This window comes from Festucalex cinctus, chromosome 19, assembly GCF_051991245.1.
Source record: "Festucalex cinctus isolate MCC-2025b chromosome 19, RoL_Fcin_1.0, whole genome shotgun sequence".
In the NCBI taxonomy this organism is placed as follows: domain Eukaryota; kingdom Metazoa; phylum Chordata; class Actinopteri; order Syngnathiformes; family Syngnathidae; genus Festucalex; species Festucalex cinctus.
The window spans coordinates 8,535,001-9,104,543 of record NC_135429.1 but is presented as its reverse complement, the minus strand read 5'-3'; the positions used below and the strand labels follow the sequence as shown (position 1 = coordinate 9,104,543).

General features: G+C 39.9%; 19 protein-coding genes and 3 long non-coding RNA genes across 52 annotated transcripts in view; 12 read left to right on the top strand and 10 right to left on the bottom strand.

Moving 5' to 3' along the window:
* Nucleotides 1-4,633: 4,633 nt before the first annotated feature.
* LOC144007434 (uncharacterized) lies at nt 4,634-8,890 on the bottom strand. 4 transcript variants are annotated; one of them, XM_077507099.1, is made up of 14 exons: nt 8,815-8,890; nt 8,436-8,609; nt 8,218-8,274; nt 7,930-8,109; nt 7,798-7,844; nt 7,017-7,032; nt 6,701-6,942; nt 6,584-6,624; nt 6,452-6,486; nt 6,298-6,367; nt 5,728-6,214; nt 5,587-5,672; nt 5,418-5,503; nt 4,634-5,333 (listed from the first exon to the last, which is right to left on the bottom strand). In XM_077507099.1, the coding sequence occupies exons 2-11, from the start codon at nt 8,485-8,487 to the stop codon at nt 6,097-6,099; spliced, it is 858 nt and encodes a 285-aa protein (XP_077363225.1). In that variant the 5' UTR covers nt 8,488-8,609; nt 8,815-8,890; the 3' UTR covers nt 4,634-5,333; nt 5,418-5,503; nt 5,587-5,672; nt 5,728-6,096. The 4 variants fall into 4 exon arrangements, with proteins under 4 accessions (XP_077363225.1, XP_077363226.1, XP_077363224.1 ...); XM_077507100.1 differs by having other exon boundaries at nt 6,120-6,214; XM_077507098.1 differs by having other exon boundaries at nt 5,587-6,214.
* A 56,512-nt stretch (nt 8,891-65,402) lies between these two features.
* On the bottom strand, nt 65,403-156,368 carry khdrbs3 (KH domain containing, RNA binding, signal transduction associated 3). Of its 4 annotated transcripts, XR_013280359.1 has the most exons (12): nt 155,943-156,368; nt 112,913-113,031; nt 107,781-107,897; nt 99,398-99,544; nt 98,687-98,826; nt 96,342-96,522; nt 85,025-85,107; nt 74,616-74,668; nt 73,461-73,613; nt 73,131-73,269; nt 70,284-70,324; nt 65,403-68,930 (listed from the first exon to the last, which is right to left on the bottom strand). XR_013280359.1 is itself a non-coding variant. In XM_077507697.1 (10 exons), the coding sequence occupies exons 1-10, from the start codon at nt 156,031-156,033 to the stop codon at nt 73,178-73,180; spliced, it is 1,176 nt and encodes a 391-aa protein (XP_077363823.1). In that variant the 5' UTR covers nt 156,034-156,368; the 3' UTR covers nt 70,365-73,177. The 4 variants fall into 4 exon arrangements, 2 of the variants coding, with proteins under 2 accessions (XP_077363823.1, XP_077363824.1); XR_013280360.1 differs by lacking the exon at nt 73,461-73,613 and having other exon boundaries at nt 65,463-68,930; nt 155,943-156,365; XM_077507697.1 differs by lacking the exons at nt 65,403-68,930; nt 70,284-70,324 and having other exon boundaries at nt 70,365-73,269.
* Nucleotides 156,369-167,958: 11,590 nt separating this feature from the next.
* On the bottom strand, nt 167,959-169,723 carry LOC144007566 (uncharacterized). The gene is made up of 2 exons (XM_077507320.1): nt 168,207-169,723; nt 167,959-168,127 (listed from the first exon to the last, which is right to left on the bottom strand). The coding sequence occupies exons 1-2, from the start codon at nt 169,524-169,526 to the stop codon at nt 168,068-168,070; spliced, it is 1,380 nt and encodes a 459-aa protein (XP_077363446.1). The 5' UTR covers nt 169,527-169,723; the 3' UTR covers nt 167,959-168,067.
* Nucleotides 169,724-173,674: 3,951 nt separating this feature from the next.
* LOC144007823 (CMP-N-acetylneuraminate-beta-galactosamide-alpha-2,3-sialyltransferase 1-like) lies at nt 173,675-181,954 on the bottom strand. 3 transcript variants are annotated; one of them, XM_077507729.1, is made up of 10 exons: nt 179,696-179,714; nt 179,415-179,491; nt 179,258-179,325; nt 178,654-178,690; nt 177,261-177,485; nt 176,977-177,164; nt 175,917-176,096; nt 174,907-174,952; nt 174,717-174,836; nt 173,675-174,561 (listed from the first exon to the last, which is right to left on the bottom strand). In XM_077507729.1, exons 3-10 carry the CDS (start codon nt 179,272-179,274, stop codon nt 174,382-174,384), a joined length of 993 nt encoding a protein of 330 aa, XP_077363855.1. In that variant the 5' UTR covers nt 179,275-179,325; nt 179,415-179,491; nt 179,696-179,714; the 3' UTR covers nt 173,675-174,381. The 3 variants fall into 3 exon arrangements, with proteins under 3 accessions (XP_077363855.1, XP_077363857.1, XP_077363856.1); XM_077507731.1 differs by lacking the exons at nt 179,415-179,491; nt 179,696-179,714 and adding an exon at nt 181,758-181,954; XM_077507730.1 differs by lacking the exon at nt 179,415-179,491 and having other exon boundaries at nt 179,696-179,754.
* A 24,930-nt stretch (nt 181,955-206,884) lies between these two features.
* On the top strand, nt 206,885-243,983 carry LOC144007719 (CMP-N-acetylneuraminate-beta-galactosamide-alpha-2,3-sialyltransferase 1-like). Its single transcript, XM_077507583.1, has 7 exons — nt 206,885-207,113; nt 229,907-230,448; nt 232,508-232,701; nt 237,625-237,804; nt 242,314-242,359; nt 243,525-243,644; nt 243,720-243,983. The coding sequence occupies exons 2-7, from the start codon at nt 230,170-230,172 to the stop codon at nt 243,891-243,893; spliced, it is 993 nt and encodes a 330-aa protein (XP_077363709.1). The 5' UTR covers nt 206,885-207,113; nt 229,907-230,169; the 3' UTR covers nt 243,894-243,983.
* A 3,245-nt stretch (nt 243,984-247,228) lies between these two features.
* cpsf1 (cleavage and polyadenylation specific factor 1) lies at nt 247,229-257,158 on the top strand. 2 transcript variants are annotated; one of them, XM_077507591.1, is made up of 38 exons: nt 247,229-247,390; nt 248,457-248,622; nt 248,705-248,732; nt 248,808-248,941; nt 249,016-249,096; nt 249,457-249,608; nt 249,695-249,841; nt 249,927-250,066; nt 250,143-250,253; nt 250,347-250,440; nt 250,557-250,644; nt 250,799-250,939; nt 251,032-251,083; nt 251,161-251,234; nt 251,485-251,559; nt 251,640-251,720; nt 251,996-252,085; nt 252,164-252,343; nt 252,432-252,573; nt 252,651-252,829; nt 253,032-253,168; nt 253,271-253,448; nt 253,520-253,726; nt 253,801-253,890; nt 253,962-254,105; nt 254,185-254,337; nt 254,452-254,568; nt 254,658-254,748; nt 254,875-254,959; nt 255,147-255,288; nt 255,377-255,529; nt 255,600-255,776; nt 256,001-256,067; nt 256,184-256,231; nt 256,298-256,453; nt 256,533-256,662; nt 256,747-256,885; nt 256,968-257,158. In XM_077507591.1, the coding sequence occupies exons 2-38, from the start codon at nt 248,479-248,481 to the stop codon at nt 257,013-257,015; spliced, it is 4,395 nt and encodes a 1,464-aa protein (XP_077363717.1). In that variant the 5' UTR covers nt 247,229-247,390; nt 248,457-248,478; the 3' UTR covers nt 257,016-257,158. The 2 variants fall into 2 exon arrangements, with proteins under 2 accessions (XP_077363717.1, XP_077363716.1); XM_077507590.1 differs by lacking the exon at nt 247,229-247,390 and adding an exon at nt 247,722-247,887.
* A 50-nt stretch (nt 257,159-257,208) lies between these two features.
* On the bottom strand, nt 257,209-263,343 carry adck5 (aarF domain containing kinase 5). 4 transcript variants are annotated; one of them, XM_077506577.1, is made up of 15 exons: nt 262,282-263,343; nt 261,016-261,101; nt 260,787-260,927; nt 260,637-260,712; nt 260,301-260,501; nt 260,078-260,218; nt 259,892-260,005; nt 259,643-259,774; nt 259,487-259,570; nt 259,330-259,411; nt 259,144-259,222; nt 258,965-259,056; nt 258,644-258,896; nt 257,959-258,075; nt 257,209-257,871 (listed from the first exon to the last, which is right to left on the bottom strand). In XM_077506577.1, the coding sequence occupies exons 1-15, from the start codon at nt 262,303-262,305 to the stop codon at nt 257,769-257,771; spliced, it is 1,725 nt and encodes a 574-aa protein (XP_077362703.1). In that variant the 5' UTR covers nt 262,306-263,343; the 3' UTR covers nt 257,209-257,768. The 4 variants fall into 4 exon arrangements, with proteins under 4 accessions (XP_077362703.1, XP_077362701.1, XP_077362704.1 ...); XM_077506575.1 differs by having other exon boundaries at nt 260,787-260,936; nt 262,282-263,341; XM_077506578.1 differs by lacking the exon at nt 262,282-263,343 and adding an exon at nt 261,360-262,269 and having other exon boundaries at nt 260,787-260,936.
* On the top strand, nt 262,831-300,235 carry ctdp1 (CTD (carboxy-terminal domain, RNA polymerase II, polypeptide A) phosphatase, subunit 1). Of its 3 annotated transcripts, XR_013280111.1 has the most exons (20): nt 262,831-263,329; nt 264,114-264,197; nt 264,570-264,663; nt 264,963-265,091; nt 265,307-265,457; nt 266,086-266,176; nt 266,543-266,709; nt 268,157-269,134; nt 271,924-272,065; nt 272,742-272,948; nt 273,602-273,755; nt 279,416-279,648; nt 298,146-298,234; nt 298,456-298,493; nt 298,563-298,784; nt 298,869-298,920; nt 299,083-299,121; nt 299,216-299,508; nt 299,571-299,644; nt 299,714-300,235. XR_013280111.1 is itself a non-coding variant. In XM_077506574.1 (13 exons), exons 1-13 carry the CDS (start codon nt 263,040-263,042, stop codon nt 292,064-292,066), a joined length of 2,886 nt encoding a protein of 961 aa, XP_077362700.1. In that variant the 5' UTR covers nt 262,832-263,039; the 3' UTR covers nt 292,067-293,984. The 3 variants fall into 3 exon arrangements, 1 of the variants encoding a protein (XP_077362700.1); XR_013280110.1 differs by having other exon boundaries at nt 299,571-300,235; XM_077506574.1 differs by lacking the exons at nt 298,146-298,234; nt 298,456-298,493; nt 298,563-298,784; ... (3 more) ...; nt 299,571-299,644; nt 299,714-300,235 and adding an exon at nt 291,901-293,984 and having other exon boundaries at nt 262,832-263,329.
* A 787-nt stretch (nt 300,236-301,022) lies between these two features.
* LOC144007183 (uncharacterized) lies at nt 301,023-305,505 on the top strand. Of its 4 annotated transcripts, XM_077506583.1 has the most exons (12): nt 301,108-301,198; nt 301,405-301,578; nt 301,740-301,796; nt 301,897-302,076; nt 302,171-302,999; nt 303,074-303,314; nt 303,391-303,431; nt 303,545-303,563; nt 303,647-303,716; nt 303,800-304,431; nt 304,515-304,600; nt 304,673-305,505. In XM_077506583.1, exons 5-9 carry the CDS (start codon nt 302,894-302,896, stop codon nt 303,711-303,713), a joined length of 474 nt encoding a protein of 157 aa, XP_077362709.1. In that variant the 5' UTR covers nt 301,108-301,198; nt 301,405-301,578; nt 301,740-301,796; nt 301,897-302,076; nt 302,171-302,893; the 3' UTR covers nt 303,714-303,716; nt 303,800-304,431; nt 304,515-304,600; nt 304,673-305,505. The 4 variants fall into 4 exon arrangements, with proteins under 4 accessions (XP_077362707.1, XP_077362709.1, XP_077362708.1 ...); XM_077506581.1 differs by adding an exon at nt 301,023-301,092 and having other exon boundaries at nt 301,164-301,198; nt 301,405-302,076; XM_077506582.1 differs by having other exon boundaries at nt 301,740-302,076.
* A 6,031-nt stretch (nt 305,506-311,536) lies between these two features.
* Nucleotides 311,537-319,710, bottom strand: LOC144007512 (uncharacterized). Of its 2 annotated transcripts, XM_077507237.1 has the most exons (12): nt 319,225-319,710; nt 315,452-315,486; nt 314,850-315,242; nt 314,570-314,749; nt 313,646-314,475; nt 313,331-313,571; nt 313,214-313,254; nt 313,082-313,116; nt 312,934-313,003; nt 312,218-312,850; nt 312,049-312,134; nt 311,537-311,973 (listed from the first exon to the last, which is right to left on the bottom strand). In XM_077507237.1, exons 5-9 carry the CDS (start codon nt 313,749-313,751, stop codon nt 312,974-312,976), a joined length of 453 nt encoding a protein of 150 aa, XP_077363363.1. In that variant the 5' UTR covers nt 313,752-314,475; nt 314,570-314,749; nt 314,850-315,242; nt 315,452-315,486; nt 319,225-319,710; the 3' UTR covers nt 311,537-311,973; nt 312,049-312,134; nt 312,218-312,850; nt 312,934-312,973. The 2 variants fall into 2 exon arrangements, with proteins under 2 accessions (XP_077363363.1, XP_077363362.1); XM_077507236.1 differs by lacking the exon at nt 319,225-319,710 and having other exon boundaries at nt 315,452-315,542.
* On the bottom strand, nt 316,651-319,240 carry LOC144007513 (uncharacterized). Of its 2 annotated transcripts, none has more exons than XR_013280195.1 (9): nt 318,439-319,240; nt 318,188-318,225; nt 317,899-318,118; nt 317,763-317,814; nt 317,563-317,601; nt 317,398-317,465; nt 317,177-317,216; nt 317,041-317,114; nt 316,651-316,971 (listed from the first exon to the last, which is right to left on the bottom strand). It is a non-coding gene; the product is annotated as an uncharacterized LOC144007513 (long non-coding RNA). The 2 variants fall into 2 exon arrangements; XR_013280196.1 differs by having other exon boundaries at nt 317,177-317,465; nt 318,439-318,921; nt 319,119-319,240.
* Nucleotides 319,711-321,662: 1,952 nt separating the features above from the next.
* Nucleotides 321,663-345,139, top strand: kcng2 (potassium voltage-gated channel, subfamily G, member 2). 2 transcript variants are annotated; one of them, XM_077507231.1, is made up of 3 exons: nt 321,663-321,975; nt 328,984-329,816; nt 340,588-345,139. In XM_077507231.1, the coding sequence occupies exons 2-3, from the start codon at nt 329,061-329,063 to the stop codon at nt 341,398-341,400; spliced, it is 1,569 nt and encodes a 522-aa protein (XP_077363357.1). In that variant the 5' UTR covers nt 321,663-321,975; nt 328,984-329,060; the 3' UTR covers nt 341,401-345,139. The 2 variants fall into 2 exon arrangements, with proteins under 2 accessions (XP_077363357.1, XP_077363358.1); XM_077507232.1 differs by lacking the exon at nt 321,663-321,975 and having other exon boundaries at nt 328,776-329,816.
* A 4,192-nt stretch (nt 345,140-349,331) lies between these two features.
* slc66a2 (solute carrier family 66 member 2) lies at nt 349,332-389,792 on the bottom strand. 2 transcript variants are annotated; one of them, XM_077507234.1, is made up of 6 exons: nt 389,751-389,792; nt 362,111-362,344; nt 361,615-361,748; nt 360,810-360,860; nt 355,546-355,762; nt 349,332-349,695 (listed from the first exon to the last, which is right to left on the bottom strand). In XM_077507234.1, the coding sequence occupies exons 2-6, from the start codon at nt 362,311-362,313 to the stop codon at nt 349,485-349,487; spliced, it is 816 nt and encodes a 271-aa protein (XP_077363360.1). In that variant the 5' UTR covers nt 362,314-362,344; nt 389,751-389,792; the 3' UTR covers nt 349,332-349,484. The 2 variants fall into 2 exon arrangements, with proteins under 2 accessions (XP_077363360.1, XP_077363359.1); XM_077507233.1 differs by lacking the exon at nt 389,751-389,792 and adding an exon at nt 362,568-362,789.
* Nucleotides 362,496-365,183, top strand: hsbp1l1 (heat shock factor binding protein 1 like 1). Its single transcript, XM_077507238.1, has 3 exons — nt 362,496-363,844; nt 363,909-363,975; nt 364,397-365,183. The coding sequence occupies exons 1-3, from the start codon at nt 363,800-363,802 to the stop codon at nt 364,510-364,512; spliced, it is 228 nt and encodes a 75-aa protein (XP_077363364.1). The 5' UTR covers nt 362,496-363,799; the 3' UTR covers nt 364,513-365,183.
* On the top strand, nt 373,411-392,110 carry LOC144007511 (hippocalcin-like protein 4). The gene is made up of 4 exons (XM_077507235.1): nt 373,411-373,577; nt 385,301-385,476; nt 386,865-387,080; nt 388,052-392,110. The coding sequence occupies exons 2-4, from the start codon at nt 385,315-385,317 to the stop codon at nt 388,247-388,249; spliced, it is 576 nt and encodes a 191-aa protein (XP_077363361.1). The 5' UTR covers nt 373,411-373,577; nt 385,301-385,314; the 3' UTR covers nt 388,250-392,110.
* A 2,200-nt stretch (nt 392,111-394,310) lies between these two features.
* Nucleotides 394,311-407,085, top strand: nt5c1aa (5'-nucleotidase, cytosolic IAa). 4 transcript variants are annotated; one of them, XM_077507900.1, is made up of 7 exons: nt 394,311-394,769; nt 398,040-398,084; nt 400,384-400,551; nt 400,760-400,889; nt 404,505-404,627; nt 405,117-405,301; nt 405,378-407,085. In XM_077507900.1, exons 1-7 carry the CDS (start codon nt 394,629-394,631, stop codon nt 405,732-405,734), a joined length of 1,149 nt encoding a protein of 382 aa, XP_077364026.1. In that variant the 5' UTR covers nt 394,311-394,628; the 3' UTR covers nt 405,735-407,085. The 4 variants fall into 4 exon arrangements, with proteins under 4 accessions (XP_077364026.1, XP_077364027.1, XP_077364028.1 ...); XM_077507901.1 differs by lacking the exon at nt 398,040-398,084; XM_077507902.1 differs by lacking the exon at nt 400,384-400,551.
* Nucleotides 407,086-410,551: 3,466 nt separating this feature from the next.
* Nucleotides 410,552-441,365, bottom strand: LOC144007515 (uncharacterized). Of its 2 annotated transcripts, XR_013280198.1 has the most exons (5): nt 441,242-441,365; nt 439,240-439,428; nt 436,155-436,215; nt 435,605-436,054; nt 410,552-410,565 (listed from the first exon to the last, which is right to left on the bottom strand). It is a non-coding gene; the product is annotated as an uncharacterized LOC144007515 (long non-coding RNA). The 2 variants fall into 2 exon arrangements; XR_013280197.1 differs by lacking the exon at nt 410,552-410,565 and having other exon boundaries at nt 435,601-436,054.
* An 11,147-nt stretch (nt 441,366-452,512) lies between these two features.
* LOC144007508 (hippocalcin-like protein 1) lies at nt 452,513-461,348 on the top strand. Its single transcript, XM_077507230.1, has 4 exons — nt 452,513-452,644; nt 454,727-455,008; nt 456,852-456,957; nt 457,839-461,348. The coding sequence occupies exons 1-4, from the start codon at nt 452,549-452,551 to the stop codon at nt 457,934-457,936; spliced, it is 582 nt and encodes a 193-aa protein (XP_077363356.1). The 5' UTR covers nt 452,513-452,548; the 3' UTR covers nt 457,937-461,348.
* An 877-nt stretch (nt 461,349-462,225) lies between these two features.
* On the bottom strand, nt 462,226-466,619 carry LOC144007272 (transmembrane protein 54-like). Its single transcript, XM_077506729.1, has 5 exons — nt 466,358-466,619; nt 465,434-465,630; nt 464,972-465,031; nt 464,207-464,398; nt 462,226-463,180 (listed from the first exon to the last, which is right to left on the bottom strand). Exons 1-5 carry the CDS (start codon nt 466,368-466,370, stop codon nt 462,680-462,682), a joined length of 963 nt encoding a protein of 320 aa, XP_077362855.1. The 5' UTR covers nt 466,371-466,619; the 3' UTR covers nt 462,226-462,679.
* A 136-nt stretch (nt 466,620-466,755) lies between these two features.
* Nucleotides 466,756-477,602, top strand: LOC144007271 (homeobox-containing protein 1). Of its 5 annotated transcripts, none has more exons than XM_077506726.1 (12): nt 466,756-466,772; nt 468,156-468,210; nt 468,757-468,877; nt 469,544-469,979; nt 470,269-470,354; nt 470,814-470,924; nt 471,398-471,607; nt 472,944-473,097; nt 473,798-473,880; nt 473,994-474,089; nt 474,153-474,271; nt 474,363-477,602. In XM_077506726.1, exons 3-12 carry the CDS (start codon nt 468,796-468,798, stop codon nt 474,501-474,503), a joined length of 1,518 nt encoding a protein of 505 aa, XP_077362852.1. In that variant the 5' UTR covers nt 466,756-466,772; nt 468,156-468,210; nt 468,757-468,795; the 3' UTR covers nt 474,504-477,602. The 5 variants fall into 5 exon arrangements, with proteins under 5 accessions (XP_077362852.1, XP_077362850.1, XP_077362854.1 ...); XM_077506724.1 differs by lacking the exon at nt 466,756-466,772 and adding an exon at nt 467,418-467,463; XM_077506728.1 differs by lacking the exon at nt 466,756-466,772 and adding an exon at nt 467,449-467,463 and having other exon boundaries at nt 468,760-468,877.
* A 10,611-nt stretch (nt 477,603-488,213) lies between these two features.
* khdrbs1b (KH domain containing, RNA binding, signal transduction associated 1b) lies at nt 488,214-501,572 on the top strand. Of its 2 annotated transcripts, XR_013280147.1 has the most exons (11): nt 488,214-488,604; nt 490,440-490,558; nt 491,441-491,557; nt 492,268-492,414; nt 494,997-495,127; nt 495,218-495,425; nt 495,542-495,609; nt 495,855-495,913; nt 496,147-496,342; nt 498,283-498,351; nt 500,517-501,572. XR_013280147.1 is itself a non-coding variant. In XM_077506843.1 (9 exons), exons 1-9 carry the CDS (start codon nt 488,508-488,510, stop codon nt 496,254-496,256), a joined length of 1,056 nt encoding a protein of 351 aa, XP_077362969.1. In that variant the 5' UTR covers nt 488,214-488,507; the 3' UTR covers nt 496,257-497,423. The 2 variants fall into 2 exon arrangements, 1 of the variants encoding a protein (XP_077362969.1); XM_077506843.1 differs by lacking the exons at nt 498,283-498,351; nt 500,517-501,572 and having other exon boundaries at nt 496,147-497,423.
* Nucleotides 501,573-504,840: 3,268 nt separating this feature from the next.
* Nucleotides 504,841-569,543, top strand: part of LOC144007049 (uncharacterized) — a 67,796-nt gene continuing 3,093 nt past the window's right edge. Inside the window, exons 1-5 of the long non-coding RNA XR_013280044.1 lie at nt 504,841-504,956; nt 506,512-506,599; nt 509,429-509,540; nt 511,005-511,143; nt 513,813-513,903. This is a non-coding gene — a long non-coding RNA (uncharacterized LOC144007049). The remainder of the gene's footprint in view (nt 504,957-506,511; nt 506,600-509,428; nt 509,541-511,004; nt 511,144-513,812; nt 513,904-569,543) is intronic.

Sequence of the window (569,543 nt, the reverse complement as noted above, 5' to 3'; positions counted from 1 at the left end):
ATAAAAAATGCTGTATGGCAGCAGCAATACCCCACCTCTCTCTGCTTCTCCCTGAACTACCCCACCCCCTCTACCTCTACCTGTCCTACCTCTCGCTCTCCCCCCCCCCCTCTACCTGTCCTACCTCTCGCTCCCACCCCCCCTCTACCTGTCCTACCTCGCTCCCCCCTCTACCCGTCCTACCCTCTCGCTCCCCCCTCTACCTGTCCTACCCTCGCTCCGCCCTCTACCTGTCCTACCTCGTTCCCCCCTCTACCTGTCCTAACCTCGCGCTCCACCCCCCTCTACCCTGTCCTACCTCGCGCTCCACCCCCCTCTACCTGTCCTACCTCGCGCTCCACCCCCCCTCTACCCGTCCTACCTCGCTCCCCCCTCTACCCGTCCTACCTCTCTCTCCTCCCCCTTCTACCTGTCCTACCTCTCGCTCACCCCCCTCTACCTGTCCTACCTCTCGCTCCCCCCTTCTACCTGTCCTACCTCGCTCCCCCCTCTACCCTGTCCTACCTCGCTCCCCCCCTCTACCCGTCCTACCTCGCTCCCCCCCTCTACCCGTCCTACCCACCCCCTACCTGTCGCTACCTCCTCTTTCCTCCCCCTCTACCTGTCCTACCTCTCGCTCCCACCCCCCCTCTACCTGTCCTACCTCTCTCGCTCCACCCCCCTCTACCCGTCCTACCTCTCTCCCCCCTCTACCCGTCCTACCTCTCGCTCCCCCCCTTCTACCTGTCCTACCTCTCGCTCCTCCCCCTCTACCTGTCCTACCTCGCTCCGCCCCTCTACCTGTCCTACCTCGCCCCCACCCTCTACCTATCCTAACCCACTCCCCCCTTCACCTATCCTACCCCACTCCCCCCTCTACCTATCCTACCCCCCCACCACCACCACCTATCCTATCCCCCCAACCACCTATCCTCTCCTACCTAACCCCCCATCCCTATACCTATCCCCCCCCCCCGCTACCTAACCTCACCCCACTGCCTAATCCCATCCTACCACCCCCACACTCCCACTAACTCTCCCTATCCTGTCACTCTGAGCCTGTGCTCACTTTGCTCTTGGATGTGTCTGGATTTGAACCCAGGGTACTTTAGGACTCCAAGCCAATGACTTGACCACGAGGCCATGGTAGGAGCGAAAGTGTCCGGGCCACGTGCGTTTTTGTCTTTTTTTTTCCGTTTGTTTTTGTCAAATTCTTCAAGACACAAGCAGGAGGGGGCGCTATTTTATTTGAGATGTGCCTGGATTTGATCCACTGTACTGAAGTACTCCAGTCCAATGCCTTTACCACCAGGCCACAGCAGGAGTGGTGATACCAGGACCACGTGCGCTTTTGTCTTTTCTTTTGCCTGGCCTGAAGTAATTCTTCAAGACTTACGCAGGAGGGGGAGCTGTTCTTTAAGGGACATGCCTGGATTTGAACCCACAAACAGAAGTACTCCAGTCCAATGCCTTTACCGCCAGGCCACGGTAGGAGTGATGATACCAGGACCACGTGCGCTTTTGTCTTTTATTTTACCTGGCCTGAAAGGAAGTTCTTCAAGACATAAGCAGGAGGGGGAGCTGTTCTTTAAGGGACATGCCTGGATTTGAACCCACACACAGAAATACTCCAGTCCAATGCCTTTACCACCAGGCCACGGTAGGAGTGAAGATACCAGGACCACGTGCGCTTTTGTCTTTTCTTTTACCTGGCCTGAAAGGAAGTTCTTCAAGACATAAGCAGGAGGGTGAGCTGTTCTTTAAGGGACATGCCTGGATTTGAACCCACACACAGAAGTACCCCCCAACCACCTATCCCATCCTACCAACCCCCCCACCTCTCCCTATCCTATCCTATCACTCTGAGCCTGTGCTCACTTTGCTCTTGGATGTGTCTGGATTTGAACCCAGGTACTTTAGGACTCCAGGCCAATGACTTGACCACCAGGCCATGGTAAGAGCGAAAGTACCTGGGCCACGTGTGTTTTTGTGTTTTTTTTTCGTTTGTTTTTGTCAATTTCTTCAAGACATAAGCACGAGGGGGCGCTGTTTTATTAGGGATGTGGCTGGATTTGATCCACGGTACTGAAGTACTCCAGTCCAATGCCTTTACCGCCAGGCCACGGTAGAAGTGATGATACCAGGACCACGTGCGCTTTTGTCTTTTATTTTACCTGGCCTGAAAGGAAGTTCTTCAAGACATAAGCAGGAGGGGGAGCTGTTCTTTAAGGGACATGCCTGGATTTGAACCCACACACAGAAATACTCCAGTCCAATGCCTTTACCACCAGGCCACGTTAGGAGTAAAGATACCAGGACCACGTGCACTTTTGTCTTTTCTTTTACCTGGCCTGAAAGGAAGTTCTTCAAGACATAAGCAGGAGGGTGCGCTGCTCTGAAAGGGACACGCCTGGATTTGAACCCACACACAGAAGTACTCCAGTCCAATGCCTTTACCACCAGGCCACGGCAGGAGTGATGATACCAGGACCACGTGCGCTTTTGTCTTTTCTTTTACCTGGCCTGAAAGGAAGATCTTCAAGACATAGGCACGAGGGGGCGCTGTTTTATTACGGATGTGCCTGGATTTGATCCACGGTACTGAAGTACTCCAGTCCAATGCCTTTACCGCCAGGCCACGGAAGGAGTGAAGATACCAGGACCACGTGCGTTTGTCTTTTCTTTTGCCTGGCCTGAAAGGAAGTTCTTCAAGAAATAAGCAGGTGGGGGCGCTGTTCTGTCAGGGACATGTGTGGATTTGAACCCACACATAGAAAGACTCCATTCCAATTGCTTGACCACCAGTCCACGGTAGGAGCAGCAGTAGCAGGACCACGTGCGCTTTTGTCTTTTCTTTAACCTGACCTGAAGTCAAGTTCTTCAAGACATAAGCATGATGGACTGGTGTTCTGTAAGGGATGTGCCTGAATTTGAACTCATGTATTGAAGTACTTCAGGCCAATGCCTGGACCACCAGGCCACAGTATGAGTGATGGTAAAAGGACCACGTGCGCTTTTGTCTTTTGTTTTACCTGGCCTGAAAGGTTCCAGTTCTTCAAGACATAAGAGGGTGCTGTTTTGTTAGGGATGTGCCTGGATTTGAACCCATGCATTGAAGTACTCCAAGCTTTGGCCTTGACCACCAGGTCACAGTAAGACTGGTAATACCAGGACCACTTGCGCTTTTGTCTTAATTTTACCTGGATTGAAAAGTTCAAGACATAAGCAGGAGAGGGCGCTGTTTTCGAAGGGACGTGGCTGGATTTGAACATATGTGTTGAAGTACTCCAGTCCAATCCCTTGACCACCAAGCCGCGGGAGGAGTGATAACAGGACCACGTCCACAATAGCTCAAACAGCACTCTCAATTAGGCTGTTTCAGCAGGTCAGTTTTTACATGTCACTAACCCCACCTATTTCGGTTTTACACGTCACTCGCTCAGCGTGAACTCCACCCTCACAATTTTCAACCCCTCCCCCTCCCGGCCGGAGCAAACAAACAGCAGCAGCAGCAGGAGGACAACATGGCAGCAAAACAACCCCATAGCAAATGCTCTGAACCAGATTGTACAGAGGACAACAAAAACATTTTTCTTCTGCCACAGAAAGGCTTGTGGTTGGACTGTATTTATGCATTAAACATGCCCAATTAACTCCCAAAACGTGTTAGTTTCCGCAAGTGGGGTGGCTGATTTCGTCGCCCTGTATCTCCGCCCTGGAGGGTCGGCACTGACGCCGTTGGAAAGCCGAGGTCGAGGCGTTTGATCAGTTGATTGCAGCTTGCTAAAGTTGATCTTGACATTTTGGGCTACTATCCTGGTTTGTAACAACATTTGGGAGTTGATAAAAAAAAAAAAAAAAAAACTCTTGCCGCGCCGTTTCACCCAGCTTTTGGGAATTGGGAATCACACGTTCTTCTGCTCGCCTCTAGCTGCTAGTGCTATGGTGCTTGTTGGACCCTCCCAACCAATATGGCGACCGGTAGTGCATTCTAAGAGGATGAAACGACCACTCACGTCTCGGCACTGTGGACGCGTGCACATTGCTGGCTTCCATTCCGCTTTTCACCAGAGGGGGCGCAGAGCTGCAGAAAAAAAATAAAAATGGTAACTTGCATTCAGCTCCTTTTTAGAGTAGCACCTTCATACACCTGCAAGTCACAGGACATTAGGACAATAAATGCACAAAAAAACTAATGCTTTTCAGGCCTCACTAATTTTGGCTGATTTTTAGAAAGCTTTAGGATGATGCACAAAGGACTGTTCGAGCCTGTTACAGCAACAGTACAGACGCACGGATGGTCGCCGCATGTGGCTGGAGTCAGACGTGATATTTCACATGAAACTATGTAGGGCCTACCATAGTAAGTCCAATATTTAATTGCAAACTAATTTTGCAACTCATTTGATAAAGAGGAATCAAGTTGAGTGTCAGTTTGCCTTGAACGGAGTCACTCAACTATACTGATCCATGAACCATGACTGCGTGATAAAGGACTCAGACAACACACAAAAAAAAAAAAATCACTTTATTCACGACACATCTACAATAGATTGTGATGCTTACAATTAATTGCACTTACAGCGATTAAAACAAGACACCACACAAAGACTCAAGTGAAAATCTTCAACAGTTTGTCTTGATTCTTGTAGTTTTTAATTTATAAAAAAAAAATAAATAAAAAAAAATAAAAATCACTTTTACCTGACTTTAAATGCACAACACATTTTTACTCACATTTTCAGCCTAGGTGTTTGTCTTCGTACAGAATGTTTAGGAAAATGCTACTTTCTACTTTAGCTTTTTCACTCTGAGAAAACATACGTGTACAATACCTTGCAAAAGTATTCATACTCCTTGCGTTTTTCAATGTTTCTGCACAGAACACTAATATAATTCAAGTGAAACAGTCAAACATCAGTTCACAATTTTAATAAAAGTACAAAGGCACATTTGGCAGATACAAAACCCAACAAAGCTTTACAAGTCAGTCCAGACAGAATAAAATAAAATAAAACAAAACAAAATAAAATAAAAATAGAATATTTCAGAATTGTTCAAACATTGCCTTGACACAGGTATGAACAAAATCCCCATCATGCAGTCAGTGTTTGTCAGTGCACACCCAGTGAGTTAGTGACAGAGTGAAAAAACGAGCCGTTGCTATCCTGTCAAAAATACGTGAGCATTTGTCTTTCAGGCAACCCCACAAAAAAAAAAAAAAAAAAAAAAAAAAAAAGACATGTTTTTCACAGGATGGTGACCAAGTCAACAAATAATTTCCCTGTGCAGTTTGCGCTTTCCTCGCAAAGGGCCGTGGCATCTGCACCTTCGTTTCGGAATGCCACTACCAACTAAAAAAACAAACAAAAACAAAAAAACAAAAAAAAAAGTATTAACATGGGAACCATTTAACAACGTACTTATTTTACACTTGCCTCAATTGCCAAGAAGCTGTTCATCTTGAAGTCTTCATTTGACGGCTGGAATCGTTCCTCTTCCTCCTCTCACCAATCTCTGAGTCCTGCGCCAATCAAAATTTGAGTTTGCTTGATTGTTACAAATGAGTTTCATGCCGCTTGACTTATTTGTCACGGGTTTTGTTACCTTTGTCGAGTCTTTCCTTCGATAGGCTCCTCTTTCAACCTGATTTTTACCCATCTTTGACCTGGCTCATTTCCCGACGTTCACAACTGCAAAAAGAAAAAACTATTAGTTGTGTGCAGGTCACTTGATTTGTCTACGTACTCCTTCGCGTTGTCTCGTTCCTCTTGGCAACGCTCGTTCGAACCGGTGCCTCCCCAACTTTGAAACACCCAGACAAATGTTTCATTTGTGTCGAACAACACGATGGAGCTCTCCTTCAAACCATGCCTACGCTGTACACACCTGCTTCCAAATTGCCAACCTCAAACAACAAAAAGACAGTCTGGATCCAGACAAGCCAAAGCAAAGATTTCCAACATTCCTTCCCAAAGAGTACTCAAGTATACAGACACGAGTCCATCAGCTTAAAAAAATTAAATAAAAAAGCCATGCCTGCCCTCATTCCAACCTTTCAAACCCAAACCACAAAATCAACCAACAACACTCAAGCAAGGCAAACCACAAGGCGCTCTACTCTGCCCCCTCCAGTTCACCATTTCCAGCCACGTCTCGGACAGATACTTGTGTGCTGCTTGATTCTTCATTTGTGGAACTGCTTTTCTTCATTCCAGCCACATCCACCTCACACCTGCACAAAAATAAAAAATAGATATGTATTTTGTGCCCCTTGCATATTAAATTATGCATTTTGTTACTTGTGCCCAGCCTTACCATTCATTTGTGCATTTCTGAACGTGAACTTGCTCTGGCTCTACTTGGCGTTTCCCATCCCAAGTGGTTTCTTCACATTGCAAAAAAAAACAAACAAAATCCACAGATTGCTGCATTTTTCATTTCGGTGTCTGTCGGATTTTGTCACCCTCACCTGGTGGATCTTTGTGCCTCTCTCCCGTCCCACCCCAACGCCACCATGCAACAGAACCCACAAGAACAGATCAGGACAAGTACAATTAGTTTCCAAAACAAGAAAATGGTCCATTTTGTGCATTTATTACACTGCTGTGGTTGGACACGATGGATTCCGGCTCCTTCTCCAGCCTGCAAGAAACAAGCGCATTTGTATAGGCCGTCGTTTCCAAAAGTGCCAAAAGGTTGGCGGGCGACATCCCCTCACCTCAAGCACCCAACCGGTCCGGGCAAGGAAAAACCCTCCCCAAGTCCATTTGGCGAAGAAAGCCGAGATGGCGGGACCAATCCAATCCCCTTCCAGGATGCAACAGATGCTGAGTGGGGAACATTCAACATATTGTGGTGTTACACAATGTTCACTGCAACACGAGACTCCATTCAATGAGTTGAAGCCCTGCAGGTCGACTCCTGGGAGAAGCACGTTTCCTTCCAGACCTGGTCCTGGTCCTGTCGATCAATGCAGATTGAGAGTTCATGTACAATTGTCTGCTGCTCACTTGATTGTGTGTGTGGATCATTACCTTCGTCCGGTGGCTCCTGCAGGCACGTCTCCGAACGAACATGCAGGAAGACAACACAGGGAAGAGGTTGCGCAATAACATGACAAGTCACAGCCTTTTTATGCATGCATGACAGAAATTAGATTATCAAGAAATAGTCAATTTATTTCAATAATGTTTCAAAAAAAGTCAAAGTTTTGCATTCTAAGTTTCTAAGTGAAGTATTTCAAGCCTGTTAGAATTTTGATGATTATGGCAGAAAGACAAAAAATACAATTCTCGTCTTTGCCAAAATTAGAATGACAAAGTCCAAGTTCAGAGGCCTTTAAACGGTCTCAGTATTGGTTTGTAGGCTTCAGAATCATACGCAAGACTGATGACTTGACAGCTGTGCAGAAAACCATCAACAAGAGGAAAAAAAAGCAAAGGCAGCTGATGCTCAAAAAGTGCCGCATCAAAATGAGATGAAGAGGAAGGAGAAAACGTGGTTGGAAAAGGTGCACAAGTGACGGAGATGAAGAGGATGTCAAGCAACGAAGATTCAAAAATCTGAAGGAGCTTCGTAAGCGGTGAACTATCAAGTCAACAGTCACCAGGAAATTTTGTTGGTCACATGAAATTCTCATTTTGTCAAACAGATTTTATATTTCTGCCAAAATGAACCAAACAAAGGCTTGAAATGTTTTACTTTATGTATTCTGAATAATAAAAAATATTTAGTTTTTTTTTTTAAACCATTTATTGAAATAAATGCCAATCCCTTGTAATATAATTCCCTGGTACATGTTTGTGTTGACCTGACCTCGTGTCTCATCCACCGCACAAAACAAAATCCATCTTCAGTTTGTGCTGCAACACAGACATCACAAAAACATTTTTACACAAGTGCAAAACAAAAAAAGGCCCCGTACAATATTCAAGTCAAATACTCCACCTGAAGAGTTCAAAAGCTCCTGTCCATCATTTACACGATACACAGGCAGATTGTGCTGCTTGATTCTTGATTCTGATGTGTGGAATTGCTCCTTTTCCTCCATCCAACTCTGAGCGCTACGACGAGACCACAAAAATTGGAGTTGAGCTGCAACAACCTGCAAGTAATCGGCACAGGGAGCTGAGGAAAACAAACAAACAAAAAAACAAACAAACAATATTGTCAGATGTCGGGATCATAGTTCATCTTACACTTGTTTATTGTATTAGTGTGTGCGTACTTTCTTACCTGGCTTTGGATGAGAGAGAGAGAGAAAAAAAAAACTCATTAAACTGGTCCAGAAGTCTGAAAAACGGAAGGGGAGAGAAAACTGCACAAGCCCGCCTTTCAATTGCCAACCTCACACAAGAAAAAGCCACTCTGGATCCAGACAAGCCACAACTAGAGACCACCTCAAGCAAGAACAATTCGACTCCAACCATCAACTCTCCAAACAATTTCCACACCTGTCCTCGTTTCAATCCAACCTTTGGAGCATCGCACCCAATTGGCACCCATAACCAAAGTCAAGCAAGCAACCTTCCTGTTAACATGCTCCCCACACAAACGTTTGTGTGCCGCTTGATTCTAGACTTGATGAATTGTTCTCTTTGCTCATCCCAGACGGCTCCTCGTCCAACCTGCAAAACAGTCACGCACCATTAATCGTATGCTGGTTCAAGTCATTTGTGTTTGTTCAATCGCCGAGTTCAAAGTCATCAGGTGTGTTCTTTAAAAACAAATAAAATGAAATAAAACAGCTGGCCAGCATTAAAAAAACAAAACAAAAACATTTAAAATGGTGTCAAAAGAAACAATTTATATTTATGTACAATGTGCTCAAACCTCAAACACTGTTGCGTTCCCCAAGTGTGAAAACTCTGAAACAAACAAAACGTCCTTGTGAAAACTGGGAACAAACTGACAAACATTTGCTCGTGTGCTCACTTACCTGACAAAAGGCCACACGGTAGCAATCTCACCACACCTGTGCACTGCACCTGATTGCACACACCTGTCTCCAATTAACTTACCGCCCGGACGTCGTCAATTCAAAAAAAATCAACCCTCTTGCTCGTCTGCTTGTTGAACGTCACTTCTGCACACGAGCGCCACCCGGTGGCCTATCATAATGAGTGCTTTGGCTTACCGCAGAAATTGCTTTTCATGCCACAACAATAAAAGTGAATCACATGAATAAAAGGTCTTGCATTGCACTTCTCTGGAATGAGCCCCTCTATTTTTATGCTTCATAATTAACCACTGGTATTTTTCTTTTTTTTTTTGTACTGTACATCAGCGCTTCTCAATTATTTTCTGTTATGCCCCACAAGAAGAAGAAATTATTTTGCGCCACCCCCAACTCTTGAATGTAACTATAAAGAGTAACATTCGGCTATAAATTCAACTTAATTTTTATTATTTAATATTTATTATTATTTTTATATTTCTTGCTATATCGTCTTCAGGCGCCACACTGCTGCCACCTCATGGTCAGTATGAGAAAGGATGTTATTATTGTTGTATTTTCTTTTTGTCTGTTTTGTTTTATGTTTAAATGTTAAATAAGCAAATTAAAAAATGTGGGTGTATATGACTGTTGTAAATTTTTACATAAGTCTGGATGTTCTGCTTTTGGTATACACTTCAATAAAAAAATATTTAACCAAAAAAAAAAAAAAAAAAAAAAAAAAGTGTGATAGACAATTACCAAAAGAACAATGTGGATCCTGCACCGCGGATCAATGAAAAGCAAAAAAAAAAAAACTATTAAAAAAGGAAATACAGGAATTCGAGGCCTTTGTAAAAAATGCCACATATTTCATTTTTTTTTTAACAATAGTAAACTGGTTATCTAATTTTATTTTGAAAATTAAAATTGAAAATATGAAAATACATTTGTTTTATGTTTTGTTTCAGAGCTAACAACAGAAAGAACTAAATGTACACAGGCCGACAGCAAATGTGCCTGTTTTTTGTTTGTTTTTTAACATTTTGGTGAAAATTTAGGAATATTACTCTATAAAATGTGAAATTCTTGGTATGTGTGAACTTTTGGAATGTTAAAAATTGAATGAGCCGATTTTTATTTTTTTTTTCTAATGGGAACAATGTAATTTTAAATGTGCATTTGGTAATTAACTCGTTTGCTCTCAAAAACGTATAAATACATTCTATTTGATTAAATATATTAAGTGTCCCAAAGACATATTTTTGTTTTTGTTTTTTAATGCTCGAGCATGCAAAAGACGGCTTTGAGGCAACTTCTCAACTGCACTGAATGGGTGACGAAAAAAAAAAAATGGTAGTAATTACAAAACCGGCCAGCAGGTGGCAGCAGAGTATAGTAGATCAACCAGGCCCCTGATGAAAACGAGCTGTTTCCCAACAATTCAAAGCAGATTTGTGAATTTGTGAGCAATGATGAAACTTATCGATATTCTAATGCTAATTCCTGCAAAACAGTAACAGATTTTTCCTGATGAAAAAAAAAGAGACTAATCTTTCTTTTTGTTTTTTTAGCAATTGAACACATTCTATGCCCTTGCAAAATCAGTCAAAATCCAGTAAAACAGCCAAGAGAGAAGGGGCTTGTTTCAGTGAAAATGAATGGGAGTGAATGAGTTAAGACTGAATTTTGCGTGGAAAAATGTGAAAATGTGAAAGTAGATGCATGATAAAATAGCGGACAACCTTTATCAAATGAATTCCCTTGAAAAGTCGATGGGAAGCTGCACATTGTGGGGGGAAAATGACCTGATTCAAAACATGTTTGATTCGATTCCATATGGCTGAACAGGTAAGCACGCTAAGATACAGACTAAAAATCCTATTCGGCTTATCTTTTGATAGATGACGGTCTGCCTGCTAATAAAGAGCTACATCCCTTTTCACCGTGTCCCCTAATTACAGGTTTGGAATTTAAAGAGGTAAATAATGATAATATGATTCATCAACTTTGCCTTTTGAGGTGGAGAGCGCCCCCGAGTCATCATCTCTCATTAGGTAATGAATAGTGATTGGTATGAAATGACTTCACCCCACTCGGCTGCCTGTCCATTAGCGTGTTAATCAACAGCATATGACTGCCAGGCAGCGGCGGATTCCCCTTGAAACAAAATCACCGCGGCCCTCCCGTCCACGCACCGGAAAAGACAATTCCTCATTTGCATAACGAGGGCCAAAGGAGGGCAATGTTTGCTCATCGTCAAAATGCATTTATGCGCAGGACCGCTTCGCGTTGCATGTCGCTTAATTCACACCTGCTCGTCACTGGAATTAAAGCCAAAGTGCAAAGGGGAAGGGAGGATCTTGTGGGGGTTTTTTTCTTGTCGGGTCCAAAGTCTGGCAAATGACAAAACGTTTGGGAGCAATTCAGACGAGGTGTGATACATCCATCCATTTGCTACCTACCCTCAGTAGGGTCACGGGTGATTTGGACTCCATCCCAGATGACTTTGGGCAGCTAGTAGGGTACACCATGGATTGGTTGTCAGCCAATCAGAGGGCAAAAACATGCAAACAAACATTCATGATTACACCCAGCGCGGCACGGGGGATGAGTGGTTAGCACATCCGCCTCCCAGTGTTGAGGACGCAAGATCGAGTCCAGGCTCCGCCCTTCCAGGGTGAAGTTTGCATGTTCTCCCCGTGCCCGCGTGGGTCTTCTCCGGGTGCTCCGGTCTCCACATTCCAAAGACATGCATGACAGGTTAATTGGACGTGCCCAATTGTCCCTCGGTGTGCTTGTGGATGGTTGTTCGTCTCTGTGTGCCCTGCGATTGGCTAGCAACCAGTCCAGGGTGTCCCCTGCCTACTGCCCAGAGCCAGCTGAGATAGGCGCCAGCACCCCCCGCGACCCTTGTGAGGAATAAGCGGTCAAGAAAATGGATGGATGGGTGGATGTATAGTATGAAATACAATTGTTAAAAATGTTACTTGAATTATACATAACGTGTTAGTAATAGTTTGTAGTGGTTTATTAATGTGCTATTAACTAGTCATTAATGTCCGATGTCATAAATTGCTATAATGTATGCAAACTTAAAGATGAGCAGTAAACGTATCATATGAAACACAATTGTTGAAAATGTTACTTTAATTATATATAACGTGTTAGTAATCGTTTGTCGTGGTTTATTAATGTGCTATTAACTAGTCATTAATGTCCGATGTCATAAATTGCTATAATGTATGCAAACTTAAAGATGAGCAGTAAACGTATCATATGAAACACAATTGTTGAAAATGTTACTTTAATTATATATAACGTGTTAGTAATCGTTTGTCGTGGTTTATTAATGTGCTATTAACTAGTCATTAATGTTCGATGTCATAAATTGCTCTAATGTATGCAAACTTAAAGATGAGCAGTAAATGTAAACACAAGTAAATCACATGAAGTCAACATCTGTCTTGCAATAAGGATTGTTTATAGCCACTCATGTTCAGCACGAGTTCGCCTTGGTTGTAAAACATGCAAATGTTTTGACCTAACAAGGACTGCGTGTTAAACACTATTATTGTGGAAAGATGAGAATGAATGAAGTGCTCTTATCCATCTGTCACAAAATACAAGCCGCCGAACGGGGGTCGGCGGGGGGGATAAGGTCAAACTCAGAATGTCAGACGTGTTTACCCACCGGAGACGCACGGATTGGCTGTTATTTATCATGAAAGCAACAGGTTCCCATAACAGAATATTCCGTTTTACCGTTTTTAGCTGGCTCCTGCAGTTAAACAGTATGAAAATAAAATGAAAAGATAGAAAGAGTCAAACTGGTATTAGACAGTAAAGGTCAGTTTTAATGAATGATGATATATTGCAAACCTGTGAAGCAGACGAGTGTTTAACTGTGATTAGTGTGGACGAAAATACACAATGTTAAATTGTGAATCATGAATTATAAACGGGCACTATAAGCAATCACTTTTCACTCTTAAACAGTACATCTACAGTATTATGACTTCTTTGTCGTTGGCCTTGGGAAGACTAATTTTTTGTTTTGTCTCATGGACAGTGTGTTGACTAGATGATCTGATCACTAAGCCCCGCCCCTCCCCCATTCCGCCTACTCCTGTTTGAAATGTTGAAATGTTTTTTTTCCAGATCTCACACTGTGCCCCCCACTATAAGAGCATGTATTGGAAGTTTTTTTGTTTGTTTTGTTTGTTTTTCCCCACTCTGTCCATACTTGTACTCCCCGTTCACATCTAAGAAATTGGGGCACTGCCTGGTGATCCGCCAGGCCTCCTACTCCTGTCTTTTTAAGTTTCTTGGCTAGGTTCAAACTGTAAAATTAATTTTGTTCTGTACATGACAATAAATTCAAATTCCATTTCAACACTAATGCTACAAAATAGTTATAATATACATCGCTATAACATTTTTGTAAATGTTACCAAGTCTTTCTGAACACAAAATAAGAGAAATATCTTTGAGAGCAACAGGTGTCTGCGTGCAAATCAGTTTGAGACAAATGGAATCATTCAGACATGAGACATTCTGTATGGCACCGTCAAATTAATGAAGCAATCAGGCTTGTGTGCACACTTCAGCTCCAATCATATCTGAATGCTGAATATGAACGCAGCTTGAGCGCAGCCGGCCTATTAACAAAGAAATCAGTTCAGTGGACACATATTTAATTGAAGCTATATTTGAGTACGGGTTCAAACCGACGAAGGCTCTTCTGCTTCTGCGTCTCGTCCCGTCTCACTAATGGCCACTTTCGGGCCATCCGAGTGACTCTTCAACATGTGGGTGACACCCAAGTGGAAATAATGGCTTGGCGAAAGCAAGCTGGCACAATTTAAGTCATCTAGCTTTGGAAAACATTCGCATTGTCACATTTGTAAGATGGAGACCTTTGACATACACGAGCAATTCAAAATATAATTTGAAGATTTCTCTTCAAGCTCGAATGGACCGAGCGTCTTCTTTTCCCCTGCAGCATAAAATTTGACAACCATCCAGGGAAGCGGAACTGTTCCACACTGAATTCATCATGATTTGATGAGTCCACTACATCTGTTCTCAAATACATTCCTTGCTCATCAACAACTTAACTTCAAATGTTAAGTGCGCGATTAAATAACAAAAGCGAACAAAGCAAAATATGACGAATACCTCAGGAGAGCTGATGAGATCAGTTTGTTACGACGGTTCATTGAATGAAAACTATGACTTTATCAAAGTGAGCAAATTTAATGACTAGTACGACATCCCAAGCAGTCAATTCTGCTCCGTTGCATTAAAATGTTAACTATAAACGAAAAAGCAAGTTTGCTGACCTGTGAGCAGAAGCCCAGCATAATGGTGGCCACGAAACGGCATCATGTATAAAAATGCTGACAAAAAAAAACAAAACAAAAGGATTTGACTTTTTTAACACTTGTTACAAACACGAAATGAAAAATTCAGCTGTGAAAATGTGTGACCTCCATTTCTAAAAGAGCCAGGGTTTTAGTAAGGTTGCAAAAGACTGTTTCGCTTTCATGACGGTCACAATTTTAACACTTGTTACACAATTGTGTTGAAAATTTCAGCTGTGAAAATGTGTGACCTCTATTTTTAAGCGAGCCAGGGTTTCAAAGTTAGGTTTCAAAAGACTGTTTCGCTTCCATGATGGTCACAATTTTAACATTTGTTACACAATTGTGTTGAAAATTTCAGCTGTGAAAATGTGTGGCCACTGGTTCTACAAGAGTTTAAAGGAGTTCGAAGTAACGTTTCAAAAGACGGTTTCGCTTTCATGACGGTCACAATTTTCAACACTTGTTACACAATTGTGTTGAAAATTTCAGCTGTGAAAATGTGTGACCTCTGGTTCAAAGCAAGCCAGGGTTTCAAAGGAAGTTTTCAAAAGACTTCCAAGGGGTTCACGAGTTTTAACACTTGTTTCAAAACTGAAAAAATCAGCTGTCAGAATGTGTGACCTGGGTTTTTTTAAGCGAGATAAGAAAATTATTGTACAAACAGTACTTTACTTTTATTTTTGAAGTACTTCTGGTTTTACTTCTTACTGCAAATTTATACATTATTGAGTAGATCACAAGATATTTTTGAAACTCATAATATTGGAAAATAATCCACTGAAAAACATTAAATTAGCTTGTTCGACTTTAGTCTTGAGGTGAGTCAAATTCAAAGGTGCTTGTGTCCTATTAAGTACTGGTAACCTTAACTGGAGGTTCAGTGTCCTTTCAGATCCACTTATCGCCGTGGAGGGCTGCTGAAGTAAAATGAAGGAGCGAGAAGCGATATTGGACAAGGTGCTTGAATTATGCCGCTGCCTCGTGGCACGGTGATAACCTTTCGGCTTATTATCCCAATTAGAGTACACAGCTGGAGGAGAAAATTAATCCTCCGCTGGGCCATTTTGTTTGCTTATTTACAGACGTGCGTGAATTGGAATGAGGGTAAACAGAGCCCTGATGATGGAGGCTCATCTCTGCTAAATTGCCGCCATTGTTTTAAGTAGACGAGCAATGCCATCATTTTGGCACCATGATTAAAGGTCTAATAAGTAATATGTGCATTAAGACAACTGGGAGTGCATTTGTATGTGTTATACGCAGACACAAATAACAAAAACGCAGACACAAGATTTTAACTCTATATTCTCATAACATTGAGAGGCATGGAACAAACTTGACTAGATGAGAAACAACGAGAATGTATCACGAGGCGCTAAGCTAACGTGGGCTGTGGAGGTGCACAGGGAAACCGAAGAATAACCCGGCGAAAACACACACTTCTCTGTCGGGCTTATAGAGACAGCGAATCGATCAGTTTGGCTGTGGCTAGACATGTGGGTAACAGGACTGACGTGGATTTTTCTGATTGGCTTCTGACCAGATAGAGATTAAAGATTCCTGACATCACATAGCTTCTTAACAGTTGAAACTGGTTACATGCTGATTGCATCAGTTCAAAACATACACTTGACCCCAAAGTCATGACCCAAACATAACCCTTGCCCCAAACAAACAGGCTTTCACCACAAGATGGCGTTAGAGCAATCCTAATGGGAAAGTAGTAGACCGTTAGCAGAAGTTTATAGTGATAGACGCGAATTGACAGCTAATGTTATATGCCGCCATCAAAATACTTAGTAAATATTTGGGTCACACTGCAAGCAACTTTTGAGATGTTTATATTTCAAGGTAAACTCCAATGAATTTATGTGTCAAGTAACAGATGGAAAAAAAACAACTTTCTTTTGTGATCGCAAGGCTGGCACTTTGGAAGCGGAAGTGTACGCGTCAGCCAGCCAACAGCCTAAGCGGTGCTTTCCCTCAGCCATAATGTGGTTTTCCTCTCCACTATTGTAATTTCCATCCCTGGGGGAGAAGGTTGTTCCACACGAGCTGCTTCTCTAATAACCGAGCCAAGCCTCCTAGTGAAAAAGCCATTAAGGTCAAGTCATGCATACTTGATTGAACATCTTGTCTGCTGGTCTGCTAAGGAGAGACCAAGAATATCACATTAATCAGGCTTAGAAAAAAAAAAAAAAAAAAAGAAAAAAGTATGATGACGGAAATGCAGATTATTTATTTATTTATTATTTTTTTATTGGGGGGGGGGTCAATTTGGAAGTTTTTACACACTTGTTACACTCAATTACTGTTACTATTAGAATGTTACTACTGTTTTATTTCTGCAATATTTTTTTGGGGGGGGACCATTTAAAAGCTTTTCACACTTATTTACTGCTATTACAATGTTACTACAGTGTTATTACATATATAGGTAATAGTCTAAAACAACACTTTCTACTGGTAATTTTGAAGTGTATCAGACTTTAATTTGATTTGCTGCTATTAGAATATTATTACTTTGTTATTACATGGTATCAAAGTAAAAGGCTAAAACAACACTTTCTATAGCTACTGTTTATGAGCATCATGTGATATAGTATGCAAAGAAATAAAAAATACAATCAACGTGACTATCAATGGAAGTAACCTACAGTGGTCCAGATACGAAGCCAGCCTCCATGTTGTTCTCTTTGCTCCATTAGTCCAGACATCACATCCATCCCACCGAGCCTCACATAAGGAGAGCGAACCAAGGACGTCACACTCTGATATTGCGGCTGTTTTCGACTGTGTGTGCGTGGTAGTGGCTCACCTAGCAAATGACGCAGCCAAGCGTGAAATCATCTCCGCTGAGCTCTGAAGGGCCCTACATGGATTTTTAATCATGAGGCCAGATCGTTTTTTTTTGTTTTTTTTAATGCCAAATATAGTCAATGACTCCATTCTTTTATTACGTTTTTAACAATAAGGAGTGAGATGTGCAGACGAGTTTCCTTTGAATTTCTATTTTTTTGTAATGAACAAAATTGGTCAGTTTTAATCACAGATTTCAGACAAGCATACGCAATTTGTTTTGATATGTTGCTATCGGTATACTTAAAGGTAATTACACACACTCTAGCTTATAAACAGTAAAACAACATCAAAAACATACGCAAAAACATAATAGTTGCCTCTCATGCTGCGGTGCATTTTCAACACAGCACAACTGAGTCCGATTTATTGCATTGACGACAGCTTGCGCTATCAGAAAGAAATGCTGCGTTTGATACTTTGTGTTACCAATGTGTTGAGCTTTATTTGGAATGATTTTGTTGTTTAAGCTACTGCTACATATGTATTGTAGCACTCTGGAACATGTTATCAGTAACAACTAGTTAATAACTGCTTATTAACCCTTTATAAACACTGCTTTTTTTTTTTTACAATGAATAACTGAGCATAGTCTGTTGTAAAATCATATCAGTGAAAATTCATTGACAGTAAATATAAATTCTTAAGGGTAAATTTATTTAAAGTGCTTTTTAACTAATTGTTTATTATACGCTTTTTCTTAACAAAAGATCACTTACCGTAGTGTATTGCATTTTGGATAGGTTTCACAAATTATTTTGGTTTCATTGTTTATCTAGCTTAGTCTGTTGGTGAGTAAACTACATGTATTAATTAAATTAATTTTATTAGTTTATAATCTTCAGAATATCGATTAGGGTTGATAGAGTATCACAGTAATGTAATCCCAATTTTAAATGTTATTTAATCTTGCACATCTGAATTATATACAATTTTACAATAAGGGTCTTTTCTTTTTTTTTTTTTTTAAACAAATGCTTGATTAAAAAAACATGTTCTATATAATTAAAGTAACATTTTCAACAGTTGTATTTCATACTATTTGTTTACTGCTCATCTTTAAGTTTGCATACATTATAGCAATTTATGACATCAGACATGAATGACTAGTTAATAGCACATTCATAAACCACAACAAACTATTACTAACACGTTATGTATAATTAAAGTAACATTTTCAACAATTGTATTTCATACTATTCGTTTATTGCTCATCTTTAAGTTTGCATACATTATAGCAATTTATGAAATCGAACATTAACGACTAGTTAATAGCACATTAATAAACCACTACAAACTATTACTAACACGTTATGTATAATTCAAGTAACATTTTCAACAATTGTATTTCATACTATACGTTTGCTGCTCATCTTTAAGTTTGCATACATTACAGCAATTTATGACATCGAACATTAATGACTAGTTAATAGCACATTCATAAACCACAACAAACTATTACTAACACGTTATGTATAATTAAAGTAACATTTTCAACAATTGTATTTCATACTATACGTTTACTGCTCATCTTTAAGTTTGCATACATTATAGCAATTTATGACATCGAACATTAATGACTAGTTAATAGCACATTAATAAACCATTACAAACTATTACTTCAATGGGGTACCATAATGACAATAGGAATATACCAGCATTACTTTCAGACAAATACTGCATTCTGGCAGACTGTTATGCTTTCAGGTGATTGCTCTATTGCAACTTCCAATATGACAACCCAAGTTATCTGATCCAAACAAACCGCATATTTGAGGCAATTATTATTTTCTTTCATGCCGTGAACCGGGTGCAAAAGTGCAGTTCTTTCCTGGAAGCTCGCATAAATTGGAACCGATGAAATAGACTGTCGTCGGTTTGAAATAAAAGAAAATGACTTGATATCATCTGTACTATTATATTTGTGAATAACAATGCCAGCGGGATTGGTGGCGAGAAAGAAGAGAAAGCGCTAATTTAAAAGTGTGCACAGAGGTGAGACCGTACATGCAAATAAATGTCGTCAGGAGTCGCGTCGCGCTCCCATCTGCTCGGCTCGCTGGGAAAACTCTGCTCAAGTTGTAGAATGGAGCGCCAAAAGGGGGTGGGGTGGTGGGGGGGCAATCAAATTAATCACTCTCTTCTCAATCCTGTCGGGAACCGCTTGTGAATAGAGGAAGCGGTTTTTAGAACAAGCCATCGTACTATGGGTACTTATCTTCAGGGGGGTAATCAAAGATCCAGGCCATTGTACAAGGGAAAATCATTTTTTTTATGGTCTGCAATTCAGATGTCACGATGCAGAGGAGTACCTATATAAAGAAAATGAGCAACAGGAAGACATTTTGCAGTGACATTTCTGCAACGACGACCTTCCCGTTGCACATTTAACCCCAGAAAGAAAACGCGAGCTTCACGTGTCGCGAACAACTCGAGAGAGATAGACCGCATGCAAATGTGACCTTCATATCGTCGTCGTTTAGGACTGTTTTGCTAGATTTGTGAACAGAAAATTTCGCACTGCTTCTCATTGTCCTCAAAGGGTGGAAATATGCGCAAAAACTAGAACAAATTGGCTCCATGAGCTTCTACTGTAGTCCAGAAAACAACATCAATAGAAACATTTCGAGGTTTATGTGCCCGGTTTTACGCCGAGCGCAGTTTACTTTCTGTCACCAAATTGCCAGATGCGCCCGAGGAGCAGCAGCGGCAGCAGCTAGTTGAGCTAGCTAGTTGCTAATTAAAAAAAAATGCAGTTTTGCAAAGAGCCGTGGACCTGACAAAATGGATGACCCCGTAAATGTGCTCATTATGCTGGAACTTGCCAAAAATGGGCAATTTCAGTGTTCATTGGCAAACTGACAAAAAAAAGTGTAATTTCTTTCCCCCCCACTATTTTTTTATTTGGGCTAGAGCACCGGGATGTGCGAGGAAAAATTCATGACACAAGACAACCTAACAGTGTTTCGTTAGTAACTGGAAAAATTGGCAATTATGTGATAGCTGAAGACCTGGAAAAAATAAATAAAATTATATATGTTCCCGTACTATAACACGGTTCACTTTTCACGGCTTTGCTGTATCATGGATTTTTAAGTGCAATTTAGCATGCATTTTTTTTTTTTTTTTTTTTTATACAGGAATTTTATACAAATTTATGAAGGTTTGAACATTAAAAATGTTTAAATGAGAGAAATGTGAGCAAATGTAAATGCCCCAATGCGAGAAGAGTATAAATTGTGTAGTGAGGGGTTTTACAGCCTTAAAACATTTATAATAAATGTAAAACCTAAAGCTAACTACTTTGCGGATTTTACTTATCGCGGGTATTTTTTAGAAGCTAACCCCAGCGGAAAACATTATAGCAATTTATGACATCAGACATTAATGACTAGTTAATAGCACATTAATAAACCACTACAAACTATTACGAACGTGTTATGTATAATTAAAGTAACATTTTCAACAATTGTATTTCATACGATACGTTTACTGCTCATCTTTAAGTTTGCATACATTACAGCAATTTATGACATTGAACATTAATGACTAGTTAATAGCACATTAATAAACCACTACACACTGTTACTAACACGTTATGTATAATTAAAGTAACATTTTCAACAATTGTATTTCATACGATACGTTTACTGCTCATCTTTAAGTTTGCATACATTATAGCAATTTATGACATCGAACATTAATGACTAGTAAATAGCACATTAATAAACCACTACAAACTGTTACTAACACGTTATGTATAATTAAAGTAACATTTTCAACAATTGTATTTCATACTATACGTTTACTGCTCATCTTTAAGTTTGCATACATTACAGCAATTTATGACATCGAACATTAATGACTAGTTAATAGCACATTAATAAACCACTACAAACTGTTACTAACACGTTATGTATAATTCAAGTAACATTTTCAACAATTGTATTTCATACTATACGTTTACTGCTGGGCGGCACGGTAGTCGAGTGGTTAGCACGTCCGCTTCCCAGTTCTGAGGTCTCCGGTTCGAGTCCAGGCTCGGACCTTCCTGGGTGGAGTTTGCATGTTCTCCCCGTGCCCGCGTGGGTCTTCTCCGGGTACTCCGGTCTCCTCCCACATTCCAAAGACATGCATGGCAGGTTAATTGGGCGCTCCGAATTGTCCCAAGGTGTGCGTGTGAGTGTGGATGGTTGTTCGTCTCTGTGTGCCCTGCGATTGGTTGGCAACCAGTCCAGGGTGTCCCCCGCCTACTGCCCAGAGCCAGCTGAGATAGGCGCCAGCAGCCCCCGCGACCCTTGTGAGGAATAAGCGGTCAAGAAAATGGATGGATGGATGGACGTTTACTGCTCATCTTTAAGTTTGCATACATTACAGCAATTTATGACATTGAACATTAATGACTAGTTAATAGCACATTAATAAACCACTACACACTGTTACTAACACGTTATGTATAATTCAAGTAACATTTTCAACAATTGTATTTCATACTATACGTTTACTGCTCATCCTTAAGTTTGCATACATTACAGCAATTTATGACATCGAACATTAATGACTAGTTAATAGCACATTAATAAACCACTACAAACTATTACTAACACGTTATGTATAATTCAAGTAACATTTTCAACAATTGTATTTCATACTATACGTTTAGTAGGTAAATATCACGGGTATTTTTTAGAAGCTAACCCCAGCAGAAAATATTATAGCAAGGGAACACTGCATATAAAAATATTCAGTGTCTGTATTTTTGTTCATAAAATTCCATACAATGACTCACCACACGTGCGGCGTTTATTCCTCGAACTGCCGACTGCTCGATATTGGAGAAGCTGCGAGTTTGCGAGCCGGCAGACAGGTTTTTCGGGCGGCATGCGATTCATCACGAAGGCCGTGGCAGGTCTTCGGTGGTTTGAGACACAAAGCCTGATGTTTGTATCACTGACTGGAGCGTCAAAGCTATTTGTCCCGGCTCTTTGTCGTAGCCGTCTCCTCCCGCATCGCCACAATAAACGACGGCGGTGAAAGCCTCCGGCACTTCGTCACATGATTTGTTCCCTCGGCTCAAGTTTGGTTTCTTTCTCTTTCTCACACACGGATATCACATTTTCTGTGTGCAATCTTGCAAAGGGAAAAAGAGATCTGTATTAGAACTGTCTAATTTAAATATGTTAATGAGCAGCATTAGCATTCAGTGTCAAGGTATTCTTTTCCGACATCTCCGTCATCTTTATCAGTCTACCGTAGATTCTCATTCCTGAAAATGAATTCTTTGTTGAAATCCACATGGGAAATCAATGGGAAAGTTCTTTTTTTTTTGTTTTTTGATTGATCACATTGCTTTGCCCAAGTGCAGTTTTTGCAGCAGTGTTCAACACATATGCAACATGGCTAAAAGTTGAATTTTTTGGGGGGGTAAAATTTTATTTAACAGATTTTCAATTATCTGTTCCATATGTCAGTTTTACACAATGCATTGTAATTGTTTAAAAACAAGTTTTGTGTGATTTCAGACAGCGGGCAACTCTCCGACCGTCCAGTGGCAGTCGAAATCTGCGGCTCAAATTTAACAGCTCGACTGCGTACATCACGGAGCGTTTAGCACTTAATGAACCACATATTTTTTGCCCTCAGGGGACCAAACAGCGTATGGTCATAAATGGAGTGAGTACAGGACGCTCGTGTTGTTCATGTAACTGCAAACATGAATCCTAATGTAAGTTCATGTTCACCTGGCTCAAACTGAATGTAAATTGACAACAGCCATTCAGAACCAAAACAGGAACAATCCATTGTAGGCTGACCATTTCACTTTCATGTGATATTTCACAATTTGGACTGTTGACACAGAGCAGGAAGTGGAGCTTGTAAAAAATGAATTATCCTTATTCACCACAGTATTATGAACAGTAATGTTACTTTTTTTTAATTGTAAATGCTTTAATACTCACATCTTTGCATATTTAGATGAACTATTGTCAAGTTTCAGTTTGGTATGTTTTTCCCCTGTCTCATTAGGTCTGAGTAGATCCACCTGTGTGTTGGTAATTGGTTCTGCCTGCTGTATGTCCCAGCTGTCGATTGTTGGTGTTAGTTAGTGTTTGTATTTTGGGAGTGTTTTTTGTTGCACACGTTGTGGGAGCATTGTTATGTCGTTGTTGGAGTATTGTCTAGTTTAGTCGCTGCTTGTCCCGTGTTCTAAGCTGTAGTCAAGTTTTAATTAAGTTTTCATAGTTTGGTCAAGTTTCCTCACGCCTGTTTGGTCAAGTTTCGTCCACTCTGTTCTCCACGTCCACTCTGTTCTCCACGTCTACTCAAGTTCACCAGTATCAGCTCAAGTTCTTCACGTCACGCCAAGTCATCATGCCACTTCTGTCCAAGTTCGTTATGCCAAGCCTGTCTCCGTTCATCATGCCCAGTCTGTCCACGCCTGTCTACGTTCTGCCCAGTCTGTCCACGTCACAACCAGTCTTCTCTCATCCAGTCTGTTTCATAAAGTTATTCTCGTTTCTTCGAGTCCTCCTGTCTGGTTTCTCCGCTATTCGGTCCCACCACATCCGTACCATAACAACTATAGTATGTAAAACTAATTTATTAGCAGCAGATGTCATTGAATGCCAGCCATTTGCAGCGCTGCCAACCCCTCAGTGCCCGCCATTTTACAAGACTTTTACCCATTTTTGACGGCCTACAGAATATTGTGTTCTGTGGGTATATAAACATGACACCCACCAAGAAAAAGCTTAAACATTCATCTTTCGTCAGAAAAAACAAACGTTTCTCTCTAGCATTTGTCATTATTGAGTAATCGGCAGTAGAAGAGAGGCGAGCTTCACGGAAAATCCTGTTTTGACAAGAATAGTGGAGATCGAGGGTTTTGATGCTTTTTCAAGTAAAAAAGCGCAAAACCCAAGTTAATTCGGGGATGGGGGCGAGCCGCATATATTAAATACCCGAGATAACTCGTGGTTGGGGAAAGAATGAGTTCAAAATGAATGGTGAGCCGCAAATGGCCCATGCACCACAGTTTGGATCATTTAGCGCATATGTTTTCCAAACTATTGGGACCAAGGACTCTTTCATAATGGAATTAAAAGTCACCATCTTAAGAAAAATACGTAATTTTCTTTTTATTATCATTATTGAATGCACAGTATTTTGTCAGTATAAAACATCGTAATCATGAGAACGAATTTGTATTTTATTCAAGGACGTAATATAAACGATAATCAGAAAACGGTGTAAATGTGAATAAAAAGTGAATAAGTGTCCTAAATTGTGCCAAAAAGTGTAAATAAAGTGTTTTAAAAAAAAACAGTGTGCACTCACTTTTATGAGATATTGTATATTTCTAATATCCTTACATTACCCTATTACAGCAAACAGTTTTAGCCACTGTAAGCTACCGCAATAACAGAAAAGTCAAAAATAGTACTAGTCCTGTTCTATCTCACAGGTGGATTTTGAGTGCTTGCTATTATTGTAAAACAAATGTCGATTAATGGAGACACTGGAGTACCTCTTATTAAAATGTCAAAGCCACCAAGTCAAAACCTCACTGTGACCTCACTGCATTTGAATTAATGAGCTATTTTGGCTGAGCTCCCCCTCCCAACACTCCTTCCCCAACTTGCCCACAGCAGCGGTGTGATTATCCTAAGCTGCGGAGTACATTTATGTCTATTAATTCTCATGTGACACTAAGTAGACGGTCTCACATTCTGTCAGCGGTCACATGCAGTGTTGAACCTTGCTGGGGTTCAGCACTCACTCTGAACTGATGGACGCGTTGACATTTTGTCGCAAAGAGTGCATGGGTGAGCTTTTCTTTTGTGCTGGATGCTGTCGGCAAATCCAAATTTTTGCTACTTCTACCTGCATATCATTCGATTAACTACGGAAGCGTGAACTGCAAATGAAACCAGTTTTGACTGGGCTATGTCATTTTAACGTATTGCAAAGTTGTTCAAATGTTTTGGGAAAGTTGTTCGAACGTACGGCAAAGTGTTTTGAACTCATTTATAAAGGCGTTTAAAGATATTGGTAAAGTTGTTCTAACATACTGCAAAGTGGTTCGATTGTATTGTAAAATCTAGGCTAAATGCTAAACGTAGGCTAAATGCTAAAAACATTACTTCTTTTCCCATAATGCCATTAATGTGCACAATTGTGCACTGCATCCACTGCACAGGTGAACACGATGAAGCTTTCCAAGTGATAATTAAGTAAATATTGTTTATAGAAAATACGGTTTATGGTTCAAGAAATTTCAAACCAAATGTTTTTGTTTTTAATTCAGCCTGTTTTACCAATATGTTCAAATGACTTTGTTCAAAAATATTTCAAAGTGCAGTTAAACAACTTTAAAAGTGCGTTCAAAGGACATTTGCATCACTTTGCCGCACGTTCCAACGGCTACCAAATCATTCGACTTCACCAATATGTTCGAACGTCTTTGGAGTACATTCAAATAACTTTATCAATACGTTTGAATGACTACTCGCTTAAGCCACTTTGAAGTACATCTAAATGATTTTTATCATTACGGTCGCACGACATAGCCCAGTCAAAACTGTTTACTCCACATTGAAAGGTCCAAGCTTTCTTGCTCAACTTTGATTTTGTAACATTTATAGATCGCAATTTATCTTAAAGATGACCAATGAAAAGTGTTATATATGTATATGTGCATATATATGTATTATTTATACGTCTATTAATATGTACATACCTATTTTTACGTCTGTACGTATACAAATACATATATACGCATGTGTTATTTATACGTCCGTATGTATTAAAAAATACGTAGATATGTATACATATATACATGCATTCTACACCCACAACCACATTGCTGATAAGCTTCCAAAGGTGATGGTGGTCTCTTACAACACATGAAAACAACGGTTTTACGGTTGATCAGTGTTGTTCCTTGGATAGCAAGAGTTTAACAATATCAGGTTCATTGCTTTACTCGACTGCAAGAAATTACAGAAAAGTTCATCCAAACAACTTGCCCTGAATCTCATCTTAACTGGAGTGACGCCAGAAGCAGTTTCGCTGCGGTGAAGGTGAACAAGTCACGTACAGACGCGTAATCTCTGTATTGTCTGCCAGCCTCATCAATATTCAGACGTACTGTTTGCAAGCTCGTGTCGGCTTTCAACAGCAGGTCACAACTTCACAACTTGCGGCGATATTTTACTTTTACGGCAGCTCGCGCTCGTGTTATACGAGGCGCGGGGAGGCCCGTTACAAAGCAGATGTTCTTGCTGCTGAGAAAGCTAATGACGTTGTCTGAGCTGATTGATTAGAAATGTAGATTATTTGGAAATTTGTCGTGATTAATTCAAGGGGCGATCTGAAACTTGAAATCGACACCGTTTCCCTCTAGTGTAAATTAAGCAAATCATGAGATAAAGTGGCAGCAGAAAAATGATCTGTAAAGACAGGCTACAGTATATGAAGAACACTGATCAACAATCGAAATAGCATATGCACTTAGATGAACACAAAATCGTTTTGATTGTAATTTACTTTCTGCGCTCTCAACTCGAAAGTGGCAACCCGGTGATACAGAAAGCCTACAAATTTAGCTCCCCAGCACGAGCCACATTTCCATATCGATCCCACCTGCTGCTGACTTTAGCTAAATTGCACATGGACCATTATTACGACTTGGGCTAAAAAGCCATGTCCAGCATGAAGCCAGGTTTGACTTTCCATTATTGCACTTGACAACTCCTGTATTGAACATGCGTGACGGAATTAATAATAAAAATATAAGCCTGGCGTTGGCAGCTGAGTGATTTGGGGTGACGCTCTAATTAGACCTTTTGTAACCTGAGCACATAATTATGGAGACGTACGCTCAAGCAGAAGTTTACATTTCAGCCATCATGCAATTTGTGTGGGAACTCTTTGAGAAGATAAAGATTGAATAGAAAATTGACTACTTTCAATGCAGATGGGAGTTTATTGCTTTGACTTGTGAGCAAAGATACGATATGAGTCCTGCATGGTGTCAGTGCACTGAAGTAAACGCGTTGAACAAGCAGCAATTTTTCCAAAAAGTCATTCTTTTGATGATGGAGCAAACATGGATTATTTTTTTTTTATCCTCTGCAAAGAACAACTCTGGAACGTATCAATGGAATTTCCATTCATTTCAATAGGGAAAGATGATTTGAAATAAAAATGTTTTACGTTACAAATGTGGTCCACGGATCATATTAACGGAAGATATTAAAGTGAAAAATAGGATGTATGATTTGCACATATGAGAATAAGTAAGGCATATTTTATTCATAAAGTAAAAAAAAAATGTCCAATTTAAATAACCCCAACATGTCTGTTTTAAAAATAAAACAGTGTATATCTTTTTGAGCCAAATCCTACTGTTCTCCATTGGGAAATATTGGATTTATTTCATGCAACACTTCTTTTGAAAGAAAACTTTTCTTTTTCTTTCTCTTTTCTTAGTATTCAACAAGTGACCGCATTGTTATAAAGTGCAGTTCAGGATGAAGAAAGTGTTTTCAAATGGAATATAATGAACTGTGAAAATTCCCATTGCGGGTAAGTGATGGTCATGAAAAGTGATGTTCCTTGCTAACGTAAATGTTCAATGTACAATTGATTCAAATGGATGTCCCACAGTGAAAAATTCATTACCTGGTAAATGGAACATGGCTTCCTGCATGGTAAACTCACAAACATATATGGTGTATAGAAAATACCGTATTTCCTCAAACTGTAGTGCCTCTAACACCAGTTCCAATCAGAATAAAAAAAAAAAAGGTTGGAGCTTCGTTTCACAGAAACTGCCTTTTCTAGCGAAAACTGGATGATTTGGATATGATTTTCTCTCATGGCACACTGGTAGGAAAATAAAATAACTTTTAAATGAGATGAATGTTGCGTACTCGTCGATGATTAATATTACGCACTTCTTGTATTTCCAGTAGAAAATTTTGATTCCTTAAACAAGCCCACGGCCCCGTTGTTGACAATCTGCGAGAATTACAAAGTCTTATCATGCGCTTTATTTCACACTTGGCTTGCTATATTCTTCACTGCGCGGGGCCTCCTACTCATCAGAGCTCGGCGCCGGCCTCAAGAATGCTATGCAAATGTTCCCGTGGAGCGTGAGAGGAGGACAGGCATGCAGTACACTCGGGCAGAAGCTTCACTCACTTCTTCAAGTAGTTCTCGTTTCAAAATTTCAAAAGGGCAAGAGAGTGCCCCAATGGGTGAAAAGTAGAATGTTAATCTTCCTGGAGAACACTATCACCATGGCAACAAGATACAGGGGGTAGATTCACTAAAGTTTGGCATATATCCGCGGCGCTAACCGGTAAAAATGGAGCAATTCGGGAGCACCTAATTCACTAAACACGTGCAGATGGGGAACATCCGTCACTAAGTGCGCTGCCAACCAGATTGCGCCACGGTGCGCCGGTGTTACTTGTGCGTATGTAAATTAGGTAATTTGCATACACTGGACGCAAAATATGCCCACCCAAATGCAAATAACTCATTGATATACAGAGTCTAATTCACTAATGTCAGCGTAAATAGCCACACGGAGTTTGTGTGACGCAAATAACGTTTATGGAAAGCACGTATAAACCTGCCGCAACCTCGATCCTGGGATCATGACAGCAGTGCATGGCATGGTGCACGTACCTCTCTGGCTGATCACGCAGAGAGGAGAGAGAGGGGGGGGACACCTATTTCTATGTTGCATTTTTTTTTTACGGTCATTTTTATGTGCCAGATGCATACATCAACCTCTGAAAATATATTTTTAATGAATGATTGCACCAATAAATTGTACTTTAAGAATGAATGACGTCGTCGTCCTTTGCTCTGTACAGCTTAATGAGGAAAACGTTTCAGCACCCCTCGGTCCATGTCATCTTACTCCTAACTGTTACTATACTACCATGTTCTTGCCGCAAATCCATTGCCATGTGTGGTAAATAAGGCGCAAATTTGCTCCAAGCTGTCAGTTTTGTGGGCGTGTTTGCGCCTGTATATGATGAGCGCAATATCTTTAGTGAATAGGTGGGTAACTGCGGGTGCAGCGCATTCTTAGTGAATCTACCCCACAGTTGATTAGGAGTTGGTTAGATGGATGATTATGGCTAGGTGGAGAGTTTCCATTTTTGTTTGGGGTTAAGGGTATGGTTAAGCTTTTGGTGGAGATTGGTTAAAGGTTAGACTTAGGTTAAAAGGTTGGAATAAGTGTTCGGGTTTCGGTGTGTGCTGGGGATTTTGTTCAGGGTCAGATCAGCCTGGGTTAAAATTTGGTTTAAATTCAGAGTCAGTGTTTGTAGTAGAAGTAGGGGTTGGTTTTGGTTAGGCTTGAGGTTTGGGGTCGGTATATAGGGAATGGGTGCACACCATATTCGCGGACAAATGTCCAAACCTAACCAGTGAAGGCTGAAGACTGGCCCTGGTAGGTGAAAGTCCGTGTTTCAGATACAGAGTTCCAGGTTCCAAGTCATGGAGCTTTTGGTGAGATGTGCTCATTCCAAGATGGTTACCCAGCCACAAAGCACCTTTCCTTGGTGTGGATCTTGAGTAGTTGCTCGGGGTGGATGCTCCAGGGTCTGTGTCATGTTGACCCGCCCCACTTTTTGGGTTGAGGGGGTGGATTTGAAAAGTTGCAAGTCCCTCCTATACTTAAATTTGGCAACATGGTTTTGATTGGGGGTAAAGTATGGTTAGTTTTAGGGTTGGTGGTTTGGTTTGGTTTGCTTTAACTTTTGTTTGTTTGGGTTAGCGCTTACACAATGAATTCTGATAATGCGGTTTTCGTTTTGGGCGGGGCTTCAAAGTGTAGATGATTTTGGTTAGTGTTTCTCATCTTAAGGTTTGGTTTAAAAATAGGATTAGTTTTGTGTTTGGTGCTAGGCTTAGAATTTCACTGGTCCAAAAAAAAAAAAGAAGCTATTTTTGCAGTAGTCAACACATGTTTTGTCAGTTTTGAATTAGGTTAGGGTTTGGTCTGTTTCTCTTTATCTCGTAAGTCTTGCCGCTCCATGTCCTTGGTATTCCGACGCCCGGAAATGAGAGCAAATTGAATCAATGTAGTGGATGATCAAAGCATTATGACTACATTTGTGCCAAAAACAAGAACCACAATAGCACAAAGTGCTTTATCCCTGAAGATGAATCGTTACACAGGTTTTAATCAGCAGATTAACGGATAATTGAATTAGACCTCTCATACATACAGTTTTTCTAAGTCACATTGACATGCGGCTGCCTTACAGCTACAGTCAGCAAAACTGCTTCAAATCTCACCTTGTAATTGAGCGATCCACATTCTAATGCTGCTGACTGCATAATAAGGAATGGAAACAAGATATCATCTGCACCTCACTGGCAAACTTGAAAGGAAATGTTCAGTGAACTTTGGTGAACTTTTGCTGATTGCTGACAGACTGGCGGAACTCGTGAGTGGGGTTTCGCTTCAATTTGAACGCGGCTCGCGTTCATGTCGGAAATGCTGGGTTCGTGAAGTTTCAGCCATTTTTGAAGCACTTTTGAGAATATAGCTAACTGTTATACTTAAATTCATTTAGTGCTGTCACTATCGAATATTCTTAGAATCGATTAATCTATTGATTAATTCATTACAAAAACATTTTTTCACCCTGATTATTAGCCATACTTAATTTTTGTATAGTGATTTATGAAAAAGGGGATTGATGTACTTATGTTACCGGTTCGGTCATTGTTTTCCATAGTAAAAACAGATATTTGCAAATGTCTTATTTTGATTAAGCACAGACGATAATCAGTCTTCTTTCATGAAGGACTATAGAAATTCGTGAAAAATTACTGTTGATATGCCGAAATCAGAGGATTTGGACAATAAAAAAAAAGGAGGTCCAAAACGATTACTCAATTCTTAATAGCTGTTGATTAATCAATTAACTAATTCAAACCCTAACACGTGTAAACACGTTTGCCCTTCACTCCCATAAATATTTCCACGTTTGTTTTTCTTTATTCAAGAACATACAATAGGCTGTGATGCAGCTTCTGACATGAAGAGGTGGCTTAAAGCAATGGTAGTTATTTAATAAAACGACCAGCAGTTAGCAGAGTATAAGAGATTAGACAGAGCCATGTTGCAACAAGCTCTTTTTGTCACCAGGAGTGTGAATAACGATTAAACTTAGCCACATTCTCATTCTAAGTGCTGCAGGTAGGCTCTATGTTTTTATAGGAATAGAACACAATATTCTGTGGGCCTTCCAAAATCAGTCAACATCCAGTAAAACATCCAGGAGTGAAAAGGGTTGCTTCAGTGAAAATGACTGGGAGTGAATGTTAATTTTGACAGCTCTATATTCATTGCTATATTTTGTTTAGTCAGATACAAAAAGGACTATATCAGAGAAATGTCAAAAACTTGGCAGATGTTAAATAGTCACCGCAAAAAGATTTTGAGGATATCATATGAAGGTTAGCTATTAATTCACCTCTCCCCAAGGGGACGCGACTGCCAAGGTCGTTCGGCACCACGACGTTGAGGACTTCTCACCTCTGAAAGCAAACGAGCGCCGTGTCATCTTACATCGGAGCGCTGTAGCTTTTATGTTCTCACGAGCCGGATCCTGCTGTCGGACGCCGCGCTCGCGTGACGGACTGCCGACGTGGCGAAATGCCAAAAGACACAACAGCTAAAAGATGTCTTGTGATGCGCTCGGGGGCGAAATTAAGCTCGCTTCGGTTTTAATTTGATGGCCTGACACGTATGACCCGTTCACATTGTAGTCTGAAGCGGTTGGAATACGCTTCAGTTTGTCTGTGAACACGGTAAGCGGCTTCGAAAATACTAAGTGTGCACTCAAATTGAAAGAGTCTGCATTAAAGCAATCACCTTTTCGGGCAAACAATTGGTCCAGTTGGATTTGCAAGAACTGCTTTTGAATTTTAAACAAAATTATTAAATATTAAATTAAATATTGTAAGAATAATTGCTAGTAAACAGCCTACAGCTGCAGTGAACAAAACAGAAAAACACATAAGAGGAAGCACATAAGGAAAATGAAGTAGGGGTGTGAATTGCCTAGTACCTGACGATTCGATCCGTATCACGATTCATAGGTCACGATTCGATTCGATACCGATTAACCCCGATATGAATTTACAAGTCGATTGTTGCGATTTTTTTACTCAAATTTAGAAAATACCATTCAGTAAACTTGTACAATGTACACTGTATGATTTGTATGAAAATGTATTATTTATTGATCTGAAACTTCAGTTTTATTACTGTGTATTTAACAAACAGGTTGTAACCTTTTTCATGTTAGAACAGCACTGAAATAAAATATTAAGGCTTAATGTTCCATTAATATAACATTCTTCCATGCTTAAGGGTTGAAAGTAAGACGTTTTGTTGAATATTTTTCCATAAAAAAAGGATGTTAAAAAATCGATTCGGCTGCCCATTGAATCGATTCGAGAATTGTGTGCTGTAGTATTGCGATATATTGCCGAATCGATTTTTTTAACACCCCTAAAAATGAGGATCAACAAATGCATTTTATTTGTTTGCACTATGACTAGCCCAACCAATGACACAGTAGCCAATACGAAAAATCACTGATTTTAATTAGAGTAAGGATTTTGTGTTTAATTAATAGAATTAGCCGACCCCTGTTGTTGACAGACGACTTAATTGATTGAACACCGTCATTACAGGAAACATCAACATGCGTGCTGTGACATTATCCCGTTGCTGGTCATTAAAGTGATTTGTCAACACGTCTCTAATGTGTTGAGTCCGAAAGTTTGTCAGGCCGTTTGGCGGTCGAGCCCACGGGCGACGTCAAATCGCACGTCTCTTCAATTGGACTGACGAGTGCTTGACAATTTTCACTTACAAAAAGATATGGGAAGGAATGCACTGTATTTGACATGAAATTAAAGCTATTGAAGGTATGGCGGTATGTTGGAATTTATATCTGATGGTTTACTGAAAAGCTAATCACTGCTCAAGACGAAGTTAAGGCAGCTTTAAAAGTGCGTACTTGTAAATAAGTCCGCCGAAATAACACTAAAATCACTCGGCCAGCTCCTCCCCATTTGGAAGTGCTTGCCATGCCGCTCTTCACTCCATTAGAACATTTCTCAACTCCTTGCCCGCAGCAAATACTAAAAATAATTTTTCAATGCTGTTAAAAAGAGGGTGGATTAAACATTTCTAGCTACGCAAAGACACAAATTTGCAGCTAATAATTCAGTTCCAGAAATAAAAATAGTTTCATCCACTTCTTTCTTAGTGTCAACGTCCAATTTGTGAAAACATCAAATTAATCAATGGTTAATTATTAATCAAAAAAATGTGTAAACATCACATTAATGTTTTTTAAGTGTGGTCAGTTGACGACCGATTGTTCTTGTGGTTCAGAATGTCAAGTTGGGATCAGCTGCTGCTCAGTGGAGAGGCATATTGTAGTGGCACACTATTTGCCTTGTGACTGTTAGCAGTTTTCAATAAGTAACTGTACATTATATCAACAATTTATAATTGCTTCATTGATCTTAACCATGTTTAACTCATTCACTACCATTGACGGAAAAATACGTCAAATCATGCATGTTTTGCTGTCTGGCAATGAATGTGTTAATAAATAACTTTAAAAAAAATCAAAGTGGCCCTTGCAGCTTTTAAGTGTGGTCAGTTGACGATCGATTGTTCTTGTGGTTCAGAATGTCAAGTTGGGATCAGCTGCTGCTCAGTGGAGAGGCATATCTATTATAGTGGCACACTATTTGCCTTGTGACTGTTAGCAGTTTTCAATAAGTAACTGTACATTATATCAACAATTTATAATTGCTTCATTGATCTTTACCATGTTTAACTCATTCACTACCATTGACGGAAAAAGACGTCAAATCATGCATTTTTTAAGTTGCATTTAAAATAATGACTACCAGAGCCATTCCGTGTACAAGTTATATTACTCATCTGAGGACTGTTTGTAAAATTAAAAATTTATATATTTGATTGTGGCTGGCTGATTAATTGGTCCTGCATGACAATTTTTTATTTTTATTTTTTTAAACCTGATTTACACCAATTTCCTTCTACGTCGAAAACGGTTAAACGTTATACTTAAAATTGCTTGCCACCGTTTTCCTTCACTTCTGATTTGAAGTGTGTTGCTAAAAATGCAGATAATAATATGAGGAGGTGATTATACATTTTAATGGTTTTCATAGTCATAATGAGGGGAAACCGTATGTGGCGCTGAAAATTATTTTACAAAGTGAGGCCACTCGCAAAGCGACTCCATTTACTGGAATTTATCACACATGAGTTGCATAATTGATCAGATTGTCTTTGGGTTGCACTAATAAAAAGTGCCAGTCGTTAAAATGAGAGATTTCATGCCGTAGCGTCATCCCCCTCGTGAGGGTCTCAGCTTCCGAGGGTCTCGAGGAGCCAATGTGCAAAAAGCGCCACCTGTGCACCCTGACCCACAAGACGATTTCCCGTTCCGTCGTTTGTCTTCGTCATCGCCTTCTAAGCGGGCCAGCGGGATTAAACGCACCTTATTTGTCATCAGTGACAAAATGGAAGGGACGCAGTCCAGCGGTCACGTGGGGAAGTCTTTGATAAAGTCAAAGCAAACAAGGAACACACTCCGGCTTCGCGCTTATTAACTCATTCACTGCCTTTGACGGAAAAAGACGTCAAATGATGCAATGCATTTTTGCTGGGCTGGCAGTGAATGTGTTAATATGCAGATTAATAAGCCATGACAGCGAGCCGTGTTTCATGTCAGCGACAACAACAACAACAACTAAAAAAGGCCCAATAATGATGTCGCCATCGCAGCTTCATGAGAAGAAATCCGTCAGAGTAAGTTAAATACAACTGAACTGTATCCATGCTGTGATTCTGTCGGGAACTACACTTTGAGAAGACAAATTTACCAAATATAATTTCATACAATTAACGCTACAGCTCCACAATTTAGTGCTACACAGTTTCCAATCTAGCATGTATCATGTATTTGGAAAAAGATCTATAATTCACTATAATTTCACTTTATAGGGACCATAAAATACATGGGAACATTAATGAACTAATTTGTCACTAAGGAGTCTTTTTAGAATCGATTATCCTAGTGATAATTTAGATAATGATCAACCCACCCTGCCAAATAAAAAAATAAATAAAAAAGTTTGCAACAATTGGCAGTGAAGAAACACGGAAATGGTCAAAAATTGGTTGCAAGTAGTTTTAAAATTATTTATAGTTTTGAGGCAGAAATTTTTGTGTTGACCAATTTTTGTGGGCGACTTATCTGAGTTAGCTGACATTTTTGGCTTTTAAAATGTGAAAAATTCCAAAATATTGCCACATTTTCTCAACGAATACTCCCCCCCCCCCCCACAAGCTAGCATGTGTTTTTATTTAGCATCATCATCACTTGGACAAAAATATCATGGAAACACTTTATAATAACTATCCGTTATAAGTAGTTCATAGATCATTAGTTGATTGTTAATTAATGAGTTGTTAATGACTTACTAAATGTTTACGGATTTATACTTATGACTATAAACAGTTAATATGTCATTATTAAACTGTTAGTTATTGAGTTATAAATGACTTGTTAACTGTATATTAATCATTTGTAACTATATATTATAAATGAGTAAGACTAAGTTAACAAACTATTAGTAAATGACTTACTAATGACTTGTTAAGTATCAGTTAATAGTTTATATCTGTTATTAGGACGTTATTCTAAAGTGGTAGCTATTCCTCATTTATTAACTGTTAGTAAATGAGGAACAGTTGCAACTTTACAATAACATCCCAATAGTATAAATTAGCTACTTACTAATACTTAACTTGTATATTAGCTCATTCTTTACATAGTAGATGTTAACCATCTACTAATAGCTATGAAACTTTGTCAAACAACAAACAGGTGGAACAAGTTGAAAGTACAGAATTTGAAGGTGAAATTTAAAATATCAAATGACTATGCCTGAATATCAATTTTCCGTCCCATTGAACTTTTTCCACTCATTTGCTCTTCTAGTTTCACTGGTATAGTATTAGTAGATGGTTAACAAATTATTAACAACTGCTGTAAAGAAGTGAGTTAATCTACTACTTCAATATTAGTTATTACTCTATTTATGTTATTGGGACGTTAATCTAAAGTTGCAACTACTCCACATTTACTAACACGTAATAAATGAGGAATAGTGGCAACTTTATAATAACGTCCCAATAACTTATACAAACTATGAAGTAATACTTAACAAGTCATTAGTAAGTAATTTGCTAATAGCTTGTTAACGATGTATTACTAATTTATAAAATATAGTTATGAATAATTAATATACAGTTAACAAGTCATTTAGAGCTCAATAACTAACAGTTTAATAATGACATTTTTACTATTTATAGACATCATTTTAAAACCTTAAACATTTAATAAGTCATTAACAACTCATTAATTAACAGTTTACTAATGGTCTATTAACTAGTTATAACGGGTAGTTATTTTTTTTGCTGTGATTTTCCTTGAAAACCCGCAACAATTACACCTCAATCTTTCCACTTTTAGTAGCATTGATGGAAAGAACGTCACCAAATTCTCAGTTGCAAATGTTCTTTATAACATGCGTGCGACACCCAAAGTTGAATCAACCCTCGCCTTCAGCCCCAGGGCGCAAAACGAGATCATTCGCACCTTTACCAGCTCAAAATGTCACCAGCCCTGACAACTTTAAGCAGCTTTCAGCATCTTTTTTTTTTTTTTGCGTTTAATTCTCAACCGAGCTGACACCTGTCGTCTTGATTAAAGAAATGAATCAGCTTCTCATATTCTAAAAATATGTCCGATGAATCTTAGCGCCTGCTACCCGAGGATCTATAATTAATGTGGTCACATCCAGCACGGGAAGGAGAAATTTGATGCCCCCCCCACTCCCCCACCCTTGTTCCTTCTCCTCCAGAGTCCTCCTCTGCAACCCAATAATCCCCAAGAGAACAAAAGCGAGCTGCGAAAGCATAAATAGAAGCATAGTATCAAAACTCTCTGCTCGTCGCCATTGCTGTTCTGACAGCTGCCTGCGCTAATTAGCCATCAAAGGTCTCCTTCTTATACCAGCAGCTAACACCACTTCTGTGTCATTACTGCTGTTAGCATGTTGTCACTCTTTGTGCTGCGCAATGCGAACAATCTTTCACTTTCTCCCCAAAATGGATCATAGTGCAACATCCATGCGGGAAATGTTTGAGGTGGAGGAAAACACCCAAGCCTAAATTGGACAACAGATATGAAGCTATTTTTTTCCTCCTTTCACTTGGGCGAACTGTTTTCTGACTATTTTTGGGGGCAGATTCGTATTTTTATTTTTTATTTTTTTGTATTTTATAAAATTTCTGTTTTTCTAAAAATGTTCCCCCTGTTTTACTGCATATTTTTGGTCATAAAAGAATCTAGAAAAATGGGGAAAAATATTCAGAAAAACAGGAGGAAAAAGTACTCAGAAAAACAGAAAAAGAAATTTCAAAAAAATGGAGAAAAATATTAAGAAAAACAGGAGGAAAAAGTTATCAGAAAAAAAATGGGGAAAAATATTCAGAAAAACAGGAGGAAAAAGTACTCAGAAAAACAGAAAAAAAAAAATTTTTAAAAGGAGAAAAATATTCAGAAAAGCAGGAGGAAAAAGTACTCAGAAAAACAGGAAAAAAATGGAGAAAAATATTCAGAAAAACAGGAGGAAAAAGTACTCAGAAAAACAGAAAAACATTTTTTTTTTTTAAATGGAGAAAAATATTCAGAAAAACAGGAGGAAAAATTACTCAGAAAAACAGGAAAAAAACAATGGAGAAAAATATTCAGAAAAACAGGAGGAAAAAGTACTCAGAAAAACAGGAAAAAAAAATAAAAATAAAAAATTGAGAAAAATATTCTGAAAAACAGGAGGAAAAAGTACTCAGGGGAGAAAAAACAAAAAAACAAAACAAAAAACAAAAAAAAAAACAGCACCAGCTTATGTTTTCGGAGTAATTTATTTATTTTATTTATTTATTTTTATTTATTTATTTTACCTCTGAACTCAAAGTTACATGCAATATGCTTCCGCAAAAACTTAACCGTTACTTACTAAAATCATGCTGATGGTTTGACATGTTCGCAAACTGAGCCAGTAAGTGATATAGTTGAAAGTACGTTGGAGGTGAAAGTGTCCGCCATTTGCGAGTTTGCAACAAGTCACTTGAATTTCAGAGGTAAAAAATGAAAAATAAAAAATAAAATTGATAATAATAATCATAATAATGATAATAATATACTCAGAAAAACAGCACCAACTTTTTTTTTTTTTTTTAATAAATTAAAATTCAAAATCTCAGTTTGTACATTCCAGAAGGAGAATCTGCAAATAGACAAGTTTAGCACGTGCAATGTGATTTATCAAACCTTGGATAATTTGAAATGGTTGATTTTTTGTGTGTCCATAAATTAGTGCATTTGAGAGGCATGTGCAAAGACAAACATTGAGGAGAAGTTTTTCCCAATCATAAAAATGTTTTTGAAATGCTACAGACATCCAGTTTTGGAGCTTCTGGATGATGAGCACTGACTTGCAACCAACCCCAAGAAGGAGTCATGCCAGATCGCCAGAACTGCAATTTTCTGTTTTATGGTTGAATTCTTTTACACCTGTATGATAGTTCAGATGACTAAAAGTAAAATCACTAACATAAGTGTCACTGGGTTCACTGTAATCTATGTATTGTCATTTTTACGTTTCCCTATTAATAGGTGTCAACTTCTTTTTTTCACATATAGACAAAAAATTGTTCATTTGAACATAGAAATTGTCACACTTGCTGTGCATTTATAGGATCTCCATTAGAGCTGTATAAGTAACCCCCGCGACTCTGAAGTCTTTTGTGGGGCGTTGCTGAGGGACTCTCGTGTTCTCTGGTGGCGCCTCCCAAACAACCAGGCCAACTCGGGAGAGAGAACACGATACACCATCATGCTAATTTGCTTAGACCAGAGATTCAATTAACTCATCTAAGAGCTTCTTTGGGAAGAAGAAGATTCATTTCCTCCACTATGTCACCTTGGGTAGGATTTCTCCAAAGGTGGCGCTGAAAAAGTCGATCGATGGCGCGATCGGTGCAAAAATGGCAGGTGACATCCTTTGAAGGGGAGATGTGACAACCGATCCCACAGCACCAGCGACACCCAGCAGCATCTCGGTAATGTCATCCTCCCCCTCCCACTGCGGAAATCTTATCAGCTGACAGTGTTCAGTCTGACTTTGATTGATATCAGGCTCACACAGTTCACAGGAAAAAGAACTCACAAGGTTTTATTTGTCGTGTTATATTTGATGCCGCCAGACTTTGATACCGAGAGGGCACCTCATTACTCGGTATCCCGGATGTCAAGTCACTCAAATTTGACAGATTATTATTATTAGAGAGACGTTTCTTCTTCGGTTTCATCTATTTTAGCAATCTCGTGCGTAAGGTAAAAATCAATATTTAAAAAAAGAACATTGCGTCAGGTAAAGTGAAACAGACAGATATGCTCCCAAAATGCCTGCAGGAGAGAAACAAACAAAATGACGTATCAGATAAAAGAACTGGAATGTTCGAAACCGCAACTTAATTAGTGCTAACATCTTATGCGGGGCTAATTGCGCCGCATCACCTTGCAAATATGAACAGCGTTGCCATTATAGCGAGTTAGCGCTAATTAACACTCATGAATATTGAAGCATATCAGTAGGCATGCTTGACTGTCCATCACTTTTCTATGGCACGTCCTCATTAGGGAAGCAGGTGAGCTCGAGTTCATCATGACAAAAAAAACAAAAAAAAAAAACGATTTATTGGGTTGACAGCATTACAGCTCTAAAATTATATATTTTTTAAAAATATATTCGGGTGAATAAAAACAGAATTTCCCCCCATTTTACACAATGTTTTTTATTATTATTATTATTATTTTGTATGGTACAGTAGAAACCTGAACAATGTTAAGTTTAAAAATACATAATTTTTTTTTTTTCTCCCATCACTGAAGAGCTATTTTTAGAGCAGAACCTGGGCTACTCATGTTGTCCTTGAGGCCAACTAGTACCCACTGGCACCATTTTTTTTTTTTTTTCACATTAATCAAGGTCTCTTTTGTCTTGCTCCCGCCCTCGTCATCCTCTGTGCATAACTGCTCTCTCTTGCTGAGAAGGAGGGGGAAAAAATAATAATAATTGGAGCGAATTAACTTCAAAGAGGTGGCTCGTTTACTCAACTTAGCATGGAGCCAAGCATATTGTGCAATTCTTCGACTAATCTCTGTCCAATGACTACCTAGTAAGTCAACTTTATGATGCATGTAAGCACATTTTCACATGTATTTTGTTAGTTCTTCGGTTTTAGGGAGAAAGAGGAAAAACTTCCCCAACTTGTAGAGGTGCACTTTTTTTTATTTTTTTTATTGACAACGACAATATTCGCCATAAAACTTTCATATCAGCTGATGTATTCTTGTCGTGTCACCTGACTGTGCACCGCGCACACATTGCATCAGTCACACTGCAAGCAAGAGCCAGTGATAAGATTCAGCTATGCGCCGGCGGGCCATAAATTGAGCATGCTGACCACAACAATGCATTATCACCACCTTTGTTTGGGCTGTTTTCATACACGTGCAGAAATAAAAAAATAAAAAAATACACAGACACAATGACAAAGAAAGTCATGTATGAGGGTTGCAATGTAATAAATGAGTCGCTTAATATATGCTGTGATTCCTATCAATGGCAAAGAAGGCAATTTGAGTTAAGGCTGATTTTTTTTTTTTTTTTTTTTTTTGTCATCTCTATCTAGTGCATTTCCATATCGCAACGCCTCACACTCCCCTTGCTGTTCCGGCAGCCCCTCCAGAGAGCGGCCAGCAGGAAATAGGCATTCAGTGCTTTCTCAATGACTTCCTGAAAGAAATGAATCTCCGAGGATGGAAAATGAGAACAATGAATAATGAAACGCCCAACAAGATGTGCCTGACCCGTTGCAATTCATACAACCTGTGTCGACGCACGGAAGCATGTATTAAAAGAAAAAAAAAAAAAAATTGAAGGTTGTGATCACCGGACTGGAAAGAGCCCATATGTAGGGGACCATTAGAGAGTGGGGAAACAAATAGGTTTTCCCCAATGCACATATAATCATTTGATTGTGGCAGGTTTGTGAAAAAGCAGAGCGGCTCAGTCGAGATAAATGTAGCATTTTGCAGCGGTAAGATCGATGATACATTTCCCTTCATTCGGAACGCCCGACATTTCTTCAGGCGGCGCGGCAATTTTCTTGCTTTGCACCGAGTCGGAGTCGGGGAAGTCTTGTTAAACGTGCCTCGAGTTTTGGAAAACACCAAATGTTTGATAGGTGGAAAAATGGCACAACAAGACAATGTAGAAATAGATCTTCTCTAAGGCTGAGAAATTAAATGCGGCCATAGCCGTGTCTAGCACATTTTTAAGGGCACTCTAGCACCCCCCCCCCCTTTTTTTTTTTTTTTTTTTTTTTTTTTTTAAACTGTGGTCTCTAACAACAACAACAACAACAACAACAACAAAAACAGTGCTTGGTGATATTTTAACAAAAAAAACAGTACACCTTGATCCACTTCTACTTTTGAAAAGTGAGCAAAGCATGATCCTCGCAGAGCTGTCTGCATTTTTGCCAACTCCCCAGTTAGGAAAGTAGCTATTAGCTGCTCTAAAAGTCACGAGAATTTGCTAAATGATGTCATCACCTAATCTGTGTAATTAGCAATATGCATGTAATAGTAATGGATCCTGTAAGAGAGAGAAATAACGTCATGGGAGAGGCAAAAAGTGAGTTAAAAAAAAAAAACACGCTAAAGAACATCAGGAAAACATCGGTAGGTAGGTTTGTCGTTAGACGCTTTTACACCTCTGATCCTAGAAGATATAAACATAGTTAGCTTGTTAGCATCTCTGGCTAAACTTGCAGATTCGCAACATCACAACAGCACGTTTTAGTAAAGGAGTTAAGAACGGCATAACTAAATAAATAGATAATAAATAAAGTGTTAGCTAGTTAATACTCAACACTCAAATCTGTTAACGTGTCAGTGCGTTATATGCCAGGGTTTTCTTTTTCACTATTCACGGGGGATACCGACTGAGCGCTGCTGTGAGGAACAGACAACCAAATAAAACACATTCACACCAAAGGACAAAAATGAAGTCATAAGGGCAGCTGGCGTTAAGAAAGGAGGATGGGGAAGATCCCTAATGGGACAAGCTGAAAGGAAAAGGAGAATCATGAGACTTCAATTAAGCTCGCATGCATGTTGTGGAGGAATACTGGAGTCTTAGCAAGGTCTCAACCTCGGAGCAAAAGGCACTAGCACTACACTTTAAAAGCACATTCTGTTGACTTCTGTTAGAAAAGCAAAGTTGCTCCTGTCATTTACAAAAAAATAGTCCAAGCGCAGCCCTGCAGCTCCCACCGCAATCCTGACATGGAGTCATCTTGAGCACTTAAATCTTTCTAATGCCACCCCCTTCCCTCCTCGATATAAAGCCCAATTCACCAGCAAAGACCCCTGCGGCCGCAACGTCTTCCAAACGAGTGTGCGAGAGGACAGTGGGGCCGAATCGGTCGGAGGACTTTTCAGAGTCACAGCAAGGAGAGAAGCAAAGCGCAGCGGCCCGCTTGCCGTGAAATGTCACTCCGTTTCTGGCGAGAGTGCATTTAGGCCGGTGGGGAGCCGGGTCCTGGTAGCACCCAAACAGTGTGATCAAGCACTTATTGAGCCTGTGTGTGCTCCACAGTGTGTAAGTGTATTGTGACGCTTGACAGGGGGCGCCTGAGTGACACCTCGCTTCTATATTTCGGAGTCCTATGAAGCCTTTTGTGAATAATCAATGTCCTCGTTGTGGTTTCTAGAAATGTGTATTCGAGATAGTCTTCCTCCATGTAAATTCAAGGCTGTAATCCAGGGATGTCCAAACTACGGCCCGGGGGCCATTTGCGGCCCGCTGTCCATTGTTTTAGTGGCCCGCGACATATGCTAAAAATGACTTGACTCAGTTCAAATAAAATAAAAACAAAAATGTTTGGAGATGGTCAAAGTAAGAAGGGAGGGTATCGAAAGGCTGGTGCCATAAAAGGTTATTTTAGTTAATTAAAACTAACAAAAAAAACTAAAATAAAAAAGAAACATTTTTGTTCACGAAATAAAACAAAAACGATGATGCTTTTTTTAAAAAGAAAACTAACTGAAACTACATTTTAGGTTTACGAAACAAACTAAAATAAAACTATAATGATAGCAAAAATGTCCTTCGTTTTAGTCTTTGGTAATTAATTTAATGCATGAGCCTTTGGGGATGATTTTAAATGTGACTTTGAGTGGATTTATTTTGATATAAACCGGAATAATGACGTCACGCCTATGGTGTTTTTTAAATGTTGCACACGAGTAATACACATAAAAAAAACAACTAAAACTAATACTGAAACTAACTAAACTAAAACTAAGCATTTATTAAAGAACTAAAACTAATCAAAACTAACAGAACCACCGTGAAAACCAATTAAAACGAACTAAATTTAAAAAAACAAAACTCAAAACAAATAAAAACTAAAATGAAAAATTCCCAAACTATAATAACCCGACTGCCATATTGCAAATAAATTAGTTTATATACTGTAGCATTTTTCGAAATATGCATCAGCACAAATAAATGATTTGTACAATTTTTAGGACTAAACACAATTTCTTTTCATAACATTATGTGGCCCTCAAATGAAACAGTTTGGACACCCCTGCCAGTGTAGCTGGTCTTTGTAAACATTTTGGCCTTTCAGCAGACATGTCAGGTCCCCATATAGACTCAGAATGTCAGTTGCCATGCAGGCTGTAGGGGTCCATGGAGACCAGCTCATTCTCCGCAAGTCACAGATATTCTCCACTAATTCCCAGTGTTATTTTCACTCAGCGAATGTTGGAACGGTTAATTAAATGATTGATTGAAGAGGAGGGGAGCTGACAGAACGGTGAGGCAGACCAGCTGGCAAACTGTCACCGGGCGTCGACTGAAACGGATACAAATGGAAAATAAACAAATATCGTGTACTTTTAAGTTTGTTATTCGTTGTAGGAAGTGTCTTTCTTGCTATCGTTGCATTTTGTGATTGATTTTGAAAACTGCATATTACCAGATGTTTTTGGTATTTATGTTTGTTCTCGATCTTCTCTTAGCTGTGCTGGAATTCTTTCTCCTTGTGACCTTGAACAGGAGAATAGAAAACGGAGTGATGGACAACAGATGGATGAACACAGTTTTGTTTTTTTCATTACAGTTTGCTTTTATTTAATTTTTCATTATTTAAATTCAGTTGGTTTTACAGTCATTACTGTAGTTTTTAGAGCAGGTTTGTTAGTTTTTTGGAAAATGCTTTACGTATTTTAATTTGCTTTAAAAAAAAAATAAAAATAACTAAAAATAAAATAAAAATAAAATAATAATAATAATAATAATAATAATAATAAATAGTTTTCGTTTAAAAATATGGAGTGTTGAGTGCATGGTTAAGAAAAAAAGGTAAAAGGTAAACAACTAGAATTCTTCCTTTGACCTTCCTTTTTCTCTACAAAAATAAATCTGAAATCTCACGTATGTTAAAGACAGACAAAAACAAATATTTTTGCATAATTATACTTAAGTTGATAAATATGCAGTTTCATTTAGTTTACTTATTTTAAAGCCATTTAATTTTTATTTATTTCGTAATGAAAATGTCAATTAGAATGTCAATTTTAATTTTAGTTATTACATTGGTTTTTGCTAACTATAATAACCTTGTCCCAATCAAAAAATGAATCCTAATACAATTGTGCCTTGGAAGCAAAATGAATTATTGAATAAAATAATAACACACACACACAAAAATCATGTATTTAGTCCAAGACTGGATGTATTTGTTGATTAAAAACAGTGCAAACCATCAGCAATTGAGGATAAATGGAAAAAAAAAAAGTGACTCAAACCCTTCCTTTGTTTTCATGACTGCTGCTCCAGTGCAAGCGAATCATATTGAAATGCAAGAATATCCTCCCACACATGCAACATTTTGCTCCTTTCGATCACAAATGCATTCATTACGGAAGAGACAATCGACGCTACACGATACTACTTTTCACCAAAAAATGCTGTATTCTCATTTTATAACATTAAAGAAAATTAAAGCAGGAAAAGTGACTTTTTAAATTGCTTGTATACAATTATCAGCTACTCAGCTGTTTATATCCAAGACCCGCCACCCGTCATCTAAAGATTTTGAGTCGTGCCTGTCAGTGTGCTGTGCTGCATTCTGTCAAATTGCAATATTGGGTCATTTACATACCAAGTATGATGGGTGACATTTGCAAGTGCCATTTGAATTACTCTGTATGAAACTGCAATGCTGTAAAGTCAAAAGGTAAGCAGTGCTGACATTTTTACGATAGTTAGCGCTAGTTGAGTTAACTTTTTTTTTTGGTGCTTTCTGTACCTAACATTTTGTACATTGTATTTGCCATTGCTGATTCCGTCAAAGAAAACACATTATCAGAGACGATACAGCTCAGGAGCATTAGCATTAGCCTAGCATCTGTTACACCAAAATGCATTATTAGTATGTGATATTAATTGATTAAAGTTGCCGTTCATCGATCACTAAGTTAGCGACAAGCAAGTCAGAGTTGAATGATTCATGACACCTTGCGCCAGATGCAGCTGAGCAGGCCTGGAAGAAAACCCAAATTCTTGTCTGCTTCCCAGTAGGGAAAGTTTGATTTTATTTCCAAGCTTCTTTTTTGTTGTCTGTAAACATTTCCAAAATTTCAGAGACCATTGTGAGTTTTCCTTTCGCTAAGAGAAGGGTAGCAACAATTTTCCCCATGTTGCTGCAAACACCACGATAAACGCCACAGACCTTCACAGCTGATGATTTAGTCGCAGTGGTGCTTCGCTTGAATCCACAACTATGTGAAATATAAGAATCCGATAATAATGCTCAATCTATCAGATGGCGCTTTATCTAGTTGCTCAAATATCCTGATTGATGCGGAGGCAAAGTGCTATTGATTGATAAGACTCTCTATCATGTTTATTGATTGTGTTGCCGTGCACCGTGGATTACAGAAAGCTCCGTCCGCTCTCCGTTTCTCGGAGGAGAAAAAAGAACGCCGCCTCAGGTAATGAAATATGAGGAGCTATTGAATTGGAAAAATAAATGCGCTCGAAAATATTGCTCCACAAAGCAGAATTGATGGTCCCGTGAAATAATCATTATTTCTAAGGTGGGCGCTGCCGGAGAAGATGACAGGGCTCATCCCGTTCAGCATTTTTCATGCAACGAGATACAGTAGCGCGCCACATAGACGTCTATGGGAACGAGCGCACGCGGCGCTACATTTAAGGAGAAGCGGGATCGATAACCAATCTACGGAGCAGAGGGGGTCAAGCTTGAACATGGGGAGGTTGTTAAACATACGCCGGAGCTCAACAATGATAATTGACGACTTCGCGGTGCTTTACGATGAGGCGAGACTATAGTACTATATTACTGGCGAAGGACAAACAACACAGACGTGGACGATCGTTCAGAGCAGGAGATAATATATATATATATATATATATATATATATATATATATATATCGTAATTAATTGGAAAGTTCTTAAATAGAACATTTTGTTAGTAGAGACGCATTTTCCATGTAAATGCCCTAATCCGTTCCAAGCCTCCCAAAATTCAGACATGAATGTTTTATAAAGCATAAAAATGCATCAAAACATGTAACAAATACATGTTACAATAAGACTATAGCACAATAAATGAGAGTTGTGGATAATATAAAAAACAAAGAATGGAGTAAATAATAAAAATGATGGTCATTTGCTTTTTTTAACTGCTGTCCTCTTCGTTTTTTACCTTCTTTTGGTTCATGTTCTCTCTGTGTTTTTGCCTGGTGTTTTGTAAAGAACTGATCCAATGATGTTCGTTTTTTTAACACTTTTTTTTTTCCATTTTATTTATTTATTTTTATTTATCGCTGACTTTGAATTTTTGCACAAATTCGTCGGCCGTTCGTTAATACATTTACGTAAAACTATCTAAGCACCTCATGGCCGGAGGGGCAAATGACAAGGACGCTACATAGACACATTCTATTCTGTATTTATGGTCACGTCCCTTTTAGCCAATGGGATGCCAGGAAGATGCCAGTAATAACCAATGGCAGAGCAGCTGCAAGTATGTTGCATTCAACTCTGGGAGCTGCGAGTTGCAGCCCATACTGTAGTTTTGCCTGTCGTATCCTGAAACATCTTTTGTAACAAGAGGCAATATTTTCCTGTTGAGGTGTTTCGTAACTTGAAAATTTTGTATGAAGGGACGTTTGTAAGTCGAGGTACCACTGTACATAAGCCGCACCTGACTATGAGCCGCATGTGTCCACATTGAAAAAGAGATATTTAGTAACACAGCACTAACACGGCTGCTTCCTCGACACATATATTCCACCTGTCTCACTCTTACCTTTTCTGCTTGAGCGCCCCTGGTGGCCGTTAGAAGGAAAATGCATAAACTAGCCGCATCATCGTATAAGCCACAGGGTTGAAAGCGTGTGACAAGTCACGCCTTATAGTCTGGAAATTACGGTATAAATTATATATATATATATATATACTAAAACAAAAAAAAAGATAGTAGTTTGTAAAAGCTATATTGTGCTAACAAGAATTTCTTGCATGATTTTGTGGGAGGAAGCTTGAAGTACTTATAGATTTTCCCTTTGGTATTAAATCTGCTGCAATCCAATAAATCCTGTGGATCATATTTACATGGTTTTAACCCAGCTAACACACACACACACACACACCCACACACACACAAAGAGGTCCACAGAAGTGTATTGGATATCACGCATTTTATACTGAGGTCTGATCAATAAGGAAGCTCAGCCACACACTCGGTCCTTTTACTGAAGTCATTTCACCAAGCTTTTTCTTTTTTTTTTTTTTAATCGGAATATTCAACAAGGGAGAAAGATGAACAAAGGAAAAAGACCAGTTCTAAAGTCTGGTTTATGAAGAATTTGAGCCAAGCCTAGAGGCAAGTGCCCTGTGTCATGGAGAGAGAAAAGTTTACAAAAGAAAGTTTGACTCACAGTTGTTATGAACTGTCAGGCAATGTTGGAGATCAAACTTTATGTCTAAAAATCTCACTTCAAATGCACGTGTAGAAAATAGCTTCTAACTAAACTGGGAACTATATTTAGAAAGTACAATAGGGTACCAAAATTGACCCTGTTTGCTTCCCAGAAAAGTGAATTAATATAAATGTGAAGGTGGTATAAAATACATAAGGATAATTAAAAAAAATAATACGTTTAAATAATTAATATTAAAAAACCAGAACAAATGACAGAATATAGCACAGAAGAATCGTGAGGGAGCACGGAAACATCTTAATGTGATATGTCCTTAATTTAAAATGTAAATCAAAAAGATCATTAACTCATTCACTCCCAACCATTTACACTTAAGTGTTTTCCTGGATTTTGACTGATTTTTCAAGGCCCGCGAAATATTGTTCTATTGCTATAAAAATATGGAACATACCAAAAGAGAGATTAGTCTCTTCTTTTATCCGGGAAGAAAATGTATATTCCTATCTATCTGTTTCTGCTGTGCACCAATTAGCAATAGAACATAGCTAAGTTTCGTCGTTTTTCACAATTCTGCTTAGAACTGTGGGGAAATCAGCCTGTTTAACATGGCCTGGTTGATCTCTTATACTCTGCTGCCACTCAACCATTTTCTGCAGTAGAGAGACTGCATCAAAGCCTTCTCTATGCTCTGATATAAAAAAACAAAAAATGTATAAATACGTCTTTGGGACACTTAAAACATTTAAAATATGACATATTTATACGTTTTGGGGAGCTAATGAGTTAAAAAAACAACACGGTGCCAGCGGGTACGATTTAGCCCCAAGGACAAAACACAAAAAAATAAAATTGGAGTGTCCAGTGAGGGGAAAATGCCATTTTTATTTACCCAGGTATTTTAAAAAAGGTCATTTTACAGCTGTAATTTTAATACCGTCATGCTGAAAAATGTTTGCTCACGGTTATCATACCGTCAGAATTTAACATCGGCCCATGTCTACACATGATCTAATTTTTGAAGTGTGTGGTTTAAATCTTAAAAAAAAAAAAAAAAAAAAAAGGTCTGTTACATGATAACCTATCGAGGATGACAGCAGGTATTTTCATGTAGTAGTCAAAATGAACGAGTCAGAATCAACTGTATGTCATAATGTTGCATCATAAGATTGCAAACCTCAGAAGCAAAATAGCCATTTTTTTTTTTTTTTTTTTTTTTTTTAAACGAAGTAATTTCCAATAACATTTATTATGTATCCAGTTAGAGTCATTGGCATAAACTGCTCTCCACTAGATTATGTAAATAGGAATTTCTGGTCTTGGCCAATCAGGCTTCAATTTGCAAATTTAAATGACATGTAAAAATGATAAATGCACGATGAAGCCGCGCTGCTCCGAAACGGTTTCCCGGCGGCCCCCAGCGCGAGGATACGAAAGAAATGGCTCTCATGGCATCATAACCTTGACCGCAGCCTCTACGCCGCTTTGCTCATTGACGCACTAGAGGGCCACTTTGTGCCAGCGTTAGCCCCTCCGCATCGGCTTGCCGTGGCAGCGCGGCCGGCCCACTGGCCACGAGTAATAAAATGGAATGTCAAATCAAAGAGAGCGCAGAGAATGGCCGTCACCACGGGGCTTAGGGTTTTGGAGTGAAATGGGAAAGTGGATTTAGTGCTGCTGTTCTCCGGATTTGCTCGATATGCTGCAAATGGAGTCAATGGAATATGGGATGAGCTGACAATATGCTCGCGAGGAGGAAGTGAGAATGCTTCTCATCACCGACGCATTGAAAAAGAAGAGAAACACACTTTATAGTTGTCATCCCTCATGTCTAGCCTGTATGATGACCACAATGAGTGTGACACTTTTTATTATTACTGTAAAATTGATGCCAACTTTCGTTAGCGCTAGTACATTGAAGGTGATTTGCACAACATGCTAGCATTAGCATGGGCGTTTATTTTACAATTTAGTGTTTAAAAATAAAATACTTAATTCACTTTTGCTATATGTGTCAGTTTTACACATATTTTCGTGCAAATGTGTATAATGTGGATAAATCATCTCTTTTGGCAGCTTGAAACCAGTTAAGTAAGCTCATACTTCAAGATCAGGACGTAGCATGCTAACTTAAAACAACTGACAAAAAAAAAAAATGTAGTTGCAGCAGTTTAATTTTTGTCGATTGAATATTGATGGTATTGTTTCCAATACTTGAGAATAAGCAATTATACAATCAAGTGGTCTTGTGCATTCTTCATGACTCAGTAGCATGTTAGCTAACATGTAGCGTTTCAACCAGGAAGTAGCCTACTTGCTAATTAATGAGTGGGAGTTTTTTTTTTTTTTTTTTTTTACCTTGATAAGAGAAATCTCCTTTTGCTGTTTGGGTTATAATGGAACATTTTCCCACGTCCCAGAATCACAAAAACCACATAGTTAAACAATGTGCACGAAGCTTCCGGGTTCTACATCCGTCACAGTAGACACAATATTAGACAGTTGTTTGTTTCTATATTTGGCGTTTAGAGTACCAATGACAATATTTTCTCTGTCTTACAATAATAAATTGTCCTATTGTCTCGTGACATTCAACTAGGAAATAGCATGCTAACATGACAGACAGTAAAGGTGCTTCATCATATTGTACACTTTTTTTTTTAGATAAATTTCTGTTTTTGTTCCCTGGATTACATATAAATCAAAAACTGGTACCATCCAGGAAATCCTGCTTGCACACGAACACAATAATACACAATTTACTTTTGATTCATCCTTAGTGCCGTGCTCTACTGATTGAGCCTAATTAATCATCATATCATCATACAATGTTTACGTGCATCAGAACAGCGTCCTTGCACTTTTTAACTGCAAATCAAGCAGCCATGTGAGAGAAGACTCCAGAGGACAAAAACTCTATTAGAAAAATTATTAGACGGAGGAGCGCTAAATGAAAATCACTCCCTTTTCGTTTCTTAATTAGCGCTCGTGTGCAGGGATGACTAATGCTCAGCACTCCCCCGCTGATCTTCATGACCACTTTTTTAACATACAGATATATAAAATGCCTATGAGTGCTATGGACTAGTTGTATAGATGTCTATACATAAGTAAGGTTTGTTTTAATAATGGTATAATTTCAAGACTACACTCAAATGTCTTCTTAATCAAATGCATAACCGACAAGTTGATATATTTGACCAGCTATCGGAAGAGGTGGATAGTAATGAGTTACATTTACAAAGAGTAGTTTTACCACACAATACTTTTTACTTAAAAATAAATCAGACTTCATGTTCAAACAGCTACTCAGTACTTGAGTATTCTTTTGTGCGAATACATTTTTACTTGTAGGTCTACTTGAGTAATTTTTTTGATGACTACTTTTTACTTTTACTCATATTATTTTGAAGTAACGCTATTCTTGTGTACAATTTTTGGCTACTTGACCCACCTCTGGCTATCGGGGAGCCAGACTGTCGAGTTAACCAAACTAGCTTAGCCTACCTGCATCTGACTGATGAAAATCAATTTTGTGTCACTTCAAGGTTGAAACTTTGCATGTTTCACCACAATGATAATCCATGAATCCAAATGTTTTCATTATATTAGAGAAATAAATAGAGATAGTGGACATTCTGGTATTTCTGATATTTATGCACCTTATATTTATTTTTTCTTCTTATTATTATTATTATTATTAATTCAATCTCTAGTGTAGTAACCTTATTGATTGAATTTTTATTTTTCATTATTATTATTATTAATTCAATCTCTAGTGTAGTAACCTTATTGATTGAATTTTTATTTTTCATTATTATTATTATTAATTCAATCTCTAGTGTAGTAACCTTATTTATTGAATTTTTATTTTTCATTATTATTATTATTATTTCAATCTCTGGTGTAATAACCTTATTTATTGATTGAATTTTTATTTTTCATTTCATTATCATTATTATAATTATTAATTCAATCTCTGGTGTAGTAACCTTATTTATTGATTAAATTTTTATTTTTCATTATTATTATTATTAATTCAATCTCTGGTGTAGTAACCTTATTTATTGATTGAATTTGTATTTTTCATTATTATTAATTCAATCTCTGGTGTAGTAACTTTATTGATTTAATTTTTATTTTTCATTATTATTATAATAATAATAATAATAATTATTATTATTATTATTATTATTATAATCTCTGACGAGCATACAGACCAGGCAGATTGAAATAGTTGGCAAATGACATTTCATCACATTTTGAAATCAAAAATAACCCTCAATGCTTGACTGGTGACGTAATTGTGACATAAGCTCGGAATTGAGAGTCGAGAGATAGCTCGATATGCCACTTCCTGATTACTGTTGCAAAGAAAGAAATGTGTTCTGCTTGTTTGTTCATAATAACGCATGGATGTCGGGATGATTAATTGTCATTAGTGATTCATTGATTCGTGTCTGGCGATAATTAACCAAACACTTTTTGTTCCTCCATCTCCCCAGTCTACGGTAACCTAACAACAAATGTAGGAATGATTGGTGCTTACTGTTGTTTTTGTTGCTTAATTTCGCCCCGTCGAGATGGAGGACGACGACTTTATTATGAACCAGGGAGCCGTTTGACAACAAGCCCACCAGTTACACATCACGGCTCGTCGTCGCGCGAGCTGAGGCCTTTTTAGGACTAAGTCGGCAAACGGAACATGACGCCCGAATCCTCACGCTTCCTGCTATGAAATCATCAAATCCCAACGCCGCGTTTTCCTTGAATATGCAAAGGCGTACGCTGTGGTACATCTGTGATGGCGCGGCGGTAAAACGAGATTTATGACACACAACAAGCTATTAGGGAGCTGTATGTGGTGGGGGGTAATCAGAGTGGGGAAATGGGCTGGAAATTCTCGTCTTCATGCCACATTGATTCATCCTTCAGAGAGCAAAAACCTCCCCATTATGCACACCTCATCTAAAAGAGCCCTAGGATGATGATTGTGGGGCCTGCGCAGGGCTGATCCCAGGTCAGACCGCGGGGGTACCAACCTGAAACATGCCCCTCGGGCTGTTACCTCAAACAACGTGGGAGGTATAGCATATAGACTCAATAGTACAGTGATTTTATATATACAGTAAAATAAAAACGACGAACAGCAATAGATAGTACAACAACAACAAAAGAATAATTAGCATCCCACTGTCATCTGTGGACACGGATCAAAAAATGTCCTTGAATTATTTCATTTTTTCCCCCATTTCAATCATTCTATAAGAAAAAACAATATAAAACAAATGTTTTTAATTCGATGTAGAATAAATCGGATCATTTGATTGAAATTTACCTTAAAAGTTACCTAAAAATTCTACCTTGTTTAAGCCCCACCCACCCAAAAAAAAAAAAAAAAAAAAAAAAAAAAAAAAACATTCAAAACTAACAACTACGGCTACTTGGCTTTAAAAAAAAAAAAAAAAAAAAAAAACTAAGGCTACTTGGCTTAAAAAAACAAAAACAAAAAAAACATTCAAAACTAACAACTACTTGGCTAAAAAAACAAAAACAAAAAAAAACTAACAACTATGGCTACTTGGCTTAAAAAAAACAAAACAAAAAAAACATTCAAAACTAACAACTACGGCTACTTGGCTAAAAAAAAACACAAACAAAAAAAAAACAACATTCAAAACTAACAGCTATGGCTACTTGGCTTAAAAAAAAACAAAAAAAAAAAAACATTCAAAACTAACAACTATGGCTACTTGGCTAAAAAAAAAAAGAAAAAAAAAGTTCTTCTTTGATGTTGCAAAGTTAGTGTGACTTGGGCAGTTATTATATGCTAACTAATTTAACATAAACATAGCAATTTTATTTTATTTTTTTCAGACCTTCAGAGAGTTCTTTCAGCATCGAGTATGAGAGCGCTGTAATACCACACCTGTTACCAAATTCATACCAGAGACCTGGTAACATTACAGTCACAATTTGATACACAATTGTGACAAATGTGGTCAGTTTTGACATTTTCACTTAGGGGTCTGCTCACATTTGTTGCTAGGAGTTAAGATGTTAAATTAATGGCTTTATTGTACCACAACCAGGAAGATTTTTTTTTTTAACCTTCCTTTGTGATACATTAACTCATTAGCTCCCAAAAATGTATAAATATGTTCTATTGTAAATGTTTTAAGTGTCCCAAAGACATATTTATACTACTTTTTTTTTTTTTTTTTAATGCAAGTGCATAGAGAAGGCTTTGATGCCGCCTCTACTGCAGAGAACGGATGAAGCAATGGTAGTAATTACAAAACCGGCCAGCAGGTGGCAACAGAGTATAAGCGATCAACCAGGGCCATGTTAAAACGAGCTGATTTCCCCACAGTTCTAAGCTGATTTGTGAATAATGATGAAACTTGGCTATATTCTAATGCTAATTGCTGCAAAACAAAACAGAAATATACTTTTCTTCCTGATGAAAAAATAAACTAATCTTTTTTTTGGTAGGTTCCATGTTTTTAAATTAACTCCAGTTGTGTTATATATATATATATATAAAGTAAGAAACACAGCACTGTTAAAGGATTTGGAGCGACGTGTATCGTTTTGTCCTCATGTATAACATAACCTGCATCAGTGTCACGTTGAAATATGCGTTATGGACACACTGTATGGGCCTGGTGTATACAATAGATTATAATTAAGAGTGTGAAAGGATGAAGCATTCCTTCCGTTTTAAATGCTGATGTATTCCCTGCTGGTGAAAAGGAAGCAGCTGTCGTCGGGGTGATGCCGAGTTCACTCCTACCTTTGCTATGGAAATGAAGTCTCAATAACACTCGGTAATTGTTTCCCCACTGCCATTTAAAAAAGAAAAAAGAAAAAAAGCAGAAGGTATCTGAACAGTAACTTGTTTATCACAGCAGCAATTCAATTATGTTTGTCACACGGCCGCACGGGTGCTCTTTCCATGAGAATAATCATCTTTTCAAGCTCAACTCAACCCGAACACGGGTTGAAATGTTTATTTCTTATTGATTGTTGACTCGACTGGATACGCAAAGATGAACGTTTACCAGCGGCTGCCTGGGAGGTGAGGAAGACGAGAGAGAGATTTTGCTTTTTTTGTGGGCGGAATGATGTGGATGCACCAACACTGACCTGCAAAATGTTGAAATTTCCATCTGTCTGGTATTTTTCCAAAATTGGTAACACTTTATAATAACTATCCGTTCTAACTAGTTAATAGACCATTGGTAAACTGTTAATTAATGAGTTGTTAATGACTTATAACTGTTAAGGTTTTATAATGATGTCTGTAAATAGTAAAAATGTCATTAATAAACTGTTATTGAACTCTAAATGACTTACTTGTATATTAATCATTCACAAATATATTTTATAAATTAGTAATACATCATTAACAAGCTATTAGAAAATTACTTACTAATGACTTAAGTATTAGTTAATAGTTTGTATAGGCTTTTAGACCTTATTCTAAAAAGTTGCCACTATTCCTCATTTATTACGCGTTAGTAAATGTGGAGTAGTTGCAAATTTAGAAAAACTTTTTTGAAAGAAAAACTTTTTTGTAAGAAACACTTTTGTAAGAAAACTTTTTCGTAAGAAAAACTTTGTAAAAAAACAAACAAAAAAAACAATTGTAAACCCCCCCCAAAAAAACATGTTTTTTACTATTTATAGACATCAATATAAAACCTTAACAAACCGTTAAACATTTAATAAGTCATTAACTCATTAACAGTTTACTAATGGTCTATTAACTAGTTATAACGGATAGTTATTATAAAGTGTTACCAAAAGTTCAAAATAAGCCTGATGTCATTTTGTAATATTTCTCTTGGCTTCACAACATTCAGCAAGGAGAGTATATGGTGTTTTTTTCTTTTAAACCAATCAAATTTCAGTCTCAATGTGCTGCATGGTCAAAATAAATAAGTAATAACTAGGGATGTTTGATCCCACTTATTTTCAAACCGACACACGAGTACTCAACTTGAGTAGTCACAGATACCAATAACGAGCATCGATACCATTCTACATTTGATATACAAAATTACCCCCCAAAGGACCTACAAAGCCCAATGGAGAATTTTTCATTACTTTTTTTTTTTCTCTATTCAGTTTGTATTCTTATTTGGTGCTCAGAATTATTCTATCGTCTGATTGGCTAGTCAGAGAAAGCAAAATCTGACCTTCCCACCGCACATCCATAAAAGTCGGATCAAGTTAATCGGTGACAACGTCGGGCATCGTAAACAGGTTGAATAATAACGAACGGAAAACTTCCAGTTTGCTGGAGTGACAATTGTTGACTGTCTCCAGGATGTTCGATCTTTAGCCATGAACTCCCATGAGCTTATGTTGATGCCTGAGGCCTGTTAGCTAAAAGGTCGTTGAGGGTCCTGCTTAGCAAAACAGCACCCAGCAGGGACCGAAAGGGTCCAAAATCAAGTGGTACCTTTTTTTTTTTAATTTTTTTTTTTTTAAATGATTATGACAGTGAAACTCAAAATAGATTTCAGAGTTTTAAAAAGCATTGTATTCATTTCTGGTAGTACGCGCATGTTGACAATGCAAAGAGTCAAGTCTGATTACAATGAGCACATCTGAGTGGGCGACGTGCGCTGTCATGCACACTTCAGCTCACTTTAACTTTGTCTTTTGTGCTCAGAGAAAGAGACAGTCCGCCTGGCTGAAGGCTTCACTAAGACTCGCCGTCCCGAGAAGCCTGCCGAGCGGCCACATGGCAACCTCCGACCTCGGAGGCTTGTCGTCACCGGGTTCGGTTTTTCCGCTGCCAGCCGGCGGCGGCGCAGCTGTAGCGGTGGCGGGTCGTGGTGTCCTCCGGCTCCAATTAAGTCCCAGCCGGTCCGTCCCGGCTGCCCTCCTTCGGGGAGAGCGCTCGCCTGACGCTGATGTGGCGTTACAGCAGCTGAAGGGGAGGGCAGCGGGAGGTGCTACCTTTGAGGCAATGCCAATAAGTGGCTGCACCCATGTCAACCTTGCCTTCATTTCACGCTGCCATGGCAACGGATTCGGGTCTTGAGGCTTGGCTGGTGGGGCTGGGGAGAGACATGGGTCACGTTTGCTCTCATGCCTCACTTTACAGATGCCATTTTTTTTTATGTTGTGCAACATTCGTAGTCATTAAGTTTATGTCTATTTAAATTTGCCAGGGGTGCAGATGGGGGAAGAGGTTTATTTGTACAAATATTATATATAGATTTGTGACACCGGTATATGTACTCTACCAATATAAACAATGCTTCCACAAAATAAAAACACATTTTTTTTTCCAATAAAATGTATTTATAGTGAATGTGTATTTGTATTGTATTTATAGCCCAGGAATCTGGACCATGCCACAAAATGGTGGCGAAGCTCAATGAACTTCAAAACAAGAGGGTGCCAGAGCAATATTTTGGGACTAGACATGGCTATGTCCTGAACACAAAATCAGCAAATGTTTGTGCAATGAATAACATTTGTAAATGCCAAAAAGCAACCATAACCCAAATTTCTATTCATCCAAATACATTTTTTTTTCAGATAAAAAAAAAAAAAAAAAAAAAAAAAAAAGTTTTTAAATTTACATTGAAATTTGACTTTAAATAAAAATATTGGGTAATATGGAGAAATTCAAGAACGTATCACCTTTAATCTGGCACAAAAAAACTCACTGAGGGTTTGTTTGCTTTGGTGCTGCTGTTTTGGGCAGCAAGCAGTTCATTCAAGCTCAGAAGTGAATTCTTGTCTGTGTTTGGAGGATTGCAATAGCTTCTGACAAATGATACATTATTCACTCAGTTTTACACCTTTCCTGTTTAGTCATTTAATAACAACACACGAAAATATTGTATTGACTAAGCAGACATCAAGAAGACCAAAATGAGTTGTTAAAAGTTTGTGTAATCGTCAATAGGTCAAAACAACTCGTTTTAATGGCTGCGTGCATTGTGGTGACTCGATGCGATCGATGAGGAAGAAGTCAGGCCACAAGCCGTCGTCGTCCTGCAGGCGACGGAATAAGTGACAGCTGTGAATCTCGCTTCCTCCCTCGCACCGGCGAGCTGCTGGCCTCCGTTCAACACGCTCATTAGCATAAGTCCGACAAGTCGCTCTTGGCTAAGCGTGCGTCTTATGAACACGACGTTCCTCCAGCAGATAATGTTTTTTTTCTGTTTTATTTGACATTGTTCAGACCTTAAGAAGGGGCATTGCAAAATACAAGATACTGTTTATATTTGATATGACAAAGTTTGAATTTAAATAGACCTTGTGTTAATTGTTAAGATGGACTGGTAACAATTAGCAGTTATGATCTTTGATGGGTCAGCTGTCGTTATTTTTAAGCTAAAAATATTGACGGTCTTTTTGTTGCTCACGAAGACTTCCAAAGTTCTCAGCAGGACCGCGACTGCCCGTTCATGTTTCAACTATCAAATAGGAGCAGACCGGCTCAAGCCATTCAGTTTGGGAGCAAACCTCCCCGAGGGGGATCCCAATCTTTAACGATGTTTTCTGGCTCTTTGTTCTTTTGCAATGTTTGCGTTTTTGTCCGTTTAATTACATTTGGTGAGAAGCTAATTACTTGTTTGGCATTGAAGTGATTGCATTTTCAGCGAGCGCAGAAGAAGGGGAATTAAAGCTGCGCACGGCGATGAATGGGCTCTTGTACCCGCAGGCCTCGAAGAGTTTGGTGTTTTATCAAACTCGGGTGCCATTCTCCAAACACACATTAAAAAGTAACATCTTTCTAAAACTAGACTAAGTGCAATTTCTGGAGAAATTGCGTGGGAATGCTGAAGGCTGAATGCATTCCCACAATTAGTGTCTCGTGTTGGTGGTTCAAATATGGTAGCAATCTGACAAAAATGTCCAGGTCAGGGAATGTTATAAGGGTGTGCACACTTATGCAACCACATTGCCTCATATATGCTTATAAGAGCCAAATCCACACTCCCATTTATCTATAAAACACCAATGGGCAAGATCACATCAGATTTTCACTCCTTGCTCACCACCACCCGCACTCTTTGTTCTCCTTTGGCTGATCGGTTGTAGTGCTGTCAAAGTTACAGCTTTAACTCTTGAGTTAATCTTTAACTCTGACAGCACTGGAAATAATGTATCTCGAACTAATTATAAAAAAAAAAAAAAAAAAAAAAAAAAAAAAAAAAAAAAAAAAAAGGAATTTGTTCAGGGGTGTGTATACTTTCTAAACTCACTGCACTCTGACAAATGATAAGCATCTCTCATAATGGAAATCAATGAGAGGCTCCATGATTGTCAATGAGCTGTGGCGTGGGAGTGCAGTAGTAGAAGCGCCCCGAGGACGTCCGTGCTCATGAAGCTCTTCGCTTCGGATGCGGAAAACCGAGGCGGGATGCGCAGCGGGTTTCTACGCGGCGGGCGGGGGCGGGAACCGAGCCAGTTCACATGAAGACTCGGATTAGTCATCGGGAACATCTGGAAGAACAGCTGGTGCTGGCGAGGAGATGTGAGACACAGAGTAGACCCCTCAGATGTGTTTGTGGAATGAAGCGAGGGTTGGAAGGATTGGGATGGGGGCAGTGTACATTTGAAAGTGGGGAGAACGGCAGGGGGTCATGACCCCGTGACATCAGCTGTAAATTTAAATACAGTAATCCCTCCGTCATTGCAGAAAGTACTTTGTTGCATTGATTTCTGTAGGCGTAAAACGCAGGATTACAGATATTCAATAACTGTCAACAAAAACTAAGCTGTGATAAAAAACTTCCTGTTTCATTCTTCTTTTAAATTCGTTACTTGTGTGGAATTATGCCCAATATGAAGCAGAATTAGAACAAAGGAGTTATTAATTTGACAAAAAAAATCTGTGAAATAGCTAGACGGAAAATTAGAAGTGGCCCCTTGTATGTGTATTTTTTTTTCCTTAAAGAAATTCAATAAAAAAACAAAATGAAACATATCAGGACCATACATCTGCATTTATGTCACCGCTGAATAATGTTGATATATGGAACGGGTAAAATTAGGACATACTGTAATTGCCCTGTGACAAAAGCAAAAAGGACCCTTGAGTGTCGTTTGGGAAAGTCAAGCGAACAAATCTTATTCTTGCCTCATCGAGTTGAAAAAAAAAAAAAAAAAAAAGTGACCCTTGTAAAGTTCTCCTGTTTGATCTCCCAGGGACATGCTCCTCCCCCTCAAGTCATTTATAAAATTGTCCATCAGAACAAAAGTGGAGTGCGGACGATACGAGGAGGGCACCATGAGCTCCCCTCACGCAAATGTGCGACAAATTAACATGGGCACTTGGAGCCTCTTGAATGCGGAGAAAGTTCCTCAGAGTTGATTTACGACGGCCCCCCGCGCATTATCGTCGCCATTCCAGCAGCTCCCCCGCACATTAAACGCCGCTATTTAATTACGCTCAAAATTAATTACCTCATTGTGCGTGCCCCAATGATGACCCAGCATAACATGAAATGATCTCTCAGGACTGGGAGCCATTGGATATTCTGTCATGGGCAGTCTTTTTTTTTTTTTTGATGACTAAGCCACTAGATTTTTCCGTTTTTATTTTTTAGTCTTGAGAACACAAAAGTTGGAGTTACGCCCCAAAATTCATTCGACACTTTCCGAGATGCATTGTTTGGATTTATGCTTTTTTTTTTTTTTCCAGATGTTTATTTACTTTTGAACGTGTGCTATAGGCAAGCTGCGTATCCTGTCTTCAGTTGCCACGGCAACCGACTGACTGCCAGCTATAAGCCTTAATGTTTAATGGATGTACATGAAAGCTGTATTGATCTCCTCATCAAATTGCTGGCGAGAGAGCAAATAGTGACTTGGCCAAAACTCATTAAAATAGGCAAAATGTACAAGATGGGCGTCGATTTACTACTTTTAGACTCATTTACTATTGCGCCATCTTATACAAGAGCTTTAATCAGAAATATTGCTCAGTTTTGATAGACACCATCAGGAAGGCATCAATTTCACTATTTATTAGAATCCATACTTGGCTAGAAGGAGAAACATGAATACGTTTTTGACAGTGTCAATCAAAATTGAGCATCCTATTTTCACTATATTTTGTAAAAGCAGAATAAATTATATGTTTATGGTTCGTTTCACAACAATTAACATTGGAATACATAAGCCTAATCACTAAGTAAATCACTTTCAATGCTAGTAAGGTTGGGCGAGTACCGATACCAGCCTTATTTCAAGGTATCAGATACTAATAAATACTGTCGACATCAGCCACCGATACTTAAATAAAATTGCTACACTGCAGTTGGTTTGCACATCATGAATTATCGTGTGTCATAAAAAAAAAAAAGATCTTTGTTAACAATTCCCTAGCATGTAACAAAAGGACTAGCGGTATCGGTGCTCAGTATCCGTGACTACTCAAGAGTTCATACTCTGGTATCCTTCTGAAAAAAGCGGCATTGAACATCACTAGCCACATTGAAGAGAAAAACTTCAAGAAGTATTCCTAGACTTAGGAAAAGAAAAAAAAAAAAATATGAATATATAAATGCCTCATTTTCATGAAAATTGAGTTTTTACTGTGAGAAAAATAATTTTATGAGAAATCATATTAATTTGGAAAATTAAGGGAAAAAATGTATACAATTTAATTTGGCAGATTTTTACGAAAAATCTTTTATAAAATAAGCAGAATTTTTTTTTTCCAAGAATATTGGATTGCAAATTTACCAGCACATAACTTTTTACCCAACACAAATGTATTCTAACATTTACTAATTTATACATTTCATATATCATATATCATACATTTATTTAATAATTATGACTTTGAACTAGGTATGGGTGTTTACTAATACCTTCATTTAAGGTATTAGGAGCCGCCATAAAAAAATGTGGTATGAACATTTCTAATTGGCAACTTTTCTCATAAAATGAAGACTATTTCATAATATTGCACATTCTCTGAACTTCACGACTTGTTCCCCCTCATGTTAATATTCCTTCTATCCTTCTCAGCATTGAAAACACTTCTCACTAACTAACCAAACAAACCGCAACCACTCGCCCTACACTGCACCACTAATAAAATATTAAGCACGTCAACACGACTGCTGCATCCTACCTGATACCAAGTTACCAGTTTTCATTTTAACGACACACAGGCTTGCCTTTGGGTTCACTGAAGTGAACAAACAGAAGGATGTACAAATGAGGAGTGAAAGCAGTAAAAAAATAAAAAATAAAAAAAAAAAGTGCACAAAATCCTCCAGAACAATTCTTGTAAGGGAGAGCGCTTCAGAGGTCACAAGGTGCGGGTCTTATCCCGAGGACACTGTGGTTTTTATCTCCTCATCCAACACTGATGTAAGGCTAAAGCCGCTACGTGCTCGGCCCGGTCCCCGAGGGATCACCTCACAAGCCCAGACAAAAAAAAAAAAAAAAAAAAAAAATCAGCGCCGGTGACAGACTGCAGACGCAGACATTTCTTTTAAGAAAGCAGCACGCCCGCTCATCCCGATGTGGAGATACATTTTATCCCTTCATGCTGAACCCTGGAGCCAAGGTGGGCACCCGTTATTTAGAAGGAAAAAAAAAAAATGTTTTAATTGTTTTTTTTTTGTTGTTTTTTTTGGTGGGGCAGATTCTCTAGAGTTTTGTCAGGGCCTTTTACAAAAACATTTATCTTGGCAAAAATGGTAGAGGAAAAATTTTATTTGACTGATTATCTTAGTGTTACTAATTAATAATTATTTATTTTTTAAAATTATCATTTTTTTCCCCCTTATTTTACATTTTACAAACCAAAATGAATCATAATTTATGTCTGTCCATTTTTTATGTTTTTTGCATTGTCCATATCAAATGTGTTTTTGAATAAATTGATGGAAATTAAAACATGTCTGATTTAACATTTTAATTGACAGAATAATCGTTTATTAGCATAATCGTTAGTTGTAGCCCTCAAGACAAGAGGAAAGAAAAGGAAACAAAAAGGAAAATCCCAAATGTTCTACTGTATTCTCTGCGTTAAAGAAGCAGTTGTTTGAAAGTGTACAATTCGTGTACAACAATTACGTGAATTTTTATTAGCTTGTCTACGGATTTTTGCATTATAAGTTAGCATTCGGCCAGCAAACTTTTTCGTCAGACAAAAAACAAATTGGTTGAACATTTTGGTGTTTAAATATTTTATTCGCTTTTGCTCAATGTGTCAGTTGGTCAACTTTAACTGGGGTGACAAAACGCTTGAAGTGAACAGACTGTGTGAGAGTCTTCATTCCCTTAAAACTCGCCATTTTCACAGAAGCAATCCCGTTCGCTCCCGGCTGTTTTACTGGATTTTGACTGATTTTGCAAGGCCCACAGAATATTGTGTTCAATTGCTATAAAAGCATGGAACCTACCAAAAGAAAGATTAAAGTCTCTTCTTTCATCAGGGAAGAAAAAAAAAAAAAAAAAAAAAAAAAAAAAAAGTATGTTTCTATCCGTTTCAGTTTTGCAGCAATTAGCATTAGAAGAGAGCTAAGTTTCATCAATTTTCACAAATGTATTTAAAATTGTAATTTAGCTTTTTTTCTAGATGGCCCTGGTTGATCTCCTTTGCTCTGCTGCCACCTGCTGGCCATTTGTGTAATAACTACCATTTCTGCAACCGTTCTTTGCAGTTGAGAGGCTGCATCAAAGCCTTCTGTATGCTCTACCATTAAAAAACAAAACAAAAAAAACGTATAAATACGTCTTTGGGACACTTGCATTAAAAAACGTATTTACACGTTATTGGGAGCAAATAAGTTAAAATAATTTCTTGATAGCAAGAGTGAGGAAAGGAGCTGAAGAATACTTAAGCTGTCCCCCAAAATGGACCCAGGTGTCCCTTTGTTATTGTTGAGAACAGGCAAAGTGGAGAATTTGGCTGAGTGACCAGAATGTACCAATTGTATTCTTACAGTCAAACTGCAAGAAATATCAAATTTGCCCAAAAATAAAATGTTTGTCATTAATTCCTGATAACTTGTTTGTTGAAAATAAGACATTCCTTACTGTTTATTTGTGTGTCTTTTGTATGCAAACATTATTTGCTATAGCATAAAATGTATGTATGTGTGGCTTGTAGAAAAAAAAAAAATGTGATTTAATACATTTAAATGAGGTATTGTCTCCATATTTCACCTATTGCAGTATGGCAAACTGTATTCATTGCTCAACTGTGCCTTTGGAGTTGCAAAACATTGGCAGTTCTCAATTATAGGTACATTACCCGCAAATTACCCTGAGAGCCATTTACTGTTGCTCAATGGCTCTTCAACATAATGAGCAGGGAATTGAACCACCTGCTGATATAACACCCAAAGCCGCCGGCAACGAGCTTCTGAGCGGCGGCGGGAGCGAAACTTCATAAACAGCAATTAAAGCCTCGGGAAGAGTAATCCGACTTTCCCCGGGACAAGACAAGCGCATTGATCCTTGTCCTCCCGTTATTTATTTAGCGCGCCATGCGGCGGTTATAAAAAAAAGGTGCGGCGGCTGCGCGAGGGGCGCTTGAAATGCCAAACATGCTCGGCTTAACGGGAGGCAAATGTCATTTAGAAGGTCAGCGTTCCGTGAGACTGGGGGCGGGAAAGGTGTTAAGGTAAACACTTTCAACGCGCGTAGTGAAGGTGTCTTTGCAAGACCCACTCAAGCTTACCGCTCTATTCATGGAGTGTTTGCATTAAGCGTTACATTACAGCTCGTTCCAAACATTGTGTCATGGTACGGCTTCTACCTCCCTGAGGGAAAAGCATGAGTGCATCCGATGGGAACACAAAGCCAAGCTAATACAAAATACTCCAAATCCAGGATTAAAACGCAAATGTATTTAATATACAGTGGAACCTCGAAGGCTGAATGCCGAACTCAAATTTCCCATCGGAAATCCGTCTGCTCCAGGGACTTTTTTTTTTTTTTTTTGTAACTGCCAACAAGTCCTAAATTACACTTCAGAAGAAAACTTGAAATAAAAAGAAAATCTAAATAAATAAATAAATAAATGAGGAAATAGACTTCCAGGCTTTTGGAGTTTCAACAAGAATTCTGTAGGTTTTGGAAAAAATAAAACGATTTTAAATGTCCCCAGTTATAAGAGGGTGTGCACACTTACGCAACCACTATGTTGTTAATTTCAACATTCCTCTGGGAAAGATTTCATCTGGGATGTGTTAGCATTTGGGTAAACCACACCAAGTAACGCAAACAGTCTCTTGCTCCGCCTCAGCTCGTGCCATCTTGATTCTGGCCTGTTTTACTGCCGCTTCCCCTCGCTCTAAGACAATTACAAATTTCACACAATCTGCTGACTAAACTTCTGCGAAAACAACCGCTGTAACAATTGATGTGAAAAGGTGATTTTTTTTAACATGATAAAAAACATTGCATCATCAGGAGAGAATATTTTATAATTACAAACAAGATTATATACAGTACGTTTCCAAGATTATATATGTACAAATTAATGATAATACAGCACACGGAAAAGAGAGACGGTTTGACAATGTATGTCTCACATGATTGGATACAGTACATACATTTTTTTGAAAGCATCATTCCCGTTTGTCTTCATATAAACATGTTATACAACATATGTACTTCCTGCTTTCAAAGCACCCCAAATAAACACCTGTTTCATTATTTCCTTATTTTTCTATTTAGTTTACACAGTTGATCCAAGCTGCTACTTTAAAGCTTCTGGCAAAGAACAGACGCAACCACCCAGTGATTCTCATTTGATTTGACAAAAGTGAGCATTATGCCACTCGTCGGCTCCCCTTGAGTCAAAGCGTCGTCTTGATCGATCCCTGGCAATCCCACTTTCCACTTAGTGACCCCGGGTCACATGAACACTCACTTCCAAGGCACTTGGACATTGATTCCCCAGCAGCACATTAAGAGCCCCACAGTTAATTACAGAACAAAAAGACAGGTGGGGTGGCAACTTTACACCCCGAACACGATTAGGAGGAATTGCACGCGTCACAATAAAAGCCGTTCGTTGGAGAGGGAGCGGAGACTTGGTTTTATAACGGGTATAAATGATTGGCAAAATTGTTAGGTACCATTTTATTTTGTTTGTTGACAGGGGACACATCAAATGATACACTCGCCATATTCAACATAAGCCGGGCCCATATATTTGGGATAGATTATCGTCCGGTTGATTATTGGCACCGGTATTTAGCATTTTGACAAATATCTGCATCATTTTTTTTTATTTTTTTTTTTATAAATCATATGGCTGATGAAGGATCAATTTAAAACTGTGTCAACTTTAGCTAACTATTCATTTAATAATAAAATAATTTAAATTCATTTTATAAGAGATTTTTCTAATCCTGGGAACTGTCTGCACCTTCTGTTTTTATTGGAAATTAATATTAAGATGAGTACAAATGTCACATTTCAAATATTTCGAAATTTTTGAAAACTTTTTTTTTTTTAACTGTAAAAAAAACACAACAGCGGGGAGCTATTTAAGTTTTCACTTAACTTTGTAAGACATGTAGATGACCTTTTACTTTGTTACAATTTTAAAACAAAGATATATTGACATTTTGAAAATCTGAAAAGTTGTTCAATGAACATATGCTTAAAACTAGCGGTGTGAATTGCCTAGTACCTCACGATTCGATCCGTATCACGATATGATACCGATTAATCCCGATATGAATTTACAAGTCGATTGTTGAGATTTTATTTTTTTTTACTGAAATTTAGAAAATACCATTCAGTAAACTTATACATGTACACTGTAACATTTGTATGAAAATGTATTGTTTATTGATCTGAAACTTCAGTCATAACTGTATTTAACAAAACAGGTTGTAACATTTTTCATGTTTGAACAGCATTGAAATAAAATATTAAGGTAAAATTTTCCATTAATATGACGTTCTTCCATGCTTAATGTGTGAAAGTTAGACGTTTTGTTGAATATTTTTCCATCAAAAATAGATGTTAAAAAAATCGATTCGGTTGCCTATTGAATCAATTCGAGAATTGTGTGCTGTAGTATCGCGATATATTGCCGATTTTTTTTTTAACACCCCTACTTAAAACCAATTTCAGCAACACCAATATTTTCCTCTTTCAGTGACAATGAAGATGGGTTCCAAATATTGGTTATCGGTCTCCTTGAATATTAATAATCAGTATCGGACGTAAAAAAAACAAAAAACAAATCAGCCTATCTCCACCATACACTGTGAAATGCTATGAAACGGTTACCATGAATCCTGGTATGCTACGAGAACTGTCACAAAACAGGATAAAACCGCACCAAACGGAACCTGATAAAATCATCCCGTCCCACTACAGGACGCCTCCAAGTTTTGACCCGCCCACTTATATACTGTCAAGTACCTTTGCCCATCACGCCCCCTCCACGTTGCATCACAACCATCCTGTCTTGTCCACGGTGACCTGAATCTGTATCGGGATCGCCGCGGCCTCCGGGAACGCCTCCTTTCATTGTATGCATCCTTAATCAAACGAGCCGTGTTTACTTTATGAACTGGCAGCAGCCTGCTCCAGATAACATTGTCATTTGAAGTCACTTCAGAGAGCCAGGCAGTCCCCGAAGGTGGCAAGGAAGGGATCTAAGCGTCAGGTCGATTGTTATTGTCGGAGGCTCGGGCCGAGGTCTCCTTCGGGCTTCGTCTCCTCTAATGGAAAACCATTGTCTGGCGCCCAGGACATAACGCGGCGCAACGGAATACGGATGGGCTTTTGTGGACTTGCGCACCGGGCGGAATGTTCTACCTCCCCCACAATTCCCACTGAAAGCTATTTTGGATTTGTAACAGCCATTGAAGTCGATTCTCATTAAGAGGTACAAGCGGAATAGACTGCACATGGGTGGGGTTTTCTGACATCATGATAATACATACAGAACTCCAAAAAAAAAAAATAGCTGCCTATTTTAACACTCAATGAGCCTAAAGCTCTTAAAGCGTCACAACAACGCAACCCTAAGGCACTTATTTATTGATGTAAGTGGATGGCGTGAAGGTTAATTAGCACGCCACAAGTGTGTGATGTCACTTACCTTTTGCATATAAAGCATCTTTTATTTAATTTACTCAGCTAATAAGTGGCAGGTAATGTCTAATGTAGGAGGAACAAGACGCCCCGCCTCCATCTTAAATGAAAAGAGCAGGTTCACAGTCAGTTCAGAGTGCTCCAGTGTCTACGGAACATATATACAGTCAGCGGCCTTGGGAATGTGAAGGAAATGTTCTCAGACAGAACATCTCTAGAGAATGAGGAATTCCATTTGGCTCACGGGTTTACTTGCTCAGTGATGACGTGCTATACACTTTTTTTTTTTTTCCTTTCTTTTTTAGCACCTCCCGCTCCTTTTATTGCATCTCAACTTCACCTGTGAACATGTTAGTCCAACGGGGAGATATATCTTTGTGATTCTTTGTGAGCCTTTTGGGGGATTTTTCTGTGGTGTTCGTCACATCTGCGGGGGGGAAAAAAAAAGAAGAATATGAGCCATCGTACGTTAAAACATGAGCAGCAGTTTTCAGTCTATTGACGGCATAACACCATTAAACTTTAATATCATGCTACTAATGTCACCGCAAGAAATCCCATACGCCAATATTGAATTCCTTGATTTATCATACTAAAGTTGATAATAAAAGATTGCTACATTTTAGACCACAAAAAAAAAAAAATGGAAAGCTAACAAAAAATGGTTATATGCCCTTAATACCAGATGGCCAGTCCAGTCCTGCCTCTCCTATGAAAATACATATTTTTGGAAAATGGGAGGAAGTTGGATTACGCCAACAAATCCACACAATTCACAACGAAAAACAACAACAACAAAAAATTGTATGCAATTTCGGGGTTTATTTTTTTCCACTCCATGCATTTCAATTGGCGTCAGATATATATATCACCTTTCCCATGTGAACGTTGACTGCAAAGTATAAAAGTTGAAATCTAATAAGTGACCAGTTATTTCAGTTATCGACCTAAAATTTCTGATCATGTAAAGCCTAAAACAACAAGCAAAAACCTAGAAAATTCAACCAATAAAATATTGAGATCTTTTTTGTGATGTTCCACGGACAGTATTTACTTCCCATGAATATTTTATATAATATATTTGTCGGAATTTTCTACCATATGAAAGAGTCACATGAATATTTTATATAATATATTTGTCGGAATTTTCTACCATATGAAAGAGTCAAGAGAGTTGTTGTACATTTGTTGTTGTTGTTGTTGTATTTGTTTAATTTATTTTACGTTAAATTATTGTGAACTTATGTTAAAATACTGCACAGATTAAAAAAAAAAAAAAGTCGCTAAAGCTTCTAATTTTTTAGGTTGCATTGAAAAAAAACAAACAGCTTTTGGCGCAAATAATCACATTTAATGTTACTGTATTATTTTGTAACATGCAAAAGCAATGTGGAAATATATAGCATGGTAATTGACAATAAGGGTTTGATTTTTATTGTTCTATTATAAATATTATGAATGAAATGTACATTTTTTTAAATTTATTTTGCAAAAATATGGCTTCATTTTACCTAAATAAAACAGTTTTGTGGCAAAAGGGATTTTAGTGCTTCATGCCGGCTATATTTTTGGGGAATGTGTACTAATAATTATATATTAAAATAACTAATAATTTACTATAGCTATTAAATATTTGAACAAAATAACATTTAAATTTTGCAAAAAATGTAACAACATATATTTACATGATTTGAGATCGTTTTGGATAGCAGCACATAAGGTTTCTCTTTATTAAAAAAAAAAAAAAAAAAAAAAAGACGACTCGAGTACTTTTACATACCTTTTGTGCCAATGAGGTAATGGACGGCATAGTAGGTCAACCTAAAGTGGAATATAAGCAACACAATTAGCCCACCAGTGAACGCCAATGACAGCAAAACACTGACACGAGACATATTGCAGTTTATGGATCCATTATGTGTTGCCTTAAAAAGTTCATATTGAAATGTTACAGCGATTTATCACATAGTTTACATTTGTTGTTAAAGATGGCTAATTATCCTCAGCGTTGCGACCTACACACAGACAAGATCAACATGTTACCTTTAAGTTTAGAGAGCGTTTATGTGAAACTATGTTAGGCGAGAGGTTAATCTGGGTCTGGTATGTATTACCTTGTGGGGGCGCTGGTCTTTTTAAACAGCTACTGCCATCCTCCCTCTGCTGAGGTCAGCTGGGGGTCATTTACAGACTCTTTAACGGACGGGGCAAAGGCGGGCTCTTTAAATGGCTGGGCCAGGGCCACAAGAGCACAGGGAGTAGAGCAGAAAGAGTAATAAAAGGAAAAAAAAAAAAGAAAAGAAAAGAAGAGAGGGCAATCCCCCCCCCCCCCCAGCCGGGGAAATGAACTGGCCTGAGTGGGTGTCGAGGAGGCCTTCATGCAGTCTGTCAGGGTAAACACTCACACAGTTAATGCGGGTTTACGGATGCCGCTCGACATTATGCGGACAAACAGAGAGGAGAGGCGACGTCGCTAAATTCTCAAAATCTCTGCTCAATCTCAAATAACAAAAATCCCACAACTCGTTTTTGTCGTTTTGTCTCCTCTTTGTCTGCCTTTTAGTTTAAATTAAAGTTGGATTTTATCGAGTCAATAACACCAGTTTTGTGTTTGTTTTTTTCCAAACGTTTATTCAGCATCGACAAGAGGGAAATATTAAAGGGCTTATATAAGCTCAAAAAAAAAATCCATATAAGCTCAACAAGTCTAACTTGAGGGAGGGGAAGGGAACATATTCACAAGCATATGAGTTAGTCAATTTCATAATTAGGCCTTAGAATTTCTAATCTATCATCATGTCAAAATGACCCATTTAAGCGCATTAAAAACAAAACAAAAAAAAACTAATAATCACAAACGACAAAAGCCTGTGGACTATTTTGCAGATTTGTGCGTTTGATGTTAAATTCCTATTTATTAGACGTATTAAAGATGTTTATGAACACAATTATATCATGACTAAAACAGCTGACAACATCCACATTGCACGCCATGCTTTCATAAGCCCTTTAACACCGACGTACTACTTTCTTACAAAAATGAAGAAACAGCAATACAACATGAATACAGTATGACTTATGTTCTTTTCTTTTTTTTGGAAAATGCATATATTACAAGGGTCACATTTCCAACTACTCCTCAAGAAAAAAAGATATCTACAATACCACACGTCCTAGTACTAACTTTAGCCATGAACCAAGATTTCATTGAAGTATCTGCAACTTCAAGTTGCAGCGCGTGGATCACACCGCGACTACTTACAAAAGTGAAATTAGCTTCAAACGTCCCCCGTTACATAGCTGAAACTCAAATCACAAATTCATGTCTTTTGATTTCTGACAGGACAGAAGGATAGGATACATCCTGAATTGAACTAGCCAGCAGGAGTTTTGGTAGAGCCTCAGGACAGCGTGAGGCCCACACCGAAAAGAAGAAAATATTTTGGAGCAAAGAAATGTCAACTAGTCAGAATTTACAGAGAAATGCTTTAGAGTGAGGGAAAAAAAAAAAAAAAAAAAAGTGTATCGGGTTGTGTCACAAAATCTGTTAGCCAGAGGCTGAGCTGAACTGTATTTGGTTGTCATCTTGAAATCAAGAATCAATTGCTAATCGCAGATGCCAAAAAAAAAAAATATATATCCTGACATTGTATTGCGGGTGTTTAGTGGTGGACTCAGAGCGCTAGCATTAGCAGCTAGCTCTTAGCTACCAATGGGAAGATGTTTGTCTCAAATCTCAATTATTGTAGAGAGGAAACTTTTATGCTGCCAAGCTAAAAATATGCTAATTTTTGACATTTGCATTGTCTTTATGCTACAACTTTGAGGTCATATCTATTTTTTCATGCATGCCAATGTATTATACTTTCATTTTTGACAGAATATCATTATCACCGAGAGCATTCTATATGAAAATCATGTTTCATAAGAAAAATCATGAAAAAAAAATAAATAGAAAATTAGGCAACATTACCAGTAAACAACAAGCTTGTTTTACTATTGTTAAATGACAAGCATTTTTTGATATCCCCAAATGAGTTATCAATCGTCAACATTATAAATATCTCTAAAATGAATGCCAGTTAAAAAAAAAAAAAAAGTTCAATTTCAGAATCGGCAGCCCAGAATTATTCAAATCATGAAGACATATTTGGCACTCAGGAAATAATAATAATAATAATAATAATAATAAATTGATGGCCGGTGGAATATAGAATAACAGCAAATCTGCGTACCGTATTCTACAGTAGACAGGTGCATATTATACAAGGGTTTTTATTGTAAATTGATGAGCTTCATTAGTAGTGACACCATCTTGTGACATCAACAGGCAATTGAAACGGTTTTAGGGCAGGACTTGGTTTTCATCACCTACAAATACGTGTAACTTTTTACACTATATGACCTCACTGTCAAGATATTACGATTTTATTCCCTTAACATATTTTTTTTTACTTCTCAGTGGAGTATTTATACACCTCTGTGAGGCAGTTGGGCTTCCCTTTTCAAAACCAGATCTCACTCATTCAGAGTCCTTCTAGAATTTTTTTTTTTTTTTTTTTTTTTTTTTTTTTTAAATTTCATTTCTAAAAATGTGGGGGCATCCATAAAAAAAAAAATCCATTACTTGGGTTGGAAGTGCCACGAGGACTCGGGCGTGGGCCGTGACACAGTTCAGTATCTGGAGTACGGCTGCTCTCTGTACGCTCCCTTGGTCGTCCTCGCCGACTGCGCCTTGCCGCGACCGTTTGCCCACTCTTCTTGCCCTGATTAAACAGGATTGCAAAGTTGCTGAAACATCCACGAATCAAAAACTTTCACATTTCCCAAACGACGGTCTACTGACTCGACTCGTACCTGGGATGACTCATCTCAGATAATTCAAGGTGGTGATCAAGCGTCTACTTGAAAAGGGGCCCGTTTAGGGGCTCCCAGCAAAAAAAAAGGTCACAATTACCATGTTGCCAAATCGGTTGCCATCGGTGAGAAAATGGCGCCATCGATGGCACCTTTTGTCTGATCTGCAGCCAGTGCTGAGACTTCCCCTGGAGCTCAGGCTCACAAAGGCTTGTGTATTCTTCCCCTCCCCGTCCTCTCCTCTGTGTACAAGCTGCTGGCAGCACACAGACGATACCCCTTAATTAAACCTGTCACCCTTTTGCTGAGTGTCACTTTGAAGAAATACACCGTTTTAACCTTGTGTTTTGAAACCAAGGATAGGCCCCCGCACAGACGCCGTTATCAGCTTCCTTTGAGCTGTCGCCCTTTGGGTGACCCATGCCGAGGTAATACAGTAAAAAACACTTGGCAGGTTTATTTTATGTGGCGCCATGCAAAATACTAATGAGCTAAACGCGCGTGCTTCTTTTGCTTGCGGCCCAGAAAAGTTGGAAAGTTGTTTGCTAATCGCTGTGACTTAAAATAGACTTGAAATAAAATATACTAAACATAATGACACGAGCATTTTACCAAATAGGAGTCAAAATTGGAACTGGACTTAAATCAACAATGTGACAACAAAGGACATGCCTTTTTTTTTTTTTTATTGCACTATGGATGTTTAATTATTCAGCACCTTGAGTTGTATTTTAATGTACCGTATGTAAGGTGCTATACAAATAAAATTCAATTGATTGATTGTTGAAAAATTCTCAATATTGTGATGTATGGTATCATTATGGGTTATGCTTAAAAAAACAACAGGATGATGTTGGAAATTTATGAGAAAAAGAAATTACTAAAATAGTTGTTTTAATAGAGTTTATAAGAATATGGCATACTATCATTTGAATCAAGTCATAATTTAAGGACAAAAGTCAGGAAGCACAATGATGTAGTCAATGTCATAAAGCAGTATATTCTGTCTTAGTACTATGCTGTATAATAAGTCAACTGCCAGTGACAATTGTGACGTTAAGGTCTTTCCTCAGTAAAACAAATTAGGCACGGAAGCAAAATGCAACAGAAAGGACGAGTAAATGAGCTGTCAAGCCTGAATGGAGCTGGGGGACATAAGCGTGACACTGGTGGGAGACGCAAGGGCAGACAAGATGCTGATAAGCAGACTTTTTTTTTTTTTTTTCCCCAAAAAGAAGAAAAAAAAAAAACTCACCGTACGACTCGTATGATTCACCGCCTTGTCCATATTCGTAGTAGTCATCTGAGCTGTAAGCAGACAAAAACAGTGTCCTTTGAGTTATGTTTAGGTGATTATTGTCAACATTAACACAATCTACGCACCACTTTACGAAAAAAAAAAAAAAAAAAAAAACATTTTTCCTTTGGATAGTAAAGCTTGAGTGGTTTATTGTTGTCTGTGAGTGTGCACACATTAAGTGGAGAAAGATGCATGTGTAGTATAACGACAAACAAAAATAAAAATGGAACCCCCCAAAAAAAAAAAAAACAGCACTAGTGTTATTTGTGGTTCTGCGAGGATGCATCTCTACGCAACTGAGCATCGAGATCGACGAGAGGTGGCATCCTTAATGAAAAACAAAAAGACGGGGCAAGTCACTTCCGCGGCAAATTCGTTCACGTGCGCTCGAGGCGCCGACAGAACAATCGCTTCAGTCGCGGTGGAGGCAATTCATCATAAGGCTGCCACGGAGTCGACACCAGCCGTCACAGCTGGGCCCTCGCCGCCTGACTGTCTGTCTGTCTGTCACGTCGGCCGGCGTGTGACAGCGGTGCCTCACTGCCGCACGGATTAGAGGGCTGAAAACACCTGAAATCTTGACGCCCCGCGACCGCTCTGGGCACGGAGGTGACAGATTGGAAGTAACGAATAACGGTTTATTTTAAACCCGGCGTGACGGTAGAGGGGGGGGCGTGCTTCAGCGACGATTGCTAAAAGGCAAGACGATTGCTCCTATCTTGTGCATTTTTAACATGGACTGTTTGATGCAGAACATGTCAACATATTATGGTGGGCAAGTATTTAGAAACATCACTCGTGTTTGTAAATGTAAAAAAACAGCGCAAGGGAAAGATTGTCGAGCATTCGTCGCTGGAGCATTTCACCAACCAATGGGCAGATTGTTTCTAAAAGATTATGCAATAATCCTGCGATGAGGGGTGTGCTAAGAGTGACTTTTCATCACCGATTTGCGCTGAAAATTGTATGGACGACAAACCTGTTGCGACACTATATGTTTTTGTTATTAGTGTTTCACCAATATCTTCGTAGATTCATCATTTGTCATTGTCATTTCTAAATAATTTTCAGTCAAGTGTATACAAGGTCGAAATAGTCTCACTTCTTAATATGTTTTTGACATGTTGGTGTGTGGCATACACAAAATGCACGGCATGTCGCGCAAATGCACCGAGCCGTGCTGCAAATCCTTCCCCACACTTAACAGCCAGTGACATCAATGTTTTATTGTCTTTTTTTTCCTCTCATCTTTTCTGCGAGACAAACAGGTCAATGGAGGACAGTGGGCGGAATCGTCTTAAGAGCATTTTGGTGGCTCAGTGACACCAGACGGCTCTTTATACGGAGACTTGCGACTTAAACAAGGCGCAGCATAAATTTGACACCGCTAATGCAACAACAAACAACGGCGTATAGGCAATGCGCTAATGCAGCCTCCTGCCAAAAAGTGAGGCCAGCTGCAGTGTGTATCTTCCAATCAGCCTGTGGCATGTGTGCCAATGTGCATCTTGCATTGATGTCAAGTCACTGGAATATCCTTGGCGCTACTCATCGGCTGAGCGAGTCGTGAGAAGGGACAAGGGACACAAAAACAACACTGCACTGAATTTGGACAGCCACCATGAGATTGAGCTTTTTTTTTTCCTTGAAATAAACATCATGCAATTCTAATTTCAGAGAATCCTTTCGTCACAATTCAAACGGAGCTTGAGGACACATTTTGTATAATGATGGGCTTTCCTGTGCACAACCGACTGTAACAAAAACAACAAATGAATTCTTGACAGTACTAACCCCATTCCGGGGTGTAGGCTGTCAGCTTTTTGATCGTGATTTATTTTAAGCATCTTTCCTAGTCAGTTGAGCTCGAAAACTGCCGCTGCCGCACCTCCCGCATCGACTAAGTTACACAAGTGTAGCTGACAGCAGGAAGACAAAAACGGCGCTTCGACATCACCATTCACCTGCACTTCACAAGACGAGAACTGATATAATGCTTGATTTTGATTGGCAATGCCACGGAGGCATTAATTAATGATAAGGCAGTGGTTCTAAACCTGGGTTCAATCAAACCCTCGGGGTTCGGTGAGCCAGTCAGAGAGTAGGATAGTCACCGTGGTAATTATTTCTATCAATTTGTACCGGTGTCGACCGTAAACTCGCCAAATCATAACAGCTGCGGTTTTTTTTGTTTTGTTTTTTGGTTTTCCCCCCTCTCGTCACACGCACATATTCACATGGACAGCCATGGTCTCCGGGGCAGGAAGTGGATATCTAGGCGGGGGGGCAGGGGTAGAGAGGAAAAAAAAAAAGCGGAGTACGCCATCGAACGGACCAATCACGAGTGAGCTACGTCCCACATTCTACGCCGTTCAAGGATTGGCAACGTGTGCGCCGCGCACGGCCACGAACTACACGGCACTCCAAATTCATGGCGCGCGTAGATCATGTGATCTATGAGCAAACGCAGAAGTATAAACCAGGCTTTAGGAGTTTGGCGAAGGTCAAGACACACCCAACTCAAATGATGAGTGATAATACGGGCAAATATGTGAAATATGAATTCAAATGTATGGGGTTCCACAGGGTTCAATGTTGAGGCCTCTGCAGTTTTTATTCTATATGCTGCCCTTGGGTTCCATCTGAAGAAAACGGTGGTTGTTTTAAAGTGCTCTATAAATTTGGATTTGAGTTGAGTGATGGGCGTCAACTTCCCTAACTGCATGATTTGCATTGATGATTTCACTGTCAAAGTGAGCAATTATTTTCCAGCACAACTAGCTATCTTGCAAAACAAAGAGAGATGGTGAATACGAGAACATTTCGGAATTTAAGTTTGCGAGAGCCAGATGCCGTGAAAAGGCTACTCTTCATTTTGTTTGTTGACTCTGACCGTCTGTGATTCACTCTGTCATGCAGCAAGAGGATCTAACGTGCGATACGGCGCTGTCACGTGTATAAACGAGCTTTGCCGTTCTAAATAGGTCACCTTTTGATTCGACATTCATTAGGAGAAGGCCACCGCTGCTTTGTGTCACCTCGCTGGTAAAGCACATCTGTCTGGAAATTCTGGTCCGGGCCAGGAGACACAAAGACAACAGAGCAAGTGTCTTTCATTGGGAACGCGATTCCAGGCCTACTTTCCCTCAGGTGTGGAAAAAAAAAAAAAAAAATGCCTCTGTGGTGCATCTGTCATCTCAGTAAATGCCTCATCCTGAGCCCTGATGTTGCTGTTAGGGCGAAACAGATGGGAGTGTTAAAATTGAATGATGTAGTACACGTCCCAAGTGGACTGTGTTGTCTTACGCCGCCATTACTCTTGCCGTCCTCGGTGATGAATCTGAAGAGACCTCACAGGACATTAAAGGAGGCGGCGGCAGCGGTACAAGGTGGAGGTGCAAGTCTCATGTTGACGCCGTTTTTCATTTTTCCAAAAATAATGAAAATAAATCCGAACAGACATCATACCAATTGTAGAAACAATACATTCCACCAGACATTGATGTACATGTACCATAAGGGGGGGGCGATATGGCGATATTAGATCATTAAGAACTTTAATGTGTTGACGATCTCATAAAGCTTACAGATCTGCAGGCTCAAACTGGGTTTATGCTTGATGCATCCGTGTGGTCGTTTTTTTTTTCCTCCCTCCACTTACTTACTCACACACACACAAACACGAGGCCGAGGGCGCGCACGGCCACGGATGAGTCGGATGCTCGCGGGAGCTCCGATCGAGGCGGCCCGGAGCCGCAGGGAGGCGGCCGGGCCGGCCAGCTCGGTTTGCGCTCCCCCCCCGGCCTGGGGCCGCGGCCGTCGCGGGGACGTCCCCCCGCCACCTCAGAACTCATCCCAAACGGTTTTTGTCGATAGTTTATTGAGGGAAAAAAAACAAAAACAAAACATGTTCAACTTCTATTGTGGTGTTAACTAGTGCTGTTCATACACCATTGGAACTCTTTACTGCCTCCTGTAGTCTGGGAGAATATCGACCACAGCTGCGATAATTGCACTATTTCAATTGTTCAGAAAGCTTAGTTGGCTAAGATGTCTGTTTTTTCTTTTCTTTTATCGTTTATATACACATTGTAAATATATTTAAAAATTTACAAAAATGTTCAGAAATGTGACGATTAGTCTAAAAATATGCAAAAAAATAAATAAATCGTGATAAAATCAAGATCGTGAATTTATTTTCAAAGAATCGTGATATGACATTTTTATCATCCTACTATTACTAACCCTCACGCAGCACCAAATGTAAGGAAGGTGTTTATTTGTACAAAATATGGTGTATAGTTAAATCATACAAAACAGCTGTGCTGGATGTAGCAAAGCAGCTCCATAACATAACCAAGACATCTCTTCTCCACACTCAGATATTTGGCATTTTACATTGAAAAAAAAAAAAAAAAGCAAAAACAAACAAAAATAATCCATTGTGGTTGTAAAGCCATGTCCACACTGGACTATACTGTAGCTCCAGATGGGAGACAATTAAAAGTTTGTCACCACTTGTGTAACTTTACAATGCAAATGTTTCTCCTCCAGTCAGGTGATCCACTCTTGGGGGTTGGTGCAGTGTACCTTTGCACATTTGTCCACTTCAACACTGGCAAATTGGCCCCAAAAGCAGCCGGAAAGCAATGTTGTGCAAAAAGCCAGTGGAGCGGCGAGGGCGTCGGACAATAAAGCACAATATGGGCAGTGTTTTGTTACCAGCACAAAAATGTGAGTGCAGCATTTTAGTTGTGAAAGGTTTCCTAACTTTGCATCAGCCCCTCTTTTTTCACTGGCCACTTTAAAACGAGGAAAAAAAAAAAAAACGACAGCCATTTTTCTCCTCCGAAAGCCCAGTTTTATGAAAGGACCATATTTCCTGGGGTGACACACTTCCATGATGCTCTTTTTTTGCAATCACGTCTTTCATTCTCATCTGGCAGCGGCTTGCAAAGGAAAGCGCTGAGTGCAAATGCCCCACGCAGACCCTTCTGATTACAGCAGCCCGGTGGCCATTTTTTTTTGCAGACAACAATACAAAAGAAAAGAAAACATCTGAGGCAAAAGCAGCACCATTTCCTGTTCCCAGTTTAGTGTGAAATGAATCTCACACAGTCAAATGCCAAATCTTCCTTATGGATACGCTGATTGCCCAATGCGGCTGATTACAACGCTAACACTCAAACTGACCTTACCGCCCATGCAATCCTTTTAAGGGTGCGTGCATGAAACACAGCCAATCATGTTCCGTTAAAAAAACAAAACAAATCATAGCAGCATTAAACGTCCAATATGCGCCTTTCGCTAGACTTGTATTTCTCAAACCCTTCCCCCCTCCTCCACCTTAGATGCGGTCAAAACTCCCTCCGCAGCACCTGTCAGTCTTCTTGATGAGCTGTCAACTTTGAAACGGCATCAAGGCGCACAGCAGCACTGCAGGTGTCTCCGAGTCTGACAGCTAGCACAGCCAATCGGCTAAAATTATAGCGGGAGGAAATAAAAAAATATATATCAGGCGTACCCTCGTACTAAATGGCTCTGTCAAAGGGGGCTGACAAATACAGCAAAGAGCGCTGAAGAAAAATAAAGTATGGAGGGAGCTGTATTTGGAGGAAGGTGCCCTTTCTGTTGTCCTCCTCCACTACAGAGTTCTTGTTTGGGAATCTTGCAAAAAAGCATCTGTTTATTTATTTGCTGAATGTTTAATAGGACCTAGTCAAGTTCCCGGTGACAAATAAGATCCGGGGCATGTCGTTTATCGTCCGCACCATCCTCCATTGACGAATACAAAAACCCTGACTACTCTACTATTTCTGCCCAGCTTTTACGGTACTGACTATTTAATTGAAATGTTTATAAAATGACAAAAAAAAAAAAAATCAATGTGTCATACCCTGTCGAACGGGGCTGTACCATATCGAGTCGTGAATCAAATCTAAACATTCCTCTTTCAAATTGAACCATCCTCAAATTATTTCACAGCAATTATTTTTTAAGTCTACTTGAATCGAACTCCGGTACAGACCAAATCCACCGTATGAACTTTAGTGTGATTAAGTTATACATTGAGAACGGACTCAACCTCAATCTAATTGGCTAGTAGGGCACTCTGAAATTTATGAACTTGTTTAAATGTCGTAATATTAGGTACATTAAAAAGAGTAGTGACATAGTAGAGGTCTGCATGGATGAAGATTATGGCCATTTCCCACATGTTAAATGACACTGCTCTTCTTTTAACAGCCAACTGGTTGAGACGGAAACGATTCTATTAAGACACATTTAAGCAACAATGAGTTCCACAAAATAAACCTGCATCACAGTCGATTAATCGTTTGTGAACCTACATTCGAGTGAGCAATATTTGAGTTCAATTGATTCATGAAAGGTAGTTTGTGCGCCTACACGTTCCCCTTGTCTACATCTTGTGTTAAGATTTACACTTGATCCCAAGGGATGCAGCTGCCATTGAAAACACCGTCACACAGATATCTGCACACCGGCAAGCCCCGAGGATCCAGAACGTACCAAAGCAAAAGGTAAAGAGGAGGGCGTATGGTGTCAAAAAACGGTGTCTTCAAGTGTGAAGCACGAAATAACACTTTAATTGCAATCAGGCTTTGAGGGAGATCGCTGGTCCGTAACCTAAAGTGTATGGAGGACCAAAACTACCAAAATTAAAAATAAATACATGACTAAATAAATAAATGAAAATAAAAACTGATATGGGACTTGAGTTGCTCGACCACAAGTCGACCCAAGATACCATTAGGACCGCCGCCTCATTTCAATAACATTACAACCTGACTAAGCATCTGCAGCATGAAATAAAATCAATGTGAGAACAGTGTTTTTATTTATTTATTGATATTTAAATATTTTGTATTTATTTGTATGTTTTCATCTTTTGAATCTCATTTTTATTTATTTTATTTTTGTATTTATTTTCACTTTTATTTATGATATATATTTGTTGTTTTATTTCCATTTATATTTATTTTTTGTATTTAATTTTTGAATTATATTTTATTTATACCTGTTTTTATTTTCACTTTTATTCATTTATACTTATTTTTAATTTGGGCAGTTTTGGTCCTAGATAAACTGTCCAGCCAGTAGCCATTCAGTTTTTGATATTAAGCCCCACCCTTATATTTGCTGATAAATTTCAAGAGTCGGCTCAAGCGGCCATCTTGACCTTAGCGTTGGAGTGCTACTTAAGCAGTTTGTGATCTCCCCTGAGACAAGCACTCTGAAGCCAGGAGAGCTTGTGTGTTTTACAAACTTGTTAGGAGGAAGCTGAGATGTAAGGACGACTCTCACTGCTGTCAGGTCGTTCACTGCAAGGCTCCCCCAGGCCCTTGCTTGATTCTGTAAATATCACTGAAATGTCTTCAGGGGGTCTAAAAACATCTTTTTATCTCAAATCACATGTGTTATGTTGTGAAAGTTGCATTGTGTTTAACTACAGGTGAGCATGATGAATGACGAGAACCGTGACCGGGAGGGTGCTAAACAATGATTGAAATGCGTTTTCATCCGTCAATGTAATTGCAGAAAAATGGAGACTTGGGAATCAAATATTTATCAGTCATCACAATTGAGGCTCACAAATTCCCGTTTTCCGTCACTCATACTGTATGGAATCGACCCAACTGGATTAAAATCCAAGATGACCAGGTACTAAAAATGTTGCCTATAGCAAAGTCAAGTCAAGTGTGCTTTGTGTAATTAAAAAGCGATATGAAATCTTCAGTATGTGACACTCCTCCATATGTCAAGTAAGAATCACATCCTGCTGCTAAATTAAACACACATAATGTGGGAGAAACCTAACACTCATTAAGGCACTTCATAACCAGATTTCCATATACGGCATAACAATCTCGTTAAAAAAAATAATAAAAATCTCATCTGTCTTTTGCTTGAAGCTCACAAGGTGAACGTGGGCTTGGAGCGGAAGCCACCGGGCTCATTCTGTGGCGGAGAGACTGGAAATGGTGCTGCTTGTTATCCTTTGGCAAGTGAAAGCCTGCCAAGCAGTCACAGGTCGGATTGGTGACTGTTAGGTGAGAGGATTTTCTTTAAGGAGACTTCTTGGCTACACATACCAACACACACCTTAAGGCCTTCCTGCAGCTGGGATCCAAAATGACTCGTTCAGTCTCTGCCTTTTGTCCATTGTGTATTGAAAGAGGACAATCTTCTCATGAGAATTTAGTAATAGAGTTTAGCACACAATTATATTCAAATCTAGACTATTTTCACTCTTGAGCTTTACTAGCCACTGTATAAAAAAAATCACGACAGCGTTTTTCCCCCTCACCTTTATAATGGCTCACTGTACTGTTTGTATGATATCAGTGCACAGAAAACCACCAGTGAGTGAAAGAAGTATTATACCCAAAACTCATTGCCTTAAAAGTAGGGATATTTGATACCACTTATTTTCAAATGAATCGATACCAGTACTTAACTCGAGTAGCCATTGATACCAACGATACCACTTTTACTTTTGATACACAAACTTTCCCCCCAAAAAACTGATGAAATAACTATATCTCAATGTAACATTTTGCATAAAATTAATGACAATGTTCTTTTTCTAATACTGATATCAGCCATCAAATTATCTTTATAGGGTAAGCTGCAATGGCTGTGTGAACATAACCTGGCAATAGCCAGATGGATATTACATATCCTCTCCACAGTAATTTGGTCTGGAAAAGGCGGGACATTCTGTACAATAATTCGAGCTGATTGGACAATGCGTCATTCTACACGTTTATTTTCACGAATCACGGCCACGGGTGAAAATTTCGTGTTCGTTCTTGTCGAAGGGGGGAAAAGCACGAACATCTTACCAGCTAGAAAGCGCCTCTTGCTGTTCAACATTCGAGAACAGAATTAATTTTAGCGTTCATTCGTCCATGTTGAGTTTGTTTGTTAGCTCCGGTGTTGGCTTCCTGGTTTCATCACAGTTGCATATCCCGCCCCCCAAACACAATGTTGCTCTGTGATTGGTCCGAACCGAACGGTGGTTATCTGCCGGAGTGGTACAAGATGTTTGTCACCTCACAAATACCGTGAGAATTCATCTTGCGAGAACAAGGTTAGTGTGAACTCGCACTTATAGTCTCTTTTTGAACGGGATACGCAAATAAACCCCCTAAATAAAGATCTACTATTAAGCCGCTGATGTGCCAAGTTAGAGTTCATTTTGGTGGAAAATTCAAATAAATTGTATTGCCGTTGAGATCGCATCCATAATTGCGCTTTAAAAGTCACCAACTGCGTAAGAAGGTGCAGAAATTGTCCCGTGTGACAAAGATAATATCGACTAAATGTAGACTGAAAATCAGCTGTCGACTTCGACATTTAAAACGGGAATCAGGAGATGGGAATGAAAACAAAAAACAAAAAAGTTCAATGACTCAGCTGTCTCGAAATCATCCAAGTCTGGCTCATCATGAATATCTGGAGTTGATCCACCTCCATCCATTTCTTAAAATATGATATGAATCAATCTCTCCTCCCACCATTTTCATCAAAACACTTACACAATTTTTTTTCGTTTACTGGTAGGACTGTGGTCCTCCTCTACCTCTGCCCTGGTAACCTCACTATGTTGCAAAAAAGCTCACCGTGAGCCCAACAAAGAGAACCCCCAGGTGACATACAGTTCATCCCGACAGATCCATAAAGGAAAGCATCGACCACCCTGCTCACTAAAGAGAAATATGTCTATTTCTTCACCCTGCGAGCTGCTGCCAATACAATCCAATTGTGGCCATTCTAAGTGGGCCAACAGTCATTATTTCTGTAAAAATGGCGCCGACAGACATGCATTGTTGCGCATTGTTAAAATACTGCAGGACACCAAGCAAAAGCCTTTTGACCTTGTGTAGCTTGGGAAGAGCGATCGCTCCCTAGATACAAAGAAATCAATATTCTGCATTTAGCTGCCGAGGGCCTTTTGTTAAATGGACAAGCATTCCCATATGAATGTTGACAATAAATACAGTTGCCACCAATTATATAAACAAGTATGTACTGAACAACCTATATTATGAAAATGAATTTAGCAATCACCTTTAGAAAACTACGCCAAAGTCAAACTGGAGACAAAAACATCATTAACACAGAGATCATCGGAGCATGAACGCCTCCAATTAGCTTACGCTAAGCTATTGGATTGTAAATAAAGTTCAGAACTGACTGATATTTGCAAAATGTAAACAGAACCTGCTCATTTTATTCCCCCTCGCTTTATTTGATGCCCCTTTGGAAACATTCAGACTCTCTGATTCACTTCATGATATCATTGCTCAATGAGTTCAGGGGAAATTGGAAGAACTTACTTCTGTCCATGATTGGTGTAGTTGTTGTCATAGGACTCATATCCTTGGTCATCATACGCAGTTCCGTAGCCGTCGTCGTAGTCCTGAAACAAAAGATTCCGACAATGACCCAAAAGGAAACGAAGAGTTTAAGGGATGACCTCGAGAAAGCTCTGAACACTTAGTAATTAAACCACTTTAACACTACCATCTCATTTTACCTACGAAACATTAGGAGACACTGGGGGTTCGGTATCTTCCTCAAGGACACTTTAAACCCAGGATCGAACCAACAACCCTTGAGTTGCGAAACTACTCTACCACCTGAATCATGCCGCCCCACCTTGAAATTTGAACTCAAATCTAGAACCCGCATCTATAGTTGCAAATTCCACAGAATCCACAAAAGTTGAGTGGTCGCAACTGAAATGTTCTTGGTACCATTCGAAACCACCAAGTAGCCTCAATCCAAATTTTGCAGACATGACTGAGACATGAAATCAACAGTCTGTATGTGGAGGTTTCCTTAACCCTACTCTTCGATGGAAGCTTCCATCCATGTGTTCTGCATCCAGCTCTACTCGCTGTAAGTTACTTTGTACTTTTGAGGTCTGCTTCCAGGCTGCTCAAGCTTATTAGTCAAAATTTCTCCATCAAGTGTTTTCTTCGAGGGCATCTGAAGTTTGTCAACACCCGTGTCTTGTCTGCATTTGGGTCCCAAGTCCCACACCTCCAGTGACAACAGGAGATATTCTACAACAGTCAGGATCAATAATTTAATCCTAAAGCCTCTAAAAAATAATGTAGCTTTTTACATCAATACAGGCCAAACTGCTTACTATGCTTGGACCACTAGAGCAGCGACCGCATATTCTTTGTGTCAAATGAGTGACAGCGGGATGGAAGAACGCATGCGGCGGTCACGTCTCATCAGCACCTCAAAGCGTGAGCCTTGAACATCTGTTTGGACTCTGGCAATGTACCCCCGCCCACCCCTCTGCGTGGCACGCGCACACGTCCTCCGCCAAGAGAAACATCAAAGCCAACCGCTGCCGCACCCGTCCTAATTCCGGATAAACGGGACTTATGTTCCACAAAAGGTTTCGACCCCTGGCGACATGTCTCTTATCCCCCCCCACCCTCGTGCACTTCTAGGCTAATTCCATCTGCGCCCGATTTGCATGCATGAAATTAATGTCTGTAAGATTTAGCCCCACAAGAAATGCTCATCACATCCGCTTTATTATGAAGGTACTAATGCCTGATTACAAGTGCACTTTTTTTTGCAAAATGACAAGAGTTCAAATTGAGTCTTTTATCATGAAGTCTCCTGGAAGAAAAAAAAAAAAAAAAAAACTGAGGAATTCTATGACCTAGATGTAGAAAGTTCTTCAATATGTGTACAAGCTTAGTGGTCAATGAAAGAGATTTACTTGTGTATGGGGTAGCACAGATGCAAGGGGTTTGAAGTTGAAAAAGTGGTATCCTCCCGACTACCAGCAATTCAAATTTGTCCTCTGTAGTGGACCTTTTTAAACCTGAATATCTCCCACCCAGTGCATACAATTGATTTAACTCATTTTGTGCTCTATAGACATTCAGAGCTTTCCAATGATACCAAATGTGCAGGGGTGGGGCTTTGCTACCTTTGATTGCATGATAAAAGAAAATGGCTTCCCTCAGTGCAAGCGCTTTTCAGTGAAGAGGACAAGTGTATAACACTTTTTATTGATCAAATTTAGGCTTTAAATGTTGTTCGAACATTTTTCTGTAAGACTCTTAAGAACACATTAAAGCATTGTTTGAATTATTTTAACTGTATTTCAGCCTAGCATTTAAGTTTTATAAAATGTCCTCTGTAGTGGACACATCATAGCCTAAAAATAAAAACATTTTTTTTTTCAAAAATTTCTTTTGCAGTATTCCAGCTACTTCACAAAGATTGGGGAATATCAAATGAATATGATTGTACAATATTTTTTTCCTGGTAGTCAGGAGGATATAGGTCATTTTTTTCCTAATTTTTTATTTTTTTTTAACTGTAATTGGCTGGGAACCAGTCCAGTGTGTACCCCACCTGTCACACAAAGTTTGCTGGGATATGAACCAGCTCACCTGTGACCTTAAACAGGGCAAAGCATGATTTAAATAAAAAAATAAATAAAACAATGGATGTATAAATCTGCTTTTGCAATGAGTTTGGCAAAATCTGTTTAGTCAGCAAAAGTACCGGAACATTTTACGCTGCTTAAAATGCAATTTGCATTGTCCTCGGAATCCAAATGGACTAAATACATAATGTATTGCTTTAATACTGAGATATCCTCTACCTTAACTATATAACGGACATGAACTAATTGCAACAAAAATGGATCAAAAAGCTATTTTCCAAGTGTACCCGTTAGGTGATCAATAAAACAGCTTGCAGCATTATACTCTGACAATCGGTGGTAAAAATAAATACAATTTGACCAGCCAACCTTTTCAAATCGTTGCTCATATCTATGATGAATTTACATTGCAATAGAGCAGCAGTCTGGCGGAATCCATCACAAATATACGTCCACATGTCATCGTTAGGGTCACGGGGGAGCTGGAGTTTATTCAGGCTGACTTGGGGTGAGAGGTGGGGGACACGCTGGAGTGGTCACCGGCCAATTGCAGCTCATATATAGACAACTAACCAATCAAACTCACATTCACACCTATGGGACTACCGAGCGCATATTGAAAAACGGAAGGGCACTAAAATCAGTCGAGCAAAAAATTATTTATATTTTATATTTTCTAGTTATTTAGAAGAACTATTATATAACAGCTTTCTTTGAAAGATAAGGTAAATAGATGAGGATTTTCAAGATTTTTAACTCATTCACTCCCAGCCATTTTCACAGAAGCAGTTCCGTCGGCTCCCGGCTGTTTTACTGGATTTTGCAAGGCCCACAGAATATTGTATTCAATTGCTATAAAAGCATAGAACCTACCAAAAGAAAGATTAAAGTCTCTTCTTTCATCAGGAAAAAAAAAGTATGTTTCTATCTTTTTCCGTTTTGCAGCAGTTAGCATTAGAAGAGAGCTCAGTTTCATCAGTTTTCACAAATCTATTTAAAATTGTAATTTAGCTTTTTTTCTAGATGGCCCTGGTTGATCTCCTTTGTACTGGTGCCCGTTTGTGTAATAACTACCATTTCTGCAACCGTTCTTTGCAGCTGAGAGGCTGCATCAAAGCCTTCTGTATGCTCTAGCATTTAAAAAAGAAAAAAAAGAAAAACGTATTTACACGTTATTGGGAGCAAATGAGTTAAGTGGCCCCTGCCCTGTAGCCTACGAGACTAAATCCATCACTGCACTGAACTTCGAACAAATGCCATCTCCACATTCAAAACAAATGTCCCACCAGGCCATAGTTCGGAAGCCCCCCCCCCCAACATAGATTCTTCGATTAAACTAGAAGCTCAGGATTGCAAGGCAGACATGCAAACAATTTGTCCACCCAAAAATTGCATTAAAAATAATCCTTGGAATGTAATACAGTTGTTGGGAATTTGCTATAAAGGGTTAAATGTTTATTATGCGACTTGTCATATGTAACATGTTATTTGAATTAAACTATGGATGTGATACATAAACCAGTGACGTTAATAACAAAATTATATTAGCATTATTGCCCAACAAATTGTCTGCCACTCCATTCCCTCCACAAGTGAACAAAACACAACCTAGATATTAAATCACAATTGCATCCGGTAAACGAGTGGCTTATCTCAGCGTTCGAGTCACTTTAACCGACAGACTGCTGAAATAAACAATGTAAAAATGCCAGAAATGTCAGCTTGATATGAAATCTTTTTGGTCAAAAATAATCTGTTTTCCTGTTTCCAAACTCCAAACTGTGCCTCTTGTTATTGTTTTAAAGTTATAAGCTCCGAGTGCAGGCTGGTGAAAAGAAAAAAAAAATGTTATGAATATTGAATAAGCAGCGACACAAAAAGTAAAATCATGTAGCACAGCGGTGAAAACACAGTCTTAGCTGTCAACTAAAAACACTCTGGTACATTTATACAGTCAAAGGGTGCACTGGATAACAAAGTCAGCTGTCGCGTATGAAAAAGCATACACAAATTCCCCAGAATAAGGACAAAATAATAGCTGTCCATTTGAATGCATTTGAATATAGAGCACACATGCAGTTCCTTTCACTTGTCAAAATGGTCACAAAAACAATACGCAGCTGCCTCAACTTCAGAGAAATATTTACATTCTCAAACTTTTCTCAAGAGGAAATATGGAGCTTTGATACAAAATTAATGTATGAACCAGATACTATGTAGTTTGACCTACTGTACAGTCTGGCCATTTGATCATAAATGAATGATGATGGTTTTTCCATTTTAGCTTGACCCTGGTTAGAATGTAGATGCAAGAATAATACTTTCAAAACTTTAAAGTTAATTATATATCTCAAAGCAAGTCACTCAATATGCTCGCATGAGAATTGCGTTGAAAAACTCTGCATAATGTATTCAAACTGGACTATTTTCCAACAACATGAGTCACACTGTTTTTGCATGAGCTTTGTGCATATTTCAAGTCCCACCAATCAAATACATCGGTTTTATACTAATTGCCTTGTGAAATGGGACAAAACACCCGAGAGAACGAGTCTGACTCTGAATTGGTCTACCGTGGCTTGCTTTTACGTTCTGTACTGCCAAAAAAAGTGGCGAAACAATGGACTTGTCGAGTGTTTATTATGTCTTTAATTGCATCCCCGTTGAGTTAGAAAGTACTTTGAGGTGATTTAAGGTGAAAACTTGCTGCGGACTTGACTCACTGGCTGGTTCTGGAGGTTTTAATCAATGAATATTTCAAGTGGGTCAATGTGTGCAAAACTGCGCTTATAAGAGGAGTGGCCTGTGGCGACCTATTTCTCTGGAGGTTTCCATAAAATCTTGGTCCTCCCTCTCTAGATTGCGGAAATAACATGCAGAGATGCCCACTTCTGACACCAACTATGGTGGTAATATTGTTTATACTACAATAATAAACACATTATTAAAAGGTTCTTTTGTAATTGTGTATATTAAAATGAATCAAACATCAGCATGCAAGCATATGCTTGAAAATTCACCAATGTTTGCAAGTGCGGCCATCTTGGTGGAAATGTATGCAACGCAACCTCCAAAAAAAAGTCATGAAAAATGCATCATAACGTGACAAAAAATTATCAAGTATTGTGCATGTAATTGTATCTTTAGTCTGCCATTTTGTATAAAAATAGATAATCTATTTACATAGATTGCTTTGCTTTATTTGTACGTACAAATATGTTGAACTTTTCCAAGTAAAATCAAAATGTAGTACACTAAAAGTATTTATCCTCAGAATAAGAGGAAATTAGCTGATGTTAGCCATGCTAGTTAGCCGTCTCAGTTATATCAGTTTGAGACGCGCTCAATCTTGCAGTTCCAAACGTTGAAGTGTGATAGGTGGCGCTTTCATATATCATATTGGAAAAGGTTGCCTTCTCTATAGCAGCCGTCTTTATATGCTTTCTCGGCTGAACAAAAGCGGTTCACGGTTTTGAAACCATAACTCTTTCAAAGTTCAATTATTTGGTCCTGAAAACTGTCAGATTACTCATGATCATACCATAAAATTGCTTACAGGTCCAGAGAACGTTGTGTACATGAATGGCCTCAACATCTGAAAATGAGCAGTTAATACTCTCTTTCCTCTGAGCAAGACACTGCCAGTGTCAACCGTTCCCTGGATGATGCACTGCAGTTGTATAACCTTGTACTAAGGTCCGTATTAACCTTTAAAGGAGTTATTGTCATTTATTAGAGCTCAGCTCCCTTTACAAGAGCGAGCTAAGGTCGACTGATAAATCACATTGTCGGAGGATTCTTTTCTTCAGTGCGGAACACGTGCAAAATTGTTTGAAATAAGACGGAGGGAATACAGCGGGTGAAGCTATTGAGATATCTGATATCCCCTTTACTCGAAATATCTTGGCGAGCACAATAGCGCAACACGCCTGCAACACTGCTGTGCCCCCGAACACTAGACAGGATTAGTGTGACAGTGAATGGTTGGGGGGGGGGGCGGAGGGGAGTGCTGCTGCTGCTGGTGGTGGTGGTGGTGGGGGTTATTGGATGGGGCAGAGGCGGCAAAAGGGAGGCAGATAGCGCTCCCTAAGTGACTCTTTCATTTGTATGCCAGAGGAGGGCTGAGAAGCGTGTTGTTAAAAGATAAGGGGCGGCCTCTGAGGCCACTAAAGACGAACAGAGGGCTCGCTTCTGTGTGTTACTACGGCGATATCGCAACTGCTCCACTGTGCTCCACAACAACACCGCAGCAGATAGGACGACATCGATATGCTCCCTGCGCAAGGCTTGGCTTAATTTTGAAAATCAATCTATTTCTACAAATGGTGGCCAGGGGCCGTTTATTTACTCAACTGTGCGAGAGTGCTCGGTTTTTATTTTGGGGTAAGGTGATGAAAAACTAGAATTTTCTTGAAATATTTTACATTGGACTGCCTATATGTGATCGTCAACTCCCACCGTAAACTTCAGCTTCACAGATGCCACATCTGAATGTTGTGGTATGATGTCTCCGCAGTGTAACGCAATCGGCAGCACGGTGATATTGTGGTTTGCATGTCTGCCTCACAGTCAGGAAATTGGGATGCAACTGTTACGACCATGTGTTTTATTCTTGATAATCAAACGGGGCCGGGCGAATTTGTCGGCTGCGTGACGTCACTACCGCGGATTTTGACAGCACGCACGGATTATTATTTTTTTTTTCCACTCACTCACTCACTCACAGAAGCTTAAATGTGTGAATGAGTGATTGAAAAAAAAAAATCCGTGCATGCTTTCAAATTGCCACGGGAGTGACGTCACGCAGCCGACAAATTTGCCCGGCCCCGTTCGCGACACGGCACCCCCCGCTCTGCGATTGGCTGGAGGGGTGTAAACACCGTCTTTCCACTGAAACGTCCCGCTGTTTACAAAACAAACACAAAATACAGGCTGGGGGGGGTGCGGGTTTAGAACAAAATCACCACCAGACATGAAGACAAGCCCTGATCTGTAAATTAAGAAGTAGTTTGTTTGTTTAAATCCTGTATTTAAAAAGTGCATTTTCCTGAGTGAAACCTGCAGACTGGGCCTTTAACTAAGCATTTAGTACAGCAACTGTATTACATTGCGGAGTTCCACATGATGCATTTGTTATTATTATACTGTACAATGATTACTGGCAATTTCAGATAATGCAGTTTGAAAACTGCCCTCACGTCTCAAATGCAGGGAAAACTGATTTTGTGACAAATGTCTTGCATCACTCTGAGGTCACCCCCTTTTTTTTCCCCCAAGTCTTAGTTAAGTCATATCTGAATCAAAAGCTTATTCACATCTGCCCGCCGCTTGGTAGGAAGCTCAGGCCATTAATGAAACAGCCCTGCAGAAATCCCCACGCACTGAAAAGATGAAATGGAATAGCGCTGCCTCAGCCTCACCTCCGGGCCGCGGTACATCCGGGACGGGCCACCAGCCCATCAATTACACCCATACAGCCCGCCGTTCGATTGCACACCTACACTGGGAGGCATTTTAGATCAAAATGTAACATTTTGCTCACGCTGACCAGTGGATGACCTTCGTGGTGCAGCAGTGGAATGGAATGAGCAAATGCAGAGGAGTTCAACTCATCATCCACCCACCTATGTGGCCATCAGTTGCTCCAATAATCCATCTGTATGTGCATATATTTGCCCATTCATTTATATGTACATGCAACCCACTCACTCATCCATCTGTCCAACAGTCCATCCATTCATCTGTCCGGTCATTTATATCACCACCCATCCAAGATATAGTAAATGAGCGCGGGGAAAGGAAAGAAATAAGGTGAAAAGGCAAAGCGTAAGCGATAAAATGACAAAAGGGGCTGAGACGAACAGGATGCAATTAGCACTGCTTGACTCCCAACAGGGCTCAACATGTACAGCTTGGCCTGAGGGACGTGAGGAAAACCTTTTTTTTTTTTTTCCATGTGCGTGAGTGTAAAGTGGCATCGGAATTTAATAAGCAACACTAATACACATGAACAGCAGATTTCCTGGTCTTGCCATCCAAAGAGCTTCATGTCCACAGTCGATGTTCTGCATTTCGTGTCCATGCCACTGCTTAAGTATTACATGGAACGTGAATGCAAGTGTATCAGATTGGTGCGTCTGCAAATAGCGGGTGATGGCATCGCGGCGTTCCATGCGGCAGCAATTGAATTTTAAGTAATTTCGTAATGGGGCTCCCAGGCAGAAACAGAATCTTCGACATATGTGGATTATGCAAAACACAAGCCTTTGAGGAAGCGGGAGAATCATCCATCCATTTTTACATTTTCACAACTAGTCACCAGGAGGAAGCCTGGTGGGGGGTGAGGGACATAATAGAAAAATATGTAAAAAAAAAAAAAAACTAAAAAAACTTTTAATTGCTTCACGTATACAAGTATTTGTATTTAGTGATATGCCCGTGGCACCACTTACACACAGTGTAATGTATGAAGTTAAAATGACTTTACTGTCTTTTATTTTTATTTTTTTTAGTCACTTCAATGCATTAGCTAGTGGAATAACTAGGGTGCCACAGGAGAATGACTGTGACCTCTCACTACTTTTGTTTTTACTTATTTTCTACTACCGTAACCGTATGCAATTTCTGCACGCTAGTAGGACAATTTTGGAATACTAGTAGGGCAAATACATGCTACTAGTTAGGCAAAACTGTGTACTCATTTAAATCTGTCCTACTAATACTACTACGACTGATGATAACTAGTCACTTCAGAGCACTAGTGGATTGATCAGGGCATACAGTCTTACTAGTAAAACAATTTTCCACTAACGCCTACCACTACTGTATGATATTTCTCCAAACTAATAGGACTATTTTGGTATACTAGTTGAGCAACTACACGTTAACAGTGAGGCAAAATAACTAGTGGGCATTCTGGTTATTAGTGCGTGAAATATGCCTACAGGTTGTGTGCTAGTCCAGCACATTCGTTAAGTAGTAATTTAGTCATAATTCAATCGCTTGCTAGGTGGAGCAAAAGTGGCACGAGTCGCGTGGAAACAAACAGTTTACACAAGCACAATATTGAGCTTTTGTACATAACAGCAATGCATATAAACCACCTACAATCTCTAATAATATTGAGGCGCTTACTTGTTAATGCACACACACCGAGTTCTTCCACATATTGACCCGCTTCACAAGCATATTACGTTCCCCTTCATCTGACAATTATTGTAGATCTTGAACAGAGAAGGACAAAACATCCCTAATGAAAATTAAATTACACTAAAAAATTAGCCACCAAAAGGTGCTAGAACTGCACAAATTGAAATCAACCTGACTGACTTTTTTTTTAACAGATGTGTTCCCTTTAAATATTGTGAACACGACGACTACGATATTGTGGCAGTTTTAATATCACAATATCACAATATTGCTCTTATCGTTACATCCCTAACTAGTTTATGTATGAAATTTATTCAAGGATATGAATGAAATGCTTAAACTTAGACAGGCGAATACCAATGCCTGGTATTGGTATTGGGCAGATAGCAGACCTTATTTCAAGGTATTGAAGATATTGGCCACCCTCTTGTGGCTGTTTTACAATCAGCCTACTAAGTAGAAATTACAACAATTGAACAATGACAATAATTTCATGTATTTTTTAAGGAAAAATGTGATATTCGGATATAGTCTTTTTAAATTAGCAAGACAAGAAATACAGTGTGTAAAGTGCCACATGGAAATTGTGGGAAAAAAATGCATCGAATGTCTTCTTTAATAAAAAACAAAAAAACAAAACAAAAAAAAAACATGTTTTACAAGTCCATGAATGAATGCATGTTAAACCGTGAGCAAAGCAGCAACGTCACTTTGTCATGTCACTGATGACTACAAAAGGGGTTTGTCAGCACCTGAAGGGGACCGCTTGTCTCGCGACGCTGATTTATTCGGATAACACGGCGCAACTCATTCTGCCTCTAATTTGCCGTGATGTGCTTAGATTTATCATCTGGCAGATGTCGGGCTCTTTTTTTTTTTTTTTTTTCCTGTCCCCCACCAAATACACAGGTGCCGGTGTCGGGGGATGTCGTTTACAACGGTGACAATGATGGGAAACAGCTGGTCCAGGAGTCATTCTCGCGACCTCCACGCATTTGAATCGCGACCCGCTGAATAAACCTGTCACATGTGCTTAGGCGAAGGCCGCTGCGGTAATATCCCATGTCGGCCACCTCTTTTCTTGCATCTCTTAAACATATCATGTTGACCCCATGCAGCTTGATGGAGCGGCACAGGACTTTTTTTTATATTTTTTTTCGGCAAATGCAGAAAGGCATCACTTCATCTTTTGGAGATTTAGATATCACACTTTTGTTTTTTTTGACTGCAGGCAAGAAATATACCCCAATACATTCTCCTTCCCATACTTCATGCTGCAATGCAATGCAGTGCAATTCCAAACTATAATCCAGCCATCCATCTATTTCTTATACTCCTTGTCCAGCTGACTTTGGGGAAAAGGGGTATATAATGGTTGATCTGGTACTTTGAAATAATTTAGAATAAGGCACAATTAAGTCTGTATAAGTCACAAAGTCAAAGCTGACTTTGCATTTTGTTATTGACAAAATAATACATCGTAGGGGGTTGAGCCAATTAGTCGACTTTATGACTGTCAACTACCATATAATGCCATGAATAACACTTGATTTTTTTGGACAAAAAAAAAAAAATCCAAAATCAATGGGGAGTATATACTTTGACAGAACTTAATGATAGGTATGGGGGGGGGAGTTTTTAACCTGAATTTAAAAGCATTTACACTTTATTGGTATGTTTTTTTAAGCCTTATTCATTCATATCATTTACTAATTTAAAGGGATACTTCACTTATTTAGCCCATTCTAGCAATAAAAAGTTAATATTTTGTCTAATTAATTTGAAAATTTCATTATTTTTCACGTACAATTAGTACCTTTCAAAACACATTTTGCAACTTGCTGTCGACTGGAAATGACCTCACAAGGACTCAGGTAACCAATCACAGCTCACCTGTTTTCTAGGTTTGGTCATGTGACATTCACAAGCTGAGCTGTGATTGGTGATTATTTTTTTTGGTCCCTATCTTGTAAATTGCACACGTTGAATTCATTGAACAAATTACTAGTAACACTTTTCATAGCTGACATCATAATGTTCTTCTTCAGACCACAAACTAGTGCGCAACAGACACTTACATATTCGTCATAAGTGTCCTGGACAATGGGTGGCGCTGGTCTGTATCCGGTTGCTGGGGGGGCTCCCCTGGCTCGTTGCACCCCTCTGCCCCTGGCAGACTGTGTGCGGCTGGGTGGGGCTCCCCTGGGTGCCGCTCCTCTGGGCATGGCCGCATGCAAAGGGGGTACTCCTCCTCGACTCCTGACAAACACAAATGTTAGCTGAATGTGCATGAAACCACAAGTCAAGTTTTTTGCATTACCAAGCACAATGTAGTAAGAAAAATGGACGCATGTGTGCTTAGTCAACATCCCGGCAAAGCATTTAAGGATGCTGTTACACTCATAGCATTGTATACCATCAATGTTTCTGTAATGTGCTGGGGTTGGATCCCAAAAACGCAGACACAAATAAGACAACTATTTATTCATATCAAGAGGCGTGAAAAAATTTGACTAGACGAGAAACAACGACAGTTACACAGGTAATAATCCGCCAAAAACACACTTCTCAGAAAGCTTATATCGATCTGATTGGTTGTGGCTAGACATGTGGGTAACAGGACTGACATGGAATTATCTGATTGGCTGTTGACTAGATAAAGAGATTAAAGATTCCTGACATCACATAGCTTAAGACCAGTTGAAACTAGATGCTGGTTACATCAGTTTAAAACAGACACTTGACCTCACGGTCATGACCCAAACATAACCCTTGCATGACAGTAAACATAACCCTTACATGACCCTAGTCACGACAGTATGCATAACCCTTGCATGACCCTAGTCATGACAGTAAGCATAACCCTTGCATGACCCTAGTCATGACAGTAAACATAACCCTTGAATGACACTAGTCATGAGTGTAAACATAACCCTTGCATGAGCCTAGTCAGGACAATTTTGAAGCTGACGCTGTGTCTCCTGATGACATCCCCAAGGGGAAGCAAATGAAGATTAAAAAGTATTGGGCCTAAAATTGAACCTTGGGGAACACCACATTTATTTCATGGGTTCTGGAGATACATGCATACATTACTACCACACAGTCTTCTTTTTGATGGTGGTAGCTTGCCAGTCAGATAATGCCTTCACTCAGTGAGATCGAGTGAGAAAAAAAAAAAAAAACGCATCTACTGTATGTTTGCAGTCAAAGGCTGGCTGACCTTGCGGTTTGTTAAAAACGGTGCAGCTTTTATCGTGTCGGCTAAATCTTCTTAAGGGCAGTAAAATGATGTGAAGCAACAGAAAAACCCACCAAAAGGTGGCTCGGAAGGTCATTTGCTTTCTATGCTTTCTGTTGCGCCAGTCGGTTTCTTAAGACCATCCGGGACAGCGGTGGATGTTTACTTGATAGAAATGAGAACAGGCTGATGCTGAGGAGGTTGAGGGGCAATCTTTTCTCGAACACTTTTTTTTTTTTTTTTTTAATCCGCACTCTGTGAATTGAAAGCAAAAATGAAACTCCCATTGCAAACAAACAGCAAACTGTACTCGACCTTCATCGTATATACTGATTTTTTTTTTATAACCAGATTACGCATGCTATGCACTAATTACAGCTTGAATTAAAACCTAGCCAATTATATCCAAACTATAGCAATGTAAACAACCTGTGTGTCCTTGTTTAACTTAGATGTGTTGCTGTATTTTTATTGCAAATATAAACAAATGTGCACTTTGTGGGTTTTTCTTCAAACTTCAAAGCGCAAACAATCTTAGAATGGCCACCAGTATTTTTTATTTTGTGCGACATCTAAAAAGGAACCGAGACTGGAAGCTCAGAGGGATGACAGAGAAGAAAGCGTTGCCCTGAAGATCACTTGCAGATAAAGGCGTTTATGCTAATATTTTCATTGTAAAAGTGCAAGCGCTTGTAAGACTAAATATAGGATAGGAATACTTTGGCATAAACAAAACATTTCAGTACTTTTCAGAGGACACCTTGTTGGTCCATTCTGAATTGGAACCTGTACGTAATGCACTGGACGTCCTTGATTAGTAGACTAGATATGGGATGTTAATTGAAAAAGTGATTTTTAACACACAGGTGGACGTGGTTATGCATGACGAGACAACGTATCAAAAACACTAACCAGACAAAAGACAACATGAACACCCAAAATACAAAGAAAAACCCAACCCCACCAGTACAAAACACTCCAATTTTGGGGCTTGTCTTGTACAAAATGACCCAAATAATTTGAGGTTATGTTGTACAAAATGACAATTTTTGGGTCGTCTTGAACGAAGCAACCCACGTTTGTTCTTTTTTTTGTTTGTTTGTTTTGTTTGTCACACACACACACGCTCACACACACATATGCATCCAAAAACACACGCACACAGGATGTGAAGCAGGTTACCTGGGGGGTCCTGGCACAGGTGTCCCTCTTGCACGGGTGGCTGACTTGCCCCTCACCGCTGGCACCTTGGCATCCTCCGAGCCTCCGTTCAGGTACGTGAGCTCCTGCAGCTGGGCCTGTCTGATCTCATCGTTGTAATCCTGCACACAAATTTAAAAAGAACACTCTCGCATGTGCGCGCACACACACAGCAATAGGCTCACTTTCAATTAAACTGTATTCAATTACAGATGTTATCTCCAGGGCTACAGCGCCAGGAACATCTAATTAGCGTCCTTTACAGTGCTGCTGTTCATGAGATAGTAAAAAAATAAATACAATAGAGGCAGACCATTTGCCTTTTGCATGCAACGACATTGGAATAGAATCACAAAAACATTTAAATGTGTTTTGACATGACTCTTATGTGTCAATGTACTCCATGGGGACAGAAGAAAAAAAGTCTTGGTTCGGTTGCGAGTGCGGATAATTAATGAGATGTAAATCAGTATAGCTGAGAGCATTGCAGAGATCATCTATAATAAATGGCGGGAGAGTAAATAAGCTCGGTGCGGCATACTGCTACCTCGGAGGATACGGTGGTGGGAGCGTCCCTCCTTAATGTGTGTGGATATGTGTGTGATTTAAAAAAAAAAAAAAAAAAAAAAAAAAAAGGTCATTGTTCCGTTGAGGACATTTGTCATTGTTAGGACGTGTGTGCGCGCAACATACTGGTATAAGAAACTTCTTGATCTCCTCTAAGGCGTGGCCCATCCTGGCGTAGGCCTCAGCCGGCGGGGCGAAGACCTCGATGAGGACGTGCAGGTCTTCGTTGAGGTGCTGGTATTTGGTCTCGCCGCTCTGGCGCAGCTCCTCTTCCTGACGAGGCAAAAAAAAATAAAAAATTGAGCTAAATGGGATGCCAGTTAGCTGTCAGCTCGCGCGATTGGCCCACATTTCCCATTACGGCGAGCGAATGATGCTTTACTGGAGGAGATGTTTCTCGGGGGCTCTTGTAAACAGGCATCCTTAGAATTATTTGGACTGCAGATGTCAGTCATGACTGGTTGCTTTTGTCCTGTCACTTCCTCAAATGAGAATTTGGCTGCATTTGAAATTCAAGCCGGTTAGTCAATTGACAGTAAATACAAGCAATGTTAACATTCATGTTGATAAAAAAAAAAAAAACACAAAAAAAACAGTTACAATATTGTTTACAGAGCTATTAAATATTTTTTAGAATTATTCTACCGATTAAGCAAGGAATCGTTGATTTTTTATTATTATTATTTTTATTATTTTTTAAGTGCAGTACAAAATGATTTTTTCCCACCCGTTGATACTTTATGAATCCAGTCTGCTTTCATGTACTACAAAAACTAGATAATTATTATTGTTGAAATGCTATATTAAGAATAGTTGCCGATTAATTTGATAATTGTTTAGTTGTTTCGTAAATTAATTTTGACACCTCAGTATTTAGTGATTTTGACGGTAAACTGGTTTGTAACGATAGAATCTCTGCCATCACCAAAGCTTTTCATGGTGCATTAGCATTAGCCTACATGCTAATGCTACCATTTCAAATTGTGTGTAGTGCAAGTACAAATGTTCATGCTCAAATCCAGTCATGATTGTTTGAGTACATTATGCAATATATATATATATATATATATATATATATATATATATATATATATATATATTTTTTTTTTTTTTTTTTCAAGTGCTAGAATGCACATATGATAGCTAGTTTTGGCCCCATTCCATTTAACTTGAATAATAAGACAAGGTGTAACTACAATGTGAATTGTTAATGGAAAAATGTTCTACTAAATATGAAGTGAAGCTGCAATGCCGAGTCTAAAACAATAGTTATTGGATAGAAAGAGTTAAAGTATCAATAGTATTTTCATTTGTGGAGGCAGCACTTCACAACCAAGTCGCCAAAACGGACAGTGAAACATGCCAAAGACAAGCACTGACGTTGGGCCAGTGTTTACTGTGGTCCTGTATTTGTCACTTACAGTGATGTCAATTGCTATGGTTCTATATTTGTCACTCTTATTTTGTCATATAAGCCTTTATTGTGTCATACGAATGGAACATGATCCGAGCTGGAGTTACTGAGCGATACATTCGTTGATGTTTTTTAGCCGAGGATTCTTGGTCAATTTTTCTTCATCAAGTTCTTTCTTCGAGGCCATCTGCATCCAGCCTTGCTCTCTGTTCTTACTTTGTATTTTTTTGTATAAAAAGTCTCTGTTTTTTGTGTCCTGTGTACTTTTGGATCCAATTTCTCACGTGACATATTACACCTCTTCTTCAAGAAAGTGGCGAGAATGTGTTTGCCAGAGGCTCCTAAACCAAATTTGTACATCTACACATTAATCAGCTTGTCAGTTCAGACAGCATAGCAGACATTAAGTCTGTTAGGAGCATATGCTGCTTTCGAGTTTGTTTCACATGTCACTTTTATTTCCATCCTACTTTCACCAGCTTGAGACTAAAAATGCTTTCAGGGGAAGAATTACGCGAGCTTTAATCCCTCCACAACTTCAATTTTTTGATCATTCGTCGCCACTTGAGTTGTAAAGCTAAATGTTGAAGGTCTTTTTTTAAGTGGAGTTAAGCCCACTTAAAAAAAGACCCTACAAGCCTCACACCTCGCTCAGGACCACGATGGCAAATGATAGCATGTTAACAGCGGCGGGCTGTGGACCACTTAGGCCCAGACAGAAACAGGCCAGGATAATGTTGATGGCGGGAAATAGGACGGCAAAAAGCCCCAAATGTCTCTGATAGCATCACACAAAGAAACAACAGGTTCAGTGTCCCACTTTCTCCCTTTTCCACTGAAAGAGTCTTCTCCGGGGCTTTCCGATTGTCGCTACTTCCTCTTTCCCTTCTCCCGCCTCAGCACCATGCGAGCCAGTGTCTCTGATGTCATCTAATTATAAATAACCTTCTTTTAAGAGCGCCTGTGGTATGTTAATGATATGGTAATTTCCTCCATAAATCTGGGCTTTTACCGAGCCGCCGGTGTTGAGTGTGTAAGCAAGAGTGTGAGGACAGACGCGGATCTGGCCCTGCCTTTCCCTTTCATGTGTTGGGATATTTGCATTGGGAAAACAATCATTATTGTCTTAAAATGATGACTCAGTTTCATGGTACCGTTGAGTCATTTGGGCGCATCTGCTTTAAAATTCAAAGCATTGGTGGGGAAGCTATACAGTCTGTGACAGCCATGACATTGTAAGAACAGATCAAACCTCTGAGGTACTGTTTATATAATAAAAAAAAAAAAAAAAAACAAGCTCATAAATTAGAGAATGCAATTTCTGGTGAAATGGTGTGTGAAGGCTGAGACGATGAATCAAGTATTGTGGAATGAAACAGGAATGATATAAAATGACTTGGAATAAGATGAACAATTTAAAATCGGAAAATTTTGAACTGGTCAATAAATATAGAATTTAGAGGAGACAAACTAAAATATTTAAATCTTTGGTTATTATTTAGAAATTTTGCAGTAGGGATAACCAGAGCGGTTTAAAGTTGGAATGGTTTGAATCAGTCAAATATAAATAAATAAAAATTATTAATAATATATATATATATATATATATATATATATATATATATATATATATATATATATATATAGTTTGGCTTTTATTTTTTTTATTTTTATTTTACAGTAGGCATAGATTCAACACTTTAAAGTTGAAACAGTTTGAAGCTGTCCAAAGAAACATGGAAAGAGAAATTAAAAATATATATATAAATCTTATTTTGCTTTTTTATTTATTTATTTTTTTAATGCAGCTGGGATACAGTTTAAAATTGGAACATTTGTACCTGTCAAAAAAATGTAGAAACTAGAGAAGAATAGCACAACAATCTTTTCTTGTGTTTTTTTATTTTATTTATTTTTTATTTTTTTTTTTAAATGTGGGTATTTTCCATTCATCCATTTTCTTGACCGCTTATTCCTCACAGGGGTTGCTGTAGCCTATCTCAGCTGGCTTTGGGCAGTAGGCGGGGCACACCGTGGACTGGTTGCCAGCCAATCGCTGGGCACACAGAGGACGAACAATCATCTGTGGGTATTTTAATGGGGAAAATGTTGAACTTGTGGCAAATGTGACTGCATGGTGAAAATTGTTCCCAAGGTGAATTCAATGTGCTGATTGATTTAAATTTCAAATATGAACCATCGGAATCTGTTAAGTTTAATGTGCCATTGGGAATTAGTAGTGAATTTTTGGTGGTAAAATTTACAATTTTATGGAGAAAATGAAATTGTGGAAAATGAAAAATAGTAACCCTGAATAGCAAGAATTTTTGGGCTGTGTTGAACTTGGAATGGAGTGTCAGTGAATGAATTTGAAAAATAAGTGCTTAATGTAGAATATGTGAATTTATTGGTGACAATGTAGTAATATTACTGCTTTGGATTTCAAATCCGAACAATGTAAATGTGCAATGTTTAGCGTGCCATTGGGAATGAATGGAGAAATTTTGGTCGAAAATGTTTAATTTTGGGAAAACCGTGAATTTTGTTTTGACTTTTTGCAATGTGTTGAAGGTGTAGGATAATGCCGGATGTGTGAATGTCTCCGCCATGATCCGACAAAAATATAATCTCCAATCACCTTGCATTTATTACATTACTCGTATATGTAGTGGAAATGGCACCTGGTGGTATATCTCAGTCTACATGCCTGAACACCACCTGCATACAGAAGTTTTCAGAGTCACGGGGGCCGTGTTATCAGTGCCGATAAGATGCATCCATGATCCCGCCAACAGCAGTTAAGCAGCCCACAGCGACAGATTACAGCTGTCTGTTTCTCACATCTATTGGCGCTATCATCCTCCTCCGCCCCTCCACCCCCAATAAATCTTCTTCGACGTAGCGGTTCACCCTGGAAACGCACAGGGTGGACGCTGGTGCTTTTGAAGACAGGGTTTTGAGGGAAGGGAACAACTGAGTTAAATCCACTTTCAAATTAAATATTAAAGGAAGGTGTCTGGGGAAAAATGGGGAGGGATTATATGATGCTGCCAGCTCAGCATCAGGTGAAGAATCATGGCCAATCTACAGCGTCAGACATTTACTGGGAAGCAAAATGGAAGGAAGGCTATTAGGGGTGTGCATCTCTCCACAAAAGATGATTCAATCTAGTTTGAGGGGTGCGAAATGATTCAAGGACGGTTCGATTTCAATGTAGAAGGATTCGGTTCGACTCAGTCGGATTACCGATTCGATATTGTAGCCTACAGATCCGTTTGAGAGGGTTAGATGTAATTACTTTTGTTGTCATTTTACATACATTTGAATGCATACAGTCAAAATTCCGGTTTCTGAAAGTTTCGGGATAGCACGTTTAGATGCGTGAGCAGTATTACTCCCACATATTCAAATCCCTGTGACGCACGGACAACGTCAATATGCAATAAGACATAATTTCTGCTTTTAACTTTCTACGGTGTTTACATTCATGTAACTCATCACGCTAAGAAAGTAGTTGACTGTCTCCAAAAGTATGATTCTTTCCATGTTTGTTTGCCTCTGCTTGCGTATTTCAGGTAGGCTGCCAAACACACCGTTTTATATACGGTACAGTACACGCATATATGTGTCTATAAACTAAGTGTGGCATTTTCGTTGTACAGACAGATAACGTGAAAACACAGCGAAAAAAAATCTATTCAAGTTCGTCTCGCTTAGAGGGTGGCAACTGAAAATGGCCGCTGTGCATACTGTCCAAGTACTTCCTGTTTTCAAAAAGTCCAAGATTCCTTGCAGCTAGAGAATGCACAGAACACAAAATCAATGCCTTGTTCGATCGAGGTATTCCGGATATGTTTAAATGACCAACTATTGGGATAAGTAAAGGGGGGTTTTATTCAGGCTTGCGTGTATACAAGTTCTTTTAAGACTTAAATATTGGGTGAATATATTGGGTCATTGACTGTATGTAAACAGTCAATCTAAATGGAAGGCACACAGTTGAACTTCTTAGACATTTTCACGAAAATAGCCGCTTGTTTGTATGCCCAAGTTCATAACTTGATTGTTGGTTCAATTTTTATTCCCGAGTGAAAGCAAAAAATAAAAAATAAAAAATGGCCCAACAATTCGCAACTCAGGTAAGTTGAGGTACCACAATGTTTAGATCGCCATGTAGTGGGATTTCACAAAAAATATGGTACGATACCTTACGACAAATTATAGTTTAGAATTCATTGATTCACTAAGGTGTTAACATATTCAAGAATATAAAATGGCATCACCCATCCTTTTTGCAACATGTTCCATCCACTAACCAGGCAAGTAGGTGTCTTGATCACTCCAAACCCATTTCTTAGAAAGTTTGCTAATTTAACTGAATGTTACAGTGCATTCGCCTCAGCTTCGCTAATCAGTCAAGAAAGCAATCAATACATTTTCTGTTGTGATGACAACATGCGTTCTTTCATCTTTTCTGCTATTTGGTTAGTCATCGTGGCATAAATAGAAGCAGCAATCCCTCGGTTTACCTCCTGTGATGTGTTCCATCACGAAGGACTTCTTTCTGCCGGCAACATGAGCTAAAAAGCCTGCATTTCAACTCTCCATTTTGCTACGTATAAGTCGAATGCATTTGTTTAAAAAGAAAAACCCAAAAGTAGAATAAAAGGGATGCACCCTGACAATTAAAACAAGAATTCAATCACGCTGTAAGCGAAGCATAGTAAATTAATTTTTACGGTCTACGTTGGGATTGTGAGAGAAAGTCTCAGGGAGGAAAATGGATGAGTTAATTAAGGCGCTAACAAGAGGGGGGGGTCGTGCGACACAGATGCCTCTACATCATAGTGCCCTGACAGCGGCAGGACAGCCGAGGTGCCATAACGAGGCGGGCAGGCAGACTCGGTTGCCGACAGCTCGGTGCCTGCCGACACCTCCGCGCTGACGTGATTGTCAACACGAGAGCAGCAAATATTAGGGCAATTATCCGGCCGCTTTAAGGTGTCTCAGGGAAACACGGCGAGCAATGTACACTTTTATCTTCCCAACACACTGCTTGATTCGTGACTTGTGAAAGGACATTTTCGTCCACCGTAGGATGGAAACTTCACCACCTAAAGTGCAACTCGGAGGCAACGTGTGTTTTACCAACAGAAATTAAAATAGAAGTATCAGAACGTCTGTGGGAAGGAGGCGGCTGTATTTTTACTCCCTTTTAAAACGGCCTTCGGGTGTTTTGCCTGCACAAGCAGCCTGACTTCCTGGTTCACAGTCCCAGGAATTCCAAGCCTTGAAAACTGCTCAACTCCACACCAGAAACGTCAGCAAACAGAAGATAGGAGCATCTCTCTCTCCATTAATAAAGGAGGGAAGCCGCCACAAGCCGAGTTCAGCTGCCTGGTCTTAAATCGCACATGTGCAGACAGGTGCGGGTGCTTGGGTCAGCACATCTCCACGACGGATCTCTCCTGGACCGTCTGAGACTATTGATCACCATGATCAAAAAGAATACGCTGTATGATAACAGGAATTATTGTGGACGACAAATCACAGAGACGACGAGCCCGGCCAAGTCGATTTATTCCCCACTAACAAAGTGTGCAATCAATCCTGCTTCTTCTGAGCTGCCATTGGAGTCATTTATATCCTCTCTTTAGACACCCACATAACCATTGATGAATAGGCCATGTTAAGCGGAATTTTGCTCTCCTTTTCAGAAAATACATGGCTTTTAGTCCAAGAAATACCCAATTAGTCTTCAATCATAGCATTCAGCTTTACAATGTGTTGTCTGCTTTAGGCTTGCCTGCATGCATTAGTGTTCCTTTGTGGTACAATGAACAAAACCTTGAATTTTGCAGTGTTTGAATATTTTGGTTTGCATGTTCTCCCCGTGCCTGCATGGGTCTCTCCGGGTTCTCCAGGCTCCTCCCACATTCCAAAGACATGCGCGGCAGGTTAATTGGGTGCTCCGAATTGTCCCTTGTGTGTCCTGCAATTGGCTGGCAACCAGTTCAGCATCCAGCATCCCCCGCGACCCTTGTGAGGAGCAAGTGGTTAAGAAAATGGATGGATGGATGGATGAATGAATGAATGAATGAATATTTTGGTGTTTGGATAACTAAAAATTCTATCACCTAATCGAGAATTCAGATAAAAATGAAAAAATACATTTTTTGCTTGCTTAAACAGCAATTATAAAAACAGATTTTTTTTTTACCAAATAACCAACTGGTTTTCTTTTTTTTAAATGACTGAAATTTAAATTCTGTTGAGCAGCACACTAGTTTCCTTTTTAGAAATGTTAGTGAAATTTTAGACAAATTCCACCCCATAGATTCTGGTCTATGAGACGACGTGACAGTTCAGTAAGAATGTCAACTGTGTCAGGCGGTCAGCGTCAAAGTGTGCACTTATTTTCGTCTATTAAACTGCCTTCAACTTGAGCATTGCTAGATGCTGCTAACTAACAGTGGTCGTACAATACATTGTCAGTGCAATTAAGCCCTTAATTAGCAATTGAACGTGATTCCTGAACAAGTTGTGTTGTTGACGTTGGTAGAAACCATTTGTGACAGCAATATAAATGTCCCAAAAAACACTCAGTAAGACAGGTCAAGTCAGCCTGTGAGGTGCTGCCAGGAGCAACATCAAAATAAAAGCGCTCAAAGGCATTGATCTCCATTAATTATTTGATAAGGAACAATTTATTTTGAAGTTGGCCTGACGTTGTGTACTATTATGCTTACTAACTTCTCATTAGTTCCACTTTTGACAAAACATCTTTTAAATTGTAAGAAAGCAAGACAACCTTATATTGGATTTATTAATATTCATTATTAGTCACTAGTTTCCCATCTTCCAAATGTCAGTACGAGTTTTGCGAAAAAATGAATACATTTCACTTGAACTGTTGATCACAAGTGTGATGGTTCCTTATTTTGTTGACATTTTAAAAACTTAATGGGGGAACATTATGGGTGAGGCCGTGTTTACGACCATAAAACCCAAAACTGTAATTATATTTTTAAAATGGAGTTGGTCACTTACTGGCATGCATTTATTCTGAAGAGTTTAAAAGTGAAAGAGTTTTACCTTCTCTTTGTCCCGCATGGAGCCTTTGCCCAGAATGGACATCTTTGTGAGGGTGTCCTCCTGTAGCCTCTTTAACGAGTTCCCACGTGGCCCGAGAAGTTTGCCCACAAAGTTAAACTGCAAGAAAAAAAAAAAAAAAAAAAACACAGAGTGGAGGGGATCAATCAAGTAGCTGTTTGCTCGAGATAAAGCTCCAAGACGCTCCCGTCAATTTGACGTAGTTTTAACCTGGAGAAGCTCTTTCACGAAAGCTAATAAAACCTTTTCTTTCCTTGCTTGGTCGGATCAATACAGGCAGTAAATCAACCGTATTTTGTCACCGTGAGGGCTTTTGTTACATGAAGAAATAATCAAAGTCACCATCGATCATATGTTAGTGTTGAAATATTGGTGGATTACTGAATTACAGCCTCTCTTTTCCGAATTGTCAGTAACTCACAAGGTCGCTGCGTTTTGTCATTGAAACCCAAATGCCGTGCCATCACTATGCCAAGTAGTGCTGCGTTCAGAGACCCATCAAAGCGAAAGGAACCTTAACAGTGGCCAAACCCAATTCCACTCACAGCCGGAGATGGCCAAAGTGAGACAAAAGGCGGCCAAACCTTTTTGCCGTACTGCACGTTTCTTTCGTCAGTGACTTATTCCGCCGTCTCCTTTAACTGTTGGAGTCATCAATTAACTGGCAGGGGGTAACACCTCCCATCACCCTTTCCTCTTTTCTTCACCGAGCTTATTCGGGGGCGGCCGCCAATTCCTGGCTGATGGCTTTGAGAGGAGAGCGGTAGTGATTTACTCTAGTACAGTAGCATGTTTGTTTTGTTTTTTTCAGTCCCAGCAAGGTTGGTGTTTTTGATCCATTGCATATATCACAAATTGTTTGGAATGTCAGTAATTGAATGCGAGCATATGCGGAGGGCTAGGTTGAAGTGAATACCCACTGCGCTAATTTAAACCTAACACAAGCAAAATGGGGTAAGTGGCCTCCTGCGATATGGAGTCATTCTGTTGAACTGTTGAGTGATGGATATTGCCGCTGTCCCATAATAACCTTGCATCGCCACTTTGGAGCCAATAGGACTTTTCAACGTAATGAGACTCCCTGCGAGAGCGAGATTGCCCCATGTACTGTTGGAAGTAGGCAATCTAAGCAACTAATGTTTTTCATAAGTATTGCCATTGTCCACCCAAATTGTACTCTAAAACGCACCGCCTCGTCAGACCACACCTTCCTCATTCACCTTGTCTTTAGGAACAGACTACATCAAGTCTTTCGCTGCTACTTTGTACTTGTAAACCAAGATTGGATACTGGAACAGAATATTTTGAGTAGATGGCTGACAAGGTACATTTTCATCAACTTTGATCATATGGTAAGGTTTGTGAAAATGTCACTTTACTTTTAAAAAAAAAAAAAAAAAAAAAAAAAACACATCTTATTTTTTTTTGCCCTAGTAAATCCACCAGAAAGAGGTTGTCAGGAATTTTTTTGAATGTGCTGAGTATAACCAATTGCCTGCACATTCATCATCCTCCACATGGATCCAGCCTTGATCACTGAGCTGTATTGTGGGATGGAACAATGATTTGCAGGGCCGGACACAGCCAAAGTCGTATTCAGCACGCCTTTTCGTTCTTGTCAAACATCCGACATGGGGCCAAGACAAGGGTGATCATGATAGGCAGAAAAGGATTATCAAGGAGGATCGAAATTTTTATGATAATATTTAAAGTGTTTTGGAGTTCGCAAGACCTCATTTGCAGAATCCTAATAAGGATTTTCCTTAAAACCTTTCATGTGTGGAGCCATTAAAAAGAACACAAAGCAGAATCTTTTCTTTTTTTTATGGTTGGATGCATACTAAATGAACATGATCTACTTTTATACAGGACTGCTTTTACTTGTGACATTAACATGAATTCTTATTTTGATCGATACCACTACACATAAATGAATAATAAATATGTCTTATTAAAATGTACTTGCCAAATCCTATTCATCTAGAGTGAAAGCCAGTCGTGCTTATAAAGCACTGCGGGAAAACCCTATACTCAATATTCCCTAATACTATTAATGATAAAATACACGACCTTAAATTGTGAATGTGGAGTTCCAGTGGGTTCATGCAATTTCCGAGGTGCATTAAGACATACTCAAGTTAAAAGCACGACATCAGCCAATATGTTTTTGAGCAGTAACACCATTCCTCATATGTGAAAAAAAAATGATCCAAATATATGAGTTTTCTAAACATATATAAATCCCCGACTGTTTATCATCCACAAAAATCTGTCCTGTGACTAATGCTCCAGGATTTGCTAATGCTTTCGGTATCATGGGGGATTATGTGACCCGTCTGGATTCATATGATGTCATTGCGCCACGGGATTGTGATGCTATGTTGGGAAACGGTCGCAATAAAAAGAGGATGTATGAGAAATTACAAGAACCTCCACTTTTCTTAAGATAAAAGTCGGGAGCCAAGGTATTATTTATAACCATCATCTTGAAAGAGGCTAAAGAATGGCAAAGAATACGTGGTGTGGTGGTCAGTTACTTTAGGGTAAGCAGCTGAGATCTTTTCATCATTCGCGTCGGCCAGGTGCTCAAAGGGAGCCCGAGCAGAGTCGTCGTGCTGAAGACAGCAGGACAAGAAGGAGAGTCGAGGGATCGATCACTTGTTTCTCCAGGCAGGGAGGAACACCACAATGTTGGAAATAAACCACCGGCAGCCCTTACGCCTTGCTAATGGGTCTGTAGTGCCTTCTGACAAGAGATCCAGCGTACTAACCACTCGTCGACCCTGCTGCTGCTTCTATCATAAAAAGGATTCATACAAATTTGTATAAAATAGTCCTGTTCTTCTGGAGATGGCACATACAGACCAGCTTTTGACTGACTGAGATCTTGGGGTTTGATAAATAGATATCAGCCAACGTGGGAGAACACAAACCAGCAACAGATTCACAGAAGCAAGACTCCCCATCCATTATCTTTTTTATAAAGACAACTGAAGGTTTTGCGGCAAATACGTTCTGACTAAAAATCAGCAGCTTCTGGTGTTTAAAAATTATATCTTATAGTATAGTACCGTATTTTCCGCACTAAAAGGCACAACACATTATAAGGCGCACCTACAATAAATGACATTTTAAAACTTTTTTCCATATATAAGGCGCTACAGTAGAGGCTGGGGTTACGCTATACATCCATTAGATGGTGCTGCGCTAAAGGGAATGTCAACAAAACAGATAGGAACAGTCAGATAGGTCAGTCAAACTTTATTACTCGATTACAACCCAGTTTTGTGACAACCCAATTCACTACCAAAATTAATAAACAGCCGTTTTTATCATTTCTCTGGGGTAAAGTATTAGTATTAGCTAGCGATCCAAGATGGTGGGATCTTCTGTACATGCGCGTCACCGATCGTGCAGGGTCACCGACTTGACTCGGATTCCCTGGCATTTGACTCGGTCTTGTCTCGAACTCAGGCATTGGACCCTTGAAATAGATTTTTTCAACTCATCCAAGTCTTATTTCTGAAAATGAACGTCCTACTTCAGAAGAAACTTCAAATAAAATTTTTCTGATTATCAAAATAGACCAGCATTGACATTGGCCCCCTAGTGAGCATAATGAAATTTGTCTAACTTTGTGAGAATGAAAATAGTATTTTTCTGTCTTAAGGTTTACTCTTGATCTCAGACCTTGTGGACTCTGACTTAACTCAAACCTTGGTGACTTGAACTTGACTTTGCCTTTTGTGACTTGAACTTGAATCAACAAAGGTGGATTGACTTAAGTCATAAATAAAAGTCGAAAATGTTCTTAAACAACAACATACAAACGATGTTCTTCTCACTATATGAGCACAAGTTAATAAAATATGGAAATTTTGTGTTTGAAATTGTTCCTTTTTTTTTTTTTTTCCACCAGTATGTACGAGTAGTTTTGCCACCTAGCGTTTACTATAATGGCACTATCTTAAACTGGACAGCAAAGAGCTCTTTTTGCACAGGCAGAATGTCTCACACGCACGCACACACTTGGAAATGGTCATTTGGAAAGGGTTGCGCCATCCGAGTGCCAGAGCCAAAAGGTGATGCTCAGCAGCACAAATGAGGAAAAAAAAAAATCAATTCAGATGAATGGCTTGTGCCATTGCTACCTGCCAAACAGAACAAATTGAATTTGTCTTCCCCCCCCCGGTGGCTTGTTGGAGCTCTAAACAGCGTATCAGTGGCTCACCTTATCAAATATGTCAAAGCAAATGCTGTGAAGCCAGACTAAGCACAAAAAGCACAAGCCTCAAAGCTTTGTCCAATAAATCCAAACTCTTCTTGGATGTACATCTTATTTACTGTGCAAGTAATGATCTGAATCTTGATGATAGTTGCTATTTAGGATGTAAACAGATTATGAGCACGGTTATTGGGATGTTGCCTGAGCGGTCCAGTTGAGTCCAGGGTATATTATCTCACTAACTCTTAACCTTGAGATTTTAGTACGATTATAATGCAGTAAATCCCCAAAACACACTTACACCGATGGATGTTAGAATCTTCAATTAACGGAAAGTTTTTGGAATGCTCACCACGACATGACTCGAAGCAGAAAGTGCTAACAATTCATTACCTAACAGAAAGCGTAGCATGACCTCAGACTCCAGTTGGCCATTTTTCTATTCTTAAGCCCTTGTGTGCTCCTTTTGGTTTGTGGCAGTGCACTGAAATGACTCAAAAAAATGGCTTTAGGAACAGCGAAAATGGCTGTTATTTACCACGTCTAAGGAGAAATCCATCGCAAGAGGCAAGAAAATGAAATCTGCTGTGAAATAATTCTCCTCAATCATATATTCATAAATATTCATAGACGTATGAACGTGGTGAGACATCAAAGTGGCATTGCTCAAGGTCAATGTAATAGAGATGTAGTTTGTGACAAAGAGACAACATCTGAATACCTTTCTACTTGATAAGATGTCATCATGCTATGTTACATCGAACAACATTCAACAATATAACAAAAACATCAAGAAGCTGTTTGTGAGGAATTGAAACCCAAACTAGAGCAGGTTGCATTATCTATAAATAAACACCGCGCACGGCACGCATTCAATATCTCGACTTACTTTAGGAAACTGCTTGACTGGTATCAAAACTTTCTGGCCCAGTTTCATGTTCTTGTTGATGACGACGTCGATGAACTTCTCTTCCTCCTTGCCTTCGTCCTTCTGAATCTTGTCAATTTCTGAAAAAACAGCAAATGAAGTCTTCTTTATTTTGATTGTTGGCAAAAACTTTTTTTCTTTTTCCAAATAGGAATATTACGATCACGTTATTATGCTGCCGATTCCAATCCAGATCATCCATGAATGAGATCAGCTGATACCGATTCTGATACAGATCACATGGATTATGTGCATATTTTTCAATTTAGCGATTAATCTGTCAATTATTTTTATGATTAATTGATGAATCAAAAAAAAAAAAAATCCATTCAATCCAAATATCCTTTATATTATTATACAAAATCAGGACATTATTTCAAATTGACAGTACAGAAAATGCACAAACAGAATGATTCAGTTACAGGTTTGATCTGTAACGTGCAGTATACATATTGCATAGAGTAGACCTATTATTGGCTGGCGATCATCTACGCACAGGTATTTTGACAAATATTGACAGTCTTTTTGTGGAAAAAATTGACAGCCGATAAGAGATCAATTGAGAACTGTGTTAACTTAAAAGAAGTATTTCTTCAAATTATTAAAAGAAAAAAAATGATAGGTTTGGTGATGGGCAATGACAGGCATTGATCAACATGTCCTTTTCCACGAAAAACGGCCGATCGATCAGAACACCACTTTCAAATAATAAACCGCCTCTTATTCCTCAACTAAAAAAAAAATGTAAACAAAAAACTCTTGCGTGCACTTTACAGCTGGGTACAGTTACGACTGAGTATATTAAAGTTCAACAGACAGACATTTTTAATACTAAATTGTTCAATATGTGCTGCTGTTTTGGTTGGCAATGTAGTCCAGTTTTTTTTCACAATGGCCTTCTGAGAGAGAATTTACACAACTTTTTTGCTGCCGATTTGTTGCCCATCATGCCCCTTTTTGTTGAAAGCAGTTGTCGCTGTTCCATTGAATTATCCTGAATGAAAGAATCCAATTATCTCAATGGAGCAACCCGCATCACCCACGTGAATGCGCACTTCAGACACGACATGTCCAGCTTTGCCAAGTTCTGACAGGAAGGCAGAACATTTAATATGGACTAATTTCTGTGCCATCTTTAATTATTTAATGTACATATTGCCATTTGCACTTTATGATGTACCAATTGGTAGAATGAAATTATTCTCTACCTTTACTTATTACTTATATGCAATATGATATGGATAAAATTTTCAGACATAACTCCACTCCATAAAATATAATTAAAATGCAAAACAAATGTTAAATAGCAAGATTATTCTTCAATGCTATTCTTAGTCATTGACATTTAAATTCAGCATTTCACACAACGTGAAGATGAAGCAAAATAAGCACCTGTGAAACAATCTTCGCTTCATCTTGTAGTTCTTGAAAGGTCATAGAAAACATTTAAAAAAAAAAAAAAAAACTTTCTCTCTAATAACTTTTCGTCCATTTAAAACAAAGTGCTGCTCGATCAGTAAGAATCACTTTGTAAGGGAGCTCAGGCTGAAAATAAAAAGATCATCAACATTCAATTTGGGTCCCTTCAGTGCCACTCATGCATGTGTTGGTACTCTAAACTTCATTTCCTTTTCATTTGAGCTGATATCAATTTACTTGGGCAGACTTTTACAGTCTAGTCCCTTTCATGTGCTCAGTGGAGGTGGACACTTGAACATGTACGTACTTACAAGCTACAGGAAAAAAAAAAAAAAAAAAAAAAAAAAAAAAAAAAAAAAAAAAAAAAAAAAAAAAGGTTGCCCCTGACACTTTTTCCTGTAGCCGCGGTAGACTTTGATGTATTTCGAGGCGTAACCTTGAGCACTTAATCAGATGGATAACAGCGGCCTTTCAGTGCTGGTAAAATGATTTTGCAGAAAGGGCAACTTGTGAATGCACAGAGGCAACAAGAAAAATAAATAAATAAATAAAACTCCTGGCAAGAGAAAGGGTGAGACGGAGGGCAAACTCCATCTCGGATTTGTTTCGTGTAACATAAAAATGATTTAGAAAAAAGATGAGGGCAGCCCAAGCCTTTAGTGTTTTTTTTTTATCATTATTATTACTTTTGGTGACTGCTTCATATGCGGCGAATGAGTTTTAGAAACACATTGAAAAGAAAAAAAAGACAAAAGTTTGTCACAAGATGAAATGTTAGAGGAATAAAGTCGGAAGAAATATTTCCTTGCCAGAGATTCCGACATGCTATGACTATTTGCATAAATAAATGTAGACAATAATACTTGCAATGTTTGCGCTGTGTCATAATGTTACACAAATGGTAGTAGAACGTTTTTCTTGCTAATTACATTATAGCCTATTGTAATTAGGGATGCATGATAATATCGGTGGCCGATAATTATCGGCAATTAGACCAATTTGACGTCAAACAGATAAAGAAATCTTCCGATAATTATCGGCAATTTGATTTCATACAGATAAATCAGCCAATAAATAAATCCAGCAATAATTATAGACATGCCACGTTGGTCCATCTGTTGTGGTTGTGGCTCATATCAAAAAAAACAAAATAAAATTGCCATTTCATGCAGTTTCTGTGAAAACGTTGATATTGGGTTTTATAGGTCAAAAATGATCTGTGATTGTTTTTTTTTTGTTTTTTTTTGGGGGGGGGGGGATACATTGTATGCATCAAAAATACTTGTGCATTGAACTTTCTAACAGGAATATGTGCTTAAAGGGAAGATTATAAAAATAAATAGGTGCAAAGTGTAAGATAGGACTCTAATCATTAAAAGTCCAGATTAATTGGTCAAAATCTGTGCAACATAATCTTTTTCTCTTGACTTGTCAGAGAATGATGAAATCAAACGTTTTACTCGTAGACAGATGAACTACACACACACACACACACACACACACACACACACACACTTTTCAATTATGCTAAGGCAAAGATGTGCAAATTAGAATTAATAAAGGGGGCGTGTGATTTATCGATAAAGCTCCCACTGCATTAATATTGCAGGAAGTAATTAAAATTCTTTGATATGCTTTTCTTTTTCCTACCAAGGAAAAAGGATAATTGAGCTATCAGGGATATAGAGATCTCTTTGAGCCCTCGTTTATCCTGAGGGTGGAGCGAACGCACGCATTCTGAAGGAGGAAAAAAAAAAAAAAAAACGAAAAAAAAACACAACAACATTAATATTAATGCATCACCTAGCAAAATTCCGAGAGAGAGATTCCTTCCTCAGCGAGGTGTTGCTCTCAAAACACTCGTTCTGTGATGTGCCGCTGCTGAGATTGTTAGCGAGATTGTTTCAGCTTCAATTTGGCCCACTTTTTGCTCTCTTCGAAGAAGAAGATTTGACTTATTAAGGAGGACGTCGCATTTCGCATCAGAATTGACCTCCGACTCAGCCGGCCAGCAGGTGCGATATACAAACAAAACGCAGCTCGGGATTAGATGTCAGCCGGTGGGCGCCAACAAACCGCTCGCTCTTCGACTGGGTGCTGGGTCGTTTAAAAAGTGAGCTGCGTACCACCTCGCCGTCACTCATTCACTGCCAGTCATTATAGAAAATTTTTACATTTCCAATACTCACGTGATATTCCATTCAATAAATTATATATAAACCGAATCTACCAAATAACAGAATAGACTCCCTACTTTTTGTCCCGTCCCGTTCTTTTATAATTGACAGCAGAAAAATGTAGGTTTGCCAAAATACAGCCATTTCTCCCATGGACTCTGAAACTGTGTTTATTTCCTATAAAATGGGGCTATGATGTCATCTACCGGTGGTTGGGCATCAGTAAAGTTGTTTCCAAGTTTGATATTTACAGTGGAGCATGCTCAGATTCGCCCCCATTTAGCACCGCTCTAAAAAATACAATTGACAAGTATACTTGTCAAAGGCAGTGAATGAGTTAACAGCTGTTGAGAAGGAGGGAGATCCAAACGCCGACGCCAACATAATGCGCCGGTTGTGCTGTATTTTTTTTAGGAGACTCTCCCACGACTGCAAATGTGCTTGGAAAAGCACAACAAAAACCCTCAATGAATCAACCTCTTGAAATGCTGAGTGGTGATAATACGCTTAATAAAAGGCTATGAAATTTTCTCCACATGGACGGATGAATAGATTGAAATGCAACGGAATCTCTGAAGTCAAAAGGGTCTCAAACTCGAGTTACAACCACAGTCAGTGGAAAAAGAGAAATGACATTATGAGAAGAAAGTACATTTTAAAACAAACTAAAAAAATGTGCTCTAAATTGTAGGGATGTAACGATAACAGCAATATCGTGATATGGCAATATTAAAACTGCCACAATATATCGTCGGCATCATGTCACGATATTAAAAGCAGCACATCTTCTAAAAAAAATAAAATAAAAAAAGGTTGACTTCCATTTGTGCAGTTCTAGCACCCTCTGGTGGCTAGTTTAGTGCAGTTTAATTTTCACAAGGCATGTTTTGGCCCTTCGATGTTTAAAATCCACGCTAATGGTAAGATGAATAATATGCTTGTGAAGCAAGTCAATATGTGGAGGAACTCGCGTATTATCAAGTAAGTGCCTCAATATTAAGTGTTATTAGAAATTGTAGGTTGTTTATATGCATCACTGTCATGTACAAAAGCACAATATTGTTTTTTGTTTTTTTAGTATGAGCTAACTTTTTTACAATATTTTGACCTTTTTTTTGTATTGCCAACATCCCCACAATATCGTGATAATTATCGTATCGCGGCCTACATATCATAATATATCGTGATGTTTGGATCTCGTTACATCCCTATTGAATTGATAAATGAATTTCTCCCCAGAATCCACTTATTAATTTGCCTGCTATTTTGCTTTTCAAAGTGAAATGTTCTCCGCTTTAATGTGGCTGCAGCCAGTCAGTGTAAAGGGGAACCCCTAATTGTAATGCGACATAAACATGCTAGCTGTGTCAACCTTTGATTAGCTGAGCAATTAGCATGGTTTCTCCATCTATTCTCATTATTCCTTCATGAGTATGCAGGCGTAATGTAGGCAATGATTACTGACTCCGCAACATGTTTAGGCGCAGTAGTAGCCACTTGTTGCTAGGTAGGTACAACATGCTAATTTTACGTCGCAATTTGCGAAGCGAAACCGCTTATTTTGAGAAAAAAAAAAAAAAAAAAAAAACGTCAATAAAGGGCGAAAAGTGAAAATATATACATAATTTGCTCATTATACATGGAAAAGAAAAACAGTTTTGTTTTGTGTGCGTGTTTTAATTATTGAATAAACATTTTAAAATGTTTTTTTAAAAATAGGATATAGACATAAAATCTGCAACTCGGTCAATTTGTGGGTACACTGAATTTTTTCCAATAAGAACTTGAGATGTCTTTATTTTATTTTAAAGACCAGTAAAGTGAATTTAGAAATGCGTTTCATTAGATTAAAATTATAGGTGTGGTTGTGTGGGTGGGTGGTTGTTCGTCTCTGTCTGTGCCCTGCAATTGCCTGGCAACCCGTTCAGGTTGTACGCCGCCTACTGCCCGAAGCCAGCTTGGATAGGCTCCAGCACCCCCGCGACCCTTGTGAGCAAAAGTGGTTATGAAGAAAGACATATTAAAATTATGATTAAAAAAATATTTTTTTTTTTTAAAAAACAAGGACTGAGAACGATGCAGTACTCATTAACATCAGTGCAGAAGTATACATTCAAATAAACTACAAGTCATATTTGTGAGGAAAATGTTCACAGCCAACCAATATGAGTCGATATGCAAACTACAAAAAAAAAATATATATATTCTTCAAGGCAACTGTGACATTAGTTTGGGTATTGAATGAAATGAATGAATCAAATTGAAACTGAATGACAAAAATAGAAGTGTGAATGAACGCGTAACAAGCGTCGGGAGACATGTAGTGCCCATACAACCTGCATTGTTGTTCAATGTAGCGGAACTGACTGGCGCTTTACAATTAGTTGCACATTAAAGTGTTTGGTAGCATATGTTTAGTGCATTACCGGCTCAAGCTACAGCATGGTGTTTATCCAACAGTGGTATTTATCTACGTGCCATATCTTCTGGCGATGTCTGCCTCGCGCAAAACCTTTCAGCGGCAATAAAGACATGCTGACAGGAGCTGGAGCAGCATTAATGATCTCTTTGGTCTAGCATAATCAGAAAAAATGTTTGACATTTCAATTAAGCAACACAGCGTGTTGGTTTTTTCTTGCACAGCCTTTGACGCTCAACCGCCGTTACATATGTTACCTCCCGGCCATGTTGCGTTCACTTCGAATTACGCGGCGTGACAAAAGTGACATGTTATTCTGTTGTTGCCGGTCTGCTTTATCAATTGCAACGCGCATCTGCGGAGAAATAATTGAGTCGAACGTAGGAATTCGGCGAGTTGCACCCTCTGCGCCGGCAAACGTCTCGGGCAGTAAAAAGTCTCAAATGAAACGCGGCGCGGAGTTTATGTTACTCTTTAGTGCATCTGATGCCGACAGACTCATTACTTTGTTTTGCAATGGAGCAGAAATGTCACATTTATTATTCATTTGCAGAAAGATATACCTTAGCACTTAGCTCGAGGGGAAAAACACACATGCACACATGCTCTCTGGGCTAGCATAGCATATGTTTTGAATATTATGATCTAGTGGGCATAGTACATTGGGTTTTGTGTAGACCATTTTAGATTTGAGACAAGTGATGGACATAACACTGGGGAACAAAATTGTTGAGTTTTTAACTACTTTTTAGGTACAGAATCCAAAACTGATCAGTTTTTCTCTATCACATCAAGGTTTGAGCTATAGGATCTTTTTTTCCCCCCCTCAAACTATGAAATAAATGTTTATGTATGTTGATAAAACACTAGGATGGAATAGTAACAAGCTTTGAAAACTTAAAAAAAGAAAAAGTCTCAATCACTTCTTACTACAGTCTTTCTACAGTTAATCAGTGCAATTTACTTATCTGAAGGGAGAAAAACAACTTTATGTGCTAGAAAAAAAAAAAAAAACTAATTGCAATTTCGGAATCGGCATGTCAATTTTATTTTTAATAAGCATAAACTCAACATAATTTTTTATATATATATTTTTTCAAAATTGTTCCCCACTGCAATAACTTGACATGACACTGCAGGACTTGGCTTCAACCAGCAGAGGCACTGTTTGGCACTTGAACTTATTACAATACAAAAAAAATAAAAATCTGTCGCACCTACATTTTGACTCTCTCTCACAGTCAAGACAAAGTTTGCTTGCTTATTTGTCAGCAAGTCAAGTATTCCATAAAACTAGAGAATCAAATCGTGTTTATTTGAAGAGAAAAAAAAAAAAAAAAAAAAAAAAAAGATAAAACCATTTAATTCTGTTTAACTTACGCTAACATCTGCTGGAAATTACCATAAAATCTTATTTTAATACATTGAAGTTGCACAACTCTAAATTCAAACTTTACTGTATGCTGTAAATAAATATATAAATAAATAAATAAAAGTGATCGTTTAAAAATATGCAAATGCTGAACCACCATAACGCAGCAGAACACTGTATGGCATATTTCAATTTTCAAAGAAGGGAAACTAATGTATGCACAGTTTGCGAGTAAAGCAAATGTTTTAAAAGCAGTGAGGTCATACATAAGTTCATTATGGAGAGATTACAGGAAAGGCAAGCTGTAATAACCTCATTAATGCTACACTCAACTGTATTTGCATAAGACGATGCTTCCCCGTGTCTCCATAAATTAGGACAAACGAGCGTTCATGTTTCTGCCGTTTGTTGGGATAGCGTGCGCCAAGACTCGCGGGCAGTATGGTCAGTGCCAGACACGGTTTGCCTCGCGCACATCTCAAGAGTGCCACCAGTGCGACCACACACATTTAGTGCAAATCACAGATTCGAGGCCGTGACCCTCGAAAGCGAAAATGCTACCAAAAATGAAACTCCTTAGCTCACTCCTGTACCGAAATCTTAATTTCACTCCAACTCCTCCAATGCCTCGACAAGGTCAGGCTGGCAGCAGGAATTCGTCTCGCCCCCCTAATCTGGAGATTACATTCTGAGCGGTGGGGGAGGCCCCTCCCTCTCTGCCTTCGCTTGTGTCGCCTCAGTCTCTCTCTGCGAGCCCTGCCAGACTGGCTCTCGACTGCGAGGTAACGAGCCAAGACCCGCTTACAGTGTCGAGATAATGTCCGCGGATTAAGACGGAGAGCCCCTTGAGTGGCGCCTCCTTCATTTCAGAATGCGGCCTGTGAAGTGTCAGGGATACTTCCAGCTAGTAACAGACACCATTCTCAGTCTTCTAAATAGCGTATGGGAATATAAAACCTATGGTCCTGAAGGCCTCTAAACACCAATCTGACATTAGCCAATACGACCTAATCTAACTTAGTCTAACAGTTGTAAAAATGAGGAAAATACACACAGCGACAAATCACGGTGCTAACTACTATATATGGAACCGGAAAGTAGAGGTGGGCACTTCCATCGATCGACAATTCCCGTCAATGAAAATGTGCACCTGTTAGCGAGTGCTTTATGTTGCAAAACCTTGGAAACGTACACTATCCTTCCTTCCTTTAGTCCTTCCTCTGGTTTCTTCACGTCTCTCTAATCCTGTTGGAATTCAGATGTATCTGGGGTTGGTGAATGATTCTATATTTGTAACTGTGGTTGGAGGGTGATGCCCGGTTGGTGTTGGATTTCACTTTGCTTCATCTTTCCTTCCTTTGATCCTTCCTCCAGTCTCATCGGTTCTGTCGAGTGTTGTTCCGATACCAATATCTGGAGAGGCCCCGATACTGCATTAGTGGTATCTAACCTGGCAATAGCCAGATTGATATTCACTCAAGGGAGTTCTCCGCAATAGCCAACTGGTACCGCTACACGGTAATTTGTTTGTGAAAAGGTGGGACATTCTGTACAATGATTCGAGCTGATTGGACAATGTGTCATTCTGCACATTTGTTTTCATCAATCACGGCCACGGGTGAAAATTCCGTCTTCGTTCTTGCCGAAGGGGGGGACAAGCACGAACATCTTACCAGCTAGAGATGCGCGAAGCACCTCTCACTGTTCAACATTCAACAAAGAAACGGTGAATAATTCTGCTAGAACAGAATTAATTGCAGCATCCATTCGCCCATGTTAGGTTTGTTTGTTAGCTCTGGAGTCGGCGCTGGCTTCCTGGTTTCGTCACTGTTGCATATCCCACCCCCAAATACAATATCGCTCTGTGATTGGTGGAATCAACGGTCTCGGTACAAGATGATTCTCCGGAGTTTGTGTACCACAAATACCGCAGGAATTCATTTTGCCAGAGCAAGGTTAATCGGCATCGGCAAGTACAAGCAAGTAACATGCCGATACCATTAGTTGTGACATTAATGGTGTCTTTGGATGCAGCGTCTTGTGTCTTGCTTGTGCACGACATTCACTGATGTGTGACGTGTTCACTACATGCGGAGCCAAGACATCCTATTGGCCCTTGAATGCTCTGAACCAGTGCCAGGGCAGCTTTTTCATGTTAGAAAACAGACAAGATGTCGGTACGGTATGGGAATTGTTATCAGGAGCCAAAAAATGGTATCGGAACAACACTAGTTCTGACGTCATGACGATGCGTTTTACACCCAACAGAGGCTGCATCCCGACGCCCAGCCACTTTCCGACAACATCAGATCGGTGTATAGAGGGCTTTAGCCACAGTGGTAAAGACAAGTTTTAGAGCTCACTGAGATGCTCTTGTGCACACGTTTCCATGTTAGCAACATTTCTACTTCTCTTTCAAGAATGCCAGAATGGCTCGAGGCTTCCCGCTCCTATGTGACATCACGTTATTTGATCATCATTTCGATAGTTGCAGGGTGAATTCATTTGGCACCCGTTCACTTAAAGACACACTCTGGCGAACGGGATTATCCAAAGTGTTCTCGACCTGCCAAAATTCTCACGCCTCATCCACCAAATCACGAGAAGCAGCGGAGGATCATGGGATGAAGGTTTGCAGCAAGTGTGCCTCCCCTCGAGGTGTAAAAGTAAAAAGTTACATTGCCAGGAATCTTAGACGTTTCGGTAAATTATCAAGATCACCGTGTCGAACACACCTAACCGTCTTATCCCGAATGCTACTTGCTGTTTAGTACATGCAAGTCTACTTGGAATCAAGGAAAAAAAAGAAACACTGAAAACTACAGTTTGAAATTCTGAATGTCAAAGTAAATTGTTCCTCAGGCCTCATAAATAGGTTAATATTATTCCATCAGTCCTGAACCGTACACAGAATCATTAAATATTCAGTTTAAAGACATAAGAAATGAGCAAACAGTCCCCTGAAAATCTACAAATGAGACATTTTAGATTTCAGAAACAGCAGTCAGCTTCTTCTCCATGCTTGTTGCCAGTGTTTTCCGCTTGTATTTTTGTGACAACTTGTAACTTGAAAAACTCGGGTGTTGGGCAACTCGTGAGTAGGGATGTAACAATAACGGTAACATCGTGATATTAAAAATGGCTCGATATTGTCACGTGACGATATTCAAATCAGCACATTTCATAAAAAGTCCAAGTTCAAGCCCCCTTTCGTGGCACAGTTAAATTTTAATGGGGCATGTTTTGGCCACCTACCACTTTTTAACACATTTGAGTTCTTCCACAAATTAACTTGATTCACAGTGTGTGCATGCAATAGCAAGTTAAGTGCCTCAGTATTAAATGTTATTAGTGATTGTAGGTCGTTTATGTACATTGAGGTTTAACATTACCTGTACAAACAGCAATCTGGTTTAATAATCAGTAAAAAAAACAAAAAACGATGCTCATTAGACTAAAATTCCTCGAGTTGGGGAGGAAAATATGATCAAAGTATCTTTTAAACGGTACCCAAAAGAACCCTGCAATTTTAGGTCAGAAGTAAGTCGAAATGAAAATGTGTCTTACTTAAATGTAGGTCAGCAATCACAGATTGTTTGAAGAAGCAAAATCTGTGCAAAGTTTGCATTTCATACCTTATTTGGAACTATGTATGTAGGTCTCCAAGTCACTTGAGTGCACTTACCTGAAAAAATACTGTTCTCACTGTAGAACCAACAAAGAAGTGCCTGCAGTCTATTATGAAACAATTATGCTTATTATTTAAAAAAAAAAAGAAACCTACACGGTGACCTGCAGTACACCTAATGAGCAAAGGCAGAGCTATACTGCACAAGCGGCCTGTGGTGACCAATCACTGTCTCAGTTAAGCACAGCACCGGCAAGCCTCGGCTGCTTTGTCTTCATTAGGCTATCAGCGCACCACTGTGTACAACAAAACAGCAAGGCCAGAAGATGCTAAAAGTTCTGGCTGGGCGAAAAAGCAGGCTTTAGAAAGACGAAAGCCCCAAAGATAAATCAACATTTTAATAATAAATCATCCAAACTGGCTTCTTCTTCTTCTTTTGGAAAGAACCGCAGTAAGGCCACCACATCCCACAATTAAGAGGCGCTGATGTTTATGCTTTCAGTATCCTTTCCCCTTAATGAAGTTACCCATAAAAACGTCGTTAGGCTGTGAGAAGGGGGCGGGTCAGAGAGGGGGGGTGGGTGGGGATCCGAGGATAAAACTGTGAGGCTTAATGAACATCATTATCTCGACCTCATCGTAGGCAGTTTTATCAAGATACACGCTGAAATCATCATAATGAGCAGTAACTCCTTCACTTTCAAAGTCAAGCTCACAGTTCGACGACCCACTGAGGATTAAATGCTTAAACCAGTCGAAAATGTCAGATGGTTAATATCCATCAATCTATGTCCTATTCTGCTTTTCATGACTTTAGACACAGCACATCCTGGATTGGTTGTCAGCCAATCAAAAGGGAACATATCGAGACAGAGAACCTTTCACGCGCACTCACACCATCACCGAGTGGGAATTGAACCAATGCTGCCTGCAGGGATGCAAGTCGGACGAAGCAGTACACAATCAGTGACCTGATGATCTTCCGACTTGTCCCAACACCAATCAAACAAAGAAATAAGAAGCGAATGAATGAAGAAGACACTGACAGCGAGGATGATGACATGACTTAGACCGAGAACAAGAAGAAGACAGAAGAAGAATTTACGCTGGACGCTATGAAACGTGGCGGAAGGCAACAGAACTCGCAAAGAGGACTATGGCAAGAGAAGCATGGACATATTTTGAATTTTAGAAGAATGTAGATGGAAAATAATTGAAGAAAACTAGTATGCTGAGAAAGCAGCTAATTTTTGGTTGTTACAATTTGCAATGTGCAAGAAGTTGATAGGGTTGATATTTTTTTTTTATTCAAAATAAAACTTGCTTTAACTGTAATTCTTTTAGCAATATTGTGACCCTACCAATTATGAACATCGGCCAAAAATAAATCAGCAAAATGGCTGATGTTTGCCAATTGTTTTTACTTGTATGTACGCAAACAATTTACAGCAGTTGCACGCAAGTACCAATTGATTCATTATTTATTACACATCTATATAACAAGCGTATATTCTAAAAAATATATACACAATGAAATTTGTTGATAAGGTCATTCAATGGACCCATCGGTCAAAACAAAGCAAAGTAAATCTTAATTTTCACAAGCAATGCTTGGGTGAACAATGTAAATTGTGCATGGAATTGACTCGGATGTCATTATTTTACACACAATCGAAAGTCAATTTGTTTAAAAAAAAAAGAAAAAGAAAAAAGAAAAAGATAATGAAATAAAAACCTAGTGCAAGATAAATCAAACAAAAATGTGTTAAATATGACATATGACAATGTTGCTATAATTTCATAAATGCATTGCACCACACAATGCATTCTGGGAAATAAAAATCAGTTATTTTTTTTAAATATATTTAGTTTCCCTAGGTGTGATTGTTAATGGTTGTTTGTGTGGGCCCTGGATTGGCTGGCAAGGGTGTACTCCGCCTATACTGCCCAATGCTAGCTGGGATAGGCTCCAGCACCCCTGCGATCCTTGTGAGGATTCAGAGGTTAAGAAAACAGATGGATATTAACAGTTGACACCTGGCAGTCCGCAAATAGCAAAAATTCCATCTATAATTGACACCCGTTGTGGGAGTGAGAAAGGAATATGTGTTGTTTTAATTAATCGGTAATTGATATTTTTGACTGCCAAAAATCAGTATCGGCTCCAAAAATATCCATATAGCTCCGGGCCCTTGTGATAACATTGATAAGCATGAAAATGTTGGTGACGATAATGTCGAAATGAAATGCTCAAACCATTTCATCTCCATGACCGGCAGCGTTTTGTCTCATTCCCAGCGTTTTCCTTCACAGCTTCTCCTCTCCTGAGACTAAAAGCAGCTCAGACAAGTCCTGTTCCTAACTGTGCCAAATCAATTACGTCGTCGCTCTTGCGTGCTAGAGAGCTGCAAATCCGAGAATGGGGGGGAAAAAAAAAAAAAAAAAAAAGATCAATATTGCAAATGAATTAGGGTACTTTGATGTTCTCCACTGGTGGGATCTTAAGTCAGGCAAGCTCTAGGAGGGCTCGACACAAACTCTGGATTGGCTTTACAAAACAGGACCATTTGTTTACTATGTTTTATTGACAGCTGGGTCATGTCAAGCATCCAGCTGCCCATCCTTTTTATTGTTTTTTTTATACACTGACCACAAAAAACAAAAAACAAAACAAAAACGCACAAGACACCGCTCACAGGTTGTGTATTGATTACGTTTTTTTTCTGGATCACTGGCTTGGAAGTCATCAATGTGTCAATGAACACATTCGTGCAGATTCATCAAATTAGTGTGAAAATACACCCTCGTTTCTTCTTGCTGTATCTGGAGTTAGAGAATTAGACAGGACTTGCATGCATGGATGGGAAAAACTTTCTTAATGGGGAAGACTGAGAAAACAAGTTGGTTTTAAAAAGTGTGTTCTTTGCAAAGCTACACAAGTATTGAGGCAGAAATTAGGATAATAGGTCCCAAAGTTGATTCCAACTGCTGCTGCACAGCAGTGGCTCATTGGGAAAAAATACAGTAAAAACAAACTCTGGCAAATGCGGTAATAACTCATTTTGAGCGAGTACTTAGTGGGAGTGGAGATGGTTCACATATGTGTCAAATTTCAGATAAGGCAAACCAATTACAGGTTAATATTTGTTTTATGCTGTGTACAAGTTTTTCGAGGTGCAAGTTGTCATGTGGCTAATTAGCGAAATGATGTTAGCCGTGAACTCAGCACAACTTTGGAAGAATTCTCGCTCTTAAAAAAAAAAAAAAAAGGCTGAAAAATTATAAATATAAAAATTTCAGTGGAGTATTGCAGTTAAACCATTGCTCCATGGGTTTTTGCATAGCCCGGCATCTTTCCGTACGAGTTCCGACTCGATTCTCTTGAGGGCATTCTTTTCCATCTAAGTCCAAATCTGTTACTCACGCTGGCCAGTTTCTGGGCCGTAAGCATTCCAACGCTTACGTGCCATGGGACATACAGACGCCAGGTCATGATGGCCTTTCTGAGGAGTACTGGTGTGTCCTCGGGTGAACTTAGCAGCCACAAGACAGATGATCGTTTGCATGATTAGGAAATAAACGTGTTGGATGGCACGTCACACAGATCTGCGAAAATAATGGACATGCAATTTGACTGCTTGGTGATGAAGTGCTGCTTCGTTGGGTGAAAATACAATTGTTGCTTTTACTTTAATCGCAATCCTTAGGTTATTTTGATGAAAGTAAGTCAAACACATAAGGTGTTTCTTAAAGTTAATTTTGTTATGTTATTACTGTCAAGACCATATAAAATAAGATCTTGATTAAGATGCTTTTAAAATTGTAGCCACATGCTTAAAGTGGTCTTCTGTTCATAGAGCTGTGACAGGTTTTACACTTATAAGCAAGGACTTAATGGGTCTCACTGGCCACTAAGAAGGCAGCGGGGACTTGGCGCTATCTTCGGACAGCCGCACAGATGATGTGCTTCCAATTGAGGGGGTAAGTGAAGATCTAAAACTTAGCCCTTAGTCAATTGTATAATGGAACGTTTGAGAATATTATGATGATTTCTTGTAAGCCATTCCACAAATCCAGAGTTTGTCTAAAAGTCATCATAGTGGGTAAATCTCTTGAGGGCCTTTTAGGATGATCAAATTAATTTACACCATTTGGAACAACACAGTTCAGTGAGCCTAGTATTCCTTGGTGAGGTATAGAAATTACCTGAAAGTGATATCCTTGTAAAGAGCACAAAATAATACACTTAAGCTCTTGTTTCAAGACTCACATATTGAAAACGTTGACCGTTTTCATTCGCTTTTCACTTCACCTTGTTATAAAGAGATGCACGTGCTAATTAGAATATGTGAGAAACGCTACCTGTGAAGTGCCGATGCGAGCTGCGGGTTTCATCCGCAATGCATTATGGGGCTTCTGGGCACCCAATGAATCATTTGATCAAAAATGGAGAAACAAATCAGATGATGCTGTTACAAGTTTACAATATTTTGTCCGCAAATATGGAACATTGATGATTGTGTTTAAACAAGCACATTTGACTTGCATAAAAACACTTGGAAATGGTTTTATAGATGAAAAAAAAAAAAAAGGTGGAGATGACAGAAACTAAAAATATCCCAATGGATCAGCTCAAGGTTGCTTCACTGGCATTCCTATTATACATATCTTACATTCATTTGAAGATTTTAGAGACGAGCCTGACTGGTTGATATTGTGTGTTAAATTGCATTGTTTGATTTTCTTCTTTTTTTTTCTGTGAGCATTATATTGCCCGCGTAGTAAAAATCAAACAAAGTGGCAGAAAATGCACATTCCACTGGGGACAAATCTGGTAGAAAAGGGATATTTCCCTAGCGGGATCTTTTCAAAACACTTTACTTGAAAATGTCAACAGTTAGCACTGAGATACGGCTTTTGTTCAACCACACACTCGCGCATGATTGCAATCCTACAGTACTTGACTTTGCACCAGCATACAACATGTTTGAAAGGAGAATAATGAATCAATTACAACCCATTCAAAATTAATGATGGGTGTAACTGTGTTTGAGAAAACAGTTTGTACATTTCAGGCATGAACAACCGTGAACCCACGACACAGTTGCTTTTTATCTATTTACAGCCTATCGTGTCATTTTTGGTTGTGGATACAGACCACACAAATCCATTATTTATACAACTAAATAAAGACTTTAAAATTTTATGAATTGATGGAGTTTAACTGCCTTAAAATGTATAAAGCCCACCACGAAATTCTACCAGTTAATATACAAACTAGCTTTATAAAAAGGGAAAGCGAGTATAAATTAAGAGGAACATACATTTTTCTAAACCTAAATACAGAACAAAACAAAAAGAATTATGTATTTCAACTCAAAGTGTCAGTCTATGGAACAATTTGGATTGTAAAACAAAACCTTTTCAATCTATTTGTATTTTTAAAAAATGTATAAAAGCATATTTAATGCATAAATATATATAGCAAAAGGACATGCAGTTGAATTATTTGGTAGTATTGTAACACAAAGCGTCTTGACCGCTTGCGGTCATTCATTTTGTGTTGATTCTTTTTTTGTGTGTGTTGATTAGGGGCAGACAAAACAAGTTTTACTTTCTGTTTTTGGAATGGAGAAACTCCACACAGGAAGGACGGAGCCATGAATCGAACCCGGAACCTCAAAACTGTGCAGGAGATATTAGTTATGTTTTGCAAATTAATAAATAATCAGGACGGATTCTATGTGAAGCTTTGAGAGGCGAGTTGAAGAAAAAAAAAAAAAAAAAAAAGATGTTGGAAGGGAGCGAGCAATAAGGTGGAGGGGCGGGGTTAGCAGGAGGCAGCTGGGGGGCGGACTTTGCTGAACGGGCAGCGGCCAGGCTGATGGATGACACCGTCTCCCTCCCGGGTAAATGGACACCGCCACCCCTCCCCTTTTTAACAATGCCTCAGCCTGCATCGTCATTGAAATGTCTCCGAGGATGGAGGCGAACACGCATCCGAGCCGCTTCATCTGAGACGCGCGCACTTTCCGACGCGAGCGGGTGAATTAAAGCGGCAAAAGAGCTTTTCTACCCAAATCTGATATCCTTCTTGTCTGCTAATCTAATATCATGTGTATGACAAGAGCGAGGCAGACGCTCATTGATTGAGTCAAGACTAATTGCTGAGAGAGGCCATATTGTTTTCATAAATGCTCAATACGAACAGAAGTATTTGGACATTTGATCATACTGTACAGGGACTGAAAATGGAAGAAAATATGGAGCTGCTCTGCCCCTCTGCAGGGATAAAATCGTCCATCTACTGGAAAGACTTTCTAAAAGATTTGGAAGTGTTTTCTGGTAAGCTTTGCAGATATGTACCGATACTGACACTGATGCATCAGATACTGTACATATGTCGTCATGGCCTGGGCCGCGTGCGCCAGAGTTCATGACCAGTTCATGACCTGTTGTGCGTCTGTTTAGGTAACAAGTGTCTGTTTACAAAACGTGCTGTTCGTGATGTCAACCTTTAATCCTTTAGGGGACCTATGTGTTGGTGTTCTTTAGTCCTTTACGGTCCACTGTCTGTAAGTGAAATCTGAGAATTGTGTGTGGTTTGCCGGATTATTGTCCAACTGTCCCGTGTATAGCGTCTGAGAGTTTCTGCCTCTCCATGTGAATAAATGGAGAAAATCTCATTTGTGTCTGCATTTGGGATCCAAACCTTTCAGTACACAACATATGCACTAGTACTTGTTCTTGAAAAATGCTGCAATACTAAAACACACAATTTACTCCCTTCTGAAAAGGTTTATAATTAGGAGTGTCCTGATACAACTTTTTCACTTCTGTTACAGTATCGATATTGAAGCCCAGAGAACAGTCTACCACATATATCAGCAGGAATGATATATGCTTTATTTTTTCGTATGAAATGTTGGAAGAGACTAAAATCAAGTGATAGTATTCAGACAAAGAAAAATAGTCAAATTTCAATGGGAAAAAAAAACATGACAGATTTATGTGCTAAATTCCATTTTCCGTTCTTCTATTTACATCATCACAAGTAATCCACATGCATTATCACTGTGCAACAGCAACAACAGAAGTAAACTATAATGAATAAGTCATAAAAATGGCAAATGTTGCATCGCGCTGGATCGACTTTACCCCCACTGGTTCAGGTGCAGGTAACTGTGGCATTATAACCGACTGCCCTGGGCGATTGCTTTCCTTATTTAATGGTCCCTGCACTCTTAATGTACCATATTTACACTTTCTACGCTCGGATGTGTCCACTACATTATTTGTGCATGTCAACAATTACCATATTTGGATGACGGACGGATCCAATCTGTCCGTTTCCGAAGCAGTCAGACTGGCTGATACTCAACATCTATTTGATTTTTATCCCCATTTGGAAGAGGCCCGATTCTGATCTGAGGTTATGAGACTTCATGGTTAACCCCCCCCGCCCCCCAAAAGCTGCCATGATCCCAATTGCGCATCCCCAGCTTGTCTTGCGCTTTTACAGCTTATGTCACAAGGGATCATCACTGCCTCACACAGCACGGTTGAAGCGCTTTGAAGGGTCGACTGGTAGCTGCGGCTGCTTGAGCCAAGCCCGCGATTAAAGGTCATGCTGCTAAAGAGTGCACTCTGACTAAATAAATAATGAGAAGAGGGAATGCGCACAGCAAATGAACCTGACGCTCGTTCGCCTCTACTCATTGCATCCATGTCAACAAGATGTCGCAGCTTACAAAAAGTCTCACATTTAGCCCCTCGCCAAAAGTACGTCATCAAGAGGAGTCTCAAAGGACCCACACATATTACAGCTTGTTCAATTACAGGTATTGAAACCCTTATTATTGCTAAATAACAGTATGATCAATCAGGCAAACAACCGGTCAGTCAGCATATCTTCCGCAATGCTTTCGAGAATTAATGGATGTCGTGACGCTGTTCCATTTGTAATGTCCTTCAATTAACGCACCTAATTGTCACTTAAAGTTAACTAATACCCGTAATTTTGCAGGAGAGCTTTTTTGGAAATTAGATTTAAGAGGCTAAATTGTCTGTTTCGGTGTTGGGGCACCCCGACTGATGGCACTAATGGTGGATTAATTGGCTGTAATTTTGGAAAATAACCATCCCTATCCATATCTGGTTAGCATTTTGGAGCGGGTTGCTAAATCTGAACAAAGGTTCTCTATTTTTCTCTGCCAGTGTGCATGATTAAATCAATTGTCAGATAGTGTCAGCCTATTAATTCCATGGCTCGCTGTAGCACTTACTGGTTTCCACATGCCCTAATTGGCATGTAGAAAATTGGATTTTATGAAACTGGAAGGCAGGGTAGTAACAAGATCAACTAAAACAAAAAACAGGCAAAAATGATTCAAAATGTATGCACTTTTGTGAGGCTCAATGTGCTTGGTCAAAAGTCTGAGAAGACTTCCTACGGTCAACTGTTCCAAGTTGTAATTAACCATCCTACATAAAAGCTGAACAAGGCCATTTGTTCACCATCTTTATTAAAGTAATCAAATTACAGCGCATTCTTCATTCGCGCAGTGGATTTCTCTCCCCTTTAATCCAGTCCCATAGGAGACGATATGAGTGATCAAGTGCTGGAAAATAATGGCTCGTTGTGACCGGGCCAGCCTGCGGGCAGAGATTAAGGAAATGAAAAAGGAGTTTGCCGAGTTGCTCGCGTCGCTCACGCGCTTTCATTATCGACCGCGCGCCGGAGGGGATGACACTTGGGCTTGCAGCACCTGCGCCTTACGAACTTACTCGGGAGTCAAAACTATTTCAGGACCGGAAGTTTTGTTTTTTTTGTTTTTTAATTTGATGCTCTACCGTAAGTTCTCATATATACTCTGATGATCTAATAGTATTGATCAGGAGGCTGACATCATTTACGTGATGATGCACCGGGTGGGAAATGGAAGTCGGTGATAGATGTTGCGCATCAAGTAGGGGTGTGCCAAAAAAATAGATTCATAAAAGAATCGAGATTCTCATTTATTAATTAAATCGAATCAATATTTAATATCCAAAAACTGATTATTTAAATTAGAAATGAAGAAGGGGAAAAGGCAGTTGTAGCCCACATGCTGTTTTGTGGAAAAAAGCACTTACAATACAAAATTAATAAATGTTTAAAAAAAAAAAAAAAAAAAAAAAACACTAATGTCTCTATTTGTCATTTTGTCTTGCAAAGCAGACAGACTCAGCACCACCCGTTTTTGTTTGAATTTATAACTAAGATAAGTAAAATTTGAATACATCACAATATTTTGAAATGTTGGAAAACTTTATTTACTGTAGAAAACAATTACTTAAGTTTTTATTTCAATTTTGAAGACATGCTTCTGGCCTTGGAAAATCCCTGAACTTTTTGTTCGAATTTTAAAACAACACAAGATGTCTATTTACTTACATTTTTTTTTTTTTTTAACTCCAATACGGTATTTAAAAAAAATCCTAAAAGTTACTCAATTGACATATTGGGGGAAAAAAAAAAAAAAAAAGAGCTGCAGTTTGTATTTTATTTTTTTTTTACAAAAACATTTTCCCTTTTTGTGAAAATGAATAGTAGCTCCAAATATAAATTATCACCATCCTTGACTACTAATAATTGATATCGGCCCTCATAACCATATTTTTATTGAGACATCATCAAGTGTGCCTTGGCTCAATACAGGTTGAGCAACAATACAAAAGAAAAATTTTGTGGAACGCAATCAAACAAATATGTCAAAAAAAAAAAAAAAGTATACACTGTAGACTAAAATAATGTTCTTGGCACAAGTGAATCACAAATTTGCGCACTCAGTGTGAAATTGGATCTGCTTAATTGGTGGTACCGGGTACACAGAGTCATTGTAATTGAAAATAGATGACAGCAAATCTATTAACTGTCTGACGAGTTGAAAACAGAGTTGTTCAACTCCACCTCTTCCCTCACTCCACGGGAGCCGTGCAATATTATTTTGCCTCAAAATTGAAAGTCTGTTTGTTTTTTTAGACAATATTTAGTGAAAATAGTTTGTCTGGATACATTTGAGCATTGAGTTTTGTTGTCTTATTGCTTCACATATGGCTTTAAAAAAAGTTTTCAGAAAGTTTGGGAAAGTCATTTGCTTTTTAAAAGTGCAAAAGACTGACTGGTCGAGTGGTCGGTGTGAGGACAAAAGCAAATCAATGACAGCATAAAACATTTTATATATTTCATAATTGTTATGCTATGTATCACTAGCATAGACTAGATTTGGAAAAATGGTGGGGGGGAAAAAAAAATAAAAAATCACTGTTTTTTGCTAACAGCTGCTAACTTCTGAAAGATGAGCAAAATTAGCGGAGTTGTGCATGATCGATACCATAATCTGCATATCTGCGGTCTGGCCAACAGAACTCCAGCAGAATGCGCAGGCTGACACCGACTTCCATCTCCCACAGCTGCAGCCGGAGCCAGGCTGTCATGAAGATGAAAATATGCCTGGCTTCATTTAGTGCTGTGGGAATCCTGTGGCGAGAGGTGGCAGGTAAAGCTAATAGACTACTCTGGGCCACAGTAGGGCTGTTGACTCAGCAGTGCCGCCGGCCGTCTCTCCAGGACGCCTCAGTTTGATGACAATATCGCCCAGGCCGTAGAGGGGCAAATAGAGGCCCCGGGGGGGGGTGGGGGTGGGGGCATCACCTTCATGCTGGGATTAATTCAGGCTTCAGAGTAAACAAGATCAATTTGAAGATTCTTTCACAAGCAGAAACGAACATCTGCAACGCTACATTTTTAACTAATATTGTGGTCTCAAGTGAAATAGTCGTCACCTAAAGCTAGACCAGATTTTTGCCAGCCCCTTTGTTTTGTCTCACTTTTTTTTTTTATGCAGGTTCTGTCTCGTGTCCCATGTTTTTTGTTGTTGTTTTTTTTGTTTGTTTTTTTAAAGTCCCCATCAGAAAGTCAATTATGCGTCATTGTGATTCATACAAAAAATACAAATGAAATTCCTGTTTAGTTTCACATTCAGATTTGCATCATACCGGACCTAGAAATACTTCTTACTTCCTTGTCTAAGAATCATGGGTAGTCAGACCGAACGTGAGCTGAGCCTTTCTGGACTTCCAGGGAGTATATGGAAATATTTTATAATTTGATGAGAATTTTTTTCATTGACAACTACATTGCCACAAAAAACTGGAATGAGCAAACAAGCTTGGTAAACGGTATTTATTTTCATTTTTATTTTTATTTTTTTAAATCTTAGACAATCGTCTTATATGATTTAAAATTAACAAATTCAGGGAGCTCCCAAGGTCATAAGTATATATTAAAAACTAAATGAAAACCTAAAAACGGTAAATGTATCATTTTCTACAAGAAATACATTTTTCCAAAATAGCCAACATGTTAAACTTTTAGGTATGTTTGTTTGACTTTCAAACAAAAACAATAGATATGCCGCTGACCCTCGCAGTCTCTTATAAAGCCAACTGAAAATTTCCTGTAAAGGTCAACAGTTTTATATTTTTATTATTGGCCATAAAAAAAATAAAATAAAATAAAAATAAAAAAAATAAAAAAAGGCTGATACGATATTTGTCAAAATGCCAAAAATCAGCGCCAATAATGGGTTCTAAATGCATTAACTTATTTAGCGCATTGAACCAAGATAGCATTTAGCATTAGCGTAAGTAATAGACAGTGATTAAATTAAATAGTCATTCTTGGTGAAAATGTATTGGATATATATTGCATTGATTCATAGCTAAATTGTATTGCCCCATATTTTGTTATTGTGCAAATCTGGCCACTTTACATAAAACATGAGTAACCCACTCACTTAAACTCATCTAAATAACTTGTTGATCCAGTTTTTTTTTCCCCTCTTCCAGAGTTGCTTGCAAGCAAGTATTTGCATGCAAGTAATCATACGTCTTTGCTGCTAACCGACGCCTCAAATCCATCTGGAGCTGTCAGTCGAGCCCGGCAATAAGAACGATCCAGCAGCTGCAGCTGACTGACGGCGAGGAAATTGAAGTGTCACGTCAACATTTTAACCATATTCCGCTGCCTGTTGTCACCCACTGGCGTGTTGCTTCCGTCAAGCTATCCCGAAAAGTGAGAATAACAAGAGGAAAAAGGGTGGGGAACATCAGAATAAACAAGGATTGTTTTCCCATTTCGCCGCATCTAAAGCACTCATTGCTCCCTTCAATGTCCTTCAGAGATGTCGGCCAACAGTCTTGCCGGGAAGACGTTGCGTGACAGTAATCTTTGACAACGTTGTCAATGTCAGAGCAGCGACCTGAGACGTGCATATGAGCAAATATGGCTGTGAAAATGAGACGGGGGGGGGGTGCATCATCTTCGGGCTGACACTTCACACCGAAGATGTGGCTCCGTGGCATCAGAAAGTGAGAATCCTCTCTCACACCACAGCGGAGGCACGTGCAACGCCTCCGAGCATCACCGCCCACTGCACATCATTAGTATTGCGGCTCCAAACTGGCAAACGCGTGAGGCTACCCATGTCAAGTTCTACGAGGCTCGCGGCATGTGTCCTGTACTACGTGACGGCCCAGAATGCAATTTTGTAGAGTTAAGGGGCTTATTTAAAATCTGCACCAAAACATCTGGGTCGTTGAATGAGGGTAGGAATAGAATGAAGGGAAAAAAAAAAAACACATAGCAATGAATTAGCGCTGTCTTGCAGCAGTGCGAAATGAGCTTTTAAAGTGTACACATGCCAACCGTGGGCAGGTGATAATGGAATCTCACCAGCGAAAGGTCAGACTCACTTTATGAGTTGTCAACTGCGCTGTTGGTACAGCTGTCAACTTTTAACCAATTGGAGTTGTCTTATTGGGACACTTGCTCTGCAAATATTTTCCACGAACAAATCAATACCAACAACATAAGGCGATTACGCTATTTATTATATCTATTGTTTATTTTGGACAGGGAATGCAGGTTTTTTTTAAATGACCTTCTTTAAGGTCACTTGGGCGATTCAGTAACTGTGTTAAAGAGTGGAACATTTGGGCTTATTGAATAATACAAGAAATAGTTTTTTTTTGTTTTTTTTTTAAGTAACAGTAGTTATGAATGCAAATAAACTTACCTCATCTACATTTTATAGTACAAAATGACTAAAAGATATGTTTTGTCAACTGGTGCAACAAAACTAAGCAAAATGCATCTTTTTATGCGCAAAACATCAAGTAGAGGACATTTTGCAGTCCTGCCCATGCAAATGAGCCACTGCTTAGTCTATCTTCTCCTCCGGCGCCAATGCCATGAAGACACGAATTTCATTACCATGAAGACAAGGGCCAGAACAAGGAGAGAAAAGAACCACTACTCCTAGCATTGAGTGCAACTTAATTTTTATTTATTTATTTATTTATTTATTTATTTATTTATTTTTTGTTCCCTGGATCAAGTGACTTGATTTTGAGTGTTAAGATTTTTTATGTTTTATTTTTTTTTGTCATATGAACAAATAGTTCCTATACAACTGGACTTCACAAGTTGCAGCTTGTATAAACGACAAGCATTTCTTGTTTTTTCCTTTTACCTTCAGTCCCATCACCTTAACAGCTCAAGCATTAGATGTACTGTAGCTAATAGCATACATAATATGCACAATTATTGAAGTAAAAAAAAATTATCCGAAGACATTTCTGTACCTTTCTGTTTCACATCACAGTCCAAGTGCCACAAACACTCAAGCACTGTGACTATCGTAATGTAGTTTATAATGGTGCAATTTGTGTATGTTTGTTAAAGTCAACTAATTCTGTTGCTTTGGCAACGATTTTCTCTAAATACTGCATTGCCAGACAGGCGTGAATAAATAGAAGACTTAATTATGTTAAAAAATTGGACACAGGCCTGCCTGCATGCATTTTAATTTGTTATTGCTCTCATTGTTAAATACAAAAACTTCTGCACTTTGGGAAAAGAATCTCCATGGATTGAAAAATGATTATATCATATGAAGCTTATTTCACAACGCATACTTGTGCCTTTGTAGGCCGTTATTTGCCAAGCTGAAGATGCCCAAGGTAATTCGAAACTGGCCTGCATTATGGACAACGGAGACTGTCAACATATTTTGAGCTGCCAAATTGGTTGCATTTGTACAGTAAGATTTACTCATGTTATATACACACCCAATTTAGGGGATTTGAAAGGTATGTATATATTTATTTAAGCATTCAATATTACATGTAACTCACTGTGATAACCAAGTTTAAGGTTGGAGTGCCGTCTAAGCTAAAAGAATGATTCTTCGCAACTTCTCATGCCAATGTGTTGGAAATTCTCGAGTCTGTGTCCATACGAGAGAGTAACAGCTGGTTTATGACCTCCGTGGAAGCTGCTGTTAGACAAAGACCACGACGCACCTCACTCCATAACACAGCTGTTGAATTGAAAGCGATGTCGACAGGAGCTGGCCCCTGATGATCACATTTCAATTTTAGGAGTCACGCTATTAAAGTGCAACTTTGTATGCATATGATGGTTTTGAAAATCTATTCTCCATTTCTTTTTTATACCACTTCACCATTTCATTTGTCCAACTTTCCAATTATGGTAATGTTTAAACAGATTTACAAATACAAAATAATATCTGGTGTGCCTCAAGGATCCATACTTGGTCCTAAGCTTTTTCTTACTTTCATTAATGAGTTTGATTTGCATTGCAATTTCTTTGCGTGAAGCTTTATGGTGATTTTAGTCATGTGATGACATCAGAAGTGAATTTATTCTCATTTGGACACAGTTTATCAGTGGTCCTGTGACAAGCATCTGAAAAATGCTTTATCGTGGCTCAATTATTTGATTAATTTTGGGGTTGGAGTTAAGACATCAGACCAGTAGCTTCCTTTTCCTCTAAAGGACATTTATGTCTTGGCTTGTTATCGCGGTTTCCGCAGCAACCTCGGCAGCTACAATTCTTTCTGCGAGCAGACGCAGAACAGGATTTCGCTCAGAGGGGGGAGTGAGTAGCAGACATGCACAACTCATTAATTATGTCTCTGTTGAAGTATCGGTGCATAGCTCCCAGCCGTTTGACTCAGGCAGGGGTAATGAAACCTTGCGTGTCGGAGCTAAACGGGAACGCTGCAGGACAGAGGCTGGCTGGAGCTCAAGCGTCCTTGTCATTTAGAGCAACCTTTCTTAAAAAAAAAAAAAAACATCCTGACAGAGTTGGCGCGCCATCTCAGAGCTTTTTAAAGCTAATCAAAGCATCATGTTTCATTTATTTTTTGTATTGATTGTCCTCATTTGGGCTTTTGGTATACAATGGTATATTAGGGCCAAGTATATATATATATATATTTTTTTTAGTGGGGGTAATATTCCGAGGGGGAAAAAAAAATTAAAAAACTAACAAATTTACGATCAAAAACTCGAATATTTGTGGCATTATGAAGTGACAAATTTGTGAGGAAAAAAAAATCAAATTTACAAGAAACTCGCATATATATATATATATATATTTTTTTTTTTTCCACAAAAAACTTCCTAACCGTACGGATTTTGCACACTTGGGAATTGTGTCTCGCAAGTGTTTTTCTAACAAAACTGCAAGTTGATTTCTCGTAATGTGTGAGTTTTTTTCCCCCTCGCAAATTTGCCACCTTGAGCAAATCAAGTTTTTTTTTTTCTCATAAATTAGTGAGGTTTTTTTTCCCACAAATTCACCACTTTCTAATGTCAAAAATCTACAAGTTGATTTATTTTCTCACAAATTTGCCACTTTTCTTCACTTGTCACAAATATTCAAGTTTTTTTTTCAGAAATTTGCGAGTTTTTTTTTTTTTCTGAAGTGACAAATTTAAAAAAAAATATATAATTTACATGTATTGGTAAGCTGGGATAGGCTTGATAATTTTATCGAGGAAATGCTCAAAAAAATATCATACTCGTCGCACTGGACCACCATGTAATGTTTATTCACTACAGTTCGTAAATCCCCGATTTAGATTTCAGGAGGTAGTTACACTGGACAAGGGTTTCCAAAGGGATCATGTGTCACCTTTGATATCTAAAACCTTTCAGACGACTGTATCAAATCAACCTGTAATGTATTTAAAGCACAACACTTATCGATAAATTTCTTCAATAGAAATCCTTGAGAAGGTCACGGTCATTTAGACGGATAGTGTTACAACGATGCTTTTGGGGGGAAAAACTGGAGATGATCTAACTCTCGGGATCGAGCGACGGATCAAGTTGGGACTTTCCGCCTCGTCCAAAAGTCAATGACGGTCAACTGTGTTTTTGCATCTGTTCAAATAGAGCAGAAATAACCATACATTTTCCAAGCGGCAGATCAATACAGTCAAGCCTTGGCCTACTCTGAAGAAACCTTTCAATAACTCCAAGCTGAGCCTGACGGCTGGATTGCTATTCATTTTCCATTACCAGCCACAGGCCAACAGCCACTACAAGTCGTTTAGTGACATATTCGACTATTAAGTCTGCCACTGACGTGTACAGCTGGATGCTGGATGGATTTTTTGCTGCAATTGTCAGACTCGGTCCGTTTAACTGTTCATGCTACAATGGGCAGGACCCAGTCCATTTTTTTTTTATATTCACAGTCTACACCGAGTTCCAAAATATAAACATGTTTTGGTCATGTTCCTTCCTGTAAAAGTCAATGCAGCCAAGGAAGTACAGTAACTTCTTTTGGTTTGTCGTTATCATTATACATTATCTTGCCTGACAAATATTTTTACTGAAGTTGCAAAAACCCCGACAATGTAAATCCTTAAATCCTGCATGCATAATAATTCCAAGCAGAGTATATACCTAATATTGCAACCACCGTGTTAACATATTTCAAATCAATAGGCATTGGAGTTCCACTCTCCCGCCACAAACAGTTGGAGGCGTTTCCCTTCATTGCATTGGCAAGGACGGAGCCGAGATTCCATTTAATAGTAATGCTCCTATTGAGCACAGCAGTTTCCCCTGAGAGACTGCCCTTAAATACGGGACCGCTCGATCATGACAAGCGGATCCCATGTTGGAATGAAATGGGTCATGTGATACTTTAAATAAATATGATAATGAGGCAGACAGTGGTGACTTGCCCAAGGGGGTTATTTGTGATATGAAGAGTAGGTAGGCCTGCTCGTGAATAATACGCTTTGCTCTGTTTATGTGTAAATGAGATTTTTGTGTCAGCAGCAACATTTTTGAACAGAGTTCACGGGAAGACAGCACAGTGAAAGATGTACACACATCGAAATGATTTGCAGGATTTTAACATAATCACAATTACATGTGTCACACTTTTTTTAATCTGTTTGTTATATGCCTTAAAGGGGTGTTTCTCGAAGGGGTTTAATACTTATATTACCAGCGAGACTTGAAGGCATTGTTTGGATTTAGGTGCATCTATTGTCAAAATAGGAAATATGATGCTGAAACTTATATGAACACAATCATCTTTGATTGTGATGATTAGACTATTTTAGTAATATAACAACAGGGAGTAGTGTTGTGTACTATTTATATCACAGTTGTGAGATGAAGATAATCACATATGATCACAACCTCAAACGTGATATTGCTTTCATACAACAACTCTACAAGCGCCATTTATTAGTTATTGGCTAATTAGTTAGCAAGTGCTGTACAGTATAACAGCACTTATGCAACAACTCCTCCAATCAGTTTGCAGGTCGGAATTAACTGTTTTCAAAAAAATAGTATCGTACAAATGAAAATGATTCCCACACTGATTCACACGGAATCAGCTCCGTGCCATGTGATGAATGAAAGGTGCCCCCTTGAACGTGGCAGTCGTCCCCGTCAGCAGGCTGACAATTACCCCTTGCCGTGCACAAGTGGGGGGGATGTGTACATCTGACAGAGATCAATGACACGCACAGCGCAGAGTGTCCTGCAGTTGTGTGGATTCCCCAAATGGAAGTTGAGTAGAAAAAGGTCAAGCATGTCATTCCAACACTTTTTAGGAAGGTTACGTTTTTGGAATTATATGTACTTGTTCTAAGAGATTATTGATGAGATAGTAGCATTTTGACCACTGTGTAATTAGCACAAAACAAATACATTCAATGAAAAGCGTTGGTTATTTAGCAAATAAATAAAAACAATAGCTGTAGTGAAACCAGTTGAATACAATTGTACCATTAGTATCAATGTGAATAACCGTATTGTTCATATTTCCGAATAATTTTCAAGTAATCTATTGTAAAATCTTTATTAACCACTCTAAAAATGGTTAGGTCCAAAATAACATAAATTGGGTATTTAAAAAAAAAATAAAAGGACTGACCCAACATTGAGCGATTAAACAAATTAAATTAATAATCCACAAAGCAACATATTTCTTGTCTTGTGGGTTAATCATTTGACACAACTTTTCTGGTTAATTCAATAACCCAACTGAATTGGGCGAAAAATGAACCGACCCAATATATGTTAGTCATCTAATCCAAAACATTGTGTCAAATCAAATAATAGCCAACAAAGCAGCCCAATTTTGGGGTTGTTTTGTGCGTTATTCATTTGACCCAAACATTTTGGGGTTAATTAACCCAAAAAGTTGAGTTAGTCCCTTTTTGACCCAATTTGGGTTATTTTTGACCCAACTGTAACAGGCAATGTTAGATTTGTGCTACCATTGTAATAATTTAAGGTTTTAATCAAAAAAAAAAAAAAAAAAAAAAAAAAAGACTCACAGATTGGACTTTTCCAGTCTTTGAAGTTGGTTTAGGGGGGATTTTTCCTGCAATAATTGGGTGAACTCAGAATCACACGATCCATTTGAATGTATTGGCTCATTGTATAGTATTTTTCAATGCAGCACGTCTGCCATATGGCACAGCGTTTGCACGATTCCCTCGTGCATTCTTGTAAAATGAACATTCAATATTTCACTAGGGCACTAATCTATTGACTATAGTATACAGCTGCAATGAACGTGTCAGAGCAGAAACTCCTCTATAAAATCTTGCATAATGAAATGATGACCCAAACAAAGTATGCGTCAAGGTCCCTTGTGTTTGTGTTCTGTCGGGAAAATCAATGCGCTTTCCAACATTGATCCCAAATAAGATGCTCCAAGTGTGTGCAGCTGTTTCATTTACGTGCCTGAGTTTGTTTTATTGCTGGCTCATGCATGCCACCTGCTAAAGTACTCTCACTGACAGCTGTGGGCTTGCGCTAACATTGTTAGCTTCTGTCAAATTCCAGAAGAGGCGAAGACCGCCAATGTGAGGCCTGCAAGTTTCTCGACAACCCACAAAAAAAAAAAAAAAAAAAAAAAAAAAGCTCAGATTCCCAGCAGCTATATGCAGTCAGCTCCATGTTTCTCTTTGTGTCCTTATCAGAAGCCGTCAATACAACAACCGCAGTGAAAGAAAGCCATTCCTCCGCCTCGCCTGGTATCAACGTGGCCCATCTTCACACAGGACCAACCCTGGTCAGACGGCAATTAAAACCTTAGCCCTCCAGTGGGGAGCGGGTGCGAACCACAGATCTATAAAGTTGATTTCTATCCATTCGCCACCCACAGCCTCTCATCGACACATTTACTGTGTTGACTTGCGCGCCCGATGTAATTACACTCATCTGTAGCAGACACGTATTACTTATGGGACAAGAGAGCCATGCAGTAATACTTGTGATCCTATCACTAATGAATGAGGTGTCGGATAAATAGCTGATACTTCTGCAAGTGAGAAGGATGAGGAGGGTGGTTCAAATTTCAAAACTGTCAGCCAAAGTGACGGAGATGTTGTGCTTTGCAGAGAATAATCAATAAAAATATGTCAAGAATGTTGAAGTGCATGAAATTCCGAGATACGGCAAGAACACTGCAGCTCTTTGCCATGGACAAGAAGAATTCTCTTGCACTCCTTTATCTTCTTTCAGATGAAATGTGGATGTTTACCTTTGACTGCCACTTGCTGATTTTCTTTGTGTATCAGATTGAGCTGCAACAACAATAATAATAATAATTGCCTTCTCGCTAATAGACAACATGCCCCCAGTTGTCACCTTCCAATTGAAAAACTACAATGCCACAACTCAAACATTTCCTTTTTCCCTTTCAAGAAAAAAAAAAAAATAGTGCAGTTGAGGGTAGTTGACTGCCACAATCAGACACTAATCTCATCCCAAATCTCGCTGATTTGTTCTCTCAAGAGCTACAACTTAACATCAGCTTTCGGCTACATTTGCATGGACCTAAGCAGATTTTCCAGGATAACAAATGTAGAAGTTAAAAAAGAAATAAATAAATAAAAAATCTTCGTGTTTTTGTTTAGGATTGGCCAATACCAATACGAGATACCGGGCCAATATCCAGCCACATTTCAAGGCAGGGTTTCCCCTAGCGCTTGATAAGGCTGGCGGCTCGCCAGGCCTTTCCCATGTCACGACACCCCTTCCTACGTCGACAAACAACGGATAGCAATAGCTATATGTCGCTTGCTTCAACACCCCCCCCCCCCCCCCTTTTGCCCTCACTTTGTTAATTGATCAAGATAAAAAGTAACGATACCTATAGCACAAAAACATTGTTTGTTTTGAAAGAGTCAATCTGCACTATTTTTTTCTTATCTATTTGCCATTTTGTCTCATTTAATATTCCACAAAAAATATCAATTTTGTTTACTTTGTGAAGCCATGCACTTCATACAGCAAGAAGCAGATCATTTATTTTGCTCAAGATACAGCCAAACCTTCTTAAAATTCACATACCTGTGGAACTACTGTAACTAACAATGTGGCGGCGGCTTGAAATTTAACAAGCAGGCAGAGATGTACATCTTTTTTCTTCCTTTTTTTTTTTTAACGAGCCTTTTATTGGCCGAAGCATTGGCGGAACTTTAACGAGACGCCGCCAAGCGACACAGCCAGAAGCACATGTGAGCCGGCAGTTCAAGTGTCAAACTCACAACCGGTTGCGGTAATTGTGCAACACGAGGAAAAGAATCCATGGCGTGCTTGTTATGACGCTCATTTTCCCTGATCTGACCTCTTGTTTATGGTTCCGCTGTAAGACTTAATGAATGTTTTACAGCCGATTGCAACAGTAGCCGACTGTGAACGTAGCAACAATACACATCTGCTTGTGTTGTCCCATTGGGAATGTGTAAAAGAAATATCTAATAAACTTCGTTGTAAAGCATATCCTCACAAAAATTAAAGGACATCTTGTGTTTGGCATGCTACTCGGTTTTAATGCTTTGGATGGCAGCCTGGCACGTTAAAAAAAGGGTAAAGTCAACGTCCTTTAAAAAGTCTGCACGATTAGCTTTTAGTATCAGGCTCCTAAAATAGAGTCGGGACGCGCAACGAAAACAGCAGGACACAATAAAGGTCTCATGGTTCTGGTGGGAAATTAGCATTTATTCCTACACACAACACTAAAACATATCTTCTCTTGTAATTGTCAAAACACTGTCATTCGTAAAGCCGAGTGTTTTGACAAAAGCATAAGACACCTGATGATTCTACAAAATGAACCCATCAAACAGAACTTGACACGTGTGTAAATAATAATAAACTTGTATAAATCACAAAAGCCTGCTAAACTGAGCTAATTCCTAAATACAAAAATGACAGGTTACGATCTTCACACTCAAATATCCTTATCCGTGTCACACGGATGTTTGAGGGCGTAAATGATTTAGCGTACGCATGTGTAGGTGACTGGGAGCATCTGTTCAGACGGCAACAGGCTCAGGCAGACGCAGGACACGGGCTTATCTTGGCCGAGGTGCGCCGCCGCCGCCGCCGCACCGCGCCGGAGAGGTGGAACGATAAACATAATTAAATTGAGTTGGATTACACAAAATGGATGGGATCAGTTGGGAAGGCGGAGAAGCTAATCCAGTGCAATCCTCTATAGACGTGCCAGCCACACAAAAAGCGGGCGAAATGAAGATGTGGAGGAAGTGGGGGGGAAAAAAAAAAAAAAAACGGTGGCTGTCACAGGGAGATCAAGCCGTTTTCACAAAGTCAAACGGCAGGAAAAAACAAACACGCACCATTCATTTCTAGATTGCTCAATTCCCAGTTGAGCCCAATTAAATGGGGTTGTTTTAAGAAACTTACATCATTTTTTTTTTTTTCCTCATGTTGGGCAGCTCACATGCTGTCAAAAATGACAAAGTGACACCATTAGACCACTGCTGCCTTTGGAGCAAGTCAGGTTGGCCAACTTGTCGTTTCCTCGCAGCAATAATGACAGTGATTAAATCATGTATGAAATTAGAGCTGAGCTATTTGGCCGCTACTACAATCTTGAAACGTGACCTTTACGTGGATTTTTTTGTGTCAGTCAGCATTTCTGGGGAAGGAATTTGAAGCATTTCTTGCTTCAAAATCTGTTCCCCAGACATCATAAATTCAAATTTACGCATTCCCAAAAACATCAATTACATCGTGGATGAAGGTGTGTGATGCCCATTGTGCAAACCCAGATCCCAGAATTATCAACAACAGTCTGATTAACGGATCTATAAGTAGTGCTAGAAAATTTTTAATTATAGGCTGAAGAGGAAATTGCCTTGGATTTGACTCATTTAGCCATTTTCAGCAGTAAAAAAAAAAAAAAAAAAAAGTTAATATTTTGTCCACCTGTTTTATGGGTTTGGTCATGTGACGTTAGCAAACTGAGCCATGATTGGTCGTTACTCGTTTTTTGCGCACGTGTGATGTCATCTACAGTCGACAGTATGTGGCAAAATGTGTTTTTTAAAAAGGTATTAATTGTACATGAAAAAAATTAAGTTAGCACATTAATTATAGCCTCCTGACTCCCAATAAAAAATATATTGTCCAATGATGTTTATTTTGATATTAACCAATCTTTGTGAAGTAACTGGAATACTGCGAAAAGAATTGAAGAAAAAAAAAAAGTTTTTATTTTTAAGCTATGTGTCCACTACAGATGACATTTTTTTTAACTTAAATGCTAGGCTCAAATTTAGTTAAAATAATTCAAACACTTTCATACTTTAATGTGTTCTAAAGAGTCTTATACAAAACGTGCAAACAACATTTAAGCCCAAATTTGTTCAATAAAAAGTGTTATACACTTACTTTCTCTTCCCTAAAAAGTGCTTGCACTCAGGGAAGCCATTTTATTTTATGATGCAATCAAAGGTATCAAAGCCCCACCCCTACACATTTGGTATCATTGGAAAGCTCTGCATGTCCTCTATCGAGCACAAAAGTAAATCGCATGCACTGGGTGGGAGATATTCAGGTTTAAAAAGGTCCACTACAGAGGACAAGTTTGAATTGCTGGTAGTCAGGAGGATAGACAAAATGATCTAACTGGGTTAAATGAGTTAAGTATCCCTTCAAAACCGCACATTTTCAGGTCATATCTAAAATGGCATCGATACGAACCAATGAGCTATGGGCGACCATCATCTTGCAAGCATCCTCCTCCGAACAAAAAAAAAAAAAAAAAAAAAAAAAGTTTGCATTATTTAAGGCATCTTGTCTTGTAGCTTTGATTGAGAGTCTACTCTTGTAGGCAGCCTAAGGCGGCGTCGGCAAATTTGACAGTCTCGACAGCTGAATCCGTAAGATGAGCGCATAGGAAGCTTTGCACCAAATGGCAATTGTATCCTTGCAATATGTTGATGGATCATTTGGACGACGAGAGTGATGCTCAAACAGCACACAAACAAGCACACCGCTCTGACTGATGCACATACTTAAAAAGCATTCATGTTTGAAAGTCAGGCTATAAGCATGTGGAATATGTAAAACTACATCTTCAGGCAGCACCACAGCACTTACAATTTTCATTTGTTTCATACAAAGATTTACTGGACAGCATCATAACTATTACTGGGTGGGTTGTTGTTGATTGTGGTGCATGTTAGAGATAGAACAATGTTTTTTTGTTTTTTTTTTGGATAATTAATAAATCGAGGAGGCCGATAACCAATATTTGTAGGCGATATTTGTTTGCAGTAAAAAGGAAAGTATTCATGTCAACATTTTGAATAATACAACACTTACGTTTATGTGCCTTTAACCATGTTAATTAGACAGCATTACAGATTTTTAACATGTTAAAGATATTGTTCTTTTCATCTTAGCAATTGTCATCTTTGCTTTTAAAACTAAGCAAAAGTTCGGGAGCTCTCAGGCACAGTAACGCGTCTTTGAAAGATTAATTAAAACAAACAAATAGCTCCCTAAAGTTTTCTACAATAAATAACATTTTCCAAAATTCTACTACAACTGAAATGTTAATGTTTTCCTTAGATATGTTTTCAATTCAAACTCAAACAAAACGTATGCACAGGGACTTTCCAAGCTCAGCAGAATCTCTTAGAAAGTTAATTGAAATTTTAATTCATTAAAAGTCACGGTCTTACATTTTCACTCAGGAAAATGCACTATATAAAGACAAGATGTATACACATGATCTCCTCAGTCTACACCTCTGGGGTTCTGTTAATGTGTGGTGGTGATTTTTTTTCCGACAAGCCTATATTTTGCCATTTTGTGTTTGTTTTGTCAACAGCGGGACGTTTCTGTGGACAGACAGTTGTTTACCCCTCCAGCCAATCGCAGAGCAGGGGGTGGCGGGGGCGTGTCGCAGATGGGGCCAGGTGAATTTGTTGGCTGCATGACGTCACTCCTGCGGCAACTTGACAGCACACATGGATTTTTATTTTTTTTTTCAGTGAGTGAGTGAGTGAAGAAAAAATAAATAAATAAAATCTGTGCGTGCTAACAGAAGCCCAGAGGTGTAGACTGAGAAGGAGTTCATGTGTATACATCCTGTATTTATATAGTGCATTTTCCTGTGAAAACGGAAGACCGTACCTTAGGTTTTCCCCAAATTTAAGATTATCTGTTATCAGCCATCAGATAATGAAAAAAAGGCTGATGCCAATATGCTTCAAAATGCCCTATCAGTGCCGATAATCGTCCAATACCTAGCATGGTCTGATTTACGTACAAATTTGGATTACAGTGCCATCGTAGGATCAGAACTGAACAGAATGTACTAAACCAAAAGCCTCTTGTAAAAATTGTAAACCGTGAACTCTATTCCATTAACAGTTTGACATTCACAAATTCACTTTTTTTTTTTCTGTCGCTGAAAAACACACCTAAACTCCCAATCGTGTTTTTTTGGTGCCGTTTCTGTAGTATCTTAAAATGCGACAAGATGATGCCAAAGCTCTTGCTAACAAGAAAATAAATTATTGGTGTCAAGGAAGTATGTTGAAGAGAAACAATACGACTAAAATGCTTGTATTTTTCCTGCTTGTACTTTTTGTACAAATATAACTTATTTTCACAAAAGACAAGCCAAATCAAAGGACGGTCGCCTGCAGTCTTGGACGCTTTTGCTAGCACTAATATATGATTGCACGGCCCATGAGATACTCTTTCACCTAACACTTTCTTCAGGTTAAACCAAACAAGATTGCTTTGAGTTTTTGTCAAAACAATGTTGACTCTTTGAAACACTCATCACAAATATGATATCAGTGCATAGTTTATGGCATTATAGTTCAGGAGAATATGCAATCCATATTAGCGGTAAAAATCAATGGAAGCATGTGAGTGTAAAAGAGGTGCTATTTGGTTTTTGCAGCTGCCTGCTGGTCCTGGCCTACATTTCCTCCCTGGATCCCAGGGAGGCAAAGAGCTGTGCAAACACTCTCGCTCGCTCAGCTCGTCTGAATGCAAAGCAGCTAGCTGGTGCTCCCCGTCTGCCCTCTTACAGAAAGTTCACTACATCAGGCGGGTGGTCGAGTCTCCAGCCGTGGCGACTCAAGACCGCTCGCTGTGTGGCTCGGCACGTCAGCCAGCCTGGGATCGGGAGATCATTATCGCCGGCGAGCACTGTTTCCACCCCCCCCCCAACAAATCGCTATCTCTTGCCTTTGATCCCGTGCCAAAGCTGATTCTCGCTCACTTCTGGGCATCCTAACCCAGGAAGTGTTCACACTTGAGGCCAAACTCAAGCGCTGCTAAAAATACCCCGCTGCTCTGTTGATGAGATGGGAATGTATAAATTAACGATGAGGCATCTTTCTCGAAATGAGGATACTTATCCCAAAACTGACAGTTTTAAGAGATTAAGAGTCGCTGTTGTGTTTTTGGCTTTGAGGGCAAGCAAGCTGAGGAAGTTGTGCAAGCGCCACTTGGATGTTGGCTACTGTGGAATATCCGATTAAAAAAAAAAAAAAGTACCTGAAGTAATGCGACAACTTCAAAACTGGGACAAAGTTTTCTGATTTCAAACTAACATCCTTTGAGCTGGTTCTATTTCATCCCTCCCAACCGCTAGGTGGCGATGCTGAAACCGTTTTAATCAAAGTCCAGTTTTTCTTTGTTCACGGATACCTGCACAGACCAGGAAGCAATTTGTATTAAGTGGAGTTGACATTTAAAGATAAATGTGACTGCGCTGAATAAAAATTGTCCATAAAACAATCTCTTCCTGCTGACTTGGGTCCTCTGGCACACTATCTAAATCCAACAGTCTCAAACCTGGGTGTTAAGACGGACAGTAACTTTAAACTGGACCGGCAAATTGCAGCTGTTGTCAAATCCAGCTTAGGCAGCTGGCTAAGGTAAAAAAAATAAAATAAATCTATCTCAGCGGCACTTAGAAACGGTAATCCATGCCTTTGTTACATCTTGGCTGGATTACTGTAATGCACTTTATTTTTGAATCAGCCAGTCCTCCTTCAAGTGTTTCCAGCTTGTCCAAAAATGCTGCTGCTCGTCTCATTACTGGTGCACGTAAGAGGGAACACACAAATGAAATTTAGAGGCCATTTTAAGTTCCTTTTATTTGTTTTTAAATCTCTAAATGTTTTTGCCCCACCTTATCTCACTGAGCTCTTGCACCCTTACACACCTACCCAGTACCTCAGGTCAGCAGACCAGACACAATTGGAGGCACCGAGGGCAAAGCAAAGACTTAGAGGGGATCGAGCCTTTGCAGTTGCCGGTCCCTCCCTTTGGAACGACCTTCCACAAAAAAAAAAATTGGCAATCACCCTATTTATTCTGTTTTAAAACACATCTTGAAACCCATCTGTATTCTTTGTTTTTTTTTTTTTCGCATACCATGAGACTTAACATTGTTTTTGTTATTTTGTGTGTGTTTATACTATTTATTTATTATGGATTTATTTATTTATTCACTCGCCTACTTCTTATTAATTTACTGATGTAAAATGTATTTACTTGTGAAAAAAAATTACAAAAATTGTATACTCACTTCAAAATGTTTGCTTTGGTCTTGTTACCGTATTCTTTACTGCACAACCAATTTCTGTTTCATGTACAGCACTTTGTATACAGCAATGCCTGATTTTAAAGTGCTTTATAAATAAAGTTGAATTTTATCAAGTGACAAATAGATCTTTGGCTTCTACTTTTTGAGAAGATCCTTGAATACAATTTTAACACACTGAATAGCAAAACTGAGAATCAAAACGCCAAGACCACCATCAAAAGTCAGAAAGAAGAAAAAGAAGAACCAGCGAGATTGGCCTAAAAAGCTTCGCTGTGCTACATACGCGCGAAGCAGCTCACTCGCAATAGCTTGGGCTGCATCCCAGCTTGTGATTGGCTCTACGTCAAGCTATCACATGATGTTCAATTGGCTATATTATAACACGGAAATATGAGGGCAACGGGCATCGCAACAACAGCAGATAATTTGAACTTTATAAGAAGAATGCTGCAGACTGCCAATTAACAATAAACGTTCAATCAGTGGACCAACAACATGAGCGAGTGATACTCTGTGGACTCAACGCAGGGCAAGTCAGAGAGAAAACTGGCCGATGTCTACCCATGCCAAAAAAATGGCAAGGCTTTCTCAGTTAGCGAATATACTTCAAATTGATGCAGAAGCAAACATCCAGTAAAAATAACTTACTTGTCAAGTACATTTTAGAGCCTGTACTTTTTTACACAATTGTATGGTACTTTTACTCAAACAGAGAATGGAAGTACTTTTCCCATCTCTGCATTAAAAAAAAAATATATCACTCCGTGAAGTCATTCTTTTCTTTACATATTCCTCTGACTGCGCACTGCCGCCCGTCTGAGGCTTGTTAGAGAGACACATGTATAGTGCTTGTGAAAGAAGAGCTCTGTACAGTAGAAGGGCCACACCATTAAATCAGTCCCTGGGCTTCTAATACAGAATACTTACTTAACTTCATCTGAAAAGAACTCTCTCCAGGCCTGGAATAATCTTATATTCCCCGTTTGTATGCGCTAACTGCAGTTACTCTTGCCAATGGCATAATCAAGTTGAAAATTCATCAGCAAGATGGCAGAAGAAATGCTGTATTAAACAGCGCCGTGTTCCATCTGTTGTGTAAGCGCGAGATAACAGTATTTGCGGGACAGTTTTTCTGCACTGCCAAATTGTGCTTACTTCATAAAAAGTCACGGATTAATTCTTACACTTGCCACGTTGTCCAATTGAACTCTTTGCTCCAACACAAAAACTCACTTTATGAAAGGAGCAGGGGACACCAAAAAGCTACAGAGCAACATTTGAATTCAGACATTGTAAAAAATGAGCCCAAAACTGTTTTGAAAATATGCACATGCTAACTAGGGATGTGGCTGAGCTCATTAATACTGTTTAAAGTTCCTCTATTAAAGACTAGGGATGCAACAATAACTACAATATTGCGATAATAAAATTAAAATATTTAAAAAAAAATTATAGCAGCACATCAGTTTAAAAGTCCAGGTTGTTTTCCATTTGTTCCAGCACCCTCTGGTGGTTAGTTTTAGTAGTGCAGTTTAATTTTAATTGGGCATATTTTGGACAGCGACGTTTAAGACCCACGCACCCTCTGGTGGTTGGTATATTACTGCAGTTTAATTTTAATTAGGCATGTTTTGACCCAATCGTTTCTCCACAAATTGACTCGATTCACAATGTGTGCGTGTTGTACGTCATTTATGTACATCGAGGTTAATGTTAATTGTGCCTCAGCTATTTAACATTGTATAGACAACACATTCACATGCCGTTCTGATTATTACTCATATGGACAAAACTATCTTCTAACCGAACGCACTGCAGTGATTATTACTCCCATCAATCAGTCATACCAGCAAATATAATCATTGTTTAAGTCCCATCTTACAAAACAAGCTCCACGGCATCAGAGGGATCTCAGCGTTCAACGGCATCAGCCAGGAGAGGTGTATGAAAGAATTCACAAGGTGAAGCCAACCATCATCGAGTGGAGAAAATTTGGCACAATAGTGGCATTACCAAGAACTGGACATCCCTCCAAAATATTTGACTAAAATAAAAACTTGCCAGGGAGGCTACCACGTGGTTGACTGCAACATTGAAGGTGCTGCAGAAATTTTTGTAAAATACTTGCTCATTAGTGCATGTAAAAACTAGTGTTGTTCCGATACCGATACTGGTATCAGCAGAGGTGCCGATACTGCATTAAAACAGTGGTATCGATATCGGTGACTACTCACAAATAACATGCCAATACCATTAATTCCAACGCTAATATAGGATTTTGGATGCAGCATCATGGTCTTGCTCGTGCACGACATCCACTGATATGTGACATGTTCACTGCATGCCGATCTAAGATATCCTATTGGCCCTTGAATACTCTAAACCAATGGCAGGACAGCTTTTTCATGTTGAGGAAAAAAAACCTTACGTATCGGTATCGGCCGATACTGCTAAGCTGGGTATCGGTATCGGGAGCCAAAAAACGATATCGGAACAACACTAGTAAAAACCATCTCCTGTGCAGTGTGTAAACTTTATATATCAACTGTATGTTATCTTGGAAAACTGTTAATAAATGCCCCTATAGTGTACCTACAAAAATAGCACACATTTATCATAGATTGATGTACTCTCACCTGTTTATGCATTATCCCAACACGAGCAAGCCATTATAGCATTACTCACCGAGTAAGAATATATTTTATGATGGCCAAACATTGACCTGAGCGGATAATGCAAAGTTCCATTTAATATCTTACCATAAATTTCCAATAATTTGACCGCATACGTAAATGTTATTACTGTACATCTGAGAAATGCTAATCTCCGATAAAGTGAGTCTCTTTCAGAAGGGAAAGGCATACATTTTTTTTTCCGCATTCATCCAGACTAACCCTTTATATTTGTTTGCATTCAACTTCAGTTTCACTTGACATAAATGTTATGCTTGACGCCTCCACATAGCTACAGTTGACTAAACAAAAGCCTCTGGCCAGGACTATTTGCATTAATACAGTCAATACATTTGACACTGTAACAGATTTTCAGACCAAACGTGCAGTTTATACGGATTCAAAGAGTCTGCTGTGGATGTGGCTGATGGCCGTAATTATAGAGACAAGGAAGATGAATATGCATACTATAGCTGGGAAGGAAGCAAACAAACCCTGCCTCACTTTTCGAGAGTCTCTTTTTATGGCCCATAAGGAAGCCGGCTTGGGGAAGCAGAGGCAACATGGGACAAGCAGAGAGCATGAAAGCATGAATTAGTTAGTGAATGTTTACACTGGACGTGAGCCGCCGGCAAGAGGCGTTCCACAGGGCTACGTCGAAGTGAATTACTGACAGCCACAATCGGGGAAACAAAGGACTGCAGTAATCAACATGAGCTGCCATATTTAAAACTGCACTTTCACCACAATGTCATCCGTTTTCATATTTAAAATATACGTTTGTCAGATATGAGACATTTTCTTGGCCAAAACTGCTGTGCAGTGATTATTGCTCCATTACATGAAGCATCCATTTTCTATCGCTGCTGGTGCTCGATTTCTTGCTAGAACCAGGAAACTGGATTATGCACATCACTCGGGTCCTAAAGTCTCAGCACTGAATTCCTGCAACTCAAAAAAATAGACTTAAAAATTGAACTATTGGTGTAGAAGGCGCTTAATGGTCTCGGAATTCTGGGACTATTTACAAAACCAGAAACAAACAAAGAGAAGCAGCACTCTGTTTCTATGTTCCTCAATTGTGAAACAAATTTGCTGAGATTTGCTCAAACCGCATTTACATTTAAATCTGACCTATGAACATTTTTTAGTTTTTTTCATGAATCAGAAATATTACTTCTCACTTTCATCATCTTGCTTTTTTTTTTGTGATTTTTCAACTTGATAATTTTATTGACCAGAACAGAAAATTATTATCATGTATCCTAATTTAATGCTGATATGTTATCTAGTTTTTCAACTTTTCATTTAAATTTGTTTTGGATCTTTTTTCCTTCGCCCATGTTAAAGCATTATAGCTTACTTAAGAAAAAAAGCAAAAACAACACCCACAACTGGTCACCAGTCAATCACAGGGTGCATACTTGTAGAACCAGGACAGTCACTTAAAAATCTATGGACAATTTAGACTCTAAATTTTTGAGTATTAAATTAATATAGTATGCATGTTGCTGGAATGTGAGTGGCCGGATTCAAACCCTGAACCTCAAAACTGTCAGGCAAATGAGCTAACTCATCGTCCATCGATCATCGATCATTTTCTTTCGCGCCTTCAAAAGGCAAGTCACAGAAACAGACAACCACTAACTAACTGAATTGAACTCACGCTGCATCCACAAAAGCTAAACAAGTAAAAAATAACACAACTGAACTAATTGTGGTGGAACCGAGGCTTAAAGCTCTCTCCCATTAACTTCATTTTGTGTAGATGTGATTGGCTCCCACCCTCTAATAAGACCCAACGAAAAACAAAAACCTATCAAAATGCCGTAAAACTGTTTGCAAGATGTTTTAACAACAGATGTGCAATTAATGACAAACATCAGACTATGATGCATGCATGGTTCAAATTCTTGACCCAGCTCAATTTGAGTCTGATTAGGCGCACCTGACCGAATGAGGTGCCCAATTAGTGTAATCACTTCCGCGTGCAGCTGTCGAACCTTACCTTGCTCCAGTAGCCGAAGAGAGTGCTGGAAAGCCGGGTCCAGCATTTCCTTCTCCGCCTGAAGCTCCGGCAAGTATTGTTCGCTCCCCATGGCGTCCTTGACCCCCACCCCCAAAAAAAAAAAAATCTTCAGGTGCACTTCGAGGAAAACTTGAACAAGCTTCGAGCGGTTCCGACGAGCGTTGTCCAAAAAGGGAGAAAACGACGCTTGTGTCTGACGCTAGAAGAGCATTTTCTTCCCGTCCAGTCCTGGGCTCGCTCGCACTCGCACAAACGTTGTGAGGTTAATTGCGAGCTTTAATGGTGTTGTGTTTATCCAATCCGAGAGGAGCTTCGCCGCGTGATCCCCAGCCGTGTGTGCCCTTCTCTTCTGTGGGCTGATTGTGTCCTGGAAGCCCACTCTTGACAGATCCAGCAGCAAAAACCACGCCGCCTCATGATTGGACGGCGGGGGGTGAGCAAAGGGGGCGGGGCTAAAGGTAAGGAACTGTCCGTCGTGCTGAATCGCCCAAGTATACAGTGTGGTACCTTGACAAATTAAATTCGTTCCGTGTGCATTAGAAGTGTACAGCATAACATTGTATATAAACATAATAACAGACAAATGGGCTCTTTGTACAGCTCGACTACTTCCTGGACTGAATACCACGTTTTTGTTTCCTGTCTTTCATGAGTGGACAAACTGATTAATCCAGGTGTGTCTGGCCAATGTTGTTGTAGTTAGAGATCAGGCACACCTGGATTAATCGGCTTGTCTACTCATGAAAGACAGGAAATGAAGGACTGGTGTTGAGTTCAGGAAGTAGTGAATTTGTGCAAAGAGACCATTAAGGAAATAAACTGTAAATAAAAAATAAAATAAATAAATAAAAAATAATACCATATAAAATAAAAAAATAAAATAAAATAAAAAACAGATTTCAAAACAATTAATACAGCAAAGGCATTAACATGCCTGCTTATACATGTTTGAAAAGTAGTAAGATCACTTTGGCTGCATGGCGGATTTTTATCAGTAAATCATTAAACAAGCGCAAAACAGTTTGAGTGCCATTGAGCCAAATAAAGTGTGACAAAATCGTTATTATACTTGGATGCTTTTACTTTGAAGGCCCGTCTTTTGTCAGGGTGTTACACTGATGTCACAACTATTCAAATTTTTGCCAACAGACCAAGAGGCTTGTTATTGCCCTGAGTTGTTTATAAAAGCTTTTATTGTGAAATTTGCCTTGCCTGTTGAACCCTTTTTACATCAAACAACAGCAAAATTGTACGTCACGGCCATTTGATAAAGAAGGCTTGAAACACACTAGAATTCAAGAAAAAAAAATTGTAGCAAAGTACAAACAATAGACAATAAAGTTCATTAATACTTGACAGGGCAGATTTTTATTATGTTTTTTTATTTAGAGGCTCAGGTTCACCCGTGACCTTATGAGGGGTGTCCAAACTATGGCCCGGGGGCCATTTGCGACCCGCCATCCATTTTTCAGTGGCCCGCAACATATACTTAAAAAAAAGCTGGCATTTGACACAATTAAAAAAGAAAAAAAAAAAGTTTGGAGATGGTTAATGAAAGAAGTCAGTGTGTCATAAAAAAAAAAATATGTGCCACTATTAAAAATACATTGGTTTATTATACTGTAGCATTTTTTCTAGATATGCAAAAACACAAATTATTTGTACAATTATTTAGGACTAAATATTTCTCTTCATAACATTACGTGGCTCTTTTGTCCTGCTGATTTTCTGTATGTGGCCTTCAAACGAAAAGATTTGGACACCACTTTGATTGGAGAAAATATGGAAGGATTACTGAATGGCAATTTATTACGGAATGTCCACCATTTTACGTTGATCCAGTAGGACATCCCTCAGTTACGGCAAATATTGTTGCTTGGCGGTCAACATATTATACATGATGCAATTTGAGTGTCAAAACGCACAGGTCGCACAGGGGATCGGGGGCCTTTGGGGCAGCTTTGCTTGGCCGGTAATCCAGCCTCTGTGATTAAGAGCCATAAATCAGATTTAGCTGAATGTATTCCTATTTTGCAAGGATGTATTGGTCTCGAAACGACCGTACGTATTTCTTAAACGAACCACTTCAGGAACCAGTCGGCGTGTAATAGTCTAAATTAACAACCAGAAGCCTCTCCCACATGCAGCAATTGTCCTCTTGGCTTGTTGTTGAAACCATTGATTGTTTGTAATTGTACAGACATGTTGTCAATAGTTCTCAGGGAATCCAATCACCTTCTCGGGGGTCGGGCCTGCTTTACTCACGGCCGTGTTTATGAATTAATGAAATAAGAAGACAACGCTATAAGGTTATTTTCGAGAACAATATGATGAGCTACGACCTCAGTCAACTTTTCTTTTTTGCAGACATTCTTGTCTTTTGTTGGAGCCTCGTATACAAGATATATATTTCTTCGCGGGTGTGAAGAAGAGATAAGAATCCTGTCAATATTTGCGGAGGATGCTGATGTAGCCTCAGGTGGGTGGATGTACAGTATCTGTAGGCCGATCAGCACCGGTTACATAATTGCCTTTTTTTTTTTTTTCCTTTCATAAAATTCAATTTTGCAGAGAATATGTGACACAGAGGCGAAAAACAAGATGGAAATATGTCTTCTATTTATAAATTGTGATGTGGGAGACGGCTGGTGAAGCCGTCTGATTGGAACTTATAAAAGCCTCTGAAAGTACTTTAATGAATACGTTCAGGTGCTAACAGCGCGAGATTAATGAAACTGCAGCCACCAGGAGACAACATGCTCCTCTTTATCCATGTAACTTCTTGTCTTCGACCATTCCCCCCCCCCCCCACTCTCTCCTCACTTCCCTCTTGGGTATATGAGTGATTCACCGCAAAGAGAAGCGCATTATGAATCAGCTTACTTTTTAATCTCTCCCGGAGACCATTAAAAACCAGCTCAAATGCACTAATCTCCCATGCAGGGGAGCACTTTATTTATAGATATGCTTGCCATCTGTTGCGCCCTGTCTTCATAAACAAAAACCCTTGTGCCGTAGTCGTCGTCTAAGGCGCTGATCAAAAAGCGCCTCCCTCCCAAGATATTTTTATTTAAGTCCTACAAGGCCAGAAGCTGCGGTGCAAACAGAGCCGATGAGGAATGTCCTGTCAAACGGGTGCCGGGGAAGAAGAATAGTGGGCTTTTATACCAGAGTGTTATTTTCAACATTGGAAAACACCTGACATGTTAGCCTACTTTTGATGTCAAAATCTACAACGTTCTCAGTGGTGTTTTTTTTTTTTTTTTCGTGAAAGCAACACAGAGTTGTGGAAATGACTGAAATGCACTTTGTATTGAATTCTGTAACACCAAATAAGTGTACAGTAGCAAATCAAGGATACTCTGAACAACTTTAAGTGACTGTTTATGCATGACTGAGTTGCTGTGTTGGCAAAGTGGCAACACTGCCTCTTAGTGGCCATGTCAAATACTGGAAACATTCTTGAGGTAACTGTACAGCAGCAGTACTTTTAGGGTTAACACATTTCATCACAAATTTTCCCAGACATATACAAATTAAAATCAGGTGTTATTAATAACACTTTCAAATAATCAATAATTTAAAAAAAATATAAAATAAAAAATGGACACATAGGTAAAAATGTTTTTGATGTATGTTGGGACGAGTTGAGGAAGCCATCTTTTTCTCAAGGTGCAACCAGGAAGTAAACAGCTCTGGTTTTAGGTCATTGCCTAGTTGAAACTCTATTAAATAAATACATTAATAAATGCAAATCTAGTACATCTTGAGAAAAGCGCTTTCATTTGTACCCCCATTAGTGAAAAAGCATTTATGGTGCATCTCAATAAAAGTCAAAAAGAGAAACTATTACTTTGTACTGAAATTCCGGTCTATGTTCTATATTAACAATTACCCTATTTTGTTTGTTTCTTATGTAACAAGCTATTATTCTCAAAAATAAGTTGTTGTTTTTTAATCATAGTTCAGTGATATGAGCTGAGAATTAAAAACCTGAAATAAATGAAACTTTTACACGATATTCTAATTTATGCCTTGCGCCTGTTTAAGAGGAACATCAATGATTGATAATCACTTTGTCTTTAAGAGAGAAGTACTAATCTAATAATTTGTACTGCACCATACTGAGAGGTTTCTCTAACAGTTTGCTTCTCATAATTAGCTCCCTGGGAGTGGTAAAATGTTCAAAACAGTTCTCAGTATGGCAAGTTGAAAATGGAAAGGGTGAGTATACTGTTGACTGTATTATTCTCTCTCAACAAACAACAGATAGCAACAACAGTTTACCCCAAAAGTGGAAATCAAAGCTTCTCTTCGGATAAATAATCTTAAACGAAACCCTATTTTGAGTTTGGCCTTTTCCTCCTCCACAGTCACACATGCAGGTCTGCATCCCTCACAAAAGTCACCAACCGCATGCTGTGGCTACTAAACGGCGCCATTAAGCAGCTATTCAGCGCAATTATACTGCCAGGGCCCATCCATCAGTTACATTGATCACGCATGGTCGCCTTTGACGTGCACACACTCGTCTCGTGCCCTGGAAATGTTGCGCAAAAGAAACCTAATGAGAAACTGTCAGCAGTGCGCAGGTAAACAAATCAATGGCACCCAGCGGTTCTACCAAGGTCATCACGGCAGATACGCGCGCGCGTGCATGCACACGCTGCAATAAGACCAAACAAACTTGAAGTTAAAAGTGCAAAGGGCATGATAAATATTGGGATTTTGGCGCTTAGGATACTTTATACAATTTAAAAGGAGCATGTCTTTCAACAGTGCTTTTATGAGAAAGTTCATGAGGTGGCCTCGTCGGGGCGTTTCTAATATTTTGAAACCACCCATTCATTTAATATGAATTTACGTGTAAACGAACGTATGGTGTTCCACCGGGATCAATTCTGGGGCCTCTGCTGTAGTGAGCCACCAGATGGCGCTCAATCTAGGCCATTGGCACAATTAGCATCAGTTTGCCTTACCTTGTGACAGGAATCGCCTTTGTCAATTCCTGTCATCTTATGCCATCCTTATGAACCGGGAAGTTGGAAATTGGCACTCTACTGAAATTACTGGTTAATTTTGAGTGCAGCTCAACACATTTTATTTTGTATTCTGTCTTAATGCAAGCCAAACGGCATGTTAAATTGGAGCTGTAGTTAAAGTAATTGTAGGGATTCATAGTTTCCTTGACAGATAGACATTATGGTGACAAAATGACTTAAAAGCCGCCTGTGACCCACCCTGCATCACAACAAATTGCGTCTTTTTTCTTTTTCTTTTTTTTCCCCTAAAACAAATAGAACAAAGCATAATCTTCTTGACAGGCTGTCTCTCTGAGCTCTTCGAGCAGCTGTCAGGAGGCCTGTGTCGCTATTAGGCCCGGACCAGCACTTTCTGCTCTCCATTAGAACTGCCAGCTCCACTCAACGATGGCCTTTAATCACTTCAAATATCATTTCACACGCCAAATCCTCAGCCAAAGACAAAAGCCGCATCAAGTGACCCAGCGATCAAACGGGAAGGAAAAACACGCCAGCAAAACTGGGACGGAATATGTCAAATGTAATGCTACAAAATTAATATTTAGTATGAGTCCTTCGATCAAACATTATTTTAAACTGTATTCTTAAAATGTGACCGAGTGATCTCAGGTGTCATTTTCCTCCTGTCTGATGTTTCATAGTCTAAACTGCAGACTGACCTCTGACTGACATTTGCTGTCGCGAACGCGGTCTGTAACTCTGGTATCTTTTTTTTTTTTTTTTTCCGAAAGATCCATCTTACATTGATACACAAGTGAATCCAGCAAACACACAAAGGTCAGAAGGTTACTGGTTCTGCTAATACTGTTGAATAACAGAAAACGTTCTTGTTTAGTCGTTGAAATATTTAATTGAATTACTCAAACTTTGTTATGGACTACGAAGCATTTCTTCAGTTATTGAGCATGCAAGTGCTACTGCTGAAACGGCAATTGTTCAACAATAAAGAAATTATTGCACCAGCAAGTGAATTATTAAACCAATATAAATAATGAATATTTGATATAATGTATTTTTTTACTCAGAAATTCATTTTACACGATTTGGTAAAAAGAAAAGCCAGGCAGCCCCCCAGGTTTGCAAAACACTAGAGGAAACAAACCGTAATTGTTTTTGTGCTGTTTTAAATGCCATACATAATTCATAATCTGACTTCAACTGAAAGATAATGTGACGATTATGAACTAAGCAAACCGACAATGTCTGATCTATGATCATTTTGTTCTATTTGGACTCTTGGGAATCCGAGTTCAACTGATTTTGACTTTTGAACGTATTGAATATAAACGTAATAGACTGTTATCGACTCATCAGTGGCGAGGAGGTGTTACCTGTCGATAACCAGAGCTCTTACTTGGCACCTCTTCACCCTTTTAGGGATGACGTCCCTCTGTCTCCACTCGAGAGGCTCCAGTGTTGGGCGAAAATCCTTCTTCAGTCTAAAGTGACAACGTCACTCGAGCTGATGTGGAGGAGGTCTTCTTTTACCAAATGCTTGCTTGGCTGCCTTCCCCTCTTCCTCTTTGGACTCAATGGCCATCGATTGGGCCAAGAGCGACATTGTGTCCCAGGGAGGGGTAAGCAGATACACCTCATTGCCTCCAACAATCATCCGGCCCCTGTAGGGACAGGTCGTGGTAAATTAATAGTGTGCTTGCAGCGACTGGATATTGTTAATGTATTTTGCGATTGATGGGGTGGAATAACATGAGTAGCTTCAGCCTTACTTAACACAAAACATAAATCCTCCAAGACCAATGAGGTTCAAGGCGAACAGGAAGTGAGTTGTCACAGGCTTCCTGCTGGGCGGAAACATGGCCACATAAATCCTATTTATGTAGGGTATATTGTCTTTAAGTTAGGTTGTAATGGCACTAACAATAATGAATACATATTAGAGTCCATGACGATGAGCATGTTCTGATGAGAATTTTGAACAAAAAGGAGTTTAAAATAGATATGTTTAGAGTTGTTTGAAAAAAATACTGGACTAAATTTGAATAACTTTGTACAAGAGACCACATTTCACAGTTTGAATATGACAGTGTTTTGCTTTGCGGCACGGTGGACTAGTGGTTAGCACGTCCGCCTCCCAGTTCTGAGGACTCCGGTTCGAGTCTAGGCTCCGGCCTTCCTGGGTGGAGTTTGCATGTTCTCCCCGTGCCCGCGTGGGTCTTCTCCGGGTCCTCCGGTCTCCTCCCACATTCCAAAGACATGCATGGCAGGTTAATTGGGCGCTCCGAATTGTCCCTAGGTGTGCTTGTGAGTGTGGATGGTTGTTCGTCTCTGTGTGCCCTGCGATTGGCTGCCAACCAGTCCAGGGTGTACTGCCTAGAGCCAGCTGAGATAGGCGCCAGCGCCCCCCGTGACCCTTGTGAGGAATAAGCGGTCAAGAAAATGAATGGATGGATGGATGGAACTCACCACATCTTGACATTTTCCCCATGATTTCAACTTAAAGGGATACTTTACTTATTTCTCGATTTTTGAAAACAGGTGAGCTGTGATTGGTTACCTGAGCCCTTGTGATGTCATTTTCAGTCGACAGCAAGTTGCAAGATGTGTTTTTAAAGGTACTAAATGTACGTGAAAAATAATGAAAGTATCAAATTAATTCTAGACAAAATATTAACTTTTTATTGCTATAATGGGCTAAATAAGTGAAGTATCCCTTTAATTAATTTATTATAGTTCTAAAATAAATGACTATTTTATGGGGGGAAAAACGAAATCAGAGTTCATCAACATGGTGCCCGCAGGCAACAGGGAGTCCCTAAGTAATGGGACATTGTGATTTCCTTGGAATATTGTTAAAATGATTATTTGAAAATGTAAACACTTGCATAGTGTTGTATGTTGACAAATTCAATTATGTTTTGTTATGAATATGACTTCACTACAATGAATATCATTAATAATAATGGATAACTAGAAAGTAATTTGTGCTAATGTGTTCAGAGGTGTGTATGAAACTGGTAGTGCTTATCATTAATTAGTACCGAAGAAGCAGTTTCATAAAGGATGGTGAATCCTGATCTAAATGATTGATTCCTTCGTATGTGACCTCATTGTCTTAAAAAGACCATTACTTCTCCTATTTTCGAGTTGACAGCACGGCTCCTTAACATTGCCATTGCTAATAGTTGTGTTCACATGTGGCAAAAAACCCCAACGAGGAGTGCATGTTACGCTCCAGTGCGCAGAGAAAATCAGTCTCTTTTATAATAGCTCTGGGCAATTTCAGACCACACAGAACGACGACGGAATCAATTTTCCTGGTTAGGTTATAGATGGATTTTCTACACAGGGGCTTGACAAGGCGGGGTCAGGTAGGACTCAGACGCAGGCGTAAGGTAGGCCACCAAGGCAGCAGGTTTATTTCCGGCCAACAGTGGTCTCCTCTCAAACTGAGAGGAGAACAGGGAGGGGAAAAAAATGGAGAACAAAAGGCGCTCCACTAGGGAGGAAAAAACAGGCAAAGGGTACTGGGGACAACAGAAAGCGCTCCGCTAGGGAGGAAAAAGGGCACAAGGCAAAAGGGGTAACTAAAGGCGCTCCAAAAGGGAGGAAAAGGCACAAAAACAAAGCAACAACGCTAGGCAACAGGAACAAGGACATGAGGACTGTGGACGCTTCCATGCACTGACGGTGACACTTCGGCAACGGAGGGGAGAATGCAGGTGGCTTTTATTGTGTGGGTTGATTGGTGGCAGGTGGTGATAATCATGGGCGGGGACCGGTAATGAGTGAGCGGCAGGAAGGGCAAGTGACCTGGGGTGAGAGGAGAGTTACATTTTCAGGATAAGACAGGAAACATGGATACCAAAATAAAAGCATGGCCGTCACACCGGTGGCGGCGTGACAGTACCCCCCCCTCAACGGCCGGCTCTTGACGGCCCAGGAATGTCAGGGTGCTCAGCGTAAAAGTCGTCAATGAGGGAGGGATCAACGATGAACCGGGAGGGGACCCATTGTCTTTCCTCCGGGCCGTACCCCTCCCAGTCGACAAGGTATTGCCTCCCGCGGCCCCGATTACGAACATCTAAAAGTTTTCTGACCTTGTAAACGGGGCCGCCTTCAATCACCTCTGGGGGGGGCGGGTTGGGTTCGGAGGGCACCAGCGGGCTTTCGTGGACAGGCTTGACTTGGCTGACGTGGAATGTAGGATGGACTCTGAGGGATCGTGGCAGACTGAGTCGAACGGCGGCAGGCCCTATGGACTTGGTTACTGGGAAAGGCCCCACAAATCGCGGGGCCAGCTTCGGACATGGTACCTTGAGTCTGAGGTGTTTTGCTGATAGCCAAACTCGCTGGCCTGGGCGGTATTCAGGTGCCGGTCTCCTTTTCCGGTCGGCGGCCCTCTTCACCCGGTCTCCCTGGCGTTGAAGCGCCGTCCGGGCCGCCGACCAGACCTTGTGGCACCGACGGATCATGGCTTTGACCGAGGGGACCGTTACCTCCTCTTCCAGTTCGGCGAAGAATGGGGGATCGTAGCCATGGACACACTTGAACGGGGTGAGACCTGTGGCAGAAGTGGGTAAAGAGTTATGTGCGAGCTCAACCCAAACCAGGTAAGTGCTCCAGGTAGTCGGGTTCTGGGAGACGAGGCATCGGAGGCCCGTTTCGAGTTGCTGGTTTAATCTTTCCGCCTGTCCATTGGCCTCCGGGTGGTAACCTGACGTCAGGTTGGCCTTGGCTCCTAGGGCTTTGCAGAATTGCGTCCAGAAACGGGAGATGAACTGTGGTCCACGGTCGGAGACGATGTGTAGCGGGAATCCATAAAACCGGAATATGTGGTGGATCATGATGTCTGCGGTAGTTTTGGTGGATGGGAGCTTGGATAGTGGAATGAAGCGAACCATCTTGGAGAATCTGTCAACAACTGTGAGGATTGTGGTTTTACCATGGGATGGGGGCAGTCCAGTCACAAAGTCCATTGATATTTCTGCCCATGGTCTGGATGGGATCGGTAACGGTTGGAGAAGGCCCATCCGAGACTGATTTGAAGTTTTATTGCGGGCACAAGTCGGACAGGCAGTGACGTATTCCTTTATCGTGGTCTCCATTGCCGGCCACCAGAATCTCCGGGCAACAGCATACATGGTCCTGCGGACACCAGGATGACAAAATAGCCGTGATGTGTGAGCCCAGTGTATTACCTGGGACCTTAGCTCTTCCGGCACGAAGAGTCGACGTGGTGGACATGACGTGGGGGGAGTGATGTTACGCAGCGCCTCTTTGACATCGTCCTCGATTTGCCATCTCATGGCCCCGACTATGCAGTCCCGGGGCAGAATGGTCTCAGGCTCGGCTTCCAATGGCTCGGACTCGTGAACTCTTGACAAGGCGTCAGCCTTAACGTTTTTGCTGCCTGGTCTGTACGTAAGAGAGAATACGAAGCGGTTAAAAAACAGAGACCATCTGGCCTGTCGAGGGTTGAGTCTTTTAGCTTGACGTAAGTATTCTAGGTTTCGGTGGTCGGTCCAGATCACGAAAGGAAGTTCGGCGCCCTCCAACCAGTGTCTCCACTCTTCAAGAGCTACTTTTACCGCGAGAAGCTCCCGATCTCCTACCGAGTAATTGCGTTCTGCCTTGGATAGTTTCCGTGAGAGGAATGCGCAGGGATGTGTTTTTCCGTCCTCCTGGCAGCGCTGGGACAATACTGCCCCAATCCCTATGCTCGAGGCGTCCACCTCGACCACGAACTGGCGTTTGGGGTCAGGAACTTTGAGGATTGGGGCGTTGGTGAAGCGAAGTTTCAAGTCTTTGAATGCCTTTTCGGCTTCCGGGGTCCAAAAGAAACGAACTTGTGGGGAGGTCAAGGCGTGTAGGGGAGCGGCAATGGTGCTGAAGTTTCTAATGAATCGACGGTAAAAATTGGCGAATCCGAGGAATTGCTGGACCTTTTCCGTGAATCCGGCGTGGGCCAATCTCGCACGGCGCTGACCTTGTCTGCCTCCATCTCTACTTTTCCCGGTGACACGACGAATCCCAGGAAGGAGATAGTGTTGACGTGAAACAGGCTTTTTTCCGCTTTCACGTACAATTGATGATCCAGGAGGCGCTGCAGAACTCGGCTTACATGGTCTCGATGGCTCGTTAGGTCAGGAGAGTATATTAGTATGTCGTCCAAGTAAACGTATACGAAGTGATCAATAAAGTCCTTTAGTACCTCATTAATCATGGCCTGAAAAACTGCTGGGGCATTGGTGAGTCCGAAAGGCATGACGAGGTACTCGTAATGTCCCCGGGGCGTGTTAAAACCAGTCTTCCATTCATCTCCCTCGCGGATCCGGATGAGGTGATAGGCGTTGCGGAGATCGAGCTTTGTGAAGATTCTAGCTTGTTGCAACTGGTCAAACACAGAGGACATCAATGGCAATGGGTACCGGTTCTTGACCGTGATGTCATTCAAGGGGCTGTAGTCAATGCATGGGCGTAGGGATCCATCCTTCTTGCTCACAAAGAAGAAGCCTGCTCCTGCAGGCGAGGAAGACGGTCGGATGAGGCCGGCTTTCAAGGATTCGTCAATGTAACTGTTCATGGCTTGGCGTTCGGGTCCAGAGACCGAGTACAGTCTCCCCTTGGGAATGGTTGAGCCGGGAATCAGATCGATCGGGCAATCATATGGGCGGTGTGGAGGGAGAGTCATGGCTTTGGTCTTGCTGAAGACCTCCCGCAGAGGGTGGTAGCAGGAGGGAACAGTGTGCAAGTTCGGGTACTCTTCTTGAGCCGGTGGGACGAGAGTCACCTGGTGAACCTGGGCTGTGGAGTTTCGGGGTGCGGGTTGTTCCAACCTGTGAGAGCTGCAGTCTTTTCCCCACTCCAGCACAACTCCAGTGTTCCAGTCGATTCTGGGACCATGTAGGCACAGCCAAGGGTGTCCCAGAACCAAAGTGGGGGAAGCGGCGTGGAAAACATGGAAACGGAGAGTCTCGACGTGAGGTCCGATTCGGACTTCCAGAGGTTCAGTGATGTGGGTGATTTGGAAGAGCTCCTTGCCATTCAGCGCTCGAGCCTGGATGGTCAAAGAAAGGGGTTCGGTGGCGGCTCGTATATGCTTTACGAGCTCCCAGTCCATGAGACTTTCGTCTGATCCGGAGTCGATGAGGGCTGGCAGATCTAGGGAGACATTGTGGTGGGTTATCTGGATTTGCGTAAGTCTGTGACTCTTGGCGGGTCGGGGTGCCGGAGGACTCACCGGGGAGTGGCCCTTTGTGGAGCAGGATTCCACCAAGTGTCCAAGACCTCCACAATAGTAGCAGCGGCCCTCTCGGCGTCGGCGCTGCCTCTCCTCCGGCGAAAGCCGAGCCCTTCCCAGTTGCATGGGTTCGTCGCTAGCGAGGTCCACCTCTCCCGGTTCCGGTCGGGAAGGAGCGATGAATCGCGGCCTTCCGGCCTCCGGTGTCCGCGTCCAGGGGGTGGGTTCCTCCCTCCTTCGCGGTCCGCCGATCTTGGCCAGCTCCTGGCGACGATGATCGGTCCGGATAGCGAGGGAAATCAAGGCGTCCAAGTCCGCGGGGAGATCGACGGGAACCAGAAGCTCTTGAATAGCTGGTGAGAGTCCTTTCAAAAAATGGTCGTGGAGTGCGATGGCATTCCAGCCACTGTCCGTTGCCAACGTTCGAAAACGAATTGCATAGTCGCTGACAGATTCCTTGCCTTGCTGCAGTCGACTCAGTGCTCGTGCCTTCTCTCGGTCATGGTTTTCTGGATCAAAAACTCGGCGCAAAGCGATTTGAAAGTCCTGTACGCTTTGGCAGACCGAGGAACCCCTGGCCCATTCCGCGGTCGCCCAGGTTTTGGCCCGACCCGTCAGGTGAGATACCATGAAGGCCACTCGGGATCGGGCTGTGGGAAATGCCTGTGGTAACTGTTCAAAATGTATGTCGCATTCTGTGAGAAAAGTCTGACAACGTCCGGGTTCACCGGAGTATCGTTCCGGGGAGGCCAGTCTCAATCCTACCCCGGTGAAAGGCGTGGTCGGTACAGAGAACTCAGGGGGAGGAATTTGTCCGGTGGAAGCTGGCGCTCGACGCCGTGAAAGGCTTACCAGCTCGTGGACCTGGCTGGTCATTTCCTCCATCCGGGACAGCATGGTCTGTTGGATCTGGCCCTGGGTGTTGAGCCGGGCCTCCTGGCTCTGCAGTGCGGCCTCGATCCTGCCTGCTGGGTCCATGCTGGCCGAAGTGTACTGACAAGGCGGGGTCAGGTAGGACTCAGACGCAGGCGTAAGGTAGGCCACCAAGGCAGCAGGTTTATTTCCGGCCAACAGTGGTCTCCTCTCAAACTGAGAGGAGAACAGGGAGGGGAAAAAATGGAGAACAAAAGGCGCTCCACTAGGGAGGAAAAAACAGGCAAAGGGTACTGGGGACAACAGAAAGCGCTCCGCTAGGGAGGAAAAAGGGCACAAGGCAAAAGGGGTAACTAAAGGCGCTCCAAAAGGGAGGAAAAGGCACAAAAACAAAGCAACAACGCTAGGCAACAGGAACAAGGACATGAGGACTGTGGACGCTTCCATGCACTGACGGTGACACTTCGGCAACGGAGGGGAGAATGCAGGTGGCTTTTATTGTGTGGGTTGATTGGTGGCAGGTGGTGATAATCATGGGCGGGGACCGGTAATGAGTGAGCGGCAGGAAGGGCAAGTGACCTGGGGTGAGAGGAGAGTTAGATTTTCAGGATAAGACAGGAAACATGGATACCAAAATAAAAGCATGGCCGTCACACCGGTGGCGGCGTGACAGGGCTTTTCATAAGTACGAGTGAAGATATGTCACATGAAATATTAAGAAATCTTGAGAGAAAGCGGTGCTACAGAGCTCATGTTCTGCTCCCCCGGATCATTTGATGCCTTTGTTAATCTTTCCTTACATTTACATGATTATTGAAGAGTTATAAAGCACGTACATTACTGACTATAATATAATAACTGGATGCCATGCAGTCGAACATAGATCAGCTCCAGTCTGCCCCCTTGTGGAGAATTTATGCACAGCTTACAAACCGTTCAACTGAGGTTATGCCTATTTACCTTTTTTAATGAAGTGTAGCCTCTGCCTTTAAACAGCCCATTTGTCAATCAGTATGTCCTTGGGCAAGGCAGCAAGCTCCACATTTCTTGCTAGTGGCAAGCACAATCTCAAGTCAAGTCCCCTCAGGTAACTAATAGGTAATAAGGAGGTCAAACCTGTCCAAACGGAAAACAAGGTGTTCTAATTAAGTCCCGAATTAAAGTAATGGATGCATAAATGATTAAATATGTCAGAAATGATGGCCATCATATAACACACAAGCCTTAAAACCATAAGGGTGGCTGGGGGTGTGTTGGGTTCTTTTTGGACTCAGGTGACAATGTCAAAGTGATGTTAATGAAAAATAATGGGCATCGGCTGAGTGGCATTCCACATTGGACTTGATTTTACTTTCCTGTATCGAACAGGGTACGTTTTTGGACAAATAATGTGTATCCAACTCCGAATGGCTCACTTGCTACATAATTGCTTCCATGTATTGACTGACGTTTGACTTATTTGGCACAGAGACGACAAAATTAATGTGCAGAATCAATTCTAAAACATAATGTGGCCTTTTCCCCGCGACCCTTGTGAGGAATAAGCGGTCAAGAAAATGGATGGATGCATGGAATGTGGCCTTTTCAGATTAATAACGTTGCCGGAGCCTGAGTAATGTATATTTTATGAACATGTATTATGTGTAAAACAAATAAATAAATAAATAAATAAATAAATAAACAAATAAACAAATTAGCACTATGAAAAGTAGCAGTTGCACTAGAGCAAATGGAACCACCACTGACCGAATAAGTCAATTATATTATTTGAATCAACTGTTCTAATTTAACTCAACAAGAATTGCATATTCCCATTTAGAACATTTCTGGATGTTAATTAAAGGTAATACTTGGTATGAGTTTTAAGTTTTATAATTTTACGTTTATGTAGTTTTAGCAAAAAAAACCCTAATCTTCCGATCGACATTTGCTTAAGTATAAAAATAGCATTTTTTTTAAACTAATTTGTTAACAGGTAACACTTTTGATTTTGATTTTTCCCAATTAAAATGTAGTATATTGTAGTATTGTTGCACGAATTTGTTTTTAAGTTTTGTTACGATGAGAAAAAAAACAATCTTTTTGTTTCCGCTACTTGACCCAAAAACGTTAAAAGAACATCACGTTGTTCTTAGATTTTTATTTTTTGAAGTAAAAAAGTAGCTTTGTATACTGTTTCTTTTACATGTTAATTTCATATGTCCATATTTTGTATACTGTAGTTTTTCTTTTTTACAACACGTCAAATTAAAAAGTCTGCATAAATATTACAGGTTTATTTTTGTAATATGATATTTATGTTCAAATTTCATTTGAGTTAAATAAAGGTGTAAAAACAAACGCAAATTTGTCTAATCCAATCATCGCGGCGGTGGGCGGGATTACGTTGCCATGACAATGACGTCAATGTTGGTGTCGAGTAACTATAAGGTCAAAATAAAGGCATGTGAATGGAAGATGGGACTGTGTGCCTGTGTGTGTGTGTATGTAGTGGTGGAGGGAGGGGTGATAAACAACAGGTTGCCCCGAAGTGGACGTGACGTATCCCGAATGACTTTTAAAAAGAACACCGGCCTCTGATGGACGACGATTTGGCGGAACGAGGCTTTTTACTCTGCCCGGTAAGGAGACGTCATGCAGCAGAAGGTTAGGGTCACGGAGAAGCTAACTGCAGCTAGCCATTAGCCTAGCACATGCTAACACTTTGATTTAGTGGCTTTAAGCGACCGTTTGGCGCAATAAAGTTACTTTCGCCCGCTCGCCCGCTACAAGGGAAGTATTTCGACGCATTGACGCTTTAAAATGGCGAGTGCGCGTGCGTTTGAGTGATCTTTTTGGGCTGTTTTGAGGCAGCCTTTGACCAGTGGCTTTTTGGCCTTTCATCAAACGTTTCCCTGATGTGTACGTTCAATGACGTCACAGCAGGCAACGTCGAAAAATACAGAGTGCTTTGTTGCGTTTGACAAAGACGCATGTAAACATGCAGAGGTCACGCAGTCGCAGCTGCCAAGGTGACGGAGAAACGCTTGCAATGACGCCCGTGACGTCAGAGAATTTTTTTGCCCCCACCGAAGTCTAGGTTTTAAAGTGAAATGTAATGAGCGTCGTTGAAATGGACAACTAAAATGGTTAATTTGGCAAGCAATGTGTATGCATCCATGTGTATATAAGGACGTAAACACAAATGTGTGTATAATAAGTAGGGATTTTCAATACCACTTTTTTTTTTCCAAATGGAGAGCAGTACCAGTACTAAACTCTTGAGTAGAAGTACCAATATTTTAAAGAAATACTTATATATGTACATAAAATATTAATATTAACGATAATATTCTATTCTAATTCCTAGATCTGATCGTAAAACGGCCACAAGAGGGCAGCATTTAAAACACAAACATAAAATATTGCAACGTTATGACTTTTGTTTTTTTGTTTTTTTTCTTGCTGCTTTAAAGGTTTTTGTTCTTTGCATTCCCCCCAACTGAAACTGCTGAGTGTCCCCAGGTAGTGGAGTGGCTGTAAACATCCCCGACTGGAAGCTGTCTTCCCAGCAGAGCTTTCAGTCCGATGTTTGCCGTCGCCAGCTACTTCCAGCCTCCGCCGCCATGGACCAAGACGAGTTTGCTTCTCAAATCCGGGCTCAGCTCATGTAAACATCCTACACTCGGCTGGAATCAACTGCAGAAGTGGCTGAGAGAAGGGTGTTTACGTGCGCTGGCCTGGAACTAAGGCCACAGGACAACCGGCAAGAGCAAGTAAAATGACCTTTCAGTTTTGTTATGAGACTTTTTTTGTTGTAATGTTGGAAAAACTACTAATATTTTCAGCAATTGATTTCAAACGTATATTTTATTTAGAAGCAAATCTCTCAGTTCACTTTTAATGTCTTACCACACACAAATTCAAACCAACTTAACTCTTAAGAACTAATTGAAAAGTGCAAAACTATTTGATTAATTTCTGAGTGCATCCATAGTTTTTCTTCTAAATTGTAGCTAATATATTTCTTTTAAAAATGAACCCTGGCGAGAACTTGATGAGACCGTTGTAGTAAGTTGCGCTTACCATATGATACCACGAGATGGCAGCACTACGTTTATTTTGAGCGCTCAGGCACGCACTTTGAGGCACGTCAGTACAATAATACATTTACACTTCACTTTTTACAAATGATATTGGCCTCCTTTTTATGCATATGCTATTGTGGTTGTAGTTTGCAGTTATGTAGTGGGGGTGCTAAAATATGCATGTTGTGTACTAAATCTAAATTAATTTTGCATTCCTTGTTTTGAACTATTTTAGTGGCACAGACACTTGGCCTTGGATTTTTACTGTGTAAACAGTTAATTTGACTACATTTGAGGTAAGAGCTGCCTCTTCTGTGGACATTTTTTTTTTTTAAAGCACTTAATAAACATTTGCTTGAGCATGCCTTTCAGGGAGACATTGTTTATTGTATTAACTGTGTTTGTGATTCTGTATTTAACACTTTGTGAGTCTTCTGATTGTATTAATAAAATTGTTGAATAAATTTGTGCTATCAATGTGTTTTGACATGTTTGTTTTGAATGTCAATCCCCCAAAGAAAACTGGCATTTGGCATTGGAAACATATTTATTCAGTCCTTTCAGGGAAGACGGAATTTCACAACAAATAAACCGCCTTTCGTTTGTATTTAAAATGATTTATAAAGAAAATGAAGGCACCAGTGATTCTGTCTGCTTATAAAAAGATGCAATGTTGCATAGTGTCATTTAAAAAAAATAATATTTTTGTATGAATACAATACCATCCATCCATTTTCTTGACCGCTTATTCCTCACAAGGGTCGCGGGGGGTGCTGGCGCCTATCTCAGCTGGCTTTGGGCAGTAGGCGGGGGACACCCTGGACTGGTTGCCAGCCAATCGCAGGGCACACAGAGACAAACAACCATCCACGCTCACAAGCACACCTAGGGACAATCTGGAGCGACCAATCAACCTGCCATGCATGTCTTTGCAATGTGGGAGGAGACCGGAGTAGACCCACGCGGGCACAGGGAGAACATGCCGGAGCCAGGACTCAAACCGGAGCCCTCAGAACTGAGAGGCGGACGTGCTAACCACTAGGCCACAATACCATACCATACAGCTGAAAAGACAACTCCTTTTTCATGTGAGATTAATTTCGATCCTCTGTTTGCAAGCACTATAAATGTAAACTTGTCAAGCCTAAATTAACACTCATTTGAAGGAAAAGCCACAATATTTGAAAATAATGTATTCCCACAATGGCAACTATTGTGCAATGTTTTTTTTTGTTTTATGATTTTGGAAAAGGCTTTTTAAAAAAATTGATTTTTTTATGCTGAGCCAACATTTGGATCAGATCATACTCCTCATTTCCATAGTGTAATCCAGTTCCGAGTTTTGGATTCTTGAGTTTTTCCCAATAGTGACTCCAGTTTCCGTTGTTGTCAGCTCCATAACCAAACACATGGACCTGTAATGGCAAATATTTAGATCCAATTTCAAACTGGTTGACAAAAGAAAAAATACATACTAATTTTTGTGCTTGAACCATAAATTCTACTGAGGAACCAGATTCCCATCATAGCATGATTCATATGTATGGATGTTTAAATATTTAGAAAGCACCTCTTCACACATGTGCAAGGCGAGAATGACAGCCAAGATGCCTGCGGAGGGATACCCACGTTGTTTTCTCAGCCACGTTTGATGAACATACGCAATGAAGCCTGGATTAAGCACCCTCACCTTTTGAAACAAATCTTTATGATTAAACGTGTTAAATATGAAAATCAAACCGTTGAAAATCAATACTCACCAGATTCTTGTTTGCCTGAATGGTAGACCTAACAGGTTCATATGTCCTGGTGGAAATTACACAAAGGGTTCATGAAATTTATATAAAGGGCGCAGTTCAATTTGTTCCCTGTCTACATACTGAAATGAATTGAATTTTTTATTTTTTTTGTAAATGAGAAAAAAATAGTAAATATTTTAAAGCTATAAAAAGAATTAAACCACTGTTTTTTTAAAGGTTGTTGTGCTGCTGCCCACCTGAACCACCTGGGGGCAGTATAAGACAGACAGATCATACTGTACATTGAGGTGTCCAAATTCATGCCGTGGGGCCCTTTGTGGCCCGCCATACATTTTTTTAGCAGCTCACGGCGTGCACTAAAAAATGAACTACTTTTTGGGGGAAGAATTATTCACTTTTACTGTTTCTGGGGAAGTGAGTTAAGGTCACTGTCACCACACAGCCCTTGTGTTTTCTTTTTCTTTTCTTTTTTTTCTCACAAGTCGAAATGGATAGATAGATAGATAGATAGATAGATAGATAGATAGATAGATAGATAGATAGATAAGCATCAACATCAAAATTGTTGAAGCAGGTGTGTTGCTTTGCTTTCAGGAAGGACACCAGAAAAAAATGGGGCTGGCCCGAATGGAATTGTTGAATTTGTCACCCAATAATAGGTGAGTAGTGAAAAGTTCTGAACGAACCTTCACCAGGTGCTTGTATCAATAATGCTCACAATACTATCAGGAACCACCATTCTCAGTTGAGCTCATCAGGGAATGCCAAAAAGATCAGATACACTTATTACAGCCTTTTCTGTCGGATGCGGAAGAAGGCCAAAATTCTCTGTACCCACCCCTACCCATATCTATAACATACATCATTTATTCTATGGATTAAAAAAAAATAAAAATAAAATAAGTGATCCCAATTTAGTTACTCCACATTTTCTAATTTCTGATGCATCTCTTGTATTAGGCCTTGTTCCATGAAGGCAAACAATGACAGCAGATAATAATTTGACTCACTTGCCCTGAAAACCGGTGGTGAGGGCTTTTTGAAGCCACACCATGTCCATGATCTTGAAAGGGGTCAGCACAAGGTGAGTCATGTTGTCCAAGTCTGTGGCACTCTCTGGATACATGAGGCGATGTGTCGTTTTGGCTCCCACGTCTTCTTTGTAGCCTTTGATGGGACCCATGTTCATTCTGTGTAATTCAATGATCAGAATATTGTAACAAGAACATTTGACAAACTGTTTTTTGTGCGAAAAGATTTTGAAAAATAATTGTTGCTATTTTTTCCTCAATATTACGATTTAATTAATATGCAAATATTTTTTCAAGGTCCTCTTCCCAAGTGTTTTTTTTTAATATCCACAAAAAAAAAAATCAGACTTATTTTTCATAAATGTTTGCATATTAGGCTTGCATTAAAATAAAGGCAAATGACCAGAAATTCATACGAAAGACAGTGTTTTTTATTTTTAAATCTACCTCAGTTACTGTTAACTTATAATTTGTTACATTGTCAAATATAAGAATATATAGTAGAATTATTAAGAGAGCAGACTTTGACATATGAAGAAATGGTTGTAGGTGTCAGATAAAAAGTGGGTGCCCACTTGCAAAATGATTTTTTCATTTTTCAACACTACTTAGCCATATATTCTTTATCCTCAGCAAAGAGTGACTATTAGTGCTGCACTGATGAGTTTGAGCAACTGAGACGTCTCAATAAAGCTTTATTTTGAATTCCAGTGAGTTGTAGGAGGGACTTATACTCCTCCAAGGTGGCCAAGGCAGACCTATTAGATGCATTGTGACAAAAACTGCTTAGTTATTTTCAGTTGTCTTTAATTATGAAATACCTTTCAATATTATTAGAAACTAAAGAATTATGGAGTACTATTTTTCCTCATTAAAATTAACATTGCAATGATTTTTTTTTTGTTATTCTGGGGGAACGCTGGAATGGATTAATGACATTTCCATTCATTTCAATGGACAAAGAGGATTTGAGAGGTGAGTACAAGCTCAGGTATTTCGGTGTATGAAATGAAGTGAATAGCTTTTGCATGTGATTTACCTTATCACCACGTCATGGCTATCTATCAGTTGTCCATAATGAGAGTCTTTCAAATTGGCAGAATTGCCCACCACTGCGCACGTCCTGCAGCGCTCCGCTCCCTTCGAGATGGCCGGAAACGTCTTCAACAAGCTGCCCACTACCCTTTGGTAATAATCGAAGCTCTGCTTTTCCAGCTGCTGCAATTGCTGAGACATAAACACAAGCAGGTTAGATGAGTCGAGCCGTCCAAAGTGACGATTGAGTGTGATTTCCAAGTCCAATGACAGACTTGCCGTACTCGCCTTCCACCAGTCGAAAGCATCTTTCGAAACGTTGTTTTTCTCGGTTAAAAACGGCTGGACGGATTTGTCGAAGCGTTGCGCGAACCAGTGGTCGTCCTCTGCCCGACTTGCGTACAGAATATATTTGGACAGCGAATCGCTGAAATACACGCACGTGATGGTGACCATGAGCAGCACGGCAAGCACATAGACGCCTTTGGAATTCATCTTGATTCTTGTTTCAGTCTGCGGGAAGAGTTTCAAGTGAAAGTCGTGGTTCAAGAAAATGACTATTTTTAAGAATTCAGAATGTATTACATCTGATTACAGCGCTTATCCTCATTAGGGTCTCAACTCAACTTTATTTATAAAGCGCTTTAAGAACAGGCATTTGTATACAAATTGCTGTTCAGAAACATAAATATCAGTTTTGCAGTAAACAAGAACAAACCAAACATTTTGAAGTACGAACACAACTTTTTTATTTTTTATTTTTTAAAGCAAATAATCTGGTTATTTGGAGCCTCATCCAGCAGACGTTGAATGAGAGGCTCGGTTCAACTTGTGCTGGTGATTTGCAAAAATACATAAATAATTTAACCACGATTTAATATCTCAAACTTTGGTCCGCCAAAGATATTTCTTCTTACCTGGCAGTTTTGTGCAAGAACGTTTCACTTGCTTTGAGCATTTTTCTTCACTTAAAAAAAATATGGATACTGTATTACAAAATGCTAATGAAATCCATATATTCATCGGGGTGTAAATCTCTCCAATCAAGACGATTCAATACGCATCTCGATACGCATCTCGATCGATGTGCTGCGATACGATACAAGGACGGTTCGATTTTCAAATGGAACGATTCGGTTCAGTTGGATTCAGTAGTATTACGATTTGATTCGGTTAGATTCGGTGCAACGATATTTGATTACTCGACAACTAGTCAATTGCGAAATTCATTTCTAATTATTATATTTCTATTATAATTCAACATTTTTGCATATGTAATGCTCCGACATGTTCCAGACCAAATTAGTAATTAAAATGCTATTTTTAAACACTTGTAAGTATTGATGGGCGAGAATCACTACCAGGTATTGGTGCCGATGTTGTTGTTTTTTTTAACATTTACTTGATTATGATTGTGATGTAATCATCACTTAAGTAGACTTTTATTTTCCTACATCCAAGCACAGTGTTAATGTTTGAATTGCGCATAATTTTGCAGTGGCCTACGATAAGAAATACTAGTTTATTTTAGGAATATATCCCCTACCTCGTTTTTTAAGAACACTCAGCTCCAATATGTTATTGTACAGGGTGATTTAAAAAGAATGACCCAATTTCATAATCAAATATTCGATGAAGGAAAAATAGCAAAAAAATAAGACATAATAAAAAGTTTTCTTACCCGGGCTGAAGACAAGTGCACCAAGTCCTGCAGGTAACTGTTTAGAGGAAATAAAAACCTGTGAGTGGGAATACCGGTATTTGGGCGGAAAGTCATGAGGAGTGGCAAGAACAAAAAGAATAGTCAGGGGTGAACAGAGGCGGGGCTAATGGGGCGTTGCCCCGGGTGTCCACCTAGGGGGGCAACCACATTCCACAATATCTAAATGGGCAACAAAATTTTTCAGTGATTATCCACCAGTGCTGACAACTTTGTCGTGTAGATGGGCCATGTAAAAGTCATCCTTTATTGGTCAAAAGAGTGCCAGAATTTATTCCAATTGAAATGTGAGTTGAATCAGCTTGAAAATATTAATCTATTTTGTCTGACCACGTCACTCTGTAAACAAATTAAGTCCTTCTTCATCCTTTCTATGATTCTTTTGGCATAATAAAAATGGTCACATCAAATAGTGGAGAGGCTGAACTAATTCAGTCAACCAAATTGTGCATATCACTTCTTGACATGACAGGCCATATCAGCACTTTCTACTGTAGAAGCCAAAACAAAGCAGCGTCAGGTGCTTATCTGGTTTGTTTTTGCGTGCGGTTAATTCTCAAGTTACCTGTTGTCATTGCTCATTGTTCTGTGGAGATTGTTGACATATCATCCAGGAGAGGGGCTGCGCATGATCTGAAGTGGAACAACAACAACAAAAATCGCATTATTGGTTTTAATCCATAAAAAAAAAAACAGACTTCCTGTTCAGCAATTGGAATCACCTGTGTAACACGGTCACTTGCTGGGTACGGCTTTAAACACGTTCTACCACTTGTGATGTCGCTTATCATCTGTCAATCTAAAACAGCAAGCTTTGAGGTGCACAAAATTTGAGAGGCTGCAAATTGTACAAATATCTTTGTACAATATTGAATTGAGTTTCTATTTGCTCTCCTGCCACACAAAGTTGAATATTTATTAAGTTAATAAAGTTAATTATTTAAGTTCAATATTGAATGCCACAAATTGATGTCAAATCCAGCAGCGCAACGTCCGTACTCACCGATCTCCAACTTCAACACGGTCAAGCTTCGTAGTCGGTGTTGACTCAGTGACTACTGTTTGACCGGCAACACAGCCCTCTTTGTTCATCATTGGATGGGCATGAGCTTGCTAGTTTTCATTTCGTTTCAAAATAATAATAATAATTTATTTATTTCAAGTCCCGTATAACACAGGAACTTTTTTGGGGGGGCTGCAAAATTAAGATCATCAAAAAAAATAAAAAATAAAAATAAAAATAAAAAAGAAAGAAAGAAGGGAAAAACATAGTTAGAAATAATCAATACAACAAAGGTAGGAGGGAAAAAATGAGAAGGAGGAAGTATAAACTTGTCTATTCCTGCCCCCATATATTTATTTTATTAGTTCAACAACTGTATTTAGGAATATTCACATCTGTCTATACATAAAATAAAATCTAATCCTCACAATATTTCAATTTACAATACACATTGTCGCAATGCCACATTTAAGTTATCCATAATATTTGGTTAATTTCCAATATACACATCAATAAATTAGTTACTAGCGCTCATTTTACTAAATACACCTTAAACCCTTGTTATTATATTTTTAGTCATACAGTATTTGTAATTAGCAATATTGTAACCTTATCTCACCTATAACAAAAATACAAATATAATAATTATAGCCTATAAATCGAAAAAAATATTAATATGTAAAGTCATGCAACAGCTAATTGCAAACTCCACCCCTCCGCTTCTCAAGAACTCCCCCAAATCAGTATATTTATTTTGAAACTGATTGATGGGTTAGGCGTCATTGAAGCTCCCCATTTAATCTATTCCATATTTTCAACAAACAGATGGAAACTCAAAAATGTTTCACATGTAGTCGTCCTTGAGGATTTTTAATTTCTCTGTCTGTATATTTTACTTGCTAACCTGCAGAATTTATCCAGGAGAGAATTCAATTCATGCAAAAAGTCCAGCTCCAAAATGATCTGACATTTTTACTAAATGCAAACAAAAATATTAGTCCCTTGCAAATGTATGCGTGAAATCGCAACACCACCAACAGCCAGCAGCAGCAATGTTAGATTCTGGTGTATTTATTTATATCTTATATCTTTATATCTTATATTATACAGATGATAGGATTTCACCTGTTGGGTTTTCACTAAATTCTGAGCACATGTTGAAATTTAAATACACAAAGAAGATGTGGTGTGGCTTGGTGTTCAAAATCACTTTAAAAACATTCAGAAAAAAACAAAAGACGTCAAATGTAGAAGATATACTTAATGTAGATAACAGTCAGTCGGCTTGGCGGCGCCCGCAAAAGATGAACCTTTATATAGTGACAGAAAAGTCTTTTCACAGAAAGTAACTTTTACATTCATATTGTATTTCCAATTTCGAGGCTCAAATGGTAATCCTATTAATAGACTACACAGTAAAATTGTTACTTTTAGGGCTGTCAAAATTAAACACGTTAACTCTGCAGATTAATTAAAATTCTTTAGAGCGTTTTGAAAAATTAACTCAGTTAACTCAGGTTTATTTACTTCCTGTTACGGTGTATAACCTCCAGCCAAACTTAGCCACTGACATGAAGATGGACAAACTATAGGTAGTTTTACTTTCAGTTTTACTTGCTTGACACTTGTTGTAGAATTGTTTAAAAATTGAGAGCTTGACAACACGAGTTATTTTATTTAATAAATTAATGACTCCCACAGTAACAGTAACACATTTTCAAAATATTAGAGTGGCAATGCCGTATTTTTCCACAAAAGAGCTCCAGTTTGATTAATTTAAAAACATGAAAGCTTGGCTGATTCGAATAATTCAGTGTTGAGCCATTAAAACTATGATTTCATCCATGTATTATGCACATATAACACATTTCTTGCTTATTTTTATTTTAAACTTACATTTAAAAAATAGTTATTGATTAATGATCGTGAGGAATCCCTCAGGGTTACCTCCTAAGACCACTAATGTTCTAGTTTAACATGCAATTTCATTCGCTGGCTGGCTGTGGTGTGCACTTGAACATCCATCCACTCAACATTTATCACGCAATTGCGCGTTTCTTACCAGGAAGTCATCATCCGTTTATACAAGCCCGTCTAAAGAACTCCATTATGTTGTATTAGCACGAGTTCACAACATCCTTTAACTTGCTGAGTGATGACTCGCTTCAGCGAGTTTGGCAGCAGCAGAGAGACTCATCCGTTTAAGTGGGAGAACTCGATTAGTCCTGTCTGATTTACGACGTACTGGCCGAACGTTTGCGTTCATTTGCAGCTTGCTTAAGTGCATCGCTGTGACACATGAGAAGGTTGACAAAATATTTGTTTAGTCAAAATGAGCACGTGATGAATGCATGTCGTCGGGCCTGTTTGACACAAATGTGAGTGAGCCAAACACTTTGATGCAATTGAGATATGTACAAATATAGACCGCACTATTAGGGAATAATTTGATCCGAATTTTTGCCAGCGCAGTACCTGTTCTGTCCAAGAAATGATTATTATGCTGAGTCAACAGAATAAACACACCACAGTACTCATTGTTCACAAGTGAACTCGGTAAGCACTCTGGTGGTTTAGCTGTGTAACTACACTTTGAAAAATATGTCTTTCATTTTACTCTTAAGTCTTGTTTCTGTCAATTATACAGAGTAGCAGCTAACATAAATATTTTAAAACAGTAATGATAAGTGAGCCCACATTTATAGCTATATAATAATACTGTTGTAAAAAAAAAAAAATGTATTTTTTACTCATATTTTAGTTTTAAAAAATTATTGACAATTGTGTTCTACATTAGTGATATAAGTAGTCTTACACATGATATGGTCTTCTAATACACTTTAATAATACACATATAATAATACGCTTTGAAACTATATTAACTCATTCATTCCCAGCCATTTTGACTCCCTGCTGTTTTACTGTATATTGACTGATTTTGCAAGGCCCCACAGAATATTGTGTTCTATTGCTATAAAAACATGGAACCCACAAAAAGAAAGATTAGCGTCTCCTCTTTCATCAGGAAAAAAAAGTATATTTCTATCTCTTTCCGTTTTGCAGCAATTAGCATCAGAATATAGCTAAGTTTCATCATTATTCACAAATCTGTTTAGAACCATGGGGAAATCAGCCCATTTGCAACATGGCCCTGGTTGATCTCTTATACTCTGCTGCCACCTGCTGGCCGTATTTGTCATAACTACCATTGCTTAAATTGTTCTCTTCAGTTCAGAGGCTGCATCACAGCCTTCTGTATGATCTAGCATAAAAAACAAAAAAACAAAAAAAAACATTAAAAACATATAAATACGTCTTTGGGAACTTAAAACATTTAAAATAGAACGCATTTATACATTTTTGGGAGCAAATGAGTTAACAATAACATACTTTGCTGAAAACTGTTGTCCAGAGTTTATAACTAACATTATATCTTAATTGTGAAGTTGTATATAGCTACTATACATTTAAATAACTGCTTGTGCAATTCTTTTTTTTGGCCATTAAGTTAACTTTCTAATGTATTGCAAAAGATTTTGTCCAGCTTCTATACTGTAAGTCGACAACGGAGCCAGTTCCCCTTCATTCTCGGCCGTAATCACCATCCCATGAATAAATTCAAAAATGAGCTCCAATTAAGCAGTAGTTTCAGCTGTTGAGCAGTAACGAGATGCTAATGAAGAACGCCAGTCTTATGCCGGGACCCAGTGATTGCTTTTACAGTTCAGCCGCTTCACCATTTTTGTCCTCTGGCACGCTTGACGGACTTGGATGGTGTTTGGTCAAGGGAAGTCCCGGCTAATTACTCTCAAATCCCTCTGACGTCTGTTTGTGACGATAATTGTCGAGCTGCACTTTCACCTCGTCAATTGTTCCCATATTCAATTTGAATTTTTAATAGCCCACTTACGGAGGAATGCAGCAATGCAAGAAAGATGATGGACAGTTCAGTATACTGCAAGTCAGTGAACACAACTGACAGGTTTTTAGAGTGCACAAGCAAGTCTGAGCAATATTCATACTGTATATATATATATATATATATATATATATATATATATATATATATATATATATATATATATATATATATATATATATATATATATATATATAATAAGTAATATTTTTCAATGAATTAATTATTTAGATAAAAAATGAATATTTAATTAAATTAATAAAATGAATAATTAAATATTCAAATTATATCAGGGTCCAAATTTTAAGTTGTCAGAAAGAGAGACAAAGGTAGATGGAAAAGGTTTTAAAACTTACCATAAAATGTCCAAAAAGGAAGAGGAAAAGCAGAAAATTACCATAAAATGTATATAATTTCAGAGAATTCAGTTAAAAAAATGCAGAATAGAAAAGTTTCAAAAAGTAACCAGAAAATGTCCTAAAACAAAAGAAGAAAGGCAGAAAATTACCATAAAATGTCTTTGGCGCTTCAAAAAAGTCACACAATTTATTAAAAAAAAAAAAAAAAAAAAAAAAAGGACAACATGTAACTATTAAATGTCCAAAAACTGTCCACAAAATTGACTAACAACAACAAATAGCAGAAAATTGATAGCAGAAAAGGCAGAAAAAATCCAAAAGTGAGAGCAGAATCCGCAAGAAGATAAGTGTATTCAGGATGGAACTCTGTGGGACACCTCGTTGATATTTTCAATACAATTACTTAAATAGGAGTATGTAGTTGGTCATGAGGTAACTTAACGCTCACTGAGCCTGTAATTTATAGCTGCTGTAATTTATATCATCATATTATTAATATATAATTATTTTTATAATGTTTATTACAAGTCAATTGTTCTCTCATTCTATTCGAAGAGATTAGTTTGGGGTTGAAACATTGCTCGTGCATCATCCCTATATCAGATGTTTCACGGCATGTTTTTGTTGACTGTACTGTGTCATCGCTGTCACATCAGCAACAAGAAACAAGACCTTACAGCTTTGACATTTGCAAATGACAAGATAAATAGTGCCAATAAAAAAAGCACATTCGGTGACAACGTGATTGATGCCTTTACACATAAATAGGGAAACATATTTGATATTTAAGGATGTTAATTAAAACGTTCTTTTTAACTTGTGCAAGGCAGTGGGCGTTTCTATACAAAGTGCATGCGTTTTAATTAAACAGCGGACAGGAAGTCATCCCGCGAATGTTTAATACATTTGTGCGTAGTCAAAGTGATGACAAACATGAATACGGGGGAAATTACCAAACAAGCTGTTCCCTCCTCCTCCTCCCCTTTGCCTTATTAAGAAACTTTCAAGTTATCAAGAGGGAGAACTTTTAAAGTAGGTGTTTAATTCATGCGTCCCTGCAGTGATTTCATCTCTCATTGAACATTTGCTTCATTTAACTGACACGTCCCTACTCCCTATAAGCCTCTTCATATTAATTTTCAAAAATGAGCCCTTCGTTTTTGAAAGCAAAAGTATTTGCTGACTTTTGCACAGATAAATCCAAGGAGATTCAGTTAATGCTCGTTTTGAAAATATGCTAAAATAAAGCGCAGCAGTCTGGTCTTAAAATATGCAAGCCTTTCGGCAAGTCCTGCTTTTAAAAACTTTTAATTACCGCCGTGCGCGTCTTCTCATTTAAACTTCCTACCTATCATCAAGATGCATGTATAGCATGCTTGGGATTCTTCACTTACATCCTTGCGAGGGTGTTGCGGTTGTGGGTGTTTATTTTGAGAAACTTGCAATTGGAGTGGCAGTGTTTCTTCCCAAAAAGGAATTTCAACGTTATTGTTTTGCTGTCAAATTGGTGGGTTAGGAGTTGTACTGACCTTAACTTGTGGAGTTACAGTGCTCAGCGTATATGAAAAATGTCAAGATTTTATTCAATACCTCAATGAACATAAGAACAATTTCCAAAATATTGACAAACTAGGCTACTTTAATACATTTAACTCATTCACTCCCAAAAACGTATTTATACGTTTTTTAATGTCTTTTTTTTATTTTTTATTTTATTTTTTTTTATGCAAGAGAGAAGGCTTTGGTGCAGCTTCTGACATGAAGAGGTGGCTTAAACCAATGGTAGTTACTACAAAAAATGGCCAGCAGGTGGCAGCAGAATGGGATCAGCCAGGGCTATGTTGCAACAAGCTCTTTTTGATAAGTGTTTTCACCTGGATGTGAATATCAATGAAACCTGAAATCTGCATTCTAATGCTAATTGCTATAAAACGGAAACAGACACAAATATATATTTTTTTCCTGATGAAAGAAAAGACTAATGATTCTTTTTGTAGGTTCCATGTTTTGATAGCAATAGAACACAATATTCTGTGGGCCTTGTAAAATCAGTCAAAATACAGTATAACAGCTGGGAGAAAAGGGGGTTGCTTCAGTGAAAATCGCTGGGAGTGAATGTGTTAATTAAAACTCATTTTTGCGTTTGAGATATCCTGTTTTGTTGGTAGTCCATAAATGCACCTCCAGCTCAGTCAAAAGTTTACCTTTTACAACTTTCATGACATAGAGGAAGCCCGGTGGGAGCTAATCTTGCATTTGTTAGCGACTTGTAACCGTTTCTCTCCCGATGCGCACTCACTCGTGATGCAGGCCGAGCTCCCATTAGCACATTACAGCAGCGCGCGGTGAAAGGGGGCCGCATGCCCGAGTGCAACCCCGGAGAATTCTGCCACTTTAACATCAACGTCGCATCCGATTAAGAGAGACTGAAGGTAGACGCTTTCTCCTCGGGCTGTGGCGATGACAGGAGCATACACGATGTGCCGTCAGAAGGTCATAGCTGATCGGAAATTAAATGAACTTACTGAAATAACCTTTTCAACTTTGGCTTTGACCTTAATTTTGTTGCATCGTCTGTCACATACAATCAAGTCACAAATGACCAAGACCCTATGAATATGTTAATCACCAGGTTAATAACTTGAATGTATTATGACACATCACTGCCCTGCCAAGTTATTACCTTCATTTTTTATTTTTTTTTTGTATCAAATCGTGTTTTAAAAGAGTGACTCCACTTTCCACAAGTTATTCATTAAGCGCTTCCCGGTGTGATTTGTTTATCCTGCCTTTAATGGATGATTAATTCTGGCGCAACCTTGGAACAAAACAGCTGTCGTTGTTTTCCCCAAAATGTTCAGCGCTCGCCTAAGGTAATAACCATCCATCCATTTTGCAAAATGATAGCCCTCATGGCGACTTGTCGCCAGGCGGAATCCTCCAGACTGTGAAGTGTTTAATTGAATATTTTCATCTCCCCATTGTATTTTTCACCTCTTCCGTGAGTAAGGGCCTCTTCTGGAGAAAAGTCTTGTGATGAAACGGATTTTTCTCAGTCTTTTTGGACGTTTTACAAGCTTCCGCAGCAGCCAAGTCCCCAGTGAGAGATGATTCATGATCCGCCGGCTTGCGGTGCCAGAATGGGGTCATCTGCATAGATGACTCCATCACTTCAGACAGCAAAGGGCAAAACTCGATACCACATCTTGTTCTACAAATTGACATTTTCTTAATACTCTCTATGGGTGCTTTAACTAGTCATTTACTGTAACTAGAAATAAAATCTGCACCGATTCATATATCTTTATCGCCTATGGATCAAATAAGAACGACAGGTCGCTCGATTTCGCAGATGGAATCTGAAATTTCCCCTTCTGGTCATGTTTGAGCGTTTCAATTCCAACTTTCAGAGTCATCTCACAGCTATTTTTTATTTTTTCTAGACCTGGCAGGTGGCTTATCAGAGTGCACAGCTGGGTTAAACACACATGCGCTATGTGCATAACAGACCCGTCACCAGAAGGAAATTGTGGGGGGGGCATTACCTTTTTTTGGGGGGGCACACTTCATCAACCTAAATCTAATGTTCATCAGGTTGAACAGCGGCATTGTGACAACTGCAAAAGTGCTCAGAAATATTTTCTGTCACTTAAAAGCGGAAATCTGAAATCTAAAAGACAAACTGAAAAAAATGTGTAGTTCATTTTGCATTTATTCAACTCAAAAGTTCATTTGAAACAAATCCACTCTTCACCTCTATAAACAACTATGTCCGAATGAATGACTGCAACCCAGCCCCTTCTATCTGGAAGTGGCTAGCAGTTGCCTTCATTTGCATGTTGGAATAGGGCTGTACGATATGGATATCATTTTTGCCAGACATCTCTATTCTTTGATCTTTGACTCAGCATGAGACTTCACATCATTTTACTTTTTTTATGGTGCCTTCTGTATTTTGTGTTATTTTATTTCTATACTTATACAGATTTCTTTTTTAGTATTAATTTTATTTGCGTGTATACTTATCTACTTATATTTACTCTAATTAATTTTATTTTGTGTTATTTTATTTCACTTGTGTCTACTAAAAGACTAATTTCTATTCCATGCACAGCACTTTGTATGCAGCAATTGATGTTTTAAAGTGATTTAGAAATAAGGTTGAGTTATGTCGATGATATACAGAAACAACATATGGGTTCAGTAAAAAACTAAGCAGAATATCAATCCAAAAGGATGTGTAAAGTGCTGTTTTTTTAAAATTAGAACTTAGTGACAGTCATCAACATGAACAAACTTGGCAATAAAAAAAGAGAATTCAACTCACATTGTACTGCAACTGCTTTAGTGATAAATAATTTTATGCTCCTTAGTTGTTGTTGTGTATGTGTGACTGCTTGGGTCTGTTAACAGCATACTGTGTATTGCTACAATTCATCCGTGCTGTGTGGCTTGACTAATTAAAATAAAAGTTTGCCACTCATTTGTAAACGTAACCAGTGGACTCAGGATTCCCAATGATGTCAACTGTGTCATCCTGGATCAAGGTTGGGTTAGGGTTACCCCCAAGGCCCGCCCATGGCGACGGGACCGACTGTCCGCAATCCAACACGGGCTGCATTTGAAATGTTGGAATTAGCCGTCAAAGAAGACGATGCTATTTTTATGATTTCTATTTATATCGTCGTTCAGTAGTTGTTTTGTAAAATTGTGCATGAACTAAGATATTTAGGAAAAATAGATAGAAAATGAGTGTGAATGAAAGTTAAAAAAAAACTGCAGGCAACATTTGCACTAATTTGATAGTAAATTGGTTGAAGTTTTTTGTAAGACGGTTATCTCAAGGTGCCACTGTACTTTTTTCTCCTCTTCTTCTGCTGTTAAAGCAAAAAAAAAAAAAAGAGGTCTCTATTTTGTGGACAACCTGCGCGAAGTGACCCGTTGTCCACTTCCCGACTCGGAAATTGGCAAAGTAATTGGTTTTGTCTTCAAAAAGCCTGCCTTCATCTTTATGTATTAGCCGTCGCTACTTCCTGCTTCTGCGCCGTATTCTCCGGCGAGTGCATTAAGTCGAGAAAACATTTCCCACCTCGCCTTGATGGAAGGGATTTTTAAGAATGAGGGCTATCAAAGGAGATTAAGGATAAGCACACCTTTGAGTGTGCTGTAGTGGAAATGTGGATTTATTTATTTTTTTTCGAAGGATGCGGAAGGCATGCCTGATGATGTTTGTTATTATTTTTGGTTGCCTTGCTGTTCGTTTCCCGATGAAGCAGCACTGATTATGCGATATCCGTGAACGGGGAAATTGGAATTTTTCCGGCACGGTGGATTACAGGGGCTGTGTCAGTCAACGTAAGCCAGGCTTGGTAGGCAGGTGTGTCGCTGGGTCGGGTGGCAAAGAAGACTCACTTTGATCACCGCAGCCTGGAAATGAATAATGTACACGCTGCACACTTTTCATGTGCTTCCAAACTGTTGTTGCAAACGTTCTACAGGCAAGAAAAATGTAAAGATACTTCTGGGGCTTTGAGTCAGTTGTAATACAAAAATAGTGAAATGTTATTTTGATTCTGGCTGCAGGAGTCTTTTTTTCACAACAAGTATGGAGGTTTGTAATTCACTCATTTCAAGATATGCTTCATTTTTTTGTCTCAAACACAGGCGCGCAAATAACAATCGATGCTGGGGTGAACGGCTGATTTTGATGGCTCACAAAATTATTTTGTCATTGGGGATGCTGTGGATTTTTAGTTTCGGTACGATCAACAAAGACTTCTCAGCCATGGTTGTGCGGTCTGGTATGAGAGTGATGATTTTGGTAGACAATCACTTGTCTGAAGGCAGATTATGAAAGTATTTGCATTGAGACCAATTGCAGATTTGTTCTTCAAATATGCCATTAATATAAATAGTTTGTGTCAGAGTATCAAGGAATCTAATGATAACCCTAACCCAGATGGGTGGGAAAAGAGTGACGAGGGGGGGCTAGGGCCACCCCTGGCCACCACGTAGTTCCGCCACTGATTTTTGTTTTATTTATATATATATATATATATATATATATATATATATATATATATATATATATATATATATATATATATATATATATATATATATATATATATATATATATATATATATATATATATATATATACATTTTCATATAAACTTATAAACTTCTTTTGTGGTGGCAAATATTCTAGTCTATTTTTTTAAGTAAAATTAATATTCAAGATTATTCACACAATATAATGAGTCATTTTTTAGACAGATTCAACTGTTACTTTAAAAATGAAATAATTATCTTAATTGCTCTCGTATTACAACTTATTCTTTGAGAGCAGCTTGTAAAATTTAATATTCAAAATTATTTTCATAGTGTAGCTTATTTCTTGATTGCAACTCTTCTATTATTTTTAGTTAATATATATTTTAAATATTCTCTTTGCGACTTGTATTCCGATATTTTAAAAAATAACACATATTGGAAATTATTCTCATATTAGAAGATATTTGTTAGCATGACAACTATAAATAGTATTTACTCCTTGAGATTAAAACTATTATGTTGTATTTTTAAAACATAAAATAATTTAATACATTATTTCTATATTACATATTTCTTGATTACAGCTGTTATAATATTATAAATAATAATGAAAATACATCAATTACAGTTTGAAAGTTGAAGTTTTTTGGCACAACTATTTTCCATTGCATCATTCACGTAGTGTTATTGCAACGTGTACTGTATATATTGATATTATCAGCCATCAATCTGGGAAGCGCAGACATCTTTCGACTTGTCCATTGCAACTATTTTCCTCTCCCCACATGTGTGTTGGCTTTCCATCTTGTCTGTAAATTGGATCTGGGATCAACGCCCCCTCCCCTCCGTTTCCTCCTATAAAAATGAAAGACACCCGTAGAATCCACAAACCGCGAGGATGAATTCCTGTGGCGACGGCAAATTGTATTTTTCCCCTCCCAGCTCCAGGATATATAGTCTGTAATTAATAAACATGAGGCTCCGTGACATCTGGAGACGCTTTGAACAAGGGCGTGGCGCGTCGCCGTCTTCTTCATCGGGAGTACCCATGCAAAAACACAACCACAGGGTGTGAACACTATTTCTTTTTCAATGGCTCCAAATTGGATTTGATGCGGTGGTAACGATAAAAAAAATCCAACCGATTTTCCAGAGTGTATTATGTGCATTATCCGACGGTCAATTTTGTGCCCTTAATAAATAATATTAAATCCTTAAAAAGCCATGTAGCAAAGAATCTCAGGTAACAAACTCTAAACCCCAAAATAGTTTAAATACACACGAAGACTGAAACCAAAACCAAATCAACAAAAACACAGATTATTGATTTTGAATTACTTTGTGGCGGTACAGTGGATAACTGGTTACCACGTTCGCCTCCCAGTTCTGAGGTCTCCGGTTCGAGTCCAGGCTCGGACCTTCCTGGGTGGAGTTTGCATGTTCTCCCCGTGCCTGCGTGGGTCTTCTCCGGGTACTCCGGTCTCCTCCCACATTCCAAAGACATGCTTGGCAGGTTAATTGGGCGCTCCGAATTGTCCCTAGGTGTGCGTGTGAGTGTGGATGGTTGCGATTGGTTGGCAACCAGTTCAGGGTGTACCCCACCTACTTCCAGCTGGGATAGGCTCCAGCACCCCCTGTGACCCTTGTGAGGAGCAAGCGGTAAAGAAGATGGATGGATGGATGAACAACAAGATGATGCCATCGTAAAGCTCAAGTTTACACAATGCCTGCAAAGTCATGCATTTAAAATGTTTTATCCCGTTAGGCGTTCCCCCATTTCTCACCGAGATGTGCATGCACTCATGGCCAACAACAAGGCACTCTAAGTGGCAACGATGTATTTGAACTTTAATGTTGCGGCGGGTGACTGCTGAGCCAAACAAAGTGCGAACATTGTGGGGGGATGGCCCAAGTGCAACATGAGCCCTAGTTTAGCCACGCCCACCCCCCAAAAAATCTGAAAAACTGAAATAGGTTTAACACTTATCTCCACAAGTGAATCGTGCATAGTTCTGAGCCTGAGCACATAGCAATAATCTTCAAACACGTATACTGTTCAGTAGCTGGCTCTTTAATTTTTAGACGCGTTATCAAACGGTACATTTTGTGCTCACTCGAGTGCTTGCAGCTCCTTGTGAATGGACAATAGTTTTCCATTTCACCTTGTTATGCAATGCCTGGGTGGGGATTGTGCCAAGAGGACGGAGCCCCACTTGATTCTTGACAGCCCGTTTAACCTCGCCTTAGGAGGGGGGCTTTAATTCCGCCGACGCAAATGGCCGGCTCTGAACTTGTCGACTCGCTTTGAGAAAAGGTCAGCGCGGCGACATGGCATGTGGATTTTTATCACCAGTGACAATGACATCACGCTTTGAAAGGGATTGGATGGAAGGCCGAATCGCTCCTTTTAAGCACGAGTGAACTTTGTTGTTAAAGGGCAGGCCTCACATCGTGTTCATGATACAAATAGAAAAAATATGACGAAAGATGACTAATTCATTATTACCATGCATAAGATGCATTTGCTGTTGTGTCGAAATGTATAATTAATCAGCAGCGTTGAAGTGCTTTCTGAAGACCTCAACTAATGAAAGACAAAGGATAGTGTCAGGTATTATTGAGACGTAAGCTTATCATTCCCTTGCCAAGTGACATGCAAAATGCGTTTTTACAAAATTGTTGCCTGACGATTTCCAACTATTTCTGTCCCTCACTCATTTTGAGAAGGCAATTTTTTACATCTGAAGATCCTTGAAAGTTTCTTCTTCTTTCTTCAAAGTTTCTTAATCTGATGTTGACAAACTACTACCACCATTTATGAAAACATTGAACTCTTAGAGGAGGCATTTGCGCAAAGCTCGTTGCTGTCTACCCACAGATATACTGGAGCTCAGCATCAACAAAAAATTGGATTCAGTGGATGTTCAAAAACTGATGAAGCTTTACCTGTACCAATTTCAAAGTTGTTCAAGATTTTGATTTCTTCCATCTAGGAAATTTGGGGCGCTAAATAGCGAACCGTCAGGCTTCCCGCTCTGTCTTCCTCTGTTGGTCATTGTTCCATCCATCCATTTTAATTTTTTGTATTTCTCAGACAGGTTGTGATCGTGAATACAAATTCCTTGTGTGCTTTTACGTAATTGGCCACTAAATCTGATTCTGATATCTTCTCCAACCGGCGCTGAACTGCATTCGAAAAACTTCTTGACAGGTGGCAATTTGGCAACACTGCTCCAGTGTCAATTGGCGAGCCGCGGGCAAGGGAATGAGGTGCTTACAAAAACTGCAAAGCTTAAGCTGTCAAATGCTGCTGGCCTCACGTCTGCCTGAAAGATACCGGGAAGTAAATTGAAAAAGGGAGCCTTGAGTGATTTTTTGCGACACCTTGTATGTATCTTGGATCAATACAAATTCTGAAACACTGGCCAAGTCGATCACTAATCTACTTGTTGTAGTGGTTAAATCATAATCACAGTCAATATTTGAATGAAAAAAACACATTCAAGGCCATGAATATAAACAATAAAATAAAAAAAACAACAAGTTTGGAAGTAACTATGAGTTGGGACCACTAATCTTTACGGCACTGCACAAACTAGTTTGTAACCCTGAAACAAAATGTCAGGAATTAAGTACGCCCCTGGGTAGACTTTATAAAACCTGAAATGGTCCCTGAAAGCGAAGCGGTTTCCCAACCTTGATCTATAAATTATTGAACAGGGAGATGAAGAAATACAGTGCAAATATTTGCAGGCAAGCGCCGTGACGAGACGAAACGTGTTTTACTGCCAAAGTCTGCCACTAAAAATAATGATTTAATTAATAATAATATTCAAATGTTTTAAATTATGAAAATGTATACTGTCTAGAAAAATAAACTAATGACTGAAATTGATTTCTTGTCACTGTGGAATCAATGCAGGTCCAACAAATCCCACTTGCTATTGATCTTCTGCATCGTATAGGGAGTAAAAACATCTTTAACCGCTCGCTAATGAGTTCAGCTCCCAGTTTTGTCAAAAAGAAAAAAAATCAATGTCAAAACAAAGATGCTTTCGTTTATCCGATAATATATGTTGGATCAATGTTGTTTCTCCTTTCACACGTATCCATGCAAGGAAAAACCTCCGCTGTGGGAATACGCCCCCGGTTTCCAAGTGCAGATATGAGGAAATTAAGGGATAAACAATGTGGGAATAATCCAATTACTGTACGGACAGGGAGAGTATGAGGAGGAGGAAGCGTCTTGAATCCAAACTGCAAACTCTGCTGTAATTACTGAAGCGCTGCAGTATGTTTACACAAAGCCGTTCTTTTTTTTTTTCTTCTCTCTCCTCAAGGTCACTTCTGAAAGAAGAACGTCAAGCGAGGAGGCCAACAACGAGGCAGCTTTCCGGTCTCAACTTGGCACCGGCAAGAAATCTTTATTGTGATTTTCAACAGTCTTTCTGTAATGTTTTCATTACCATGGCTTTGTTTGAGTCCAGCTTGTGATCGCTTTCCGATTTCCATTCTCTTGTTTAACCCAAAAAAATGGCTCGCAGTATCATGTAGTGGCGTTTGTCACTACAATACCTCATCATGACAGTGGGACGTTTCACAAAGGTTTGGTACCCTGGGATGGATTTCCACACCCATAAAGCTGCAGGGTGAAAAAAAAGTGCATTTTTTATATAAGAAAGAAAATGGACTGACCCTCTACTTCAATTTGCCCCAACTTTGGGTTGTTTTCGGATTTTTATTTTTATTTTTCTTCAAACAACCCATTTTTAGGGGCTTGTTCTGTACAAAAATGTTTCTTTTTTTCATTCAAAAAAAAACAAAAAAAACAAGAAAAACCTTTATGAAACAACCCAGAAAGTTGGGTCAAATTGACCCAAGTAGCGGGTCGGTCCAATTTTTGACCAAGTTTGGGTTATTTTTGACCCAGCATTTTTCAGAGAGTATGTATAAAAAAAAAAAAAAAAAGATTGTCTCTCAATCCAAACAACTGGCTAAACTGTAAAAACAGCTGGGTAAAAAACACAACCCAAATTGGGTCATAAAGAGACTGACCCAACTAATTCGGTTATTATTTTTAACCTAAAAACTTACTTGCCCAAATTGGACCTCCCAAAAATTGGGTTGTTTTGTGGGTTCTACCGTTAGGTCAAATCACCCAAAATTGTTTTATACAAACAATAGGGTCTTTTTTACAATGCTTTTTTTTTTTTTTTTTTTTTTTTAAATGTACTTGAGTTGTTTTGTACAAAATAAGCCAATATTATGGTGTTGTTTTGCACACAAAAATATATATATATATTTTTTTTTTAATGTAGTTGAATTGTTTTGTACAAAATAACCCAATTTTAGTTGTTTTTTTTGTTTGTTTTTTGTACAAAACTACCCATTTTGGGGTTGTTTAATGCAAAACAACCCAGAAAGTTGGGTGAAATTGACCCAAGTGGTGTATTGGTTCCTTTTTGATCAAAATTTGATTAATTTTCACCCAGCTTCTGATTGACTATTGTCCAGTCCAGTACTAAAGTCAGCTGGGATTGACCACAAGCACCCGCCAGCTTAAAGGGGAATGGTGCACGATAAAAATGGGTCAAAAATGGACTGATCCACTACTTGGGTCAATTTGACCAAACTTTCTAGGTTGTTTCATACAGAACAAACCAATTTATATCATTTTTTGGGTTGTTTTGTGTAAACCAACAGAAATTTTGGTCAACGTGACCCAAGTAGTGGATCAGTCCATTTTTGCCCCAAACTGGGTTAATTTTGACCCAACTGTTTTTTTTTTTTTTTTTTTTTTATGTAAAAAAGTAGGCATCACCGAGTGAAGTGGTTCGCACGTTTACCTCACAGATCTGGGTTTGGGGTTTAAATCTCCGCTCTGGAGTCTCCATGTGCGGAGTTTACATAATTGCCCTTTGCTTGGCTCGCGACCAGTCGAAATGCACTCCGCCTCTCGCCCAGAGCAGATGGATAGATTAATGGACGGACGACAATTTCACCAGTTATTCTTTTTTATTTCCACAATCAGGTGGAATATTACAAGAGAAAGCGTGTATGAACCATATTTACTGAAGGTCAGCTGGTCACATTGTGAGAATTGTAATAGCTTGCAGATATAGCAGGAAAACATTTCAAACCATTATGTGATCACTGGGAGAGAAAAAAAACTTTTGATGAAATAAATAAAGAGCGAGGCAGTCTGCTTTCACATCCAGCAATAATAACAGCATCCTTCACCTTGATCACCTTATGTAGAGGTTGAACACACTTGTCACAAAGCCATTTAATTGCATCTGGGGATGTTGTTTCCTATGATTAAAAAAAAGCGAGTGAAAAAGGCTGAAGCTGTGACACTTAGTCACAGTGGGGAAAATTGAAATTATCCAAGATTTTGCTTCACCTCCGTTTTTTACGATCTCATTACTCATTCATGCATGCTGCGCGCCGCGTTTAAAGCCCTCTCGAGCGCCCTTGTAATTTGAGTCCTCGTCGACGTGGTGGCTGCAGACATAAAGCCGAGAAAATCCCAGCGTCTCTTGACAAAATGAAACCCTTCGCGTTCTTATCGTGAGAGAATTTGTCATTCCTCGGACCCTCTCAAGGTGAGAAAAAGTCCTACTGCTTTCGTAAAGGACAGACGCAAACACAAAAGGGCGCCGGCGCTGTGTTAAATGTCAAACGGAAAGCAGGGAAAGACTTTAATTAATATGTCGACCTTTTGTGTCCTCTTCTGACTGACACCGGCGGTTTATTATTCGAGACAAAAAAAATGTTGAAGTCAAGGGAAGCTGTCGCGACTCGGCCCTCTGTTGAATGTCAATACACGCGGTTGAGACCTCGGGACCCAGCGTGAGAAACGCGGGGCTCCCATCGCGGGGAGCCCCGCCCGAGCGTACGCGTCCAACACGCTTTGAAGTTCTTGGAAATGTGGCAAAAGAGGCTGTTTAGCACGCCGGCAACACTCCAGCGAACAAGTGGAGAGGCTGAAAGGGAAATAGAGTGAAAAGAAGAAGGGGAGGAGGATAAAAGCCTGTGGTGGATAGCGGATGGGAGTCGCATCCTCCAAATCCCCGCAGTTGTTTTGATCCTCAGGTGTTTGTGTGTGTTTGCGTGAGTGTGCGCTGCAACATTCACTCACTTAATAAGACGCCATTTGCCTTTAATCCTGCTGACACCAGTTTGACACGAATGCGTTACTCGCTAGTCCCAATTGCGCTAATGTATGGAAAGCCGTTTGAGCATTTATTCGATATTCTTAAGGTTCATGTATTAGCGCGCTGTTTGTCCTTAGTAATTCAATTCAGTGCACTAGCAGAGTGGGCGCGTCAGTAAATTTCAATTGTCAGTCCATCACTCAGCATCTTTATTTGAACATCATCGCTAATTTGCAGTTCCTCAACACTATTTTAAGACTGTCTGTAAAAAAACTGTTTCCAAGGTTACTGGGCCAATGTGTGCCGCAATACATTTGCCAAAGATCATATTTGCTTTTCAGGTTTGTAACGGTTCAATTAATGACAGAAAAATCGCTTCTGTCAACACTTCTTCAATCAGTGTTTCAAAGTTTACGACAATCGTCAGTCCACCAGGGAAACGTGAGTCCGTCACTAACGGACTGATGGACCAACAATCAGTGGGGAGACCGGGGCTAGTGGTATCACTTTTTATACTTTAATATATTTCTTGGAATCAATACATCATATATAAACAAAACATAAACCAGATGACAGACCAAAGTCTTGGGTATATTTTTCACATTCATGTCAGTTTCGTACTTTATAAGCCATCAAATAGAGAGAGTCAACATGTGACATGTTGCCCCACCAATGGGTAAGTTGTCACACTATATGGGGTAAGATGTCACATTGGATTTTGCAACTAATAAAACAAGGACAAAATTATCCTCGTTCTCCTGTTTTGTTTTGTTTTCTTTTATAGTCAGAGAAATTGTTTATCATTGATCTTGACAATTTACTATAGTCATTGAGCAAACTTTAACTCAACTCAACTCAACCCAACTTTATTTATAAAGCGCTTTAAACAAAAAATTAAAACCGAAACGAAAAACTTAAACGAACTAAAAACTAAAAACGAAAAGATTAAATTCCTCATTCTTCAGACTCATCATCCGAAGAACAATTCTGGCATACGCAAACCAAGTTGCCAGAGGTGCATTTTTCATTGGCCCATTCTTTACATATGTGACAACAAACCCCAAAATGACTGAGACAAGTTGCCCCAAACGACCATGTTGGCTAAAACTTGCTCTAGCTCAAAGTTAGCTTAAAACAGAGCAGTGATTGAGGCATGACAAGATGCCTGAATCTCTCCTCTAACGAGTCCACATGATTTGCTGCGAGAATTTGTCGATGTACGACGCCCGTTTCAAAATATATGAAGGTGAAAAAATTTACCTGGGGTTGTGCAAAACAGAAAATTGTAATGTGAAAACTTACCCGTGATACAACTAGGCCCGACTCCCCTACTGATGGACTGCCCACCACTGCTAGTACCCCAAAGTTGTCCTACTAGTGAGGACGAAGAGCAAACTAGTACATGGACGTCAAGGATATTGACTCTCAAAAGAATTTACGGAGAGCACTTTACTTTCGTGTATTATTCATGGTCATTAATATAGCACGAAATTCAACAGAGTTTGACGATATACACGTTACACGTGGAGCCAATGTGACAAATTTACAAAATCTAGATCCGTCGACATTTGCACCACGTCGCATATGCACTGTGGACACAAATCGAGCCATCTGTGTAAGTTGGTCATCCGTCAACAAGTTGGGAGAGAGAGTAGCTGTCTCTCATCTACTACAGACATAAAAATTATGAATAAAGTTAGGAAAAATGAAAAAAAGTTAAGTTTTTAGCATTTAGCATTTAGCCTACAAGTACGTTTTTGCCAGTCAAAAAATGTTTACTCCACATTCTGATGCATGCTGTGATGTAAGAACCAACGTTATTGTCCTTGTTGTTTCTTTCTTTTCACACGTTGCAATTTCGAGTTTTATAAATACAATTGCCGAAAAGATAGTTTGAAGGTTGTCTCGCTTCCCCTTCTGGTTACAATCCAAAGAGTGACTCATCCCCCATACAAGTTATCGCGTCATCCTGCTGTCTTTTCTCAAGGATGAGACTCACGGCAACTTTTAGACTTGCTTCATGCCAACTCGTCATCTTTGCGGTGTGCTAAATAAACAGCAGGACCAGTTCTCTGGCTGCAAAAGCCAGCTGCTGGCCACGCTGCGAATCCACTGAGAACTACAGCAAAAACAGAGTTTCGTCCTCGAGACTTAATTAGACCATCACCCGGCTTGAAGTTTTCAGTCAGAGCATAGCAGAGGGAAAAAGTCTCAATCCAAAGAATCAAGAGGAGTCTGGGCACCGTTCCTTGGGGAGTCCCAGCCGTCCTCACAAGCTCTCCAACTATATTTACTGACAGCGAGCACTTTTGAGTACACCCCCAGTCCTTCTCTCGCGTAATCAATCTGCATGCCCTGCAAGCCGAATATAATTGGACAAAGATTTGAAATAATGGCATCCCGTGGAGGAGCTGCTATTTTTTTTCCTGCCAGCTGCAGCCAATTGATCATGTACCGTTCACCACACCGGCGGGGACTCGGCGTCTCACGTGGACCCGCCGCCGCACGGGGATCCGCAGCACTCAATCGTCCGTGTCTCACACGGCGTCGTATTGATGGCCCGGAGACGTAAAAACAGCGACCCGCCAATAGCGCCGAGTGCCAATTTGATTTATGGTCGCACGTCTTTACTATTTGGCTGACAGAGAGTAAAAGTTTGGTGCGACTTATTGATGTGCTGTTGCGCCGCCGTGACAACACCCTGATTCCACCCTGCCGTAAATCTCCATTTCCTGTCATGAGTAGCGGAGAGGGGTACCTCGACACAGTCGCCGTTGCACTTTTAGACGTTTATTGAACGGGATAAGCAGTCAAACACAAAAAGACAAAATGAGAAAACTTGCAAGGCAAAACTCACATAAAGAGAGGCTCACAGTTACTAATGTTTGTGACATCACTAACGAGGCCGTGCACCCTTTAATTGCACATAGCTTAGGCGCACAGTTGTTGGTACTTCTGGCTTGACCCAATATACACCCTTAATTAAATCTGTGGGGTTCAAAATTACCCAAAATGGGATAAAAATATATTTAAAAAAAAAACAAAACAAAGCAAGAACTGATAGGTTAAAAATAACCTAGTATGGGTTAAAAATCATTTTAAACCCAGCAGTTATTTTTACCCATACTGGGCTGTTTTGAAACCATATTGGGTTATTTTTAAATCATATTGGGTACCATATTGGGTTATTTTTTAATCCAGCAGAAATTCCATTTTATTGGGCTACAGTGATTATTATAATGGTTATTTTTAATAATATATTAACCTTTTGATTATTTTGTCGATTAATCAATGAATTGGATTAAAAAAAAAAATAATCCACTCATTATTAAAAATAATCACAATATTATAAATTAACAGTCCAGAAAATTCCAAACGATTCCAAATGATTCAATTACTGGTTTGATCCATAAAATATCAACGATCAGGCAAAAAAAAAAAAAAAAAAAAAAAAGCATTCCAAAATAACAGCAAATGTTTGGTTTTCAGCCATCCATTCATTTATCCATCCATCCTGCTTTCAAGGTGGAATACAGAATGTTGATGATCTGAAATTCTGAGAGTATAGACAATTTTTCAATAAAAAAATGACTAATCAATGATCTAAAATTATTATCCATTAATTAATTTGTCAATTAATCGTTTTATCATTGCACCTCTACATTTGAATTAAACCAGTTTGTTTCTTCACATTCTCTATTAATTTATTTGCTATTTTATGATACAATACAATGCTATTCTTCTTGTGGGCAAAAATATGTGTGCGGTCATCTGCTTTTCAGTATTCCCGATTACCTCATGTATTGAACCTCTTGTCTCATTCTGTCTCGTCGCCAGTCCGTTGAACTTTGTCGTCACGTTCCCACAGTCCTTATTCTTGCCTGTGCTGACTCATAGTGGGCTTTTGTTTCTGTTTGATTATTGACCTTGTCTCTTTGCTCACATTTTGGATACCATCAGCTTCGCTGGCTGCCAACCCGTGTACCCAACCCGGTCTGTTTATTGAACAATGTGTTTTTTGGAAGGGTCTTTTCGCCTCTGAGTCTTGCTTTTGGGTTCTAACGCACACGGGGTGTAGTACTACCTTTTTTTGTAGTTGTTATTGTTTTTTCTTTTTGCCATTTCCATCCCTCAAGGGCTAATTATTGGATTCTAATGGACCAAAAAAGGTAAAAGTCAAAAAGCAGAAGGTCTCTCTCAGCCCACAAAGATAAAATGATGTAGTGTTTTGTCTGAAAGTGTGTGCAACATTGCTATTTGTTCCCTAGATAACAACTTGTAAACCCCAGCGTGCGTCACAATCTCACACTCATCACTGCACTCGGTGCGGCAGCGCCAGTTCTTTATATTTACTTCTATCAGTGAAATGACAGCTTTCCATCTGTTACCAAGCTTGTACTGAAAGCCACAGTAGATTGAAAGCACATTTGAGGCTAAAGTTCAGCCCGAGATATTGACGTGCATATAATATACGCTTCCAAGGACCCGGCGAAAAAATGTACAGCCTTCATCCAGCTTGAGTCCAGATGGGTCACACAATGTGCTGGCACACAATCAAACTACCCAATGCATCACACCTTGTGAAATATTCATGCAACCGAGGACACTCTGCTTGTCATTGTTGGAGAAAGGAGTACGAGTAATGTATAATAAAAATATAGTCCCCGAGTCAAAAGTGCTGCAAAACTCGTGAAGGTGAGAATTTCAGCAAGGACCTGAAATGAGCAAAATCCATCTTCCATTCATTGTTAATTGAACATCAGCGGGTGAGCCTTTGCGGGGGGTTCGTATTGATCAGCCAGGTCAGCAGAAAGTGCACCGATCTCATCGTATGCCTTTATTTTCTAAATTAGTCATTACAAGCTGACATTAAAATTTCATGACCTTTGGACAAAGGCACGCTAGCAAACCAGTGGGGGCTGTCAGCCCATGAATCAACCAGTTGATCAGAATTTCTAAAGCTTTTTTTTTTTATTTTTTAGGCGAGTAACCTTCAGCGTGGGTTTTCCATACAAATGTGGCTTTGACTGGCACTCTGCTAAACTTCCTCAAAGCGCTTTGGGATTCCTCCAAAAGATGAAGGATGGGGAGTTTAGTTGGAGCGACGCGTCGCACATAAAGAATTTGCTTCTTTTTTTCTTTTTTTTTCAAGGGAGGGAGTACGTCAACGAGTGTTTCTCTTCGCCATAGACAGCTATGGCTAACAATGTCAAAACCCCGATTGATTTTGTCATATCCGACACATGATCTCTGATGTAACTGTCACGTAAGGTGCGGAAATTGAACCCGAAAGCAAGACAGGACACGGAAGTTTAACAAACAGAGATCATTTATATACAAAATACAAAATAATAAATGAGAGTAGGGCTGGATGCAGATGACCTTGAAGTTAGAACGTGAAGAAAACTTGACTTGAAAATGTCAGTAACTCCAGCTGTTCGTTCTGTATGACAAAATAAAAGCCTATTTGACAAAATAAGCATGAAAAATACAGACTATAAAGCCAGGACCATAGCAATTACATAACAACTGACAACATCATCACCACAAGGGACAAATACAGGACAGGACATAGCAATTGCATAACAACTGACAACATCATCAACACAAGGGACAAATACAGGACAGGAGATAGCAACTGCATAGCAACTGACAACATCATCATCACAGGTGACGAATACAGGACATGACCTAGCAACTAGCAACATCATCATCACAGGCGTCGAATGCAGGACAGGACCACAGCAACTGCATAGCAACTGACAACATTATCATCACAGGCGATGGATGCAGGTCAGGGCCATAGCAACTGCACAGCAACTAAAAACATCACAAGTGACAAATACTGGACAGGAACTAGCAACTGCATAGCAACTGACAACATCATCATCACAAGGGACGAATACAGGACAGGACCATAGCAGCTGCATAGCAACTGACAAATTCATCACAAGTAAGAAATTACACAACAAGACCTAGCAACTGCATAGCAAATGACAACATCATCATCGCAGGCGACGGATGCAAGACAGGACTGCAACTGCATAGCAACTGCCAACGTCATCACAAGAACAAATTACAGGACATGACTTAACAACTGAAAAACAACTGACAACATCATCATCACAAGGGACGAATACAGGACAGGGCCATAGCAACTGCACAGCAACTAAAAACATCGCAAGTGACAAATACTGGACAGGAACTAGCCACTGCATAGCAACTGACAACATCATCATCACAAGGGACGAATACAGGACAGGACCATAGCAGCTGCATAGCAACTGACAACTTCATCACAAGTAAGAAATTACAGGACAAGACCTAGCAACTGCATAGCAAATGACAACATCATCATCACAACGGATGAATACAAGACAGGACCATAGCAACCGCATAGAAACTAACAACATCATCACAAGGGACAAATACAGTACAAGACCTCGCAACTGCGAGGCAAACTGACAACAATCATCACAAGGGACAAATACAGGACCATAACAACACAATGACACCATATGACCCGACCCAACACACATTGACAACAGTAAGTCAGGTTAAATCCGTTTTATACTTTTGGATGGCATGGAAGCGGACTTCCTGTTGTACATTTCGCCATTCAGTTCCTTGTTTGAGAATATAAATATCGATATTTCACCCCAAAGTCAAATATGCCAAACTTTTTGTGAGTAATGAATTTTGACGGAAAAACCTGACAGACATTAATAGTCATAAGTCAAGTGGAGCTTCCCGCATCATTCATCATTTGGTCCGCTGGTCCTTGCTGAAGCCTTAAAATGGTTGTCACAATACCTGATGGCGGCCGTCTAATCGACTGAAACCATTCAGAGCAGATGCATGCGCACACCTACACACACACACGCACACACATGCAGTCGTACGCTCGGCTGGCCTGTCAAGTCGCCATCACGAGCGGCGCTCACCCATCTGTTGAGCGGAAGATTGAATGCAAATGTTGCCGAGCACCAGTAACGTGCAGGGGGCTTATCGTTTCTGTAAACAAGCACTTGCTCAGAGGCATGTTGCTGACAAATCAAAGTTGTATTGAAATAAGATACAATCTGCAATCTTCTAAAGCAAAGAGGCGCTTTCTATTTTTGTAATACGACTTCACTGCTTTAAAAACGTTGTGGGAATTGGGAATTGACTGCATTTGTTTGTTTGCCGTGACAACATTCTCTGCCTCCTTCGTCTTCTATGAAAGAGTGTTTTTCTTTGTTTTTTCTTTACTTTCACCGTGGAGCACTACACAGTAATGATTTACCATGACCTACAACATTTATGGAACTATTATTATCTACACTCTTTTGACATGTTTCCACTTCTACATTTATCAACCAAACCTCACTGTTTCAACTTCAATACATTGCAAACATTCACGCAATGCAGGCTATTATTTTTTCTCATTCTAAATATTCAATTTTCCCACAAGTCTAAAAAAAAAAATTCCTATAATTTTCCAATGACACGTTCAATACAACATAGTCCCATCATTCACATTAAAAATTCTGCAATTTCTGCTCATTCAATTCACCTTTGGAATGATTTTCAACATTACAAAAATTACCACATACGAAAAATTCCACATTTTTAACAACATAATGTACGTTTTTCACCAATAACGTTCCATATCATTCGATTTTATTCAATACCATTTCACATTATTCCATATTATTCAGTACAAGCCATCATCATGCCATATCAACATCATTCAATATCATTCCACATATTCATCAACATAGTGCACATTTTTCTCCGATACAATTCCGCATCATTCCATAACTTTCAATATCATTAGTTATGCTGAAGCATTCCCATATATGTTATTGTGATTTTTATTCTCCACACTTTTTTTGCCGTGTAACAACTCTTACCTAATACTTCCGATATAAACGGTTCAAATTTCAACTTACTTCAAAAATTCACGCCTTCCTAGGTATATATCGTCTGATTCCACATTACTTACAGTATTTGCAAAATTTAACATTAATTTTCAACTTTTCCCCCATTCATTGTCAATGGGACAGATGAACTTTTTCTAAATATCACTTTCCACGCCCACTTCCGTACATATAACTTATCATCATTTCTAGGTCTCTGATACTGCTCGGTGGCACATTTGGTCAAGTGCATTGTCCAGTAACCAGGAGGTCATAATTTCATAATTCATCTCTCACTTTACTGCGATTGGCTGGCAACCAGTTCAGGGTGTACCCCGCCAACATAGCCAGCTGGGATAGGCTCCAGCACCCCCGCGACCCTTGTGAGGAGCAAGCGGTTCAGAAAATCTCTCAATTTACTTCATAAGCTTTCCACATGCATTCAAATCAGAGCATTCAGCTGTCAGCATTCCCACGCAATTTCTACAGAAATTGCACTTAGTCTAGTATTAAATACATTCATCAACATATTGCACATTTTTCACCAATATCATTCCAAATCTTTCAATATCCTTCCCTATCTTTCCACATGATTTTGCTTCATTCCATGTAATTCCACATTATTCCATATTTTTTTCACCCAGCATTCAAGTAGAATTTCTCAAGAAATTGCAATTTCTAATTTTATAATGTGCTTGTCCTCACGGGGTCACATGTGAGCTGAATCCTATTGAAACTCTTGCAGTGGTCTGTTTTCCCATCACGGTTGGCCCATCACAAATCAACTTTTGCTCCTTTGCTGACAAGACCCTCATTCTCAGCCTTTGTTTTTTTTTTTTATCTTCTTGTTCCAACTGATGCGTTCCATGCTGCAATATTTCTGCAGGAGTGAGGTGAAAAACCTGAGCTAACCAAAGCTCAGTCAATCCAGTGTGTAGTGAAAAAGTGATCTAGCAGGATGACACAAAAGCTACACAGACAATTTCTATTAACACAAAGAAAATCACCTTGTTCCGCTTGCAAAGGAGCTTATCTAAGATTCAAGACTTGAGCGCTGTTTCTTCTTTATGGAGCTTTACTTGTATCCTCCTGACTACCAGCAATTCAACTTTGTCCTCTGTAGTGGACCTTTTTAAACCTGAATATTTCCCACCCAGTGCACATGATTGAATTAACTATTGTGCTCTATAGAGGACATTCAGAGCTTTCCATTGATAACAAATGTGTAGGGGTGGGGCTTTGCTACATTTGGTTGCATCATAAAAGAAAATGGCTTCCCTCAGTGCAAGCACTTTTTAGGGAAGAGGAAAAGTAAGTGTATAACACTTTTAGGCTTTAAATGTTGTTAGCATGTGTTCTATAAGACTCTTAAGAACACTTTAAAGTATTTGAATTATTTTAACTGTATTTGAGCCTAGCATTTAAGTTTAAAAAAAATGTCCTCTGTAGTGGACACATCATGGCTTAAAAATGAAAACTTTTTTTTTTCTCAAAAATTTCTTTTGCAGTGTTCCAGTTACTTCACAAAAATTAGGGAATATCAAAATAAACATGATTGGACAAAATATATTTTTTCCTGGTAGTCAGAATGAGATAATATTGATAATAATAATTAATTTGATTTGTTTGTGGTTGCATTACAATTGACTTTTTTCTTGAGAGATTCGCTTCATGTATGCGCGAAGATGCTGAGGGGCGTGTAAGCCTCATGCCTCTCTCATTGCCTGAAGGCGACACATGCATCCTCCTCCTCCTGCCTCCTCATCTTTCTCCTCTCCCTCCTCCAGAACGCGTGGACATGTTGTTGGTGTCAGGAGGACCAACCTGCTCTTTGTGCGCAGCGAGCGAGCAAGGAGGGAAGGAAGGAAGGGAGGAGGGAGCAGCCGGCGTGCAGCGTGCTTTTCTCCTCGAACTCCGAGCTGCAATCTTCCTCTCAGCGTGCCTCTGCTCGGTTCGGATCCGCGAGCTGCCGCGCTGGAATAACGGGACCAAACATGCCGGAAGCCTCCGGGGCTCCATTTAAAAGTAAGTACATGTCCAAACAGCGTTATCTTTTCCGCTCAAGCCCGTACAGTCTAATTTTACACGCATAATCACATGGTGCCTAAACGTGAGATTGATTATGTTTAAAAAAAAAAAAAAAAAAAAGTGGGACAGCTTGCAACTTTTAATCATTTGCACTATAGCGTACTTGCATGCATACTTTTTGCATTTTGATTGAGAATCCACATGCTGCAAAGGCATCCACATGTTGGAAAAGTCGTCTTTATGACAAACATCTGGGCTTTAGATTTCAATGTTGGCTTATGCATTGCTCCAGCAGCAAAAGAAAAAAAAAAAAAGAAAGAAAAGAACATCTGCGTTCCAGCAACTGTTGAATGCTCTACATATTACCTACCATACATGCTTTTTGTTGTACTTAGTACTATTTTTGCATATGCAATATATAGTCAATGTTTCAAAAAAACACAAATCTACAAATTTTGTGAGTTTAAATACAAAAGGGTCGCTACATTTAATTTTGTATTTTGATTAGGTTTTAACTTATTTATTTATTTTTTATGTATGTATTTATTTATTTATTTATTTATTTATTTATTTAATCTTATTTTATGTAATACTGTATATAGCACAAAAAAACTATAACAGATAACATACATATATATATATATATATTTTTTTTGTAAAGTTTTACATCATATGGATGGTGTGATATTATAAAAATGTACATGTACATTTTTATATATTTATTTATTATTATTCTATTTATTTTGGGTGCAAATCGTGACCATCGTTGTCCATCAGCATTGCAAAGTCCAGGTGGGTGAATGTTGACATCCCATGCCTGCATTGTGGAGCAGATGTCACCTCATTTCACTAATGAAGGTGTCCATAGAATGCTGCTCCATTTCCCAAAAGTACCCCCCACCCCCCCCACCCACCCACCCACCTCCCAACACCGCCCTCCTCCAAATCCACCTCACTGTTATAAATAATAAGCAAGCCGGAATACATTAGCTACAGTGACCTTGGGAGACTGCAATGCCGTCTTTCAAGAGGAGGGGACGATCTGAGGGGGGTGGGCTTGCAATTATGAACAAGGGAAGCAATTATAAGTTGAAGCCGCCAAAGGAGCTATTTTGAACCTTGTCACTCAGACATGTAGCTGATTAGCAATCTTTCAAGGTGTGTGTGTGTGTGTGTGTGTGTGGGGGGGGGGGTCATTGCTAGCTTATGAGGGTAATGAGATGTAGAAAAGTCAGATGAAAGTGCAGCTTTTCACCGCTATCATCAAAGTTTGCCAAAGTTTCTCCCATGAATCAGCATTTTATTCACTTCACTGCTATGTGGGCGGGACTATCATTTCAAATTCTTCTCCGCTCTGGTATTCACCTCCCGACGAAAGAATCTCGGCAGTTCAAGCAGAGACTGGACTTTTTTTTTTTTTTCTTCTTCTCTCCAAGCGAAGGCTTTCCGAGCAAGGTCAAGTACCGGGAGTGCAAGGGCTGGGAGTGTTTGCACTCCCCCAGGTGGTGATCTTGTGTGAGGTTGTCCAAAGTAGACAACGTGCTTATTTTTGAAAATGTGTGCTAGTCTGTGAATCTTAGCCTTTCTTATAGATAATTTCTCAACTCAATTTTTACCGTTTTGCAATGTTGTCGGAGCTCGTGAAAATAATTTATTGAAAGATGGACCAAGAGGCACAACACTGGCTCACTGCTTGGCTTGAGAGTGGCTTTTTTTAAATGGCATTCACCATTTATGGCATGATCTTTTCTCATAATCATACTCTGTTTATATTTACACTATTTTCGTGTGAGGTATGTAACCTTGTACAAACGTTCAACATTTTGGTGTTTTTCACCATCATAATTGATCCTCCCCCCCAAAAAAGCTGAAAGTCACCAGTTGATCTGAAATAAAAATCCCTCCACTGCCGCCATCGGATCTGGTCACTATCACAATTGCTTAAAATATTGATATTTACAGGTTAGAAACGCCACACGACACTCTTCTGAAAATAACTGAAAATGACGTCCATGGCAATGAATTAGCTAGTTATTATTTTATTTTTTTTATTTTATTTTTTTTTAATGAATAGACCCTCATTCTTACTTTTGATTAATTTGGGACTACTAATAACTGGATTTTATTCTCAGTGATGATGATAGTACTATTAGGTGGTACATGGTGTTAGAAGTTTCAGAATCACTGTATTACAATACTGTTGGTGAATTAGAAAGTAGCTTGATAGAAGTAAAAAAAAAAAAAAAAAAAAAGGAAACAGATGAGTAAAAACTCCAATTTATTTACAGTTCTGCCTTGGTGGAGGCCTTCCAAGGAACGGCAAATGCATCTGACTGACCAGAATGCTTGTTACAGTCGGCAGTTAGAGTGCCACCTGTTGCTTTGGCACACACTTGACAGACTATGAATGCTCATTTGGAAAGAGATTATTTTTTCTTTAACTGCAAGTAAGGGATTTTTTTTTTTTTTTTTTTTGTCTGTGAGGACACAAATATCGGAAATAGAAATAGAGGAGGGATTCATTTAGCTCCCTCAGGGCCAATTATTGGACTCCAAGGTGACTGTTTGTAGCTTTTCCAGAGTGCTAAAAAGTACAGATATGTTCCCAGGTTGTTGCGTGTCAAGGTTTGGCCGGCGTCGCTTTTCGGCCACCAGGGATCTGCACCAAATAGATTGCCTTCACTGCTCTGTTGTATTTTTCCTCGACTGTATTCTCCCCGGCTTTGCTGATTCGCCCTCTGTTTCCATTTAACTGTTCTGGCTGTTATCCAGATGACACCTCAGCAACATTCTTTTTTCCCCCCCCTTTTTTTTTTTTTTTTAATGCCTGAGCTTATATGCTAGTGGACGCATGCAGTGAATGCACCACAATGTACTATTTGGATAACATGCGCGCTCTTCGCTCGGATTCCTCGTAAACGATTCCCAGACGATGATTTAAAGGTGGCGCGCTAACAGCCGTCCTGCAGATAGAAGTGCACTTAGGAGCCTCTTGCAATTTCGCTTTGCGTTGATGTCTAATGCGCATTGGCAGGTGCCTTCGGATGGACGCTTTAAGCAGACTTTGATGGCTGAGCTTGAGTCATATATCACCTTGGCTGCAGTTTTAGATGCGTAGTTCTGTGTTTGTATTTTGCGGCGGCTATACAACTGCACTGGATCAATTATTTGGAGGTGTAACTAAAATGTTGAGTGCTATCATTTTTAGCTTCATGATGGCCAAATTACAGTGAAATCCCATTGATCATGAGGGATACGTTGAAAATACACAATGTAGCAACCATACAAACCATTTCCTTTTTGCATGCTTTAAACATATTTAAGTGTGCTAAAACACGTTTCATCAAGTATTTCCTCACGGATCCTTTTTTTTTAAACACATCTTCTGCTAATTGTCTGAAAATCTCATCTATTCAGTCCTTAAATGTACCTCGTACACATTCAAAAGTTAAACTGAAAGTTTCTGTTTTTCCCCTGATGCAGCTAATAGCTAATTGCCTAGTATACTTTACCGTTACAGTTGTAAATATCAAAATGTGAGTATGCAAATACTGTTTTGCATAAAGAGCTCTCTTGAGAAAAAAAAAAAGAAAAAAAAAGAGCTATAGTGTGCATATTTAGAGAAGCCATGCTAATTGCTAATCTCACCTAATATGAACATGGCTAGCACACTTAACACCGGAATTAAAGAGATACTTCACTTATTTAGCCCATTATAGCAATAAAAAGTTAATTTTATGTCAATAATTAATTTGATACTTTCATTGTTTTTCACGTACAAATAGTACCTTTAAAAACACATTTTGCAACTTTCTGTCGACTGAAAATGACATCACAAGGACTCAGATAACCAATCACAGCTCACATGTTTTCTAGATTTGGTCATGTGACATTCACAAGCTGAGCTGTGATTGGTTACCTGAGCCCATTGTGATGTCATTTTCAGTCGACAGCAAGTTACAAAATGTGTTTTTAAAGGTACTAATTGTACATGAAAAATAATGAAAAATATTCATGTTTGACTGCCAAAAATGGCTACATAAGTAAAGTATCCCTTTAAGTGTTATGGGTCCTAAACTTTTCACAGACGTCTGTTTTAAATGCTTTGCCACCATTTTCTGGCATTATAGAAACGCCTTTTAGGGGTTGGGGGTGTCTACTATTGGCAGATTTTTGCTTTTCATAATTGTAACTATTTCCTCCTCCCTTCATATACAGAAGTTTTGTGTTCTCATGACCTAATGCGGAGATCTTGGGGGCCATGGCTAGATCTTGTTCTATCCGGGAATGTGTGACGTGACCAGCAGCTAATCAGGAGCTAAGAAAATAGAAATCCCATATTCATTCTTCTACATTCACATTGACTTTAATAGCTTTTTAATCAATGCTCATGTTTTCAATACTGTACTGTATTTCTTTAAATGTAAAAAGCTGGAGAAAACAAACCCCAAATTTCCACAACATACTTCAGAGTCAGACAAATAGATACATTCCTTCTAAAACATGTTTGGCAACGTGACAAATGTACAGATGGCGAATTACCGCGTGTGTCTCCTTACATAAACACAAAGCGCTCCAATTTCACGAACAACGTAAATCCTGCGACGAGGCTGGTTAGACCCGGTGCTGGTAATTTTGCAGATGCGCACAGACTGGTGGATCTGAGAAAGCGCTGCTGTGGGCGTGGTCACAAACACCAATCATGGTCAATGAAAGCAGCTGCTCTCAATCACTTTAAATGCGGCAAGCTAATTGCGCGCTAAAGTCTTGACTTTAACTTAGCCTACTGAAAATTCTATTCATTGGGCATCAACGTGCTTGCGTTAGAAGAAACTCCCTAACTCCTTTCTACAATGCATAAGGTGTCACTCTTCAAGACAGCCTGTCAGACTTCCTATGTGCTGTTTTGTTTGAAGGACAAAACTAATGGCCAGACCTCGCAGCTCCACTGTAGGCAGCTTCCGCCTGGTCGCCGCGATAATTGGCGGGCTAAGCTGCAAAGCACCTGGCCAAGCCTTTTACCCGTGGCCAGGCGCTCCCAGCAACAACAAAATAAAAGGTACCAAAAGGGGGGTGGGGGTGACTGGACAAAGTAAAAACAGAATATGTTGGAGGGCAGTGTTGGAAAACAGCCACAAAATAACGAGCCAGGCTGTTAATATGGTGCAGTTCTTGTCGGGAGGCAAAACTGTTCAAGACCACCTCAAATCTTAGTGGGTATTATTACAAAAATGAATTGTACGGATAAAGAAATCCTCTCTAATAAATGCCTGAAGAAGATAAACACCACTACAGTATTGAGGAAATACGACGTGATTAAATTGTTCAGGTGCAAGTAACGATGTGCTCAGTGAGTATAAATCCACAACGGGGACCCATCAAAATGTGCGCCGTAACCCTGACAACAGTCTTTTGTGGTAGTACAGCACACAGTCAAAAAAAGAAAAAAAAAGGCTTATTGTGTCTCGCTCCACCAGCAAGTTTACACTAATTTCCAAATGCGTCATGCTTTTTGTTCATGATGTCAATTTGCAAGCATGGCGTGTCGCAGCCTCGGGCCAGAGCCTGCTGGAGTTGTACAGCTGTGAGAGAAAATGAACGAAAACATATACGAAGGCGACGAGGAAAAAACCGCTTGACGGCGTTACGCGGGCTAATCCGAATAAATGGGCCTATTGCTGCTGTAATTACTGACAAAATCATTAGTTCCTCGAATGCTTCGCCGCTATCAGAGTTTAATGGCAGCCTCATGAACATACGTTGGCAAAACAGCCTGTTTTGATGATGAAATGGACTCATCTATGAGTGGAAATTGAATCATTTCACTCTGGAGATCTCAGGCAGCAGACATGTAAAGTCTCACCTGAGACAAACTTGTTTGTTTATCTTATTTTTCATGATTGTGGAATTTTTGCTTCATTTCAGTGGATGCTGTGCTGCTCCCTCTGTTATACATTCCTTAGCCACAAGGGGGCAGCAGACTAAGTTGCATACAAGTACACAAAAGTTTGTACGTGGAGACAGTCGAAGCTCCTCAACAATATTAGTTGCTCTTTGCAGAGGCTATAAAATATATGTCTGTGGATATTGTTAATTTGTGTTCAAATTATAACACCGCAACAGTACTTCTATCGTTAGCCCACGTGTGACTTTTCTCATACTATGTGAGCATTAAGATAACAGACATTAATTCAAAAATACAGTGGCTGTTTTAATTACACCATCCATCCATCCATCCATCCATCCATCCATCCATCCATTTTCTTAACCGCTTTTCCTCACAAGAGTCGCATGGGGGTGCTGGAGCCTATTCCAGCTGGCTATGGGCAGTAGGCGGGGTACACCCTGAACTGTACAATTCGGAGCGCCCAATTAACCTGCCATGCATGTCTGTGGAATGTGGGAGGAGACCGGAGTACCCGGAGAAGACCCACGCGGGCACGGGGAGAACATGCAAACTCCACCCGGGAAGGCCGAAGCCTGGACTCGACCTTGCGTCCTCAGTACTGGGAGGCAAACGTGCTAACCACTCAATCGCTCTAATTACATCATGTGTAGGCTTAATATTCTTTATTTATGGTTAACTTGCCAGTAATTGTTTGAAGAGTATACTATATATGACATTTTCTGTTAGCGGTGTTCGGTACCATTTGTTTTTTTTCAGTTCGATACCAGTACCAATACCTCCGGTAAGTTTGCTTTCGAATTCCATTTAACACAACTCAGATGATAATTTGCCAATGTCATGCATCAAACTATCACGCAATCTACTGCTGAAGGGACTTCCTTGATGTTAGATTATTATATTTTTGGGTTGGTACCGTCAAAATTAATTAATACCCGGCGTAACATGATGATACTGATACCTAGTATCGGTTCTCGCTCATCGATAAGCTGAATTCTGAATCATTTGACCGTGTCAAGTTACAACCAAATAGAATCAATACTTCAATGTGTTCAATATATATATTATGAGAGTAAAAGTTTGCTCAACTGAACAATGTTTGCTCTCGAGGAGATTCCTCCCCCAAGCGTGTACTGTAAATGGAATCCATAACGGCACACACATGCCGCTCGTTTCCTGCGACGATTGTGAATAATTGCAGTCTTTGCTAATTCTGTAATCAGCAGTGCAAGTACATCAGTTTTGGCTACAGCCGGCGTGCGTATCACACGTCCACAGGCGCTTTCTCATTTCCAGCTTTTTATTGCTTTCTGCGCTAAAATGGAAAAACCTATTAATCACACTGGATTTTTTAAATGTATTTATTTTTTTACCCTTCTAGCGCCATTTTCATATGGATATGTTCAAGAGCAAAAAAAAAAAAAAAAAGGTACAAATGCTGAGGTCACGCACATCTGAAACGCTCTCATGCAAACTAAAGAAAGACGTGTTCCGGTACATTACGTGAGTGTCTTTCGGAATGATGTGGGAGAGGATTTCATTTGTGCATGAGAGGATTTTAGCTGTGCTTTACCACATTTCATGATTTCTCTAAGAGTGTCGATGGCGAAAACTGAAATGCGTGTGTGAGAGTGGTGAATATAGTATAAAGAGTTTTGTATTGTGTAGTGTGTAAGAGATAATCTTGATGTCTGTACCTGACAGCCGCTCATACAACATATAAAAAAAAAAAAAAGGCTGTCAATTTCCATTTTCACAGATTTGCAACCCCGAGATGCTTCTTTCCTCATCCCGAGCTTTTTTTTTATTTTTGCATAATTAACCGGATGGCGGTTATTTTTAGGGTAAAGTGGCATCGGGCCTGCCGCTGCGACCACACAGCCCGGAATCCTCGTGAATATGCAAATGAGGTGTTCACATCCTTGGAAGTGGGAAGACTCCGGCATCCTTGGTGTAGGCGCTTACATGAACACGATTATATGACGCTGAAAATACTAATTAATAGGATTGTCTCTAACTTGAATCCTGCTGACAACTAGCTTGCTAAAAGATCAATAGGTTTCATGCTACTACGACTTTGGATAAGCAGTGAAAAGGACAAGGTGACATGAAAATTGTGGCATGACAAATCTGACCCTTGACCTCAACTACGTCAACCCCCTTTCGATCTACTTCACAATCAATATTTTTCTTGCTCACATGTCGTATTAATGAACTATTTGGAGATAGGATGACAGATGTTTCATGTCAAGGTGCTTAGATTCAACCTTGAACCTTACTTATAATAAACCTTCCTGGGTCTGCTTGGTTAAAAACATTTTTTTTCCTTCTTTAGTGCAATGAAATCATTCATCATTCATTGCTTTGACATTGAAATCAGGATGAGGCTAAAATGCCCTTTCGGGTGGACTTAATTTGAGGAGCTAAATGTCAAGATTCGCGACAGATTTACATTACTATTATTGTTTTGTAATTTACAGTCGTCCACTTCCATGCCCTTCTGTGAGTCTTCCGGTCTCTCTGCATCCATATTGCAACCTGCTGACGACACTATGTGACACTCAGGGGTTTATTTATTCATTTAAGAGGCCAAGGCAAAACCATTTAAATCATTTAAACATCAACCTCTGCTTGATACAAGTCTACAATAAGATGATGAGCACTCAATCTGTTTCCATTTTGCAGCAATTAGCATTAGAATATAGCTAAGTTTCATCATTATTCGCAAATCTGCTTAGAATTGTGGGGAAACAGCTTGTTTTCATCATGGCCCTCATTGATCTCTTATACTCTGCTGCCACTTGCTGGCCATTTTTGTAATTACTACCATTTTTTTTCCACCTGTTCTCTGCAGTTGAGAGGCTACATCAAAGCCTTCTGTATGCTCTAGCATTAAGAAAACATAAAAAAAAACGTATAAATACGTCTTTGGGACACTTAATATATTTAAAATAGAACATATTTCTACGTTTTTGGGAGCAAATGAGTTAATAATAATGCATAGATTTGTGGAGACTGGGGTCAAGTTGTATTTTAGAATTTTAAAAATGTGCAAAATTTCCCAAGTTACTTCACATTAAATATTAGAGCGCAATTAATATGAAAAGAGGTGCTTCCTCCTCTGCTTCCCCCCTCCCGCCGCTGTGCAAATCTCGCGCGGCTGGAGGTGGGGTGGGCACATCTTCCCTCTCTGCGCTGCTGCCCGGTGCCGGTTTCCGGGGGGGGGTGGGGGGTTCTCGCGGGGGGCCGGGTTCGCGGGGGGGGGGGGTGGCGGCCGTCGGGGGGGGGCGGCTTGTTTGGGGGGGGGTGGAGGTATGGGTGGGTGGGGGGTTGGGTGCTGGGGGTCGGGGTGTGTTCGGGGGTTTGGGGGTCGGGGGTGGTGGGGCCTGGGTCGTGGTGGATGGCGGGTTTGGGTGGGGTGCGGGGGGGTCGTGGGGGGATGGGGGCTGGGGACCGGTGGGGCGCTGTGGGGGCCCGCTGGGCCTCGTTCTGCGGCCTTGGGCTCGGGGGTGTGGGCCGGGGCTGGGGCGGGGGTGTTCCGGGTGTCTGGGTCGGCTCGCTGACCGGTGTCCGCTCGGGTGGCTTGGGGGTGGCCTTGGTGCTGCCGCGGCCTGGGGATTCCGGGGGGGGGGGGGGGGGTGCTCGCTTTGCTGGACCGCGGTTGACGGCTTCTTTCTTTGGTGGTGGTCCTTATGCATGCCAGATCCGTCGCACCAGCATCTACTGAAACTCAACAGAAGTACCCTCTCCCTCCCACAGCCCCTTGAATCAGTTGGTGCTGGTGTCTGTGGTTCTCACTTTGCTTTATCTATCCTTCCCTCCTTCCTCTCTTTAGTTTTTCCTCTGGTCACTTGAGATCTTAATTTATTAGAAGTATGAGGTTTCTGGGGTTGGCATAAGACTCCGGTTTTGTAACCACGCAGGAGGGGTCTTGTTGGTGCTGGACTTCACTTTGATGGATTGGATGTACTGGCTTCTATTGATCTCACTCTGCCTTATCGATCCTTCCCTCCTTCCTCTCTTTAGTTTTTCCTCTGGGCTCTTGAGATCTCGCTAAATTTGCTGGAATTTAGAGGCTTCCGGGGTTGGCGTAAGACTTTGATTTTGTAATCATGGGGAAGGCAGGAAGTGTTTGGTCGGTGCTGGATGTCACTTTGATTTACCTTTCTTTTCTCTTTATTTCTTTTTTTTTCTGACCTTTTCTCTGGTCTCCTGACCATTTAAATCTCACGACTCTGGCAAGATTCTGAAGTACCTGGTTAAGGCAAAGGGTAATGGGATATTTATAAGGTTTTAGGTGAATGAATGAGTATAAATTTATACGTATTTGCACGCACGCACACGCACGCACGCAAACGCACGCAAACGCACACACGCAAACGCACGCACGCACGCAAACGCACGCACGCAAACGCACGCAAACGCACGCACACATACACACACAAAAAAAAAAAGAAAAAAAAAAAAAAAAAAAAAATAAAAAAAAAGAAAAGAGCAATGATGACAAGACGTTGAATCGGTACGACTACCGAATGAACAATTCTGAGCTCTTCAAAAAAAAAAAAAAAAAAAAAAAAAAAATATGAAAAGAAAAATGCACTGAGCTGTCACCAATGTCTTACAAATGCAATTATGCCATCCAGTGGCAGAAAATTACGTCAACACAAATCAATATCACACTCGTTTTTTTTACAGTACAGTACAGCTTTTTATTTTTAACTCAATTATATGAATTATTCTGAAATTACTGTGTCAATGACTAAAAGATGCAGCCATATTTCTATTAGTTTAACAACAAGTGAAAAGTTTTCTTAAGGTAAAACATTTTCATCACAACTGTAAGATGTCATGAAAAAAGTTGTATCAGTGCATCCCTGTTGCCATCTGATGCTCGTTGGTTGAAGCCAAACTGGTTCGGTCCATTTCACTGGGCTTTGACGCTCAGCTTTTAGGATGTGAAGCAGGTGCGGGGGGAGGTGGCCCTCCCGTCCTTTTGATTCTGCGTCACGTCAGCGCCTCCCGCGGGGGCCTCGCAGCAGGACTGGCTTCCTCTCATTTGGCACAAGCGGCGACGGGGGCCCTTCAAGAGTGTGTCGCTTCCATTTGGGCTGATCAAACGCTTCGTTTTGCCAGCGAGGCTTGCGCCGCGCGTGTCGCTATCAAAGAAGAAGTGGCGAGCGGGCGCAGTGAAACAGACAGAGCCCTCACCTTCGCTTAATCAAAGCAGCTGCCACGAGGGATGAGAAAAAGTTCTTCCACTCTTGCGCCCGATGCGGATTGGACTCCCCACCTGTATCTTTGTCGCGCACACACACATACAGTCTCCTTGTCAGATTAGACTCAGCACTTTGACACAGGCTCGTAATCAGCTTAAAGGATAATAGCGCCATTATTGAGTTTTGCTTTCTCTCCGCCAGCCACTCATCTCCCGTGGGCCAACCTTTAACGTCACTCTCAGCAAATTCAAATCAGCAGCTTTTCGTACTTGTTCCTGAATGCGGCAATTTAATATAGCACTGCCTGTTTGATGGAGGTTGGCTTGCCGTTATTATGTTGACACTGATATATCAGCTACATGCGAACTGCTAGATCGGGGGGTCTGCAATCTACTGCCGATCTTTCCTTCATCTGCTGTGGCTCTCTGACTGTGGAAAATAAATATTTAATTTCGAATTACTTCATTGGTTTTGGGAACATCATTTTAAATTTCAAGACTATGTTGCTCTTGTAATAGTAAAATACCAGTAAATCTTTTTTTTTTTTTCTTTGTAGCTCCAAGATTTATTGAGCTATTTGATGGACCCCATTTAGATAACATATGGATAAATCAAAGTAAAGAAAAGAATGTTTAATGTAACTCATTAAATGCCAAGAACGACTTAAGAAGTCATTACAATCAAAACATTCAATGCCAAGGGTGAGTTATGTCGTCTTTTTAATAAGGAGGATTTGATATGGATCTGATGTTCTTTTCCTTTAAATTGCAAGCAGTTGAGGAGTGGTAATGAGCTAAACCGCCAGCAGAGAGTAGCAGTGTGCCATTTTAGATTGAAAATCCCCTATGTTTTCCAACTTTTTACAGTCAAGACAGCACACTCCATCGGAAGCATACATTCGAACATGGAACATATTTATACGTGTACAATATGTGATAGCAGAAGTACATGTGGGTCATAGATGAAAAATTACAATGATTTTTTTTTAAATATAACGAGTCCGCCATGTGAACGGCCTCTAATGACTGACGTAGCCGTCCGTCCTGGTGAGTTGGTGTCCCTCTATTGCTTGAATTGCACAAATAGATTATTATTTTGCATTCAAAAGCATTCCTAAATATTAAATAGTCTGATTTAATAGAATGAAATGAGGTTAGAGGTGTCACAGAAGAAAAAAAATATTAGCATATAGCCACTGTTTAACTTGATATTCAATTCAATGGACATTGTGTCGGCACCTTGGTCACCTAGTGAGATTCCAAATGTACTAATTAAATGTAAACGTTCCAGTATACTCTACATGCAGCCATTTCTCAGTAAGTAGCAGAAATTTTACACACTCTTCGCAGAGGATAAAGAATATCTGTCCAGATTGTTTTGTCATCAGCCTACTTGTGTTTAAATGTCCCTTTCCTAAAGGGTTATACCACCGTGACACCGATGCTACTCATTAGCCGTCTATTGCATTGCCAATTATGTGCTAGCATTAACCTAGCAGATTTGAAGGCAAAATTATGTTTTTGGTGCGTGTGTGCATGTCTGCGGGTGGATGGAGGTGAACGAGGAATCTAATCGTAATCATAATTGCACATTTACTCTAATCAAGTCAATCACTTAATGAAATCTTAAAGATAATGTGGGCACTCAGAGCTTGTCCTTTCATTTAATTAACATTGATTGTTTGAGTGCGTGTAAATCTACAAGTGAAATGCTGCCACGCGCCGGACCTTTCCGTTTAAAGACGAGAAATTTGGCACGCAGCTCGGGTTGCTAATATTGATGGAAAAAGTTTCTGCTACGGTTTCTCTCCATAAGGTGGCCCGGCGCTGGCTAGTGGGAGTTCTCAGCATGAACAACCTGCAGTGGTCAGATAACACTATGGCCGTGTAGATTAGACAAGGTGGAGCTAACGCTTCCTCCTGAGGACGTTCAGGTGATTTAATACTTCCTGTCTTAATCCCCCCCACACACACACACTCACTCACACACACTGTAACTGACATGGTATGCCTTGGGGAGAAAAAGTCCCCCGACTTTCTTTGCATGTTTTGGAAGTTCCAAAGTCTCCTTGTTGTTTGATTTTGGAAGTACAGCAAATGAGCCCATGATGGCTTTCATAATCACGTGAAGTGATTAACCTACTTTTTTTGTAGGGAGGAAATTACTAAGAAAAAAAAATAGTACAGTTGATGAACTGAAGTTAAAAACATTCCAACTTCTTGTACAGTTTGAATATTTACATATAAATGCGTCACAACAAAGGTAAAGCATTTATGCAAACAAACAAATGGCCCTAACTAGAGCTGCAACAATTAATTCATTAATTAACGCTTGCGCATTTTCTGCACTGTCAATTTGAGAGTATGTAATTTTTTTCAATAAAGGAGTAGAAATTAAATAGTTTGATTATAATGTAAATGTTGGGTATTAGCATGTCCTATTTGCTCGTTTATTTTTGTCTTCTGTTAATAATGTAGCAATAATTGATTTGAGGAAGGATATTTAACCAATTGGTGGCCATTGATGGGATTTGTTGCTAACGTTCAAACAAGCAGAAAGTTAATGAGATCATTAAAAATAATGGTTTCTACAAAATAATATTATCACACCACCACGATGGTACCGCTGGTTGGTTGCTGTTTGAACAAACAAGCCATGCTGCGGTACTCCAGAGGGAGCGGCATTTCATTCGAGGTTAATCTGGAACACGATCAAACACACACATTGACACGGCGAGAGAGTTGCCAAAAGAAGAGAAGTCAACCACATTCGGTGTTATGTGGAGTGAAGCGCAATCCGGCCTAATTAAAGCTTGTCGGGAATTAAACAACGAGATTCAGTTGTAGGACAAGACGTGCTTGGCGACTGTTTCCTTTCAAGCAGTGTGCCAAATTGTCAGCCAAATCCTCCGAGTCTATTTCCACATTGTAAGCTGGTCGGCTGCCACATGTGTAGTGGAAATTTTTAACGACGAGCTGCCTTGTGCTTTAATCTCTCTCACAAATTGACGTAGTGTGGAATAAAAGTTATTCTTTGCCCTGTGACGCCATTAAGAGTGTGAAAAAAATTGTGCCAGAAAAGGCGAACGATGACAAAAATGCAAATTAATGTGATCATTTCCTTGTTGGTCCCTGAGTGCTAATGATTAATGGGACAGTCTGGCTTCGAGATGGAAAACTTCCTTGACAAAGCACATTAATAACGAGGCTGCTTTACATTCTCGCCCGTGCTTCATCCTCCTATCAGCAGAAGTGCAGGAAGCCTAATAAAAAAAAAAAAAATGCTGCTAAAAAACACAGGAAAAAAACATGCAAATGGATTAGAAAGCTACATTTTGTTAAATACAGAGACAGATGTCCCATTTCACATTGGCAACGCACATCAATAAACTTGGCTGCCCTACATTCTGTTCACCTTGCTATCAATTCTGAAAAACAAAACTAAATCAAACAAAAAACAATAGCCTGTGTGTATATATGTGTGTGTGTCTATACATAAATACATATATATATATATATATATATATATATATATATATATATATATATATATATATATATATATATTAGTCATCGATGCAGTAATTTCATAATAATTAATAGAATTATATAGTATAATATAGTGTGAGCGTGTGTTGAGGTAATTTATCTGCCACTAGATGGCATAATTGCATTTGTAAGACATTTGTGACAGCTCGGTGCATTTTTCTTTTCATATTAATAGCCATCTAATATTTAACATGAAGTAACTTAAAATTCTAAAATAAAATTTGACCCCTTTCTCTCAAATATGTGCATTTTATATATTATATTATATATATATATATATATATATATATATATATATATATATATATATATACATTTCATATTCATTAAGTTAAATTACTGATATATTAACTTATGTTTTGAGTTGAAAGGGAAGATAATAAATAGGTTAAAAAGAAAGTTTTTATTCACATATTTCATCAGACTTTATATGAAGTTGATCTTAATGTTAAAACAGTCAAACCTTGTTTTTGTTTAAGTTTTCACTCTGTCATGTAATATTGGACTCTTCAGTAAACAATCTCGGTGTATTTTAGAGATTAACAATTCAATTTGGTTCAGTTTGATGCTCTCACATCGTTTAAATTAAAACCAGTTTCCAATTCAATGTTGTTTGTCAGTGAAAGGAAACACAAATATTTGTGAGTAGATGGACATGTGTTGTATTGAACAGTCCGTACAACAAATGGACAGAAGACTATTCTTAGTAATAGAGATAAAGCAGCGATCATTTGTCGTCGAATGGTGGCGGGTGAGCCTGGCCCGTGCTGCACTCAGCCGGGATCTACAAAATTTGTAACGGCTTGAAGCCAAGAGCAAAGTGCTGTGCGAGTGTTCCAAAATGGCAAAGTGGAGCTGGGGGAACAATTGACGGCGTGACGGCTCATCTCGAGCTGAACTGCTTTGGGCTTCCATTCAGGGACACCGGGCGAAGGAGGTAACTCTCCGGGGAAATGTTGGTGCTCCGGGCTGCTGCACGGATGAGTGTGTGAAGGACATAAGCATTAAAGTTTAGAACACGCGAGTCTACGGAGGAGACATTATTGCTGTTCCAATAAAATAAGTAGGCAAGTCTTAAAAAAAAAAAAATGCTCCCAAATTACACAGGAAAGCTGCCATGTTAGTTTGTGATTGTCATGGCCAGGGTCATGCAAGGGTTATGCTTACTGTGACTAGGGTCATGCAAGAGTTATGTTTGGGTCATGACCGTGAGGTCAAGTGTCTGTTTTGAACTGATGTAATCGGCATCTAATTTCAACTGGTAATACGCTATGTGATGTCAGGAGCTATGTGATGTCGAGATTCTTTCATCTCTTTATCTGGTCAACAGCCAATCAGATATGTCAGTCCTATTACCCACGTCGAGCCACAGCCAATCAGATTGATTCGTTGTCTATATAAGTCGGTCTGAGAAGTGTGTGTTTTTGTTGGATTATTACCTCTGTTCCTCTGTGAAGCTCTCATTGTTTCTCATCTTGTCAAGTTGTTCCACGCCTCTCGATGTGAATAAATAGTTAAAATCTTACTTGTGTCTGCGTTTTTGGGATCCAAACCCAGAACATAACAGTGGTGGCCATTTTGTGATCATTTTGGTCTTTTGTCTGAAACCAGACAAATTGATCACGCTAAATTGTGGAAGATTTTGAGTTTTTGTCGTTGTGATATTTCCAAAATATTTTTAAAAATGTCCATAGTCAATAATAAATAATAAAATTAATCTATTTATTTATTGGGGAAAAAAAGTAGTTGAACTTTATGGCCTACAAAAGCAATGCAGCAGAAAGTTACACGGATTGTTTTTTTGTTTTTTAAACTGATTTAATAATAAATGATATAGTGTGTGCTTTTCTGCACAGAGTGTAACAAGGTGGTCCAAATCAATACCAGTACAAAATATATATATTTATACTTTCAAAATGTCAGGAGCAAAATAACCACTCCGGTTTGATTTTAGCCGGTAGACATTTTTCCTTAACAACCGATACCACGTGAGGTTTAGGTGCAGGAATAAAACACCAGCTGAACCTATCAGCGTCTCAAATAAGGTTGAACTTTGACTTTTCTCACAGTCTGCCTTAATTCGCCTCTCACAAAATAAGCACGGCTGCTTATCTCATGTTTGTTTTTAATCCGACAATAGATCTACCTTCATATCGGTGAGCTTTCAGCGCTGAACTTCTTCACTTCCTTTAATCATGTGAACAGACTTCAATGCACTCTGAAAGCCTCTTTATGCACTCGAGCAAGAAACAGCCGCCGCCGCAGCCTTTTTTTATATGAAGATAAAACGCTGCCTGAAAGCCAATATGTGAGAATAAAACTCTCCCAAGTAAAGCGCCAAACTTAAAGCCTCTGCAGATTTGCAGATGTGATGCCATCAAATGTAAAAAAAAAAAAAAAAAAATCATTTCACATTCTCTCAGTTACAGTATTAGTTTTGGAGTGGGAAAAATCCCTCTGGATGTTATTTCCCCCCCGTCCGAACAGATGTCCCGGTCCCGGATGACTTACTATGATTGAAAATTAAACGCTGGTAATTAAACCAACACCTCATTTTGTTCATAAGTGTGGTAGTAGAGTGAGCCCCTTCCAAATCATGATTCACCATTCACAAATTTTTCAGTGGAACTTTCTAGTGGGAGTGAATGAAATCTGTGCCATAGAATGACCAATGTTGTGTATTTAGCTTTATGCTAACACAAAGTGCAAAACGTCTGTTATTCTCTAAGCAATGGACTTTTGAACAAAAAATTAAGCAACAAATGTCGACAGACTGTATAGCATGTGTATGTGTGTTTTCTTTATCCTCTGTGAAGAAAGAGACTGTTTTTGTGAGTAAGGGCAATAAACTTGATTTGAATGATAAACATTACTGTAGTTTACATATTGTAGTTATGATTATATTCTACTTAGATTATAGCTTTATGTCTGTTATACTGATTCGAAAGATTGTTTCACTTTTCGTCTTTGCAACACATTAGTCCTTTTTTTAGTCCTATTTTTACTGGTAGCTTTTGCCGTATTGCATATTTTTTTTTAATTATTTACCGTCAGTATTTTAGTTCTCATCTCACTCTAACCGCCACTTGCATTCCCTCGCGTCTTTACAAGTGCTCCACTGTATTTATACGTCTGATTTATTTATCCACAATAGTCTTTGTTCCTTTTGCTTTGTTCTGCGCTCCCTTGTTTTCGCTGATGGTATACATGTCTTGTCAGGCCTTCAGCTTCGACCTGCCAAAAAAATGAGAGGTCGACATCCCGCAAGACAATAGCTTTCCTTTTTGGTCCCGCGTATCTACTCTGTCGTCGCATCCAGACACGACAGAAAATGACCTGCAGGTCCCAAAAAGCATTCCTCTTAAAGGAAGTGAAAATAGGGCAAAATATCGAGCGCTGTGCCGGATTCCATTGTGACTTTTGCGACAAAGACAAAGCGGAGGCAGCAGAAATGGTGACTGTGCTCTGCAATTGGACCAAACAAAAAATGCTGACGTCTGTCCTACATCTTGAATCATACCCGCTGGGTTAGGATTAACACAAGTATTTTTAAAAACTCATTTCCCACTCTCGTACATCCAAAAGAAATATCTGCCAACATACAAATACAATATATCAGCACTCTTATGTTCTGGGGTTGGATCCCAAAAACGCAGACACAAATAAGATTATAACTGTTTATTCACATCGAGAGACGTGGAACAAACTTGACTAGACGAGAAACAACGAGAGTTGCACAGAGGAACAGAGGTAATAATCCGACAAAAAAACCACACTTCTCAGACCGGCTTAGACAACGAATCGATCTGATTGGCTATGGCTAGACATGTGGTTAACAGGACTGACATGGTATTATCTGATTGGCTGTTGGCCAGATAAAGAGATTAAAGATTCCTGACATCACATAGCGTATTACCAGTTGAAAGTAGATGCCGATTACATCAGTTCAAAACAGACACTTGACCTCACGGTCATGACCCAAACATAACCCTTGCATGGCAGTAAACATAACCCTTGCATGACCCAAACATAACCCTGGCATGACCCAGTCATGACACTCTTAAAGGGGAAGCCAAGGCAAACATTTCCCACTAGTCCAAACATGGCACTGTGCTTACATTTGTGTAATATGCATCAAGGAGAAAAATCCAACTGTTTATATCAATCTTGGGAGGCGGACAGTCACAATGACATCATCGAGGGGCTCAGGTAACGGCCAATCATGGCTCACCTGGGTCTCTGGGTGGAGGAGTGGAACTGTCACTTGCCTTCAGTGCTGGTTGGTGTGGGTTCACTTCCCTGCCTGGGAGACCATGTTTGTGTGTGAAAAAAAAAAAAATCTTTGGCTCACCTGTTTTCTGGGTTTGGTACTGTGATGCCATTTTCAGTCGGAGGCAAGTGGCAGTAAAAGACAAAATGGATTAAGACCAGTGGATTATTTTTAATTCATAACACAATAGTAATCAGAATCCCAGGTTTACACGAGTTTATAGAACATCCATCCATCCATTTTCTTGACCGCTTATTCCTCACAAGGGTCCAGGGGGGTGCTGGCGCCTATCTCAGCTGGCTCTGGGCAGTAGGCGGGGGACACCCTGGACCGGTTGCCAGCCAATCGCAGGGCACACAGAGACGAACAACCATCCACACCCACAAGCACACCTAGGGACAATTTGGAGCACCCAATTAAACTGCCATGCATGTCTTTGGAATGCGGGAGGAGACCGGAGTACCCGGAGAAGACCCACGCAGGCACGGGGAGAACATTCAAACTCCACCCAGGAAGGTCCGAGCCTGGACTCGAACCCGAGTCCTCAGAACTGGGAGGCGGACATGCTAACCAGTCATCCACCATGCAGCCCTGTTTCAACTATATAATCTTAAAAACTGTGGACCTTTTCCACACATTACATTTAAAGTTACACATCCCCAACAATATTGTCACTTTATTCCCATCTGAATTCCTCCACAGGCCACCAAATGACTGTAAGTAATCAGTTAATGAAAATAAATTCCTGGTATGTTACAATGAGAAGTGCATTCATTTCGTGAGTCACAAACAATCCTCCCACGAGTCAGCTTGAATGTGTCTGATTAAATTCCTGGCACATAGACAGAATCTCGGTTGACAAGGTGAACATTTTGTACCTCTTGAATGCGTTGACTTTCTATCATTTCGTTTCCAGGTTGGCGTCTGAGGCATGTCAAGGCAAAGACGAACCGCGTGTTTTGTGCGGTCGCAAACGTCTCACGCCGTCGCCAAACGATTTCCGAGGAACAGAAACAGAAAAGACTTTCTTGTCGCGACATCCCGCAAAGGTGATGACTTTTCAAAATGGAAGATTAGGGCCCCCTCCCTTTTCTGCTCAGCTTTTTCAGCGCAGCCTTTGCTGTCTCAGCTTGGCAAACTTTGATCAGCGTAAGTCTGCCATCCTTTCGTCAGACAAGGTCAGGCGACCCAGAAGTGATGTCTAAAAACGTCGCCAGCTGTCGGCAAGATACGCGGGCGGGGGTTGGTGGGGTGGTGCTTCAAAGTGATCTGAGTCAAACAACAGCCTCGTTTATGGGAAGGAGCAACGTTGTTCATTCGAGTGTCCCCAGGTTGTCAAAGCTTCCCCCAGTAGACAATAACCAACTCGGCTTGTATGCAAATCTGGAGTCCACTGTGACTTAGAGCAGCAAGCGGTGCCTTCTTGTGCAACGGCTTATGTCCTTGCTGCTGACAATAAGCGTCTGAACAGTATAAAAAAATGGATGGCTGGATGGATTTATAGATACATATTTTTTACACTCTGCAAAGGATGACTAATAATAATGCAGTTTACTCAAGAGCTGTGATCGTCCATCTCCATGTATTTCTGTTTCTGTTTTATACTGCCCCCAGGTGGCCAAGCTGCACACTACAGAAAGAGCCAATGTCCATTGAAATGAAGCAAAAAATTTTAATTACTTAAAAATTTGTAAGTAATTTTACCCTTGCAGTACACCTTTTTGCACGCAGTTTTACAACTTTATTCTTGTAAAATTACAAATTCTTTCTCATATAAATACAATGCTTCCATTTCAGTGATACAGCAAATAATAAAACCTTAACTTTAAGTATTTTTTCATTTATAAGATTATATTAGAAAATGACAAAAAAATGCATTTTATGGGCATAAAGTCAAAGTGGTTGTTCATCAATCACATAGCAATTTTAAGGGGAAAAAATCATTTAAAAAAAAAAATACAAAAATAAGTGTTGCTGAATGACATTTTTGTTGTAAACATTTTTAATTTTGACACATAATACAAACATGATTTTCCAAAAAAAAGAGAAAAAACTTGACTACATTGTCACATTGTGTTAATATGTGATTACAAGAATATGATGCACCTGAGAAAAAATACTTTTTTTTTTTTTTTTTTTTGTTCTTTTTTTTTTGTTCCCCCAACCGTGACTTGGTAATCGGCCGCACGTGGAAGCCGTCCTGCTCATCGACTTGTGTCCTTCCTGCTAATAAGAAGCGCCTGCCCGCTTCCTGCTCTGATTGGGAAAGCGACGAGCCCGCTGTGGCCCGGTGGCCTCTGAAGCCAATCGTCTTTGCTTCCCACCAGGGGTTACCATTTGAATGACCTGATCAATTTCTAATCAAGAAAGACCAGGAGGCTTTCTGGCTCTGTAATGTACTTTGCTACAAATCTTCCCTACAAGCAGGGGTGTCTTGTTAAGAGGAAAAGGGCAGTTGGAGTATTTCTAGGGATCACTTCGCCTTGTATTACACCCTCCTCGCGCTGTGTTGATTGCGCCATATCTTCACTGGGAATCTGTCATCTAAATGCAGATATATAGCATTGATGAAAGCCGTCACATCCTGGTGGAAGATCCCGTTTAAATGCAGAGGGCGAAATGAAAAGACCAGGCGCTGTGGGAGCTGGCATCGGAGAAAATACGGACCCAATAAAAGCCATGCAACCTATTTTTCAGCCTTTTGTCAAGTGACACTACCAAATGCAAAATGAGCTACTGTGTTGATCACAATAGTTCGTGGGATGAAAAAACAACAACTAATTAACACATTCACTGCCAGCCCAGCAAAAATGCATTATTTGACGTCTTTTTCCGTCAATGGCAGTCAATGACTTAAAATGAGATGTAACCAAAATTGATGGATTTTTAAGCAACATTTGCCTTAAAAAAAAAAAAAGAAAAGAAAAAAGGAGGCTGCAATATAATCACAAAATATATTGGCACATTGTGTTTAACATGGAACTTTATGTCGTAGTTTTAGTAATCCCAAGAAAGTACATTCTAGTAAATTTAATAGGGATGTAACGATAAGGGCAATATTGTGATATCGTGATATGAAAACTGCCACAATATCGTCGTTGTCATGTTCACGATATTTAAAAGGAACACATCTGTTAAAAAAAAAAAGTCAGGTTGATTTCCATTTGTGCAGCTCTATCACCCTCTGGTGGCTAGTTTTTTTAGTGCAATTAAATTTTCATGAGGGATGTTTTGGCCCTTCCATGTTTAAAATCTATCTTGTCAGTCAATTAATAATAATATTAAATAAAATAAAAAATAATAAAAAAAAATATAAATAAGTAAATAATAGAATAAAAAATATATAATATAATATAATATTACCCATATGGGTAGCACTTTATAATAACTACCGTTATAACTAGTTAATAGACCATTAGTAAACTGTTAATTAATGAGTTGTTAATGACTTATTAAATGTTTGTTAACTGTTTGTTAAGGTTTTAAAATGATGTCTATAAATAGTAAAAATGTCATTATTAAACTGTTAGTTATTGAGCTCTAAATGACTTGTTAACTGTATATTAATTATTCTTAACTATATTTTATAAATAAGTATAAGTCATAAGTATAAATCCTTAACAAACAGTTAACAAATATTTAATAAGTCACTAACAACTCATTAATTAACAACTACTGATCTATGATCAACTAATGATCTATGAACTACTTATAACGGATAGTTATTATAAAGTGTTACCAAAATAACTTGTCAAAGCAAAATAAGCACATTTAGGATTAGGATCGTCTCATTCTCATCCTTGTGTGTTTCCGTGTTGCCAAAACTAAATGTCCTCCCGTTTGCATTTTAGGTAGATGATTAAACGAACAGATGACCCGTCAGCCGCTGACCTTATTGAGTCGACGTGGGAGCGGAGCGAGCTGCATGAACCTCATTAGCCCGACCATATCAAGCAGGGAGCCTCCCATTCCCGGATTTGATAAAGGACGTTCAAGATGTGTCAGCTGAGCACCGAACTGCTTCTTTCCCAAGCATCTCTAAAATGATCCCCATGCTATTTTTATCCTCGGTGCACTCAAGGATCCCAGCCAACTGACTCGCAGCCGTGACAGTATGACGCGCCCCAAACTCAGGAAGTTGAAGACGTTGGCTGTGTTGTTGTGCATCGTGACGTTCACCACCTTCCTCTTCAGTTACACCTTGCGGGAGCCGTCCAGCTTCTTCTTCAAGTACGCCTTCCGTTTGGCCCCCAAGAACCCTTGCGCCTGCCGGCAGTGCATGACCGAGGCGGACGAGGACCCTTGGTTCACGGAGCGCTTCAACCAATCAGTCCACCCGCTCTTGACCAGGGACAACAGCGCCCTATCGGACGAAACCTTCAAATGGTGGCAGGTACGCTAACTGGAGTTTCCATATTTCTGTGTTCAGTGACGATTTCTGGTATGAGCAATATGCAGTACGGAGAGAGCCAAAGGAGATTACCAGATTTAGAAACAAAACAATAAAGAGTTGAAATTGTCTTATATGACAAGGCTCCTCTTGTGATTGTAAAATTATATCTTTATTTGCATAAAATATTAGGTTTTTAGATTTACAAAAATATTGATAATTTTAATGAAAGACCTACACATATCACAATCGCGCATTTTTCCCCTTTTACTCATTTGCTCCCCAAAACATATTAATACGTTCAATTTTAAATATTACCAGTGTCCCAAAGACGTATTTAAACGTTTTTTTTTCTTTTTGTTTGTTTGTTTTTTTAATGCAAGAGCATACAGAAGGCTTTGATGCAGCCTCTGAACTTAAGAGATCAGTTGAAGCATTGGTAGTTATAACAAAAACGGCCAGCAGGTGGTAGTGGAGTATAGGAGATCAACCAGAGCTATGTTGTAACAAGCTGTGGTCATTTTTAGAAATTAGCCACAAGATTCAAACTTTATTCTGGTAAAGTTACAAAATTGTCCCCTTTAACAATATGCTAATACTTTTAGGATTGACATTATGTCATCGCTTTTATGTGCATGTCTTTTAGAAGGGAGGCCTTTATTTTTGGAATAGTAAAATTGATGTCATGTTTTAAACTGAACAAAAATGATTTGTGGAAAAATACGGACCAAAACCTGGGCAAATAAATAAAAAATAAAAATGAAAATTTAAAATTATGGGATCTTATAAAATGCTGTATTTTTAACTCCAATCCAAGTGACTGTTGTGATTTGGAAGATGCTGCTTTTTTGGTTAGCAACAGATGGACTCATCTCAACAGCATGCAGGAGGTGAAGCTAATCGAATATCAATTGTTTAGCCTTGGAATCGTAGTTAACATATGAATTTAGATTTTATTTTTGTTCCACTATTTATGCAAATATTTATGCAAAGATTCTAAGCAACGGTACTTTCCTAATAAATTCAAATCTGCCCTGCACCTAATTGAGTTCGTTTTCACAAAATTCCCAACATGCAACCATCCGATCGCGTTTTATGGTGAAGGCAGCCGAGCACATCGTCAATCCCACATTCACCTCACACCGTGTCCAATTAGAGGCCAGAGTCGAGAAAATAAGAGCGCGGGGTTGCCTCCTGTCACAAGTGATTTGAGCAAACGCCTCTCACACGAGGCCTCATGAAGCAAATGTCACGCGTGTCAACAGCTGACTGCCAATGATGTCAAGGGCGGGACCTGTGCATGAGCCTTTGCTATTTGTTTTTGTTTTTTTTTTGTTATAAAGCATGTCAAAGCTAAATGGAATGGAAGGTACCCTCTATTCTCCAATTAAGCGTTTATACTCCGGTTTAATTTTAGTTTAGCCAATTTGAACTGTGTTGCTAACCAAAACGGCAGCACCGACTGGAGTATCTAACCTGCTTCAAATGAATTAAACGGTCAACATAGCATATTGTAAATGAGTTCTAGTAGGAAATAGAATCTCACATTACTGTATTTGGGGATTATTAGAGTTGTAATGGACTCTGAGGTGGTCGCTCCACGATGTTGTGTGCATGTTAATCTTGCTCGAAGCTACTGGATGTGACTTCATTGGCAATATGGTCGTTTAAGTCGTGTGATTCAAAACCATTTAAATCCGGCAGTCACCTCATTAGAGCGCACTAAATATTTATTTTACGTCCGTAGAAAATAAATTCCGCTAAGATGTGAGTAAGTTATCCTGTGGAAAACGCTCGTCCTGCTTACAGCCTGCTTGGCACAAAAAAAAAAAAAAAAAAAAAAAAAAAACCAGCGCTCACGCGCTGCTGCATCTATTTTATCTGCTGTCTCAGCGAGTTGAAAGGCACCAGAAGACGACCAGGCCAAAAGCCCCCCCGAGGACATGTCAGTAACGTGTTGGCCTCCCGAAGCTCCTTTGCCCTTGTTCAATCGCTTCCGCTTAAATTTAGCCTGTAGCAAAGTGCACACTGTGAGTTGGCTGTTTGTGTAACCACAAACCAGTGGCTGCAGCTGGAGAAGCGTCCGGCCAACTTCAGCGAGGTGGTGGAAGAACTTTTCCAAGTCATTCCGGACGACACGCGCTACGCTGACGCCGGGCCGGATCGTTGCCGGACCTGCGCCGTGGTGGGCAACTCCGGGAACCTGAAGGGATCCCAGTATGGAGGCCTTATCGACTCCAGTGATTTCATTATAAGGTCAGTCTTGTAAATCTGCGATATACTCAATGTATTTTGACAGTATGTATTTACTGTATGTCCCCTCCAAAAGTATTGGGCCGGCAAGGTCAATACATCTACGTATGCTTTTCAAGTGAGCAAAAGTATTGGAACAGACATTATTGAATTATCTTAAAGTGAATTAATAACATTTAATATTTGGTGCGACATATGTACTTCATCAAACTGTTGCATTCGGAATTTGCAATGCTTTTCCAGACCTTTACCACACCATCTTTCTGTTACGTTCTGAGGTTGGATCCCAAAAGCGCAGACTCAAATAAGATTTAACTCTTTATCCACATAACATCGAGAGGCGTAGAACAAACCTAACTAGACGAAAAACAATGAGAATGAGATGCACCGAGGAACAGAGGTAATAATCCGACAAGCACACACTTCTCGGTTTGGCTTAAATAGACAGTCAATTGATCGGATTGGCTGTGGCTAGACATGTTGGTAACAGGACTGACATGGAATTATCTGATTGGCTGTTGAGCAAGTAAATTGATTAAAGATTCTTGAAATCACATAGCTCCTGACATCACATAGCGTTTTTCCAGTTGAAACCAGATGATGGTTACGTCAGTTCAAAACAGACACTTGACCTCACGGTCATGACCCAAACCCTTGCATGACCCATACTTAACCCTGGCATGACCCAGTCATGACACTTTCAGTTCTTGTTTGCTTCTGGGGGTTTCTCCTTTCATTCTTCTCTTCACTAGGTAAAATGCATACTCTTTTGGGTTAAAGTCTGGTGATTGACTTGGCCAGTTGAAGACCTTGCACTCCAAAGAAGTCTTTTGTTGTTTTGGGTCATTGTCTTTGATGTGAAGCCTTTTCATTTGCCAGCCAAAAATATTTTGTAGACTTCAGGTGACTAACACACCTAAATGTAATACTACAAATTGGGTTACTTCAAAATCAAACTAAACAACTAATAAATGTTATACAAGTCCTGCTGATAGTAAAGTAAAACTTCCTAATGATGATTCTAGCGGAAAGACAAAAAAGCATCATGGCAATGGAAGCAACGTTGTCTTTATTAAAAAGTTTTCATTCTTTTTTCCAGTTTTCATTCTTCCCAAACGCACATTGTCACGACTAAACAGCTTATCATCCGACCCAGCCGCCGCTGTGACAGCGCTGCTCCGTTGTCTTACCGATTCAATTATACGGCACCACCGCCGCCGCCACTGACACAACACGCTCGCCATCCCGGCCATTAGTGCGGCGAGTCGTTGCATGTCGCAGGAAATATTCTCCAGCCTTTTTAATTCATCCCAGCGTGATATCATATCTGCGGTCACGTCCGGTTGGGGTACTGAGCCAAAAGGTCACACGGAAACAGCGACACAACAAGCTGTGTAACAATGGAATACATACAGCCTTACACCAAACAAATGTTTCATTTCATCCATAAATATATTTGTCCGAAATACAGATAAACAGAAGAATCATGTTTGGTAGTTGTGTGCACATCCATCAGCGGTGTCTTGTGTTGCTATTTGCTCGGCTGAATAGAGGATCAGTCAAAAGCTTATATTGGCGAGCATGATGTAAGCCGGTGCAAATAACTTGATTAAGATGGATCTTTAAGCCGGCATAGCAAATGGTTTTTGGTGAGCCGCATTTGTTTGTTGTTTGAAAATGCCTTTAGAAGCTCAACTCTTGAGAAAGCAATGAGACTCTTTCCCAAAGGAATAGAGGACTGCTGAGATGCCGAGATGACAAAGAATGGAATCGCGGGTGATAATGCAAGGTGATGCATCAAAGTCATGGCTGCAAATACGCCGACTAGTTGCAGTCAGCAGCGTAGGCGGTGACATCTGCACAGTTAGATTGACTGCTTAGTCAGGGTGATGATGATATTCGTTTTGATTTCACCTTTGACCGTCTTGTGTGTGAAAGGCAAAGAAAATATAGTGAACCGTCACATATTCACGGAAAGGTATTTGCGGATTTGGCAGAATTTCGTGGCATCTTGGTGCCAAGCAACCGTGTTGAATTGAAAAGAGCTTCAATTAGTCAGGTCATAGCCATGTCATGTGGCATCATAAAAACCTGTAAATGAGCATATATCCTGTTTGTGTATGGGGAAAAAAAAAATAAAATATATATATATATATATATATATATATATATATATACACATATATATATGTATAATGTTTCAATGTATGTAAAGCACCATGAAGCTGAATTTTATTGATATGAGCCACAACCACAACAGATGGACCAACTTGACATGTCTATAATTATTGCTGGATTTTTTTTATTATCTGGTTTACTGTATGAAATCAAATGGCCGATAATTATCGGCAGATTTCTCTATTACCTGGTTTATCTGTTTGACGTCAATTTGGTCGATAATTGCCGATAATTATCGGCCACACCGATATTACCGTGCATCCCTAACATATTTATATGAATTAATGTATTTTTGCAAACTGCAGTGTTATGTTGTCCCTAAGCATTTCCACGTGAATACATCATATTTTTTTTATTATTTTTTGAAGCACAGCTTAGTCAGTGTTGTGCTCCTCCGGCAACACCATGACATCATTACTGTCTTGTGCATGATTTCACCTTTGATCCATGAACATTTTTGCATCCCGGCATTTACAGTTTCTTTGTTGTTGTTTTTTTTTTTTTAAATGTCGCCATTATAAATAAATAAACACAAAAGCGCGGATCCTTTACGAGCCGCATAAAAATGAAAGTTTCTATTAAACCCCGAAGTCTTTTATGCATCTTGATCTGATGTCTCGGCTCGTCTAATAAAAATGTGCTCAGCGCTCCTCTCGGGGATTAGTCAGCCAGAAGCGCGTAAGCATTTGGAGAAGTTAACCTTAAGAAGAAGGAGTAACGGCGGCGGCGGCAGTCAGCGTGTGAAATGAGACAGTGGTGAAATACTGCTGACCTTTAAAGTGTTACTTGCTTATTACATGCTGCGTGAGTTCACGCTGCACCCCGAGCGCAAGGTCAACATTTTCAGGAGACTGTGAGAAATGTCTGGAAACATAAACATGGCAAGGTTGTTTACATCAACTGAGTGACATAAAACATATTATTGAAATTATAAGTTGACTCAAAAAAAAGGCATACTTTGACTGTTAACATGAGAACGATGACATTTTTTTTTAATGTCAACAAATATAATGTAAATGTGTTTTATTTATTTTAAAAGTGAAATCTGGTTAAATTGTCAAATAAACTTGACTTTTGCTTTAGTGTTCATTTAGCCGTGCGCAAGAAGTTAACAGAATTGCAAAATAATAAAACAAAATATTTTAATAACAATAGTATTAATAAAAATAATTAGGTATATTCAAGTGCACCTTTTTGCAGACCGATACCAGTCACCGTTGCCAAGTATGTGTACTTTTGATACATAAAATGTCCTAAAAAAAAAAAAAAAAAAGTTGGCTGATAATTTTAAAGAATGATTTATGTATCCCATTTTTTTGTCCCTTAATTTGAAATTTCTGGTTCCTTATCACCATCGCGAGTACCGATTCCTTGAAATGAGGCCTTGTATCGACTCGAAACCTGGTATCGGTAATGGCTTATCAATAATAATAATCATCATCATCATCATCATCATCAATATGAAACAATAACATATCACAAATAAATGATATGATTGCGCGGGAGCAGTTGAGAAAAAATCATTAATTTACTCAGTAGTAATTTAAGCATAATTTGATTCATCAAATGCAAAACTAAAATAACAAAATAATTCAAAAATGGATGCATTATGGAAAATAAATAATCATAGGTTACGTAAAGTACAGTTGCATTTTTATATTATATTAAGTACTGTACTTTCATCACTTGCACATAAAATGAAGACAGTAGTTAAAAATAATATATTAATACAATATATATGCAAGATGTTGTGTAAAATTCTAAACAATATTAAACATAAAATATGCCATTATATGACAAAATTACCCATTTAAAATGGAATATACTTTCAAGTCGTTTCCAGCCTTTTTTCAGTGGTTGTCTGTTATTTGATTAGGGACACCTGAAAAGTCGAATGTGATCCGGTACAAGAATTAAAAACAAATAAAAAAAATAAATGAAATTGCATGACAAATGGAAGCAAAACAAGCTGTGCAAAAATGTAATTTGTATAACAGAGTGCCGTTGTAATATCGTGAAAAATCTCACACTGGTTCGACGCCCTCTGTTTACAAAGATAAAAATACTCCATTTTGATTCCCACTGTCTAATAGGTGTTAATTAACAATTGGCATGAAGCAACACGAGGATCCTTGCATGAATGTTACAAATGAAGACAAGTATTGTGGTTATAGATGTAATCATGTACATATAATCTTGGAAAAATGTTTAAAAAATAATAATAATAATTGATTGTGGTAACTTTGTACTTTATATCTCGCCAGTGGCTGCATTTTACTCATGATGTTGTATTTTCTCAAAGACTATAAGCTATATATATCTTTTCCATCACAGATTGAAACTCGATGCCTTTTGCCAAAAGAGGCTGTTAGAGTCTGACAGGTTTTGGTGGAAAATGTCAGCAGAGTGAGTAATGAGCAAAATTATATTGCCAGGACCTCTTCGGTGGTGCTGCGGAGGGGTCATCCGAATGATTTGTCTCCTGTGGCACTGACAGCATCCAAACTGCCTCTTGAATTCTCGGCAATTACCTCAGCTGCAGGAGAGACTATTGTTGGGTGTAATAACATGGAACCCTGCGATGTTGCGCTTGGAAATGGACGCCGGATTGTTCTAAATTGCTGTTTGGGAGTCCAGAAATTGCCTGAATGCGCTTCTCTTGGCGCGCTTGCATTGTTTTCCGAAAATAAGCGCGAAGGCTGTTTTCATGCGGTCAGTCCAATCTGTGCACGTTTGATTTTGCTCCAGAATGAACCAAGCTCCCACGGCTGGGTTCGAGGAAGACGTGGGCGCCAGGACAACGCATCATTTGATGTATCCGGAAAGCGCCAGGGACCTGGACAACGTCACCAGCCTGGTGCTCATCCCCTTCAAGACTCTGGACCTGCAGTGGATCATCAGCGCCTTGACCACAGGCACCATTAAACAGTAGGTGCAAATAACGCAAATACACTGATACATTGATGACGATTGTGTGAATTTGTTTGAGATAGCAACCCATCCATCAAATCTGCAAGTAAAAAGGTTTGATGTCACAAAATGGCAGCAAAGCCTTTCAGTTTAAACCTCCGCAACTCACTTCAACATAATTCTTTTTCACCAAGAGGTCACAAAATGGAGGCAAGTCATTACTTTGGTCAGGAGTGTCCAAGCTTTTTCATTTGAGGGCCACCTACAGAAAATCAGAAGGACGCAAGGGCCACATAATCTTATGAAGAGAAATTGTGTTCAATCCTAAAAATTGTACAAATCATTTATTTGTGCTTTTGCATATTTAGAAAAATGCTACAATATATAAACCAATTCATTTGTAATATGACAGTAGGGTTCTTATAGTTTTGGAATTTTTCATTTTAGTTACTTTTTATTAGTTTTCAGGGTGGTTCTGTTAGTTTTTATTTGTTTAGTTCTTTAAAAAATGCTTAGTTTTAGTTTAGTTTGTTAGTTTCAGTATTAGTATTAGTTTTGTTTAAATGTGTATTACATGTGCACAATATTTAAAAAACACCATGGGCGCGACATCACCAGGTGCTTTTCTATTGGCTGCTGCTAGATGACGTCGCTTCTGTGTGACATAAGAGCAATACATATAAACCACATACAATCTCTTAATAACATATATTGAGGCGCTTACTTGTTAATGCACGGACACATTGACTTCCTCAACATATTGACTCGGTTCACTGGCATATTACGTTCCCTTTCATCTGACAATTAGTATAGATTTTAAATATGGAAGGGCTAAAACATGCCTAATGAAAATTAAATTGCACTAAAAAAAAAAATAGCCACCAAAGGGTGCTAGAACTGCACAAATGCAAATCAATGACTTTTTTTAACAGATGTGCTGCTTTTAAATATTGTGAACATGACTACGATATTGTGGCAGTTTTAATATCACGATTTCATGATATTGCACTTATCATTCCATCCCTAGTATTTAGTATGGGCAGAATTGTGTGAGGAAAAAAATATGTCTCTATGTAAAATTCTGTTTTCACTTGAATTTATGGGAAAACGGCGTATGGTCTTGTGAAGCAATATCGGGCTATGAAAAGGAACATTGATTTGATTTAATTGATTTTTCAAAGCCAGCCCATGGACAGCATGCACATGCACAAACATGCGCCAAATCCAATTCGTTCATCGTTACTATTCATCTCGTGGTTTGGGGGGTAGTTTGACTCCAAATATTCACGATGACCCCCCCAAACTTTACTTTGATGTTTGTGACTTTCTTAATGTGTTCAGACTTCCCTTAGTTGATCATTTCTTTGAATTTCAAATGAAAATATTGGAATCTAGGACACATTAATGAGTTAGGCAAAGGATGAAGCAAGCCACCAGTTTTCCCCAGAAGTTATTTTGTATGCCGCTAATTGGCTAAAAAATGGCCTTTTTAATTTGCAGTTATAACACCACCTGGTACAAAACGTCCTTGCATTTTAATACCTGAACATCTTGTTTATCTGTAGTAAAAAATAAAATAAAATTAATATTGGGAGACAGTGTCATAAAACAACAGGTGTTGTGGTCATTAAGTGCATAAAAGTGCTTCCCATGATTTACTATTATTTGGAATATCATGGTTGACGTGTTAAAATGATGAATGGGACCAGGTCTAGTTTCAAATCTACATTTTTTTTTATTATGTGATATTTCATTCAAGTTATACTCGGGCATAAATGTGTCTTCAAGGCAGTTTGTAAAGGTGAGGCGCTAAGATGCTTTAAAAAAAATGACACTGAGATTTGCCAAAACAAGAATAATCCTCCAATAAATTTCTCCCCCGCATGCTAAATCCGGAATGGCCTGTGGTTTAATGACTGAGCCTTCCTGATAGTAAAAAAAAAAAAAAAGAATGTATACTTCTGCCTGTAACTCGGCACCAGAGGTAAACCCAAACAAATGTGTCTAATAAAAGTGCAGTTGTTGCCCGAGCAATCATTCTGCATCATTAAATGTCATTTTACAAGCCGAAAGACTCCACCCCCGCCCGTCTAAGGTGCAATTGTGTGTGCGCGCGTGTGCTTAAAGCACCATCTTCATTTCGAGATGGCCGTACTGAAGTTGAGCAACTTGATACGTGGGAGTGTGCATAATAACAAAAACAAATCGAGTCGTGTGTTTTGAATGAGAAAAAAAAAAGTATTCGATAATTTTATACCTTATATAAAAGCATACATGATCACATAAGTAGAGGAGGCGGGGGTAGTTGTATCACAGGTAAGTTGTCACGTTGCAATTTTCTTCTCCACCAGAGGGCGCAACGAGAAAGTGGAATACTAGTTTTCTCTACTGCTCAATGACTATGTGTCTCATATTAACTCATTCAAACCCAAAAACGTATAAATATGTTTTTAAAATTTTGTCCTACACTCCCCAAAACCTATGTATACGATTTTGTTTTTTGTTTTTTTATATTTTTTATGCTAGAACATACAGAAGACTTTGATGGAACTTCTGACCTGAAGAGGTTGCTTAAAGCAATGGTAGTTACTACAAAAAACGGCCAGCAGGTGGCAGCAGAGTATAAGAGATCAGCCAGGGCCATGTTGCAACAAACTCGTTTTCCCAGTGTTTTCAACAGGTTTGTAAATAATGATGAAACTTAGCTATATTCGGTAACACTTATAATAACTATCTGTTATAAGTAGTATATATAGATCATTAGTTGTTAATTAATGAGTTCTTAATGACTTATTAACTCATTCACTGCCAATGACAACTATAGACGTCAAAATCCAAGCAAACAGCCAGTGTTAATTTTGAAAAAAATAAAAAAATAAAAATTTAAAATTAAAATTTTAATATATTAAAAAAAATAATTTAGTTTTAGTTAATAGTCTTCTGACCAAATTTAATTAAAGCCTTAGTCATAACTCAGTCACCTGATTGTATTTTAGTTTTAATCCAATTTTAGTCAACAAAAATAAAGAGCAATTTTAGTCGACTAAAATTGACTTTTGGAGGCCTAGACCCAGTATGTGGTCTCAGTAAGACCAAGACCGATCACAAGAACGTCAACGCCCGTGTTGTAGGGTAACAGGAATCCGTTCTACGCACGATGGTAGCACTTAGCAATGAGATTGTTGTCATCGTTGTTATTCATAACGACAATGATTCATAACTATGAATGAAAACAATGAATAACTAAAACTAAATTCAAATTTCTTGTAAAATTTGCACTGGCTGTTTGCTTGGATTTTGACGTCTATAGTCGTCATTGGCAGTGAATGACTTAAATGTTTGTTAACTATTTGTTAAGGATTTATACTTATGACTATAAGCAGTTAATATGTCATTATTAAACTGTTAGTTATTGAGTTATAAATGACTTGTTAACTGTATATTAATCATTTGTAACTATATATTATAAATTAGTAAGACTAAGTTAACAAACTATTAGTAAATGACTTACTAATGACTTGTTAAGTATCAGTTAATAGTTTATATCTGAAGTGAGTTAATCTACTACTTAAATATTAGTTATTACTCTATTTTTGTTATTGGGACGTTATTCTAAAGTTGCAACTACTCCACATTTACTAACACGTAATAAATGAGGAATAGTGGCAACTTTATAATAACGTCCCAATAACCTATACAAACTATGAAGTAATACTTAACAAGTCATTAGTAAGTAATTTGCTAATAGCTTGTTAACGATGTATTACTAATTTATAAAATATAGTTATTAATAATTAATATACAGTTAACAAGTCATTTAGAGCTCAATAATGAATGGTTTAATAATTCATAGACATCATTTTAAAACCTTAACAAACAGTTAACAAACATTTAATAAGACATTAACAACTCATTAATTAACAGCTTACTAATTGTCTATTAACTAGTTATAATGGGTAGTTATTATAAAGTGTTACCCTATATTCTAATGCTAATTGCTGCAAAACGGAAACCTCTTTCTTATGGTAGTTTCTATGTTTTTATAGCAATAGAACACAATATTCTGTGGGCCATGCAAAATCAGTCGAAATCCAGTCAAACAGCCGGTAGTGAAGAATGGTTACTTCAGTGAAAATGGCTGGGAGTGAATGAGTTAATTATCCTCACCACTGCATCCCATCTCATTCATTGGTACGCCAATGAAGTGGACTTGCACGCGTTATCTCCCACTTTCACGGTGACATTAGCAGTTCGGCCGCATCGCCGGGGTGACACGCATATGAAAAACGATGCAAACATTTTACCACATAACCCAAGCGCACGCGAATGTGAAATTTCCTCCCGTGGCATTTAATCAGCTTTGTTCAAACAGGCGTAACAACGGTGACGCGGGGCCATCGCCGCCCAAATGAGATGGAAGTCGTACATAGACATTCTGCATCATGTGCGTGTCACACCACCGACGGCATAAACAGGCGATGACAAAACATGCTAACCTGCTTTTTGTTTTGTCTCTTCTCTTTACAGCACTTACGTTCCAGTCATGTCCAGGATCAAAGCAAACAAGGATAAGGTAATATTCCCTTTCAATATTTTATCTTTTCAATCAAGTATGTAATTTGTCTGCAGTTACAGCAATGCAGCATTCCCCATTTTTTAATGCACTTTGCTGCGCATCAGCGCACATTATAGTAGTAGTAAAGAATATGTAAATGAGGGAGGGAAGTGGCGACTCATTTGTTGAAAATTAATGCCAATGTGTGAACTCAGTGGTTCTTAACTTTGTTGGAGTTGCTGAACCCCACCAGTTTTTTGTTTTTTTTTGTTTTTTTTTGTTTTTGTTTTTTGTGGCTCCCTGTGGATCTAAAATAAAAAATAAAAAATGTAGAAATTAATATTGTTTTACATGTGTTTAAATGTACGTATGTTTAAAAGAATTTGTGATTTAGATAAAAACACAATAATAATAATAATAATAATAATAATAATAATAATAATAATAATAATAATAATAATAAAATATTTTTTTTAAATGTCCGTCCAAAATTTGTAAGTTGTCAGAAAAAGACAGAAAACACTAGATGAAAATGTTTTTTTTTTTAAATCTCCTAAAAATGTCCAAAAGGTAACCATAAAATGTCCACAAGGGGAAGAGGAAAATCAGAAAATTATCATAAAATGTCAAATGAAATTGACAAAAATTTCATAGAATGGAATAAAATAAAACAATCAAAAAGTGACCGTAAAATGTGCACAAAATTGTGAAGAAAAAAGAAAAAAAAGTCGGAAAGTTGATTAAAGAAAAGGCAGGAAGAAAATGTTTAAAAAGTACTGTAACTATAAAATATCCCCCCAAAAATTACCCAAAATTTACCATAAAATGTCCACAAAATTGCTCAAAATGTGAGAAAAATTCTATTTAAAAAAAAAATAAAAAAAAAAAAGCAGGGGGAATAAAGTAATAAAATAGTCAAAAAATATTAAAAAAAAAAAAAAAAAAAAAAAGGAAGTTGAGAGGCCGAAAAGTACCATAATACATCCATAAAATTACCAAAAATGCCAGAAATTTCACAGGAAGGTGAAAAAGTCTAAAAATATATTAAAAATGAAGTCTGAAAATATTACAAAAAAAATGTAAAAATAAAAATCCAACAGTAGAAGATGAAAGGACCACTATGTAAAATATTACTGCAAAAATAGCTGTGCGGGAATACATATTGTTTTCTTGTTTTCTGTAGGTGTTGATATACAATCCAACATTTTTCAAGTACGTCTATGAGTCTTGGCTGGAGGGGCACGGACGTTATCCGTCCACCGGCTTCCTCAGCTTGCTTTTCGCTATCCACGTATGCGACGAGGTAACACCACTGATGCAACTTTTAACCGGATTCATAATTGAACGTTTTGCACAGACTTTTGCGCTCATGTTGCAGGTGAGCGTGTTTGGCTTCGGCGCAGACCAGAACGGGAACTGGCACCACTACTGGGAGGAGAACCTTCTGGCCGGCGCGTTCAGATACACCGGCGTCCATGATGCCGATTTTGAATTTAACGTCACGCATCTTTTGGCGGACAAACACAAAATCCGAATGTTTAAAGGTAGATGATGCCGGGAGGTACATCAAATAAACCTGTTTTCTATCTTTAGCTTCCGGCCATATTGTTATGTTAATTGGAGTAAAAATCCCTTTATTAGATGCCCGTGTGAAATTTAATGACGTCTGAAATCCTCAATTTGGATATCAAGGACTCTCAAGTCTTTAATCACACCGTAACGAAGAAAAATAAGACTGATTCCATTTTCCCTCATGAAGGCAGCACTTCATCACCAAGCAGCCAAATTACACTCTACAGCAGGGGTGTCCAAACTACGGCCCGTGGGCCATTTGCGGCCCGCCATACATTTTTTGGCGGCCTGCGGCAAATATTAAAAATAATTTTTCAATGCTGTTTAAAAAAAAAAAAAGAGGGTGGATTAAACATTTCAATCTACGCAAAGACACAAATTTGCAGCTAATAATTCAGTTCCAGAAATAAAAATAGTTTCATCCACTTGTTTCTTAGTGTCAACGTCCAATTTGTGAAAACATCACATTAATTAATGGTTAATTATTAATGAAAAAAAAAGTGAAAACATCACATTAATGGTTGTTAAGTGTGGTCAGTTGATGACTGATTGTTCTTGTGGTTCAGAATGTCAAGTTGGGATCAGCTGCTGCTCAGTGGAGAGGCATATCTATTATAGTGGCACACAGGGGTCACTATTTGCCTTGTGACTGTTAGAAGTTTTCAATAAGTAACTGTACATTATATCAACAATTTATAATTGCTTCATTGATTTTTTTACCATGTTTAACTCATTCACTGCCATTGACGGAAAAAGACGTCAAATGATGCATTTTTTGCTGGTCTGGCAATGAATGTGTTAATAAATAACAAAAAATAAATAAAAATCAAAGTGGCCCTTGTAGCTTTCTCTTTTTCTGTATGTGGCCCTCAGAGGAAAAAGTTTGGACACCCCTGCTCTACAGTCTCAATGCAGCTCTGCTTACCATTTGGCTTATGCTGTGTTTCATTCCTCTGTGTCCAGACTGCAAATGAAAGGCGTCTCTGTAAAGCAACCACTAGTTTATCTGAACCGCTGTTTTCAGAACAGCGAGCGGACGCCAACAGATTTTCATACTTGTGAGCAGTTACTAAAGAGGCCCAACTATTTGTGTGCAAACAAAAAAAAGGGCAATTTTCCATGTCTGATAACGACAACGAGCTTCATTTGTCATTGACAGACTGAATATAGCTCTTTGTCAGTTCCCAAGTATAATTAGTCTAAAAAAAAAAGTGCAATGTATTCTGCACTGCGGTGCCTTATCTGTAATGATATCTGTCACACAACTGAATGAAAAGTATCAAGTGCCTTGAGTGAGTTTAGCTTGTATTTTGATCAGTGAAGTGAAACTACATTATTATTATTATTCGAGCTTCAGCCACTGTTCTGTAAAATGTTTACACATTCCGCAGAATCACATGGATGTATACATTATTGATATGATAAGAAGGTTTGACGCGTGCAGTTTCCGTGGGATCATGTTGAACCGTGGCTTGAAGTCAACACTGATGTCGACGGTATAGGTGGGCAAATGTGTGATTTTGTTTTGCTTCGTGTGCCTTAAAGCATTTGGTTATATTTTTGTCCTCCATATGAGAGTAGACTAATTCCAAATGAGCTGATTTTATAATGTCATTGCTTTGCGTGCTGCTGCCAAATATGTCAACAGTGCCACCAAGTGGACAACAGATTTCACCTAGTTGAGAATATTATTATTATTATTATTATTATTATTATTATTATTATTATTATTATTATTATTATTATTATTATTATTATTATGGGTACCAATTTACTTAATGCCGGTGATCGTACTGTTGACTGATGTATGTGAGCCATCAAAATGAATAAAATATTTTTTTTTCCTACTGACTGAAAAAAAAAAGTGTAATGTGACAAGAAATGTCTGATTGGTTATTTGTTACTCAGACTTGATTATTAAAGATTTCGTTTTATTTCTTAGTCAAAAACCAAGCTATGAAAATGTTTTCTTCCATTTAAGTCATACGTCATGTGTTTCAACTTGAAACTTGGGTGGAGGAATGGAACTGTCACTTACCTTTGGTTCCAGTTGGTGTGGGTTCACTCCCTGCCTGGGAGACCATGTTTGTTTGTGTGCCACTTTGTGAGTGGGGAAAAAAATGACAGCTAATTTTGATGTCCCAAAAAAAATAATAAAACATTTTTATTGAACAAGTAACAGAAAGTTAATACAAAGAGGGGCATAATGCAGTAGTTCTCGCTTTCCTTTTTGAATTTAATATGGTATAAATATACTGTTTGGTTTCCATTTAAAAAATTCAAAACAGTGACAAACTTTAATCCTCCAATTATGGTTGAGTATCACTTCACGCAAACTTTCAATATTAATGACTTTTAGTGTTGAATTTAGGTGTTTTGGTGACAAACTAAAGCAAAAACAATGTATTTTCTACTTCCTGGCTTTTATTTTTTTTGCCAGTGTTTTATGGAAGCTATTATTTTTTATTAATTGCACACCTACGCACATTATATTGACAAGGCTTCTCCTCTCGATCAATGAACTCTCTTTCCTATTTAACCCATTATGAGTATTTAGTATCATCATAAAATGGCAAAGGCACAATAGTGTTGGTAAGCCGCAATGACCGGCAGACTTGTAATAGAAGCGCATTAAAAGTAAATTAGTTGTTAATTAGACACCAGGGAACATAACCTGATAAACTATTATGTCTGCTTGCTTCATTACTGCCCTTTCTACTTTAAATGTACTCAAAGCGCCTTTTACAAAGTTGCCTCATTAACACGGTGATGGCTGCTGTTATTTATAATGTGCTGGAAAAGCATCATTGGGTTTCTCAAGGAAACATTGGAACTATTGTTAGCTGCGATCACCAAGTGACCTCTCCCAGCCAATCATAAAAAAGGTAAGAGAGTGGGGAAAAAATGCAACGCATCTCGCAAGTATCCCACATCCTGAAATACTGTTGCTTTGGCGACATCTTGTGGCATCTTAGTGCATTCAGTTGAAGAGCTTTATGTAGTGCTTTGCTACCATCTTGGGGCATCTATGGGCAATTACAGTAACAACAAACAGAACGGGAAGTGGAAAAACAAACGAGTTGTTTTCTCAATATTCGTTCCAAAACGAAAATGAAAACAAAACAAAACGGATGACTCATTTTCCATTTTCCGATTTTGTGCACAAATGGAAAATGGAGAAAACGGATAACGGGCGATTTGGACGTTTTTTTTTCCACTTTGGATATTTGACTTGACGCGCCCATGTTTGCAATTCATAGTGCACATTCCCCACCGAGCATTTTTCGGTCTAAAAGGCGTCTAATAGACGTTTTAAATGAGTTATGCGAAATGGCCACTGGGTGGCAGTTGTGTGCCGTCAGCCTGGGGTGAGCAGTTAATTAAGTTTGAAAGGTTTCACCTGCTCAGGTGACACTGTCGTTGTTTGACATGCCAAACGTGTGCTACTCCATGTGTTCCTGTTGTTTGGCTCTCAATGTAAGTTTGCTTTTGACGATTTGACAAAATCGGAAAATGGAAAATGAGTCGTTATACGTTTTTTTTTCATTTTCGTTTTGGAACGAATATTGAGAAAACAACTCGTTTTTTTGTTTTTCCACCCCCCGTTCTGTTTGGAAAAACGATTGAACGAATCATACACGGATTTCGCTTCCCCACCTGGGAGGCCACGTCTGTTTGTGTGAGTGAAGAAAAAAAAAATGGAATAGTTTTCAGATTTATTATCATTATTATTATTATTGCTGTTAATTTTTAAGAGATCCATTTTGTCGTTATGCAAATGAACGCTAGGGGCAGCATAGGCTGTTCCCGTGTTTGGAACAGCAATCGAAGAAGACAGAAGCCGCAGCGTTGTTGCATATCAAGAAATTAGGTTTATTTGGCCCCTGTATTGCTCTTAACTATTCCAAGGGAGATGTGCCGAATGAAAAAATGAGCCGCAGCGGGTCTTCATTCTGATAGTGTGTTCGATATAGGTACGTTCCCGGTTTTAATTCATTAAAAAAACGGGAATTAGTCGAATGCGGTAGACGCAGCCTCATGCTAGCTAATATAGCTAACTGCGCCGCTATGTGCCAATGCTAACTTTTAATTATAATTTTTATATGAATTCAATGTTTTCCAAAAAAATCCACAAATCACCACCGCTACGCGGTGCCTGATGGAGTGACGTGTTCATCGAGTCCAGTAATTGTTAGGGATAAAGCACGTAGCATCCTTATTAATTAACATAAGGATTATGTCATTCACTAACCTCAGTAGTACTTTTCTGCTTAAATGTTTTGTAGTTGGATTAAATAATGTCAGCACAGGAAAATATTTTCACAAAATAATTATTCAGTAGCATTAATCTACTAAAATATCTGAATCAATCAATTGTGAGACAACATTCAAAAATAAGACTGATTTGCGTGAATGGTTGTTAAATTTCATGTACATCCTGTCTCTGGCCTAAAGTCAGCCGGGATCATCTCCACCGACCTCACACATGTCCCATGTATTCTTGTGCTGCAAGATTTTAATGTTTGAACATGGCTCTTGCTAGACGCTGAGGGCAGCCTGCAGCCATGTATGCTGTGCACAGGCAGGCCCACACGCCCACCGCCGTGGAGTTCTCTGTCTACTGCAACTTCATTTCCAGCAAGGAAAACAATCTTGTCGTTGCGGGAACATCGCAGCTTTTTGTCTACAGGATTATCCATGATGTCGAGGTATTTGTGCTGCGCAGTGTCGCAAAGCTTGTCAAACTTAAACGGGAACCTTCCACTGAGGTGTTAATTGTTTTTGTTTCAGAGTACGTCAAAGTCGGACAAGTCCTCAGGTATTTCCAGATACCGTTTTCAAAGTTTTACCTTCATGTAAGGTGACTTATGGTGATATTAATTTATCTCATTAGATGCCAAAGCTCGTAAGGAGAAGTTGGAACAGGTGGCCTGCTTTTCGCTCTTCGGCAACATCATGTCCATGTCCAGCGTGCAGCTTATAGGATCCAGCAGGGATGCGTTGCTCCTCAGTTTTAAAGATGCCAAGGTTCAAGCAGTGTACAGGCTTAAGTCATTTAAAAAAAAAAAAAATCGTAAAATGTTTCTGTGTTCTCTTACCAGTTGTCTGTCGTGGAGTATGACCCGGGGACACATGACCTGAAGACCTTGTCTTTGCACTACTTTGAGGAGCCAGAGCTTAGAGTACGTGTAGTTACATATTCACCAATTCATTTTTTTTTAACCGTTCCTCCATTATATGCAGATTAACAGTATTGCTTTGGTGAGTGGTGACATTTTAGTGCCAAGGAAACAAAACAAAAGAGATTCAGAAATGAGTAATCTTTTGCCACGATCCTCTGTCATATACTTTAAAGGTATTTACAAACCCTAACCGTTTTAGCAGCGGTGTCAATTATTGGCATATTTTCTGATTTTGTGGCAGGGCTTGAACCCTATCCACTGGAATACCGTGGGCTCACAGTACGCCAAAATGTGGCCCACTTTGTCTGCAAATAGAAGCAGGAAGTGACTATTAAAAACAAGTCTCTTTTCAAATTTCAGGATGGCTTCGTACAGAATGTACACATTCCCATTGTCCGTGTGGATCCGGAGAATCGCTGTGCCGTGATGCTCATCTACGGCACCAAGCTGGTGGTACTTCCCTTCCGCAAGGACACGCTGACTGACGAACAGGAGGGGGGAGTGGGAGATGGGTAAGTGTGCCGGCTAGCCAAATAATTATTAATCTTAACACATACACAGGGTCTAAATACCGGTACTTCCTGTCCGTGTCTTGCAGACCGAAATCCAGCTTCCTCCCGAGTTACATCATCGATGTTCGCGAGCTGGACGAAAAGCTGCTCAACATCATCGACATGAAGTTCCTCCATGGCTACTACGAGCCTACCTTGTTAATTCTTTTTGAGCCCAACCAAACATGGCCGGGGTCAGTCACATGACAGCCTCATCACTGACTAAAATAACAATCATATGTGATAAGCACGCTTTTACATTTTGCCGTGTTTATCCAGGCGCGTAGCCGTGCGTCAGGACACATGTAGCATCGTCGCCATCTCGCTCAACATCATGCAGAAGGTTCACCCGGTCATCTGGTCCCTCATCAATCTCCCGTTCGATTGCACGCAGGTCATGGCGGTCCCCAAGCCCATCGGTCAGTTTGGGTAATCATACATGAATGTAAGTTGCTGGTTTTAAATCACTTCTGATCACACTCTGTTGGTCTTTAGGTGGTGTAGTGGTTTTTGCAGTGAACTCATTGCTATATCTGAACCAGAGTATTCCACCGTATGGCGTTTCCCTTAATTCCCAGACAAACGGGACCACGGCATTCCCTCTTCGTAAGTCACACACAAACACTCCTAACGGAATTTTTGCAGGATCACACTCGATACACTTGATTTTTTTATTTATTTATTATTAATTTTTTTTAGGCATACAAGAAGAGCTAAGGATCACCCTGGACTGCTCCCAGGCTGACTTCATTGCCCATGACAAAATGGTTATCTCTTTGAAAGGAGGCGAAATGTGAGTCTAAATAAATTCCCAAATACACATTAAGCCGTCCTTATATACAAAAAGTAATATGGTGGCCTGTACATGAAGATATAAATGAGCATACATATTTCGGTCTCTCATGGCAGTTATGTGTTGACACTCATCACTGATGGCATGAGGAGTGTGCGGGACTTCCATTTCGACAAAGCAGCTGCCAGCGTCCTGACAACTTGTGTAAGTACTGCATGCAGAAAAACCGCAGTGATATCTTCGTTTCTATGAAATCAAAATTCACAGTTGAAAGGAGTTATAAAATTCAATTTATCTGTCCATTTTTTAGCTGATCCAGTTTATATGTTGACAATTATGTTGGCTTCTCCCTCGTCAGATGGTCACCATGGAGCCGGGTTATCTCTTCCTTGGCTCCCGCCTGGGCAACTCGCTGCTGCTCAAGTACACAGAGAAGCTGCAGGAGGCGCCACCAGATGAAGTCAAAGAAAATCAGGAGAAGGAGAAAGAAAAAGAAAAGGTGAACTTGTTTTGTGTGTGTGTGTGTGATGATCATCCAGACTGTTCAAACGATGCATTTGCACAGTCTAACAAAGTTGAATGAAATTCCAGGAGGAGCCACCAAATAAAAAGAAGAAAGTAGAGTCATCCACCAACTGGACAGGTATGTTTCAAATTCTGTTTGGAAGTGTGCTCACTGTCATCTTTGTTTCATTCCGGTGCTCCATGTCGCTTTTATAGACGAGGTGGACGAGATTGAAGTGTATGGAAGCGAGGCTCAGTCAGGCACACAGCTGGCCACATACACATTTGAGGTAAAATGATCAAAGAACATTGCACAATGGAACACAGCGGATAACTTCAAAACGTTTTCAGACTTTAAAACTTATTTTCATCTTGCAAATCATGTCTATTCTAGAGTCATTACATTTTAATTTATTGATGTTGTCTGAAGTAATCTCTAGTGAGGTTTTACAAGGTCTGCTGTGACGTTACATTGGACCATTTAACCTTGAAGTTTTTATGCTTCCACTTTAACGACCTGTTAAATCCTCATCTTCGCAGGTGTGCGATAGCATACTCAATATTGGGCCGTGTGCGAACGCCTCCATGGGTGAACCCGCATTCCTGTCAGAAGAGGTAGACATTTGAAATTTTGAAACATCACTTACTCATGTATCTATTAGGGGCTTTAACAGAAACATTCCTCCAACTGGTAGTTTCAGGGCAACACAGAACCTGACCTGGAAGTGGTGGTGTGCTCCGGCTTTGGGAAGAACGGGGCGCTGTCGGTTCTTCAGGTGAATACATTATGCCGGATCCGCTTGTGTGTGGTTATGCATGCTATAGCTATTTGCACCGTCCTCAAGACTTGTGATGGCAAGGTCGATCTGTCACAGGACTATTGATGGTGCTACAGTGAATTCTGGGTTTACCAGGGCTGCCTCAGAAATAAACGGAGTGGCCTTTAAAACGATCCAGAGACATTTCTTGCATATTTGAGGATTCATGCGCAAGTCTGCCGAATGTGTGCGTGTGGACATAACCTCCTCATTTGTTCCTGTTGTGGTGTTAGAGGAGCATCAGACCTCAAGTTGTCACCACATTCGAGTTGCCGGGTTGCCACGACATGTGGACGGTCATCTCCGCTGAAGTGAAGGAAAAAGTACCGTTTGTTTTAATCTAACGCAAGTTTCGATCAGTTTTTCTGGGTCTTTTCTTCCCAAGTTTGTTGTCATTCCAGGCAGGAAAAAGTGAGGAGTCAGATGGTGGGGTGGAGAAAGAGGTGGCTGAGGATAAGGAAGAAGGTGAAAAGGAGAAAGAAGAGGGCAAAAAGGAAGAAGAGCAGAAAAAAGATTCGCCTCTGGAGGACGACGCCAAGAAACACGGGTTCCTCATCTTGAGCCGAGAGGATTCAACCATGGTTGGGACCACTTTTTTCCAACTCAAATGATGGGATTTTAGGTTATTTTTAATCAAATTTTTAAAACCATCTGTGTGTGTTACTATAGATCCTCCAAACAGGCCAGGAGATCATGGAGCTGGACACCAGTGGATTTGCCACTCAGGGAACCACTGTGTTTGCCGGGAACATCGGCGACAACAAATACATCATCCAGGTCTCCCCCATGGGCATCAGGCTACTGGAAGGAGGTACAAAAATAAAATAAACTGAAAAGATCCGATTACAATGTAGCAATGCTGTTGTTTTTCATTCTGTGTTTCTCCAGTGACTCAACTCCACTTCATCCCAGTGGACCTGGGCACTCCCATAGTGCACTGCTCCGTGGCTGACCCCTATGTGGTCATCATGACCGCCGACGGTGTGGTCACCATGTTTGTGCTGAAGACCGACTCGTACATGGGGAAAACGCAGCGGCTCTCTCTGCGCAAGCCACAGATCTCCACCGTGAGTGACACGGAGCTCATTTAGACATTACAGACTATGTAGTGAGAGGACTCGCTTTTATTTTTTATTTATTTAATTTTTTTATTAAACTTGCCATGGTAGCACTTTGAGATTTCTATTGAAATGTAAATACATTAAGAGGCTAGTGTGTTATCACACTGCATTCAGTGTCATGGAAAGTTTGAAATTGTCTCCCGTCAAGCAATCACGTGTGATCGCACTCTGCGCATACCGAGACGTAAGCGGAATGTTCACCACGGAGAACAGGGTGAGCTGTCCCGTCGTGGAGGACACAAACATGAGTACATCTGAAGCGGAGACAGTCATCCAGGACCTCAGGTGAGAGTTCACACACTTGGTTTCGTTTATTTCCTTTTTTTTTTTTCTTTTTTTTTTCTCTTCTCCCCTGGAGTCACACTCTGAATGTAAATGTTTGTGCAGTAACACAGTGGATGATGAGGAGGAAATGCTGTACGGCGATTCAAGTACCAGCGCAGCACCCCAGGAGGAAATGAATCGCACTTCAGGTCTCGCGCTGCCCTCTGGAAGTGAGGGGAGCCCGGTCAAAACCGAGCCCACCCACTGGTGTATGATCGTCCGGGAAAATGGTGTCATGGAGGTATATGTCGCACATATAATATCACAATGTTTTGTTTTTTTATATATACAGCGACTTTTCTTTTTTGAAAGTTTTACCAGCTCCCAGACTGGAGATTGGTCTTCCTGGTAAAGAACTTCCCTGTAGGTCAGAGGGTGCTGGTGGACAGCTCCTCTGGCCAATCGGCAACGCAGGGAGAAGGGAAGAAGGAGGAAGTGACACGTCAGGGAGACATGCCATTGGTCAAGGAGGTGACTTTGGTTTCTCTGGGGAACAATTGCAGCCGGCCGTATTTGCTGGTAAGTGACTTTCCCAATGATTTGCTCGAGTTCTTGTCTGCATTACTCCAGTCCGGAATATTGTTGTATCCAAGGTCCACGTGGAACAGGAGCTTCTCATCTATGAAGCCTTCCCTTATGATCAGCAGCAACCCCAAAATAACCTTAAAGTGCGCTTCAAAAAGGTAAGGAGGATCCAACGGTCTCATTACTGGAGTATGTTGATCTTGATTTGTAAACTTTTTCCCTGCATTAGGTTCCCCACAACATCAACTTCCGAGAGAAGAAATCCAAATTTAAGAGAGATAAGAAGCCAGAAGGCGTCACCAGTGATGAACCTGTTGTCAAAAGTCGTATTGCGAGGTTTCGATACTTTGAGGACATCTCTGGATACTCGGGAGTAAAGCAAAAAAAAAGTGTTTTGATGTCATTTTCATAACCACATTCAGTAGTCATTTACATTTGCTCGCTTCTCTTAGGTGTTCATCTGCGGACCCTCCCCTCACTGGATGCTGGTCACCTCTCGGGGCGCGTTGAGACTTCACCCCATGTCCATCGATGGCGCCATTGAGTCCTTCTCCCCCTTCCACAACATCAACTGCCCCAAAGGTTTCCTTTACTTCAACAAGCAAGTAAGCACCAGACACACTGTCCGAAATATTAAATGACTTCCATGCAAATTAAAAAATTTTTTGTGTGTGTGTGTGTGTGTGTGTGTGTGTGTGTGTGTGTGTGTGTGTGTCTAGGGGGAGCTGAGGATCAGCGTCCTGCCCACCTACTTGTCCTATGATGCTCCTTGGCCAGTCAGAAAGATCCCACTGCGGTGCACCGTCCACTATGTCTCCTACCACGTGGAAACCAAGGTAAAATGACAACAACTCTTCTGCCCCAGCAAGAATTTCTCTGATTGTGAAGTATTTTTTATTTATTTTTTTTAAATGTTTCTCTTTAGGTGTATGCTGTGTGTACCAGTGTGAAAGAGCTTTGTACGCGAATCCCCAAGATGACCGGAGAGGAGAAGGAGTTTGAAACCATCGAGCGAGGTACACGTATAAAAGCACCTCTATTAATCCCACTATATGCTGGCCACAATATTAGGTACACCTGGCAGGTGCTTTCTCAAAGATTTGTCTTGGGAAAGTGTACCTAATGAAGTTGTCGACTTGCAGACGAGCGCTACATCAACCCTCAGCAGGAGAGGTTTTCCATCCAGCTCATCTCACCGGTCAGCTGGGAGGCCATTCCTAACACGCGGTAAGAATGGACTCAATCAATGGGAAGCTTGAGAAAAATCACCATGAACTGACTGCAGCCAGGCTATCCTGTCATGTTGATTTCCAGTACTTCATCTGATTGGCACAAATGAGTCTTGCATGGCTGCTTTTGGTCATGATTATCCATGTTCCTGCTCATATGTTGACTAGTGTGCTTTCGCCTCAAGGATTGACCTGGAGGAGTGGGAACACGTGACCTGTATGAAGACTGTAGCACTGAGGAGTCAGGAGACCGTGTCAGGCCTAAAGGGCTACATTGCCGCGGGGACCTGCGTCATGCAGGGGGAGGAGATCACCTGCAGGGGGAGAGTGAGCAACAAAAACAAGTTTTTCGTAGTTTCTTGAGAACATTTTTGAGTGTATATATTTGGATGATTTTTTTGTTTTGTTTTTTAAGATTTTGATCCTGGATGTGATTGAAGTGGTGCCTGAGCCCGGTCAACCCCTCACTAAGAACAAGTTTAAAATGCTCTATGAGAAGGAGCAGAAAGGACCAGTGACAGCACTATGTCACTGCCACGGATACTTGGTGTCAGCCATCGGACAGAAGGTTAGTTTTACATCTCACACACTGAACATCCATTGTGTTAAACTAACGTATGGGCCTTGCGTTCCTGCAGATTTTCCTTTGGGTCCTGAAGGACAACGACCTGACCGGCATGGCCTTCATCGACACGCAGCTTTACATCCACCAGATGTTCAGCATTAAAAATTTCATCCTTGCTGCCGACCTGATGAAGAGCATCTCGTTGCTGCGCTATCAGGAGACCAGCAAGACGCTGTCGCTCGTCAGCAGGGTGAGACACAAAAGCTAACAAAATAAAAAATGCTTGTCATTGTCCAAATAAGTCTGCTCAGATGATACGGTATTGCAATATTTACACAATGTATTTGTATTTTTGAATTAGTCCAGCTGCAAACATTGCCATCTTCCATATTACTCATGTTTTGTAGTAGATCATTCTGTTATGTTGCACCGTTTGGTCGCATTGACGTCCGTTTTGTCTTGTTTTGAAAACAGGATGCAAAGCCCTTGGAGGTGTACAGCATTGAGTTCATGGTGGATAACAACCAGCTGGGATTCCTGGGTAAATAAAAGGATGATTACAATATAAACTTGATTACATTTTCATTAGTGGATGCCTAGCCTGAAAAGCCTGGCTGGTATAGAGCGTCACTAATTTTCACTTCTATTTCCTTTCAGTGTCAGATCGTGACAAGAACCTCTTTGTTTACATGTATTTACCTGAAGGTAAGTAACATTGGAGAGCTCAAGCAGTTCCATTCGCGAAGGCTGCAATGTTACTCGTGCGTGCAGCTAAAGAAAGCTTCGGAGGAATGCGTCTGCTGAGGCGAGCCGACTTCAACGTGGGCGCCCACGTCAACACTTTCTGGCGCATGCCGTGCAGAGGGGCCATGGACACCAGCAGCAAAAAGTCTCTGACGTGGGACAATAAGCACATCACGTGGTTTGGTGAGTGAATCCGTTTTTTGGTTGTTGTTTTTTTGTGAATGACTGCACAGGTGTGCCTAATGCTTGTCTGTTTCTACAGCAACACTGGACGGAGGCATCGGAATGCTGCTCCCAATGCAGGAGAAAACGTACCGTCGACTGCTCATGTTGCAGAATGCTCTCAACACCCTGTTGCCTCATCACGCTGGTCTCAACCCAAAAGCTTACAGGTTCCATTCAGCCCATAGTGCAGTTTTTATTTCTTAGAAGGCAGGTAATTGTCTTACATCCTTGTCCTACACCCTACTCTGCAGGATGATGCACTATGAACGACGAGGCCTGCAGAACGCCGTGCGAAACATCCTGGATGGGGAACTCCTCAACAAGTTCTTATATCTCAGCGTGATGGAGCGCAGTGAGCTGGCAAAAAAGATCGGTACCACTCCAGACATTGTAAGGAACAAGCACAGAAATATATTACATCCCATACAAGCAATATGCAACACCAGTCATTTGATTCCCCCTTTCTTTACAGATTTTGGATGACCTTCTGGAAATCGATAGAGTAACAGCTCATTTCTAAGAGCCACATTCCAACATTTTATCCACCGCATGCTGTTTTGTACCTAATGCAGAAAATCTTTGAGCCCAATTTTGGTTGTTTTTCTAGCTGTTCAAGATTAATTTTTGTAAAAAAAAAAAAAAAGGCACTAAAAACGTACTTAAAAAAAACTGTTCTGTTTTCCTTTTGTTCATCAACTAAATCATGACATTGGTGAAAAAAAGAGGTAGGATGATTTTATTCATAAACTTAAACATTTTGGTTGTTGCCATATCCTTGGAAGTCAGAATTTGCATACAGAAAAATCTCCTTGTGCATAATTTAAATTACAAATTAACACAAGTATACTAGCATTAGCATTCATAACAGCTTAATCAAGCAGAGATTAACTTTAAATGGCACACATTGTCTAGCATACATACCACTAGATAATAAAGCTGCTTCAAAACGATTAAGGTAAACAACAATTTTGTTAAAACTTGTAGAACCTTAAAACCTTTTCAAATTTCATGTTTACAGATTTAAAATTTGATAAATAAAACCATTACAATAGGCTTTTCAAATAATCCAAAACAGAGCAGTGTGATAGGACATTAGCACCTACAGCATGTTACAGCCCTGCCACTCTTCCCACAGTTCATTGTGATTGAGGAGCAGAACCTGGCAAGCTTGCTGGAGTGGCTTCGAGACGAGTGAGGCGAAAAAGTCCCATATGTCAGACTGCGTAGCTTTTTATGGAGAAGATCCCTGCCGTGAGGTTGGAGAGCAGAAGCCCTATCGCAGGTACTCGTACATGTCAGAATCCAGAGAGATGAGACCCAAGTAGCTCAGCAGGTTTACCAGGGAGCGGGTCATGCTCATCAACGCAATCTCTGATCTGAAACAGAGGGCTCATTGTCAGTGGCACGGGTCACACTCGCGTAAAAAACAAAAATGGATATCTAGAAATGTGATGCAAGTTAACCTCAAAGCAACTTCGAACTTGAGGCCCTCCCATCTTGTCCACAACCAGCGGACAACCCAGAATCTATGCAGCATACTGGTCCGCTCTGCCTGGATCTTCCCCCAGCAACGCACCGCACTGACAGAGGTCATGATCATGAACATCATAGCACAGTGGTAAATAATATTAACAGGGTTTCTGCAGGTGTCAGCAAACCTAATGTAATGCTTTTTAATGTAACGTTTAAAACTTATTAATTGCCCACGTCGCACTGCATATACTGCGCGCACACACACATACGCACATGTCGATTACAATTTTAGAATTGTAATGAATCGCATGAGTTCCATAGTTAACTCACGATTAATCGCACATTTTTTGTACAATAAAATACGGTTATCAAATTTTTTAAACTCTTGTTAATAGGGGTGTTAAAAAAATTATTTGGCAATATATCGTGATATTATAGTGCACCATTATCGTATTGTTAAATATCAACGAACGGAATGTTATATTAATGGAACATTAAGAATTAATGAGTTAATGATGGGAAAAGAATTGCATTTTAATTTTAAATGCATCCACAGATTGCATTTTATGTTTTTTATCTAATTATTCCAATGTTACATACATACACTCTTTGTTAGCCACAAATGAATTAAATGGAATGGGCAAAAATGGCTTGTTAGCACGTTCCGGTACCGACCTCTTGGCCATGACGAAGTAGCGATCGACCGGCGCTCCCAGGGTGATGTTGATACTCCGGACCGTGTTGATGTTGCGGAAGACCAGCAGCATGGGCCGGGGCATGGCCTTGAGCACCTGCATGATGCTGTTGAAGCGATGGATGGCCATTTGCCGCATGTAGGCCGTCTCCTCTTGACTCAGGATGTTGGACAGGCGCAGCTCACGCATGTTGATGGGCCGCTGCAGCAGCATCTCGCAGAAGAGGAAGTACTCTGCGCAGGTGAGATTATTACTTGTACCTTTTTTTTGTTTTTGAGAGAGTGTTTGACTTCAACCTTACCTTTGACCCCTAAGGCATTGGAGTACATTTCCATCGCTACCTCGTCTCGCAGGACGATGGACCTCCATAGCTTACACAGAGCCACTCGGTCACTACAAAGTGAGAAACATGATGTAGATGGAATATTTTGTTTTCTCTTTTTATTTATTTATTTATTTATTTTTAACAATGCGACTTACTGTTGGCTGAGGTGTTCATACAAGCCGTGATCCAAAAGTACCAACTCCACTTTGTTGTCGGGACCTTTCCTCACTAGAACTGAGCCCCCCCAAGAAAAGACATGCATTTATTTACTCAAATGCAGAGTAGTCAGGTTTTTTTTTTCTTCTTTTTAATTGATACGTTCCTTTCTCCAACAGACTCACCATTTCCAGGATGAGGATCCGCATGGATGAAACCCGTGTAAAAGATTTGCTCTGCAAAAGCTCGGATCAGCTTGTCTGCAGTCTGAAATGCAGTTTTAAGTGTTTCAGAGGTCTCCATACAACAAAACGTCCAGTTAATCTCAAGTGAACAACTTACATCTTTCAAGCTCAGTCCTTGTCTTTTGATTTCCTCCACGTTGTTGATCTTACAACCGTTGCAAAACTCTGCAGTCAAAACCCTCTTGAAATGAAATTGAGGATGGAAGGGAGCTTTTTAATAAATGTCGTTTATCTTCAGAGTGTTTAAACTCACCTTACTGGTTTGCTCCCAGAACACTTTGGGCACCACGATAAACTTGAAGTGTTTTAGCTCCTCGGCGCACCTCTCAGAGTTCCTGGCCTCATTCTCGAAGTCCAGCTCTTGAGCCAGAGTCCCCTTCAGGTCCTGAATGAACAAAGAAGGCATGTTGTTCAGCATGTTTCTTGCATTTTTTAAAGTGGACATATGGAAAATTAGTCTCAGCCTGACCAAATTGGTTGACCTGATTACAAGCTTTCTGACCTTTAGAACCCATCTGAATCCAAAACTGGGGTGCATGAACTTGACAATGTCCAGCAGGATCTCCAACGTCCTGATGTCACCGTCAAAGCGGTCCCTGAGGTCAATGTACTGCACCTGGGATAATGGAATTGCGTTGACCGGAATTGTCTCTCCTGGAAGTTGTCGGGGACATTCATCGGTGCTCACCTTCACAGCGACGGACGTTCCATCCAACAGTTCCGCCTTGTGAACCTGAGCCAAGCTGGCGGCAGCTATAGGCTCATAGTCAAAGGTTTTAAAAATCTCCTGTGGGCTTTTGTTGAAGTCTTCTTGGAAAAGAGCATCCACCTGTTTCAACAGCAAAACAAACAAGCCTGAGAAATCTCATCATGTCCTCTTATAAATGTCTTGTTTTGCTCACTATCCTCACCTCTTTGTACCTCCTGTTCAAGGCTCTGTCCTCCAGGACGTGCAGGGTGCGGATGTACTCGGGCGGCAGGAGGTGGTTGAAGGAGCACAGACCTTGGCCCAGTTTGATGTATATGCCGCCGTTCTTCACGGCGCCCTCCACCATGCTCTCCGCTGCTCTCTGGTGGCAAGCTGACATCGCCGATGCGTAGGATGGGCTGCTCTAGCAAGTAAGACGTCACAATCACACTTTTGACATACTTTGATTTGTAGTTAATGTTTTGTTAGTTGGATCCTATTCTATTTTTTACTCGTCATCGTGAACAATTTATTAAAACATATCTGACGTGAAGTTTACCTCATCCAGACCTCGAAGAGCCACATTCGTGGTCCACCAATAGTCCACCGATATCACAAGTCCCACAGAGAGAGACCTAAAACACCAAAGAAATATTTAAAAAGATAAGGCTAATTTTTGATGACAATCATTATCAAGACTTGCCCACACCTGCAGAACCGACCAAATCCTTCCGTCACTATCCTCATCTTCCGCCGTTCTCTCTGATCCGACATGGCGTACCGCGCGCCCGCCACCAGTGGCACGCCCACCGCGACGGAGGCGAGCGTCTTCCATACTAAACTCCTGCGCCTTCCTTCCCTAGGTGCAAATATAAGAGATCAAATGATCATTTTGTGCAGTCATTTTTTATGGTGAAAGTGTTGCTCGTATTTAGCACCTGAGTGTACTGAAGCTTCTGGTGCACTGCATTGATGAGCCAGGATTTCTTTGGAGAAAAGCGACATGATGCAGACATAGCTTACACTAGTGGGGAGGAAGAAAGCACAAAAAAAATAAAAAATATGAATATCACGTGACCGGGAAGCAGGGCTTAAAAAGTAAACTGTGGACTTTAAACAGAGCAGCCACGGCGGACGGTGTTGGCTGTTCTTTAATCAAGCCATTTGCTAAGCTCAATAAGTTTACAGTATCTCGGTCTGGAAAGATGTGTGGCCAGTCTATCATTGTTAGCTTCCTTAGCAAGGCAGTGGTTGTTTTGGATTAACATTTTTGATTACTCACCTGTGGCCCAGTTTCCAAAAGGAGAGGCTCATGATCTGCTTCAGCATGTCACAGTACATTCGGTCATTCATAGTTCCCTCAACTGGAGCGCCCCAGTGACAACAGCACACATAAAGGCCCAGACAATGACACTACGAGTATCTTGTTCTCATCAGACCACAGTTTTACAGACATGTACACTGACTACTTTACAATGTTCAGTGTTGTCCCATGTCAAGAGTAACTGTGAGACAATTTCAGCCTGCCACGCTGTAAACAAATATAACTTGAGAAGTTATTTAAAAAAAAACAAAAAAACAATGGTAGCTGCTCAAATGCTTATAAATGCACAGTAATAATAAACATTTCACACAGCCCTCGGAGTACTGACCCCAACACCACCACGTCCCCACGGATGGGAAAGAGTGCCCCCATCCATTTTAGTAAAACGTGCACATGTTTGGTATGTGTGTGTGTGTGTTGGGAGTATAAAATGAGGGAAGGGGTGGGGGAGCAACCCAAGGCCAACGTGTCCAGCCCAGGACACACTGTGTTGTTTTTGTTTTGGATCTCTGAATGTGAGGGACATCGTGTCTCAAATTAATGCAGGGGTGTCAGGGATCTGACAGCTCAAGCGTACAAATGTATGACTGAAGAGTCCACGACCACTTCTACAAAGATTTAATTCGTTCATAACAATACAATATGCATAGCGATTAAATGTATTTAATCTAATACTAACTGTAAATTATTGAATACCCCAACGACGTGCATAAATTAGGTTGTCCTTTTGTATGTGAAATTAGTAGATTGACAAATTTAGAAAGCAACCTGCATGACACCACAGTTCTGTTAGCCACGTCTAGTCCTCTGGCTAATTCTAGCTAACAAGGTTGAAATATTTGAACAAGACATGTTTCGAAATGAAATATGAACAACATACAGCTCCCTGGATCTTCCTCGTCATGTTTCCGGGGTAAATGCTGCTCACCGCCCGGATGATTGCATCCAAAGTGACTTTCTTCACATCAAATAACCGTAACTGCTGACGAGTGACGTCCGCCTGGGCAGCCTGCAACTACGTTTTCCACAACAGGCCTGCGATTGGTTAAAAGCGGGCAAAGAGCGCAGAGAAATCAAGATGATATACGTCCTACTTCCGCTTTCGTTATTTTCTGCCGTAGTTCAACACGTTTTTAGTCTGCGTACGCTAAAACATTGAGAGAATCCTACCCTATCAATAAGGATATTTCTAAACTTTGTTCACTAAGTGAAATTTGGGTTTTACAACAGTTAAGTGGTTTAACTATATTATAAATTAATTTGCGATATAGTGACTATATCCTTAAAGGTTACCTTTAGAATGAATTATGATTGAATAATAATTGTTACAGAGATCACAACAAAAATATATATTTTAATATTCTTTCTATTTTCAAACGGCACATTGTTTACGTTAATCTCTACCGGATGTTGTCATCACGATCTCGTGTCTGCAGTATTGCCACTTCCTGTTTACGGGCGGGAAGAGTGAACGGAGCTGGCAGCTGAAGCTTGCGGGTTTAAATCCCACAACTGCTGTTTTAATTAATTTACAAGCTAATACCTGACTGATTTTTTAATGACTCGCGCGTTGCTACTTGTAGCGGATACGCTTTAAACGGGACATTGCAGAAGATTTTTTTATTTTTTTTTTTGCAGATGGAGGATCCTCCCGCTGATTCTGGTGGCGGCGGTGCAGCAACGCTGGGCCCCGCGGTGCAAGTGTCGGACATCTGTTGTACAATTGGAACGCTTCCCTGTCGCCTCTTGGAGTGGAAAGTCAAGCCGGGGTCTCATGTCAACGTGGACTCCGTGTTAGCACTGTGCGTCCCCATACCATCGGAGAAGGGGGCAGAGACACCCAGGCTACCCGAGAGGAAGGTGAAGGCGGACCGCGCGGGGGTCGTCAAGGAGCTGTGTTGTCAACCCGGACAGGTCATACCGCCTGGGTGAGTCACTTGTTTGGAGCCTGTTTTGGTGCACTCGCAACCGTGGTAGCTGTTGTATATTAACTGATTCGTATCAATGTTATGCTAGCTGGCTAACGAGCTAACTAAGCTAAAGCATGGTAGCGAACTAAAAACACGCAAGCTGATTTAAATGATCGTGTTTCGGTTTTGAGGTAGACTATCAAAATAAAATTACTGTATTTCAGCGACTGTTATTTTTGACCCTGCATTGCCCAAAGTCTTATTGCAAGAAACAATCCTTTAGAATTGTACAATTTAACAACTCTTATTTGCTCAAATGTGTTTTTTTTTGTTTTACTAAGAACCGGGTGAATACTCTTACTTTGAAAGCGGAAATGAAGTGCCGTTGAATGGCTGTAACTTTAACGCAAAATGCCGCGTGTGTGCAATGTTTATGGGCTTGTCGAGTCTTTGATGCTTTGAAACGGCCTTTAAAAGATTGATATAACGACAACAAAAATATTGTATAATTTCAATTTTGTGCGATCTAGTGAAGACCTAGACTGTGTCTCTCGCTCTCCCTCTCTGTTATTTACATCTATTATTTCCACATGTTCATAAGGAATCATAAATAAAATGAAAACAAATCTTGTGACAGACCGGTACTAGTCATTTAAAGCTTACTGCTGTTGTCTAAGATTTATGTTTCTTTACTGTCACACGAGAGAAACGCAAACCATGTTCATTTAATGTAACTTACCAAATAGCCCACTGATGTAAAAAAAAAAAACTGAACAGTATTTTGTCTTTTGTATTCCTCCAGGGGCGTCATTGTCAGAATAGCAGGATGCAGCCACCCGATCGTGATGAAAGGCTTGTGTGCCGAATGTGGCCAAGATCTGACTCAGTAAGAGCACGCAAGGTCATGTTGACGGTCAACAGTGACATCGTTGATATGGATGATAATGATGGATGTTTTATGCCTTTACATCTACTGATAAAAACTATTAAACGTATGGTCAAAACTGTTATTTGTTTTATTTATTCATTTTTAGACGTCTCCCTTAGGTGGTGCCAGAGACAAGTATTGTGTTAAATCATTTGTGCAACATCCTCCCATTGCCAGTTGCACTAAAACTTTCCTCGAATACAAGCCCACTTCTGACTCACCAGCATCTTCTTAAAAGCTGTTTTTTTTTTGTGTTTTTTTTTCTGAGTTTCTGTGCTCTCAGGTACGCAGCATAACACCCACTCTTGTCTTTCTCTCGCTCTCACTCAGACTGCAGAGCACAAATGGAAACCAGCAAACTCCCATCTCCACGGCAACCGTCTCCATGGTGCACAGTGTACCCGAGTTGATGGTCAGCTCAGAGGTGAGCAGAACAGAGATGCTGCTGGCTACTGTGTTTTAGTACACAAATATTATCCAAAAGTTTACACAATAAAGGCCAGTTTTACTTTATTTACTTAAATGTAAGTGCAATCAAGTCCAAATCAGTCGAACCTCCAAAGTCAAACAGAATGTTTTTCTCCTTCATTACCACAAAACCGTTATAATTATACAGATCACAGTCCAGAAGAAGCTGGTCAGTCGCATTTTACAAGCTTACGCCTTTTTGACTTTAGAGTTTGCACTGTTCAACGTCTTGAATAACTTTTACCTTCCAAACAGCAAGCGGAGCAGTTAGGCCGAGAGGATCAGCAGCGGCTCCACCGCAACAAAAAGTTGGTCCTGATGGTGGATCTGGACCAGACGCTCATCCATACCACCGATCAACACTGCCAGCAAATGTCCAATAAGGTCCGTTTCATTATACTTCTACTGCCTATACAAGAAATTCACAACCACAGTGCTCACTTCATTTGTCTGAAAATGATTTCCTTTGTTCATCTGTCTTTTCTGGTGACGGGCTGGTTTTTATTCCATCTGTAAAATGTTGTTAAAGCTTCTATATTGGGATACAGATGCTAATTTAAACGGTTCAATTTGAATGTCAAGTTTATTTTTGCTCCCAGGGCATTTTCCACTTCCAGCTGGGGCGAGGCGAGCCGATGCTGCACACGCGACTACGGCCGCATTGCAAGGAATTCCTGGAGAAAATTGCCAAATTGTACGAATTGCACGTCTTCACGTTCGGGAGCCGCCTTTATGCACACACCATTGCGGGTAATTTGTGCTCCCCGTTTCTCTCATTAGATGGGTTAGTTTGATAGTGCAAGAAAACAGCTATCATTGACCATTTGCACTTCCCGTTTGGGTCCATAAGGGGGTGCTATCTGCAAATATATTGCATTCAAGATGTGATTAATATTCTGGTTAAGCTATTTTTAACCTTGCCATTATGAGTACCTGAAAGCATAAACATCAGGATGTGTATTTTTGATTTCTCTCTCAAGCAGGCTGCAATAAAACATTCATAGTCACATACATGAAAGCCAGTTTATGGAAAAAAAAAAAAAAAAAAAAACTGCCATCTGTCCCCTCAGCAGAATTTTGATTCAGTGTTGGAGTAAATTGAGCTAGCGTGATATAGGCTATCCTTTATTAAGGTGGCAGTCTTCCATCACGCCGTGCGGTATATAAACCCCAGCAAGGCATTGTTTTGCAGCCATGTGATGAATGTTTAATGCGTTTGGAATTGAAATTTACCACCTCTGATGAGTTGAGAGGACAGCCCGGGTCTCCAGCTGCTGTATATTTCCTGTCAAGAAAGCACGATGGGTTATGAAATGTTTTGAAGGGAATGCTTGATTCAAAAGAGCCAAAATATGCTGATGTTCTTTGCTTTTCTCAGGCTTTCTGGACCCCGAAACCAAGCTGTTCTCCCATCGCATCCTGTCTAGAGATGAATGCATCGACCCCTTTTCCAAGACAGGGAATCTTAGGTGGGAATTGATTAGGGATGTGACGATATCCAAACGTCACAATACGATATCACGATACGATAATTATCACAATATTGTGGGGAGGTTGGATAATTGATTAACACTGCTATTTATAATGAATTGGAATCCATACCAAGAGGTTTTAGGTAGAGAGAGGATTGAAGCAGCCGCCAGTGGTCTTTCAATCGCGAGCAAAATATGGTAAACAGAAGCACAATCTGAGATCATCTGTACAGTTTTATTTCAGAAACTGTTCACTAAGGATCTGCATCAAATTGTGGGGAGAAAAAAATGCATATCTCCTTTAAATGACACTGCAGGATGTTGCCGTGTCAACAAGCTTGCCGTCCTTCATTGTCTCACCAGGTATCTTTTCCCCTGTGGGGACTCAATGGTGTGCATCATCGATGATCGTGAAGATGTGTGGAAGTTTGCGCCCAACCTCATCACTGTGAAGAAGTACGTCTACTTCGAGGGCATCGGGGACATTAGTGCGCCGCCAGGCTCTCAAGAAGCTCTGATGGCCAAGAAAGGTACAGAAACGAGATTTTTTTTTTCTTTTTTTTTCTTTTTTCTGTCTCGCTCAGGAAAATGTGTCCTTGTGACGCGCAGTGAGTGTCGTGCACATCCAATTCAATGCAGTGTTCAAGGATATGTTTCCAGTTCCCTGCACAGTCCACAGTCATCAGTCGCCACTTTTAAGATAACAAGCGAGTTCTCTCGCAAAGCTCTTGTTAGCTCATTGTTTGAATGCAGTCCAGAGTTTTAAATGAGGACACAAAGTGCGGCCTCCTCGCTTCGACCTGCCATTAACTTTGACGCCAGTCAGCCCAAAGAGCAATTTCTTTGACAAGTGTCCCTCTATGAAATCTGAACTTAAGATTTCTTCAAAGAGATCTGGGGGAAGGAGGAAGTAGACTAGATAGCTCCTAAATACAGCAATTTAGTTTACCAACGAATACATGAGAACACTCTTGAGTCCTGTTGAGAAACCAAATTCCTAAATTGGATCTCATTTGTGCAAGAAGTAACTATAGACATGGTGAAACGCAAATAGTTATGAATACAAACTCATGTTATGAGAATAAATCAGTAAAGCAATGAGAATAGTTTTTAATATTAAAGGCATACTTTACTTACTTAGCAATTTTTGGCAGTCAAACATGAATATTTTGCCTTTAATAAATCTGATATTTTCATTATTTTTCATGTACAATTTAGTACCTTTAAAAACACATTTTGCAGCTTGCTGTCAACCGAAAATGACATCACAAGGGCTCAGGTATCCAATCACAGCTCAGCTTGTGAATGTCACATGACCAAGAAAACAGATGAGCTGTGATTGGTTACCTAAGCCCTTGTGATGTCATTTTCAGTCGACAGCAAGTTGCAAAATGTGTTTTTAAAGGTACTATTTGTGCGTGAAAAATAATGAAAGTATCAAATTATTTATAGACAAAATATTAACTTTTTATTGCTATAATGGGCTAAATAAGTGAAGTGTCCCTTTTAATATTGCAAGGAAAATGACATTCTTGTACCAAGAATCAGATTGTCCTTCATTATAAATCTATTAGTGCTGTCACTAATAGCATATTTTTTTCAATCTACCGATTGTTCAATCAACTACAGGTAATCGGATTCATTTTTATTTTATATTAAAGTGTATTACAAAAGCATTGTGTTTATTTTGTATTTGTATAAATTAATGTTGTGCTATGTTACGGGTTCGGTCATTGTTTTCCAAAGTAAAAACAGATGTTTGCAGATGTCTTATTTTGATTAAGCACAGAAGATGGCTTGTCTTGTTTCATGAAGGACTACAGAAATCAATTACTCCTCATATGCTGAAATCAGAGGATTTGGACAATTTTAAATAAAAATTTGCTCCAAATGATTACTGTATTATTAAAATAGTTGATTCATGTCGCTTAATTTTGACAGCCCTAAAATTGATTCCTGTGCCTTGTTCCCCTGCAGGAAACCCGCCCGGTCGTCCCGCAGAGAGCACAGAAGCGTACGAAACTCTCGGAACGGACGAGCAAAATAACGGCCTCAGGAAAAAGTCGGTCAAAGACGGGTCCGCGGCATCCCGCTGTTCTCAGGGCGCCCCGACAAATGAACGGACGCATCCCGCCACGTCTGTGCCAGATGAGGCATTGACGGATAAACGTTCAGAGGCTGATGAGGAGCCCACGGCAAGAAAAACTCAAGGGGTTGATAGCCAGGAAAATAGTAAAGAGGAGATTATTAACAGGATAGGTGAGGCACAGGACAGTACGAACTCTTTAACGCCAAACAATGAGTCCAATAATCTGGACTTTGACCTTTCTAGTGACAGCGACAGTGAGTCTGTTCGAGAAAAGCCGCCCTCGGCGGACGATGGCGGCGAGGCGAAGAAATCCGAGCAAAAAGCAGACTCGCAAGACAACGGTGATGAGACAAAAAATGAGAACAGTAAAGTCCAAAGCGCCGAATCAGTAGAACCTTCGGACGTTCTACTCCCCGAGTTGGGGAACGGCTGCTCGGACAGGAGGGAACCCGAAACCGAGTCGCAGAATAGCGAACAATCCGGGGTGACTATGGGGGAGGAGCTCCTGGACCAGAGCATGGAGGACGAGGAAGAAGAGCAAGTGGATACCGACCGGGACGATCACCTCATTTACCTGGAGGAGGTGCTGGAACGGATCCACGGCGAGTACTACGCCCGCTACGAGGCTTACCTGAAGACCGAGGCGGCCGACACGCCGGACATTCGTAAGATCGTCCCCGAGCTTAAGAGCAAGACCTTAGACGGCACGACGATCGTGTTCAGCGGCTTGTACCCGACCAATTACCCCATCGAGAGGACTCGTGAGTACTACCATGCCAAGGCGCTGGGGGCAAAGATTAGCAAAAATTTGGTTTTGGACTCTCAAGAACCCGATAGGACTACACACGTCATTGCAGCAAAGTCTGGTACGTAATATTAGTTTAATTTGTTCAAATTGTGGTTTCTGGTAGTTGCATCTCAAAGTCACTTTTATTATATCAGGAATGGGCATCCAATGAACACCCGCTGTTATGTGCATTGCGAAAATCCTCAATTATTTGATTCCTTATGATAGGAGATGGACCATAAAGCGTTACCACCTTGCAAAGAGCCTGTACAGAAAATGTTCATAAATAATAATTTAATAGGAAATTATTCATCACAAACGAACCAATTCACAAAGTTCATCAATTGTTTTTTGTTAGTTGTAGTATTTACAATTTTTCAAATGTGCAAAATTTCACAAGTTATTTCATGTTAGATAGCTCTTAATATGGAAAGGAAAATGCACTGACCATCTTACAAATGCAAGTATGCCATCTTATGGCAGAAAAGTGACCTCAACACGAATCAATCACATTTTTTTTTTTTTTTTTTTACACTATAATCAATCTTTTTTTAATTTTAACTCCTTATGAATTATTGAATTATTATGAAATTACTACATCAGTGATTAAAAGATACAGCCATGTTTCTATTAGTTTAATATTTAGCCCACTTTTTTAAGAGTATTAAAACCTAGGAAAAAATATTTTATTATACATTTAGAATACTGTAGATATAAAAATTTGTGATTAATCGTGAGTTAACTATTGAAGTCATGCGATTTGATAACAATTTACAAAATTTCAAATCATACTCAACTTTTAGCTTTTACACACAAAAACAATATATAAAAAAATAGTAGTATTGGTACTTGGTGAGTTGAGTAGTCATACTGGTAACATTTCTACTTTGTTTTAGTGTACTTGGTGCATTCAAGGTCTGTCAACAAAACAGGTTATTTTAATTGTTGATGAAAGAAACACTAAACTCTACACAAATCTAACAACACAAAGATTGCAAATGTTTGCAACATGAATTACCGGCTTTGTAGAGGGAACGGATGTCAATTACCAAAAAATGAATTGCAGGGGTTCACTATACAAGTTTTTGAGGTAGCATGAAAATATGTTGCCATGGGACACATAAAGGCATTGGAATCTTTTTTTTTTTTTTTTTTTTTTTTTTTTTTTTTTTTTTTTCCTCCTTCTTTCTGTTTTTGGCCTCCATATTTCCATTTATTCCATCCAGTCTATTGAGACGTGTCCATTAGCAGTGTGCTGGAACTATTCTGAAGTGACGGAAGCTTTTCTCTGCCTAATGAGGCCGGAATCCAAGAAGGGTCATCCAAGACTTGTTTAAATGTCAAGCTAACTCGCATATTGGCAGCGGCGTGTATCCGAGCTTTGTCAAAATTGTTCTTGAGAGAAAATGGAGGCTTGGGTTAGTTGGCAATAAAGAGAATGCAAATAGTGTGGCGTATTCTCTGCATGCATGAACAAAATGCTTCCTGTTGGCTCACAAATCTCTGGAAATAATGCTCATTGAAAATGAGACTCGTGCCACCAATTCAATTTAGCCTTTGAAATCAAGCGAGCACGGGAAGTGGGGCCGTTGCCTTGGGAGCCGGCCGTGCCGCGAGACGCACTTGGCAATCACTCACATTCTGCAGCAGCATAAGAAGAAGAATGGAGGCGGGGAGGGAGAATCAGAGAGGAAAGCAGGACTTTGCAGAGTTTGCTTTATTTGGATAGAACCCCATAAAACTCTTGTTGTTGTGTTAGATTGGACAGTGATTAGTCTATTTAATCGAAATCATTCTCTTGCCAATTTGCCTCATGCTAGTTTTATTTACCCAATGTTGTTTTTTCCCTTTTCTTTTTAGGTACAGTTTATCCTTTGTATCATTTAGAGCAGCATTTCCTTTCTCTGCCAAATAACCCAATTAGAATCCTCCCTGGAAGCCAAATTAATAAAATAAAATACATCTATTGCCGTAACGATATGCAAACATCACGATACAATATTATCACGATATGAAGGTCACATTACGATAATTATCACGATATTGTGGGGGGGTTGGCGATTATTTAAAAAAGATCACAATGTTGTAAACAAAAGAGCTCATACTAAAAAAAAAAGCACATTATCGTGCATTTGTACATAACAGTAATGCATATAAACCATCTACAATCTCTAATAATATTGAGGCACTTACTTGGTAATGCAAGCACACATTGATCGCTTCACAAGGAAATTAGGTTCCCCTTCATCTGACAATTAGCATAATTTTAAACATAGAAGGCCAAATCGTCCCTAATGAGAGTTAAATTGCACTAATAAACTAGCCACTAGAGGGTGCTAGAAATGCACAAATGGAAATCAACCTGACTTTTTTTTTTTTTTTAACAGATGTGTTCCTTTTGAATATTGTGAACATGACGACGACGATATTGTGGCAGTTTTAAGATCATGATAGCCCTTATCGTTACATCCCTACAACTTGAGTCCAACCTGTGAAAGTCATGTACCTCAAAAATAAAAATAAAAAAATAACCCTGGCTTATTTAGTGATTTAGTTCGAAGTCGATATGCTGACAGTCTACTCCTGTGCCCGTTTGTGCCAAACGTCAATGAGAATTATTCAAGCACCAACTCTACTCTTTGGGGATTTGAAAACGCTATTGTGTTGGCAGAAAAGTGAAAGGACAATCTTCCTTGTTATCGCTGTACGAGTATCGACCTAGCAATCATTTTCTGTTTTTCTCTCCTCAAAGTCTGACCATTGATAGAACCCCATGAAACTCTTGTATTTACTAATAGGTTTTAATCGGAAGATTGAAGTCACCCGACCTTTATCACCCCTATTTTCTCCCCGCTTTTTGTCCGCTAGGCACAGAGAAGGTCCGTCAGGCGCTGGGCTGCAAGCACCTCCACGTGGTCAACCCCGACTGGTTGTGGAGTTGTCTGGAACGCTGGGAGAGGGTGGAGGAGGCGCTTTTCCCAGTGAAGGAGGACTACTCCAAGCAGCCATGGTACGTTTATCAATATCAATTGTTTCGTTAACTGGACTGCTGCTTTACCTTTAGTGCAGTTTTGTTGACGTAGTTGGATTTGGCATTTGACACAATTTGCTTGATCGAAATTTGGGGGACATTGAGAAATCATTTTTTTTAATTAAGAATAATTTATGGCGGCAAAGCACTGTTTTCTATTAGACAAAGCTACAGCTTCACTAAATGAAGCTTCTACATTCATTTGCACATAACCGAGTTGGTTAATGCCAATATGCTACCATAAAAGCTGAGCATTTGAGCAAATAACGGGCGATAGGACAAAAAGTTGGCATTCACAGTAGATGAACGCATAATCAAGACAAAATGCAATAAGGATTATAGGATTTCCTCTGAGAAATACTGTTTAAGTTTAACTAGGTCTGAGTGAAATATAAAATCTCTTCCCCCCACCCAATAACATCTGGATGTAACAGAACATAAGAACAGCTTTTAATAATCCAGAAGACAAAGTGAATCGAATTAATTCAATTTATTGCCAAGCCCTACGTTGAACATTTCCATTTGTCTGCTGACAATTTTTCAATCTAATTGGTGAGAAAATGTTGCTCAACACACCTCACACAACATAAAATCTAGTTCAGGATAATCTTTGTTGCTGACTTCTGATTTTCTATTTTCATTCCCCCGGGTGAAGGAGCAACACCCCGGCGGCTTTCCTTGACAAACAGGGCTCCCGGCACAAGCCACTTTTCCAAAACCCGCCCCCGACCCGGCACACACCTCCACTAGCACCCCCCGAGGTTCGAACCTACGACCCGGTCACCGGGAAGCTGATTCGCAAGGCCCCTCAGGCGTCGCCTTACCTCCAGGCACCTGATCAACAAGAGCCGGCGTGTTTCAGGTAAAAAGCACGGAGGGAAACCCGGGTCCGACTGCTTCATAATCATTTTCTGCTCTAATTTGTATGCTCACAAAAATAAGAGCGTGACTCTTGGTTATTGTTCAAAATGGCGGCTTGACTTTGTTGTATTGACAAAAAGACTCATTCATCACACATCTTAAATACTGTATGTGGCTTTGTCCACCAGGTCCTATTTACCTCCTTTTCTCCTTCATATAGCTTACTGTGCAGATACTGTACTTTACCAAATGACTCCCAATGGAGACTTATACATTTCCTTAGCTACTCAATAGGGCAGTAAAAACTCACACTTGAGTGATTATTTGTTGCATGCCTTCACTGTATTATCAGCATGGTACATGGTTCTATGTCGTACACTATTCAGCAGTGGCTATTTCCCTCACATTACATGGTAATGAGCTACCATGAGGGAAAAATAGGATTAAGTAATTCAAGGATTACAGACACAGCAGATTTGCATCAACTTTGATTTTAATCATCAAAGAAGATTTAATTAACTCGGAGCTTCCTCTTTCCGCTTGCGTGAGATTTACATATTGTCATCTTCACCATCACTCTCCGTCTCTGAAGTCAAACCTAGAATGAGTTCATCCAGCGTTTTTGTCTTGCTAACTATCTATTGAATCGTTCAGGGGCGCACCGAGCAGTCAGCAAGATGCGGCGGCGGGACCCAGCCAGGATGACGAGTCGATGGGGCCATCGCGCCGGAAGCGTCAGCCGAGCATGTCGGAAACGATGCCGTTGTACACTCTTTGCAAGGAGGACCTGGAGAGCATGGATAAAGAGGTAGGTTGGTTGCTTTGATTTGAAGTGCATGATGGGTATTTTTCGAGACTCTAGTAATTTATTTTTATTCTCCTTAAAAAAAAATATTTAAAAAAATCAATTGAGGTTTTTTTTTTTTTTATTGCTCATATTAATGGTGGGGAAAAAGTTATACCTTTTTTTTTTAAATCATGGTCTCATTTCATATCACAAAAAGTCAGGCGTGTGTAGACTTTTTATATCCACTGCATGTTTATCCTTGAGCACAGTCAGAGGTTGCACTTTATGTACAGGAATGAGAGTTAGTTAATTAAATGTGCCCCAAGGACTTGGATGTCATTCTAAATGGTCATGGTTTGACTGAATACTAAACAGCCAGCGCACTTAATAACTCATTTCAAGTAACTCATTTAAAGTTACTTTGGAAACTGCTGTGCCTTGCCTTTCCTTATTTATTTTCCTTTTTTCAACAGGTAACTTTTTAAAGAAATGTACAGAATGCAAGCAAATGTAAACACAATGTTTGTTTTTCCATATCTATCCATAAATCTCACTTTTTGTGGATTTTATATTGTGAAATAGCATTAATGCTGTCACTTTAAGTCATTGTGAACATTGAATTTCCTGCAGGCAATAATATGTCCAAATCACGCCCATGCTTGTGATTATTTATATGAATACAGGAAGGTGCATAAATTGTTTTTCTTTTATTATTAATCTGGAAACGTCTCCTTATTGCATCTCATATTAAGATGAATGCCAGGGAGACTCAAAGTGTGCTTGTGTTGTTGTTGTTTTTTTATTCTGTAATGAAAGTCTGATAACTAATAGCCTCGGAGGATGTTGCTATGGCAAGTCTCGGCCCGGCTGTGAAAATGATGTCACTAATGTTGTTCCATTATGTCCTTCCACTGAGATATCTGCTGGATAATCTGTCCAATAATTGTCGCTCCGTGTACATGGAAATTGCGAGCTCGAGATCGTTGCCGCCGCAGCTGGAAGTACGTGCACTTTTATTTTTATTTATGGTTGACGGACAAGGACTTGTCCTGTCTCTCTCCTCTAGCTTTCTTTTTTTTTTTTGTACAACAACCGTTATTAATTAGCACCGTTGTGTACATTGCCACGGTGTGATGGACATAATTAATTTCTGCCGTAATTAAATGCCAGCCTAATTTAAATGTAGCACTAGTCGGAGATCCAGTTGGTTAATGAGGTGTTTAGTGTTCACACAGTGCTTTGTTACTCAATCACAACATTGGACTTGTGTACTTTTTTAATTTATTTATTTATTTATTTATTTTTTTAAACATGACCATAAAATCAGTGTCATGTGTTAATGTGACTGTTATTTGCTTCTTTTACACTTCTTTAATGATCTTGAAGTTCCTCATATTGTGGGCAGAGATGTTTATTTACTCATCTGCATATTAGGGAAGCGGTTCTCAAACTTTTTACATACACTTTTACACAGGTTTTTTTTTTTTTTTTTTTTTTTTTTTTTTTTTTTCCTTAAAAGTATGTAGATGCTAAATAAGGTAGTGGTGGTAATGCACCAAAATTATTTGCTAACTGCCAAAAGAAAGTAAAAAAGGAAATGGAAGAAGAAATTTATAATAATTTATAATTTATAAAGGGCAGTCACAGGTGTGCATGTTGGGGTTATTTGACCACAGGAAGCCAAACAGTTTTTCAGTGCACGTATGTATGTCACCTTTTGAAAGTGCTTTTATCATTTATTTATTTTTATTTTTTTTTTTGTTTTTTTTTGTATCATTTGAAACCCACCCCTTTTGTTGGTGTTTTTAAGCCTGACCAAGTGACGACGAATAAATTGTTCAAAATGTACTTTCATGGCGGACCTCATTTTACACAATACAACGCGTTCAAGACCCTCAAGTGGCACCTTTGCAGTAAATTGCTGCTACACCATCCGTCCGTCTGTTTTCTGTCCTGATTGTCCTCACAGGGGTCGCAGGTGAGCTGCTTGCGCCTTTCAAGGCCAATCATTGTTGAACATTTGCTACGAACATTTGAAAGAATGACCCGGATGAGCGGGTCCTTTTGCAGAATCATTGCATTTCAAATGTCACCTGAGCTTAAAGGGCAGTCTGTGACATTCGTAAATGTTTTCCAACTTGAGGGCAAAAAGAAAACGCGACGGTCTTTAATTGAGTGACTCTAGGTACAAATCGGGGAGTCTGGTAAATGTCGCCTGTGGTGACGCGCCATTGACGCAGATCATGTGACGCCACAGCTTTACCTGGCAAAATAAACGCTGTAATGTGTTTATGCTTTTAAATGTCTTTTATAGCTCTTCGCTTGTGTGTTGAAACATATTTTCCTGGATTTTTAATATTTGAATAGATATGGGAAAAACAACCTAAAAAAAAAACATTACTCTAGAACAGGGATGGGCAAACTTGGTCCTCGAGGGCCGGAGTACTTCAGGTCTTGCAGGTTTCCTTCCCTCTTCCAACAAAAGCTGTTTCCAATCAATGGGATTGTACAAAACAGCTTGTGTTGGAAGAGGGAAACCTGCAAAACCTGAAGTACTCCGGCCCTCGAGATCCGAGTTAGGCCATCCCTGCTCTGGAACCATGTTCATTGTTAAGATTTCCATGTTTCATATCAGGTTGTGGATTTTCATACATTTCCAACCATCAAGTTCTTTGAGAGCCAAAATGTTTATTAGTTATTGCTGACCAGAAAAGTTGAGCTCACAGTTTTCAGTGTTTTGCGAAGGGATTATCAAGATCATCATGTGGAACTTGCATGAACGAATGAATCCAGTGTTAGAAACAACACGTCAATGTTTTTGTAAACACCAGAGGACGCCCACGGAGACATGACTCATTAAGGCCGCTATAATACGAGAATGCAGCCTCGTCATCACTCAGGCAAATCCCGGCCCTTACAGATATCGATCTTACACATCCATACTGAGGTTTAATCCTTGTTAGACAGGGAGGGAGGACACGCTTCTTCTCCACGAGTCCGCAGAGAGCCTTTCGGGAAACGCGTCCATCATAAACCCGCAATAAAGGATTATTGGACCCCTTGAGGAAGGTAGCAGCAAGCCATGATTCCGGTGTTGACATTTGATCGTTGTATTTGTAAAAATATCCAAGAAAATCTACAAGATCTTTCACAATTAAATTTAGTGAACGTAGCTCTTCCTGTCCCGTTGCGACTAATTAGTAGTGGTCCTGTCACAGGTTCCGGGTAACTGGCCAGTTGCGTTCATCCATCATGGCAACTCCACCTGATCTTCTTGACGTACGTCCTCAAACTTGCGATGCTATGAATATTTCCATGCTCTCATTTCAAATGACACAGTTCCTGTCAATTGTTTGTTTGTTTTTTCTTCAACTAACAGGCTAACTTTGTCGCTTGTTTTAGTCTGTCAACTTTCGTGTATCACATTTCATTCGGTCAATTGCGCTGGATAGTGCTGGTTTGGGCTTCCTCCGAACCCTTCTTTATAGAAAAATAATCCGATTGCCCACAGAGCCTGACCCTGTTCCTTGATTGCCAACAGTCGCAACTGATGATGCAACATTCTCCGTCTCTGTGGAGTTCTTGTTGTACTCAAATATTTCCCATCTCCGGTTGTCTTTGTCGTAACAGACGGTTGTTTGTGTTAACAACTTAAGTCAGCCCTCCCACCTACGCAAGGTAGCAGCATGGCCTCGAGTTCACCCCGAGCTAATGGAAAAACTAAGATGTATCTTTTCTTGTCTGGCTCTCCACTTGTACTTTTGATTCATCCAACGTCCCTCTGGGCGTCCGATGATCCTTCCTGTATAAACACAAAGACCTTCGTCTGGAAGCAGCATTAAACGACTCCTTGCCAACTTCCAGCTCACTGTCTGACCTATTACCGGTTCTTCATACCTCTTCACAAATTAAGTCCGTATTTCAGACTCAAGCCCAGATAATCCCTCTTCAGTGGGTGTTTGCGAAGGTGTCAGCCTGGCGAAGACTGGGGCCTGTTTTATTTCGCCGTCACCTGGCGGAACAACAAAATTGGCGAGGAGAAATGGTCCCCGATTGGTTCGCTTTATTGAACAATCTTGAGCTTCTTCTGCCGCTTGGCACCTTCCCATTAGAGATGTGAAGATATCCAAATAATACGATATTATCACGATATGAAGCTCACGATATGATAATCACAATATTGTAGGGAGGTTGGCGATATTAAAGGTCGCGGTATTGTTAAAAAAAACAAAATAAAAAAAAACACTGTGCTTTTGTACAGCCTTTGGCTCTGGAAATCCATCCAGCCTCGCTGATCATGTTATTCGATATGAAACTTAGTCTGGAGTTGGTCGTGTTGATTAGCCCCACTGTTTCAAAACAATTTTCACTCTTGATGTGTGGGCAGGCAATCCAGACGTATCACCGTTTGTGTAAAAACAATTAGAAGAAAATAAAAAATAAAAAGTCAATTTTCCACAGTATGTTCCCTTTAAAATCTATTCTCAACAATACAGTAAAACCAACTCGCAGCACGAAAGTTGCCTCAAGAAACCTCCCAACTAGATTGCAAACGTTACTATGAGATTAATCTCGGACGGGTCCCTTTTCAATTTTCTTTAGCGAGAGAGAGAGAGAGAATGTTTCACCTTGCAACCACTTCAAAAAATAAATCCACTGGCTTGGAATCGCACTTTGACTGCAGTTCATTTACAGCCAGAGACCACCGGATTCTAAACTAGCTTTAGGGTGATAGGGGGGGGCTTTGAAAATCCGCCTGTGCACTTTGCGTGGCCTTTGATTACAGCCAGGAAATGGATGTTGCGGGAACTTTGCTGCGCTATGTCTCGCAATTGTTAGTACTTCCATTTTCAGCAAAGGTCAAACGAGCCGTGGCAGTTTTGAAAATTGTGTAGCACATGACCGCATCCCACGTGCGCTGCTCCAATATGATGCTGGGCTGCACAGCCGGGGAGCTGAACGGTTATAACTCACAGCTCGGGACAGTGGTTTGCAACTAATGGGATGAGATGTCAAAAGCCGCAGTTCTCCTTGCTTTTTGGTTTCCACACTTGCCTTAAATCTTAAACAACAAAATACAAACCATATCATATTGGTAGTGTTGAATATTTTTCACAAAGGACATTAAATGGAAATGTTTGGCTGGATCACATTAAAGTCTCATAAAGGCGCCGAATGACATTTGCTTTTTCATTAAAAGCCATTTGGAATTATGGAGCAGCAGATTTACTGACTTCCTTCTGGGAATTCAAAATGGCTTTCTCTCCATTAAAAAAAAAAAATAGGCCAATATTACTTTTTCAAGCTAAATGAACTATATTATGAACCGGTGCGTTTATACGCTGCCTTGTATTTGCAGCACTTAAATCCAATCCAAACATGTTCAAGCTGACGGCATGTGACCGTCGCCAATCACAGGTCGACTTGTCAGTAGAGTGCAGAGTGGGAATTGATTACGTGCCAGCTGCATGAAAGCCAGCAATGTGATTGACCCTGCAGCACTTCAATATTTGACTTAAGTGCTTAGTGAACAAGGTCTTTAGTTAGAAGCCTCAAATATGTTTTTTTTTGTTTTTGTTTTTGTTTTGCCGCAAACACTGCTGGTGACAAATTGGTGATCCGCAAGTGTCATTGCAGAGTACGTAATGTCAAACTATCGCCACTCTTGTCTCGTTCAATAGGTGGATGATATCCTGGGCGAGGAGAGCGACAACGAGAGCGAAGGGCGAGGGAAAGAGAAAGCCGGTAATGAGGAGGCGGATGACGAGGACGAGCAGCAGCGGCAAGAAGAGCAGCAGCACCAGCAAGCAGCTGGACCACTGACAGGAGGGTTCGGTCCTCAGGCGATGACTCTGGATGAGCAACCGGTCCCGACCACATCCGCCCAGGCCGGTCTGCTGGCTACTGTGTCCAGGTCAGACACACTGTCTTAAGTGAAGAATGAGAAATGAAAACATATTTTTGTTTTTGGTAGTGATAGACCAATATGACTTTTTCAAGGCTAATACAGATTAGTAGTCAAGGAGGATGATGACCGATATTTCAAGCCGATATTCATTTGCAGTAAAAGGGAAAATATTAGTGTCAAAATGTTTTAAAATGACCTTTTCTTTTAATTTTAAATTATATTAACGGCTTTGTTTAAAAATATAACAAATTGCATTGAGTATCAGCATCTGTTAAGCTAAATTAAATATATATAAAAATTAGGGCTGTCAAAGTTAAAGCGTTAATAGATTAATTAGAGAAAAATGTCGCATTAATCACGTATTAACGCAAATTAATCGCACTATTTTTTTGGACCGCACTTGAGCCGTGAACGTAACCGCAGATGGTTACATTGAAGGTCAGTGATTAGGTCAATGCACGGCATTTCCTATGCCTGTTGTTCCAAAATGAGCGGGTGACTCCAGTTGGTGTGCTTGGTGGTAAATTTTGCTTTAAAAAAACACCCCGACGGGACTTTAGATAAAACAAAAGTAATTTGCATTTAATTAGTCCCCAGGTTCCCATCTTTGGAAAATTTAAATAATTAGTTATTATATATCTATTTTTAATAGCTCTACAATCAGCTATATAATTCTTCAAAATGGCTGATGCCAATATTCGTCAAAATGCTGAATATCGGCACCTATAATTTGTCTATCCCTACTAATAATCCTCTCGAATGTTTATTGCCTTTGCGTTCCTATAACATTGACCGCGATCAACCGCTCGATCATAAAGGTAGTCTTGGTAATTGTATGACATCACTAGACAATGGTCAGCCTGTCATCCAAATGTGGGTTCAAATAAGGTGTATGCGCAATAGCCCAGAAAAATTATGCCACGATTTGTTTGCTCATTAGCAGCGCTCTGCACTCCCAAACCGGAGACATGGTCTGGCACCCCTGGCCCAAAGTCTTTCATTAATTCAGGTCCGACTCCCCAACAAGGTGCGAGTGTTTGTCTTTTCAGGTTCTGCTCAGCAAGAGCAACAGACACTCCCGTATCTTAGCAACAGATGAATAACGCATGTCTTGTTGCCATACTGTCTTCCTGCTCCTGATCATGACAATAATTTTGCTTTCATTCTCTATTTGCCTGGTCTTGGTTGCCGTTTTAGTGACGATGATTTGTACACAATTCTCACCTTGTGTTGTAAATACTTGAGTGTAATTAGCTTCATTAGCTTATTCTGTCAGAAAATGACCTTGAGGCTGACTCGGACCGGTGATTATTTTCAGCGTAATTTTCACAATCCTCTCGTGTGGCTGTGAAGCAAGCCATGTCATTTTGAAATGATAAAATCCATCTGGCAGGCAGAAGTTTCAATCTGTTTACCTTTTGAAGCATATTACATCACAAAAAAAAAAAAAAAACATTTTACCCTCAAAAGCGTGACTCGAGGGATTTGGCAAACGAACCAAACGCATCCAGTTTCAGGCTGGTCTAATTGATGTCTGTTAAAAGAAGCAAAAGTAGCGATGATCAAGCGGCCCAAGTTGACTGCGCTTGACAGGCAAATAAAAACACGCGAGTACATTTGGGAACTCTCTATGATGCACAATCATCTCGAATGGATTCCGAGGCTAAACTCCTCCATTACTGTCTCTTGCAATTAGATGCTGAGCGTCCATGTGGACACCTGCCAATACTTTTAAAGCCTTAAAAATGCATTTTAAAAAAAAATGAAAGATGTTTCTCGATTCCCATGTTTTCATATTACACCGAAACTGGAGCCGAGTTTCCCCACAGGAAATAATGGAAATTCAATTATTCAAGACAAACTGTTGGCATCATAAAAACTTTATTAACTCTGTTTTATGTAACAGTTTAGCATTTTAATGAAAAAAGTAATAAAACTCTTATAAATGACAGACGAGGAAGTGTAAAATCAATAAACGCTATCACGCAGGTGTGTCTAACGCAAGCCGCAGGGACCAGATCCAGTCCATCTCACCACTTTGACTCACAAGCAAATATCATCTTTTTCCTTTAACTGGCTTTTCTTTTTTGTTTTCCACCAAATCGCTATTCATACTGCATCCAGGTTTAAGATAAGATCAGAAATAAAGAAAATGTGACCATATCCCTTATTAATATAAATTAATTAAACAACAGTTATAGGGCTGGGTATTGATTCTAATTTCCTCAATCGAATCAATTTTGATTCACAAGAGTTCGATTCGATTTTTTTGATTGGTTTCACTTTAATCCGGAACATCATGTCTTCTTAAAAAGCTTGTGAATGTCACCTAGAAAACAAACTGAGCTGTGATTGGTTACCTGAGCCCTTGTGATGTCATTTTCAGTCGATAGCAAGTTGCAAAATGTGTTTTTATAGGTACTAATTGTGCATGAAAAATAATCAAAATATCAAATTACAGGCAAAATAGTGCTTGACTGCCAAAAATGGCTAAATAAGTAAAGTATCCCTTTAAATATCAAGGATATGATAAAAACTATACAAACATTAAATTCCAAAATAAATTTTGCAGATAAATTAACTGGTTAATGATTTTGTGTTATAATCACTTGTTACACAAGCATCGGCAAGGATGAGATAAAATTTTCATAATTCTAATTCAATAATTGTAAATATTAGGGGTGTTAAGAAATCAATTTGGCAATAGATCGCGATATTACAGTGCACAATTCTTGTATCGATCCAATATGCTGCCAAATCGATATTTTAACATCAATTTTTGATGGAAATATTCAATATTCAAGTCTTACTTAGGGATAGGCTTTACACTTTAAGCATGAAAGAATGTTATATTAATGGAACATTAAGCCCAAAATTATTTTAATAATGTTCAAACATGAAACAAATTGCGACCCGTTTAATACAGTGTTGAAGTTTCAGTTAAAAACATTATCAAAAAAAAAATGTGCGAGATTACTGATTAGTATTTTCTAAATTTGAGTAAAAAAAAAAAAAATCTCAACAATCTACTTATAGATTTGTATCGGGATTAATCGGTATCGAATCGTTATGCGGATCGAATCGCCAGATACTAGGCAATTCACACCCCTAGTAAATATAAATTAAAATGGTGCTGAATTGTCTCAAAGTACAATAAATCATGTCTTTCATAAATGTGAGAAAATACTTTTGAATTCATGTGAACAGTTAATGCCAAAAAAACGGTAAAATACAAAATTGGCCTTTTTCAATTCTATTTTTATATACGTTTGTGGAGAAAAGAGATTACAATAATCGATTCATGGTTTTATGACTTGATATCAGGCTCAAAGGAAAATTGATTCAATATTGATAATTCTATTTTATGTTTTAAAGCCAGCCCTAAATAGTTACATAAGTAAGTAGGCTATGCATCATTCAAATTTTGAGGTGACATGAAAATAAGTAATTTTTTCATATTGGATCCACAAACGAACATAATTGCCGCTGTTGTCAGACACCCTCCGCTTTAATTTCCTGCCTCTGCGGCCACGCATTTCATTCAGAGTGACGCCCGGCCGCCCCCTCTGCCATCACAGCGGCCGTCTCGAGTGTGACGGTGATGAAGGTGGGCAGCGCTTCGTTAGGGTCCGTGCTCAGCTTGTCAGACAGCCAGGTGTGAAATTCAACAATGTGTTTCATCTTTCCTCGTCGCTCCGAGTTTAAAAAAACCAAAAGGCTTGGATTGTGTGGGGATGGATGCGCCTCCAGCTCACCTTATGCCGCCTCGACTATCACTGAGCTCTCTGCTGGATTCGAGGCAAGATAAACAGCAAGCACCTGCATTATATATTCTCTCGGCCAATATTGCCTTTGAGCGTGGCTAATGTATTTTTTACCGTGACAGACTGCAGTCTAAGGCTGAGTGGGACTTTGTTGGGTACTTGCAAGTGACTGAGGATAAGGGGTCGAGAGAAGGGAAGGGATGGATGTTCTAACGTGTGAAATGCAAAATGAACCAAAGGAGTCACTTGGATCAGAATTGCATTGCCTTATTTCATTTCCACAGATTATATAGCATATGACTATCGTTATGTAAACACAGAAACTACCAACTGAAAGATTAAACTGGAGATTTGTTTCTTCCTTGACAGTAGAACATTGGTTAGTTTCACCCAAATCATGGCTGTTTTACTGGATTTTGACTGATTTTGCAAGGCCACGGAATATTGTTCTATTGCTATAAAAACTTGGAACCTTCCAAAAGAAAGATTAGTCTTCTCTTTAATTAGAGAAAAAAAGTATATTTATCTGTTTGTTTTGCAGCAATTAGCATTAGAATATAGCTAAGTTTCATCAATATTCTCATTCCTGGTGAAAACGCTGACAGAGCTTGTAGCAACATGTCACTGGTTGATCTTTTATACTCTGCTGCCACCTGCTGGCTGTTTTTTTTTTAAATAACTACCATTGATTTAAGCCACTTCATGTCATAAGCTGCATCAAATCTTCTGGATGCATCTTGTGTAAAAGAAAAATAAATGCATCTTAAAAAAAGAAAAGAAAAAAAAATCGCGTAAATACGTTTTTGGGAGTGAAGGAAAAAGTATTAAAGGAAGAAAAAAAAAAAAAAAAAATTTACGCGTTTTTGGGTTTGAATGTGTTAATGATCAAACCAGAGCTGCTTAAAACTTTTGTCCGCTCATTCCGCTAAAAAAAAAAAAAAAAAAAGTCATTGTTGGGTTATGACAGTTCACTTCAACGTCAAGAGTTTAATGGAGTGAAATCCAGAAAAAAATGCTTGCGGGCTTCTTTTAAAGGGCCTGAGGTGATTTTATTCATTAAAAAAAAAAAAAAGATTAATGTAGCGTTACGTTATATTACAAATTGTTGTGGCTTTTTGTGATCGGGTGGCCAAGTTTTTGTTGCTTTTTGTTCATCGAGCAGTCTATCCAATCTCTCTTTTCCACACCAATCATCCACTTTTTCATGCCACAGACGGATGATTGACACTAATATTTCTGTAAGTGTATATCTAGTATCATCCTGTAGTCGTTTCCGTTTCAGGCTTTCTGCTTTTCTGTGTCTCAGACCTTACCGGCATTGTCGTTTGTTTTCTTGTAACTGCGGAGAATCTGCTTTAAGTAACAGTGGTTTGCAGTAAATGGCATTTCATTCCACCTCGGGCATCTTTTGAGTAGGTTTGTCATAAGTGCTGATTCAGCATTATTAGCTGTACAGCAGAGTTAGATGAATTATTAAAGCCCATAGACAATATTCTATGCAGTCACGCAAAGTCATCAGATTCACACTTTGAAAGGCAAGTTGATTGGCGCTAACCACCCAGGAAACACATTTGTGTTGATTTGATTCATCCATAAATTCAATGTTCTCCTGATCCACCCGTCTTGTCCCTCTTTGGAATCCTATTTCGTTTTTCTTCCTCCATGCCACGCCTCATTCCATGATGACCCCCATGCCGAGACGAGTCCAATTCATTCTCCCAACTCCACAGGCCACCGTGTCCTGTACTAAAGTGCACCATATTTTCTCTGGGGGGGGAGAAAAAAAAAAAAAAGTGTTGTGCGTCTGTATTCCCAGACGGGTCCCTAATAGTACCAATATACCTCTTTGGTGGAGAGTTAGTCCTGCGCTGCTGATGAAACTACTTTGGTAGCAATTTCTCATCAGGTCATTGTTGCTGTGGTCCCAGAACAAAATCGATTTCGTTTGAAAGCTTGGGAATGAAAAACATTTTCCAGCTATTTTTTTTTTTCTTGTTTTATCACACTTTGTGTGAAGTCCTGCTTGCAAATACCCTGAAGCAGATGAATGTTGTACGTGATAAATGACGATACACAGTTAAGACTGGCGCTTGCTAAATTGCACTGTATGCTAACATCAAGCATTGACGACACGTTTGCCAAACTGTAGCCAAAAATGAGTGAAACGATCCAAAGAATACTGTTGCAGAATAAGAATCCAAACAAAACAAATTGGAGTCATTGTTCTTGTGTTGTTCCACAAACTGCATTTGTGTTGATAAATATTCATCATGGCACAATACAATCGTTACACAATGGCGGCTTCAAATGAAATCTTCTGCGTGACAGGCAGCTGCACTCAAAGTTCTTCAAGCTCACATCCAGTTGTTTGTTTTTTTCCCAAGTTTTGCGATTCTTTGTTCCCACTAAATTCTACTTTCTGTTGCAAAGGTCATCGGCACATTTGACATCCTGTTTGATCACCGAGATGAAGTCTCCCAAGCCAGGTTTATTCACCGCGTTCAGTGTTTCAATTGCAGTTGTTGGATGATAATAACACGGCGAATAAATCATCTCTTCTTTGAGGATATTAATGTTCCGGGAGGAGTTGGTTACTCATTTATTTTTATGGACGATTTGTATCCAATTAGATTCCCTCAAATGTAAATCTCTTACTGGAAACCCTATCACGGTTTCAATAGCAACCCCAAGCAGCAGCTTGATTATAAATTGCCCGTCAGGATTGTTTTTGTCTAATGGAATAATATGCTCTCGCCCACTATAAATTCTCCACTTCTCAATAAATATCGCAAAAGTAGTAAATCACCGTATTTTGCATTGATCACCTCATTAGCCCCTGGCACAGTTGCTAGGATGACCTCGAATGGAGTTTTTCTTCCATGCAATGAATTGAGTGAAATCTATCACAGAAGGTTTATACTTGGGAATGAAACGCGCATAATATACACTGCAGATATATTTTACATGGTTACCTTAGCTAGAATTTTGTAACATTGCATGTTTATATAATCTTGTTGTGAGGCACTTATTGACAGAAATATAAGCACCGTCGTCATAAAAATGCACTCGATGGCCCCATTTTGGATGAAACGTCTCAGCACCCCGGAAAAACTCAATTATTCAAATCTCGCCACTTATCAGACAAACACTCTTGGCCAATTTGGTATTTGCAGCCTTTTTGATCAGTGTTTGTGTTGACCCACATGAAGGATAAAAATAAAAATATGGTCCCTCTCGTGGTGTAAATTGGACCCTCTTTCCCGTTTTCCATATTTTATTCTTACTGTCTTGCTTCTCATTATTCCAGTTGACATTTCAACTACCCTGTCATTATTTCCATTAGATATTGGAAAAAATTGAGTGAGCAAAACATCCAAATGTTTTGCAATTTTCAATTGACATTGATAGCGCGTGTTCATCTTAGGAAGCCATTTTCGCCATAGGAAATAGAAAGATGGTCAGATTGTCATCATAAATATTTTTGTAACGTAAGTTTGTTTTTAACCTTTAAAGGCGTCCAAGTTTTTTCAATATAACGTTCAGTTTCGATTATCTAAAGGTTATGTTGCAACGCCAAATTACATTTAAACATTTTTAAGTTACATTATAAACATTCCCCTAAATGAAAGGCAAATGTAAAGAGTCACCTGCTGTAACCTGAAATGTATCAAATTACTGCACAGTAAACTTAGCTGTAGTATAAAGCAAAATTTGTGTATTTTAGCAAACCTGTTTGTGGGCAGCTGTGGCATAAAGCCTACATTAGGTGGTGGTTTAATAAATTCAAACACCATGTAATGGATTTTTCAAAGCCTTGACAGCCTATTCTGGCTCAGGCAGCATCTTTTGTGCAAACCTTCCTCCTAGCTCAGCCGTGCGAGGAACCAAAAAATGCTTACGCAGGCTTTTAATGGATAAAAAGAGACGGAAAGAAGGAATAAGAGCTGCGATACCAAAACTGCAAGCAATCGGACCATTTTTTTTTTTTTTCTGTCTCTTGGTTCAAACCTGCAAGCTGCTTCCCTAAGCAGTTTTTCTTATTGTTTGGTTATAGCTCACTACGATTCCCAGGGGAACGACAGCTTATTCCGAGCTGTTGTTTATGGCTACACGTGCAAAAATGCGTAACAGGAAAAGTGTAAAAGGTGCCCAGTATAGACATAATAAGCTTTAGTTTAAAATATGTCAAGTGTACGAAGGGTTTGTCGGTATTCATTTGCGGAATTTCTTCCCGTTTGATAGAAATTCTTATTTGGATTGAATGCAATTTTGATGGATGGATGGATGGACAGTACGTTTCTTGGACTTTCAACATCAGTCGCAAGTGTAGCCACTACTCCTTTGACCAACTGCGACTCACCGCATCGAATTTTAATCAACAGTGCTGCTAAAAGAGACGCTGTCTTCTTTTTAATTACCCAAATCGCACCTCTAAGTGTTATTGATTGGGACGCATCCAGTGCCAGTCTGTGCCCGCCGCTCCCCATTTGGACTCGTATGACTATTACTCACAGTATGTCGGGAGAATTGCATCTCGGAAATGGAGACTCCTCGTTAGGAGTGCCTCATTAGCGGGCACCTTTTCGCGCCGGGGCAATTAGCGCGATGCGGAGGCTACGCTTTTAGCTCAGTGTGCTCTCCGCCCACTCAAATGGCTGATGAGGAGGGCGCGAACGGTGGGGAGGAAGGAGAATCAAAGTAAGTTGTTGTTGTGGCTTTATTTTGGAATAGTTCGTTATATGGATTGTGTTCAAAAACACATTTTCTTTTCAATCTTCATTTCCAGCTTAAGTGAAGTTGTACAGTATGTGAGGGTTCTCAACGCGTAATAAATTCACCAGTCTAATTTTTTCCTCATTAATTAGTCCTTCTTGTACATCTTTCAGCCTGGCGATTCCTACTTTTTAACTTTCAAATGAATGATGGAGAGAGTGGCTCCAGATAATGGGATGCTTTTTGCCAACATGACGGTACATTTGCAAGACATATTTGCAGGTAATTAGGAACAAAAAAATAGCCTCTCAGCATTTCCTTTGAAGATGTACTAAAGAGTGTTTTAAGACACAGCAACCAAGGTCAGACTTTATCAATCAATAAGTCAACAGATTTTTCTCAAGGGAAACAATTGATTATTCTCTGACCTCTTGACACTTTGCCTGAGTAGGCTTTCATATTTGTGAGCTATTAAAGATAAAGCGAGTGCATCCGGGGTTGGTGTGGGCGTGCTGCTTGTGTAACTCTGGGGGGGGACCCAGAACTTGACTTAAATATTCTGGGACTGAGTCGCTGTGTGCTTTTAAGTGGATTAAGCCGTTTTGGTTCAAAAGTTTGCTTCAAACAGGCTCTACTAGTGGAAATTCTTCTGTCAAAGTTTGACGATTTTTGACCCATTAAGGTCACTGTGCGCTGTCATCTTATTCTTTGTTAAAGAAAAAAAGATCAGAAGAATTGTTTTTCTCCCAACTCTGCATTTTCCTTCTAATTTATTAATCTCTCTTTTTCAGCATGAACGAAGTCATGCTTGTCGTATACATCACAACTCATAAATGTATTGACCTAAATGAGAAAAAATGCAGATTAATTTGCACATTGTTTGTTGATCATTTCTGGCCTGTACCTTAGATGTATTTTCAGATGACCACCATAAAGCAAGTGTGTCCAAAATGTGGCCATTTGTCACCCCACATCCATTTTTCGGCGGCCCATGGCATATGCTAAAAATGACATTTGACACGACCCGCAAGGTTAGCTTCAGACAAAAACAGAAAAGAATGTGAGAAGGAACGTTGTCGAAAAAAATACTTTCCACTATTACTAATTGCTTTGAATATTGTGGAGCTTTTCTAGATGTACAACTTATGACTAAATAAAATAATAAAATTAACATGGTAACTAAAGTCATTTTTAGAAGCAAAAATTTAGTGGGATACAGGTCCAAGACCACCCCAAAATGAAAATAAGCCTTCTCTTTTTTTCTGTATGTGGCCCTCAAATGAAAGTTTGGACACTCATGGCGTAAATATTTTGAGCCAGTGTTTTATATATCATGAAAAAAAACTCAATGTGAAATAAAACCATAACGATAACAAAATCGGGCTCATTCCTCACTTTATATGAATTACCAGTAAATAAAATGGAGCATATATATATTTTTTTTTCACCAATTTAGTAACACCTTGGAATGACTTAAAAAATGAAACTGAAAGTAGTCCTCTCTCTCCTTTTGTTAAACATGCAATAAAAGTTGATCCCGTGTAGTGATTGATTGGTGCTGATGTCGTGTCTGTCTGTAGGTGGTGCGATTTAATAGGCAAGGATTTAGATTGGATGTAATGACGTGAAGCCAAAAGCAATAAAGTCTCACCGCCATTGTCTTGGCTGTGCGTGATGGGGAATGGCTGAAAAATAAAGGTACTGCGTTTTTCTTGAAATTTGTTGCTGCGCATGTACACAATACTGTAATTTCCCAAGCGGGTCCATTCAGCGGCCAGGATAGGAGAAATCCTATTAGCGTATGTAGTGCGCTGGGATTTGCCTCGTTTTCGTCACAATTTGGCCAAATAAAATAATCGTTATCCCTTATTCTATTGGAGGCGGACCCTTTCATTAACCCCCGACCACCCAGGCTTGAACTTGTGGCTCTGGAAATTAAGCGTCATGCCAAAGCGGAGGAGACCTTTTTTTTTTTTTTTTTTAAACCGCATACCATCGGGTGTGCAGGGGGTCCGCCCATCCTGTCACGTCAGGCTGATATAGGCCGACTTCTAACCTTTTAATGAACACCAAACCGCAGTCCCGCTGTTGTGGGATGCTGCCTGACAGAGCTGCGGTTCTAATGAGGCCAGCAGAGTTGGTGTCAGGCCCCCCCAATAAGTAGACGACCCGTACGCACCTCATTAGCATCATGCAAAGTCCTTCCGCAGTGTTTGTATGTGTCGTGGAGAACCCTCAAGTGGTTTATAAAGAGGGATGGCATGTTTACAGGCCTTCCACGTGGACACTCAGGCCTGTTGCCTTCATCCAAGAAGTCGGTTTATATTAGTGGCTTGAAGTGTGGAACAAGAAACCAAAACATTGAAAAGATGACTGTCAAGGTGCATATGCGTGATATGAAGTTGATGCTAGATCCCCCGACGGATAGTTTATTTATTTTAGTGCTTCATCACAAAGGAGTCTCAAAGGGCTTAACAAGTGCACCGTTTACAAAAATCAATGACATCCCTTTTGTCTAGACCTCCCTTGCAGACCAGGAAAAACTCAGGGACCATTTTAGACAAAAAGAAGAAAAAACTCGAAGTGTTGACATTCATCATATGATATATTTCCAACAGCATGGGAGTTCATTCCATGAAAAGAAGCACAACGGGTAGACGACGCCTCCGGGTAGCCATTCGGTTCTCCTCAGGACCCGTTCCGCTCGATCGATGCAGGATCCTCCGTGATGAAGCCTCCGGGTTTCCCTTCAGAGCTTGTCCTGGTCGGTCCATGCAGAATCTTTACAGCCTTACTTCATTCAGCGCCACCTCCTGAGCAGGAGGAGGACGGTGGAGAAGTGGCAGCAAAACAGGCCAAAAACACAAGAAATTCAACCAAACAAGAGTCCAGTTCACTCGATTCAACCTTTGAATGAAAATCTACACAGATATAAAGGAAAAAACAAAACTTTGTCATATTTATGTACTAGAGAATTGTACAAATACGACTAATGTGTCGATACAAAAAAAATACAATGCTGCAACTGTTATTTTTCCCACATTCCTAGTTTACATGAAATCGACATTGCTGTTATTTTACTGCTTTTTTGTTCCTTTCTCTGCTTTGTTGTCTCCATGCCCTTCATCTTCACATTCATTATCCATCATTTGGTAATAGTAAAGGTCTCCGGTTCGAGTCCAGGCTCGGACCTTCCTGGGTGGAGTTTGCATGTTCTCCCCGTGACCGCGTGGGTCTTCTCCGGGTACTCCGGTCTCCTCCCACATTCCAAACACATGCATGGCAGGTTAATTGGGCGCTCCGAATTGTCCCGAGGTGTGCTTGTGCGTGTGGATGGTTGTTCGTCTCTGTGTGCCCTGCGATTGGTTGGCAACCAGTCCAGGGTGTCCCCCGCCTACTGCCCAGAGCCAGCTGAGATAGGCGCCAGCAGCCCCCCGCGACCCTTGTGAGGAATAAGCGGTCAAGAAAATGGATGGATGGATGGTAATAGTAAAGAGCAGCTTCTCAGAATCCATTTGAATGCATTCGTCTTTGTATTCGTCTACTAAGTGAATACATTCCACGTGGAGAACAAGCGCTTGTTAATTGTACCGAGTAACTCTCGGCTGGCGAAGTGCTTTTGTTTTTTTTATGTTTTCCGCTCCATCTCGCTGTATGTTGTAATCCCTTTTATGTTTTAAGCGTCATGCAAATGCTTGTGAACTGAAAACATGAATCTGGTCTGGCCTTGGCATGATGGAAGAAGAGCGTGGCTCGCTAAAACGCCGTTTCTCGTCTGCAGGGGCCACAAACGAAAGCACGACAAGGAAGATGACGAAGAGGAGTCCTCCAAAGAGTCTGACAACGACGAAGAGGAGGAGGAGGAGGAGGAAGAAGAGGAGGGAAGTTCCTCCGAGGCGGACGAGATGGCCGCCGCGTTGGAGGCGGAGCTCAATGACTTTATGTGAAGTGGGACACATCACACATAAATACACATGCTGTAATTAAATCAATGAATGTCCTGTACAGAAATGACATGTTGCTGTTTTGTAGCATTAATATTCATGATTGCCTTTTTGTGGGCATCAAAACAATTTGACATTTTATTGTGAGGAAAATAAAATGTAGGAAACAAATTTGCTACTTTTGAGTTTGTTTGTTTTTCTATTTCAATTTTTATATTTGTTAGAGAGAAAAAAAAAGTGGCGGAAAACCTTCCAAATGTTGTGGCCGCTTATGCCAAAGAATTCAGTAGGTTGGCCAAGTCGTGCAGCTAAACATGATTCATATTTTTTTGACTATTAGTGTCCACACTACAACACTGGTTCATCCCCCTGCTTCATGTTTTGTACATAAGATGATGAAATGTGATTTTTGACCTCCTCTCGTGCACTTTGAACAACTAAACCCAATCCCGTCGATGTTGTCAACCTTTTGTAACCACATATTTACACTGGAGCCAAACAATTTAAGTCAGCACGCCTATTTATATGCAGTGTCATTTTTATATATTAAGCTGTCGTATCAACTGATGTTACTGACAAGGCAGAAAAAGTGCTGGGAAAAATATACGACCCCCGTCCCCCCCCCCCCCCCATCCCGTTATTTGTTAACCACTGTGCTAGTTTGTTTGTTGCCTATGCTGGTTCATGGGATGCTTAAGCCCTAATAATTACATGTACTTATGGGTTAATTGGTTGGGTTGTGAAAAAATATTCAGCGTAACATTTAAAAAAAAAAAAAAAAAAAAAAGACCCATTTGGGTAACACTTTATAATAACTATCCGTTATAAGTAGTTCATAGATCATTAGTTGATTGTTAATGAGTTGTTAATGACATATTAAATGTTAACTGTTAAGGATTTATACTTATGACTATCAACAGTTAATGTCATTATTAAACTGTTAGTTATTGAGTTATAAATGACTTAACTGTATATTAATCTTTTGTCACTAAATATTTAACAGTTAATAAATGAGGAATAGCTAACACTTTAGAATAACGTCCCAATAACAGATATAAACTATTAACTGATACTTAACAAGTCATTAGTAAGTAATTTGCTAATAGCTTGTTGACGATGTATTACTAATTTATAAAATATAGTTATGAATAATATACAGTTAAGTCATTTAGAGCTCAATAACAGTTTAATAATGACATTTTTACTATGTATAGACATTTTAAAACCTTAAACAGTTAACAAACATTTAATAAGTCATTAACAACTCATTAACAGTTTACTAATGGTCTATTAACTAGTTATAACGGCTAGTTATTATAAAGTGTTACCCACATTGGTCATTTGCAGTTTGGCATTTGCGAAGTTTGCCTGCTTGCGGATTATTTTATAGTGGGAAATTACCCTCTGTTATTTGCTATTTTGTTTGTTTCCGTGCACAGGCCATAGCTTTGTCAAAAAAACAAAAAAAATTGCCGCCATCTTGTGGCACGCATAAGCAATTGCAAATCTTTTTGGGTGTGGCGTCCATTACTGACATGAATAGCGTGCGTTTACTGCGTTCTTTCAAATTCAAATATGAAGTCGGCCTAAATTGAAGTTTTTGTTACTTTTCATCTGTTTGAACCAACATGCAGGCTCAAGGATGTTTAATGTTGTGTAATTAACATGGATTTCGATGATAAATATATTGTGGTCAAGATGTGTATATACCTGTTTTTTTTTGTTAGTTTTTTACATCAACCACCTGCTGGCTCCAGTATTAAGAAAACCCTCAGCCATTTTATTTGCTCATCCCACTTGTTATCCTTTTGCATTCATGCTATTTAATTGTCATTCTAATACTTGTAGATGTTACATTTTCCTACTCCAAACTGACAGAGAAAATACTTTCACTAAATAAAGATGTTTGAAATGAAAAGCATGCGACCGCGCTTCTTTTTTTTTTTCCTGTTTTTTGGCGCTGCATGACAGCTGGGGCCTGTAACGGGCGTAATCATGGTGCGCGACGCCGCAAGACGCAGTCAGCCGCTTAATGGCTCCTTTTGTCATGGAAACCATCGGTGAGCCATTAGGCCCCGTTCCGTCTCGAGACGAGCGGGGGTCATTAGATGGACGCTATTCATCAGGTTAGGGAAGAGACAACATGTTGTTTCCTCTTTTTAATGTCTTTTTATCAAGAGTGAGTCATGTTTTCCACACTTTTCCTGGCCCGAACCAAAATGTTGATGTCTGTGTGAAAGTGGCCGAACATCTGCTCTATCATGGAGTCGGGTGGCGTAATGGCGCATCAGGTGCCAGCTTGATTATACCCTGAGCAGCACTTGCAAGGCGACAGATGTATAAATGTCAACATTAGGGTGCAACGGGTTGTATAGTTTTCAGTGACAAAATACACAATATTGGTCAAATTATTTTCATTAAAACTGTTCAAGGAACATAAATTTATTCATCCAACATATAAACATAAATTTTTAAACATTTTAATAAATTATTGTATTACTAAAATGATTATTTTAAAAATCAAATGTGGCCCCTGAGCAGGGGAACTTACACACCCAAAATACCGCAATAACATCTGGATTCGCTGAGGTGTTTTTGAGTGAGTGTTCTTATATAGCAATCACGTGGGAATCATAATGGAAGCCATATTCATCACCATCGTAACACTGCACGTGAACATTGATATTGCATGTCAAGATCATAATTATTTGTGTATGATTTTTAGCTATTGCCATGCAAGTGATTAAAAGTTTATACAGGTGTGTATATATATATATATATATATATATATATATATATATATATATATATATATATATTAAAGGTGTTAGTCGATTCAAATTTTTAATCGTAATTAATCGCATGACTTCAATAATTAACTGACGATTAATCGCACATTAATCGCATGTTTTATACTTCAATTTATATCTAAATTTTCAATAAAATGTACATTTTTTTTCAAAATTTAAATATGGTTTATTTTTAAGTCATTGATACAGTAATTTCATAACAATTGAATAAAAAAAATACAATGTAAAATATGTATTGTACGTAAAAAATAAAATAAAATGTGTGACTGATGTGTTGATAATTTTTCTTGCACTACAACATGGCATAATTGCATTTGTAAGACAATGGTGACAGCTTAGTGCATTTTTCTTTTTATATTAAGAGCTGACTAATTTTTAACATGAAGTAACTTGTGAACTTATGCACATTTTTAAAACTGTAAAACATATATATATATATATTATACACAGTACAGTAAGTGTGTCACTTTTCAGCTTCTCTGTCATTAACCACTGAGAATATTAATCATCATCCCACAGCTCATTTCCGCTCATCCTGAAATATGACTCTCTCATCCTTCGTCGTCTTGGCCCCTGCCATATACTGCATTTGTTTCATTTCAAACATCAAAGTCTCTTTTCACATTACATGCAGTCTGATTTCGCGTGTGGCGCCTCCGTGCGCTGTTTACATAAGAGGGATTTTTTTTTTCTTTTTTTTTTTCCCTCCAAAACATCAAGAGAGGATTTGCCAAAGAAAACAGAAAGCGAGATTATGATGAGTGGAAATAAAATTGTGGAAAGGAAAAAAATTTTTAAAATTGAATAATCAGTCAATCATTCACATTGATGTGGTGGACTCGCTAAATTTAAAAAAAACAAAAAAAAAACTTCAGACTTTTGTACCTAACCTTGTATAAATGAAAGTGGGTATGAACTGTGATTCAGCACTGCTCGTCATTAAATTGCCAGCTGCTCTTATCAGCTTCCATTTTATTGGCAAACCTCCCCTTTTGTTTTTATTACATTCCTCCTTTAGATCATTTGTTTTATCGTTTATATGCGGCAGTAAAAAAAAAAAAAGAATTGTATGCACATGATGATGGTCATTGCATGCTCTATTAAAAGCAGAAGGCATTATTTACAACGTGCCTCCACGTGACCTTTGCAACCGACATCTGGATCAGGATCACGCAAGGGGTTACGAGCATGTGACAAATGTCCATATATGTACTGTTGCCCACTCACTGCGCTGCAATTATGGTGTTTTGTCAACTTGGGAAAAATAAACACCATACCTCAAATAGACGCTTTTAACCTCATGGGGGACAACAGGTGGTGCCATTAAGCGGCAATAATTACCATTACTGTGACGGATTCCGCCATGTGTCACAATGTGCTCCATGCAGAGGTGGCATCTGCAAAGATGACATTTCTTGACACCATAGCAATAGTAGAAGAAGTCGTAGTAATATTCTTTTGTTTTTGTTTTTCCTGCATGTCTGTATTATACTGCCTCACGGTGGCCAAGGTGGGCACACCAGAGGGAGTGACACAATGAATTGATCTGCAGCAATAAATAATGATGCACAAACTGTTGAATTGTTTTACTATTATTATTATTATTATTATTATTAATACCATTATTATTATTATGATTATGTTCACATCTGATAGTTTACTGTTACGTTCTTAAAATTGCTGAGTGAAAAGTAACCCAAATTGGGTGAAATGGCTAAGCCAGCATTGGGTCCAAAAAGGGACCGAGCCAGTACACAGCGCCACCAATATTTTCTATGAATGTACATTAAGTTGACTTCAACTTCAGTCCACAATATGGTAAGCTTCAAATATAACCTTCAATCCAATTTTCATGGTCAAAATATGTAACCTTTAAAAATAATAATAATAAATAAATAAATAAATAAAAATGCATGCTGCTCGGTGCTATTCGTTGTTCGACTGTGTTTAAGTGTATTCTTAGTCACAAAATGGCCTTCAATTTCATTTGTCAAAGGAAAAGCAAAAGTTGACCCAGCATTGAACTTCAAGTTAAGCTTATCAATTTAGTTTTTACACATCTCATTCAAATTGAGTATTTTTTTTAAGTATATCCTTGTAATTATTGTAGTGATTTTAGTGACCAAATTTAGAGCAAACTGTGTTTTTGTAATCTAATAAAATGTAGTAATAAAATGAATGAATGAATCAAATCTAATTGGAGTTCACTGCACGCGCATGCGCAGCGCGTCAAGTCCAAACTGCACAACGCTGTCAGCCGAAGCAAAGCAGTAATCGTGACAGTCCACCGGGTGGCGCTAGTGTGCAAAGCGCCGTTCAACAAGCAAGCAGAGAAAGAGTGGCTTTGATTGGGTGACGTCACGTAATTATGAAACCTAAAAATACGGTAAACCAAAGCGTGATGGGCCACCAGGTGGCGCTAGTGTGCAGAAGTGACGTTCACCAAGCAGACGAAAAAGACGGTTGGCTTTGAATGGATGACGTCAGGCCTGTAGGTTAATTGGAGACAGGTGTGTGCAATCAGGTGCAGTGCACAGGTGTGGTGAGATTGCGAGCGTGCGGCCTTTTGTCAGGTAAGTGAGCACACGAGCAAATGTTTGTCACTTTGTTCCCAGTTTTCACAAGGACGTTTTGTTTGTAGCAGAGTTTTCACACTTGAGGGACACAACAACGTTTGACGTTTGTGCACCCGGTTTGCTATGTTTAGCACATTGTGTTTCTTTTTCTCCACCATTTTGAATGTTTGTTTGTTTTAATGCTGGCCAGCAGTTTTTTTTCCCTTTTTTAATTGGTTTAAACACCTAATGGCTTTGACCTTGTAAATTGACCAAACACATAAATGATGTTGCCAGCATACAATTAATAGTGTCTGTTTTGCAGGTTTGAAGCGGAGCTGGCTGGAATGTGCAAAAGGAGCAATTTCTCAAGTCAAGACTCAAGTGACACAAAAGTTGATATGTGTGGCGAGGGGGACCGTGTTGAGTTCTGGGGCGCGCCTTGGTTGACTTTGGTTCTGGGTGCCGATTGGGTGCGATGCTCGAAAGGTTGGATTGAAATGAGGGCAGGTTAGAAACGATTTGGAGAGTCGAATTGTTCTTGCTTGGTGGTCTCTAGTTGTGGCTTGTTGTCTGGATCCAGAGTGGCTTTTTCTTGTGCGAGGTTGGCAATTGAAAGGCGGACTTTGGCAGTGTCGGCTTTAAGGAAGAACTCTATCATATTCGTCAACACAAATAAAACTCCCACATATCCCATATAACGTTTGTGTGTTTCAGGCTTGTGGCCGCACCAGATCTGGCGAGGGGCATCGAAAACTGGACCACATTGAGTTCACAAGTGGTTTTTGGGTGGGAGGAAATGCCAGGTAAAATATGCACACAGCAACAAAATAAGGGCCGAAGGTCATGTGCTGATTTTGAGTTTTTGGCTGAACGGCCTAAACGCATTCCATTGTTGAATATGGCCATTCAGCCAAAGACATAAATGGGCATATGACTTCACTATCACTTCTGAAGTATAATATACATATTGTGTATAGTTATCAATAATCTGTCAGTGTTTTCCTCCCCTTTCGATTATTTGCAGGCTGTTTTACGGTGGAGTAAGATGATGACCAAGACGAGGTGAGCAATCAAACGTGTACACAACAAAGTGAGCAGCACGCAATTAATTGCACGTAATTCGTTTTGCAGGGTGAACGATGAGCCGGATGGGACGAAAGGACGTGCAAAGGGAACCAACTAAGTTGACGCGCCAGTAAAATAAACACGTGACATGCTAGCGTGCTCTGATTTTTTTTCGTTTTGGCATCTTGAACTGGCAGACTGGTGAAAGATGAGGTGGACCAGGAAGGCGTCGCTCTGGAGATTCTGCATTGACGGGCCAAGTCCTGAGGAAGAAGCGCTTCCCTGAAGGTGTCTCTGTGGCGCTTCAACTCCTGAAATGGAGTCTTATGTGGTTTTCAGTTGACGTTGTGCGTTTGAAACATTTTGTTGCAGTCTGGTCATCCTGGATTGGGTTTGACGCCTCCTTCAGTGTTCCCTTCTCAAGGTGGGTTCTTCCACTAAAAGCTTTTCCCCTCTTTTGCCCTGTTCAAGAAATGTTTGTATTTTGCTTTTTTTGGTCTCAAAATGTTTGCTGTGAAAATGTAAATGTTTTAAGTTTGTTTTTCAAACTGCTAATTGTTATACTGTACCAACTGTTTTCTTTTAGGTTATGTTGGACAAGAGGGAGCAAGATTCACCAGATGAGGTTAATAAAACTGATGAAATGAGAAACGCAGCAGTCCAGTGTGCTTTTAAAAAGGATTTCAAAGCATGTTAAGATTTTTTTTTTTTTTCCGTAGCCTTCCCAAACAAGAAAGGCGCAGTTGCTACAGTGCTTCGAGAGCAACGCACCAACTATACAAGGAGAGTATGGTTTTGTTCCACTAGCCGTGTTTGTGTCTACTTTGTCACTAACTCACTGGGTGTGCACTGACCAACACTAACTGCATGATGGTGATTTTTGTACTGTGTCATTTGTGAGTCAAACGTACAACAATGTGCTTCAAGTAGCAGTCCCAAATTCCATCTTGTGTTCATGTGCTTTGTTAGCAGGGCGGAAGAGGAGCTGGACGAAAGGAAAGACTGGATAAAGGTAACCAAATGCATGCAGGGCAAATGTCGAAGCAAATGGCACAAGTGCACTTTTTGTCACAGGGCTCAGATGGACGGGATGAGGCAGAGGAACAATTCCAGCCGTCAAATGAAGACGCAACTTGGTGGCTCTTGAGGCGAGTGTCAAATTGGTGCACATTCAAATGGATGACAACACATGCTCAGGCAAGTTTTCTTTTCCGCAGTTTTGCCAAACAAAGGCGCAAAGATGAGGCAGTTGGAGAGTACAGCGGGAGATTATGTCTGTGTTCCACTTTGTGTGTTTGTTTACACTCTGTCACTAACTCACTGGGTGTGCACTGCCCAACACTCACTGCATGATTGGGATTTTTTTTCTTTTTTTGCTTTGTGAGGAAGATGTATTGTGAAATGTTTTTATTTTGGGTCAGAAACTACCTGTCGAGCTTCTTCTGTTTTGTATGTTCCAAATCTGCCTTTGTATTTGAAATAAAAAAATTATGATTGCAAATTTTAAACATTGGGGCTGCTGTTTTCTAAGAGTGAAAATGACCAAAGTCGTATGTTCCGATCCATTCTGTACTCGTGCATTAAAAAAATAAATGTCATGACAATCATGAAACAGGTTTGCCATTCAGTTACCAAAATGTGTTTTTAAATGTATAAAAATGACAAGTATGGCATTACAAAATACATAAAATTTTGTCTTAATGCTATTCAAGATCTATAAAACTGACATATTGGACATTTAACTACATGAGTTTTACATTGAGTCTTTTTTTTTTTTCTATTTATAAGTGCAATATTGTAAATCTAACACGTATGTTGTGAATAAATATTTTGTTTTTCTGTTGTCTGAGTCATTCTTTATCATATTCATTGATTGGTTTGGTTGAGTGACATTCTAAGTGACCCTCAACCTGAACCCAATTTGCCAAATGTGCACGAGTTGCTCAATTATTTTGGAGTTAAATACACAACTTATTTTGGAAATTGCTACAATTCACATTTTTAAAGCGCAAGAACGGTAACCAAATGTGGAACATTTTACAGCATTGATTGCCTTGAGAAAAAGATGCTTCCGAAACTTGACAGAACTTTTTGTGCACCCAGTTTGGTTTTAGCCCACAACCACAGATTGGGTGACGTCACGCCAGGTCGGTGCGCAGGTGTGGAAAGATTGCAACCGTGTGGCCTTTTTTTTTTTGTCAAGTAATTGAGCACATGACCAAATGTTTGTCGATTTGTTCCTATTTTTCACAAGGATATTTTGTTTGTTGCTGTGATGATGTGGTCGAATACAAGCGGTTAATTATGAAGCCTAAAAATCGAGGGGCTCAATCCAGAGATGTGCAATGCAAGACCTTTTATTCCTGTGATTCACTTTTATTTTTTTTGGCATGAAAAGCAATTTTTACGGTAAACCAGAGCGTGATGGGCCATCAGGTGGCGCTAGTGTGCAGAAGTGACGTTCACCAAGCAGACGAGGAAGACGGTTGGCTTTGAATGGATGACGTCAGGCCTGTAGGTTAATTGGAGACAGGTGTGTGCAATCAGGTGCAGTGCACAGGTGTGGTGAGATTGCGACCGTGCGGCCTTTTGTCAGGTAAGTGAGCACACGAGCAAATGTTTGTCAGTTTGTTCCCAGTTTTCACAAGGACGTTTTGTTTGTTGCAGAGTTTTCACACTTGGGGAACGCAACAACGTTTGAGGTTTGAGCACATTGTACAGAAATATAAATTGTTTCTTTTGACACCATTTTAAATGTTTTTGTTTTGTTTTTTTTAATGCTGGCCAGCCCTTTTATTTCATTTTATTTGTTTTTAAAGAACACACCTGATGACTTTGAACTCGGCGATTGAACAAACACAAATGACTTGAACCAGCATATGATTAATGGTGCGTGACTGTTTTGCAGGTTGGACGAGGAGCCGTCTGGGATGAGCAAAGAGAACAATTCATCAAGTCTAGAATCAAGCGGCACACAAACGTTTGTGTGGGGAGCATGTTAACAGGAAGGTTGCTTGCTTGACTTTGGTTATGGGTGCCAATTGGGTGCGATGCTCCAAAGGTTGGATTGAAACGAGGACAGGTGTGGAAATTGTTTGTTGAGTTGATGGTTGGAGTCGAATTGTTCTCGCTTGAGGCGATCTCGAGTTGTGGCTTGTCTGGATCCAGAGTGGCTTTTTCTTGTGCGAGGTTGGCAATTGAAAGGCGGGCTTGTGCAGTTTTCTCTCCCCTTCCGTTTTTCAGACTTGTGGACCAGTTTAATGAGTTTTTTTTTTCTCTCTCTCTCTCATCCAAAGCCAGGTAAGAAAGTACGCACACACTAATACAATAAACAAGTGTAAGATGAACTATGATCCCGACATCTGACAATATTGTTTGTTTGTTTGTTTGTTTTCCTCAGCTCCCTGTGGCGATTACTTGCAGGTTGTTGCAGCTCAACTCCAATTTTTGTGGTCTCGTCGTAGCGCTCAGAGTTGGATGGAGGAAAAGGAGCAATTCCACACATCAGAATCAAGAATCAAGCAGCACAATCTGCCTGTGTATCGTGTAAATGATGGACAGGAGCTTTTGAACTCTTCAGGTGGAGTATTTGACTTGAATATTGTACGGGGCCTTTTTTTGTTTTGCGGTCATGTAAAAATGTTTTTGTGATGTCTTGCATGTCTGTGTTGCAGCACAAAATGAAGATGGATTTTGTTTTGTGCGGTGGATGAGACACGAGGTCAGGTCAACACAAACATGTACCAGGGAATTATATTACAAGGGATTGCATTTATTTCAATAAATTGTTTAAAAAAAAAAAAAGTTAATATTTGTATTATTCAGAATACATAAAGTAAAAAATTTCAAGCCTTTGTTTGGTTCATTTTGGCAGAAATCTAAAATGAGAATTTCATGTGACCAACAAAATTTCCTGGTGACTGTTGACTTGATAGTTCACCGCTTACGAAGCTCCTTCAGATTTTTGAATCTTGGTTGCTTGACATCCTCTTCATCTCCGTCACTTGTGCACCTTTTCCAACCACGTTTTCTCCTTCCTCTTCATCTCATTTTGATGCGGCACTTTTTGAGCATCAGCTGACTTTGCTTTTCTTTTTTTTTTTTTCCCTCTTGGTGATGATTTTCTGCACACCTGTCAAGTCATCAGTCTTGCGCGTGATTCTGAAGCCTACAAACCAATACTGAGACCGTTTAAAGGCCTCTGAACTTGGACTTTGTCATGATATTCTAATTTTGGCAAAGACTATAATTTTATTTTTTGTCTTTCTGCCATAATCATCAAAATTCTAACAGGCTTGAAATACTTCACTTAGAAACTTAGAATGCAAAACTTTGACTTTTTTGAAACATTATTGGAATAAATGGACTATTTCTTGATAATCTAATTTCTGTCATGCATGCATAAAAAGGCTGTGACTTGTCATGTTATTGCGCAACCTCTTCCCTGTGTTGTCTTCCTGCATGTTCGTTCGGAGACGTGCCTGCAGGAGCCACCGGACGAAGGTAATGATCCACACACACAATCAAGTGAGCAGCAGACAATTGTACATGAACTCTCAATCTGCATTGATCGACAGGACCAGGACCAGTTCTGGAAGGAAACGTGCTTCTCCCAGGAGTCGACCTGCAGGGCTTCAACTCATTGAATGGAGTCTCGTGTTGCAGTGAACATTGTGTAACACCACAATATGTTGAATGTTCCCCACTCAGCATCTGTTGCATCCTGGAAGGGGATTGGATGGGTCCCGCCATCTCGGCTTTCTTCGCCAAATGGACTTTGGAGGGTTTTTCCTTGCCCGGACCGGTTGGGTGCTTGAGGTGAGGGGATGTCGCCCGCCAACCTTTTGGCACTTTTGGAAACGACGGCCTAGACAAATGCGCTTGTTTCTTGCAGGCTGGAGAAGGAGCCGGAATTCATCGTGTCCAACCACAGCAGTGTAATAAATGCACAAAATCGACCATTTTCTTGTTTTGGAAACTAATTGTACTTGTCCCCATCTGTTCTTGTGGGTTCTGTTGCATGGTGGCGTTGGGGTGGGACGGGAGAGAGGCACAAAGATCCACCAGGTGAGGGTGACAAAAGCCGACAGACACCGAAATGAAAAATGCAGCAATCTGTGGATTTTGTTTTGTTTTTTTGCAATGTGAAGAAACCACTTGGGATGGGAAACGCCAAGTAGAGCCAGAGCAAGTTCACGTTCAGAAATGCACAAATGAATGGTAAGGCTGGGCACAAGTAACAAAATGCATAATTTAATATGCAAGGGGCACAAAATACATATCTATTTTTTATTTTTGTGCAGGTGTGAGGTGGATGTGGCTGGAATGAAGAAAAGCAGTTCCACAAATGAAGAATCAAGCAGCACACAAGTATCTGTCCAAGACGTGGCTGGAAATGGTGAACTGGAGGGGGCAGAGTAGAGCGCCTTGTGGTTTGCCTTGCTTGAGTGTTGTTGGTTGATTTTGTGGTTTGGGTTTGAAAGGTTGTAATGAGGGCAGGCATGGCTTTTTTATTTTATTTTTTTAAGCTGATGGTTGGACTCGTGTCTGTATACTTGAGTACTCTTTGGGAAGGAATGTTGGAAATCTTTGCTTTGGCTTGTCTGGATCCAGACCGTCTTTTTGTTGTTTGAGGTTGGCAATTTGGAAGCAGGTGTGTACAGCGTAGGCGTGGTTTGAAGGAGAGCTCCATCGTGTTGTTAGACACAAATGAAACATTTGTCTGGGTGTTTCAAAGTTGCGGAGGCACCGGTTCGAACGAGCGGTGCCAAGAGGAACGAGACAACGCGAAGGAGTACGTAGACAAATCAAGTGACCTGCACACAACTAATAGTTTTTAATTTTTGCAGTTGTGAACGGCGGGAAATGAGCCAGGTCAAAGATGGGTAAAAATCAGGTTGAAAGAGGAGCCTATCGAAGGAAAGACTCGACAAAGGTAACAAAACCCGTGACAAATAAGTCAAGCGGCACGAAACTCATTTGTAACAATCAAGCAAAGTCAAATTTTGATTGGCGCAGGACTCAGAGATTGGTGAGAGGAGGAAGAGGAACGATTCCACCCGTCAAATGAAGACTTCAAGATGAACAGCTTCTTGGCAATTGAGGCAAGTGTAAAATAAGTACGTTGTTAAATGGTTCACATGTTAATACTTTTTTGTTTTTTTTTTTGTTTTTAGTTGGTAGTGGCATTCCGAAACGAAGGTGCAGATGCCACGGCCCTTTGCGAGGAAAGCGCAAACTGCACAGGGAGACTATTTGTTGAATTTGTCACCATCCTGTGAAAAACGTCTAATTTTTTTTTGTTTTGTTTTTTTGTTTTTGTTTTTTGGGGTTGCCTGAAAGACAAATGCTCACGTATTTTTGACAGGATAGCAACGGCTCGTTTTTTCACTCTGTCACTAACTCACTGGGTGTGCACTGACAAACACTGACTGCATGATGGGGATTTTGTTCTGACCTGTGTCAAGGCAATGTTTGAATAATTCTGAAATATTCTATTTTTATTTTATTTTATTTTGTTTTATTTTATTCTGTCTGGACTGACTTGTAAAGCTTTGTTCGGTTTTGTATTGGCCAAATGTGCCTTTGTACTTTTATTAAAATTGTGAACTGATGTTTGACTGTTTCACTTGAATTATATTAGTGTCCTGTGCAAAAACATTGAAAAACGCAAGGAGTATGAATACTTTTGCAAGGTATTGTACACGTATGTTTTCTAAGAGTGAAAAAGCTAAAGTAGAAAGCATTTTCCTAAACGTTCCGTACTATGACAAAAACACAGGCTTAAAATGTGATTAAAAATGTGTTGGGCATTTAAAGCCAGGCAAAAGTGACTTTTTATTTTATTTTTTTTTATTTTTTTTTAAACAGTATAAGAATCACGACAAACTGTAAAAGATTTTCACTTGAGTCTTTGTGTGGTGTCTTCTGTTTTTCATCGCCGTAAGTGCCATTAATTGTAAGCATCACAATCTATTGTAGATGCGTGTCGTGAATAAAGTGATTTTTTTTTGTGTGTGTGTGTGTGTTGTCCGAGTCCTTTATCACGCAGTCATGGTTCATGGATCAGTATAGTTGAGTGACTCCGTTCAAGGCAAACTGACACTCAACCTGATTCCGCTTTATCAAATGAGTTCCAGGCACATCCCTTACAAAACAGCACCCTCTTATGTCTTGAAGAACTGGAACCTTTCAGGCCATGTAAAACAAAAGACAAAAGCGCACGTGGTCCTCTTCCCATCACTCCCACGGTGGTCTGGTGGTCCAGGCATTTTTCCTGAACTACTTCAATACATGAGTTCAAATCCAGGCACATCCTTTACAGAACACCAGTCCATCATGTATATGTCTTGAAGATCTTGACTTCAGATTAGGTTAAAGAAAAGACAAAAGCGCACATGGCCCGTGTACTACCACTCCTGCTGTGATCTGGTGGTCAAGCAATTGGACTGGAGTCCCCAAGTATGCGGGTTCAAGTCCAGGAACATCCCTTGCAGAGTTGTCCCCCCTCCTGTTTATGTCTTAAAGAATTTGACTTTGTAAAGTTAAAAAAAAAAAACTGGAGTACTTCTGTGTGTGGGTTCAAATCCAGGCATGTCCCTTACAGAACATCGCCCCCTCCTGCTTATGTCTTGAAGACCTTCCTTTCAGGCCAGGCAAAAGAAAGGACAAAAGCGCACGTGGTCCTGGTATCTTCACTCCTTCCGTGGCCTGGTGGTAAAGGCATTGGACTGGCGTACTTCAGTACCGTGGATCAAAGCCAGGCACATCCCTAATAAAACAGAGCCCCCTCCTGCTTCTGTCTTGAAGAACTTCAGGCCAGGTAAAAGAAAAGACAAAATCGCACGTGGTCCTGGTACTATCACGTCTACCGTGGCCTGGGGGTAAAGGCATTGGACTGGAATACTTCTGTGTGTGGGTTCAAATCCAGGCATGTCCCTTAAAGAACAGCTCCCCCTCCTGCTTATGTCTTGAAGAACTTCCTTTCAGGCCAGGTAAAAGAAAATACAAAAGCGCACGTGGTCCTGGTATCAACACTCCTACCGTGGCCTGGCGGTAAAGGCATTGAACTGGAGAACTTCTGTGTGTGGGTTCAAATCCAGGCATGTCACTTACAGAACAGCGCCCCCTCCTGCTTATGTCTTGAAGAACTTCCTTTCAGGCCAGGTAAAAGAAAGGACAAAAGCGCACGTGGTCCTGGTACCATCACTCTTATCGTGGCCTGGTGGTGAAGGCATTGGACTGGAGTACTTCAGTACTGTGGATCAAAGCCAGGCACATACCTAATAAAACAGCGCCCCCTCCTGCTTATGTCTTGAAGAATTTCTTCAGGCCAGGCAAAAGAAAAGACAAAAGCGCACGTGGTCCTGGTACCATCACTCCTATCGTGGCCTGGTGGTGAAGGCATTGGACTGGAGTACTTCAGTACTGTGGATCAAAGCCAGGCACATCCCTAATAAAACAGTGCCCCCTCCTGCTTATGTCTTGAAGAATTTCCTTTCAGGCCAGGTAAAAGAAAGGACAAAAGCGCACGTGGTCCTGGTACCATCACTCCTATCGTGGCCTGGTGGTGAAGGCATTGGACTGGAGTACTTCAGTACCGCTGGATCAAAGCCAGGCACATCCCTGTTAAAACAGCGCCCCCTCCAGCTTACGTCTTGAAGAAATTGACAAAAAAACAAACCGAAAAAAAAAAGACAAAAACGCACGTGGCCTAGACACTTTCGCTCCTACCATGGCCTGGTGGTCAAGTCATTGGCCTGGAGTCCTAAAGTACCTGGGTTCAAATCCAGACACATCCAAGAGCAAAGTGAGCACAGGCTCAGAGTGACAGGATAGGTAGCGGGGGGAGGAGAGCAAAGCAGAGGATAGTAGAAGTGGGGGGGGTTAGGTAGGTAGGGAGGATGGGATAGGTAGCAGTGGGGGGGGGGTAGGTAGGTAGGTAGGTAGGTGGGGTAGGTAGGATAGAGGTAGCAGGGGGTAGGTTAGGGAGAGGGAGAGGGATAGGGAGAAGGGGGTGGGGCAGGATAAGGAGAGATAGAGGGGGGCAGGATAGGGAGAGATAGAGGGGGCAGGATAAGGAGAGATAGAGGGGGGTGGGGGAGGATAGGTAGAGGTAGAAAGGGTTGGGGCAGGATAGGGAGAGATAGAGTGGTGAGGATAGGTAGAGGTAGAAGGGGGTGGGGCAGGATAGGTAGAGGTAGAAGGGGGTGGGGCAGGATAGGGAGAGATAGAGGGGGGGAGGACAGGGAGAGATAGAGGGGGGGAGGACAGGGAGAGATAGAGGGGGGGAGGACAGGGAGAGATAGAGGGGGGGAGGACAGGGAGAGATAGAGGGGGGGAGGACAGGGAGAGATAGAGGGGGGGAGGACAGGGAGAGATAGAGGGGGGAGGACAGGGAGAGATAGAGGGGGGTGGGGGCAGGATAGGGAGAGATAAAAGGGGGTGGGCAGGATAGGGAGAGATAGAGGGGGGCAGGACAGGGAGAGATGGAAGGGGGTGGGGCAGGATAGGAGAGATAGAAGGGGGTGGGGCAGGATAGGGAGAGATAGAAGGGGGTGGGGCAGGATAGGGAGAGATAGAGGGGGGGAGGACAGGGAGAGATAGAGGGGGGCAGGACAGGGAGAGATAGAGGGGGGCAGGACAGGGAGAGATAGAAGGGGGTGGGGCAGGATAGGGAGAGATAGGGGGGGGAGGACAGGGAGAGATAGCGGGGGTATTGCTGCTGCCATACAGCATTTTAATGGCCTTCTCTGCAGCAGTAGTTCAAATTAATATATTATTTATAAAAAAAAAATAATAATAAATATTATTTTTTTTTAAATAACATTTATACTTTAACTACTGCTGCAGAGAAGGCCATTAAAATGCTGTATGGCAGCAGCAATACCCCACCCCTCTCTACTTTTCCCTGAACTACCCACCCCCTCTGCTACCTCTTCCTGATCTGCCCCCCCCCCCTTTGTCTCTCCCTGTCCTCCCCCCTCTATCTCTCCCTGTCCTCCCCCCTCTATCTCTCCCTGTCCCCCCCGCCCCCCTATCTCTCCCTGTCCCCCCCCCCCCTATCTCTCCCTGTCCCTCCCCCCCTCTATCTCTCCCTGTCCTCCCCCCTCTATCTCTCCCTATCCTGCCCCACCCCCTTCTATCTCTCCCTGTCCTCCCCCCCTCTATCTCTCCCTGTCCTCCCCCCCTCTATCTCTCCCTGTCCTCCCCCCCTCTATCTCTCCCTGTCCTGCCCCACCCCCTTCTATCTCTCCCTATCCTGCCCCACCCCCTTCTATCTCTCCCTATCCTGCCCCAACCCCCTCTATCTCTCCCTATCCTGCCCCCCTCTATCTCTCCCTATCCTGCCCCCCTCTATCTCTCCCTATCCTGCCCCCCTCTATCTCTCCCTATCCTGCCCCCCTCTATCTCTCCCTGTCCTCCCCCCTCTATCTCTCCCTGTCCTCCCCCCCTCTATCTCTCCCTGTCCTCCCCCCCTCTATCTCTCCCTGTCCTCCCCCCCTCTATCTCTCCCTGTCCTCCCCCCCTCTATCTCTCCCTGTCCTCCCCCCCTCTATCTCTCCCTGTCCTCCCCCCCTCTATCTCTCCCTGTCCTCCCCCCCTCTATCTCTCCCTATCCTGCCCCACCCCCCTCTATCTCTCCTTATCCTGCCCCCTCTATCTCTCCCTATCCTGCCCCCTCTATCTCTCCTTATCCTGCCCACCCCCTTCTCCCTATCCCTCTCCCTCTCCCTAACCTACCCCCTGCTACCTCTATCCTACCTACCCCACCTACCTACCTACCTACCTAACCCCCCCCCCACTGCTACCTATCCCATCCTCCCTACCTACCTAACCCCCCCCACTTCTACTATCCTCTGCTTTGCTCTCCTCCCCCCGCTACCTATCCTGTCACTCTGAGCCTGTGCTCACTTTGCTCTTGGATGTGTCTGGATTTGAACCCAGGTACTTTAGGACTCCAGGCCAATGACTTGACCACCAGGCCATGGTAGGAGCGAAAGTGTCTAGGCCACGTGCGTTTTTGTCTTTTTTTTTCGTTTGTTTTTTGTCAATTTCTTCAAGACGTAAGCTGGAGGGGGCGCTGTTTTAACAGGGATGTGCCTGGCTTTGATCCACGGTACTGAAGTACTCCAGTCCAATGCCTTCACCACCAGGCCACGATAGGAGTGATGGTACCAGGACCACGTGCGCTTTTGTCCTTTCTTTTACCTGGCCTGAAAGGAAATTCTTCAAGACATAAGCAGGAGGGGGCACTGTTTTATTAGGGATGTGCCTGGCTTTGATCCACAGTACTGAAGTACTCCAGTCCAATGCCTTCACCACCAGGCCACGATAGGAGTGATGGTACCAGGACCACGTGCGCTTTTGTCTTTTCTTTTACCTGGCCTGAAGTTCTTCAAGACAGAAGCAGGAGGGGGCTCTGTTTTATTAGGGATGTGCCTGGCTTTGATCCACGGTACTGAAGTACGCCAGTCCAATGCCTTTACCACCAGGCCACGGAAGGAGTGAAGATACCAGGACCACGTGCGCTTTTGTCCTTTCTTTTGCCTGGCCTGAAAGGAAGGTCTTCAAGACATAAGCAGGAGGGGGCGATGTTCTGTAAGGGACATGCCTGGATTTGAACCCACACACAGAAGTACTCCAGTTTTTTTTTTTTAACTTTACAAAGTCAAATTCTTTAAGACATAAACAGGAGGGGGGACAACTCTGCAAGGGATGTTCCTGGACTTGAACCCGCATACTTGGGGACTCCAGTCCAATTGCTTGACCACCAGATCACAGCAGGAGTGGTAGTACACGGGCCATGTGCGCTTTTGTCTTTTCTTTAACCTAATCTGAAGTCAAGATCTTCAAGACATATACATGATGGACTGGTGTTCTGTAAAGGATGTGCCTGGATTTGAACTCATGTATTGAAGTAGTTCAGGAAAAATGCCTGGACCACCAGACCACCGTGGGAGTGATGGGAAGAGGACCACGTGCGCTTTTGTCTTTTGTTTTACATGGCCTGAAAGGTTCCAGTTCTTCAAGACATAAGAGGGTGCTGTTTTGTAAGGGATGTGCCTGGATTTGAACCCACGCATTGAAGTACTCTAATCTTTGGCCTTGACCACCAGGTCACCGTAAGACTGGTAATACCAGGACCACTTGCGCTTTTGTCTTAATTTTACCTGGATTGAAAAGTTCAAGACATAAGCAGGAGAGGGCGCTGTTTTCGAAGGGACGTGGCTGGATTTGAACATATGTGTTGAAGTACTCCAGTCCAATGCCTTGACCACCAAATTGTGGCTGATTTCTAGAAAGCACCTCATTTAGCTTTAGGATGATGCACAAAGGACTGTTTGAGCCTGTTACAGCAACAGAACTTACGCACGGATGGTCGGCACACGTGGCTGGAGTCGGACGTGATATTTCACAACTATTTAGGGCCTACCATAGTAAGTCCGATATTTAATTGCAAACTAATTTTGCAACTCATTTGATAAAGCGGAATCAGGTTTGCCTTGAACGGAGTCACTCAACTATACTGATCCATGAACCATGACTGCGTGATAAAGGACTCGGACAACACACACACACACACACACACACACACACACACACACACACACACACACACACACACACACACACACACACACACAAAAATCACTTTATTCACGACACGCATCTACAATAGATTGTGATGCTTACAATTAATGGCACTTACGGCGATGAAAAACAGAAGACACCACACAAAGACTCAAGTGAAAATCTTTTACAGTTTGTCGTGATTCTTATACTGTTTAAAAAAAAAATAAATAAATAAAATAAAAAGTCACTTTTGCCTGGCTTTAAATGCCCAACACATTTTTAATCACATTTTAAGCCTGTGTTTTTGTCATAGTACGGAACGTTTAGGAAAATGCCTTCTACTTTAGCTTTTTCACTCTTAGAAAACATACGTGTACAATACCTTGCAAAAGTATTCATACTCCTTGCGTTTTTCAATGTTTTTGCACAGGACACTAATATAATTCAAGTGAAACAGTCAAACATCAGTTCACAATTTTAATAAAAGTACAAAGGCACATTTGGCAGATACAAAACCGAACAAAGCTTTACAAGTCAGTCCAGACAGAATAAAATAAAACAAAATAAAATAAAATAAAAATAGAATATTTCAGAATTGTTCAAACATTGCCTTGACACAGGTCAGAACAAAATCCCCATCATGCAGTCAGTGTTTGTCAGTGCACACCCAGTGAGTTAGTGACAGAGTGAAAAAACGAGCCGTTGCTATCCTGTCAAAAATACGTGAGCATTTGTCTTTCAGGCAACCCCAAAAAACAAAAACAAAAAAACAAAACAAAAAAAAATTAGACGTTTTTCACAGGATGGTGACAAATTCAACAAATAGTCTCCCTGTGCAGTTTGCGCTTTCCTCGCAAAGGGCCGTGGCATCTGCACCTTCGTTTCGGAATGCCACTACCAACTAAAAACAAAAAAAACAACAACAAAAAAGTATTAACATGTGAACCATTTAACAACGTACTTATTTTACACTTGCCTCAATTGCCAAGAAGCTGTTCATCTTGAAGTCTTCATTTGACGGGTGGAATCGTTCCTCTTCCTCCTCTCACCAATCTCTGAGTCCTGCGCCAATCAAAATTTGAGTTTGCTTGATTGTTACAAATGAGTTTCGTGCCGCTTGACTTATTTGTCACGGGTTTTGTTACCTTTGTCGAGTCTTTCCTTCGATAGGCTCCTCTTTCAACCTGATTTTTACCCATCTTTGACCTGGCTCATTTCCCGCCGTTCACAACTGCAAAAATTAAAAAACTATTAGTTGTGTGCAGGTCACTTGATTTGTCTACGTACTCCTTCACGTTGTCTCGTTCCTCTTGGCACCGCTCGTTCGAACCGGTGCCTCCGCAACTTTGAAACACCCAGACAAATGTTTCATTTGTGTCGAACAACACGATGGAGCTCTCCTTCAAACCACGCCTACGCTGTACACACCTGCTTCCAAATTGCCAACCTCAAACAACAAAAAGACGGTCTGGATCCAGACAAGCCAAAGCAAAGATTTCCAACATTCCTTCCCAAAGAGTACTCAAGTATACAGACACGAGTCCAACCATCAGCTTAAAAAAATAAAATAAAAAAGCCATGCCTGCCCTCATTACAACCTTTCAAACCCAAACCACAAAATCAACCAACAACACTCAAGCAAGGCAAACCACAAGGCGCTCTACTCTGCCCCCTCCAGTTCACCATTTCCAGCCACGTCTCGGACAGATACTTGTGTGCTGCTTGATTCTTCATTTGTGGAACTGCTTTTCTTCATTCCAGCCACATCCACCTCACACCTGCACAAAAATAAAAAATAGATATGTATTTTATGCCCCTTGCATATTAAATTATGCATTTTGTTACTTGTGCCCAGCCTTACCATTCATTTGTGCATTTCTGAACGTGAACTTGCTCTGGCTCTACTTGGCGTTTCCCATCCCAAGTGGTTTCTTCACATTGCAAAAAAACAAAATCCACAGATTGCTGCATTTTTCATTTCGGTGTCTGTCGGATTTTGTCACCCTCACCTGGTGGATCTTTGCGCCTCTCTCCCGTCCCACCCCAACGCCACCATGCAACAGAACCCACAAGAACAGATCGGGACAAGTACAATTAGTTTCCAAAACAAGAAAATGGTCCATTTTGTGCATTTATTACACTGCTGTGGTTGGACACGATGGATTCCGGCTCCTTCTCCAGCCTGCAAGAAACAAGCGCATTTGTCTAGGCCGTCGTTTCCAAAAGTGCCAAAAGGTTGGCGGGCGACATCCCCTCACCTCAAGCACCCAACCGGTCCGGGCAAGGAAAAACCCTCCAAAGTCCATTTGGCGAAGAAAGCCGAGATGGCGGGACCCATCCAATCCCCTTCCAGGATGCAACAGATGCTGAGTGGGGAACATTCAACATATTGTGGTGTTACACAATGTTCACTGCAACACGAGACTCCATTCAATGAGTTGAAGCCCTGCAGGTCGACTCCTGGGAGAAGCACGTTTCCCTCCAGAACTGGTCCTGGTCCTGTCGATCAATGCAGATTGAGAGTTCATGTACAATTGTCTGCTGCTCACTTGATTGTGTGTGTGGATCATTACCTTCGTCCGGTGGCTCCTGCAGGCACGTCTCCGAACGAACATGCAGGAAGACAACACAGGGAAGAGGTTGCGCAATAACATGACAAGTCACAGCCTTTTTATGCATGCATGACAGAAATTAGATTATCAAGAAATAGTCCATTTATTTCAATAATGTTTCAAAAAAAGTCAGAGTTTTGCATTCTAAGTTTCTAAGTGAAGTATTTCAAGCCTGTTAGAATTTTGATGATTATGGCAGAAAGACAAAAAATAAAATTATAGTCTTTGCCAAAATTAGAATATCATGACAAAGTCCAAGTTCAGAGGCCTTTAAACGGTCTCAGTATTGGTTTGTAGGCTTCAGAATCACGCGCAAGACTGATGACTTGACAGGTGTGCAGAAAATCATCACCAAGAGGGAAAAAAAAAAAAAGAAAAGCAAAGTCAGCTGATGCTCAAAAAGTGCCGCATCAAAATGAGATGAAGAGGAAGGAGAAAACGTGGTTGGAAAAGGTGCACAAGTGACGGAGATGAAGAGGATGTCAAGCAACCAAGATTCAAAAATCTGAAGGAGCTTCGTAAGCGGTGAACTATCAAGTCAACAGTCACCAGGAAATTTTGTTGGTCACATGAAATTCTCATTTTAGATTTCTGCCAAAATGAACCAAACAAAGGCTTGAAATTTTTTACTTTATGTATTCTGAATAATACAAATATTAACTTTTTTTTTTTTTAAACAATTTATTGAAATAAATGCAATCCCTTGTAATATAATTCCCTGGTACATGTTTGTGTTGACCTGACCTCGTGTCTCATCCACCGCACAAAACAAAATCCATCTTCATTTTGTGCTGCAACACAGACATGCAAGACATCACAAAAACATTTTTACATGACCGCAAAACAAAAAAAGGCCCCGTACAATATTCAAGTCAAATACTCCACCTGAAGAGTTCAAAAGCTCCTGTCCATCATTTACACGATACACAGGCAGATTGTGCTGCTTGATTCTTGATTCTGATGTGTGGAATTGCTCCTTTTCCTCCATCCAACTCTGAGCGCTACGACGAGACCACAAAAATTGGAGTTGAGCTGCAACAACCTGCAAGTAATCGCCACAGGGAGCTGAGGAAAACAAACAAACAAACAAACAATATTGTCAGATGTCGGGATCATAGTTCATCTTACACTTGTTTATTGTATTAGTGTGTGCGTACTTTCTTACCTGGCTTTGGATGAGAGAGAGAGAGAAAAAAAAAAACTCATTAAACTGGTCCACAAGTCTGAAAAACGGAAGGGGAGAGAAAACTGCACAAGCCCGCCTTTCAATTGCCAACCTCGCACAAGAAAAAGCCACTCTGGATCCAGACAAGCCACAACTCGAGATCGCCTCAAGCGAGAACAATTCGACTCCAACCATCAACTCAACAAACAATTTCCACACCTGTCCTCGTTTCAATCCAACCTTTGGAGCATCGCACCCAATTGGCACCCATAACCAAAGTCAAGCAAGCAACCTTCCTGTTAACATGCTCCCCACACAAACGTTTGTGTGCCGCTTGATTCTAGACTTGATGAATTGTTCTCTTTGCTCATCCCAGACGGCTCCTCGTCCAACCTGCAAAACAGTCACGCACCATTAATCATATGCTGGTTCAAGTCATTTGTGTTTGTTCAATCACCGAGTTCAAAGTCATCAGGTGTGTTCTTTAAAAACAAATAAATAAAATGAAATAAAAGGGCTGGCCAGCATTAAAAAAACCAAACAAAAACATTTAAAATGGTGTCAAAAGAAACAATTTATATTTATGTACAACGTGCTCAAACCTCAAACGTTGTTGCGTTCCCCAAGTGTGAAAACTCTGCAACAAACAAAACGTCCTTGTGAAAACTGGGAACAAACTGACAAACATTTGCTCGTGTGCTCACTTACCTGACAAAAGGCCACACGGTAGCAATCTCACCACACCTGTGCACTGCACCTGATTGCACACACCTGTCTCCAATTAACCGACCGGGCTGACGTCATCCATTCAAAGCCAACCGTCTTCCTCGTCTGCTTGGTGAACGTCACTTCTGCACACTAGCGCCACCTGGTGGCCCATCACGCTTTGGTTTACCGTAAAAATTGCTTTTCATGCCAAAAAAATAAAAGTGAATCACAGGAATAAAAGGTGTTGCATTGCACATCTCTGGATTGAGCCCCTCGATTTTTAGGCTTCATAATTAACCGCTTGTATTCGACCACATCATCACAGCAACAAACAAAATATCCTTGTGAAAAATGGGAACAAATCGACAAACATTTGGTCATGTGCTCAATTACTTGACAAAAAAAGGCCACACGGTTGCAATCTTGCCACACCTGCGCACCGACCTGGCGTGACGTCACCCAATCTGTGGTTGTGGGCTAAAACCAAACTGGGTGCACAAAAAGTGCTGATGTCAAGTTTCGGAAGCATCTTTTTCTCAGGGCAATCAATGCTGTAAAATGTTCCACATTTGGTTACCGTTCATGCGCTTTAAAAATGTGAATTGTAGCAATTTCCAAAATAAGTTGTGTATTTAACTCCAAAATAATTGAGCAACTCTTGCACATTTGGCAAATAAGTTCAGGTTGAGGGTCACTTAGAATGTAGTCACTCAACCAAACCAATGAATATGATAAAGAATGACTCAGACAACAGAAAAACAAAATATTTATTCACAACATACAATGTGTTAGATTTACAATATTGCACTTATAAATAGAAAAAAAAAAAAAAAAAAGACTCAATGTAAAACTCATGCAGTTAAATGTCCACTATGTCAGTTTTGTAGATCTTGAATAGCATTAAGACAAAATTTTATGTATTTTGTAATGCCATACTTGTCATTTTTATACATTTAAAAACACATTTTGGTAACTGAATGGCAAACCTGTTTCATGATTGTCATGACATTTATTTTTTTAATGCACGAGTACAGAATGGATCGGAACATACGACTTTGGTCATTTTCACTCTTAGAAAACAGCATCCCCAATGTTTAAAATTTGCAGTCATAATTTTTTTATTTCAAATACAAAGGCAGATTTGGAACATACAAAACAGAAGAAGCTCGACAGGTAGTTTCTGACCCAAAATAAAAACATTTCACAATACATCTTCCCCACAAAGCATTGTTGCAGAACGCAGGAAAAAAAGAAAAAAAATCCCAATCATGCAGTGAGTGTTGGGCAGTGCACACCCAGTGAGTTAGTGACAGAGTGTAAACAAACACACAAAGTGGAACACAGACATAATCTCCCGATCTAGTTAGTGATGTACTCTCCAACTGCCTCATCTTTGCGCCTTTGTTTGGCAACACTGCGGAAAAGAAAACTTGCCTTAGCATGTGTTGTCATCCATTTGAATGTGCACCAATTTGACACTCGCCTCAAGAGCCACCAAGTTGCGTCTTCATTTGACGGCTGGAATTGTTCCTCTGCCTCATCCCGTCCATCTGAGCCCTGTGACAAAAAGTGCACTTGTGCCATTTGCTTCGACATTTGCCCTGCATGCATTTGGTTACCTTTATCCAGTCTTTCCTTTCGTCCAGCTCCTCTTCCGCCCTGCTAACAAAGCACATGAACACAAGATGGGTTTTGTGACCGCTACTTGAAGCATTGTTGTACGTTTGACTCACAAATGACAGTACAAAAATCACCATCATGCAGTTAGTGTTGGTCAGTGCACACCCAGTGAGTTAGTGACAAAGTAGACACAAACACGCCTAGTGGAACAAAACCATACTCTCCTTGTATAGTTGGTGCGTTGCTCTCGAAGCACTGAAGCAACTGCGCCTTTCTTGTTTGGGAAGGCTACGGGAAAAAAAAATAAAAAATCTTAACATGCTTTGAAATCCTTTTTAAAAGCACACTGGACTGCTGCGTTTCTCATTTCATCAGTTTTATTAACCTCATCTGGTGAATCTTGCTCCCTCTTGTCCAACATAACCTAAAAGAAAACAGTTGGTACAGTATAACAATTAGCAGTTTGAAAAACTAACTTAAAACATTTACATTTTCGCAGCAAACATTTTGAGACCAAAAAAGCAAAATACAAACATTTCTTGAACAGGGCCAAAGAGGGGAAAAGCTTTTAGTGGAAGAACCCACCTTGAGAAGGGAACACTGAAGGAGGCGTCAAACCCAATCCAGGATGACCAGACTGCAACAAAATGTTTCAAACGCACAACGTCAACTGAAAACCACATAAGACTCCATTTCAGGAGTTGAAGCGCCACAGAGACACCTTCAGGGAAGCGCTTCTTCCTCAGGACTTGGCCCGTCAATGCAGAATCTCCAGAGCGACGCCTTCCTGGTCCACCTCATCTTTCACCAGTCTGCCAGTTCAAAATGCCAAAACGAAAAAAATCAGAGCACGCTAGCATGTCACGTGTTTATTTTACTGGCATGTCAACTTAGTTGTTCCCTTCGCACGTCCTTTTGTCCCATCCGGCTCATCGTTCACCCTGCAAAACGAATTGCGTGCAATTAATTGCGTGCTGCTCACTTTGTTGTGTACACGTTTGATTGCTCACCTCGTCTTGGTCATCATCTTACTCCACCGTAAAACAGCCTGCAAATAATCGAAAGGGGAGGAAAACACTGACAGATTATTGATAACTATACACAATATGTATATTATACTTCAGAAGTTATAGTGAAGTCATATGCCGATTTACGTCTTTGGCTGAATGGCCATATTCAACAATGGAATGCGTTTAGGCCGTTCAGCCAAAAACTCAAAATCAGCACATAACTTTCGGCCCTTATTTTGTTGATATTTTACCTGGCAATTCGTCCCACCCAAAAACCACTTGTGAACTCAATGTGGTCCAGTTGTTTTCGATGCCCCTCGCCAGATCTGGTGCCGCCACAAGCCTGAAACACAAAAATGTCAGGGGGATATGTGGGAGTTTTATTTGTGTTGATGAATTTGATAGAGTTCTTCCTTAAAGCCGACACTGCCAAAGTCCGCCTTTCAATTGCCAACCTCGCACAAGAAAAAGCCACTCTGGATCCAGACAACAAGCCACAACTAGAGACCACCAAGCAAGAACAATTTGACTCTCCAAATCGTTTCTAACCTGCCCTCATTTCAATCCAACCTTTCAAGCATAGCACCCAATCGGCACCCATAACCAAAGTCAACCAAGGCGCGCCCCAGAACTCAACACGGTCCCCCTCGTCACACATATCAACTTTTGTGTCACTTGAGTCTTGACTTGAGAAATTGCTCCTTTTGCACATTCCAGCCAGCTCCGCTTCAAACCTGCAAAACAGACACTATTAATTGTATGCTGGCAACATCATTTGTGTGTTTGGTCAATTTCCAAGGTCAAAGCCATTAGGTGTTTAAACCAATTAAAAAAGGGAAAAAAAACTGCTGGCCAGCATTCAAACAAACATTCAAAATGGTGGAGAAAAAGAAACACAATGTGCTAAACATAGCAAACCGGGTGCACAAACCTCAAACGTTGTTGTGTCCCTCAAGTGTGACAATCCTGCAACAAACAAAACGTCCTTGTGAGAAAAGGAAACAAAGCGACAAACATTTGCTCGTGTGCTCACTTACCTGACAAAAGGCCGCACGGTAGCAATCTCACCACACCTGTGCACTGCACCTGATTGTGCACACCTGTCTCCAATTAACCCGCATGCAGGCCTGTCGTCCACCATTCAAACCCAACCCTCTTCCTCTGCTGCTCGTTCAACGGCACTTTTGCACACTAGCGCCACCCGGTGGCCAGTCACAATGACTGCTTTGGCTTGCCAGGGAATTTGTTTCTTTTCGCGCCACAAAAAAATAGGTACACCTTGGATTCTTTTCAGAGCAACCGATGAGGGGGCCATATTGGCCTAAATATTAGGGACAAGCCAGTACACTATTAAAACAATGTCTACAAATAAAGTGTGCTTACATGTAAACTAAAATTGGAGCTGTGTTGAGTGGAAAGTGATGCACCTGATGGGGCCAATAAAGTGTCTCTACAGTATGTTCTGCACACACATGCATGCATGCGCACCCACGCACAAAAAGTGCAGCATTGAGACGATTGCGGCGTACCTTTTCGCCATCCCTTCTCTCTCATTTGAATTTCTAATTCACGCGGGCGCCGCTGGAATAAAGGCGCGCGTACTGCAAGGACGCACACGAGAGCGTGTCAATCACGGCCCAGGCGACACCTCCGCGGGCCCACTTCCTGTTCCGAGCCGCCTGCTGACATTTGAGGAAAGAGAGAAAAAAAAATTGAGCGCAACAATGGATGTCATTTCTTCAAGTGCTTTCTTTCCGAAGTGATTTGGCCATTATGAGTCATTATCGCTTGAAAACCTTTGAGACGCAACTTTCTCGGGTTCATGTTCTCTCTATTCGACAAGCTTGTCATCTCACGCCGCTTTCTCAAATAGAAAAGCAGTGTGGAAGCCGGGTTCTATTACACTTGATGCGCGCCTGTCCATTTGCGTTTGCTGCCTCTTGCTGTGTCGCGTCCCAAAAAAGTCCAATGAAGAATTTTTGTGCACCCCAGTAGGTCAAACTGACCTTAAAATGTGCCCCCCTGTAGGCTTCTAATAAACACAATCGGAGGCCATCGTTGTCATCCTTTTTGTGGGAGAGTGTTTGAGACACTTCCTGCTTGCGTCTCGTAGGCATGTAAACAGAAGAAAATTGAGGAAAAAAAAAAAAAAAAAAAACAAGGAAAAATATCTTGAAAACATGAAAAAAATTCTGAAAAACAGGAACAAACAGGAAAAAAAAAACAATGGACAATAAATACAAAAAAAAAATCACCAAAACAAAATTCCAAAAACAAAGGAATAAAAAAAGGAATAAAAAATCCACAAAACAAACAAAAACAATCGATGAAAATCCCTCAAAACACCCGCCTGACTCACCACGGCTGAATAAATCATGATTTTACACAACAAGGGAACACCTTGAATTGGTTGATGAACTTGCACAGAGATTTGCTGCAAGGTTAGTCCACACCAATCAAAGTGAATGGGAGCTTGTGTGTAACTATCGTTCCATGGGGGGACATGTGAAAAAAAAAATCCAATTACACTTGGCCACATTTCAGGATATTTGTACAGTCCTTTCCCTCCCTAAAGTCCATCTTTCCTTCGGATCATGACTCTGCTTTGCCTCCCGCTGATGAACACATCAGCACAAGAAACATAAAAGTCAATTAAAATGCACAGCTGGCTTTGCTCTTAATCTCAGTGCACTCATTTATTTATGAAGCATGTCGAATAAAGTAACGTGGAGACAAATAAGTAAGATGGCCGCCCTCCTTCAGCAGCAGATGTTGAAGCTGTCATCATTGGGAAAACGTTTTGTGATTTTGCTGATTATGGCATTTTTTTTTTTTTGTACTTGGTCTGAGGAAATATTCTAATATTTTGAGATGGGATATTTGAGTTTTGTTAAGCTGTAAGCCATAATCAGCGATATTAAAATAATAAAAGGCTTGCAATGTTTCAGTTGATTTGTAATGAATCCAGAATATATGACATTTGTGTTTTTTTAATTGCATTACAGAAAATAATGGACTATATTCAATATTCTAATTTCTGAGAGAGTCCTGTATGTTTATGCATTTTTTTTCATTTTTTTTTCTGCATCCGATTTTTTTTTTTTTTTTAGTTTTAGTTTTTTTTCCCCATTTTTTTCTTTTCCCTTCTATTTTTTTTTTTTTACTATTTTTTTTTTTGCTTTTTTTCATATTTTTTTTCATATTTTTTATTTTTTTTTGTTATATATTCCCAAAAAAAAAAGAAAAAAGAAAAAAATACTCAGAAATAAATTTTTTAAACGAAATAATAAAGTAAGTAATAAAGTAGAACTGTAAGACAGATTGTAAACAGTGTCCACATTTCTTTACCTTGCATTATCTAGAACGGAGATAGTTTCCCACTTAAGTGGAATGGGGAGGGAGGAAGTGGATGACAAACAACCCCCATGACGCTGTCGCGCTCTGTTGTATGGAGCACACGCACGCGCACGCGCACACGCACAGTTTGGGCAGCGGAGGGAGAAGCATCACCACTGGAAACTGGCTGCTTTTCTTTCTCGTTTATTTTTGTTCTTTTTGTCCACCAGGCAGAAAAAAACAACAACAACCCTCAACTCTTCTAATTTCTTTTTGCGCAGCTTTTCCCTCCTCGCGTGCTTCGTGCGCGTAAAATGCGCATCTGGGTGGACTCGGCGCGTGCAGGTCCCGCGTCGCGTGCGTGGGAAACTTGGCGGCATGCGGCGCGTTGACGGCTGCGCGGACGCGCGGAAAACACGTTGAAGCAGATGGACGCGGGCTCGGCCAGCCGGGTGAGTCTTTGCATGCGTTTGCTGTCGTTTTTTGTTGTTGTTGTTTTTTTACGCGTGAAGCGGTGAAGAAAAAAGCGCGGTCACGTGACGACGGACGTGTCATACATGCAGGCAAGCACGCGTGCACGTTGAATGCTACTTTTTGTTTTTATGGCTCTTAAGGGGAGACTTGGATGCGCGCAATTAATGAACCCCGCGATGCTTCATCATGACACCTTTCTTGGTGACATCATCACATCACTTGATAACTTCATTGAAGACAAATGGACACTTTTAGGAAGGCAGACATGACGACATTGTGTGGAGGTGCGGAGGATGCACCAGGAGGTAAAAGATGAAATCACAAGCTGTCTTAAGTCAACTTGAGATGTGTTATTAAGATATGATTCAAATCCATCTGATTTATTAAAGTATTGTCTGTTAGTAATGCCATGGAAAAAATGTTATCATTTAGCATATTATATATAATAGTATATATATTTTTTTGTAAAAATACAATAAAAATAATACATGTATTATCATTGTTGCCAAGAATAATAATTGAAAGTAAAATGTATTAATATGAAAATAAATGTTTATGTACCTTCTAATTTACTAAATTATTTTTACCCATACAAACTAATTAAAAGCACTAAAATTATGATTATTGAATCATGACTTCGATCCCTGACTTACTAAATTACTATTTTTATTGTATTTACTATTTTTTTTATTTAATTCCATTTTATTTCGTCTTTTCTCACTAAAATTATTAAAATATAATTTTTTTTAAATATAAAAAAAAAACTACAAATATTAAAAAACATTTTTTTGTAAATAATGGTCCTACATTTATTCTCATTCACGTATGTCTTCATATAACAATTATTTTTAAAATAAAGATTTTTTTTTATCATTTTAATGAAGAATCTGTCATCCTTCTGACTTTTAAAATTATGATAAATACAAATTATTATTGTCACTATTATGTACATATCCTTGAAAGGTCCCCTTTTAAAATCCTATGTCCCTCTCAACAACCCATTTTGGGTAGCACTTTATAATAACTACCCGTTATAACTAGTTAATAGACCATTAGTAAACTGTTAATTAATGAGTTATTAATGACTTATTAAATGTTTGTTAACTGTTTGTTAAGGTTTTAAAATGATGTCTAGAAATAGTAAAAATGTCATTATTAAACTGTTAGTTATTGAGCTCTAAATGACTTGTTAACTGTATATTAATTATTCATAACTATATTTTATAAATTAGTAATACATCGTTAACAAGCTATTAGCAAATTACTTACTAATGACTTGTTAAGTATTACTTCATAGTTTGTACAGGTTATTGGGACGTTATTATAAAGTTGCCACTATTCCTCATTTATTACGTGTTAGTAAATGTGGAGTAGTTGCAACTTTAGAATAACGTCCCAATAACATAAATAGAGTAATAACTAATATTGAAGTAGTAAATTAACTCACTTCTTTACAGCAGTTGTTAATAGTTTGTTAACCATCTACTAATACTATACCAGTGAAACTTTGTAGAAGAGCAAATGAGTGGAAAAAGTTCAATGGGACGGAAAATTGATATTTCGGCATAGTCATTTGATATTTTCAATTTCACCTTCAAATTCTGTACTTTCAACTTGTTCCACCTGTTTGTTGTTTGACAAAGTTTCATAGCTATTAGTAGATGGTTAACATCTACTATGTAAAGAATGAGCTAATATACAAGTTAAGTATTAGTAAGTAGCTCATTTATACTATTGGGATGTTATTGTAAAGTTGCAACTGTTCCTCATTTACTAACAGTTAATAAATGAGGAATAGCTACCACTTTAGAATAACGTCCTAATAACAGATATAAACTATTAACTGATACTTAACAAGTCATTAGTAAGTCATTTACTAATAGTTTGTTAACTTAGTCTTACTCATTTATAATATATAGTTACAAATGATTAATATACAGTTAACAAGTCATTTATAACTCAATAACTAACATTTAATAATGACATATTAACTGTTTATAGTCATAAGTAAAAATCCTTAACAAACAGTTAAACATTTAATAAGTCATTAACAACTCATTAATTAACAATCAACTAATGATCTATGAACTACTTATAACGGATAGTTATTATAAAGTGTTTTGAACTTTATGTGGTTCTAAAATAACAATATGTTTCGTATTATGGTTGTTGGAGTGGCAAATATTCGGAATGATGATGATGATGTACTACAAGCGAAATCATTTGCGTGGTCATGTCACTGACGTTATTGAAGCCTCCGAGTGGGTCCAAAACGGTAAAACGCTTCCCTTATGACAAGTCCCCTCTCTGCCGATTGCTGCAGCTCTTGACGGCCATTTTGCATCAATCACAATTGCTCTCGGCTCATTTGCCTGCCACCGTTCGTCTGTCGCTCTGAGCTTGAGGGGACCCTGTTGAGCGATGGAGACCAATCAGGCTGCTTTGGAAGCTTGTCAGGGGGAGGTGGACTGGAGAGGGGCAACACGGTCCGGACCTCCGCCTGCTGAACATGCTTGTAAATATTTGATTATAGCTTGACAAAGTGTACAGCTTGTATAACGGTGTAAGTTGACTGCTCCCTCAAAAATAACTCAATAATTGAAGTGAAAATGTCTAAACTAGGCCGACTTAGCCAGTTTTCCTAAACCAGTATCATGTGACTAGTTAGTGTTAAATTTAGTGTTATCACTCACACTCTTTAACGGGTTACTGCAAGTTCACTATTGTCATGCAAGCTGCACACTTTGTAGCAAAGTGTCAATTCTTCACTGCCCTGTGAAGGAACGATACATTATTTACACAAATGTCACTTTTGCGATATACTGTACTTTCATGCAGTCTAGCGAGTCCCATTTGCATGCATAACTGGGTTTTTGTTTGGTTTTGAAGAGTTTCCTTTGAGGAAGAGAAGTGGAGGAAGGTGACTTACATATGATGATTTATGCAAGTCCACCTGGGAAGTAGTCAAGTTTAAAATATGGATGCGGTAAAATATGAATGCAGCGAGGCTAGATTTTGAAATGCAGACTCGCCAGCCACAACATTAGGTACACCTGCACAATCTAATGGCAACTAATCAAGAGTTGTGTAAAAAAAAATAAAAAATAAAAAGGTCTCTACATACACACTAAAAAAATTGTTGCTGGGTCAAAAACAAACCAATTTTGTAAGCCAAATTTGGTGAAATAGCTAACCCAGTATTGGGGGACCGAGCCATTGGTGGGTTGTTTATATACCCAGTGCATTGGGTTGAGGTTTGGACCCAATCTTCAACCCAATATTCTGCGTCAAAGTAATTAACCCAACCTTTGCTAGAAGTAATCTAATGCAATCTAATGTAATCTAATGTAATCTAATCTAATCAAAATGTACAGACACAGAGCGAGTGGGTTAGAAAAACAATCCACTCTCTTAAAACTGATAGTCAAAAATATCTTCTTTTTTTTTTTTTCTTTACAAAACAACCCACAAAAATGGTTGGGTCAAACTGACCCAAGTTAGCTGATCAGTCCAATTTTTGACCAAGATTGGGTTAGTTCTGCATCCGAACCAACTTTCTGGTTTGTTTTTGTACAAAGCAACCCATTTTTTGGGGGGGGGGTACATAGCCCACAAACAAATTGGGTTGAGGAGTGAGTCAAATCCTCAACCCAATGTGCCGGGTATAAATAAGCCAGCATTGTCTCAGTCAGTACCTTTTCTATTCGGTTAGTTTTAAATGAATAGTGTAGATGATAATGTTCTGTTTAGGTAAAATGTATGACTCCAACAATTCGGTTATTGTGGCCTCACTGTTCTGGGGTTTGTGTTTGAATCCGTTGAAGTGTGAATACTTGTTTGTCTATATGTGTGCCCTGTGATTGGCTGGCAATGAGGACAAACCCTGTATAAAATGAACACACGGATGGCAAACAACCCAAAAAGACTGTGTTGTTGTATAACAAATGTGCTGTTTTACTCTACAAATACTTCATTATGAGCTATTCAAACCCGTTACAGAAATAACAGCGTTAATAATTAATACATGCATTTTGTGACTTAGCTATGTAAGCTTTGACAAAGCATTTTGGGATTGTTTACTAGCTTCAATTTACTATGCAAATGATCTGCAGTGAGTGATGTGTTTTGCACTTTGTCGGGGCACATAGCTGTATATCAGGTACGGCGTGGAGGGGGGGTCCACTTATGGTGTTGAAGTGTTATTTTTATACAAATGTTTAAAGCAATTATGACTTTACTACCTTTTGTGCAGGTTAGCGGCAGTGTTCCAACACACCTTTGAATTCTGGTTACGTCACCACCATGGAAACAGAAGTCTAGCATAAACCGAGGACTCCGAGGACCGTGCCCTGCTGGGAATAGAAATAAATCCATCAGTACTGTAAATACTACTTGAAATCAGAGAGCATGACTATAGGAATGAAAAGTGCATTAAAATGGCCCATTATGACCAACAAGCAAACGCATGCTAATATTGCTGACACCTCACCGCTATTTCTAGAAACAAGTTGCTTAAATAGTCCGAGATGGACTCAAATACTTCCCCAGTTATTGTGGAAATGCCAAGCATTTACACTGTTCAAAATTCAACTAGTTTCATAAAAATTGGCGCCTCCCGGGGTATATATCGTCTGATTCCACATTACTTACAGTATTTGCACAAGTTAACATTCAATATTAACTTTTCCCCATTCATTTTCAATGGGACAGTCATTGAACTTTTTTAAGTATCACTTTCCACGCCCACTTCCATACATTTAACTTATCGTTACCAGGTGTCTTACACTGCTTGGTGACACAGTTGGTAAAGTGCATTGTCCAGTAACCAGGAGGTGATAATTTCACAATTTATCTCTCAATTTACTTCATAAGCATTCAAATCTTAGCATTCAGCTTTCAGCATTCCCACGCAATTTCGAGAAATTGCACTTAGTCTAGACTAAATACTCTTAAATCCACTGAAACACTAAAAGTTATCTAAATACATCTATTCACATTCTTATTGAAAGTTGCCTGAATTTGCTTAATTTGAATGCAATAAAATACTGTATTTATGTAATGATTCAAAATATATTACATGTAAAAAAAAATCAAAATTGTACCAGAGCAAATGTTTGAAAACAATTCTAAATGATTCATTGCAAATACATTGCACTTATACGTTATTTACAACATGAACCGTATGCAAGATTGAATCCGGCGATTTCTAGAGGGAGTCCCCGGACCACACTTGTGAGAATCATTGCTATAAACAACGGAAACTCGGAGTGTTTTGACAATTTTCTATCAGCAGGATGGTCGCTCCAGATGCTCGCTTTAAATAAAAGACGACGTGTCTCAGCTTGTTAACGCAAGCTCATAGTTGTGCGTGCGCAATCCTTGTGGAGCTGGAGATAAGTTGGAAAACAAAAACGACTTTCTAACATGATGAAAAGAACATGACGGTTGCGTCCTTATGCCTTCCTTGCATTCAAACAGTGTCATGTCTGGGGTCACGCCAGGGTTAGGTTTGAGTTCATGACCGTGAGGTCAAGTGTCTGTTATGTACTGATGTAACAAGTGTCGGTTTTGAACTGATGTAACTGGCATCTAGTTTCAACGGGTTTTAGGCTATGTGATGTTATGTGATGTCAGGAATCTTTAATCCCTTTACCTGGTCAACAGCCAATCAGCTAATTCCATGTCAGTCCTGTTACCCACATGTCTTGCCACAACCAATCAGATCGATTCCTTGTCTATATAAGCCTCCTGAGTAGTGTGTGTCTTTGTCGGATTATTACTTGTTACCACTGTCCCTCTGTGCAACTCGTCAACTAGTCAAGTTTGTTCCATGCTTCTCGATGTGAATAAACAGTTACAATCTTATTTGTGTCTGCACTTTGGGATCTAATCCCCAGCACATGACAAACAGAAATCATTCTCTTCTTTCCATTAGTTGGACACTTTGGTATGTGGTTAGGAGACGTGCGCACCCACCGCTGCGTGCCACACAACAGTACACTAATACAGCATAATGTAAGCTCTCTGTAGGTCTTGCAATGTAGTGCGTTAGAGCACAATGCGCTCTGAGAGGAGCGTAACATGGATAATGCATGTTTCCTTTACGGGTTCAATGGATTTTCTTGCTTTTTATTTTTGTTGAGTGTGCAGGAAGCACTTTGCAGAAATATATTCTACTTTCTTTGTTTACCTTACAGAAACATGAACATATAATTAGTTTTTCTTTGTTCGGTAGCAGCGCTATGAAATATACGGCCAGAAGCAGTCTGTCATACGGGTAAAGCACACATTCACTACTATTTTTCAATTACAAGTACCTGTTGTTGCTGTTTTTGTCAACTGAAAGGCATACTGACAACCACTTGAATGACATTCTGAAATGTTTTCAAATTTAGGGAGTAAAGTTAAAAAAAGTAAAAGTGGAGATATGTATTAAAAGTACTTTGGTACTTCCGACCCCTGGTACCATGACATCAGTGACTTTCAGTCAGACACGTTGTGGGATTCTCTTGTTTTTATATTAGTGCTGTACCTATTGGATATTTTTAGAATTGATTAATCTATCGATTATTCAATCGACTAATCTGATTGATTTGAATTTTGCATTAATGATTGGTGGTTATTTTGTACTTTGTATTTGTATAGTGATTAAAAAGGGGGATTGATGTACTATGTTATCGGTCCGGTCACTTTTTTCCAAAGTAAAAACAGGTATAATGTAATTGTCTTATTTTGATTAAGCACAGAAGATAATCAATCTTTCATGTAAGACTACAGAAATCGGTGAACAATTACTGTTGATATGCTGAAATCAGAGGATTTGGACAATTTTCAATTAAAAGAATGTCTCCAAATGATTACTTGAAATAGTTGTTGATTAATTTGACAATCGATTCATCTTGAGAGCTCTGCTTTATACTCACCCAGAATTCCAGTTTCTTGACTTTAGACGTGCAACTGATGTTCCGTTTGTGTTTGCGCGACAGAGCGGCGGCGTGTTGCTGAATGGCTGACGATCCGCATCCCTCCTGACCCTCCATCGTGAAGCAACGCCAAGGTCGCCATGTACCAGGAGGTGGCTTTCCTGGCCGGCAGCACCGAGCGCCAGTTCACCACTTTCCATTTCAAGCGCGTGGAGAACCCGCAGGAGGTCTCCTCCAAGAAGGGCGTCTTCTACAAGCGAGCCCAGCGCCTGGTCAAGCCCCAGGCCCCCGACGACGGGGCCGCCATCATCAACGTGGGCGGCATCAAGTACCGCATCCCCTGGTCCACTTTAGACGAGTTCCCCATGACCAGGCTGGGGAAGCTGCGGGGCTGCAGCAACGAGGCCGAGATCATGGACGTGTGCGACGACTACGACGGCAGCCGCAACGAGTTCTTCTTCGACCGCAGCCCGTCGGCCTTCCGCACCATCGTCACCTTCCTGGCGGCGGGCAAGCTGAGGCTGCTCAGGGAGATGTGCGCCCTGTCCTTCCAGGAGGAGCTGCTCTACTGGGGCGTGGAGGAGAACAAGCTGGACTGGTGCTGCCTGAGGAAGCTGCGCCTCCGCCAGGAGGAGTACAAGGAGATGCGGAGGCTGGAGGAAGAGGAGGCCGAGCCGGCCGTGTCGCCGTCCTGCGAGGAGAGCCGGCAGCCGGCGCCCGGTCCGGACGAGGTGCAGGAGGGCGGCTGCATGCGGAGGCTGAGGGACATGGTGGAGAACCCGCACTCCGGAATCCCCGGCAAGATCTTCGCCTGCCTCTCCGTCTTGTTTGTGGCCATCACCGCCGTGACGCTTTGTGTCAGCACCATGCCGGACCTCAGGGAGGAGGAGGAGCGGGTGAGTCTGCTCGCTTCAGCCGGGAGGGAGATTTCACCTTAGAACATGAACCATGGCTTGAAACGCTAACTTCAAACCAGAACCCCTACTTTGAAACTCACAAACTGGCTTGAACCTCAACTTTACCCCTGGCTTGGGACCCAAATTTGAAATCCGAATGCGACTTAAAATCTTTATTTGAAAGCCTAAACCAGGCTTGAAAGCCAAGCCCTTGTTGAAACCCTAAAGCTGTCTTGAAACATTATTTTCAAAGTATACACTTTAATCCAACTGTGGATTAAAACCCCAATTTGAAATCCTAAACCTGACTTGAAATCACAATTTGCAACACAACCTGGTTTGAAACCCAAACCCATTTTGAAATCCATGTCTTTAAACCTGACTTTTTTTTTTAAACCCTACACCCGTCTTGAAGCATTTTTTGAAACCCAAAAGCCGGCTTCAAACGCTAATTTGAAACCATAATCCTGACTTCAAAAGGACTAAACCTGGCTTGAAAAATTGGTTTGAAACACTAAAATTGTCTCAAACCCGTATACCTGTGTTGAATCACTAGCGTAATTTCAAACCCATACCTTTGTTGGAAACCTTCATGTCTAGAAACCCAAAATTCAAACCCTGAACCCGACTTAAAGCCCCCAATTTGAAAACACAATCCTGACTTTAAACACACTTCAAAACCTGGTTTGAAACTCTAATTTCAAGTCGTACAACTGTCTTGAAACCCTCATTTGAAAACTTAAAGTTGACTTAGAGCCATACTCCTAGTACATTTGATGAACACAATAATTTTGCTGAGAGAAAAAATTGCAAACAAAGACCTTCCCTTTCTGATGCAGATGATGCTTAACATAGCGCCAACTAGTGCCGAGGATGATTTACTCAATGTCAAATTTTCTTTTTTTTTGTTGTTACCTGAACTCACCTTAACTTTTTTTTTTTTTTTTTTTACGCCAGAGCATACAGAAGCCTTTGATGCAGCCTCTCAACTTGGACAAAACGGTTGCAGAAATGGTAGTTATTACACAAACGGCCAGTAGGTGGCAGCAGAACAAAAGAGATCAACCAGGGCCATGTTGAAAAAAGCTCAATTACTCACAATTCTAAATAGATTTGTGAAAATTGATGAAACTTAGCTATATTCTAATGCTAATTGCTGCAAAACGGAAGCAGATAGAAATATACTTTTTTTTCTTGATGAAAGAAGAGACTTTAATCTTTCTTTTGATAGGGTCCATGTTTTTATAGCAATAGAACACAATATTCTGTGGGCCTTGCAAAATCAGTCCAAATACAGTAAAACAGCCGGGAGCGAACGGGATTGCGAAATGTGAAAATGGCGGCGAGCGAATGAGTTAAGTATTGGTGGCAGGTATCAACAGCCTCCATGAGTACCCAATATCTTAAAATAAGGCTGGTATCAGCCAGATAATGATACCTGGTATAGATGACACTTGCCCCTCCCTAGTTTTATGAACCTAAGATGTAGTTTTAGTTTTTATTTTGTTTCAGTAAAGAAAATGTTTTTTCAATTCTAGTTGGAGTTATTTTGTTTGTTTTTGTTAACTATAATAACTTTGGTTTGAATAAGCAAACTAGCCACATACTTGATTCATGAGCTTTGGGGTAAGAAACCAAGAGAATACATAAACTGTGTGTCTTTGCATGTGATTCTGTATTTGAACATGAGAGGAACAATTGAGATCTGTCTTTCAGCAGGACAGCCTTAGGGATGCATGCCACTCCCGTACAATTGAGATTATGTTGATGCGGCGGCCCACGTGCAGCTTGAAGTGTAAATCATCTTGACAGAGACACAAGCTCAGGGACGCGCGGCGGCGGCACCTTATGATCGCCGCCTTATTGTGTCGGCTGCCTTCGCCTGTCACCGGCGCGTCGAGGTCCCGCGCCAGAGGAGCGAACGCCGCACAAAGATGGGATAACGACCAAGCAGGTCACGGGAAAATGCGCTTCCTCCGTTTGAGATTTTCTCGCCTTTGCTTTCAAATATATATTTTTTTAATATTGTTATATAACATGATGCTTATGCAAACTCTGTGAAACCCTAATCCATACACATAAAGCTTATATACCAAAACCTTATCCAAACAATTGTGAAAGCTGTCGAGTTTCTTTTTTTTTTTAATCTGTTTTTATGTGGAAAAAAATTTACTGATAATACGCTGCTCCCCCGCATAACCGGTACTTGTGGTTCATTTGCTGATTTTTTTCTGGGGTGGGTGAGACCTATCATATGAGATTTGTTATCACGTTGAGTCAAACTATGTTAAAGTGAGTTGAGGGGCTTCATTTAGACACAAGTAGCGCTTTGTCGCAACGTGTGACATCTTTGTGCCAGGGAACTATGTTGACATGAGTTGAGGAGCTTTCTTTTGACAAGAGTAGTGCTTTGCCACCATCTTGTGTCATCTTTATGCCAGGGAACTACATTGACATGAGTTGAGGAACTTCAATTAGACAATGGTAGTTTTTTGCCGCCATAATCTGACATCTATAAGCCTGCGTCTCACCCAAAGTCTGCTTCCAGCTAACTCACTTAAGGCAGTAGCATCAAAACATGAGTTATTACATTTAAAATTTGTTTAATAATAATAATAATAATAATAATAATTCATTTAATATTATTTGATCATTTGGTTTACTTAATTTTTTGTTTTATTATTTTACTTTTTTTTTTTTTTCCACGTTCTTCCTGTCCATTAATCTTCTTACATTGAAAAATGAAATGCAGTTTAGCCCCCGATGCAGGTGGGCTGTAACAGCAATATATAGATCATAAATTATTGCATCCATAGATTGTTCCAGATTGAAATTAAAAACAACATTTTTGCTTCGGACACAATTCCTTTTCCACTTTGTTGCCATGACAGTCCACTTGCATTGGGGCCAAAGCGGCACCATTGCCAAACCTTGTCACATGGTAACGACTCCACAAAAATTAGTTGGGTAAATTTTGCATAACTCTGCTAAAAAACAAAACAAAACAAAACAAAACCTAACAGTGGCAATCCAATTTATGTCTCATATTTTTGTCGAAATTCATTAACTGCAACTTCAAACGTTGCCAATTTCCTCTAACCATAGCAGTATTAACAGCGCTCCAACTTAGTACTGTACACAACTCTTAACATTGACCCAATATCAGAATAAATGAAAAATTAGACCTATAAGTGACCACAAACCCGCATTTTACCTCACAAGTTAACCCGAGTGGTAATTGATGCCCGAACATCGCACGTAATTTCGACCCAAACAAGCTCCTGTTCCCCCCCTTTGAGACCCAACTTCATTTCACTAATTCCCCCTCGTGAATAATGCAGAAGCCGAGCGTGATTAAAGAACCAGCCGCCGGTTGATCAACTGAGGGTGAAGCACTTTCTCCTTAAGAGGAAGAAAAAATGAAGCAAATCCTTTATCGGTCTTGTGTCTTTTGACATGCACGTTCATCTTTAAAACTGCTCAGAGGGTTTGATGTGTGAGATGGACAAGAAGCTGCCTAAAGAGCAGAAGTTCAAGAGTATTTACGGCTGAAGTGTTAAAAACACACCAATTTTGAATTTGCTACTTTCAAGAAGCGTTTCCCAAGAAGGGAAGCGGGAAATGCTAACAAGGCCGCTGTTGTCTGACACCTCAACAATAACCTGTGATCACGCTTTTATTTTTACTTTGCATTTCCTTTACTTGCATTCAATTATGCGCAGTAGCTGCACATGGACAACTGCGACAACTGCTATGAACCTCAACAAACACGCACAGGATCACGTAGAGGTGTCAGTCAACACTTTAGCACCTTGTTTGGATGCGTGATACATTATGAATACAACACATTCCCGGAATATTGTCTTCTTATGTGGAAAGAACAGCAAAACACAAGCACACACTTAAGGAATGTCTACATATCTAGCTAGATAGCTATCCATGGCTAGATATGTAGATAGCCAGCTAGCTAGCCTAAAGTCGATGTCTGTCTGTCTCTCTCTACGAGCATCTGTCTATCGATCTATGATTATCTATCTACGAGTATCCATCCATCCATCCATCCACAAGTATCTATCTATCTATCTATCTATCTTCATAGCTAGCTAGCTAGCCTAAGATTCATGTCTCGACACCGGATGTAGGGCTGCATGATATTGGAAAATCATATGTGATATAGTTGCTGAATATAGCGATAGATATTATTGCGATATTTAATGTGTATCTAAAGAAATGACAATTTTATTGTCTATTATTGTCTTATTGTTTTTATTTCATGCAGCAAAATAAGTAAACCCAATATATTCTTAGTTAATTGTAATTACTTCTCGATAATCAACTATTAGACGGCAGTGCACATTTTAGTTAGTGGCTGACTGGTCAAATTCAGATGAAAGAATACAATTATATATGGAACTTACTGCATGTCTTTGCGATAATGCATATTGCATGGGCCAATATTGTGATATTGATATCTTTTCGATATATTGTGCAGCCCTATCTGGATGCATGGATTTATTGAGACAGTCAAAGATAGATACAAACAGATTAATAGAAAGCATGACTGAGCTTCCTCCTGATCGAAAGTTGATAGATATTGATTTCCTAAACGTGTGCACTTTTGTTTTGTTCTTTCGAGTGAAGCTGACTGAGACTGAGAACGTGTTTGTCTTCGTGCTAGCACGAATACAAACAAGGTGTTCAAGAGGCGACATGTACTGTAAACTGGCCCTTTAAGTGATCGAGAGCATGTTTATTGCAGTCCCTACAATTGTCACAGTAGTTTAAGAGCAGCCGCTGCACATAAATGAATTCAAGTCTGTGGTGTCAGACAAGCTTTGTTAGCACAGTTGGTGAGAACGCATGGCATACTGTTACGTGTGTTTACAGCCAAGCACTTCTCTTTGCAATAGGACTCCGCATGGTGAAGTGATTGAGCTAATTATGGCGGCTCCTTCCATGGAGGGGCGGGCACTCTCACCCCCACAAGTGCCATCATTACAGAGCATCCATTAGGCGTGATAGGCAGCCTTTACATTAGCGCTGATCTTCTCCACGCTAATGAAAGCATCACATGGAAAACATGTTTTGTGCTTGTGAGGGGTTGTTGTCAGCGATGTTTGAGTTATGATAATGAATGGAAAGTCAGGTCAGGGAACATTATATATATATATATATATATATATATATATATATATATATATATATATATATATATATATATATATATATATATATATATATATATATATATATATATATATAAATGTAGCAAACTCTATTATATGAATATATGTGGATTGTTGAATGAAGTTGCAGTGCAGGTTGGTCAGACTGGTAATGCAACAACACAGGAAGTGGTGGTGGTTCATGCGCTATGGTCACATGACCTGTCCTGATGGTCACAATGTGGAGCCAAGGACAAAGCACAGCACTTAGCCCGTCTGACTCCTCTAATGGCCAGTCCATTTTGCAAAAACAATTTCTCCTCTTATTTTGAAAATGTAATATTTTATAGTTCGCTGTCAACTGTGTGCGGATGAATGTGGGATTAAGCATGTCAATTTGTTTCACCGGAATGTTCCATGCAATGTTCATTTTCATCTCGTCTGTGCCTCCATCCTTTTTATGTAAATCCCCGCTTGGATGGTAAATGTCAGGATTTTGCAGTCTCATCCGTCACTTCCGCTGACTGAGAGGTAGATTTATCCTCAAAAAGAAAAGTGCTATCGATCATGGGCAGATGTGATTTGTGCTTCTTCTCTCTCACTTATTGTGAGCTGACAAAAACATTTGTCTTGTTCTATGTGTATGTTTAAAAAAAAAAAAAAAAAAATGGAATTTAGACTTTTCTTGCACTAACATGGCAATACAAAAAAATAGCAATTTTTTCCCTAAAGAATTTACTTTTTTTGTCTTTTCAAACTACAAGTGCATTAGAACGTTATTCTGATGAATTTATAAATTTTCAAAAGTACGTAAAAGAGTGAGATTGAAAGTGTTGATTAAAACTCATTCACTGCCAGTCATTATAGAAAATTTTTACATTTCCAATACTCACGTGATATTACATTCAATAATTATATATAAACCGAATCTACCAAATAACAGAATAGACTCCCTACTTTTTGTCCCGTCCCGTTCTTTTATAATTGACAGCAGAAAAATGTAGGTTTGCCAAAATACAGCCATTTCTCCCATGGACTCTGAAACTGTGTTTATTTCCTATAAAATGGGGCAATGATGTCATCTACCGGTGGTTGGGCATCAGTAAAGTTGTTTCCAAGTTTGATATTTACAGTGGAGCATGCTCAGATTCGCCCCCATTTAGCACCGCTCTAAAAAATACAATTGACAAGTATACTTGTCAAAGGCAGTGAATGAGTTAAAGATGACATGCCGTATTCCTGTAAAAAAATGGAAATATATATATATATATATATATATAAAAAAGTCAAACAGTACTCAAGTACTCAAGCTAGCACTGCTATTTAGCTAAAATGTTAGCATACACTTTTCTCCACCACGCTTTTTGTTTTTTAAGTTTAGCATTTTTGGTTGTCTTTTGGTAACATTTTTACTGACATTTTCCTTCATGTTTCAATACATTTACATGAATCTTTATGCAAAAAATGCAGGTATTAATATATCATATGACACAGGTAGCTAAGTACTGGTATACTAGTTTGAATGACAATTACTTTAAGTGCAATAACATATGCGGGATTAAGGTTTTCATCATCATCTACATTTTTTTTTTTTAACATTGGAACATTGCCCACTTAATATTTTGTCAAAAATAGCATAAAAAGATGGCTGGCAAGTATCAGGATAATGCCTGACAAGTCCAGCTAGATGAGCTGTTGTGTTCAGGGACATCCTGTTAAATGAGGATCGTGAGGCTTGCAGACTTGCAGTTGCTTTGATTCCATTAGTGCCACTCATGCCGTCAAATCTTAATCCCATTTGGACTAAACAGCACCTGGGGCCTCGTTTAAACTAATTGACATCTGGCAAGACCACCGACTTGTTTTTATTTATTTATTTTCGGAAAAACTATACACCGCCCCTCCACCCCACCGATCAAGGGACAGGGGACATCTTCCAAACGCTTCTCCGTAAATCCAAAGCTAACAAATGTGATCTTTCTTTTCAAACAAAGGAAGGAAGCACTAAAAGATATTGAGTGGGAATTCTCGCGGGGATGTGAGGATCCAGTTGTGTCAACAGCTAATCAAATATGGAGCTCCCCCCCGAAGACACCCTCACAGTACGCCTCTTTTGCCACACTCCAATCAGTCAAAATGTGCTTTTAAGTCTGGGAAGAGCACCACATGGACTCAAATCAATTGCTACTACAACTACTGCAGACCTTCACGAAAGTTAAAATAGATTTGTTTCCTTTATTAGTAAGCAAAATGAGAAATTCCTTAAACAAAAGTGAAAGTAGCGCACCTTGTTTGTTGGTCTGTTAGTTAGTGTGTATTCCACTTTGTGGTTTACTGGTAATGATGTATGATTAATCAGGACAAGAGGAATAGGAATTAACGTACTGTGAAAAAGTGGGGTCAAAGAAATGATAATAGCTGTAATTCTGTTGCTTTGTTTAGTTGTTGTTCGGAAGCATGCTACTTCCTGACTCATGGAGAGTTACGTAAGATAACAGGATTGGCCCATTTTTACTTACAGGGAGGGGAAACTAGTTTCACCGTGACTCAAAATAGCAAAAAACAACAACAAAAAAAACAAAAAAATAGGCTAGTTCCGGGTTCATGGAAAATGATGTTATATAATAGCATTGTTCATTTTGATTTCTGGGGTGGAGGAAATGGCACCGTTGTCACAAAATAAACAAATAAAGTGCTTAAGACTAAATGGAACTGGAATGTAAATAGGTTTTCAAAGATACCACGCAGATGTTAGGAAGGTGTGATGAATCTCCAAAACACACACACAGCTTCATTTTGGAGCCCGCTGATGCAAAGCAAACAGGGCCAGTAAATAAACAGAATAAATTGGAGGGAAAAAGTGGAGGTGAGGAGTCAACAATTTCCACGCTTGTCTTGAGCTGTGATGATCAACTCCTGACAGGAAGTTGAAAGCACGATTGTTCGGCCGTGCCATGTTGACAGTGTCAAGTTTGTTTGTTTGGACGTGATTTAAAAAAAAAACAAAAAAACAAAACAAAACAAACGCTTGTAGTGATCACTTACATCAATATTAGCATATTTCATAGCTAGATAGAAATATCTTCTGAATATATGCATTCATAAAACGTCCATAATTTGCTTGACTCTTTATATTGCCAAATGCGTTTGGCACACTAAAGTCATTGAATATGAACAAACATTATTATTTTGTTTCCCGCATGGATGGAATGCCTCCAGACTGAGTTATCTTTATTTTGCATTTCAACATAAGAGCCTGCAGCCAAATTCTCAGGCGGAGCGCCTGGGGGACTGCGCTGATTGTTGTTTATTTCACGCTCTCGGAGGACTTCAGTCACTCATGCAAAGAGAGTGGAATTAAATACCGGTAATAATAATAATGATAATAGTTGGTGACTTTAAAGTGAGCGCTCGCTACGTGCGTGTCTTGGTTGTCAAAATGGATACGCGTCAAGTGACATTTTCATCAAAATAACCCCCCAGGTGTCAATAAAAAGGTAAGTTCATGTTGCGCAGGGCTGGGTATCAATTCAGAAGGGCCCAATTAAATTCATTGTTTGAAGGGAAAACACTCCCGAAGTCGATGCTAACTTCCCGTTAGCATTTGCTAACTTCCTGTTAGCGCTAGGCTAGCGATGTCTTAAAATCAAAGCCTGTTTTGTATTTAAATATACAGTAGATGTAATTATTAATGTTGTGTATTTAGTTTTACAGTTAACCTCAACTGCGGTGACATTAAACAGCTTAAAGGACACTTCGGGAAAACAGAATAGCATACGCTACACATTTGCTAGTTGCTAATGCTACACAAGAAAAATGGTGCATTCAGGGTACTTTCACAGCGTCGGAAACTTATGCTTTCTTTGATAACGTTTTAAGGGGGAAATAATCGGCCATTTAGCTCAATTGGCCGATTGTTTTGGCTGATGTTTGAAGGCCAATAATTGGCTGATTATAATCGGCGGCCGATTAATCAGCCGGGCACTATTTGGCACATTAATTTACGGGGGGGAAAAACTGTCTTAAAAGTATCGATTCTTGTTTTTATAAATCGAAACTGGGCTATGAAAAGGAATATCGATTCGATATATCGATTTTTAGACCCAGCCCCAATGTTGAGTAGCTAATGTTATAAAAGTCAATGTTGACTGTGCAAATGTTACAGCAAATTCTTGCAGGAGAATCATTATACAACTACTGTTGTCCACAGCTTCCTATTTCTCATAGCCAACAAAGTGAATGCTTAATGAGACTTAAAGGTAAATGTGTAAAGATGAAAAGCAAGGCAGTTCTCATTTGCGCTGTGCTTCAGGGCCGACTGACTTAATAGCCAAACAATGTCTTGAAATTATATGCTGAAATATTCATAAGCACGGACGACGATGAGAGATTAGTTCAGAGTTGTTTTTTTTAAGCACACCTTTGATGGTGTGTGTCAGTGAATTTTGGTTTGTTTTCACATTTAATGAATGTTTGTCACCTTCTTTGTTCATTAGGAACGAGGCAAGGCTATCAAAGCGCTTTGACTTCACGACAGCTTGTCACTTTAGAATCATTCTTCAAGACAATTACAGGTGTATTTAAAACAAGCATATAACTATGCCTGATATATGTCTGTTAGCTTAAATGCTAACACACAATGCAGTAGACAGGCTAACAAAATAGCATCTGTGTTGCAGTATTATAACGCTTCGAGCAATGGCTATTTGAACACAAATCATCATTGACAGTCAATACAACAACACTCACAGGCATATATTCTTTATCCTCTGCAAAAAAAAAGTATTTACTGCAGCTTATTGGACACTAATTATGCTGTTTTTTTGTACATCAGAACATATGAATTCTATACAAGAAGGCGGACAAACTTTAATTCTTCAAATTCTAGTTACGTTATTACTATTATGTTGTTTAATATTGAGCCCATCAATTTAATTGGCGATTTATACGTTCTTATTAAAAACCAAAACTGTATTTTTTGTTTTATTGCTTGCTTGAATAGATGAAAGAAATGTCCATTTAATTTCAATGAGGAAAGTTGAAAGTGAAAATGATTAAAATTAAGTAATAATCAAAAATTAGGTGTTATTACAGTTTGAACATTCACATTGCAAAAACATTTTGTGGAAAAAGTACAGACTTAACTTAAAATGTATTGCATATAAGCATTTATTAAAAATTATACCTACATGACTGGCTGAAAAAAAATTTAAATGCAGATTTATTCTGAAAAGTAGGAATGGGCGAGTACCAATACCAGGTATCGGTATCAGACAGACACTTTCATGGTATCGGTGCTTGTGCTCTTGTTGCTGTTTTACGATCAGAAACTAGAAATTAAAATAACAGAAAAAAAAATTCTAAAATTATCTGCCATTGTTTTTGTTGTTTGAGCAAATTTGATTTATCCAAAGTACTAGGAGTACCATATCAGTAACTACTAAAATCAGTATCGTTATTTAAAAAATAAAAAATAAAAGTGCTATCGAAAATCCCCTTGAAAAGTTAAATATAACTGAACTTTACTCCGGTAGTCATTTGTCCACATACCTCTTGGGAGTCGTAGATGTCGCTCACCTTCATGTCATTGTGGGTTCGCCCTGCAGGGGGAGTGCTCCCAGAGATGCTTCAACATCTTCGTGCTGGAGACGGTGTGCGTGGCGTGGTTCTCCCTGGAGTTCGTGCTGCGCTTCATCCAGACGCAGAGCAAGTGCATGTTCCTGCGCACGCCGCTCAACGTCATCGACGTGGTGGCGCTCCTGCCCTACTACATCACCCTCATCGTCGACTCGCTGTCGGTGGGCGGCAAGCCGGCGGGCTCCGGGAACAACTACCTGGAGAAGGTGGGCCTCGTCCTGCGCGTCCTGCGGGCCCTGCGGATCTTCTACGTCATGAGGCTGGCTCGCCATTCGCTGGGCCTGCAGACGCTGGGTCTGACGGTGAAGAGGTGCACGCGCGAGTTCGGCCTGCTGCTGCTCTTCCTGTGCGTGGCCATGGCGCTCTTCTCCCCGCTGGTCTTCCTGGCCGAGAGCGAGTTCGGCGCCAAGCAGGAGTTCACCAGCATCCCCGGCAGCTACTGGTGGGCCGTCATCTCCATGACCACGGTGGGCTACGGCGACATGGTGCCCAGGAGCATCCCCGGCCAGGTGGTGGCGCTCAGCAGCATCCTGAGCGGCATCCTGCTCATGGCCTTCCCCGTCACGTCCATCTTTCACACCTTCTCCAGGTCCTACGTGGAACTGAAGGAGGAGCAGAACCGAGCGCTGAGGCAGAAGCCCGACTCGCAGGATAGCACCAAGTCGCAGAATAGCGAAGACTCGCAGGAGACGGACAGCTACCAGGCTGCCACTGAGGCCGCCATCTCGGCTGTGCAGAGAAGGAAATCCATGGCTCTGCACAGAGGGCAGATTCAGACTTAAAGGGTCCTTTCCAGGGAAAAGTCTGGAAGACCTGAATCTGGTCTTCAAGAATTTGAAACTTGAATTGGAATGAACCTTTCTTTGGACTTCGGAATTGTGGCTGATAAATTAAAAAAACATCCATGAGTCAAGTACTGTTACAGCAGATTCAAAAAGATAAACTACCATGAAGACATTTCATCGGTACACACAGACGACAATCCGGACTAAATTGGGCATTTTGTCTTTTTTACCGATTTATGATAACGTCAGCAAAGATCCTATTAAAAAAATTCTCAAACTTTTTTTTATACTACCACTCTAGAAAAATACTTAGCTCTCCGAGTATTACCACGTCCAACATTTATCGTAGCAAAGCCCGTATCCCACTGAAGGATGAACATTTGTAACTCGTGAATGTTGATTTCACGTTGGGGTTCGTTCAAGGTTGCAGTATTTCCTCAACATTCCCAAAACATTCTTAAAGGTTCCATAAATACCTTATTGCCTTAATAATAAAGACCACTAAGACTGTTTAGAGAACCATTAAGACTGTTAGAGAACACTTAGGAAATTCTGCAACCTTGAACAAACCCTAAAGTGAAAGCATTTTGTTCCAAACAGTTTGAGACTATAAAGAGTGTGTCTGTTAAGTGTCTTTGCAATATTTTGGAACACTTAAGGAAGGCTGCCGAAAAAGCTACGTGCGTGCACCATCGCAAGCCTGCATCGCTCAGTGAGATACGGGCTTAAGAGTCATAATTTCTCCCTGATTTGCTCAAAAACAAAAAAACAAATCTGGTCAACGATTGTTATGTTCAGTGTTAGCTGAACAGCATAATTTTTGATTGAAAATTAAGCAACAAAATTCAATATAAAGATGAGTCCAGTTGCCTCAACATAGAAAATAAAAGTTTTTAGTGAGCGCATTGGTACAGCATTTATTTATTTATTAAACATATTGTGAAAGTAAGTTAAAAATGTCAATTGTGCTTTTAGTCTAAAAGTTTTAAACCTGGTCAATATTGACAACGGCAAATCCCTAACCTAATACGGAACAAATGACCAAATAAGCTAACAGTTAGCCTCGTGTCCTCTTTTACTTCCTCTTTGTATTTTCCGGACCTCTGGATATCTTGTGGTACAATGCTGCCTCTCATGGTCAGTCTTGGTACTACAACAGAAACCTGGTCATGGGGAGGAAATTCGTGATTGGCAGTGGAAGGTTTTGCTGTGACTGTGAGAGCAGTAACCACAAAGACCATACCATCTTCATGGTCATGCGTTTTGCCTCACAAAAAAAAAAAAAACAAACAAAAAAAATCAGAATTTGTAAGCTGCTTAAAAGTCACATGTGACTATTGAGCCGTCGTCCTAATACTAAATACGTCACACATGAAGCATAATGATTGAGGGAGAGTAGTGTTTATAGGAATTATTGATGTGCTGTTTTAGTCCCATTTATCATCTCATTCAATATGCAGATGTGTGCCGGGCTAATTATAAGCTACAATGAAGCAAAATAAATAAATAAATAAATAAAAGACCCGACAGTCTGTCGGTAAATGAGATTGACGAGGAAACCACAAAAGGATTGATGCCAAAAGCAAGGGGAAGAAGAGTTGGTAACACTTTATAATAACTACCCGTTATAACTAGTTAATAGACCATTAGTAAACTGTTAATGAGTTATTAATGACTTATTAAATGTTTGTTAACTGTTTGTTAAGGTTTTAAAATGATGTCTATAAATAGCAAAAATGTCATTATTAAACTGTTAGTTATTGAGCTCTAAATGACTTGTTAACTGTATATTAATTATTCATAACTATGTTTTATAAATTAGTAATACATCGTTAACAAGCTATTAGCAAAGTACTTACTAATGACTTGTTAAGTATTACTTCATAGTTTGTATAGGTTATTGGGACGTTATTATAAAGTTGCCACTATTCCTCATTTATTACGTGTTAGTAAATGTGGAGTAGTTGCAACTTTAGAATAACGTCCCAATAACATAAATAGAGTAATAACTAATATTGAAGTAGTAGATTAACTCACTTCTTTACAGCAGTTGTTAATAGTTTGTTAACCATCTACTAATACTATACCAGTGAAACTTTGTAGAAGAGCAAATGAGTGGAAAAAGTTCAATGGGACGGAAAATTTATATTTCGGCATAGTCATTTGATATTTTAAATTTCACCTTCAAATTCTGTACTTTCAACTTGTTCCACCTGTTTGTTGTTTGACAAAGTTTCATAGCTATTAGTAGATGGTTAACATCTACTATGTAAAGAATGAGCTAATATACAAGTTAAGTATTAGTAAGTAGCTAATTTATACTATTGGGATGTTATTGTAAAGTTGCAACTGTTCCTCATTTACTAACAGTTAATAAATGAGGAATAGCTACCACTTTAGAATAACGTCCTAATAACAGATATAAACTATTAACTGATACTTAACAAGTCATTAGTAAGTCATTTACTAATAGTTTGTTAACTTAGTCTTACTCATTTATAATATATAGTTACAAATGATTAATATACAGTTAACAAGTCATTTATAACTCAATAACTAACAGTTTAATAATGACATATTAACTGTTTATAGTCATAAGTATAAATCCTTAAACATTTAATAAGTCATTAACAACTCATTAACAATCAACTAATGATCTATGAACTACTTATAACGGATAGTTATTATAAAGTGTTCAATGCATTCAGGCAATGTACTATTTATTTATTTATTTTTTAATAAGATTTAATAAGGTCCAAGAAAGTGGGATCTGCTAACAATTAGCTTCAGTAAATACCAGTTTTTTAGGTTGATGATTTCGATCTTCAAATCATCACTCTTGTTCAAAATGGAACATCAAGAGCGTGATAAAATGGAAAGAGTACGCATTAAATCACTTCTTGATGCTGGATGCTCTCCACTGCAAATACTTTCTCACAAATCTCTAATACATGTACTAAGCACTGTATATTTTCATGGAGCAAGTTTTGGGCCGTGTTACCAAGCATTCAAGTGACGAAACAGTATGTTATGAAATATTTCAGGGATTTCAAGAATGAATGTTGAGTTTGGATTTTGTGGTTGATTTTTGGGAACATTTAATTCTTTCGTCGATGTTGTGCGTTATCAGTCGCTGACAACCCTTTAGTCATATTTAGAGCTTTGCTGGAGTGCAAAGGGCAACACAAAAAGTACAAAAGCCTTTTGATACATTCCCCCCTCGGGCAGCAGAAACGAAACAGCTGACACGCTTTCAGGCTTTGAAATAATGGATTTCCTCAAACGACGAGCGCGTGCGGTTGGTGACTTTGTGTCACTGGAGTGCCTTGTCAGGAGAAAACGACAGCGTTGAACTGTGAAAGTGTTATTGGAATGAAGCTGTGCTTTCGTTTAAAATCACACACGGGCATGTTTAAAAAATGGAACACATCGCATGCAACTAATGCACACAAACACTTTTAATAGACTTTTTTTTTTAAATGGACGGATGGAATGAAACAACCTGGAATGTAATTTTTGTTTTGTTTTGAAAGAGCCGCCCTTGAAAAAAACGATCTTAATAAATTCCTGAGCAGGAAATCGGTTAACAATTCATTACACAAAGGACGCACTGAGTTGCAAGAGTGCGTGTTGTGCCTGTACTTTGCCTGTGCTTAGAACATCCTAAATTGTTTGCTCCTGTGTTTCGTTTCCCCCACCACGTTTGCTGTTAATAATAAATGGACTGTTTCCACGAGCGATGTTGGCTCAATGCGCCGCAACTTTGATAAACAGTGACAGCGCCTCCTGTGAGGTGAAGGTTTCTCAGGCTGCAGAACAGACACACAGAATAAATTCGCCTCATGGACACGCTCCTCACACCGGTGCCCTTCAACAAACATACCGGCAGCCACACACAGCCATAAACATGAGAAAGTAGTCTCAAAGATAGATAAAACAGCAGGTAAAGGAAACAGAGAGTGTTGCATTTTTCAAATTGTAATTATATCATAACTACAGATCATGTCATCTGAGATGCCAAAAAAAAAAATTGTCATATTTTATTGGATGGATGTTTAGCATGGATTACACAATTTCAAAATGTATATTAGTTTCATTTGAAAAAACAAAACAGGTCTCATCAGACCGCATTCACTTTCTTTTCCCATTGTTTCATAATTCAACCTTATTGCATCTTAACAAATCGAGGTTCCCCAGCAGCCCCATTGGCCTAAAGCGTCTGCATACTTGCGACATAGCTGAAAGTGACTGGAGTGGACTATTATTAAAAAATAAATAAATAGTCTGCAAGTTAAGTCAGTTTCAACCGCGTCGCTCAACTTCTTAACTCAAGAAAAGATTTCTGCTCCCTACTTTTACCACCACTTTTAAGGTTGGTCCAGCACTCAAGAATAACATATTTTATTTTTTTTTGTGTTTTTTTTTTTTTTTTTTTTTTTTTTTTAAGATCCCTGTCCAAATCCAAATTTTAATATTTCTCATAAATTTGTATAGAGGACAGAACTAGTGATGAGTTTTACCCTTAAGAAACAAAAACATTTTTTTTCAACACCATTTTGAGAAAATGCATTCAACAACAATTCAATAATGGTCCATGAAACCTGTATACATTAAGGACGCCATGTGTTTTGGCATTGCCTTCTTGGAATATTCCAATCCCACCAGGGCATTATTGTGGATCAACACACAGTGGACATATAAAGTCTACACAACCCTGTTAAGACCACCATGATAAATCATTTCAAACATTTTCCACCAGTGTGCCCTATTCCCTACAAAGCATGAGTGACTTTTTTGTAATCTTTTCTTTTTAAAATAAACAGTTGCGATAATACAGTTTTCATGTCCGTTCTATTGCAAAAACTACCAGAAGCCTGCAGACAAAATGAAGGTTGAACTTGGCATTTCCAAGCAAATTTTCATCAATTATGATAGGCATGCAAAAAAAAAAAAAAAAATGCTTTTGAGTAATTTTCTGCATTTAAGTGATCCTTACAAACCGGGGCATAGCAGCGTATAATTCTCCTAATAAGACACTTTCTGCGATTGTATTATGTGTTGACCTTCATGTAAAAGCGAGTGAGGCCACAAAAGCTACATTTGCCAAGCCTATTTGTTAGACCAGTTTCTTGTATTATTATAATTATTAAATACATCTCCTGCAGCTTTTACTTTGAGAGTTTTCAAGCTTTTTTTCCCTCCCCACTGAGAGTGTTGTGTGAAGTTCCTGCTGTTAAAATTGATCTTGGTGGAGAGCATGTTTGAAGCAACGCTGCATGCTTTTAAAAGAGCTGCTGGGGGAACTTTCGGGGCGGACGTCTGCCGCTGCTTTCAACTGAGAGACTTACTTTGTCTTTAGAACTCGTGATCTACTTTAAATTTGACAGTTCAAGCACAACTCACTTATGTAAGAATTTCTATCTCCCTTTCCAGTTGATTCTAATACTTTATGTTGTGCCTCTTAACTATTCTAGGTGAAATAGTTAATATGAGTTCGGGTTTTGGTTGAGAGTTCGGCTATGGTGGAAATAAGGGTTGTTTTCTTCCAAATGTTTGCAGAAGACACAAAATCATTTACAAAAATCTCTACAGTGCAACAGAGCGGCAGAAGCATCACGCTTTGGCACAGTTTTCCATCAGCTGGAACTGGGCGTTAGACAAGGTGGAGGGAATAATGAACACTTCAAATTAACAGGCAGGAAAAGCCTACTAGAACATCTGCAATCAAAGACACTTTAATTGGTGGCAGTTGTATTGCTGACTCCCACTTAAAACGGGATTGAACGTAATTTGATAATTTAAAAAAAAGCCACATCCAAAGAGTGCGCACACTTCAGTTTTCCCTTCTCGAAAAGATGCCCCCCGCCCAAAATAAAAAAAAAAAGTAAAAAAAAAAAGTAAAAAAAAAAAGTTTAAAAAAAAAAAGTTTAAAAAAAAAAAAGCCGGCATTTCAACAGCGGAAAATTAAAAGAATAAGATGAAGTGAAATTGCCAGGACGTGCTTTTAAAATAATGTGGACTGTCATAATTAGATTTATTACTGCTTTTAATAACGTTTGCTGCAAAGTGGACATAAATGAAATTTGATACATAATTGCATAATACATGTACAAATATTGTAGCTGATACAGAAAGCAAACAAAATACACTGGGTGAGGGAGTCCTTGCCCTCTTTTATTTTTTATTTTTTTCCACTCCTTTGTTGGTGGATAATGCACTGGTAAACAAAATAGGCTTTAGTAGAAACATGATCCTTAAAATAAATGTAACACAAAAAGAAAGTTACAATAAAAAAAAATCATAGTTTTGGTATTGAGTTTACCAAGGTGTGTTGTCACAATGAGACCGTGTAAAACCTTCATGGGAAAACACATGGCTAAGGAAAACAACTCGGAATTACAAAAGTTAGAAAATGAAATTTTGGTTCTGTGGAGCACAAGGAGAACCTGTCAGGTATTCAAATTAATTTCTTGTCTGAATAACACAATCCTACACTAACATTTCTCAACATAAAATGCATGGCTGCTGAGGATGCAGGAACAGAAACAATACACCTCACCAAGGAGCCAACTTGATTAATAGTTGACAGCAGTGTGGGGGGAGAAGAGTGATAGCACTGCCATGTCCTGTCTGGCTGATTGGAAAATAATCATAAAAAGTGGAAATGCTTATGTCGGTAGATCACAACCACCTCCACAGGACAGGAAATGAATTTTCATATAAGAAAAATGGATATGGAACACTGAAATGAGGTGGACACGATAAAGGAAGGGGAGTTATTAAATTGAGGGGGAAAAAAAAGATCAATCAAATGGTCAGGTAGCATGATGGCTGAGAAAATATAGAGATGTGACTTGCATGTTTTTGACACCTGCCGTGAGCATAATTCAACAGCATGTTCAGTTAATTCATTTTTAGCTCTTCTAACACATTGGCCATTGGTCTCTGTGGAAATATTTCAAGAGGTCCTTTTGGGCTAAAGTCCAAAGCAGGTTGAACTTTCTCCGCCAAGCAATTGGCTCGAGGTAAGAGTTCTATTTGATTGACTCTTGCTTAATACACTCTGCTCCTTAAGCTGTTCTGAGGGCACAATAGGGACTGTGAGGCCAACAAGTGGTAAAACTGACCAGCGTTTCTCCACAGTGCACGTTGGCAACAAGAGCGAAAAAAAAATAAAAAAAATGCAATTTTATACATTCAGTAATGCATACAGATTGAATTGCGTGAGCAGCGAGCCATGTCTGAGGAAGTGTATTAAGGCAGAGGGAGAGGCATGCAACAGTCATTCGGCATGCCTGGACCTTAAAAGCTGGTTCAGTTCCGTAAACAGTGTGCAAAGATTCTTCACATGCACAGACTTCACAGGTAAGCGTTATGAATGGATTAGTCCAAGATTGGGGTGAAGGTAGGGGTTAGGGTTAGGGCTACGGTATTGGGGTTCAGGGTTGCTCTCAATTTACATAGCTCATCTTATCTCTCCAATGCTCTGGGACCAGTTTGGAAAAAAAACACTTTTCTAGGTCCATGAAAGCATTCTTGGAGTAAACAGCCCATTTTTTACACAGCCTCTTTAAAGTTGTCCTTTTTCTGCTGTGTTGCTGCTTTGTGTCGATCCAGGAATCATCCGCCTTCAGGGGTCCTATCAGGATTGTAACAGGGGCGGAGAAAGGCGGGTAAATGGCAGGTTGTCTCTTGTTACAGCTCAAGAAATTTAGGGACCTGATCTAAAACCAAGAAGTAGCGCTGCACATCCAGGCACGCTCCTCCATCATTAGTGACTTTACAAATGTTCTTTTGCATCAATGAATAGAACTTCTAAGAAGATTCTTTGAAAAAGACTGTTAGAGTTGAAGCGTCCTTTCATATTTTCTTCATGTTTAATTCCCAAAGCTGTAATATGCAGAGGGTGTTCATAAATAAATTATCTGCCACATCTTCCATACTGTGCTGTTACATTGATACAATATAAAATCATAAATATTGAAAACCACTTTGGGTTTGCTTGTAACAACTTGCTGCAGACACAAAGATCATCTCCTGTGAAAGTTCTTCGTGTTTCCCCGAAGGAAGATACTGCGATCTCAGAGGGCTTTGGCACTGGTGGTGTGGGAGGTGGTGTGCGACACCGGCTTTTGTGGGTAGAAGCTATAGTAGTAGACTTGGAACAGGATGGCAAAGTCCACCAGGACCTGCAGCATGCCGCAAATCCAGAACTGCACGGGTGCCTGGGTGAGCAGGAAGTAGCCCGTTTTGAAGGTGTCGCCACTTGTCCACATCAGCACCATCTTGATGCTGTGAGGGAGAAGCCGAGAGGGGATGTCGTAAGTCATTTTTATTTGTTTTTTTAAATGAAAAGGGACATGGTCGAACCAACCCAATGCACTCGCATCTGTGCGACAACCAGCAAATGCAGAACCGCGGTGGCTGCCATCGTTAATTCGAAATCACTCAACCTTATCAAGCTAATGCTGAGCTTGACTGACCTCGTCAAACATTTCCCATAACTCACTCGCGTCCGCCCCTCCCGATTTCACTAACTCACAGGACGTATAAATGAATCACAAACGACACTTTGAATTTGAAGCGGCAATTTCTCTTTGCGTCCGCCGGGACAATCTACTTCACAGCATTTTTTTTATTTTCTTGACTGACATTTACACTCGGGCGCATATGTAATGAACTGAAACTGCAAATCACAGAGCCTCTAACAATACCCTCGAGCTGGAAACACCTCCGTCAACAGTAATCAAACACATTTCTGATTCATTCTTACGGCGTGTGAATCTTCTAAGGGATCAATAACGTATACACCATCAAGGCTTCGATCGACAGATATAAACTTAACATATACATCCTTCCATTTTGTATAGCACTTGGCCTCATTATGGTTGAGGGTAAGATGAAGCCTATCTCAGCTGACTTTGGGCAAGCGGCGGGATACATTCTGGATTGGATGCTGGCCAATTACAAGGGTCCATACGCCATTTTGAGTCTTCAATTAATCCATCATTCAAATTTTTGGAATGTGGGAGGAAGCCAAATCTACTGGAGAATTCCAAACTCCAATCAGTAACAAAATGAGCTGAAATTCAAACCCAGAAGCTCTCAACTGTCTAAAGTGGAGCAAATTTTGCCAAACTTCAAGATATGGAAAGCATAGAGAAAGCTCCATTTGAAGAAATATCTGTCTAGGTTTATGATATCAGAATTCCCCGGACCAGGTAGACAAGCAGATTGGTCATTGTTCCTGCTCCTAGCATGATTATTCACAACTGGAATGGATTTTGATCCAAGGTTTTTTGCTGACCGGCAGCGTTCTGCTTGGGTCACTTGATCAACACTGTTATGGCAGAATAACAAGTTGTTGTTTTTTTTTCTCTAAATCACTAAGCAGGAATCTATTAAACATCCATCCACTGATGTAAACGTGGTTAACCACTTGATCCTATTAACCGGACTTCTGAATGCACCAGCAAAAAATGACTGTCGGATGGATCCTGTGATTGAAGATGCCTCAAAATGACTCTTGCAGACGTTCAACCATGTTCTTTGTGTATGCACACAACCTGCCTTCCAAAAATCCTATCAGCCTCCTGTAAAGAATGAATGACGGCTAATCTGGTGTCTCCATTCCAAATTGTAAGTCTGTGCATTGGCCTTGTCAGGGAAAAGCTTTACCGCCAAACCTCATCATTGCATTATTCATGTCTCCAGCTTCACCTTGGCCCTTTTCATATGGGAATGCCCGTCCGTGTAAGCCTTGCCGTTTACCTCACACTGCCTACTTACTGCAGTTTCACACTTTTTATTTTATTTTACTGTATATATGAGCTCTCAGAAAGCTCCGCTCTTCCTCAAAGGCCATTCCTCTTCAATCTGGCTCCTTCCTTCCAGCGTCTCTCTCTGTACCTGCTCGCCCCGCTGCAGCATGGCAACCTCCCGCTCACAGTGAGGAGCTTGTTAGCGACGTTCTTCGTCAACCTCCACCTCCTCCTTGTCGACTGTCGTCTTGGTTATAAGCCTTCTTTCCTGCAGGTAACCATGAGAGAGGCGAGAATCGTGTTTGATCGAGTCCTCCCCCGCCCCTCGAACACAGAGCTATGAGAACATCGTCTGGCTACTTGTTTGTCTCCTTCCAGGAGATGTACTCAGTGCAGAGGCTGGAGGAGAGAGAGAGTTCCTATCTTAAAGTTCAAAAAGTCACACTCGAGGTTAAAAAGAACTTTAGCGAGAATTACAACGTAGAAATGCAATGCGGTAACCGACTTCATACTCCCAAAAGTGGTACAATCAACCAAAATGTTCTGGAAAGATATGCCTCAAAAGTTGAACAAAACGTAAATGGCATTGGGTGGTTGATGTTTGAGCACAGAGACAAAACAAACAAACTGCAACCAATTCTGAATTACAAATTTCATAAATATTTCCATAAAAATGCAGTACACAGAAATATAAATGCACAAACCAAATCTTTAGACATGCATGGGAACTAAATGGGTCAGTGACTGACCTGAAGCTTCTCCAGCTGGAGCTGATCCAAAAGCTGCTTTATTCAAGTTTCGTACACTCTGCCGCTTTGGATGAAGAACTGGTGACATCAGAAGAAGGTTTTTTTTTTTTCTTCTTCTTCTTCCTGTGTACGTGTTGGCTAAATGAAGCTCTAATTCCGTTATCTGACATACTAAGACACGACTAGGATACAAGCCTTATAAGGCTGCACTTGGATTTCTGGATGTCCCGTTTTGTTTAGCGTTTGTCCGGTACTTGTTTTATGGCAGGCCACTCAACATCAGTATGTGGCTCTGCGTTTTTGCAAGTCATATATTAACAGCAGGATGCTGAAAACTTTAAAATACCCTGTAGATTACATATAACTTTTTTTGCTGCTTCGTAAATAAAAAAAAAAAAACATTTCTGTGCTGTATGTGTTCCCATACTTTTGTCTGGTTTGGTTGCCTTTGTTTGGTTCTGCGTCAAAGCTAAGGTGGTAAATGCCACATCTTATGTGGCTCTTACACCGAGATAGAGCTGTGCAATTATTCGAAATTGAATTACAATTTTAATTATTACACTCAGCATAATCGTTAAAAAAAAAAAAGTTTACATTTATGCATTTGCACCTTTTTTTTTTAATTTAAAAATAACTAATTTAATAAATTCAGTTTCATCCAAAAGGAACTTGCATAGTGTTTCAAAGAATTTTATTTGTCTTTATATTGTCTTTGTGTGTGTATGTATATATATATATATATATATATATATATATATAATTATTATTATTATTTTTTGCCTTTAAACATTTTGTTTTGTACCAAAAAAAATAAAAAATAAAAAATCGCCCTACTGCCGTGCACATGCTGCACTCCAACTTCAGGTTTTTTGCCAACATAAATAAATAAATACATATTATAAATAAATTCTGTTTGGTCCAAAAGTAATTTAAATGATTATAGTCTATTTTTTTCTATTTTTTTTGGTCTTAATATATTTAAATGCTTAAAAATTCTTGTTTTGTACCAAAAAATAATCTTTGAATTGTGACTTTGATTATTGCCAAAATAATCGTGATTATTTTTTTCCAAATGGAGCAGCCCTACACTGAAATGTTTCCAGATCTCTGTGAAAAAGAATCTCAAGACTGCTTACTGCAACATAGTTGTTAAATAAAGTTAAATATACTGAAAACTGCCCACACAAGCACAGTGTAATTATACAATCTGACAGGTTGAGCAATTCAAACGAGAAGAGAGGGAGCAGTAAAAGGAACCTGAGCTCCATTACGGATAGTAGTAACATCCTACACACATGCATGTCTATTCTTGCAGACCGACTGGATTTCGCTTCAGACAAATATAAGGCTGTCCTCACGGGATAAAGGCCTTAACAGTGTACTCCGTCATATTTCATGATTAAAAATGAGCTCTCTCTTGCACATCTCGCAGTGTAGAGTGTGTTTACTCAGAGAATCGTGATAATAATTCATTCAAACTTGCACTCTGGGTTATTGTGTCTTGTGGAGATAGTCTGACAAATTCAACCAATCAGCCAGCTCGTACCACAAAGGCCAATTAATTAGCACGACTGCGCAAGATGCTTTCAGGCGTGGATCAGGTTCTTAGCAGAAAGGGCACAATTGTTTATGTCTCATCTGTCTGCTTACTCCTTGGCATATACACACGTTCATTCACTGTCAAACCTTCCCTGTGTCTAAACATGTATTCCTGCAGCTAAAATAGCTCTCTGAATGGATACAGATGAGCGCCGCATGGACCTTGAACGAGTCGAGGTAATGTAGCCTAGCAACAGCTGTCAACTCTCAACAGGTTGTGGTCACAGGACAGAGAGAAGCAACATGACAATGGATGATGTTTACAATGTATGCAGGGGGGAAAAGAAATGACACCGCGAGAGCTTTTCTGCACGTTGCTGAGCTCCAATTTACTTTTACACAAACAGTTTTTAACATAACATGCTTTGCAGCGATGAGGTCTACTGGTTGTAGATGCAGATGTAATTAAGAGAGAGAAGAGACAGTGAAGATCCCCAACTAAGTGGGATGTAATAATTGTCCCCACAGAACAGAATTGTATTGACTATTGTTGCATGCTGTTTGTACAGTACGTTTTTACTGATGTGTTACAGCAGCAGTTGTTGTTATGATTCTCGTAACATCGATGCTAAGTTCAATTAGCCACCTATGACAATTCACAATATATGTTAGCATTAAGCTAATGTCGGAATAATTGTAAATAATAAGTTATCATATATTTTCTGCAATGAAGAACTGCTTCTGTTTGCAATCAAGACTGCTTTGCTTGCAAAGACGAATTGCTTCTGCTTGCAATGAAGAATGCTTTGCTCGGTTCCCACTTACATTCACACAGCCTGGCTATATAAAGATGACTCAAAAAGCTGAAGAACCACAACATCTAACGCAGCAGAATGGTTCGAGCCAGTCTGTTTTCTGTGAAGAAATGATTGCAAACTTGACCACACGTACTGAGCAATCTTCCACTCACATGCACAACACATAGACAAACAAGTACACTGTGTTCCAACTATGCCTTGCATTTGCATTTTTAGGGTTGGAACATCCACGTAACTAGGGGCGTGGAAAGGGCATGGAAAACCGAATAAATAGAGAGGGTGAGGAGAAGAATCTTCAGAGAGTGCAGGAGTGAATTGTATCAGTCAATTCCACTCCTCTCTCCTCGCGAGCCCTGAACTGAGTCTTCTCTACTTTTTGTGTCGTGTTTAATAGATGTCAAACAGGCGACCCTGAAAGCTAACTAGCTAACTTTTTTTTTTTTTTTTAATTGAACGTTTTGTGTTAACATTTTGATGAGTGACACTGAATATCTAACGTTTATTCTCTATAAACATCAGTAGGTGCCACTAATGCCAATTTTTCCTGCCCCCTCTCCTTTTAAGTTTTATATAGCATCATAATTTATTAATAATTAGATTTTTCAGGTACAAGTTAAGATCTGAATGCTTCTTTCTGCCTTGTGTAATACAAAATAAAAGTGAATCAGAGAGGGGTATGTGTGTGTGTATGGAGCAGCCCAGCGTGGGAGCCGTCATGGCGGGTTTGGTGGCCAGGCAGCCCTGCTGGAGCGCTCTTATCTGACTACTGCAGAGAACCAAGACGCAGCCGGGGGACACGCACACACGCGGACAGACGCGCTGTGAGAAAGCTTTTTATCAGCCTTGTAGACGTCCCATAATGACTTATCTTCCGATTAGGTTCTTCTCCACATTAAATGCCGCTCTCTATCATATTACCTTCCCACTCCAATATCCATTCATTGTGACAACACAGAATGTGGCGTTAAAGTTGGTGATGTGTTTTATGGCTTAGGAAGGTTAAAATGTTCAGTTTAGAAGAACAATAATAGCGAACGTGACGATCGTTTTCATCTTGCCTCAATTAACAGATCTAACAGAATCTATAATGTGCCTGAGGATGTGGATAATAAACAAAAATATTGTGCAGTGAGTTATGAGTTTCCCACAACAGCTTTAAGGCTGGGAAGTCCAAACTTTTTCTACAGAGGACCACTTAGAGAAAATGGAAGGAAGAAGGCGGGGACCAGTTTACCTGGTGTTTCTAAAAGAAAAATCGCTTTTCAGTCCGCTCACCTCATGCCCTCCGTGGACTTGTTCTGATAGTTGCAGTAGACCTGCGGCGTTCCCAGCATGGCCTCGCTGAAAACTGCCAAGAAGCCCAGCGTCTCCACGAACACGGCCGAGTCCAGCAGCACGTAGGTGACGTAGGCCGCCGTCAGCGTGAAGGCCGCCACGCACTGAACGTAGTCCAGGAAGCGACTCCACGACCAGAAGTAGTTCCAGTCGAAGTCTAAAAGTAAAAGTGTTGCTAGTCAGACACAATATTACAATTGTGGAATCCAATAAGATCAAATGGAAAAACGAGTAACTAAATCAACAGACATAAAAATCAACTGATTCTCTTTTTTTTTTTTTTGCACCTTCACAAGTGAGTAAAAGTGAGAAAATAAAGTCCCTTTTATAGTCAAATGAATTAACACAGACAAAAAAAGGCTTCACACATGAGCTGTGAATCCTCACACAATGTATTTAAAAAGAACAACAGTATATGAGGCTGCCATAAATAGGCAGCTCCCGCTGTGCTTCTTTCTTATTTTGTGAGGAGGGATGAAGACGATGAGGAGGCCCTCGATGGGGGATGATGATAATGATGGAGGTGGTCTGCACGTGTTGTATTAGCAGGGGGTGAGAACACTAATGAATGATTTAAAGGCGCCCGTCTTGTGCCACTCGAGAGCGTTCCTGCTCAGAACAAATGACGGGATGGAGATTCCGAGCACACAGTTGGCTTCTTGTAACGATCATCAGCGCCCAAAAGTCATCATGGGCTCGTATCAAGGCCACATGAGACGCTGATGACGACGACGGGAAATGTTTCACTGCGACGCCACAGCCACGTCTATCGTATTTGTTTCAGCGGGTTTTCATGTCAGTGCAGCGGAGGCGATTGAACAGATGAATCAGGAAACTCATATCTGCCGTGTTTTTAAATGGGACTTTTATTTTTAAACGATCATCATAAGCAATAAAGTAGTTCTGTCCAATCAAGCGAGACTCGCTGGAGGACTCATTTGGTACATTTGCTAATGTGCTTCAATACAAGAGTGTCATAAAAACTGCTGCAACTGCAATCTGATTGCACGACTGATCTTAGATCTGCAGACTTGGGTCAATCGTGGGACCCAGAATTTGAAGTAAACATGATGAGGCTGCATTTAGCTGTTATGCTGCACACAAATGGAATTAGCTGTGAACAGAAGTGAAGTCAGCCCCAAGTGTAAATGCTTTTAAATCGAAGTTAAAAACCTTTTTTTTTTTTTTCCTGTATCTTTGTTTGAGGTCTCTTCAACATGGCTGCTGCAAAACCATGCTAACATTTCCATCAACATCTGCTGGGTGTAGTTGGACACTGCACCACTTTGGCCCCCAATGCAAGTGGACTGTAACACTAACTGCTCGCCATCACAAGGGTCGTGTGTACTTGTATCTGGAGCAACACTTTTACACAAGCGAACAAACAAAAAAGTTCTTCTGTGGGCTCTTTGTTCATTCTTGTTTTCAGGGAAACAGTTAAGCAGTTTTTCCAGTAAGACGCTAATGGCAATATACAAAAGCTTTGTGACGGTAATAAAACTCTCATTAGGTGTACTCAATGAAGTGGCAATAGAGAGTTTAAGCACTCTAGTATACAGACCTGCTGACAAGCATCTATACAAAAGATAGACACCAAAGTTGTTCTTGTGCTAACTTAACACCTCTAAATCAGCCAAAATCACGTGGGAAGACACACACCAACCTTTATGACATTTTGAGCTCATCATTGGATGAAAAATGCTTTCATTAGAGAATTAACGCTAAGCGCTTGTGACATTTACATGGCATTTCTGAATGAATATGCTTGGCGGACAAGGTAAGCGGGCCTTCCAGTGTGAGGCAAATACGATTCTTCTTTCGGGATGAGGAAAAAGTCAAACATATTTCATGAATATTACCGAAACCGACGTGAAAGAGCAGCCAACCCGACGGCCGACAATTTACCCTGCGCCAAAGTCAATGGAAAGCCAAACAAAAGGTGCAATGTGGTGTACATGTCTGTTTGGAATGGACTATCCTTCAAGCGCGGCTGGTGTTTGTTTAGCTGCGGAGCTCAGCTGGCATCGGAGGAGAGTGTGAGCGCGGGCCAAGTAGCACCAGCCGTGCAGAGCTGATAAAAACCCGAACGGGAGGACGGCGGAGCGACGTTCCGAGACAACGCATTGCGCCACTTGACACTACAGTGAGATGTTATGTAAACCAGCTAAAGTGACCTCAGAGCATTGTTATTCAATGTATTAGGGATGTACGATAATGCTATTTTTAATCGATACCGATAAACCAATAATTTACAAGTGCCGATGTCGATAACCGATAAGTCAGACGATAACTGTTTGCAAAATTAACTTGAATACAAATATACTTTCAAGTCCTACTATAACAAATACATTGTATAAACTTTGAACAATGTTTCAATGTATGTAAAGCACCATGAAGCTGAATTTTATTGATATGAGCCACAACCACAACAGATGGACCAACTTGACATGTCTATAATTATTGCTGGATTTCTTTATTATCTGCTATGAAATCAAATTGCCGACAATTATCAGCAGATTTCTCTATTATCTGGTTTATCTGTTTGACGTCAAATTGGTCGATAATTGCCGATAATTATCGACGACCAATATCGTTCATCCCTACAATATATTTTTCATGTATCATGTTTATCATTCGGAAAATATCAGCACACCACCAAAATGTCTACAATGAATGACATTTATCCGAGAGCCACTATTTGAGTCAATGCGATTTAAAGCAAAGGTTCTAAAATAGGGGGAATATCGACTTCGAAGAGGCAAATGTATTCAAATCTACCTCCAAGAGTTAACAGCAGCAGCAGCATAATGAATAGAGTTGTCGTGCATGCAGAGTTGCACACAACAACCATCACACAAACTTGCGCACCCTCAGGCTTTCTCTTCCACGTCCTCAGAGCGGAGGCATCAGATTAAAACACCAGACGCCAAACAAGACTTCCCGCCGTGGCCAAAAACATTTCGGCTTTGACGTCGTGCCGAGCTGGAGTACATGCTAAAAAGACGGGGGTCAGAGTGGGACATTCTGCTCAGACTTAAACTAATGAATTGCTCCTGTGAGGGAAGCGGGGACAATATTGTTACATTTATATGAGAAGCATGTTAAAAGATTTGACTGAGCTTTTGGAATTTTTGTAATGCAAGCTGTTTTCCCCCGCCTGACTTAGAGGCTTTCAGCATCAAAACAAAGCGCAACGTTGCTTCAGTGCGACAGACCAATGTGGCAAAAGTGAAACAATTTGAACTGCAACTAAAATGTTCTGGAAGAATTATTCCCAAAACATTAACTCTCAGTGGGTGTTGTGATTTGACCAGAAATTATGAATATTAAACATTTTTTTCTATGCAAAACAAATTGCCACAGTTTTGTGTAACGTATTGTGCTCAAGTTTTCACTCTGGCTGCAGTTATGCAAAAAAGTCCATTTGTAGTCACTTAAAATGAAGCTTGCATATGGACAACAGACTATTTTAATTAATTTTGTCCTCCATCTAACCGTGATGGAAACTCCAGCTTAGAATGAGCATTAAGTAAAAAAAAATTAAAATCTCTTGATATGATTGCATCGTTGGTATAAGCCCATTCCGTCTGTGATGGTTAATAACTGATTAAATCAATCTTGTGGACCCTTTTAATCACCTTTATGAATGGCCTCCATCCATAACAGACATTAAAACGATGCAGTCAACATGAAGCGGATATCTTAAAAGCACTTGGCCTTCACGCAGCCCAGAAATCTGATTATTGTGAGAAAAAAAAATGCCATTTTGTCCAAGTCTACAGTTAATTATGAGCAAATAATCAGTTTGAATTGAAATGATCCCAGTGTAGTATAATACTGCACCTCCTTATTTGGCTGTGCAAGAAAGTAATATGATTAAAAGTCTGCTTCGCTGTTTGCTTGCAAATGTCAAGCTGTTTGGATAGAAGGGCCTGGTGCTATAATAGCGATGTGCTGCTTCCGCCGCCATGGTGAGAACAATTACAGTATAACGCGCTATGATTAGGCCTTACGCAACGGAAAAGGTGTGCAATCAGGAGAGTGACGCGGGCGGAGAACGTCTTATGAGGACCAACGAGCAAATAGTCTCTGACTGCCATCTCATGCCCACACAGGAAACTGCACTTCAGTCTGCAACTGACATGCCATTCAAAACAGATTGCACAGGCCACAATATTAGGTACACTTTTCTCAATATGATGACATCAAAATTTAACATTCTACCTTTACAGAGAAAAACATATTTGAACCACTCATGTAACTACATTTTAACAAAATATACAAGATAAAATAGTACAACTAGGAGAATCAAGTCAAAATATGACCAATCTTAGATTAAAAACTAAGAAAATAAATCCTCTGAATTTTATGAGAATAAAGTTAACAGTTGTGTCTTTGAAAAAAAACAAAAAAAAACCGGAGAGACTTGGGACTACAGTACTGCGAGAACGTTAAACCTCACAAGAAAAACTTAATAATTGGGGGAAGATAACTCTATTTTAAACTTTAAAAAAAAGAAAGTCATTTCATAAGAATAAAGTTGTAAACTCTTGGGAATTACGTGTAAATATTCCCTCCCAGGTGTTATTTTACATGAAAAAAGAACACCTGCTGGTCTTTTCGAGGTGTGTGTAGTTTGTAGGAATTTTAATGTTTACTAATAAAATCATAAGGATTTTTTTTTCTCTTAATAGTTGGACTTTTTAAATTGTATTTTGACAATTATTTTGTTATTGTACGAGTCGTTGTGTCACTCAGAGTCGGAGAACATGCATGCTCAATAAATTACGGCAAAGCGTCCCAGGTGCCATTTTCATTGACATGAATGCCTCATTTAAAATCACCAACTCGAGGTAAATGAGACAAGTTAAAGTGACCCAAAAGTGTGTTTGTATTCAATCCTACACACAAAGCAGCATCTGAGAAAGGAAGAATAACACATGCACCAATCTCAAGGCCAAAAAGTATTTAAAAACAAAACAAAACAAGATAAAGGGTAATGAGAGAGCTACTACAAGCATGTAGTGTTGCATGCAGCGTGCCATGCAGGAAGTCAGAAATGCATAAGACATGTGAGTGAGCAGATTGCTGCCAATGCTGTTAGTCATCAGTTAACGTCGATCAGGGCTGATGGCAAAGGTTCGGGAAGGAGGGGCCAGATGAGCTGATGACGGATGGCGGACACATGTAAGCGGAGTACCTACCCAGAAAAAGCCTCTTAGGGATTCGGACCTCCTCGTCCTTAATGTCTGAGGCTACAGACGGGAAATAAATGCACAAGTGAGGAAAAGAAGAAGAAGAAGGAGAGCTTTGTTTGGAACAAGTGTCCAATTTAAGAAGATAAAATCACTACCCAGTTAAAAGCAAATATGGTGAAGCAGCATTTAGTTGTTATGCTGCACACAAATAAATAAGCTGCCAACAGAAGTAGCCATGAAGAGCCACATTGAGTAAGTGATGATCCCTCAAGGTTTAGCAACCAAACTGGCTGCCTCAATTCTTAGATTTTTTTTGGTCCCACTTTTACAGAAATATTAAATATTAAGTGCCATGTATTTGTCAGACATAATGTGGTTAGCAGATATTTTAATAAGTAAAAATTTGATTCCATATTTCATGTATCTAAGCGTCCATTTCGTTAGGATAGTTCTTTCATTTTATCTTGAGCGCATCAAATCCTCAAACAGGATTAAACGCCCTGGCAGTGACACTCCAACAAACACAAACCATGTGACTTCACTCACATGATGCATTAAACCCCGATTACAAAACTCTTATGTAAACAGAAGCCTCCAAAGCAAATAAAAGTGTCTGACCTCTCAGCACATTTCTGTTAAAGAGGCATTCATTTTGTTTTAGGCGTGCAAATGCAGACTCCCACACACACTTCGGCATGAGTGTTGCACCGACTGCCTTTGGGGCAATCTATGGCCCGTGATGGCATTTGATGTGGTCAACAACGCAGTTCTAAATTCAAAGCTGCTGCCCTGTACAAGAGGAGTTTCTGACCTAGAAAGGAGCGCCTTTTGGTGTTGAGTTCAGCGGTCACTCGGACGTTGGTGCAAAGGTTGAGCATGGCCAGCATGGTGGCGATCATGATGATGCTCTGCCACAGAAGCAGCGACTCGAAGTAGCGGCCAAATCTGATGGGAGAAACAGGGACATTCCACAAATAGCTTTTTAATATGGAGCAGAGTATGACAGAAAACATCAAGAGAGTCTAAACATTATCTATTGAAATGTGTTACAACTTTAAATGAGCATGGGATATTTTTCTGTACCATATTATTCATATTTGTTTATAAACCACCTTAAATCAGCTATCTTCTTAATGGGAGTTTGGTGACGTGGTGCACTGATGTTAGTCTTAAAGCTGATGATGGTTTGCACATTTTGCAGGATGTTATTGTGTGCAGCAGTTCATATAAGTCTAAACCTTAAAACAACTCTTTTTTTTTTTTTCAAAGGAGTTTGGTAATGCGGAGCACCAGTAATACTTTGGTACCTGAAGAGGATTCGCAGGATGTTGGCCACCAGCAGGACCAAGCACACATAGGTGGAGAAGCCTTCGGCGTTCTGAGTGCGCCGGATGTCCCGGTACTGGGGGATGTAAGGAACCACCCCGCCGAACATCATTGCTCCGGCCGCCACCCAAGACACCAGCCAGTTGAACACGCTCACGATTTGCTCAAACGCTTCGTCTTCCATGCTGAGCTGGGATTAAACCACTCGCTAGACGCTGGTTATCGGGGGAATCCAGACACAATCTTCGCTAAGTCTTAGTGCAACGCCATCACTGAGGTAGCACCGGACATTATACAACAACGAGCGACCTCTCGGTCGGGATAAAATAAAGAATACTAATTAAAGCTAAATCAAAACATTGATATAGTAGTTTTAAATGCTGTCGCTTCTTACAGTGGACAAAGGGACTTAAGCTAAAATCTAGCAATGATACTCACTGTTGCGCGCAAAATCTGCAGTTGACTAACATGTCAAAACGCCCAGCATCCCTGAAGTCAAGTTTAAGTGTCCTTCGAATTGAAACTATATTTAATTAAAACGGTAATTTTCACGAGACGAAGTTTGACAAGCCTACTGACAGACGAAAATTGTTTGGATTCTGACGATCTTGACCGCCACTTCCTGTATACGTCAGACGTCACATTAACGCCCAAAGATGTTTGACTTTTTGCAAGAGAGTTCACTACCGTTTTGTGCCGCTTTAAGACAAACTACGTTTTTACAAATGTTCAAACCCAGCGTATGTCTTCCAAGTTAAAAGTTAGTTGTGATTAACTTCACAAATGTCTTTTTTTTTTTTTACTTGACTTGCAATTTGTTAAGAAGGAGTGGTGTTTTTGCTGTCAAGGCGTGAGTCGCTTTCCATCAAATATGTTTGACTCATTCTAGATCATTCACTACTCTATTTCGTCGCAAGAAAACAAACAAAGTACGCGCTGGTAAACAAATGAAACCAAAGAACATACTGAAACTATCAGTTTAATTATCAATTTCGTATGATTAGTAAACACCCTGCTTGGAATTCGTGAATAAATTTCAAAGTTTTAACGCTTTAGCAGTAATTCTGCACGTCAGTGTGCATTCAAGAGTGGTCTGGTACTAAAATGTCAATGTGCTATCATGATTTACGTGCCATCATGATTTACATCCAAATACCTCACTGCTGAAGATGGATATTTCGTTATGTAACAGCATCATCTGTGAGTGACACAGATGTAATCGCTTATATAACAATTATATTAATCCAAAAACTAAAAAGTTTATAGCGAAATATTACTATATACAAGTTGGCAAAGAGTTAACTTTCACTCCCTTGTGCAAACATGAATAGAACAATGACTCATGTCTGAAATGTGTACAAAACTGACATTTTTACAAACGACTGGAAATACTTTATACATACATTCAAAATAAAACTGCATTCGCCGCTAAAATAAACACGTTTTTACCATCGATGTGCTTTACTATATTTTATTTTGAAGTGGTGACTGCAAAAGGCGGAAATAGCTTGACTTTAAGGACGCTAGCCCAAGTTGAATCAAAGTTGCAGAATGCTTGCGGCTAACGCTAGTGATGGATGCGCTTTCTTCATTTCGGTGAAATAAAAAGGTCGTTCGGCGTAGCCGCGTAGGATAGACGCAGAGTGGCGAGCGAAACGCCCTGCTTAAGGATGTCAAAAACTGAGTGCAAAGCAGCCGAAGAGATGACACAGGCGGTAAGTTGTAAAGTAGCGCTTTTGCAGTTAGACTAACCACAAATGTAATTTCCATGGTTTACAGATGGAAGAAATAATGCAGCGACTACGGGGAAGATTCCAGGCCATCACCGAACATTTGGAAGTGCAAAATATCCTTGCTAAGTTGCACGAGTCAACTATTTTTTTTTTTTAGTCACTGCAGGGGTCCCCCATTTAGACGGAGTTATACTTTTACACCGTTGTGCAAACTAATTCATCGCGCGATGTTCGTAAACTCGAAATGATATTCATTTTTGTTTTAATTATTCAAAAATTCCTACCTTTTTAAATCGAGAACACCCGTACACACAGACACACACACATACAGTATGTCCACTGGGTGGTGCTATGCTGTCAAGTTTTAGTAAACAAAAGTTTTAGTAAAAGTTTTTAAAAAACTAAAATCTAAAACTTTTTGTAAGTTTTAGTAAACATAAAAGCCAGACCTGTTTTTCACCTATTTGATTGTTTGATTAGCGCATCAGCGGCGTTTGTGGAAATTGGAAAGCTGTGTTTTCTTGACTGTGGCACTAGAAGAGATGGGAACACGGATCAGTTGTCTGGAAGAGAACGTGATGGAGCTCATGACGGAAGCAGGCATGGACGAGCAAGCCGATTCCAAAGTGGCCGACGGTCTTCCTCAATAGATTCCACATAACTTCGCCCAACCATGGAGGCAGCCAATTAAGTATTAAATGCAAAGCAATGATGTACGCCTTCACTACCTCTATACAGCACTTGAAATCTTTATATATTTATTTTTGGTAAGAGTTGAAGCAAATGCACCTGGAGAACCTGTGGAGTATGATCCTGAAAATGCTATTTAGAAAAATGCCTTTATATGGTTCTTTGAATAGTGAGCAAGAACAATAACCACATTGTCACAAAATGTCTTGAAATATTTATACACCTGCATTACAGGAAATTGGAATATAGCAAAAAAAAAAAAAAAGTGTATTAAGTAGGTCACCCCTAAAAAGGTGAAACTCGTCGTTAGATTCGCAAACTTAAAATATAATTTTGAGGTGTTTTACAGCTACCTCTATAAATTAGAATATTACATCGTCAAAATGAGAATATGTATAATATGAGTTTCACCTTTTGAATGGGATTACTGCAATAAATGAACATTTTCTACCATATTCTAATTCAGTTTACTGTATCAAGAATAAAACTTTTTAAACAATCGAGAGTTTAGAAAATAAAACAAATCTATGCAAGTTTTATATGTATTAATATATATTTTTTTGAAAGTGACAACTTTTCATCACGTTTTGCCAAACTGCCAACATTTGCAAATAAATGTGCTTTTACATAAGTGTGTTGTATGGCTTATTTATTTCCGAACTGGTGAATTAGCGCCCACTTGTGGTGTCACCAGCTCACTGCAGGGCATTTTGCCTATCGCTGTCCATGGTGCTGATTTGTTTTCACACCCATTATCTTTGTCAAGGTAATTTCTGTTAGTGGACTATAGATAAAAATAATAATAAATTGATTTCCGTATCCACAACTTCCTTGTAAGTACAATTTCGGTAAAGTATCGATCTAATTAGTAATTTATTTCTCATCACGTAGCATTTTCAGAATAATACGTTGGGTTCGTGCATCGGTGACTATTGTGACACGTTACAGTAACGTTATGGTCGGTGCAATTTCAGCACCTGAGCTGCAGATGTCAGTATGTATCAAAACAGTACATGCTGCGTTTGTTTTCGTGTCCTTCAAACACTCAACCAAAACAGCCCATTGTCGCAGCTGCCAGGATCTGTTGCTATGGCAACCACAACGGCGGACTTGTCACTTTAGGGTTGTTTTTTTTGTGTGTGTGTATTTTTTTTTATTCCTATTATTATGGAATTGTGCCTCACGTCATTACAAGACAACCGACAGCAGTACACAACACTGTGGAGTGGCGAGTGGGCGTGCGTGGAGGAGAGGCATGAGAGCTTCGACCCCGTGGCCCTCGCCGGGTGCCTTCCACTGGGATGGACGGGTCACTAGTCACTCCGGATTGGGGTGGGGACGGGGGGAGCACTTCAGAGGGTAACTTAATGTGTTTGCTCAATTGTCGTGTCAGTGCGTTTGCCTCATTCGCTCTCCCTGTGATGCTACTTTTCCGCTCTTCACTTAGCTGGTGAAGTACAATATAATTGCTAATAGTTTCAAGTGTCTTCTCGATGCAGCCCTTATGATGTCTGTACAGAACGTTTGCGATAGTTGCTTAGTGATGTTTAAAATGCTTAGTTTGTATGTACAAATGAAAGTTTAACAAAAAACAAAAATGGAATCCCACTGTGTAAAATGGTGTTAAAGGGGAAGTCAACCTAAAAAATAAAAAATAAAAATCTTGACAATTATGTTTTATGCAGCCCAACTAGTAAATATGGTATTGTGGTTAATATTGTGTTAGTGGAATGCAGCAAAATTCAGCAGTTTTGAACAAAATCAGAAGGTGGCCATTTTGCCACTTGCTATGAAGCGAAAATGACATCATAGTTGCTCGGGTAACAACCAATCAAAGCTCAGATCAATTTCCCAGAGGGAGCCATCCCAAAGGGGTCAATAAATTCAAGACGAAGCTTCAGAAAACGGGCGAGCTGTGATTGGTCATTGCCTGAGCATTGAGCGACTGTGATGTCATCTTCAGTTGACAGCAAAGGGCAAAATGGCCGCCCCCTGAGATGGCTAAAAACGGCTGGATTTTGATGCATAACTCGTATTCCACAGATGGAATATTAATCAGAACGAGTGAGGTCACACGTAACATATTGTCAATAAATGATTTGTTTTTTCATCCATCCATCCATCCATAATCACATGGGAGAAGGGGGCGCTCTTGAGTGCTCCTGACCACCTGAGGCTCTTTGATACCTGGTGTGCTTTAATCTGCTGTGGCGCTTCCCACTTTGAAGTGAAAATCCCTGTTACCTTTCATTCTCTCTGGCTCTCTCGCCACAAAAACGCACGCACGCGCGCACACTCAACCCGCCATCTGTTATCTTTGTCACCGTAAATTCACCCAGAGAAGCCGCAGACTCTCATTCATACATTCTATTTTATTCCATTGTGCCGCCGGCAACCTGCGACTAAATTTAGCCTGGCAGTTATTTCAGGGCCGTGAACGCATACATCACCTTCCGTCGCCTCTCATACATTTCCTTCCACGCCAAGAGAAACTTTCCGATGGCACGCAGGCCATTTCAGGTCTTAAGGAGGTTTAGCTGAAGAAGTTATAAGCTACTTATAAGCTTAAAAAATAAATAAAACAATGCTAATTTGTTTCCTTTAATGATCAGATGTTATGCCACTTGCATACATACTCATATACAGAAGTGGATCATAACATGACAATACTTTATGTGATTTAGGGCTGAAAGTAAAGTCAGTAACTAGGGCTGCTCGATTATTAAGGAAACATTAATCACAATTAATTGGCTAATAATTGAAATCACAATTAGGACAATCATTTGTTTTTTGGTACAAAGCAAGAAAATGTTTAAACGTGTACAAAAATATTAAGACAAATACATTTCTTTGAAACACCATAATTATCCTTTTGGACCAAACAAGATTTATTAGTCATTTTACAATAAAAAAAAAAAAAGTCCAAATATATACATTTAGACAATTAAAAATTGTATTAATAATCTTTTATTTTTGTTTACGATTATGCTTATTGTGTAATTGTGGAGTTTAATAATTAAAATTGTAATTGAATTTCGATTAATTGCTGACTCCCACATCAGTCACCAGGCCAGGTTCCAACTTTTAAAGCCACACACATTCAAAGTCACAAAAAGTATAGCGTGAAACGCGAGGACGGTGACCTCAAGTGGCAAAAAATAAAACCATTTACCTCACTTTCCTTTTTCGTGCTTGAAAAACGCAAAATCAATGTGTATTTGTTTACTCAGTTTGATGATGATTATGGTTGGAATAATTTATTTGAACTGTTTTCGATAACTGCAGCCCTACTTTTAACCTACATATTGATCTATGAATGGATGACTGCTTAGAATGTCAAAACTGTTTGCATTTTTGCGCTCCAGAATTTGACCTTAAGTTAACAAAAATGGTTCCTCTTCCGTTAAATCTGTGCATTCAGTAGCACACTGACTGTTTACTTTTCCTGTCACCGCTTCATGACTCCCACTTGGACACGCTCACTATAATCTGCGTCTACGAGTGCTACTTCCTTCCCATTTGTGCGCCTCCTTTCTGTGTAGTGTGCTAGCGTTAGCGAATCATGGGTGTGACCTGGGGATCAGCGCCCGGCAACCGACCCGTTATTTGGTCGCCATGGAAACTGGGTCAGCCTCACTTGTAGCCGCATGACCGTTCTCTCTCGTCACAAGTATGTAATTGTATGTGTTTGGAGGGGCTGTTGTCGTGTGTTGCAGGTTGGTGAAAGATGAAACGCTGGTGTGCGATCCAGTGTGTGTTTGCTTTCATATACAACACTGAAAGTCATGTTTTCAAGAATATTTCCATATTATGACAACCCACAAATTGCTTAAAACCAATGGGAAAATTCCTGTACTATAATCATTCGTTCCTGGCGATTATTTGCGAAAATATTATGACGTTACAAAATAAGTTATCAATGAAGCCTTGCAGATATATTAAAGCTGTGGAGGATCTTTTTTGATTCTTCTCCTCCCTCATCTCATTCCATCTTCTTCTTTCTCATTAATGTGGCTAATTAAGGATGTGTCAGACTGCCCTCTCCTCTCCCCCCTTCTATATGTAGTCACAGGAGCGGAATCATTTTCTGATTGGAGGTGATCGTCACGGTTGCCTTCCCCGACCCCTCCACTTCTCAACCCCCCCCCATTTTCTCCCTGTCTAGCATGCGCCCTCCCTTCATGATTAAGTGGCTCGTTGCCTAAGGTGCTCCATCCATTGCTCTGCTTATAGACAGGCTCATTAACATCTGCCAACTTCATCAACGGCCAGCGAAGAGTTTGTTAGAAATGAAATCCTGGTTGGACTTTTTTTTTTTTTTTTTTTTTTAATTTTACGACTTAAGAAGAAATACAGTCCTTAAATTAATACTTGAGGGGGGGGTGGAAATGAGAAATGAACATTCCTAATCAAGTAGGGGAGACCGGGGCTAGTTGTATCACTTTTTATACATGTTTCTTGTAATCAATGCATCATATTTAAACAAAACCTATACCACAGTAGTGTCCAAACTACGGCCTGGGGGACATTTGCGGCCCGCCGTCCATTTTTCAGTGGCCTGCGACATATGCTAAAAATTGCATTTGACTCAGTTTAAATAAAATAAACAAAACAAAAATGTTTGGAGATGGTCAAAGTAAGAAGGGAGGGTATCAAAAACACAGGTGCCATTAAAGGTTATTTTAGTTAACTAAAACGAATGAAAAAACTCAACTAAAAACAAAACAAAAACAATATCGTTACCAAAATAAACTAAAAATGAAAATGCTTGCTTTTTAAATAACGAAAACTAACTCAAACTAAATTTTATGTTTACAAAACTAACTAAAACTAACTATAAATTATAGCAAACGTCCTTCGTTTTAGTCTTTGCTAATTAATTTAATGCAGGAACCTTTGGGGATGATTTTAAATGTGATTTTTTTAGTAGATTTATTTTGATATAAACCGGAATATTACGTTTGGAAGTGAGTCACACAGAAGTGACGTCATCTAGCAGCGGCCAATAGAAAAGCACCTTCAGATGACGTCACGTCCATGGTGTTTTTTTAAATATTGTGCACAAGTAATACACATAAAAAAAACAAAAAAACTAAATACTGAAACTAACAAACTAAACTAAAAATAAGGATTTTATGAAGAACAAAACTCATAAAGAACTAACAGAACCACCCTGAAAACGAATAAAAACTAACTAAAATGAAAAATTCCAAAACAAAATAACCCTACTGCCATATTACAAATAAATTGGTTTATATACTGTAGCATTTTTCTAAATATGCAAAAGCACAAATAAATTATTTGTACAATTTTTAGGACTAAACACAATTTCTCTTCATAACATTATGTGGCCCTTGCGTCCTTCTGATTTTCTGTATGTGTCCCTCAAATGAAACAGTTTGGACGTCCCTGGTATACCAGATGAAAGAGCAAAGTCTTGGGCATATTTTTCACATTCATGTCATTTTCATACTTTGTGCCGGTGCAGAGTTATAAGCCATCAAATAGAGGGAGTGAACATGTGACATGTTGCCCCACCAATGGTTAAGTTGTCACACTATATGGGGTAAGATGTCACGTTGGATTTTGTAACTAATAAAAGTACAAAATTATCCTTGTTCTCCTGTTTTGTTTTGTTTGCTTTTACAGTCAGATAAATTGTTCATCATTGATCTTGACTGTAGTCAGAGAAGAAAATTGCAATGTGACAACTTACCCGTGATTCAACTAGCCCCGGTCTCCCTATCCTTATAAAGGCAGCGTATCCTTAAATGTGAGTCCAATTTTGCACATTTACAAATGCCACAAAATAGAAGTCTTTTCAGCTGAAGTGATAATAGGGCCAGTCACATTGTTAGCGGGAATAAAAGCGCCATCGTCACAGGGTGAAAAGAAAATGGGAGGAAAGAGTTAAGAGGGCCAGGATGGGGAAAAGGTGTCCTTTATGCAGCGCAAATAAGGTCAATTAGACAATTTATGGGCTTCATCACACTTAATTACACGCACACAAACACACGCTCACACAGTCAGACAAACATTGGGTCACCAACAGCGGTTTGAATTTCATTATCCGGCCACAAGTTCATACGCATGCAGCCGATAAATGTCACACTAACGGTCAATTACCTCGTGTAAATATGATTGCATTACACAACATCTGATTTTTGATTGTCTTCAGGTGATTATTTTTTGAGGGGGATTGCAAACTTCACCTTTTTGTGACTTAAACCCAAGAATACATAAAAATTACACTAATGTAGTTTTATTTGAAGTAAAAATAATTAATAATTTAAGTAGGTAATGTGTGAGCTTTTATTTGTATTAATAAGTTTTTTTTATTTTTTATTTTATTAATTTATTTTGTATTATTATTAACTCATTCACTTCCAGCCATTTTCACTGAAGCAACGCCATGTATTCTTTTGAAAAAAAGAAATGTAAAATGTGAGGCTGGCGAGTGAGGGCATGATGAGCGAGAAGTGTGAGTGCATAATGGTAGACTGGATGGCCCGTCTCCCGTGGCAACACGGTGTTGCTGATGGATACACAACAAACACACTCTACACATATACACACAAATATCAGAGGAGGAAAAAAAAAAAAAAAAAAACAGGCATGAGGGATTCATACTATATTCATGTCCTTTTCAATTAAGCATGGTTCAATTAGACAGACACAGTTCCATGATGGTGTTTCAATTATACATATTTCAATTAGAAGTTAGGAAGGGATATTAATTGAATGAATAATTGTGTTTGCCAGAATCTTTTAATCTTTGCCAAAATAATACTTTTAAAATAGCTCACCGGTGTTGGGACATTGTCATTTCCTGGGAATGTGGTAGGAGTGATCATTTGAAAATGGAAACATGCAGAGATTTATAGTGTTTACTGTATGTCTCCTATCTTGGTAAATGACCGTTGATAAATATGGTGAGAAATCACGATCAGTGTCATCACATCATATCTGAACAACCAAATTCCCCCATCGCAATCGCACCCATTTTACCTTTGCACTACAGCGCATTGTGACCGTGCAAACTGGAGTCAAAGTGGTCGGGCACGAGCGTCACGCTGGCGATTTTATCTGATTATCTGCACCTCAGTCAAAGTGAGTAATGCTCACCTTGGAGCGAAGGACGAACAGCAACGATTACGCTCCGCGTGGGCCGCCGTGGTCCTCCAAAGGTGACGGACACCGTCACTCCCGTGGATAGATATGACCTTGAGCGATCGATCGGACCCTTTGAGGTCAGCTGATTTATTACAGTTTCCCACATATGTATATTTTTATAAAAGAGCTGTCAAACGATCAGATTAATCACATCTTGGAATTTTGATTAATCACTAGGCTTTTTATCAGCATTTTTGTCATCTTTGTCTACATTTAATGTTATGAGGATGTCTTCCACATTTTTTTTTATCCACTGCACCACTCTCATCCTCCTTTTTCTAGTCAGCTAATTACTTACATAATTTAAAATGAAAAAAAAAATCCCCCAATATTTTCACTAGAACAAATATTCTGAATGTCATATGCAAACATTTATTAAATACTTTACTTTAATGCATGTATTTATGTTTATTCCTCAAACACAACCTGCACTACCTCCACGTAACCAACCACTGGTCAAACTAAAGGATTATCTGCGGTCAAAATTAATAGTGTGATTAATCTGCGTTAACACATAATTAATGCAATATTATATTTGTGATTAATCAATGAGTTAATGCTTTAACTTTGACAACACTATATGATAATAATAATAATAATAAATTACTGTCATATATATATATATATATATATATATATATATATATATATATATATATGTGTAGACAGACTCGATATTAGGGATGTAACAATATCCAAATGTCACAATACAATATCACGATATGAAGCTCATGATATGATAATTATCACGATATTGTGGGGAGGTTGGTGATATTTAAAAAAGGTCACAATATTGTTTAAAAAAAAAAGAAAAAAAAAAGAGCTCATACAAAAAAAAGCACAATATTGTACTTTTGTACATAACATCAATATTATGTTTTATTATTAATATGTTGTTCATGCACGCACACATTGAGTTCCTCCACAGGCATATTACGTTCCCCTTCATCTGACAATTAGTGTAAATTTTAAACAAAGAATGGCCAAAACATCCCTAATAAAAATTTAATTGCACTCAAAAACTAGCCACTAGACTCCAGTTCTAGCACCCTCTAGTGACTAGAGGGTGCTAGAACTGCATAAATGGAAATCAACCTGACTTTTTTTTTTTTTTTTTTTTTTTTTAACAGATGTCTTGCATTTAAATATGAACATGACGACGACAATACTGTGGCGGTTTTAATATCACAACATCACGATATCACGCTTATCGTTACATCCCTAATTTATATATTAATGTATTTTATACTGTTAATTTATTGTACATTTTATGAATAAAAATAGTTAATTCTAATAGCAACATGCAAAAAATATGTAATTAACATTACTCGTTTTTTTCTATATTTTTTATTTTGATTTAAAAAAAAATCAAATGTTTAAATTCATGCGACATTGGGTATTGTGTCAACATGCAATATTCATATATTAAAGCTTTACTGCTAATATGGATGACGATAACCAGGCTTTTTTTTTTTTTTTTTTTTTTTTTTTTTTTTAAGTGTGTAAACAGAGGAAAAATCAACAGCTTTTGACGTCTGATGTATCCCCCTCCCAATCTCCCCTCTGGACCTGTTCTGTGATTGACAGGAAGCTCCAGCCATCCAGACAAAAGAGCACCTCCTCCCTGGAGCTCGCGGGCCAATGGCGGGAGAGAGGGAGGGGTGCCTGGATGCGACTGTGTTGGCAAGGGAGACGGCAGCCGTTCATTCATCATCCTCTTCCTCACTTAGAGAGGCGAGTTCACCGGCGAATTCTCAGTTTTACACCAGGAAGGAAGTGTTTGGGACCCAAAGGAGGGAACGCACTTCTGTCACACCTACAAGGATCCTATTTTCCCTCAATACATTAGCAGGTGAGTAGACGACATTTCGATTATGTAATAATCTCTATTACTACTAAGAAGAAGTCAATGGATGCTGTTTGTGATTCAAGGTGATGCTCTATGAGGGAAGTGATCCCTTTGCTCTGTCTGCTCCAAACATCCAGTACTGCAAAAATAATTCACAATCAGGCTTGCTACACTGAGCAGATGGAAGCAGATGATTGCTCAAGGACACTTCGGGGTGCAAGATACATGCAATACGGGGTACTGGGGCGCAATAGTCACTATGACGCGCACTGGCTCTGCCTCTGCATTGATCAGAACACGAAGCCAGAGATGACAGTGTGCGCTTCATGCTCTTCAACAAGGATACTTGAAGTGTGCAGGAAAGCGACGTCAGTTTGGAATGAGTGAGCGTATTGCGCATGCTAGCGCAGATTGCGATTTTCATGTTTGTGTTTATGCATGCGAGCACATTACTGGTGGCCTTCTGGCAGCTGTGCATCATCGACGTGTGTCTTTATGCTGCTCTTTGATTGGGTGATTAGTTCATGATAATCGCATCATAGCCGGTTCATGTCTCCAATGAAGTCGATATGCTTTATACTTTTCATGTGTTAAGTTGCTTCACAAACTCATGGTGCGGCGTATGACTTCTCCATACCACAATTAGTGTCTCAACAAATATAAAAGGAGTTAGCATTGGAGTATATAGCCAACTATTGCGGGTAATAGCAGATTTGTATTCATTTTTGCACAGTTCAGCATAAAGGCAAGTCCGAGTTTAGAGTTGCGCACCTTCCGTGTTGTTCCGCAATGTGCCGGGCTAGCATTGAGGCCAACCAGAAGAGATGCACAGTGTACTTAACTAACTTTCTCCCAAAAATGTATAAATACGTTATATTTTAAATGTGTCCCAAAGACGTAGTTATACGTTTTTTATGCTAGAGCATACAGAAGGCTTTGATGCAGCCTCTCAACTGCAAAGAACGGTTAAATAAATGGTAGTTATTACATAACTGGCCAGTAGATGGTAGCAGAATATAAGATCAACCAGGGCCATATTGAAAAAAAGCTCAATTACTCATAATTCTAAATTGATTTGTGAATAATGATGGAACATCGAGATCTTCTAATGCTAATTGCTGCAAAACGGAAACAGAGAAATATATTTTTTTCCCCTGATAAAAGAAGAGACTTTAATATTTCGAAATCAGTCCAAATCCAGTAAAACAGCCAGGAGTGAAGGGGATTGCTTCTGTGAAAATGGCCGGGAGTGAATGAGTTAAAGCGTGACATGAAAAGGCAGAGAAGGTCCTCAACTAAACTCCAGCAATACAGAGCAGATATTATATATGGTTGTGAGTATTGTTCTTATGCTCTGTTTGTCTGTGTGATTAAGTAGCAGTTGTTTAAAGTTGTATTTAACAGCCATTCTAATTTCCATTAACCTATCCAAGTCATTTTGTATTATATGTTAGCATTAAGCTAGGAGAATTGTATTACACAAAACTAGAGTAGTGGTTTGGTAGAACATTTTGGTGTTCAAATATGGACTGAAACCTGTTCTGGCATTGCGCAATTCCCTTCCCGACCATCCCACCTCTGTTAATTCTTACGAATCTGGAAAATTCTCTGAACGACTTTGCCGCGACCGTCCTGTGCCGATGCCGTTCTTATGTTTAGTTTTTTTTGTTTGTTTGTTGTTTTTTTGCTGTACTCACTCAGCTCAGTTGTGCGGAACAATTACCCCTTTGCTGTAAACTCCACTGTAAACATCAGTCTCTCCTATGCTAATTGCCGTATAGTAAAGTTAACTTCGACCATTATTTTATGGGAGCAAATGAGGCATTGATTTGAAGTATGGCGTCTATTTATTGAAAGTGGCCACATCAATCATTTGTCTGGCTTCTACTAATTGCCATTTTTGACATTTTCAGCGCCTATTATTGTCTCATTGCTATTGCCAATCATGATCCTAATGCATATAGGAACGTCACTGTAAACGACAGCTTTACAGATGCCACGTTTGCTGTACTAAAGACGTCTACAGGTGATGACAGGTAATTGGGTGATGAGACAGCTATTTGACGAAATAGGATTTTTTTTTTGCGTTGACACAAAGAATTGTAAATCTCGTGACTGTCATTGCTGACGTTTTCAGTTCATCCTCTGACTTCGCCGCCACCATCCCCAATCTGCATCCTAATGCATAAATTTGGATGCAGGTGTGCGGCACACAAGCATCTAGCTGCAGGTAATTTCCCAAAGCAATGACACCAGTAATTCCGTTATTGACAAGAAGCAATGGAAAGACGGCGGCTGACGCATGACGACAGCTATTTCCTCCGCTCTGGAAAGACTCATTGATTCATATTCTATATGGTGTTGAATTTGTTGCCCACAATTTCCTGTGTAGTTTTTTTATCTTTTCATCCTGGCAAATGATGCCACGACGTCAGCCATCCTACATTTTTCTACATCTGTCTTATGTGTTGTGCCTGATGTTCAACACCTTCACAAAAATCTCTGGCTTTGTGTGTGCGCACGTGATGTGCGAGGTACATATGTGGTGACATAATCGTGTCTCGTGCCACATGCTTTCATACACCGGGAATACAGATACTGGAATATTGTGTGCGTTTGTGTGATTTTGTGTGAAAGTAGACGCCATCTGCTACCAAGGCCGCAGATGAGTGTCGGACAAGGATAAAGGAATTTGCACCGCTGCTTTCAAACCGAGCCTCTTGAAAAGTTGATGAAAATAAACAAGCCTACAAAGGCATGATTCATTTTTGGCTTTCACAATTTGTGGAGAATTTATTTTATTTTCATTTTTTTTTTTTTTTAACAAATATTAAATATTTTCTGTAAATGTTGATGGGCAAGCTCAGGTTACGTACCTGCCCAAATTATTATTATTATTATTATTATTATTTAATTCCCTCCCCGCCATTTTCTTTGAAGCAACCCCCTTTTACCGGAGTTTGACTGATTTTGCAAGGCCTACAGAATATTGTGTTCTATTGCTATTAAAAAAAACAAACATGGAATCTACCAAAAGAAATGTTAGTCTCTTCTTTCATTACGAAAATGTATGTTTGTATCCGTTTGCGCTTTGCAGCAATAAGCATTAGAATAGAGCTAAGTTTAATTAATATTCACATAATATAATAATATTCAATATTCACATTCCTGGCGAAAACACTGTCAAAAAGAGCTTGTTGCAACATGGCCCTGGCTGATGTCATACTCTGCTGCCACCTCCTGGCCATTTTTGTTTTAACAACTACTATTGCTTTAAATTAAGCTACCTCTTCATGTCAGAAGCTGCATTAAAGCCTCCTGCATGCTCCTGCATTAAAATAAAAATAAAAATACATGTAAACATGTTTTTGGGAGTGAATGAGTTATTTTCCTTTTTTGTTTTTAGCAAATATTTTCTGTAAATGTTGAGGATCAAGGTCGGGTTATGTACCAGTGGAACTGGAGGACCTCAGAGGACTGACTTTTTCTTTTTTTTTGTAAACATCACAATGTAATTTAGTACATAAACCAGCGGAGAACGAATGGAGTGGCATTACCCAGGCTTAAAAAGTTAGCATGTCAACACGTCTGCATCCACGCCAGGGGCGTCAAACTTTTTCACCAGCCCCTTTGTAGTTATGGCTGTTCTGATAGTGAAGACAAATTGTGTCATTCCATTTTTATGTATACACAAATTGATGATTTACTCGTTTTGAAATCAGAAGTCAAGGATAATGTTTTGGTCAATTATTGTTCAAGTTACAAAAAATACATTGCAAATTTCCAAAGTTATTTTCTTACATGTGACAATTTGAAATTTTGGTAAAGATTTGAGCAAATATCACATAAGTTGACGCACATGATTTGCTTCCACGGGCCACATAAAATGATGCGGCGGTCCGGATCTGGCCCCCGGACCTTGAGTTTGACACCAGGGATCCATGTGATGTTTGTACCAAAACAAAAATCACTAGACTGGAGCTAATTCTACCACAAAATGCAAGTGATTAATGTAATTATTATGTAATCAATCCCTTCCAAAAACATACAAATATATCGTCACCCTCTTCAAATAATTGCCGGAGTCGTTTTTTTTTTTTTTTTTTGCCTAAATCATCTCCTCATGATGCAAATGGTTAATTTTTTTTTTGTTTCCTGAAAAAATTATTTTAAGAAGGCATCATTATTTTATAGTAGGTGCGGCATTTCAAGACAAACTGAAGCTTTAAAATGTCATTTTTGATAGTTAATTAAGACTTTTACAGTCAATAATGCGGTCACAATTGACACCATCATCTCGTAGCGACTTTTCAAACAGCTTGTCTCGTTTTCGTGTACATGCCGCCGCATTGATTGGACCCGAGCGTATTCCCCGTTGTTGTTTTCCCGTCAAGTAGTGAGGCGCACAGTGACGCCCGGCATGATCCGAGCCGCTGCGATTGGTTGGGTTACGTCAATAAAACGCGGCGCTAATCAGTGCAGAAGCAATACGGACCGCTTCATTCGGTGACGCGAGTTGACGTCATAGCCAAGTTGGAGAATCTGTGATTGGAAAAAGCGGACACTTCAGTTGTCTACCGTTGGCGTCGTTTCTCAAATAGCTATCCAAGCGAGGCATTATGTGCGGGATGAAGTGCTGGTGATTGCGACGGTTGATTAAAAAAAAAAAACAGACAGACAGACAGAGGGGAAGTCAACTGGGTCAGGTCCAGTTGGGAAAGGGCCCGTCTCGATTGGCTAATCCATCATTTCTTGCTCTATTGCTTTTTGGCGGCGACAATGTGTTGTCAAGGCAACACATCGTTGAGCTGCCCCCAAGACCATCCATTCACTTAGAGGGGGATTTAGCACACAAACAGACACACACACTGACACAATTGTCGCTGATCAGGGCTGGGTCTGGTATTTGACTGGTATCCCATTGATTGTTCCTCTGTCAGTCCATTGTACTTTTTCCACTGATACAAAGGTTATTGCCAACACTCACGCACACACATACATAAATATATGTGTGTCAAGCGACTAAAACGTTTTCACAAATTGCACGATATTGTGACTCCTCCAAATTTGGCTGCACACGCGAGCGGAGTTTATATAGGCCGCCACAGGAAGTAAATAAAACTGAGTGAACATACAGACGTCACAAGTAAATCATAATACCTGCAACACACCAAAAGATGCAGAGCAGAAAGATCATATATGATTTATATGATTTCATGATTTTTTGTTGTTAGTTTAAAATAAATGTTAACATAAGTTGCTCTCCCTTTTTTTTGTGTTGCTGTCCCGCCTCGCCGGCATGGCAAAATAAGCCTCCACGCTTTACACATCACATAGCTCCTGACATCACATAGCGATTTTCCAGTTGAAACCAGATGATGGTTACATCAGTTCAAAACAGACACTTGACATCACATAGCTCCTGACATCACATAGCGTTTTTCCAGATGAAACCAGATCATGGTGACATCAGTTTAAAACAGACACTTGACCTCATGATCATGACCCAAATATAACCCTTGCATGACCCAAACTTAACCCTGCATGACCCAGTCATGACACAAAATCAGACATTTTAAAACATCTGTTCTTACTTTGTAAAACAATGACCTAACCGGCAACATCAACCCATTTTTTTAATTTTTTTTTTTAAATCCCAATAGAAATATGAAGTATGAAATAAATGCCAATCACTGGATAATAAACAGTAATCAGGAAAAAATGCTTTTGTAATAGAATTTAATGCAAAATTAAAATGAATCCGATTAGTCGATTAATCTATTGAATAATCGATAGATTAAACCATTCTAAAAATATTCGATAGTGACAGCGCTACAAAATACCGGTTTTGATTATGTCACACCATTTGATGAGAGTCTGCAAATTTGCCACCCCCACTTGAATGAATGGCCAAATTACCACCCATTCACACACAGCACTAATATATACGTGTGTATATATACGTATAAACCATGATTTCCATCCAAAATTCCAGATGCTCATTTTCAGTCACAGCGATACTCATTTTTCCACCCGCTCTCGGCTCTCAGCTTTCGCTTCGAGCCTGATTGTCATAATAATGAGAGCGTAGGCACACTGCCTACTGACTCAGTTTGCTTCTCGCATGGAAAAACGTATCCTAACAAGACTGGTATCTACGCATAAAACAAGAAGCACGGCGCAATTAATGATGTATTAAACAATTCCAATTAACAACCAGCGATGCGCCAGTTGTCTCATCAGTCTAACAAGAGTTTGGCATAACATTTATCAGAAGTTAACTCTGGCGTGAGATGACACGCAGTCGGCGTCCCGCACGTCTGCAGCTCTGATTTGTGTTTACTATCAGCCCGACAGCTGCGACGAGAGAGCGAACACGCCTTCGTTACCCAATAAGACGCACGTCTGTCTTGTCCAACGTCTGCTGCTATAAATTACCGCCGGATGCCGCCCGTCTGCCCGCCGTCTATCTTAGTCATCGGTTCACAAGCTGTCTCTCTCCCGCAATGGTCGCCTCCCTCCGAGGTGGGAATCCACATTGAGTCATCTCTTTGCATTCACCTCTTTATTCCTGCTTCGTACTGATCAATGGGTGATATGACCTTAAAGGGATACTTTACTTATTTCGCCCAGCATAGCAATAAAAAGTTAATATTTTGTCTAGATTTAATTTGAAACTTTCATTACTTTTCACGTACAATTAGTACCTTTAAAAACACATTTTGCAACTTGCTGTCGACTGAAAATGACATCACAAGGGCCCAGGTAACCAATCACAACTCACCTGTTTTCTTGGTTTGGTCATGTGACATTCACAAGCTGAGCTGTGATTGGTTACCTGAGCCCTTGTGATGTCATTTTCAGTCGACAGCAAGTTGCAAAATGTGTTTTCCAGGTACTAATTGTACATGAAAAGTAATGAAAATATAAAATTTATTATAGGCAAAATATTAATGTTTGACTGCCAAAATGGCCAAGTAAGTAAAGTATCCCTTTAACATAAAATGTCTCTTCTTATACAAAGAAAAAGTCAATGCTAATAATGTTGTCCCATTCAACACTGTTACTTAATCAAAAGGTAAAAAGTATAAAATCTAAAAAAAGAATTAGTTATGTAGGCTCTAAAAGTTAAAACTTTTTTTTTTTTTTTATGATTAGTTATATACAGGAATCGTTTTGATAACTTGGTCAAGCATAAAAATCCCAAACAACTTCTCCACAAGTTTATGTCTTTTGTGAACCTTCATAGCACTTTTAGCATCAAGCTAGCTTTACTAACAATGGGAACTGACTAAAACAAACAAAAATCTAATGACAACAGGAAACGTTCTCGTTACATCTCTGAATACAGGGCTGGACTGGCACAAAAAAAAATAAAAAATCACCCTGCCATTTTGACTTTGATTTTGCCCAACCCAGCCCGACTCCTGCCTAACATGTAATTCTGACACTTATGTTTATTGATGATGTTTCAGTTTGCAATCTATATTCAAACTGGATTACCGGACTAGTCCCTCTAAATTGTGGGCCAGTCTCTTGGGGCAAAATGTAGGAAAATAATAATCAAATAGCACTGCATCGCCCTCAAGAGAGGCCAGCCCACCGGGCGTCTGCCCTGTATGCCAGATGGCCAGTCCAGCCCTCTCTCAATATGTTGCGTCATGGTTGTTAATGCTTCATTGTGTTCAAATGGATGGAATAAAAGTAAAAAAGTGGTCTCAAAAATGAATACTAATATTGGGACGCCTGGAAAAAAAACACAGTACAGTAACAAAGTATTTTGTTGCCTCTGTGACAATCCAAAAGCCCAATTCAGGCGTTCCTAATGAAGTGGCTGTTGAAAGGGAGCCATGAGTGTGCCTGGATGACGTGCGTGTCCTGTTGTCCCTCAATCGTGCGGACATTTTGATTTGACTGCTCCAAACGAGAAAAGCGCCAACTGGATGCGTGCGTATGTTTGTGACCTGAGTGCGTTTTGAGCTTCGTCAAAGACGTCACCGTGCGCGGCGGCAGCTTGTTGCCACACCAACTGAACCACCTTTGATGGCATGCGGGAGGAGTTGGCAGCCTGAGTCGTGCGTCTCCGCTATTCAGATATTGTAATTAAATGTCCCGGACGTCAGAGCACATTACATGAGTGTTTCTTGGGATTGCATTCTTTATGAAGCGCCGCGGTTACCCACGTCTGTCTTTGAATGAAGTAGTCAAATGAATTAAATTAATGAATGACAGAAGGAAACATAATTGAGGTACGACTTGTCTTCCTGAGGACGGAGGTGGGCAAAGTATGGCTGCGTGCCACACATGGGTCTGTGCCAATCTTTAATCCGGCCCACCGAGCATTTCTATCATCAAGAAAACCCTGTAATATTTATCATATTCATCTTTATTCTTTAATTTAATTCAAATTCCCCCTAAAGCAGGTTAGCAAAATAGATTATTCATTTTTAAATCATTTTGCTTGAAAATAGTTACATCAATTTATTTACAAACAGTAAAATAAAATATATAATTAAAGTTATATTTAATTAAAAAAATACTCTGTTGATTTATTTACTGTAACGAGACAAAAATAAATTTTTAATTATTGTAATAAATAATTGGTTACATACATTAAATAATCAATACAATGATTATTATTCATTATAGCCTATTCTTTCTTTTATATTATTTTACATACCTTTTTTTGAGTCTGAAATAATAGGAAAAAACTATTATAAAACGTTACTAGTGAGACAAAACTGCACTAGATGACAAGTACATGCTACAAGTGAAATCAGAAAATTATACCAACTTGTGTAAAGTCCCGCCTCACTATTAGCATATTGTGCTTTTATTGTTGAGAAATGTCAAACAGTGTAAAAAAAAAAAAAAATGCGTGACTAAACTCGCTCTACTAGTGCACTTAAAATTGTCTTACAAGTGAGAACTACAAGCATACTATTACATGGACCTTTGAGTATCTATTCAATATCTTTGATTCCATCTAAATGTTTATGTACTAGTAGTAGTAGTACGCGTCCTCAATACTAGTAGGATAACTTGGACACAGCAGTAGGATAACTACAAGGTACTAATGATGCACATCTCCGCACTAGTTGTGTGCTACTCGTACTACTAGTTGCAATAAAAATGCGACAAATTAACATCTAGCACTTTACTAGTAGTACTTGTAGTGTGCAGATGCCAACTAGTGCAGAGTTGTGCATCACTAGTAGCATGTAGTTTTCTACTAGTATGACACATCTGTGCACTAGTAGTGTAGAAATGGCATACGGCAGTGGAAGGCACATTTGTTGGACAGTACTAGTTCGTCGAAGTTGTTGTACTAGTTTGCTGAATTCTTACTAGTGAGGACAAAGCATGCACTACTACAGTGCAGCATCTGGTGTTGTCTCCAATAGCCAAACACAAACAATTTCGACTTCTCGAAGATTCCGGCAAGGACGCCTTCCAGGGAATCATTTGAATTTGCATGAACTTGACGCTTGCGCCCGCCGCGGCGTCATGAGCGGTGCTTATTTTTGATTCCCTCAAACGGGATTGCTTTTTGACGGCGTTGGCCTCGCGCGGCTAATGGAGCGTCCGGGCCTCATGCCGAGGAAACTCGATTATGAGCCGCGTTTGCTCCCTAACCGAGGGAAGAATCTCATCTGTCTCAGCTGGTGGTCTACAAGCATTAGAATTCTATCAACAAACACCACAGCTATGCCCATGAAGCTTATTTGCTAGCTCGTGTAGAAAGCTTTTCTTTTCATGTCATGCTTGACAAGAACCGCGCTGACATTTTCAAGATAAAGGCCGAGCGGACTGTCCTTGTAACCCTCGTGGCTCTCCGACTACGCCGCCTAACTGCAGTATAGAAGAATCCTGCTGCAGGTTACGGTGAGGGGTTTGGTGGCCTCTCTCTCTCTCTCTACATGACTCATTGGTCATATTTTCGCCACAAAGCTCCTGGGTGAGCAGTTTTAGAGGGGAAGGATTTGCGGCCGCTCGCTGTGTCCTGGTGTGCAACTGTGAACAAGCCGTCAGACGCGGGCTATGACTCATGGATGGCGTCATGAAGGGACTGCAGTGGTCCGTGGGAGGTTAATGGGCCATTTTATGTCCACTCAGGCGTACGGATTGGAGGTGATTTTTAAGGCGGACGTCTTGGTCTAATGGATGTGAATCGATGAAACTATACAGTTCAAGCAAGTCCAGCTATTAGAGTTTTATGCCCGTGTGGTGATAACATGGTGTGATGGCCAACTTGTTTTGGTTCTTTGTGGCATTACGTGATATTAGCTATAATAACAATGATGGATCCCACTTAGTGTTATTCAAGTGAGTTGTCAGACTAGTGTACACTAGACAGAGAATAAAAATAATAATAATATTCTACACACTCCTGTTCAAATGGGTCATGCCAGGGTTATGTTTGGGTCATGCAAGGGTTATGTTTGGGTCATGACTGTGAGGTCAAGTGTCTGTTTTGAACTGATGGAACCGGCATCTAGTTTCAACTGGTCTTAAGCCAGGGGTGGCAAGATCCGGTCCTCGAGGGCCGCAGTCCTTCAGGTTTTGGTTATTTCACTTCTTCAACACAGCTGATTCATGATCAGCTCATCAGCAAGCTCTGCAGAAGCCTGGTAACGAGCCTGTTAATTGGAATCAGCTGCACTTCGAGTAGGGAAATCTATAAAACCTGCAGGACTCCGGCCCTCGAGGACTGCAGTTTGCCACCCCTGTCTTAAGCTATGTGATGTCAGGAGCTATGTGATGTCAAGAATCTTTAATCTCTTTATCTGGTCAACAGCCCATCAGATAATTCCATTTCAGCCCTGTTACCCACATGTCTAGCCACAACCAATCAGATCGATTGGCTGTCTATATAAGCCTAATTGAGAAGTGGCCTTATATTGTGGGTAGTCGAAGGCACACCTGTGCACTAATCATGGTTTTTAATCAGCATCTTGATATGGCACACCTGTGAGGTAGGATGGGTTCTCTCGGCAAAGGAGAAGTGCTCACTATCACAGATTTAGACTGCTTTGTGAACAATACTTGAGAGAAATGGTGATGTGTATGTGGAAGAAGTTTTAGATCTTTGAGTTCATCTCATCAAAAAATTGGGAGCAAAAGCAAAAGCATTTATATTTTTGTTGAGTATATAATGTGAGTGTAGTAGTTATTTTATTTTGTTGTAATTTTATGTGACTTAATTGGATGGTATCGAATTATGTTTTGTGTGTTATGTTTATGAGGAAACTTGCAATATTTTGTTACAATTACAAAGTGGTAGGAGCTTTAGAATATGTTTTATTTTAGTTTTATGAAGTATTTTTTTCTTTATACATGTTTGAAATAAAAATTCCTTCGTTTATTCATTCATAAATGGTGGCAGGTGTATGTTGACTCAGTTTTATGAGGGTGTGCACACTTGTGCAACCACATTATTTCAGTTGTTTACTTTACATCCCCTCTTGAGGAGATTAAAAATAAATCAAATGGTTTGCACAGGTTTTAGGTCACATTAATGGTGGAAAATATTTTTAAAAGATTTATCTTGGTCTTATTTTTTATTTTTTTTGACCGAAAATGAGTCAGTCAGTGCAGCTCAGCCTTGCTAGCGGGAGTTTCTCGTTTGCCGCCGTCCTCAGAAAGCCGCACAAGTTGAAGCGTTTCTCACCAAGCACCATGTCACCCGTGTTGACCCCAACTATCTTTTGGTCTTCCCTCCCTAGAGAGGTGAGGCATCATGGGGAAACACAACAGCAAGCTAGCCCCGGAGGTCCTGGACGACCTGACCAAGAACACGGAATTCAACGAGGCCGAGCTCAAGCAGTGGTACAAAGGCTTCCTGAAGGATTGCCCTTCTGGCATTCTCAATCTGGAGGAGTTTCAACAGCTTTACGTCAAGGTCAGCATGGCCGCCAACTCAGATTTTGGTGAAGGAGGTTACAGAGAGTTACCATGTTAATTAGCAACACATTGCCGGAAGGTGAAATTGTACTTTGCTTCTATTAATACGAAGGACTCAGCTGGAATATTATTAACTTGTTAGGCTACTGTGACTAATCACCTGTTTGGGTGTAATGGGGGGAAAAGGACAGAATACTGGATTAAGCGTTCCCTTTCTATATAGTGCAGCGGTGTCCAAACTACAGCTCGGGGGCCATTTGCGGCCCGCCATCCATTTTTTAGTGGACCGCGACATATGCTAAAAATGGCATTTTATTCAGTTCAAATAAAATGAAAACAAAAATGTTTGGAGATGGTCAAAGTAAGAAGGGAGAGTGTCAAAAAACACAGGTGCTATTAACACATTCACTGCCAGCCCAGCAAAAATCCCTTATTTGACGTATTTTTCCGTCAATGGCAATCAATGAGTTAAGATGAGATGTAACCAAAATTGACGGATTTTTAAGCAAAATTTGCCTTAAAAAAAGAAAAAAGGAAAAAAGGATGCTGCAATATAATCACAAAATATATTGGCACATTGTGTTTAACACATTCACTGCCAGCCCAGCAAAAATGCATTATTTGACGTCTTTTTCCGTCAATGGCAGTCAATGAGTTAAAGGTTATTTTAGTTAACTACAACTAACGAAAAAACTAAAATTCAAAACTACAATTTCGTTAACGAAATAAAATAAAAACGAAGATGCTTTTTAAAAAAAAGAAAACTAACTGAAACTACATTTTATGTTTACAAAACTAACTAAAAATAAAACTAACTATAATAATAGCAAAAAAGTCCTTCATTTTAGTCTTTGGTAATTAATTTAATGCATGAGCCTTTGGGGATGATTTTAAATGTGTTTTTTAGTAGATTTATTTTGATATAAACTGGAATAATGACGTTGCGCCCATGGTATTTTTTTAAATATTGTGCACAAGTAATGCACATTAAAAAAAATAAAATAAAACTAAGCATTTATTAAAGAACTAAAACTAATAAAAAATTAACAGAACCACCCTGAAAACTAATTAAAACTAAAAAAAAAAAAAAAAAAAAAACTCAAAACAATAAAAACTAAAATGAAAAATTCCAAAACTATAACCCTATTGTCATATTACAAATAAATTGGTTTATATACTGTACCATTTTGTATGTAAAGTATGCAAAAGCACAAATAAATTGTACAATTTTTATGACTAAACACAATTCCTCTTCATAACATTCCGTGGCCCTTGCATCCTTCTGATTTTCTGTATGTGGCCCTCAAATAAAAATGTTTGGACACCCCTGATATAAGGAAAATGTTTCGCTTCCATTTTCTCTCTATTTTTTTTTTTTTTTTTCAGTTTTTTCCATACGGCGACGCCTCAAAGTTTGCCCAACACGCTTTCCGGACGTTTGACAAGAACGGCGATGGGACCATCGACTTCAGAGAGTTCATCTGCGCCCTGTCCATCACCTCCAGGGGCAGCTTCGAGCAGAAGCTCAACTGGGCCTTCAACATGTACGACCTGGACGGTGATGGCAAGATCACCCGCGTGGAAATGCTGGAGATCATCGAGGTGGGCCGTTAAGGAGACCATCTGTTATTCGTATCAATGAGGTTAAGTTGTATTGTCAACTCAGTGTTTCGACCTGAGCATAAGCCAGGGGTCTGCAACCTGCGGCTGTCGAAAATTAGATTTGATTTATTTATTTATTTTTTTATAAAATATTATTCAAATTAATTAATGATTAAATTAAAAAATCTATAAATATTTTTTTAAAAATGTCGAAATTTTTCAAAAGTTGTCAGAAAAAGACTTATGGCAAATGAAAATGATTTTTAAAATACCTAAACATGTCCAAAAAGGAAAGGAAAAGCAGAAAATTACCATAAAATGTCCACAAAATTGCAACAAAAAAAAACGTCAGAAAAATTAGTAAAAAGGCAGAAAAGAAAATGTTACCAAGTAACCATAAAATGTCCAAACACAAAAGAAAAAAAATCCTGAAAATTACCATAAAATGTCCTTGAAAATGAAAATTGCCAAAAATCTCAGAGGTTTGACAGAAAGGCAGAAAAGTCCAAAAATGAATGAAAAATGAAGTATGAAAAATTACAAAAAAAAAAAAAAAAAGGTAAAATAAAATCAATCTCTATATGGTGGATGCTTGTCATATTTTTGTGTTTTCGTGCAGCTCTAATTAGCTCTTGGGGGCCTTCTGTACTTTAGACTAACTTTAGTGTGTAGTTTAATCAAACAAAACATTACTTTTTTGTCGCTGTTGGCTTCCCCCCAAATTATCGTACAGATACAGGAGTTTATGTACCACATTTGTTTTTTAAATAATTAAATTGAGAGTAAGTCAAAAGAGAAGAATTTTGGCGGGACAGCCAGGGTTAGTTTCCCACTAAAAATGTCCATGTCTCCACCACTATTCTTCCCGATGCAACCAATCGAAGAAAATCACGCGCAACACGCCCACCAAAAACACGTGCAATCTGTTGGCATGACATATAAAATGTAGATTTTTTTTTTTACTCCTGCAGGCCATTTACAAGATGGTGGGCACGGTGATCATGATGCGCATGAACGAAGACGGCCTGACCCCGCAGCAACGCGTCGACAAGATCTTCTCCAAGATGGACAAAGACCACAACGACGAGATCTCCCTGGAGGAGTTCAAGGAGGCGGCCAAGTCAGACCCCTCCATCGTCTTACTGCTGCAGTGTGACATGCAGAAGTAGACGCTGATTGTGTGGAGTAGGGCGAGGTAAAGAGAGGAAAGTGGAGGAGATGGAGGAAGGAAATCTAGGATTGCAAGGAGATTCCCCAATGTTACTTTCATCATTACCAACACGGAGATATTTAGAAAACGAGAGATTCAAATTCGTAAATATGGCACTTATACGAAGAGGGTTTAAGATTAGACACTGCAATGTATGTGTGCGTCCATATTAATGCGCCACTGGTGTGTTTGGGTGTAATCAGTCAAATCCCCTCCCACTTGGAAGAACACTTTTAAATGGATTACTGTACAACATGACATCTGGGCTTAAAGCAAAACTTCATTAAAAGTTCATTACATTGACAACATTATTATAAACAGCATCAAGAATGATTACACGCTACTTGTGCTCAAGAATCCGAGAGTCTGAGGAGAAAATACAAAAGTCAAAGAGTATTTTCACTTATGGAGGCTGCACTTCATTTCGCCGGTGCGTGTTTCAGTATGTATAAAATCAGCGTTTCATGTTTGTGTGTCAAATAGGGATGTAACGATATCCAAACGTCACGATACGATATCACAATATGAAGGCCACTAAACGATAATTATCACGATATTGTGGGGAAGTTGGTGATACAAAAAAAGGTCACTATATTGTGTAAAAAAACAAAAAAAACAAAAACCTAATGCTAAAAAAAAGGCTGCACAATTCTATCGAAAATACATCGATATCGCGATATTGACAATATGCATATCACAAAGACATGCAATAAAATTCATGTGGAATTTTATGCTTTTATCTGAATTTGACCAATCAACTGCTCACTAAAATGTGCACCACCATCCAATAGTTGAACATTATCGAGAGCTAATTGCAATAAATTAACTAAGAATATATTGAGTTTGCTTATTTTACTGCATAAAAAAAAATTTGATCATAAAAATGTAATTTCTTTATATACATGTTAAATATCGCAATCATACTGATATCGCTATATTCAAGAACTATATCGCATAACGCATGATTTTCCAATATCGTGCAACCCTAATATATATATGTACATATATTGAGGCACATACTTGCTAACGCAAGCACACATTGTGTTCCTCCACATATTGACTGTTCACAAGCACATTACCTTCATCTGACCATTAGCGTGGATTTTAAACGTAAGGGCCAAAACATGCATTGTGAAAATTAATCTGCACTAAAAAAAAATAGCCACCAGAGGGTGCTAGAACTGCTCAAATGGAAATCAACCTGACTTTTTTTTTGGCAGTTTTAATATCACGATATCACAATATTGCCGTTGTCGTTACATCCCTAGTGTCAAAGGTCATCCTGAATTATCACCCTCATACGTGAGGCACAAATATTTCTATACAAGCAATTATAAAGCATAACATGTAAACTCTTGTTGCAATAACAAGTTATGAACTGGTGTTAAATATGTGATATTTACGTTTAGAGCACCACAAGAAGTGAAAATAATTGCATGACTAAAGATAGTGGCCATTACCTGTGAAGACCAAACGTTCCTGCGTGATTTAATGTGGAGTCGGTCAGCGCCTCCTTCCTGTCCCTGCTCGTTTTGTCTCTGTCTTTCTCTCCCGAAATGTCACAGGGGAAACGCTTTGATTCGAAGCACAGGTAGAGGAACTCTGTTGAACTCCACTCTGATCTCGGCGGAAAAAAAAGAAAAAAAAAAAATCAATGTGGGAAAAATAGCAAAAGGTTGAAAAGGGAACCCTGTGATGTGGGCGCACTTGTTTTGTCAACGTGACAGCATAGACTGCAACTGGAATAGAGAAAGCTAAACGTCATGTTCACAATGTTTAAAAAGAACATCTGTTAAAAAAAAAAAAAAAGTCAGGTTGATTTCCATTTGTGCAGTTCTAGAACCCTCTAGTGGCTAGTTTATTAGTGCAATTTAATTTTCATTAGGGATGTTGTGGCCTTCTATGTTTAAAATCTATGCTAAATGTCAGATGAAGGGGAACCCAATTTGCTTGTGAAGCGATCAATGTGTGCTTGCATTAGCAAGCAAGTGCCTCAATATTGTTATGAGAGATTGCAGGTGGTTTATATGCATTGCTGTTATGTACAAAAGCACAATATTGCGCTTTTTTTTAGTATGAGCTCTTTTTTTCTTACAATTGTGATCTTTTTTTTTTTTTAAATATCGCCAACCGCTCCACAATATCGTGATCATTATCGTATCGTGACCTTCATATCGTGATATCGTATCGTGATGTTTGGATATCGTTACATCCCTAGTTCTCTGTGCTAAAATGCTCGGCTAATTGGCATGCACAAAGACTCATTTTGTGGATTTTTCATTTTCAAGATGCTTTATTTTCCTTCTGTCTGAGCTTAGATGCTAAGCTAAGTGGCATGTGGATGCTATATGTACCACTATCTTGACTTAGCTTAGCTGAGGACGACAACTCATTTAATGAAGATGTATCATTTGCTTTTGATTGAATTTTATGCTACAATCAATGCTCTGCTAACTGGCAACAAGGATGCAAAACGCACATACGTTGAAATCATTATTTATAGAAGTTATTTTGAGTAAACAAGATTTATCAGCTTTGCTAGGTTGATGAGGGACCTTGATTTGGATTTGCAAGTTTAACATTGGCACTTTATTAGCTTCATTAGCCAGCAACTGTAGAATCAACTATTATGTTTTGACTTTTCGCATTTTGTTGACATTGACACTTTCTGGAATACTTTCTAAATATCTCGCGAATGTACTGGGAATTAAATTTCCCCTCCTCCTCCATCTCCTCAAAGCCTCATAACAAGCCCTCCTGTGTTCAATACTGTAATTATTATAAAATGTATATGTACATTATAACACAATGGAATTTATGATTATAAACCAATATGTAAATGTTCTTGTAGCTTAGAACTACTTTCATAACGACGACACAGACACCATTTGTGTGAGTGCGCGCGCGTGTATGTGTGTGTGTGTTGGGGACTTTTACAGGCATTCACACGTTTTTGTATTTGCATTTGTGTTACAAAAAGACGTCTTGGTCTAGTTTTACCAATACTGTATGTGCGTACTGAATGTGTGTGTGCAAACATCGAATATTGTCATTGCTTTTGTGCACATCTGTGTGTACTTTTATTCACTCTGGAACACACACAGACCATAAACAATAGAGAAGTACTGGTCTCAACAAAAGACATTGTGGAAAAGCCAGTGAGGGGATGTATAGATGTGAGTTGTGTGTCACAGCGCCGCCCAGTGGAAGTAAGCAGCATGTCAGGTCAAATTATTACAGCATGCCTCTTCATTCATTTTAATGGTGCAAGATGTTCAAAACTAACTCGCTTACATTTTTATTGAGTACTTTAAGTCAATGAATAAATGATTTTGTGCACAGTAACACTATAAAGTAAACAAAAGAGTGGCTATCATGCAAGTGAGCTTTTTGCAATAAATCTGCATCGACGAAGTTGCGTTATTTTTGTTTTCTGATTTCCACTGACTTGTGAAACAATCCTACAAAATGGCCCACAGCTGTTATTAGGACAACTTTGGACACAAGAGAAAAACATTCAATTTCCATCCCCAAAACAAGATGCACTTTATTATCATTTGTGTGGAGCCCCCAGTTCAAATGTCAATATTGAAGTGCCAAAGATGGGCTTGTTTTGCTTGGAGATGAAAACGGAAGAAAGCATCACTCACATCACATCACCAGAAATGTGTTAGAAATATGCTTTGTGTTCACGTTTGAATCATTTGTAAATGTCTATTCGTCTTGTCAGATGCTTTCCTGTTTGTTTTGATTAGAAACACACAAAAAAAGTAACGTACTTATTTTTGTTACATGGATTAAAAGACGTGGAAGTGGAAAAGCTGTCTTTGCCTCCTCCTGTTCTGTTATAGCACAAGTGCAGACCCGCATAATGTAATGAGTCACCATCTCGCGATGATGTCACCTTGCTGCAGTGACATCACCCCCTCTGTTTCCATGGCAACCCAGGCCAACCAGCTATCACACGCACGAGTGTCGCAATGGAAGCAAGCGCACACATCATCATCATCATGATAATCATCTACATGATGATTCACAATGATAATTATCTAAAAACGTCTGTCATACAATGTGTATAATTGGATATTTTAAAAAATGAAAAATTAGATACAGATATAGAAAATATTGACATAGTGTAAGACAGCTAATGTAAATAGCATGTAACTGAAAGCATTAACAACAAACTGAACAACTTCAAAGTCAACTAGCAAGACAGGACAAACTGTGACTGACTTTGGTGGTTGCAGCATATTAGAATTTTAAATTTCAACTAAAAAAAAAAATCCATTAAGTGGATTTAGTGAGCTTTCTTGTTTCTGTGAAACTATTTGGACTGGGATTTTCTCCCCCTCTCCACGGATCAATATGAATCTATTGTGAGCCTTGCTGGATCATGTTTTGACTTTGGGATAAAACATCACATTTGTGCACTGAGGAGGAGGGAGGGATTGAGAGAGAGAGAGAGGAGAGAGGAGAGAGGAGAGAGGAGAGGAGAGAGAGGAGAGAGAGAGAGAGAGAGAGAGAGAGAGAGAGAGAGAGAGAGAGAGAGAGAGAGAGAGAGAGAGAGAGAGAGAGAGAGAGAGAGAGAGAGAGAGAGAGAGAGAGAGAGAGAGAGAGAGAGAGAGAGAGAACAGTTGGGATATAGCAGAGGTCATGGCAGAGTATTCGTCAGTGTTCACAGGTGCCACATGAGGGCGTTGAGATGCAGCCAAGTACTTTAAATACATGTAAACTATGCATCCAAGCATTTTTCTCGTCTGGAGCACTACTCGGTCGGTTTATTCCCTGCTTTGGTGTGCAGCTAATCGCAAGTGTGCAGAACTAGCTGTATGTTGAACGTGACGAGCCGCAGATGCCTTTTTAGTGCTAGTCCATTATGCCCCTAACATGGGGACAATCAGAATGCACACTAATGGCCTTGCAGTTAAGTGAGTGGAAGATATCCATTAGCAGTTACCTTGAGGGTAATTTAACATGTGCACACGCACATGCATGCTCACTAACTCACTCGCTCACGTGTTCACTCACACGCTCACTGACTCACCCATCACACACAACTGTCTCATCACTCTCAATCACCCACTCACTCACTCCTCCCATCATTCTCACGCCCTCGCTCGCTCACTCACAACTCCCATCACTCTCACTTGCTCGCTCACTCAATCACTCACTCACATCATTCTCACCTCACTCACTACTCCCATTGTTCACACTCACACTTCCATCATTCTCACTCACTCACACTCATTCTCACTCACGACTCGCATCACTCACTCTTCGCTCGCTCACTCACGACTCCCATCATGCTCACTCACTCACGACTCCCATTGTTCTCACTCACACTCCCATCATTCTCACTCATTCAGACTCATTCTCACTCACACTCCCATCATTCTCACTCACTCAGACTCTCATTCTCACTCATTTTCTCATTCTCACTCACGACTCCAATCATTCTCGCTCACTCACTCACTCACAACTCCCATCATTCTCACTCACTCACTACCCAAATCATTCTCACTCACTCACTACCCAAATCATTCTCACTCACTCATTCACGACTCCCATCCTTCTCACTCACTCCCATCATTCTCACTCACTCAGACTCATCATTCTCACTCACTCATTCACGACTCCCATCCTTCTCACTCTTCGCTCGCTCGCTCACTCACTTATAACTCCCATCATTCTCACTCACTCACTCTGAACGCTGGACCTCCTGCGAGGCAGACATGCTAACCACTAGTCAACGATGCTTCCCAGTTGCTTCGTATTGCTTTTCATTTAAATCTCACTTGTCGAAATTAGTATTTCCGTGCAGCCCACATGCATTTCCCCGCGTCAACACTAGCCAGCAAAAGGCGAGCGCTCGACTGAACACGGAAGCGTTCCGGGGATTGGTGGTCAGGGAGGGCCGCGGCGTGGGATTGGCCGTGACGCAGGGAGCACGTAGGGCACATTGGCGGGACAAAAAGGGAGGGAGGGAGGGAGGGAGGTAACGAGAGAGGGGACGAGGGAGGCCGCTGTTGCTTGCAAGTGAGCAGTGGGGCAGAGTTAGCAGCAGATGGACTGCGGCTCCCGACAAATACACTTTCTACATGACCCTGGTCACTTGGTTGCCATGCGTGAGAGGGGCTAGCTGAGCATTTTTAATTTCCTCCGGATCTTTGCTCTTTACACATGGGCAGCTTCCAGCCAGCAGGTGCAAGCTCAGCAAACTCCAACGACTCGCCAATGCACCTTCGAGGGGAGTCCTACTAAATGCTTTGCACAGCTGCAGCATTTTCTACTAGCTAAGGCCACTTCGGGAGGGCACGTTAGGGGTGCTCACATTCTCTATGGTGAAGATGAGTGTGGACCCCGTGAAGGTGAAGGAGCTCCAAATTTGCACCTCTTCCAATGGAGAGAAAAGAGAATCCTGGGAGGGGACGGACGAGGTCCAAGAAGACCGCCTGGGACTCACTGCCAAGCCAAAAGACGTAAGTCCGACCAACTTTTGCATCCAGCTGTTTGCATCATCGCTAATAGATACTCTTCTTCCTTTGACTTTGCCGTCAGCTGTTAATGTACCATGTGAGCAGCTTATGGAGCTTATGAAGGGTCATAGGGAGGGTCACGCAGTCCAAACAGCAAACAAGTAAACTGCCTTGAAAAGTACTGCATTTCTGCGAATAGTAGCCACGGGTGTTCGTTTATATTTCATGTTCAAAATGTACACGCAATACAGGGATATTCATTAAAAATATTTTGTTTCTCTGAAGATGTTCTCAAGATGTGTTCCGAAGAAGAGGCACAGTGTGCTAGCTTCAAGTTGCTTATTTGTCTACTTAAAATGCAACAAGAATATGAAGAAGACAATAATTGGAGATTAGGTTAAAAAAAAAAAAAAAAAAAAAAAAGATCCACTACTTGGGGCACTTTGACTCAAGTTTCTCGGGCATTTTGTACAAAATGGCCCCAGACAATTGTGTGAAATTGACCCAAGCAGTGGATCAGTCCCTTTTTGAATCAAATTGAGTTATTTTTAACCAAACTGTTCTGCATCTCTTACAGTTTAAACACTTCAAATTTGGAATTGCTTATATACTGCGAAAGACCATTAATAATAATAAAAACAAATAAAATAAAAATAACTTAGAAAAAAACACAATCACTTTTAAATCTACAATACAGCAGAGGACACAAACTGTGATATGGCAGTGGTAAAAAAAAATAAAAATAAAAAATAAATAAAAAAATAAAGAGACTGTTCATGTGCCTTGGAAGAAGCTGCTGTTTTGGTTAGCAACATAGTTAAAATGGGCCCAGCAGTTCATAATTTCCTGATGGGTGGGTGGTTCTGTGGGATAAACTATTTGAGGGGGATGCGTTTATCAAGGGATAAACGTGCACAGCAATTACTGGCAAATATATATTACAGTATATGTTAAATATTAGCATTGCCGTCCTGTTGAAAGTAGGTACCTCTAAATTTTGTGATTTTTTTTTTATATGTTTATATTAGACATCTTATCCCTAATAGGCTCCTGGTACTCTCCAAAGTTGAGCTCCTTAACCACTGTAAACAAAAACAAAGGAAGCATTTTGTTTACAAACTGTTAACGACTGAACATGAAAACTGGGCCTATTGTATATGACAATATTTTTATTGTCATTAAACACAGGTTTATACATCAGAAGGCTTGAGAAATGACAATTAAAAGTACATTCAAGCTAGAAGTTTGTATAAAGAGGCACAAATGTTTCAATAATTTCATCGGAATTAATAGCAGACTATGGGAAGTAGCATTTATTCAATATCCGTGATGTCCATATTAGTATCTATGTACTAGTACACACTGTCGTCACTAATAAGACAATTCAACGCACTAGTAGCCTCACTAGTAATTCTTCCACTACATTATGCCATTTGTGCACAGTAGTAGGACAACTTTGGCATATTAATTGGACAGCTATGTTACTAGTAAGGTAAAATTAATGCATTAATGCAAGTAGGGTGAAATGTGGCTGAACGCGCATCATTTGTTTGGCTGCTCATTTAACCGGCGTTAATTCTCATTATAAAGCTCCAAGTAAACTTCAGTGCAATCACACTCGCCTTGCTGTCATATCTGCTGCAACACGTCACATCATCCGTGGCCTTTTACTCACCTATAAATATCCCCCCCTCGAGCGCGTCACTTTGTGCTCACCCTTTATTTATTCCCGCTGCCAACCCTTTGCGTCCCCTGAGCCAGTTACCTGGAAACTACTTCCGACTTCCTGCCGTGTCTCTATGGAACGGCAGAAGCGACAGCCCCATGTACGCAAGTAGATGAGTCAGGCTTTTGGGGGGCAATCACTCAGCAGTAAAGGTGATGTGATGAAGACGGTTAAAGGGAGGGAGTCATGTGATCAAAGCGTGGTCCAGCTGGCAGAGAGCAGGCTGTTAACGCCGACCGTATCGGATCGCAAGCAAAGACCCCACCCCGTGTCCGCCTACCCCACTGCCACCCTCCTCCAACAGCATGACACGTTATTCATAGCGTAAACTGACTCGGATGGATTAAGCACGTCCAAAATGTCGCAAACATATGGAAGGCCACCGTGGAAATCTTCTATCTTGCAAAATCAGAATTAAAGGGGTATCATATTAATTTAAAATTAGAATAAATTACTTTAAAAAAATAAATAAATACATTTTGGACAACAAGATGAACTTTATTTTTCAACCTCATCTACCAACTAGACTAAGTGCAATTTCAGGAGAAATTGTGTGGGAATGCTGAAAGCTGAATGCTGATAGGTGAATGCTAAGATTTGAATGCATGTGGAATACTTATTAAGTAAATTGAGAGATAAATTATGAAATTTGACCACCAACTGTGCCACCGAGCAGTATCAGACACCTGGTAATGATGACAAATTATATGTGTGGAAGTGGGCGTGGAAAGTGATACTTAAAGTTCACTGTCTGTCCCATTGAAAATGAATGGAGAAAAGTTGATATTTAATGTTAAATTGTGCAAATACGTTAAGTAATGTAGAATGAGACGATATATACCCCGGGAGGCGTGATTTTTTATTGTATTTTTTTTAAGCAAGTTGAAATTTGAACAGTGCAAATCGGAAGTATTGTGTGCGAGTAGTTACACGGCAAAAAAGTGTGCAGAATAAAAATCGCAATAACATATGTGGGAATGCTACAGCATTCCCACAACTAGACAAAGTGTAATTTCAGGAGAAATTGCGTGGGAATGCTGAACGCTGAATGCTCATGAAGAAAAGTCAAAGATAAATTATGTGGAAATTACTAATTATTAATTGTAGTTGAATTATAAATGAATAGAAAGAAAAACTAATCTGGCTAAGGTGGGATTTGAACCACCGCCTGCTGTTTACCAGTCAAACATCCGCTGCATTAGCCACTGGACCACTGCTGGTCCTGACCTTGTCCGTAAAAACTAAAACTACAATAAATTAAACCTACTTACCCCTAATGGTATTTTATTGGTCTTTTATGTTTTATTTTATTTGCATGTTAACATCTGCATAGTCAAATTAAATTTATAAATGATAATTGTACCCTTTCCCTTTACCATTTCTAGTTCTGTTGCTCGTCACATTTGTCATTTTAGCCAACAATCAAAGCAACAGCAAATTCCTCACAAAACCAAACTTATAACTAGCAATGGCTTCTTGACTTTAGTCGTTTTTCATTGACATTTATATGTGCTGAATTTAAAAATAAAAATGTCATTGTGCTGAAGGTGACATGCAGACGAGCCCGCAAGGTGGAAGGAGGCGTGTTCTTTGTGAGTATGACACACGGACGATTGAGAGGTTTTTCTGCTTTGTCTCTCTCCTCATTTGAATCTCCTCTGTGATGGCTGCATGAGCGCACGCACACGCCTTCAAACTAACCAATCACACGAGTCGCGTTCAAGTGAATGAAGGGCTTGTTAAAAGTGTTCAGTTCACCCATCTTTGCATTTTCGGTACCACTTCTCCAATTCCCAGTAGAAGAAAATAAAATGAACAGACTTTGTATTGATATTATTTCATAAATATTCTAAAACACTAAAAAAACAACACAATACTCAAGTTAGTATGACGTACATTAAGACAAAGCTTGCACTTGATACAACATGAACAATTTTTCAGACGCGACAGCAGCAATAAAAGGTGTTGAATCACTCCCCCCCCCCCTCCTTCATCATTACTGTTTGAGTAATATTTTAGAAGCACACTACAGTGCATGATAAATACGTGTAGTTTTATGGATATTCCGACACGCAGCGTTGGCAGCACATGAAGAAGAATACCGAGACGCAGTCAGCCATAATATTGATACTTGACCCTTTTGACAATCATCTGTCAATATTTTTTTCCAACCTTGCGAAAAGGTTAAAGAAGTCAAAATGAAATTTAAGATATGATTTGTGTTACAGTGTTAATCATAACTTCTCTTGTCAACTTCCTTTCTGGTCATTGAGACGTTGAGTGTTGAGGAATTTGTCACGTTTTGGATATTTCATTATAGTTAGTTTATACTTTTAGTTTACTTTTAAAAACTAATTAGTTTGTTAGTTTTTTTTAAGTTTGATTTTATTAGTTTTGGTATTAGTTTTAATTTGATTAATATATTGGGTATTTTGTAGAGTACAAGATTATTATTTTTTAAATATTTAGTTTTTAGAAGAGGGTTATTAGTTGTTGTTTTTTAACACTGTTTTAATTTGGTTTGATTAGTTTTAATAATAGTTTTTGGTTTTGTCAAGTGCAAGCTAAAAAAAATAAAGGCCACTAAAATATTGTGAAAGGAAGTAAAGTATCCATCCAACCATCCATTTTCTTGACCACATACTCCCCACAAGGATCGTGGGGGGGTGCTGGTGGGAAGTAAAAATAAGTTACAATTTTCAAATGACTGTTTAACCTTCCATCATCTGTATGGACGTATTCCCAAAACAAATATACATCGAAAATGAAAGCTCATATACGATATTACTTGACACAGACAAAAACGAAGGGCATGTTCACTACAAATTATGTTAGTTTTAATTTCACAAAGCAAGATGAAGTTTCAGTTTTTGTTTTTTAAAACCATTTTCGTTTGATTTAATAATGTTACTTTTACTTTGTTCGTTGGTTTGTGTGTGGTTTTCAGGTCTATTTCAACGGATAGGATGTAAATTGCCGGTGCTGTCAAATAAATAACAGTAGTCCAGCTACCAGCAATTATCAATGTCACGTTCCTGTCTTTACTGTAAACACAATGATGTGCAGATATACATAGAACGACCATCAAATAATGCAACAACTATTCTAACTGTAAATGCACTTGCCCTTGCACAGATTATTTGTGCAGTTAATTTCAGCTGCTGCAATCGTAAACAATAGCACAATCTTATATCCTTGCTGTCCAATGAAAAGCATGCAAATTTTGTTAAATAAGCGTGAACAACAGTATGAATATGTCGCTGCAAACATATAATATGTATAATATTTGGAATAAATCGATTTAACTGGACAACATCACGCAACAACATGCCCTGGCAAAGTAGTTGGGTGTCACCGTGCTCCAGTCACAAATTTTGCCCCAGTGGGAATGCGGCCCATCACCTTTTGAATTCCGGCGCCAGAGCATTAACACGCAAACACACGCGGCCACGAGTCTGCAATGCGAAGCCGTGCTATTTTATCCGACACGATTATTCGAGCTCACGGACGGACAAACTCTATGTCGTACCTGGTGCCCCCCTCGAATGGGACTGCACCAAACTGATGGCCATCGAGCCAAAGATGACCACAGCCTCAGCTGATGATAGCGCTCAAACTTGACCAGATTAAGTTGTAAAAAATAAAAAAATAAAAACACTGGCTATGTGACATCTTCGCACAAGTGATCCCACTGCACCTAACTGGCATGTGCCAAACGATACATGTAGCATGACATGTAAGCAACTCCAGTATCCAAATACATATTTTTGGATATGAGTTTTCGTCAAATGTACGTCCCAACATAGTTTAGTTAATCCCTCACTTTCAACCCCATCCGTGAACTCTAAGCGACATTCCCCTTGGTCTTGTTTTTCCATTTTGCGGCCGCAGCCGAAGCCTGAGAACGCAGTGACGATCGCCGTTTCCACACGGGTTCTCTTCCGAACGGAGCGGGAGCAGAAAGTGTACGAGCAGCACGGCGTGGAGGAGTACCTGAGATACCAAATCGAACACGAGAACGAACCCTTCGCCCCTGGGCCCGCTTTCCCCTTCGTCAAGGTTGAAAAGTGGAATTCATTTACCAGACATGCATACACACAAAGATAAACAGAGCATTTTTTTTTCCCCTTTTCTCTCTTCCAATGAAAATCAGAGGGCCCGGTTGTCAGATGTCGAGTTTCTTAGTTAGCAGCCATACACAAAAACGACAAAAGAACTGCGAGACAAAAAAAGTTTACGCATCTTGTCGATGTCTTGTCGCCAAAAGGCTCTGGAAGCGGTCAACGCTCGCCTGCGCGAGTTGTATCCGCAAAGCGAAGAGCTGTTCGACATCGTGCTGGTGACGTACAACCACGCTCACGTAGGGATCCGCCTCATCAACACCATCAACCATCACAGTAAGCCATTTTTTACATTTTTAACTCATTGATCTGAGGGACAGATGTGTAATGTGAGAAGATACGTTATTTTGGATATCAAAATTAGTGTTAATTCTGATTTCATTTAAAGTAATACCAGTTTTTTTTTTTTTTTTTTTTTTTTTTAATTTTCAGGAATTCCAGTTCCTCAGAACTTAGCAGTAATAATTTTAATAATAATGCATATATTTGTGGAGACTGGGCTCAAGTTGTAGTTTACAATTTTATAAATGTGCAGAATTTTACAAGTTACTTCATGTTAAAGATTAGGTAGCTCTAAATATGAAAAGAAAATGTTCCAAGCTGTCACCGACGTCGTACAAATGCAATTATGCCATCTAGTGGCAGAAAAATAACCAACACAAATCAATATCACACTCATTTTTCACAGTATTTTTTTAAGTAACAATATTATGAATTATGAAATTACTGTATGACAAAAACACAGCCATATTTCTATTAGTTTACATTACATTTTTTTACTTATGTTAATAAGAATATGAAACTTGAAAAAAAATGTTATTTTAGATAAATTTGCGATTGTGAGTTAACTATTGAAGTCATGTGATGAATTAAAAATTGTAATCGCCTGACACCACTAATTGAAACATTTCATTTTTTTTTTCAATTACAATTTTTTCTTTCATTCCAAAAAAAAAAAAAAAAAAAAAAAAGAAATGAAAGAGGACAGTAAGAAGTGAAACATAACTGCAGACTCAGGATGCCGAAGCGGACGTAAACAACGCGGATCAAACAGATGACTTTTCCAGGCTCATTCCCACGCAAATGTCCTCTCCGTCACTAACCACTTCCTGTTTGCATCATCAAACGATATCAGATCCTCCGGCCCTCACGCTGTGTCGGGTTTAAAAACAAGTCCCGCGGGATCCAAGGTTAATCGGCGGGCCCCCCCTAAAACAAAACAAAAAACACGCGGAGAGGAGCCGCCCGGATGAGACGGCGTTAGATCTCTCTGGTGGCGCTCTGCGGGAAGACTCAACGGTTCCGAGACCTCTGAGCTTGCCGACAAAAGCGAAGGCAAACAAAACCTCTCAGATGTTACAGAGACATGTTGATGTTGAACAAACCTCCCGCTGAGAGGGTCAGCGATGGGCCACCCCTAGCGACGCGGTCATTAAAAAATGATTAAGACAGAATTCCATTATTGTTTGTTGTGCAGATTTTCTCATAGGAAACTTTTGACACCTTTGGGGGACATTGTATTTTCAGACTAGGTTTTTTTTTGTTTTTTTTGGGTGGCTTTGACATTGCAAGATATTTGTAGACATAAAGTGTAAATCAACCTTAAACATGTCTTGAGAATGACATTATATGTGACCTCACTAGTCTAAACATGACATTCTGATTCGGATTACATTTGTGGAATTTGAGTTATGAAGCAAAATCCAGCCGTTTTTATCCATCTCAGGGGGCGGCCATTTTGCCACTTGCTGTCGACTGAAGAAAACAGAGAAGCTCAGGGCTCAGGCAACGACCAATCACAGCTCACCTGTTGTCTGAAGCTGTGCTGTGATTGGTTGATACTTCTTCAGTTGACAGCAAGTGGCAAAATGGCCGCCCCCGAGGTGGAAAAACGGTTGGATTTTGCTACTTATTACTCAGAATGCCATATTTCGACCAGTGGGGTTGCATAGAATAAATTGTCCCCAAAAAAATTGGGGGTTGACTTCCCCGTTAACATTTTTTTCAGAATTTCCAGCAGTTAATAATAAACCAATCAGTAGCGACACTCTTGACCTTTCCCGTTTTTCTTAATCGCTGTGTTTCAAATGTCACAATTGAGAAACCCAAATCACACTGAGATGTGAGATAAGATCACACAGTCGATGAGTACAAAAGACTGCGGCATGTTTTCCCTGGATGGAAGACTAGAAAAAGCTCAAGTACAAAGAGTTGGGGGAATCAAACCCACCAAGCCGCAAATACAAAGCTAAATAAACAGTCAGTGAGATGAGATCAAGTAGAACCAGTCGGATCACTTGCAGGGTTTTGTACTGCAGTTATATCTGCTTTTGTCTTTAAAACCACATGGACTGGTTTTAACGTGTTTGATTTAGAAAATTAATCCGTACATATCACATAGGACATTAAACACTTCATAAATGGCAGTAAAGATGGGGAAAAAAGACTCAGTTGATTATGAATTTAAAGGCATACCCAACTACAGATAGTGGGTCGCTTGGTACTTATTAGTTTATTTACCTTGTACAACCCCAAGCAAAAAGTATGGAATCACCAATCTTGGACGAGCACTCAGACGTTTTATTCTGTCGATCAAACTCAGATAAAAAGCATGAAACAGTCGTAAGGTCATTCCAAAGTGCAATATCTTGGCTTTCAGAAACACTAAACAAAATGAAGAAAAAAAACTGTGCTGGTCAGTAAATGTTACTTTTACAGAGCTGGATGACTGGATGAAGGTTGTCTTCAGTGAGGAGTCACAAATCTGCATTGGACAAGGTGATGACGCTGGAACTTTTGTTTGGTGCCGTTCCAGTGAGATTCACAAAGAGAAAACATCCAAATTCCCACAGTACATCCAAATTCCCACAGTAAAATAAATGCACACGTTTACATTGACATTTCGGACAGCTTTCTTATCCCTTCAATTGAAAAAATGACATTTTCCAAGATGACAATGCATCATGCCACAGAGCAAAATCTGTGAAGGCATTCCGTGGAGAAAGACACATCCAGTCAATGTCATGGCTTGCAAATAGCCCATATCTCAACCCAATGGAAAAGCTGTGGTGGAAATTGAAAAAAAAAAATGGTGCAAATATGATCTGGTAACTGCAATCAAAGAGAGTTGGCACCAGATTGATGAAGAATACTGTTTGTCACTCATTAAGTCCATGCCTCAGAGACCGCAAGCTGTCGTAAAAACCAGAGGTGGTGTAACTAAATACTAGTGATGTTTTGATTTCTTTGTCTGTTTTTCATGATTCCATATTTTTATTCCTCAGAATGGAGTGATTCAATATTTATTTCCCTGCACTTGCTCTATAAAAGTAACATTTACTGACCAGTGCAATGTTTTTTCTTCATTTCTTTTAGTGTTTCTGAAAGCCAAGATGTTGCACTTTGGAATGACCTTACGACTGTTTCATGCTTTTTTATCTGAGTTTGGTCTAAAACGTCTAAGTGAGTGCTCGTCCAAGACTGATAATTCCACACTTTTCGCTTGGGGTATAGTACGTAAACTGATGAGCACAACTGTAAATAGCCAAAAGCTAAACGTCCATTAATGACACAAAAATGCTATGAATCTACTCATGTCAACTTCAACCGCTGAAAATATCAAAACAATTGCCACAGTATTTTGGATTGTATGGGCATTAAGCTTTTGTCGCACTCTCAGAGCTCATAAGTTTACATACTCCTAAGGTATGTAAACCTTCAAACACTACTCTATATATCAGGCACCCAGCAACTTCGTTAGATTCGAGCTGGCTCGCCTCAAGCGGTCTTGAACAAAATGGCCACATTGCGCTCATGTTTGCGTCACACCACTCTTCTGGAATAAATGTAAAATAAAACAAAATAAAATCAAAATAAATGTGTCGTTCCCAGATCTTTTCATTGAGCGTTTCTGCATGACTGGCGGAAGCAGTCCCATCGGTTACCTAAAGGCCTGGCAAACCAACCTCTACCTGTCGGCCGACGCAGAAAAGGTCAGAGAGGCGCTGGCTGAAGGTGAGCGTTTATTCCATTTCAGTGATATATATTTCTCCTTCCCTACTATTTCTTGAAATTACTTTTTTTTTTTTTTTTTTTTTTTGTGACAAAACAGCTGAATTAAACAACACTCGATCTGCTCTAAATGCAACGTGACATTAGCATCAATTAACATTGATTATTCCTAATCACTCCAGTTAGACAACATATTGACATTTGCGGTTTGGACCCTGGAGGGAGGATTAAGTGCAGGACCCACATACCTCTCAAGGTGACTAACGAGTCGCATACACGTGCATACGCCGCCGCAAGGCAATGAAGGAGTCCTTGACATTTTATTTGAAAGGTCTTAATTAGCTGTAAGGACATCTGCTAGTATTTCCCGGGTGTGGAGGATATCACACCGCGCGTGCTTTCATTATTGTGTGAATGATGACGCGTTGTACGTTGGAAAAGTTTAGTTAGCAAAATATACTCGTGTGATGTCATTTTGACAACCCTCATCAGGCATCGCGGCGGCAACCATGTTCACGCCAGAGAAGCGGACCGAGGTGTCCGAGTCCCAGCTGAGGGTGGCGTTTGACGGCGACGCCGTTCTCTTCTCTGACGAGTCCGAGCGCATTTTCAAGGCCCACGGCTTGGACAAGTTCTTCGAACACGAGCGGGAAAACGAGGACACGCTGCTGGATCACGTGTGTACTTTTAAACTATAAACTGTGACTGTGAAATCAATACACTGAATCACAATCTACGCTCATCTCCAAAAAGGGTCCATTAAAAGGTTTCCTGGAGGCCCTGGGGAATCTCCAGAAGAAATTTTACGCTAAAGGCCAGCGCCTGAACTGCCCGATCCGGACCTTCTTAGTGACGGCCCGGAGCGCAGCCAGCTCCGGCATCCGAGCCCTGAAGACCCTCAGGGCCTGGGGGCTGGAGATCGACGAGGCCTTGTTCCTGGCGGGGGCGCCCAAGGGCCCCATGCTGGAGAAGATAAGACCGCACATCTACTTCGACGACCAGATGTTTCACGTGGAGGGCGCGGCCGAGATGGGCACCATCGCGGCCCACGTGCCATACGGTATCGCGCAGAAGCACAACACCAGACAAAAATCCGCTGTGGCCAAGTAGACGAGAAGTGGAAATGAACTTTGACCTTCAAAAGTCTGTTCCAATACTTTTATAACTTGGAAAACGGTCTTATCTACAAGCTATTTTATTTTTTTGCTGCTTTCAAGCCAAGGCTACAAAGAGAAAGTCAACACCAAGCATCAGGAATCAAATAAGCAATCAGTACAAGATGGAGATATGAAAAGGTCAAAGGTCAAAGGTCAAAATATATGCAATGCACATCAGTGGAACCCCCAAAGTCAATCAGTTTTGTGATGCTGGATGACTTTCAAGTTGTTCTAATTTCAAAAGAGTTTTAGAATAAAAATAATGTAAAAATCATTCAACATATTTTTTTTAATTGTCACAAAACTACAGATAGAATTTTTTTTCTTTAAAAAAAAAAAAAAAAAAAACATCCTCTGTTATCTGTTGAAAATTCACCTATTTGTCGTTTTGTGCTCAGGCCAGAGCAAAAAACAAAACCCCTCCCCAAAAAAACAAAAACAAAAAAAAAACTTTTCATTTGTTTTATACCTATATTATAATAGTTTTTATTTGACATGGTGACATCTTGGTGTGATTCAAGTGAACATCCATCCATTCATCCATTCTCTGAACCGCTTACTCCTCACAAGGGTCACGGGGGGTGCTGGAGCCTATCTCAGCTGGCTCTGGGCAGTAGGCGGGGTACACGCTGAACTGGTCTCCAGCCAATCGCAGGGCACACAGAGACGAACGACCATCCACACACACAAGCACGCCTACGTGCTAACCACTTAGCCTCAAGTGAACATGATGAAGCAAATTCAGGACAATAATTTAGAGAAAGAATAGGAAGGTGTTTCGTTTACAGAACAATAGTGTCACCTAGTGGCTTTTTAGAGGTACTGTTTGAATTGGAACTGCGGAGGGATACAAAACAAAAAACAAGAAAAAAACAAAAAAAAACAAGCACAATTTAGGGTACCGGTAGTTAGGGTTTTGTTTGAATTATGAGGCATGGTTTTTTTCCCACAGAAATGAACTTCAAATTATGCAACTTTTAGGACATTTGACTTTGGAGGTTCCACTGTTGATATATTTCATGTTATGAAGAGTCCTAGCTTTTAATATAAAAAATATAGAATGTGCAAAAATAAATGTAAAAATACTGATAATGGGACTCCACCATTTATTTTGGAGAACATAATCTAGATCCTTGAATATAGTTATAAACAGTAAACACGCAGTGATTTATTTATTTTTTAACCTCATCATGGTGTGGGTCTCTCGCATTTTAAAAACTGGTTAAGATGTTCAGAATTGGTATGTTTGAACATTGCTTAAAATTGGCCACTGCAAGGTCAAGCAATTTGGAAGAGTCAAGGGTTTAAAAAAAAAAAAAAAAAAAGTACAGTATTATATGAACAAAGATGAGTTCATGCATATTACCCCGATTGGAAAATGAAAAAAAAACAAACAAAAAAACCACAAAAAAAACCAGCATGACTGGTTTTAGCAGCTAATGTCTTTTTAATGGAAAATTTCAATATGTACATGAATTATAAATAAAGATGTTTAAAAAAAAAAAAATTGCATTTGTCATTAATTTCATTCTGTTCGGCCTGCGGTGTAATTTTAATAAATCAAATTTCAGTGGAAGAAAAAAAAATCCCAAAACACTTGTGTAAAATGTACGTAATTAAAACCTGAAACCCCTCTGAGAAGAAAAAAAAAAAAAGGCACAATAGCGTCATCACTACCACCATCCACCATAGGGTGGCAGCACTGCAATGCAAACGATCGACAGAAGCTGGAGGCCTCCATCCCAGACTATATTAATTATTTAGCATGAAAGCAGGTTGACTTTTTAGTCATCCTCATTGTGTTCCCCTTATCTTTTCACAACAGACACACAGCCCGCTCCTCCATTGAGCTCCGCCTGTGATATATGTGTTCATAATATTCCCGGCTGTAATTGATCCACCAGCAGAATTCAGCCGATAAAAGCCAGAAAGCGCCCGGCGGTCGTCTACCTAGCGCCTTAGTGCTAAAAAGCAGGCGAGAAAGATAAATGTGCCTGGATGGCGTGGAGCCAGCTGGCTATCTTTGCAAAAAGAGAGAGCTCCTCTAATGACACACATGCGGGGCGGCCTTGCCAAGCGTACGCATCAACAGACAATATCCATCAGCTCGAAGGGATCATGAAGCAAAGGACGACCGCTTTGTGCTTCATTATGCCCGGAAAGGTGCCTGGGGGATGTTATCCCGGCATGCCTCAACTGTGGGACACCACCAGATACAACAGGCAATGCGAAGCAACTGAACTGTGACGGCCACTCACTTGAGTGGCACAAACACATAAAACGGTGGGTGACGCTCATCAGGTTTGGCTTATGCTTATGATAGATGGACGGAGATGTATAGGCAACCTTGAATAGCTCCAGGAAACAAGACGACATACGGCTGAAGTAAGAGGAAACGACAGACAGATGGTGGGCAAATCAGAAATGAGCCCATAAAGATGCCATTCATAAGCACATTAGGCTGCATCAAAACAGCAGCAGCAACAATCCATTTTCAAAAGGATTTTGTTGAAAACAAAAATGCCATTTTGTGTGAGTGTAGCAGTAGTAATAGTATAATTAGAATATATATATATATATATATATATATATATATATATATATATATATATATATATATATATATATATATATATATATATATATATTTATATTAGGGGTGGGAACCTCTGGCTACTTCACGATACGATATGCGATACAAGGCTCACAATAACGATTATCTCACGATATGACGATACCGCGATTATCAATATATCGCTCATATAATAAATCCACGATAATCTATGATAAAGCTAATCAGATAACAATAATTCTTATTATAATAAATCAATATAAATTAAATAAATATCAATAATAAAAATAATAATAATAAATAAATAAGTAATAAAATTATTTTAAAAATCATATAATAATATAAATAAATATAAATACATAAATAAATTTATACATTTATATACATTTATATATACAAAAATATAAGTAAAATAATAATAGCGATAATAATAATAAATCTAAATATAATAAGCTCATGTGTCTTCTTCGCCTGAAGACTTGCATACATTTCGGTGCCATATAAATATATATATATATATATATATATATATATGGTTATGTTTATTGCTCAAACACATGTGCCATCTTTAACGTAGCTTAACGTAGATCCTTTAGCTATCAGCTAAAGAATCATCTGCGGTCAAAATTAATAGTGTATTTAATCTGCGTTAATACATGATTAATGTGATACTTTTTTGTGGTTAATTAATTTGTTAACGCTTTAACTATGTATTGTACAGATATTGCACTATGTAAACATTCAAGATTTCAAAAGATGAAAGTTGGTTGTCATTATCTGGGCAGAAAATCTTTTTAGTCTTATTAGCATCTAGCAGAAGTTTGAAAAGTGTGTTTTTGCAGACGTGTGCTGTCTGATAAAGTTCTGATTATGTTAATGCGAACCAACAACGCGATCCCTTTTTGAATAGCTGTCTGAAAAGCTCCAAATTCAGCAGGTAGATAATGGCAGGACTGCCCATTAGGAAATCCATTTTCACCAGCAACACACTAAGTCTTGTGTTTCCATGGATACCTGAGCCAGGTCGGGAGAAAAAAGGTGGCGGCAAATGTAGCCAACAGTGAAAAAGTGTCATGAGAGCGGCGAGATATCATCTGAAGTGGCAATGAGGGAAGCAGGAAGGACGATAAGAGCAAGGACACACTGCTAGAAGAGCATTTGTGATTTACTTTAGATGTTCACAAGCGCCTGCGAGGCAATTTCCACATACAAAACAGGTCAGAACAGATGTGTCACATGTGCAACCCCGACAGTCAGTCGAAGGTGTTGCCAAGCAGGAAGCCCCAAAGAAGTGAAGGACGCAATGGAAGGCAAAAAGAATGAAAGAATAGAAGAGAGGGAAATGTTAGAGATAGACACAGAATGAAAACTTAAGATTTTCAGATGCCCATTCACCTCTTCAAAGTCCATAATCAATTCGATTTTAAATTTACATTTTCCCTTTTCTCCTGTTCAATGATACAGGAATTTTTTTCAAATATTAACATACACAAATTATTGTGTATGTTAATTAGTGTCGATAAAGGTATGTGTGCAATGATAAAAATATGGACAAAAAATATTTTATAAAGTATGGATCAATTATTAGTTAAATAAATAAATAAATAAATGTAATTAGAAATTAATTTAATTAAATAAATTTACCACATTTTAAGTTAAATACCAGCTGTGTTATACCAACCATAAAAAGTAATTTAAATAATGTAATGTAATGAACCTTTTTGTATTATTTCTTTTTTTTTTTTTATTAAAATGACAGGTATTTTTTTTTAACCGAAAAGATGCCAATGAAGGGATTTAGTTTAACTGTAAACATTTGAAAATGTATTTTACATTTGACAATTTTCAATTAAAAAAATGTAAATGGAACGATCAGAGCAAGCAATTTATTTTGAATAAAAAACATTTCACTATAAGGTTGGTTTTTGACCATAAAAACTTGGAAAACAAATTTAATTTACAAAAAAATACCCGAATACAACAGCAAATAATGAAAAGAAAAAGTGATTAAAATAAATTCAGTAACAAAAGCATGAACAAAGGAATTTATTTTAAATATGAGACATGAAAAAAAAAACCACACTGCTCATAAACGGTTTTATGTTACAGTCTGCCTGCATTGGGGGCCAAGTGAGGCAATGAATTTCCAACAAATCCATAAGTTGGAATACTTGCTTGAACTGTTTCCTGCTCTTTTTTTTTTTTTTTTTACCTTTACTGCCACCTGTTGGACTGGAGTCAATGGAATAGTCTTGCCTGTCACGTGAGAAGACATTTGGGATTGTTGCGCCTTGGCAGAGGTTTTGTTGATTTTTACTCTTGGGTGTTAAATAGCCTTTCTTGGCTCGGCATCGTTTTGAGTCATCCCCTCACACATCCTCCCAGCGGACTTATATTTATGCAAAGAGCTCTTCTTCCCCGTACATTGGTACTCATCCATATCCAATTAACGCAAGCTAGCGAGTGCTGCTGGGCATCGCCTCTCTGTCTAAGTCTTCCCATTTTTTTCAACTTAAACCATATGTTGACACTGTGGCGGTGCTCTTAATAGCCTTTCGGACGGAGCGAAGGGGCATCCTCGACTATGCTAGAAGCTCACATTACTGCATCATTAGCGGCCATCGAGCTGTGGCAGTGTTTGTTATTCGCTATTTAACTCTTCCAGGAATAACAAATAACGATGCCCTGGTTCGACTTGGAATCAGTGTGACGCTGAGCTGGGGGCGCAAAGTGAGGGTTACCCCAATTGGCTGTGCAAATCAATTATTCGATCAATGTAAATTTTACGGTGTTTTTTTTTCCTGACTAATGCAAATTGCTGAATGACAAACGGGCAATTTTTGTACCTTAACTGAAAAAACAAGCCACCATTCGTACTACACGATGTAAACAAAGTGCAAACAGGCCGTTTTGCCATTTTTTTTTCTTCGCTTATCATCCCCACTGAATTAATGTTGCACGCCAGCTTGTACACCGGTCGTGTATCCACAGCATAAATGTTAATCAGCTGTCTCGACCTTGCTGTCGAATCAATGACGGCCGCTCGACTTTGTCAAGGCCCCTTTCCCTCCTTCCTCCCGGCGCAACCGCCAAGGCTATATTTAGATACAGGAGTCACAATACGTAGCCAAGTAATCACCCCCATCCTGTGTGAGTGATGAGCTGCTGCTTGCCACCAGCCAAGTTTCTTTTCTTTGGGGGGAGGGGTGCTATTGGGGTCAGCTTTACGTCAACTAAATATACGATATCATTTTCAACAGTGGTCGACAAAATAATTGCTGTAAATTCTATATTGTTCAATTATTTAATAGTCACACCAATCTAATTACACATTGAAAAGGCTATTTAAATATATATATATATATATATATATATATATATATATATATATATATATATATATGTATAATATGTATAAACTGCCTATATATATATATAAACTGCCGTTTCTCTCACAGGCCAACACGGAGGTGCTGATGCATGCTTTTATTTCTTGTCGTTTAGATTATTGTAATTCCCTGCTCTCTGGTCTTCCCAAAAAGAATATTTCAGTCCTACAGCTCCTTCAGAACTCAGCTGCACGTGTGCTGACGGGGACCGGAGGGCGGGAGCACATTACACCAGTTTTAAAATCGCTGCATTGGCTCCCCGTGCGTTTCAGGATTGATTTTAAGGTGCTTTTATTAGTTTTTAAATGTCTTAACGGTCTTGGCCCATCTTATTTATCTGACTTGCTTTTACCCTATTACCCCTCGCGGCCTCTGAGGTCTTCTGGCAGCGGCCTTTTAACTATTCCAAAGGTGAGGACCAAGACACATGGTGAAGCTGCCTTTAGCCACTATGGTCCTCACCTATGGAATGGCATGCCAGAGAGCATCAGGTCTGCAGAGAATATTTATGTTTTTAAGAGGAGGCTTAAGACTTACTTTTTTAGTTTGGCATTTGATTGACCTTTTTTATTTTTATTTTATTTTATTTTATTTTACTTATTATTATTTTTACTTTTTTATCCCCTTTTATTTATTTAACTTTTAATCTATATTGTCTTGTAGCTTTGTTTTTATTTATTTATTTTTTCTATCGTGTTTAACCGTTTTCTTTTAGTGTTTAAATGTTTTTATTTGGTAGTTATAAAATTTTTAGCTCCAGTGTTTTCTCATGGGGGAGCCTCCACAGTGAGAGGGATGCTTGGTCTTCATCCATCTCACTGTGGATGAACTCCTCCTGGGTGCCTTTCCTTACAGGGTACATCTGTGCCCCGCCATGTTGTGGTTTTCATGTGTTTGTTGGGTTTTGGGTGTGTCTGTGGGTACGATCATGGGGATGGGGGGGCTTTTTCTTTCTTTTATTTTATTGCATTATGGATGTCCAGCACTTTGAGTTGCATTTTAAATGTATGAAAGGTGCTATATAAATAAAGTTGATTGATTGATTGATAGATCATTAGTGTCAAACATACGGCGCGCGGGCCGGATCATCCCGCAATGGGGTTTAATCCAGCCCATGAGATGATTTTGTAAAGTTTAAAAAAAAAATTAAAAAAATTAAAACATCTAAATTTGTGATTTCACAAATCAGACCAATGCAACATGCACGGGGGAATCTTCCTGTTTGTCATTATTTTACACACAAATTAAAAGTTAAGGTTTGTTTAATTATTATTATTATAATTTTTTATTTTATTTTATTATTTTTTTAATCATAGACCGATATAAACGTGTCAAATACGACATAAATTCACTTACTGGTAACACAAATAGCTATGACAAGGATTATAACGTCATTAACTCGTCATTTGCTCCCCAAAACGTATAAATATGTTCTATGTTAAGTATTACTATGCTCCCAAAGATGTATTTATATGTTTTTATGTGTTTTTTTTTTTTTATGCTAGAGCATATAGGAGGCTTTGATGCAGCCTCTGAACTGAAGAGAATGCTTCAAGCAATGGTAGTTATTACCAAAACGGCCAGCAGGTGGTAGCAGAGTATAAGAGATCAACCAGGGCCATGTTGCAACAGGCTGATTTTCACACGTAATTTAGGGATGGCCCACAAATATCAAAAATCTGCGTATGAATGACAGCAATCATTTTTAAGTTATATAACGTTATTTTCCCGATGCGGCCCACTTGGTAATATATTTTCCTCCGTGTGGCCTCTGAGCTAACATGAGTTTGACACCCCTGCGATAGATTCATTCAGTTTCTTTCATATTTTAGTATTTTACAATCTATTTCTTACAAATAAGTAAAAATATGATACTGCTGTCGCCCCGTTCAAGCCATCAGCGCTCACTATCTCCCCAAACATGGTCGCCATAGCAACAGCCTCTTCCCCTTTCCCCTCCTCTTGCTTCAGCCAGTCTTGTTTAATTAAAGCGTGCGAGATGCCAAAGGCCACTCAGCCATTCCCGACGTTCCTACCCTGACTCTCTTCTGTCACGTTTGCTTTGACTCATCCGGACGGTTTCCCTTCCGCCATCGCAATCACCCCGTTCGCCACGTCAGCATCTTTCCTTGGACCCTCTGCACCCCATTGTTGACCACCAGATGGATCATTTAATCGGCCAACCAATACCCGATAAGTCCATGTGACATCATATCTGATAGTCGCGTCCCAATTGCACATCATTAAAAGCAAATATTTGTACTTTTAAACGGGCTACTGGGTGGTTTTAATGATTCATCAACAATTGTTGACACCAATTATGATATGAATACGGTCTTGGAGGCTGCCTTATTAACCGCAGTTAACAGTGACAACATAAGCAGATTACAATAATCAGGCGTCTGAGACAAACTGCGTTCTGCTTTCTTAACAACACGGACCCCTCCTCCCCCTCCTCCCCCTCGCCCCGCACCCCTGCAGGCCAGATCGAAGGAATTAAGATACCCAACCGCTCATCTGTCACATCACATTTTCCAACACAAACGAATTCAAGCTAATTAACGAGCACGCGGTGCGCTTGACCTCCCCCGGCTTAAAAATAACTCCCACAATCCTTTGGGTTGCGACGGGCTGCTCCCAGTTTCAACGCATACCGTGCGAGGTGATGATAATTACTCAAAGGCAAGAGAGGCTAATTGGGACAATGCATATGAATTCATTAACATATTCCCCGTTGCTGATATCCAATTGGAATCTGGGCCTCACGTGCGGAATTGTAGGTGCCCTTGCGTAGTCCTGAGAGACATAGACGGTTGATATTCTCAGGTAATATGTTCAGATGTTCTCATTTCTTCAAAGTCAGTGATTCCCAACCACCATATTATTATTGTGCCGTGAGAGAATACTGGGCGAGCTATAAATGATCTAATCTCAATCTTCAGTGGTCCAAAAGTTATACTCAGTTCATGTAACCTTGTTCTCGCAAAATGAATTCTCGCGGTATTTGTGAGTTCATAAACTCCGGAGAATTCATCTTGTACCGCTCCCGCTGATAACCGCCGTTCCCCAATCACTGGTGGTTCGGACCAATCACAGTGCGACATTGTGTTTGAGGGCGGGTTATGCAACTGGGACGAAACCAGGAAGCCTGCGCCAACGCCGGAGCTAACAATCAAATTCAACATGGACGAATGGACGCTGCAATGAATTCTGCTCTCGCAGTATTACTCACCATTTCCTTGTTGAATGTTGAACAGCAAGAGGCGCTTCGTGCATTTCTAACTGGTAAGATGTTCGTGCTTTTCCCCCCCTCTGGTAAGAACGAAGACGAAATTTTCACCCGTGGCTGTGATTGGTTAAAACAAACGTGTAGAATGACGCATCATCCAATCAGCTCGAATTATTTTACACAATGTCCCTCCTTTTCCCGACAAAATTACTGTGGAGAGGATATGTAATATCCATCTGCCTATTGCCAGGTTACAGTTCATGTACACAACAAAAATATAAACGCGACACTTTTGTATGTACTGCCATTTTTTTCACGCGATGAACTCAATCTAAAATTTCTTCCACTTACACAATGTCATCATTTTCTCTCAAATAATGTTCACAAGCCACCTCACAGGTGTGCCATACCAAGATGCTGATTAGACGCCATGATTGGTGCACAGGTGTGCCTTAGACTGCCCACAATAAAAGTCCCCCGACGCCCCACCAATAAAACAAAACTTCACCTTTCAGAGTATCATTTCATTGTGGGCAGTCTAAGGCACACCTGTGCACTAATCATGGTGTCTAATCAGCATCTTGGCATGGCGCACCTGTGAGGTGGGATGGGTTATCTCGGCAAAGGAGAAGTACTCACCATCACAGATTTGGACTGGTTTGTGAACAATATTTGAGAGAAATAGTGATATTGTGTATGTGGAAGAAGTTTTAGATCTTTGAGTTCCATCTCATATAAATGGGAGCAAAAACAAAAATGTTGCGTTTATATTTTTGTTGAGCATATTGTTCATCGACTGTATCTATAACAGACAGACAGAATAAAATGCTAGCCTGCGTTTTTCCAAAAAAATTTGTCAATAGTGCCTTTAAATAATTAAAACAATATGGACTTTTTTACTGGTGCAGGTTACATCGTGGAGTAGAATAACATAATAGAGTGCATAATGTTTATTATTCGGACCACAACTGTTGCATATAATCTAAGCTCTAATTTAGCTATTTTCTTCCCTACTGTTCTAAAAATGTTCAGCTTGAAGCTCATTATCGTTACTATAACTATAGAATTTCATCTTAGCATTAAGTTAGCAGACTCTTGTTCGACACAATTATATGTATAATTGAGTTCAACATTATTGTCCTCATGTCAAATCAGCGCCTCGGTTCGATCAAAGTCTGGAAAACACTGCTCAAAGCCATATTTGATAACCGATGGCGGGAAGTCGTGATCCTCGGCTAAAGGCTAAGCAGGCCCTCGGGGGACTGTTCCCGGCGATGAAGCGGGGGCGGCGGCAAAGTGCTTCGTATCGACAGCGATGCTGTGGATTCAACATCCCCACAATGCAAGTGTGTCTTTTTCAAGATGCTGGGCCAAAGATTCCTTTTAGTATGCCAAGTGAAGCAGATGAGGAGCTTGTGGGCCAAATGAGCTTTCTGCACCGCAACACAAAAGAGGCCCTGAGCCACATTGCGCGCGTGCGCTGAAGGGAGAACAACCCATACGCCGAGACACCAATAAATACACAAGGCATGAGTCACAACATGCCCATTTAGTCACCATTTGTTGTTCATATGAAGATGATGGAGATGACGCTACATTTCAAGAGCATCCGAAGAGCATGAGTAAAAACATTTTTTATGACTAATTAGTGGTGAGGTGCAGGAGTTGAGGGCGTAAGGGATAAGAGGAATCGTGACTATGTAGGGAAAGGGCAAAATTAATAGAGGCAAATGATGTATAGTATAAAAAAGTATAAAAAAGTATAAAAAGTATAAAAGTATAAAAAAGTATAAAAAAATAAAAATATAGATATTAATTTGGACATTTTTATTTTGGGGTGTACTCACTTTTGTTGCCAGCTATAAGTGGCTGTATTCTGAGTTATTTGGGTTATTATAGTTATGGAATTTTTATTTCCGTTACTTTTTATTTAATTTTTATTTATTTATTTATTTATTTTAATTATTACGTTTAAATATTTTTTCCGGGTGGTTCAGTTTTTTGTTTTTTTTAATTAGTTTGTTATTTAAAAAATGCTTAGTTTTAGTTTAGTTTGAGTTAGTTTCAGTGTTAGTTTTTTTTTTTTTTTTAAATGACCCCAAGATGTTGAGGTTTTGTATGCATATTTTGATGTGATGCCAAGGAATGTTCTGTTCTGTTTATTGTAAATGTTTGATAATAAATAAATAAATAAATAAATAAATAAAATAAATGCAGTTTCCCAAAAAAATAAAAAATCACTGAAGGCAACATGCGTTAAATTAATCAGCAAAGACTAAATTGAATTACATTTTTGCTAGAATTAGTTTTAATTTTGTAAACATTTTTTTTTTTTTATCATTTTATTTTATTTTCGTTAACGAAATTGTTTTGTGAATTTGAGGTTGGCTTTTTTTTTCGTTGACTAAAAATAACCTTGTCCTGAGGGGAACGCCAAATTTACGCTCCGATATAAGCTGTAGATTGACAACTTTTCATTGTGTCAAAGTGTCATTTTTAGAATGTTGCCCTACGAAAAGAAATAATTCAATATCGACAGAAATGTGAGGAGTGTACTCACTTTTGTGTATTTTTGTGATTGCCAAGTTGGCAAGGCTGACTCTGCTTTAGAAAACTAGCTGCTGTCTGTAAGCTTTCATGTAGGGGCACATTTTGAAATAGAAAAGTCACTAAAAATCTACTTAGGGGGAAAGAGGGAAAAATTGTTTTGTTTACCGCGCAGTGGCCATGACTGTAAATGGATATCCATGCTGACCCCCCTACAAGGAGTCCCGCACGTACAGCTGCTCCATGCTTTTCATTTATTATTAAAACTCATTTTCTCCCAAAGACGTATAAATACGTTCTATTTTAAATATTACCAGTGTCCTATAGACGTATTTATACGTTTGTTTGTTTTTTTATGCTAGAGCATACAGAAGGCTTTGATACAGCCTCTGAACGGTTGAAGCAATGATAGCTATTACAAAAAACGGCCAGCAGGTGGCAGCAGAGTAAGAGCTCAACCGTATTACAACAAGCTCTTTTCCCCACAATTTTAAACAGATTTTTAAACAATTATGAAACTGAATAGACTTCTTTTTTTTTCCCCCTGATGAATCAAATCAAAATCACTCAAAATCCAGCAAAACAGCAGAGAGTGAAGGGGGTTTGCTTCAGTGAAAACGGGAGCGAATGAGTTAAGAACATAACTTCAAAGTGCTGAAGTCCTCAAGCGATAGCTCATGGACCACATTTTGAGAACCACTGAACTATAATATGAAGTTGTTTTTGTTTTTTCTTTAGACAAAAGCTTTCGTCCCAAACGCCCGATAGAAATCAGACTAATCCAATCAAAGCCGAACCCTCGTCATTAGCCCGTTTTTTTCTTGGGCTAAATTGCGCTGGCACTTTGTAGATAATGGGCGAGACGGTGCGTCGCCGCGGCAACAGACGGCCGTCCCAAATGCACGTGCGCGCCCAAAAATGAAGAAAACTCATTAAAGGGAGGCACACAGCAGTTGGGCTAATGAACAACTATTGTGAGATGTTGCATTATGCAAATGAGGGGGACATCACACATGAGTGGGGAAATATTCCGAGACACATCCGTCTGACCTAAAAAGTTATTGCTTTTGTTTTGTTTTTTTGTTTTTTTGCTGATGTCTATCCTGCCTCGGCTCCACTATCGCTTTTCCTCAGAGTAAAAGGGCGCAGCTCGCTCACTGCCAATAAGGATATTGTTTTATTGAGCTGGCGGATGCCAAGAATTAAGATCGAGCATATAAGCGGGGACAGTAACTGAGAAATAGTGTTTCATTACGGGCTCAAAGTTATTTGAGTGCAGGCCGGGATGGGCAAATATTAAAACATTTTGGTTCATTGCGCTGCCTATTGTTGGAATTAGACGATGAAAAACGATGATGACCCTGAATTAAATGATGTGTGTGTTTGGATGCATCCCGGGAGGACATTGCCGAATTCAGAAGGTCTCAGATGAGATAGCGCTCTGGCAATTTGGTGCGATTATACAACAGTCAAGATCCATAATCCACCTCAAAAATCCTGCTAATGATTTGCTGTTTTGTTGTTGATTATTATTATTATTATTGTTGTTGTTACGTGAGAGTAATTTCAAGTTTTACAGCTGTGGGGTTTATATCTTGGCGATTTACATCGTAATGATGACTTGTGTGTACTTGCATTTACAGAAATTGAGGTTTGCCTCAGATTTCAGTTTATTTAAAATAGGAACTAAACGAAGGTTATAACCAGCGTTCATTGTAAAGTTAGGTCATTCTTCTATTTATTTCTGCACTTAATTTAAAAAAGAGCAATAATAAAGTTGCCACTCTAGTTCTGAGTGGCACTGCACTGAATAATAAATGCACAGTTTAGATAAAATATAAGAAAAGTTTGAAAAACTGCACTAGAATATTAAATCGTAATTTTATAAGAATTATTATTTATTTTTTTTAAAAAGGGATAAATTCCCATAAAATTGGACTCATTAATTTTCACTTAATTTTGTAAAATTATTTCTTGTCAAATTAAGTATTAAGTATTTTTCTACTAAATTATGAATTTTGTCACAAATTTAATCCAAAAATGTATAAAATATTCTGATGAAATGACTTAATCTTACTCTACTCTCATGAGTAGGGTCATGCAAGGGTTATGCTTATTGTCATGTCTAGGGTCATGCAAGGGTTATGCTTACTGGCGTGACTAGGGTCATGCAAGGGGTATGTTTGGGTCATGACCGTGAGGTCAAGCATCTGTGTTGAACTGATGTAATCAGCATCTAGTTTCAACTGATAAGACGCTATGTGATGTCAGAAGCTATGTGATGTCAAGAATCTCTATCTGGTCAACAGCCAATCAGATAATTCCATGTCAGCCCTGTTACCTCACATGACATGTTACATTGCTGTTACGGAAGGATTAATGCCTGGAGCTGTTAACACATTCACTGCCAGGCCAGCAAAAAAAAAAATGACATTGACGTCTTTTTCCGTCAATGGCAGTGAATGAGTTAATAAATGCTTGCGTTGTAAGAATATGACTTGAAGTCTTTTGAACCCTCATACACAATTTATGAAATGCTTCAGATTACCTTTTTTTTTGTGTGAAAACCAGGAGCAAATTTGTACAACAACAAAAAACACACCAAAACTAGGGCATCCCTAACCTGAGGTTCCACTGAAACGTCATCTATTTACATATTCAAGATTTTGCACAGTCGAAAAAGCGTCTTACTGAATCTGCTCAAGCATGTAGTAGTTGATGATGGTGATGCATTTAGGCTATTTCCAATAAGCTCTTTTTTTTTTTTTTTAGCTTAGCATAGGTTGTACAGGGATTTCACTAATTAGAAAAAGTGTTGTTTTGGGGGGTGTGGGGGGGTATTATGGGGTGGGGGTGGGGGGGTGAAAGCAGGTCTAGTTGTGCGGATCTGTAGCTCCAGATGAGTCATTCCCGCTGCACACAGCTCATCAATATTACACGAGCTCGGCTCCTCATTGCAGCCAGCCCGGGCCACATTATTAATTTAGCTTTTATTTTTCTGTTTTCTCCTCCCGCCTCACCTCCGATTCGGAAGGAGGCTCGCATCGACAGTTCACCGCCGAACCTTTGATATCATTCGCAGATCAAACACACAAGTTTAATGGAAGCGAGATGCCATGAAGTTGGAAAGATACAGGAGAATCTTGTGTTCTATTGTTAATTAGCATTAGGAGAGCATAACTGCAAAGGTCAGTGGCGACCTCACATCCCAGTGATGCCGCTATTGGACATCGATCCCACATTACGGTTCGTTTAATTGGCATTGTTTTACAAGGCTTATTGTTAAGATCCCAATGGTGGCAACTTAGTATCGATTTTTCACTTATCTTAGTTATTTTTCTGACATTTATTTTACTTTAACTTCTTGCAGGATGCAGTCATTAACTCCACTCTACTTGCAGTTAACGGTCATTAACTCCAAATAAAGTCCAAGATGCTCTAGTAGGCTTTTCCTGTATGTACAGTTTAGGTAAATTATGAATACATATAATTGACAGCAAAAATCCAGAGCGGCAAGCCTGACGGGTCGCCTTTCAGTGCCCCAAGTTCCATAGATGGAAAAGGAAACATCAAGGGTTAAGGCTTGAGCTCTTCTCTTTAAAGGGGAGCACAATATGAGCCTGGAAAAAGAAGACTTACACATACAGCCACATCATAAAAATGGAATATTCTACTTTAACCAGATTTTTTTGAAAACACAAGTACTAATACTGCCACTAGAGTACAGAATGTGAGTACTTCAGCCATGTCCAGCAGCAAGAGACCAACAGGCTTCAGACGAGCTGCGCTGCTTTTCATTTTGTGTGCTTTCAGCAATAAGCGTGCATGTGCCGCTGTTACATAAGAATGCCGGAGCCTTGGCGTTGTCTCGGCCCGATGCTATTAACTAGCCGGCGGCAGATAGCCAAGTGTAATCCTCTCATGCAATCATAGGCACGGTTCTAACCGGCGACCATCGTGAGCAACAGCTGGGTCGAGCATCACACATCAGCTCTGCCCTTTAAATTATACATCTACTTCTGTCAAATGCAAATACAAGGCTTTGAGAAGGCAAATGTTATATTATGTCTAAAAATGGAAACGGGCATCCACCAGTATTCATTCGGTTTGTTTAGGCTCTTAAATTCGTACCATTTGCTGAAAGATGTGATGCAAATGCAGAGAGGGATTAGAGGATAAGTCAAGGGTTTAACCTATTAAATATTCAGCGGTGCTTCTTGGCATTTGCTGTGAATGCACACCCACTGGCCATATCTAGGCCTTAGGTACAGCTCCGCCATCTAATTAGAAACAATGCAGCCAAAAGAATCCATTACAAAGATAATGATAAGTTTGGTGAATGGGCATTCATGTGATTTGCACAATTAGAATGGAAAACGTTTCTAAAGTTGGGGTTCTTTTTCTGCTTTGGCACACATGATGCATACTAGTAATCAAATATTACTAATTTAATACCTTGAAAACTGCAGTGGTGCGACCATGTTTCCTCACAATGTAATTAAAAAAAAAACATTTTCAATTGCTAATAATGCATTGTAACGCTAGCATTGTTTAATCTGTAAATAAATGCCCCCAGCCACTATTTGTGAAAATATAATATCTGAAGAAACGGAATTCTTGACACTGATTCTCTTCGACATTTGGAGCACAGTGCAGTCACACAGTTCATTTTTAGCCCTCTTAAAAAATGGAAGGTTAAAAAAAAAGAAAAAAAAAGAAAAGAAAATAGATGAGCGCCGTCATCGGCAGTGTGAGCAGAGTGCGTTGATGTTGGGGGGGGGTAGACTTGTTAGAAGTAGAGACTTTCATCACGACACGCTCACTCTCCCGGTCGTCTTTGCCGCTTTCTCCAGAGGCATTAATATGAAAGATGACACTCTCCGTGTCTGCAACAAAGACGATACTTCTACTCTTCATTAGCAGGAAGCTAGAAACTCTTCGACTCGGGCACCGAGACCTTCAATTTCATGAATACGTTTCGGTTGTTGCTACTGTTGGCATATGCTTTCAAATATATCAAGGAAGAACGCGACGCGATTTAATCCTAGTCAAGTGTTCGTTAACCATGTAGTAGAGGAGCTCGTTAGGAGCAGTCATCCGTCATTATGTCCCTCGTCATCCATCGGTGCCTTTTATTAAGCCCCCCCTGTGTTGATCTTACAGGTGAGAACATCCTCTCCTCGCAGCCAAAGCAGATTAAAGGGAAGCGTTACAGTGTGCAGTCAGACGTATTAGTGAGAGTTCGCTAGTACTTTAAAAGGAACCGCCACAAGTCTGCCCGGCCAAGAGTCGGGAGACTCTTGAGCAGTTCAAGCCGGCGGTCGCTACGGGAAATACGTTTTTGCTTATTCTCCAATAAAGTGGAAGCACCCAAGTGGAAACAATCATTGAGGAAGTGAACTGAACTAGATTAACTAACGCGCAACAGTTTGTTGTTGTTGATGAGTAACAGATCAAACTTCAAGCTTATTGCCACAACAAGTTGAAATTTGCTGCCAAACTAAATATAAAACAAATATCTTGAGTTGTGTATTTCAAACAAACACGTAACAATGCTAACACGCATCATTTGTGGTTGTGTTATAAAAATACTTTAAGCGAAAGACACTTGAATACAAACTAGAGTAGTTTTGAAACTCTTCTTTCTGTCAGCATGACAACATTATACTACCCCCTATTGGCCAAGTTTGTGTTATCGCTATGATTGGTTGAAGCTGGAACAGTTTAACGTCACTTCATTCCATTTCAATAGGGAAATATAATTTGAGATACGAGTGTTTTAGTTACAAGCATGGTGACAAGACAGGAACTTGTATTGTATTTAATTACTGCTAACGCTCTACTGATTAGAAGTGATATGCATTTTGTTGCAATTTACTTGATGTGAAAGAAAATATTTTAATCTACTGTAATCAAATTTTGTTATTTGTTGCAAGAGGACTTTGACCTTTTAAACAGGCGCAGCAACATCTCTCGTCTCGTTGCACTTTGGCTAAACACGATAAGTTGTGCCAACTGCCATCCAGCGCAGGTGAAGTTCGGGGCACCAGTGATGCCTTTTGTCTTTTCTTTAAAGAGACAACTATCCAATTACATGTTCCGCTCTATTCGTGGCGTTTCCACACCACAGATCTTGGAGAGGGCAAAATACTGATATTATTTCACCTGTCATGGAAGAATAGTTAGCGTCGCATCATCATGCTGAATGGATCATAATTCCGTAAGCGAAATGAAATGATCCGATTCCGTTTCCTGTGTTTTTCAATCTCAATAACTCTGTAGAATCCAAGCTGTTCCCTAGCAACGCGGTTTGTAATGCCTATTTTGTGGATGCGGCTTGGGTTTTGAATGACATTTGAAAGCAGCTCCGTGGGGACTTGCGACGGCTCAGTGGGAAGCGAGCTCTGCATTGGCAATAAAAGTTGACTGAGGATGGCTGGGAGATGGGAAAATAGAGGAAAGTGAAGGAGGAAGTACAATTTAACACTACTGGTGGGCCTCTGGCTCTTGAACCGGCGCTGTGCACAACACGCACCTCGTAATTATTACTATTGTGTTGACAAGCACTCACTCGAGCACAACGGCAGGGCTGCTTTGTGATCTATTATTGTTTACCTTCTCTTGTTGTTGCTTTTTCGCCTCCACTCTGTACACCTGGTAGTTTCCTTTCCACATTGCAAATTACATTCCCTTATTTATGCTATTTTCTTTGACCATGTTGTCATAGTCTTATTTTATTTTTTGTGGTTTGTTAAGCATTATTGATCATTTATGAGCCAGTTCATTGTATTAATTGAACTGATGATCATGCGTTGGCTCACAAGCTCGCGCAAATGCTCGCACGTGAGCTTTAATTACGTAAATCACAAACTAGCACGTGAGCTCATTTTATGCTGCCACCATCTTATTTGAAACCTGACAACATAAGAACTGTTATCATCTGATTAGATAGCTGGGTGTCATTTTTAATCATAACTGTTGTATTGCTGTGTTTGAGTGAGTGTGTGAATGATCAGAACGGTACCACCTCTGCCACAATTTCATCCAGAAAAAAAAACCCTGATGACAAACAGCAATCTTATAAAACTGCGCGCACAATATTGCAATAATGATATTGCAAGTTACTTAATGATTTCCCATCCTTAGTCATTAATTCATTTGCCAGTTTTGTTTTGGATTATGACATTACCTGGTGTCACATACACCATTATGATTAAATAGGCGAGTCGATTGAAGCGCTTTTAAAAGCGAATTGTGGGGTTGCTGACTTGCATATGTGACAGCAAATAATCTTAGCTTGAGTCTTTTGGCAATTTACCAAGATCAATATAAAAGTTTTTTTTTTTTTTTTTTTCCTGCTTGATGACCATATACGTTACAGTTACCAGCCAGACATGAATGAATATTCACCACATGCTTTTAATTGATAGCCGGGACTGTAATTGGCACAGAGGGTTCAGCCACCCACGCAGTTTCGAGTGCTGATTTGCTTCATTTAGTCCGCCCACTTTGTGTAATAAGACGACATGACGAATGATTTTAATAAATAACTATTCATATGGTGGCCCCCGGAACAACTTGTAAAGGTCACGATCAAAGAGGCGCCTGAATAATGCTAATAGATTTAAAGTAATGGAGAATAGGTAGTGATTTTAGTAAATCCTTGCAAATCTCGAGTCCAATTTTCTGTAAAACAAAGTATTTGCTGAAAATCTTACCTTTTTGCACCTGCATATTTTTGTGCTCTTTATGCAACACTAAGTTGCCCTATAATATGCTTTTCATGCGCTATTAAAAACAGACAAATCTGTTCTTGTCCAACTCCCTGAAGTTTTAAACCTTCCCTAATAGGTCTCGTGATGCTCCACAGATGGGGGTCGAGCTTGGCACTCAACTAGTCTGAGAATTTCTAGTAAAAGAAAATAAAGGTCAGGTCTCTGGGCCGCCGTCCCCATCTTGTCACCAGCAGCGACCACACCGCCATGAGAAAGAGGCAATGCGACGCCCATGGTTATGCACCGAAAAAAATGCAACAACAGCAGACGAGAAAATGCCAACAGAACAAAAAGGAGGAAGAGAGAGAGAGAGAGAGAGAGAGAGAGAGGGAGATATGTTGGGGATGGAGGGGTAATTCAATCACATCAGTGTCCTCATTCACAGGACAGCGAGACAGAGAGTCATGGGCAACTAATGAAATCAGTAAACGCTGAGTTGGATATTTGTCCTGGTCTCTATCGCTGAGGAACAACACAGAGGTGAGACAAGGAGAGGTGTGAGGGCGGGCCCAAGAAAATAACCAGACGCGTGACTGATGGATGTTTAGGAAATTCAGCTTATTCGTACCGGAAGCAGTTTACAGCTTTAATTACTACATTCATCTATCCATTTTCTAAAAAGAAGTTGTATGACATGAAGTTGTTAACAGCCAATCACAGGGCATGCATTTTCTATATGGTGGTGTTAGGGATAATTTACAATAGTATACTGTTGAAGAGGTTGGAAAATTGGGTAGGATTAAATGGAAGCGTCCTAAAATGGCTTGGGTCCTACTTGAAGGAAAGCAATTGTTTTGTGATAATTGGAAGTTTTGAATCTGATCAAATGGCCATGACATAAGGGGTCCCTCAAGGTTCAGTTCTAGGACCCCTTTTGTTCAGCCTGTACTGTACATGCTACCCTCAAATACTTTGGAGATACTATGCAGATAACATACCGTCAGATATTGCAGTGTCCCCAAATGGCTCAGGATTTTCTACAATTTCCTCATTTTGGAAAAATAGTCACTAAAAGGGATGTTAAATTCACTAAAATTGGGCAACGGAACTTAAACTAAGGAAGCCACAAAATATTGTTAAAAAAAAAAACAAAAAAACATTTCACTTAAATGATCAAATGCATTAATTAGCCAGGCAGAGCTGGCATCATGCTTAAAAAAAAAAAAAAAAAAAAAAAATGCTGGCTAAGCAGAACTCACAAGGTATGCTCATAAACTGTTTGACTTCTGAGGCCCAATTTGACATATTTTCGTAAAGCAATGGACACTACGTTAAACTACAGTACTTCAACACCACCTGAGACTTGACTCCTTTAATTGGGTCCACTCACATCTACTCTTATCACTGTCCTTCTTCCAGAAAAGTCTAAAATTAGGTCTCGTGGGATGTACATTATGATAGTTTCACGTCTGAAATCGCTCAATCTTCTAGGTAAGTTTTTTTTTCTTCTATTTTATTGCTGATAAATGTATCATTGTAGTGTAGTTGGAAGAATGGAAGATAACTTTCCAGCAGTGTAATGGACACGCCTGTGAGATAGTTTATCACCATTAAGAGTTGACACCTCCCCCCATTTTCTCTTCACGCAGCGCATGAAAATTGCCATTCCGCTGCTGCATTTCACCTCTGAATTTGATTTCCACCCCCCCTCGCCCTCGCCTTTCCACCTCCCACCACTGGGCTGTGATTGCTACCAGCCTCCATCAAAATGCCTCGTCAATAACAACGGTCAATAAATCATTCCCTTTGATCCCGTGCATAATTCCCAACGTTGTATTCGCAGCAGGTTTTCGCCTTTTGCCATCTGTGTGCTCTCGAATAACAACTTTACTGTGATGGTTGGCGTAATGCAATAAAGTGGCACCTTCAAATTGGAACACCCAAATTTTCCCCAAAGGAAATCATATAAAGTGAACTGATTTGCTCGGGATCAAAACGTTGCTATCACAGAGCGCTTGTGATGGAGGCTATAAAATTGTCCGTTGACGGTTGCTGTAATACAGAAGAACCTCCAAATTGAAACACAATCCATTCTGTAATGCTGGATTAGAAACAAATACTTCCCATAGGAGACAATGTAAAGTGAACGGATTCATTCTAGGATCAAATTTCCGTCATTTTCAACTTTTCTAGCTGTCAAATGTGTAAACCACTACATAATAAAAGTTTGCTAAATATGTAGTTGTACATATAATGTATATTCAGATTTATAGACTGTCCATATTGGGACTGGGTGCATTTATGCATTATAATTCATAATATCACTGTCAAAAACAGAAAATTAGACTATTTATTACATACTAACTTGGAACACCAATAAGCAATTGGTGCTTGATAAACAATTGTCAGGAAAAGCCTACTAAAACACATGAGCTTTATGTGGTGTTAATCAGAGGCACTTTAAATGATGACAGGTGTGGGCTGAGTCCCATATAACATGAATTTGAATGTGATTGGTTAATTCTAAAAAGCAGCCAACAAAACAATTTTGAGGGTGTGCATACTTGTGCAACCACATCTCAATTGTTTATTTTTAGCTTCCAATCTCAAAAAGTTTTGAGTTGAATCAAATTGATGGTGGAAAATGTATTGAAATGATTTATCTTGGGCTCATTTTTTTCATAACGCAAAAACCTGGCATTTAACCAGGGGTGTGTAAACTTTTTACATCCACCGTAGCTATTTATTTATCTCTCCATTGACCCAATATGTATTCAGACCTCATTAGCAACACAAAAAAACAAATAAAAGAGAGAGACATTTATTGAGTTAATGCAGCTTCTGACTGAGCGGAAGTCTCCCTCAATATTTGCCGACGTCTATTTAACTTTTGAGGCACATTTTGACAGGTTTTGCTAGCACTCCAAGTGTTTGGCTTTGGGGGTTCCACTGCAATAGATCGAGAAAACAGGCGAACCAGCGAGACAGATTTATCACGCAGCAGAGAGCGCTCAGGTCACATGGGCCAAATCTAAAAAAATGTGTGCTGCCTGGATGACTGAGAGCTCATTAAATGATGATCACACTCCGAGGCAGGCCATCTCTGAAGCAGACCACCCTCTTTCAAATCCATCTCGTGATTATGCTGACTTCGAAAAGTGACCTTCGAGTAGTCAAAAAGCAACAATCCCTGCTTGCATTTCCTTCAGTGAACCACTCATTAAGCTTGTGAATCTCCAGAACAGAAAGATATCACCTAGCTGAACATGTAACGCGAGCAGACGGATGCAAATCACCTGACAAGCACGAGGTAGATCATAGGGATGTAACGATAAGGGCAATATCGGATATCGTGATATTAAAACTGCCACAATATCGTCGTCATGTTCACAATATTTAAAAGGAACACATCTGTTAAAAAAAAGTCAGACCCATCAGCGACAAAGGCCCCAAAAAACGATAAATAAATATATATATATATATATATATATATATATATAGATAGATAAATAGATAGATAGATATCAAAATTTGGCAGTAAATAAACGATTTAATGGATTAAATACTGCCATTATATCTATTTTAATATCAAATTTAGATGTATTTAAAACAGCCATGGCAACTTAATGCGAACACAAAAAGCAAAGTGTCATAAACGGGGTAACGCAAAGTATTAACATCGCGGTGTTTTAATCCTTTATGCAATGGATATTAAAACAGAAAGGGGTGCCGTTACACGTCTAGAGAATGTATCAATACTGAGGCATATGTTCTTTATCCTCTGTGGAAAACCACAAATATTACTGCAGCTAAGTTAGCTGTGGATATACATATGCATTTACTGTATTATACTGCCCCACAGCGGCCTTCATCTAAAATGTAATACGGTTATTAACTCATTCACTCCCAGGCATTTTCACTGAAGCAACCCCTTTCACTCCCAACTGCTTTACTGGAATGTTGACTGATTTTGCAAGGCCCACAGAATATTGTGTTATATTGCTATTAACAAAAAAAAATAAAAAATGGAACCTACCAAAAGAAATAGAGTATTATTTCATTAGGGAAAAAAAAAAAAAAAAAAGTATGTTTCTATCTGTTCCATTATGCAGCAATTAGTATTAGAATATAGCGAAGTTTCATCGTCATTCACGCCTGTTTAAAACTGTGGAGAAAACAGCTTGTTGCAATGTGGCCCTGGTGAATCTCATACTCTGCTGCCACCTGCTGGCCATTTTTGTAATAACTCTCATTGCTTCAAACGTTCAGTTCAGAGGCTGCATCAAAGCCTTCTGTATCCTCCAGCCTTAAAAAAACAAACAAAAAAACAACAAAAAAAACGTATAAATATGTCTTTGGGACACTGGTAATATTTAAAATAGAACGTGTTGATACATTTTTGAGAGAAAATTAGTTAATATATATTTTTTTAAGTACAACACTAATGTGCTATTTATTAAATATATATATATAATATATATATATATATATATATATATATATATACACACATACACATACATACATACATACACACACACATACATATACATACACACAATTTTTAGGGAATTTTATTTAATCCAATGGCAAAATTATTCATTGGGTCTTTTTTTTTTTTATTTTTTTTTTTTTAAACAACCGAAGTAAGTATTTTCACATTACTGGAAAAAAAATGAAAAAACAAAACAAAACTAAAAACATTAGAATTTCAGATATTTTGACGATTTTTGACAGTATGTGCTGCTATTTTTGTTTAAAAATAATAATAATTAGCATTTGTGAGAGAGAGAGAGAGAGAGAGAGAGAGAGAGAGAGAGAGAGAGAGAGAGAGAGAGAGAGAGAGAGAGAGAGAGAGAGAGAGAGAGAGAGAGAGAGAGAGAGAGAGAGAGAGAGAAAGTAGGCGGGGCTGTGCGCCACGTCCGTGCCAATAGGCAATAGGCTGCCTAATTAAAGTCCTACCAATAATCCCGGACAGCACCACCCTCCCCTCAACATCACCCAGCTCCCTCTTTATATCCACTCCTTCAGCGCACACCATTGAAAAGAAAAAAGAAAAAAAACACGCCGTCCTTCTTCCATATGCAGACTCCTCTGGAGGAGATCGCGCTAAACATGCTGTGCGGGACTCGGCTCGTGTAACCGGCGGGCTTCAGTGGAGGAGGGGGGGCATCCATCCATTCCTCCATCCGAGGCATCGAGACACTCGGGGGGGCCACCGCGGATGCCCGCGTGCTGAACAGCCTCATAAGTCGCGTCTGAAAGCGGGTCGCGATCGAGTCATCAGCATCCGCTCGCTTTTTGTCCCCGGAGCATCTCGAGGCAGGCGCCCAGCATCATCGCATCTCTCCGCGGCTGTCCTTGCACTCCTGCCCGGCTAATCGGTCGCGCCGAGGACATCCTTCCCATCCATCAAGCGCCTTGGATCGGGTAAGAGAGCGCTAATCATGCCTTCAGATTTTCTCCGGAGCAGGGGTTGTAATTGTCCACTGTGACTTATGAGGCCAATTGGAGCTGAAACATTCACACGCGCGCATGCATGTGGACTATAAATGACATTAAAGGGTTCTTCAACAGAGACCTTTTGTTTGTTTAGCCAATAGGAAGGCAGGCTTCATTTTTTATTTATTTTTTAAATGAAGGGTCTTATAGCTGAATGTACATTGCCACCACAAAGAGAATCACTTGAATATGCTATTTGGGACTTTTGAGGTGCAGCAGTACATTCGAGAACAAGTCATCCGGGGAATTTGTTTTTATTGTGCATCTTGGTGAAGTTAATCCTTGATAAGTCACCTGGGTTTCATCGGAGTTAGGTCACGCCCTGAAAGTCCATTTCATCCATGCATCCACAAAAGAACGCTCTCTTTCTGTCTCCCTCTCCCGCTTGCCGATTGGCAACCACATCCATAAATTAATTCAACAGAGGCCGCGGGACCGACGGAGTGAGGATGCTAATTATCACCTGTCACTTAGATGCTCTCCATGCCAGCTCGAGTCGGGATAACGAGGACAAGCTAACACGAGCGGAAAACCGAGAGGAGGCAACTGTCCTCGGAGGTTAAGGCTTTTCTTTTGAGATTTTCCAAACTTTTAATCCGATAGCCAACGGATGTTGATCTCTATGCATGCAGGCTGAGTTCACAAAGAAACTGACGTAACGTTCATTAGACGTGATTGTTGGCATTTTGGTTTGTCAAAACAAAATCACTGCACATTGTTCTTGTCTTGAGGCTTTGCTTGTCTTCAAAATAAGCTCATCTTTTAAAGGTATACCGGAAAAACAACAACAACTGCATATTCACCATCTTTCCATAATAGCAATGTTGCAGAATCTGTGTTGAAAAAGAGGCGAAAACAGGGTGTCCAAACTACGGCCCGGAGGCTATTCATATACAGAAACAAACTTTTTTTTTTTGGCACAGCCTGGGAGCAGGTGTTGAAAATATCCCCCCATGGGTGCGACGCACCTGTCACTAATACATTTGACTTATAGAGCTTGTCTAGATATGCAAATTTGTGCATCTAAAATAGTAACATTTCTCGTTGTAATTCAATTGAATGAATAAAGATATTTCCACTTCAGAAGCAAAAACAAATTTACAAAACACGTTTACAATAACTACCAGCTACTTCATTGTGGCATTTAAGCACAAACTATGAATTTTAAGTTCATGTTAAATTATCATTGTCTGAATATTTTGCACAGTAATTATTTTTGGGTAAATGAAAGCTTTAAAGAAATATTTGTTGGGTTTATTAGATTAAAATCGATTACAATGGTAATCGTCCAGAATGGCTGCAAAAATCAGGATTGTATTTTTTTGGCCATATCGCCCAGCTCTATGTTACTGTTTTCCAAAGTAAAAACAGATGTCTGCAAATGTCTTATTTTGATTAAACACAGAAGATATTCAGTCTTCTTTTAATGGACTATAAAAATTAGTGAACAATTATTGTTGATATGCTGAAATCAGAGCATTTGGACCATTTTAATTAACAAAAGATTACTGGTCAATTAATCAATTTATTTTGACCGCTCTAGTTAATACCTACAGAAGCGTAGCGCTGCCAATGTTGAGTAAACATTTTTGGCTGGCGAATACGTTCGAACATACTCGCAAATACGTTCGAACATACTCGCAAATATATTTGAACGTACTTGTAGGCTACATGCTACAAAGTTAGCATACCTTCCCATAATGCTGTGGTACTCAACTGCGCAAGCGCAATACCCCGTTGCATTATGGGGCGAAAATTAACGAACCTAAATCATGCACGGCAGACATAATAAATCGTAAAAGTTACGAAAGACACTTTTTGTCTACTTAATTTTCTTATGAATTGGTAATGTGGCCCAAATGCCTAAAAAAAATGGGGTTTTGTTTTCACTCGCACATGCGCAAATAATACCCCGTGGCATTATGGGAAGGTATGCTAACTTTGTAGCATGTAGCGTACAAGTACGTTCGAACATATTTGCGAGTATGTTCGAACATATTTGCGACTATGTTCAAACATATTTGTAAAATATCAGCCCAATTACCAGTTGTTGTGGCCCAGTAGAAAGCAAAAAATGTTTACTCCACTTTGGCAGCTCTACGCTTCCGTAAATACCCCCAAAAAAAAAACAACAACATCAATACCTTACATCCTTTGATTTTTCCATATGCAGTCCTCGAAGGAAAGAGTATGGACACCCCTGTGCTAAAACAAATGTGGGAGGTGTGGTCTAATGTGACCAGGCAGCCAATGAAAACACATGTTACAAATGAGCTGTTTCATGCTTGATTAGTGACATTATGATGAAAGATGAAAAGTGGACTTATGAGGTCTTCATCGACAGTTTTCCTATGTTGAATTCGTAAAAGCGTTTGTTTTTGTTTTTTTTGCACTTGATTGGCAGTTACAGGGTTGCCACAGCCCACAGCCATTACTGTCAAGCCAAGCAAAAATGACAATTATGTTGGTTTGCGCCTATAAAAATCATTAGCAAAGTCGCTTACCAGGATCCACTTCAAAAAAACGGACACGATAATAACTCGAGCGTGGTCAACTTTTGCGCTTAAGTGGGAATCATGCGCCAAGAACGTGCTCGGCGGCTCGCTCGGATAGTGGCACAGTCTGAATTATGCTGCGGATGCGGTTTGGGGCAGAGGCAGCGTTTAGCTCGCATGTGCTAATCTAGTTGTTACATAAGACAGTAAAGCGTGTGCTGGAGCGCTCCTCAGTCGGTCACACAAAACAACCATCACTGCATATGCTCTCCTTTTACGTGTTTGTGTATAGACAGAGGCATGAGGATTCTCTTTCATGGCTATTTTTCCCCTTCACAAAAAACAGACATGTTGCTCATGTCGACCTTGTGCCCCTCCCCAACCCTCTACGCACCCACATGTCAGCACGTATGCAGAGAAAAGTCTCTGTAAGGAAGGTCAATGTTGGTTCATGAGCATACAAACAGCAGGCGAAAGCCTCGGTTTTGGTTTCAGGGGCTCGACTTCCATCGACCCCCGCACACAGTGGCCTGCTGCTTGTAAGTCTTCCAACAGAAATGATGGATACGGAAGGCCAACGGAATTAGCTCAGAGGACAACGCGGACCACTTTGGGGAGTCGCAAAAAAGCATCAAGAGCCAAACCAAAATGGTCCAAAAGCTTCTGTGGTCTGCTGCTCGAACCGGCCAGACAATCTGGGCCAGCCTTCTGCCGCATTTGTACTGTGTTGCAAACATCGGTTCATGAATAATTTGCTGGAGGAATAATATTTGAAAGGTTACTGATTAGTGCAAGTTGTAGTTTGTTGAAAATCAAATTTACAATAAATTCTCACCATGAACTATTTCCAACAAATTTAACCGCTAGTCAATCTGGTGACCGGTGGTTGTGTCAAGTGATTATTAAAATTTGTAATTGTAATTAATTGCATGACTTCAACAGTTAACTGATGATTAATCACACATTTATATCGGTTCTAAGTGTACAATACCATTTTTTTCTAAATTTTCATACTTTTCTTAACATAAAAGTGGGAAAAAAATGTTAAACTAATAGAAATATGGTTGCATATTTTAGTCATCGATGCAGTGATCCCATAAAAATTCATAAAATTGAGTTTAAAAAAGATGTACTATACTGTAAATAACGAGTGTGATATTGATTTGTGCTGGTAATTTTTCTGCCACTAGATGGCATAATTGCATTTGTAAGACTTTGGTGACAGCTCAATGCATTTTCCTTTCATATTAAGAGCTATCTGATCTTTAACATTAAAGGGATACTTGACTCATTGATCCATTTTCAGCAGTCACTAGATCATATTTTGTCTTTAATTAATGTGGTAACTTCATTATTTTTCATATACAATTAATACCTTTAAAAAGTAATTTTTCTACTTGCTGTCGACTGATGACATCACCTGTGCTGAGGAAGTAGGTAACAAAAGCCATGATTGGTTGTTACCTACTTCCTCAGCACAGGTGATGTCATCACCAGTCGACAGCAAGTAGAAAATTACATTTTTAAGGTATTAAATGTACATGAAAAATAATGAAGTTATCAAATTCATTCTGGACAAAATATTGACTTTTCACTACTAAAAATTGCCCCCCTCACCCCTAACCCGAATTAAACAAGTGAATGATGTTTGTGACTGCACAATTTGGTTCTAGTACTATTATATAATATCTTTTGAAGTTTGTACTACCTAAAACAATACTTTTATCTTCAAGTCCCGTCATCATGACGGGGCCAGGCTCAGTGAGTAAATTTATAAATCATATTTTCCACATGTGATATTTTTGTTTTGCGCGGATCATGCTAATGATATACGGACATCTGCATGCACATTAGAGCTTGTGTTATTCGATTAGATTTGACAGGCAGCGGATAAACAGCTCTCAGAAAAAATTACTCAGTGTTTAAACTTCGGAGAAAATGGCAGACAATTTGGCTTATGTGCCCGGCGGCTGGCTGCGGAAATGCATTTGTACAACTTTTTAATATCATTACATTGACAACATATCAGTTATCATATCTTGCAATTGGTGTGCTGTTGCTTTCACTCAACCCGAGTTGGCTAATCTCCAGATAGCAGATGATACACTTTGTAAAATGATGCATTTTGTGTCCTTGGTGTTCTAGCCTGGTTTCAATCGATCAATCGACGGACAGTATGTATAGCTCCGCCCTTCACCACCATTGTGGTTGCTACATTGATAGAGGGTTGTAATAAAGTAGCATGTTTACAGTTAACAAAGAAGCGGTAATGTTTTCACTAACCATTGGTAGTACTTTGATAGTACTTTCTTTGGAACTTATTCCCTGCTTTAGGCTTTTAAAAAACAAAAAACAAACAACAACAAAAACTCACTTATTTGTGCTTTTATGAAACGCTCTAAAAAAAATGAAGTACAGTAATGGTATCAACACGGTCCATTAACATAAGGTGAACAAGCAACAAAACCGGTGACATCACTGCAGCGTCATCACTAAACGGAGCTACTTTTACCCACAATTCTTCAAGGAGGCAATGCTGGGGGAGTGGAAAAACAAAAAAACAAAACAAAAAGCAATTGGCCTGGGGGAGCTTTGTCACAAGCTGGACTGTTTCATCATCAAACTAGTGCGAATCAAAGAGGATTTAAACGAGTAATTCCTCCCCCATGTGACTGTTTTCATCTGCACAGAGAAGGGAGTGTGGCCAGTGTGGGTTGATGCGGGGGGTCTGCGTGTTGCCCCCATACACGCATTCGGCCTTATAATCTCTTCTGATCCGACTTCGGGGAGGGGCCGGGATGTCTCGATAAAGTCTGCGATAAGGCTGAGGAAGCAAATGCTCTGCTAGATGCGCGGGGCTAAACTGAGGACTTTGCATGTGTGTGCAGTTATTATAGCCTCGTCAATGATGCCCGAGAACTCACCTTTAGTCCACATCCTTTGTTCGGTCAGTGGTCTGCTGCATGGATCCAAAAGTGGACGGACCTAGAGGACACAGAAAGGGTTATGGAGATCTTGCATGGGGTACCTCAGGGTTCTTAAATAGAGCATTTAGTGTTTCAAATGATGTTTTAGACACTAGAGTTTTTAAATCCTATTTCTGGAATATGGGATTGTGATTTACAATAATTTTGACATTTGGCTTGATATGTTAGATTCAGCAGTGTGTGGCAATGGAGATCATCTTGCAGGGGATACCTCAAGGTTCTTACATAGGGCATCTAGAGTTTCAAATGATCTTTAAGCTTTCATACACTAACTTTTGATACAATTTTTTGAATATGTGTTTGTGCTTTTTAATCTTAGCACTTTAATTAAATTAACTACATTTTCTATTGATTTTTTAAATTTGTTTGGAACATTTCGATTCACTGCCATTTGTTTGAGCTGGTGAGTTGTGCAACTTTTATGGTACATATTGTCAGTGTTTCATGTCCAAATTTGGTCAAGTTGCTATTTTTTTTCATAAATTGATTTGGTCAGTCTGTTAATTTTCGACCAATCATAAGTGTTGAAAACGGCTCTCTGTCAATGCGGTAGTCATGGCCAACAAATGTTGTGTTTTGGAGATGCAAAGGTTCTCCAGTGATAGTCAAATGAAAAGAACAAATCCATTTAGCAATGGCATAAACACATTCGATTTGCTTAAATTGGGCTTGACGCCCATATTCGAGATAAATAGTTGAAAATGTAATTTGTGGCGTTCAACAATCAACAGTGTTGATTGCAACACTGTTGGTTTTCTATTAAATACAGTTCAATACTCACAAAACCTCACTTATAAGAGCACAAGCACTTGTGTGGCGATAGCCATCCCGAAAGTATCTGCCATGTGAAAGTTGTTTTGCAAAGAACTAACAATCATTTGGACGTTCAAGCTCCTGCAGCCATTATGGGGCTGAAAGGGCAGCCGTTTAACTGCGAAAAGATCGACGTGCGGTGCAGCTCCCGAAGTCAAGGGACAGAAAGAAAAGGCCCGCGCGTGTGCGTGTACGCATGCGTTCCTTGACATAAAAGGGCCGACTCAACTCAAATGGCACACGCTCTTCTATTTAGATCCTATCTCAAAGTGGCCTCCTTCGCTTTTCCACCACTATCCCTCTTCTTCCATCGATCCATTGTGCAAGGGAAGGGGCTAGTTCCCTCTCCTCTTTTGCATCGTCACAGCTCCCTGCTCTCTTCACTTTGCCTTTCATCTTCTCCCATGTCCTTTTTTTGTCCTCTCCATTTGAAAAGGCTCCCAGCATAAATAAAATAGTAGTTTAACATCGTCCTTTTACGTCAACAGTAAAGCCATTTACAGACGATTGTTGTTGTTCCAATCAGTTCAGGCTATTTACGGACGCAAAGATAGACTGACAGTTCATACTTGGTATTCTTATATGTTAAGCATGCATATACGCATATTAGTTTTATTTATAAGGTGAAGTGCATATGGACTTGGAATGGAGATCTCTATAGCATTTACGGACTTGGATGTCACCAGTTAACAGTATGAAGGAGAATTCGGCTACACTAAAAAGTAAAACAAATTTAAAGCAGAAAAGGCATGTTACACAACTGTATTAAAATCATATGAAAATACAAGAAATGTAAAAAATAAATAAATAAATAAAACATTTAATTTTATACATACATAAAATTAAAGTGCAAATAAGAAAAATAAAGTGCATTTACAGTACATTAAAAATATTGTATTATTTGCAGTACTTGTGTGTACAGTAAAAAAAAAAAAATCAAGAAAGTCTAATAAGTAATTTCTTATGAGAATCAAGTAAAATAGTGGAAAAAAAATATGACTATAAAGTTTCAATATTAGAGGCGAATTATGTAAACAAAACATGGGAATGTTAAGTCTTAAATGGCATACAAATAAAGTTAAAGAAAAGATGAAAAATCTTAATTTTGTGAGGTTAAAAACAATTACAAGAAAATGATTTCATGCTGGGATAGTTACAATCTCACATGGATGAAGTGAAAAAAATATTTAAAAAAAAAAAAGTCCTAGAATTGTGATCTACTGTATCATTTTGATATCATCGAATCAAGATTTAAACACTATGCAAATAAACCTAACTTTATAAAATGTGATTCACACAAATAGTCAAAGAAATTACGAGTCAAGTAATATAATGAAGCCATAATGTTGCCAGAATTCCCCAACACCACAAAAAGTCAAAACGCAGATAAAACTATAACTAGTTTATCACGTTAGAAAAGTATTACAATACTATGTCTATACATATAAGAAAAATATACATATATGTCTATAAACGGTATTCAATTTTTTGTCTTTACAGTGTGGTCTTAATACTGCACTCCTATGTATGGCAGCACGTTCATTTTCCGCGTATTTGATTAGTTGTTTTTTTTAAGACATAAAAGGAGATTGACAGCAGAAAACAGTTGAAAAATGTATCGACAGTATTGGCAGTTTTAGATTCCCCCCCAGCCTCTCGTGGTGCTCTCAGGCCAATCAAAACGAAAAAGAAAAAAAAAAAGAAAAAAAAACAATCGAATGGATGCGGCGTCAGCCGGCTTGTGTGCATTTACAAGCTTGTGTAATGACTGCAGACTCATTTGCGCCGTTGATGGAGCAATCGCACTGCAACCTTTTCTTCTCTTGATGTGCTCTGTGAGCGAGAGGCATTCGTCAGCGGAGGCTCGGCTGATAAATGAGCTACTCTTCTGTAATTTTGGAGACAGCTCTCGAGTTGGATCTCATTAGATGGAGGAGGCGCGCAACCAGATGCATTTCTAGCATGTGAAATAAATACAATTGGGGGGGAATTGCCTCTCTTACGATCAAAGTAGGCTGGACTGTGGCATCTTCTCAAAGGTGACTTTTTTTTTTTTTTTTTGCTCAGTAGCTTATACTAGCATTTTCCTCATTGTGTGTGCTCTCAACTTAAGAAAAAAAATAAAAAATCGGTTGAGATGTTAAAAGTCATTATGTGCACCCCGCTGATCACACTTGCAGTCTCACAATGCCATCCTGTTTTTACACACCGTAATTCTCACACTGTGGGATCAGCAGCCTGTCTGTCGCTTGTAAACAGTCGAGCGTGGGCCCAAGTGGATTGCCGCTAACCGGGATGCGAGAGATCAGAGGGCGGCAAGCTGCTCCTTTCCGAGGTGTCTCCACGTTGTCGCTTGCGTATTTAGAAGAGCTGGCGCGGCGAGATGGAAGGAGGGGACCTGTTGCGAAAGAGAGGGCTAATCAAGGAGGTGAAACTGTTTGCGGATTGTGGGAGGGGTTTAAATTACAGATGTCTGGTCAGAATTGTACACAATTTGAAGTTTACCCAAGAGTTTCTCGAATATAGCATTTTTCCTTAAAAACTGCATGAAATTAACTCATTCGGTCCCAGCCATTTTCACAGAAACAATCCCGTTCGCCGTTTTGCAATGCCCACAGAATATTGGGTTCTATTGCTATAAAAAACATGGAACCTACCAAAAGATTAGAGTCTCTTCTTCTTCTTTCATCAGGAAAAATAAAATAGATTTCTATATGTTTCCGTTTTGCAGCAATTGGCATTAGAATATAGCTAAGTTTCATATATTTTGGCAAATCTATTTAGAATTGTGAGTTATTGAGCTTTTTTTCAAAATGGCCCTGGTTGATCTCCTTTGCTCTGCTGCCACCTGCTGGCTGTTTGTGTAATAACTTATTTCTGCAAGCGTTCTTTGCAGTTGAGAGGCAGCATCAAAGCCTTCTGTATGCTTTACCATAAAAAACAAAAAAACGTATAAATACGTCTTTGGGACACTTAAAACATTTTTTAAAAACTTATGTTTTTGGGAGCAAATGAAATGACAATTTTCTATTCTTCAAATTTCTAGTTCCTGATCATAAAAGATACTGGCGTCGGCCACCGTCGCGAGTACCGATAACTTGAAATACTCTCGCCCATCCCTACTCATGGGTAATTTGATAAAAGTAAAATGGAGTTTTATGTACATTGGAAATTTTGTGTTGACCTATTTATTTTTTTCCCCAGCCCTAAAGAAAAGTCTGCTAGTTTAATGCTAACAACAAAGGGCCATATATGGGCAAAACAGAAATAAGCATTCATGTTATGGTATTCATAAACCTTCAAACAGCCGCTACTTATAAGACACATTAGCAACACAATACAAATAGAGTACAGTTTACAATATTACTCTGTGGAAATGATAGCTACTGTATTACTAGAGTTTGGTTGACAGTCTTCTCTGCCACTTCTGCCTCCTCCTAATAAAGCAACATCTCTTTCATGAGAGCTCAGTACTGCCAGGTATGCTGTGGCATAAAGTGGTACTACACTGAAAGTACAGCTTTAAAATTTGAAGTAATACTGTAAAAGCATGACAAATAATTGCAATATAACCGTGGGACACCATACTGTATATTGTGCATGTGTACCTAATATTGTGACCGGTAAGAGTGGTGGAATAAAAACAAAAATAGTTGCTAAGCAGCCAAGACATGACACTCGAACTTCACAGGCGAGCCTTCAGGTGTCGAAGGAGGCAGCGCGAGCGAGCGAGCGCAACATCTGAGCGAATGCGAGCGAGGCGAGGAGTTCCTCTGATCTTTCTCTGCCTCCGTCTCCAACGCGAGCAAGAATCCCCCACAATGCACCGCAGCGGGCCTCTTCAGCTTCCCACATAATCTCCCGTGAAGGGTGTATCTTTTTCCCCGACTGCTTGCTGCTGCCTTCGAGATGCGGCGAATGGCGAATTTAGACAGGCGGCACACTACAGTCACACACAATCTGTTCCCTGAGGCTGGTTGAGGTTCTCTAATTTCAAAACTTCAATATAGGAAAGGAACAATTAATGGTGATTTATTTATTTTTATTCAAGGCTAGTATAGTTAGCTACTGGACCAGGTTTAAAAAATAAATAAATAAATCAAATCTGGATCTTGAGCATATTACCTAAAGATGCCTGTTTCTACCTCTCAAACATGAGGCAGATGCGCTAACGACTCATCCACCGTGCCACCCTTGTAAGATTCTCTCACCATTAAATACCATTCCGCTCACTCTGCTTCTTTTCCAGCCCCCCAATCGCTTTTAATTCTCACAGATCTTACTCCACATAATAACGCTCTCCAGGGCCTGAAAATGTGACTGTTGCCAAGCCAATTAAAAACAAAAATGTCTTTTTTAGCCAACATGAGTCTCAGGGTAATGAAATATTCATCTCATGTCACTTGGAAGCAAAAAAAGTTAGTGCTAAATGCATTAATATTTAAATGAAGTTATTATCTAAAGAGACCTTGGGATTATGTAAACAGCAAGAAAACTAGCTTGATTTAAGCAGCAAAATGTACTTTGCACATACTTGTAATTATTTCACAATTGTTCTAAAGCTTAATTTAACTCAATTTATTAAAAAAAAAAAAGAGTCAACTGGCTACTTTCATATTTGACATTTGTCAGTTTTAGGCACATATGAACATGAACTGCTTACCTGACTGGTGTCGAAAATCAGGTGAAACGGTGGCTGTGCTAATGATTGCAGAGCGTCCGCAGGTGTGTGGCAACCTGTGAGAAAACAGGAAGTAAAACTTGAGTTCAACACAAAAGGAAGCATATTTCAAAATAAAACATTTGTTATGCTATTTTGCCATAACTAACAACTGCTGATGAAAATTTTACAACAGACAATTAAAGCTACCTTAAATAAATTGTACTTAATTCCAATTATTCAAGGAAAATGTCAAAACAAAGCTAAAATACATTTATATAGCTCCTTTCTTTCCTCATTCTGTTAGTGTTACTTTTGATCCATTATTAGGTGCGGTCTTGGTCTCGTGTCAAAAATCATGATGAACAGGATTGTTTAAATACAAATTTTTATTGAACAAGGACATTTATTGGTCAATTCAAGAACCTGTTGTGAATTTTGCTGTTCAGCTTTTTAATAAGGGAACAGCAAGTTGTGCAAAAAAAGTATTGAAACAAAAATAGACGTGCATTCAAAAGTTTAGAGAAGTTCATAAAAAGTTCATCTTGTAAAGGTTATAGTGCACATCCTGAAATTTCACCAAACAGCCAAATATCCTCTAAAACTTCTCGCGAGTATTGTGCTTCCAAAACTTTATGATGCAATCACAGTCATCCTTGTGCTGAATATGTGAGCGATTGCCTCCAGCTCCAAAAGGCTGCTGCGATAATAATTACCATCTCCATGTGGGAATGTGTGTGCGTGTCCCTGCTGTATGGAGATTAAATAAATAAATATATGTATTTATATATATATATATATATGCCTGTTTACGGCCTATATGTTAGTGAGTGCTTTGAGTGGGCATACATGCCCATGGGCCAGTCGATCTCATTAAACTTGCTCACTAATTTGTCAGCAGCACAGGGGTGAGAGATTGATTGCCTTCTCCAGTGTCCACAGCCAGGTTGGCATCATGCCTCCCACGGTTGTTTAGTAACCGGGACAAAGGCCAGTGGGCCGACCTCTGTGGCGCTTGCTGCTTCCAGTGGCAGAAAGATCCAGAACAGCCCTCCCGGGGGCGGATGATCGCAACGTTGGAGGCGAGCGGGGGCCCAGAAAGCATTTAGCGGAGATCAAGCGTTGTTACAGGAAAAAAAAACCCGACAGTGACATTTAATAAGGTTTCGAGGGGATGCAAGACGGATGGAGTGGGGAGGAGAGGGAAGCTAAACGGGAGGGAAAAGGAAGATGTCCAGGTGTTGTGCGTCGGCGCATCGATTGCAGCTAAGGATGGAAATAAATCTTCATTCTCCGTTGCTTCTGCAGCAGTAGGAGGAGGCTGTATGGGGCCCACATTGGACTAGAGGTCACGATTACGTACACACAGTAGTTAGCACTAAGATTCTACGATTCTTGTGAGTATTGTTGGTTGCTCTGCTTCTATGTGTGGCTGCTCCATGTGTGTTGGCAAGGTACAGTCTTCCCTCGCTATAACGCGGTTCACTTTTCGCGGTCTCGCTGTATCGCGGATTTTTTTTTAAGTGCAATTTTGCATATTTCTTTGCACTAATATACCCATTTTATAAAATTTATGAAGTTTCGAACATTATCAATGTTTGAACAAGAGAGAAATGTGAGAACATGTAAATGCCTCAATGAGAAAAGTGTATAAATTGTGTGGTAGGGGATTTTAGAGCCTTAAAACATTTATAAGAATTGTAAAACATAAAGCTAACTACTTCGCGGATTTCATTTATTGCGGGTATTTTTTGGAACCTAACCCCAGCGGAAAACGAGGGAACACTGTATAGCTATAGCAACATGCTAATTTCGCATAGCATGTCTATGTAATGTCACATGATATGTTAGCATTATGCTAACAGACTTTCGTCAAACACATTTATTTGGTTTGGTTGCGCATTTCAAACCAGGAAGAATCTACACGTTACATAAAATACACATTTACAAAATGAAATCTTAGAACACCTTGTGCATGAGTATGCAGTGGATCCTGTCGTGTAATCCTGCGGATGCATTGCAGATTATGGAGAGATTATTAGAACAGCTCTCGCCATTGGTGAGCACGCAGAGACCCGAGTTACCTGCGACTCAAAGTAGCACGCGGTTAACTGTAATTCTCTCATTTTTACAGGCGCTGCTGTTCATCCTTGCTAACCAAAACAGCAGCACTTACCCAGCCACGTATACAGACTCTGGGATCAATTAAGTAAAGCGTCATTTTGTAAACCTGTCCGTCCATCCATCTGTACTGGTTGCTTGTCCCTCCGTCCATTCAAATCTAGCCATTTTTCTCGAAATCTGTCCCACACATCATCTGTCCATCCTTCCATCTATTCTATCTGTCCCTGTCTGTCAATCTGCCAATCTATGGTCAGTCCATTCATCCATCGAGCAACCAATCCCTGTCTGTTCCTTCCTCATCTGTCCATCTGTCCCTTTCCCTCCCATCTATGTAGACATCTTTCCTCCCTCCATCATTCCATCCAAACCATCTACCGTATTTATCGTACGTCTATCCGTTCAAATGTCACTCTGTCCATCTCTCCTCCTTTTGTCTGTCCATCCATCCATCTGGCCATTTCCCCTTCTTCTATTTATTGTCCATCCACCCACTTATCTATTCATCAATCTCCCATCTGTCTTTCTCTCCGTCTGTCCCTCCCTTCCTCCATTATCTGTCCATGCATCCATCCACAGTCAGTCCCACAATCCGTCTCTTCCTCCCTCTTTCTATCAACCCATCATCATTCAGTTTATCCATCTAACGACACTCCCTTAAATCTATCCATCCATCTCTAAGAGGAGACATTGTACAGTGATTCAGTGGCTTTATAGCTTCCAGAATGTGAACAAGAATGAAGGTATAACGACTGAAATGAGTGCAGTCAGAAGAGCCGTTGTCACAGCAGTCAAGATGATAGAGAAATGTTTCAGACACTGTTTTTGTTGCGTGTAGCCTCATGCCGTCGCTCATGCCGCTTGATGTTGCTCCAGGTAGGTAATAGACTTCGGTACTACTGGAGCGTTAGAAATGAGGTCAACCTTCTCCCAGATGGAGGTCTGAGTTCACAAAGAGTCCACTTTACGTGTCCGGGTTTTCTTTCGAATGAGGTTTGTTTGTGCCAACCTGGAAAGCCTCTGTTATGGTTTTCGTAGGATTGAATTTAGTTAAGGTTTGGTTTGTCATGAACATTTTTTAACATGCTTAGCCTATACAGTTTCCACCCTCACTACAGTATATCATGGTTCAACTACTGTGTTTTTTTTTGTTTTGTTTTTTTTCAGCTTAAAGATATATAGGGGTAGATTCACTGAAGGTTTGTGTAGCCGTTGCGTTGCGCTAACCAGTAAAAAATGGAGCAATCCGAGAGTGCCTAATTCATTAAACACGCGCAGATGCGGAAATCCGTCACTAAGTGCGCTGCCAACCAGATTGCGCCCCGGTGCGCTGGCGCAATTTTTATATACATTTTATGCTGGCAATTTTAAAAACGTGTTAAAATATGTTGTATGGTCTTGTTATACCGCTGATTTTCATCTTTTATGGGTATGGCCTGTAATGTTTTTAAACGTTTTTTTATACTTACTGTAATATCTGCATATGGGAAAGGAGAGCCACAGTCGCCATGTATTGAATTCTAGGAGAACAGATAGCTAACATGCGGACACCACAATTTGTAGAGTATTTGAATGTATTGTAATTTTAAGCGTGTCTTAAAATGTGTTTACTATGTATCGTATGTATTTTTTTATGCTTGTTTTGGCTGTATGCATTTCTGGGATAAACGGGGGGTTCACTATATATAATATTTACCTTTCAACGCTGATATATCATCCTGCTTTATCCGGAGTGAGTCATATTCAACACATTTCCGTGACTAATCTACTTCCTGCCTACTTTTTGAAGCCTTATAATCATGTTTCCTCCAGCACTTCACATTTGCCCTCTTTTTTTGCTCTCACTTTCTAATATGTAGAAAGCAGCCAAGAGTTGAGACCTTTTTTCAGTGGCAGAAGGTGTGTGAGCACGCGTGTAATGAAGCCCTCCCTCTTTGATGGAGCTATTATCAGGATGTGGAAGGACAAATGAGAGCGCTCCACGCTTAGGATCAGTCCTCATTCTTATTTTTAACCACTCCATTAAGATCCCTTTTTTTCCTTCAATAACGCTAACCGCGTGTTCTCATCTCATCTCGCCGCCTTTTTAGGTCACAGTGGACATGAATTACGGACATTAAGGACTTTAGGCAACATTATCACCACCGCAAATGAGAACTGAGGGCTGGAAGCACATAGGACTATACATGTCTCAAATGCTTTTATGTTAGGCAACACAATATTATTAATGTTCATGTATAATCATTTGCTGGAGTAATTTAATTTTACTTAGCAGCACTCATACTTGAACATGTTTTTTTAGCTACTCTACAGGACTGTCTCAGAAAATTAGAATACAAACCAACTGAAATATTGCAAGCCTTTTATTGTTTTAATATTGCTGATTCTGGCTTTTTTTTTTTTTTTTTTAACTTGGTCTGAGGAAATATTCCAATATTTTGAGATAGGATATTTGGAGATAAGATATTTGAGGTTTTTTTAAGCTGTAAGCCATAATCAGCAATATAAAAATAATAAAAGGCTTGCAATATTTTAGTTGATTTGTAATGAATCCAGAATGTACGGCATTTGTGCTTATTTAATTGCATTAAAGGAAATAATTATCACAATATTCTCATTTTCTGAGACAGTCCTGTACTCCCCCCGAATTTAATTAAAATAGTTCAAATGAAATGTCATGAATGAATGACACCATCAATACATCAATAAATCCAATAGGAAAACATAAAAAGTAAATTCTGACTCAAGTTCATAGACAATTTGACTAATCAATCACTGCTCTGTATTACATATAAAATACATGTCAAAAGGAAAGAAAATACTGGATTAGTTGGGGCACTGCTGCCCATGAGATGCGTGCCTAGATACCACTTGCGTTTGTATTTTGTATCCAATATAATGAAGTGTGCATGGTAAAGATTACACTGTTGGGTCAAAAACAACCCAATTATGGGTCAAAATGTCAATGTCACTAAATAATGGGATTGATTGCTACTTGGGTCACTTAGACCCAATTTAGTGTTCTTTTTTTTTATTTTTTATTTTTTTTAAATTGGACATAAGAATCAACTGTTTGGGTTTGCTTGGTCAAACTGACCCAAGTTCAGTAAGTGTTTGGTTACTTTTTGACCTATAATTGGGTTGTTTTTGACCCAACTATTTTAAAAAAAAAAAAATTTAGGTCTGATTTTAAGTCATGAAATTCCCTGAAGGAAACTGTAACTCAGATGTTGCTTGCAGTGAAGTCATCTTTCAAGGAGGTTGCAGTCAATTTTGCAGAAAAGGCCCAAGTATCGACATCATCTCTTCTCAGACTGCCGCCATTACACAGCACAATGCGGCCCAAAGTGGCCGTGTGCCGCGTATAATTACAATCATCAACAGGCGGACAATTCCGGGCTATCGCCTCCTCCCGGCGTGACGCGACAGGAGGATGAAAAATAGTGCAGGAGAAATGATGTGAAATTGCAAGTGGGGAGGATGAAAGGTGTTGTCGTCTCAGATGGCCCTGGTAGGGAAAAGCGCGGGATCAATGGTGCCTGTCGGTGTTGCTTTTCACCTGGCACCGGCTCTGTCTGCTTTGGAGTTGGCGAAACAGCCCTCTTATCCCTTACGCTGATTTCCCCCCTCTTATGAGTCACATCTCACTAAAAAGCCTTCTTCAGATTACGCTTATCTTTTGTGCTTTTCTTCATCAAGTTCACATTCATCTCGCTCTCCCCCGGTTCCTCCACTTTCCATCTCAATTTGCTCAGCGCCGCCACGACTCGGCCTATTGGAGCTGGCGTCTGGGCCATCACGCAGTAATACACGGCATAATAAAACTCCTACCTCCAGTCGATATGCTTTAATATCTGCTATTTCTCACCGCTGCCCACAGAAATCATTTCGACTTCCTTTGAGAGGACACGACTCAACTTGCTTCGTGTTCTCTTAGTCAGAGGAGTAAATAAGTAATATCAGGATTTTTTTTAATGGCTAAGTGTGCACTAATGTACTTTGAGTTTGGGTTTTATGGAGAAATAAAGCACAGTAGAACCTTAACTTATACTTGGTGCTGTTTTATATTGCGTAGACCAGTGATGGCCAACTTAAATGATGGCAGCGGCTACTTAGACTTAGACTTGACTTGACTGATCCCTTTGGGATGGCTCCCTCTGGGAAATTTACATTCCCAACAACAATAAGAACAGATGCATGCAGACAGGAAAAGAAAAAAATAATAATAATAATAAAAATAAAAATAATAATAATAATAATAATAATAATAATTATTATTATTATTATTATTATTATTATTATTATTATTATTATTATTATTATTATTATTATCATTCTTAAATTCAATCAATCAATAAATAAGGTTTATTACACCGGAGTTTGATTATTACACATTAAATACAGTACAGTAAAGTGCCATATTTGTGAAGCTGTATGACAAAAATTTTAAAAATCTGGACAAAATATGTGCTGGCAACCAAATAGCTAAAATGTGTGGAATTTAACGGCCATTCAAATGCATTGGGAAAAAAATCAGAGATTTTGTAATTTTTTTGTAAACCTCCAAAATATCAAAATTAAAATAAAACATATATATATATATATATATATATATATATATATATATATATAATTAAATTAATTTAATAAAACACCCCTAATTAACATCCAATATGTGTATTCCACAAATAAATACATAAATAAATACATAAATAAATGAAGATCAGCTGACAAAAAAACCCCATTTTGTTCGTTAAAAAAAAAGAAGGTTTTTTAAAGGCAAAAAATCCACCAGTTTTTATCCATCTCAGGGGGCGGCCATTTTGCAATTTGCTGTTGACTGAAAATGACATCACAGTTGCGCAGGGCTCAGTTAACGACCAATCGCAGTTCAGTTGGCGAACGTCACATGACCAAACTCAGAAAACCGGTGAGCTGTGTTTTATTTTCTGTCAGCTTCATGCTCCTTGTGAGTGCTTTCATTTTGTATTTGTGTGATTGGCTGCAAGTTATTGCATGAGTGTGGCTCTTCTCTGTGACATTTTTGCAGTTGATTTGTAGTTCATAAGATATGGACAATTATTATGGGGGTTTTCTTGACCTGGTTCAAAATTGAGCCAATACACAGTAAGTGTGCATGGAAAATATCAACAGTATGCAAGGGCATCTCCATCAATGGATCCCCGATGACATCATTCATTACCCTGCATTCATTCCTCCTCCCCCCACATGAGCGAATGTCGTTGACCGGCTTAGAACGCTCCGGAGCAGATGTTCAAGTCTTTGCATGTGTGCGTCAGTTTCCGACGAGGCCTCAGCAACAACTACCGACGAGTAAGCAAGCACTTGGACCGGAGAGTCGGATTAGAGCTTTGCGACTCAGGATGGAGAGATGAACGATTAAGAGGCAGGACGGAGGATTGGGAGTGGGCTCTGGGATTAGCGTGACCGAGGATGGCGAGGAAAGAAACGCGATGAGATAGCGGGAGTGACAGCATACGGCGAGCTTTTCATAAGTCAAAAAAAAAAGAATACAAAAAGTGAGCGGTGTGAAGACGTCAGCGGGTGTCGTTAGTGGAGAGTTGTGGCCGAGGGCCGTCTGTCACAACTGTCACTTTGTGTGCGATTTGGCACTTGGAGGCTTTTTGTCACAGTCAAACACCTCCTTGAGCCACTTTTCATTTTGTTCACCAGTAAACCCTCGGCCAATGTCTTGAATTAGGAAAAAAAAATACATTTTATTTTTCAAAAAAAATAATTTCCATGAATGTGCATAGAAACCCGGTGGGGTTCAATGCGTCCAGCAAGGTTAAGAACCTCTGACTCAGACTGTAAAAACATTGATTTGATTTTCCGCATGCCAATCAAGCACCACTGAAAGCAAAGCAATTACCAGCAAATGTGAGGAACAAAACTCAGCCACTTTTCATGTTCATGTTATACAATTAAAGGCCATGTATTGAACGGTGTATTGTTGCAGCCTTAACTAAATGTATAATGCATAATGCTTCTTGATGTAGCTCCAATTGATCTGCTATTTACATTTATCATTCATGATTATGTTACTCATGATGAAGTAGCGGTTATAGCTATTTACTTTTTGACGCAAGGCAATTAGGTGGAACGCTAGCTTTGAGTGTTTAGCATTTTAAAACTGGAAACTTTTCACAGAGATGCAGGAAGAATTTGTTACAATTAAGGCAAGCAGACGTTTGGTACTCTTCCAAACCCTTTAGAGTGCACTGTGCAGTATAAATGTTACTTAGAAATAGTATGATATTGGTCTAGGGCCCCAAGGATAATTATTACGGCCGGTAAATCATACAGTGCATCGGCACAATTAAGATCCGGGGAGGCACGAGGCCAATAAATCATAATTGTTGCCTGGTGCGCTCCCCCTAGGTGCTTTGATAAATGCCTACAAGCATCAATGTCAAGTCTCGACGCCAACGCCTCGCACAGTGAGTGACTTAATATGCACACTCCGACATTTTATTAGCCCGCTGAAGAGGCGTCCAAGGTGTGTGGGTTTAAGACCTGCACCAATCGGCACCGTTAATACGCTTAAGGGCGTTAATGCACGACTGTCATTACATATAAATATAAATGGAAGTGCAGATGTTGTATGCATACGTGTGTAGCACTATTTTTTTTTAATTATGTGAGGACCTTTGTTTAATTTGAGTGTGATTTTTTTTTCAATTTGATAAATACTGTATGTGTTCATTTTTCTTACATTTTTGACGTTTCTTGTTTATTACAGTTTTCTCTCCTCCAAATTACCATATATCTGCAAATATTAGCCAAGGGGTGTTGAATTACGCAACTGCAAATGGGCTGAGTGACCGAGTCATCTATTGATAGGGAGGCCTATATCTGTCTCTGCAATAATATTGATGAATGTTTTTGGATTAAGGGCTATATAAATAAAATTGACTTGACCTGTTTCATTTAACTGCATTTCACTCAACTGAATTTTTGGTAAAAATTGTTAACAATATTACCCCCCACCCATCTTAGAAACTCGGGGCACTAACTAGCGAACCACCAGGCTTCCTGTTCTGGTCATAATTATTTTTCGTGTTGTTCTGATTGGTTGTGACTGTGAAGACACATTCCTTGTGTGTTTTCACATACTTAGCCAACGAATCTGATTCTGAAGGTAATGTGGAGTTTAATTAAACCAAAATAAAAGCAAAAACGATCAGTGTCATGTTAAGTCTAATGGATTGGTGGGTCCACATAATTTAAGAGCAGCTGTGATACTGCACTAGGAGCTTGGCGCATCTTTTTACTTGAATTCACTTGAGAGGCTGTTTAAATGCCTTAATTGGTGAGTGCTGCTGTTTTGGCTAGCAACAAGGTTTAATTAATGAGCTTTTTCTTCTCAGATTCCCAAAAAATATGCAAGTTAGATACATAAATTGTCTACAAGTGTGATTATGAATGTTTCTCTATGGCTGATGGCAAAGAGTCCAGGGTGTACCCTGGGACATGCTCCAGCTCACCTGTGACCTTTATTGGGACAGAAAATAATTGGGGCACGTTAATTAGCGGGACAGCCGCTATTTGAGGAAATGCGCCACTTGAGACACACCTGTGGATGAATGACGATTACATAATGATGTGCGACATTAACAGCCATGCGCGTGGATTTTTTTTTTTTGAGGGGGGGGTTGTTACGAGTTTTGTTACATCCGTGGAAATGTGTGCTTTGTGGGTCAGGAAGATTAGCAACGCACGCACATCACAACACACAGCTGACTTGACACACAAACACAGCTGGCCACCGTCAATGTGATCAGTAGTTTGTGACGTCAACAAGCCTCGGGATTATTTATTTAATGTTTTGCAAATGTGATGCCGCCGTTTACTGTGTTTTATAACATTCTGTGTCGAGCGGATTAGGTTTAGTTTGCCTACGTGGAATTTGGTGTTAGTGCAAAAAAGTCATTGTCAAAGTCACGTCGTTTGCGCACCTCGGACAATTTATTACGTAAGAGTGAATATAGAAATCCCTGCAAGAATATTGCCTATAGATTCCACATAATGGCATCAAAGCACTTTTATACTGGGATTTGACCTGTCTAATAGAAAATTCCACATAGACCTTGGGCCCTTAAGCACTACTTTCTTTTAGATCTGGCTTTGGCGCCATCTTGTGGTATAGCTGAGGATAGATTCCCTTTCAATAATTATGTGAATCGTGATTTTTTAAGTAAATTGCAAATCGTCATGGAAATACTATATTGTCTTTCAATTTTTTTTATATTATTAATTAATAATACACACTCATAAAGACCTTTAAAACGACAAGTGTTGGCTTGGCTCACTATTTGGTCATGTTACATCTGTGATCACATTATTCCCATTTCCTTCAACCATTTTTGCTTCAACAACTTTATATCTAAATGGAGTCTTACTGTCGTAAATATTATAGAAGATTAACTCTTTGAATGTTCACTTTATCTAGCAGAGGGAAGAAAACAGTCGGCGGCTCATTATTTGATGAGCACGAGCTCACATATCAGTCGATGAAGCATCGCCAAAGTGCTGACTAATTAATAACTCATAACTCATAAAATGAACTGTTGCTGACCCACTGTACGTTCCTGTGTGTGATTGACAGGTGTGGAAAAAAGCGACCCAAGCGGTGCAGTAGTCACTGTTGTCAAGTCAAAAAAAAAAAAAAAAAAAAAAAAAAAAGGCCCCACACCTGCTTGCCCGAGCCATCGCCATGGGCAAACAGAATAGCAAGCTGCGGCCGGAGATGCTGCAGGACCTGAGGGAGAACACGGAGTTCTCTGACCACGAGCTGCAGGAGTGGTACAAGGTAAGTGCTCACTCACAGATTGGACGTGAAAATAAATAAATGATGTCGCTTGCGTAATAGGATGAGGATGATTTGGTTAAATCCAAGCAGGGGACTCAATGCAGGATATCGCTAGAGTGGAAAATCAGTCGGGTGCAGTGTGGAACAATCCTAATTTGAATTAGCATAAAAGAACTTTGTCAACACGTTCCATGCATTATTCAATGAAAAATGAAGGAAAATGACCAAAACTGTAAAGACATAAAATCGGAATTTGAATGGCTCCTTTCTGACACTTTTAGTTGGGTTGAAAGGTTTGCAGAAAATCCATTTTGCAGTTTTTCTAATCCTACCGATGAACTGCTTTCAAAACCTGCATGCGAGTCTCCTTGGCGGAGGTAATACGTGCCCTGACAGCGGGCCCAGCGCCATCCACTACCAACGTGGTAATCCACTGGCCAGACTGGATTAAGAAGTGATGTCACGCTGACCTGACCGCACGACTCCTATATGTGCATATGTGATGGTTATATATGGCTTAGGCGCAGATTACAGCTGCATACGTTAGAGAATGTGCTCACAGCTGGGCGCCAAACCCGCCACCTTGCTGACCTTTGACCTCAGCTTCGCTGACATCAGGTCACCTCCCATAGCTTGCCCATGAGTAACTAGCGGGTTTTTTTTACATAGACTGTGATGTTGTCTTCCAAGTACTGGGTAACACCTCTTGATTGATTAATTAGTCAATCAGGAGTTGGGTTGACTAAATCTTAATTCTTATTCGACATTTTGGACTGTTCGATACTTTCAACATGGTGGGAAAAGCTTGAAGAAGGTCCTTTCTGTTATATAAAGGCAAGCTTGGATAAGTCGCCCAACATCAGTGACCTAAGAAATGTTATTCGAGGATGATTGGACACAAAATTCCCATGCACACACTTCCGGTATTTTGCAAAAAAAAAAAAAAAGTATATATATATAAAGTAGTATATTTTAAAAGTCTCTTACCAATCTATAAATCACTGAATAGTTTTAAGGAAATACTGATTTAATATAAACACAGTAGTGATATGAGGTCAATTAGTAGAGTCCATGTTTCAAAGCAAACATGGTGAATCAGTATTTAGCTGTTATGTTGCACAAAATTGGAATAGAAGCGATGTCAGCCTCAAGTAGATTTTTTTTTTTTTTTTTTAAAGTCAATTCGATACTATTTTACACTAAACTTGCTCTCGCAAGATGAATTCTCACGGTATTTGTGAGTTGACAAACTCCGGAGAATACATCTTGTACTGCTCCCGCTGATAACTGCCGTTCCCGAACCACTGGTGGTTGGGACCAATCACACAGCGACATTGTGTTTGGGGGCGGGATATGCAACTGTGACCAAACCAGGAAGCCAGCGCCGACGCCGGAGATAAAAAACAAACCTAACATGGACGAATGGACGCTACAATTAATTACTCACCGTTTTCTTGTTGAATGTTGAACAGCGAGGGGCGCTTTGTGCATTTCTCGCTGGTAAAATATTCGTGCTTTTCAACCGCTTCGACATGACCGGAGATGACATTTTCACCCGTGGCCGTGATTGGTTAAAACAAACGCGTAGAATGTCGCATCGTCCAATCAGCTCAAATTATTGGACAGAATGTCCCGCCTTTTCCCGACGAAATTACTGTGGAGAGGTACCAGATGGATCCATATTGCTATTGCCAGGTAAATTTTACGCACAAAGAAATAATTGCGGAGAACATTTGAACTATTTTGCTAACCAAAACAGCAGCGCATAACAAGTATTTATATTGTACTGCAATTACACCCAGTCTACATTTCTTCATGAGTTAAACACCAGACTTGATATAAGATGTAATATTACTTGATATTATTCCATAAAATTAAGGCCTCACCTACCTACAGTTTTCATGTCAAAATTGACTGATGCCTGGCCATTATTTACAAAAATATGGTCTCTGCAGTGGAAGAGTCAGTCAAAGGTTAGCTTTTATTTAGCCATCATGTTGTAAACTGTTGTAAAGACTGATGCAGCTAGATCAGAGATGCTTCTTGTTGTTTATGTCGTGTTGTTTTTCCTCCCTCCAAAAGGGTTTCCTAAAGGACTGCCCCAGCGGAACTTTGAACGTGGAGGAGTTCAAGAAGATCTACGCCAACTTCTTCCCGTACGGCGACGCGTCCAAGTTCGCCGAGCACGTCTTCCGAACGTTCGACACCAACGGTGACGGCACAATAGACTTCCGGGAGTTCATCATCGCCCTGAGCGTGACGTCGCGGGGCAAGCTGGAGCAGAAGCTCAAGTGGGCCTTCAGCATGTACGACCTGGACGGCAACGGCTACATCAGCCGCGAGGAGATGCTGGAGATTGTACAGGTCAGACACTTTTACATACATGTACTAATATACATACATGCTACGCTTAATTTTATGGATTAGGGCTGCAGTGATCAATTTTTATTATGTATTTACTGTAATTGCTGGACTATAAGCGAACCTGATTATAAGCCACACCCAGTATTGAAACATGACATATTTACAAAGAAAGACGGTACACAGAAAGAGTTTTCAAAGGTTTAATAATGTACATTAGCTTTTCTTTCCAAACAGTACCTGTGAAGCAATATGGTAGTAACTAACAGGGCTGGTTAAAAATAACATACTGGTAAAAGTCACTGAGACTGAGACTTCTTGTATTTTCCATGATGAGGGTCTGTTCATGCTCATTTTATTCATGTTGGTTGTGAAAACTGATATGAAATAGTCCCTCTTGTTTTTCGTTCGGATTCTTCTTCTTTATTCTCCGTAAACAATCGCATTTTTGAGGACCTAAACATTCACGAAAACTCACCAAACTTTGCACACCATTCGGGCCCGGCGAAAAATGTGATATTATGGATTTGTCATAAAAACGTGACTCTATACCGCCCCCTAGCATAGGAAAATAAAAACGACATCCCTTTGTAGCAGCTCGCAGCTCTAGTTCTTCTTCATCTTCTAAACGATCTTTAAACGATCGCGTTTTTGGGGACCTAAACATAAAACTTGCCTCGAAATATATATTTCACCTGTCTCACTCTTACCTTTTCTGCTCGAGCGCCCCTGGCGGCCATCAGAAAAAAATACATATATTAGCATTATTATTGTATAAGCTGCAGGGTTGAAAGCGTGTGAAAAAAAGTCACGCTTTGTGGTCCAGCAATTACGGTAAGTGACCAATTATAGACTTAACTTTAATTAGACAAATTTCTAGTTTTATCATTATTCCATTTAATCTGCTAAAATGCAGTTACAAGTTTAATGAACTGAAGAATAGTATTGTATGTAGAGGCAGGTGCCAAATGTTAATATAATGCACCAGTGTGTGTGTGCATTGTGGTGGATTAGAAAGTTAAATTTAACCAGACTTTATCCCCGAGTGTGCACAATAGCGGGATTATCTCCCAACTGGTGGAGTTTGCACACCGTGACATGAGACAATAGGTCTGTCGTGTGCTACTCCTGATGTGTCAGTCGACAATATGGAGTTTTTTGTTTTTGTTTTTTTTTAACGAACATAACAGCTTGTAATTCATTTGGATGCGAACGTGGCTTGTCATGTTATACTGACCCCAAATCACAGGTTTATGGAAAAGCTACATTAGTAAGCATTGGTGACAATACTGTACTATAACATTCCTTTATCATCACTGGGAGCTGATGCTGTATCGCAGACTGCACATACTGTATCGACATAACCATTCACACCTATGGACAACACAGAAGCTTCAATTAAGCTGAGAAACATGTTTTAGCATGCGGGTCAAACTACAATAAATTAGAGTCGTTTTAAGTGGCATATATGGCAAAAGTAATCCATTGTATCCACTTCGAGGGTCTAATTGCACAAACGTCCTTCCCCTCTCGAGGTGTCCCACTGATCTACTGTCTGTTTTAATACGCCACACTCCCACAGGAGCCATCTTAATGGCTCTGTAAGCTAATTGTAGATGTGCGCCACAGGCTACCTCGCAGAGGTTAATTTAATGCCACCAGAGGGAGCGCAGCGGTCATACGAGTGGGCCCAAAGATGTATCAGATCAATAAGCTCCACCCTGACGACACCCGTTATCAGCGTCTAGCACATGGACACTCTCATGCCTGCTTAGATTGTTTTGTTTTGTTTCTATCATTTGCCACTCAAACCCTCATCTTTCCCTCTCCCGTGTGCCCCCCTCAGGCCATCTACAAGATGGTGTCCTCTGTAATGAAGATGCCAGAGGACGAGTCCACACCCGAGAAGAGGACGGATAAGATCTTCAGACAGATGGATCTCAATAATGATGGTGAGGTATTTACCGTGTTTCACGAGTAGATTTTCTCTCCAGTCCAGATACCTACCTGCTATTTTGCGGTTCAAAGTTGGATGTTCTGTTTATTAAAAACACATTTGCTCCCCAAAACGTATAAATACGTTCTATTTTAAACGTTTTAAGTGTCCCAAACACGCATTTCTAAGTTTTTTTTTTGGTTTGTTTGTTTTATGCTAGTATAGAGCATTCAGAGGGCTTTGATGGAACCTCTCAACTGCAGTGAACGGATGAAAAGAAATGGTAGTAATTACAGAAATGGCCAGCAGGTGGCAGCAGAGTATAAGAGATCAACCAGGGTGATTTCACCACAATTCTAAACAGATTTGTGAATAATGATGAAACCTAGCTATATTTGAATGCTAATTGCTGCAAACCGGAAACAGATAGAAATATCCTTTTTTTTTCTGATGAAAGAACAGACGCTAATCTTTCTTTTGGTTTTTATAGCAATAGAACACAATATTCTGTGGGCCTTGCAAAATCAGTAAAAATCCAGTAAAACAGCCGGGAGCAAATGGGATTGCTTCAGTGAATATGGCAGTGAGTAAATGAGTTAAACAGTGCTATCGATGTCAATCTTATGTTAGCGTTAGCATGACTTCTCCCAAGAGTATCTTATCCATCTTATATCTTGCAAACTGCAACGTGAGGTTATTTCAAACCTGTCCACACTGAGAAAAATAACGTGTTGCTAGGCAGAGTTCATAACGGTCCCATAGCACAATGGTACTTAAAAACTTGGGGCACCCAAGTAACAGGAACATTAAGTGCACTCTGCATTAAATATAAAAATAGGAAAAAGAAACATTTCTAAATATAAAGCCAACTTTCTCTTTCTCCATGCACGCCTGCAGGCAAGTTGTCCCTGGAGGAGTTCATCAAAGGTGCCAAAAGTGACCCCTCCATTGTCCGGCTACTCCAGTGTGATCCCAGCTCAGCCTCCCAGTTCTGAACCCCCCACTACCACTCCGCTCTCTGTCGCTATGACAACGGTCATTGAGGATAAATGCATGACGGTTCTCTCATATCATTTTTTAATGTTCATGTATGCAAAGGGAGGAAATATAAGAAGGAACGTATCACTGTCATCTTACTGTTTATTTTTGTATATGTCGCCTAATGTCAAAGGACATGCACATGCGTATTGATGAGAGCAGCTCGTGTTCCTAACCGGCTCTCTTGCTCTGGAACATGATCAGTGTCTCGTCCAGCGCACACATGTATATCATGTATATATCTATCTATATCATGTCTAATGTGTATCATAAAATGAAGCTCATTTGCAAAGACGGTACAGTATTATGTAGCGTAGCCTCATTGTGTAACTCGCATGAGCTGGTGAGGCGATGTCAGTTTGACTTTTAATTGCATTTCATTTTAAGTACATTTTTATGCTATTTGGAAGCTATTGTCATAATTATTCCCATATTTCCTCAAATAGTGGTCAGGGCATTAATTTACTTAACTGCATGTATATTGGGGGAGACCGTTATACAAACACATTTTTTGAATAATATTAAATTTATTGTTATGAAAAGGTCAATACAACCAAACTGTAATTTATAAATGTGCTATATCGGATTAAAAATCATTTAATTCAGCAATATTTTCACATACCACAAGAGGGAGCCCCATATCAAAATGTGAAAATTAATGCATTAAATCGTCAAAAACATGTGTGGAATTGCAAAAGAATGTTCCCGTGCTGTGGTAGGTGTTGCAGATTTGGTTAGCAACAGTGTTTAAATGGGGTTCAGCCGCTACCGCTAATATCCACAGAATGCTAAAAGTCGCTAAAGAAGCCACCATCACGTCACGTTTGATTATCTAAATCCTGTGCATGGAATTTGCAAGCATCCACACATACATTCATTTGCTTACGTGCTGCTGTTTTGGTTAGCAACAGGGTTCAAACATCGACATCTCGAAGAGCTGGGGCCACTATTTGAGAAAATATTTCTTGGGTGCGCAAAGAACCAACACGGCTGTTGCTATTTTTCCATTTTGAGTTGTGTTTTGTACATAATGCTTTCATGTCATTTAATTTGTACATTTTTATTGTTGTTATGACCACATTGTTTATAGTGACAGTGAGAAATGACAAAACACAACGTTAAGGCTGGTTGAAGTGAAATACCCATCATGCATTTGATATAAAAACAAACAACAACAAAAAAAACAGTAGCACACTTTTTGTGTTTGCAAAGTATCAAGTCTGATTGTGTGTATGCATGTCGATATGTATGGAATGCGTGAGGTTAATTTTAACAGTATTATTATTATTATTATTATTAGAAGAAGATAGTTGTAACACATCAGCGCTGCATGCACCTATAAAGAAAATGCCCCCCCCAAAAATGATGTTATGCACAGTGTAATCTTTTTGCAAGTCAGCACTGTACCCCGCAGAACAACAACAACAAAAATGTCGTGTTTTGACTCACAGGTGACTCACTAAGGGCTCGTTCATCACTCCGAACGCTTTAATCACTTCCTGGATTTGTCTGCCTAAGCGGGCAGTTAGATGAAGGGAGAGGTTTTACAAGATCAGTGCAGTATTTTGTTTCAAATTCCAAAGTAGTGGCAGTGTTTACAAGCGGGATCGGCGGACATGTTTTGCTATGATTGCTATAATTGGAGTCGTTGGATTAGGAAATGTTGACTTGTGACGTGCATTACAAACGCGCTTGGCTGAACAAATAAGTCCGCATTTAAAATCTCAAGTGCTTGTTAACATACAGGGAAAAAAAATAAATAAAAATCACACCACTGCAAATTCAGTATGTGGTGGAGAAAAAAAATGCTCAGATTACTTAATCTAAAGACCAGGATTCTTCTAAATAGTATTAAGGCACCAATGGGGAAAAAAATCATCGAGGATTACAAGAATAAAGTCGTAATTTTATGAGAAAAAAAAAAAAAATCTGTTGATGAAAGTTCTATTATTAATCACAAATAGAAAAATTATCGTAACAGAGGTCAATTCAACAAAAGGGGGAAAAAATAAAATATAACAACAATAAGAAGTTCAGAAAAATTGAGATTTTTTTTAGTTCCAATTTATTTTCATTCAACTTTTTTTCATGTAAATTCACGACTTTAATTCTTACAACTTGAAGTCTCGTAATCAAATTCTGTGACGTAAATTCAGTTGTACCAAGTAAAATAAAGTTTTTAATGTATTCCTATAACAGACTATTCTCGTAACATTCCGACTTTATATTCTCATAACATTACACATTTTTATTTTCACATCACTACAACTTTATTTTTGGAACTTTATGACTCTTTTGGTTGAATCATTTTAAGATTATTTTTTAAAACATTTTATATTAATTTACGGTAGCAACTTCACAAATCCTCATTGAAAATAACATTCCGACGTTTGTCTAATATGTTAAACCCAAAGTGATTTTCTTGTAATATTAAGAATGTATTCTTAGACTATGACTTAGACTTTTAACTTTGACTTTATTTTCATCACGTTACGACTTTATTCTTGTAACCTTTTCTCTTTTTAACAATCAGGCAACTAACTTTGAAAAGCAGTCCACTTCACATTCCGATGTTTTTGTGAAATATGAAAACTATGTTCATTTTCCCTTTGACATATTCTTATAACATTAAGACGACAGCCTTGTAATGTGACTTTTTCTCAGTGTTGCTCTAATACACAATTATAAATTGCACACTAATGTCACCCCCCTGTTTTTTGTTTTGTTTTGTTTTTTTGACTGGTAGAGCGAATACAATCAAATTTGTTCAGAAAATATCTTCAGTTCTTCGCTTTAGTGTTTAGTGCGCTTTCTTTCTATAAAAAAAACCAATGTTGGCTTATGAATATTTTTGCAATTTACAAGCATGAAAACCAATTAAGAGCGAACATTCATCCATTCTTGTTTAAACATATCCATTATTTTACATATCAGCATAGTGTGGATGATTTTTATTTTTTATTTTTTTATTTTTGTACTGCTCAAGTCAAACTCGTAACCTGAATTTGTGGCATGGCCAACCAAGCAGTGACCGATGAATTGCATTGCAGTTTCCTATTCAGCTCGTTTTTTTTGTTTTTGGGGAACCCTGTAGCGTCACTGCCACTTGCTGGTAGGATATGGAACAACACTTTTTTCTATTGTCACTGCCTCACATGAAGTTGCTATCTTGTGCTGGATGAATTCTTTCTTCCTTCTCATCGAACCATTGCACTGCAAATGCACCCTTGCTAACTTTTCTGTTGCATGAAAAACAATCATGTGAGGATTTGTTCTATCGGACCTGAATTACCAATATAGATATTGTTTCAAAACTGCACGTGTGGACTCTTCTGTCATTTCTGGTTCTAAATAAAATTAGAATATAAACTATTGTGTCATTTTTTTGTTTGTTTCTTTTCAAACCAGGCTTTTTTGCCTGGAAACCACTAAAATTCAAATTAGGGGTTCCAAGAACTGGAAGTCGAGTCCATCTGTCGTGAGGAATATAATAATAAAGGGGATAGGGGGTATGAAAGTTGATGTTTGAGAAAGTTCATTTCATGGGTTAAAATATTTCAGGTTGAATTAATTGAACAAATAAATGTACAGTATTAAACAAAATGGAGTGCATTTCAACAAGATTAAAAATGTCAAAACACACTTATTTTTTATTAAGTTGGCAGTTTTAGACATGCCACGTTACAGAATGTTTAAATCATGTATAATAAATATAATTTGAGGATAGTTACAATTTTACTGGGGGATATTACGAAACTATCAAAACATTTTGACTAACAAATATTCCCCACCCAACCCCTAAAAAATATTTTATCAAAATGTATGCACAAATAAAACTAATATGAGGCACCTTCAAAAACTTTTGTAGTTATTTTGAGAACAAAAGTTGAAATATAACAATAGGTTATTGTAAGTTCAAGTTGTATAATGTGTTAAGTTAGGAAAGAAGATCACTTAAAATAAATAAATAAAGTAAGACTACACCTTGCTAAAGTTTTGACAATTTGAGACTCTGGAATCAGGAATCAAAACTGAAATTTGCATGGCTCAATAAGAAAAGATAAAGTATTTAATGATAAAATTATTCAGTGACATACCATCTGAGGAAAACAGCATATGCTAATAATTTTATAAACAAGTGTGGATAGGCGTGCGTGTGTGTAACCAGTCCATCCGGTCAGGCCACTGTCAAGCAAACATCACACATTTTGCATGATTTTCTACTAAAAAGTAAACATACAACAAGTGATGACTCAAATGTTTATTTTGAAAAAGGCAATAAATAAAATAGCTAAACAAACACAAAATGGTGGTGAAGACCCACCCTCACGAGGTACAGTATTTGTCAGGCACATTTATTACAATTGGCATTCATTTATATTGATGCATATTGATAAATATTGACCATTTGTGAGGTTGATCAGCTTCCCACAATCTCATGTCGAGTTACTCAGCAACAAATTGAGTTAAACGGCACATTTTGCTTCAAGAAGTGTGATTAATCCATCAATTTCAATTCATCATGCCCATCCCTAATACTGTCACACTTACGGACCACAACATTAGGGACAACTGCACAAGTATGGAAACTGGAAATGGATGGCAAGAGATTGTGCAGGTAATACCGAATGGAGTGGCCAATTTGTGCAGGTTTGAAGTTGCGGTCCACTGTGAAATAAAAACAGTCCACATCCTTTGGACTAAATCCAGAAACTGGATCGCTCCAGCGCGCCCCTCTCCAGTAAGTGGCGCTGTTCCGGAGTTCGCTGCTGGCTCCCTTGCGCAGCGTCAGGGCTCCGTGACCTTTCCCAGCGAGGCTGCTGGCGAGGAGGAAATGGCCGCCTCTCCGCCGGGGGGAGGCTCCTGTAGTACGGCGGGGGAGGCTGGTGGCGCTGCTGCCTGACCGGTTGCGACACGGGTCTTCTGGGTTCACTGTAGCTCATGTGGGCTTCGGTGTAGCGCTTGGGAGGAAGCTGAGGGGGAGTCTCTTTGTGCTGCTTTGCTTTGTTGACACGAGATTCAACCAGTTCCTCCAGCGGCCTCATCGCTTTGATCGCCGCTCGGGCCTCTCTGGGCCGCTTCCTGTGCGGCCAGCAGGGCAATCCCAGGAAGAAGACGCACACGGAAAGGCAGCGGGCGGAAAAGATCAGCTGGACCACACAAGTCACGATGAGAGGCACCCAAAGGATCAGAGTGGTGCTCTAATGGGAGGGGAGCATCCGACTGTTAGTTGTAGATAGCGGCTGCACCGTGTGAGGCTCAATCTGAGGCTTGAGTGCATCAACTTTGAAGTGAGACCAATGATGTGATGCACAACCTCCACACCAAGTCTGAAAAGTCTATTTACTTCTATGAATAAAACATCTCGAGCTGAACACGTCTAAAAAGTAGCCAAGTTATGTTGAACTTTTTTAAAACTACTTTGTATAGAAAACATACTAAAGCAAGCAGCTAGCAAGCTAGTTGGTAAGCCAGCAAACTAGCTAGCTAGCTAATATGACAAACACCATTTTATTTTAGCTAGCTAGTTAATAGGATTAGCTAGGTATCTTACTAGTTAGCTAGTGAATATTACCAACCAACTAATTTAGTTAGCTAGTTAATAGTATTGGCTAGAGAGCTTACAAGCTGGTCACTTAGCAAAACAGTTTTGCTAGGTGGCTAGAGTATATCAAAAACAGTTTGTTGCTTCTACTTAAAGGGAAGTAAAGCGCCTCAAAAAATTTTTGGGTAAAAATATGTTCTATGCAGCCCCACTAGTCTAAACACGGTATTCTGGTAAATATTGTATTAGTGAATATGAATTAAGCAGCAAAATCCAGCAGTTGTGATCAATATGGAAAGGCGGCCATTTTGTCGCTTGCTGTCGAGTGAAAATGACATCACAGTAGCTCAGATAACAACCAATCACAGCTCAGCTTTAGAAAAAAGGTGGGCTGTGATTGGTCATTGTCTGAGCAATTGTGATGTCATCTTCAGTCGACAGCAAGTGGCAAAATGGCCGCCCCTTGAGATTGATAAAAACAGCTGGATTTTGCTGCATAACTCACATTCCACAAATGTAATGATCAAAATGTCATGTTTAGACTAGTGAGGTCACATTATTGTTACAAAATGTTACAAGTTTGACTTCCCCTTTAATAATCCAGATTAAATATCTAACGTGCAACCTGGTTGCTCACTGCTCTCAAGTCTACAGCACAGTGCGCGCTTGCTAACTCACTCACATAGATGCGCGTGGGGTCGAAAGGGCACTCGTTGGTGATGCTGGAGTAGCCGATGGCGTCGGGAAAGCGGCAGTGCGTCAGCAGGCTGCGCCCGCCGTGGATGATGGCCCTCACCACGGACACCAGTAGGCCGATGGCGGATGCCGACGCCACGAGCGACGAGGCGAGGCTCACGCTTAACAGAGACCACGACTGTAATTTAAATAATAAAATACAAATCTAAAACATTGTGGCACGGTCTTCGAAATGTTAAAATGCATTATATTATTAGCATTACTAAATAAAAATAAAAGTCTGCAACCTCGCCACGCTTGTCTGAGCAGCCTGACAGCTGAGAGTTGGCCCAAGAAGAGTTATAAGACAACAGAATTTAAACATTTGTTCAGTGGGGAACAAATCTAGCAGGATTCGCTTAACTGTCTTCATTAAAATATGATTGATGAAGTATATTTTTATAATGAACATTTGTGGGTTAAGATTTTAGAGGCTTTTTAGAAGTTAAAAAAAAAAAAAAAAAACATTCTCTAGAGGCAATTAACAAGTTATTTGGCTAAGCAGGGCTTTTGAAATCCTCAAGAGGACAATATTATGGCCAATACACTGCGCAGTTCTGCAAAACATCATTTGTACTGCGCGTGTCAAGAAAACACTGGTGTTGTTATACAAAACAGAGCAGCTGGAAATCAGAGGAGCATAACACGGTACTTCCCAGTCTACATATTTTTCCTTTCAAGACCTATCAATTTAGAGAGCAAAAGTACTCACCAGGCATCTGCTTTTCTTGTTTTTAGACAGGACAATAGCCAGAATGCCAACAACGATTCCCTGCAGCAAGACAAAATCAAGTTCAGCTCTCACAACAGTATGTTTTATTAACATGAAGGAGAGCAAAAGTCAGAACCGGAATTGAATTTTTGCAATAATCCACCTGCAAACGTCCGCAACATGACGAAACATTTGAGTCATCGCCAGGATTTTAAAAGCATGTACAATATGCGTTTCCTCGGCAGCGAGAACTTGAAAATGTTGAGGAATGCTGCATATTTTCCAGAATAAAATCAGTTATTTTTAAGGGTACCATAAAATGACTGAAATAAGATATTTTGTGATCATAGTTTGTGATATTCATAGTTTCTACTATTAATATAGGCACCTCACGTTTTTTGGAGTACATAAATCACAATTTAACTCAGGTCTGATGACTGTAGTCATCTAGAAAACACTCACCACCAGTCCAGACGCGAGAGCCACCACGTTAGAGATGGCGTACTCCATGGCACGAGCCTGCTTGTGGAGATTGATGTGCCGGAGCACCACACCGTGCACCAGCGCTCCCAACAGGAAGTTGACGTGGCCCACGAGCACCATGCTGAGGCCCATCTTCATCAGGGCCGACGGCTCCTCCAGGTTGGCACAACACACCCCTGGGGAGAGAACCGTGTTGAGATCATGTTACATTCAGGCGCATCCGTGGCGGCATCCCCTGTTCAACGTCCCGCTGTTGTATCGATCAGAGACACGCGAGCCGGGTCAAACACACACAAATGTCGCTTAGATTAATTATTAATGATCCCAATGTCGGCTTGGAGTGATAAAAATGCTTTAAAAAGTAAAAGACAACATTAAATAGAGGACAAAGCTTTTATAAACTGGACTATATGGGTTTGGGGGTGCAGTTTTGTTTTTTTTATATTGGGTTGCCAATTCAAGAATACAATTGTGAAAGCTATGCTACTGATGATCAAACAGAACATGCTGATTCTTGGCAAAGAGCAATTTGATTCATCCACCAATCATACGACTTAAATGGACAGAAACTCTATACAATAATTAAGTCATCTTGAATGACACAGTACATAATTTTATATATTTTTTTCTCATTTCTGCCAGAACATTTGAGTATATTTCACATCCACATTCCAGCATTGACAAACAAATCCATATAAGCATTTAAAAGGACCCCAAAACCCATGTGTTCTGTTTTATTTACTTTATTACTTAATGTCACGAATGAATGGCATTAATTAAAAAGACAATAGTTGTTTCCACACAAACTTCATCCTCTATGGCCACACCACTATCACACCCTAACAATATTTCACAAACTTTTGATACATTTAAAACTGATCAAAACCGTGTGATGAAAATTACCTGTTCTGGGCATCTTGATCAGGTCACCATTCGTTTACGATGACTTACAGGTTTTTGCATTTAAAAAACCCCCGCATGGCCTCTCCCCCACTTCCAACTAAACAAGTCACACACGCCAGTCAGGCAGCTCAAGTATGTCGACAAACGTGAGCTTCAAAATAAAACAATTCATCTTTCTGGAAAATGTGTTTATAAATGTACAGAGTTTTCTGTAAGAACTAACGTGTGATTCTAGTTGAAAGTATAATACATAGTTGGGAGTGGATGAACAAACGCTTTTAACAAATAGTCTATGTAAAGTCCCTAGTTTTATTTTGAAAGCTACAATGGTTCATTCGTCATTCTGTTTAATTAAGTCACAGGTGAGCACAGGTGCACCTGTGACGCCACTCCTGTCTTTCAGTGCTTTCAAAAGGTGCTTGCTGTTTACTAAAAGTCAACAAACTGCTAAAATACAGAATAATTAAAATAATGATGATGGCAATATTATTATCCAAATGGATGGATTATATTTGTGTACTGTAGTGGTCTTTCTGGTCAAACTACTTCCGGATATGATGACTTCATGAATGAAATAGATGACTAGATTTGATCGGCATTTATTGTTGTTATTATTTGAAATGTGACAGATGTTTTATTTCTAATCATGTAAACTGTTATTTATGACAATGCAAAACATTTTAATCATAGTTTTGTTATAAAAATATAAACGTGATTTATTATAAATGGTTTTTTTCCCATCATTGTAAAGAAATAATGCTTAAGATGACTGTATACATCAAAATTAACTGTAAATAAATAATATGCGGGCGGCACGGTGAATGAGTGGTTAGCACGTCCGCCTCCCAGTTCTAAGGACTCGGGTTCGAGTCCAGGCTCCGGCCTTCCTGGGTGGAGTTTGCATGTTCTCCCCGTGCCTGCGTGGGTCTTCTCCGGGTACTCCGGTCTCCTCCCACATTCCAAAGACATGCTTGGCAGGTTAATTGAGCGCTCCGAATTGTCCCGGCTTGTGCTTGTGGATGGTTGTTTAATTGTCTCTGTGTGTCCTGCGATTGGCTGGCAACCAGTTCAGGGTGTCCCCCGCCTACTGCCCAGAGCCAGCTGAGGTAAGCTCCAGGACCCCCCGCGACCCTTGTGAGGAATAATCGGTCAAGAAAATGGATGGATGGATAAATAATATGCGTATTGTAACGAGGCACCTCACAAAACTGTGCTTGAGTGCCACCTGGTGGAGAAATTTAGGCACTGGATTAAAAATCAGTCAATTAATAATTGGAAACTTATCACCATAATTTTCCAGTGTGATGCATGACGGGTCGCTTGACAATAAGTACAACTATGTCCAACATTACCGTTATAGATTCTCTTTTTGTCACATTAAATAGGTTGACAAATGAATTCACTACTGTACTTTGGGTACAAGTGTACATCAAGAAATGTCTACTGAGAGTAGATTTAGTCTAGTTTTGTATTTTTTTGCCTAAAACTGTTGTTTATTTGAGGTATTTTTGCATTGGTGCTGAGTGGGCGTACTCTGCTGTGTTTACAGCATAACCGGAAGTCATAATAATCCAGACGTACTTGACGGCGGCGGTGTCGGGTGAAAGGGGGGGGGGGGGTCATAAATCGAGACTTCTTGTACTGTATTTGCATACAGTATTGCTGCATAGCCCAAAGACAACATGACCCAGCGGTGGGTGCTCCTTGCCCGGCTGTAACAAACAAACAAAAAAGCTCAGGGGCAGGGGGACTTTGGGGAGGAGAGGCATTTTTTGTTGACAGGTTCTCCCGCCCGCAGTGGTCGACGTCCAGACAGCCGGCGGCAGCTGTCCGTCCTCCGCCGCCGAGAGGAGGTAAGCGAGACGCCGTCCGTCGTGGGACCACCCCGGTGCTAGTTAGCGACGTGCTAACTGTGCTAGCTACGGCGCTAACCCACCAGTAACAGTCTCCATTGTTGCTCGTTTCCTGACTCGACATCATGTTTTCTTCTATATATATATAATTATGAGTTGTATTATTATAATACGTTTTCAGCCTCTATTGTGCAAGTTTAGATAAGTTAGCCGAGACGAGACAGTCGACGACGTCAATGTAGACAACCGTGACAACATCGCTTCCTGTGCTTTTCAAAATACAACACATACGGACGTCGCAACCATAAATGTGAAACGAAAGTCGCTTTTATTTTGAAACGAAACTACCTCGACTTCAGTATTTCATCTGAACAATAACGTGTAACTTAACAGATTGTTTCCGAGCAGGCTCAAGGGAACCAGCCGGAGTTAGCGGTGTTAGCTTAAATTAGCCTTCCGGCAAGTCATCTTGAAGCTGTCTGTCTGCCAGCATGCTAATAACCGCTTAACCGCCGCGACACACTGCGGCACGTCTGCTGTATTTAGTAGGTCCACCCCGAGCGGAACTCTTTGCCGAGCGGAGCCATGCGACAGTGGTGTGTCCCCGCTGCCACCCGAAGCACGGAGCCACTCCCGGGGCGCCTCTCCGCGTCGCCCCCTCCATCAGGTAAGCTAGCGGTGGGCTGGGAGTTATTGGGTCGGATCAGAATAATGCAACTTATTGTCTCTATATAATGATATGCAAACACACCGAATTCAATGCACTTGTTTTTGTTGACACTTGTAAAGGAAGTTTCAAGTTTTGACTTAATTTAATAAACAGAGCATTCTTGGAAGTCTTTTCCAACAAGCTTGTATTATGTTTTTAAGCTTGGAAGATGTGCGACTGTGAATGCAGACTTTTTATCTATCTGAAACTATAAATAAATAATCTTTTTAAAACAAAACTGGAATGCATCATCCCGAGATTTGTTTAAACTATTTTGGTCACCTCATTGATTTCACGAGAGGTGAAAAGTTTTTTTTTTGTTAATTTAATTTTATTTATTTTTTTAAGTATTTGATGCTCCTACGACCACTTAGAACTTCTGCCTTGCCGTTCTGAATTTCTGTATTTGAATCTCTGCTTCCATCCTTACTTTTTGGAGGTTCTTGTTCTACCTGTGCATCAGTGGATTTCCCTCCTCATTCCAAAAACATGTTAGAAAGTAGATGGATGGTTGTTAATGTAACCACAATTCAAATTGTGCATTTGTGTCTTTCTAAAAGCTTGATTTTCAGTATAGCTGTTAGACAATTTTGCAGGCATATCTAATGTTCAACAATTGTGCAGATGTCAGAATGGAGTGCTGCGGGATGGAGCCACGCTACACCATCGAGCAGATCGACCTCCTTCAGCGTCTGCGTCTCTCTGGCATGACCAAACCTCAGATCGTCCACGCCTTGGAGTCTCTGGAGAGGCTCGACCCGGACCACCGCCCACCTCACTGTGACTCTCACCCGGCCCCTTCCAGTAACAACAACGGCAACAACGCACCCGCCTCCGCCCCGGCGCCGTCCTCTTCGTCGTCCACCTCCTCTCTCTCCCTCGCCTCAGCGACCACGCAGACCTCCGGGCTGGACGGCGCCGCGCTGTCCCCCAGCAATAGCTTCGAGGCCTCGCCTCCTCCCCTGTACCCTACCAGCGTGGCCGTGCAGCGCTCGTTCAGTTACGACATGGTCGGGGAGGAGGAGTGGGACCTGGAGGAGAAGGTGGAGGAATATATGAGGTGAGGAAGGTCAAGCATGAATTAGCACTGGGTGAGGATGAATAGAAGAGGATAAAAGAACAGACAAAGACAGACTATTATAACATCAGGTAATGGCACTCGAGCTCCCCAGAGCTGCAGTGCTGTTCCTCCACAAGTGTAGTCACGTTAATTCAGGTCAGGTGCACTGGGATCGCTTGGAAAAAAAAAAAAAGAGAGACTTTTCGCTGAATAAGTTAAGCAAGCCACAACCATGCAAAAGTTCCTCTGCAGTAACATCCTGAATATTGTTTGTTTTTTACTTTCACAGGAGGGATAGCAACATGGTGAAAGAGGAGATCAAAACCTTCCTCAACAACCGAAGGATCTCTCAGGCAATTGTGGGACAAGTTACAGGTAAGAAAATGCTACAATCAAATTGTCAAAGTGTAAAACAATCCGTTCTCATCCAAATGGTCGCTTGTATGCAATCTTCATTAGCTGTACAGTGTGTGTCAGAAGTGTTTTAATAACAATTGAACATTACCTAACTGTAATATATATATATATATATATATATATATATATATATATATATTCCCGCCTAATCTAATACAGTTCCCAGGTGAAATAATAACATGTCTGAGACATGCTTTCATCTGACTATTTCAGTGATCAAGATTTACAGTACACCTCTACCTCTATACTGTTGGGCCAATAGAGACGAGAGTATGGATTTTGTTATCATAACCTAGATTAATTAAAATAAATGCCCCCCAAAAAAACATTTCAACGCTAATATTCTGATAGTCTGAAATTGTAATCATGTTTTTTTTTTTTTTTTTTTTTTTTTTTTTTTTTTTTTAATGTACTCAGGCATTAGTCAGAGTTACATCTCTCAGTGGTTGCTGCAGCAGGGTCTGGAGATGAGCGACTCCAAACGCAGAGCTTTCTACCGCTGGTACCTGCTGGAGAGAAATAACCCAGGTGAGGGTTTGATAAAGACAAAGAAGCTTTGTGTGATTTAAAGGGACCGCTTGATAACAAACTTTTACTTCCTCCTGCATGCGGAAGATGAGGCACACAGCTTTGATTTGGCTTGTCATGCCCAAAAATAGTTTACTTGACACGCGCGTTGCTTCTTCCTCCCTTCATCTTTGCTTTCAAATCTTTACCCGCTCCACACTCGACGCTTTGCTGTAGTTCTCATGCTGGAGCTACTCTGGTGCTGGTTTTCCCTCCTACATGGGCTGATACTAACAATAACAACAATGATCCTCCGCAGTGGTTCCGATCCAACACGGCCACGGCGCTTTGCTTCCGATTAAAGCTTCTATTCACTCGGCTGACACGGCAAAAAGAAAGCGAAGCTGCGAATTCTCATTGGCGGATTGCACAACACGACACAATGCAAATTCCATTTGCCCAAACTGACGTCTGCAATCTTACCCTGACTGAAGGGCTGAGGTGGAGCGAAAGCCAGCACAGCGTGAGCCCCAGGGCCAGGGGAGGGGACAGAGACGGGCTGGCGGCGGGGGCGAGCGGCTGCCTCCCCAACCCCAACACCAACCTCAACCCCAACTCCAACCCCGTGTGGAGCAGGCAGAGAGAGCTGCTGATGCACTTGCTGCCGTGGTACACTGCCGCCGCCGCCACCGCAGCCCAGCCAGGTAACCCTGGACCCTCCCCCTCCTCATTGCCCTCCAATCACCAAACCCGGTCTTGCACATACTGGATCACCACAGGAGACTCATGTTTCCCATGCATTGTGCAATAGTGTAATAGTTGTGACGCACATCACCTAATCAAATGGTTGAATCAATCAAACAATCTGACTGGGTTAGACCCTTTTCTAGTTATTTGTGGAAAGTCTTTTTCTGTTAAGAGAACTAACTGTTAGGGATGTAATGATATCCGAACATCACGATACGATAGGGAGGAGGTTGGCGATATAAAAAAAAGGTCACAATAATGTAAAAAAATGAGCTCATACTAAAAAAAAAATGCACACAATATTGTCCTGTTGTACATTACAGCAATGCATATAAACAACCTACAATCTCTAGTTACACTTAATATTGAGGCACTTGCTAATGCAAGCGCATTGAGTTCTTCCACATATTCAGTCTGTTCAAAAGCATATTACGTGCCCCTTCACCTGACCATTAGCGTGGATTTTAAACATAGAAGGGCCAAAACATGCCTTGTGAAAATTAAACTGTACTAAAAACACTAGCCACCAGAGGGTGCTAGAACTGCACACATGGAATTTGGAAATCAGCCTGACATTTATTAACAAATGTGCTGCTTTTAATATTGTGGCATGACGACAACGATATATTGTGGCAGTTTTAATACTGCGACATCATAATATTGCCGTTATCGTTACATTACATCCCTACTGACTGTGCCACAGAGCACAAAATAAAGACTATAAAGGGATATTTAGATAAGTTGAGTATGAAATAACTTAAGTGGGCAAACCCATGAGACACCAAAGAATTGTTTCTTATTCCCACAGGCATGCTTCATGATAATTTTAGTTATGATTTTTTTTTTTTATTCACTTATGCAGGTGCATCTCATTCATTTATTTCACTGGTTCAATTGAAAATGAAAGTTCGCTACAGTATTGCAAAGCCCCACATATTTGTAGTTGTTTGCCGCCATCTTGTGGCTTCTTGGTGCCCCAGAACTATATTGATGTGAGTTGTAGAGCTTCGTATAGACAAAAGTATTGCTTTGCCGCCATCTTGTGGTTTTTTGGTGCCAAGGAGCTATACTGAAGTGAGTTGTTGAGCTTAATTTAGACAAAAGTGTAACCAAACAAGATATTGAAAATTCCACTGTGTGTTGTAAAGTTTGACATTTTTATTGCACTCCTCAAATGATGTTTTTCAGATGCACCTGTACATGAAATCAAAACAGCTAGTTGGATCACTCTCTAATGGACAAATTGAATCCAGACGCAGTTAATGACAACTACGCAACTGGACTCTCCAACAGGTGCAACTTTATCAATGCGATCAATGGTGAAGGAGGAACCTGACTGGCGGACGGGCATCATGGCCGACAGGCCGGCGATAGTTGGGGCGCCGCTAAGGCTGCGTCGAGGAAGCCGCTTTACCTGGAGAAAGGAGTGCCAGTCTATTATGGAGAGGTGAGGCGCTATATGACGTGGCAGGGGGTCTTTTAGTGCCTTGTGTGCTTTTGCTCATCTGCGCCCACTTAATGACACTTTTTTTTTTCTTTTTTTTTTTTCTTTAAGCATGCAATAGTTTACTTATTCCAACGTGAAATGTAATTACCCTCAACCAGATCTATCCATATTTTCAAATTCTGAGCAGCAAATAGCATACCTTGCACATTTGGGAGCATATGCTTTGTCCTGTTTGCGCTGACTTTATTAAGCAGTTTTATATTACCTCTGCTTCTCCGGAATAAACTCGTCTTTTTCGGCTGGCCAGAAGGATGCTGACAAAGTAGCATTGCCCCTCCACCCACACCCCAGTCCCATCCACAGTGCACAATTGATTTGTCCATTAGATGCGTGAAGTAAGTACTAGGGGCACTCACGGTAATAAGACCACATGGGGGCCCTCTGCAGTGTTGATCCCAAGGAGCTGTTTTAGATCCAAGGACAGACATGGGCATGAGTGTATATGTATGTGTGTATATGCGTGTTAGATAACCCAACAAACTGGAGGGTTGTTCGAGTCCGGTAACTTTTAAATCTCTCTGAACAGACTGTACTTCAGTTTTTTTGTTTGTTTTTTTTGTTTTTTGTTTCCCTAATGTTTCCCCTAACTATAATGATGAAAGAGGAGCATCAGGTTTTTAACATTCCGCCGTTCTTCCAGCTTCTTTGTGGAGAACCAGTATCCAGATGAAGCAAAGCGGGAGGAGATCGCTAACACCTGCAACTCGGTCATCCAGAAACCAGGTGCCAAAATGTCATGAATTTGTACAGTGCAGCCGCCCGCAACCGACCTTTTCAGTCCCACTTCGAGAAGCCTTGTGATGTAACAACTGTTTCTTCCTCTCTCTTATGTTCAGGTTGCAAGCTGTCTGAGTTTGAGCGTGTGACGGCGCTAAAGGTGTACAACTGGTTCGCTAACCGCCGCAAGGAGATGAAGCGCAGAGCAAATATCGGTGAGCTCTTGATATGAGAACGAGTAAGAAGACTGTCTTATATTTACCTTTCTGTATGTGTAGAAGCCGCCATTTTGGAAAGCCACGGCATCGAGGTCCCGAGTCCGAACTGCCACTCTAACGGCGAAGAGGGGGAGATGCAAGAGTTCTCTGATCAGGTCAATCACCGTTTCTCAGAGCAGGTAAGTCACTGCTGAAGGTGGATTGCAGGCACAGAAAAGTGCTATTAAATTGAATTTGAATTGAACATTTCTTGGTGCTTTCCGTTGACAGGAAGAGGCATCCACCCAGAGAATGGTGGAGCAACAAGAACCTTCTGTGAGGGCCACCTCCGAGGCGCTCGCCAGCCCCGCCGTACAGGTGGCCGAAAAGAAAGAGAAGGATCAAAAAAGGGAAACTGTGGATGAAGAGTGACCAAAAGCTGGTGATGTCATTTGAGTTTTAATCTAAATACGTAAAAAAAAAAAAAAAAGAGGGAGGTCTCCTCCTCCTCGGGGGGCTGACGACACCGTTGGGTTCTGAAGCTCACTTGAGGTACCTCTGATGGAAAAGAGGCTGCCATATTTATCGAAAGTTATTCTGCTTATGTTAACAGCAATATACAGTACATATATAAATATATACATAAACATATATCAATATGTAGTGCATTCCAAGGTGGTATTAACAAGCCTAAATTCCTTACAATTACCTAAAGGATACCTCACCCATTTTAATCTTTTTGTCGTGTGTTTTTGGTTTTTGGTTTATTCGCCTCATGCTTTTTCTTTTAAATGCTGAGTGGTGATGAAGTGCCTGCAGGTCAGGTCAGAGAGACACTTTCAAAGATCTCGTCTGCATGGATGTATGCGTGCGCTTGTGGGGTTTTTTGTTGTTGTTTTTTTCCCCCTGTTCTCTGGTGCTGACGCCTGACCTCAAAGAGCCGATTGATCAAATCATTCGGCCAATGTTGGAATTTGCAAAGCCCTGAGGGACACCTGGAATCTCAGGAAATCCAACAATGGTGGATCAAGACAGTGAAGAAGTGCACCAGATGTGCGTGATTGTGTGTTTGTGTGTGTGTGTAAGCTTCAAGAGATTTTCTTCATCATATCCGCGCTCACTCCAAACAGGATGTTCTATTTATAAATTTTTTTTATTAGTAGAACAAAGCGAGGACTATCCATCATGTCTTTGTTCAACTCGATGCTGCTCTTGTTCGTTTTTTTTTTTTTCTCATCTAACCTCATTTTCCAAGCCTGTAAAGCTTCTCTCCACCAAAACAAACGTCAATGTGATTGAAAATCACGACGCTGTCTTCTTCCCTCCTTATTGGAATAAGCTAAAAGCTTTTGCTCGCATACTGCACTTCAAAAGTGAATCTCACTCTAATAGTAATAATAACGCTTGTGTACATAATAACCCAGAGGATAATCGCGTTTGTGGGTGCTTTTCTTCAAACTAACATTAGCAGAAATATACTGTAGAGTTGTCAAACTTGAAACATGACTAGCAGACTTCAACTGTGCCGGAGTCGCGCCCGAAATGTTCATAAAATGGACAAATGTGCTTGTAATATACCGTATTTCCTCAAATAGTGGCCGTCCCTCTGCGTCGTCCGCTTTAAGACGAAACGAAACGCCTCCCTCAAACAAATGTCTGCCTTTTCCCACCAGGGGAAAAAAAAAACGGGTCGTAACTGTAAATACCTCAGATTGTACACGGACATTAAAGAGTTAACTCTTTCGATAACCAAAACAGCAGCATCTACCAAGGTGAAGTCGCTCAGCTAAAGTAGGAAATTTGGGATTACATTACCGTATTTCCTCAAATAGTGGCCGTTCATCAAATAAACACTGTGCCCAATTAGCGTATTTTCCACACTATAATGTGCACCTTCAATGAATGGCCTATATGAAAATGTTTTTCCATAATATAAAGGCGCACCGCATTATAAGGCGCATAGAGTAGAAGCTACTGCAGTGGCTGGGGTTGCATTAAGGGGTGGCGAGATCCGGTCCTCGAGGGCTGGAGTCCTGCATGTTTTGGATATTTCCCTTCTTCAACACAGCTGATTCATGATCAGCTCATCAGCAAGCTCTGCAGAAGCCTGATAATGAGCCTGTTAATTGGAATCAGCTGCACTTGCGAGTAGGGAAATCTATATAACCCGCAGGACTCCGGCCCTCGGGGACCGCAGTTTGTCACCCCTGCAATAGATGGAGCTGCGCTAAAGGGAATTTGAACAAAACAATGAGTCGGTCAATATTTATGACCGGTAATTGAATACAAACTGGCATTCTGACAACTTTGTTCACTCCCAAAACAAGTTACCGGTAGTGTAATCACAATATGGTTCCGTATTAACAATATAACAATAACTTGTTCATACGTTACTATCCATATCTACAATATTTCCCAGCCTTGTTCAGGTATGGTACTACGGTTCTAACTGCTGTTACTTCGGTGATGCCCCCTGACGATGGTAGCCGTACTTAACCAATATTGAGCCACATATAAGATGCACCTGATTATAAGGCGCACTGTCGGGTTTTGAGAAAATTAAAGGCTTTTAGGTGCGCCTTATAGTGCAGAAAATACAGTACTCACCAGTGTGCCATCCACAAATAAGCACTTGCCTCAAATAGATGCCCTCTTTTTCTCATTCGAAAAAACTAATGGGTCGGTCGTAACTGTAATTACCTCAGCTCAAACATTGCTATTGTTCACACAGTTGCTAACCAAAATGGCAACATTTACCAAGGCATGTAAACATAACATCTGAAGGAAATTCTGCAATATATTATCATATTTCCTGGAATAGTGGCCATCCATGAGACACTGTTCTCCAGTCACCATTGCATTATAATTCAAATAAACCCCTCTCTCAAATAGACTGCTGTAATCACCTCAAGTGACAGAATCTGTTGTTCACATGCAAAAATTCGTCAACGGTTGAGCCCATTTGAAGTCTATTGCTAACCAAAACAGCAGCACCATGGCATGTAAACATGTGGCGCCTTGCCAAGTTCCTTTTGCAGTATTAATGGCTGATGAGGGTTCCAGTAAACTCTGATATTTGGGCATGTTGTGCATCCAGGAAGCTACAAGACTGAATAGCTTTTTGTCTCGCTTGATAATATTGATACACCAGAAATATTGAGGCGTATTACGACAAAAGTGCATACAAATAAAGACCTCATTCACATCTGCAGTTGAGTAGTAGCCACTATTTGCGGAACTACAGCTCATGTTTCTTAAATCGTGTTACCTCCCTATGCCAAAGGTGGTCCAGGTGATGTTCATTCAGTACAACACTAGCCAACATTCTTGAAGAGGAATCCATGTGTTACAAGCCAATGGCAGCCATTGTTGTGACTGTTCATGATACAGTGTCTTGTAGCATTCATGTCAGTGTTGGGGGTGCTTCATCCTCCAAAGGAAACCCTCCAAAACTGAATATTATTATTATTATGCTCCTTGCTATCTGCTTTTATCTGACAGCAAGCAACAATAAAAGTATTGTTAACTATGTTCGTGCTGTCTTGTTTTGTTTGGTGTCGGTTGATTAGTGTACCATACGAGAGCAGGCCTGAGTACAATGTTCCTTTGAGTTTTTTTTTGGTATACATCCATCCATCCATTTTCTTGACCGCTTATTCCTCACAAGGTTCGCGGAGGGTGCTGGAGCCTATCTCAGACGGCTTTGGGCAGTAGGCGGGGTACACCCTGAACTGGTTGCCAGCCAATCGCAATTTTTTTATACAATGACATTTATATTATTCAATGTAAATATGATTCTATATCTATACTGAACAAAAATCTAAGCACAAATCTTGTTCCAACTCCCATTTTTCATGAACTCAACATGAAGCTTTAATTATTTTTTAATGCACGTAAAAGGCCTGCCAATTTTGCGAAAATATAATATATGCCCACTAACAGATATTGACAGATTTGTGAACAACATTTGAGGTAAATAAGCTGTTTGTTAGCATAAAAATTCTTACATCATTGAGTTCATCTCATAAAAAAATGGGAGCAAAAATGTTTTTACAGGACTGTCTCAGAAACATTCTGGATTCATTACAAATCAACTGAAATATTGCAAGCCATTCATTGCTTTAATATTGCTGATTATGGTATTTTCAGCCAAATCTCAAAATATGAGAACATTTCCTCAGACCAAGTAATGAAAAAAATATATATATTTTTTTAAATGCCATAATCAGCAATATTAAAACAATAAAAGGCTTGCAATATTTCAGTTGATTTGTAATGAATCCAGAATGCATGGCATTTTTGCTTATTTAATTGAATGACAGAAAATAATGGACTTTATCACAATATTCTAATTTTCTGAGACAGTCCTGTACATTACATAATTTGACACCGTGCCTTATGTTATTATTATTCCTTTTTTTTTTTTACTATTACTATTACTATGGGGCTAATGCAGAACAAGCAGGACTATTAATTAGATTTATCATATAGCTAGCCAGCTGGAATTATTATATATAGTATGACTATTTATATTTTTATATTAGTACATTTTGGCTATACACCAGCAACATCCGCACAAAATGTGTTTACAGTACATTAATTTACATTTACAGCATGTCATTATAAATCAACATACTGTATATACCTGTATTCCTTTTTTATTTTTTATTTTTTTTTTAAACCTGTATTCCTTAGTACGCCACAATAAGTTTCTGCCCAGTTCTCAGCAGCAGATGGCAGTAGTGTAGCGCTAAAATAACGTGTGGCGTGGTGCGATTCAGTCTTACTTGGTTTTAAACCTGATTCAATGATTTCCTGTGACTTCTTTATGCTCATTTCTTCAAGCGTTTTGTCAGCTTGCATGTACGTTGATGCTCTGAGCCAGTCTGTCACTATTAATGGCATCAAACACTGCCTGCAGGTTAGTTGTTGAAGCTTACTAATGCCCCTAATTCATGACACAGCCATTTCCAAAATGTGTCCCCTTGAAATCCGCAGAAAGTGATCACCAGTCCCCCATTCATGCATTTGTGCTCGTTAAATTTAATGGCGGTTGAGCAGTGGGCATGGTGCCATAAGGCCAAATTAACCCAGGAAAATTTGGCATTTCGAAAAGTCACAATACTCAGACTACTCATATAGACATATTGATCTCTTTGTAATAATGTTATTATTTTTTTTTTTAAGTTTGTCCTCGAGGCTCATATCTGGATCTACTCCAAATGTTTGTAATCCATTCATTAGCCATCAAATTATAATTTGAATATGAACGCAGGGCATGAATATTCATATGCATGCATGCTTAAAGGCTAAGCACTTTAATTTGTGTTTGAAGTCATTCAAGGTTGTCAGTGGCAATACTTGGTCACACTTTGGGAGACACAACAAGCTCTCAGTTAACATTGTTAATATTAAACATAACTTAGACGACTCGGGTTTTAATCTTCAATTTGGGTTTTTGTTGTCATCATGAGCAAAAAGCTTTTGTTTTTCTTTGTATGTGATCCTCCTTAAATTTGGTGCGTTATCAAAGGCCTAAACCAGGGATAGTCTAATTTGTTTTGTTTTTCTTCTGAGGGCTATAGTCTTATTTTATTTTAGTGTAAATATTAATTTATGAGTAGTCGTTTTTAAATGTTTTTGAGCTGACAGCATGGTGAGCTAGTGGTTAGCTCATCTGCCTCACAGTTGACGGCTTCCTGGTTCAAACGATGGTCTATATTCTGTGGATGCTTCCTTCAATGTCCCCAGAACATGCAGAATTCACAAACTTTCTGGTTCCAGGGACCTCTGTACCTCTCAACCAAAGTCAGCTGTGATAAGCTCCTGTTGGAAGTCTTTTATTATACTCTGGGTTGTTTGTTTAAAAAATTGTATGGCGGACACTAATAATGCTTTTGCCCACTCGCCAAACGTTTCCCACCAAATGGCCCCAAGCAACTTCCAGCACATCAACTGTGTTTTCACGCACCCATGCGACACATTCTACAGCCCAAACACGCTGTGTCATCGTTAAAAAGTTACGTTTCGATCCGATTAGACGGTTGGGTTGTGTTTCGACAGCCCCCGGGCGTGATTTAAAGCAGCACGCCAAGAGAGGACGAATAATCATTTACACTCCCTCAAGGCCTGATTCAAATTTGTATTCTATTACATGCATAACCACGAGTACACTGCCATCATCACTTTGTTGACCTTTACCATGTTGAGAATGTGCAAATCAAATTTTGACAATTGAATAGAGATTTCTGAACCTTAAGAATTGTAAACCACAACTAGACATATAGTACAAGTTGAATATTAAAAATGTTAGGTAAAAATTGCAGGAAAATAGATGGACAGATGGAAATTACATTGTTTGAGAAATAAGACAGTTTTGCTATTATATCACTCTAAAGCATATAAGAACATTGATTGTCATTTTGCATCATTATACGTAACTTTTCTCTTTATATAAAGAATATAGTACACACTACATAGCACAGCATCATTTTTTTTTTTTTTTAAGAGACAAACGTGGTTCCGCTATCGTTCATCCCCTCTTGAAGGGTGTCCCCCCCCCCCCTTTGCAGTAGAAAACAGAATTCATGACCTGTCACCTTTTCTGCTGACGACACAGACCATCTCAGCCTCTGTAACTTGTTTCTTTTTTTTTTTCCTCTCTCTCTCGCTCTCTCTTTTAAGAAGCCTGATGACACGTGGCATGAAAAGTATGCAATTCAATTTGTCAGCGCTTATTGCTCCACTGCTCGGCCAGCAGCGGTTTTGATTAGAGGCTTTTTCTGCTGATTTTGCCCGATTTTATTTCACTTGTTTATTTCCTACCAAACCGAGAACTGTCCTGTCCCGTCTGATTGAATTTCCACTTTAAGTGAACGTGTCTTTTTGATACAATGAAGAGAGGATGGTGCACAGAGATGAAGATAAAGATGGGAGGGACGGTTAAGGTTACCTTCAAACCTGCAAGCATAATAGAAGGAAATTCTACTTTCTTCTGTGTTTAAAAAAAAAAGAAAAAAAAAAGGCCCCTCCTTTTTGAGGCACTGGCCTCACAACTCGTTTACCCTTGAAAGAGAGAGCCTAGATGAGAAATAACCTTTTTATGCCAAGTCCCTTTTTGAAAAGACAAATAAAGGGAGAGGAAGCGCAGCCACAATAGCACACGTTGGCCTGAATCTGTCATGGTCGCATAGTCCAAAAAAGACCCCTTTTCCCCCCTTTTTCTTTTTTCTTGCTTAACGATGTCTCCACTGCACACTAGCAGGTTGAAACACTCATTGAAAATACTCCTCAGAGGCCTCTCCTCTGAGCTTCAAGTGTTTTTTTTTTTTAAATACATTATCCTGCTATCCCGTCCTCCATTCAGCACTCACTTTTTCCTCTTTGCTCTTTCTATACAATCATCTGCACAAATGCCCAAAGCAAAATAAAAAAAAGAACTGAAATCCAGTATGTGTTTTGAAAGGCGTCAAATGATGAAATACTGTATGATGTCAATGACAAAGTAACTTATTTAAACTTTAATTAAAAAAAATTTAAACGTGTATTTTAAAGCTGCTTTCAATAGTTGTTGAAATGCAAAATCAACTTTGTTGAACTTTTAGTTTAAATTAGTTTTAAAATGTATTTCAAAATACATATACACAAATATGTGCGCAAAGTTTTTGTTTGTTTTTTTTTCCCATGCTTTTACTACTTTTTTTTTTTTTTTTTAAATAACAAAAGCTGCAAGTCCAGCAACAACGGGTGCGTAGCAAAGCAATTAACTTAAACAGCCATGGGGACAAGCAAACGTGCAAAGGCAGAGTCCGTGCATATCGGCAGAAGCCTGAGGAGATTCCTGGAAAAACAAGTTTGGAAGATCATGGGCGGACAGGGTCAGCAGTGGAAGATAAAATAAAAGAAATAATAGATTAGAGGTTCAAGGGATTTTTTACACCTTGGTGATGGTCTGTGCCATGGTAAATTCTCCATTCCTTCTGTTTCCACTTTTCTACAACTAAAGAAACGGACAGACCCATTTTGAAATTCAGGCAAGATTTCACATTTGTGTGCAGTGATTAACCATGACATGAGTCATCTCATTAGAACCACTCTCAGCAGAATATGGTTTCCTTTTATTTTGGTCTTCTGTCTTTTTTTATGCCCCTCTCTCTTCACGGCGCTGTCCTCCTGCCCGACCTTGAATTATTCTAATTAAGCTCATTACCGTGTGACTTTAGAGACTTCCTGTAGCAAAGCCAGCACTGTTAAAAGCAGAGCGACCTTGGAGACAGTCGGGCAAGGATGACAGTGCTTTGTTGGTGTGTGGGGGAAGGAAGGATGGAAGGGAACAAGGGGGTGGAGTTGGTGGGGGGGGGGGGTCGCTGTGGGAGCCGGTTTGTCTCCTACACAGGTAATTAATAAGCTTATTAACTCCTCGGCTCATCATCATAATCAGAACTGCAGGCGGGGAGTGGTGAATTGTCTCATTGCAATCAAATTGCAGAAGACCGCACAACAGTTTGGAGGTGAAAGTGCTGAGTTTCTCTGAGGAAGACGAGTATGCTTGGAGGAAAATTGTTTTGAGTTGCTAACTAACCATGTCCTGCCGTGGTATTAAGAGGAAAACTGTGGCTTCAGCAGTAAAATAATTCTCATGCGTGACAGCGCACCATCCCACGCATGCAAAAAATACTTTTTAAGCTTCAGATGCTATGGGTATGAAGGAATAAATTCTCATGTATCATCCTCTGATCCTAACTAGGGATGTAATGATAATTATCAAAAAAAAAAAAAAACAGCTCATACTAAAAAAAGCTAAAAAAAAAAAAAAAATGTGCTAAAAAAATTGTGTTTTTGTACATAACAGCAATGCATATAAACCACCGACAATCTCTAATAACAATATTGAGGCACCTACTTGCTAATGCAAGCACACATTGATCGCTTCACAAGCAAATTAGGTTCCCCTTCATCTGACAATTACAGTAGATTTTAAACATAGAAGGCCAAAACATCCCTAATGAAAATTAAATTGCACTAATAAACTAGCCACTAGAGGGTGCTAGAACTGCACAAAAGGAAATCAGCCTGACTTTTTTTTTTTTAACAGATGTGTTCCTTTTAAATATTGTGACCATGGCGACGACGACAATATTGTGGAAGTTTTAATATCACGATATTGCCCTTATTGTTTGTTGATGGATGGATGGATGGATGGGATGGAATGCACCATATATGGTGCTACAAGGTAAGTATAGCTTCTTTTTTGTTTGAGTAGTGACATCATCCAGTATTCTTAACGGTTCTCAACTGTTGTCTCCATTGGATGTACTTTTTCCTATTGTCGTTTTTCCTATTTGTAACCCACTTTTTTAAAAGCTAGCTAATCGCTAGATACGTTGCTAGCTGGATGGATGGATGGAGTAAAGTAACTAGCCAGATAGATAGACAGACAAAAAATGGATCACCACTTTTGTGTTGCACTCAAATCAAATGCACATATTCTTTGTCAATGTCAATTAATTAATGAAAGATCTTCCACACATTCCAGCTCACAATGAAAACAACCTGCTGCAGGTAACGCATGTTTCTTTGAGCTTGGAGGCAGCTCCATTACAAATGCAGACCTTCAGCCACTCAAGGCCAGCATCACGCCTCATCAGAGCAAGTGTCAGGATTCAGGTGTTGTTCCATTCCAGAGGCCTCAACTTGTCTTTCCCCACGGCATGTGTGTGGATGGGGTTTTTTTCTTCCTCTTTCACCAAGATTGTTTCCACAGGGCTTTGTGTGCGTATGCATACTTGGACTCAAAGGCCAAAGTGGACAAATTGGAGCCGACGCTTGGAGAAGGACCCTGTAAACCTGGACGTGAGTGGGAGACAGACCTGACAACCAGTCTGATTATCCACGACGACGGGGGGAGAAGACAAAAGACAAAAATTCCTCCAGGATTTTGATTGATGGCCTTTTTAGTAGGTAAATGTTTACCTTCACAAAGATGTATCGTCACCACAATGTATCCCACCGGACAGCATTAACGTAAGTTCATATTTTTATTCTCGTTGCTAAATATGGGAAATGAAATTCCCACCCCAAGCACACAGCATATGTGTGCGTATATATGAGACATATTAGTTTCACAGCTTTATCCTTGCCACACAGCGCTGTAAAGATAAAGAGAACATTACACGGTTGAGAATCAAGGACAATGTGACGCCGAGTCACTTCTAAAAAGCTGAGTCAGAGCTATTGTTCTTAAATGAACAGGAAAATGGAATTATGGATCGCTGTGGACATGCTATGGAGCGAAAAGGTGAGAAATAGAATATGTGATGAGCGCAAAAAGGTTTCAAGATGAAGGGTAATGATGCGTGTTTCTTGTTGGAATTTGCTCCCCCTCCTAGTTTTTTTTTTTTATAGCATATTTTCTATAGTATATATCATTTTAGTGTCATTAAAAAAAAATGCAACGAGATGAATCACAGCAGTATTCCTGCAAACTCATCAAATTCTATTATTTGGTAAAAAGCAGGTAAAGCAGGGATAGAGAAAACATGAATGGGGCTTACAAAAAAACGCTGATATCCAGCTTTGAATGCCTCAATGCTTTTCTAATTACGAAGGCTTTTAAATAAATTCAAAAATAATAGACTAGATTCAGAGATTGTTTTGTTCTTGTTTGTTGACACTATGCTATTCTGCAAAAGAGAGGCATGGGCAGACAATTTTCTTAGCCATGTACATGTTTTGTTCTAGTCTAAACAATATGACTAATGTGGATAATAGTTGGTCCATTAAATCTATCTTTGGACAAAATTACATTATAGCAGCAATATTATGTAAAATAGACTACGAGGCACTCTAAAGTTGCAATGCCAGCCCCGGTCCCCACACTGACTGTCAATCAGAGTTTTTAAAACAAGTTTTCCTTCATTCCCGCTCTTTGGCTTCTCCTACTGCACCGTGCATGCACTCGTGGCTAACAACATGGCACTCTAACACAGCATTAAATAACATAATTGTCAGTCTTTCTTGAACTATATATAATGTGTTTAAAAACAAATCTCAAAATGCACTTTTCAGGGTCTCACCATTGTGGAAATACATAAAATAAAAAATAAAAAAAACTCTTGTAATGATTAATAACCTTGCATGTGTACCGGTATTCTTCACAGCCACTTTACACTTTGCTTACTGATGTGGTCAAATGCAAACTGCCTTCCGAGCTATTTCCCCTAGGTGAGCACGACTATAAAAAACTAACGAGCTACCGGGGAGGATATATATAATATATAATATATATGTATCTATAAACCCCTTATTGGCTTTTCATTTGGGCCCAATGAACGTAGCTGTGCATGATAAATCACTTGTGAATATCTTTAGACGGGGAAGAGTCTGTGCAGCATCTCGCTTGTTTACTTGACATAAATGTTATGATGCTGCACACGAACACAACACACACGCGCGCACACGACGACAAACCCATCAAATGCAGGTGCACGTTGAGATGCATCATCAACTAAATAATCATGACAGCAACAAAGTGCCATTTGCAGGGGATTGCATGAAGACAGAAAGTGTGTCTTGGGAGGTGTGAGGAAGAAATGGAGCTTGTGCTGGCCGTGCTGGCGGTGTCGGTGTTGTCGACCTAAGTGAGTGTGACAGCTGTGAACGCTTTCATGAGAGAGAGAAAAAAAAAATCTATGGTTTCCGTGGCCTTGTATTGATGCTTTGACCCTCGCGGTGAACCCAGACATCTCTCTTGACTAAACGACGTACTGGATGTATTAAAGGAGACTTTGTCATTATTTTGTATTGTGAGTGATGTCTGACATTGCAAAAAAACGACTAAAGCTTATTACAGGCATCACTAGAGCAGAGTAAAGTTTTTTTGTTTTTTGGACCGATGGTTGCAGGTTTGACTGCATGTTCAATGAGATTTCGATCAGGTCTCCAGAATATTCCAATGTTTGTTCTCATTTTTATATCCACGATTTCTGATACATGCAAGTGTATACAGGCACGCTGTAGAAACTCCAGATGAAATGGAGCGTACAGAACTAAACTTTGCTTTCATTGAATGTAATCTTCTTTAGTTCTTTTCATCCTTTCCACCACGCTTTCCTCACTTTCAGTAGCTTCTCAGACTTCTCACGGACAGAGATCCGCAGCATAGAAATGATTTTAACGCCCTTGGCTGCCCTTTAGCGACTCCTTCTGCTTCAGTCTAAAACATAAAAGGACCACGCTCGTACTGCTTCGCCAAGTTGACGACACCTCGCTCGTGCTTTTCTATGCATTTGAACTTGGTCTAGGATAAACTTGCTGAACTTGTGCTCCAAAAACAAGTTGAGAGTCCTCAAAGGTAATTCTGTACTGTTGCCATTTTGTGAACTCCTTGGCGCTTGACTGGCGCTGATGTTGATGAGCAGCCACTTTTGCGTGTTTACCGTCTTCCATCTTGCACCTGTTAACCCCCGAACTGTGGCGCTTTTCTTTGCAGGGACGGGCACGCAGCTAACGGATTGGAACTCATCCACCTGCCAAGAGGAGTAACTCTTCCTTTTATGAGCCCATCGGAATTCCGCTCACAGGCGAAGAAGCATTCTGTCAATGACAAGATGAGTCAGGACGGCCTTTGCGAGCCCCAATCCTAATAACGGCGTAATGGTCATAGATAGATCATAGATAGCACGAGCTGGTCTCCAGCCTGCCGTAAGTGCTCGCCGCAAACACATTTTGAAGCTCATTTGTTCCGAGCAGATGCACGCCTGGATGCACCTTGCGGTTAATTGTAATGGTTCTCTCTCAGGCGGCGTACTGACAAATGGCCTGCTGCTTTTTTTATGGTTTGCTCACTGCTGCTGCTGCTGCTGCTGCTCTACGAGCACTGACCTGAACTTGCTTTGTATGCATTAGGTCAAGTCTAACCATGTGACCCTCTTGTGCGCCCCACTCAATGGCATGACAGGTTCATTACAAGCATCCAGACCAGAGGAATCAATCCCCGAAAGGTCCGCTCCCGACGTCCCTCCTCCCCTCATTCTTTTCACTTCTGCACTAAGTGTGTGGGATCGATATTAGTGGAGAGGAAAAGGGCTTCCTCTGATGGAACCAATTTGAGCTGTTCATGTGGCGCATTCTCTGCAATTTTCAGCGCTGCCACTGAGGGCCAGTAAAGAGCTACACGTTCAAAGTAAGGAAAATTCAGGAAGGTTTCCAGGAGGACGAAGTAATGAAGTACAGCTACTTAGTTTCTCAATTTAAGTAGATTTTTCAGGTATCCGTCTTAACCTAAGTGTTTATTTTTGTATCAGCTTTTTTATTTTACTGCCTGCATTTAATAACAGACAATACAGACACACAGAACAGAATTATAGGCAACTTTAGACTCCTTACTTTGCCAAAAAAAAAAAAAAAAAAAAAACCTAAGCCGATTTTACTAACTGCTACTAATGACGACGCAATATTATTATTTAAAAAAAAGTGTAAATAGTGAGAGGTCATTTCAGCCAAGATTGAGATCTTGATTGATTGAAATCTTCGGACCTTTGTAAGGTGGGAAAAAAATACTGCATGTGTTCTGTAGCTGGAGAATAAATGTTTTCTAAACGTATTTAAAATACCCAAATAGATTTTGAGTATTCCCTAAAATGTATTTTTTTTAATCCTACCTCTTGGTCAACATATCCAGTAGAAGCGATCAAATAAGTTTTAAATCAGCTTTATTATTATGTTGTTGCTGCTGTTTACCTTGTAATTTTGTTTAATTTTACTGCATGCATTTGTGATATGTGATACAATACAGTATCTGCAAAGGGTTATAGTAATCACAACAAGATATATGAAATGAGTCCACTATTAAATAAAATGCTGATGCCTGAATTGTCAATTTTGCAGAATTTCCAGGAAAAGTGCATTTCATAGTCTACTTTTCTGCTTTTTCTCACGTACTTTACAGGAGTTGAATCAGTATATGTTTTTTTTCCTTCACATTTATGCACATCTGTAGCACTTTGAACGCTTTTGTGCGATCATGTGTCATCTCTGTTTGGAATAATTTGGATTACTACACTGAGCTGGTGATCTTTCTTTCATCAAGGGGCGTTGCTCTAGCTTTTACGTAACTCTGACGCCACTTCCGCCTTTCGCAGTATCTTTTCTCGGCTCTTCTTCTTCGGTCATTCCAATCCCGTCGGCGTACTGAGCGGATCGGAAGGTAACAGAGGCGGCCAGGACCAACTACGGCGAGGATAGAAGTACCGGACACGTCCGACTTCGAAAACACCGCAAAACATTCGCTAAAAGGAGAATTATATACGCGTCAATTCCTAGTTACATAAAGGACTACTTTTTGCACCTGCTTCGTTGGGAATTTTTTTGGCCGCCATAAGCTTTTTACTCCGCCCGAACTGAACCAACCCCCTCTCTCTTCTGTTCGAACTCAAAATGGAGAACGGCGACAACAAATATCTCCCGCAGCTGATGGCAGAGAAGGACAGCCTGGACTCGTCTTTCACACACGCGATGAAACTTTTAGAAGCAGGTAAAGCGAATTTGCGTTTGCGTACGACCTTTTTTTGTGTGTTTGTTGGAAGTTTGTCGAGGGGGATGGCGACTGACGACTACGCCGTCGGGCGCCATGTGGCGACGGTTGGGACTCCATTATGGCTACAAGCGGAAGCGTTCGGCTAGCTTTGTTTTAGTTTAGTTAAATCATACAATTAATTTTTGTCTAAATATTGTGTGATACCATAAGAAGTGGCGGCATTTGCAGCTGCACTTTATACTTTTTGTTCTTTTGTTAACGCTTTCCGCTTCCTGGAGCGAGGTACAAAGCGCCCCTATCGTCGTCCGTTTGCTTTATACAAACGTCAAGCCTCTTTCATGTTTTTTTTTCAGCCCTCAAATGTGTGCCAGTAACCGGGATTTTGGGCGAAATTAATGCGGGGCTTGCGGATCTAATCGGTGGCCACTAGACAAAAAACACCACTTTCTTTGTCTGATTCTTAGCAAACAGTCGTATTGAGCTTTATTGAATTTTGTTATTTTAAATTGATTTTGGTGGAAACTTGTCTATTGCTACTGTAGAACAGATCCGTATTGGAATGCAGGATTCCATTCACTGCACGTGGGGTGCTCGATTTACGACAGTTCTGTTCGTACGGCGACGATGTATTTTGTCAGTAGACTATGCTTACGTTGTAGTAATGTAAATTCTACAGTAAATTTTCAAAATACAAGACGAAATGACTTAAGTAACAAGTTAACACTAGAAGAGTGCGTTCCTTCTAACCAGGGTGGTCGCTGGGTTTCTAAGGGCAAGGGATGTCAACCCCCAAGGGAGGCACAGATAGCAAAATTAAAAATCAAACTGCTAAATAAAAATAAATATATAAACTGAAAGTGGCTTTTTAACGTTTTGAACCGATTTTAAAGTCGCATACAACTGTCAACCACTGGTGATTGTAGTCAAAACTACATGCAGGACTCATGTAAGCCATTTGCTGATAGACAACTTTTTACTTCCTCTGTTACGCCCTTCACGGATTGTCATTAAATCCTGTTACACATTCCCACACCTACAGTGGGTATGGCCTACTATTGAATTCTCGTGACAGGATTAGATTAATGTACATGTCATGTAAGACATTTTCATCTTGACAGTGAAAGTAGTGTAAAATCCAGTGGCCAAAATAACTTAATCTGGAGCTTGTTGGTGTACAGTAGGCAGAGCGCAATTGCCACATTGCTAGTTGTCATTGCTGTTTAGACCAGTGGTTCCCAAACTTTTCACTGTGCACAGCCCAGCAACTTCTTATACCTCAAAATTGTTAGATAATATGGTAAACCCATGTCTTGTGAAAATCTGTGATCAATGGATGGCACCACTAAAAGGTATATGAACTGTGTATGTCGCAATATGACTTTGAACCTGCCCTCCTGTACTCTTAAATTGTATTCTAGACTGTAAATCAATTTAATGGTTGTTGAAGATGCAAAACTACGTACTAGTGGTACAAATATATATTACTATAATTAATATGAAGGTGAATGTTGTATTGATTTGAGCAATACGTCAATCCTGTTGCGAGTTTTAGCTTGGGGAAGATGTCAGTTCTTCGCCTGGACAACGTTCATCCATTTTGGTTAATCACCACAATATATTGGCATCCATTCAAAGGTTTAGTCTGCCCTGAAGTTGGTCGAAAGGGGAGGCATGGTAGTTTCTTCACCGCTTATTGGGGACTCCTGCTTGAGACTGAGCCTTTTCTTGTGTCAATGATGCAATTTCAACACTCTGCCCATTTCAAATTCATTCATGAGATTTTTCAAATCAATGTTACTTGGTCATTTAAATGCCTGTACCTTTTGATTCAGAAATCGACAGGATCCAGAAGGGCGAGTCGAAGGAGCCAGAGACGTACCTTGATCTTTTCACGAACAAGTTCATCAAACTCAAGGAGCGAGTCCTCATACCTGTGAAACAGTACCCCAAGGTGAGTCTTTTTTTCTCTCTCTCTCTCTCTCTCTCTCTCTCTCTCTCTCTCTCTCTCTCTCTCTCTCTCTCTCTCTCTCTCTCTCTCTCTCTCTCTCTCTCTCTCTCTCTCTCCCACTTTTCCTCTCATCTACATTCCCCGTTGTGATTCAATTTATCCCACTGCAGTCGAGGTTCAATTACATAAAGCCACGGGGTTACTCAGGGTCTCAAATTACTTGTCTTAATCTTGATCTTAAAACTCAGTGGCGTAATTACAGCTTATAGCAGTGTAGTGGTATAAAATAGCCCTTAAGAGATGAAAATGCGCACATGGCTGCTCCGCTACTCTGTGAATTTCATTCTGCCCCACCGTTTCGGAGCCTCCATTCTGTTTGGACTGACTAATTGTGCCAACATCCTGCCGTATAAATGTAATTTACGACAAGGCTCGCGGCAATGTTGGTTTAAGTCATGTGGCTATGAGGGAAATAGATGTGAGGGTTTTATATGTGCACTAAAAGAATCATGAAAGTTAATCATTTATTTGCATGTTCATTGTAAAAGCACAGTGGAACCTCCAAAGCTCATCCCAGTCTAGTCCGTGATGCTGGTTGATTTGAGGGTTGTTTTGCTTTCAAAACAAAAGCGAAAGTCTCAAGACCCAGCCATCAGACCACACTCGGCCAGTTCTAAGGTGGAGCAGGGAGCCATTGTGCATATTTTGGTTATGGCAAGACTGCAACTGCATTACAGCTTTTATTGGCTCACATCACTTGAGGCTTCAAAATGGCACAAGATCCTGATAGACTGTGGCTTTGATATCTCGTGATTGAAAATGTGGCGGGGTTTTTTTCTGCTCTGCGGTGTCCCAACGTTTTCTGCTTTGTTTGTGCTTCTTCAGTTCAATTTTGTGGGCAAGATCTTGGGACCCCAAGGCAACACCATCAAGCGTCTGCAGGAGGAAACTGGTGCTAAGATCTCCGTGCTGGGGAAGGGCTCCATGAGAGACAAAGCAAAGGTATGAACGCAGCTGGAAAAGGTTGACTCTTAATAAGATACTTAAATACTGTTGAGGGAAAATATTCTTGCATAATAACCAAATCATTTTTTCTTATTTTAATGGATGGACCTTTTCAGAGAAAGGCTGTTTAGTAGTGTTAAGGTTTGTGAACGTTCTCCAGCAAGCCTTCCTCCACCTGCAAAACAAACACGTCATCTACGTGTTCAACGACTTCTGCAGGGTTTTTAAATGTTCAGGGGTTTGTGGCGAAATGCTCGACTCAATGTTCATAAAATAGTTAAAGCTTTGTAAAAGGAGTACTTGCACAAAAGTCTGAAATGTTATTGTGCATAGATGCCTGCTTATGACAACAATTTTTCTATTTATGCTTAAGTTTGAGTGTTTTTCATTAATTTCCATGAAAATTCACTGGCGACAGTCCTGAACTGTTCCACCCCTATGCAACCCTCACTCATCTGCATCTGGATTAACACAGTTGTAGTCTGGCTTTCCTGGAGCTACCACACATCTGGCACATTTGCAAGCCTCAAGGGTAGCTAGCCATTGTACCCAGATGGCAGGACCCAACGGTGGCTTTACCCTGCTGCACAGCTTCTCTTTTGAAATAGACTTTTAAACTGGCCGTACTCCATTCATGCTCAATATAGGTAGTTCTTCTGGTTACATGAGAATGCTCTAAAAGTGTGTGCCTTTTTTCAATGTTGAAGGAGGAAGAGCTGAGAAACGGCAGCGAGCCAAAGTACGCCCACCTAACCATGGAGCTGCACGTATTTGTTGAGGTGTACGCCCCCCTACCTGAAGCCTACCTACGAATGGCCCACGCCATGGAGGAAGTCAAGAAGTTCCTGTTTCCTGTGAGTTGTGTGCAGCATGTTTTAGAGCAACATATGTAATTTCTTTCCATTTCTATAAGTCTGGCAAAGTCATCAAAAATTACTCTGTTTAGATTTTAGCAACTCTAAACTTTTCATGCTTGAATTAGATAGGATGAATGGTTGTCAAAAATTTGCCGCGCACTGACTTTTATTTATTTTTTATTTTTTTTTATTACTTTTTTTTATTTTTTTGAACGCCCCAAATTCACTTTGAACTTGCAGCCAAGTCATTATCTCATCCTGTCAACATTGGTAGCTTGACTTATGGTTGGCATGATGACAGTATTAGGAGGCAATCCACTTGCTGTTTGAAATGCTTTATGTCCATGTCTCCTTTTTATACAAATGTTTGTTCCACAATAACTGCACTGCTGCTGGTTTCCTGGCAAGCTGAACAAAGCACCTTCGTTCAGTCACGGTTCTCTGTTAGAGGGTGGCAGGTTGAATAATGGCAGCTCTGTTAGTGCACGAACAGTTTGTGACACTCTTCTTAAGGTTGGTCTATTCCTGTGTCTCCTCTAGAGATGTTTAACGTCCAGACAGCTGCGAGTTTTTAGTTCACGCTGTGCTACTTATACTCCCTGGATTTGTTTTCCGCTGATGTTCTTGAACCTTAGGTCCATCTGGTTGGAGCGAATGTTACACGTTCACTAACAATGCTCCTCTCTAGGGTTTGTGGAAGCCATCACATTTTTAATTGGGATGCATCATTCTGAAGAGGGAAGAGCTGAACCAGTAGTGATGTTGTTACTGCCGTGACGTATTAAAATAAAACCTGCCAGATGAGCATATTTGTCAGGTTTTTATGGCTGTTGCTTGTATTCCAGTCATCACTTAATGGTGGTGTTGTTGTTGTTGTTGTTGTTGTTGTTGTTGTTGTTGTTTTGCCATGAAGTTGTTTTTACTGAGGTTTGCCATCACCATTTGAACCAGTTGAGGTGTACAGGCAATTTTACAAGTCTGTCACACATTATCTATAGTACCACTCACCCTTTGAGGAAACATGACATGGAAGTGATGTTTGTTGGCAAGATTCTCTGGTCATGTTCGTGCTAGGCATTGTTAGCATCTGCTTGGTGGTATCACAAACAAAAAAAGGACAGCAGACTGACTTGGTGAACATCGTCCAGAAAAATGGACCGGACTGCAAAGTTTAGCTTGGCCCTTTTAAATGTATTTTCACAGAAGCTGTGGTTCAGCTCCAAATGGTAGCCTTTTTTTTTTTTTTTTTTTTAAACTGAAGTTAAAGGTGTTTGACTTCAGTAGTTACACTGTGCCTTCAATTGATTAGCTGCACTTGTCCCCAGGTTCATGCTGGAGCTTTTGATGTGTGTAGATAAGTAGAAATCCCCCATCCCCACCCAAAAGTCAGAACCATGCCTTCTCCGTCAAATGTCTGTGGGCCCTTTGGGTGACCCATTACTGCGTATTTGATCATTTCTGCAGAAGTGTTCACTGAGCTCATCTAACACCTTGAGCGGTAAAGAGCTGTAACCCAGCTTGCCCGTGAGATGCCACGATGGCGACATGACACGTCGCCATAGATTCATTCATTATCAGTCAAATGGCTCCTACTTTTAGCCAGCCGCTCAAGGTAATTGAAAGCTGCCATCTGCCCTTTCTTATTCTAGCTGGTTCTGTCTTTTTCGCCTTCATTAGAGCGCCGTCTCCATTCCAACACAGCTCTGCTGTATGAAAAGAATTGATTGGGTCACAGTGGCACGCTCTAAATTGCTCACCAGAGGAAAACGACGAGTTATGTTGTGGGATTTGTGTTGCCTGGACAGGCGAGTGCACTAATACTGCAACTTTTTTTTTTTTTTTAATGACTTAAAACTATCATGCCGGGCACATCATGCTCAATGAAGGAATACAAGGAAGGGGAGTTTACAAAGCTAAGGAAGCTTTGCATTTTGCTGTTTTGTTTGCATGTTATGCAAAAACTTGAACAGTGGATTTGAGGTTGCTGGCTTTTTTTTTTTTTTAATTTAATTTACATATGTTGCTGGAAAGTGTGTGAGAAACCGGACTGGATCTCCCTGGATGTGTGTGTTTGGCCCTCTTCTCTTCCGCAGTGCTCAGTATGCTGGCTCTCATTCTATCGCCAGCACGTGTGCGTTGAGCCTGTTTAATTCTACTCGTAGAAGCAGGATTCAAGAGTTGAGGGGCAAAAAAAAAGCATCATAAACACAATTGACTCTTAGAAGCAAGAATTCTAATGTTATATTGTGGGTATGTGGCACATGAACACAGAGACCTTTCTTGTCTGGTCATTAAAGGAATTATCTCTCGTGGAATTGACCTGCACATACAACTGTGTTAAATTGCTTGTTTGTCTTGAGACTTTAGCGGTCAAGTGTGAGTAAGCATGGCACGAATCTGCTTGTACAATCCACCCAGAGTTGTTGTTTACATTGTGTAGTCTTCCCTTGTTGATGAATCAAGTATAGCATTTTCTACAACACATGCAGGAGATGTTCATCGAGTCGAGTCTCTTGAATTTCATTCCACTGAGTCTCTGCTTCAACTTTGGTCACGTTCATTTTCTGCTCTGCATGCAGGATGTGACGGACGATATCTGCCAAGAGCAGTTCATGGAGATGGGCTACATCAACGGAGGCCAGGAGCTCGGGGCCCGAGGAAGAGGCGGCATGCCAATCAGGGGACGCGGCGGCCCCCCAGGAGCCCACAGGTAAGGAAGCGGAGGCGAGATGCAGAAGTGTCACAAGGACAGTGTTTGTGGACGTCAACATTGAGCATGTTCTTTTGGCCCGTATCCTAGGGGAAGGGGAATGCCCCCTCGTGGAGCACCTCGGGGAGCAAGAGGTGCAGGAAGGGGTGCCCCAGCAGCCCGAGGAGGGCCCGCCGCTGCTGCTGCCAGGGGAGCTGCGGCACCCCGTGGTGCCAGGCTGTCTGCCGGCGGACCCCCCCAGAGAATGCTGCCCCACCAGCAAACTCCCGCCGCAGTCGCAGAGAACTACGAGGCATATGTAAGTAGCTCGGCGTTTTCATAGCCTGACTTACACGAGGTAGATCTCAGTAAGATTGCTGTTGTTGTTGTCCAGTGCATTAACAAGCCTCATCCTACTGTCTCCCCCCTCTCCAGGCCTACAACGAAAACTACACCGACACCACCTACGAGTCATATGACAGCTATTACAGCCAGCCACAGGCGTGAGTGAATCACACGTTTCTTTCTTCTCACCTGCCACCATCACTTGAAATCTGTTTTGCACCGTTGTGCACCAATCCAACCCTGATGCCACTTGGCTGTTTGGCAATGCTCTTCGGGAGCTTTGATCTCGCTTATAGAAACCAATTAACATCCTCTCAGATTTCACTCAGCGGGTACTTGTTAGGTGATTTTATTTGACCCCCCCCCTCTCACACTCTCTCTCTCTTTCATGCTCCTTCATCAGAGAGGCAGAATATTACGACTATGGACATGGAGAGTCTACTGAGTCGTATGAAAACTTCGGTAAGGACCTTTTGTATATGTTCTATATGGATTTGAGGCTTTAGAAAGAACTATATAAGTTCATTTCACTTACCATTTTCAGCATTTACCAGTAATGTCTTTGGCCTTTCCTGTGATTCTGTTTTTACAGTTGCATGGCATTCCCAGTCAAATGCTCTTGCACTATAATTTCCCTCCCCATATGCTAAGGTTACAAGTAGTAATGTTTAACTATGTGCGTGTGTGTTCCCCAGCCCAGGATGACTGGAATGGCACCCAGCGAGCGGCTCCGGGCAAAGCCGCGTCTGCAACCAGAGGAGGTGCCAAGACAGCCTTCAGGCAGCACCCGTACCAACAGTACTGAAAGCAGACCCGCCCTCCCCCTTACAGGGTTGCCCTGATGAGCGCCTGTTGACAACGGCCGCTCTCGCTTTAAGCAGCCCGACACAAGTAATTGTCCGTTTTGGCTTTGATTTCTTTTTGTTTGTGTTGTTTTTCTCTCAATTGGACTTTTTACAACATTGGGGACTAGAAATCAGATTTTATTTCATTTCATTTTATTTTGTTCTCAAGTTTTGGCCAAACACCACAATCCCCCTTTTACACACACACACATGCACACACAATACACAACCAAAGCAATTTCTACAGTTAGTTCCTTTTTGGTTTGGTTGTTTTCCTGTATTTTTTTTTTCTCTGATCATTCCCTCTCCCTCTGGCTTTTTTGGTATTTTTTTTTTTTTTTTTTTTTTTTTAAAGAATAAACAACTGTTTTGTAATAGTAATTTCCAGTTGAACTAATGGCTCATTCTCCACCTGTCTTAAAGAATACATTATAATTGTGTTTCTTAAATAAAGAATCTGTCAAGGTTCAGTTGCAGATTCCCATTTAGGCTACATTTCAAAATTCTGTTAATATAGTCTAATAAAATGACCTTATTAAACATGTAATGTAGAAACAAAAAGAAATCTAAAATTAAGTAAAGATTAGTTAATGGAAACCAATTCATTCTTTGTGCTGTTTGTTTTAAATAGTTCTTAAAACATTCTTCATTTAGACTTTAGGCTGAAATATTTGTCATTGTCCTTTTAGAGTTTTGAAATATAGCCCTAATAAGACACTGTTGAGATGGCCTGTCCTCATATCCTCTATTTGACTTACATGTAAACAAACAAAACAACATTCTAACATTCTCTGTGCACAAAATGGCCTCCTGTGATGCTACCCAGCAGTTCAGGTCTTCCTGATTGTGATCTGATTCTACATAAACTGCATGCCCAAAAAGAGAAGAATCCAAAGGATTGGGACACAAATCTCCACATGGGTCGTCTCTCTCCATAGAGAAGGGATCCTGCAGCTCAATCCCAACTCTTGTACATATTCTAAAACCTCCTAACTGTACTTACTCTGTACCCTCTCCATAAAATGCATTATGCTACATGTGTACGCTTGCCTAAATAGGTTACTAAATCTGTCCAAAAGATGTTTTGCAGCAGTTTGTCAATAAAGCTTAGTGGGTTTTCTATGAAAGCTTTGATTTGTTTCCTGTCCTCGTCCAATCTGAAATGGCCTTTTTGTTCTCAAAAGCGCTTTTTAAATCTTAAATGAGTTTTGCTTTGACGTGTGCAGACTTTAACCCTCCTAAATGATGTCTTGATGGATTATCAAAAGAGCTCGACTTATTCTTTCTCTCTCTTTCTATACTTTTTAAAAAGGACCCCGAGGTAAGGCCGCTAAAATAAGCCGGATAGCTTCCTAATGTGTATAGAGTTGTAAAGCATTGAATGCCTGGGTATGTATAAGACTTTTTCAATCCTCTTACCTGTGGTCTCGTTTTAACCGTTAATGACAATTGCTTTCATCGCCGCTGCAAATTAACTGAATTCAAACCACCATTCAGGATCTAGGCCTCGTTGTCATGAATGACACACTAATGGCAGTGCAATGGAGAGGAGGCTTTTAACCTAGACAACTCCACTGTAAAGGTAACCTAACCTTAAATGTTTAATTTGGTAGTGTGTTTTTTTATCCTTTGACATAAACATGCTTTAAAAGTAGCAACCCAAGACAAAAAAAAAAAAAAGACACAAAAGTTAAAAAAAAATCAACATCAATGTATTTTATGTACTAAAATAATTGTTCTGTGTAGTAACCAACCATCAGGCTAGTAGTGTTAATGCAACTTTTGCTAAAATGAACGAAGCCCAATATTAAGTCAACATGTTTTTTGTAATATTTTTAAAAATTGTTCCACCTGTGCAAAGTTACCAATAACTGAGTTGCATGAGCAGATGTTCTCTTTTTAGCCATGTTGCATGAGCTCCATTTCACAAGTATCTCCAAGTGCTCTGTTGACCGGGTATTGATTTGCGCTCTTTACTTCCCCCAGGCCCGTCTAGGCCTCTCGCAAAGTGCCAGGAGGACCCACACAGCTGAAGGGAGGCCATGCGACCCTCAGGTTGGTCATCCAACCATAACCTTTTTTCCCATTGCTGCTCATGTTTATTTGCAGCGGTCCACCTCTAATCATGCAGTCCTTTCATGCCCTCATCAGCCAACACTTGAGATCAAACAAAAGTACGTTGAGAGCTGTATTATTTTTTGTGGTGCCTGGGTGACTTGTAAACAAGAACTCATTTTTATAAATGCATTCATATTTTATACATTGTTCTTCTGGTTGGGCATTTTGACATAGTGTCAGCTGCTAGCTCGTTGTTCACCATTTGGTTAATCTGCTGTGCGTCTCATTTGGTGTCATCTAAGGAAGTGGTCCCCAACCTTTTCCCACCACGGACCAGTTCTACGGCCCGGTGGTTGGGGACCACTGATGTAGGGCAGCGTTGCATTTTTGCGTGTTGCGTTTTTTTTGTTCAAAATCCATACTTAAGCGTAGAGAGGGTTTTAGCGTTTTGACCGATTCATTAAAAACTGTATCGGCATATAAAAAAATGTTACTTTAAAGGTTGCCTGTACAGTAAAGGCATAATTTTGACCTGAAATTGATTAAATTTGGGATGCCCCATGATTGTGCTGTTCTACTCCCAGTGCAGTCCTTATGTAGGCTCATTTCCCCGCGCTAGTAACTGTGTAGCTGCAGCAGTGGCATGCTGACAATGTTCCCAGTGTCTCCAAAGCTCGGGCGGCTTCTGATGATCTCCTCGCGTCCTGACAAGCGTGCGAATTGGCGTGTGGCGTCGCTCGCCTATGGCAGTACCGGCAGCGGGGATGGGAAGCGAGCGCGGCGCGCTAGTGTCACCGCGGTCTCGGAGAAAGTGACTAATGAGCAGCCGTTGCTGGAGGGCCCCTACGACGGAGAGGGCAACGGCAGCAGAGAGGGACTGTGGCGATTCCCAGAATGGAAACGGTTGTAGCAGGAGGGAGGAGGTGGAGGAAGAGCACTGTCTGAGGGATTACTCACAATGTACTGTCTGCCTGGAGGACGGGAAAAAGTTAAATGAACGTTTGGAGAGTAGCACTGCTCGGTCACACTTTAATCAACTTAACTGCAGAGCACAAGCTGTCAAGTACGCACAAGATGCAGATACAGCCCCACACTTTTTTTTTTCTTTTTTTTTTTTTTTGTAGCTGTGAATAATGTCTCGAAAATGTACATTTTATCACCTGGGTGGGAACAGTCGTCATACAAATATTGATTTTACTACCATGTTAGAGAGATTGACATGTACAAATCCGGCTTATTGTTACCACCATAGGGAAGGATCTCTTATCAAATGGTTGTCAGTGAGTATTGAGAAAAGCACTATACAAATATGAATGATCATTATTAAACAAACTTGGATATATCTTTTTAGAATCTGCACGTAACAGATGTGGAGAAATGTTCGCCAGTATAGCTGTAAAAACAAGACAAAATTGGACTTTTAGGATAGATTTGCACTCAGTGCTGTGTCATTCTCATTTTGGTTTGGGAGTGAGCAATGCAATATTTAGCTTCTCTGAATCTTTGTTCACAGCCTTATAAATTCCTAAAATGAGATTTTTTTTTTTTTTTTTTTTTGGTCGCAACCTGCAAAGTGTGGTTAAAAAAAAAAAAAGTATCAAGCCTCTGTAGGTAAAGAAGTAGAAAGGGCAGCTGGTTTCAAATGTCAGGAGGAAAAGTCTTAGAAAAGTAAATTATCTTAAAAAAAAATTAGCATCTGTTGACTTGAAAATTTGAAATGTAATTTTCTCTATTGCATCTTTCCTGAGGCTCCAGTTTTGCAACATGGCTATCATTTGTTTTTGATTCACAATTATAGGACAGTTTGCCCTCGGTGGATCTCGAACTGTCGTTTTTCCATGTGATGAAACCAACAAGCCACGCAGTGTTTGAATTGTTTTCAAGGGAACATTTTCCCCTCTGATGCAGGATTAAAATAGCGACCTGTGACTTTCAGGCTGATTGAAAGCACAAACTGATATGTTTTGTCCTGGATTGGTCTCGGCTAGCGTTGAAAAGCTGCTGCTTGGTAGTGAAATCAAGCGCTGCTTCAAATTGATTTTCTACCTGCCACGTTCCTTGTGCTGTCAAATCAGTGCACATATCAGCACTTTGACACGTGTATTGGCATGTTGTGACATGTTCTGTATCTCATCCTGGCACCTCTGCTTTGTCCTCCACAGCGACGCAGGGCATGCTCGTAAAACGGCCGCCAAGTGGTGACACTGGAACCCGGCGACGTGACTCAGGGAGAGGGTCTAATCTCAAACTAGGGAAGGGACAAAGACCTCAGCAGGCTCGCCCCGGAATCATCATCATCATCGTCGTCATCATCATCAGAGACTAATAATGAACAGCACCCTTTTTTCCAAGTCTGTATCCAACTGCTGCTTTCATTATTTTTGCTGATTGAGAACCTCTGTGGCGTCTAATGCAATTGTTCCACTTTGATTTAGTGTCAAATGAGCACTCCTCTCTCATAGTTGAGCCGTGAAATTGTTTTTAATTCCTGTCAGGCCTCGCAGTCTGTCACGTTTGGATTCTAAGCGTTTTAATACAGTGCTGTCCCAAAATGTACTCGCACTGCACAAAAATGGGTTTGAAAACTCAAGATACAATCCTGTTTAGTTTTGATTCAGGTTTGTATTGACATTGATACAAATGTAACGCGTTCATGAAAATATTCCATGAAACACTGCAGTGTAACATTTCACCAGCATGAGATTGTAAAATTTGACACATTCTCCACGGATGTTTCAGCCCACCCCAGACAACAGCATATGCTAATAGCCGGCCAGCTCGCTTTGCATGTACTCGCATGTCAAGTACCATCCCTTTGCAAAATGGGCAGTAGCGGCTTTTTCTGTCTGTCGGCCAAGTATGCCAAAGCAGCGAGATGGAAGATGCATGAGAAAAGAGCCTCAATTTATCTGTCACTTTGGTTTTGATTGCCTGGATTTTGACATAGAGCAGTGATGAGCAATGTGCATCTTCACAATAAGACCATTTGATGCGTATCTTGAGAGTGGGTACTATGCAATTCACGTGGTACAATTTTGTCACTTCCCAAAAACAGACTTGTGTATGTGATTTGTTTACATTAGAAGCTGTCCATTCCAAGTATGTGCTTTCTTGCTGTAAATATCAGAAAAAAAAATAGCCCTATTTCCGTGGACATTGTTGGGGGAAAGTTTCAAAGCTTGTTTGGTATCAGAAAAAATAAAGTAAAACAAACGGCCGGACTTTTTTTGTACATCATTTTCTCTTTCTACAGGTGAAAGGAAAAATGATTAAAATGAGAAAATGTGATCTCTGTGAGAGGACAAGAATTAATAGGACCAATTCTTGCATGATTGTCGCACTTTAATGGTGGCGTTAAACAACAACAAAAACTAGACCATTTCTTATTTTCAACAAAAAAGTGAGGGTCGGTCATTTTTGGTTCGGTTTTTCACAAAAACATTTGGACTATTTTTGTTTGTTTCTGGCAGAGTTTAAATGGGAACATTTACGGTTGTATGGTTTTGGAAAAAAAAAATATATGTATATATATATATATATATATATATATATATATATATAGTATTATTTGGTTTTAAAGTTATCACAAATTAAAATTGGACCATCTATGTTTACTAGAATAACTGAAAATTGGACAATTTCTTAATCTAGCAAATTGAGCCATTTCTGGTTCGAGATAAAAAAAATAAAAATAAAAAGACTAAGTTAACCTTTCATGCTTACTGACCTAACATCTATTTAAAATAGTGGCAAGGTTTGTTTTGAGGGACATTTTACAAAGAAAAATAAAGTTAAAACTCAAAAGGTCGTGCCACATTTGGGCATTTCCGCTGTCCTTATTGTGACTCACAGGATATAAACCATCCCTGAAGATGAATTGTCAACAGGCAGCACATTAGTTCCCCCCACGTCTGGGCCATTATGCGTGAAATAATGATCCCTGCTTCTTCTCTAATGTAATGAAGGCTAAGCGATTCAAGCCGTCTCCTTTCGGAATCGATCAAGTGTCCGGCACGAGGGAGGAGAATAAAGTAAATGTTGCTTGTTTGAACGATCGATGAAAGTGCACGGCCTTCCGCCTGTCCGCTTCATTCCATCCTCTGATAATGTAGTGGTCCACATGGCAGCGAATGGAACGCGGAGACGGACAGCAGGGCCCTCCGTCTCGTGGAGGTGGATGTGTGAAAAGATGAGTTGGCGTGTGCGGGTCTGGCGGACAGCTGGATGGCATCTTCTGCTCCTGACAGATTCACACCATCAGAGGAACATCGCATCCCGCCGCTTGTTACAACGCTGGCGACGAATGGGGAGGTGGTTGCCATGACGACGCGCGCCGAGAGCTGACTCCCGCCATCCGAGTGGCCTTGAATCCTCCAGGAGAAACTGTAGGGATGACTACAATACAGTTGTGAACGCGCACCATAAATTAATTTGTCACTGTATAGCGTTTCTGGGGTGCTCTCGCAAAATAAAAATAAATAAAAGTGGCTTTTTATTGTTGGCACACTTGTGACATGGATGGATTATCTCGGCAAAGGAGAGGTGCGCACTAAAATTAGCAAAGATTTGTGAACCGTTGAAGCAAAACAGGCATGTTGGGTACCCAGAATCATCTTTGATTTATGCTTTTTGTGAGGTGGATGGATTATTTCGGCAAAGAAGATGTGCTCGCTAACAGATTTAGACATCTTTATTACAGTATATTTTCAATAGATGTGTCAAATTGGCACAATATAGCGCCATCTACTGTTGAGGAGGACTAAATGTCAGGCACTATTAGTGGCTGGAACCTCACCTGCCTTAAGTCTGTACTTCAACTCGTTTTTTAGCCTCTTAAAATCGCCTTTGCATCCTGGAAGTCTGTTTCCCCATGATTGCATCTTAAAAAACAAACAAAAAAACATGCTAGCAAGACTTGAGACCAAGGAAGCAATTTCATTATATTTGACGATAAGAGACAGAAGCACGAGAATCCGCTCTTGTCGTCTAATCCTGCTTGAAAGCAAAGGTTGGCTTCAGTGAGGCTCGTCGATAGCATCGATCGCAGCTCGTCGCTCAGGGATTGGGAGAATTCAACACGAGCACATGTTGGGAGTGCGCTGCGGGCCCGAGGAGACGATTCTAAATATCAACTGGATTTGTGAAAGGTCTATTTCTTATGAGCTTTCAGCTGGCGAAGAACACGGCGTATACACGAGCCGGATCTCGCTCACTGTTTGATAAATGTTATTTGGGGAACACGACAGGTGTGGCATTTTCTGTCTCGTTGCTAGCACACATGCACACGCATATTCTCCCTCAAATGTCTGCTTCATTTTATGCATTGTGCAATATATTAAATTCTGCAATTTGGACCATATTTAAAAGAAAATCTAAAATAAGTAACCCTCCCACACAAAAAGTCGAATCATTTCCCCCCATTGAGGAGGTAGCATCACAGCTGTAAACAGAGGCAAGGCCGCACCTGTAGGCTGCTGTTTACATGACATTAAAAAAAAAAAAAAAAAAACACAGTGTAGCTTTTCTATATAAATAACATAATGGAAGACTGAAGTCAACCTGCAATTTTCCGCCTTTGGAGGTAGCATCATAACATGTCACACTTTTTTTATACTGCCCATAAAAGAAAGTGTTTTGGGGCCTTTTTTTCTTGGGGGCTGTCCTTTATAAATTTTTATGCACAGATATGGAATGACGGCGCATATTCTGAGGTATCAGAGGCATAGCCAATGCATGATAATATGCTTTTGCTACTTTAATATTGACAGTGAAAGTGTAGCATTTTCCACCTTTTGATCTGGCTTGTTGTATTAATATGACTGATATGGTAAAAACTAAAACAAAACACTGTTGTGGTGTCATGAAGCTATTAGTTTGAGGAGGTCACTTTTTTTTTTTTTTTTATCCCATTTCATTGATTGAATTATTGCAAAATCCTTGACAAATAGTTATATTTATTTTTTATAACCATATGAATTGGGAAAAAAAATCGCTCTATTAAGATGACATTGTTTTGAGATATTCAGTCTTCAGATACTCACGCGTCTAAGGCCAGTTCCTCCCCCGTCCACACGGAGGCAGTGTTTCTGTCTTTATTTAACGGTAACGAGCAATTTCTCGTTTAAAAATTGACATTAAAAATTGGAAAACGAGTCGTTATCTGATGCTCTGTTATGTGTTTATTTTCCACAAGTCGAGAAACAAAATGCGACCTTAATTTGTTTCCCTTGAGCTCGTTTTGCCTTCACTCGAAAGGAACTCTTCTTCTACTGTTAAATGTTCTTCTTCTACTCAGTTAAAGCAGCAGCGGCGAGTGTCTTTCGAGTGAAAGCAAAACAGCTCAATGGAAACAAATTAAGTTCGTATATTGTTTCCCAACTTGTGTAAAGTAAACACACTATAGAGAGACAGATAACAGCTCGTTTTGCTATTTTTCAATTTCCAATTTTAAACCAGAAACGGCTCGTCCCCGTTCAATGGAGGCAGCAACACTGCCTCCGCGTGGATGGAGGAGGAAAGGGCCTTAGACGCAAGTGAAAATCACCGTCTGTCGTCAAACCCCCATTTACACGCATTTATTTCGTCTGGATCAAGAAAAGAAGGTAACTGAATCACAATGTAGAGCACAACGGATACGTTTATGCATTGTATCGTTTTAATGCACATTATTATTGTGTCTGTCACCAACAGTAGCTTACAGAGGCTAATTTGTTTAGGTAGATACAGGTTCGGATTTAAGTCTAGTCACGAATATTACACATTTTCTTTTATTAAGTATAAAATAAATAATTAAATAAGATATCCTGATTTTCAGAAAGCAAAGAAAAGTAAAGGAAAAAAAAAAGAAAAATAATAGAAAAAGTATTTTCGTTTGTATTGATCTGACATCGTGACACGAATGCACCTGTGGGCACACCTGGGGAAGCCATTTTAATGGTCCACGCATTTAATTTCTGTGCTTATTGAGTGTTTGAATGGATGTATTTGATAGTCAATGTCGGAAACTAAAATGGCGAATTACTCTGCGGTGTTTGTGCAACAATATAGTTGGGAGGCATAAAGTCACTTTTCAATCAAATTTGAGGAGACTGTCAAGATGAATCAAATGCATCATATTGCCCCAATTTAGCAGCTCTCCATTGGGTTTTAGAATTGATTTTATGGGCCACTTAAAGAACTTAAGGGTTTGGCCCCGAGATATTTAACCAAACTTTTAACTCAGCCAGCCCACAGCCTCAGATCTACTCAAGCGAAGGCCCTCGTCTTTTTGTTCCAAAGTTGAAGCTTAAAACTAAACATGTACATTCTCCTTTAGAGTGCCTCAAATTTATATATACATGTATAAATATAAATATGTTGATCTTATTTGTGTTTGTTGGGTTTGTGAATTGCTTCGGTTCCTCGGCCATTCTTTTTTTCTGTGATTAAATTAGATACAAACACGCTAATGATCTCATTTGGTTTTGGCCCTGATCCTGGTTGTCATGGGAACAAAAGCGAAAACTGAGTGATTTCACCCAGAGTGACAACTGGATATTGAGTCTTCTGTAATTCTTTTTCCTTTGTGCTTTTTGATCAAAGCATGTCAGATACTTTTTATTATTAACATACCTGATAATTATTTTAAATGTCTCTTTTAGCATCTACATCAAATATAATGTAGGGCTTTGCAATTAATCGAAATTCAATTACAATTTCAATTATTACACTCCACAATTACAAAATCGGCATAATCTCAAACAAAAATAAATTATTAATACTAATTTTGAGTTGTTTAAATGTATATATTTGCACCTTTTTTTTTAAAATCTATTTTTAAAATGACTAATTTAATAACTCTTGTTTGGGCCAAAAGGAACTTGCATAATTATAGTGTTTCAAAGAAATGTCTTAACATTTCAATTATTACCAAATTATTAATATTAATTAGAGATTAATATTTTCTTCATAATCGAGCAGCCCTATTGTAATGTACTGCAATGATCTCGTCTAGGTATGTTCGATACCACTTTTTCTCTGGCCTTTACTTTTTTGTTTTTTTTGTTTCCAGATGAGCACCAGTATGAGTATAGTATAGATACTGAACTTGTTCTACTTTTGATACTGTATATGAAATTACATTTCACTTTGTGAACAAGACCTTTCTTTCTGACGCAGATGATGATTCGCCAATATGTTCAACTTGCCGCAGTATAGCGCCAACGACAGCCAAAGAGGACCAAGTTGATGTCAGATTGTTTTTGCCGTAAGTATTTCAGCAGCCTCCACAAGTACCCGCTACCTAAAAATAAGGCCGTAATTGGCCCAATCACTGACCTGGGCCCCATACTGATACCTGGTGTTGGTACTCTCCCGTTCCTCGTGTCGTGTTTGAGAAACTTCACCGGAGCGTTAAACCTGCCCCGTTTCACTTCATTTTGAACTGTTGCCAAGGTTACCAAATGCGATAAGCGGTTAAAGTCTACGTTTAAAGTCGACTTTGAAACATTTGGTGTTTTTGGATTTTGTTTCTGCGTGTGCCTGACCACTGCGAGACCCCCAGACTGCAGCTCGACGCCCACGCCAAGCCTCAATTAGTTTCTCGCAAAAAGAAAAAATATTTCAACTTTTCTTTCGGCGGGCTCGCTCCGGCTCTTCTTTTCTCCTCTTTCCCGCTTCTCCTGTCTTGCGCTTTCCTTGTTAGCTTCTCTCGGGTCCCTCACCTCTCATTAGCCTCTCTCCCGGCTGACTGCGGGCATGCACCTGTCCCCAGGCCCCCCCTGCGGACGCTTGTGTTGAAATCAATTTTCATGTTAAATAGAAGCCTGGGAGGTGGAGGTGGACTTGACGGAGGAGACGTGACGATGGACCGTGACTCTTTTCACGCGATGGACCGTCCAGGCTGATTCTGCTCCTCTGTCTCCTGGCTTGGCCTTTTCTCACTCCGTGTTCCCTTTTGGCTTTTCCCTTTTATTTTGTTTCACGCTGCCCTTCTTCTTCTTTCCCATTCTCCCAGCACGGCCCAGGGCGTGTTCTTGTTCCAGATGAGAGCGAGAAAAAAAAAAAAGAAAAAAAAAAAGAGTTGTGACATGGTAGAGTTTGCGTGTTTTGATGTTCTGCAAATCTCCACAGGCCAAATCAGTGGTACCTCTGAGGTCGACCAGTCAAACAGAGCAGAATTATGTTTCATATTCGAAAGAGTATATTCCAGAATGCAATGTCACCATTATAAAACCTAAGAGGTAAATAACATTTTAACTTTCCTAATTGTCATACATAGTCGAGTGGTTAGCACGTCCGCTTCCCAGTTCTGAGGTCTCCGGTTCGAGTCCAGGCTCGGACCTTCCTGGGTGGAGTTTGCATGTTCTCCCCGTGCCCGCGTGGGTCTTCTCCGGGTACTCCGGTCTCCTCCCACATTCCAAAGACATGCTTGGCAGGTTAATTGGGCGCTCCGAATTGTCCCGAGGTGTGCGTGTGAGTGTGGATGGTTGTTTGTCTCTGTGTGCCCTGCGATTGGCTGCCAACCAGTCCAGGGTGTCCCCCGCCTACTGCCTAGAGCCAGCTGAGATAGGCGCCAGCACCCCCCGCGACCCTTGTGAGGAATAAGCAGTCAAGAAAATGGATGGATGGATGGATAATTGTCATACATGTGTAAGCAGTTAACCTTTCTAAAATGTATACAGTCAAAGTCGCAATTTTTGACAAAGATGCACTTTTTTGAGGACAAGTTATTTGGAGATAACAATTTAGTATGTTTTTGGAAAGTTGTAATTTTACATGTAGGAAATCACGCACAAATGTGAAATAAAATGAAAATAAATAAAAATAATATAATAAAAATAACAAAATAAAATAAAATAAAAATATATATATTTTTGAATTAAAAAAAAACAAACAACTCAATGTATGTATATTGTTGGATGTTAAATAAATCTTTATAAAAAAAAAAATACTACCTCACAATACTAAACATATGGCAGCTAGTTAATCAGTGGCTGGCTAGCTAACATATCGATCTACATTTTCACTCCGCACTCGTTCAGAAGTACTCAAATCCACGATACAGACCAGAGAAAAATCACCATCAAAGTCCCTGTCACTGCGTCATCAAGTTGTTGTGGCGATTTTTGATATTTAGAGACCAATCTTTGATGCTCTTTGTCCAAAATTACAGCTTTGAATGGAACTCGAGTAAGCAGATTACTCAGTAAATGTCATTACAGGAAATTGTGATCACTTTTCTTCCTGTCGTTCTTTGTACAAAGAAAAATGTTATGATTTCTGTTCCAGTTAAGTTGAGTTTTTTTTTTTTTTTTTACTTGAGCTTTATAGCAGCACATTATTTATACTCTTAGTTAAGTATTATATGTTAATTAAAAGTCTTGCCTGGTTTTATGATGGCACATGACAGATTAGTTTCTAATATTTCCTGTGGGATTTATTTTTCCCTTAAACAAACAAATGTTCGATATAAGCAAGCAAGCACGCACGCAGGCTGTGGCTGCAACGCACATAATAATCTCATCGTGTTCATTTCACGTCGTTTGCATGCCAACGCCGATAATGAAGTAATTAGCATTTAAAGGCACATCACAACGTTAGCACGGGACCCTCTGGAGCGCGCAGCCTTGACGACTTGGCAATTTTTAGAAGAAAGCGACTCCTGCGAGAGCACTTGTGCTCTTTTGAGTTATTCTCAGTAACTGGGACACTAGTTGAACTTTTTATTTATACACACGCACACACGCACGCCACTCATTAGGTTGCACTCATGTCATGTTTGTTTCAGGAGCTTATAATATCCACAATCCAATTAGATCTCCAAATGATTCTGCTCACTTTTGAATGACAGTGTTTAATATTTGATGTGAGTTCATAGATGCTTTCAAGCGCAAACGACCAATTATTGGCCATACAATCGACCAGCACGTCTACAAAGACAGACTTGCGTCGTTCAGTGCGCGAGAAGAGGTGAAAATCGTGGTACGACAACTCCCGTTTGCACATGATGCTTTGAGTATCTGAAAACCATGCTGGATCCACATCCCTTCTCACCTGACTTGGCTTTTTTTCCTCTTGCTCTTTCTTTTCCAAGCTCAAGGTGGTCATTAAGGCGACACGCTTGACATCAGGGCGGCCTTGACGACGGAGCTGCAGGGAATCCCAGAGGAATTCTTCCAGGAGTGCATGATGGCGTGGCAGAAAAGGTTAGAAAGGTGCATTTGACTGCAAGTGGGATTAATGAGATGCAAAGAACTTGTAGTTTGGATTTGAAATCTTTGGCAACATCAGTCCTGGAACTTTTCTGACACAACCAATTCTTACTCAAATGGTCTAAAATTTTAGCAGGATGTATTAAAAAAAAAAAGTTTCAATGCTTATTAAAGGTTAATTAAACAATGAACATTCGTTTGGTAATGTCTTCTGCATGCGGCTGCAGTTTCCGAGTCCCTAAAAAGCATGTTCGTCAGATTCCTCAAGGCAAAAAACACACAATCTTGAAAAGATTAAGGATTAAAATTACTCCCTACATTTTAATCCGCGCAAAAAGGGTTCAAGGGTCTTGATTGGCGATAAGCCCCTCAGCTGCACATTTGTGAAATTGCTTCAACATTCAGGATTTAGGAATGTGTTGATCTCATTCGATGGTATTTGCTTGTTTTCATGCTTCATAAATGGCCATCATGGCTTGAATCACAAGGACTAGTTTGTTCTAAATCTTTCAGTAAATGTCAAAATCCAAATAATTTCCACAAGGCAATCAGTTCTGTGATGTTGGTTGACTTCCATGTTTTTGTTTCCAAAGCAAAGAAAAAAAATAAATACAAATCTCAACAATCATATGTTCTACGTGTCCAACTTGTCTAAACATGGCATCTCAGGGGCAACCATTTTGTGACTCCCGTTGACGGAAAAATGAAACTAAAGGCTCAGGAAACAACCAATCACGGCTCACCTGTTTTCTGGGTTTGGTCATGTGACATTCACAAGCGTTCATAAATATAAATATAAATTCATAAATATAATAAATTTGAGTTGAGATGAGTTGAGAACAGTGTGGGACAATCCCAAACAAATTATCATCTTAAAAAATAATAAGAAATAAATAAATAATAATTAAAACAATTATATATATATATATATATATATATATATATATATATATATATATATATATATATATATATATATATATATATATATATATATATATATATATATATTATTTTCAACAAAATCAGCAGTGATCATAAGTAAACACAGCATAAAGGGACCACCTTGTAAAATAATGAAATAAGATAATATGATGATAATAGTAGTAAGAATAACCACCAAACACAACAAAATAACAACAATAATAATTAATAATAATAATTAATAATAATAATAATAATAATAATAAATAAAAAGGGAGAGTTACAAAAACATTATTAAAACGCCAATCGAAGCGGCCGGGAGTCGGCTGTCTTCCCTCACACAATGGCGCAAAAGCCCTTTTCTACTCTAAGCTAGTCGAGCAAAATAACACCACCTCTCCACACACTTAAATGCACTCGTTAGACTTGTGCCGCAGGGCCCTTTGAGTCAAATCCTAGAATGCGATTGCACGCAACGCCATTGTTGGCTGCTGTTGTCTGTGGGAGTTCCAATTCGCCGTCTTTCTGTTGCAGATGTCGACTTACGACATTCACTGACGGGGCGTGGCGGCCTGCTGAAAGCACGGACGCTTCCTCCTCCAAATCTGCAGCAGAGCAGATAATGAAGCAGCCTAATGCTGGAGATGGCGGCAGTAGAAAGCGGCACAAAAAGGTAAAGAAGCCGCACTGTGGATGACGAGAGACCACATTGTCGCAATCTGCCCCGCGCGTGCCCTTCAAGTTAGGCAGGCTCAGCTGGCCAAAGCGGCCAGCTGCTGGGCATCGATGTGCACGCGACCGGCTGGCCACCGGGGACATCATTAGGCTTCACTCGGCACAAGTCGGGATAAAATGGAAGGAGGCGAAGAGAAGGAAATTAGAATGGAATCCACAATGGTCTCATTTAAAACGAGAAGTGCCTTCTCTTCTTGTTTGCTTGCTCATCTGTGTGTGTGTGTGTGTGTGCCGCGCGTCGTCTCACAATCTTCACAACTCATGCCAAGCCCCCCATTTTCTTCCCCCGTCATCCTTTACGCTCTCCCACCTGGACTCATGTGGCCCTAATAGGAAACAAAAGCACTCAGACAGAGTAGACTTCTGCCAAGGAGACGCAATTAGAGGCAGAATTTGCTCTCTCCAAGCTTGCATGTATGTAGAAAATCAAGCAAAGGAACAGCAGATTTTGCTAAAAAATAGCTCAGATGTGGACTGACCACATGTACATATAAATGTATTGAAACAGTAAACAATTCCTCAAAAAGCGCCCAATTGCCAATCAAAACTAAACGTAAAACGAAATGTGTTTTGAACCGAACGAAACATAACTTTGCATGACAAACGTTTGCTAGCTTAAATTTAACATACAATGAAAAACAGTGATGACACAGTGTTCTTACCCTTTGCAGTGTTGCAACATGTACACAGGCAATATAACAATATTCACAGGGTTATATTCTTTATCCTCAGCGAAAAGCTATGTGAACTTTCCCCACGTCAAGTTAAGTTTCCCCACATCCAGTCAAGTTTCTCCACGTCAAGTCAAGTTTCCCCACGTCAAGTCAAGTTTCTCCACATTGTCGTTTCCCCACGTCAAGTCAAGTTTCTCCACGTCAAGTCAAGTTTCTCCACGTCAAGTCAAGTTTCCCCACGTCAAGTCAAGTTTCTCCACATCCAAAGCAAATCTCTCCACCTCCAAAGCAAGTCTCTCCACGTCCAAGCCAAGTCTCTCCACGTCCAAGCCAAGTCTCTCCACGTCCAAGCCAAGCCTCTTCACGTCCAAGCCAAGTCTCTCCACGTCCAAGCCAAGTCTCTCCACGTCCAAGCCAAGTCTCTCCACGTCCAAGCCAAGTCTCTCCACGTCCAAGCCAAGCCTCTTCACGTCCAAGCCAAGCCTCTTCACGTCCAAGCCAAGCCTCTTCACGTCCAAGCCAAATCTCTCCACGTCCAAAGCAAGTCTCTCCACGTCCAAGCCAAGCCTCTTCACGTCCAAGCCAAGCCTCTTCACGTCCAAGCCAAGCCTCTTCACGTCCAAGCCAAGCCTCTTCACGTCCAAGCCAAATCTCTCCACGTCCAAAGCAAGTCTCTCCACGTCCAAGCCAAGCCTCTTCACGTCCAAGCCAAGCCTCTCCACGTCCAAGCCAAGCCTCTCCACGTCCAAGCCAAGCCTCTCCACGTCCAAGCCAAGCCTCTTCACGTCCAAGCCAAGCCTCTTCACGTCCAAGCCAAGTCTCTCCACGTCCAAGCCAAGTCTCTCCACGTCCATGCCAAGTCTCTCCACGTCCATGCCAAGTCTCTCCACGTCCAAGTCAAGCCTCTCACATCCCAGCCAAGTCGCCCCACGTTCAGTCCAGTCATGGTGACCAGTCTGCTCACGTTCCGTCCTGTCATATCAAAAAGCTTCCCCTTTCCCAGTCAAGTCTTGGTGCCGCGTCCTCTCATGTCCCATCCCGTCTTTTACTTATTCATTGACAACAAAGTTCCTTCTATAACCATCCCTGTCTGTCTCCCCGTCATGTTTCTCCACCTTTGGGTCCATCCTCCACATCTACACACCCCCAATTCTGACAGAGTGCTGTTTATTAAAAAAAAGAAAAAAAAAGAAGGAATTTTTATCTATTTCAGTGGCAAAAGTTGATTCTCAAATTAAAGCACCAATGTATTGTTTAATGTATGAAAATTCTTACAATAAACAATTATGAAAATATTTAAACGCGTTCAGTCTCCATACAACATGTGCACGCGCGATTCAGTAACGCACCATCCAAAATAAAAAGCCGCCTTTTAAGCAAACCAGCAGCCTGTTCATTTCGTCGGCAAAAGATCCTCTCTCGAATTTGGAGGTCTTCCGCGTCACCGCACTCGACCTCGTCAGCGGTGACCAGCCCCGAGGCCGTGGAGGAAATAAAATAAAAGCAGAGCCCACATGAGCACATTTTAAAAGGCTATATCAAAGAAAGGAGACAAAGTTTGAAGCATAACAGGCTCTGGTGCTTTCATCCTTTGCATGGACGGAATTAGACTTTGTGTTGGAGCGCTGTAGCGAAAATGGAGATTACTTCAACCCATGAACATAAATAAGTGATAACCTATCAATAAACCGGTCAATAATTGTGGAATATTTTCTTTGAGATATCGCATGAAAGACAAAATGCCAAAGAAACAAAATAAGTAAGAAAATGAGAAAAAAAATGGATAATGAAAATGAAATATTAAAATGAAACAATTTCAAAGAATGAATACATTAACCACAAACACAAAGCTGACCATTTCAATGTTTCAATTAACTTGATAGATGTAGTTAACTAATATTTATGACTTTTTTTTTTTTTTTCCCCCGCACAGTGGCATGAAGGGAGGAGCTAAGCGGGTTAAAAGAGGAACCTTATTGGCTGTTAGGCTGATACTGAAGGAACTGATTGGCTAACGGCACCAGGTAAGATGAATACAAGTCAATGTTATATTTCATTATTAAGTTATGCAGTTTCATGTGTTAATGCTGTTTAGTCTAATTAACACAAATTTCCTTTTTAGAATTTAAGGCACTTTAATCAACAAGTTTAACTTTGATTTAGTCTTACTATACCTCGGCTAACTTCTCGTTGGCGTTACCGAATGCTAAAATGTTGTCTCAAACACGCACACAATTATAAATACTTGAACCTGGAATGAATGACAGTAATTTATGTTACATTATTTCCAATGACAACAAATATTTTAAAACGAGAACAACTTGCAAGTCAACTACTTGCAGATTGTTTCCACTGCAAAGCGTACCCTCAAAGCGTGAACCGCCGGCTTGAAGTCGAGAGAAGCCCGCCTGAGAGGTGTTTAAGATGCACATATCTAATATATGGCTGCTGCTGCTACACAAAGAATTAAGGCGCCAACAACGCGGGCAAGCGATTCAATATGTAGAGCAGGCTGGACTTACAGCGCCTCTATTGATCTCAATGGCTGGCGGCTTGCATAATTCACACGGGGCCCATTTTCTAGCCAGCCCTGAGGTCTTATCAGTGAATAAGGTTCTGAAAACAACAGTAAATAATCGAGTTCAGCAACAACAAGCCCTGCATGTATTACCCTTTTTTTTTGTTAGAGAAAAGAATGTGGACTGTATATCGCATCTAAATTCAATTGTGTAGATAACTAAAGATTTACTTGCTTGTGGTGGGTAGACATTCCACAAAACCAAAACAAACAAAAAGTTAATTTGCCATCAAATGTTCCTATTAGTAACATAACGAGAGAACGCAAAGCCCTCCCCTTTCTGTGTCAGTGCCTTTCATACAAAACTGCAACACAGAAATAAGGTGGAATAAAAACAAAAAAACGTCATTTACAGATGGTGTAAAAGTGGCTATTGATGGCCAACAATGTCTGACGGACTATTTAATTTAACTCCCACCTCCATCGCGGCCAACAGCGGCAGGACGCAGCCTTTCAGCATCATTACACACACTGATGGAAGTGGATGTCATAAATCCAGCCCACGCCGAGCCCTTCCCTCTTTCGTCCCCGCGTTGAATTATAACTCGCACCCATTCACTTTTTTTTTTCTTCTTTTACTTGCCTCACTGAGTCCGCCGCCCTCCCCGGAAGATAAAAACAAAAAAACGCCCACCCGCCGTCGCTCCACTCAAGTCGTGAGTGGGAGCGGAGCCGAGACGCCAGCCCGAGTCTCGATGCCTCCCACAGTCTTCGCCCTCGACTTCTCATTTGCAACTTCTCCATCAGGAGACAAAAAAAAAGTGCTTGGCAAAGATTGAAGTTTCTCTTTGCGCTTGGCAGCGAGAAGTCCTCTTGGAGTTATCGCTTGCAAAAAAAAATAAAAAATCACTGGAATGGAAATCAGTAGAGCTGAGACCTTCACCAAGGCTCAAGAATCCTAATTTTTGCTATCATTATTATTATTATTATTATTATTATTAGTAGTAGTAGTAGTAGTAGTAGTAGTAGTAACTCATTTACTTGCAGCCATTTTCACCGAAGCAACACCCTTCGCTCCCAGTTGTTTTACTGGATTTTGACCGATTTTGCAAGGCCCACAGAATATTGTGCTCTTTTGTTATAAAAACACGGAACCTACCAATAGAAAGATGAGAGTCTCTTCTTTCATCAGGAAAAAAAAGTGTATTTCTATCTGCTTCCGTTTTGCAGCAATTAGCATTACAGCCGGGTTTCATCATTCACAAATCTGTTTAGAATTGTGGGGAAATCAGCATGTTTTGCTCTGGTTGATCTCTTGTACTCACCTGCCAACTGCTGGCCGTTTGTGTAACCACTACCTTTCTTCAACCATTATTTGTAGTTGAGAGGCTGGATCAAAGCCTTCTGTATGCTCTAGCATAAAAAAATAACTAAATAAATAAATGAAACGTATAAATACGTCTTTGGGCCACAAAACATTAAAAAAAACAAACATTTTATACGTTTTCAGGAGCAAATGAGTTAAATAAAATATATATTTTTTTAGGCTGATGCCAATTCAATTTGGCAGCAGATCTAAAATTCAGATGATTAATTAATAAAAAAATAAATATATATAATAATTTCTTATACTCTCTTATACTCTGCTGCTGTACAGTACTACCATTTTTTCACCCGTTCACTGCAGTTGAGAGGATGCATCAAAGCCTTCTGTATACTCTAGCATAAAAAACAAAACAAAACATTAATTTAAAAAAACAAAAACGTATAAATATGTCTTTGGGACATTTAAAGCATTTAAAATAGAACGTATTTATACGTTTTGGGGAGCAAAATTGGGAGTTAATTATTACTACTATCATTATTATTATTATTATTATTATTATCATCATTATTATTACTATTATTTTTATTATTTAGTGTGCTACAAATAAGCGACAATAGGAAAAAGCAGGTCAGATATTGACAAAAGTTGAGAACCACCATCCTAGAAGCAAACAAAATTAAGAATACAGGATGATGTAACGCATCAAATAAATGATACATTACAAGTACCTTGCAGCAACATGCTTTTATTTGGATGCAAATACCAGAAAATGCATATAGGGTGCATCGTATCCTCAGCTTTTTACACACATTGAGTTTTTTTTTCCCAGAACATATCTTTTAATGGCTTCATGTCTCGTGGCTGTCGTATTACGTGTAAATCTCCACACGGCGCAAGTAGGAGTCCAAGCTGACCTGCGCCCCGGAGACAAGTCACTATAATGGAGTATTGATGTGGCAGAGGGGCGGGTGAGAGAGAGGGCGGTAATTAGATTTGGTTCCTGTTCTCTCTGCACCGCTCTGATACGCAACATTTCTAATCAGAGTCTCTCTAGCTAATAATTACCTTTTGTATCGCATGCGCGCATGAAACGGAGGCGTTGGTAGCGCGGGAAACGGCAACAAGCTGACCTCGGAGAAGCCACGTAATTAGGTGTCATTACATGAAACAATGCGTCAGATTGCAGGTCTAATAATGATGCCAGTGAAACGGCTCCACCTTTGGGTATTTTTCCTTGTTACAAATGGGTGGCGGAACATGATTCAGTCTTCACAACGTGAGTTGTTGGGTCAAATACAGTTCCAACTTCGCCAGCTGGAAGTTGTTTGAAAAGCTGGTCGTAGAATGGAACAGATCAACAGGCATTTAACGTATGTACTGTATCTTTCGTAAAGAATCCAGCCAATTCTGTTTCAGTGGTGCAATAAGATATGACATCACTCATATGGTGGAACAATATCTATTTCAATAAGACTCCATAAACATAGCTGTCGCCTGGAAAATGAGAAAATCTTCTCCCCTGACATCAGTGGATGAAAAAGTTGGTCAATTTGGTTCGAAGCAGCCATTTTGGGCCTACTTTGATGGAACTCCCATTGGGGAATTCCTCCAAATGAGCACCAATCAGATGCCGGTATGCGAGCCAGATGGGCCAAGATGGCATCTGATGTGGGTGGAGCACAACATCAAAGTGTGATGATCATTTTTTGGATTCATCATGAAAAGAGGTTGCGAAGGCCTGCAACTGTGACAGTCGTGATAACAGCCTGATGGTGGGGGAAAAAAAAGTGTTTTATGAATGGCACAAGCTGGGCGCAGTTTGTTGCTCTGGTGTGAGGTGATCCACTCAGTGGTCAGCTGATGAATCGTTGTCGTAGTGAACACAGTGGAGCATTCAGCAACCCGGCCTTGCTCCCTTGGCTACCCCCCCCGACCCCCCCCCCCCCCCCCCCCCCCCCCCACCAAAAGCTATCGTCACATGAAGCTTAGCTAATGTTTGCCCAGGTATCAGTGAGCCAAACTGTATTGTTAATGTACTATATCTGATCCGTCTTTGTTGGTTTTTAATAGTCATTGTGTGTCTTGTCTTGGAGTTGCAAAGCGTGCGTGTCGCTGTTCTCCTTTTTGCCATTTTCGTCAACAACAACAATCCTTGAATCCAAATTGAATCATCTTTTCAGCTCCCTCCATAATACTCGTTTCATGAGGTGCACTCTGCATAATATCACACTGGCAGGTTTCCAGGTTGGTGCACACTTCACAAAAAAAAAAAAAAAAAACAGGTTTGTTTTGAAGCAAAACAAATGGCACACTATCTTGAAAATGCAGATTTCCAACTGTAAACAGGCAAAATGTTTCAAGCCAAGTCTTGCTTGTTTTAGCCTCGTTCTAAAATTGGGGACTTATGTCTAACTCGAGTCAAGTCATGTGACTCATGTCCCCAATCTCTGGACCTACTGCACTTCTAAAGATTTACATATTTGCTGTAATTGTCACATACAGTACATATTACAAGGCAGGAAAACATGTTGAAGTAAAACAGAAAGGTGTTTGAACATTTGAGACGCAAATGAACTGCAAAAAAAAAAAAAAAAAAGTGATCTTGGCCCCTTTCACCTTTTCGAGATCCTTTTTCGCATATGTGAGGCAGTTCTGATCCCAATCCTGATTCAGTCAAGCAGCAAAATAACTTTTCACACTTTGGCTGCCACAGCACACACGCACACACGTGATTCGTGTTCCTTATTCCATCGCATGAATTCTGGAGATAAGCGCCATTTTCTCTCCACGCCTGATTGGGCTTCGACACAGCGCTGCATGCTAATGACAGCATTATAGGCATCCAATACGGATGGAATCTATAGGAAACCCGTGGGAAATTCCTCCTTTTCAGCTATTTCTTAAACCACTCAAATGGTCAAAGGGTGGAAATGAATCCTTGTTGAATAATAAGTAGACGGTACAGAAATATTCCCAGAATTTTAACGATTGTCAGCTTTCCCAGTTATGAGAGTGGCGTATAGGAAACACAAGTTGAAACATTCAGAGTGACATTTTTCCTCGTTGGTGGCGGTAATAAAGCACCTCTGCGCTTCATTGCCTCGTAAATCCTAATATCATTCATAAATGAACCGCCGCCTCTCCCGCTGCTCGCTTACTTTAGCCGCTACCGTTGAGATTGCTGACGTATTTATCTGCCGGTGCCCTCGAGACGGAGCCACGCTGCCATTGGGACGGGTTTCAAACCGGGGCTGGAAAAGGCTGCTAAATGTAGCTTGAGCTAAGAGAGTGGGACATGGCCTGCCTCGGGGTGTGATTTGACACCCTGTTTGATCACTCTTAATACGATTGATCTGTGCACCGTGAACACAAGTGATCATTGATTTTTTTGCGCATGCTGAATTTGAACTGTTGTCACCTCGGGGTAACACGACCCAGTACTGAAGGTTCGAGATAGTTTGTTCCTTGGCATTTACATGAAAGCGCTTTGCTCGATGCCATTTTGTCTGACTCAGTGGGTGTTTTGCAACTAATTGGTTGTAGGCACCATCCTCAGTCAGAATGCAGTGGAGTCTCAACTTGCAAAATCCCCAAACAGCTCCTCAAATTCAGACTTTCAACCTTTTGGGGGAAAAATATGCATTTAATGTCGTACACACTTAAGGCATCAAATTGTCAAAATATGGCAGCTATCAAGAGAAACCAAGAACAGGAGAGGAGAGGAGTCACTATCGAATATTTTTTTTCCGAATCGATTAATCTATTGATTATTCAATCAATTTATCGGCTAATCGGAATCATTTTAACTCTTTGTCTGCCAGGTTCGGCAATTCCCGAACCCTAAAAACAGACCGTATAGCGCAACCGACGGGAATTCCCGAAAACTACAGACTAAAGCCTTGGCCAGCTGTGGTCTCAGTTTTAAACGGATCCTGTACTGTAACGACTAACTATGGCCATTAAATGGCAGTGACGACACTCTTTTGCATCATTTCAACCCACCCGAAGAGCAGGGGTGTGACGTTACTCGCTGCTGTTTGAAGCAGTTCGTCAAGCGTTTGTGTAGAGCTGACAAACAGCATGTGTAAATGCTGCTGATATGCTGAAATCAGAGGATTTTTGACATTTTTAAATAAGAAAAAATGTCTCGAAACGATTACTCAATGATTAAAATAGTTGTCGATTCATTTGATAATCGATTACTTGCCGATTAATTGATTAATTTTGACAGCTCTACCTTTATGACAGTCTGATGATAGATCTACTTATTCCAAACATTTTAATTTGTGACCCAACTGTTTTGAGAGTGACCCCAACAGTAAAAACCTCCAAATCGGAAGTCAACCAGCAATGGATTGTGTTCGACATTGGTCATTCTGTACATCCTTGAGTGACGAACTCCCCAGTGCCTCTTGATTCTACATCATTAGTGTGTGTATAAGCAATCATCATTGTGTAAGTGGTTCAACGAGGTAAAAAGGACTTCAAGTACCCAAAAGGTAGAATTGTGCTCTTCCTAAACGATTCCATTTACAATTTCCCCACACTTAGAGACGCCGTTATCGTTGTACTTTGCTCAAGGTTCAATCATTTAATCAAACGGAGGACAATCAGTGCTTCATCTCGTTGAAATAATGTCTTGTACCATTGTGATGGCGGAGATTCGCGTTTGGCCTCGCTGTGCAGGCTTTGTGAGTCACCGGGACGTGTTGATGGGGGTGGCGGGGGATGCCGACGCCGCCACTAACAGGCTGGATTTGCAGCGGAAATGTGCCGTGGCAAATCCTCAAAAGTGACATCAAGGTCCCGCGCGTCAGCGAAGGATGGACTTAGTGGGGATGGACTGAGTGAAGGCGCAGCAGATTTTGTGATGATAGTGCGTTTGAAAATTCATAATCGTGATGGATGCAGTCGGCCTGATGGTGTCTTTGGATTGTGGTTGAAACACCCTTGAAGAGAACAAAGTTTTGATGAGTGGCTTCCTAGTTGGGGTCGAATAGATTACCTTGATGGAGGACAATCATTGAAGCTTGTTTGTATTTTTAAATGTCGTTTCGAAAGGGATGGTAGACGTATTGTAATGTCAAGGTAAACCCTTTTCACACTGCATTTTGCAAACCCAACAAGACTTCTGTCATGGCGGCAAGGCACCTCGAATTGGAAAATTCTTTATTTGAGAGCAGTGCCAGTGAGACGCCAGTCAAACGCCTCCAATAGGAGAGGAGCTACCACTACTTTGCAACATTTGAACAGTTCGAAATTGTTTCATTCCAGGCCTATAGGTGGCAGTAATGCACATGACAGAATTTGCCAACTTCCAAAAAAAAAGTTCACCATCTTGTGGAATTAGACTTTGAATAATGGTTATAGCTATGAATAAAAGATTTTGCAGAACCACAGCGTGAAATTTAATAGGTCATGCCTCACACGGTTATGTGGCAATCGCTTATGTACATTTTGCATAATTTTGCCAAACACACAAACGGGCATGACCGTTGCCACCATCATTCTTCATTCCACTTATGCTTTCTATGTTTGGCTAGGTCAAAAATACATCCTGTAAAAGGTTTAATTACAAAACCACCACAGTTAGACAATTTACGCACATATATTGCAAATCAATGTCTTCCTTAAACATTTTTGTCCAGGCATTTAATCACTGCCTACGCCAGACTGCAGACAACACATAACGCACAGTGATCTGACAGCCTCCCGTGGTTGCGGACACGTGGCATGGCGCTCATCCGCGGCAATAATTGCTTTCGGGCACAATACATGCGGGCTTTGCGCTGGGCTTTTGAAATAACAAACAATGTTGTCTGCGCTACACTTGCCACCCACGGGCAGCAAACACTGGTGATTCACTGCTGCTGCACTGTTCCTGCAATATTTAGCAAAGGAGACAATCTCACCAAGGGCCATGTTTGTGCTTTGAGGTTCCATTTTTTAATAACATAAAACATTTCTTTTGTACAGAGTCCAATAGATCGGCCTTGCAGGGAGAAGGGATTATTGGGAATGTAAACAAGACTGCCGTGTTGCCTTCAAGATGTGCGATGCGGCAGTGTGAGCGCACGGGACTATCCTGTGGACCAGTGGTACTCAATAGGCGGCTCGCAGGCTAAATCCAGCCCAGATCCGTTCAAGTACTTCTGCCGCAGCAAATGCGATGCTTTGTTTTTCAGAACAACATCATAATACCAACGTGCGTATCTTTGAGAGATATCAATTATCATACAATTAGTTGACCTAAGTACCAGCAGTTGTGTGTTTGAAATCCTTGTCGGATTTGGCTTGTAAGACAATAGGCCGGGATAAGGTATTGTCAGGTATTTAACATAACGCCCTTGTCCTGGCATTGCAGAATTTCTATACACATAACACAACCAAACACACCAGCTAAACCAAAACATTCCACGTCATTGCTGTTTATGATAAAATGTGGAAAATGCATTTTTCTTTTAAACAGGCATGCCATTTATAATGCTGCTACTGCTTGGATGCACGAGGACTCTGGATCCGTCCGTCCATTCTGTGGTGTGTGTGTGCTGTGTGTGTACGTGTTGCATTTTAAATAAGGTGTCTGTCAATGCACAGAATACCACATGAGATTGTATGCAGCCACAGTTTGGCACTAATCCCTGCCAGATGCTGGATATTACAGTGGGACATCTTATTTCCCTCCACCCGCTTCGTAGAGTCCAACCGCTTCTTAAGCCGGAATAACCAGCAAACAAGTTGAGCCTGCATCCTGTTATCCACCTTTTAATATGTGCATTTGCAGGATGAGGGAGATAAAAAATAAATCTTATTGCCATGGGTAATTGTTAAATCAGATTGCAGTGATGAACCAGTGTCATTTTTCCATTCTGTTGCGTTATCTTCCACATCCGCGTGGCCCATAATTAAATTGTACTTTCTGTCAATTGGGCTAATTACTCAGGCAATAGCAAATTGGCCATCTGCAGGTTGTCTGGCCATATAGATAAATATGGCAGCATGCTGCTTGGGTTACACAACAGGATGTATTTATTTACGGTTTGTGGAAAGCATATGGAGTGCAAGGAGTTTATCATGTATGACTCAGTTCTTTCAGGTGTTTTTATTGCCAACTTGATAGAAACGAGGAAGGCGATTCTCTTCATTGTCTGGCAGGACCTTGTCTAGCCTGATTCAACCAAGCAGTAACCTCTCTGAAGTGACTCATTCGCATCCTCATCCTTGAATAGCAGCAGTTTTTCTGCAAGCAGTGGCCGCTGCGTTTACTGAACTGCTGGGGGAGGCGCGTAATAGGTGGGAAGTCTTTTATTTTTACTGACTTTAAACACTCGGGAGAGTAAGCAGAACAAATATCACACAACATTATGGAGCAATCATATCAGAGTCGACGGAAACACTAATCATAAAATAATGTAATTTTAAATATATACTTGAATTTCTCTGTTTGGTGCTGCTGTTTTACATAACCAATAATACTAGTCTGAACAATAGTGTTTATTAAAACGGCCAAATCAATTTGCAGTAATACATTTTGAATTAGAACTCGTATTGATGCCCCGGGTGAGGCCTTTCAAGTACTGTCATCATTTGGCTTTATGTTGACATGTAATGAAAACTACATTAACCAGTGGGCAGTATCTTATTTTGAAATGACTTGGTCAGAACCAGTCAGGGTGAAGGAAGTGCAAGCAGACCTCCACGGGTGGATGATGTAAAGTTAGCCATCACCTTCGAAGGAGCTTGGGCGCTATCTTGTGTTGTTACAAAAAGCACAAACAAACAAGGTTTTTCATTCGTTAATTAGGTAGTACAGAGAAAAATGCAAGTCAATGTGTTTGAAATAGTGCCCGTGTACCTAATGTTGTGTCCTGAAAGCGTAGGTTCAAACAAACACTCGATGTTCCTCAGCTCCCTCTGTTCACAGTCTACTTCCATCTCACCTCTCACCACCTCCCTCCCACACCGACCAGGCTGCATCTGTCTGCGACGCTTTCCTTTAGTACATCGCTCTGCAATTGGACTTGTGACAGGCCACACTTGCGTGATCGAGTATGTGTGTTCAAGTGTCTCTCCATTTGTCCTCACAAATCAGCAGGAGCTTTTAGAGCGCCTTAAAGCTTTCTGTCAGTGTGCTTGAGACTTGAATGCAGACGGGTCTCTCTTTTTGGCACGCTGTAGGAGATTTACCTGATCACATGGGCTTTTTGTCCTTCTGGACCACCGAATAGAGTGACAGGTCAAGGACTGCGTTGAGATGCATGTAGCTTCTACTGCCACTCCACCAACAAGGAGTGTTTGAAGTGATAACTGCAGCAATGGGTGGAACACAGCTCGGGAATAATTACTGCTTGAAAAAGTAACAGGAGAAGATAAAATGGTGCTGCACCTTTACATAAATGTTTGTTTTGTCTGTACAAGTCTATAGACGGTTGAGGCAGAGCTTTAATTCCACATAAAGCCAGGTTAACTGTATCCCCATGACTCCCATTTGAAAACTTTGATGTCTATAAAGATGCATTTACAGTATGTGTAGACATGAGAAAGATCAATTCTGGTCAAAGTTTTCCAGGTTGAGCAGAGACAAGGGCTTGGTTTGTCATGATTTTGAAGCCTCATTTTAATACTTGGTGACTTTTCACTTTCCAGGGATTTTTGAGTACAGTAGAGAAATATCAGTTCACGTGATAAGGACTTCATAGATGTTCCCACTGGTGTTTGTGTTAATGTGTGTAAGGAGGCGGGGTTGCCAGTGACAGGGCCCGATGGTGCGAGAAATGCTGTAAATAGTCGCACGGAGAGAAGCGGTAATGCACTTTCCTTGTCTGCAAATGTGTCGGCACAAAAGCAAGCTGCAGCGATGACAGACAGGCTGATGTGTTTAACGAGGGGAAAGGAGGGAGAGGGGGGGGGGGTGTAGAAAGAGATACACACAGAGACTGAATGCCATTGGCAACATCACCTCTGCACTCTGACAGATGCCTCGTATCTCTCCTTCTCGTTTTCTCGCTTCTTCTCTTACCACTCTCTGTCTGTCACACAGTCACCTATCTTACCATCCTCATCGCCATAACGACCAAGCCGCGAGCGAAGGACGACAATGATCTTTCCTAGACAGCAGCTGAGATGTGTGAAATTACACGCACGTTGGTGTCTGTGTGGAAGAGATACACTGAAGTTGTGCGTGAACTCGCCACACCAAAACTGAGAGAATTTACTTTGTTATACTTTATGCTCTTACTTTCCATATGCCAGGTTACAAGGCTAAAAGATGACTTCCATACAGGGTTGGGTTCTGTTCCGAGTGGATGTAAATAAATGTGGAGCACAAATATAACTCAACAGGAGTTCATGTTCATTTAGTGTGTGCTTAGTTAAGTTGTTGAAGCTAAATCCAAGTCATAGCTGTTGTATGCTCTGTTTGCATATTATGCTAATTTTGATGCTACATTAGCTTGTGCTATGATTTATGTCAATAAGTTGGGCTCATATTGTGTTATTATGTCCACCTTTAAGTCATATCTGATAACAGTATCCTGTACGGATGTAACGATAATGGCAATATCGTGATATTGTGACGTTAAAACTGCCACAATATATCGTCGTCGTCATGTCATGATATTAAAAGCAGCACATCTGTTCAAAAAGGTGGGTTGATTTCCATTTGTGCACTTCTAGCACCCTCTGGTGGCTAGTTTTTTAGTTAAATTTAATTTTCACAAGGCATGTTTTGGCCCTTCTATGTTTCAATTCCACGCAAATGGTCAAATGAAGGGGAACGTAATATGCTCAATATTTGGAGAAACGCAATATGTTGCATGCATTAGCATGCATTAGTATATATATATATATATATATATATATATATATATATAAATATTTTTTATTTTTATTTTTTATTTTTATTTTTTTAAGAATATTGTGACCTTTTTTTGTATCGCCAACCTCCCCACAATATCGTGATAATTATCGTATCATGGCCTTCATATCGTGATATCGCATCGTGATGTTTGGATATCGTAAGAGTAATCAGATTACTAACTGTGCAACAAATTACTATTCACACACAAATGTTTAAAATTAATCACACGTTTTTGAATTAATTCTGTTGCTAACCAAAACAGCAGACCATACTGAGGCACACCTCTCAGGTGGGGAGCCTTAGTGCATGATGTAAATGTGATGGCACTCGGCCACTATTTGTGAAAATCCGGTAGCACTATTTTATTTTTCAATGTTACTTTACACTCTGCCCCATATTTCAGGAACTGCTGGAGTCTATCATCACAAGTGACTTTTTGACCGCATTTTACCCACCCATGAAATGTTGTGATTCACAGTCGTGATGCAATCCCGGCGTAACGTCTGCTAAAGTGACATCATTTTGCCCACAGAATTACAAACACGTAGTCTCACACTCACAGAGCCGCAGATGCTTCTTGGAGAAGTCCGAAAAGTTAAGACAAAAAAGTGGCGGGAAAGCACTTTTTCTAATGCAAGGGGCTTGTTGAAAACCTTGACTGGCCTTTTTTCTCTAAGCGCGGGGTCACAGCAGCTAAACACAAGTCAGATGAGTCAAGAAATGGAGAAGTGCAACGTGAGCTTCCGTGCGCTTTTGTCCAACACTTTCCTTGATGCTCAATTTACCCATCAATCCCTCTGTCTGGAGGAATCCATGCAGTGAGCAAAATGCTGTGACAGCTCAATCAGCCGGAAGGCAGTGCACATTGTAGGACACAAAATAGAGGCCTGCAGCTTTCAGGCTGCATTTACTCTACACGATTCAAGTGACACAATTGGCGTTTTTTCTTTGCTCCTAAGTGGCACTATTTGGAATATGGGAATTAGACCTCTTCCAATTGGGGTTGAACATTTGGAAAAAAACAAAAAAACAATCAATCAGGGTCACAATTATCTCATTGTTTTCGATTCTGTTTTCAATTTGACCATTATTACCATCAACATCATCCTTAATAATAAAATAAAATTTCAGGTTGAGAATTTTGCAAATGTTTCTTGCTGTGAAAAATTTCAGGGATGAGCCTGTTGTATTAAGAATGTAGGAAAGTCAATTCATATTCCAAGGTCAAGTGCAAAAAACATAAAATGTAAGTGCAACTTTTTGCCCCAGTTTTAAGGGGCTGATCTCCCTATTTTTTATTTTTTTCCCTGGCATCAGCATCGGATTTTCTGATGAACAAAGAGAACGAATGCTGGATGAAGAGCAAAAATGGCATGCAGGGCCGCTGTCCATGGGGAGGAATGGTTTCGTTTGATGGGACTCGCGTTTTAAGCCCCACGGCCAACACGAGCTTTAACATCTGCTCCTGTCGCACTCGGGGATGAGGTGCACAACACTGTGCCACAGTAATCTGCAGCCCACTGCGCGCACCACAACCACACACCCACACAGACACATGCATTTAACTTAAGGCAACTGCCCTTTTAAAAAGACAGATGCCAAAAGTTTGAAAATGTACTGTAATCTGTCCACCGATCATTTTACACCAGCATCGGTTATTAGTGGACATATAATCTTTTTAATGGTAATATTTAGCATCAATACAGTATGACTTGACGTACAATTTGCTTCAGCCAAATGATGACTTGACTCAACTTGACTTTGAGTAACTAAAGTCGAAATGATACACACGGGCGAACACAAATGAAGTTGACCATTGTGACAAAAAAACGTTGGCGACTGTGACTCTGTATCAAATTTTGAGGCTCTGGAAACAATATACTGCATTTTTTTTTTTTTTAACCACAAAAACATGCCGTGATTGTCAAGAAGCGTAAAGGGAGGACACAGCTGAGAATAAAGGAGAGCTTGTGGATATTTTGAGAGGCCGTTGACAAAGATCGATAGCACCATTCACTGAATGCACCTGTGCAATTAGCTTAGCTTACTTTAACTTAGCTTTTTAGCAACAAGTAGCTTACATATGAAGTGCTAAATAGAGCTGTGTGTTGTATAAAAATAGAAACTGTATTAATACAGCTTGACGGCCATTGGCTTGTTAGGTTCTGGAGTTGGATCCCAAAAACGGAGACACCCATAAGATTTTAACTCTTTAGTCACATAACATCGAGAGGCGTAGAACAAACTTGACGAGACGAGAAACAGCGAGAATATATCGAGAATCACGAGACGCTAAGCTAACTTGGGCTGTGGAGGTGCACAGAGGAGCAGAGGTAATAATCTGACAAAACACACATTTCTCAGACAGCTTATATAGACAGCGAATCGATCTGATTGGCTGTGGCTAGACATGTGTGTAACAGGACTGACATGGAATTATCGATTGGCTGTTGACTAGATAAAGAGATTAAAGATTCCTGACATCACATAGCTTCTGACATCACATAGCGTATTACCAGTTGAAACTAGATGCCGATTACATCAGTTCAAAACAGACACTTGACCTCATGGTCATAACCCTTGCATGACCCTAGTCATGACAGTAAACATAACCCTTACATGTTAATTATGAAATGGCTGGATCTCGGTTATGGTTACTCTGTGGAAATGTGTGGACCCCATGTTATGTTTCTGTATAAAAAGTCCCATAATTAATTGGGTAGAACACAAATTTGGTAATTTTACGTCTTAGGAGGTAATGCCAGAGCCCTACCACAGTTGAAACTGATCCTGTAGTTCCATTTCTACTGCATGTAAATCTTTTTCAATCTTTTTTGTCTTTTTCAATTGTCGCTATCTCTGTATAAACTGAACCAAAACAAAATCAGGGTGTGAAGTAAACCTGGTAATTTTCCGCTTTCTAAGGTGGTATCAGTCAGCGCCTATTATCTCCAAAACCAGCAACTTCTTCCTTCTTCAACCAACTTCCTTTTTTCCTGTGTGGCTGTTCTATATAAACAACGCCACAATCAGGGGACAACATCAACACTGCAATTTTCTGCCTTTACAGGGAGTATCAGAGCTGTAAATAACAGGGACAAAGGCGTGAAGTTTAACTCTCACTTCTCTGTTGAAAGCATTTCAGACGTCTCACTCGGGACTGGCAACATCGAAGCATCTGATTGTTTTTCTTTTTTTTTTTTGTTTCTATTAATTGAGATGATGTGGATCTCCGTGTGAAAGAGGTTTTTGCCTGACTGCAAAGGTTAGATATTTGTCTGAAAAGTCAAAAAAACAAATAGTATCTTATTTGGCCCAAATCAGTCTGAGAAACAAGAAGACAATGAGTGAATTTTGGCCAGTCTCTAAAGTAGACATAAACCTGGATCAGTCTCTGTGGAGTCGAGCGTGATTCACATCCTAATCTGCGAGCTGCCTGAATATGCCTTTTTTGTCAAATGACACACGTCTCACTGTTCTAGTTGACTAAAGCTGTCCACTTCACAAGGAGCCTTGGGGCTCTCTCCCAGGCACCGTCACCCCTTTTGAAGCGCGATTGGCGTGCAAAAAGAGATAAGCACCCCGCTGTATTCTCGTTCTTCAGTAAGTGAGCTGCTTATTTGACTGATGTCATGTTAACCTGTTCTTGAGCTTCTGACGTGGTAAGAGATGAAGAACATCCTCTGGAAGTGAGCAGAATCGATGACTCGGATGACAGCGACAATTGGGCATGTGTTGGTTCAGTTAAGACATTTTCTTTCTTTTTTTTATTTAGGTAATGATCTTATATTGTTTTATTTTTCCCATTTCTGGCTTGATAATACTCTCAGATGGCGTTGTATGGCTCAATTTTGGAATTTATATCATCTGTGACTGGTGTCACACATTTTGTTTCTTCTCTTACGCAGATAAATTCTCTGGTCCGTGTTTCTCTATAAACACCGCCTGTTGCTCACCATTCATACCACCACCCTCTCTTTCCGTTCCAGCAGTTATTAACCTTATTTGTTCCCTATTGGTGGATCTTCTTTTCCATTTTCTGCCCCAAACCTTATTGACAAGAAGGAGCTCTGAGTGCTACGTTAGCATCTTGCGCTTATCTTGCACTATGGCAGAATGTCCATCCATTTTCTAATCCTTATTAGGGTCGGGAGTGAGCTGTAGCCTAACGAAAAAAAAACTGATTATTTTTTTTTGTATAAACCAATTAACCAACCAAATCTTGTCAGTACAGTGTTCACAGAGGAAGTTGCCATTTCCCTTCCTGTATGGAAAGTGGGCAAGTTTTAGTTCCATTAAAGCTTCCTCGGGAAAAATAAAGGCAACATAATGTCTGGTATAATAGTGCTGAGATACTTTCACATTTATTTGAATTTCTTTAATACCAGCCACCCACACTGTGGCGGTGGCGGTGTTCACACACATGAATTCCCCTGGAAAACATCTCAAGCCGAAGTCGATGCGCTTCTGTTAATATTGGCAGAGCGCTTTCACGCATCCTCAGAAACGTATTTTTAGGGACATATTGCTTGTCCGCAATGACTCTCCCTGTATGCCCCTGATCCTGGGCTTATTATACATCCATGGGACGAAATCCATCGGTTAAGGTGAGCTCAGGTAAAGGAGGTTTCCATGGTAACAGCTGCGCTTAAAGCACAGTTGTTGCTGTATCCGTCTCACCTTTTGCTTGCCAGTGAGCATTTTCCACACATACACAAAAATGACTTCCTCCAAGGTGACAACAACAAAACTGCAGGGCAGAAATGTGATTTATGAGACAACGGCAGACATTCAACCAGTAACATTGCGGGGAATGATTCACATATCAGTCAGGAGAGAGGTCACCTAAAAGGGAACGTGTGAAAGAGAGATCCATCAGAAGTGCAATAACAGGCTTGTCAGCACATTTGAGTGCAGAGCAAACTCCCTCCTGCTAAAGTGGGGCCATTTGTGACAACAAACGTTGATTTAGTTATTTTGACCGCCCTGCTCCAAAGGCAAAAATCAATGCAAACATTTGTTTTAAACTGTAAGCACATTTCTATGCCTGACTGGTAATCTCTCATCGTCTGTTTGGCCGGAATATGCGATTTTGCGCTTTGAGTTTCTGCGTCTGGTTATTTTGGAGTGTTTAATTGTGGATAGTTTTGCTGCGAACGGCAGCGGTTTCCTGCACGGATGACGCATCCGCGAGCGTGCGCAGATGGCGCTCCAGCCAATTAGAGAAGGAAAGCGGAAAGGGAGCCATTAGCGGACAATTAAGTGTGATTGCATCAACATTGTTTCTTTGGTGGGCTCCAGCGCTGTGTGAAAAGTCCAAATGTTGTTTGCCGCACCTCTCGCTTATAGCTCCGTGATCCTCCTTATCTCCACTCAGTCACAACAATGGAGAACTGGACCAAAAAAAAAAAAAGAAAAAAAGCTGACTCCTGTTGTTATTTCACTTGACGTCCAACCCACGGTGTTAAGGTCCTTTTCTACACATTGCTTCATCTCCAGCGCTGCTAATTTTTCTTAGTATAAACCTAATCCAAAACTGTTGCCTCATGATTTCACCCATATGTGTCAACTTAGTCACTAAAACCCGCTTGAGCAAGTCTGTTTTATTCATACCTGTCTATTTTTTATCTGTATTAGCATCCAAAACATTATACAAAAACAATGAATTCTAGCTGTGGTTGGGTTGGGTGACTAGCAAAGGTTCACAAGTAATAGACATCCCACTAAAAATGTTTAGAACCACTAGCAAGATTTAAATCTAGCACAACTAAATAGTTGTGATAAATAATCACAGAGAATACCGCTCAGTTTCAACAAAATAATGGGCTAGTAATACTAAACTAGCGTTAGCATTGTAAGTACGCATTAGCCATGCCTGTTATGTTAGTAGTATGACATAGTCATAATAATTATATCACAACATTTATCAGTTTGAAGTTAATTTTGAATGTACAATTAATTAAAAATCAAACAGATGATAAACTTATTTGTCGAGCAGGATTGTTCCAAATTCAGCATCCCCTGAATTCTCAGCTCTCTGAGGTACAATATGGTGCAACAAAGGGTGGATTTTTTTTTCATGTGATTTTTGCTAATGTGCCTCTGTTAGGGTTATACCAACAATTAATAAATATGCAACTTCATCTTTTAGTACTTTAAACCTTACATGCAATAAATGATCAATGCAATGGTGATGTGTCATACTCCCCGCCCAAAACATCATTTCTATATCAACTATGAAATCAATGGATATTCATTGCAACTTTTATCAACGCTGGTATCCATATTTAGTCTATCGGGCATTTTCCAAGACAAACATACATGAGATACCACATTTGATAAAATACTAAAAACAATCTATCTTTGCACTGGCTTGTATCGATTGTATTCTGCTGAAGGATGGTCGTAGTCAGCAAGGACACAGCATGATAAAACGCAGGAATATTTTAAAATACCAAAACTGTTATTGGAAAAAAGATAAATATACCCAGGGGTGTAATTTAATGCAGGCTATTGATTTTTGAAAGGTATTATTTACCGTATATCATTTGCAGCAGGAGATATCTGTGAATTTGTCACTCCTATTCAAATTCCTGCAGTTATGGCCGAGATGTAACTGTACACGTGAGTGCAGATGTGTGTCTTTATGAATCTCAGGGCTTGGATGTGGCACGTCTTCTGACAGTATGAGTTTAACGCGGCGGGGGGGCTTCAGCATCAGGGTAAATTTAGGATTCTCACCAAGGAGCTGCCTGGCTTTCTTTCCTTCCATCTTTGCCTGCTATTTGTGTCGCTCCCCTTCTCCCTTTCATGCGCCCAACATCCCCATCACTCCAAGTCTGTATTCAGCGTGGGTTGCTCAGTGGGGTGCGAGTGAAGTGTTGATTGGGACCATGTCGGAAAAATAGCAGGCGATTGGAGGTCGCCTGTTGATGCTAGCTCATGTTGAGTCCACACCCGCTTTCGGCCTGGGCTGGGAAGGACAACAGAGGCTGCCAGGCAAAGACAAATCAACAAGCGCCAGAAAGCAAGTGGAAGGGTTTCTGCTCATCTTTATTGATGCTGCAGTCTTTGTTGAAATCGGACAGTTTTGTCATCTTATGTCTGAGGTTCGTTGCTAAGCTCTTTATTGGTGCTTTAGTCTTTGACGCAGATTGAAATTTTGTTGACAAGGAATGGTAGTCATCTGTTGTCTTTTGTCCCAGGGTTCTCTGTTTTGCCTGCTAGCTGCTAAAATTACCATAAAATCCTGTGAGCAAGGTGAATTTTTTTTCCATATAAAATGATCAAAAATTTTCCCTGGTATTATTTATGGATTCATAAAGGTCAAACAACGGCAAGTCCATGTCATATCTTTGGCCAAATCACCAAATCAAGGGACCATATTATACACAAGTACACAGAAAAACAAACAAACAGCTTTTTCGAGCGGGGTTTACATGTTCCACACGGGAATTTAGGGTAAGTATAATGTATCCAACTGCAGAAAAGCACCTGTATCTACACCGCAGCCTGAAATGAGGCAAATTGGTCATTGATCTGGACAAGATAAAGGAATCGGTCTCAGTCAAGGAGAAATGGAAGTTAATGACAAGACAGGACAGGCAAGAACTGGTGTTATCCTCCTTTATCGCCCCTAAGCCACGCTAAGCTCGGAGGTAGAAGCTCGCCCTAACTTAGCTCCAGATCAGCTTTGGACTGATCTGTAGATGGTCTTATACGACTACCAATGTTTAAGTCGCAATTTGTTGTTGTTGGACAAGAATGCCAAGAGCAGCTTCGTACTGTCTTTGCTGACAGTCAAAGTCCAACTTAATTCTCCTGTGAATCTGACCAGGATAAGTGGTAGAAAATATTTGTCTTCTTGCACAATGCCACCTGGGATGGATTTCAGGACAGCAGGCATTGCAAGTTGTGTTTACCATCCTGTATTCTACTGCCTAGACCTTTTAAGGCATCTGAAAAAAAATCCCAAAGAATTGATTTGAAAGTGTAGAAAAGCCTTAAATGACCATGTTCATACGCTCCCAGGGAAAAGACCAGATCACAAGAGTCGTTTTGACACACTGAACATTAAGCCAAAGGCAGAAACATGAGGTTTTGTTAAATGTCAAGTGACTAAGAGGCCTTTGTGGCTTTCCCTGCGTTTATTAAAAAACCGAGCAACTAGACAACGCTTGTCAGATGGGGGGGGAGGGCCTTGGGTGTTTGTGCAGAAAGACCACGACAAAGGAGAGGGAGCTTGGACTCATGAAGGATGGCTAAGCTTGTTTGAGCGGGCTGCCAATATCACGCCTCCCTCTTAGAGTGAAAGATTAGCTGGTGCAGCATAAAGGTCAGAATGGTGGAGTCCGTCTTGGCGATGCCAGCCATGGGATTGGATTGGCCGGCCTTCAAAGGGAAAGATTATCATGGCGCCGGAAGCTAAAAGTTACCCCGAGCTGACGGTCCAGTTGCCGGCCAAATGACAAATTACAGCTGCATGCAAGTGCGCGCGCGGGGGCTACGGCCGCCGCGTCAAGACGCCTCGACGCTTACAGAGCTCTCTCGCCATTATGCGGGCAAGTGGCTCCATTCTGCCCTGATTCCACTTCACACACAGTGCACACAGCATCCCTGCCATTGCGCCGCCCTCTGCCTCTTCCGTCTCCACGATAAAGACATCAAAACATATACACGCAAAGCAGGCGTGCCAATCAGAGGTGGAGGAAGTGGCGCATGTGAGATAAAGATGGACAGGGCGGGCGGATGGTGGCCACGAGAGGAAGGGAGGAAACCCAACCCGGTCGTGTTTATCCCCATTCGTCTCCACTCTGTCGACACCATAGCTTAACCTTAACCCCCGTATGTCGAATAGAAATTCAAGATCTTGAATAAGATCAAGATAAAATGGATCCCATCTCACAATGGGGTTCCAAAAGTACTTCCTGGTCTAATGATCACTAGTCAATCGCATATACATCTTTCCATTCGGGGTGTTTTTCATATTTTTACAATGTATGCTCGGCGGTGACTTAGGCGTGTCTTCGCTGCTGCTGATGTAGTGCAAAATGTCTTTTTGAATTTACCCATATCGAGCCAACACATGGGAAACCTGCTTAACAGCGTAATGATGTCTTTATTTAATCTATGTAAGGCAGGGTGTTGAAACCGCTGCCTTTGCTCATCTTATTTTATATGCCTGCGCTTTTCCTGGTGTCAAAATGTCTCCAAGGTAATGAGCCTACCCGGTCATTAACCTTTCAACCGCGTACCTCACCTCATATTTATTGACTCCCAAGGTCACTGTCTGCCATCTCAATCCTCAACACGGACACTCGCCCTTTATTACCCAGTGGTGCATTTGCTGCCTTCAAGATGTATTGAATGGAAATGAAATGCAATCCTAAAAAATTGCATGTAAATGCCTGGTATGAAAGATGAATACATGAATTGAAGACTATAAAGTGGGCTAGTAAAGCATAGTGGCTATGAGGGTGTTGAAAAATATTGTCATAACTTTTCGTGGATATGGGTGGGGGGGTCACAGTAAGCTCAACTGGACAACCGAGTTCACTTTTGCTACAGAAGACTCCTGCTGGCACAAACTAAGAGGCAACAGTAAACCATTTGCAGGCAGGCATCTCTGATCATTTCCAAGCTTGTCATTAGCGATAATCCTTTCAGCAACGTGCATGGCAAAAAAACAAAGCCAAATAAAAAGCCAAACGTGCATGTGTTAGAGTTAGTCGTTGGTGCTGATGGTTTCTTTGACTTTTGAAGCCAATTTTGTTTCGGAAATTTTTGGTTTCTCCCCAATTTGTACGGTCGTTGGGGCATTCCCCTCCGGATTTGCACTGCAAATGTTATCCAGGTGTATCGAACGTGACCTTTCAGTAGTACAGAGGCATTCAAATGTTGGAGGTCATTTAAGATACAGTTGATTAATCTGGTCCAAAAAGAAACCCAATGGTATGAAAAATGAAGCAAAATGTTTTATAGGAAATAGAATCAATCCTAGTAATATTTCCCAGACACCCTCAATAAGAACTAAAGCTTTACATAAGAAAACAATGGGAAATAAATTAAAATGATGAATAAAAATGGATAAATGACTAAACATATTTTTTACATGGAGTATAAAAGAATTGGAGGGGAACTGAATGGGGAGGAGTTTATTTAGTTTGTTTAGTACTGACTGTTTTCAACTGTACAAAAACTAAGCAGATGTTCAAAAACTGGCACATAAACGTTTGGACTGATTTCCGCAAAAACAACAACAAAACTAGGTTATACGAAAACCAAGGTTCCACTGTAAATGATCTTGTTTCAGCGTCTGTGTTTTGAGCACCATTATAAATAAAGAACTCTACCCTGCTTTTCAGACATGATCTGATGTTTGTAAATGTGATGAGCATTGTGCTGTTTTCCCTCTTCTTGTCTTGTCGGGACAAGGGAGAGAATGCAAGTAAATATTGATGCACGTTCTGCGCTCCCTCCCAGGCTTGGTCCATCTGGATCCATTGTAGCCTCTGGAGAGCAAACAAGCTGGAACAAATTCCCCTGCCCCCCGTTTGTTTTTCTTCCCGGGCTTTGTCGCTCCAAGTTTTTTCACAACATGCCAACCACCGACCTCCTGAAGACACCAGTGTGTGTACGTGTGCTTGCGTTCCCAGTCACAACAGCTAAAATATAGATGAATGTCCATGAAGCAGAATAGCAGAGATCTTTGAGTGCACTCACTCGCATGCAGCCGAGTGAACTATATTTCCATGAGCGAAGGGAAAGCGTTGGGATGGGGTCATTTAACAAATGTTTTTATCTTAAGTGGGGAGTCATGCATCATTTATTTGTAGCCTAGCTTAGCATCACAGAGTCACTCTCATTTCTGCTCAGCCCTACTCGGATTTGGGACAGTATCTAAACATGTCAAATGTCTTTTTAGAATCTAAGCCACACTTCTGTGAAAGTGAATAGTAAAGGCATCGCCATATTGTCCCCCAAGAAAGTTTTTTTTTTTTTTTTTTGCTCCTTACTCTTCTTCCTCCATCTCTCTTATTAAACAGAACCCCTTTTCTTGTCAGAGTCCTCCCTCGCTCCATCACTTTTTAATAACCTTCCTATCTTTAATGAGTTCTGTTATGTACACAGGGGGCATCGGCTAGGGGCCAATTTGTGATTTCACATCAGATCAGATCAGAGAACACTTTGGAACAGCAGAAAAAAAAAAAAAAAAAAAAAAGGAGGAAGAAGAAGAAGAGAAAAGGGGGCGGGAGAGAGAAGAAAAAAAAAAAACACACTTGCACAAAACATCCAGACTATCTCCTTCTCATCTCGACAGGCTGGGGAATAGCAGCGTTCCCGGAGATTCCATTTTGGAATCATCCTCTGGAGTGTCAAGTCACCAGAGAGTTTGAGAGTGAGTGGGTGAAAGGGAGAAGGAGGCTGATTTGTTCCGTCTAGGGTCAGTTAATGATATACTTCTGGGTGCGCTTAATGAAGCTCTCCTGTCCTGTCTCGCCGCGATAGCTGGAGTTTTCGAGGGGATTTAGTAATTGGATGCAAACTTGGGATGGGGGGTTGTGTGGTGTTTTCCGCTCCCTTTCAGCCTTTTTCAAACCTTAGATTTTAGCTATCTAGCCCAGGTTCGGAGGCAGTTCCAACCTTTGCCACAACCTTGCAGAATTCAGCTTGCCAGTTTTTTTTTCAGGGGTTTCATGTATTTTCCATCAGGCAAGCTAGTGTTGCAGAATCTCAACATCCGTTTAATCCTTCTAATGTTATGCAGGATGTTCCGGCAAGGTGATGAAAAACAGAAAGTCATATTGGCAATGCCACCCTCATTTGTATATTGAAGAACACACCGGCAATCTCTTGAGCTGCTACTTGGCACCCCGTCAAGGACATGGCAAGGACAGGCAAAAGTGTTTGTTGTCACGCGGGCTCGAACCCACGACGGATGATTAAAGTGCGGCCCACTCCATCTTGTGCCGCTTCAGCAGGTCCAGCGCTTTGCTTCTGACATGAGAGGTGGGGGGTTCAAAGCCTGTCACAAGTGATTATGCTGTTATTAATACGCATGGAGATTTCCCAAGCCCAGATCGTAGATATGAAGTGATGCAAAATCCACAGGAATAATGGCTTTCAAAACAAAGCTATCCATCCACCCATTTTCTACCACTTACTGCCTTAAGTGGTACACTCTTGAATGGTTGCTAGTCTTTCTCAGGGGACATACAGAGACAGGCAATCATTGACACACATGCACACCATGCATCCATTCAATTTCGACGGATTTTTCTGTTCTTGGGGAAGCTGGAACCTATCCTAGAGGACTTTTTGGTCGAAATCACAGGACGGAATGAGTGTGAATCAAACAAAGCTACCCGATTCAAAAGATTCAATTTTAGTTCCTGAGCCATTGTGATCAGGTTCCACATTATGTCAGAAACCAAGTCCCCACAAAGCACATTTCGAGCCCCCATACTTTAGTAGATATTCCCACACGATGGCGCCTAACTATGTGGACAACTGTGCTGTATAACTCGATTGCTCCAGTTTCAGAGACATTCATCACATTATTGTGTCATAAGTGGTACAAGGATTGTGACTGGGGTTCTTTCTTCAAACAAACTTTTGTTCCCTTGAGGCTTTTACGGTTTGGGAACCACATTTATTCAAGTCCTCTCGTTCACATCCTCCTAACTCTTGGGGAACGTTGTGGTTCCAACCAGACATTTGTGAAAAGTATATTCGATCGCTGAAGCACTTCACGTCTGAAACGCTGTGTTAACCTTAGGTTAGCTTAGCATTTAGCACTGCGTCTCTGTCTTTTTTTTTTCATCTCTTCGTGACACTTGTCATAAATGTAGCTTATTCTCCGCCTTGCCGGCGATGATTGCTGATTTAGGAGCGACTCCACAACGTGTTTAGGCGTACCATTAGCCAGCCGAAGCGCTTGCTAGCTAGCTGCTTCTGCGAAAGTAGCACAGAGCTTCCCTTGACCTTCGAGTACCCGCAGTAGGTGACGTGAGCCCAGCGAAGTTTTAGGAATCATCTCAGTGGTTCTTTCTTTTGACGGTCGTCTCTGCGTTTGATTCACAATTTTTCTATTCAATGTCTATTTAAGCAGCACAAAATACAAATTTTGACCTGCAAACTGTGATGCGAAACCTCTTATTTCAAGTCTTGAGTGAATACTTCTCGTGACATATTTGTTTGCTGATGTGCTGTGAGGGTTTTCTAATGTTAAATATGTGCCTTGGCTCTACAAAGGTTGGTAAACACTGTGTATTAAGGACCAACTGCAATCATTTTCTACCACTTAGCCCATTCATGGTTGTGATCTGGAGTGTATCCCGGGTAATTTTGCATGAGAGTCGCAGTACATCCTGAATTGGTCGTCAGCCAGGCTCAGGGCAGAACCAACTTCAGCTTTCCTTTCATTTTCTACAACGTGTTTCCCTCCGCTGTGCCTCGGGCCTCTCATCTTTCGTTTTGGAACATGCTACCCAAATCTTTAATAAGTCCAAAAATAAGCTTGGACAACATCCCACCACTGGCACGAGTTCATAGCCACCTCTGCCAGGTTGTTACCCCATCTCGCTTCTCCTTTTAGTATTTGGGTCACGTCTTGCCTGTGTTGAGAGGGATGGCTTCTTTCAGGGTGGATTAAAAGACCTCAGAACCGATTCTGATCGCAGGTGTCTGGGGGTTGATGTTACCATGTGAGATGTCACGGTGTTGACGAGTGGCGTCGTAGACGTTTGTGTGTAATCTCCAGTGCGTGTTGAAAGCGGAATCGCCCGCTGACCGTAGACTAAAACGCAATGTTTCATGTTGTTAGCCTCCCCTTGTGATGCCTGATTAGAGTGATGCAATGGACTGAAAGGACCAACAACACTCTTCGGAATTATCAAGCCTGCTTTTCTTTGGAATGATGCCAAGGCGCAAACATCATCAAGCATAAAAATGTCAGCTTGTTTTAGTCCTCAAAAATAAAAATAAAAAATAAAAATACATATCTACATACATCTTGCTATCAATTCCACCAGTTGGATCGTCACAGCTTCACATCAGGGCGTCTTTGTCAATGCTGACCGAAGGATGGGGGCGTGTATGTGTGTGTGCCTATGACGATAGTGTGTCCTCTAATGGCAGATGAGTGACCCTCTCAGAAAAGGTCAGCGGCACTACAGGGCTGATTTGGAAGAGGTGTCCTCCTCTCAGCAACTAATTAAATGTCAGCGATTCAGATTGGACACAGAAGCATGCTGGGAAAGGGCCAGTAGGGGGAGGAGGCGAGTTTAGGAGAGTGACAGCAAGGTAGAAAGGGAGTGAACCTTGCTGGAAATGTCATGTGTTGTGTAAGTTTTCACTCTGGCAGCCCAGATTGTCTCGAACTTTTTAAAGTGAACTTTGGAATTAAACCTTTGTACGATTGGTCCTCGGCCAAAGTGCGCAATCACGATGAACTTTGAGTAGCATCTTAGAATGTTCTCTTTCCTGGTTGTCTGTTCAAGTTGGTAAAGCGATGGCCAGACGTACTGACGGCCGGGTTAAATGTGAGCATTTTCCCTCAATGCGACGTTGAAGTATTGTGCGCATATTGACTGTTGGCTAGCATGCTGGCTAGCATGCTGAGCTGGGTTATAGCGCCCCACGCTAGTCGTACCTTTGGCATTGAGGAGAAGCTACTGCTTGATCTGAAGTGTCATGAATGGGTCATGCCAGGGTTATGAATGCAAGAGTTATGTTTTGGGTCATGACTGTGATTTGTTTGGGGTCTGATGCAATCAGCATGTAACAGTAACTAGCTTCAGCTGGTAATACGCCATGTGATGTCAGGAATCTTTAATCTCTTTATCTAGTCAAGAGCCAATCAGATAAGTCCATGCCAGTCCTGTTACCCACATGACTACCCACAGCCAATCAGATCGATTCATTGTCTATATAAGCTTTCTGAGAAGTGTATGTTTTTGTCGGATTATTACCTCTGTTCCTCTGTGCAACTCTCGTTGTTTCTCGTCTAGTCAAATTTGTCCCACCCCTCTCGATGTGAATAATTAGTTAAAATCTTATTTGTGTCTGCGTTTTTGGGATCCAACCTCAGCACATAACATGAAGTACATCAACATATATTTGTAAGTCTTTTTAATATTTTATCAGTATGTTTTAATTAATTATTTGTGTTGAAGTAGAATACAGTAATATGTTGTCAGTGGTGGGGTGGCGTAATAGTCTACATAGATTTCAAATCCTTATGTGTGATCATATCTATAGAATCTGTGATTGTAACAACTGACTTAATAGACATCTTTAATCAGCTCATTTCCCACAACATCCAAATCAGGCTTGTTCCACTGACCCATGCCTCAACCATAGGCCAAGCAGTTCCTTTCATTCATTCAAACAATAGTCGAATATAGATAACATTAAAGAAGGAAGTTCTCCAATGAAAATAAATGAAGCCGTTCCGAGCCACTCTATCAAGCTGCACGAGTCCCCAAACTCATTATCTTCTTAATGTAATTAATACAACACACACTCGCTGCTTTCATCCTGCATAACTCCAAACTGAGTTTAACTTTTAAAACGCAAAGCTGAGCTCAAACATTCCCTCAGGTCTAGTAGAATAATTCCGATATTTGGGGACTTTATATGTGTGTGTGTGTTTAAAAAAAAAAAAGCTGTTTTCCTTTAATTAACTCGAACTCGCCAAGGTTAGCTGCTGCTGCTGCTGCTGCTGTGTTTTTGGAAACAAGACCATTAGTTGAGGAATTTAGGAACTAAACCGATGGTGTTCAATGCACATGCAGCCCTGTGGGTGTGTGCGCGCGTGTGAGAGTATTATGAGAGCAGGGTCATTACATTTTTCCTGAGGGAAGATATTGGAAGCATCTTCCTCCCCATAAAAAGCTGTTGAATAATTCACCATGCCCCAGTTTCTGCCCATTAGCTTGACACACTGCTGGAACTCTCTTGCCGGGAGTAGTTGACAGCTTTCTTACACACACACATGCATACAAGGTCACACATCCAACTTAGACACACACATCCTCATTTAAGACTTTTTTTTTTTTTTTTTTTTTTCCTCACTCTCTTTTTGTGCAAACTGCCTGATGATTGTGTCACATCATCACACCGTCTTAGCCATGTTTTGGCTCGTTGTCCGAGGGGGGGAAAAAATTTTTTTTTCTTCACTTCTCTTTTTCAACCTCGTTTACGTCTTCATCCGCCTTCTACCTTTCAACGCCTCTCATTTCCATTCGCAGTCTGTCACAAGACCTCGTCACCTGCTAAATTTGCAAGTCGCCCCCCCCGCAATGTTCGCTCACCGCTGTCACCTTGATGTCTCTACAGTATTTTGGGGCGTGTTGCTCAGACTTGGCATCCAGATTTTCTTTTCAACTGTGCAGAGGATTTGAAAGAAGGAATGACATGCTGAAGTTAGCTGTTGCACAGAAGGAGTGTCTCGCTTTCCTGTTACATCCTTTTGAGTACAAGCTAACCAAAAAATTCGGAAAAATCACCAAAAAATTACGTTTTCTGCAGATGTTTGCAATTCTGTTTAACCATTTATTCCTAAAGTAATGTAGTACTGAGGAGAAAAAAAAATCAACAGGTTATGTTGCATCAACTTTTTTTTTTGTTTAAACTAAATCTAATCTCAATAAACTAGAATTATGGTAAAAAAAAAAAGCTCATTTATTTAATTTGTTAAATTCAAATTCATCCACTTCAAAAAGATATACTCAAATTGTCATGATCTGGAGGTTGGATCCCAAACCGCAGACACAAATAAGATTTTAACTATTTTTTTACATCGAGAGGCGTGAAACAAACTTGACTAGACGAGAAACAAAGAGAGTTGCACAGAGGGACGGTGGTAACGGAAGTAATAATCCGACAAAGACACACACTTTTCATGAGGCTAATGTAGACAAGGAATCGATCTGATTGGTTGTGGCTAACAGGACTGACATGGAATTATCTGATTGGCTGTTGAGCAGGTAAAGGGATTAAAGATTCCTGACATCACATAGCCCTTGACATCACATAGCATCACATAGCCTAAAAACAGTAGATGCTAGTTACATCAGTTCAAAACAGACACTTGTTACATCAGTCCATAACAAAGATTTAACCTCACGGTCATGAACCCAATTTAACAGGTCATGAACTCAAACTTAACCTTGGCGTGACCCCAGACATGGCACAAATATGATCCCGATTCATAAAACATGTTTTTCAAAAGGCCAATTGAATTGTGTTTCTTTTTTCACAATGATCTACTTTATTGAGATGCACCTGTAGTTTGACTTATATGCGTTGAAATCATTTTATTAAGTAAAAAAAATAATAATAATTATAATTCAAAGCACCATTGTTTCACTGAAGCATCATGGTGGTTGGCAGGATCATGCTTGGGGGCTATTTTTCTTCAGTTGGGAATGGTAATGGGAATTCTAAACAGTTCAAAATAGCAGTCTGTGTTAGCGCCAACACTTCAGGCTTCTGCTAGAAAGAAAAAAAATACAGATTGCTAATACAGATTGAGTGAAAGCTACAGACTTTACTCAGACATAAACATTTAATTTTGGCATCATCAAACCTTCTTTGGCTCCACTTGAGCCTTTCATTTTTCATACAGCACTTCAGTGCGTGGGACTGGCTGGTGTTGTTTCAGTGGGCTCGATATTCTGCAAGCGCTTAAGTGAAACACAAGTGATGGAGGTCAATACGGCTTCCTGGAATGGCCTGTTCAAATATTGAGCTGTGCTTAAAGTTTCAAGTCCATCTCACAGCAGCCCCCCCGCCCCGCCCGTGATACAATCTCACATATTCAAAGCCAATAATTCATGTGCGCGGATGGGAACGTTTCAGGCTGCCCAAGGCTAAATTAACCTGAATTAATGATAACCAGACGACAGCCACTGTTCTATTTCAGGCCGGCTTTGATAAACTACATTTCAGAGTAGACTCTCCAAGTCACATTTATAACGATTTCCTTTGTATTCTTATAAAAAAAATGTCTCATATCTGCACCCGGGGACCCTTTTTCATCCTGCTTCCTCGCTAACCAAAATAGCCATACATTCGAGTTGCTCTGCTAAGTCTTACTTAATCTAAGTGTTCTGTAAATTATTTATTGTTAAAAAAAATAATAATAATGTGGAGATTACATTTCTCTGTAAAAATACTTCCAGACATATATTCTTTGTCCTCTATCGACTCCAATGAAATGAGGCAAAACACAAGTTTAATTATTTACATCCATTTAATAAGAATCAGATTTATTGGCCAAGTATAGTTAAAACATGTAAAATTTGTCTTCACAGTCATAACCTGTACGAGAAACACGAAAAATAACAATGACCAACAGAGGGAGAACAGAACAGGAAGCCTGGCGGTTCACTAGTTAGCGTCCCGAGTTTCTTAGATGATAAAAATTAGACATGAGGAAACAGAAGGCCCGACCTGTGAAATAATACCATTAAATTTATTTTTATAAAGTGCAATTAACAGGGATTGTATTTGTAAACACCTTTTTTGTTTCTTTTGCAAAAGTCCCATAACATTTGCTTTATAATGCTGTTGTGATCCTTTTAAAGCTAAATCACGACTGCATAGCCATTGATAACTACAATGATGTCACATGAATACACTATTTTGCATAGCTAAGTGTTGTAGAGTATATTTCATCTCCAGAGTCTTCTGCAGTGTGTGTCGTGATGTTGTGCTATGTTCATGGATGCTGATCTGGAATTGCAATTCTTAAAAACAGTCCATAGTGCGCAAACCGGTTATACTCCTGCTGGACACATTATTAGGTACCTCTGCACAAACCCACGCGAGCTGCAGCGTACTGCCTTTTCCCCTCCTGCTCCAATATGGCGTTGGCATAAGGGCATTTAAAATCAATGTTCCGATTCCCCTCTGCAAAAAGTGCTGATGCTCTGAGGTTTCTCTGCATTTAACCGGCAATGTGTCTCACCACCTTGTAGTCGGTTGAGTCTTACCGTCATTCCCTGTGGAACCTGAAATTGCAGCACAAGTTCAAAGGAAATCGGAAAATGTGCTTGAACCAAAGCGTATTACTGTATATGATATTGTAATAGTTATTTTGAGATGATAGCAATTTACCACGTAAATCAGCATCACGGTTTGTGCTCAGCTTTGGAGGTTGAAATTCTCTGCACAACGTTGGGATGAGTCTCCAACATGCCAGTGTGGCAGCCGCATGCAGCTCACGTGTTTTAGCATGCATGTATTCACTCAGAAGTCAGCCAAAGCAGCCGCAGCTGTGTGCACTGGCGAGCGGGGATATCTGGGAAAAGGTGTTGTCCCGTTTCATCCTTTATGAATCAAAAGCCGCGCACCAGGAATTTGAATGGTGAATGTTGATCCATGTCGTGAACCGCCAGCTTTCCCCAATGCAAAAATCCAGTTCCGCTGTGAGATAATGGTTGACTTTCAAGCTCTTCTTATTTCAAAATAATTTCAATCCAATTTCTATACCCTCTGTCGTCATTAGGGTGAGCTGGAGTCTATCCCAGCTGACTGGGCATGAGAGACGGGGTACACTGTGCCGAAAATCGTTAGGCACAACACGAGACAATGAGGGTTCATGAGCTTTGACAGGTTTTTTCTTCAGTTAACTCCGTTAATGCCATAGCAGTTGAGTGATTGGAACGAAACCCATACTGGATGTTACTTAAAATGTTATACTTGTCTATAAATTTATTCAATCTTATCGCAAACAATTTTTCCAAAATTTTAGACAATTGTGGGAGTAAAGATATGTCAGTAATTCAAAGTCGACTAGCTAGCTGACTTCATCATCACATGAGCTGCAACATTTCCAAGCAATACAATATTTATCCATACTTCATTCATCTATTTAGGTCCAAGAGTATGAAAATAAGATGGGTGTGGATGAGAATTCTAGCTTTGGCTATTCCAATGGTCACTAGTCTTAGTCTATAGCTAGCTAGCTATATGTTAGCATGCGCTTGGTAAAATTATTTTGCTGGTGCCGTTGATGTTTCATTCATTGTATTGCTCATTGGCTCATTGGATTGTTTAGTTGTTAGCTCGTCTGCCTCACAGAGCTCGTGTGGGTTTCAGCTAAATTATGTTAGCATCGATTCGGTAAAATCCTTTTGTACATGAGATTTCATTCAATATATTGCTCATGGCAGCGCAGTGGTTACGTTGTTAGCTCGTCTGCCTCACAATGCTTGTGAGGGTTTGTCGGGATACTAGTTCAATTGAAGACTGAATTGTGCACGGGGGGCTCATTTTGTTCCTTAAAATTGACTAGTGACCAATTCAGGGTGGACCCTGCCTCCCACCCAGAGAACTGGGATAAACTCCAAGTCGCCCGCCACCCTAATGAGGACGTGCACGGCAGAAAATGAATGGATGGATGGAGTTTTTGTGCGAGAGCACTGCACAGGCTGCCTCCATGCTACAGTGCAATAAGTGAGTGCAAGGAGTCCAGGCTCATTACGCAGGACCGGTTTACGGAGTGAAGTGAAGGTGAGAGGCGCACTGCTTGATGGCGCCAGAGGAGTTGAGGCTTTGTCCTTCCTCCCACACCCTCCACGCCGCCCTGCCTCTCTCTCTCTCCCTTGATACCCCGCCAGTGTTCCCTCTAATAAGCGCGGCTCCCTCACGCTAGCTCACGTGTCTGTTTGCGTGTGTAACATCCATCCATAACAACATCATTATCAGCTTTTGTTTGAAGCCGCTTTCTCTCTCCCTTCCGCTCTCTCTCCTTCGCTGCCCCTCGTCTCGTCTGCCTCGTCTGCTCGCGTTTGGCAGGCTCGTCGGAGATGAAGAGAGGCAGAGGAGGGAGGATGTGGAGGGAAGGAACCATGTTGGCTGCATTAGCATATCAGACACATGGTGAGGGCTGGAGATTGGGTACTGGAGCAGATGTCAATTTACATATTCAACATTGGTCCACTACTGCTGTAGGTTGTGTGTGTGCGTGTGTATGTGTAGGGATGGAGGGATGTCATGGATGTGACAAAGGCACGGCTGGAGGTGAGCCGCGTGCAAATGACACCAAGGCGGAACCGTAACAGCAACTCCCGTCCTTCCAAGTTGATGCAGCCTAACTTGGAGGGGAGAGTGGCTTTCTTGTGATTAGAAGTATAGAAGTATAGTATAGAAATAAAAAGTCCATGAAGGTCCCAAGTAGAGCTGTCAAAATGAATTAAATAATCGACAAGTAATCGATTATCAAATTAATCGACAACTATTTTAATAAATGATTATCATCTGTGTTTAATTAAAATAAGACATTTGCAAACATCTGTTTTTACTGTGGAAAACAATGACCGAACCGGTAACATCGTACATCAATTCCCCCCTTTTTTTTTTAATCACTAAATATAACATATAAAATGAATCAGATTAGTCGATTAATCGACTGAATAATCGATAGATTAATCAATTCTAAAAATATTTGACAGTGACAGCACTCGTCCCAAGAAGATGACCAAATTACAAAAGACAACCATTCCAGGGACAAACTGCCATAAAAGTGAACAAATCAGTGAACTACTTTTAAATTTCTCACAGAGGATAAAGTACACATATTGTTCGTCTAAAGGTTGCTGCACCACTTCAGTTCAAATGCAAGTCGTACAAGACAAACAACCTCAATATTTTTGTGAGAATCTTTGGCCCGTGTGGTGCGTCGAAGTTAGCATTAAGCTAGCAGATGTTTGTAAGACAGTTATGTAGTTTTGCTGTAAATAAACAACATGTAATCCTCTTTGCTTTATGTTCAGTTTGACTGTAACCTTCAACTGGTAGAGGCAATAAGCAGCTTCCTTTTGAAAAAAAATATTCACTATCTGCCAAACTGAGTAGTACATGGGCCTTAGAACCAGCGGATGCTAAATGCTCACTAGATGTTTGATGGACTCAGTCCCAACATACGTAGTTTTAAGGTTGCAAGCGGCGCCTGCAGTCAACCCTTGCTAGTACTGGTGCATGGGGAAAAAAACCCTGACGTGAATAGTGGAAATTTGCAGCTGTGATAAACTCCAGCTCTCCCCCTACCTGAATGAGGACAAACACTATAGAAAATGGATGTCTGGGTCATAGCTAATCCCAACCGAATGCTCTCTCAATTAATAATTAGATCTGATACGTGCCATTTCTCAGGCTGAAACGAATAGCGAATGTCAAGATTTGAATGTCAAGTCAGCTGGGATGGGCTCCAAGTCACCCGTGACCCTAATGAAGACGAGTGCGGTAGAAAAATGGATGGATAGATGATTGCCTTTTTTTTCAAGCTGGCTCAGGGAACTGGTCAAATCCCCCAAATCTGTGTGACAATATTAGTGTAGTTAATGAGAGTCAACATGCCATGCTGCTTTGGTGGTCTTCTGCCTCTCACACAGTCTTGCCAATATTTATCTTTCCAAGCAGCCCAGATGCTATTTTTTTTTTTTGAAAGATTTTCCTCTTCCATCATTATCCAACCTCTGCTTAATAATTTCTCACCATCTTCCATTTTTCATATTGCCTCCACTTATACTCTCTACTTACGATGTTTCCTTTCTTTTGATGGCTCCCTAGGAAGAGAACAGGTGGTTGCGGGCAACAGGCATTCAGCCCTCCTGCAACCTCTGAATGCACGGCGAGGCGAGGGAAAGAGAAAGAAATTGCCGTGAATCACACAGTCAGCTCTGCCGGGAACGGCACTTTGGAGAAATGGGGAAAGTGGTGGGCTGTGTGCGTGCATGTTCTATAAGGGACTCAACTTGAGAGGGCCCGTCGCAGAATAGCATCAGCTGAATGTGGGGGGGGAGTGAATACATGTATGTTGGGTGCCGGGTGATTCCCTCGTCATTTATTTAGTATCTGTGACACATCCGTATCCATACAGTGCATATAAAAACATGACGAAGCATTCATGCAGTTGTTCCTTCATCAGTTACCATGGCAACTTTCATTCTGTGACTTCCACTGGCTTAAATCATTTTGTTGTTATGAGATCTTAAGCTTTTGGGGCGAGTTATTGGACATTGTCCAATAAAGAACAACTTCCTGCACAGGGAGAACAGGGTCTGAACAGAGAATCAAACCCAGAACCTCTCGTCTGTGAGGCAGACATGCTAACCACTAGCTCTAAAAGCAACCCAAAAGGCAGGACTCTTTCCCATGGGTTTTCCAGCATCTCTGTTCCTCTCCTTTGCTTCGAAGTCCTTTCTTCTCATCGTCCCTCTTTTTCTTCTCCGTCCTTCTGCTTCAGACCCGGTCCACTAGCACACTCAATATGGTATTGATTGGTTTTGCCTCTGTGTTCTCTGACCTTGCTGTAATAGTGCCAGAGAGGTCGCGGCAGATGGATTTTTCTGAAAAAGACACTGTCATGTTCTGTAATCTATGTTTGCAGCATGCCAATTAACGACGGAAGGAGTGCGGGCCCTCCCCCCGTTTAGCGTCCAGCTACACGAATTCCTGCAGTGTGGCCCAAAAGGGAAAGGAAAAGCACACTATTTGGCACGCAAATTGGCCATAAGGGAAGTGTGCAATAAAGAGAAAGTTTAACAAAGTTGTTGTACGATAAAAAGTGGAAGGTGTACTTTGTGTTGTAGTTCTCAAGTTATGTCTTGGTCTGGAGACCACATTCCCAAGGGTCTTAGTCTTGTCTCAGAATCTGAAGCTTTTTTTTATTGGTCTTGGACAGGTCAGACTCGGGATTTTTGACGAAGGCTGGTCGAGACCAGGCTAGTGATCAGTGAGAAACGCAGAATGGAGTTGCTGTGCTGCCTTCCCGATGTCATCTGGAGAGCCACAAGTTTTCTTGGTTTTCTTTGATACAAGTCTTGGCCTTGTCTTGGTCTCGATACTCTCCAGTCTCGATGATGTCTTGTTCTCGGTTGCTTCTCATTCTTCGCTGAAGCTTCTGATTGGCCATCGTGTCTTTTTCTGAGACTGGTTTCTTCAAGCTTTTTGTTGGCAACAACATTTTCATGACTTTCTTCCTGGTTCAGAGTGGCTTTTGTGCCTTTTTGGGGGGAATGTCTTTATTTGGGCTTCTGATCAGTTTTGTATGCATTTTCCTACTTTTGTTTTCACTTCTGATTGGCTACTTGTGACGTTTCCTACAAAATGTTCCTTCAGGCTTCTGTTTGGCTATTTTGCTATTAACTTAGAATGATTTTTTTCCAGCTTTTGATTGGCTATACAGTAATCTAGACATCTGACTGGCTTTCATGCCTGAACCTTGAAATGACTTCATCCAGTCTTCTATCAACTATCATGCCTTTCCTGGTGCAAGATGTTCTTGAAGATTCTGATTATCTAATATCTATCATGCATTTTTCTGAAACTGTATTTCTCGCAGAATCCCTTGTGATTCAAGGTACCACTGAAATGCTTTGGCATGTACTGTACCTTTCAATCTGTTTATACAGAAAACTAGATTTAAGAAAAAACCAAAAACATTTAGGCGACCAAAAAGTATTTCTGAAAAAAACAACCTTGTATGTGTGTGCAAAGCTTTCATTTTTCTGAGTGTTTAGCTAACAGTTTGTCTCTTATTCCCTCGCGGATTTGCTGTTGAAACAGACATATCCCTTGGCCTGTGCCCAAATACACACTGCGGCACACACACACACAAATGCATGCACACAAAAGCTCTGCATCACACCAGCGGCCCCCCGAGGAATTTGTCCTCCACAGATGGTGGTAGAAAAATCGTTGCTTCCACAGTGACGCCCTCATGAAACCTCCAGCTCCCTTCCCCCCCCTCGCTCATTCTCTATCCTCCAATCTCACATCATTCCCACCTCCCCCTTCAACCCTTTTTCTTGTTATCTCCCGCTCTTTCCCATCTTTTTTTTTTCCAACGTCCTTATCGACACAAACCCAACATCCAAACTTCAGTCTTCAGTCACTCATTTGTCCTTCACTCTCTCCGCTTGGCTTTCATCAGTAGTTTTTCACTTTGCTTTAAGGCCGGGCAACTCGCTCTATTCCTTACTTAAATCCCAATCCCCCTTCCACCAGCCTTCTTCTTGCCCCAACCTCTTTTGAACACAGTGCTGTCACCAAGCGTCTCAGGGGGTACTAATGGAAGGAAGCATGAGCAGACATGCCACTTAAAGCCACTCTTTTCAAATGGGACCATGCTCTTATTTCCGCACATGCACACACCACCTCGCTCAGATTTACATTATGCATCCCGGACCAAGCCACTCACACGGGGGAGGTATCAGAATACGTTCTGGTAGAGAGGCTGCACCGCCGCAGTACTTAGATTTTTTTCTAACTTTCTTATTTTCTCAACGCCTGCATGTCTCTTCCTCAACTTTTCAGCTCAATCGAACACCTTCAAAAGGTGCCTTTTGAGAAATAATCAAATAAGCTGATGAGGTTAATTTAAGAGTCGGAAATTTGCCATAGTGCAGGTCATATGTGCCCTCAGATTGACTGGCAGCCTGTTTCTCGCCCTAATCAGGACAAAGCGGTATAGAAAATTGATGGATGGATTTTTCCAATCAATAGTTGCCCTGAAAAACCTTGTAAACAGCTGTAGCGAATCATCCCTGTCATTGTGTTTAAAGAGTGACATATAGACCAACCAGTGACTCTAAACTTGGCCAGTGGTGTTCATCAGATCATGGTGGAAGTGCCACTCAAACTGAAATACAAGCTACAGAAGAGCGGAATAATAAATGCCCATGAACTAATTTCAGAATTCCAATCTGACTGACACTTTTTGAATGTTGAAAAACCCTTTGCTTGTCACAAGCAGCTTGTCATAAAAAGCTGGAAAAAGTACAAACGCGCATTTGTCTTTAAGCCACATGTGGTTTAAAATGACATTACACACGATTACATTTTATTTGAATAAGCATGGGTGCCTCTCATCTCTTCCCAATGTGGTGAATCACAAACATGTACTATTATGGGGCACTTCAAAGATAGACTGTGTCAATGCAATTTTCCATCGCAATAAATCAGTGCGAAAGGATCCGTGTGAAAAAAAAATGACTCATACTTCATGGCAGTCGCAGGTATGTTGGATAATCAGACAAAAGCAAAAGCAAACAGTCCTTACTAGTGAAATAGTGCACACCAATAACATATTTGTACATACAGAACTGTATGTGCATAACATAAATAGCAGATTATTGGCTGAATTGTTTTTGAAACAGCTGACGATGATATTTTTTCCTGAGAGTGACTTTCTTCAGACTTTTGATTGTTTAGCGTGCATTTTCCTGGATGGGCTTTCTTGGGGCTTCTGATTGGCTGTTCTTCAAGTTTCCAATGGGCTATCGTGCCTTTTCCTGGGGGTGGCAATCTTCAGGCTTTGGTACGGCCAACATACCTTTACTAGGGAAAGACTTTCTTCTTATTTCTGATTGGCTACCGTGACTTTTCCTAGCATTGTTTTGCTTTAGGTTTATGACTGGCTGCCTTGCATTTTCCTGATTGGCTATCATACTTTTTCCTAGACTGGAATTTGTTGAGGGAAACCACGTTCAGGTTTCTGATGGGGTATCATGGCTTTCCTGTGAAGGACTTGCTCCATTCTTCCGATTGGTTGTTATGCCTCTCCTTTTGAGTGACTTTCTTTGAGATTTGTGATTGGCTGTTGTGCATTTTCCTGGGAAGGACTTTCTTTACATTTCTAATTGGCTGGCTTGACATTTCAAAGGAAGGACTTTCTTCAGGTTTCTGGTTGGCTGTTTCACCGTTTGCCAAGAGTAAATTTGTTCAAGCTTCAGCTGAGAGTGACTTTCTTAGTTTCCGACTGGCTATCATAACTTACCTTGAGTTACTTTCTTCAGGCTTTCTAGCAGTTGTACCTTTTCCCGGAAATGTGTGTCTTCAAGCCTCCTGTTGGCCATTGCACCTTTCCCTTGGAATTTCTTTCTTCAGGCTAGAGCTACTGTTTTACATAGTCATGCCGTTTGCTCCATGTGGGACACATGACATATTGATGTGTTTCCGCCCTTTCCATTTCCATGTCCCCATGGGGCCAAACATGTCTGCAGGTTCCAATCTCTCAGCCCTCCAGGCCAAAGAAGGCAGCGTATAGATATGATGGCAATTGGCTCCTTTTATTCATACAAGGGCTCCGTACAAATGGATTCTTCTAAATGAGCTACACCGGGACAGCTGGTGAGGGAGTGTGTGCGAGTGGGGGGGGGGTTGCACCACATTCACCTGGCAGCGCGATGCGCGCGTCCGCATGATACGCACCGCCAGGCAAGGTGAGGACGGGGACGTATTAAGGAGGACCTCGACAAATCTTGCACACACTTGATGACATTAGAGCGAGAAGAAAGACGGATCGCGTCATTGTACAGGCTCAGCGGGGAATACAATGTGCGTATTCAAAGGGTTTGCAGCGATGTCGGCAATACATGTCAGGCCAACCCTCTCTTGTCATTTACTTGCGCTGCTTTCTCTCACAGTTTCATGTGCCAGTATCAATAAGTCACACTCGGAGGCCGTGACTTTGCGTGGACCTGTGCGAGAGGCTAATTCCATGTGACGTTCATCCAAACACCTCAAGAGTATGCATGCATGCACGCGTGCATCCCGACCTGTTGAGGTTTCATTCCATCTTAATCATGGTAGAAGGCTGTTAATTAACTCTGCTGTCAAGCCGACGCACGTCCAAAACAGCAGCAGTCACTTCTCCTGAGTCTCGTTACTGCTGCAATTAGCTTATGGGATAAGTAATGGCCAAATGAGGCCCCGCTCACGGTTTGCTACCTTGTTGTTATGTATTCAGATGTGATTGTGTGGGAGGCACCTGTTAATGTTCCAGCTTCCTCGCACACAACAAACAACAAACAAGAGCTCAATCAAGTCTTATATGTTTGTCAACTGCAAAATTGGACTGGCACTTGAGTTTACTTCAATTTTTCTCTTTGGATCTCTCCATTTTATAAATCTGTGTTAGACGAAGATCCAATCTGATATGATGAAATATAATAATCTTCATACACAGTATATATATTTTTGTATTTGGAATTTAAATCTCTGCTATGGGCAAACTTCCTGTTTGCTAGGTGTTGTGGAGAGGCTGACAAAGGCCGACTCCACCTTGGACTGGTCGCTGGTCAATCACAGGGAGCTAAGTAGGAACCGAACTCATCTGAAATCAGGCAAGTGAATTTCATAGGGCTATCTGTAGTATAGTGGTACACATAGCTGACTTTCATATATCCCTGTGGCAGTAAAATGGAAAGATGCATGGATGGCTCATCAATGCACAGATTTTTGCAACAACTCACTGAGAATGTACTTGGTAGAATATCTATTAAAGAAGCAATCAGAATATATAATATAAAGAGTACTACTACTACTACTAATACAACTAACTTACCTTAGCAAAAATCAACTACTGCATGAATGAATATTCTTCTATTTGTTATCCAGTTTGTCCAGAGGTCTTAACTTGTGAATTATCCATATGTTGCATACAATCCAGCTTACATTAATGACCCCGTGTTTTATTACTATCATAATGAGCATATTAAAAGAGTAGCTGTTAGTAGCATGCAGATGCTCATCCACGTAATCACATTTAACTGACTGCCTTTTTCCCCTACGCGTAATTTTTAAGCTATTTCACTGGCATTATTAGATATGAATATTTTAAAGGCCTCTGTGATTGTCTTCAACTTCACTTTCTAGTTCAGTGTAATGAGTAAGTGTGATGCATTTTATGGCTCGTTAGTATAATGAGCTATAGTGCGGCCATTGAGACAAAAAAAAGTGCAATGATGGGATGTCCTAAATGACCTCTAATTGAATTTTTGGGGACATTTACAACCGTTTGGATCATGCAATTTAGCAATTCTTTTTAAAGACCATCAATAATTGACACAAAGAAGCCGCATCAATAACTTCACAATACTAAAAGCGGTAGAAGTTTGCTTCTGAAAGACTTGTAAAGAAAAGAAAAAAAGACTTAATCACGCACCACACTAAAAAGGGATGAAGAAAGGAGCATTTCTCTTACAAGTTTTAATTAATCTCATCTCAGTCTTGGTGGAATTAAATATTTCATTACAGAAAATAAAAATGATGAATAGACATTCTTTAATTGACTTCAAACGGAATGGAGTTACCAGGCGTCCGCTCCCACCGTGGCGTCGTCCTCGCCGCCTTCCACGCGAGCAGATCAAGTAAACAAAGCTTCCAGTGGTTTTGATGGCTCTCGTTTGGAAGCCACAATAGAAGTCAAAGTACTTTGTCATGAAAGGACCTTTCATGATAAGTGGGGCATGCGGAGAAGATGCTGTTTGATGCTTCAACTTTATCCTGAAGTTTACTGCTGAATGTCAACATTCGCAGGCAAGTTGACATTGCGCAACTTGAAAAGTCTGTATTTGAAAATAACTTTTCTTTGTGTGGACGTGGCCTGAGATTGAACTAAGGATTTGATAACAACTTCCTTGACTGATAAATCATCTGATTAAGAGATGTTTCTCAATATTTTTGTCTGGGATGCGAGGATAAGCAGTACAGATAACACTGGGGAATAATTAAAAAAAAAAAAATTGAGTTAGATTTTTATGCTGATTAAAACAAAAATTGGCATACTGACTCTAAAATTGCCATCAGTTTTTTTTCTAGCACATAAACTTTTTCTCCACATCTTACCCTCCAATAAGCAAACTTGCATTGATTAGCTGTAGAAAGACTGTAGTAATAAGAGCTGTTTATGATTGGATTCTACAGCTACGTGGCAACTTGTTATTGCAATAACAATTAAGGTGAGAAGTGTGTCTTTTTTTTTTTTTTTTTCTTCTCTGATGGTGTTTTGGGGTCTATCCCAGTGACTCTGCGGAGATGCCGCAGAGCAGTGCTGGTTAATGATGGGGGTGGGTATCTTTGTCACAGCCTTGTTGGTTGGTAAAAAAATATATATATATTCTGGTCAAGTACAGCTGATGTCAAAGTAACTGCAGGCGCACATTCCCCAAAATGTTTTTTTTTTTTTTTTTAAACCTCCCTTCTTATTGGGACCGGCTGCATACGGCATGAATATGTAATGTTACTTCTTGCATTTGTAAATATTCACTCGTGTGAATCCTTCAGCCCTTCAAATGTTTACCACTGTGTGTTATAAGGAAACATCCATTTCTGAGTTCTCAGGCTAAATTGCCTCCTGGTTAAACCGTAGGCGTTGGAATGTCACACACCTAACTGGCCTTTTGTTTACTTTTAGTATGAAATATAATCACTTCAGATTTAGTCCAGAAAATCGACACTCACTCATTTGACCGTTAAAAAAAGAGCAATGTTGGTGTTATAGTCCTTATAGACCCTTCCAGTGTGATGTCATGTTGAAGTGCGCCCCTAGCGGTGGGGGGGCAGCACGTCAATGCGAGTGAATTAGAAAACAATCAGTGTGAGCTAGAAAATAGGTCAAATAGTTGATCAATCAGCAACCAATACTATGGTGAACTTGTGTGCGGCCAACGGGTGCTCTAATAGCTCAAAGAGAGATGAGATCGCCAGCAGCGATTCTAAACCCCGCGGAAGACAGTGAGGAGTAAAAGACTAGCACGGTGGCTAGCGTGAAAGTACGACACAGCCTTTTTTTTTTTTTGGTAGCTAGTGGCTTCAAACGGCTGGTTTCAATGATTCTCAGTAATGTAGTGTCCTACTCGGGACGTATTTTGTGATACTTGACATATTTCCCACCTTCTAACGAAAACGCTCGCCGAAAATCAAGCTCTCTACATTCATTTGTTATGGGAGGTTTGCCCTCCAGGAGGACCTGCGGACGTAGAGCAAGGTTATCTGGACACAAACGATTTCATGAATAACGTTTTGCACCAGTCACCCGTGTCAACCAAAAGATACTAACTCCAGCTTTTGCCGAAACCGGCTAAGAACGGCTGGTTCTAGTCTGTTGCAGTAACTATAACTATGGACGTTTTTTGGTACATTTGTCATGTTTAGACGAATCGCTCACCGAAAACGATGCTCCCTCCGTGTATTTCTATATTGTTTGAGGGTAAGCGGTTGTTAAGCATTCTGGGTAAGTCATATACCTTTAGTGAGATATTTATGCGGGCCATTTATTAGGAAATAGAATATTAAAAAAAAAGCAACACGCACGAGGGACTTGACAAGAAGCATAAAAAGCAGGGTAGTGAAGAATTACTAGCTGGCTGTAGTGAGGGCAGACACATTGGAACATGCGGTTGGATAGAAAGCTCAAGGAGACAACAAGCTAGCACACAGACACAAACACGTCCGAGTTGCCATCATTTGCTTCCACACACTCCCCCAGAATGATTAATGTCTCCATGCAGGCACACACCGACCCTCTGGGAAAAGCTGCTTGAACACAATTCATTACGTGGTGTGTGTTTGCATGTTCTCGGGACTCTGGACTTTAAAGGTTTTTCATTGTGGGGAGTGGTGCACCTATCAGGCGGGGCGAGAGAGAGAAAGTGTAACGTTACCATGGTGATTGTGTAATTATTCCATCTGGAAAGAGCACAGCTCCTGGAGGGATTATTATTACTATTATTTGTTATGATTTAAAAAAAAAAATCAATCACCTGTCTCACCTGAGGCTGACAAATGGGGAGACACAAATCACAATGACAGCAAAGTGGGGAGGGAGTTAAATTCATCTCACATTCTCAGTGTGACTTGCTGGAGGCATCGAGGCCCTCAAACTGACCCACTGCTTGTCACGCTTGACCCACTGGGCCTCGTGCCGAGTGCGCGCTTGCCACGGATGCTGTACACCTACGGGGGTGGGCAACCTACGCCTCGTGGGCCGTATACCGTGAGACTCAAGAAAAGCGTTTGATCCCGGCGCACCTTACAGAAGCCAGATAAAATCGCCGGGTGACTTCTAAGAAGTCACACAATGAGTGGAATTTTCTCCTGTGGCGAGAGTCACTTTTTTTTTCTCTCGCCTCAGCCTCCAGCTCTCGGCAGGGTGGGGAAAAAAAAAAAAAAAAAAACTCCCATCTTCAGTGCCCGTCCTTGCGAGACGGAGCTGACGCAGATTCCATCTCCTGTACCTATTGTCACTTATCGCTGTTGCTTGTGCACGACCTGATGTGACACTTTTCTTTTTTTTTCAAGGGTGATGGAATGATGGGATGGGGAGCAGCCACTGTGTGCTCACTCTGGCGTGTGCTTCTTGTGGTGTACATAAACAGCAATCCGTTCAGGCTTGTCTGACAATAGAACCCTTCAAATGTGGTTTTCAAAATTTGCGCTATGACAGTAATCCCAAACCACTGCGCCATCGTCATTCTTTGGTTAGCCAATTTCACTTCATTGGGCTAAAAATGATTCTTACAACTTAATGTAGTTTTGTTTACTTTTTAATTACATGCTCTTCTACTAGATCAGGGGTCTCCAACCACGGGTCCCTGGACAATTTGGTACCAGGCCGCACAGAGACCCACAAAAATGATTTTATTTTTTTTTAAAAAGTAATAATTATTTTCTTTAAATTATGAATATAATTAATTTTGTAGTTTTGCAAATATTTTTTCCCACTCATAGTCTACACTTGAGTTTTCGCCATTTTTTTTTTTCTGCCCTTTAAGCCCCCAGATGCTGGAGTACTCCCAATCCGTGGGAGCTAATCCGCCATTTTTCAGCCGAGCGGCGTGCGCCTCTGATGCTCAAAAAAGTGTTTCAAGCTCAAGTGTGTGCTCAAAGTCATGTCCTCATTAAGTCAACGGCAGCACATCGCCGCCCAAAAAGTGGAGAGAGGTACAGAGAACAACTCACTTGTGTCTCCACTCGTGCCAGCACTTGGTGCTCAAATCTATAAGATACACCGGATTGGTGACAAAGTAATGCTTGTTTTTGATTCATTCATTCAATGAGAAATAGAACAGAAATAGTAGTGGATTTAGTTGTTCAGCTTCTTCTTTCTTGCTGTAGTCGTTGAATTAGTAGTAGTAGTAGTAGTAGTAGTAGTAGTAGCAGCTGTTGTTTTGTCACAGATGAATAACCCCAAAGAAGTAGAAGCAGTTTTGCAGCTGTATTTGTTGCAGTAGTAGTTGTTGTTTATTTTATCAATCTAGTCACCAAAGAAGTATTAGTATTAGTACTGTAGTTTTGTTGTTGTTGTTGTTGTTGTGTTTCAGATATATGTATGTAAGTAGTCCATGGAAAAGTAGTTATTCTTGTTCTGGCATGGATACGTACAGTTAGTAGTCCCTGGAGCTGTAGTAGTTGTTTTTTTTTGTTTTGCTTTTTGTTTTTTTTATCATTTTTTTTCATCCCCGAAGTAGTAGTAGTAGTTTTTCTTCTTTGTTGAATGTTCGGTTATAGATGAATAATTCTTAAATAAGTAGTAGCAGTCCTCGTTGCCATTCTAGTAGTAGTTGCTGTTGTTCTTGTTCTGGCACAGGTAATAATGGTCCCTGGAGTAGTAGTAGTTGTTCATATTTTCACACAGATACTTGTCATCCCTGAAATTATTATTGTTGTTTCTCCTGTTGTTTTTGTTCTGACACAGATTAATAGTCCCCGAAGGAGTAAGGTTGTTGTTGTTGTTGTTCTTAGTCTGGCACAGAATAAGGCTTTATCATAAAACCTTTTATTTTATGACTTTATTGTGACATATCCATTTTTTCTTTCTTTTTTTTTCTACTGTTGCGAAGGGGTTTTGCATATTAAGACAATTGGAGTCAGTGTTGAAAAATAAGACCATCACAAGACCACAAGACAAAAATGCTAATTTGGAGCTGTTGGTCTTCTTTCACGTCTTCATCGAAGCCACAAACGTGTTTGACTTTTTATTTATTAATTACTATTACTGTATTATTATTTTACATAAACCAAAGCTTCAGAACACATTATAGCCTCATGTTGCGTGCGCACGTTTCATGCAAATGAAACAACGGCGCGAGGGAGACGAGAACAAATGAATGTTATTAGCGCGGGGAGAGAAGACGGAGATTAGCGCTAACGCCAGATCATTGTGTCGCGCCACTCTCCAATGCCCACTACGGGAAAATGAATGTGCGACATAATTACCTCTGCTAAGAACTTCCAAGAATTGTTGGCTGCACGAGAGAGTTCGGTGTTCCTTCTAATGACCGTAATCAATCATTTATCATTTTGCAGAATCAAAGGCATGCGCTCATTTTAGTAAAGACACTTTAGCCACCACACACGAAAACAACCGGCTCCATTTTGGAACTGCATAATGTCCGCTGGCCGTGCCGTGTATGCAAAGCAGGACTCCTTTCGGGATCGATTCCACTTAGGCTCCGGCGTGTTTTACAAAGGACAAGATGGGATCCAATTCTCTTGCAAGTCTGTGTGGAACTTGTGCACACCACACAGACACACCGTGGAAAACGTTATAAACCTCCATTTGAATTCAGCAAAGCAACACCGAGCGCTTGTGCAATAAATTCCGGATTACCAAGTGATGTTCCAAGACCTTGTTTCTGGAAATGACAGATTAAGGCCAAACCTTTTTAAAAAGGGATGTCGCTATTGAATTCAAGCACAAATCCACAAAAGTTTTTTTGTTGTTACATTATTGAACACTGATAGGACTGTTTGCATAATTAACCCTACTTGATATTGAAGTACATGCGTCTCTTGCTTAATAAAACCTCCACTGTAATGGGGTCACAGCGAAGTACAGCGACACCATTTGAGATGGTGCTCCAGGCCAGGTTTAATACTCTGCATGAACCCATGCACAGTTAATCAATGTAATATGTAGATTTTCATCATATGACAATGGAATCACATGTCATCAATGTATAAATATTCATTACAATGTAATATTACAAAAGAGGAGCGCCCGATTCTTGGTTGCTTTTATTGATTGATTGAAGTTAACCAATCTACTTGTTTTTCCTCGCAATCTAACAGCGGTCCTATATAGGCACTTAACTATCTAAAACCCAAAAACGTCTAAATATGTTTTTAATGCTTTGTCCTTCACGCCCCAAAATGCATTTCAACATTTTTTTTATGTTTTTATACAAGAGCATACAGAAGGCTTTGATGCAGCTGCTGACATGAAAAAGTGGCTTAAAGCAATGGTAGTTATTACAAAAAAAACAACAACAAAAAACCGCCAGCAGTTGGCAGCAGAGTATAAGAGATCAGCCAGGGCCATGTTATAACAAGCTCTTTTTGTCATTGTTTTCACCAGAAATGTGATTTATTGATGAAACTTATAGCTATACTCTAATGCTAATTGCTGCAAAACGGAAACAGACACTAATATCCTTTTTTCCTGAAGAAAGACGGGACTTTAATCTTTCTTTTGGTAGGTTCCATGAGATTTATTGCAAAAGACCGCAATATTCTCTGGCCCTTGCAAAATCAGTCAAAATCCAGTAAAACAGCTTGGAGCGAAGGGGGTTGCTTCAGTGAAAATGGCTGGCAGTGAATGAGTTAATTGCAAAGATTCACATCATTATGAATATTTGTTATCACCTTTTCTATTAGTTTAGGGTCCCCTGTAATCGAACAAGTCCAATCAAAAATAAACATATGTTGCGCTACTAAAAGGATAAATAATTCAAGCCCTTTTTTTCCCCCATTAGAGAAACTTTCAGTTTGCTAATTAAGTTCCAAACTGTTTACCTTAAAGATGTATAGGCTACATTTGTTCTGCATGCATATTTGAATAGACTCTGGCTCTTTCCAGGTTTGTGTTAGCAAAGTTTTAAAATATTCACACGTAATTCAGCACCTCCGTAGACTCCTTTTGGTTATCGATAGGCCTGATTTGTCTTTGAACCGTCTTTAGTCTCCTCGCGAGACGGCTGCTAATGAAATATTTAAATATTAATGCCTTCCAACTTGTTTACCTCCTTTTTACCTGCTGTAGTGACTCTCGCCCGCTTTCTCTTCTGATTCGCCCCTGCTGCCTTCCTTTGCTTCACTGTGTCGCTCACTTATCAGACTTGGCGAATAAATGAGGGGGGATAAACGTACATTTTTAAAGTCTCACACCAAATACAGATAGTTTATAATTAGTGCCTCTTCTTTCCATCCCTGGTCATCGCATAAGCTGCAAAACTTTGTCAGGAGTTTTCTGTTCATATTCAATTTTGTGTTTCGCTCCTTGCGAATGCTTCCATTTTGGTTCTCAGATCGTAGCTCTGTCAAATATAAAAGTATTGCTTTGGCGCCCACTTGGGGTGTCTTGGTGCCCAGGAACGATGTTGACATGCTGTTGCTGTGCTGTTGCCGTGGAGACTCGCCGTTTGCAAAGAACAATTTGCAAAACAAAGACTCACGTCTCTGAACACACTTCCTTCACTGTTGAGTACTTTTTAATTTCCATCTTTTTTGCTTCTTTTCTTCAGCTCCTCCGCCTCTTACATTCTAACCCTCGCCTCCTTCCGTTGCACCGCATGCCCTCCATCACCATCGCAGGCCAACTACAGTTCCGCAGTGCCGTTCATTGTTCAGCTGGACTGCGCAAAAGGCGCTTGTACACTTTTGGATAAAAGCACTCCAGGAGTTTTACAATTGCTAATCAATAACAACATTCGCACAAAAGGTCCACACTGTGTTTAGTTTTTCCACGCTATTTCTGTTCACAATGACATTGCCCAGTTAAAAGACCAAAAGCACGAGAAAGAGTTTTTTTTTTTTGCATTTTCCTTTATTTGCACCATAGGTAGAAATGGAATGATTACTGAGGTGATGGTGGCGGGTTAGCGGAAGCTGATATTTGCTGACACAATGGTGGAGAATGAGTATGGAAAGTATCCTGAAGATCGGACGTATTAATCGTTTTTTTACAAGAACAACACAGCCGGGAATGAGAAACCCAGCTGAGAAATAATGGAAGAGTTCACAGAGGCCTTATAAAGATATTTTCTAATCAAATTTATATATGCACTTTCATATTGTGTACCACTGTATGTGTTCTCAAGATACACAGGTATTCAGTACATATAGCAGCTGTACTTTATTGTCATGTCTGGGTCATGCCAGGGTTAAGTTTGGGTCATGACCTTGAGGTCAAGTGTCTTTTTATTGTAGTGATGTAACCGGCATCTAGTTTCAACTGGTCTTAACCTATGTGATGTCAGGAGCTATGTGATGTCAAGGGTCTTTAATCTCTTTATCTGGTCAACAGCCAATCAGATAATTCCATGTCAGTCCTGTTACCCACATGTCTAGCCACAACCAATAAGATCGATTCGTGGTCTATGTAAGCAGGTTTGAGAAATGTGTGTCTTTGTCGGATTATTACCAATGTTCCTCTGTGCATCTCCACAGCCCAAGGGTGCTTGGTGTCTCGTGATTCTCGATGCATTCTCATTGTTTCTTGTCTATTTAAGTTTGTTCTACGCCTCTTGATGTCCTTTTTTGTGTCTGCGCTTTTGGGATCCAACCTCAGAACGTAACATTTATAAGTTTATTTCTTTTAATGCTAATAAAAAAACAAAACAAAACAATTGACTCTTTTTCACATGAACTTTGAACCTTCAAAAAGATGTAATTGAATTTGTGGCCCTTTAAAAGAGGATTCGGGATGAGCCACGAAAGCTAACGGATGGATGCAGTGCATGTGACTATTCCCCCTCATGCTGATTTTAGGGGCCAGAACGAAATGCCAGGAAGGTCCAACCCCTACAGAACACATGACATTTAAAATGTGAGAGCAACAAAACAACACCGGTGAGCTTCAGACGTTGCTTTTAGCTCTGACCTCTGCAGAAAACGGAGAAAAAGCGGCACTAAATGGAAGCAAATGCGCGGTGACACTACGGCAAGAATCAATGTGACTTTTCCTGGCTAAATGGGAGATAATGGTATCACAATGGAGGCGTGGGGAGCTTGTCTACTCAGCCGGGCCTGATTGATCTGTTACAGCAAGAGTCACTTTGGGAGCCGCACAGTGTCCGGCCACATTAGTCTCACGGACGCACACCCGCACACACGTGCGTGCGTGCACGCGTACACACACTGCAAAGTGGATTTACTGTATCCCATCGAAGAAAATCCAGTAGATCTTCTTCCACAGTGATACATCATCATAAAGTATTACACATATTCCATATCACAAATCTAGTGATGCGCGTAACGCATTACTTAGTAAAATGTTGTAAAACTAATAACTTGTGAATAATAAAATACAGTAGGACACCTGATTCCTAACACTAAAGTATTCACTACACAAATAACTATACATTACAGAATATGTATGAGAGGGATATTTACAGATTGAAAACAGTGAGTACAATTGTGGGAGTATTTAACTCATTCACTGCCATTGACGGCTAAACACGTCAAATATCCATTTGTCCTATGCTGGCAGTGAATGAGTTAAATTCACATTCTGGTATGAGACAGTGACATCGTTTTCAGATTTGCGCTTTCAAACAGGAAGTACAGTCATTATTTGAAGATTGTGGGAGCTAAAAACAAAAATATGAAGGTTTATTGCACACACCGTGCTCTCTACAGTGTTAGTTTCAATAATATTACACGGAAAAAAAAGATCGCATCGCAGTATGCATTCAAACTTTAAGAGAAAGTTACGCCAGATTGTGAGTGCTAGAGGTCTCAAAATTTATTTACCCGTATTTATTTATGAATTTATAGTATTTATTTATTTATGTATGTATGTATTTATTTATTTATTTATAAATATATATTATAAACAATTTACATAATTTATAAATGTGGGGTTTTGCCATTACAACATTAATAATAATGTCAATTAAAAAAATAATAATAATAAATTTGATTTAAAAATGTATTTGCGTAGTCCAGAAAGACCGTTTCTTTTAATTATTATTAAAAACAAGTAGCCTATTTTTTTTTTAATAAAAACATTCATGCTTCTGAAATGTCACTGTTGAAAATGCATTTTTACATTTAGCAAGGTAGTCGGTATCAGCTGAATGTAACTATTGATGTGTCTAACTTGGTTACTTTTTAATGCAAGTAATGAATAGCGTAACTCAGTTAATTTTTTTAATGTAACTTTGGCAACTGCATGCATCCTAAGATTTTTATCAAATGAGGAATAGTTTCAGATTTTTAGCTTGACGATAAAAGTGCAACAAATGGGTGATGTTAGCATCAGCATGCAGACGTTTGCGCGCACGTCGCAATGCGCACGTCGTTGCGTCAGAACCCGCATCCTGGCAGTTTGGCGGTGCGTGCTGTCCGGCTGAAGGAATAAATGGACATGTCGGCAGAAGTGGGCACAGCTGTGTACCTGAACGGAAGGTCACCAAAGCAGAGCCATGAATCTCCTCAGCGGGGTTAGCCCGCCGCGCATCTCTGTGATTTATCCACGGCAGCAGAGGCCAGCCGTGAGTGGAGGTCAGATGCATATAGCACGCCGACTAACACACACACAGACACGCATCATGTAGTTGCAGCCACGACGTCGCTCTTATGGGGAGTCGAGCGCTGGAGTGCAAATGTTGTTTCCACCCTCAAGGTCATTAGCGCCGCCGCCGGCCTCTTGTTCGTTTATAACCAAGACAAACAGCCATACAAAAAGGCTGACAAGCGACGCCATCCATCTTTGGCGGCGCTAGTTGATTTAAATGGGCGCTAAGCAGTTACAGAGGACAAGTTAGGGGTGAGGTGACTTCTAGATGAGGACGGAGCTTGTGTTATTCCACTGGAATTCCCATGGATGGGACCACCAGTGCACTTTTTTTCTAAAATGGCCTCATTTGGGGCACAATTTGAACCCATAGCTTCAGCAAGAAGAGGACATGGACAAATTAAATGAAACACACACGCACTCAACAAGACAGACAAACCTCTAGTGACACAGAGGGCAAGCAAGCAAGCAAGCAGGAATAAATCAGAGCTCCAGCCTGGCTGATGAGGTGTATTTCACAGGCAAGAAGTAGCCTCCTCACACAGCAGCAGCACCCGGCGGTCATTAATCTCCAGGAGACAAGCCCCTTGTCCTGGAGCTGGCACAGGTACACCCGCACTGACCTGGCCCAATCCAGTGGCCTGCAAGACTAATGGTCTTTGCAGATGTCAGGTACACATCTGCTGCTGTTCACCTGCATGCCGCAATCCCGCTGAATCGGCTCACCAATGCGCTATTTGGAATGATTAACGGGATGAGAGGAAAAAATATCGAAACTAGCGCTCTGGTATCAATCCAAAATCAATACTCACGTTAGTATTGATTCTATGGATACTTGGATTGATCGGCACACCCCTAAGTCGATCATTGTGGCTCCGAGACCAACTGTCTGTGGCTGAAGTACTCTTGAGCAAGGCTAAAACGGTTTATGGTTCAATCAAAGCAACATTGGTATTAAAATAGTATTGGCTTCAACTCCTTGAGTTTAATCTGTTGAATGCTTGACTTTGATTCAAGCTAAATATGATCAAACCCAAGTAAATCAAAATGATCTCTTCCCCCGCCCCTCCATGCCGGAGGTGAGAACAAACCCAGGTGGGCGTGAGCAAAGCCAAGAACTTCTGAAAAAACGACTCGGCTAAATGGTACATTTGCTTTAATCAAAAAGGTGGGAGAGACTTGTGCTCAAACGCGTGTCATCCCACAACGTGTATGCCAAGACGCAGCTGCGTATAAGACGAAGCGGCGAGGCAGGTGATGAAGACTGGCAACGGACTCTCCGCAAAAGAATCGCACTTGGCAGCTTGTACTTTTGCATCTCCAGCGCGCTGCAAGAAGCCAGCAGCACACTCACTGCGGCTTTAGGTGCGTTTGTTCTCCGGCGTCCGTGCCAAATGCCAGAGGAGCTTTCCAGCCTCAGCCGGAACACAACCAGCTGAAGACGAAGATAATCTGACCGAGTCCAATGAGCTGACATGTTCTTGTTTGCTCATTTCTTCGCACGTACCACCGAGTGATGACTCCTTTTTGTTGAGCTTCAGACAACAAAGCTGTTATTTCTAAGCTAAAGTACATGACTTTGGAGCTCTGTGCAAATACCAGTTGTTCATTTAAGTGTAGCCTTACTGTTTGGAATGTGCGTCCACAGGCTAATTTAATGTTGTCGCCTGGCACAGATGCCAAACTTAAAGCGAGGCAATTTGGTTTCGCTTGGCATCAAGACTGAAAGCGAAGGGAGAGGAGTTAGTTAACTGTGTAGCGCGCTCCAAATGCACACGAAAGCTGGCTAATTGAAGTCCAAATAATTCAGAGCCTCTTTATAGTTGCAAAAAAAAAAAAAGTAAAAGCTTTGCCTTTGCTGCTTTTACTGATAGTATGGTGGTTCGCACAACAGAGCCAAGAGTGCGGAATCAATTCCCATTCAGAAACCGAAAAAATGTGCACGTGTGTTTGTCTGTCAGCCGGGATAGAAGAATAAAATGAATGGATGACGACATAAGATGATTAAAGTTCATCCGTCCACGGAGGACGCACCCAGAGAAGTCACGCCTGACCCATCGTATCGTCCCCCTTTTCCTCTTCCTCCTCGCCGACCTGCTCCCACCTGCTAACAGATGGAGCTGTCAGCGGACGTCCACCCCAACACAAGCCGGGGCGGAGCCGGCGGCCTCATTTGCGTGTAGCCGAGTGAGGAGCTGTCTGGTTTGGGTCGCCGAGGTTCCTGTGCTGACGCAGCCGCATGGCCTTTGCCGGTGCACGGAGGTCACGGGGAGGATTGCGGTTGTGGAAGCCTGCAAAAGCTCTCGGCTGTGCGCTTCTGGGAGCTTTGGATTCTCGATTTGTAACTGTCATTCTCTGAAGATAAAGCTTAGTCATTGTTTCAGAATGATTTATCACAGTAACTGACAAAGGGTGCCCGAAGTGGTCACCAGTTCAGACAAGGTGTTGGAACCATCAGCGGGAGTGTTCATGGTCACTCCCCCACTGGCTGGTGTACCGGCACGCTTATATATCCGTTTATCAGAGCCAGGAGAAATGTGGGATGGTGCTCATAGGGAGTTCTCCGTGGGTGTAGGATTCATTCAACATGTGTCACTATCTGCCCTGTTGTGTTAAAGGCAATTCTTGCTGTCCAACAGGAATTTGACATCACGCTGGGGCTGATGACATCTAAGTGCCTGATTGTGGGAGGCCGTGTTCCTCTATGAAAGCACATTTGTGACAATACCCTGCTTTCATTTTGTTGAACGTAAAAGGCAATGGCAGATGCATTCCAGATCTTCCAGGCTCTTTTGTGGAAATATTATGGGACATCTCTGTCAAAGCAGCTAGTGTCTGCTACAGGACATTGTATTGTGTGTATGCAAGATTGTTGTTGTCATTGGTGGGAGCTGTAGCTCTGTTGGCGGTAAATTTAGCTTTGGACTGGAAGGTAAAGAGAATGAATGCAACTGAGAACTGTTATTTGGTGACATGTACAGTAAGCACACTGTAGAGTGTAGACCCCCCCCCCCTCCCAAAAAAAAACCAAACAAAAAAACTATATCACGAATGATGACAGTAGGCAATTTTGGTGCTTTTATTTGACTTTTGGCTTGTAACTCACATGATATATAGTATTGCCAGTTTTGGGGGTGCTGGAGCCTATCTCAGCCAGCTATGGGCAGTAGGTGGGGGACACCCCGAACTGGTTGCCAGCCAATCGCAGGGCACACAGAGACGAACAACCATCCACACTCACAAGCACACCTTGGGACAATTCGGAGCGCCCAATTAACCTGCCATGCATGTCTTTGGAATGTGGGAGGAGACCGGAGTACCCGGAGAAGACCCACGCAGGCACGGGGAGAACATGCAAACTCCACCCAGGAAGGTCCGAGCCTGGACTCGAACCTGAGTCCTCAGTACTGGGAGGCGGACGTGCTAACCAGTCATCCAACCCATTTTTAAAATATATTGTATATAAATAAAAATAAACACAAAAATAAAAAATAAATATAAAAAATACATTTGGAAATAAATACAAACATAAATGTGTCATAGATTAACATATGGATCAAACCAATAGGTGTATAATCCAAACCAAGACACACTTGAATAACATTTCATGGCACGTTTCATGCTGACAGCATCTGCAGCATGAAATAAATAAATATGAGAGCAGAGCATTTTTAGTGATTGAATGATATTTAATTCTATTTATATATTTATTTTTGTATTTTTTTTTCCACATTTATTTTTATAGATATTTTTAATCTCATGTTTTATTTATTTATTTATTTTTGTTTGTTCTGTTTCCATTCCTATTACTTTTTACATTTAATTTTTGAATTTTATTTTTTAGCTGTTGTTATTTATTTATTTAGGCATTTTTGGGGGGTTCTATGGACAGAGTGCTAGTAAATGTGCAATGATGTAGTTCTTGGTCACATTCGCAAGTGTGTCATTTGTGAAGCCATTTCTGCAATCGTATTACGTCCGCGTAGACGCCCCGCCAGCGTCCTGAAACTGGTTCATTCTTGGCAACAGCGGCACTCAATCACACGAGCTCTCAAAGGTTCTTGTAAACAGATTAACCTCACCACTGCAGCAGCAAGCCAGCTTCTTGCGTTGCGTGTCAACGGCAGCCAGCGAATGCATCACGTCATGTCAAGCAAGCCGCGCGCGAATCAAAAGGTTGGCGCGCGACTGCTTCCGTGCCCTTCAAACGCGCGCGGCGCCAACACGGGTGATTACTTACACGCGACAGTTGTGGCCCGGCCATTCGTCAAGGGCTCATTGTAAAATATAATTAGCTCCGTCTTGGCAAATGGAGATAAAGAGCCCACTCTTGTGTGTTTGTGTTTACACTTCTGATAAGCATCTGTAACACATACAAGACCAACACAATGTCAGTATATTATGTGCTGCTTCTATCTATGTAGCTATAAAAGTGACATTCAATTTTAGGAAAATAAACATTGATTTTGATAAGAGTAACCATAAGTGTCTCTTTACTTAAGTAATCTATCAAAATAGATAGAATTTTGCTGTGAGCAATGCAGAGATAAATGTGTTGACAAACATTCATAGTAGGGGGGCTTTTACTGCCACTCATTTGATAAAGACGTTTTCATTTATGGTTGTCACAAAATGTTGCCTTTC

Coding starts and splice junctions, on each gene's coding strand:
- LOC144007434 (XM_077507098.1), bottom strand. CDS start 8,487: ATGGGTGCCAATTGGGTGCGATGCTCCAAAGGTTGGATTGAAACGAGG. Junction 7,845..7,929: donor GGAGCTTTTGAACTCTTCAG/GTGGAGTATTTG, acceptor TCTGTGTTGCAG/CACAAACTGAAGATGGATTT. Junction 6,368..6,451: donor GAGGCACAAAGATCCACCAG/GTGAGGGTGACA, acceptor TGCAATGTGAAG/AAACCACTTGGGATGGGAAA.
- khdrbs3 (XM_077507697.1), bottom strand. CDS start 156,033: ATGGGGAGCGAACAATACTTGCCGGAGCTTCAGGCGGAGAAGGAAATG. Junction 113,032..155,942: donor TCTTCGGCTACTGGAGCAAG/GTAAGGTTCGAC, acceptor CTGTTTTTTCAG/AAATTGACAAGATTCAGAAG. Junction 73,270..73,460: donor GCAACCGATTTGGCAACATG/GTAATTGTGACC, acceptor CTGTTTAATCAG/GGCAAGAAGAGTGGGCAAAC.
- LOC144007566 (XM_077507320.1), bottom strand. CDS start 169,526: ATGGAAGCGTCCACAGTCCTCATGTCCTTGTTCCTGTTGCCTAGCGTT. Junction 168,128..168,206: donor CCACAAAGGGCCACTCCCCG/GTGAGTCCTCCG, acceptor ATGTCTCCCTAG/ATCTGCCAGCCCTCATCGAC.
- LOC144007823 (XM_077507731.1), bottom strand. Junction 177,486..178,653: donor TGCACTTGTCTTCAGCCCGG/GTAAGAAAACTT, acceptor CTCTTCCCGCAG/ACTGAAACAAGAATCAAGAT. Junction 176,097..176,976: donor AGCCATGACGTGGTGATAAG/GTAAATCACATG, acceptor TGAATTACACAG/AATGAACATGGGTCCCATCA.
- LOC144007719 (XM_077507583.1), top strand. CDS start 230,170: ATGACGCGCCCCAAACTCAGGAAGTTGAAGACGTTGGCTGTGTTGTTG. Junction 232,702..237,624: donor TCCAGTGATTTCATTATAAG/GTCAGTCTTGTA, acceptor ATTTTGCTCCAG/AATGAACCAAGCTCCCACGG. Junction 243,645..243,719: donor CTATCCACGTATGCGACGAG/GTAACACCACTG, acceptor CTCATGTTGCAG/GTGAGCGTGTTTGGCTTCGG.
- cpsf1 (XM_077507591.1), top strand. CDS start 248,479: ATGTATGCTGTGCACAGGCAGGCCCACACGCCCACCGCCGTGGAGTTC. Junction 252,830..253,031: donor GCAAGCCACAGATCTCCACC/GTGAGTGACACG, acceptor TCTCCCGTCAAG/CAATCACGTGTGATCGCACT. Junction 254,338..254,451: donor TCCTTTACTTCAACAAGCAA/GTAAGCACCAGA, acceptor GTGTGTGTCTAG/GGGGAGCTGAGGATCAGCGT.
- adck5 (XM_077506575.1), bottom strand. CDS start 262,305: ATGACGAGGAAGATCCAGGGAGCT. Junction 260,713..260,786: donor GGATTTGGTCGGTTCTGCAG/GTGTGGGCAAGT, acceptor TTGGTGTTTTAG/GTCTCTCTCTGTGGGACTTG. Junction 258,076..258,643: donor TACTTCGTCATGGCCAAGAG/GTCGGTACCGGA, acceptor GACCTCTGTCAG/TGCGGTGCGTTGCTGGGGGA.
- ctdp1 (XM_077506574.1), top strand. CDS start 263,040: ATGGAGGATCCTCCCGCTGATTCTGGTGGCGGCGGTGCAGCAACGCTG. Junction 264,664..264,962: donor AGTTGATGGTCAGCTCAGAG/GTGAGCAGAACA, acceptor CCTTCCAAACAG/CAAGCGGAGCAGTTAGGCCG. Junction 266,177..266,542: donor TCCAAGACAGGGAATCTTAG/GTGGGAATTGAT, acceptor TTGTCTCACCAG/GTATCTTTTCCCCTGTGGGG.
- LOC144007183 (XM_077506581.1), top strand. CDS start 302,894: ATGCATAAAAAGGCTGTGACTTGTCATGTTATTGCGCAACCTCTTCCC. Junction 303,000..303,073: donor GCAGGAGCCACCGGACGAAG/GTAATGATCCAC, acceptor ATTGATCGACAG/GACCAGGACCAGTTCTGGAA. Junction 303,315..303,390: donor GGACCGGTTGGGTGCTTGAG/GTGAGGGGATGT, acceptor TGTTTCTTGCAG/GCTGGAGAAGGAGCCGGAAT.
- LOC144007512 (XM_077507237.1), bottom strand. CDS start 313,751: ATGCATAAAAAGGCTGTGACTTGTCATGTTATTGCGCAACCTCTTCCC. Junction 313,572..313,645: donor GCAGGAGCCACCGGACGAAG/GTAATGATCCAC, acceptor ATTGATCGACAG/GACCAGGACCAGTTCTGGAG. Junction 313,255..313,330: donor GGACCGGTTGGGTGCTTGAG/GTGAGGGGATGT, acceptor TGTTTCTTGCAG/GCTGGAGAAGGAGCCGGAAT.
- kcng2 (XM_077507231.1), top strand. CDS start 329,061: ATGTACCAGGAGGTGGCTTTCCTGGCCGGCAGCACCGAGCGCCAGTTC. Junction 329,817..340,587: donor TCAGGGAGGAGGAGGAGCGG/GTGAGTCTGCTC, acceptor TTCGCCCTGCAG/GGGGAGTGCTCCCAGAGATG.
- slc66a2 (XM_077507234.1), bottom strand. CDS start 362,313: ATGGAAGACGAAGCGTTTGAGCAAATCGTGAGCGTGTTCAACTGGCTG. Junction 360,861..361,614: donor CAAAAGGCGCTCCTTTCTAG/GTCAGAAACTCC, acceptor TCCCGTCTGTAG/CCTCAGACATTAAGGACGAG. Junction 355,763..360,809: donor CCCTAAGAGGCTTTTTCTGG/GTAGGTACTCCG, acceptor TTTTACTTTTAG/ACTTCGACTGGAACTACTTC.
- hsbp1l1 (XM_077507238.1), top strand. CDS start 363,800: ATGTCAAAAACTGAGTGCAAAGCAGCCGAAGAGATGACACAGGCG. Junction 363,845..363,908: donor CCGAAGAGATGACACAGGCG/GTAAGTTGTAAA, acceptor CATGGTTTACAG/ATGGAAGAAATAATGCAGCG. Junction 363,976..364,396: donor CGAACATTTGGAAGTGCAAA/ATATCCTTGCTA, acceptor TGACTGTGGCAC/TAGAAGAGATGGGAACACGG.
- LOC144007511 (XM_077507235.1), top strand. CDS start 385,315: ATGGGGAAACACAACAGCAAGCTAGCCCCGGAGGTCCTGGACGACCTG. Junction 385,477..386,864: donor TTCAACAGCTTTACGTCAAG/GTCAGCATGGCC, acceptor TTTTTTTTTCAG/TTTTTTCCATACGGCGACGC. Junction 387,081..388,051: donor AAATGCTGGAGATCATCGAG/GTGGGCCGTTAA, acceptor TTACTCCTGCAG/GCCATTTACAAGATGGTGGG.
- nt5c1aa (XM_077507900.1), top strand. CDS start 394,629: ATGGTGAAGATGAGTGTGGACCCCGTGAAGGTGAAGGAGCTCCAAATT. Junction 394,770..398,039: donor TCACTGCCAAGCCAAAAGAC/GTAAGTCCGACC, acceptor ATTGTGCTGAAG/GTGACATGCAGACGAGCCCG. Junction 405,302..405,377: donor AGGACACGCTGCTGGATCAC/GTGTGTACTTTT, acceptor ATCTCCAAAAAG/GGTCCATTAAAAGGTTTCCT.
- LOC144007508 (XM_077507230.1), top strand. CDS start 452,549: ATGGGCAAACAGAATAGCAAGCTGCGGCCGGAGATGCTGCAGGACCTG. Junction 455,009..456,851: donor AGATGCTGGAGATTGTACAG/GTCAGACACTTT, acceptor TGCCCCCCTCAG/GCCATCTACAAGATGGTGTC. Junction 456,958..457,838: donor GATGGATCTCAATAATGATG/GTGAGGTATTTA, acceptor GCACGCCTGCAG/GCAAGTTGTCCCTGGAGGAG.
- LOC144007272 (XM_077506729.1), bottom strand. Junction 465,032..465,433: donor CTCTCGCGTCTGGACTGGTG/GTGAGTGTTTTC, acceptor GTCTTGCTGCAG/GGAATCGTTGTTGGCATTCT. Junction 463,181..464,206: donor TCGACCCCACGCGCATCTAT/GTGAGTGAGTTA, acceptor CCCTCCCATTAG/AGCACCACTCTGATCCTTTG.
- LOC144007271 (XM_077506726.1), top strand. CDS start 468,796: ATGCGACAGTGGTGTGTCCCCGCTGCCACCCGAAGCACGGAGCCACTC. Junction 470,925..471,397: donor GCTGGAGAGAAATAACCCAG/GTGAGGGTTTGA, acceptor CCCTGACTGAAG/GGCTGAGGTGGAGCGAAAGC. Junction 474,272..474,362: donor ATCACCGTTTCTCAGAGCAG/GTAAGTCACTGC, acceptor TTCCGTTGACAG/GAAGAGGCATCCACCCAGAG.
- khdrbs1b (XM_077506843.1), top strand. CDS start 488,508: ATGGAGAACGGCGACAACAAATATCTCCCGCAGCTGATGGCAGAGAAG. Junction 495,128..495,217: donor GGCCCCCCAGGAGCCCACAG/GTAAGGAAGCGG, acceptor CCCGTATCCTAG/GGGAAGGGGAATGCCCCCTC. Junction 495,610..495,854: donor TATTACAGCCAGCCACAGGC/GTGAGTGAATCA, acceptor CTCCTTCATCAG/AGAGGCAGAATATTACGACT.